We start from the raw sequence: 531,279 nt of genomic DNA, 5'->3' as shown, positions 1-531,279 counted from the left end.
AAGCCTTGGTTGGAGAAACGCTTTGGAGCCTTGGTGGGTTGAGTTACTAGTCTAGAGCCTTGGTTGAACAAACGCTCTAGACCCCATGTGACAGTTGGGGTTGGTTGCTAGTCCTGGAGTTGGGCTGGAACAAACACTCTAGAGCCTGGACCACTTGGGTAGAGACCGATCTAGTGATGGTTAGTGATGTCTAACCGTGAGGTGGAATCACTAGTTGAGGGTTGAGGCAGTTTGGCCTCCGTAAGCGTTGGTTTGATTTTGTTTTGGTTATTCTATGAGATCCCACATTCGTGCTTATAATATAGCATGAGGGTGACTAGCTGGAAAAGAAAGATTCGGTTCAACCTAGTCTATAATGAGGTACGTGGAAGTCCCTGACTTGGTTGACATTGTCATATATTAATAAGAGGTACTTTCTATTGTGATCTATGAGCATATGTATTGATTATGATGGTGATATTATGGCTAAGTTATCGTGGTTTATATGTTGGTTATTGTTGGTTTATATGTTGGTTTATATGTTGGTTATATGATGTATATTGCCTATGGCTCTTGACATGTTTAATGAAGATACGAATGGATGATGAATGCATGGAATAACAAATGTTTTTATAGCTATTACGAGAGAGCATTAGAACTTCTTGGTGAATCCTAGATAAGTTTCAGACCCCTATATTCATATATACATTCATGACCTATAAATTACATGTCTGCCATATGTTTAGCGAAGTGTCTGACATGGTTAGGATTTTTTAGGTAAATTCTTTGATCAAGTCTTATGTTAGAAGCTTTGTCTTTATGTCATTTATTGTTTTGGAAAGTTTCATCAAGTTTTGGGCAGTGGTCTGGAGACTCACGCTTAAAAGGTGGCTCAGATTCCACGGTTGTAGGCATAGAACTAGGAAAATAAGACTACAGTTGCTACCTTGCAGGCTTATGCATGCGACTGAAGGCCTACAATCGCATGGATGCAGGCTTGTGCATGCGACTAGGAATTCAGTTCAGTGAAAAAGAAATCTGACTTAGGACTTGGGCACCTAGAGGGGTGGTTTAGTTCCAGAGGAAGGTCAGTAAGGTATTGGTTTGTCGATTCCACTCCCTTAATTGTACTTAAAATGTTGAGTCATATCATAGTAACTCTTTGTCACATGGTTACCGCGGTGGACCGATAGACTTGGGTAAGTGTGGGAGGAGGGTGTTACAAAACCCTAATTGATATAATTGTATGTTCGAAGGGTTTATTCTAGCTTCTACTCATGTATAATTTAGATAACCACAAAAATAAAAATAAAACACTACGCGAAAATTTTCTTATCCCAATTCCTATGGTGGCTTAAGATATGAAGGTCAAAACCGCATAGCCATCATCGACCTAGCTAGTCAATTCTGTCGATTTCTAGAGAATTTACTGGAGACATCCTAAGTATAATTAAGTGTGCCTTTTCTCTTCCTTGCCCAACGTTGATCCTGCTCTATGAATCTACTGCAAAATCAACTATGCCCAGATCAAGAATTTTCTTTGCAAAAATGTTGATCTGCTTAGTTACTGCCTGCTAGAATCACTTTTGTGCAATTCAATTTTTTCCTACAACCTGCCATCGGAAATTGAACCCTCTTCCCAACAACTCGAATTGTCTGGTTCGCTCTACGCAAATCTAGAAATCGATCTCCCATACTCACTCTGAATATGCACGAATTCTTCCTTCTGCCTTTGAGATTCCAATCTGATCAACTCTTCTTTGATACCATGTGAAATATTTAATTTATTATAACAACTTGAAATTATTCTTATAACTAATTAAAAATTAAGTGAAATTTATTTTCTATGACAAATAACGAATAAAATCACAATTGCAATTTTCACCATAAAAATGTTGCGGAAAATAAAATGTTGGAAATTGAGAAAATGCTAACAGATACACATATAATTTTGACACAATTATTTTTGGACAATTGTCCCTAGAAAAACCCATTAAAGGACAACCAGCGCAACATATGAGGGTTTTATTATCATGCAGTAGCGAAAATCTGATTACAATCTATGGATGCCTAGCTGGCTATCCAAACAATAAATAATTGACAAAAATAATTAGAGAGAAAACTCTCTCTCTCTCGATAGGCAATCCCGACCTCTGGCTCTGTTCAATAATTGGTCGTCCAATCCTTACGCATGCCCTTTTGCGCTACCTTCGCACAGACCCTCACACGCATGTCTTGGATCAGCCACAGATCAAGCCATCCTACCTATCTCTATTGCTGGAAGTGACTCTCTGACCCTCTGGAAAATTTTCCTGGCCTGTGAAAGTTGAATTGACGCCCCTCTCAGCGAAATCGAACTGTGTTAAAGCTATTGTGCATCCCCTATGTAGCTTCGATGTGGAATACTTTTGTCACTTGTTGTTGCCTCTCTGGAACTAGAATCTCCTCCAGAATCATTGTTTCTACCCCACTGGCTCTGCATTCCCTCTGGCTCAAACTCTCTCTATTGAATCACTGCAGCTGGGAAGCTCGATCTCCGATAAGGAACTCGACCTCTAATGTAACAACCCCGAAATTAAAACATGCAACTAATTAGATCAATTATGTGATTTACAATCAACACACCTCTCTTTAACTAATTAGCATAGAATTTTTAAGAAATAGGAACAAAAACAACTTACCTGTAGTGATGATATTCCTTACTTGTAATTTCGGAGTTGAACGTTATTTGAATCCTGCTAACCGCAACAAAGTTTTGGGGATGACTCTCCACCCAACCGTAGGCTCAGCTGCATATAATTTTTTTACAACTAGCCACCCTCGAGCCCTCAATCAACGTACTACTGCCAGGGAATCCTTTGTCTTACAACACTTTTCTCCCAAGAGAATGGATGATGGAATGATGGAATGCCCTCTCATCTTCCTCACGTCTATTAAATAAAGAAACATTGGAAGGGGAACCGCATGCACACATTCCATGTGTCAACATGCAACTTTTATTTCTTTATTTTAAGTTTAACTTAATTCAGTAATTCTCTTAATATAATTTTTTTATTATTCATTTTTACTTTTTGATAACTTTACTTATTTTTACTATTGTTATAGTTCTCTTAATTTAACTCTTTCTTATTTTATTTTACTTTTTGTTAACTTTACTTATTTTTATTATTTTTATAGTTTATTTTTATTTATATTTATTTAGAACGCTACTATTATTATTTATTATTTTATTTATTTATTATTATTATATTTTCTTCATTATTTATTATTTATTTACTATTATTATCTTTTATTTATTGTTTATCATTTATTTTCTTATATTTTAATATTATATTATTATATTTTTATTTTTATTATTATTAGGGGACATTACATACTCCCCTCTTTAAGGAACTTCGTCCCGAAGTTAAATTGAATCATTTAACATTTTATTTATTTAGTTATTTATTACTTCATGTTTGCCCTACACCCTCTGCTGAACTAGTATAACCAGCAGGCATCGAAAGTTTTCACAACACCGGGAAATCTCAAGGAATCTCTGTCCTTTTTCCCACTTTTGGAACCAGGCATAAGCCTACCCGGTCTATATCCTAGTCCAAGGCTCGCACCTGACTCAGACTTCATCTTCCCCAAGGCAGTCATCCGATACGGTACTCAATGACTGCGGGCATCTCGCAAGGCTGGCCCACTACCTCCACAACTACTAAGATGCACAGCCCCATGCATTGAAGTCCTTACACCCCCACCAGACTTCGGTATCCCAATCCAATAATAGGCACCTAGCCTAGAACATCAGGCACTTGGCCTCCTCAAGATGGTCTCATAGCCCTTCAAGAGCTATTCGTCAAGAGCTACACAAGACAAAGGAACCATTGGCGTGTGTAGTGTTGATTGAGTATGTCCCTATCCCATATGGTGTTACATATTCTCCCTCGCAGGTATGGGCCCATATGAGATCATCAAATAAACTGGCCCTCTCGACCCATTTGTGGATTTCCTGTCAATCATCACATCTCAACATACATCTAATGCATTAGCTATAACATCATAGTATCATAGAAAATAATCCACATGCCAAGTCTTGCATGCCATCATGAGAACATAAACATCATTGTTATCACAAAATTTTGCATGTCATAAATCTACATACAATTACCACATGCTTCACATCAAAATATCCTCCTAAGTTACAACATCAACATATGAACATCAAAGACATATCATCACATAATAAAATGAACCACATGTCAATATACCACAATATAACATCATAATCCCTATGCATATCATATTCATCATGAGCATTCAACGTCATTATCATGATAAATAAATAAATAAGAACCACATATAAATCATTACCCTCTCATCTGAACTATATCTGTTTACCACATACCATCTCATTATGAAACATCATTAATATGAGAATCATCTCAATACTTATCAAATATAGAAAAATACACTTTAAGCATTATTATCATGAATTGATTTCATTTAATTATATAAACAATGAATACTAACTATGAATTAAGATTATTCAACATCCCTCTAGGATCTATGTTATCTCATATGTACTATTAGTGTCGTGTCATAATCATTTCTTGTTCTTTTTATTAGGAAGTTTACCATTTACACCATAGGTATACGCATATAAGTACATCGTTAAATTTCAAATGAGCCTCATCATCTTGAGCCTTAATCTCTCGTAAGATATTCTTCCTTCCCCAAGGAAATGTTAGTGAAATTCATTGTTAAGATATTACCGTTTATACAATCATTTAAATCATCAATATCAAATTAAAATTCCATGATCACTTTACATATTTTGTTTATCCATTCTATTAACATTCTACTTAATGACACACATACACTAGGTCACATTTGTTTAAGTTTGTTATCTTAATCAACTAGCATAAGGATTTGTTGATCCCTAGTAATTTATTCATCATTGTGTAATTATCATTATATATCCTCAAAAGACCTACTTATCTCATCAATTTCTCATCTCAATACCACTTGACCTCACTTCTTTTGTTAATTTGTGCATATGCATCTTAAAGTATCATTATATAATTTCCAACAACATATGTTCTTATGTTTCATGCTCAATGTTTTCTTATTAATTCACGCACTTTACTTCCTTTTCCATAAGTTAAACAATCATTATCCTTGAAACATTTTGCTAGTTTATCGCTTGTCATTTCTCACCAATTACAAGTATTCACAAATTCCAATCTTGACACTTTAAAATTTTGTAGGTCATCATTATCACCCTTACCAATCATGTTGTTCAATCCATTCATCAATATCCTTAAGAGAAATTTATTCTTAATAGAATCACCCCTTCACTTCCCCATACCAAATATCCATTGATATATTTTTGGTTTTCTCCATTAGTCTCAATTTCCTAATATTCCAAGTGGCAAGTTCTCTTGAGGATAAACCCCATAATTTACCCCTATACATTATTATATTTTCACCGTTCCATCCACACTTAATGTTATACACCTCAAAGAATTGTATGAACCTAATTATCTACTCCATTCCTAAAATTTCATAAATGCTCGACTAACACTAATGTTAGACTTACCATGAAAACGGTACCTTAATGCCAAGGCATTTATTTTCTTTTACTAGCAAAATCTTCCAATTCCCATCATATAGACATTCATGGATCTATGACCAAATGTTGTCATAATTACTACAATTCCTCAAAATGACCTTCATAAATATAAGTATATTATTAAAACATTAAATGTTCCAAATCTTTTTCAAAAAAATAAAACTATAGATTTAATGAATATATTTTTTCCAACCACTTAAATTATACTTAAAATAATAATGTAAAACAAAAAATCAACATAAATAAGAAAGATTAGACATATAAACTAACTTAAACTAACTTACATGAACATTTCTATTAACATGTAATCGCCTAAACCTACGATGCCTTGGGTTGATTTTCCGTTAACAAACTACATATGCATATCTAAGAATTGCAATACCTTGATTGTTTGTGTTGTCCTTCTCAATGTGGTTGAAGCACAAAGAGTCCAAGTGGTTCGATAACATGTGTTATTTTATATTATAAACAATAATACTTATATACAGAAAAAATTCAATAATATATACAATAGAATAATATGTTTATATCCACTTATCATGAATGAAAACAAGGGTGTGCAAATATATATATATTTTTGTTATTTTGTTTTAATATAATTATTTTAAAGCATTTGTAGTTTATTTTTAATATAATTATTTTAAAATTACAAAAAGCATATTCAGGGTTATATATTTGAAAATTTAAAATACTGAAAATTTGATTGAAGGGAATAATTGTTTACTTTAAAGGCAAACTAGTTTCAGACTTGGCAATCGCCTCTTTTAATATAAGAGGAAGAATCGAGGGCATGTATCAATGCGTTGAAGCCTGGGACTGGCATGAATTAGTCATCAACGTCCGCATGTTTTATCGATGTGATCCTATGAATTGTGTCACTAGTTGCTACTGGACAGTTAAAATGTTTGGTGATTTTAACAACATTTCTATGTTGATTCTTCAACAATCCTTTATCACACTATGCCTTCAGCTGGGTCACCTCAATCCATTTACCCAAATGATATCGCTTACCCCTGTTCATAACATTATGTCCTAATTTTAGTGGCCCCTGCTCATAACATTATGTTATGAAGTTTAGTGACTTCATACATATTGATGGGGTTAAAAGCCGTTGTCAAGATCAAACAATGACTAAGATCAAATCCAATAATTATAATAAAATTAATAATAAAAAAGACTAACCACTTCTCCATTAAATTTTCTTTAAATCATTTAATTCATTTTTTTCCTTTATTAATCATTTAAAATATAATTATGTAACAATATTTTTTATCAATTATTTCAATATAATAACATGCTAACTTTACATATTAAGAAAACTTTACATAATTTTTTTTTAATTTCTATACAATTATAATAAATTAAAAATCAATCAAAACGCTAACCATATTTTCATTAAATCTAGTTTAATGAATCTTTAATTTCTCTTTTCTCCCTTCCAATAATCTCTATTTTAAATAATCTCTATCTTTTCTCAATTGATTATTTAAAATATAGCTATATAATAATAATAATATAACATAATGATGTTCCTAGTTTAATGAATCTTTAATTCTCTTTTCTCCCTTTAAATAATCTCTATCTTTTCTCAATTGATTCTTTATAAAATATAGCTAATAATATAACATAATGATGCAAGGGAACATAAACTAGAAATTAACATAAAAATGCATATTATGAATTAAAATAAACTAGAAATTAGTCGCTATATAATTGTCTTGGACAAGGCTAATAGGAGGGATAGATTTAATGAACCCTGTAAATAATCTTAACTTTTACTATTTTTTAATTAAAAAATATTTGAAAACACAGTTCTCTAAGTTAATAATCATAGCTTTTTGCTTTGTTTAATTAAAAAATATTTGAAAACACGGTTGATTAAAGTTGCGATGGGCTTTCCCCATAAACATATGGGAAACGTTTTATGGAATGCCACGTCACGTCCTCTGAAATTCTGAAACGACCGCCATACCTACCTTCTATTCCATCAAATCCGTAGTGTATACGTCTAGTTTTCTTGAAAGGATTTCTGACATATCTTTATAGCATCTACCAATGAGGATGAGGGTTTGGTTTTATAATATAGCTATATAATAATAATAATTTATTTTATTAATTATTAAAGAAAAATAATATGATAACATAATATATTGTAATATAATAATACATGAATACAATAGTTTATGGATTATAATTTCTTTTATTAATTATTAAAGAATTATGATAACATAATATATTGTAATATAATAATGCATGTTAAAGAATTATGATAACATAATATATTGTAATATAATAATGCATGAATACAATGGTTTATGAATTAAAGGAGCACTTAATATATAATTGGCCAAGGCTAATAGTACGGATGGATTTAATTAACCTGTACATAATCTCTTTACAAATTTTTATTAAGAATTATATCAAAATACGGTTCTTTCTACTTCTTCGTTATGTAATGAAAACAAGAAGTGACCAAAATTAAGCATGCATGTCATTACATGCAAACAAGAAGTGAGCAAAGTTTATCTTTAATTATTTTCAATTAAAAAAAACAGTTTATCTACTATTTTAAGCAATGTTATTTATTTAATAATTTATAGAGTAATTATTGTAAAGACAATAAAATTGTATTTATTTCTCAAATCTATTTTATTTAAATTTTTTCCTCATTACTTATAAGTATTAATAAATTTAATTAAGTTTTGTTGTTGTTGTTGTTTTTTAATCTAGAGGTCACATAGTGTTGAAACCCGCTCTCATACCATATGTAACAACCCCGAAATTAAAACATGCAACTAATTAGATCAATTATGTGATTTACAATCAACACACCTCTCTTCAACTAATTAGCATAGAATTTTTAAGAAATAGGAGCAAAAACAACTTACCTGTAGTGATGATATTCCTTACTTGTAATTTGGAAATTGAGCCTTATTTGAATCCTGCTAACTGCACAAAGTTTTGGGGACGAATCTCCACCCAACCGTAGGCTCAGCTGCATATAATCTTTTTACAGCTGGCCACCCCCGAGCCATCAATCAACGTACTATTAGTAGAGAATCCTTTGTTTTACAACACTTTTCTCCCAAGATAATAGATGATGGAATGATGAAATGCCCTCTCATCTTAAACAGAGCAAACATTGGAAGGGGAACTGCATGCACACACTCTATGTGTCAACATGCAACTTTTATTTCTTCATTTTAAGTTTAACTTAATTTAGTAATTCCCTTAATATAATTTTTTTTCTTATTTTATTCATTTTTACTTTTTGATAACTTTACTTATTTTTACTATTTTTATAGTTCTTTTAATTTAACTCTTTCTTATTTTATTTTACTTTTTGTTAACTTTACTTATTTTTACTATTTTTACAGTTTATTTTTATTTATATTTATTTAGAAGTCTAGTATTGTTATTTATTATTTTATTTATTTATTATTATTATATTTTCTTCATTATATATTATTTATTTACTATTATTATCTTTTATTTATTCTTTATCATTTATTCGCTTATATTTTAATATTATTTATTATTTATTATTATTATTATTATTATGAGACATTACATCTAATGTCTCAAGTGTGTTTTCTTCAACCCCATTAACCTCCTCTTATAACCTTTGGTTGGCTTACCAACGACCATGATTAATTCTTTATAAACGACTAAGATGATCTCTAACCAATCCATGTGAGTTTCTAGAGAAATCTCACCTTTCTCAATTAATTTCTGTTAATTAATCATTTTTCCTAAGTTAGACTTAATAAATATTTAATTATTGACTAATTAACTTAATTGAGTCATCTTTAGGTGTTTTCTCCTGAAACTTTTTTTGGGTTCTAGAGTTCTTGTGTTTCTAAGCCTCTCTGACCAAAGTTGAGACTAGAACACCTGTTTGATGCTACCCAATCATAAAAAACTAACATAGCCCTACCTAAGAGGGTCAAAATTAGGCCATAAAACACTCTCGAGGGGTGTGGGGGGGTGAATTAGGCCTTATGCCATATGCAAAATAAACCTTTGAATGGGCCTTAGGAGAGCCGAAAGTGCCACAAAACATGCCTCAAGATTTGTCTCTATCCTAGTGAAAAGATCATCACAAAATGATATAAAATACTAAGCGCAAATAACCTCAGAAAACTCGACCTCACTCTCCAGATCAATGTTACTACACAAGCCTCAGAAATCTCAGACGAAATTTTAATAATGATGAGTGTTAGGATGATGCATTTGGAGATGAATCATGACCTTAATATATAGTGGAAGGAGGGGTCTAGAAGGGGGCCGACTAGCCCTTAAACCATGGAGCCAATCTTAAATTCAATAAATGGAATTTTTACAGGGGCCGACCTAATATCCAACTTAGAATACAATTAAAGTTCCTTTTTAGGGATCGACTTTATCCTCCTTTGGAAGCCGATTTGACATAGAATATTCCTCATTTAGAGGGCTAATTGGTTAACCCTAGACCCACACAAATCATTCAAGGTATAGTTCTAAACTTGGAAATAATCCACTCTAAAAAAATATCATTTGATGCAACATATAAAGCTATCAACACATATATTTTTATTTTAAGATATTAATAATAAACAATAAAATTTTAAAGCCATTTAATCCAATAACAAACTAGGGGAGAGACTCCATTACTTGTGCGCCCTCCCCTCCACCTCAGCATTGGGCATGTGGACAGCTGCCCCCGGTGTATGACACCTGCCCGAAGGAGCCTGCCACGTGTTGTGGTGGGTGGTCGCAGTTAAAATCGCAATTAAATGCATTTTAGGGTTTGTTTTCGCCTGTTTTTGCGATGTGTGTTCTGCTCTATGTTGTTTTGATCAGGTCTGGTGTGTGGGCGAAGCGCTCCACCAACGATGGCGTGGGACGGCTCCATTACCTGTGCGCCTTGTCTGCCATTCTTGACCTGCTAACCTGGCTAGTTTGCTTGCACGCGTTCGTAAACGGAACAGGGTTTTTGTTGTGGTTGTTTCATTCCGCCTGCCAATGTTGTTCAGGGTTTAGGGTTTTGTTGTGTCACCTGTTTTGAGGGGGGTTTAACTTTGTTGTTGTTAAACGCTCTGCGAGGTCGGGGGTTTACATATGTCATTGTTGTTGTTCGTTCTGAACCGCTGAGGGTTTACAGATACCTTGGTCGTTATTTCATTCGCGCGACCTGTTGTTTGGGAAGGAGCCAATACCAAATTCTAGCCAGTTCGAGGTCGAAGGTAAATTTACAGGTTTTTATGGTTTTTTTTTCGAATTGTGTTTGTATATTTTCCATTTGCTAATTTGCTAATTTTTTCATGTTTTACAAGTTTGGTTGCAGGTCTGGCGAGGTCTAGAGGACGTTTGGACATGGAGGACGCTTGGACATGGCTTCTGCATCTATCTGGTAGGATTCTCCTACCAGCCATTGCCACTGTGTTTTTCAACACTTGAACTTGAGGTCGAGATTTTTGTTATTTTTGCTCTTGGAGTTTCAGTCGCTTTGCGCTCAGTCACTCTCCCGTTGCATTGGAGGGTTTTGCAGGTTTAGCACAATTTCCCATGAAATTTGAACTATAAAACCCTTGTGTGGTTGAATTTAGGTAAGTTTAGGGTTTATTAGCAGGGTTTAGCTCCTTGCATGCTCATGTCGAGTTGATCTTCATATCATTGAGCTATCGTCTGTGCCAAGCATTGCATTTGGTTCTGTGAATAGTTGAAAGACAGATTTGAGTGACCGCTTAGATGTAAGTTTTCAGCAAATACTTTCATTGAATCTTCTGTTGGTAATGAAATCCCCGTGATGGAGGAAAAGCCTTTGAGGCGATTCAAACTAGTTTTCAACGTACTGAGAGTGTTTTCCGAGGATGTTGGGGCATATTTTTCCTGCATGGCTTGGTGCCCATGCTTAGCCATATGTTTATTTTCTTCATTGGCCCATTAGTGCACCTTAACTCGAGTCTTTAAAATACAACAATATCAGTCATTGTCATTTCTTGTTCCCTGTTCTCTCTGCTAACATTTGTTGTCACAATATCGACAAAATTATTTATGGACAAAATGTGTTTTCTCATTTAATATCTTTACATCTTTTTCAAGTGTCGTGTTAATGTTGTTAGGTCATAATTTATGGACAGTTATTTTGTTTGTGTTTGTTTGAATTTAGGGGAAAATTGTCTTTTCGTTCAATCAAATAATATCAGTGATTGTTGTATGTCAATTTAGATCAACCAATGGATTTCTAAGAGGTTGGCTGGTTGCATTAGTTGTAGAACTCTGATATTCATTTGCTTCCATCTGCATTTGTAACTTAGTTAATCAATCAATAGATTTCTCAGAGGTTGGTTGGGTGCATTAGTTGTAGAACTCTGATATTCATTTGCTTCCATATGCATTTGTAACTTAGTTAATTGCCTACGCAAAGCATCAATTTCATCATAATTGGAGAGATCTTATAGATCTATTGTTAGGTCAATTTCTTGGAGAGATATGTTGTTAGGTCATAATTGGAGAGATCTTATATTTTTTTCAAGTGTCGTGTTAATGTTGTTAGGTCATAATTTATGGAGAGTGATTTTGTTTGTGTTTGTTTGAATTTAGGGGAAAATTGTCTTTTCGTTCAATGAAATAATATCAGTGATTGTTGTATGTCGATTTAGATCAATCAATATATTTCTGAGAGGTTGGTTGGGTGCATTAGTTGTAGAACTCTGATATTCATTTGCTTCCATCTGCATTTGTAACTTAGTTAATCAATCAATAGATTTCTCAGAGGTTAGCTGGGTGCATTAGTTGTAGAACTCTAATATTCATTTGCTTCCATCTGCATTTGTAACTTAGTTAATTGCCTACGCAAAGCATCAATTTCATCATAATTGGAGAGATCTTATAGATCTGTTGTTAGGTCAATTTCTTGGAGAGATCTATTGTTAGGTCATAATTGGAGAGATCTTATAGTTTTTTCAAGTGTTGTGTTAATGTTGTTAGGTCATAATTTATGGAGAGTGATTTTGTTTGTGTTTGTTTGAATTTAAGGGAAAATTGTCTTCTTGTTCAATGAAATAATATCAGTGATTATTGTATGCCGATTTAGATCAATCAATATATTTCTGAGAGGTTGGTTGGGTGCATTAGTTGTAGAACTCTGATATTCATTTGATTCCATCTGCATTTATAACTTAGTTAATTGCCTACGCAAAGCATCAATTTCATCATAATTGGAGAGATCTTATAGATCTGTTGTTAGGTCATAATTGGAGAGATCTTATAGTTTTTTCAAGTGTCGTGTTAATGTTGTTAGGTCATAATTTATGGAGAGTGATTTTTGTTTGTGTTTATTTGAATTTAGGGGAAAATTGTATTTTCATTCAATGAAATAATATCAGTGATTGTTGTATGCCGATTTAGATCAAGCAATATATTTATGAGAGGTTGGCTAGGTGAATTAGTTGTAGAACTCTGATATTCATTTGCTTCCATGTGCATTTGTAACGTAGTTAATCAATCAATAGATTTCTCAGAGGTTGGTTGGGTGCATTAATTATAGAACTCTGATATTCATTTTCTTCCATATGCATTTGTAACTTAGTTAATTGCCTACACAAAGCATCAATTTCATCATAATTGGAGAGATCTTATAGATCTGTTGTTAGGTCATAATTTATGGAGAGTGGTGTTGTTTGTGTTTGTTTGAATTTAGGGGAAAAATGTCCTTTCGTTCAATGAAATAATATCAGTGATTGTTGTATGTCGATGTAGATCAATCAATAGATTTCTGAGAGGTTGGTTGGGTGCATTAGTTGTAGAACTCTGATATTCATTTGCTTACATCTGCATTTGTAACTTAATTAATCAATCAATAGATTTCTGAGAGGTTTTCTCGGTGCATTAGTTGTAGAAATCTGATATTCATTTGCTTCCATCTGCCTTTGTAACTTAGTTAATTGCCTACACAAAGCATCAATTTCATCATCCTGACAATTGGCCTTAGCTTTGAGAGACTAGAGTTCATCCACGAGGAATATGATTGTGTTTGCTTGTTGATGAAATTTCTATTGCAAATCCAAATTCTCGTTACACATTCAGAGGTTTCACTTGTGTATTGTTGTTTCATTCCTTTGTGGCATCTGGTTTGTGGAGAAATCTGGATTTTATGTCATTTTGGAAATGGTTTTGGTTCTGGTCAAATTTAGTTTGGTGTCTTATTGAGTTGATATCAGATGGATCTAAGTTGTCCTTTTGTAAATTGTCATCTTGAGGAGCTTCTTTATTGCACTGTCTCCATATTTGTTGATGTATTGAATGTTGGTTTATAAGGGAAATTCAATGCCCGGAGTGCATTGCCCATTTGTATTGTGTTTTTGTTGGAAGTGCATTGATTTAAAAAGGTAAATTGATGCTCATAGTGGGCTGGCCTGCCAGCCCATTTGCATTGTATATTCATTTATAAGAGTCATTCAATGTCCATAGTTGGCAGAATTGGAGGTAAATTGATTTGTAAGAGCAACTTTGCATTGTGTTTGGATTCGAAGTAAATTGGGTTATAAGGGAAATTCAATGTCGAGAGTGCATTACCCATTTGTATTATGTTTTAATTATAGGTATTATGTGCATTATGTGTTGTTTCATCATGAAGTATTGCTACAATCTCATGAAATGTAAACTAAAAATGTTGTCATTGTTTGTTTATGGTTGGGCATTGATGAGCCTAGGTATTGCATCAATAATGTTCCAACTCCCACGGCTACCAGCTTTACTTATTAACCTAGGGTTCGTACAAACTTGGAGGTGACAATGCTATATGCACAAGTAGAAGAGAAGGTCCTGCCTGTTGTCACTGTTTATCTAGCAAGAGACCCCAGGGGTTCCAAGCCAAACTTCTATAGAGTCAGAAGAAGCTTAATTCTTTGATGGAAGGAGAGCAAACCTTATTCTAAGAGAGAGCTACTTCTACTGCAGTAATGAAGAAAACAGCATGAAATGTTAAACCATAACCTAACTAACCAATTAAACAACTATGCTAAGCAGAATTGATAAAACAGTCACTAATCTAAGGTTTCTATCTAAGTTGCAGAAGTAAAGAGCATTAAACTATACTAAGGTGTAGCAAAGAAACTTAGGCTGAATTGGTTTTCAAGCGGAAGAGCGATCGAAGGTTGAAATCAATGAAAGGAGGACGTAAGGATGTAGTATCGCATAGGTACCGTTGGATCGATCAATGAACAGAAGATGGACGATGGATATCGTATCGTGAAGAATTAAGTGAATGGATGGATGAATCAAGGTAACAAAGGAGATGAATGGCCGAGATATTATCGCGCGGGTGAAGTCGAGAGATGGACGGACGAGGTTAACAGGAGATGAATGGCTGAGATCTTATCGCGCGGGTAAGTCAAGAGATGGACAGATGAGGCTAGTCGGTAGATGGACGGCAGAGATTAGAACGCAGGCAAAAGAAACGTGCAGAAATGGCGGAGAGGGTTTCGAAGGCGGTAAGTTGTATTTCACATGCCCTCAAAACCATAAGCTGTATTTTGAAATTTCACGCGATTATGCTTACTGCACGACACGTAGCATGGGAAAACCACTCATTTCGCGTGCTCTCGGGTGGATAACGGTCGGACAGAAATCCATGTGATATGGAGCGATAGCCATTGGATCAGGTTGGGTTGATCAATGGTGGAGATTGGCCAAGCTAGTTGGCGATCGGGTGAAGCGACAGCCGTCGAATCAGGCAAGGCAGATTGACGGTGGGGACTTAAAGTTCATAAAGTAAGTGGAGGACGCCACACGAGGCAGCAGTTGGAAAAAATAGTGAATCAGATGGTGATTGTGAAGGTTTGTTGGTGATCGGACAGCAAGGAAGCAATGTATGAGGAACGTGTTGGAGGCGGTTTCAAATGAAAATGACAAAGAAAACCAGTGAAGGCGAACGAGTAACTACATCAAATGACAAACTCCATAGCTCATGCAAGAACCAGAAACCTGTGTTTTTGGGGGTTGCTGAAGGATCCCTTCCTCAAATCCTGGTCCCAGAGGGAGGAGATGAGGTCGAGACACTTGCGCACAACCTAATAGTGATCTTTTTCTCCTAACTAACCTATGAACTGAAATAAGGTACAAGTGATAGTAAACTGAAGCACAACGCAGATGAACAGAACCAGAAAGCTATTTAACCAAATGAATCAGAAAAACCATGAAACTACTTAAGCAAATAAACAATGAAAACCGGGAACCTATGCTAGCATAACAGTAAATTAAAAAGGAGCTTTGGCTGCCTAGGTCGGGACCTAACCCAAGAGCTTTAGCCCTCGAAGTTAACTTAGAGTTGGCTTAAATAGAACTCATCTTTATTATAGAAATCATGGTTTACAGAGCAAATTGTCACAAGTATTTGTAGCTCAGAAATAAAACAAAGTTTTACAAATGAATTTTGAATCCTAATGAGGTCCTAAGCCTCTTTACTTATACATATGAAGTCTCCAAAAACTTCCTTCCAAATTAGGGTGGTTTGGCTCCCAACTCGAAATAAACTATTTTCTGTCCTTTTCACTTGCCTGGCAGTCTTTTAGTCCTCATGATGTGGTTGTTTTCACTCCGAGCTGATGGAGGAATATTCAAATGGATGGGTAGTAGATGAAAAGGATTAACCTCCTATAATTCCTCTACCTTGTCCCATTCGAGTCTTGACCAAGGTCTTTGCTATAGTTCTTTGCTTTTATCCTTTATACCTGCATTTCTCCTTGCTTTTATCCTTTATTCCTGCATTATATGCACATTAGACCACAAAGCCAAATATCCAACTCTAACTCATTTCATAAACAAAATATAATAAAAAATATGCAATAAGTTGTGAGAATAGTTGGTTTGACTAAGCTAGGAGGTGAATTAAGGCCAATTAAGGCCCATATAATTACTCAATAATGAGGCTCATCATCACCCCCTACTGAAAGTGTTGCTCATCCTTTGAGCAACTTAGTGGCTCTGGTAGCCTCTCTGACATCCCATGCTTCTACTGTGGTCTCTTCTTCTTGTTCATAGAAGCCTGCTTTCCTTTCTGCTTCTTCCCACTGCCTCTTTTCCTCTTCTTCTTTTCTCTGATCTTCAAACTGTGTGGCAGTGTATTCCATTTCCTTTAGCATGCATGTATATTATCATCTCTTAGTAGCTTAAATATATCCTCAAAATGTGAAATTGCTTGCCCTTGGGCAGCAAGATATCTAAGTGCCAGCTGAGGATCATTTGCAATTAGATTATGGGTGCTGAGTAGGGCCATGGGATTTGATTGTTCAGCTCTGATGAAAAGAGGTTCATTTTTCTCTCTGGCCAATATTCTTTCATCTTTGCAACCCTTGACTTCTCATGGTTTAGCCATGATGCCAAAGCCATTAATTGTAGATCTCCTAGCTCTGCATTAGGATCCCAATTATTCATGTCTGTGAGGGCCATGTTATGCAAGTAAAACTCAGCCATTTTGGCCCCATCCTTTAGTGCACTTTGATCACAAAGATCAATAAACTGTCTGCAGTCCTAAAATGGCATTGTGCTCCTTTGTGCTAGTGTTTTAATATGAAATTGCAGCCATTGTTTTCTGAGGTAAAGAGCATTGGATTTAGCTGGCATCCTACACTGGATGGCCTCCACGGAGAGGCTGGCCAGACATGCTAGCTGGTTTTCCTTTTCCTACAGCTGTCCTCTCTGTTTTTCTTATCTTCTTCCTTTTGTTATTCTTTCTCATCTCCATCAGTTTCTTCCTATGTTTCATCATCATCCTCCTTGTGTTTCAGCATGGTCCTTTGTATTAGTTTCTTCTTTATTTATCTCATCCCATCTAGATTTGTATCATCTTCTTGTTTTGCCTCCTCCTCACTGACAGAAGGACTAACATCACGGATGATGGTTTTGATGTCATCCTTTGTTGGTAAGTCTCTGGAGAATGACCATTTCATAGGGATCCTGAGGTTTTCGAGGGCATCCTCGATGAGGATTCTAATCAAATCATGGTGAGCCAATTGTTGTGAATTCCATTCCTTTACTTTGTTGTTGGAGTCTATGAGTGATTGCATCAAGGAATAGCGTATGCTGAGTCTTTGGTGAACTGGTGTTTCTGCCCCAAATCTTAATTCTTCAAACATTCTCAAATGGTTGCCATAACAATTTGTATCTATGGACTCTTGCATTCTCTTTTGACTTATTAAAGAACTTCCTTTTTGCCACCTTTTCACTTATAAACCAACTACCTCTTAACCTTTACAACTTTTGATCAAATGATGCATATGAGTGAGTGAGTAGGATACTTACCTATGGTCTTGATGCCATGCTGCAGTTGTCAAAGATCAGAGGTGCTACTGATGGTCATTCTTCTTCCTCCTCTGTTGTCTGTTGATGGTTTATTAGCTTTTGCAGGTGTCTGTGACTGAAGATTTGATGTTGTTGTTGCTATTGCTGCTGCTGTGGAGCTCTTGGATTTGATGTTGTTGCTGTTGTGGAGCTCCTAGATTACCACTTGGCAATGTTTGGTGTATTCCTTAGAATTCTTGATCATGTTGTTGGATGGTGTTGTGAGGATGCTGTAATGAATGGATAGAGGGAGTAGGAGTGTATGTGGATGTAGGGATGATGGTAATGGTTGAGGTGATTCTGTTAGAAAACACAATCTTCACCTGAATGGAAGCAATGAAGTGAAAAACAATAGAATTGATGGAGGGATGCATTGGTAAGGAGTGGAGGAGATGAAATATATGTGAGGCAGGGTTCCCTTTGGATCTTCTCTCTCCTCCTTAGTTGTCTTTCTCACCCACCTGCACATAACAATTATGGTTTATATATCTATATATATATATATATATTAAACAAAACACCTAGGTTGCCTCAGAGAGGTTTTCACCCTAGATATCTGCCCTAGGTGCCTCAAGGAAGGTTTTCACCCAGGGATCTTCTTATCCTTTTCATTTTTCTCATCCTTGGGCCGCCTCATGAGGTTTTCAACCCAAAGATGGGACTCAAGCGCCTCATAGAGGTTTTCACCTAAATCCTTATTCTTTTTTCCTTTTTCAGTGACTGGATGAGGGAGGAGCTGGAACTTGATCCACCATCATCACTATCTTATTAATGTTGTCAATGAACTCTTGTCTTGATAAAGGCCTCTTGTACATTTTCAATCTATGTCCATTAACTAGCAATGGAATGGCTTCTTCATCAATAGTTCTGATTTGCACTGAACCATTGTCATGGCATCTTTCCACCACATAAGGTCCAAGCCATCTTGTCCTTAGCTTTCCCTTGAAGTCTTTAAACCTGGAATCATATAACAATGCCCAGTCTCCTTCTTGAAATTTCTTCTCCTTGATGTGCTTGTCATGCCAGATATTCCTCTAAAGCTGAACTATCTCTGTATGTAAGAGGGCTTGCATTCTGAATTCCTAAGCCATTCAAATGGAACAGTCTTTCTTTCTGTGCATGACTGAGATCCAGATCTAGTTGGGCTGCCATCCTCAATGTATTATATTCAAATTCAATGGACAACAAAGCCTTCTTCCCATATACCATCTCATAGGGTGTAAATCCAGTGGTGGTCTTCCATGTTGTATTATAGGCCCAGGTGGCCTCAACTATTCTTTCTGCCCAATCCTTTCTGTTGTTGTTCACTACCTTGGTTAGGATGTTCTCCAGTGCTCTGTTGGTCACCTCCACTTGCCCATTAGCTTGTGGATGATAAGGAGTGGAGGTCCTATGCTTGATTTTGTGATGCTTGAGCAGTTCTTCAATCATGCTGGAGGTAAACTAGTTGCCTTGGTTTGTGACTAGCTCTCTAGGGTACCCAAATTTGTAGAATATATTCTCCCTTAGGAACTCAACCACCTTTTCTTCTATTGCTACCTTAATTGCCTTGGTTTCAGCCCACTTAGTCAAGTAATCAGTGCACACAATAATGTGTTGTTTTTGCTTTGAAGGAGGATTGATAGGCCCAATGAAGTCCATGCCCCACTTGTCAAATGGCTCGAAAGTCACTTGAGGTTGTAGGGGCATTTCATCTCTTGGAGTAGGCTTTCCCATCCTCTAGCACCAATCACACTGACTAATGTACTTCCTCACATCCTGATGAAGAGTAGGCCAATAATAGCCTAATTGCAACACTTTGAATGTTGTCCTCTTTGTTGCAAAGTGACCTCCACAAGGCCCATCATGACAGGTCATAGGATGTCAAAGACTTCCTCTTCCCTTACACATCTTCTCAAGATTTGATTTGGGCCAAGTTTGAATAGATTGCCCCCAATCCAGGTGAAGGGGGCACTTTTCTTGATTATCTTACTCTTTTCTCTGGAGGGCAAGTTTGGTGGGAACTATGTTGATACCAAATAGTTTGCTATACCAACAGACCATGGGGAGACTACTCAGATAGCAAAAAAATCCTCTTCTGGTAACTGATCATCCACCATTCCTTCTTCACCTATAGGCGGATTCATCCTAGATAGAAAGTTAGCAACAACATTCTCCTTACGAGGTTGATCAACAATAGTTAGATCAAAGTGCTGCAATAAAAGTAACCATCTTATGATTATAGCATTTACATCTGGTTTGTTCATTAAATATTTAATTGCAGCATGATCAATATGCAAAAATGTTTGATAGCCTGTAATATAATGCCTAAACTTGTTCAATGAATGCACAACAGCCAGGAGTTCTTTTTCAGTCACAATATAATTTAACTCAGCCTTTGACAGGTTTTTATTGGTAAAATAGATGGCATAAGGCAATTTATCCTCTACTTGACCTAAGGCTGCTCCTATGGCTTTATGTGAGGCATCAACGTGGATATGAAAAGGGAGGGCCTAGTTTGGGCCTCTCAGGATTGGTGCAGTGATTAATTTACACTTTAGAATGGGCCTCTTGATAGCTTTCTGACCTTATAAATTCAGAATCTTTGGCCAACAATCTGAACAAAGGAGAGGCCAATTTGCTGAAGTCCTTTATGAACCTTATACAGTATCCAGCTAACCCTAAGAAACTCCTAACATCTCTCTGCTTTTGTGGAGGTGGGACCCTTTGGATGATGGTTATTTTGTTTGGGTCCACCTGCAGTCCTTGCTTAGATATGGAATGACCTAGAACAGTCCCTTTAGTCATTAAGAATTCACATTTTTCTGGATTGAGAGACAGGTTCATTTCAATGCATTTGTGTAATACTTTGCCTATGTTAGTTAGGGCCTCTTGAAAATCACAGCCGTAAGGTGTAAAATCATCCATATAGATCCCTACAACATCATCTACGAACTCAGCAAAAATACTCAAGACTTCTCTCTGGAAAGTGGCAGGAGCATTGCATAAGCCAAAAGGAAGGACCCTATAGGCAAAAGTACCCTAAGGACAAGTGAACATGGTTTTATCCTGGTCTTCTGGGCAGATTTGGATTTGGTTGTACCCATTGAATCCATCTAGGAAAGAAAAGAAGTTCTTCCCTGCTAGGCCATCTAGCACTTGGTCAATGAAGGGTAGGGGAAAATGATCCTTCTTTGTGGCTTTGTCCAACTCCCCATAGTCGACACAAATCCTCCACTTACCATTCTTCTTGGGAACTAACACTAAAGGAGAGACCCACTCACTGTCAGAGAGAATAAATGAACCCTGCATCTAACAGTTTTTGCAGTTCTTCTTTGACAATGCCTTTAAGGGTTGGATTCATTCTCTTTGTGGTTGCCTGATTGGCTTGCAACCTTCCTTGATGTATATGTGGTGAGTACACATTGAGGGGTGTACTCCCTTCATTTCCTTATAGCTCCAAGCAAAGGTTTCTAGGTTCTCTTTCAACAATTTGCATAGTTGTTCCTCTTTTAAAGTAGAAAGAGATGGATTAATCTTCAAGGTTTTCTCTGGGCCAAATTCTATGGTTTTGACTCGGAGTGGGTTGGAATCGGCCAATCATAAGTCAATTTGATGATTGTTCAGTGTTTCCTTTACTTCTTCTTCTAAGGGTAATGAACTAAGAGTTGGACTTTGGAGTAGGTGTTCAATTAAGTCATCCTCCTCTTGTTGTCCTCCTCCTATGATTGCTTCCATAACATAAAGTTGGGTAGAATAAAGCTCATCTTCTTCCTCCTCCTCCAACCATAAAGGTAAATCATGCTCTAGAGAAGGTTGAGCAAGAGGGTATAGGACCAATTGTTTGGACATATGCCCATTCTTGATGGTCATATTCTCAGCTCTACAGCTAATGTAAGCATCAACTATGGCTAACCATGGCCTCCCAAGGATGAGAGGGGAACCAGTAAGCTTACCCTTAGGCTGGAGAACTAGGAAATCTACAGGGTATTCCCAAGAATCAATGGAGACCATCACATCCTCCACAATTCCCTCAGGGGTGACTGTGGAACGGTCTGCAAGTTGCAAAACTGTTGTGGTCTTGCAGAATTGTTGTGGTCTTCCTCAATGACCCTTAGAGGTTGAGCTTGAGCATGGTGTCCTTGGTCATCACATTAATGGCAGCCCCAATATCAATCAGAGTGTGTGGGACAATAGTGCCATTGATGTGCACATCTACTATAGGGCTTCCAGGGTCCAAATATTTTGGACATATTACCTGGCCCAACCTTAAGTTAGACAACTGCCCAATGACATTAATGGTAGGGGAATCCATTTTTCTTCTTCCTGGATGCTTGAAGCACTTCTCCTTAATCAATTTATTGTAAATAGGCACATCTTTGATTGCCTGGAGAAGGGGGATACTTACACATAAATTTTTCAATTCTCCCAGAAGTTCAGTTTCTTCTAGGGTAGGCTGGAGTGGTTGGGTTAATCTTTGAGGAAAGGGTGGATTTACTTTAAGGTTTCTTTCCTCTCTTTCTTCCTCAACCTCCCTATGTGGAGAGGGAGGTTGGTTTTCTGGGAGAATTCTCTTAGATCTTAGGTTGATCTCCTGGATTTCTACAGCATAAGTTAGGTATGATATCTCTCCACTGTATGCTTGTTGAGCCTGCCTATTGTTTGGGTTCGAATTTGGCTGGGCAGGCATCTGGGGTTGATTAGGTGGAGTAGAGTACATGAGTTGTAGTTGGGTAGGTGGTGGAGGCAATAGGGCTGGAACATTGTTGAATTGGGGCCTCCACACCTGGGGTGGGGTATTCCATTGATGTTGTAGTTGAACATAAGGTTGAAATGACTGGTTGGCTGGCTGGGATTGATATTAAGATGCATAGGACCAAGGAGGGGGTGTAAACGAGGAAGGATGAGCAAGGGGTCCCCAAGAAGGTATAGCGGTGGCTTGGTTGGTGTTGTAGTATGCATGGGATGGCCCTTGCATACCCTACTGGTATGGTCTAGGCCCAGGAGGTATCCTTTGGTTGAAGTAGCAAAGTTGCTCAGTGACCCCTTCAGCTCCTTGATATACAACTTTGAGTCCAGGTAAAGAAGGTCACTTGTCTGTGGAGTGGTTTTCTTCACAGACTGAGAAAATCTGAATACAATTTAATAGACATTCATTCCTAGGATGCCTCCTAATGCATATAGGACAAAAAATGGCCAAGGCTCTCTCTATCTCCTCTTGCTTCCTTTTGATGTTCATGGTGTTCAATTGCAAGGCAAGGGTTTGCATCATGTCACTTTTGAAATCTTCCAACATATTTCCAATTTTACCTTTGATGGATAAGTTAGAGGATGATGTATTGGCCATAGGTTAACTACCCCTAAACTTTTTCCTGACTGACCTAGAATGGTTTCTAAAGATAGTCTTAATGTCCTCATAGGGTAATTGGTAGACATCTCCTCCTGCTATCATATGTAAGGTATCCAGAAGATCTTCCCTTACTCCTCTAAGCAAGACCAACTTTAGTGACTCAGGGTCAAGTGTGCACCTGGCCCTTTTGTAACTAAGCTGGAATCTTTCTTCATAGTCTTCTAAGGATTCATCCTAGCCTATGGTCATCCTAAAAATCTCTTCTTTAGTGTCCTTTGACCTACAGTAGTCCCTATATTTGTTGTTAAAAGTTTGCTGCATCTGAGCCCAAGTTGTGATGCTATCTCCAGGTAAACCCATGAACCAGCGTAATGTTGCATCCTTGAGGGTAGATGGAAACAGTTTTAACTTTTTCTCATCATCTGTATAGTCATAGGTTTGGCATATAACAACAAATTCAAATAGGAAAGTGTCAGGGTCCTCTGTGGTCAGGCCATGGAAATGAGGTAGAGCAGAGGGGCTTATATTCTTCATCTTAGTGTCCCCATTGGTTTCCCTAATGGGGAAGGCACTCTCAATTCTCTCTCTATCTCCCCTGTCATTTTGGTTTACAACCATTGGTTCAGTAGGAATGGTTTCTTCCTCTTCTTCTTCTATAGGTTCCTCAAATAGGTAAGGTTGCTCACTTAAAGGGTCTTCCAATTCACCGTCATTGAAGAAGAGAGAAGGTTGTTGTTGGGTCCCTATAATACTAGTGATTACCCCATTACTATTGTAGTTATACCCCTTATTTATATTGATGTACCCATGTAGTGCCCATATTGTTACTATTGTGCCACATAGAAGCCCACTATTGTTATTGTTGTGCCCTACAATATTATTGTTATGTAGGCTTTGATTGTATTGGGACCACTTAGACTCCTATATATAGAAAGGAGGTATTTTCATTTGTATCATCCAAGAATTGTTCATTTATGTAATGTAAAGGAGGTTGCCCCCTCGAAGAGGCTGAATTCTAAGGCGTGGATCTCTCTTTTCTATCTTTTTGTGAACTGGTTTCATAACATTTGGTATCAGAGCTTTGGATTCTAGGGTTTCGCTGCTCCAAACAGGTCATTGTGACATTTTCGCTATAACGTTTTTTCTGTGACGTTTCAGAAGTCGTAAAAAAAACCCATTTGATAAGAATTGGCGCTGAACCTTGGGTCCGAATTTCAGAGATTTCCGAGCGATATTTTCGGAGATATGATCTAAGGAAGTTGGCATTTTTGCAGACTCCTGAATTACATTCAAAACAGGTGACCTGGGGAAAATCGTCATAACTCTCTCTCTGAGGATCGGATTGAAATTTCGTAACAAGGTGCAGAAAGAGGACGGACTGTAGTTTCTTTTATGTGTGTTTTAGATTCAAAGGTTGAAACAGTGGCTTGTGGCACGTCGTACAAGTTCGCTCTACTGAACCAGTCTAAAAGCAAGTCACTGTGGGAGATTTCACATAACTCTTCCTTGGAGAATCCAATTTGGCTCAGACTTGTGGCATTGGAAAGAGGACACAGAAGGCTACTGCAGGTAGCAATTTCAGAACTGGATGATTCGAAATTACAGAGACACATCAGATTCAATATCAGGCTTCTATAAAGTGAAAAAAAAAGGTGTGTAGTTTTTCTTTAAATTTTTGTGTAAGCTTGGTTTAAAGGAATTCAAAGGGCATAGTAAAGAATTATTATCGGTAACTGATGCCCCGAGGAAAGAAAATGCAAACACCTAGTAAGGAACCTGAAAGCTATAGCATGACTCATGAAGAAGAAGAAGAAATGCTACGTGATATATCAAAATTACAAGAACAAGTGCAACAAATGTCACGATCACAAAAGCTAACAGAAGCAAAGATAAGTGGCGTGGAATCTAAGATAAAGGGCATGGAAGCTAAGATGGATGATTCAAAGACAGATTTGAAGAGAGACATGGCAGATCTGAAGATAGATTTGAAGACAGATTTGAAGAGAGACATGGCAGATTTGAAGATAGATTTGAAGACAGATATGGAAGAATTGAAGAAGTTGCTACAAGAAAGTGTCACTAATGGTGAAAAGGTAGTAAAGGAAACTCATGATGAGAACAAAAGAAATGTTAATCATGATTCCATAGACGCTAATGTTGGATCGAAGACTCACCATGTTCCAAAAATCGATATGAGGAAGTTTGATGGCAAGGATCCCGCCACATGGATATTACAGATGGAGCAATTCTTCGATCTCAATAATGTGCAAAACACACAAAAGGTACGTATGGCAACTTTATATTTGGAACCAAATCAGTTTGTATGGTATCAATGGCTTTGTTCTCGTAAACAATTTATCACTTGGGCAATTTTTACGGAAGAATTGATAGCACATTATGAGGATACAAAAAGCAACACTTTTTTTAGCCAATTGATAAGTCTCAAACAAAAGGGTTCAATAATGGAGCACATTGAGGAGTTCCAAAAATTGAACATAAGGGTAAAAGATATTCCAGAGGAGCATAGGATTGATGTGTTCATAGGGTCTTTAAAGGATAATATCCAACATGATGTGCGCCTTTGGGAACCTGATTCATTAGAGAAGGCATTCAGGTTAGCAAGAAAAATGGAAAGCAAAATTATGGCAACTAGGAAGCATACCATTCACAACTATAAAGATGGAAGTGTTGTTGCCCATAGTCTTCCACAACCTACAAGGTTGACACCACAACAATTGGAAGAAAAAAGAGCAAAAGGGCTTTGTTACAATTGTGATAGCAAATACACAAAAGGTCATAAGTGTGCTGAGAAGAAATTATTCTACATAGATTGTGAAGAGGAAGAAGAAAAGGAGCAAGAAAGGTCAAAAGAAGAGGATATATTCCAGGAACAAAGCCTAGATGAAGAACAAATAAATCCGACCATATCTTGTAATGCATTGGGGGGAATTACCACTCCTCAAACCATCAAGATAGAAGGACAAATCAAGAAGAAAAAGGTAATAGTGTTGATTGATTCAGGAAGCACCCACAATTTTATTCATTGTAGGGTAGCAAAAGAATTGAATTGCTTCCTATATCCAGCACCAGAGTGTCAAGTGATGATTGCAAATGGAGGAACAATAAATTGCTCTGGAAAGTGCCATAATATCAAGCTATCCATGGGAGAATATGTATTGACTAGCCCAATGCTTTCCATTCCAATGGGAGGTGCTGATGTTGTACTAGGAGTCCAATGGCTACAATCCTTGGGTACAATAGCTTTTAATTTTCAAGAACTTTTCATGAAATTTTCTGTGGAAGGAAAGGAAGTTGAATTAAGGGGTATTGCAGGGAAACCAGGAAAGATAATCAGCTCTAATGGTATGACAAAGCTTCTAAAAAAGGAGCAAAGGGGTGTAATTGCACAATTATGTTCGCTAGATGTTTCCACATTAGAATCATCTATTTCTCCAGATCTCCAAAAAGTCCTGGACAATCATTCCAAGGTATTTGAGACTCCCAAAGGTCTCCCACCTATGCGTGATCATGATCATGCTATTCATCTGATTCCAGGAAGTGTTCCTCCAAACATCAGGCCGTACAGATATCCCTATGTCCAAAAAAGTGAAATTGAACGTATGGTTGCAGAAATGCTAGAGGCTGGTATAATTCAACCGAGTCAAAGTTCTTTCTCTGCTCCAGTAGTATTGGTGCACAAGAAGGATGGATCATGGCGCATGTGTCCGGATTATAGGGAGCTCAACAAGCTCACTATTAAAGATAAGTTCCCCATTCCTGTCATTGATGAATTACTGGATGAATTGCATGGATCAATTTACTTCACCAAGTTGGATCTTCGTTCAGGATATCATCAAATCAGAATGAAGATTGAAGACATTCCGAAAACGGCATTTAGAACTCATGAGGGTCATTATGAATTTTTGGTCATGCCTTTTGGCCTTACCAATGCACCTTCAACATTTCAAGGTTTGATGAATTCAATTTTCAAACCATTCCTTAGAAAATTTGTGTTAGTATTTTTTGATGATATACTTATCTACAGCAAGTCTTGGAAGGATCATGTTGAACATGTCGACAGGGTGCTACAACTATTGGAAGAGAAACAATTATATGCCAAAAGATCCAAATGTTTCTTTGGAGTCCAGGAGGTGAAATATTTGGGTCATATTGTATCTCATGAAGGAGTTAAGGTAGACCCTACCAAAATTAAAGCCATTAAGGAATGGAAAATCCCCACATCCATAAAGCATCTGCGAGGATTTTTTGGGTTGACAGGGTATTATCGCAAGTTTGTTAAGAATTATGGGAGAATAGCAGCACCTCTAACGACATTATTGAAGAAAGATGCATTTTCATGGACTCCGGAAGCAACAAAGGCCTTTGAACATCTTAAAGAGGCAATGTGCCAAGCACCGGTCTTAGCTACACCGGACTTCACAAAAACCTTTATTGTGGAATGTGATGCTTCAGGAAATGGAATTGGTGTTGTTCTAATGCAAGATGAAAGACCCATTGCCTTTGAAAGTCGTCCAATCAAGGGAAAGTTTTTAAGAAAAGCTATTTATGAGAAGGAAATGTTGGCAATACTCCATGCACTTAAGAAATGGCGACCCTACCTAATGGGAAGACACTTCAAGGTAAAAACAGATCATGATAGCCTTAAATACTTTTTAGAACAAAGATTATCCTCTGAAGAGCAACAAAAGTGGGTCACAAAGATGTTGGGTTATGACTTTGAAATCATCTACAAAAAGGGGAAGCAAAATGTGGTGGCAGATGCACTCTCAAGAAAGGATGAGGATGTGGAAGCATTGTTGTGCGCCTATTTCTATTATCCAACCAGATTGGATAAATGAAGCAAGGGAGGAATGGAAGAATGACGAAGAAGTATGGGCACTTATTCGAAAGCTACAACAAGATTCCAGTACTTCTGATACATTTAGCTGGAAAAATGATTCGTTATGGTACAAAGATCGCTTATACCTCTGTAAGAATTCCCAGCTAAAACAAAAGATTCTTATGGAATTGCACACTTCTCCCTTAGGAGGGCACTCAGGATTTTTAAAAACTTACCACAGGGTGAAGAAGGAATTTTTTTGGGATGGCCTTAAATCAGATATTCATAAGTTTGTGGCAGAATGTTTGGTTTGCCAGCAAAATAAAGTTGAAACAATTAAGACACCGGGTCTATTACAACCTTTATCCATTCCAAGCCAACGTTGGGAGGAGGTATCAATGGATTTTATCACAGGTTTACCCAAGTCTGAGGGAAAGAGTGTCATCATGGTGGTAGTTGACAGACTTACCAAGTATGCACACTTTTGTGCATTATCACATCCATTTAAAGCCAGTACAGTTTCTACTGCATTTATGGAAACAATTCAAAAGCTACATGGAAACCCAAAGATTATTGTAAGTGACAGAGATCCCATTTTCACTGGAAATTTTTGGACAGAATTATTTTCTTGTCTTGGTACTCAGTTAGCTCATAGCTCATCTTATCATCCTCAATCTGATGGGCAAACTGAGATAGTAAACAAATGTTTGGAAGGATACCTTCGTTGCTTTGTATCTGATAAACAGACACAATGGGTCAAATGGTTGCCTCTGGCTGAATGGTGGTATAACACTTCCTTTCATACAGCAACAAAAATGACCCCATTTATGGCACTTTATGGGTATCAACCACCATCCATCACATCATATTTAAGAGAAAATTCTAAGGTTCAGGCAGTGGAACATCACATCGAACATCAACAACAAATCCTCCAACTCTTAAGGGATAACCTTGTGTTGGCACAGAATAGAATGAAACAACAGGCAGATCAGCATCGCAGTGAAAGAAGTTTTGATGTAGGTGATTGGGTATTCCTACGGCTACAACCATATAAGCAAATGTCCCTCAAGCAAGCTAAGAAGGATAATAAATTATCACCAAAGTATTATGGTCCGTACAAGGTGTTGCAAAAGATTGGTACTATGGCATACAAATTGGAGCTTCCTGCAGCTTCTCGATTGCACCCAGTTTTCCATGTTTCATGCTTAAAGAAGGTTATAGGCGACAAGCTCCCAGTTCAAACAATATTGCCAGAACTTGACGAAGAAGGAAAAATTATATTGGAACCGGAAGCAGTTATAGAAACAAGAACTCGACAGCTACGAAATCGACCAATTTCAGAGTACCTTATCAAGTGGAAGAACTTATCCGCTGAAGATTCCACATGGGAGAATGAGAATTTTATGCAGAAGTATCCTAAACTACTCAAGCGTTGAGGACAACACTTTTTTGAAGGAGAGGGGCATGTTGGGTCCCTATAATACTAGTGATTACCCCATTACTATTGTAGTTATACCCCTTATTTATATTGATGTACCCATGTAGTGCCCATATTGTTACTATTGTGCCACATAGAAGCCCACTATTGTTATTGTTGTGCCCTACAATATTATTGTTATGTAGGCTTTGATTGTATTGGGACCACTTAGACTCCTATATATAGAAAGGAGGTATTTTCATTTGTATCATCCAAGAATTGTTCATTTATGTAATGTAAAGGAGGTTGCCCCCTCGAAGAGGCTGAATTCTAAGGCGTGGATCTCTCTTTTCTATCTTTTTGTGAGCTGGTTTCATAACAGTTGCCTGTTGGATGCAGTGGGGGTATTTGTCAAGTATTTTCCTGAATTGTCCCTATTCCTACGAGGCATGAAAGGAAATGTTTTTGGGTTGGATTTTTGTAAAATTTTGTTAAAGCTAGAAAGTACTTGCAGAATAGAAAGGAAAGTAGATAATGATAACTAATAGGTAGCACCCAGGATTGAATTGCTTCAAAAAGGTAATAGTGTTGATTGATTAAAGAAGCACCCACAATTTTATTCATTTTAGGGTAGCAAAATAATTGAATTGCTTCCTATATCCAGCACCAGAGTGTCAAGTGATGATTGCAAATGGAGGAACAATAAATTGCTCTGGAAGGTGCCATAATATCAAGCTATCCATGGGAGAATATGTATTGACTAGCCCAATGCTTTCCATTCCAATGGGAGGTGCTGATGTTGTACTAGGAGTCCAATGGCTACAATCCTTGGGTACAATAGCTTTTAATTTTCAAGAACTTTTCATCAAATTTTCTACGGAAGGAAAGGAAGTTGAATTAAGGGGTATTACAGAAAAGATAGAAAAGATATATCAACGCCTTAGAATTCAGCCTCTTCGAGGGGGCAACCTCCTTTACATTACATAAATGAACAATTCTTGGATGATACAAATGAAAAGACCTCCTTTCTATATATAGGATTCTAAGGGGTCATAACATAATCAGAGCCGACATAACAATAATAATGTAAGGGCACAATAATAACAATAGTGGGCTTCTATGGGGCACAATAGTAACAATATGGGCACTACATGGGTACATCAATATAATAAGTGGGTTATACTAATAATAATAAGGGGTTACACTAATAGTATAGGGGCCTAACATGCCCCTCTTCTTCAAAAAGCATTGTCCTCAACGCTTGAGTAGTTCTTGATGCTTCTGTATAAAATTCTTGTCCTCCCATGTGGAATCTTCAGCGGATAAGTTCTTCCACTTGATGAGATACTCTGAAATTGATCGATTTCGTAGCTGTCAGGTTCTTGTTTCTGTGATTGCTCCAGGTTCCAATATGATTTTTCCTTCCTCTTCAATTTCTGGCAATATTGCTTGAATTGGGATCTTTTGAAAATTTTGAATAAGTGGCCATACTTCTTCGTCCTTCTTCCATTCATCCCTTGCTTCGTTTATTCAATCTGGTTGGATAATATAAATAGCACAAAACAATGCTTCCACATCCTCATCCTTGAAGAGTCTTCCCATTCGGTAAGGTCGCCATTTTTTAAGTGCATGTAGTAATGCCAAAATTTCCTTCTCATAAATAGCTTGCTTGAGATGTAGCAGTAAAAATACCCAATCACCTACATCAAAACATTTTTTACTACGATGTTATCTACCTGTTGTTTCGTTTGATTTTGCACCGAAGTGGCGTTATCCTTTAAAAGTTGTAGAACTTGTTGTTGATGCTCGATGTGATTTTTCACTGCTTGAACCTTTTTCTTCTTGATATGTCCTTCTATCTCTAGAGTTTGAGGAGTGGTAATTTCTTCCAATCCTTTATAAGATATGGTCGGATTCATTTCTTGATGCTCGATGTGATCTTTCACTTCATGAACATTTTTCTTCTTGATATGTCCTTCTATCTTGAGAGTTTGAGGAGTGGTAATTCTTGCCAGTGCTTTACAAGATATGGTCTGATTCATTTCTTCTTTATCTAGGGTGGGGTCCTGGCGTATATCTTCTTCTTTTGATGTTTCTTGATCCTTTTCTTCCTCCTCTTCATATTCTATGTAAAATAATTTCTTCTCAGCACACTTATGACCTTTAGTGCATTTGCTATCACAATTGTAAGAAAGCCCTTTTTCTCTTTTTTCTTCCAATTGTTGTGGTGTAATCCTTGTAGGTTGTGGAAGGCTAGGAGAAACAACACTTCCATCTTTATAGTTGTGAGGGGTACGCTTCCTGGTTTCCATAATTTTTCTTTCCACTGTGTGACAAAGCCCTTTTACTCTTTCCAATTGTTGTGGTGTTGCTCTAAAGAATGTGTTTCTCTTTGTATCCTCATAATGTGCTATCATTTCCTCCGTGAAAATTGACCACCTAACAAGTTGTTTACGAGAACAAAGCCCTTCTTACCATAACAATTGATCTGGTTCTAAATATGAAGATGCAATACATACCTTTTGTAATAACAGTTGTACACTATGTATATCAAAATATTGCTCCATCTGAAGTATCCAATTTACCAGATCCTTGCCATCAAACTTCCTCATCTTGATTTTTCTTGATTTTAGGAGCTCGACCTTGAAACGACTGTAACTCTGTACTTTCAGATCTTTAAGTTCTGAAATTGAGACCTATAGTAGCCCTCTGTGTCCTCTTTCCAATGCCACCAGTCTGATCCAAATTGGATTCTCCAAGGAAGAGTTATGTGAAATCTCCCACAGTGACTTGCTTATAGACTAGTTCAGTAGAGCGAACTTGTACAACGTGCCACAAGTCACAGTTTCGACCATTGGATCTGAAGCATGCACACAAGAAACTACAGTCCGTCCTCTTTCTGTAACTTCTTACGAAATTCCAATCTGATCCCCAGAGAGAAAGTTATGACGACATTCCCCAGGTCACCTGTTTTGAATGTAATTCAGGAGTCTGCAAAAAGACCAACTTCTTTAGATCATATCTCTGCAAATATCGCGCGAAAAGCTCTGAAATTCAGACCCAAGGTTCAGCGCAATTTCTTCTCAAATGGGTTTTTGTTTTGCGACTCCTGAAACATCACAGAAAAAAGTTATAGTGAAAATGCCACGATGACCTGTTTGGAGCAGCAAAACCCTAGAATCCAAAGCTCTGATACCAAATGTTATGAAACCAACTCAAGAAAAGATAGAAAAGATAGATCAACGCCTTAAAGATCAGCCTCTTCGAGGGGGCAACCTCCTTTACATTACATAAATGAACAATTCTTGGATGATACAAATGAAAAGACCTCCTTTCTATATATAGGAGTCTAAGGGGTCATAACATAATCATAGCCGACATAACAATAATAATGTAAGGGCACAATAATAACAATAGTGGGCTTCTATGGGGCACAGTAGTAACAATATGGGCACTACATGAGTACATCAATATAATAAGTGGGTTATACTAATAACAATAAGGGGTTACACTAGTAGTATAGGGGCCTAACAGTCTTCCAATTCACCGTCACTGAAGAAGAGAGAAAGTTGCCTGTTGGATGTAGTGGGGGCATTTGTCAAGTATTTTTCTGAATTGTCCCTATTCCTACGAGGCATGAAAGGAAATGTTTTTGGGTTGGGTTTTTGTAAAATTTTGTTAAAGCTAGAAAGTACTTGCAGAATAGAAAGGAAAGTAGATAATGACAACTAAAAGAAAGAATGAAACTAGATTACTTTTGTAGAAATAAACTAATGGAAGAAAGTTTGAAGACTAGAAGTAGAAGAAAAGAAAGTTGGAGCTATAAATAGAAGAAAGTAGTAATTACTTCTACTTAGACACCTCCCCAGCAATAACGCCAAAAAGTGATGAGCCTAGGTATTGCAACAATAATGTTGCAACTCCCAGGGCTACCAGCTTTACTTATCAACCCAGGGTTCGTACAAACTTGGAGGTGACAATGCTATATGCACAAGTAGAAGTGAAGGTCTTGCCTGTTTTCATTGTTTATCTGGAAAGATACCATAGGGGTCCCAAGCCAAACTTCTATAGAGTCAGAAGAAGCTTAATTCTTTGGTGGAAGGAGAGAAAACCTTATTCTAAGAGAGAGCTACTTCTGCTGCAGTGATGAAGAAAACAACATGAAATGCTAAACCATAACCTAAGTAACCAACTAAACAACAATGCTAACCATAATTGCTAAAACAGTCACTAATCTAAGGCTGTTATCTAAGTTGTAGAAGTAAAGAGCATTAAACTATACTAAGGTGTAGAAAAGAAACTTAGGTTGAATTGGTTTTCAAGCGGAAGAGCGATCGGAGGTTGAAATCAATGAAAGGAGGGCGTAAGGATGTAGTAGCGCATAGGGACCTTTGGATCAATTAATGAATAGAAGATGGACGGTGGAGATCGTATCGTGAAGAATTAAGTGAATGGATGGACGAATCAAGGTAACAAAGGAGATAAATGGTCGAGATCTTATCGCGCGGGTGAAGTCGAGAGATGGACAAACGAGGTTAATAGGAGATGAATGGCTGAGATCTTATTGTTTGGGTGAAGTCAAGAGATGGACTTATGAGGCTAGTCAGTAGATGGACGACGGAGATTAGGTCATGGGTAAAAGAAAAGTGCGGAAATGGTGGAGCGAGTTTCGAAGGCGGTAAGTTGTATTTCGCGTGCCCTCAAAACCATAAGATCTATTTTGAAATTTCACACGATTAGCCTTACTGCATGACACGTAGCATGGGAAAACCACTCATTTCGTGTGCTCTCAGGTGGATAACAGTCAGACAGAAATCCACGCAATATGGCGCGATAGCCATTGGATCAGGCAGGGCTGATCAACAGTGGAGATTGGCCAAGATAGTTGGCGATCGGGTGAAGCAACAGTTGTCGGATCAGGCAAGGCAAATCGACGGTGTGGACTTAAAGTTTATAAAGTAAGTGGAGGATGCCACGCGAGGCAGCAGTTGGAAAAAATAGTGAATCAGATGGTGATTGTGAAGGTTTGTTGGTGATCAGACGACGAGGAAGCAATGTATGAGGAACGCGCTGGAGGCGCTTTCAAATGAAAATGACAGAGAAAGCCAGTGAAGGTGAACGAGTAACTGCATCAAATGACAAACTCCATAGCTCATGTGAAAACCATAAACCTGTGTTTTTGGGGGTTGCTGAAGGATCCCTTCTTCAAATCATGGTCCCAGAGGTAGGAGATGAGGTCGAGACACTTGCGCACAACCTGATTGTGATCTTTTTCTCCTAACGAACCTATGAACTGAAATAAGGCACAAGTCAAAGTAAACTGAAGTGCAATGGATATGAACAAAACCAGAAAGCTATTTAACAAAATGAATAAGAAAAACCATGAAACTACTTAAGAAAATAAACAATAAAAACCAGGAACCTATGCTAGCATAACAATAAAGTAAAGAGGAGCTTTGGCTTCCTGGTTCGGGCCCTAACCCAAGAGCTTCAGCCCTCAAAGTTAACTCAGAGATGGCTTAAACATAACTCATCTTTATTATAGAAATCATGGTTTACAGAGAAAATTGTCACAAGTCTTTGTAGCTCAGAAATAAAACAGAGTTTTACAAATGAAGTTTGAATCCTAATGAGGTCCTAAGCCTCTTTACTTATACATATGAAGTCTCCAACAACTTCCTTCCAAATTAGGGTGGTTTGGCTCCCAACTCAAAATAAACGGTTTTATGTCCTTTTCACTTGCTTGGCTGCCTTTTAGTCCTCATGATGTGGCTATCTGCACTCTTAGCTGATGGAGGAATATTTGAATGGAGGGGTAGTAGATGAGGAGACCCTCCTATAATTCCTCTACCTTGTCCCATTCAAGACTTAACCAAGGTCTTTGCTATAGTTCTTTGCTTTTATCCTTTATACTTGCATTTCTCCTTGCTTTTATCCTTTATTACTGCATTATATGCACATTAGACCATAAAGCCAAATATCCAGCTCTAACTCATTTCATAAACAAAATATAATCAAAAGTATGCAATAAGTTGTGAGAATAGATGGTTTGACTAAGCTAGGAGGTGAATTAAGGCCAATTAAGGCCCATATAATTACTCAATAATGAGGCTCATCAGGCGTGATATTATATGTAATTGTAGCGCTAGGCATAATATATTGTTACAAGGTGTGAGTCTGTGATAATATGTAGAGGTTTCACATTTAGAGGTTTCACTTGTGTATTGTTGTTTCATTACTTTGTGGCATCTGGTTTGTGGAGAAATCTGGATTTTATGTCAGTATGGAAATGATTTTGGTTCTTATCATATTTAGTCTGGTATCTTATTAAGTTGATATCAGATGGGTCTAAGTTGTCCTCTTGTAAATTGTCATCTTGAGGAGCTTCTTTATTGCATTGTCTCCATATTTGTTGATGTATTGAATGTTGGTTTATAAGGGAAATTCAATGCCTGGAGTGCATTGCCCATTTGTATTGTGTTTTAATTGGAAGTGCATTGATTTAAAAAGGTAAATTGATGTTCATAGTGGGTTGGCCTACCAGCCCATTTGCATTGTATATTCATTTATAAGAGTCATTCGATGTCCATAGTTTGCATATTGGAGGTAAATTGATTTGTAAGAGCAACTTTGCATTGTGTTTGGATTTGAGGTAAATTGGGTTATAAGAGAAATTCAATGTCGAGAGTGCATTACCCATTTGTATTATGTTTTAATTATAGGTATTATGTGCATTATGTGTTGTTTCATCATGAAGTATTACTACAATCTCATGAAATGTAAACTCAAAATGTTGTCATTGTTTGTTTATGGTTGGGGCATGATGTTATATGTAATTGTAGGGCTAGGCATAATACATTGTTACAAGGTGTGAGTCTGTGATAATATTCAGAGATTTCACATTGCAGAGGTTTCACTTGTGTATTGTTGTTTCATTCCTTTGTGGCATCTGGTTTTTGGAGAAATATGGATTTTATGTCATTTTGGAAATGGTTTTGGTTCGAGTCAGATTTAGTCTAGTGTCTTATTGAGTTGATATTGGATGGATCTAAGTTGTCCTCTGGTAAATTATCATCTCGAGGAGCTTCTTTATTTCACTATCTCCATATTTGTTGATGTATTGAATGTTGGTTTATAAGGGAAATTCAATGCCCAGAGTGCATTGCCCATTTGTATTGTGTTTTTGTTGGAAGTGCATTGATTTAGAAAGGTAAACTCATGCTCATAGAAATATGGTTCACTGTTTTATGGAATTTTCATATTAAAATAAGTGACTTGTTCAATATTTCATTATTCACTTGTTTGTCATCATATTTACAACTCTGTTATAAATGTTTTCTAAATCATTTGGTGTGTAGATGCATAACAAAAAATCCCATCTACATTCTCAGGTAAGATTTCAAAATTATAATAGAGTATAGATGTTCCTTCTAAAATGGATTTTGGTTACAATTCCACAAACAATATGAAATAAAACAACCTAGGTTGTAAGCCAAAAACTTTTTGTGACAAGAAAAAGATACAATCCATCCAAGATCCACATCATAATGTGGTTACAACCAAAAACATATGACACCCCTATTCTTTATGGCCCTGAGAATCTTGAGTGCCAAAACTCCCCGAGTTACCTTCTAGAGCCAGGTAGGTTGGCCTACCTAAAAAGGGTTGATTAGGAAATGGTTGATTGCTGCCATATGATTAAGTCCAATTTGCACCTTCCAACCATGGAGGAATTGAGTACCCATACCTCACATTTGCACTACTAACCCCTACATTAAGTGGAGGTGCGTAATGAGCATACATAGAATTGACACCTCCTCTGGTGGGAATAAGGCAAGTGCGTAAACCGTCAGTTTGATAGTGAGGCACTTGAATGTTTATGAGGTCTTGGAATAATGGTCTATTGTATGCAATATGGTCCAGTGAGTTTGAAATAATCCTGGTTTCATCAGCTATGCTTGCATCATTGTCAACCATATTGATCATCCCTTGTTCCTTTTCAAGCATTTGTTGTGTCTTTCTTGATTCCTTTTCTTGTCTTGCCATTTGTTTTTGTTGGTCCTTAACTTGCCTTGCTTTATCTCTTTCAAGCCTTTCATCTGCTCGATGTTGTGCTGCAACAATCCTTGCTGCCTTCTTCTCCTTGACTAGATCCTTCTTTTTCTGTTTTAATTCCTGCATTTCAAATTATATATATATATATATATATATATATATATATATATTTATTTTTTTTCGAGACTCAACTAACAGGTTTATATAGTCTTTTGAGGTGAGTAACTGTGAACTTCGGCCCAAACGAAGACTACTCGGTGTACCTTTCTTTTTTTCATTGATACTCTCTCTACTGGTAGCTTTAGGAACCGACCAAGTATCTTCTCCACCCCTCCCACTTGCATGTCATTGCTTGGTACTTCCCTTTCAATATCTGAGACAACTGATTGAACTATATCATTATCTTCATTTGATGCCTCATTATGTGCTTCATCTTCTTCCATTGATCTGTTGTCCACAAAAAAATGAGCAATTTCACTGTTCAATTCTATTGGTTGTGAGGGTATGTTCATGCTTTGTTCATTGGTTGTTGAGACACTATGTTCATTCATATTAATCATTTCTTCTGCCAGCCATGACAGTGGGGTTACTTGGCTTGGCAATGTCAATTGGTCATTGTCAACTGCATGTTCAACAATGTCATGAACAATATCAACAACTGGAGTTTCATGTTCTTGAGTTGGTGGAACGATCTCCATTTTACTGCGAATTTGTTCATGATTATATTGTGTTTCACATACAATTTCATCATCTTCATCATATAAGTGTCCTCGAGAGAGGGAAATCGTATTACTAGCTGTAACCACATAATCTTAGTCTTCTACTTCTTGCACTTCAACACCTATTTGGGCATTCCCTTCTTCCTGATCATCCACATGAAACACCTGGCTACAACCAGTATCATGCATAAGAGCATCATAATTCAATGGCCAGATTCTTGTCCTCCTAAAGCTAGCCTTGATATTTGATGGTGTCAGAGCCCTTTTAAAAGCATTACTTGCAAGCTCTGCTAGCTCGAACTTTTTCACCTCAACCCCTGGATTCTTTGCCATCCATGCAACACGCTCCGACCTGAAATAGTTCTTGAAAGGGCCAATCACACTAACATCAATGTGTTTCAGTGTGTGAGTGGTATGAGTGGGCAATCTCAACAGGTCGATGCCTAAATTGTTTGCTTCCTTAATTGTTTGTGCAACCATGTGGCTCCCATGGCCATCTAATATCAATAGGTGTTTGTTATTAGTGAGACACCACCTGGTACCGATGTAGCAAAGTGAAAAAGCCAAATTAAAAACAGTTCTTTAGTCATCCATGCATGGGGATGTACAACCATGCATGCACCTAGTTCACAGTTATGTATATAGTTTTTCAGTTGATTTTTACGTTTGAATAGATAAATCCTGGGATTGAAGTACTAATTGCATTGAAACAACATAAAATAGTTATCCACTCCCTACTCTTAGGAAAAATCTTTGGCACATTTCGGCTCCCTCTCTTGGCAATTAATCGCATGCCACAATTCCTCCTTGCTTGTAAACCTGTTTCATCACAGTTCCATATATGTTCTGCTCCATAAGAATGTTTATTGTAAGCACTAGAAAGTGTGTCATAGAACTTCTTCGCAATTGCAAGGTGCAAATTTAATGCTCTGTCTATGTTAAGGCCCTCAGCAGTACGCAATACAAAGTCTGGATGCCTTTTTTTAAACCCAAACCACGATGATTTACCAAGAAACCCATCTTTGAATGGGTTTGGTCTCCCTTGACAAATTTGAGCAACTGTGGATTTGAGTTGTATCAACTCTATCCCATGTCCCAATTGGGCCATCTCTTTACACCTCTCAACCACCTCGACCTCCTCCTCGTCAGTCATAACTGTAAGAGGCCCTCTACGTTTTGTACGAGTCAGTCCATCTATCCAATAATGTATTCATGACAGAGGAATACCATGTTTTTTGCAGATGCCCGAACTGAGTATCCATTAAACTCTATGTTGTCAATTGCAACTAACATTTATTCTTTTTTCCATCCTCTTATAGCGTTGATATTTTTAGTTGAACTTGCCCCTTGGACTGTTGTTGACAGTGGTTATGTGGGTGATGTTGTGAGAACATCAGCTTTAGTCGCATGGTCATCCTCAACAACGTTCCTTGGGGCATTGTTGACATTGACATCACCTGTCCTGTCCTCATCTGACGATGGGCATCGCAGCTGCGCACCCCTTGTCACTCTCCTGCCACTTCTCCTTGTACGAGCAACATAACTAACTTTTGCCATAGATGCAACAACCTATAGAATTATTGCATGCATTTAGATAAGAATATTTGTAAATTATGCTTTCATACAAGGCAAAAATACTTCTGCTTTATTATAGGAAATTATCAACATGTATGTTAGTATCCTTGAAAAATCAAATATATAGAATCATTTTGTTGTATGTCTTCAAAATTATCAGTGATTGTTGTTTTGATAACTTGTCTTTACACTTAAAATACCATGACTGTATTGATAACTTGTCTTTACACTTAAAATACCATGACAATAAATGACGGTTAAATGTTAGGTTATATAATCAAGATTCAATAATAGAAAATAAATTAAAGACAGTAGCCCTCTCACAGAGGACAACATAGGATGTGTGGGGCATTTAGCAAACACAATCACCCTATAACTACATCTTATGACAAGCATGCACACTGGACATCTCTCTGGAAATATTCAACCAACACTGGTCAACTCCTGTGTAATCTCCACCAAAAGGCCTCAGTACGCCGAATGCATTTCTTTGATGGAGGGGTTGCCTTACAAAATTTCGTCTCCAACCTGGTCTGTATGTACAACTGGTTGGTTGATGACAACCCTGGCAATGGTAAATGGAAACTACTCATGCGAGGTAATGACTCAGATATCAGATTTCTAGGGTCATGCAAATCTTTAGGTAGGGCATGGATTTGAAGAACCTATTTCTCTCTGCAAATTCAGGAACTCTCTGTGTTAACCTTCACAAAGTCTCTGTCAAAGAGTGGAAAGCCTCTGCAATTCCCATAAACTTTGGCACATGATTAACCTTACGCTACTACCTATTTATTTATGCTTCCAGTGTCACCCATCTATCCACCTAAAGCTCAAGTGTAGTTGCAGTGACAGTAAGCATGGTAGCTGCCCTATTTGTTGTAGGAGGAGATTCTCTGTTCGAATTTTGGTCTCTAGACATGGAGCCTTCACATTTAATCACCGTCATTTATTTTGCCATGAAGGGTAAGAGATCTAGATGCTTAAGGTGTTTGATACCCAATTCATAAATTACAACAAACCTCCACCAAAAGTTCAAATTTGACTCCATACTAAACACTAACAACTAGAACGCTGAGGGTTAAAAAGAAGCATTGCATTTCTCTTTCTATAAGCCTTCTATTGAGACTTAAATGCAGATTTTATGCTCTGAGATTAGTTAGGGTGCACAAATGTCCTGTGTGTCACAAATTTTTTTAATCTGACCAAGCTTTGGGTTGACATGACAAGAGGAGCAAGTAGTTTCTGGGATAGCAGAGTTTGTGGATTCAAAGGATCGTTTTGACAGCTCCTTCCAATTGAAGGATATTCAAGTTATCCAAATTCCAGTTACCTTCAGGAAATTTTCTTTAAATGATTTAATTGGTTTTGTTATGCATTTCCCAACAGTGCCTCTTGTTTAGTTTGACTACATAAAATATCATTTTGTTGTTTTGATAACTTGTATTTACACTTAAAATACCATGAGAAGATCTGATAGTTATTGTTGTTTGAATTAATTTGTTTAGACTCTTGTTTTTTATTGCAATTGAATACATTCACGACCCTCGTTGTCTCACCAAGTGGACTTGCATAATGCCTTCTAGGTATGTTCTTTGATCTTCAAGAAGACTCTTTGCGGGTTCAAAAAATACACAGAGAGACTCTTTGCTGTTACTAACTCCTTGATTAGGATTTTGGCTTTCATCCCCAACATTTGATTTAATGTCTTAAGGAGATTGGTCCTCGGAATGCTTATGATTTTTGAAGAAATGAAGCCAAAGGAGGAATTTTCCTTGATTAGGATTTTGACTTTCATGCCCAACATTTGATTTAATGTCTCAAGGAGCTTGGTCCTGGGAATTCTTATGATTTTTGAAGAAATGAAACCAAAGTAGGAGTTCTCCTTGATTAGGATTTCGACTTTCATGCCTTGCATTTGATTTAATGTCTCAAGGAACTTGGTTCTGAGAATGCTTATGATTTTTGAAGAAATGAAGCCAAAGCAGTACTTCTCCTTGATTAGGATTTCAGCTTTCATGCCCGACATTTGATTTAATGTCTCAAGGAGCTTGGTCTTGGGAATGCCTATGATTTTTGAAGAAATGAAGCCAAAGCAAGACTTCTTTTCAAAAGATTAGGCTATTTTTTTATCAGTTCCTTACGGGTTGTTCCTATTCACTTAGGGGCATTCTTGAGCTTTTTTTATGAAAATAATGTGGGGTTTTAGTGGGTCCCCAAAGGCTATTAGTAAGGTATAAAGGTAAGAATGTTGTATCATGCCCGCCATGTAATTGAATCAATTTGCTGGGGTCTCTAGGTGTACTAGGTTTGTTTATAAGGAAGTTCTAATTGCCAGTTATAAGAGTGCTTTGATTAACAACATGTTTCTAATGCTTCATCGTCTGGATTTTATATTGGATCCTCATCAATGGGTGTAACAATGACTAGCTCTCAATCTCGCTTTCAATAGAGCCTGTAGTTCCCAAGGGAGCTTCTATCCATAGGATTCAGTTATGGCAACCAAGTGTCTTCACCAATAGTGTGATGTTAGAGTGAGAGGCCCGAGTGCTTCTTCTAATGAGGATGCTTTTAGTGCACAAGTGGATGATAGAGATCCTATGGGTATTGTCAATTATTGTAAATATGTGATGGGGATATATGATTTTCAATTGACTGAGAAATGGCTTGCAAAGATGAGTTGTTTGAAGACATAGATTGAAGGAGTGCAGATATACATGAGGAAAAGACTTTTGTTAGATACCTTAGTTTCCTAGAGTCTATATAAAATCTTTTGTGTGAGGGATGACTGACTGCCTTAGCGTAGAAGTTTCTCTTGCAAGATTTGATCCAGGATTATGAGTATCAGTATTGTAGGCTTATCTTGGTGTTTTCATATATTCCAGCCTTTGCCAACAGTAATGGTCTGAGTTACCATACCCAACCTGAGAACATATTGAAGGGAATGATGAACACATTAATTGACCAAGTTCAATATAATTGTAATACTTCATAATTTTTTGAGGAAGACATAACATTTCATTCAAATATTCAACACAAGATTAATTTCTCATATATAGAAAAATATATATTTTCATGAAAATGAAACTGTAAGAACTGAAATTGAAACTGAAACTGTAAGAACTGTGAGAAATGAAAATAGATCTGTAAGAAAAATGTGCTGTAATTGAAATAACTAACCTGGATATACTGGCAATTGTTCTGTGATGTTTTGTGAATAGTTTGAAAGCATAACATGCAACTTCAGCAGTGGTTGAACTTCTTTTATAGTTTTTGGCACTTGAATTTAATTGGTGGTAAGGATGGACATGGATTACAATGGCTTCATTTTGAATGTGTGATCTGGATTTAATTTGATGTGATCTAATGGTTGGGAATTTGTTATTTGTTGATACATGTGCTTTGATATGTTTTAACGAGAAATAGAATGGGTTGGGTATCATTTATTGAAGTTATTTGGTTGGGTGTCATTTATTGAACAAAGTGGGTTTGAATGTTATTGGGTTGGGTGTCATTTATTGAACACAAGGGGTTTCAATGTTGAACAACACAACAGTTATGGGTGACATACATTCACTTTTATTATGTGCAGGTATGGATATTTATTTGGGATACATAGCTCCAGTTTTGATGAGTGGGGGTTGAAGTGACTGCTACTTTGTACTTCTGGAATAAACCATTTTGGAAGGATTTATGGTTTTATCTGTTTTCTAGTTGGGTCAATATGGTTTGCACTCTTAAGTATTAAGATACTATTTATGGATAGTTGTGGACCGAGTCAATGTTTTGAGAAATTTTGGACATAAATTAATACTTATTTGCACTTAATGTTATTTATTTTTGTTTAAATATTAGTTATAAAAGTCTCAATTATGTGCAGGTATGGATATTTATTTGGGATACATAGCTCCAGTTTTGATGAGTGGGGGTTGAAGTGACTGCTACTTTGTACTTCTGGAATAAACCATTTTGGAAGGATTTATGGTTTTATCTGTTTTCTAGTTGGGTCAATATGGTTTGCACTCTTAAGTATTAAGATACTATTTATGGATAGTTGTGGACCGAGTCAATGTTTTGAGAAATTTTGGACATAAATTAATACTTATTTGCACTTAATGTTATTTATTTTTGTTTAAATATTAGTTATAAAAGTCTCAATTTCTGGTGGTTTGGTAGGACCAATACTATATCAATCACTGATCCTACACAAACTATACAAATAAAATATAAATATATTTAAATAAACTTTATGTCAGGTCAAAAACAATGAATATATTAATACCATTTAGGAAGAAAAGATAGAAACATATAATATGAAACTAAGAACATCCTATTAATAATATAAAGATTGTTACATTATTTAAGTATATCTTTTTCTTCTACTTTTATTTTTATTTTTGAAATTGGAAGCTTTATTTCATCCCATAATGAAAACTCACACTAATTAAATATTAAATCACAATTCAACCCATTTTAAAAATAATGATAGGTTAACACCTTTACGCTACTACGAACCAAGCCAGCCTCCCAACCGATGTGTCATCATCATAGCACTAGGATAGAAGACGGGCCAAAGCCCTTTTAAATATAAGGCTCATCAAACAGCTATAATTGTAAGATCGAAGGCTTCTCCTGCGAGGTCACTTGGGGGTCTTATATAACGATTTGTTTAAGGGGTCTCTCTCAACTGAAATCAGGCGCAGACGAAGCTCGTTCAAAACTCCAACTCGCCAAGATGGGACGGCCTCCGCTGGGAGGAGCTCCCTCCTTCCGCTTCTTACCCACGGAGGTACTTCTATTCATTCCTTTTTTCGATACATTTTCCCTTAAATTTCACAGTTTTTGTGATTCACTTCAAGTTTTTAACAGTCGGGTTTATTTGATTTTACTGCTGCAAAGTTACAAATCCACTTGCTCCATTGTGAAAAACCTTTAATGCTCAGAGAGAATTAACAATATCTATCTGAAAACAAACACTACTACGGAAAAAAGTTAAATACCAATACGAACATCAGCAACGAGTTTTAGGAATTCATGGCTTGGAGATAACCTCGTTAAACTGTTTATCTCAGCCAAATGGAAACAACAGGGTGATGGATTGATAGTAGTTAACCCATACATCCTACTCCAAACTAGTGGAATTCGTTATGAAGATGTTAATAGATAGGCATACATACAATGTGTGTAGTGAACGAGGATGTACCTGTTCCCTCAATGGGGCTGTCAAGATTCTGACAGTTAGGTTACATGTTTAAGAGCTCAGAACACAATTAGCGTTATATATTTGTGGGTATTTTACATTAAACATTCATATGACAACGAACAATATTTTCAGCATTTGACATGGATAAATATTTCTCCAGACTATTTTACCGGAAACGTGACCAGGAGACACGTTCGTTCTGCTCCCGTTCCCAGTTCAGGTTCCAATTCCTTTTTTTATCGTGCAGTTGTATACTACTAATATATAGACACACTCACACACACAGAGGGAATGGAAGGGTTCATGTTTCATATCCCCTGATCTGCCAGCTCTGTTTCTCGCCCTCTTACCGTTTAGCATAACATAGTCCCTAGATATTACGCTCTTAAAATGGTGTAAAACCTTATTCTTACTGTGTCATCCTTAACTTTGACAATATGGTTGTCAAGAATATATGTATATATATATATATATAGAGAGAGAGAGAGAGAGAGATATGGTCCTCCAAAAGAAGATAACTTTGAGAGGAGGCTTTACCTAGAGGAGAAGGTGGAGCAATTTGTAAGGAGCATTGCCATTGAGAAGAAGTCATGAAGATATTGAAATGAAGTGGATTGGTTGACAAGTGAAGAAGACAAGGACAAAGCCTTACCAAGGTGCACAAGGCCAAGAAAAGGCTTGTTAAAGATGGACATGATCAACAATTGGAGCAATAAGCCTTCAAGAAGCCCTAAAATGGGCAAAAATTACCTAGGGCTTGTGATGCCACCTCTAAAAAGGAAGAATTTACTGTGGAAAAGGGTGGAGTTTGATGCAATGAGGCTCAAACCACGTGGAGAACCCTCCCACAGGATAATGCATTCCTCCTAGTTGAATTCAGCCCTAGCCCTAACCTAATGGCTTGCCTTGAAGGGTTGAAAATGTGAGGCAGAGAGAGAAAGAGTTTTTGTTAAATTTGGCAACTAGGGCCAAACATCAGTTTGGACAGTTCTTATGAGGCAACTGATATTTTTCTTGGATTCCTCTTTCCGAGAGGTGTAGGATTGATCTAAAGATCATCCCATTCTGACATGTACAAATGAAGTTATGAATTTATTTTGATTATGGACAAATTGTCAAGGTCGGCCAACCATCAAATTAGCCTCCTCCAGCCTTCAACGTTGCATATAAATACAAGGTGCCTCCTCCTCATTTTGGCATCTCATCTCATTCATATTTCTCTCTCATCTTGATTGGGTATAGATTTCTGGGTCTTTCTCTCTCCACACGTGCGAAAGGAAGATTGTCTTTTCTAGCTACTGCATTGACTAGATTTGACCGAAATTTCAGGAGGCCGAAATTTCAGGAGGTTGACTATGACCAACGTTGCCCTTGTTTGACTTTAGTTTTGTGAGGGAGACTTCTATTTGGTAGGCCGTTGTTCTGCGTACAAAAACTGAGGTAGTTTGACCCTTGCATTGACTGCCCTAATTCAAGTTGCTGCATTGAATTTTGTTGACCAGTTTGATTGGTTATTTTCGGATTGTTTTGGGCTGCATTACTTGCTGTTGGAGGCCGAGTTGACCAAGGTTGACCGAGTTGTTTCGGAGGACAATTTCAACCCTGTTGACCAGCGTTGATTTTTTGGTTAGGGCTTTCTGTTTTTGCTGTTTTGAATGATCAGTTTGGGCAAGTGAATATTGTAAATTGTACTTTCTCTCTCCGCTAAACTTTTGAAGAATTATAAGAAGAATTGATCAAGGGTTTCCCCACATAGGGGTTTGTCCTTGGCCGGTGTCATATCTTGTGTCCTCTTATGTTGGCTTGTCTTCTACTGTTATTGTTTATGTTCTATTTGCGTTTTACTATCATGTTGATATGATTGCTATACTGAATATGATATTGGGCTAGTAAAAAAATTGAAGTAAAATTGCTCTAAGCATAGAACATACCATTGTTATCCTAAAATTAACATGGTATTAGAGCTGAGGTGAAGACAAATCCCAAGCAAGAGTGAAGAGCAATCACTAAGAGGAGCAATCACTGATCAAGAACAAGTCTCAATGGCCTCCACATCCTACTTCAAGTCTAATGATAAGCGTCATGATAAGTTTGATTGTCATGCATGGAAGATGTCTCTTGATTTGACTTTAGAAGAGCAAGATGTCATAGATTATGTGCAGGGAAAGATTCCATAACCTCTTTCAAATGCACCGGTTGTTGCTAAGACAAAGTACAAGAAGGGTGAAGTCAAAGCCAAGAAGATCATCAGGGATTCTATTCATAAGCACTTAGTTTCTTATATCTCCGATTTGAATACATCAAAGGAGATATATGACAGGTTGGTTGGCATGTTCAAATCTAGCAATGCAAATCAAATTCTTTTCTTCAAGAACAAGCTGAAGGATATAAAGAAGGGAAAAGGTGAGAATATTCAATCATACTTCATGAGGATTACCGAGATAAAAGATGATCTTCTTTCAATTGGTGAAGCTATTGTTGACAGGGAGCTCACTCTCATTTCCCTTGGAGGTCTTCCTCCCGAATGGCATGTGTTCAACACTACTATTCTCAATGACAACAAAATTCCAGGTTTTGAAGAATTGCTGACTAGAAGAAACAAGGATGATGGAATTGGAGATGCCTTCGAATAGGAATAATCCTACCGCATTCTTCGCTCATGCCAAGAGAAAGAACAATGCACGTTCAAAGAAGCAAAGTCAAGGAAGACCGAAATTCAAAAATGGAAGGAAGGGAAGATGCTTTGTTTGTAACAAGTTTGGTCACTATGCCAGGGAGTGTCCAAATAGAAGGGAAACATCTCATGATGATGATCACAATCATTCTAGGGGCAACAACAACTTGGAAATGATCGAGCTTCTAAAAGAACAAGAAACTCCAGGTATGATGAGTCTAATGTTGTAAATTCTAAGCAAAAGGAATTTTATCTTATATCTGCCCTCTCTACTACCTCTCCTTCGGATACTTTGGGAAATTGGTTGATTGATAGTGGTGCCTCAAGGCACTTCATTGGGTACAAGGAAGCTCTTTCAAATCTGATAGAGAAGGATACAAATTTGGAAATTATCCTTGGAGACAATGCCACCTATCCCGTGAAGGGAGTTGGGAATGTTACCCTTCAATTGAATCAAGGTAACACCGTTCATCTTCAAGAAGTACTATATGTACTTGATCTAAAGAAGAATCTAGTGTCTATCTCGGCGATGGAAGACAAAGGATTCAAGGTGGCATTCATCGATGGAAAGGTACATGTGTGGAAAAGAAATTTCAAAGAAGCATTTACTCTTGGATTCAGGGTTGACAGTTTATATCAAGTTGGAGGAAGTGCACTGGGAGCCATGCCTTGCGACACATCTCTTCAATCGAACTATGGCACCGGAGGTTTGCTCATCTTCACTATAAGGCTCTACCCGATGCAAGGAAGATGGTTATAGGTATGCTCGATTTCAAAATAGAGCATGAAGGTGTATGTCAGGGATGTGCCAAGGGAAAACATACAAGGGGACCATTCCCCTCAAGTGAATGCAAGACCACAAACATTTTGCAATTGGTTCATTATGATCTATCTGGTATGCTGCCTGTGACATCATTAGGAGGATATTTATATTATATTGTCTTTGTGGATGACTTCTCTTGCAAAACTTGGATATATTTCTTAAAGAAGAAGGACGAAATATTCTCATGGTTTCGTGCCTCAAAGCCTTGGTGGAAAATCAAACAAGGAAGAAGATCAAGATATTGAGGACCGATAATGGAATCGAGTATGAGTCAAATGAATTCAATGACTATTGTAGGGAAGCTGGCATTAAGAGGAAGACTACTACCACATATACTCCTGAGCAAAATGGTGTCGCTGAAAGGAAGAACCGTTCTATTGTAGAAGCCACTCGTGCCATGCTTCATGATCAAAGCCTTTCGAAGTTTCTATGGGTTGAAGCTGCAAACACCGCCGTGTATGTTCAAAATAGATGCCCTCATCAAGTGTTGGACTCCAAAACTCCCGAAGAAGTTTTCACTGGTAAGAAACCTGATGTTTCTCACTTTAGAATTTTTGGTAGTCTCGTATATTTTCATGTGCCGAAAGAAAAGAGAAGCAAATTGGATGCTTTTGGGAAGAAAGGAACATTTGTGGGCTACAGTGAAACTTCTAAGGCATATAGAATCTATGTGCTTGGTCAAAGAGAAGTGGAGATAAGTCATGATGTCACCTTCGATGAGGATGCTGCCCTTGGGAAGATTAGTAACCTTCCTCTTCCAAGGAAGGACAAAGAAGCAAATTCAAAAAAGCAGGGAGAACCACAAGGTGAGCTGATGCTGAAGGACCAATGGATCCCATTGATCCACCCCCTCATGAGCCCTCCTAAAAAAGGAGACTTTCATGGCTTAGGGAGACTCTCGAAGATACCGAGAGACATGTTGCACCTAGGGGGACATTTCGTGAAAGCAAGAAGTCGAATAAGTACCAAGGGTACTTAACTGTAATGAATACCATTGTTCAATCTGAGCCTTGCACAATCGAAGAAGTTGCCAAACACCAAGTTTGGAAGGATGCAATGAACGAAGAGTATGAGTCGATTATGAAGAATGATGTTTGGGATGTGGTTCCTAGATCCAAGGACAAATCTGTTGTCACCTCGAAATGGCTCTACAAGATCAAGCATGGAGCTGATGGAAATGCTGAAAAGTTCAAGGCCAGATTCGTTGCTCGAGGCTTCTCTCAAAAGGAAGGTGTAGATTATGATGAGATATTTGCACCAGTGGCCCGCTACACCACCATCCGTTTGATCATTGCCCTTGCTGATGGAATCTACACCAGACGGATGTCAAGACTGCCTTCTTGCATTGTTCACTTAAGGAGGAAGTCTATGTAGAACAGCCTGAGGGGTTTGAAGTTCAAGATCATCAAACACATGTATGAAGGTTGAAGAAAGCCCTCTATGGGTTGAAGCAAGCACCCTGGGCTTGGTATGAGAGGATCGATAGCTGTCTAATGAAGATGGGATTTACGAGAAGTGAAGCTGATCCAAATGTTTACTTTAAGGTTGAGAATGATAGACCTCTCATCTTGGTACTCTATGTGGATGATCTATTTCTGACAGGTGAAAACCCTCTTATTCATCAATGTAAGAGGGAGTTGGTTGCCGAATTCGAGATGAATGACCTAGGAATGATGCATTACTTCCTAGGGTAGGAATGATGCATTACTTCCTAGGGTTGGAGGTCTGGCAAAAGGCAGGTGAGATTTTCCTTTCTCAAGGAAAATATATTGTGAAGATACTTGAAAGATTTGGGATGGTGGACTGCAAGTTCGTGACTACTCTAATGGAACTTAACTTCAAGAAGTTATGTGGAAGTGTTGCTTGGCTTGATTTGGGAAATCCTTCTAAGTATCGTCAACTCGTGGGGGCCCTGATGTTCTTAGTGAATTTCGTCTGAACATATGTTTTGCAGTGAATACATTGAGTCAGTTTATAGTCGAGCCTCATCACATACATTGGATTGCTGCCAAGAATCTCTTGAGATATCTTCGGGGTACAATCACTTATGGATTGAGATACACTGCCGGGAATGTGAGGCTCCATGGTTACTCTGATGCAGAATAGGCTGACAGTGTGGTGGATCTTAAAAGCACATTTGGATATTGCTTCTCTCTAGGTTCTGCTTTGATATCCTGGATGAGCAGGAAGCAGAAGTCGGTTGCTTTGAGCACCACTGAGGTTGAATATATTGCTGCTAGTTTGGCCTCTTGTGAAGCTGTTTGGACATGTGCTGGATACCACCATGATCCTCTGTGACAACTAGAGTGGGATTCGTCTTTTTAAGAATCCTGTGTTTCATGACTGCTCTAAGCATATTGATATCAGGTACCACTTTATCCAAGATATGGTACAACGGGGAGCAATAAGGCTCCAACACTTTGGGACTGATGATCAGGTCGTCGATATTCTTACGAAGCCCTTGGGGAAGGTCAAATTCTTAACCTTCCGTGAATGACTTGGAGTCGTGGAGAGACCCTCTTATCAGGGTCTCGTATGAGATGGATGTTGAGCTCTGGGAGCTCCGGGGGCTTGGGGTACTTCTTGGAGCGATGAGCGACCATAGGGTGAGTGGTTCACCTTCCCCTAGTGGTGCACAATGTACAGGGTGAGTGGCTCACCTTCCCTTGTGATACCCCATGATGACATATGCATAGGTTGAGTGGTTCACCTTCTCCTATGGCATATGAGCAGGATGAGTGGTTCACCTTATAAGAGGGTTTCGTATGAGATGGATGTTGAGCTCTGGGAGCTCCGGGGGCTTGGGGTACTTCTTGGAGCGATGAGCGACCATAGGGTGAGTGGTTCACCTTCCCCTAGTGGTGCACAATGTACAGGGTGAGTGGTTCACCTTCCCTTGTGAAACCCCATGATGACATATGCATAGGTTGAGTGGTTCACCTTCTCCTATGGCATATGAGTAGGATGAGTGGTTCACCTTCTCCTGCCAGCACATTCTACCCATGCAGCCCAGGACTCATGGGAAGTACCTCTCATCTGGCCAATGAGTAGGGAAATGAGGATAGGGACCATAGTACTACCATACTCCCTATGCTAGGATGTTGATATTGATCTGGGATCCATGGAAACTGACTACGAGTTAGTTAAGAGTCGTATGACACACTCTCTGTTGTTGGATACTGACTTCATGTCAGTGGAGAATGGTATAATACATTCTCAATCATTTCTTCTTTCTTCATGGTTCAACAGAGCAGAGCAGTGCAGTGACAGGGATGGTACAAATTGTCAGATAGTTTGGCAGGTGTTGTTCTCCCTAGTTGAGAGGGAATGTTAAATTTGGCAACTAGGGCCAAACATCACTTTGGACAGCTCTTATGAGGCAACATATATTTTTCGTGGATTCCTCTTTCTGAGAGGTGTAGGATTGATCTAAAGATCATCTCATTCTGACATGTACAAAAGAATTTACGAATTTATTTTGATTATGGACAAATTGTCAAGGTCGGTCAGCCATCAAATTAGCCTCCTCCAGCGTTCAACGTTGCATATAAATACAAGGTGCCTCCTCATTTTGGCATCTCATCTCATTCATCTTTGTCTCTCTAATCTTGATTGGGTATGGATTTTTGGGCCTCTCTCTCTCCACACGTGCGAAAGAAAGACTGTCTTTTCTAGTTGTTGTGTTGACCAAAATTTCAGGAGGCCGAATTTCAGGAGACCGAAATTTCAGGAGGCCGAATTTCAAGAGATTGAAATTTCAAGAAGCCGAAATTTCAAGAGGCTGACTATGACCAACGTTGATCCTGTTTGACTTCGGTTTTGTGAGGGAGACTTCTGTTTGGGCAAGCCATTGTTCTGGGCACAAAAATTGAGGTAGTTTGACCATTGTGTTGATTCCCTAATTCAGGTTGCTGCATTGAATTTTGTTGACCAGATTTGACTGGTTATTTTCGGATTGTTTTGGGCTGCATTATCTTGTTGTTGGAGGTCGAGTTGACCAAGATTGACCGAGCTGTTTGGGAGGTCAATTTCAAGCCTGTTGACTAGTGTTGACTTTCTGGTTAGGGCTTTCTGTTTCTGTTGTTTTGATTGATTAGTTTGGGCAAGTGAATATTGTAAATTGTACTCTCTCGCTTTGCTGAATTTTTAAGAATTATAAGAAGAATTGATCAAGGGTTTCCCCACATTGGGGTTTGTCCCTGACTGGTGCCATATCTTGTGTCCTCTTGTGTTGTCTTGTCTTCTACTGTTATTGTTTATGTTCTATCTGCATTTTAATCACGTTGATGTGATTGCTATACTGAATATGATATTGGGCTAATAAAGAAAACTGAAGTAAAATTGCTCTAAGCATAGAACATACCATTGTTATCTTAAAATTAACAGTTTTTCTATGGTGTGATCACTTGTGAATGGCCAGTGCTTGATCCTTGGGTGATGGAGTCTAAGGGAGGCCTACTAATGGGAATATCAAACCCTAGTATGGAGTAAGGGCAAGAAAAACCCTAGCGATCACTTTATGAGGGGATAAAGTCATGAAAAGAGTTTAACATGAAGATTCATTCAAGGGATTGTCATACATTTTTTAGGGCAATACAAGCAATACTTTGCTGAGATTTCATAGAAAAATATTGAATAAAAATAACACATAGAAACCCTAACAACAACCATTCTATGCAATAACCATCCAACAGATAATCAACAACAAGAGTACTTACATGAAATGCATGAGTAAGTCCTTTATTATCCCAAAATGATGTCTCCACAACAAGTGCTAGCCTCCAAAAGCAAAATTTCCACAATATATTACATCTCCCCAAGTATATAAGACACTTTCAATTAGGCTGAAGTCCTTTAAGGAGGCTGAATTGTTCCACAAGTTGATGATGAGAAATGAAAATGAGGCGACCTCTATTTATATGTGGTCCACCTCAATGAATTCGAATTAATGAAGCCCCTAAAACAATTTTGACATGAAATAAACCTTGGGTTACAAGCTAACCCACTAGCTTAATGATAAAACATGTCATGAATGCCCACACGTGTGAGCCATAACCTTTTAGGGCTCCAAGTGCCATGGCATATTGTGATGAGGTTTGAAAGCGTTGAGGACCAAGGTCATCCAAAATTTGAGGAATATCCCTTAAATCCACCTCAAGTCCTCCTCTAGGGTTCCAAATCCAACTGGGGTGTCTCCTATTAAATTTTGTAGCTATGGTTAGTCTTCATAATCTATATTTTAGCCCTTGTGATGTATAAAGAATTTGTAAGACATGTTCTTCATGTCATTTTGATGATTTAATCTTTAAAAGAATTATTGTAAGACATGTCCTTCATGTCAGATTTGAAAGAGAAAATTTTGAAATTTGAAATTTGAATTTTCGGCTTCAAAATAGTCAAGTTGGCCTCCCTCAAGTCAAGTCAACATCAACAAAGAGACACAGCGATTTGCGAGGGCAAGAATATATAAAAACATTCAAACTCTTCCTCAAAGGCACAATTTGACCTTACATAAGAAAGAGATTTCTGGGCACCCAAGCGAAGTACAAGAAGGACATGAAAGATAAAGATCTCTCTCTAGCTCGTACTTCTCTCTCTAGACCTCAAACATGTGAATTATGGATAGTCATTTCTGGGCAACATATTCTAGGTAGGATGAAATTCTGGATAGTTGCAGGGCCGAACTTGCACGGTCGAAATTTTAGGTAGCTTTTGGGAAATATATTCTGGGCAGGCCAAAATTCTGGATAGTTTCAGGGTAGAAGTTGCAGGGTCGAATTGTAGGGCCAAGTTGTAGGGCGAAATTTTGGGTAGCTTCTGGGCAACATATTTTGGGCAAGCATAAATTTTGGGAAAATCTGATAAGGCTGAAATTTGAAGGGAAAAAGTTTGACTTGACTTGAGGGTTGTGGACTAGGTTTGACCATAAACATTGCTGGCTTGTTTGACCTCATAGTTGGCTAGCAACATTAGCTCTATCTCTTGTTGAACTAAAGAATTTTTGTAAGAAAAAGATTGCTAGTTTTTTCCCCCAAGTGGGTTTTCTCATGGTAAATCTTGTGTTCTCTTTATGCACTATGATCTCTTTTGCAATTGAATTTCTAAAGTGTAATTATTTAATGATAATTTGGAATTGTTAAAAGAAGATCTATATCATTTGAAATACTTATTAGTATTTCAGAAATATTGTGCTAGTATCTATTGCACTTGAAAAATCAACATAGTATCGGAGCTTTGGTGATGAAAAGGACATTACGATCGCTCTTGAAGAAAATTTGGTAAGAGATCTCTCTTTAAGATGACCTGTATCTATAATCTACTTGTTTATCTGTGATCATGAGTTCCTGTATGAAGTCTAAGAACAAATTGGAAGGAGCTTCAAATTTCAGAGCTTGGAAGACAAGGATTGATCTCCTCCTTGCAAAAGAAGGTCTCTTGCAAGGTCAGCAAACCAGAAAAATACAAAGAGAAAAAAAACTTTGAGAAGTATGATATCACAACAAATGTTTTAAAAATCGGTCGATTCATAGGACGACCAGGTCAAACTGGTACAAAAACTGGGTTTATGCCTCCTCTTCGCTCGAAATTCACAAAAACCGGCCCTAACCGGTTGATTTATGGTCAAACTGGTCGGTTCACTACCAAGGCTGCGGTGGACCCACACGACGTCATTTAGGAAGCTTCTTGGGTGTTTTGGAGGGAAAGTAAGTGTTGTTTGCCTCCAAAAACACCCTCTCCAACCCTTTAAAAGGAGCTCACCCCCCTCATTTGCCTCACACATCTCATTTGGAGTTTTTGTGAGTTTGATTGGGAGCTTGGAGAGTGTTGAGTTTTTGCTGGAGTAGTGGAACAATAGAGAGTTTGAGCTAAGTAGTAGTCATCATGCCTCCAAAAGCCAAGGATATTGCATGGGTTCATTGTGATATGATTGATGGCAAAATGATCTGCAAATATTGCCAAAAATCTATTGAAGGAGGGGGTATTAATAGGTTCAAGCAACACTTGGCTGGGATAAGAGGCCATGTAAAGCCATGTGGAGCACCAAATGAAGTAATATGGCATATTAGGGTAGAATACCTTCAGAAGTTTGAGATTCAAGCCACTGAACCAATATAAAAGTTTGTGACTCAAGTAGTTGCAAAGTTTGGGAGTCGAGACTCAACCAACTGAGTTTGATCATGATGAGAAGTTTCAAGTGATAATGCCGATCACTAATATCATATATGTAGACTTGTAGTAGGCTAGTGGTCCCATAGTTGTAGGCTTTGTTTTTGAACTCTAGAGGCCATTTAGAGCCTCATTAATTATATATTTTGTCACTAACATGTATTGCACTTGGTGCCATTTTGATATATTCACCTTTACATGGTATATATATGCGCAAACTTTGCATATTTTGTCTATTGATTTGGGATCATGGTTTTAAATCTTAAAAATAGTTTTTTCATTAAAAAATAATTTTTTCATGTGTTTTTTTAAAACCGGTTCATTGAGATCTAATCAGTCCTGGTTTGACTGGTTCCAGTTTGAAACCCGGTTTATTAGGTGGATCGGTATGGTCACCGGTTTTGGTTTTTAAAACTATGATCACAACTATGAGCATCATTGTGGTCTCCATGAAAGATCACTTGATTCCTTATGTTTCAAGTCTTCAATCGTCAAAGCAAATATATGATGCTCTAACTGGTTTGTTCACTATCAACAATATTGGTCAAGGAATGAGTTTGAAGAATGAACTTTGTGATGTTAGAATGGCAAGAAATGATACTATAACCTCATATTTCATGAGGATATCTCAACTAAGAGATTAGCTTCAAGCAATTTATGAAGTCATTTTTGAGAAGGAATTAGTAACTACAATACTTAAAGGTCTACCAAATTCTTGAGACTCATTTGCAGCAGGTATATGTGCTAGAAAGGAAGTTCCAAAGTTTGAAGAGCTATGGACTAATTGTACTCAAGAAGAATCAAGACTCATATCAAAACGAAAGATTCAAAGACTAGATGAAGGCGACTCTCAAGCATATGCAACATGTTTTAAGAAGGGTGGAGGAAGAAAGAAGTTTGGTTTCCAAAGAAGAAATGAAGGAAGAAGACTTGCTCCTCAAGGTAAGAGAGACATGTCAAAAGTTCAATGCTATAATTGTCATAAATTTGGTCATTATAGAAGCGATTGTCCTGAAAGATCGAGTGATAGAGAGAGAAACGGAAAGCAGCATGCTACCATGACAAATATTGATGAACTTCTGAAGAAACCCAAGAATGAAGATCTAGGTAATAAATAATTTTTCTATTTCTTAGCTATTACTGGTTCTATTGTAGATAGCAAAGATTTGTGGCTAGTTGATAATGGTGCCTCAAGGCACATGATGGGAGATTGAGACAACCTCACAAATCTAGTGGAAAGAAAATTATCACAAAAGGTGGAACTTGGAGACAATAACAATTATGCAGTCAAAGGCATTGGGAAGACACCCATTGAGCTGGAATCAAGGTGACAATGTTCATCTTAGCAACATATTGTATGTACTAGGTTTGAATAAGAATTTGGTTTCTATTTCTTGCTTGGAAGATAAGGAGATATAGTAGCATTTGTTGACAAAAGTGCTTGTATGGCCCAATGGCTCTAGTATATATTTAGCCAGAGTTATTGGGATTCGTGAAGGAAGATTATATAAACTTTTGAAACAACCTACTTAAGCACTTGTACATAATGTTATTAATCTATGTGAGCTTTGGCATAAAAGATATGCTTATCTCTCCTATAAAGCTTTTCTTGCCTTTAAACAAATGGTTTCAGATTTGCAAGAAAAACATGAAGGTGTATGTAAAGGATGTGCGATTGGGAAGAACATAAAGAAGTCTTTTCCAAGCAACAAAAGTAGATCTAAGGAAATCCTAGATATAGTCCATTTTGATGTATGTGGTTCGATGCTTGTAAAATCTCCCGGAGGATCTTTATACTATGTAACCTTTATTGATGATTTCTCTCACAAGACTTGCATCTACTTCATGAAGAAGAAAGGTGAAGTCTTTGACAAGTTTGAGGAATTCAAAGTTGAAGTAGAAAATTTGAAGGGAAAGAAGATCAAGATCCTGAGATTTGATAATGGAGGAGAATATACCTCCAAGGAGCTCATTGCCTTCTGTAAAGAAGCTGGGATTAGGAGGGAGTTGATAGTCCCTTGCAATCCTCAACAAAATGGAGTTGCTGAAGAAAGAATAGAACCACTGAAGAATTTGTTAAGGCAATGATGCACGATCAAGAGCCTTCTGGAAAGAAAGGGATTTATGTTGTTTACAATGAGTCATCAAAGGCCTACATAATATATTCCAAGACAAAAATAGGTTGAAGTTAGTTTGATGAGAACGTGGCTTATTGGAAATCTAAGGAAGTTTCCATGGATTTTGATGAGAATGAAGAACATGAAGCTCCCAAGGAAGAAGGATTTGATCCATGAAATCCTTCAAAACATCTTGCCAATCATCAAGAAGAGCTAGAAGGGCCCAACGAACATGCAAACCTAGTTGTTGTTCTAGAAATTAAGAAAAGGCCAACTCGGTTAAGTGTTAAATTTCCATGAAACTTTGCACCTACTTAGATGAATAACTGAAAATTGAAACTAGTCAACTTTCACCAAGATACAAAGTGTCTTAACAATTCATATGCAGTGGAATAAAAACACGGAGATAAAAACACATCACATAAATTGACATACTTTTCTCAGGATACCCAACATGGAAAACCCGCTTGCTTGATGTGGCTATTTTGTTGATTGTCTTGGAGCAATTGAACCTATTACAAAGCAATCTGTCTCTCTTGAGAAAGCGTTCTGCTTCTCTCTCAATTCTCAGATAATACAATTGATCTTGGCTGGCCTTGATCTTGCTTGATCTCGACCTCCTAACACATAGTTGTTCCCCTGCTGCCTCCTTGACTTGCTCTGCAAAACCCGCTCTCTTTTGATTGATATTTGTGCATTAGAGGCTCCTTAATCCTTGTGCACTAGGTCCTTATTTCCTAGCGCACATGAGCCCCTATTCTCTAGCGCAAATCAACTCCTATTTTATAGGGAAAATCCCTATTTCCTTGCGCACTTGGCAGCCCTATTTATTAGGACCCAACTCCTCTTCTCTGCGCACATCTAACTCCTAAATCCTAGCGCACTTGTTCCTCCTATTCCTTAAGAAACAAATCTTGCGCTCTCCACATTAAGGCTTTCTCACAAACCCGTGAGCTCTGTCTTGTCACACAAACCTTTGTGCACAAAATAATTGAATTTACTTTTGCCTTCATCCTTTATAAATTTTCTCCATGCTAAATTAGGCTAGTGTAGTGTGCTAGGATAATTTCGCCCTAAAATTTCTTATAACAATAATTTTCTCCTTCTATAATTCAATAGGTAAAACAATAAATCTAACATTCCTTCCAGCGAGGCAAAAAATCAGTTGACATTAAACACTTCAAAGAGCAATACGATATATCTGTCTAGCACACTTTGCACAATATGCACATTGAAGTAACAATACAATATATATATATATATATATATATATATATATAGATATATATATATATATATATATGTTCAGTATGGCATGTAGTTCACGACACAACCATAGTTCAAAGATTCAATTCACATCAATATCTAATTCCGAATAATAACCAGCGTCTGGTCAACAAATCACTTGACCAATTCTGATCTATAGTCAAACAATCTCGGAATTACGAAATAATTGATCCAAGTGACATAGTCCCGAGCCACTTTTAAGTTGTGACATAAAATGAGAATTCGTCTATTTATGCTTTTAATCGTCTAATATTTCATGCACGATTTCCTAAGTTCCATACTCAGCGAATCCTACGTTGAACTTGAGGCTGCAATGGACTTCATAATAGAACTAGAGACCGTCTCTGTTGGTTTGAGTGCCGCGCAGTGCTATTCGTCTACCACTGGTGACTACGTCTCTACTTTCCTACGTGGAATCTACCATAGTTCGTTGTTCGAATGTAGTCTGCTCCGCGTTTTACTTTGATTGCTTTGGTGCTACCAGCATAGGAAAGGAACACCGATTAGACTTTCCCCTGCCCTGTGATAGACCACTGTTAGGCACTGCCCATGCTTATGACCAAAGACATCCGCATGCGTTTTTCTGTGTTGTTTAATGCCCAGAATCAAAGTTGAGAGACTCGCTGCCCTTTCAAGAGGTATATAGACAAACCCTAGTCGAATTTGTAAACTTTCTTCAGAGAAGAAGTTTCGCTTCCTTCTTCAGTCACTGATCAAACAATCTTTTTGCCTTCGATTGCCTCATACTCCTTTGCTGAAACTAGATCCACAGAAACTATTGCCTAGATGACTCGTTGTCACAGAAAATCATACCCAGGGGTCTCGCTGTCACAAAAATGATAACCAGATTGACTCGCTATGTCAAGAAAGACAATTGTGCATTGCACAGAAGTGAAGAGAGGGTTCTGCAACCCATACAAACCCCTTTCAACAGAGGAAACCAAGCTCAAAATATTCATTTTCCCTTCAAAGACTTCCTATGCCAGAATAAAGAAGAAAAGTCAACTAGTGTGGAATCTTTCACCATCGAAATTGACAAGAGAAAGTGGTCTTAAAACCCTCAGAGCCAAAGCTCAAAAACAGATGAAATGATCCACACTTGATGATCCAAAGAATTTAAGTCTCCTTTATTTATAGACTTCCTTGAGGGGTTTCATTTTCTTAAGTGGTTGAGCGTGTCTTACTCAAAACCCCAGATTTGGGTTTTTCGCCCAACTTACCCAAAACTCGCCCAAAATGGGGGTTTTATCCCCTTTCTTGAAGGACTATAACCTACGGGGACAAATAGGCTACTAAGTCCATTGGTCCTCAATTTGTTGAGGACATCACAACTAGTTCAAATTTAGAACTCGAGTTGTGATAGCGAGTTAACTAAGAGTGTTACTCACTCTCCTTCCAGTCATTACTAGAATTTTTAACTTGTGCTCTCTCCAGTCAACACTGGAGATCTAACTCATTCTTCCTTCAATCAAGACTGAAGACTAACTCGCTCTAGCTTAACTTCTGATTGCCACCTCGTTCTGTAGTCAAACTGATGAAGACTCCACTTAACTAAAGCTTCAACTATACGCATGTTGACTTGATGAGTATTCTAGTAAACTGGAAATAACTCATCCTATAGGTCTTCACTAGTTAAGGCACAAGCCAAGTCTTCACTAGTTTGGAGCATCTAATTATTCAGTATAAGAGGGAGTTGGCTTTTGAATTCGATATGAAGGATCTTGGATTAATGCATCACTATTTGGGGCTAAAAGTATGGCAGAAGCCTGGCGAAATCTTTCTTGGTCAAGGAAAATATGTTATCAAGATCCTACAAAAGTTTGGAATGATGAATTGTAAGTCGATGTTGACTCCCATGGTTACAAATCTGAGCAAGCTGAGAGACTTCAAGTCTGATTTGGTAGATCCATCTATGTACTGAAAGCTGATTGGCTTGCTAATGTATTTGGTTAATACTAGGCTGGACATTTGCGTTGTAGTGAACACGTCGAGCCAGTATCAGGTGGAATCCAGACATGATCATTGGATTACGACAAAGCATATATTGAGATATTTATGTGGTACGGTGGACTATGGTTTGAGATATGTCTCAAACAATGATTTACAACTGTAGGGTTACACAAATGCAAATTGCACAAGGAGTGCTGAAGACAAGAAGAGTACATCCGAAGGATGCTTCGGTTTGGGCTCTACTATGATTTCGTGGATAAGCAGGAAGCAGTCATCTGCTGCACTTAGTATGGCTGAGGTTGAATATATTGCAGCTAGCTTGGTAAGTTGTGAAGCTGTATGGCTTCAAAACTTAATTGCGGGACTATTTGAACATGTGCTTGAGTTGACCATGATATATTGTGACAATCAACGCTGTGTGAAGCTAACAGAGAATCCAATGTTCCATGACAGGTCGAAGCACATCGAGATCAAGTACCACTTCATCTGTGACATGGTGCAGAAGGGAGCAATAAAGCTCCAGTATGTCTCCACTGATGAGCAGATTTCTAATATTCTTACAAAGCCTCTATCTTAAGTGAAGTTTATATACTTTAGAGACAAGCTTGGACTTGTTGAGAATGTCTCTCTCATTGAGAGGGAGCGCTGATGAGATAGCATCTTAGACTGACATTCTCCCCGTGTCACGTTTGACCAAAATTAGGGAGAATGGTCTGGCAAAGGACTAACATTCTTCCTATGTCATGTATGACCAAAATTAGGAAGAATGGTTTAGGAGGACTAGGATTACTCATTTGGAGTTGTGGCCTTTCAGCATCAAAATCATTTAGCATCAGGCCCAAAATTACTCTGATAGAGTGTGGCCTTTGGAGATTCACCATGTGTCAAGTATTGACCAGAATGATGGTGAAACAAGACTAATTTGTATACCATGTGTTAGATAGACCATAATTATGGTGACTAGTTTGATGCCAATGATGTACCATGTGCAAGAGTACTGACCAAAATTATGGTGAGGATAGACCATGTGTCAGAGAACTGACCAAAATTATGGCAGTATGTTGATGCTATTGATCTTCCATGTGTCAAAGTTATTTGGCTAGAATTATGGTAGATTGTCGATGCTATTATCCTGCCACATGTCAATTTATTTGGCCAAAATTATGGTAGTTGATTGATGATGATTTGTTATAACCTTTTCTTAGATAAATTTGTTCACATGAAGAACATCTGTCTAGTCATTATGAATACCTCCCTAGCTAAGAGGGAATGTTGAATTTTGTAGCTATGGTCGATCTTCATAATTTATATTTTAGCCCTTGTAATGTATAAATAATTTGTAAGACATGTTTTTCATGTCATTTTGATTATTTATTCCTTGAAAGAATTATTGTAATACATGTTCTTCATGTCAGGTTTAAGAGATAAAATTTCTAAATTTAAAATTTGAATTTTTGGCTCCAAAATAGTCAAGTTGGCCCCAGTGAAGAGACACACCGATTCTCGAAGGCATAACACTATATAAAGACATTTGACCTCCTCCTCAAAGACACCATTTGACCTCACACAAGAAATAAGTTTCTGGGCATCCAAGCGAAGTACAAGAAAGACGAGAAGGATGAAGATCTCTCTCTCTCTTTAGCTCGCATTTCTATCTCTAATGCTGGCATGTGTGAATTATGGGCAACAATTTTTGGGCAGGATGAAATTTTGGACAGTTGTAGGGCCTATTACCCACCACCTATGGGTGACACCCATGGTAGAATTTTTTCTCCTAGATGGTCCTCATCCGACAACCAACATCTTTGCCACCTGAGCCAACCATACGCTCGCTTGCCCATCTGTTATGATTGTATGTTTGAAGGTGGGCCTTCCAACCCGAAGGTATGGCTTTTCATTGTGTAGTTGGGTATTTGTTTACTTATCATGGACACTTTTGGGCATGGATTAGTGGGGGGATTCGGCGGAAAGAGTGGGCATGATTTGTACTCTTCTCCTCTGTCCAATTTGATGGTTAACCTTGTAACCTAGTCCCGTGGGATCTCCTTTATTGGATACTATCTTTAGGGGTGGCACTACATGGGAAACCCCTATTTGGGTTGCATGGTCCCGCTTCCCGACACCATATACATCACTCCCCTCTGCTCATTATAACCCCATTCACCATATTTCCCATTCGGGAACACATTTGTCCATCAGGTCCACAAGGAGTTAGCCTCCCCTCCCCTTGTCCAACCCGTTGGGATAAGCTTGGAACGATGCCCTAGAGGTTGATGCAGCTAAAAAGAAAAGAAAAGAAAAAATATAATTTGGTCACTCTCAACAGGAAATGTACCATAAAATGCAAAAGATGGCTAGAACGTACAAATTTAGCATGTGGAAAAAAGCCAAACATGAACTCTACCCCTATCATCATGGTCATCACCCTGGTACCTAGGGCCCCTCTTATTGGCCCCTTACATCTTTAAGGAACCCATGATTGTCCCAACCCCTGGTGGGCGATGAACTGCTCCACCTTAAGGGGGTATTCACTGCTATATCTTACATATCATGCTCTCATCCCCTAGAGCCTCGAGTAGTTACAAAAGAAAAATCTATAAAAGGCAAAAGGCATATGAAGAAGGGTGGAAAAACAATGGCAGGGGCAACTCATGTACCACGATTTCTCCCTCCTACATTCATAAACCCAAGTGTGGGCGTACCTTATTTTAGCTATCCTTGTACTATGTCATGTGGCTTAGAGCCTTCCCCTAATGCCCCACTCCATTCCATCATTATTTCACATACCACCTGCCATTTGATGGATGTACCATGGTCATGTCACTCCACTTAGAGTTTGAGACCACCTAATATGTTAGGGTCCCACCCTAACCCCCTTATTTATGTAGTAGGATCGAGTCATAGTTATAGTTAAGTAAAGAGTCAATAAAGCCCATATTAATAATTGTAAGTGGTTAACCCGCATTTAATGATGGGACCACAGTTAGTTGCAAATGGGCCATGGTATTAGATAGATTGTATTAATAAGAACCATGGTATTGCTCCATGGTATTGCATGTACAAATCATATATAAAGGATAGAGACTCCCTGCGAGGAGCATCGTGTCTTATTGTGTAATCGAGCTCGACTCTATTGGAGGTTGCCCTCTCGAAGAGGCAAGTGAACATTGCTTTCTGAATAATAAAATACTTGCTGTTGTTTCTCACTGTTCTATGTTTTGGGTATATTTCTTCGCATATTTGGTATTCTGGTATCATCTTGCAGGTTAAGAGCATAACATAATAGGGTCCTTGGCTAACCTTCTTCTTGAACTTGGAGACACTTGTACGTTCTAAAGCCCATTATAGAAGGGCATGCCACTATGAAGTGTCCACTTGGTTCCATGATTTGTAAGCTCATTCACTCAATTGCACTAATGATTGGTTGTATTGGAAGGTGAGGGGACACATTGGATCTTATACAGGATTGTAGGTGGCTCTTTGTCTGGGGTTTGCTCTCCCTATACAGGGTCCAAGCCCTCCAGAGGGTCATATTGGCATTTGTAGGGTGAGCGTTGAGAGCCACATGTCTCCACTATAGTAGAGAGCAGATAATCATGCCATGGAATCCTTCAGTATCATCCATTGCTCGTTCGTATTCCTCCTATTTGATGATGATGATGCACCTGAACCACCTTTCCTAGTCGGCTACACACTTGCACCACACACTTGGCAGTTGATCCAGGGCTCAGATGGGGTTATGTCTCACCATGGGAGGTAAAGGGAAGGCTTGCATCATTGTTCCATCCCTTACAGATGGGATACATGCTTGATCGATCTACTTAGAGACCCATGAGGATGTTTTAACTTTTATGTCCCCCAACCACTTAGGAGTAGCACAGGACATTCACTTTGGAATTTCGCTATAGCTATTGAAGGACAAATTGGAGATTCTTTAATGCATTTTGATGTTTGGGTTAATGCTATTCTATTTTGGAGCTTCTCTCTTGCAAATGTGATGGATGGATATACTTTTTCTGCCATGTAAGTTCCTCTTTTATGCGAAATTTTCATTATACGTTTAAACTTTAATGTATGGAATAATACATCATGATGTTGCTTGTGCTCTAAATTATGCGAAAATCGTGAATCACTTTGGTAGCCTTGATCTATTGCATGCGTTATTCATTGGGCAAGAAAAAACGAATGTGGTTGTGTTTGAAAACCTAACCCTAAAACTCCATTATTTGACGAGTCGAAGTATAAATCCTTGTTGTAGCTGGCTAGGGCATGCGAAGCTGCAATTAGGCTCCTTGATAGAACAAAACCCTAAATCAATCTCATTCTTGACTCCATTCTCCCAATAGACAAGGCACTTGTCCTAGATCCTTGGTGATCACATTAACTTAACGAAATATCATTCTTTCACCTCTTTTATTCGTTCCCTAAGGATAAGGATATTTTATAGGGCTTGGTGAAAATTTTTAGGGAGGAGGAATTTTAGGATTCCATTTGGACAAGTTTCTTCGAGTTTTAGAATTACATTTGGAGAAGTTTCTTCATTTATGTCTCCTCTAGGCATCCTCCAATTTTGAATGAATTTCGACGGTGGAATTTCAAATAAATTTATGCCCTAGCTATCACACCAAGAGGGAACCCTTGAAGCTCCTTTGACTTGGGGATTTCTTGAAGGTTTGCACTTTGTAGTTCATCATTCAAAACCTTTTCTCTTAACTATAGGTGATCATTGGATGAGCTTTTACCACGATATATCTCTCAACCCTTAGTCTCTTATAGTATTTCTCTCAAGGGGTTTTTCGTGGAAAGTCACCCTAGCTTCTCCCAAAGCTCACACTTTAATTGAATCTTTCCATTGAATGAGCCATCCTTGCCTCACTTTGAACCCTAGTATAAACACATCAATCACAAGTGAGGGATTTTGGAAGTTTGATCTTAGGCATTCATCATTTTTGAATATTCCTAACCCGAGGTCATCCTTCCCTCAAGCCTTTCTTGGAGAGCCCTTCTTTTGCTTCTAAAACAAGCAACCTATTATTTGAGCCTCTCCTTTGAATGGGCATTGGAAATCACATTGTGCATCGTTATTGACCTCATCATTCTAGTGATTTCCCTATACTGGGACTCCTCCCATCGGTGAAAGTCTGTAAAGAGCGGGGGACATTGATTGACTTGACAGTGGGTCCTTGCCCCATTGTTGCCACTTGATCTAGTAGTAGCTCCTTTGGAACCCCTCCTAGGACCCCTGCTAAATTAAGTGGTAACAAGGCTGAAGTTATAGGGCTGAGTTGCAGGGCCAAAATTCTAGGCAGCTTTTGGGCAGGCCAAAATTTTGGGCAAATCTAAGAAGGCCAAAATTTGAAGGGTAGAAGTTTGACTTGACTTGAGGATTGCAGACCAGGTTTGACCATTAGCATTGTTGGCCTATTTGACCTCAAAGTTGACTAGTAGCATTAGATGTATATCTTGTTGAACTGAAGAATTTCTCTAAGTAAAGGATTGCTGATTTTTTCCCCCAAGTGGGCTTTGCCAAGGTAAACCTTGTTTTCTCTTTGTGCATGTGATCTCTACTGTCCTTATGCTTTTATGGTTGAATTTTTGAAGTGTAATTACTTAATGATAAATTGGAATTGTTAAAAGGAGATCTAGATCATTTGAAGTAATTATCATTATTTTAGAAATATTGTGCTAGTATCTATTGCACTTGAAAAATCAACATCTCCATGGGTCTCCAATGGTCAAAACAAGGCCTCCTATCCCCAGCATTAGGGCTCCATCAAATGCAACAAGCCCTCCCTAGTCTCTCATGGAGAACCATCCTCATTTGGGCTTTGAATCATGGCATGCCCATCAGGTAGTATCAAGGCCAGCCTAGGGGTATGCTGGGTAGAGACTAAGAGGTGCTGGATATGCGGGAGAAGGTCTTGGTTGGTTGAGACATAGTCAACAACAATGCCCCCCCACTGTGGGGGAAACAAGTAAAGTCAGTAGAACCTGAAAAACAGGGAAGTCCGTTCAGGTTTAAGAGACCATGGGATTCACTTAGGTGCAAGAGATGTCTCTCGTAACTTGTGAAGGGCCCATCACTGTCCTCTAAACCTCTGTGGAGACCCATAGATTCTGGTTCCAACTCTTGGAGACAAAGTGTAACACCCTCCTCCCACATCTTACCCAAGCAACAGGCCAACAGGGGTAAACATGCGATGAGAGGCCATTATGATATGATTCGACCTCCTAAGTCACGGTAAGGAAGTGGAACCGACAGAAACACACCATACAAACATTCAATATCAATGACAAGACCCTCAGGAACCAATCCAATACTTTAGACAACTTGCCCTTGGGCCCCACTAAACATTTGGACAACTTAAGCCTCAGTTGCTCTCATGCTATAGGCGTCTAGAAACCCAAAGTCGCTCTCACAGGCTTGTTTGCCTACGACCAGAGACTAAATTTGTCAGTGCTATGCCAGAGACCCCAGGATTTAAGCCACTTTTTCAGGCCCAGAGCCAAGGTCACTGCCCAATATTTCATGGTACCTTCAGATCAGTAAAATAACATGGAAATGACAGTACTAAAGCAAATACTTGTATAAGACCTTGACTGGACCCCTACTAGCCATGACAGGGATTTCGTCATCTATAGGTGTAAATAACAGTTCTGAGCATAGGGGTTCATACTTAGCTGAAAATCAGTAAGAACCATTGATGCCTCAATACATAAATTGTCATTCCATCCATTAGGTCATAGATACATTGATCATTCAATTACAAGTAAAAACATGATGAAAGCCATACATGGCTATTGTCATAAAACACATACATAACCAACATAATAGCAACATAAACACTCATGAAAGTATAGCCATATAGACCACATATAATCCATTAAGATGCTCATAGAAATACAAACAGAAATAACCTTTCATTAATGATGTAAAATCCAAACCCGGGATGGGACTTCCACGTTGCACCTGACCGTAGAATGGCTAAGCCAAATCTCTCTTCAGCCATTCACCCCTATGCCATATTCCAAGCATGAATGTGGGACCTCATAAAACACATCAATTAAAACTCATCCAGGGCTTCTAAAGGCCATCCACCTCAACTCATCAAACATTGATTCCACCTCACGGCCGAACATCACAAAACCATCATCGGATTGGTCTCCATCCAAGCCTTCCAGAGCGTTTGTTCCAACCAAGGCTTCCAGGACTAGTAACTCAACCCACAATAGCTGCTGGGCTTCCAGAGCATTTGTCCAACCAAGGCTTCCATGACTAGTAACTCAACCCAATCTGTTACAAGGCTTCCAGAGCATTTGTCCCACCAGGGCTTCCAGAGCATTTGTCCAACCAAGGCTTCCAGGAACTAATAACTCAACCCAAGCTAAGGAAACATGAGAACCAACCAAAAACAAATAATGAAAGTAAACCCACAATCACCATGGCTATCCAGGAAATGGCAAGGCTAGGCAATCCACTGTCAATCTAGGCAATCCTCCATGCCAATGACAGATCATGACCAAGAATCCACATGCATATGCCATGCATGCCAAAACTAGTGAAGAAAACATACATGCAACTCGGTACCTGAAAGCAAATCTGATGTAGCTACTGATCTTGATGCCCTCTTGTGCTTTCCTAGCTCTTCCTTTGCCTTCTTGCTCCAAGAATCCAAGTATGCTACACCCACCAAGAGTGCTCCAAGAAAAGTCCAAGTCTCCAAGAGTATGAGAGAGAGAGAGAGAATAATGAGAGAGCTCCAATTTGTGACCTTTCAACTCCCTTTTGTCCCAATTTCCATTATTTTCATAAATAAATGTGCCAAAAATGTCATTTTGCGTTTCCAAAGCCTTATCCATTGCCTTTGCCAATTTCCTTAGCCATAAACAATCACAAGTGATCCCCATCACTAGGATTTTGCCCAACATTCAACTTGGAATAAGTGTCCCATCAACCGTGGTTATTATTTTGCCTTTATTTACTTTTATTACATGGAATTTTCATTAAGGCTGTTACACAAAGTGCATCCTCTACTTTGTCGTGTAAGGAAACCTGGAGGTGTCTGTTACGCGTGTTAAAATCACCTAAAAGAATGACATCAGTAAGAGTGGAGAAATGGGAGATATTTGTGTAAAGATCTAGGAAAGGATCACCTTTGGGCTCTGTGTGAAGTGCAAAGTGTGATGAGACTATTGGAAAGTAGCAAATGCAATGAAACAATTTGGAAAAAAGGAGTTGTGCTAACGGAGTTGGACCCACAAAAATTTGGCATGCTCATCGAATGACAACTAAGTGACCCTGCTTTGGAGAGAGTCACATATAAGACAAGCAACCCATCCATATCCTTTGATGTTGTTAGATCTTATCTCATGATGACAAGACCATACCCATTGACACCCATGGATCTTGGGTGGTGTCTGCATGGGGCTTGCATGCATCTCTATGAGAAAAATGAGGTCATGTGATCTGATTTCATCGCGAAGCGTACTTGGTGAGGTCGAAAATGCACCATTATAATTCCAACAACCAATGGATATGGTGGACCAACTTCCCTTACTCTGTGCCCCAATTGAATGAAACTGTCATTTGTTCCAAGGGTGGGAGTATCTTGGAGGAGTTGAATCACGAATGATGGCTTTGAGGTCCTGGATTACTGCCCACTTCCCTTCCTTTTGTGTAGCCATTACTCGGTCCCGAGACAACTTTGGTTTCGCTTGCTGAGATTTGGTGAGGTCAACATCAATGAATATCTTTTGTGCGGGTGGGAGTGATGTCAGTCTTCTCTTGGCTTGGAGAGCTATGAGTCGATCCTTTAGTGATTGGAAGTGGAAGAAGAGTGTGGAGTTGGAGCCCATCTATGCTTGATCAAGCATAATGTCCTTCAAATCAAAAGTGTTATCAAGGAAAGAGGTGCCCAATTGGAGGGGTTCAAAAGGAGCTACTAGAAGGGGCAACCCACACACTCTAATATTAAGCTCTCGAGCTCGATGAAGGCGTTCTCATTCAATTTTACTTGTATTACACCTTCAACTTCAGTGAGTGTGGGTGGCTGTTCACTTTTTTGGACCACTTTAACCCAAGGATTAAGTTTCTATTGCTATATTTCTGTCTCTTGTTTAAGGAGGGTTTGTTGTGCTCTCATCTTATCTTATAGATATTTGATGTTTGAGATCTTTGTTTGGAATCTGGGGGGTCAATAATTGGTTGTTGCATGTGTATGTTTTCTTGTTTTTTCATTTATGAGATCAGTTGTTTGAAATTTAATACTTTCAAATGGAGTTGTTTGTTTTCTTTCTTTAGGAGATCTGTCCTACATAGTGGATTCTTAATTTGGGATGTCCAAAAGGAGAAATCCCCCTCCATGGCAATATTTGTGGGGCTATAAGCTTGGTATTTGAGGATGAATGGAGGGAGCTTTCCATTATTGACCTGATCTGAATGCTGAATTTTTAGAGGTTAAAATGGCCTCGTGGTAGTTGTTTAATCCACTGCTCAGAACTTATTTCCAGATGTGCTTAAAAATTACAGATCTCTTGCTTAGTTATCGAGCCGCTGCTTGATTCACAGAGAGTAGTGTGATGATCTTTACTCTCGCGCAATTACAAATCTACGAAATCTTTATTACAGAGTTGTTGGGCGACGAGTTTAAAGATCTCGCTAATTTCAGAATGTTCTCAGTTAATCGCCACAAAGAATTGAAGGTCAGATGTGAACTTTGAATCATAGTTACAAAACCCCTGCCATCGCTTGATCTTAAGAGTGAACATGAAGCTTGCCTAGAATGGCAGAGAAGAGCTAGAGGTTAGGGGCTCAAATGGAAACTAGGCTTGGTAGGGCATGAGAAAATCTAGTTCAAGGAGTGTCGAGCTAGGGCTTGGAGAGAAATCGTGAGCTTGGATACAACTATGGTGACTAGCTCTTTCAAGCTAGGGCGTAGTGGTGGACCTTTGGCCGCGAATAGGAGTGAAATGTCGCCGCATTATAGAATGCCAAATAGGAGCTGCAAATGTTTAGTGATTCGAGATTGGTGCATGGTGAACTTGAAGGTTGCCTCGAATGGATGACAAGAGCTAGATGACAGGGGCTCAAACGACAACTATGCCTAATGGGTTGCACGAAAATTTGGTTCAAGGAGTGTCGAGACAGGGCTTCGAGACAAATCATGGGATTAGACAAAACTACATTGGCGAACTTTGTCAAGCTAGGGCATGGCACTGGTTGGCTGACCGCGAACAAGAGTGAAATGCCTCTATGTTACAAGGCTGCAAACAAGAGCTGTGAATGTTTGGTATTGCAGCTATGTCCAAGCAAGATAGATATCAATGGTAGCATTTTCAATCACTTTCTTGACAACAACATTGATAAGTCACATTAGTAGCAAAATATTATATCCAGATTTACATGTAAGTTTCAATTCAATTATCCATCCACAATAGAAGGTAAAATTCCATAATTTGTTAATTGTTTCCAACATACACTTAAGGGACACATGGCAGAGGTGAAAGTAGTGTGTAGAAGACATAAGTGCTAGAAAAAATACAAATGTTGTTGAATGTGTTTCCTAAGATTGTGAGGGTATATTTAGTGGAGGAACTACCCCCAAAGAGGAATATTTTTCACAAGATAGGAGTTATGTTACCAAATTGGGTAGCACATAGGATGAATCCATTGAGAAGCACAAAAATGATTCAAGGACTAGAAGATCTATTGTTGAGAGGATTGATAAGGGAGAGTATGAGGTCATGTGCTATCTATCACATTTTTAACTCTTAAGAAGGATGGTAGATGAAGAATTTGCATTGAATCGAGGTCACTGAACAAAACTACAATGAAGTATAGGTTACTTTGACAAGGATGGATGACTTATTGCTTGATTTGAGTGGGTGCAAGATATTTTACCAATTTTAATTTTTAAGTGGCTATCACTAGATTTGCATGAGAGAAGGAGATGAATAACATGCTGAAGATGTTCATGAGATTGATGATTGAGGTGTTGTGTCCTTACCTAAGTAAGTTGAATGTTGTGTACTTGGATGACATTTTGGTTTACAATGGTATTAGAGGTGAGGATTTGCAGCATATTAAATTTGTGTTGGAAGCTTTGGATAAAGAGAAGTTGTGCATAAACTTTAAGAATCAAGAATTCTTCAAGCAAGAGTTAGTTCATTTGGGATTTGTCATTTGGTGTCAAGTATTGTGCATGGAACTTGATAAAGTGAAGGCTATACTAGATTGGCTAGTATTTCAGAGTGTACATGAAGTAAGGTGATTCCATTTGTTTACTAATTTTAACATTAAGTTTGTAAGGGGCTTTAGTGGAATTTTTGCATTAACAACAGTGCAAAAGGGCACAAGAAAAGTTTTGAGATGTTGGAAAAGAGAATTGCAGAGGCATCAATATTGATTTGCCAAATATTGAGGAAGTGTTTTAGGTAGAATGTGATGCGAGTGGAGTAGCTATTGGAGTAGTGTTAAACTGTGATAGTAGACTGCTAGGATTTTTAGTGAGAAACGTTACAAATGACTAAGGATTTAATGCCACAATACACGCATTACAAGCTTTTAAATATTGGAGACTTTTCTTTCTGCTAAAGGGGTTTATGTTGTATATTGAATTGTTAAAGCTTGTTAGTAGTCAAGTTAAATTGAATTTAAAGCTCACGAGATGGATAGAGTTCCTGCAAAGCTTGATGTTTATGTTGAGACACAAACTCACCTAAAGAGAGTAAGCTAGTTGATGCATTGAGTAGGAAGGCATTGACGTTGAACATCGTGAAGCATGAACTAGTCATCTTGAATAGATAAAGGAATTGTATGTATAGGACACAAATTTTGCACAAATTGTGGTGTGTTACAAAAATCTAGTCATGTAGGATAGAAGTGGAGAAGTATTCTTTTTCATGGAAGGAGATTGCTAATTGAAAGGTAAAATGTTGTGTACTTAAACAAAACATTTCTATGTATGTGAGTAATTATATATTTATGAGCTATTTGTATTCAAGCTCATAGCTTGATGTAGTCTATTGATATTTGTGCAAGGCAACTTATGTTAAATAATGCATTAAACACACCGTTGACCACTCTAGGTCAACTACCCTATAGCAGTGTACATTTTCGCAAGAAGATTCCATCTTGCTTAGGCAATGAAGATTATCCAGATTTCATCATCATCTTCAGTCATTATTTTGTAAAAGTTGTAAACCCATTCTGCAAGTTTATAATGTAAATTATCCTAGTAAGACCATCTATGTATATAACAACCTAGGTAAATCCTATTTTCTTGGTGACGATTTCTATCCTAGGAGGTTTTTCGCTTCACTGATTCATGTGTTTTTCTAAACACGGATGATCGACAAAGTTTTTTCCTCCAACCTCACTCCAAAGTTAGGGTGTATTTTGTCGTAATTTGGGAGTAATTTAAGCGAATTGGATAAATTTCTTTATTACAAATTACTATGTCTACTAGATCATATTTGAGTCGCATAATTGGGTAGATAATTGAGGGTCTATAACAAACAGGTGTTCCCCCTTGTATTAAATTGTAATATCTTGATGTAAAAAATATTTTAGTGCATGGTTCCTCATATTTAGACACCACGGCTAAATTATTTGAGAGTTGGAAAAATCATTAATCCCCTCATAAGTCAATTAAATTAAATTTTCTGGCAAAAATAAATTAAAATTATAAGCCAAAACTTTAATAAATTTTAAATCCTGGAAAAAAATTAATTCTCCAAATTAAAAAATTCATTGGTTCTAGAAGAATTAATTTTTGGAGGTTCTCGACCAAGAGAATATTGAAAATTTCAAGAGATTTTGAATCCTAGGGCCTTAGTAGTTAATTCAAAGTCAATTTTTTGAGGAAATCAACTCAAAATAATTAATTTTTAGTTGATTAAAATTCCATCAAATGAAAAATTCGAATTTCCTAAAAAATAAAATTATTTCGATGGAAGATATTAAAAGATAATTAAATCTTTTTTAACGGTTGAGATTGCTTTGACGGGGATCAAGCCAACTACCCATTGGAGAATTAATTTATAAACTAGAGGTCATTTGTCATTCAAATCATCTGATCATTGAATCGTGTGTTCGCTCTCGAAGCTCTCTTGTACTCTATTTTGGAATAATACAAACGAAGTTTTTGCGATTTTACTTGATGGTGGTGTGTTAAAATTGGCAACCAGGGCAAAACTTCATATGGGTCATCTTATTCATGGCTAATAATATTTTTATTAGATTCCTCTCGTTGAGAGGTGTAGGATTGATATAAAGATCATCCAATTCCGATAAGTATTCATGGAGATATGAATTTATTTTGATTATGGAATTATTATCAAGCTGACCTACAACTCATGTAGGCTCAGAAGCCCAACAGTCGCATCTATTCACCCACCAACGTTGTGTATAAATATAAGAGGACTTTTCCTCATTTGGACTCACTCATCTCATCACATCTCTCTCTCTCTACTGCGCAGATATGAGTCTCTTCTCTACTGCGCTGAAATGGGTCTCTCTCTTTCACACATGTGATGCCGGAAGCTGTTGAATTTGAAGCTGCAACTGCAGAAGTAAAGATTGACTTGCGTGGCCTAGAAGATCTCTTCTTTGGAACTGCGCTGTAGGTTCATCTGAACCTCCTTTGAAAGCCGCAACTTTTGGTGGTGGAATGAAGTCAATTCGACGAACGGTTTGCAAGATATCGACTGCCCTAGTTTGAAGCCGGAAACTGCTGAAACTGAAGCTGCAACTGCAAAAGTAAAGATTGACTTGCGTGGCCTAGAAGATCTCCTCATTTGAACTGCGCTGTAGGTTCATCTGAACCTCCTCTGGAAGCCGAAACTTTTGGTGGTGGAATGAAGTCAATCTGACTGTCGGTTTGTGAGATATGGTCTGCCCTAGTTTGATAATGAAGCCGCTAATGCTGATGCTACTGATCTAGGGTTTGCTACTGCTGATATGAATAAGATTTATTGTACTATTTCTCTCTGCTGAATTATTGAAGATAAAAGAAGATTTGATCAAAGGGTTTCCCCACACGTTGTGGGGTTTGTCCCTGGCTAGCCGCCACATCTTGTGTCTTTTGTCTTGGCTTGTTTTCTGTCGATTGTTTAATGTTCTATCTGCACTTTACTTTATGTACATGTGATTGCTAATCGGTGGAATATAATAAGAAAAAGAAGTAAACTGTTATAAGCATAGAACATACCATAATTTAACATGGTATCGGAGCTGAGGTGAAGACAAAGCCCGAGCAAGAGCAAGAGCAATCATTGAAGAGAAGATTGGCAAGGCTATCCTAAAAGAACTATGAGGTCCTCAACACTCTTTCTTGCCGAAGACAAGCTCCGTGAGAAAGCTGACTATCACGGATGGAAGATGACTATCGATCTAACCCTTGAAGATCAAGGAGTGCTGAACCATGTAAGAGGCAATATTGTTGAGCCTCCATCAAATGCATCTGTTGCTGCCTGGAACAAATGAAAAAATGGAGAAGTCAAAACAATAGAAGATCATCTGGGACTCTATCGACAAGCACTTGATGGCCTACATCTCTGAACTGGACACCTCCAAGGAAATCTACGATAGACTGGTGAGTTTATTTAAAGTTAATGATGCAAATCAAGTTTTGTTTCTTAGAAATCAGCTGAGGGAAATCAAGAAGGGTAAAGATGAAAGTTTGCAAGAATACTTCTTAAGAATCACCGAGATCAAGAACGATCTCCTATCTATTGGGGAAACTATTACTGACAGAGAAATGGCACTCACAACTCTTGGAGGATTGCCATTTGAATGGTATGTGCTCAGGACTGCTTTTTTGAACTATAATGTAATTCCTAGTTTCGAGGAATTAATGGCTAGATGCATTCAAGAAGAAACAAGGGAAGAAGTGCAAGAAATGCCCATGGCTAAAGGTCCTCCTGCTGCCTTTTCTTCTCATGCAAAGAAAAGAAATAATTCCGGGACTAAATCAAAATGAAAGGCTAGACCTAAGGCTAGAAGAAAATGACGATGTTACATTTGCGATAAAGCAACTCACTATGTATGAGATCATGGACATAAAGGGCAACATGAGATCATGGACATATAGGATAGCATGATGATGATGCACACTAGTTTGAGCAACATTATGATGGATAAAATCTTGGACATGGGCAGCATGATGATAATCATGATTAGAGAAGCATGGTACAGTATGCAGTGGTGCAACTCGAAATCCCTCTGATGACAATCAAAGGAATGACAAATTCAACAGCAAAGGTAAGAGGAGAGATGGGAATCAAGGAAGAGGACAAGCATTCAAGAAGGCTATAAATTCTAGGATGCACCTGACCTCAAAAGGAACCTAGTGTCCATCTTGGCAATGGAAGACAAAGGCTACAAGGTAAACCTTCATCAATGGCAAGGTATGTATATGGAAAAATAATGTTAAAGATGCCTTTACTCTTGGGTTTAGTGTTGATTCATTATATCAGGTCGATGGAAGTCCGCTAGGTGTCATGTCTTATGACACATCTTTTCAGTTCGAACTTTGGCATTAGAGGTTTGCCCACCTTCATTACAAAGCTCTACCTGATGTAAGACAGATGGTAATAGGGATGCCCGAATTCCAAGTAGAGAAAGAATGTGTATGTCCGGGATGTGCCAAAGGAAAGCTCAAAAGGGGACCATTCCCCTCAAGCCGAAGAAAGACCTCCGATATATTACAATTGGTTTACTCAGGCATACCCGAGGTTGGCATTAAGAGGGAGACTACTACACCACATACTCTTGAGCAGAATGGTGTGGTGGGAAGGAAGAACCACACGATGATGGAAGCTGTCCGGGCCATGCTACATGATCAAAGACTTCCAAAGTTTCTATGGGCTGAAACTACAATCACCGCCGTATATGTACAAAAATCGATGCCCTCATCAAGCATTGGGTTCCTAAACTCCTGAAGAAATGTTCACCACCGGTCAAAGGGAAGTCATAATTAGTCATGATGTCACCTTTGACGAAGATATGGCTCTCAGCAAGGTGATCAATCTTTCGACTTTGAGGAGCTCTCAAGAAGCTGACACCAGGGAACCGAAAGAAAAGGATGATGAATCAATGCCTGATGTAGAAGAACCCTTGGATCCGATTGATCCTCCTCCATATGAGCCTTCCTCTTCTAGGAAGAGGCCTTCATGGCTTAAGGGGTTACTTGATGATGCTGAAGGACATGCTGCACCCCGAGGAACCTTCCATCAAAGTAAGAAACTTAATAGGTATCAAGGATACCTGACCATCATGAGCACGATCATACAAAATGAGCCTTCGTCATTCTCAGATGCCGTCAAGCATCAAGTATGGAAGGATGCTATGACCGAAGAATATGAGTCTATCATAAAGAATGATGTTTGGGAAGTAGTTCCCAGACCCCAGGACAAGACTGTTGTTACTTCCAAATGGCTTTACAAGATAAAGCATGCAGCAGATGGAAGCACGGAAAAGTATAAGGCTCGTTTTGTTGCTCGAGGTTTCTCCCAAAAGGAAGGTATAGACTATGATGAGATATTTGCACCTGTTGCCAGATATACGACCATCCGCTCGATCATAGCCCTTGCCGCTTCACAAGGATGGAACCTACATCAGATGGATGTCAAGACTGTGTTCTTGCATGGCTCGATCAAAGAAGAGGTCTACGTGGAGCAACCCGAAGGATTTGAGATTTATGATCGAAAATCTCATGTATGCAGGTTGAAGAAAGCTCTCTATGGGCTGAAGCAAGCACCCCGAGCATGGTATGAGAGGATCGATAGCTACTTGATGAAGCTGGGATTCACTAGGACTCAGGAGTGAAGCTGATCCTAACCTTTACTTTAAGGTTGAAGATGACAAGCCTCTCATACTGGTGTTGTATGTGGATGACCTCTTTCTAACAGGTGCAAACCCTCTTATTCACAAATGTAAGAGGGAGATGGCTTCTGAATTTGAAATGAAGGACCAAGGACTTGAAGTGTGGTAGAAGCCAAGGGAAATTTTCCTATCTCAAGGAAAATGTGGTAAATATATTGGAAAGATTCGGTATGATGGACTGCAAGCCTGTGACTACCTCAAGGATCTTAACTTTTAGAAGTTATATGGTAGTGATGTCGGACCAGAATTGGGAAATGCCTCTGAGTTTCAAAAACTCATTCGCATTGATGTTCTTGGTGAACCTCCGTCCGAACATATGTTTTGCAGTTAACATTGTGAGCTCATATTTGGTTGAGCCTCACTGGATTGATGCCAGGAATCTTCTGAGATGTCTTCAGGACACAATCTCTCATGGATTAAGATACACTGCCGGAGATGTGAGACTACTTGGATATACTGATGTTGATTGGGCAGGCAGTGTGGTGGACCGTAAGAGCATTTCCGGGTGTTGTTTCTCCTTGGGATCTGCTTCGATATCCTGGATGAGCAGGAAACAAAAGTCGGTGGCTTTGAGCACCATCGAAGCAGAGTATATTGCTGCTAGCATGGCTTCTTGTGAGGCAGTTTGGTTGCGAAAGCTCTTCAGTGAGTTGTTTGGATTCACATTTGATACCACTGTGATCCTTTGTGACAACCAAAGTGGGATTCGTTTGTTAGAGAATCCCGTATTCCATGATCGCTCCAAGCATATTGATATCAGATACCATTATATTCGAGATATGGTGCAACGGGGAGCTATAAGGCTCCATCATATCGGTACAGACGAATAGGTCGCCGACATTCTGAAAAAACCCCTTGGGAAAGTAAAATTTCTGACTTTCCGTGAACAACTTGGAGTTGTTCAAAGACCCTCCAATGAGGGTCATGTATGATGCATTGAGCTCTGAGAGCTCCAGGGGGGTGCGGGGTGCTTCTTGGAGCAGCATATGACCACAGGATTATTCACTATTCCCTGGTGGTATACATGTACACCCCGTGGCGACATTGTAGCAGGATTGATGTGTTCTCCTGTGAGGCCTGGATTGATGTGTTCTCCATGGCAGCCTGGATTGATGTGTTCTCCATGGCAATTGTAGCAGGATTGATGTGTTCTCCTGTGAGGCCTGGATTGATGTGTTCTCCATGGCAATTGTAGCAGGATTGATGTGTTCTCCTGTGAGGCCTGGATTGATGTGTTCTCCATGGCAATTGTAGCAGGATTGATGTGTTCTCCTGTGAGGACAAGATTGATTAGTTCTCCTGTCGAGGCATCCTACCCATGCATTGGGACTCAAGGGAAGTACCTCTCATCTGATCAATGAGCAGAGAAATGAAGTTAGGGACCATAGTAGTACTGATGGATGCATCGTTGTAACTACCGTACTCCCTACGCTAGGATGACCTCCATTGATCTGGGATCAATGATACTGGTCTGGGACCAGTGGTAGGAGTTGTACCATACTATGACGCTGACTTCGGGTCGGTTGAGACTGGTCTGGGATCAGTGGTACATACTCTGAGACTGATTTTGAGTCAGTGGAGGATGATATTGGTCTAGGACCAGTGGAGTTGTACTCACTATGACGCTGACTTCGGGTTGGTTGAGACTGGTCTGGGGCCAGTGGTACATACTCTGAGACTGACTTTGAGTCAGTATGGCACATCCTTGATCATTTCTTCTTCTTCATAATTCGGACAAAAGCAGAGCAGAACAGAACAATGCAAGAGCAGAGCAGAACAGAGAAAAACAGTACAGATCAGTGCAGGGCAGATCAAGACAAAGCAGAACAGGCAAAATAGAGCAGAGCAGGGCAAGGGTCAGGCTATACAAGGCAATGCATTTGATGGATGAATAGTAACGATCGATAGACAGATTGCAGATGAAGTTCTCCATGGTTGAGAGGGAGTGTTAAAATTGGCAACCAGGGCAAAACTTCATATGGGTCATCTTATTAATGGCTAATAATATTTTTATTAGATTCCTCTCGTCGAGAGGTGTAGGATTGATATAAAGATCATCCAATTCCGATAAGTATTCATGGAGATATGAATTTATTTTGATTATGGAATTATTATCAAGCCGACCTACAATTCATGTAGGCTCAGAAGCCCAACAGTCGTATCTATTCACCCACCAACGTTGTGTATAAATATAAGAGGACTTTTCCTCATTTGGACTCACTCATCTCATCACATCTCTCTCTCTCTACTGCGCAGATATAGTCTCTTCTCTACTGCGCTGAAATGGGTCTCTCTCTCTCACACATGTGATGTCGGAAGCTGTTGAATTTGAAGCTGCAACTGCAGAAGTAAAGATTGACTTGCGTGGCCTAGAAGATCTCCTCTTTGGAATTGCGCTGTAGGTTCATCTGAACCTCCTTTGAAAGCCGCAACTTTTGGTGGTGGAATGAAGTCAATCCGACGAACGGTTTGCAAGATATCGACTGCCCTAGTTTGAAGCCGGAAACTGCTGAAACTGAAGCTGCAACTGCAGAAGTAAAGATTGACTTGCGTGGCCTAGAAGATCTCCTCATCTGAACTGCGCTGTAGATCTGAACCTCCTCTGGAAGCCGAAACTTTTGGTGGTGGAATGAAGTCAATCCGACTGTCGGTTTGTGAGATATGGTCTGCCCTAGTTTGATAATGAAGCCGCTAATGCTGATGCTACTGATCTAGGGTTTGCTACTGCTGATATGAATCAGATTTATTGTACTATTTCTCTCTGCTGAATTATTGAAGATAAAAGAAGTACACGTGATTGCTAATTGGTGGAATATAATAAGAAAAAGAAGTAAACTATTATAAGCATAGAACATACCATAACTTAACATGGTGTTCTTCAACATTTTATGGTAATCTTGTTCTTATTATTCGACTAGTAATTATTTCAATAAATTGTTGATTAATAACTCTTGTAAAGTAATCTATTGCACATGTACCTTGCTTAGGTTACTGGATTTAGGATAATAATTTTAATTGGATTTGAATTAGCAGGTATCTCTAATTTTAGATTTTTTTTAATCTTATTTCTCTATTGATTTAACAGTTTCATTTTAAGTGTGCAAAAATCTTTCGGATTTAAAATTGGGTGGTTGGGAAAGTCCTCGGCTGTACCAACTGACTCCCAATAAAATAAGATTTGAAGAGCCCTCCGAATCTAATTCCCTAAGCTTATCCTAAGACCTCTTCTTGCAGGGTTTTATTGAACTTGTGCCGAAATAAAATTTATTTTCTCTTTATTTATAGAATTAAAAGATAGATCTGGCTAGTAAGAGCCTATATTTTCAGATCTGGGAGTGGAGTGAGACTCATCCACAGATCTGAAAGATTTGTAATATATTGTTTAGATTTGAAGAAATTCTAACTTTATTTTTTAACTTGGGATTTGGGGTTTATTTTTCAATATTTTGTATATATATTGAGTCTTGGGTTTTTGTTTTTTTCATTTGTTTGGAGGGATTTTTCATTTCAAATCATTCAACAAAAACATCAAATCTGGGAGCGGAGTCAGACTCATACTTCACAGATCTGAAAGATTTGTAATATATTGTTTAGATCTGAAGAAATTCTAACTTTATTTTCTAACTTGGGATTTGGGGTTTATTTTTCAATATTTTGTATATATATTGGGCCTTGGGTTTTTATTTTTTTCATTTGTGCAGGTATAAATCTGAGGATATTCAGGGAGATTTTCAAAATTTGAGACAAATTTAGGCCCTGGAGGGAAAGATCTTGTCTCAAATATTTGTTTGCAGGGATTGTTCATTTCAAGTCATTCAACAAAAATTTCAGATCTGGGGTTTTCACAAATTTCTGAGATAAATTTTAGGGCAAAATACATCAGTTTGGAGTAATTTAATTGTCGGGTGGAGATTATTTTTGTTGAGGTTAATTTTATTTTTATTTATCGGGCCATAGATAACTCTCAATTCCTCCGCTGTCTTGATTGCTGCAACAACCTTGCTCTCAGCCTCCTCATTCCCTCATCTTCCTTGTGACCTTAGTCACCGAGTTTGGCGAACTTGAACGAATAAATTCAAAATTCACCGAACTTCAACCAAATTCGAATTTATTCGTTCAAGTTCACCGAACAAAATGCCGAACTCGAACAAAATGGCGAACATAAACAAAATCACAAACACAATGCCAAACTTAAAAAAAAGCACCATTAAATTTGTTTGTATTCGTTTAGGTTTGTTTTTTTCTCCGTTTTAAAAAAAGTTAAAAATTATTCGTTTGTATTCGCTGTTTAACAAAAAGAAAAGGTTTCATTGTTTGCGGGCCCCGTGGGTTTGGTTTCATTGTTTGCGGGCCCGTGGGTTAGGTTTCATTGTTTGCAGCCAGCGGGTTCTGTGTTTTGTTTTATAAACAGAACTGTGACCACTTTAAACAGAACCGACTGATGACCAGTCCACATCATAGTGAGCATACACAGGTGACAACTCTCCGCGGGTTTTCAAAGTGGTTTTCGACGGGTTTTGGAGTCTCGACGCCGGGATACACAACCTACAGGGGACCAGTGCAACACGCTGGGATACACAGCTCGACCTCCTGCACAGTGGCACACTACACGCATACACAGTTTTGTTGAGGCCCAATGGTTGTAGTTCTAACTTCTTACAGAGTAGTGAGCTGCCTTCAAGTAGCCTCGGCCGTCCAAAAGGCCACACTGTCCAAACTCGAGCCTCCAGGTAAGTCAAAAATTAAAATACACAATTTTTTTTATCAGTTCAATACACTTTACTAGTTTTTATCAGTTAAATACAATTTATTAGTGAAATACAATTTATCAGTAAGTTATAGATTCACAAATTACACTTTACTAGTTTTTTTAATATAGTGTATGGAGATCCAGACTCTTCAAATTTATTTTATAGATTATAGTTTCAAACTTACATAATTTCATTCTGCAAAAAAAATATAAAACTAATCAAAATGTAAATTAAAAAAAATTTGCAAACATTTCAGGCTTCAAGCTTTCACCTCAGTCTTCAACAATCAGAAGTTCAAAACATTCAAAATTCAATGGCACCCCCAAAATCAACTGCTGTAACATGGAATTTTGTCAAAAAAGAGGGGAAAAATCTTTTGTGTCAGCTATGCGGACATCAATTCATTGGCTTTTTAACTACAGCAGTGGATCAACTTCTCAGTATTAGCAATGAAAGTGGAGGTGGTGTTGAAGGCTGCACTAAGACCTCTGATGAACAAAAACCCATAGTGGAGAAAGACTATTTCACTTCAAAGATGGAAAAGGAGAAAATGGAAAATAAGAGGCAGTGAATTGAGAGGGAGATTGCCATGTCTTCCTCCAACACCATTAATTCAATCTCAACCATTGGTGGATCAAGTTCTACTCAAGTAAAAATAGGTGGAACCAAAACATTAAATCAATTTTGGAAACCTGTTGAGAAACAAGAAGTTGGTGATGCTGTTGCAGAATTCTGTAATGCATGTGCAATTCCCTTTAATGTGGCGAGGAGTCCATATTTTAAAAATGTAATTAAAAAGGCCATTGATTTTGGGAAGGGTTATGTTCCTCCCGGATCTGAAGCTTTAAGGACAACTTTGCTAAAGAAAACAAAAGATAGAGTGACAGGAAAGATGGTTCAGATTAAAGAGTCTTGGAAGCTTACATGATGCATAATTTTGAGTGATGGTTGATCAGATTTGTGTCATCGCCCATTGAACAATGTGCTTGTTTATAGTCCTCAAGGGCTACTTTTCCTGAAGGCAGTAAATGCAATGGATCGAGTGAAGACATTATAATTTATTTTTGGAATTTTGGATGAAACGATTCAAGAGGTTGGGGAGGAAAATGTTGTCCATGTTATTACAGATAATGCATCAAATTGTGTTGGTGCAGGGAAGCTGATTATGGAAAAGTATAATCACATTTATTGGACCCCTTGTGCATCTCACTGCTTGGGTTTAATGTTGCATGAATTAGCCAAATTTCCTTGGGTCAATGAGACAATCTGAAGAGCCAAAACAATTGCAAACTTCATCATTAACCATCGTCTCACTTTGAGCATATATAGGAAGAATGCATCAAAAGAGTTGTTGAGGCCTTGTGATACAAGGTTTGCCACTTTTTATGTTATTCTGAAAAGAGTTGTTGAGGAAAAAGCGAGCCTAAGAGCCATTTTTTGCAAGACTAAGTGGGAGAGACCTATCATTTCAAAAGAAACTAAGGGGAAAAATGTTGAACAAATAGTGCTCAATAATGGCTTTTGGGAAAATGCAAACAAGGTTTTAAAAATATGTGGCCTAATTGTTAATGTGCTCCGCATGGTTGATGGTGACAAACATCGTATAGTTTTTGTTTATGAAAGCATTGATCATTGCAAAGAGACCATTGCAAGTGCTTTTAATAATGTGGAAGCTGATTACTAGGAGATATGGGATTTAATTGATCAAAGATGGAAGATGATGCATAGTCCATTACATGCAGCAACATGCTATTTGGACCCTAGATTGTTTGGGTTACCAAGACATAGGGATGAAGAAGTCATGAATGGACTTATCCAGGCTATTGAGAAGCTAAATCCAGATCCAGAAATTGCAGGTTTGGTCAGAAGTCAGTTGAGGGCATACAGGTTAGAAGAAGGGTTATTTGGAACACAATCAACAAAGTATGATAGGAGCAGAAGTGATCCAACAATATGGTGGGAATTTTATGGTTCAGGGGCACCAAAATTGCAAAATTTTGCAATTTGTATCTTAAGCCAGGGATCAAGTGCATCAACATGTGAAAGGAATTGGAGTTCCTTTGACCACATTCATTCCAAGAAAAGAAATAGATTGTTATTTGGAAGATTAGAAGATCTTGTTTATGTTCGTAGTAACTTGTAATGGGATTTGAAAAATGTGGCTAAAGAGTCATCCAATTCCACTACTCTGTGGATCGATCCTGTGCCAAATGCATCAATGGATAAAGCTGATTTGTACATTGATAGTGACATTGACAGGGAATTAAGTGATGAATTTGATGTTGAAGCATCTAGCGGATTCACAGATCCTACTACTCTTGATGATATAGAACTCTTTGATATAACAAGTGGGCCACAGGAACATCAAGAATAAAACTTGTGTTCCTTTTTAGATTTGTAGTTTACTTTTTGCATGAACAATTTTCTAAAACTGCCAAGCTACTTTAAACTTTCGAGTTTATATATTTTGAATACTTTTTATCAGATTGTTTTTCAATATATGAAATTTGATATGGGTGCGAATGTCTATGATGAATTTCTCACCTTGTTTACTATGTTACATGTATGGAAGTTGGTTCTTTATTGGCACTTGCTTTCATGGTTTATAAAATTATGTGGAAATGATTTAAATGTTTGAACAATAATCTTATGTGTTTGCAATGTGCATTGTGGACTTTGAATTCGACTTTAAATTGATTTTTTTATATATATTACAATTTTTTTTCAAATTTCTATATGTCGAATTTTATGTAAACTTTATCGACAAAATTTTAGGTGCCGAACTTTATTCGAATTTCAAGGTCATCGAACTCGAACACGAACACAAACCTGGTGACTTAGCCCATGGCCTCCTCATTCCCTAATAACTCCTCTACGTTCTTGCTTTTCCTTCCTTGCTCGACCCTCTTTCTCCTCTGCCTTTCCCTTACCTGCGACCCTAATTTCTAACCTTTCCCTCCGTAGCTATTTCAAAACCTGTCCTCCTCGCGTCCCTTTCCTCCGCCATTCTAACACACATCCATCTCCCTTATCCCTCTGCATGAAGCCTTCTCCTCTTCCATTTCGCATCCCTCTCCTCTGCGTGAGTTTCCTCTTGTTCTCCACGCTGCATCCTCCCTTTCTTCCTTGTTGTTCGACCCATCTTCCTCGTTCTAACCCGCAGCCCTCAGCTTCGTGTGAGTTCTTTTCTCCTTCGCGTTGACTCTCCCTCTCTGCCTCACATCCCTTCTCTTCTTCTGAACGCAACCTTCCCACTTTCTCCTTAGCTTGCGTCTACCCCCTCAATCCCGCGCTTCTCACCTCCGCTGTCGACTGACGTGCAAAGCTTCTCCTCATGGTAACTCATCCAAACAAAACATTCAATTTTTTTTTTTTTAAGTGGCCTTTGGCCCATAAAAAAATAAATTTAAAATCTTCTTTTTCACATTGAAATCTTTTGATGCATTGGCCCTTCACTAATTTTTTTTTTTTTTTTACTTTACCACATTAAAAAGGTTTTACTTTGCCCCTTTTAAAAAAGATTTTAATTTTCCTCATAGGCATTATCACATTAAATTTGCTAAAGTGACATTAATTTTTAATCTAAGTTCTTTTTTTGAGTTTATGTGACAAGGGTTTTGGGCCCTATAACTTCAAAAAATTTTGTGGGGTGAAAATTTTAAATTTTTCTATAGTCAAGGCAACATATAAATTTTTAAATTTCTATAAGTTTGACTATAGGAGGAGAGATATATTTTTCTGGATACGAAATATTAGAAAAATTAATAATTTCTAGAGTTATTTGAAGAGGTAAATTGGCATTAATTAGCATCTATATTTCATTGTTATCCTGAAATATTAAATTGTTGAAATTCAAGTGCTTAAGCTTTGCATGTTTGGTTTTAATGCTTGATATTTATTGAGATCCCTCATTTTCTAAGAAAGAAATTAATTCAAAATTTGGATCTATTTACTTGAATAATTGGATATTTCTTGAATAATTAGTTTTAAGAATTTTTCTAGTAATTATGATCAACATTTTTATTGTATACTCTATCGTGGACTTGTGGAAAATTGTATATCTTTCAGTTCTCGAGTATTTTGAGCATATACATAATTCGCATTATCTTGGAAAATTAATAAGGAGAGGGTGATCTTGAAGAATTGTCATTGAATATAAATTGGATAAATAATTAATTCTCTAGTACTCTTGACACTAAAATCATTGGTTTATGGTCATTTTGGCATCTCTCTTTGAGAAGCATTATTTAATTGAGCGGTTACATCTTTGGCATCTTTGTATCCTATTTGCATTAGTCTTGTGTAAGATTGTCTTCATTAAGTACTCTTGTCCTAAAGCTAATCAATACTAAGTACTTGAACCATAAACGATCTTACCTCAAAACTACTCACTCATCCCTTTGCTAATCGCATCTTGCATCGCTTTCCATCCAGTACTTGTCCTAAATTATTCAGCCAGATAGTTGACTCCATAAGGCATTGGTATCAATCGTCTAAATCTAATCTAATCCCTTAAAATCTTGCTTAATCTAAAACGAGTATTTGGTTGCTTAACTGTGTCTCCCGGATTGGTTGGTTCCCAACTAGTCCTTCCATCCATTTCCGTAAGGTCTACCCCCCTTAGTCTGTTGTTGGAAGACAACTTAAACAGAGAGATTGGGGATCAGGGTGACAACCCTCGATTTGAGCCGTTGTCGCGGTGCCTAGACATTCTGTGCGACAACACACACAATTAGTGGTTTTAGGTCATTTAGTTAAGTAATGGTCTAGTTACCACATAAATGTAACTTGGTCAATAAATTAGGGTTTTCTGCAGGTGTTTGTAACATTATTGTTTTACAAGGGTTCTCCCCCTCATTTTTAAGTATCCATTCTATCATCAATACAAATTCATTACTCATTTGAGTATTATTTTCATTGATATGCCCTTGTCCTTTTAGGAATTGTAGGTGCAATCAAGACCTTGGGTATGTTGGTGCCTACAAGCCTTTGTGTGTTTTATTGTTGTTTATTTCAGTTTATTGCTGCTTATAGTTGGAATAGTTTCATTTAAGCTATTATAATGGTTGAAGTTGGTATCGTAGTGGGTTGATTTTGCTTCCGTTGGGCATTATTGAAAAGAAAAAGTGAAAAAAAGAGAACTAGGGCCACTACATATATATACATTTTCTAAAACCTTTGAGCAGAATTATTTGAAAGTTTGAAACCAATTACAGATTTGGATTCCACTTGAAAAATATGTGGTTTTAAAAATTCATCCAAATTGGAGATTCGAATGTTGATTTTGTAGCTTCAAGAGGTCTTTTGCATAGGCGTGTGTCTAGCATGTAGAGAGAAAGTTCGAGAGAAACAACTAATATGATCTCCTTCCTAAGTTTTTAACTTAGGAAAAAGTACATTGATTAATTATTTAATTAATGTTGAGTTTGGAATAATGTTTATTTAAGGATAATTATTAAATTATTTAAGTGACTTAGATCTAATCCCCTCTATAGATCCAAGAAGGTTGGGATTTAATCTTATCCATCTATTACTTTGGAAATTAGGGATTTGGCCCATGGAGAATCTATGGGAGAGAATGAAGACACATTACATTGCTATTGTTAAGAGCAATTTTCTCAAGGAGTGAGAGACTTTAGGACTGAAGCAAAGGGTAAAGGATTGTAGCAAGTAAATTTCGGGAGTAAATTTTCGGGAGGCCGAGTCTAAGAGGGAGAGGCCAAATTGCTGAAGAAGAAGGTCAGAATTGCCAGGCCCGAATTTTCTAAAGTGCGAAGGGGCCGTACAGCGTGAGAAAGAGGGGTTGAGTTAGCTGGTGAAGGAGGTTGATTTTCGATTTCTAGGTTTCAACTTTCAAGCAACTGTAATTTTTCTATGTATTCTTTGTGGGTCTATGCCCTAATTTTCCTAAGAAATATAAAGTGAAGGAAGATTGTTTGGGTAGAATTTTCTGTTGTTGTGTGATTAATTTCCCTATTTTATTTCCCTTACAAATTTAATTTTTGCAAGTTAAAATACTAGTGAATTCATTTTCTAGTAGTTTTTAGATTTTAGTGAGTAAATAGCCATGAAGCACGACCCTTTTAAGACCCGTCGAGACCCGCAAGTCTTCACGGGTCTTATAGCAAAACATGCACTTGCATAGAACTCGTGCTTCTTACTCGTACCCACGTTGATTCGTATTAAACTCGTCTACCAGCATAAGACTTGCATTAAACTCGTGAAGACCCGCATAAGACTCGTCAAGACCCTCAAATTTCGATTTTTATTTATTTTTATATATATTTTTTGAGATTAGGTGGAGAGAGGGAAAATGGAGGGAAGAAAATGCTTATACAAGTCTTATATGGGTAATTTGCGAGTTCTATATGGGTGGTCGAGTCAATAGCTAGACGAGTCTTATACAAGTACGAGTTGTGCAACATTGGTAAATAATTTCCGGGTTAAAATAATTGTTGAGATATAAATGAATCATATTTGGTATTGGATATTTAACATGGTATCAAAGCACTAGAAACTTTGTGGGGGTGATCATACAACACAACGATTTTACAACAACGCAATTATTTTTCCAGCAATTTTTTTTCGCAACTAGGATTTTGTGGTTGAAATCGATTTGGTGAGATTGCATCACCAAGTCTGAGATTTGAAGACAGATTGGAGGGGGTTTCAAATTTCAATCCAAGGAAAGAGAGGAATACCATTGTTTTGGTGACAAATAGCTTGTGGGAACTTGCAAAAAAAGAGATCCAAGTTCCTTTGGATCCTACAAAAGCAGTGGCAAACATTATATGTGAAGGCTAGATGGATTATATTTGATGTTGTGAAGGATCACATAATCCCTCACATATAAGGGAAGTAAACAACTCACCAAATGTGGTCAACATTGATGAACTTGTACCAAAGTAACAACCAAAACAGGAAGATGGTGCTGAGAGAGAAACTAACAAACATAAGAATGAACATACTTGAAATTGTAGCCTAATTACTTCACAAGAATCTAGCAGGTTCGTCATGAACTATCAACTGTTGGGGAAGCTGTGGATGAGGGTGAACTTGTTAAGATAACGTTGAGTGGTTGTACCAAGCAATGGGCTACCTTTGTAATAAGTATCGTTGCTAGAGACAAGCTTCTTGATTGGACCAAGTTGTGGGATGACTTTCTCAAAAGGAGATATGGGAGAGTTTGATATTTGGTGGATAATGTAGAGGTGGAGGTGGAGACGAGGATCTTGCTCTTGCCGAGGAAGCAAAGAAGGGCAAGGTTAAAACAAAGAAGAACTTGAGTGGAGGAGAATCTTCACAAGCAGAACAAAAGGAGGACACGAGCAAAGTTAAGTGCTTTGAATGTCACATGTATAGTTACTATGTTGGGCAGTGCCCCAACAAGAAGAAAGGCGAACAAAAGACATCAATAACTGCAATTGCACAAATGGATGGGTTAGTTGAGAAATTTGAGGAGTAGTTTGCATTGGTGTCATGTCGTTCAGGCACCATGGCACTTGTTGTATGGTTTGTGGACAACAAAGCTTCTCATCATATGACGAGATCTCGTGACCTTTTCACCAGTATGGCCAAGGAGCACTGTGATCTTCATGCAAAGCTAATTGACAATGCTAGGTATGCAATGGAGGGTGTTGGCAACATATAGTTCTAGTTGAACTCTAGGAGTCCTATGGAGGTGAAGGAAGTATTGTATGCACTTGGGTTGGAGAAGGACTTGCTCTATTTTGGTTATGGAGGACAGAGGACTTGAGGTTAGTTTCATGGGAGTTGAGCTATTTGTCAGGCCGAAAGGAGTTGATCCTAGTGCGAGGCAAGTGATATGCAACAGAGAGAGAAACCTGTAAATAATGAGAGGATAACCAATGAAGGCCCTTATACATGACAATGACATCCGGAGTGAGCTTTGGCACAAGAGGATGCGAAATCTCCAATACAGGGCTCTGCCGCTGTTACAGGAGATGGTCATTAGTTCTCGAGAGTTCAATGTGGAGTATGATGGTGTATGCAAAGGATGTGTGCTTGACAAGCACGCCAAAGCAACGTTCCCTAACAGTGAGACTAGGTCGTGCATTCTGATATTTATGGTCCTACGTAAGTGGAATCTATCTTTGGGTTTAGTTATTTTGGGACTTTATAGATGACTATTCCAAGAGAATACGGATTTACATTTCGAAGGCCAAGGATGAGGTCTTTGGTCGATTCTAAAAGTTTAAAGCTCTTGTGGAGAACTAGACTGGGAAGAATAGCAAAGTCCCGAGATCAGGCAATGGGGGCGAGTATACCTCCAATGAGTTCAAGGGTTTTTGCAAGGAGGCAGGAATCAAGAAAGAATTGATAGTTCCCTACAATCTGCAGTAGAATGGAGCGGTAGAGAGGAAGAATAGGAGTATAGTCAGAGCAGCAAAGGCAATGACCCATGATCAGGACTTGCCTATGTTCTTGTAGGTAGAGGCTTGTAACACAATAGTGTACCTACAGAACATGAGTCTTCACAAGGCAGTGGAGGACAAGACTCATGAGGAAGCATTTACAGGAGTGAGATTGAAGGTGAGCCATCTTCACATCTTCAATAGTCTAGTGTATGTCCATATTGCATTAGAGAGGAGGACTAAGCTAGAGCCCTCATCTGAGAGAGGGATTTTTTTGGATATAGTGATATCTCATTGGCCTACAAGATCTACATTTTGGGGCAGAGGAAGATAGTAGTTAGCTGGATATCATATTTGAGGAGCGTAGGACCTTTAGGAGGTCACGTGAGACAAGTCCAATAGTGGTAGAGGATGCAAAGCAAGAGGCTCTAAAGCTTGAGCAGGATCAACAATAGGGTCACAACCTTCCAATTAGGAGGAGGAGCGAGATGTTCATTTGAGCTTTACTAGGAGGTTGAGATGGGCTGAGCAGACCCTGAGGGATGCAGAGGCTCCTAACAGGACCTTCAGGGAGAATAGATCACTAGAGATTTTCTAGCTATATGGCATTGATGAGCAACATCAGTGAGTTCGAGCCTTCTTTCAGGGAGAGTAGATCACTAGAGATTTTCCAGCTATATGGCATTAATGAGAAACATCAACGAGTTTGAGCTTTCTACCTTTGAGGAGGCAGAACTAGCAAGTTTGGAGGGACACCATGGTGGAAGAGTATAATTCCATCATGAGGAACGATGTGTGGGAGATAGTACCAAGGCTTGAAGCGAAGTTGGGAGTGGATTATGAGGAGACCTTTGCACTTGTCACCACATATGCATCTATTAGGGTAGTTATATCTATTGCCTTAAAGATGGGGTGGAGGATTCATTGGATGGATATCAAGACTGCATTCTTCAATGGGGTAATTGAGGATGAGATGTATATTGAGTAGCCTTAGGGATTTGAGGTGCATGGGAGTGAGTCCCATGTATGTAGACTGAAGAAGGCCTTATATGGACTTAAGCATGCACTTGGTGCATGGTACGATTGATGGGTACCTTCTTGGATTGGGCTTCACTAAGACTGAGGTAGACTTCAACTTGTACTATGTACTTGTTGATGGTGAGCTGCTTATCTTGGTACTGTGAGTTGACAATCTCTTTTTGACAGGATCAAAGAGACTCATAGGGATGTGCAAGGAGAACCTTCTTCAAAGTTCGAGATGAAGGATATTGAATTGATGTACTATTTCTTGGGATTGGAGGCGTGGCAACAACCAAGAGAGATTTTCCTATGGCAGAGCAAGTATGTAGTTGAGATTTAAGACGAAGGATTATAGAACAATATTTACACACATGATTACCAATTTGAGGAAGCTAAATGCTTATGAGGGTGGGTTGGTGGATCCCACATTGTATAGGTAGTTGATTAGGTCGTTGATGTATCTGGTCAATACTATACCGGATATATGATTTTTAGTGAATACACTCAGCCAATTTATGGTGGATCTCGGGAGGGTTCATTGGGTGGAAATGAAGCATGTGTTGAGGTATCTTCGTGGTACAATGGACTTTGGACTGAGATATGTCAAAGTTGGTGGAGTACAATTGTAGGGCTATATAGATTCAGACTGAGCTCAAATTGCAGTGGACATGAATACATCCGGATGTTGTTTTAGCTTGGGATTAACAGTGATCTCATGGTTTAGCAGGAAGCAACACTCAATGGCACTTAGTTCAATAGAGGCTGACTGCATGGTAGTGAGTCTGGTGCGTTGTGATGCCATATAGATTCACAAGATGCTCTTAGTGTTGTTTGGTCTTAAGATGGGGCCTATGGTGATTCATTGTGATAATTAAAGCTGCACTAAGCTTTCGGAGAATTCAATGTTTCATGATAGGTCTAAGCCCATAGAGAGCATGTACCACTTTATTAGAGACAGGGTTTAGAGAGGTGCTATGAGATTGTAGTACATTTCCATAGGGGAGTAGGTTACAGATATTCTCAGCAAGCGTCTAGTGAAGAGAAAAATTGTTTTCTACAGAGACAAGTTGGGGGTGGTGGAGAATCCCTTCCTTGCTAGGAGGTAGTGTTGATTTTGTAGTTTTTTGAAAACAAATTCTTTCAGAATAATCACATATCAGTTGTTTGGTGTCAACATTTCGAACCCACCACTGGAGTTCATCATCAGGACAGATATGGAGGAACAGATCTAACAAGGAAAATAAATAGTGTTGAGATGCTCTAGAAATTTCCAAAATAATACATTAGAAGGTCTGGCATGTAGGAGAAGAAGTCTTATTTATGTGGTTTTTTGAGAGGAGCAACTAATATGATCTTCTTCCTAAGTTTTTAACTCAAGAAAAGTACATTGAATAATTAATTAATTAATTAATGTTGACTTTGGGATAATGTTTATCTAAGCACAAATATTAAATTATTTAAGTGACTTAGGTCTAATCTCCATTGTAGATCTAAGAATGCTACGATTTAATATTAGCTCTCTATCACTTTGGAGATTAGGGATTTTGGCCCATGGAGAAATTATAAAGAGAACCTATTGGAGAGGATGAAGACACATTGCATTGCTATTGTTGAAAGAGATATTTTCTCATGGAGTGTGAGACTCATGATTGAAGAGAAGGGAAAGGGATTGCAACAAGGACATTTCGAGAGTAAATTTTGTTGAAATTTGGTACCGGAGGACAGGTGGTTCCCTTAGGCTTTGATCTTTGGCCTAGGGAAAAGTGTCCAAAAGAATTTAATTTTTCTCCTAAAGTGACTTCATAATTTTATAAAGTTAAATCTAATTTAGAAGTGACTTTAAGTGATAAAGTTACTAAGTCTAATTTTAAAGTGATTTTTATACAGTCAATGAAAAATTAGAAAGGAAAAGTGACTTTGGAAATAAATGACTAAGTGGGTCTTTATTAAAGTGGGGTGAATTAAAAAATAGAAAGTGAGATTTAAATGAGCATTTAATCTCAGCCATTGATCTAAATCTATTTCAGCGATTGGATTTAGGGATCACCCAAAAGTCACTTAGGGTTGAGTTAAGGGAGGAAAATGAGGAAAAAATCATTCATTCTTTCATGGGCAGATTGGGAGAAGGAGAGCAACAGAGCAAGGGAGATTTCTGGACAGGGAGGAGGAGGCAGCAGCTTGGCACACATTCCAAGGCAGCACTTCAGCGAATCCATACAGCTTAAAGAGCAAGCAGTAAAAGGCAGATTTTTGTGAGCAAACATGGAAAAATTGATTTTCAGGCACGAATTTCGAGGAGGTGATTTTATGCACGGAAACCGAGGTTTGTCAGTACAGTCCGTACGATCGCCCGTACAGTCCGTACGTCCGTACAGACCGTACGACCCGTACAGTTCGTACAACATTTTCCAGATTGTCTGTTAGGCTGAAAACAAATAAGTTTTGCTTGCTGGAAATTTCTGTTTTGCTGAAATTTATTTGCTGACAATTTTCTCACTGTAAAAGGCATTTTCCAGAAATAAAGAAGAGCTCTCAAACTGGTTTTCCCCAAAAGTTGTAGGGGGTTTTTCCAGGGTCAAGTTGACAAAAAATCTCAGTGTTTAAATGTGTTTTAATGGCTGTTTATTACTGCTGATTTTTATTTCTGCAATTTCCAGCATTCTGTAAAATTTTCAGAATTTGTGTTTTCAGCAATATTTATTTTTTTTAGCTTGTTAAATGTATGGTTATGGGAAAGGGCATTTAACTACATGGGAGAAATAAGGTGAAACTAAAAACCGGGGTGGGAAATGAGAAATTTCTACATGGTATCAGAGCTTGAGTGCTGAAGTGCAGTTTGGGACAGCAAAAGGAAAAATTACAGCTGCTGATTTTTCACTCAGAAAATTCCAGCAAGCTGATTTTTTCATAAACAACAGTTTTATCTTTACTACAACAGTGCTATTTTTCAATTTTAGGACAACAGGATGTCATTGGGATTGAGGGTGGAGGATAGGCTGGATGGGCATACAAATTACAACGTTTGGAAGGAGAGAATGCAGAGTATCTTTGAGGAGGTAGAAGTCTGGGATATCATGGTGCATACCACACAGAACCCTGTTGTTGTGCCTACTGATGCTACTCAGTTGACAGCTTATAATAAAAAGAACAACAAGGGTAAAGGCTGATTCTAGACAGAATCAAAGACCATTGCATTCCTCATGTGAGAGGAAAGAGCAATGCCCATGAGATGTGGACAACATTGTCCAATCTCTACCAGAGTACCAATGAGAACCGAAAGATGGTCCTGAAGGAAACGCTGAAGAACATTAAGATGGGTAATGATAGTGCAGCTGGATATCTCACAAAGATTACTAATGTGAGAGATGAGTTGGCAGCGATTAGAGAGGTCATTCCACCCACTGAGTTGGTGCGGATTGCAGTGAATGGCCTCCCCCGTTCATGGTTGAACTTTGCTGATGGGGTTTGTGCACGTGAGACCCTTCCCACATGGGAGAGGTTTTGGGATGATTGCATTCAGACAGAGATCAGGAAAGGTCAGCTTGGGGCAGCCAAGCCAATTGAACAGGATGAGGATGTAGCACTGGTGGTAGAAGGCAAGAAAGGCAAAGGGAAAAAGCAGGCTTCCACAAGCAGTGGTGGGGGAAAAGGCAAAGGTAAAGGTAAATAGGAGAACACATAGAAGGACTATTCCAAGGTGAAGTGTTGGAATTGTCAAAAGATGGGACACTATGCAGTTGTGTGTCCGGAGAAGAAGAAGAAGGGGAAGAACCAAGACGTGGCAGCTTCAACAGAGATTGAGGACTTTGCAGGTCGTTTTGACCGGGAGTTTGCGTTCACTACGTGTGAGTCCTCTAGTGCAGGATCACCTGCCACACAGGTTCAGAGGGAGCATCTTTTCCCTCGATTAGCGGAGCATCTTCAGGTATCTGGTATGTGGACAATGGGGCTTCACGTCATATGACAAGAGTCCGTGAGTACTTCTCAGAGCTTTCAGAGAGTGGCACTGATATTGAGGTAGTACTCGGTGATGACAGAGTTGTTAGAGCAGTCGGGGTGGGGACACTGACATTTCAGAGGGAGTCCAAACCTCCCTTGAAAGTGTCAGATGTTCTTTATGTGCCAGGGATGAGGAAGAACCTCATATCCGTCTCAGCTTTGGAGGACAGAGGATATGAGGTACTGTTCAAGGGAGGACAGGTGTTGATGTATCCTAGGGGCACTCTGGCTGATTCAGCTAGAGTGATAGGTGTACACCATGCAAAGGTGTACAAGTTTGCATTCCAGACCCTTTTGGCATTGAGTAGTAGTACCGACAGCAGAGCTAGCAGTTCTGAGCTGTGTGAGATTTGGCACCGCAGGATGGGACATATGTATCATGGAGCCTTGAGGACATTGCGGGAGATCACTACAAGTGTGCCAGATTTCAGTACTAATCACTTTGATACTTGCAGAGGTTGTGCGATGGGCAAGTTTGCCAAATCCCCTTTTCCCAGCAGTCACAGCAGAGCGACTGTGATACTTGATTTGATTCATTCTGATGTGAGCGGTCGGATGTCTCATGTTTCCTTGAGTGGATATGAGTACTATGTTTTATTCATTGATGATCACTCCAGCAGTACCTGGATTTATTTCTTGAAGACCAAGAGTGAGGTCTTCAAGCGGTTTCAGGAGTTCAGAGCTCTTGTGGAGACACAGACAGGTCGGAAGATCAAGTCGCTGAGGTCGAACAATGGAGGAGAGTACACCCTTGGAGAGTTTGTTGATTATTGTGCAGAGGCAGGCATTAGGAGGGAGTTCACTGTTCCTTACAACCCCCAGCAGAACGGGGTTGCGAAGAGGAAGAACAGATCTATCATAGGGGCTGCCAAAGCCATGTTACATGATCAGGGGTTGCCATTGTTCTTGTGGGCAGAGGCCTGCAACACAGCGGTTTACTTGCAGAACAGGAGTCCGCATCGTGCCTTGGGGCACATGACTTCGGAGGAGGCTTTCTCTGGGAAGAAGCCTGATATTGGTCATCTTCATATCTTTGGATGCATTACATACTTCTATATACCCAAGGAGAAGAGGACCAAACTAGAGCCCACCGCAAAGAAGGGTATCTTTGTGGGCTACAGTGAGACCTCAAAGGCCTTTCGGATTTACATTCCTGCACAGAGGAGAGTTGTTGTCAGACGGGATGTGAAGTTCGAGGAGGACAGGGCCTTTAGGAGGTCACGGGAGTTAGAGTATCTGGATCAGCCAGACGCTCAGCAGCAGTTGAGTCAGTCGCAGGGATCCAGTGGGCAGGGATCAGGAGGATCCAGAGGTACATCTATGAGGATGTCAGGTCCGTCAGTGAGCAGTGGCTCGCCGAGCCAGAGGGGTGGTGCTCCGGGCAGCATGCAGAGCAGTTCACAGAGAAGTTCACTAGGGAGTCCACTGATGGACAGTTCACACGGTACTTCAACTTCTACAGGTTCAGGTGCAGGCAGGAGGACAGCAGACAGACAGTCAGGAGTTCAGGCTACTGATGGTGATGAGGAGGAGGAGTTTCATTCTCCTATGGGAGAAGCATGCTCAGGGAAGAGAAAGCCCAAGTGGCTTCAAGACACCTTGAGAGATGCCACATCTGTTGCTGAGCCGAAGAGGCTGGTCAGAGAGAGTAGACCACCTGAGAGGTTTTGTAGCTATATGGCGATGGTTACCAACATCCTTGACTCTGAGCCTTCTAGCTATGAGGAGGCAGCTAGCCAGCAGGTCTAGAGAGAGGCCATGCAGGAGGAGTATTCTTCTATCATGAAGAATGATGTTTGGGAGGTGGTGCCGAGGCCTGAGGGCAAATCCGTGGTTACTTCCAGATGGCTTTACAAGGTAAAGCATGTTGTAGATGGTAGCATTGAGAAATTCAAAGCGAGGTTTGTGGCTAGAGGGTTCTCCTAGGTAGAGGGAGTTGATTATGAGGAGACCTTCGCTCCCGTGGCTCGATATACTTCGGTCCGCTCCATTATATCGATAGCAGCAGAGATGGGTTGGAAGATCCACCAGATGGATGTGAAGACCACATTTCTCAATGGCTTCATACAGGAGGAGGTGTACATTGAGCAACCACAGGGCTTTGAGGTGCATGGGAAGGAGCCCCATGTGTGCAGACTGAAGAAGGCCTTTTATGACCTGAAGCAAGCTCCCAGAGCTTGGTACTCCAGGATAGATACATACTTGCAGGGGATGGGTTTCACAAAGAGTGAGGTAGATTCGAACCTTTACTTTATTGTGATAGTCGAGGAGCTTCTCATTCTGGTGCTGTATGTGGATGACTTGGTCATTACAGGTGCAGAGAGACTCATAGAGCACTGCAAGAGAGATCTTGCGACGGAGTTTGAGATGAAGGACATCGGCTTGATGCATTACTTTTTGGGTTTGGAGGTGTGGTAGGAGGGGCATTTCTTCCTGGGGCAGGGGAAGTATATTGTGGACGTCCTTAGTAGATTCCACATGGAGGATTGTAGACCCATGTCGACACCGATGATCACCAACTGGAAGAAGCTTCACGCTTCGGATTCCGAGTTGGTGGATCCGACATTGTACATGCAGCTGATTGGTTCCTCGATGTATTTGGTCAACACTAGACCAGATATCTGTTTTGAAGTCAACACGATGAGTCAGTTTATGTGTGAGCCTAGGAAGGTTCACTGGGTGGCTGCAAAACACATTTTGCGGTACTTAAAGGGGACAGTGGATTATGGTCTGGACTACAGGCAGGGAGATGGAGTGAGATTGGCAGGATACACTGATTATGATTGGGCAGGTTGTGCTTCTGATAGGAAGAGCACTTCAGGGTGTTGTTTTGGGTTGGGTTCAACAGTAGTGTCATGGTTCAGCTGGAAGCAGCTGTCAGTAGCACTGAGTTCAGCGGAAGCAGAGTATATGGCAGCCAGTCTAGCTAGTTGTGAGGCTATCTGGCTTCGCAAGATGTTGTTTGGCTTATTTGGTCAGTCGTTGAGACCTTCAGTGATTTACTGTGATAACCAGAGTTGCATTAAACTCACGGAGAATCCAGTATTTCATGACAGGTCAAAGCATATCGGGATCAGATATCATTTCATCAAAGACTATGTTTAGAAGGGAGCTGTGAAGCTTGAGTATATTTCCACTGATGAGCAGGTTGCAGATATTCTTACCAAAGCCTTACCACGGGGCAAGCATGTCTACTTCAAAGACAAGATGGGTGTGGTGAGGAACACCTTCCTCGGTAAGAGGGAGTGTTGAGATTTGGTACCGGAGGACAAGTGGTTCCCTTAGGCTTTGATCTTTGGCCTAGGGAAAAGTGTCCAAAAGAATTTAATTTTTCTCCTAAAGTGACTTCATAATTTTATAAAGTTAAATCTAATTTAAAAGTGACTTTAAGTGATAAAGTTACTAAGTCTAATTTTAAAGTGACTTTTATAAAGTCAATGAAAAATTAGAAAGGAAAAGTGACTTTGGAAATAAATGACTAAGTGGGTTTTTATTAAAGTGGGGTGAATTAAAAAATAGAAAGTGAGATTTAAATGAGCATTTAATCTCAGCCATTGATCTAAATCTATTTCAGCCATTGGATTTAGGGATCACCCAAAAGTCACTTAGGGTTGGGTTAAGGGAGGAAAAGGAGGAAAAGATCATTCATTCTTTGATGAGCAGATTGGGAGAAGGAGAGCAAGAGAGCAAGGGAGATTTCTGGACAGGAAGGAGGAGGACGCAGCAGCTTGGCACACATTCCAAGGCAGCACTTCAGCAAATCCGTACAACTTAAAGAGCAAGCAGTAAAAGGCAGATTTTTGTGAGCAAACAAGGAAAAACTAATTTTCAGGCACGAATTTCGAGGAGGTGATTTTCTGCACGGAAACCGAGGTTTGTTCGTACAGTTCGCACGACTGTCCGTACAGTCCGTATATCCGCACGTCTGCACAGTCCGTACAGTCCGTATATCCGCACGTCTGCACAGTCCGTACATCCGTACGGTCCGTACAGTTCGTACAACATTTTCCAGATTGTCTGTTACGCTGAAAACAGATAAGTTTTGCTTGCTAGAAATTTCTGTTTTGCTGAAATTTATTTGCTGAAAATTTTCTCACTGTAAAAGACATTTTTCAGAAATAAAGAAGAGCTCTCAAATTGGTTTTCCCCAAGAGTTGTAGGGGGTTTTTCCAGGGTCAAGTTGACCAAAAATCTCAGTGTTTAAATGTGTTTTAATGGCTGTTTATTACTGCTGATTTTTATTTCTGCAATTTTCAGCATTCTGTAAAATTTCCAGAATTTGCGTTTTCAGCAATATTTGTTTTTTCAGCTTGTTAAATGTATGGTTATGGGAAAGGGCATTTAACTACATGGGAGAAATAAGGTGAAACTGAAAACCGGGTTGGGAAATGAGAAATTTCTACAAATTTCAGGGAGGCCGAGTCTAGGAGAGAGAGGTTGAATTGTTCAAGAGGAGGGTCGAAATTGCAAGGGTTGAATTTTCTCAAGTGCACAGGAGCTGTACAACATTGCAATCTTCCCAATCTTCCACAGGCTTGAATATTAGGCACCTATTGTGGGCCAATAGCTAGCTAAGACAAAAAAAAGGCAAAACAGGTTCCATGTGCTGTGTTGTGCGCGGCTTTACTGAACCAACCAAAAACGGTTCAGGAGGCTGGTCCGAACTAGTTTTGCCCTCCAACTGGTCGGTTTGACTGATTCAAATTGTTTTGGTCCAATTCTATAAAACTCTCTGATGCTTGCCCATCTGGTGTAAACTTCAACAATAAGTTTCAAATCAGGATGCTACTCGAATGAATATGCATAACCAAAAAATAAGAAGCTTCAAACAAAAAAAAGCTTTAAATCAGAGTTTTGATGATCAAGATGTTGAAGATGATCAAGAATTTAGATGACCAATTGATGATGAACAAGAATACCGTTCTAGTCCAAGTGAGAAAATAACAGAAAAGTGGGCTATGATACAAAATGAAAATACTCACCCATTTAGACCATCTCCAATGAAGTGCTCTCCCTCCAAGCAAGGTACTCATTGCTAAGTGCTCATACTACTAAAGGAGATTGGAGTACTTCTCTCATATTTCTTATTATGATTGGTAAATGGCCATTGGTCAATAAAGTGGGTTTTACCTTCAACTTAGATGCCATGACCAAGGAGTTTCTATTCCATTAAGAATTAAAAATCACCCAGGACATGCATCTGGCCTTTTCCATTGAGATACATTCCCTTTAGACAGACCTGTTGTGCTTAGTTGCAATGGCATATCACAAAGGGACACATAATTAGCTGCGTCAACATGACAACATGTATGTGGAGAGGGTTGAACTTGGGTCTTCGAAGAAAGCTCATTTGATTACTATTTTGACCACAACCTAGACCTTTGTTTTTGATTCTATCATTTTTGCAAGCAATATTCTTTTATTTCTGCCAATGATTTCATTTTAGTTAGAAAGTCCATCATATTTTGGACACATGTTTCCATGTATTATTTTTTAAGAGAAACAATTGCATTGTTTTTCTCTTGTTTAATCAACAAAGGCAACTTGACCATTGCATTCAGAACGTTTGCAGAATGGACTTCAAAGAAAGTTTAATTTCCAAATTGTCTTCCATTATGAGTTGTATTTGATGTTATCTCATTACTAATTAGTGATCTACCATTTCTCATTGATTGGCCTTCTCGGGGTCATGATGTACTAGAGTCGTAATATGGTACTTGTTAGATGTGACTGGGTGCCATGGCCTTTGGTAAGCCTAGATGGAAGGACAAACATAGGAGGAATCAAGGTTACTTGAGAGCAGGAACGAAAACGGGGAGTAGGAGCGGGAGCAACATTTTCAGAAGCTCCCAATTTGGGAGCGATTCCGAGAGCTTTTTTCTATATCATATATATATATATTTTGATGCATATATGTCAACAAAAGTATGTAGAATGATGAATTAGATATAAAAAACATAAAAGACATAGACTGAACCATATAACAACAATCATCTAGAAGTTATAATCTTCGTCAACCACATCCACCTGTTAGTAACATAGTAACATACAACATGTTGAGTCTCATGACTCATAAATCTTGAAGTTTCAAGCTTTCAAAATTCAATATATGACATTTATCATCATTGATCACCAAAGTTGTACTTGTAAGCTAAGTGTAACCATTACAACAAATAATATCTAACATGAAATGAAATGAAACAACTTTCAACTTTCACGAAGCATCATATTCATAATTCATTACTAATGAGTTATAATTTCCAACTTCAAACTTAAAACTTAAACTGTCATATATTGTTTACAAAAAATATCATAATAAATATGAAAGAGTCAATAGTTATAAAAACTACTAGAAACTAGAAAAGACAAGTAAATCTATTATCTATTGCTAATGCTTGGGCCTCTTGCTGCCACGAGAAATGTCTAATTTTTTAGTCTTGTTGGAAAATCAAGATCTTTGTCATTAATATCACCCTCTAAGCATTAATATCCAGAGGTATCTTTGTCATTACCTCTGGATCTGTATAGGGATCTTTGTCATTAATATCACCCTCTAAGCATTAACATAAGATAGAAAAAGCATAGCATGTCAAGTCAAGATTTTGTTTGAGTGATGTGTACATTTTTAGGAGGGTCATGATAGAGGAGTTCAACAACCAATGTCACTAACTTTAGGGTACATAGAGGGATTGGTGCTCTTGATTAAATACGAGTTCCATACCCTAATGCATGACAAAATCCAATGGAAACATTCCAATCCCCCTAATCTTGAAATCCTGAAAAACTGATAAGTCTGCTGGATTTTAAATGAAATCTAAAATTCTACTTTCTCCATATGAAATCCAATGAGGTCGGAACCACTCTCAAACAACCGAGTGGTTTCGACCTCATTGGATTTCATATGGAGAAAGTAGAATTTTAGATTTCATTGAAAATCCAACTGAAAATGAAGATTAAGGAAAATGTCACTTTTTCTTTAAGAATTTAACATTGCCATGAATCATATATCAATACCAGGGCCATAGGCTTGATCATTAGGTTGCCCCACTCAAAACTTATTTGTTGCTTCGAAAAAAATTTGCATTTGGAATATTACTGCACAATTTTTTTTGCAAAAAACACTAAACGCTCTCGAAAAACCAGGGAGCATTTTTTTTTTGCCGGGAACGCGCTCCCGACCTGCTCCCGAGTCGCTCCTGCTTGGAGCGCTCTCGACCCGCTCCCGCTTAGAGAGCGAATTGGGAGTGAGATCATGGGGGGTTGGGGTGCTCCCGCGCAACCTTGGGAGGAATGAAGGTGAGGAAATGAAACAGAACAAAAGGAGGGAATGATGAAGAGAAAAAAGGGAGGTGTTGACTAGTTAGCAAGGAGACGAAAAATCACAGAGCATAAAGAAAATGGAATGAAACGATATTATATTAGTGTCCATGAATGAACAAAATAGGTAAATGGAACTAGGAGGAACAATATTTGGCAACAACAGTGAGAAGTGCCTGGAGCATCTTTTAAGCAACGCTAAAATATTAGGTTAAGGAAAGAGAAGAGGAATATACAATAAAATAGAAAAAGTGAGGGAATCCAAAAAGGGTAACCCAAAAAGTGAGAGATCACATTAGAGGGCAAGAAAGCATCTCAGTATGTTGTGCCATGTTAGGTTCTCCAGAGATTGCCAAGACTATGTTTAGCTTTGGAATCAGAAGAGCAACTAAGAAGAGCAACTATCCTCATCCACCACCAAAAGTGTGCCGAGGTTGAGCTTGATAATGTCCTCCTGAGAATGGCCAGGGTTGAGATGACCCAGTTGAACTATCTTGGGGGTAAGAATTTTGGGACCCTTGGTTGTACCTATCCTAACATCCAAGGTCACTGAACAACTCAAAGAGGGAAGGAACTTTGAGATGGGCATCTGCTCACGACTACTTGTGCTGAGAACATAGAAAAGTGGTAGTCTCTCTACATTGTTTATGGAGGATAGTAGGACAAGGTGGCCTCATGGTCTCTCATGCAGAGGGCCACCAGTGACAGTGCTATCAGCTGGGCGTTCAATGTTTTGAGAGGTTGAGACTGGTTGAAAGGAGGAGGTATTCAACAAAAAAATGATAAGAAAGAGAAGAAAAGGTTCTTGTAGGTAAGACAAAAGAGGAAAAGGCAGCTTGTCTTCTATCAACGAGTAGTTGCAGACATGGCATTTTGTAGGAAATGACATTTTAAGCATGCAACAATTTAGCCACATATGCACAAAAGTAATCTTTTAACCTACATAAATGGTATCTCCATTAAATGTTGAAATGAAAAAGTTCAATTCTTGTTCCTTTGCCATATTGTCAAAACTTTGACAAGCAAGATCAACTTTTGCCCTGACTTGAAGCATTTCATTTGTAAAGAAGTTTGATCTTTCACAAGATTAATTGTACTTCTGGCTGCCCTTTTCTTTGAACCATATGATCATGTTAGCTTTCTAATACCCAACTGCTAATTTAATAAAAATTTCTGAGATGGGGAAATTAAAAACTGAACTCCAAACTCATTTACTAAATATGCTGAGTATTATAATTTATAACAAATAATAGCAGCGGAAAAATAGAAGGACGAAGACACAAGCACACAATATATAATACACCAAAATTTACCCAGGAAACCCCAACTGGGGAAAACCTGCCAACTTGTGTGTTTTATTATTATTCTGCTCAACATAGATCTCAAATATTTATTTCAAATTAGAGGGGAAGTTTTTCCTTCAATTCACTGTCCTTCGACACACTGATCTGTGCACTCTTATCCAATTTGGTCCTCCCTGTTTGCGTAGGTGTTACAGGCTAACTCAGTCCTCCTGATCTGTGCAGCTGTTATAGGCTATCTACACTGCTGGAAAAGATGTATCCTAGCTGAAGAATTCACTGAGGCTATTATGCCTCTCTTTCTGCCCTATTGCGTTGATCTGGAAACTCTTCTTTGCTGAGCTAAAACACACGTCTCTAGTGCATAATCACGTGATTACCAAGTCTGCGCCTTCCTCTTTATAGCATCGAACTAGCGTCTCAACTTAAGCAAACTGGCTCCTCGACTCAAGTTGAACTAGCTGCTTGAAGTCAAGTCAAACTGGCTCCTCTATCTCAAGTCAAACTAGCTCCTTGAACTGATCCAAAATGGATTCAGTTTTGCCTCCAGATCAAAGTCTTCAAATGTAGATGAAAGTGGGATCAAGTCGAAGTGCTCGTCGATACGATTCCAACGGTGCGTAAATCCGAGTTTGGATGGAGAAGTTAGAGCCAGTTAGTTTATAGAGAATTAGGGCAAAAAAGTCAAAAGTCAAAGGTCAACCAGGTCAACGGTCAATGATCAACCAAGTCAATGCCTACGTCAGCAAGGACACGTGTCAACCCGGGAATGAGCCATGGGTCCTGGATGATGTTAGTAGAGGAGGTGACGTGGCAGGTTGTGATTGGTTCATATGGGCCAATCTGGTGCTGACACGTGGCAGCCCAGATTTTTGCTACTTTGGCCTCATTTCCAAAATTTTGGGGATCAGGGAGGATCGAACCCTTGACCTTTCGGAGTGGCAATGTTTTTGCCGGAGGACCGCACCGGACGGGCTACGATGGGACTTTTTAAGGTTTGTGGCGAGATTGTATTTATTTGGTATCAGAGGTTCCGTCGGAAAAAGGTCGGACGGTCGGGGTCAACCCCATGACCGCCGATCCTTTAATTTTATGTTATCGCATATATCCCACATTCACTGCAAGTGCAACCAACATATGGTATACCACCAATGTATAACCAATGGAACAATGGAGTAATATATCACATATCCAATGTATAACGTAACCAATGGTGGAATGGTCGGGCGGGGGTTTCGAACCCTCGACCCTTCCAAAATTATATATATGCTACGACTTTGCATACCTCCGCTAACCAACATGTCAGCAGTTCGGGCTTGAAACAAAGCTGAACTAATTTTTTAATAAACATTGCAGGTGCCGAACCCGCCATACCCACCAGCGTGCAGTTCGAGGTGGTTTTGCACAGGCCAAGGTGGTTTTTGCCAAACAGAGGGTGGTTTTGCAGAGACAAAGGCGATTTTGGGCCATTCCAGGGGGTTTGGAGGTCACAGTGGCCAAATATGGTCGAGTTTATACTCGTTTGACTCGAAATTTTGAGTTGAACGCAGTGGTGAGGTCCATTTTCTTATTTGAGACTCTGTTTTCGAGCTCATACCTGTAACAACATTTTGAAGACAAAATAAAGAGGTCAGCACTGGAAGCGAAAGGACCAGGAGACATAGCCAGGAAGTCTGGTGAACTCCTTTATTAAATTTGGCTGTGTTGATGTGTTTGAATGTGTTTTCAACTTGTTTATGTATTTATGTTATTTACAATCGTTTCGATCCATTGCACTAAGTAACATAAGCAAATTCATACATAGTCTATACTACCTTTTTCATTAACGGATCAAGTGGTATCAAAGCTGCAAGGTTTTTAAGGTTTGACAAGTTTGTGTGAAGATTTGAATGCTTACTAGGTTGAGGCTCGGACGAGGTGAAGGTGAACTTGTTGAGGTGAATCCAAAGATTGGAAGGGTCTTTTCACAAAGAAGGATGGCAGAAGAAACTCCACTTGGAACAGAATCTCAATTCTTGGATAGTTTAATGACGATACGTGCGATGGTGGAAGAGATGTATCGCGAGTTTAAGAAGAACAAAGATGAAGGCACTTCATCACCTAAAGATCAAGAAGATAAGGGAAAGGGAGGAATTCTTCCTCCACCATCTCCTCCATCATCACCATCATCGTCATCATCCTCTTCTTCTCATAAATCTAGTCCTTCTAAGAAGAAGAAAAAGAAATCCTCTTTGATCAAATTAGATGTAAAATTTGATTTGCCAATTTATGATGGAGAAATTAACGCTGAAAAGCTTGATAATTGGATAAGACAAATTGAAGTATATTGCAGGGTGCAGAAAGTTGTTTCAGAAAGGAAGAAGATCCAACTTGCTAGCCTTCGACTTGGAGGAACCACACTTGTATGGTGGGAAGGCAAGACACAAGCAGATCTCCAAAAGCATGGTAAAATCATTTCAACTTGGAATGAATTTGTTTCTGCCATTAAAAAGCAATTTTATCCTTTTGTTTATATGCAACAAGCAATGATGAGTTGGCAAACACTATGTCAATTAAAAGGTCAAAGTGTTCAAAGTTATATTCAGAAATTCCGTAAGAGAGCTTTAACATTAGGCATATCATTGGACTCACCAGAGACATTGTTGAAATACATAGGTGGTCTTCATAGTTATTTGAGGCATACCATACTTATGTTTAATCCAACTAGCTTAGATGATGTATCAGTTCAAGCAACTCATCTAGAAGCTAGAGGCAAAAATGTAACCCAAGATGTTGGGAAATCATCCAAACCTATTTAAGGCAAGAATAAAGGCAAGAAGAAACTTAAATGGAAAGAGAAGAAAACAAACATTGTGAAGAAAGATAAACCTTCATGCACTCATTGTAAGAAGGAAGGACACGATGAGGCACACTGTTGGTCATTGCATCCGGAATTGAAGCCTAAGAAGTTTGGGAGTAAAGAGCAGAAGAATGCTGCTGCTATTCAAAAGGACTTGGAATCAGATTCAGGTGACGAGACAACAGTTACAGCTATAGGTATAAAAGGTAAAGATTCTAAAGCATCTACAAGTACTTCTTCGCATTCTGTTGATAATGATAATGATGAGAGGAAAAGAAATGAGCTATTTCCCATTAGAGTCATTTCCAAGCATACTAAAATTGATACTTTATTTGATAGTAGGTCACAAGTTAATTTGATTTCTGAAGCAATTGTAAAGAAGTTGGGTCTAAAAACAAAACTTCATAAAAAACCATATCCATTAGGTTGGGTGTGTGATAAAACTAAGCTACAAGTTACAAAATAATGTAAACTTTGTTTTGCTATTGGGTCAAAGTTTATGAGGTTGAGTTAGACATAGTCCCATTGGACATATGTGGAATTGTATTAGGAAGTCCATGCTTGTATGATAGGAATGCTATCTTCTATCGAACTGAAAATATGTATCAACTCACTAAGGATGGAACTGAATATATTGTAAGGGCTCATAAACTCAAAGATAACTTCTCTCTCATATATTTAGGACAGAAGAAAAGAATTGTAAATTCAAGTAAACAATTTTTACTTATGATTGTAAAAGTAAAGGATATTGATAAATCCGATGCATTCCAAGGCTGTAATCCTAAACAAAAAGCAGATCTAGTTAAAGTTGTTTCTGATTATGATATTCTGTTTCAAGAGCCTAAAGGGCTTCCACCCAAGCGAGGAATAGAACATGAGATTTATTTGCAGCAAGATGCTCCACTACGTAACATTGGAATGTACAGGTTGTTAGCTCTAGAGAATGCAGAGATAAATAAGCAGGTATACGAATTGCTCGATCAAGGGTTTATTCGACCAAGCACATCACCGTGCGGATCACCTATTGTGTTAGTGCGAAAGAAAGACGGTTCGTGGAGAATGTGCATTGATTTTATAGTAGTAAATAAAATGACAATAAAGAATCATTATCCTCTTCGTCGTATTGATGATTTGTCAGATCAGTTAAAAGGTGCAGTTTACTTCTCTAAATTGGACTTGCGAAGCGACTACCATTAGATTAGAGTTGCAGAACATTATGTATGGAAAACTGCTTTCAAAACGAAGCAAGGACTCTATGAATGGATGGTTATGCCTTTTGGCTTAACTAATGCTCCAGCTACATTCATGTGAGTCATGAATGATGTATTTAGACCATTCCTTGATGATTTTGTAATAGTCTATTTAGATGATATTCTTGTTTTCAGTAGAAGATGGGATGAACATGTAAAGCATGTAAGGTAGGTTTTAGATGTTTTGAAAAGAGAAAATTTCTATGTAAAACTGTCAAAATTTGAATTTGGCAGAATATCTTTGAATTATTTGGGTTATATTGTAAGGGGTGGTGAATTGAAGATAGATCCCTCTAAGGTCGAAGTCATTGTAAAATGGCCTAAGCCCAATACGGCTACAAAAGTTAGAAGTTTCTTAGGGGCAACACAATATTGGAGAAAGTTTATTGCTAACTTTTCTTTGATTGCAGCTCCTTTACATGCTTTGACAAGTGTGAAACAGGTGCTTCAGTGGGGAGGCAAACAACAGAAAGCCTTCGACGCATTGAAAGAAAGGATCAGTACAATGCTAGTACTAGCATTGCCAGATCTTCAGCATCCATTTGAGATCGAGACAGGTGCAAGTGAATATGACATGGGGACAGTGTTCATGCAGCACAAAAAGCCTATATGCTTTCATTTTGAGACATTCACATCAGCAGTTGTTAACTATCCTACATATGATAAAGAATTGTATGCATTAGTTCAGAGTGTTAAAAAGTGGAAACATTACATAATGGGTAAAGAAACAATCATACACATAAATCATCAACCACTTCAATATTTACACTCACAAACTAGATTGCAACAATCACGACATTACAGGTGGATGGGTTTTCTACAACAATTTCATCTTGTTATCAGATATAAGAAGGGCATACATAACAAGGTTGCAGACATGTTATCCAGACCAATCATATATGCATCCACAATACTCAAGCATAATTCAGTAATACAAGAAAGTTACGTTGAACAATATGCTCAAGACACAGATTTTAAGGATGTATATGCAACTTTAAGTCATGGCAAGTAGGTAGAAGAATTGGATTATTACATAAAGGACAAATTCTTATATCATTTGGGAAAGTTATGCATTCCACAAATTGAAAGAGTTAATATAATTCGAGAAGCACATGCTTCTCTTATATCAACTTCAAGTCATTTTGGTGTAAGTAAAACAGTTGCATAATTACAAAGATTTTGCTATTGGCCATGAATGAATGAGACAATTTCTAGATATATTAAAGGATGTACTATGTGTGCTACAAGCAAGCCAAGTAATAGAAAATTAGGCTTGTATACTCCACTTCCAATTCCTTCTCGTCCTTGGGAAAGTGTTTCCATGGATTTTGTTGGGGGATTGCCAAAGTCTAGAAAGTGTAATGATTATTTGTATGTAGTTGTGGATAGGTTCAGTAAGATGTGTATTTTGACACCATGTAATAAACATGTCACAACTGAACAAACTACAAAGTTGTTCTTTCAAAATGTATGGGTTCATTTTGGGTTACTCACTTCTATTGTATCCGATCGAGATTCTCGATTTGTTGGGAAATTTTGGTCAAGTCTATTGGAGTTAATGGACACAAAGTCAAAGAAGAGCACGACATTTCATCCGCAAACAGATGGTCAAACAGAAGTGCTCAACAGGACAATGATATAGTTGCTTCGAAGATATTGCAGCAAGCATCCCAAACCTTGGGATGAGTATTTGTGTTATGTGCAACATGCTTACAACCATGCAAAACATTCTTCTACTCAGGGATCTCCTTTTGAAACTTGTTTTGGTTTTCTACCAAAGTCTCCCTTGGATTTTGTCTTTGGTAAAGACATAATAGTTGATGGACATAGTGATGTGGACAAAGCAACCAAGTTCATAGAACAAATTCAGGAAATTCACCAGGCAGTACAGGAACAACTGGAAAGAAGCCAAGCAAAGTATAAGGTGCGACATGACAAGCATCGAGTTGAGCATAGTTTTCAAGTCGGCGATCAAGTCTGGTTGTACATCAGCAAAGAAAGACTGCAAGGGGAAGGTAAAAAGTTAAAACCAATTAGATATCGTCTAAGTCACATGACACGAGGACACGAAGGACACGTAAATACGAGTATTCAATACGAAATGCAGCGACCTGGAAACAGGACACGGGGGACACGTTTTATATATATTTAATATATATATACCGAAATATAGTTTTTTATCCATATTAAATTGCAGGTTGTAGCTTATCTAATCAAATTAAAATATAATTACTTCTCAAAGTTCATAGTTCACTTTAAAAAAATAAATAGAATCAGAAATTAGAATGTGATATGCTTGGTCTTGATTCTTGAATATTCAATGTTCATTGTTCATGTACAACTTACAAGCACATAAGAAAATAACTAAAGTTTAATCCTATTGATTTCCTCTGCCCCTCTTGCGAGAAAATGCCACAGCTTTCCCTTTCCCTCTAGATGTAGATGCTGGCGTTGGTGGAGTTGGCAGTGGAGTTTGCTATGCTCTAGAAGCTGAAGAACTAGAAGTAGGAGCTATAGGAGGTAGACCACGTCCTCTACTGGTGGCAGGGGTAGCCTGGGCAGGTGGTGTCACCTGGAAACATTACAATCTCCCAATCCTGAAATCCTGAAATCTTGAAAAACTGATAAGTCTGCTGCATTTTGAATGAAATCTAAAATTCTACTTTCTCCATATGAAATCCAGTGAGGCTGGAACCACTCTCAAACATCCTGAGTCATTTCATGGTAATGTTAAAAATTTAAGTAAATGAATGAAAATGAAGATTAAGGAGAATGTCACTTTTAATTTAAGAATTTAACATTACCATGAATAGCATATCAATACTAGGGCCTAGACTTGATCATTACGCTGCCCCACTCAAAAATTATTTGTTTCTTTCAAAACAAAATGCAACTTATGCAGACAACGTTTTCTATCAACGGAATACGCGTTTTCCAGATGCAGGACACGACGAAAACCGGTGAATACGTTTTACATTTTACAGGACACGATGAAAAACGTTTGCGACATGTTTTAGGGCCGTTTTTGTGTCCGACACGTAAAATACGGGACACGAGACCTTGGAGGACGTGTCCTGTGACTTAGGATATCGTCCTTTCAAAATACTTGACAAAATTGGTGAAAATGCTTTCTGCCTAGATCTACTAGCTTATATGCAGATCTATTCCGTTGTAAATGTTGAAAACTTGTGGTTGTATGAACCTTTATTGATTGAAGATCCCGAAGAGCAAGGTCAACTACCTTCCATTGAAGATCTTTTGCCCGAGTATCTTAATGAGCTACAGGAGGATATAGTTCTTGACAGGAGGATAAGGACTTTGCGATGGGGAAATGTTGAGTAACTTCGAGTTGGAATCAAAGGTACAAATCCATGTAAAGCACGATGGATAGAGATTGGAAAAGTGAAGGAAATTTATCCTCATTTACTCGACAACTAAAACCAACTTTTGGTGGTCCAAAAGCTTCTAGTGGGGAGGATTGATCCAAAATGGATTCAGTTTTGCCTCCAGAACAAAGTCTTCAAATGCAGATGAAAGTGGGATCAAGTTGAATTGCTCGTCAATACGATTCTAATGGTGAGAACAACGCGTAAATCCGAGTCCAGATGGAGAAGTTAGAGCCAGTCAAATTTTATAGAGAATTAGGGAAAAAAAGTCAAAAGTCAAAGGTCAACTAGGTCAACGGTCATGTAGAAATTTCTCATTTCCCACCCCGGTTTTCAGTTTCTCCTTATTTCTCCCATATAGTTAAATGCCCTTTCCCATAACCATACATTTAACAAGCTGGAAAAAATAAATTTGCTGAAAACACAAATTCTGGAAATTTTACAGAATGCTGGAAATTGCAGAAATAAAAATCAGCAGTAATAAACAGTCATTAAAACACATTTAAACACTGAGATTTTTGGTCAATGTGACCCTGGAAAAACCCCCTACAACTCTTGGGGAAAACCAGTTTGAGAGCTCTTCTTTATTTCTGGAAAATGCCTTTTTATAGTAGAGAAATGTTCAGCAAAAAAAAATCAGCAAACAGACTTTTACAACTTATCTCAGCCTTGCTGAAACTCAGCCTTGCTGTTACTCTGCTGCTGTTACTCCGCTGCTGTTACTCCGCAACTGTTACTCCGCAGCTGTTACACCGCTGCTATTACACCGCTGCTGATACTCCGCTGCTGTTACACCGCTGCTGTTACACCGCTGCTGATACTCCGCTGCTGTTACACCGCTGCTGTTACACCGCTGCTGATACACCGCTGCTGATACTCCGCTGCTGTTACACCGCTGCTGATACTCCGCAGCTGTTACATCGCTGCTGCAACTCCGCTGCTGATACACCGCTGCTGATACTCCACAGCTGTTACACCGTTGCTGAAACACCGCTGCTGCAACTCCGCAACTGTTACACCGCCCAGAAATCTCCCTTGCTCTCTTGCTCTCCTTTTCTCAATCTGCTCATGAAAGAATTGAATCAAATGTGATCTTTTCCTCCTTTTCCTCCCTTAATATAACTCCAAGTGACTTTTGGGTGATCCAAGTGACTTTAAATCTCACTTTTTATTTTTTAATTCACCCCACTTTAATAAAGACCCACTTAGTCATTTATTTCCAAAGTCACTTTTCCTTTCTAATTTTTCATTGACTTTATAAAAGTCACTTTAAAATTAGACTTAGTAACTTTATCACTTAAAGTCACTTTTAAATTAGATTTAACTTTATAAAATTATAAAGTCACATTAGGAGAAAAATTAAATTTTTTTGGACACTTTTCCCTAGGCCAAAGATCAAAGCCTAAGGGAACCACCTTTCCTCCGGTACCAAATTTCAACACTCCCTCTTACCGAGGAAGGTGTTCCTCACCACACCCATCTTGTCTCTGAAGTAGACATGCGTGCCCTGTGGTAAGGCTTTGGTAAGAATATCTGCAACCTGCTCATCAGTGGAAATATACTCAAGCTTCACAGCTCCTTTCTGAACATAGTCTCTGATGAAATGATATCTGATCCCGATATGCTTTGATCTGTCATGAAACACTGGATTCTCCGCGAGTTTAATGCAACTCTGATTATCGCAATAAATCACTGAAGGTCTCAACGGCTGACCAAATAAGCCAAACAACATCTTGCGAAGCCAGATAGCCTCACAACTAGCTAGACTGGCTGCCATATACTCTGCTTCCGCTGAACTCAGTGCTACTGACTGCTGCTTCCGGCTGAACCATGACACTACTGCTGAACCCAACCCAAAACAACACCCTGAAGTGCTCTTCCTATCAGAACCACAACCTGCCCAATCAGAATCAGTGCATCCTGCCAATCTCACTCCATCTCCCTGCTTGTAGTCCAGACCATAATCCACTGTCCCCTGCAAGTACCGCAAAATGTGTTTTGCAGCCACCCAATGAACCTTCCTAGGCTCACACATAAACTGACTCATCGTGTTGACTTCAAAACAGATATCTGGTCTAGTGTTGACCAAATACATCAAGGAACCAATCAGCTGCCTGTACAATGTGGGATCCACCAACTCGGAATCCGAAGCATGAAGCTTCTTCCAGTTGGTGATCATCGGTGTCGACATGGGTCTACAATCCTCCATGTGGAATCTGCTAAGGATGTCCACAATATACTTCCCCTGCCCCAGGAAGAAATGCCCCTTCTCCCGCCACACCTCCAAACCCAAAAAGTAATGCATCAAGCCGATGTCCTTCATCTCAAACTCCGTCGCAAGATCTCTCTTGCAGTGCTCTATGAGTCTCTCTGCACCTGTAATGATCAAGTCATCCACATACAACACCAGAATGAGAGGCTCCTCACCAATCACAATAAAATAAAGGTTCGGATCTGCCTCACTCTTTGTGAAACCCATCCCCTGCAAATATGTATCTATCCTGGAGTACCAAGCTCTGGGAGCTTGCTTCAGGCCATAAAGGGCCTTCTTCAGTCTGCACACATGGGACTCCTTCCCATGCACCTCAAAGCCCTGTGGCTGCTCAATGTACACCTCCTCCTGTATGAAGCCATTGAGAAATGCGGTCTTCACATCCATCTGGTGGATCTTCCAACCCATCTCTGCTGCTATCGATATAATGGAGCGGATCGAAGTATATCGAGCCACGAGAGCGAAGGTCTCCTCATAATCAACTCCCTCTACCTGGAGAACCCTCTAGCCACAAACCTTGCTTTGAATTTCTCAATGCTGCCATCTGCAGCGTGCTTTACCTTGTAAAGCCATCTGGAAGTAACCACGAATTTGCCCTCAGGCCTCGGCACCACCTCCCAAACATCATTCTTCATGATAGAAGAATACTCCTCCTGCATGGCCTCTCTCTAGACCTGCTGGCTAGCTGCCTCCTCATAGCTAGAAGGCTCAGAGTCAAGGATGTTGGTAACCATCGCCATATAGCTTCAAAACCTCTCAGGTGGTCTACTCTCTCTGACCGGCCTCTTCGGCTCAGCAACAGATGTGGCATCTCTCAAGGTGTCCTGAAGCCACTTGGGCCTTCTCTTCCCTGAGCATGCTTCTCCCATAGGAGAATGAAACTCCTCCTCCTCATCACCATCAGTAGCCTGAACTCCTGACTGTCTGTCTGCTGTCCTCCTGCCTGCACCTGAACCTGTAGAAGCTGAGGCACCGTGTGAACTGTCCATCAATGGACTCCCTAGTGAACTGCTTTGCATGCTGCCCGGAGCACCACCCCTCTGGCTCGGCGAGCCACTGCTCACTGACGGACCTGACATCCTCATAGATGTACCTTCGGATCCTCCTAATCCCTGCCCACTGGATCCCTGCGACTGACTCAACTGCTGCTGAGGGTCTGGCTGATCCAGATACTCTAACTCCCGTGACCTCCTAAAGCCCCTGTGATCCTCGAACTTCACATCCCGTCTGACAACAACTCTCCTCTGTGCAGGAATGTCAATCCGAAAGGCCTTTGAGGTCTCACTGTAGCCCACAAAGATACCCTTCTCTGCGGTGGGCTCTAGTTTGGTCCTCTTCTCCTTGGGTATATAGGAGTATGTAATGCATCCAAAGATATGAAGATGACCAATATCAGGCTTCTTCCCAGAGAAAGCCTCCTCCGGAGTCATGTGCCCCAAGGCACGATGCAGACGCCTGTTCTGCAAGTAAACAGCTGTGTTGCAGGCCTCTGCCCATAAGAACAATGGCAACCCCTGATCATGTAACATGGCTTTGGCAGCCCCTATGATGGATCTGTTCTTCCTCTCCGCAACCCCGTTCTGCTGGGGGTTGTAAGGAACAGTGAACTCCCTCCTAATGCCTGCCTCCGCACAATAGTCAACAAACTCTCCAAGGGTGTACTCTCCTCCATTGTCCGACCTCAGCGACTTGATCTTTCGACCTGTCTGAGTCTCCACAAGAGCTCTGAACTCCTGAAACCGCTTGAAGACCTCACTCTTGGTCTTCAAAAAATAAATCCGGGTCCTCCTGGAGTGATCATTGATGAATAAAACATAGTACTCGTCTCCACTCAAGGAAACATGAGACATCCGACCGCTCACATCGGAATGAATCAAATCAAGTATCCCCGTCGCTCTGCTGTCACTGCTGGGAAAAGGGGATTTGGCAAACTTGCCCATCGCACAACTTCTGCAAGTATCAAAGTGATCAGTACTGAAATCTGGCACACCTGTAGTGATCTCCCGCAATGTCCTCAAGGCTCCATGATACATATGTCCCATCCTGCGGTGCCAAATCTCACACAGCTCAGAACTGCTAGCTCTGCTGTCGGTACTACTGTTCAATGCCAAAAGGGGCTAGAATGCAAACTTGTACACCTTTGCATGGCGTACACCTATCACTCTAGCTGAATCAGCTGGAGTGCCCCTGGGATACATCAACACCTATCCTCCCCTGAACAGTACCTCATATCTCTTTCCTCCAAAGCTGAGACGAATATGAGGTTCTTCCTCATCCCTGGCACATAAAGAACCTCTGACACCTTCAAGGGAGGTTTGGACTCCCTCTGAAATGTCACTGTCCCCACCCCGACTGCTCTAACAACTCTGTCATCACCGAGTACTACCTCAATATCAGTGCCACTCTCTGAAAGCTCTGAGAAGTACTCATGGACTCCTGTCATATGACGTGAAGCCCCACTGTCCACATACCAGATACCTGAAGATGCTCCGCTAATCGAGGGAAAAGCATGCTCCCTCTGAACTTGTGTGGCAGGTGATCCTGCATTAGAGGACTCACACGTAGTGAACGCAAACTCTCGGTCAAAACGACTAGCAAAGTCCTCAATCTCTGCTGAAGCTGCCACGTTCTGGTTCTTCCCCTTCTTCTTCTTCTTCTCCGGCACACAACTGCATAGTGTCCCATCTTTTGACAATTCCAACACTTCACCTTGGAATAGTCTTTCTGTGTGTTCCCCTGTTTACCTTTACCTTTGCCTTTGCCCCCACCATTTCTTGTGGAAGCCTGCTTCTTCCCTTTGCCTTTCTTGCCTCTTGCCACCAGTGCTACATCCTCATCCTGCTCAACTGGCTTGGCTGCCCCAAGCTGACCTTTCCTGATCTCTGTCTCAATGCAATCATCCCAAAACCTCTCCCATGTGGGAAGGGTCTCACGTGCACAAACCCCATCAGCAAAGTTCAACCATGAACGGGGGAGGCCATTCACTGCAATCCGCACCAACTCAGTGGGTGGAATGGCCTCTCCAATTGCTGCCAACTCATCTCTCACATTAGTAATCTTTGTGAGATATCCAGCTGCACTATCATTACCCATCTTAATGTTCTTCAGCTTCTCCTTCAGGACCATCTTCCGGTTCTCATTGGTACTCTGGTAGAGATTGGACAATGCTGTCCACATCTCATGGGCATTGCTCTTTCCTGTCACATGAGGAATGCAATGGTCTTTGATTCCGTCTAGAATCAGCCTCTTACTCTTGTTGTTCTTTTTATTATAAGCTGTCAACTGAGTAGCATCAGTAGGCACAACAACAGGGTTCTGTGTGGTATGCACCATGATATCCCAGACTTCTGCCTCCTCAAAGATACTCTGCATTATCTCCTTCCAAATGCTGTAATTTATATGCCCATCCAACCTATCCTCCACCCTCAATCCCAATGACATCCTGCTGTCCTAAAACTGAAAAATAGCACTGCTGTAGTAAAGATAAAACTGTTGTTTATGAAAAAATCAGCTTGCTGGAATTTTCTGAGTGAAAAATCAGCAACTGTAATTTTTCCTTTTGCTGTCCCAAACTGCCCTTCAGTACTCAAGCTCTGATACCATGTAGAAATTTCTCATTTCCCACCCCGGTTTTCAGTTTCTCCTTATTTCTCCCATATAGTTAAATGCCCTTTCCCATAACCATACATTTAACAAGCTGGAAAAAATAAATTTGCTGAAAACACAAATTCTGGAAATTTTACAGAATGCTGGAAATTGCAGAAATAAAAATCAGCAGTAATAAACAGTCATTAAAACACATTTAAACACTGAGATTTTTGGTCAATGTGACCCTGGAAAAACACCCTACAACTCTTGGGGAAAACCAGTTTGAGAGCTCTTCTTTATTTCTGGAAAATGCCTTTTTACAGTAAGAGAAATGTTCAGCAAAAAAATCAGCAAACAGACTTTTACAACTTATCTCAGCCTTGCTGAAACTCAGCCTTGCTGAAACTCAGCCTTGCTGAAACTCAGCCTTGCTGTTACTCCGCTGTTGTTACTCCGCTGCTGTTACTCCGTTGCTGTTACTTCGCAGCTGTTACTCCGCTGCTGTTACTCCGCTGCTGTTACACCGCTGCTGTTACACCGCTGCTGATACTCCGCTGCTGTTACACCGCTGCTGATACACCGCTGCTGATACACCGCTGCTGATACTTCGCAGCTGTTACACCGCTGCTGATACTCCGCAGCTGTTACATCGCTGCTGCAACTCCGCTACTGATACACCGCTGCTGATACTCCACAGCTGTTACACCGTTGCTGAAACACCGCTACTGCAACTCCGTAGCTGTTACACCGCCCAGAAATCTCCCTTGCTCTCTTGCTCTCCTTCTCTCAATCTGCTCATTAAAGAATTGAATCGAATGTGATCTTTTCCTCCTTTTCCTCCCTTAATATAACTCCAAGTGACTTTTGGGTGATCCAAGTGACTTTAAATCTCACTTTTTATTTTTTAATTCACCCCACTTTAATAAGGACCCACTTAGTCATTTCTTTCCAAAGTCATTTTTCCTTTCTAATTTTTCATTGACTTTAGAAAAGTCACTTTAAAATTAGACTTAGTAACTTTATCACTTAAAGTCACTTTTAAATTAGATTTAACTTTATAAAATTATAAAGTCACTTTAGGAGAAAAATTAAATTCTTTTGGATACTTTTCCCTAGGCCAAAGATCAAAGCCTAAGGGAACCACCTGTCCTCCGGTACCAAATTTCAACAGGTCAACGATCAACCAAGTCAATGCCTACGTCAACAGGGACACGTGTCAACCCGGGAATGAGCCACGGGTCTTGGATGATGTCAACAGAGGAGGTGACGTGGCAGGTTGTGATTGGTTCATATGGGCCAATCCGGTGCTGACATGTGGCAGCCTAGATTTTGCCCAATTTGGCCTCATTTCCAAAATTTTGGGGATCAGGGAGGATCGAACCCCTGACCTCACGGAGTGGCAACGTTTTCGTCGGAGGACCGCACTGGACGGGCTACGATGAGACTTGTTAAGGTTTGCGGTGAGATTGTATTTATTTGGTATCGGAGGTTCCGCCGGAAAAAGGCCAGACGGTCGGGGTCAACCCCACGACTGTCGGTCCTTTAATTTTATGTTATTGCATATATCCCACATTCACCGCAAGTGCAACCAACATATGGTATACCACCAATGTATAGCCAATGGAACAACGAAGTAATATATCACATATCGAATGTATAACATAACCAATGGCGGAATGGTCGGGCGGGGGTTTCAAACCCTCTACCCTTCCGAAATTATATATATGGTATGACTTCGCATACCTCCGCTAACCAACATGTCAGTAGTTTGGGCTTGAAACAAAGCCGAACTAATTTTTTAATAAACATTGCAGGTGCTGAACCCGCCATACCACCAATGCGCAGTCTGAGGTGGTTTTGCACAGGCCAAGGTGGTTTTTGCCAAACAGAGGGTGGTTTTGCAGGGACAAAGGCAATTTTGAGCCATTCCAAGGGGTCTGGAGGTCACAGTGGCCAAATATGGTCGAGTTTATACTCGTTTGACTCGAAATTTCGCGCTGAACATAGTGGTGAGGTCCATTTTCTTATTTGAGACTCTGTTTTCGAGCTCATACCTGTAACAACATGTTGAAGACAAAATAAAGACGTCAGCACTGGAAGCGAAAGGACCAGGAGACGTAGCCAGAAAGTTTGGTGAATTCCTTTATTAAATTTAGCTCTGTCAATGTGTTTTCAACTTGTTTATGTGTTTATGTTATTTGCAATCTTTTCGATCCGTTGCACTAAGTAACATAAGCAAATTCACACATAGTCTATAATACCTTTTTCATTAACGGATCATGAACTCAAGTCGAACTGCCTTAATGAACTCAAGTCCAACTGAGATTAAATCTCTATGCATGGCGGAGTTTGATTTACCATTTTCAACTATAAGAAAATTAGAGATTTTTCCTAAGTCAAAATTAAGAGAGTATAACTGCGCCTTAGCTTGACTTGTGGGTCCCTCTGCCAAATTTAGTTCATTTCTAAATTTATCAGAACCCTTCCTTCTCTAACTCCAGTTAAGAGATCAAGCTTTTTAGAAGTGTCCAACTGGTGATGATTTTGTCTGCAGTTTGTATTTAAATATATCTAATGTTTTTAGCACATAGAGATTTCCCTGCATTTGATTTCAAATGTTATCACATTTTCAATGTTTTGAGCGTTTGTGTAATAGACTGCAGATATGGAAAAAGCCCTGGAAGAAAGCAAGGGTGCAAATCCTCCACGTGATACTGTCCTTTATCTTGCTGAGAAGTTCAGGTTAGTTGATTTCTAGATTGATATCTGAAAAATATTCATGATATCATTGATTTCTTGCACTCTTAATGAAATGTTGGAAACTAGTGACATTTTATGATGCTCCACAAAAATGCTTTTACTGGTATGACCTTTTTAATGCAATCTTCTGTATGTAATACAGTGCAGAACGAGAACAACTTGGAAAACCAACTGTACAATGGAAGCAGGTCATTGCTTTGGGATTTTGCTTATAACCATAATTATGATGTCAAATCCTTAATATTTATATTGGTTGGGTATATCAAGAATCAAGCACACACTGATTTCAGATTGTGAATGCAGATTTGGAACTGGTTTCAGAATAGAAGGCATGCCCAGAGATCTAAAAGTGCTAAGATGGCAGTGAAGTTAAATTCTATATCTTCATCTTCTGATGATTCTCTTGCAAAGAGAGCCTCTACTAATTCTTTTGCTTCTCTTTCAGGTGCACTTATACACTGTTACTATTGCCGTTGCTACTCAATGCTGCCTTGTCCGTTGACATGATTATGAATTGTTTTCTTGTTGCCCTTAAATAAATTATTTTTGTAAAACTTTCATATAAAAGATATCTTATAGCTAGTGCTCTATGCAAACCAAGCTGTAGTTCACAAAAAACTTCACTTTCCAATTACTGCAGATCCAGTTATGGATCAGTGAAACCTTCTGAGAGGAATGAGGTGTCCCAGAGGCATACTGGTTAGTAGGCTTACTCGTTAGTCTGACTATTTTGGATGTCAGACTAGAGAATACTAAGCTAGTCTTGTGATTTATGTTGTAAAATCTAGTCTGCATGTTTAGTGTGAAGTCGCTATCATTCTCTTAGTTAGTCAATGCATTTTTCTTTCAGGAATGGAACTTCAACATTCTATTTCATGGCTAATGTTTTCTTCTTTTGATGGTATTAATCGGACTTTTGCATGTTGGGTAGTCGATTTTGAATTTTAAGAATCACTTTTGCACCATCTGGAGGGAGAGTTACAAACATTCCTAATTTCGTCATTGTCAATAGTATGTTTACTAGCAAGCAGTTTGATTAGACTTTTCTGGATGCCTGTTTCTTGGTAAGAGATGATCTCTCTCGCCAAGAAACAGACATGCAATTATGGCCAACCAAAAATTATATTCAGCACTGACGGAAATCATTAACGGGCTAACCTTCCATTGATGGCTGTCATTGCTGTTATTGGGCAGACATTCTACTATTGGGAAAGGCAGCTGACCTCCCTGTACCAGTTTTACAAAGAGAAAGGATGCCTTCTTAAACTTTCTTGCCCCTTGTGTGAATCATTATTCCATGATTCTGCCTCCATTTTTTTGTTTGCTAGTTTCTCCATGACTTGAGGCACTTGCCTTTGGCTAAGAAACTGCAACCTAGGGGCATTTAAGCCATCAAAATCACCTGAGATTGTCCTTAGACTGGGCTACAACAACCCTTAACGTGGCTGGATTTTTTGTACCCATAGGGTTTCGAACTGGTGACCTTCATGCAAGGAGTGTTATAACAGAACACCCTGTTACCAACCATTCTACATCTCGTTGTTTTGTCATTCTGCCTTCTTAAAAACATACTTCCTACCCATTAACTAATTAAACTTTTATTTGTATTTGCCCCCAATCCCATAGGCATTCTTCATTATGTAATCCTTCTTCATTTTATAATCCATAGAATTTAGAAGAGATTCTGGAGTAATCAAGTACAGACAATACAAAATTGGGACAGCTGCATGGTCTGATTCAATTAATATTAAAGATTGGTCTACCCATTGGATTGAAATATTTTCAGGAATGACTAATTTGAATGGAAAGCATGCTGATAATGGTCAACCAGCTCTTGGCTTTGATTTTATATATGGACAAAGGAAGAACAAATTATCAAGGTAGTTGTTTCAGGAGCCCTTTTGGAATCCAGACAAACGGCAGAATCTTGAATGGTCTCTGTTATTAGAATTGTTAGCAAATAATGCGTATTTCTTCTCATTTAGCATAGTTTCTTTGGATTGAGATAAGTAACCAAAACAATTTTCCATTTTTCTGGCAATCTGAAATGAGGCACTATCCATTGTAGAAAATTAAATGACCTGCACCCTTTCCCAGTTTACAAATTTTGCTAGTTGTTTTCAAGCCCATCCCACATGTTTTTACACGCTGATATAAAATTTCTAAGCATTTATTTGAAACATAAAAGAGTGCTTTTACTATTTACTTCTGCACAATACTAGAGAAAATAGCAAGCCCACAGAATGATTTAACACACTTTGTTTTGGTCAACTTGACCCTGGAAAATCCCCAGTGGGGAAAACCAGTGCTGAAGGAGGATTTTTTTTATTTAGCTTCTGGAGGAAATTTTTACTACAAAAGTCCAACAAAAGTTTATCTCTTCCCCTTTTGAAGCATCTCTGAGGTTCCTTTACACTGAATTTCTGGACTGATGTTTGCACCCATAGTATGCCTCCTTTCAGTGAAAAACATGGCATCTTATCAGCTTCTACTTGGCTGAGAATATACCCACAGAACAGTCACCTTACCCAAACTTATCTCTGAACTGAGTCTCCAACCGAAGACCAGTTCTCTTCAGCATAAACTTCAGGCCTCTGAACTGTTCCTTATTCCCAGAAATTTGAGCCTCACTGACTGTCACGGGTAGCCTTAAAACACAGACTCGTGCGCAGCAAATACACTCTTGTATTTATCAGATGTTTACCTCCCAGATTAGTGAGCAAATATGCTCCTAATCAGCTCCTTAGAATCACTGTTTAATACTCAGACAAAGCCCAGGATTCTCGCTGTCTCTGGGCCGAAAATCTCGCTGTCTCCTACAGAATATGCTGCCTGAGATTTGAGCTGTTAGAACTCTTGCCCAAACATAGGAGATACTCGACCTGTGTGCAACCAATGGTACTACTTGCCTCCACAAACCTTGAGTCCTTCTCAAGACTTAATCTCGGCTCTAAGAGAAAATTTGAACTGCTGGTGAAGATGGCTCTTGATCTCTGCTGTAGATTTTCAGAGCTCTCCTCCTCCTATCTCTTTGCTCCTCTCCTCGATGCTCTCATGAGAATAATAAGCCTCATTCTCTCCTTTTCCCTCTTTTGTCTCTCCAAAGTGAGGAGAGCCCTAACCCTTAGGTCTAATGGCTGAGATGAGATCTCAAATCATTAGGTCAAGGGTGGAGAACAATTCCCTACTTGATCCCCTCCTTATGTAGTCCCGCTTCTATTGATGAGCCTCCCTAGTACTATTATGTTTTAGTACCATGGTCACTTTTTCCTCATAAAGTCAATTTAGAATATAAAAGTCACTTTAATATATTATAATATAAAGTGTACTTAGTACTTTTTTCACATAAAGTAACTTTTAAAACACATGACTTTAATAACTTTAAGTACCTAGTACATCTCCACATAAAAAGTACTTTAGCCCCCTTGATATTAATAAACTCATGATATCACTTGGACAAAAGATGATTAATTTGTCTCCGTAGGCCAAAAGGAGAAATGCCTAGGAAACACCTCCTTGGTACGATTTTCAACATCCATTAGCAGAATTTCATCTAGAAACTGTGTCAACAAATTTTCAGCAAAAGAACTGAAGTGATTCTCAGGTGACTAAATGCTAAAGGGGAAACGACATAGAAAATAATTTACAGAATCACTATTATTCTCATGGCTTCAACATAGAAATATTAAAATGCAGACATGCAATTTAGTGTGGAAAAGGTCTGCAAAAAATCGGGATTAAATCCTAAAATTGCGATTTTTTCAACAAAAGATTTAATCCTCCGATTTTTTGCAGACTTTTTTCAGAAACGAAAAAATCGCGATTTATTCATTATATGCCCGATTTTATCGGGAGTTGACCCAAAAAGTCGGCTGTCTTGAGAGTTGAGACTCAGACAAGACTCAAGATTCAGGAGTTGATTCACTATTTTGATATGTGATGTAGCACTAGACTTCATATACATATTATATATTAGCTTTCTTTACATGTTTATGTGGAAATGCATTTATTTGATGTTGTGGATACTCTAGATGTTAAAAAAAATAAAAAAAATGAATATTTTTGTGTTTTTTTTTTTAATTTTGCCGACTTTTTCAAAAAACTCCCGACTTTAATGAGTTTTTCAACTTTTGGACCCTTGCCGAATTAATCCCGACTTTGACTTTTTCCACATTGATATTTACATGCATAATAAAGATTATATTAAATGGGGGTTATCGTACGTAAGAAATACTTACCATGTATTGTTGAGAAGAAATTAGTTTTAGGAAGTTTGCAAACAATTCTAAATTGCTGAATCAAGGAATTTATGTTTCATGCAGAATTGTCCAACAATATATTAATGATCATGTCTGTTTATAAAATTGCAAGTTAAGTATCTAATATTTTATATATGCCATGTTTAATCGAATAATTCCTAGGATTATCTTTCAGAATTTTTGAAATTTAAATATCTTTTTGCACTGTCCCCTCCATCCCACAGAATCTCCAAAGAAAATAATCTTCAAAATCGCTTTTATTCTCATGGCTTCATAGAAACATTCAAATGAAAACATGCAATTTATCTTACATGCACGATAAAGATTATATTAAATGGGGGTTTGTGATACATAAGAATGGAAATACTTACGATGTATTTGTGACAAGAAATTAGTTTTAGGAAGTTTGCAAACAATTCTAATTTCTAAATTGTTGAAATCAAGGAATTTCTGTTTCATGCAGAATTGTCCAACAATATGTTAATGATCATGTATGTTTATAAAATTACAACTTATTTGAATTATCTAATATTTTATACTTGCCATGTTTTATAGAATAATTCACAGGATTTTTTTTTTGTTGGTTCTTTCTCAGAATTTGAGTATTTCTTTGGTCTTTCCCCCTCCATCCTTTGGGATCTCTTGGTACCTTTCAGCCTTCCCTGAAATCCATCTTGCGATCCCCAATATTCTTTGCAGCATAGGTGCAAACAATCTCAGCAACCAAAAGTAATTAATGTGCTCACTAGGCTAAAAGGGATAAAAAGCCTAGTAACACCTCTCCTTGGTACTATTTCTAACACTCCCTCTTACCGAGCAAGGTGTTTCTCACCACTCCCATCCTGTCTCTGAAGAAAACATGGTTGCCTCTTGGAAAAGACTTGGTGAAAATGTATGCTACTTGCTCATCAATGGATATATACTCAAGCTTCACAGCTCCTTTGAACCCAGTCTCCGTTGAAGTGGTATCTGATCTTTATATGCTTTGACCGATCGTGAGTATTGGATTCTTAGAGAGTTTAATACAACTCTGATTATCACAGTAAATCGTAGTTGGTTTCAACATCTGACCAAATAATCCATGAAGCATCTTGCGAAGCCATAATGCCTTACACCCTGCCTGACTAGCTTCCATATACTCTGCCTCTGCACCCAATGCCACTGACTTTTGTTTCTTGCTGAACCATGATACAACTGCAGAGCCCAATGAGAAACAACATCCAGAAGTACTCTTCCGATCACTGAGACTGCCAACCCAATCTGACTCTGTGCAACCAACCAATCTAACTCCATGACATCCGACATAGTCCAAACAATGATTGACTCTGCCTTGTAAGTACCTCAACACATGTTTTGCAACTATCCAGTGTACTCTCCTGGGCTCCATCATAAACTAACTCAAAGTGTTGACTACAAAACAAATATCCGGTCTAGTGTTGACTAGATACATTAATGAACTGATCAACTGGCGATATAAAGTGGGATCCACTAACCCAGAATCAACATCATGCAACTTCTTCCAATTGGTGATCATAGGAGTAGCCATAGGCCTGCAACCATCCATACGAAATCTCCTCAAGATATCTCCTGCATACCTGCCCTGACCCACAAAGATGTGCCCATCCTCCTGCCAAACCTCCAACCCCAAAAAGTAATGCATCAACCCCATATCAGTCATATCAAACTCTGAAGCAAGATCTCTCTTGCAGTGCTGGATGAGTCTGTCCTCCCCTATAATAAACAAGTCATCCACATACAATACCAGAATGAGTGGATCGTCACCTACCAGGATAAAGTATAGGTTTGGATTTACATCACTCTTCTAGAAACCCATCTGTTGCAAGTAGGCATCTATCCTCTCGTACCATGCTCTCGGTGCCTACTTCAATCCATACAAGGCTTTCTTCAGCCTACAAACATGAGACTCCCTCCCATGCAACTCAAAGCCCTCAGGTTGCTCAATGTACACCTCTTGTATAACACCTTTGAGAAAAACAATGTTCACATCCATTTGGTGAATCCTCCATCCCATCTCAGCTGCTATAGATATCACTGCTCTAATGGAAGTATAACGAGCAACCGGTGCAAAGGTCTCCTCATAGTCAATTCCCTCTAGCGGTAAGAACCCCCGCACCACAGACCGAACTTTGAACTTCTCCACGTTGCCATCCATAGCATGTTTGATCTTGTAGAGCCACCTAGAAGTCACAACTGACTTCCCATCAGGACATGGAACTACCTCCCAGACATCATTCTTCATGATAGAGGTATACTCCTCCACCATGGCATCCCTCCAGATATGATGTCTAGCAGCCTCCTCAAAACTAGTTGGCTTTGTCTCTGCAACATCTACCACAAAGCCACCCAACCTCTCTGGTGGTTTGCTCTCCTTCACTGACCACTTGGGTCTCCCCATTGCCTCCTGAGCTTCCTTTAGGGTCTCACGAAGCCATCTTGGCTTCCTCTTCCCTGCAGTAGTCTCCTGTGGTGGTATGGGAAAATCCTCAATTGGTGCCACTCCTTTAGGCGAGGAAGGCTCTGAAATAACCAAAGGAGATCTTGAACTCTAAGAAACTGTGCTTGATGAACCTGGTACCAGGCAAGACTGTGCCCTGTGAACCTCTTGATCCGGATGTACCACCTGATGTACCTGAAACTTGTGGTGTGCCCCCTGCTGAGGAGCCTGCTGCTTTACCCGATCAACCTCTCGAGACCTCCTTAAAGCCCTCTCTTCCTCAAATGTCACATCCTGTCTCAAGACTATCTTCCTTTGTGCAGGAAGATACATACGGCAGGCTCTGCTGTTCTCACTATAACACACTAGGATACCCCTGTCTGCAGTGGGTTCCATCTTCGTCCTCTTCTCCTGAGGGACGTGTGAATATTGAAGGCATCCAAATATCTTGATGTGCCCAACTTCCGGCTTCTTGCCGGTATACACCTCCTCAGGAATCTTGCTCCCCATGACTCTGTGTGGGATCCTGTTCTGCAAATAAACAACAATGTTACACGCCTCAACCCACAACAAGAAAGGTAAAGTTTGATCATGCAACATAGCTCTAGCTTCACCCACAATGGCCCTGTTCTTCCTCTCTACCACCCCATTCTTCTGAGGCTTACAAGGCATAATGAGCTCCCTCTTGATGCCAACACTCCCACAAAAATCCCTCATCTCCACGAAAGTGTACTCACCCCCATTGTCTGATCTCAACACCCTGATTTTCCTCCCTTGTCTGGTTCTCCAAAAGAGCCTTAAACTCTTGGAATCTCCAGAAGACCTCATCGTTAGTCTTCAGGAAGTAAATCCAGGTCCTCCTGGAGTGGTCATCAATAAATGTCTCATAGTGCTCATATCCACTCAATGAAACATGGGACATAGGATTGCATACGTCAGAATGAATCAAGTCAAGTATACTTGTAGCTCTGTTGTCATTGCTCTGGAAAGGTGTCTTGGTGTACTTTCCCAAAGCACACCCCCTGCACACATCATGATGCTCTGTGTTGAAGTCAGGCAACCCTATAACCATCTCCCTCAACATTCTGAAAGCTCCATGGTGCAAGTGGGCCATCCTTCTGTGCCACAACTCACATAACTCACTGCCACTGGTTTGCGCTACCATAGCTCTAAGAGCCTGAAATAAAAGTTTGTATAGTCTCCCACTACGAGCTCCAATCACACGAATAGACTCGATACTGGATAACCTGGGATATTGTTGACACCTAATCCTTGTGATTGGGTAAATTTATGTAAATAAATAAATAGGAAATATGAACAGTCATCGGGAGATGAACTGAACAGTCTCTCCCTCATGTATATAATGAAGACCTACCTGATGGAATAATATAGTCGAATCATTTTTGCCTTATGGAGTTACTACCTGGCCTGACATGGTATCAGAGCCAGCTCCCAAAATAGTTGTAACTCCCACTGCCCAGTGCTCTCTATCCACTGCCAACTGCTCTCTGTCCCCTCACAGTTCTTTGTTGTATGCTGTATGATGCTGCCAAAATTCTTTTGAACCATACGCTGCCTGTTTATAAACGTTGGTAGCCTGCGCCTGACATTCACCTGAACAATGCATGATGAATCGCTGCTCCACGTATTCTATGCTGAAACATTCCTCTGCCATATTCTCTGCTGAAATGTTCCCAGCCATATCCTCTGTAGTAGCATTTGGACAGACCCTATATTGAATGCGTTGTTACGCTGCTCTCTGGTATGGCTACTCTCTGGTGTCAAAGCGCTGCTCCTCCATCCTCAAATTAGGTATAGCATTCTGCGAGTACACCCCGTCCTGGTTTGCTCACATGTCCTTAGCTGCTTGATACCTCCCACTTTAATTACATTTCAAGCATATTCCACTGTCTCTACTAGCGTGCCGTTGCTGTTCGAGCTGCAGAAACCGGGTCTCGTAGCGCGGTTTGGCAGTCAGGGTCGCTGTCGTTAGGCATCCGAGGAAGGGATGGGGTTTGCATTCTTTGGAGTCAATTAGAAAGGGAGCCTTTGTTTGTGAGTATGCACGTGAACAATTGAAGCTAGAGAAAGGCAACGACGTTATGATGATTCCATTTTGAGCAAGCACAATTTTCGTTCTGCTCTTTTGGTCATAAGAGAGCATTTGCCTTCGGGTAAAGCATGCATGCGGATGAATATTGATGCCACAATTTTTTTTTGGTGATAATGCTTACAATTTCGTGGCAACGATTGCTTATTTCTTGGGCTCGTTTGCGCCTCCCGGGGCGTTTGTTTGGCTGGAGTATGTGTTGTTAGGAGTCGTTTGTGTAAAGATTACAATCATGCTTTACATTAAGTCTTCATCTTACTGGTAGTTTCATCTCAATGGCAGATGCGCTGATACATTTTGAATGATTGAGTTGTGACACAATATCTGATAATTGCAAATTGGCATCGTTGGTTTTATATGAAAGAGAACAGTATTATGAATGGAATTGAGAGTGCAAATATGACTGTTCTATGTTCTTTGGCCTTTTTTTAGTGGACGCAGTGCTTTATGCTGTTGAGGATATTTTTTTTTGGACTTAACGCTGTGCAGATGAATATGAATTGACATTTGAGTTTGCTGTCCAGTCACATCAGAAGTATATTTTTTTTTCCATTAAGAGTAAAAGTTTTGCAGCAGAAGTTTTTTTTTGCTACAGTATGCATTCAATCATATCCATGGTGGGAATAGTTCTCACTGGCAAGGAGAACTATCTTGAATGGTCCCGGATGATAAAACACACCCTCATTTTCAATGAGTTGTGGAAAGGAGTGTGTGTCGGAGATGGAGACAATGAACCAGTACAACCTACCTCAGATAAAGAGCTCGTCATTTGGGAAAACAAGAACAACAAAGCTTATGCATTAATCGCAACATCTGTAATGAAGAGGTGAGTCGCCATATTTCGTCATATTCAATTGCCTTTGAAGCCTTACAAAAGCTGAAAGAACTCTATGACTCACATTCTGCACTTGAAGTTGTTCAACTCATGATTAAACTCTTCACTCTTGAACTGCAAAATAATGATCCTCTTGCTCTTGCATCTGAAGTAAAGTCTATAATGCATGATATCAAATCCACTAAGGTTGAATTAGATATTCCTCTTATTGCTTTTCTCAAGGCACTTTATCCTACTTACTCCAATTATCTCGAGTCATTGCAAGCAAATGGAAATCTCAAAGATATAACCTTTGACTCTCTTGTGAAAAGGTTTGTTGAAAGAGAGAAAGCTTTTGGAAAGAAGACAACCCCTGAATCTTCTGAAGAGACTGTATGCCTTGCTCATAAAGAAAAACATCCTGCTCAAGATTCTACAAGAGGAAGAGGTGGACGAAGAGGAAGAGGTGGACGAAGAGGAAGAGGAAGATATTTCAGAGGCAGGGGGGGCAGACATTCTCAAGGAGAAAAGGCAGATTTGCACTGTATTCGCTGCAAAAGAAATGGATCACATGATGCCTCTACATGCAAGCTACCATGGGACAAAATTGAGCAGAAAAGAAACCAACAGAAAGGTAAAACTAATGATACAGACAAAGGTAAAGCACCTGAATCCGCTCACTATGTTGTGGCACAATGTAACATTGGAGTAAATGAAGATTTATTTAATGCTTCACTTGCTTCTTGGAAAAATGATTGGTTGCTTGATTCAGGAGCAACCTGCCACATGACTCATAGAAAAGATTTTTTTGAAGATTTCACTGACAATGTTGATGGAGCAGTGTATTTTGCAGATCAATCAAAAATCAAGCCATCAGGGCTTAGCACAATCAGGCTTAAATTGCCTGGTCTTCCAGACTTTCTTCTGCATCATGTTCTATATCTCCCATAGCTCAAAAGAAACTTGTTGTCCTTGGTCCATATCCGCCAGCAAGGTCACTCCATTCATATGTTTGATGGCAAGCTTGAGGTAAGAAAAGCATCTGACCACTCACTTGTCATGAGGGGAGTAGAAGAAGAAAGGCTTATCAAGCTGCAAGGAACCTCTGCTCATGCACAACATTTCTCATACAATTCTCATCATGAAGAAGGTACACTTCCATCAAGTTTATTATGGCATGCTAGATTTGGACATTTGAACTATGACAGTCTCCGCATGTTGAAGAAAAATGGTGTTGCTGGTTTGCCTACAACTCCTAGGAAACTTAAGCAATGTGATGCTTGCATTCTAGGAAAGCATAGCAAACATTCTTTTCATGATTCACATTCAAGAGCACATAGAAAACTTGTACTCATTCATTCAGATTTATGTGGTCCAATGCCTGTTCCTTCTGCAAATGGAAATAAATATATCATGACATTTATTGATGACTACACCAGAATGTGTTGGGTTTATTTATTGAAGAGCAAATCTGATGCTTTTCAAACATTCAAGAATTTTCATAGTGGATTGAAAATGATGCACAATCTCATATTGGGCCTATTCGCACTGATAATGGAAAATAATATACATCAACTGAATTTGAAAACTATCTTCGCCAACATGGGATCAAATATCAAACAACTGTGCCTTATAATCCCCAACAGAATGGTGTAGCTGAAAGAATGAATAGGACAATCTTAAATATGGTACGATCTATGCTCTTCTTCAAGAATGTAAAGATAATGTTTTGGGCTGATGCTGTTCTATGTGCTGCATATATAAAGAATAGATGTCCATCTAATGCTATTAGAAACAAGACTCCTTATGAAATGTGGTATGGATATGTTCCTTCGGCAAAGCATCTCAGGGTCTTTGGTTCCACCTGTTATGCCTTGATACCAAAGGTACATAGAAACAAACTTGGTGCTAGAAGTTGTAAGTGTATCTTTCTGGGATATTCATACACCTCCAAAGCATATCGCTTCTATGCTGAAGTAAATAAGAAGTTTGTTGTATCTAGAGATGTAATTTTTCTTGAATCATCCAAAACTGACAATGTTGTTGAGCGGCAACTTGATCGCTTGGATAGATTCGCAAAAGCAAAATCATTTCAAGAATTTGATAATCAGATTCCACATCTTGAAGGGGGGATTCCTATACTAGATCAACATGTGGAGTCTTCTTCTGAAGAACACTCTCCCCTACATGGAACTCCAACAACGGATGATGCTTTAAGTGATGTAATTGATAGAATTGGGAGACTCAATCTTGATTCAGGCTCAATTCAATCAACGGAGCAGCCTGGACCATCTAAAAAAGGTCCCCCAAAGTGGGTGACAAAGACACTTGAAAGTGTTCATCCTGATGAAGTTGGAAAGACAGGAACCAGAAATTCAAATTGGCAAAATGGAGGTGATGTAGATGACTCTAATTCACTTGTTGATATGAATGTTTCTTATGATTGTGAATTGAACTTGTCTACAGATTTTGAACCAACGTCCTTCAAAGAAGCTGCTTCTCATATTGAATGGAAAGAAGCAATGCAAAAGTAGTATGATCCCCTCATAAAGAACGACACTTGGAAGCTGGTTGATCCTCCATTAGGAACCAAACCAATAGGCTGCAAGTGGGTCTACAAGAACAAGTATAAAGCTGATGGCTCACTTGACAAGCACAAAGCTAGGGTTGTGGCAAAAGGTTTTGGACAGAAGGAAGGGGTCGATTATGAGGAGACTTTTGCCCCCACAGCAAAATGGGCTACCATCCGGACACTCTTTGCACTAGCAGCTCAGAACAGTTGGAAAGTCCATCAAATGGATGTAAAAACTGCTTTCTTGAATGGAGATCTAAAAGAGAATGTTTTTATGTCCCAGCCTGAAGGATTTGCTGTGAAAGGACATGAACATAAAGTATGCAAACTTGTGAAGTCCTTGTATGGCCTCAAACAAGCACCGCGAAGCTGGTATGAAAAACTAACTGAGCATCTTTTGAAACTCAATTTCAAACATTTTGATCTTGATGATGCAACTTTATTTGTCAAGAAAGTTGGCAAAACAGTTGTATATCTTGTGGTATATGTAGATGATCTTTTGATGACAGGGAACAATGAAAGCTACATTGCATCCATAAAGAAGGAATTGGGGAAAAGTTTTGAAATGATTGATTTGGGCTATGTTCATTACTATCTTGGCATTGAAGTAACCCAACATCCAAAGTCCATATTTCTTTCTCAAAAGAAATACATTGGAGATCTGTTGAACAGGTTTGGCATGACAGAGTGCAATCCTCTTACTACTCCAATGGAACAAAACTTAAAGCTCACATCTATTGAAGGAAAATAATTTGAGGATGCAACAAAGTATAGACAGCTTGTAGGAAGTCTCAACTACCTAACTACTACCAGACCAGACATTTCGTTTGTTGTTGGAATCCTCTCCAGGTTTATGCAAAAGCCTTGTGAGGGACATTGGTTTGCTGCAAAAAGAGTTCTAAGGTACTTGAAGGGAACTCAAGACTTTGGAATCAAGTATACATAGGTGGACGACTTCAGTTTGATTGGATACTTTGATTCAGACTTCGATGGAGACAAAGAAACTGGGGTATCAACTTCAGGATATGCTATGAGTCTTGGATCAGGAGCTGTCTCTTGGAGATCACGCAAACAATCAGTCCCAACAGATTCCACAATAGAAGCAGAATACGTGGCAGCAGCTGAAGCAACAAAAGAAATTGTGTGACTCAGGAAAATTCTTGAAGATTGTAGGTAAAACAAGTACAATCAACTCCACTCATGATTGACAATACCTCTGCAATAAAGTTGGCCAAGAACCCAAAGTTCCATGATCGAACGAAGCACATCAATACTAAATATCATCTGATTCAACACCATGTTGAAGCCAAAACAATCCATCTCCATCATTGTTCCACAAATGAGCAAATTGCAGACATCTTCACCAAAGCGCTTGGAAGAGAAAAGCTTGAACGATTCAGAATGATGCTTGGACTCACCAACATCCCTTCAAAATAAGGGGGGGAATGTTGATACCTAATCCTTGTGATTGGGTAAATTATGTAAATAAATAAATAGGAAATATGAATAGTCATCGGGAGATGAACTGAACAATCTCTCCCTCATGTATATAATGAAGACGTACCTAATGGAATAATACAGTCGAATCATTTTTTCCTTATGGAGTTACTGCCTGGCCTGACAGATATATCAACACTTGTCCCTTTCAGAACAGTACCTCATACCCCCTGTACTCCAAGCTAGAGATTGATATCAAACTCTTCTTCAACCTTGGAATATAAAGAACATCTGTCACCTTCAGAGGAGGTGATGACTCCCTCTGAAATGAAACTATTCTCATACCTGCCACCTTGACTTTGGAGTTGTTGCCAAGCACAACCCCCAAGTTAATGTCATCCTCCAAAAGGCTTGTGAAGTTCTCTCTAACTCCGGTCATATGGCAGGATGCACCATTCTATATGAACCAAGCACGGGAAGATGTGACATGAGTGGCCAAACTCACCACCAAAGCACACTTTGAATCAAACATAACCGCAAAATATCCACATCTTCTGAAGCTGCAACTCCCTATTTCTTCTTACCCTTCTTGTTGGGACACTGAACAACATAGTGGCCCATCTTCCCACAAGCAAAGCATTTCACATTGCTCATGTTCTTCTCCTTAGCCTTTTGCTTCCCCTTCTCCTGCTTTGCTACACTAGAAGACCCCTTCTTGACCTTCTTTCCCTTCTTGCCCATTGCCGCAAGAGCAACATTCTCCTCTTCTCCCCCCCACCATTCATGCTGCGACCCCTCGCACTCCTCCTGATCTCCTCCTGGATGAAATCATCCTACATCCTCCTCCAAACAGGAAAGTGCTCTCTGGCTACCGAGTCATGGATAAAGCCATCCCACTTCTCGGCGAATCCACTTAAGGCAAATCCTAACCAACTGCTTCTCTGGAACAACCTCTCCAATGGCAGCTAACTCATCCTTCACCCGTGAGACTCTAGTGAGGAAAGAAGTGACATTGTCGGTCTTGGTCATCTTGGTGTCGCGTAGTTTTTGTCTCAACACCATCTTCTTGTTCTCATTAGAACTTTGGTGCAAAGAGATCAAGGACTCCCACATCTGATATGCATATCTCATCCCTGAAACATGAGGGAATAAATGGTCCTTAATGGCATCTAGAAGGATCCTCTTTGCCTTCACATTCTTCTTGTTGAACTCCACCAACTAAGTTGGATCAGTGGGTGCTTGCACAACTGCTTCAACAACATCTCACACTTCCACCTCCTCCAGTAAAAGCATAATCCTCCCCTTCCATGGGCCAAATTTTTTAGCCCCCATGAATCTATCTTCTACTCTCAACCCAGTAGCCATGACCCTACAACCAACAAAATGAAGCAAATCTAGAAGCTAGAACCTTCCTCACTCTGAACTGTTGAAGTCTTTGGGTGTCGGGGAAAGTTTCAAAGGTATTGGTTCACTGTTTGAAGACTTTAGATGCTTGCTACCCTCTTTATCAGCTAACTGAAATTTGAGATTTGAGCCTCAACTTAGCTTTCATACCATGTAGAAAATTTATGATTTGCACCCTTAACCTAGTTTACAAGTTTGCATGTGTTTGTTTAGGCCAAACCCACATGTTTTGTTCGAGTCAAAAAATGATATACCCAGGATAAATATAAACTAGGATATACATGAAGTTTAAGTTCTAATTATGACCATTATATCTAACAAAAAATGCTCTAATACCATGATAGAATATTGATAATAATTATGAGGGAGCGTAAGAGAGTGTTGAATTATAGGCAATATGGTTCATTATGAAAAAGGTAAAATATAGATCTTCATAAATAGCAGATATAACTCCCTAAAGGTGCATGAGTTCATCGAATTCATTACCTAGGCAAGTATCTTGTTCGAGAACCATTTGGTATTAAACCCTCTGATGCTCTAGGTGTGAGTGAACTGATGTGTTGTTTGGCACCTCTGCCATGGTCTCGAGTGTAGAGATCAAGCTTCTTGGTTTCTGAGTTATCATTAATATCCTTTTCATTTTTTTTTATTTGCATTTTGAAAATTGTATCAGGACCTTTGTTTTTTTTATATAGTTGCATCAATCTCAGACATCCAAGCCCCTTCTTCTCATGGGTGCATAAAGTATGGACCTTTTTGGGTACATGTAATAGCCATCTCAAAAGAGAGGAATATAGAGGGCAAATGAATGGAGTATGTTAAAGTATGGAAAGGACATGGGCATGTTACCCTTATCAAGGCTCCACTTTAGTACCCCTTTTCCCAAGAGTGGCAACACTTGACCAGAATACTTATGATGATCACTAAGGTGAAACAAGGCAAAAATCATATCTTCCCAGCATCATGGTTCATCATCTTATTCAATCCGTGATCCCTACTTATATGCCAGATACATTAAACAGAACACCTCATATGAAACAATGGCTGATGTACCTCTTGTGTGTTGGGTCACCATCATCATATGAGTGAGAGCGACTATATATTTGTGGGTGACTACCTGTGGAGAATGCTGGAAATCATCATTGGGACCACTGTTTATAATGTGGATCATCGAAAAGAAATATCCTCTAGTTTCCTCTCGAAGTGAGGGGCTAACGGGATGATTCTTCACTTTTTAGTGGGTTGGCTCCTACGAATTCAAGATGTTGACACCCTTTCTCTGAGTGGGGCCCTCGAGGTACCACCTGACAATGTCGAGCTTCTCCACATGACTTTGGACCACTCTGACAGTGTTAACCTCACAGCGATTCCTTATTCTTGAGAGTCCTTTATTGACAGATCCTTTTCTTGTATGACCACTTGAGTGCTGCCTTTTTAAAATCACACATATGGCAGGATTTCTCTTCCGCTACAGATACCAACTCATATACTGGTATTCACAATGGAAACTTGTCTTACAGTGTAAATTTTTTTGCAGATGTTCAATCCTGCATTTCATTTTCAATAAGATTTAGTATTGCTAAAATAAAAATACTTATCTTTGTGCTTGGTTTGCCTATTTTATTGCCTCTGTCCACTTCTGTTTGGTTAGCGGTCCCTTGATACCTGTCACAACAGTCTGTTGGCTTCTTCACTTGCTTCCTCCTCCATTATGGCTCCTTCATTGTGGATCTGATGCCATCTGAGTTTTACACACACAAGCATGGACAGGAATACACATCAGAATGAGAAAGAGCAAATTGATTCATTATTATGCACTGTCTCATTACATAATTCGCAATTACTTAACCATTTGACTTCTACATCAAATCACTCAATGTTTCAGATAACAAATTTACATTTTTCAATGTTATGAAGACATTCCATAATCCTGCATAGAGTGCTCAAAAAAGGATATACCCAGGATAAATATAAACTAGCCATACATGAAGTTTAAGTTCTAATTATGACCATTATATCTAACAAAAAATGCTCTAATACCATGATAGAATATCGATAATAATTATGAGGGAGAGTAAGAGAAAGTGTTGAATTATAGGCAATATGATTCATTTTGAAAAAAGGTGAAATATATATCTTTCAAAAATAGCAGAGATAACTCCCTAAAGGTGCAGGAGTTCATCGAATTCACTACCTAGGTAAGTACCTTTTTACATGTTTCCACTCAAAGTTAGATTTTTACTAGCTTGATCCTAAGTTACATTTTTACTTTTACGTTTGACTTGTATTTATTTTATTCCTTAATGTTAACATTATTCATTACATTTCTAATGAAATGTATCTTGGATACATTATTGAGGCAAGTATATGGCTTCCACTGTTTTTTCTCACAACCAATATTTTTTTTGTACTGTTTAGTATGAATCTGAATTGCTGTCTGCAAGTCCCAGTGAATACTGGACATTTTTGTAAGATTTTCTTCCCAGTTGTGGATATTTCAGAAAGATTGTAAGCATTATAGTATATAGCATTTTAATTTTGTTCTGTCCTAGAAGATGGTCTCAGCACATCATAAATCTGACACACACAAGTATTGTAATCGAGTTCCTTCATTTCACTTTACAATTTTTATGTTTTGTATAAATATGCTTTGATTGACTGTGCAATACCTGTGGGTTCCTGAAGCATTTGGCTAAAACTTTGTGTTTGGTGTCTATGCTGACAAGTTCATAATATCGCAATATGGATGACAAACTTTGCTTAACGCAGTTTCTGGCTTTTGTCTGATATATAGGAAGAAAGGTTCCAGATAGTCAAAAAATGGAATTTGAGGCAAGGTCTGCAAGAGATCAAGCATGGTAGGTCGATATAGTGATTTCATTTCCAAATTAGAAAAGTTACTCATCTTGCTGACATGATTCTTTAGACTTTGCTGTTTTTCTTTCAAAAATGCCGTCGAAGTCCTGTGAACTTTCTCTTCATTAAAAGAAGTTCAAGACATGATTCTTTAGGCTTTGCTGTTTTTCTTTCAAAAACCTCGAATCAGAAAATCAGTAGAAATTCTTCATTGCCTTCGAGGTCCTGTGAACTTTCTCTTCATTACAAGAAATTGCAGAAGAACTAATGCTTGTGATATTAAGTATAAAATGAAAGTAGATGTTTATGCAATACGGTCACTTTCAGTCACTTGGTTTATGCTTGGGCTTAAATTCAGCCACAGTGTAATTCAAAACAGATTTGTCAAGGATTTTTTTTATAATAAAACTAGCCATTAAATGATATATATTTATAATGTTGTAGATATAAGGTTTTTAATATATATAACTTGCCTATTACGCATGTCTAAAGTTAACAACCTCTTTTTTTAATGATGAAATGCACATATTGGGGAAACCCAGTGGGCACTGTTACCTACTAAGTTCCACCTAGTAGGATGTGAAGATCCCATGGCCTAATGCGAAGCATTTGAAAATTTTTCAAATGATCAGAAGTCCAGCAGAGCATTTTTGCCTTTTCTTCTCTCTCTTCTACTGCTTTCTTCTCTCAAATTCCGTATCCCCATGGGGGAATTGTAATAAATGAATGCTAGTATGATGAACTTATGTAACAAACTTAAGCAACGTGCGACCTGGTTACAAAGTAAGTCCATTTTAAAGTGTTTTTTCACTTGATTAATTATTTTCGTTTTTTAGCAATGAATAACTAGTTGAGTTTTTTCACTCATATACCTCCAAAGCTGGAGGGTGGCTTAATAACTGGGCCTTGAGTATGTCCTGATGTTTAGGGTCAATGTATATTACCATGCTAGGTCATATTTAGAGTCTTACGAAATTTGACCAAGTTTTTCTTGAAATTTTTAAATAATTAAAAATTCCCGTAGGACGAGATTTCTAATTTATTGTCTATGTAATAATGTAAATAAGTGGTGCTAGGAAATTTTGGTGGCTTGTGAGTGCTCAAAATTTATGCTCAGAGCACCAACATTAGGATAGTATCCTAGTACTCACTTTGAGAGTCAAAAAATGATTATTTTCTCATGAAAACCCAAATTTACTCATAAAAGTGGAGAAAAGGACAAGAACATTGCAAAACTTAATAAGTGGGGACACATTAAAATTATGTTCCAAGTCAAAAGGCCAAAAGGCCTAATACAAGTGACATGACAATCAAAGTGTAATTCAAAGGATGACTTGGAGGCCACCTAAGCTAAGGGAAAATTGCTACCTTCAATTGCCAGTCAGGGGGGCTAAATCCCACTGAAATAGCTGCCAAGTCAGTCAAAGTTGGGGCCCGAGTTATAGCTGTTGGTGTAGTGGCATTTAATGGACAGTTAACTATGAGTGATTGGGAGTTATCCCCCACCTCACTCCACTTGCACCCACACTTTTCTCCATCACTCAATACGCAATAGTCCTAGTAGAATCATGCTGGCAGATTAGCAGACCCACACAGGAAATAGAGGAAAGTCTCCACACAACAGGAAAATCACCTTCTATTTTGATGAGATTTTGGTGGGATTTGCTTTGAGTTATGTGGGTAAAATCCCCCCCTTGTCTCCCCCCTTTTCTCCACACTTGATATAGGACTAGTATGCACCAACAATGAGGGGATACGCTCAGCCAGCCTTGAGGGCACTCACTGCCACCTACAGGCAGTCACACAACAATCTAACACTTTGAGAATTTTTTGGGCCTCTTGGGATCTTCTCCCAAAACTCTATACAAGTAGCCCATTTGCTCTCATTCCTGCTCTGTTTTAATTTTGCTATATTATTGATAATACAAGAAGATTTTGGAGGTCAATGGTCCATTGCTTTGTGTGGTTTGCCATGTGCTTAAGTTGAGGTAACTTGTTGATTTTTATGCTATTTGTTTTCAAGTTGGTAATCTAGGTCTTGATAAGGACATTGTTGTCCAAAGGAGAGAGTAGCAATTGCTTGGTATTCTTTTGAATTTTTGCATTCTAGATTTAACTATTATGTGTTTTTAGGTTGAGTAACATGTTTAGTTTATCATTATACAAAATTTCACTTATGTTGCTTATCTTGTGGCCAAGATCTTAAGTGGTTTTCAAGTACCTTAAGCTTGAAGTGGGGAAGTCCTTGGTTGAACCATCCACCTTCAAGAATCTTAAGGAGCATTAGTCCCAATTGGACCAAGAACTCTCAAAGGGCTTCAAAAGGGCCTTCAAAGAACCCTTCATTTCTTTCTCATAAAACTTTATTATCATTCTTTGTTTGTGTTTCATGATCTTCATTGAATATCTAGCAAACTAAGGGCTTTTGTTTGTGGTTGTCCCAACAGTCATAAATCAAAAGGTAAAAGCTGATTGAAATCAGCTCTTCTTAGTTGCTCTAGAATAGAATTCCATTTAATTGAATAAAAATTCTGCTTATAAATTTTTTAACGAAGATTTGGTGCTAACATTGCGGATGTTTAAGGATTAGTTTTGGTATCTTTCACGTTGCATGTTTGCTGGTTTTGTTTTGTAGATCCATAAAAAGAGGAGTGTTGTTGCATTGTGCCAAACGTTTTGAAGATTGGAGCATCAAAAAAACTACCATTGGACTGCTGATTTTAGAACCACCATTTGTGCCTTATAAACCCCCTGAAAGGGCTTTCTTCACCCAAGGATCCTCCAAGGAAACCATTGTAATTTTGTAAGGAAAGTTCTTTTTTGGGTTTGCCAAAAGATCCATTTTAACTTGTCAAAATTTCTCTTAACTTGCAACTTTTTGGGGAAGAACATGTGATTCCTTCGAGGGAATCTTGTTGTAAGCTCTCTTCAAAACACATTTCAATCCCTTTTCCAAAGGGATCCATTGTAACTTCTCTTTTTCTCCATCCCTCATTCTATAAGAGGGATTTAATAAAGAGATTATTTTCTTGGGTGTTAGAGGATTTTTCCCCTGAACATCCCCCCTTCCCCATTTGGGGAAGTATCTCTTATGGTGTTTGAATGATTTTCATTTCTTGTTGAACTAAAGTAGAGTAGCATAGTCACACTAAATAAGTGGCTAGTTCTCATTTTTGCATCTAGTTTCTCCTATCCAATCTTTTCTATTATTTTAGGCTATGTAGCTTAACTTGCAATTCACTCATGTAATCATTTCTTACTTCATTGCATCAATCTAGTTTCGCTTGATCTCTTATCATTTGCTCTTCAATTTAGTCATTTTACTTTGCATTTTAGGCAATTCTATAACTAATAACTAATCTATCTTTAGCTTTGCTGGTTGAAGTAGTAACTTTGAACCTTCTTTTCTCTGAGACTTCTTATTTTAAGATCGGGGCCCCGACAAGGATAAATTTTCGGGAAAGAGTTGAATTGAAACTTGTTTTAATATTACAATCTAGTTAACAATCTGACTTAACTTTAAAATAAACTAGGAACACATTCATCTACATTTATCTTGCAACATTGGTACTTGAATTCTTGTCTCATTTGCCCTCTTATTTTTCAAAGTTTATCTATTTCGGGTGGTTGTCATTACTTCAGGTACATACATTTTGTTTACAAAGCATATTGTTCCAAGTACTCTCTTTTTCAAGTATTTACATTTGTAAGCACTTCATATTGAGCATTCTTGTACTTGCTTATTTTTATTGCAATATTTACTTTTAAAGCATTTGCATTTTGGACATTTATCTTTTGAGTATTTATTTCCAAGCTTTACTTCAAAGTCATCTTCTTTTGTAACGACCACTAGTCATATACGCAGTGGAAATATTAAAATACTTCGTAGACAAATATATCCATCGTAGGATTGTAAGTGTAAATTGTATATTATATAAAGAATTGATGTAGGATGATTACAAATGAGAATAGGGGTCTTGTATACATAGCCAGGTAAGTACCCTTTCACGAACAGGGATGTCTCTAAGACATGCTTTTTCATTAATAACTAACTAACCATTAGTTAATTTACTTATTATTTATTATTATATTTATATTATTATGATTGTTATTTATTATCTATTTTTACATAATTTATGTTCATAACATTGCCTTCTCCTTCAAAGAGCTTTGTCCTCAAAGCTTACTCATTAAGGATCGGATCTCTTTTGTCGTTCAGAATATCTTCTTGTTTTTGAGCTTTTATCTTTGTTGATACAAGGCGATATGATGTTCTGAGCGATAGACAAAATTGTTGTATTGAAAACGGATTAGACCATCCTAAATTAATCTTCTGGGGAATCTTCTGATCCTTGGAGATGTGTGGTGAATAGTTATCGTATGACCGGATTGAGCTCACTTCAATATTATTCGGAACATAAGTTTGTTTATGTTCTGCGTGATATAGATTTGTAGATTGATTAAGGTGTCTACTCTTGTGATTCAGATCTAGATAAGGAATTTTTCTTGTTTGAACTTCTTTAAACGCTTTTATGGAAGTTTCCTGATTTCCATTAGGCATTGTTGTTGTTGACTTAACTACTGAATCCTTATTTGGGGTGTCCTTTGTTTGAACGACAATCTCTGAGTACATTTTTACTTCAATAGGGTTTGGATTTGTCTGAACTGCGAGATTAGTGTTATTGATGTTTTTTTCTTCAGTTTGGACTGCTGCATCTGGAGATTTTGATGCTTCTTTTGCGACAAGTTCTTTGAACCTATTCATCAATGATTTCCTTTTGTCCTTAAGTTTTTTAATTTGTTTGAGCAGATTTTGATTATGATTTTTGAGATGTAAGCATACCTCATTCTTTGAGTCAACTTTAATTTGGCCTTCACGCTTCTCGACTTTTAAACACTTGAGTTGTTCTACTAATGTTTGGTTAAGGCTCTTTAAACGTAAATTCTCTTCTTCTTGTTCTAATAAATGCTCCTTGAGTTCCTTCTTTGATGCTTTAGCTTTCTTGAATTTTTCGAGTAGTTTTTCTTGGTGATTTGGAATGCACGAAATTTATTTGTCTTTGCTGCAGATGACTTCTTCAAGTTCTTTTTGCTTCTTTGATATAGTTTTTTCGTTATCTTGAAACATCAAGTCTGAGATATCTTTAAGGTCTTCTAATGAAGATTTTATTGACTTTGATTTACTTGTTATGTCTCGAAGCAGGTCCATCCTCCCTTTATAAGGAAACGTCAAAACCTGTTTCTCTATGTTTAACATGAATGTATGCAACTCCTTAAGGGTTGACCAAGTATGATGTCAGTCTTTTTATCTATCCTTACACATGAAATTGAGATAGGTACTCATAATGACCTATTGTCACTTGTAGATCACTAATTTTATACTCTTTTTGTTCAAAAATATTTTTCTTTACACCAATGCTTAGCTTTGGAATTAATAGTTGATTTGCCAAGTTGATGTTGATATAATTTTTGTCGTTGCTAGAGTTGATGGCGACATTAGATTCTCTTCCTTGGATGCTTCCTTTTAGTTTAATTACTCTGTGATCTATAACTGAAATACCATTATAGGAAAACCTTTCTTCTTTCGTCATTTTAAAATTGAGCTCCATCATTTTCTTTTCAATGATTGATCCCATTTGTTTTGTTGCAATGAAATTAAAGTTGATAAAGTTACCCTTTTTTTATAAACCCTTAAACATTTAATTTTATTTCTCTCTCTCTTTTTTTTAAATGATAATTCTTTTGCTTCCTTTTACTTAATATAATAAGTCCCTCGTAATTACCCTTTTAACATAGGGAATATTATCTTATAACTCTTCAATTACTATTGTATCCCACTTATTGCCTTTTTATTTATTTTTAATAACTATCCTTTATAACTTTAATATATGGATCTTTCAAGTAACCTTTTATAATAATATCCGCTTTTTACTTACCTATATTTTCATGAACTTTTTTGTAAAATACCCCTTTATAATATAATACTTTTCTTTATATATCTTTTATTTCTAATCTTTTTTTTCTTTTTCTTTTTGAAAAGTTACAACCCTAGTGAAATGTGGCTATTCACCTTTTTGGGGCAGTGTTGAAAATATCGGTATCGGCAAAATATCTGCGAGGGTCCAAAAAATATCTTATCGGCAATATCGGCGAAAATATCGGCAAGAATAAAAAATATTTTTTCAAATTTTTAAATATAGACGATATTTTGCCGATATTTTCCGATATTTGCCGATATTTTGAAAATATTGTGATATTTTCAAAACAGAAAATATCGCGATATTTTCTCGGCGATATATCGTTTTGCCAAAAATATCGCGATATTTTCGAATATCGCCGATATTATCAACCGTGCTTTGGGGTATAATATAAAATATATGTCCACTTATGTGCTTTTGACTCGATTAATTTTCTCCTCGTAAAAACATACCATTCACATAAAGAGATTTTGTATTCCTTTTGTTTTTCTTTTACCTTGAAAATACCATGGGTTGTTAAAACCACGAGCTTGTAAACCACTTAATGAAGAATCAAGATAGTAGTATCTACTCTTCCTTCTCTTATGTATAGTTCTATAGATATTTGGAAAGATTCCCTTGTAACTTTATCATGCACTTTTTATCAATAACGTAGAACCTTTTTATATATGAATGTTCTCCTATATATCTTTTTTTTTAATAATATATTTTTATATGATTTTTTTTTAATGAAATCTTTTTATGTACTTTTTTCTTTATTTATTTTTTGTTTAATGGCCTAAGGCCTTTGACGAATCAACAACCGAGAAACTCCCAAAAGTGTAGTGAAACACTTCAATCTCGAAGGCAACAATGTTGACGAAACCTGGATGGCCAAGGGCCTGGATCGGAGAACGTGGCTTTGTGCAACGATGGAGCGGCCAGAGGATCGAACTGCTCTGATACCAATGTAACGAACACTAGTTGTATACGTAGCGGAAATATTAAAATACTTCGTAGACGAATACATCCATCGTAGGATAGTAAGTTTAAATTGTATATTATATAAAGAATTGATGTAGGATGACTACAAATGAGAATGAGGGTCCTGTATATATAGTTAGTTAAGTACCCTTTCACGAACAGGGATGTCTCGAAGACATTCCTTTTCATTATTAACTAACTAACCATTAGTTAATTTACTTATTACTTATTATTATATTTATATTATTATGATTATATTTATTATCTATTTTTACATAATTTATGTTCATAACATCTTCACTTGGAATATTTACTTTTACAAGTACTTTATATTTGACATTGGTCTACTTTGCTCCATCTTGTTGGTTATTGCAATATCTCTACTTGTGGATGGTTATTGTTGTTATGCTCATAAATTGATGCTTTGAATTCATTTGCTGCAATTTATATATTAATTTAATTTGGATGTATCTTTGATCATTGTGTTGAGAGGCGGTCTTCAAACCAGTATGGTAGAGATGTTGTAATGTCCTGTCTTGTCTTGTTCTATTTTGTCCTATCCTGTTTAACATTTTGACTCGATCAAATTACATAAAAATAAAATAAAATAAAATAAATTAAATTAACAATTAAAGTAAAATAGTTGATTTATCGTTGGTAGTTTTTGGATTTTAGATTTTGAATATAATGTTTTAAAATATAATATAATATTTGTTAATAAAATTACTCATATTTATATTAAAACAATAATTATTGGTTGTTACTCTCACCACCAAAGAGAATCTTATTTTTTCAAGATGCTTCTAGAATAACTAAGACCTTTTACGTTCTAGATTCTAATAATCCAACCCTAATCCTAATTGCAAGGAGCTCTCCAGTCTAGTATGGAAGAGACTTGTAATGTTCTGTCCTGTAAACATTTTGACTTGGTCAAATTACATAAAATCAAAGTTAATTTAAAATATAAAATAAAATAATAAATAAAATTTCTAGAGCCAGGCTATAAAGAGCTCCAAATGTTAAACCCTACTAGGGTTTATCTCTCGAGAAATTTGTTTAGGGTCATAGATCTTGGAATTCATCATTTGAAGATTCTATAAGAAGAGAAGAAATCTTGTGGCTTTTCCTATCAAGAGTAGAGGTTTTCGCCCTAGTTGATTGCTTATATCTTATGTCCTCTTGTCTCATTATTATTTATGGTTTAGTAGTTGTTTGATGATGAGAACACTAATCATAATCAAGAGAAAGAAGTTAATAGAGTTAAGTAATATATATCACAAGCAGTTATCAAAGTAAGAGAAATCACCTAACCTAGCTGCCCGTAGATTTCTCAACATGGTATTAGAGCTAAGGTGACAAGAAAAGAAAAGGAAGTTTGAAAAGCGAACATCAAAAGAAATATCAATAAAGGTCAAGACATCAAAAAGGACATTGTATCATCAAGAAGGGATACTCAAGGGTTGAGTTCAAGGAAATCATCAAGAAGGACTAACCCTCTCATCATCTTGAAGGAAGATCGTAGAAGACCTCAAAATCCTAGCTCATCCAAAGAAGAGTTCCACACTTAAGGCATTCTTGGGAAGCTCACACATTTTGCAATCATTATCTCAAGGAGAAGAAGATCTCAAGGATCCCACCTCCACTCAAAGAAAGAAGGACTACACATTGAACCATCTTTAAGTCTCCACATTCTAAGGATTCAAGAAGAAGTGTTGTCGTCATCATCAAGGTGATATCCCTCTCATTAAAGCAATGAGCACATCTCAAACATATTTGAAGAAGGACGACAAGACAAGAAAAGGAAGCTTGAAAAACGACCATCAAAAGAAGTATCAATAAAGGTCAAGACATCAAAAAGGACATCGTATCATCAGGAAGGGATACTCAAGGGCTGAGTTCAAGGAAATCATCAAGAAGGACTAACCCTCTCATCATCTTGAAGGAAGATCATAGAAGACCTCAAAACTCTAGCTCATCCAAAGAAGCGTTCCACACTTAAGGCATTCTTGGGAAGCTCACACATTTTGCAATCATTATCTTAAGGAGAAGAAGATCTCAAGGACCCCACCTCCACTCAAAGAAAGGACTACACATTGAAGCATCTTTAAGTATCCACATTCTAAGGATGCAAGAAGAAGCGTTGTCATCATCATCAAGGTGATCTCCCTCTCATTAAAGCAAGGATCACATCTCAAACATATTTGAAGGACATTTCGAGAAGAAGCATTGTCATCTTCAAGAAAGTAAACATCATCAAAATCAAGAAGGCATCAAGTTGAAGATATCACCATCAAGAAGCATCTTCATTTGACAAGTAAGTACCTCTATATTTATGTCTAAATCTGCTATCAAAATGACTTCATTTTGTAAGTAGAGCAACAAGTTCGTTGGGTCATCAAATTTCCTTACATGTTAAGAGTTTAAATGTTGTGCTACCAGAGGAAGAAGCTCAAGCTCTAGCAAAGTATATGAAGGGGGGAATAAGGGCTCAAAGAATCCTTATAGCATCTCTCATCCCTTATGTAGCAAAACTGGAAAAGTCAAAAGACATCTATGACAAGTTGGTAGAATTCTTCTCCATAAGCACTGCAGGAGAAGTAATGTCTTTGAGAACCAAGCTATATAAAATGAAGGTATCAAAGGAAGAAGGGATAGCCTCATATCTTATGAGGGTGTCAGAAATATGAGACCAACTATAAGAATTGTGGGAAGAAATGACCATCGTGGTGCTCAATGCACTACTTGATGAATGAGGAAACTTTGTTTTAACCATATATGAAAAGAAGGAAGCCACTCCATGCGGTGAACTTTGGTCATTGTGTAAAATTGAAGAAACAAGGTTGAAGGAAAAAAGTGATGTAGGACCAAATGAACAGGTTCAAGCATTTGTTGCTATGGCTAGGAGAAAAGGAAAGTTTTTGAAGTTTGGTCCTTAGAAAAAGAAGAAGATCGATATGTCAAAGATCCAATGTTATGGCTGTCAGGAATATGGGCATTTCAAGAGAGATTGTCTGAAACTCAAGAAGGACAACAAGAAAATGAAAGAAAAAAATGAAGCCCATGTCACTGAAGAAGTGGAAGAACTTGAGAAGAAGAAATCAAAGGAAGAAGTGAAAGATCTCTACTATGAATGAGATAATCTCCTTCACTTTCTTCTTTTCAGTGTTTGTGAAAGATAGCTATCATGGTTGAAAGCACTATACGAATGATAGGATGCATCATATTAGAAGCATACAAGAGATCGTGGCATCATTATAGAAGGGGATAAATGAAGTACAAGTCTACATGGTTGTAGCAGTCATCATAGAAAGGAAGTAGCTCTTGGTAACCTCATTGAAAGCATAAATAATCTATATGGTTGGAAGAAAGTCATCTAGCATGATAAAAGAAATCATCATACATCATCATTAGGAAGGAGTATTTGTAGAATGAGGATAATTAAGATCCTTTGTTGGAATCTTCATTAGAAGGTTCACCTCTACTTAAAAGAAGCGTCTCGCTGATCATTCTACCTTGTGTGGGATCCATTATTTATAAGGATGATGGTATGGTGACAAAGGAATGCAACATGTTAAGATGGTTGAAGTACATTCAAGCAAGAAAATGAAGCTGCTAAAGGAATTGTAGATGACCAAAAGGAGAAAAGAGGTATGTATATATAGATTAAGTCATGTCATCATATAGTTGCAGATAGCATGGGTAAATGCTCTAGCTCATGAGCATCATCAGAGAAAAGGGATCTCCTCTAGAGAGATGCATGAAGGCATGGTTCACATATTGAAAAGATGAAATCAACATAATATGTCCTCATATGGAATATGAGATGGTTGACAAAAATGATGGAACCTATGGATGGAAGTTCTTGGGGAGCAATATGTGAAGAAAGAAATGAGAGATTGTGAAAGATGCAACTATGATCACGTAAGAAAAAAAAATCAACATCCGAACAATTGGTTATGACATATCCATAAGGAAGCTATGGAGACCCTGATAAGGTTTGTAAAGGAAGGAGACTCTTGACATTGCAAGTCTTGGAGATGTGTTTATGTATGTACATGATGTTGATGTTGCATTAAGCAATTGTCATGGTGAATGGCCATCACAAAAAGTAACTTTGATTTGATGTTGATTTTTGATTTTTGAACAACATCTGGATGGGTTAATACAAGGCTACCTAAAGAGAGTTGTAGATGTCACCTATAACTAGCACTCATGTGATTGAATGGACGATCGTGATGAAAACATGAGTTGGAACAGGTAGCTATATGAAGAAAGGCCAGACGTGAACTGGAAAATCACTTTTTGATGAAAATAAGGATGACATGACTATTGGTTCAATGCTATGGTTCATTGAAGGAAAGTGATGGATGGCTGATGCCCTACGAAGAAAAACTAGAAGAGGAGACTCCATAATGATGAAGATGAAATTCATGACATCGAAAGGAGGAGCTCTACAAGCAGCTGAGGGTACCATGATCTCCACCAAAGAACGTATAGCTGCTATCGAAACGAGTCCTTGGTTAAGAGTGAGCTTGGACAAGTCCTTGGATAACAGGGAACTTGGGTACATTTCTTTTATAGGAATGGGTATATCTTCCCTAATTGAGAGCGAGAGATAGACACATCATTCTTGTCATAATATTGCAAAGAAAGAATGGAGGATTGGGTAAGCATCTGAGACTGATTCCAATACTCTTTGAGGATGAGGTAGGGCATCCAAGATAAGAGTAGTCGAAGTGTGTTAAAATTGGCAACTAGGGCCAAACTCCATGTGGGTCATCTTATTTATGGCTTCTGATATTTTTCTTGGATCCCTCTCATCGAGAGGTGTAGGATTGATCTAAAGATCATCCGATTTCGATAAGTATTTATGAAGATATGAATTTATTTTGATTATGGACAAATTGACATGTCAGCCAGCAACTTATGTAGGCTCAGAAGCCCAACAGTCATGTCTATTCAACCTCTATGTTTTTAGTATAAATAGAAGAGGACTTGAAGTCATTTGTTGCACTTACTCTTCATGTGATCTCCTCTCCACATCTTTGGGTTTTTGGTGAAGGAGAGACACATCGTTGGCCTATGTAAGAATGATGCCCTAGATCTAAACGCAGCCATGGAAGAAGCCTTTGAAGCTGTCATGGAGAAGTCTAATACACAATAAGAAGAAGGCTCACATTCGCTCTACAATTGATGCGAAGGAGGCGGTGCTTGGGACAAAGAAAAGGAGACAAAAGCTAGCCGCAGTCCTAAGAAGGGTGCCCTAGCCACAGTTAGGAAAACAGGCCAGCGAGTTTGAAGGGGCGTTTTCAGGTAACCAAGTGCTGGAAGGAGGGCCGAAGCACCATGCTGGAGGGCCGCAATAGTGAGGGACTATGCCGAGTTAGTAAACGCAGGGATTCCTCCTAAAACAGGCCGAGTAAGGGACTGTTCTGTTGTGACTAGGCCGCAGGCCTGTAGGTGCTGTTTTGAGGATCAAACAAAGAGCTGTAGGTGTTGTTTTGAGGATCAAACAAAGAGCTGTAGATGTCTCCTCAAACAGCAAGGTCACATAACTTGAAAAGAAGAGGAGGCCGCACAAATTAAAGATGTGTTTTGGGCATGAATTGGATTGCTGTAGGTTACAGTGGGAGCCCTAACCAGTGACCAAAACACTGCCCATAAACAGAAGTGCAAAGTATGGTAACTTGTGCTTTGACTTGTTTGATTGGAGAGGTCTCTTCATTGATGAGGAGATTCTATATACTGCCACATAGGAGCTGCAATGTGCTAGTAATGGGACAGCTGCAATAACATGTGGCAGCAATGGTAATGGGACAGCTGCAATAACATGTGGCAGCTATGGTACAATGGGACAACAGCAATAACATGTGGCGGCAATGTCTCAAATGTCTGCTGGAAGGAATCAGGAACTATAGCCTAGCTGCTTTGCTAGGCTGCAAGCCATACCAAGCAGCGAAGGCTGATATACTTATTGCTGCATGATGTAACAACAAGTGCAACTGATGATGAAATGCAACATAATAGACATTGAGTGCAGATCGACAATGAGGGTGCAGATCCGTGATATAGAACAACGCAATGATTGGAGCAGCTCAGTGACAGGAGTAGCAACATGAAGTGCATAGCATGGTCATGATTAGTGCAGCATGGTGCAGTATGTAGAGGTGCAGTAAGTGGACAAACACTATGATAGGTGAAGGAGTCACCTTGGAGAATCAGTTGAAGCAACATGTCTTCAACTGATCTCATATAGATATAGAAAGTCAAAGTGTTGACTTCTGTTGTAAATGTACTATCTCTCTCTCTTTCTCTGTTGAACTATTGAAGAACATAAAAGAAGAATTGATCAAGGGTTTCCCCACATTGGGGTTTGTCCCTGGCTGGCGCCATGGTTTGTGTCCTCTTGTCTTGGCTAGTCTTCTGCGATTTATGTTTATGTTCTATCTGTAGTTTACTTTAATGCTGATGTGATTGCTAACTGTGAAAATTAAAATAAATTGCTTTAAGCATAGAACATATCTGAAATTTAACAAAGAGGAAATTCCTTGAGGATGTCCTATTCCAAGATAGGTATTGTCCTAAAAGGACATACTTTGTGAACGCTTGGGTGGAGTATGTGCCTTGAGATAAAATGATGATGGTGGTTGTTAGTCATTGGTCTCGCCAACATTGTGCTCTGATCTTGTGGAGAGATAGAGCTGTAAGTCAAGGCCTTGCTATGTAACAATGCTGGTTGGTATGATGAGGTGCTCTGGCATAAGCTAAGGAAGTAACTTATGAGATGGCTTACCAATCTGACTCTTATGAGAATTATTCAGTTTGAGAATGTCCAAGTACCTTGTATGGATTATGAATACCTCCTTAGTTAAGAGGGAGTGTTGAAATATGTAACTAGGTTTAGTCTTCACAAGGAATTTTTTTTTTAGGTCAAGCACCCACTGAGTGCCTCTAGGGCTTGTCATTGAGTCTACAAGTCAATTGAGTCATTGTCATGTATGGAAGACCCTTTTGGGCATGTTACATATTGTAAATAAAATTTATTTGAGTAAAGATTAGAGTTAAAGATCCTCCAAGACCTTGTAAGTGGGCGAGCAATAAGTCAACCTACATGGAAGATCAAGTCGACCTCATGAAGGCAATTCGTACCCCTCAAAAGTCTATATATAAGAAGGAACTTGATCTCATTTGGACACACAACAAGCAAGTTCGATCTCCTCAAGAAAGAAGCTGGAAAAGGACGAAATTCAAGGATAAGAAGAAGAAAAGCAAGATCGAAGTTTTTTGGCCTCTCTCTCTCTTTTCTTAGGGTTTCTAAAGTTGTTGGGCAAGTCGAGTTGCTAGAAAGTTGTTGGGCTTGTCAAAGCGTTGGAAAGTTGTTGGACAGGTCGAAGTACTGGAAAATTGCTGGGTAGATCGAAGTGTTGGGTAGGCCGAAATTACTGGAAAAGTTGTTGGGGTCGAAGTTGCAGAAGAAACTGCTGGGTCAAAGTTACAGAAGAAATTGCTGGGGTCGAAGTTGCTGAGGTTGAAATTGCTAGAAAGAAAGCTCATCAAGGAGAAAGGTTGAGTTGGTCTTGGAGGGGTCTTTGTCAAGGGTCGTAGGACTTGGAATTCGTCATTTGAAGATTCTAAAAGAAGAGAAGAATTCTTGTGGATTTTCCTCTTAAGTGGAGATGTTTTGGCCCTGGCTGATCGCCTATATCTTGCATCCTCTTGTCTCATTGTTCTTTATGGTTTGGTAGCTATTTGATGATAAGAACACTAATCATAATCAAGAGAAAGAATAAGTTAATAAAGTTAAGTAATATATATCACAAGCAATTATCAAAGTAAGAGAAATCACCTAACCTAGCTACCTCTAGATTTCTCAACAAGAATATCACAAGTAATTATCAATATAAGCGAATCTTTCTGCCTTTATGATTTTCTAACATGGTATCAGAGCTACGGTGAAGGAGGAAGGAAAAAGGAAGCTAGAAGGTCTATTGAAAGATGGGTTAAGAAGGAAGGAACAAAGTAAATTATCATATAAGAAAAGAAAGGCCTACTATCATATCAAGAAAAGGAGACATTATAAAGTATATGGCAACCACAATGAAGACAAAAAATAAGCTAGAAGGGCCTCCAACTACAGGGCATGGAAGAAGAGGATAGATCTTATTCTTGCTAAGCATAAAATTTTGGATTTTGGTTAAGGAAAAGTTAAGAAACCTACAAACGATATAGGAAAGGAAAAGTACAGGGAAACTAACATCTTGGCCATGAATCTAATAGTAGATGGAGTGAAGGACAACCTAATCTCGTACATACTCAATATATATTTTGCACAAGAAATGTATGAAGCCCTCTCGAAGTTGTTTACCATCAAGAACGTTAATCAGATAGCTAGCCTCAAGAATGAACTAAGAACAAAAAAGATGACAAAATATGATACTGTATCATCATACTTTGTAAGGATATCTAGAATAAGAGATGAACTCCAAGCTATTGATGAAGTTATACCAGAAAAAGAACTCGTGATTGCTGCATTACTAGGTAGCTCTTTTGCATAAGGAATTAGGAGTTAGGAAGACACACCAACCTTTGAAGAAATGTGGAACGCATGCAGTTAAGAAGAAGCCCACATCTCATTAGTAAGGGACAAAAGGAGGATGAAGAAAACAACACTTCAAATGCCTACTCTGCTCATGATAAGAAGAAGGGAGTATACAAGAAGTTCAAAGGAACAAAGAAGAAGGTTGATCTATCAAAGGTTGAATGCTACAATTGTCATAAGATGGAACACCACAGAAGTCAATGTCTTGAGAATCCAAGAAATAAGAAGAGTGAAAGAGAACATGCAAATATTGCCGATGAAGATCCACCCAAGAAAAGCAAGACTGAAGAGTCCAAAGTCAAAGACTTATTTGCTAAAGTCTCATAGAGATACTATCTCTTGCATATCCTTCTACGTTAAGTTTTGCAATGTTTTCTTTTATGTTTTGATTTCTAAAGTTTGTAGATCTAATATATCATTTTAGAACTTTTCTGGATTGTTTGTAGATATTCCTAAAAAAAGACTAGATTAAGAGGGAGCTTTCACCATTTCACCAAAAGATAAGTATATTGTTCTTTGTTTTGTCTTTCATGTTTGGTTTTGTCCTCTCGTCGAGATTTGTTTGTCTTGTATACTAATAACCTTTTCTTTATATTTTCCTTGATAGGAAAGCTTGCAGAATGCACAAAGGTTATGGAGGAGACTTCAAAGGAAAAATTGAATCATGAAAGAAGTTCTATTGCAAAGGAAGTCCATCAAGAATTGATGTCCTACAAGGCTTGTTAAAGGAACAACTCAAGGTATGTCATAAACTACTAGATTTGTTGCAAGGCTTTCTTCATAAAAAATGTATGATCATTCTTCTTTTGAAATTTGCTTTACATTACTAACATCTTTATGTCTAGGGTTTTGAATCATAAAGATTCTTGTTAGGGTGATTAATCATTAGATTGAATCTACCCTTGTTATATTATCTCTTGGTCAGTGTTGTGAAACCCTTACCTTTAGAGTTCACTGTAAAAACCATAGCGTCTTGATGCTAAGGGTATGTCAATGTTAATAATGACACCCTAGTTTACTTAGGGGTTGTTGATAAAGTCTAGAACATATAATGAAATCCTATTCTTTTGAAGTTTAGGGTTTTTTGATAATGTCATGGTAAAATCCCTAGTCCTTTAGGGTTTGTTAACGTCTAAGTTATATAATTAAAACCCTATATTTTAGGTTTTGGTTAATTAGGGTTTATGAACAAAACCATTGTAATAACTAAAGCAAGATCTTAGGAATGAAACCCTAGGTGTATATATGTCTGTATGATCGAAAACCTAGCCTGGTCAATGTTATAAAAGAAGGAAGCTATTGAGTTGAGAGGGAGCTTGGATAGAAGAAAGGGTATATTTCCCAATTAAGAGGGAGGGCATATTATTATAGTCGTAGTGATTATCTTCAAGAAAGAATGAATGAAAGTATTTCAGACAGATTCATGAAGTTGCAAACAAAATACTTGAGAAGTATTGAAGATCTATTTGGTGCTACTAAAGAAATGAAAGAAGAAAGCTTCCGACAAGTTGTATTTGGATAATTTGATGATGATATAAGTAGCATCAGAATGATTGAGGACCCTGAAGGTTTGTGTTTACTTGTATATATATTTGAAGGTTTATTACTAATTGGGGTTGTGATTGTGCAGGATCTCTCCATAAAAAGGTTGAACATTTGAAGCATGCTTGGATTGGTGGATATATATATATCTGATTAGGAGAGATAAAGCATCTTGTGGCAACAAGATGCTTGGGAGGACATCTGGCCGACCTATGTGTTGATGTCTAGATCCTGAAGTAGGGAGGGTGGTGTTGGTCATGGAGCTTCGACCTTGGATACACACCTAGATCCTTGGATTGGTGTTAGAGCTTAAAAGCCTGATGGTACCTAGAGTGGCTAAAGCTTGAGTACACTTTAATCCCACTTGATTAGAGTACCTTGGTCAGGTATCTAATCTATAGCATTGCGTGTGCTGTGAATCTTCAGAGAGCATATCATTTTGAGATCTTCCATATACCTCTGTATATATGTAATTATGAATACCTCTGTAGTTAAGAGGGAGTGTTGAAAATTGTAACTAGTGCCAGTCTTCATAAGTGTATTTGAGCCATGATGTAATGTATTTGTCAAAAGAAAGAAAAATAAATTTTATTGTAAAGGAAATTGACTTATTAAAGCATGGGTTTCTTAATAGGTCAAAGCCTCCATTGCAAGCTTCTAGGGTTTGTGTCAAGAGTCCTTGTTCCTTTCATGATGTAATAGAACCTTCTTGGGTTTCTTGAGTCACGATTTATTTTATTTTATTTTGATGTAAACTAGGTCTTCTAGGGCTCCTCCACCATGTCTTCCTCAACCAGGACAAGTCAGCCTCATCAAGGGAATTTGACCTCATGGAAGCACTGTAAATAGAGGGAACTCGACCTCATTTGGAGACAGATTCAACAAGTTCGATCTGCAATAGCTGGAAGCAGTAAACAAGTGCGAAATTCAATGAAGGAGGACTCGACCTCACTCAAGGAAGTATGTTCAAGCACAAAAAAAGTTCAATCTAGAAAAAAAAGAAGAAGGCTAATACCTAACGAAGGAAGGAGAAAGAAGAGCGAAGCATTCTCGGTTTGTTTTGGGCTAAATTCCTCCACACATGTGAAAATTAGGGCATCATCCTGCAACAAAAGAAAGCAAATTGCGGTCACTCAAGGGAGCCTAAGTTTGGGTCAAAGAAGGTCTATCTAGCAAGCCGAATTGCCAAGAAAAGTCAGGCTAGGTGCAGTAAGGAGGCAAATGTGTCCATATTCAAGCCACACGTGTGACCTAGGGTTTCTGCAGAAGAAGCTGAAATTGCAGGTCTGCAACAAGCTGAAATTCTGAGCTAGGGCTGAAATTTGAAGCAGTGTATCATGTTTTGACCAACGTTGGCTTGAAGGAAGAGAAGTTCATCAAGAAGGAGCTTTGACTTGGTCTTGGAGAGTTTTTTTGGTCAAGGGTCTAGGTCTTGGAATTCTTCAATTAAAGATTCTATAAGAAGAAGATTTTTCTTTCGGTTTTTCCTCTCAAAGTTGGAGAGGTTTTGGCCCTGGCTGATTGCCTATATCTTGTGTCCTTTATCTTATTGTTCTTTATGGTTTGGTAGCTGTTTGCTGAAGAAAAACACTAATTATAACAAGTGAAAGAAGAAGCTAATAAAGTGAAGTAAAAATACATCACAAACAATTCTCAAAGCAAGAGAAATCACCCTATGTTGTTGCCCCTAGATTTCTCAACATGTTCTAAGTCTCCCTTGTGCATAAAAATATAATAGGAGTCTCGACTCCTCTTCTTTGGTGATTGAGGCTCGAATTGAGTCCTTTTGAAATGAGTTTATTCTTATAACAAGAGGAGAACTAGACACCTTATTTTCTAGCCTTCACTTGCATGATAATTATGCTTGGACCTCATGCACAGGTATAGAGAAGACCTTTATATATCTTGTACTGATGTAGGGTATGAGTGTCGCTTGACAGTGAGACCATGCTTCAGAACTTTGGTACTTTTTTCTTATACTCAAAATATCCCTTCACCAATTTTGATCTTGAAACTAATATATGCACTATTGTAGAAATGATCTTGGTGCCTCTTCTAATGATGAATTTATGCATAGGACTATACCACAAAATTGCGAACCTTTGATAGAGGGCTTGAGTCCTTTCTAGGGCTATAAATATGTCACTTAATGCCACAAAAACCTCAGATCTTTGATAAGGGTTTTGACTCTTTTCTAGAGCTATGGTAGATGCTAACAAATAGGCCTTGAATGCCTTGCAAAACTCTAACGAATTTATTGATCTATAGTGACTGGAATATACATACCAGAGATGCGAAGATGCTCAAATATTTCAGAGGTTTTGTAGACCTTGAAATGCCACCTTTTGACCTTCGCTTCATATGCCAATGAGAGCGACTTTCTAAGGGTTGCTTTCCAAGACTTTTGTCCTTAACAAAGATGCTCCTTATGCTTTCTCTCTGTAGCCTTGATCTAGTGATTAAGGGCTAATGGAGGAGCCATAAGATTTCGATCTGCTTGCAAGAGAGTGTGGTCTTGAGAGGGCTGCTCCCTTACTAATTCGGTCTCTTGAAACAGAGCTAAAATGCTCTTCAAATATCCTTACTACCTTGATAAGACTTGCAGTCTAATCTCTGCAATTAGGGCTTGATATCATACAAAAATTTGCTCTTGATGTCTCCAAAAAATCGGCCTAGGGTAATTGACTTCCTAGAGATGGAATGATGCCAAAATTGATCTTCTTTCTGTGCTATGTTCACAGCCTTAACTTTGGTACCATGTTGAGAAATCTAGGGCATAATAGTTAGGGTTATTTTAAATTTGATTTTTCTTTAATCCGTGACTTTTTCGTGTGACATTATTATTATCATTTAGTTTTGTTTTATCAACAAGGAAAATGCTAATAAGAAGATCACAATATAAACACAACAACACTAGATGTAGGCTGCTAGCCAGGGCCAAAACCTCTCCTAAAGAGGAAAACCCACAAAAATATCTTCTTATAGAATGTCAATGAAGACTTCCAAGACTGTGACCTTGACCAAACCCCAGTGTTGAGCCGTCCAAAACCTCAAAGAATATCTCTACACAACAAGATTGAGGAAACCCTCCTTAAAAATCACATGTGAACAAGCAAATACTGAATTTGCTTCCCTTCTTCCTATTGTAGCGGCTGCAACACTCTCCAAAATTTTGGTCTGCATCCAATTTCAGAGCCTTCCTTGGATTTTTCCTTCATGTTTGCAAACACTCAGGGTCATCCCATGAGCTTGTGTTGAGTCTTTGCACCCTCCTCACTTGACCGTTTATCAAGCATGTTTTTGCATGTTGGGCACAATGTCATGCTTGCAGTGATGTTCTGGCCATGCACAAGGTTCGCCTTCATGTGTACAAGTTGTATTCGCTTTGTAAACACTCTTTGCACTCACACATGAAGTTGTATGCAATGTTGAGCAAGTGTCGTCGCGGTCATTCAACGATCTAACACAAGTGTTGTGCTTGTCGCTCACAACGTCGGTTTGTCACACTGAGTGTATGTTGTCTTGATAGTTCGAGGTGTCTTGTCGTCAAGTCATGTTGAGTGTTTGTTCGCAAGGTCATGCATGTACGAAGTCACTCGCTCACACACTTAGTCATTTCGCTGAAGCTATGTCGACCAGACCAACCCCAACAACCAGACCTTCGCTGAGCTGCACTACGCAATTCTAGCCCTCAGTGAACATGTACTGCTGCCTAGAATTGCACGGAGCTTGAGGCTGCCTCCCAAGTAGTCTACACTGCGCAATCCTGAGTCGACCCGACTGACTGTCACCCAAAACAACACAAAAGTTTCTCAGCAAGCCATCTCAATCTGCACTGCCACAAGCAAAACCACCAAGCCTCCAGCTGGTCAACCAGAGAGTTTGATCGGACAGTGACCCCAGGCCTCACTCCAAAAAATTGCATAGAAGCTTCCAAGCATGCTCGCTTCCGTTGGCTGAAGAAACTGCGCAAACATGCCAGACAGACACCGCTGCCTGTCACTGCACTGGCCTAAAAAAATGCGCAGTTTTTCTAGCCAGTCACCCTGTTAGCCGAGTTGTCGCTCCTAAAAACTGCATAGTTTTCATGAGTAGTCTTCTAGATGCACAACATTCCGCTCAGCCTAGAAACTGCATAGGGATGTCCAGTAGGCCAGCCTCTGAACTTTGCATAGTTTTTTCCAGCAGCCTCCGACAACCTACTGCCAGCTCCCCGGAAAAATTGCGCAGCTTTTGCCAGCAACATCTCGTAGCCCGCTGCCAGCTCCTCGGAGAAATTGTGCAGTTTTCACTGCCAGTCTCCCTCTGCTACTTGCACTGTCTCCCTGAAAAAATTGCACAGATCTGCCCTCTAGCCGAGCCAGATCCCATAGACAGTCACTGATGATCCAAATTGCCCATCTTAGCCTCCCAGTGATCTCTGCACAATTTTCATGAACAGTTTCTGGAGCTTGCATCCCAGCTTGAAATGTGCTCTGCGCAGTTTCAGAGCCTTGTCATCTCTCCCAGTCACCCGCATTCGAAAGAGAAAGACAATGCATCATGGTAGACGAGGAGAGTTCTGGATGTGATGTCGTCTCATCATGAGTGATTGCAGATACAGGTACATGGATGAGACATGGCACGATGACGAATGTAATGATCAAGGAGCGCATGCAAGGAGACTTGTTCGCGAACAAACGAACACATGGAGCATGCCAAAGTACAAGTGAAGGAGAGACATGCACGTGCAACATCAAGCAAACACTAAGACCATCGAAGACTCCACACACCTTGCCATGCGAAGGTGAAGCTATGATACAACAAGAGCACATCCATCACTCAACAACGCTGCAACTTGACATGCACACCACCAGCAACATGGACATACCAACCTTGTCGTGTCGAGTCATGTCATGAGTCATCTCGACCACATCACTACTATGGGCCATACTGTTGTAATCAATGTAATGTAACGTGGAAGTCCAACAGACCCACATGTAAATCTGAAGAGTCATGTAAAGTTGAAGAGTCATGTAAGTAAAAGAGTCATGAGGGAAGTCGAACAGTCACAAGGGCCAGTTTTACCCTTGACTATGGGATTCATTTATGAGGCTATGGATCAAGCAAAGGAGAAAATAAAGACAACATACAAGGATATAGTGGCTAAGTATGGGCCCATTTGGGCAATCATTGATGAAAGATGAAACAATCAACTCCATCGCCCTATACATGCAACTGGGTATTTTTTGAACCTAAGGTATCATTATAAAAGCTCTGGACGCAGGAGCTTTGGGCGGGGAGGTTAGAGATGGATTGATTGACTACATTGATCACATGATCCCATTGGAGAGTAATTACCTGGAGATACACCAACAGGTCACTTGTTTCAACAAAGCCACAGGTACCTTTGGCAAGAACCTAGCAAAGATTGCAAGAGAAGTAGATGAGCCAGGTAAACAAAAATCTCAATTTTCAAATTCTTATTTTGTTAAATTGTTTATAATTTGAAAGTTGATTGTTGGATATAATTTGTTGAGCTAACTCTTTACACTACTATGTTTTTTGCAACACAATGGTGGGAGGTTTTTGGTAGCCATTATCCTCAATTGTAGAAGTTTGCAATTCGTATTTTGAGTCAAACTTGCAATGCTACCAGGTGTGAGCGCAATTGGTTTGTCTTTGAGAGGATTCACACGGAGAAGAGAAATCATTTGGATAAAAAATGGTTAAATGATCTAGTCTATGTCCAATACAACCTTCGGCTCAGACACAACCAATTACTAAACAAAAGACCTGATTCAGATCCCATTGTGTTGGAAGATATTGATCCAACATCAAATTGGGTAGTGAGTTTGATTTTGAGGAGGATCTTGATTTGGATTTACATATGGAGGCATCACTTGAGCAAAATGTTAAGTTGAATGGGGATCCACTTGTACCAGCCTCAGGCTTAGCCCCAAGTCGACGAAAGTGCATATCTCGTCTATCTCAGCGTGCAACTGCTGCACAACTTGCTAGTGCTACCATTTCTACAATTGCAGTTGGAGATGATGATGATGAGGAGCCATGTGTTTCCCTGTCTGACTTTGATTCAGAGTCTGAGCCAGATGATGTTGGCTCCTCTAGCAGTAGCTAGTGGTACTGGTAACTAGTGATGTTTTACAATTTACTTTTGTTGTAGAAGCCATGTAGAGCCTCCTTGGTTATGTGTTTTTGTTTTGATCTCAATATCATGTATGTATGGGACAGTGCATTGGGTGCCATTTTGGTTAATTGGATATATTCATGAGCCTACTTTGATCATATGTTGTCTTCTCTCTATATTCTAAAGCTTCGTGTTTGGAAACATGAATGAAAATCTTGAAAATTATGTTTTTTTAATAAAAAAATAAATATTTAATGTATTTTTTACAACGCTCGAGTCATTGAAATCAAACTGGTCGAGTCGATATCGAGTTAGAGTCGATCCTCGGCCGTTTTCAAACTGGAGTTGGAGTTTTAAAACACTGGTTATAACGCCCGTCGCACTCATGTGGACTATTCTGTTGGGTGTTGTACGTGCTATTTGTTCACTTTGTGTTTGTGACTGCCGCATCCGTGTGGACTACTCCGCTGGAAGCTGCGCATGTCTTGTTGTGTTGTGTGTCTCTAGCAGAGTTGGGACTATTCCCTTTCAACTTGAGACTCACTTCCACCCTCTCCCTCTACAGTGAAAGAACTTTGACACAAGCGACACTAAGCACTCACCAGGCATGCAAACCTCGTTGTTCGAAGACAAAGCAAACCACTCTCACGTGCTAACAAGCAAGAGCTAAGGCATATCTTTAAGATAATGGCAACCGGGCCATCGTACCAGATGGGACTCCTACACCAAACAGTGTGAGGTCTAATCGAGACTTCATACCAGGGAGATCCCCTGAATGTTGGCGGGTCCAGCACCGTCAACACTTCCTTTGCTGGCTTCCACAAAAATTAAGTCCTCCTTTAGTTCTTTGCTTGATCAGATCTCCTCTAATTCTCTCGCTGGATCAAAGATATATTGATTGATGGATATGTACAAATGAGGAAAACGAATTGCTTTATATAGGCTTTGCTTGAGGATGAATTGGGCCACCTTGGGCAGACTTCAAGAGGGTTGGACGACTCATCACTTGGATGCTTCTAAACAATACAATTTATATTTATTGTTTTTCTTTCTTATTACATGAGCCCTCCAAGGGCTATTACATCATGACCTTGACCTTTTGACTTGTCAACAAGATCCCTAAAGCACTCAATGGGTTCTTTGACCTAGGACCACAACATGATGGGCAAGAAACACACTTCAATAATAATAATTTTCTTTTACATATAATTTTTCTTTTCTTTTTTATTTTGACAAATACATCAATAATTACATCAAGTCATGACTCAAGTATAATTTATGAAGACCGACACTAGTTACATTTCAACATTCTTCACCCTTCAAGTGGCACATTTTCTGGTGCGTTAACATCTTATAAATCTTCTTATCTGTTCATCACCTTGTCCACCATCACATCATTTTTCGTTTTCAGTCTGCGCCTTTAACTCTTGGGCATTTGGGTTAGTTTCTTGTTTGAGTGGCGACTCCACTTATTCATCCTTTCATAAGAGCTTATACTAGAAGAAATCCTGGTAGCTTGGTTAACCCCACTCTCAGAGCTCGGTTAAACAAATTACATTCTAGTAAGCATTCATTTTTTGTCAAATAGGAAGCCTTCCCTAATATCCACTTGCTTTTCCGTAACTCGTGGGTAGAGTTTTTTCTCTTCCTGGTTCTTCATTAACTTTTTGGTTTTTACCTTTTGGATTTTAGAGTTAGATTCATGTTCAAGTGGCAACTCCACTTTCATTTTTTGCAATAATTTTTGCTAGAAGCTCGCTTCTTTTAGACTTCTTGTCTTTCTTGAACAAGGATCTCTCTCTACATCCATTAGCTCCTTTTCCCCTTAAGTAAGTCATCATGAATGACTTTTTTCCCCTCGTTGTTTTACTAATATTCTAGGCTATCCTCATGACATTCCTGAGAAAGTCATTGATCATTTGCCCGTGTTTTGAGGTAATAATGAAATTACTGCTATTAATTATCTCAAGATGTTTAGCCTTTGTATGTTGAAATGGTGCAGCTTTGCATGTTATAACCATGAAGACATCAAAATGCGACCCTTTGTACTTTCTTTGGAAGATGATGCCATGGCTTGGTTTCATGATTTTCCTAGCAATTCTTTTGATTCTTTGCAAGCCATCTTCAATGATTTCAATAAAAGATATGGAGGTCAATGGGATTCATCTTGTGTCATATACAATGCAAAGAAAAATGGAAGTGGTCCTGTAAAAGACTCGACTATTGTAGAAATATTTCAAGAGAATGCGCCACATCACTTTTTCCATATTGCAGATCTTGTGAGAATTTTCATGATGAATCCACCTATACCGTTGCAAGAAGAATCCTTGACAGTGGAAAGGTAGGGACAAATGATCAAAAGGAAAGTGATAAACAACTTATCAATGGATTGACTCAAACGATTAAGGACACACAATTAAGTCAAGCACAGTTGATGAAAGCCATGGAGCTTAATCAAGAAATATTAATAGCAAATTAAACCAAGGAAATGAGATCCATACAAAATCAGTTGATCTCCATGGAAATAAATCATAAGAAGGAAATGAGTTCTATCCAAGTAAATCACAATAAAATGATAAAGGACATGGAGGCCAGTTAGATCTCTCTTCAAAATAGGTTACAGATTATGGAAGTTACTTAGTATAATCAGGCAATCACCTTTCTGAACATGATGGATACCATGGAATCAAATCATGCGAAGGAAGTCAGTGCTATGAAGGCTGAGCGTTGTAATCAAGTGGCTGCTATTCATAATAAGTTGGACGAAATAAAAAAATCACAGTTTCAGAGATCTCAACTTAATCTAGATGACAAATGCAAAGGGAACAAAGAACTTTTGACAAATCATAAGCCTTCGAGTCCGTTGAAGCAAGCTCCATCTTATTATGAGGAGGTTATTGATTCTATTGAAAAATGTCTAAATGTAGATAACCTAGGCATAAAGGAAGTTGGTGGGAATCAGATTGATACTTGCAAGATTGATCCACCATATTTGACAGAGCAGGTTCATGAAAAAGAAGAAGAGCATGTCAAAAAAGTCTTGGAAGTTCCATTTTTTCCGTATGAGCGTTTTCTTGATTAGATAGAAAGTTGTACATCGATAGCATCATCATCAACATCACATCCTACCTGAAACAAAAGTAAAAAGCAGAAAATAAAAAGAAATAAATTGGATGCATTTGATAGCCGAGAGCAACATGATATTTGGATAATTCAAAGTCCTAGCATCTTCAAAATCCAACATGGCACATTAGAAAAACAACCCATGGATTTGCCTGAAAGTCAACAGATGCTAAGTATGCACTTCATTGAAGACTTCTGATGCCATAGGGCATCTTTGTATAGTATCTCTAATCCTATTCTCTTAGATAGGATTTCATTTCTATCATTAGTTAGTTTTTCTTTTCATGCATTTAAGTTTTATGTCTTTATAATTCATATGTTAGATTAGGATTTTTTTCCAACAAATGTTTTATATATTTGGTGATGTATGCATGATAATTTTGATTTTGAGTGGATATCTAGTTGATGTTACTTTGTTTTCTTAGATACAGGATTTTGGATTCTCACATTCCTTCAAGCGAAGCAACGTGTCCCCAAGTAGAGCCAAATGTTGACCACGCTTTGTCAATAGTCCAAGAAGCAGAGTACAAAGCAACAAATCAATTTATTTTCAAATGAATGTCAACACTCAGTTTTCAGGGATATCATTTGTAAACCCAATTTTTACAAAATTTATTATAAATGATGCTAATATGACCGTTGTAATTGCACTGTAGGTTTTAACCTCGAACAGAAATTACTCGCATATGAATTCTAAAACACAGAAAATAAACAATGTGAGAGCATAACACATGAAACACATACACAAAAATTTTCCCTTGGATCCCAAAACCGGGACTACCAGCTTGATTTTTCATTATATTCCTTCAATGTTACAATACATATTTATACATGCCAAAGCATCCAATACGATGGACCGAAAACCATCGCGTCCATCCTAGGTAAACCTATGATTTTTGTTAAGGGATTTCATCCTAGGAAGTTTTTTAACCTCCCCGAAGTATGTGTTTGTAAGCATGGATAATCGACAAAGTTTTTCTTCTAGCTACAACGCCAAAGCTAGGGTGGAATTCATTGGCAATGCTTTAGGTGAGTCCTAGTGTCTGTCGAGTCTATTGTAAACATGTGTTTATGAATAATTTTAGTGCATGGTCCCTCATAATTAGACACCATGGCTAAATTATTTTATTATAAGCACACTTGGTTTCATACTAGATCATATTGTGTTGTAGAATTGGGTAATGTCTTGAGGGTCTATGTCCGAATGTGTATCTCCCTTTCTAAGGGTTGAATTAAATTGTAATATCTTGATGTGAAAAATATTTTAGTGCATGGTCCCTCATAATTAGACACCATGGCTAAAATATTTGAGGGTGGAAAAATAATTAAATCCCTTGAGTCAATTAATTATTATTTTTTTTCTGGCAAAACTAAATAATAATCCTAAGCCAGAAAATTAATTAATTTTGAGTAAAAAATAATTAGAGAAGAATTAAATTCTATCAAAGTAGAAAATAATCAGAAATTCATGGGTCAAAAAGAAATTAATTTTTGGAGGTCCTTCACCAAGGGAAAAATGGATATTTTAAGAAAATTTGAGCCTTTGGACCTTGGTGGTCAAATCAAAATCATTTTTTTTAGGGAATTAATCCAAAATAATAATTTTTGGGTTAATAAAAAATGGTTTTTAAGAGAAATTCGATTTTTTCCTCAAAAATAAGAAATCAATGGTGGTGCTTAAAAGAAGATCAAGATATTTTCGAGGATCAAGCCAACTAGCCGTTATTTCTACTTGGAGGGGTTTATTACTCTCTCATTCTCTATATAAGGAAGCCATTGAGCTCCTATTTAGCATCTTTGGATAATCCTTGGATGATGTAATTTTGTAACGCTTGTGCAGAGCCTTGCTTTGTTGGAATTATTTTTCTCATAATAGAAAGACTTTGGGGTTTCAGTTCATGATATTCTATCTGCTGATTTATGGTATGTGTTATTTTTATTTGTTTATGGTCTATATTGTGCCAAAATTTGCAATTTTTATTTCATTTGTTGGTGATAAAAGCATTCTAGTGGTAGGATTTATATTTTAGGTAATCTGATTCACCATATGATGTAATAATTATTTTTAAGATTGAATATAGATCTATAGGTGCTCTAGCCCTTGGACTCCAAGTTCACATATTGTGGGGAAGGACTGACCTTGTTTGAGCTCTGGGCTTTCATTTTGATGAATTATTTTGTAGGACAGTTTGGGACAATAATTTTTCGAAGTTATTCATCCAACTCTAAAATCTCTAAATTTTTTTTCTATCTATTTCTCTTGTGCTATAACGAAATTTACATGCTCATGAGGGCAAAATTTATGTTGTAAATATTGTAAGTAATCGTGCATAAATTTTCTAACCCTTGTATTTTAATTTTAATTTTTGTTAGTATTTGGGGTTTTGGGATTTTTGTGATTTTTGTATATATTGGGGTTTTGGGAAAATTTTCAATTCATTTGTGTTAATTTTAGATAAAATGGTATGTTCTATGCTTAAGACAATTTACTTCAATGTTCCTGTAGCATCATAATGACAAATTCCAATTATTTCCAATAGCAATCACATTAACTTATAAACATTGACAGTAAATGCAGATAGAACCAATGTTGCACGAAGCGGGAGCGAAGCGGAAGCGCGAAGCGCGGAAGCGTCATTTTCCAAAAATCTAGGGAGCGAAGCGTCCGCGGAAGCGTCTGCTATATATATATATATTTTTATATATTTTTTTGCATTTATACTCAAAACAAACATCCCAAATACCAAATTAATTGTAGAAGACATGAAAACATGCATATTTTTGCATAAATCAAGATAGATATGGCATCCATGATTCCATTGTAGTTACTAGTATGTACAACAATCATCTATATTCTAGCTATTACAAACATACATCAAATTTTTAAGCATATTATAAAACATAAAACATTTAAGCATATTATAAAACATAAAACATAGAGCATATTATGATTTATCTAGCAAGTGAGCAACTGTCAACATTTGTCATGTCCAAAATTCAAATAATAATGTTTACAAAATATGTCACTTGGTCACCGCCAAGCCAAAAAGGTTCAAAATTCAAATTCACAAGTCTACAAGTCTAATGAGTAATCTATAGACTATGACAAAAAGAAGTAGATTGTGAATATATCTACTAATCTCTCCTCCTTCCACCACGAATAGAACGTGATGGCGTGCCTCCACGTGGTGGCAATGAAGAAGATGGTCCCTGTGTAAGTCGTGGCACTGGAACTGATGAAGAAGAACCCCCTGCTGTTGGTGTTGAACCATGGAACCTAGGACCAGATGGGGGTGGGGGTGGTGGCATATCAACACGGTCATCATCATCCTAGAATCGCTCAAAAAATTCATGCAAAAAAAAAAAAAAAACACTAGTTAACAAAAAAATTAAAAACATGAATTAGAGAAATGCTTTATAAGGGAAAATTGGAAAATTCATACCACAATGGACATACCTGGATAAGAGCATCCTCTAATTGCTCTAGTTGCAACACTCCATCCTCCAAATTGGGCTCCTCTGGATGCTTGTCCCAAGTCAACAAGTCTTTATTAGACTTTGCATCTTCACAGTAATGGGACAACAATCGCAAGTTGTAATGAACATAAACCAAGCTCTCTGCCCGATCTAAACTCAACCTGTTCCTTTTAACACTGTGGATGAAAGAATAAGAGCTCCAACACCTCTCTGCAGAAGAAGTGTTTACCACCTGTGATAGCACCCGCAATGCCAAACTCTGTAGAAGTGGAGTAGGCCCTCCATGCATGTTCCACCACTCAAGAGCAGAAAAATGCTCTCGATCTTCAATTGAATGCATGCTCCCAAATGGACCAGTGTTGAGCGTATAGTTGCTCACCTGTCTCCGTACCAATGCAGCCTCCTCATTATCAGGGATTAATCTACTCAATGCAGCCATATATTTTTCGTGAACCTCTTTATCTTGGTGTGGTTTTTCCCTGCTTCCCCCCCCAGGTGCTGGTTTTGAAAGCCATGATGGATGATAGTACCTAGGTGTCAAAACATATGCTAATGCATGCAATGGAACATTTAGCATATCCCATCGCTTTTCCACCTCTTCACGAATATAATTGTACAAGGTGGTATCTCTAGGCTCAACAATGTCTTTAATCTGCCCCAACATGCTATCCATTTGCTCATACACCTCCCCAATTACTGGTCGATCTGAATCTGCAAACTTGATCATGTAATAAATTGGTTTGGTGAATTGCAAAACATATTTAACCTGTGACCAAAAGTAAGTGTCAAGAACAGTGTCCTTGACTACATTAGCAGTAGCACCATCTGTACACTGGTTAATTTCATCCCATGTTTCAGCACACACCAGATTAGTTAAAGCTTGTCTCACCTTCACTAGCCGCCTAAAGGTGAGGTAATAACTAGCAAATCTTGTCTTTGCAATTTTAAGCAATTGCAACTTGGAGTAAGTGCCATAGAAGTAGTTTACCCTTGTATGCCCTGTGATGAATTTAATGAGCTGCTTCCCTTTCCTGTAAACCTCAGCAATCCACCCACATTCTTTGTGTTTCACAATATCATGCATCAAAAGGTTCAATGTGTGAACCAGGCACCCAGACCAAAAGATGTGTGGATGAGTACGCTCAATAATTTTTCCTGCTGCCTTACAATTTGCTGCATTATCTGTGATCACTTGAACCACATTATTCGGACCAACATCTTTGATTGATTTCAATAGGAGATCTGCAATGTTTTGTGCAGTTGCACTGATGGAGGAGGAGTCATGACATGCAATAAATACTGCACCCTTAGAAGAAACACCAAGAACATTTATCAAATGTTGGTTTCTAATATTTGTCCACCCATCTGATACAATGGATACCCCATAATCCACCCACTCATGTGTAAAACGTGTCAAAGCTCTTTGAACCTTAGCTTTTTCTCTTTCTAATAACACTGTTCTAGCTTTCTCATAGTTGGGGGCCTTGTATCCTTTTGGGGCTTCATTGATGGCCTTTACCATGTCATGCCAATAGGGAGAGCGAAGCACATTGAATGGTACACCGCAAGCACAAAGAAAACGGACTACCTTTCCATCCACATCATCCCTCCCAGTAACATTAAGGAAATCCCCTATTGTTTTTCTACCTCCAGAGGTTGCAGAAGTACCATAAGGAGATGGGCAACTACCAAATTTAGAGGTTGCACTTGATTCTGAATGAGTTTTTTGTTTCTTGTTTTTTTGTTGTGCAGCCATCTCTATTTTGATGTATTTTTGTCTTTGTTCACTTGAAATTTTTGGGCAAATGGCTACCCCCACAGAACCCTTTTTTTCATCACTCTCTAGCACCCCACAAAAATGCCTCCTCAGACGGGTATATGAACCCGTATATGGTTTTCCTCCATGACAATCATGAGGGCACATCCATTTGTAAGATCCACCACCCTTTCCCCCTTCAAGTTTGGTCACATAGTTCCACAAGGGATTTGATGTACCTTTCCCATCTTGTGCTTCAGTGTCCTCTTCAAGTTCATCCCCTTCCTCTTCAAACCCTTCCTCCTCATCATACATTGGGTCACTACTATTAGGACCAAGTTCATCCCCTTCCTCTTCCCCTCTATTCCTCACCCTTGCCATCATTAAAACCAAGAGTGGAATGATACATAGAAGCCAAAAGAACACCATCTTGGAATATGGATATAGGTGGTGGACAACCTGTAAATAAAGGAGCAAGTAGAAACAATGGGAAAGAGTAGGAGAGGGAGGAGAAAAATACAATTTTTTTTTCAAAAAAACAAGGGAGTTTGGGGTTTGAACTTACCTCTTTAGCTCTTGTAGATGAAGTCCTCCAAGCTCTTGCTCCAAGCTCCTCCTCCTTCTCCTAGCTCCTCCTTCTTCACTCCTCCAAGCTCTCCTCTCTTCTCCTCTCCTTTCCTCTCTTCTCTTCTCCTCTCCTCTCTTCTCTTCTCCAACTCTCATAAACTCAAAGTGAGAAAATGAGAAGAGAATGGGGGCTTTATTCTTTTCTAAAGTCACCCTAGACTCACCCTAAACTAACCTAACCCACCCCCTCATGCTAGTTAAGTCACATATTAAAACAAATTTAAAAAAAATAAATTAAAAAAAAGGAGGCCGCGGGGTTGCTTCCGGAATCGCCTGGGTGGCGTGCGGGTGGCGTGCGGTTCCGGGCCGGAAGCGTGGCGCCACCCCGTGCCCGAACCGCCCTCCGATCCGCGGTTCCGGGGTGGCCGCAACCCAAAAGGCAGGAATCGCATTTAAATTCCGGAACCGCGCCACCTCCTCCTCCGAATCGCGCTTCCAAATTGGATTCCGGGACGGTTCGCTCCGATCCGCGGTTCCGGGTTTGGATCCTCGGGGGGGGGGGCGATTCCTGCAACCCTGGATAGAACATAAAATTATATGCAGAAGACAAGCCAAGACAGGACACAAGATGTGGAGGATGCCAGTGACAAACCCCAATGTGGGGAAACCCTTTGATCAAATCTTCTTATTATTATTCAATAGTTCAACATAGAGAGAGAGTACAAATATCATAAGTATAAGCCCAAAACAAATATGCTAAATCATCAGTCAAATCAACCCTAACCAAAAAGTCAACGGTGGTCAAAGCTGTGCCAAAACATCCTTCAAACAACATTTCAATTTGGCCTTCCAGGAGAGTCAAAGTCAGCCGAAAGTCTTCTGTCAAAACCTAGTCAAAGGAGAGAGAAAGTTCATTGTAATTTTCTGCAGTCAAAACAAAAGTAAACCTGAAGTCAACGCTGGTCAAATTGTCCCCAAACACCTCGATTTTTGAGCCAATAAATGCAGTTTCTAAAATCAAAATTCAGGCACAAAAATCGAGGTCAACGCTTGTCAAATCACCCAAAGTCAACGTTGGTCAACACCTTGAAATTTGCGTCTTGTTTCACCCAGAAAAATTCGGCCTCCTGCCACACGTGTAAATTAGAGAGAGAGAGAGAGAGAGAGAGAGAGAGAGAGAGAGAACTGGCACACGTGCGAAGAAAGAGAGATGCCTCCAATGTTGTATGACCTAATCAAGAGAGAGAAGAAGATGTGATGAGATGATGTCCAAATGAGGAAAATGTCTCTCCTATTTATACACATCATTGAGGGTGAAGAGACACATCTATTGGGCTTCATGAGCCTATATTTGACTGTGGCCGACCTTGACAATTTGTCCATAAGAGAAATAAATTCATAATTCCATTTTTGCTTGTTAAAATGAGATGATCTTTATATAAAAAATGTACCTCTCCGAAAGAGGAAGCCAATGCAATAATCATCTCCATCATATGAGTTGTCCGAAGGTGGAAGTTGGTCCTAGTTTCCAGTTTTAACACTCCCTCTCAACTAGGGAGAATTCCACCTACCAATCCAACATCATGGCAATCTGTCATCCTGAACTATCCCGACCATCACTGCCTTGTATTGCTCTGCTCTGCTGAAACATGAAGTAATAATGAAGAAGAAGTGATCGAGAGTGTATCATACCACTCTCCACTGACTAAAGTCAGTCCTTGATCCCAGAACAAGTTGTTGAACACCATGCATCCTTGTCATAGGGAGTACAACAATACACTATGCGTCCATCGGTAGTGCTAGGGTCCCTAACCAGCTTTTCCCAACTCATTGGCTAGATGAGAGGTACTTCCCATGAGTCCCAGACTCTATGGGTGGGGTGTGTGTCGGGGCAACAATAGGAGAAGGTGAACCACTCATCCTGCTCATATGCCATAGGAGAAGGTGAACCACTTATCCTATGCATATGCCAATCGTATGGATGGTGAACCACTCATCCTACATACATGTGTTTGGGTAGGGGAAGGTGAATCACTCACCCTACACATTGCTCCCAACGGACTTCCACCAACCTAGTAGAGACCTTCAACCTTGAATTCTAGAGTGAATGCATCTCTTGGATTCCTTTGCCAAAGACAAACCTTCTCATCAATGAATGACACCTTAAAACCCTTGTCTTCCATCGAAGAAATAGAAACCAAGTTCTTTTTCAAGTCAGGTACATATAGTACTTCTTGTAGGTGAAGGGTTTGACCTTGATTTAATTCCCAATTCCTTTTGTTAAAATTTGGGTACCAGAGGACAAGTGGTTCCCTAAGGCTTTGATCTTTGGCCTAGGGAAAAGTTTCCAAATTTATTTTTTACTTTTCTCCTAAAGTGACTTTATAAGTGGTAAAGTCAATTTAATTTAAAAGTGCATTTATAAGTGGTAAAGTTACATTCTAATTCAAAAGTGACTTTATAAGTGGTAAAGTTACATTCTAATTTAAAGGTGACTTTATTAAAGTGAATGAAGAATTAGAAAGTGAAAAAGTGACTATGGAAATAAAAGGCTAAGTGGGTCTTTATTTAAGTGGGTGAGTTAAAAAATAGAAAGTGAGAATTAAATGCACATTTATTCTCATCCCTAGATCTAAATGAATCTCAGCCATTAGATCTTAGGGTAACCCAAAAGGTCATTTAGAGAATATAAAGATAAGGGAAGAGGAAAATATCAATTCATTCTTTCATGAGCATTTGAGAGAAAGAGAAGAGAGAGCAAGGAGAAAATTTCTGAGCAGTGAAGAAGTGAAGGAGAGCAGCAAGAAGACATTTCAGCAAATCTGGGCAGCAACATTTATTGGCATGCATCCCAAGGAAAAACCATATAGCAGGAGAAAGGCACAGAAATCGAGGAAGAGGGACAACAAGTTCTAGGCACATTTTTTGAGGCTGGGGATATAAACATTTAATGCTGTTTTATTGCAGTAAAAATTTCTGTTTTGGCTGTTTGCTGATTGGCACGATTTTCAAGGTCGAGTTCAAGCACATAATATGAGATAAGTTGTACTTTGTGGTTGCTGGAATTTTCACTGTGTATTTCAGTTTCTCTGTAAAAGCATTTTCAGAAATAAAGAAGAGCTCTCAGACTGGTTTTCCCCAAGAGTTGTAGGGGGTTTTTCCAGGGTTATGTTGACCAAAAATCACTGTGTTATTTTTTGTGTGTGGCTGTCATAATTTTGCTGTGTTTTATTTCTGCAATTTTAGTAATTGTGAAATCTCTAAATTTGTGTTTTCAGAGAAATATTATCATTTTCAGATTTTAGAATTTTTATCATTCTTGGATTTAAAACTAAATGCATGGAGTGAAGAGGAAAACTGATAACTGGAGTGGGGGTTGAAATTTCTTCATGGTACCAGAGCTTGGTTGGCTGAAAAGTGCAGTTTGGGACAACAAAATGAAAATTACAGCACGCTGATTTTTACACATAAAACAGAAACCTTTACCACAGATTTGAAAATTTCAGTTTGGTAGGACAGTGAAACATGTATTTGGGTTTGAGAGTTGAAGACAAGTTGGATGGGCAGAACAACTACAATGCATGAAATGAGAGAATCCAAAGCATCTTTGAGGAAGAATTAGTCTGGGGCATTATGGTAAATACCACAGAGAACCCAGTGGTAGTACCTGCTGACCCTGTACAGTTGGCAGATTTTAACAAAAAAAATGCTAAGGCAAAAAGATTGATTCTGTAAGGAATCAAAGACCATATCATTCCTCATGTGAGAGGAAAGACTTATGCACATGAGATGTGGACAACCTTGACTAGTCTTTACCAGAGCTCAAATGAAAACAAAAAAATGGTCCTAAAGGAGAAACTGAAGGCCATTAAAATGCAGTCCACATCGTGCCTTGGAGAATGTGACTTCGGAGGAGGCTTTTTCTGGGAAGAAGCCTGATGTTGGGCACTTTCTTATCTTTGGGTGCCTTACATATTCCTATGTCCCCAAGAGAACAGGACCAAGCTAGAGCCCATTGCAGACAAGGGCATCTTTGTGGGTTATAGAGAGACCTCGAAAGCTTATCAGATTTATATTCCTGCCCAGAGGAAAGTGGTTGTCAGGCGAGATGTGAAGTTCGAGGAGGAGAGAGCTTTCAGGAGGTGACGAGAGTTAGAGTATCCAGAGTCACCAGACCCTCAGGAGCAGCTAAGTTAGTCACAGGGATCCAGTGGTCAGGGATCAGGAGGTACGTCGATTACAGTGTCAGGTCTATCAATGACCAGTGGCTCTTAGAGTCAGGTGGGTGGTTCTTTAGGCAGCATGCAGGGTAGTGCGCAGAACAGTTCACAGGGTAGTCCACTAATGGACAGTCTGCACAGTACTTCAGCATCTACTGGCACAGGTTCAAGCATGAGGTCAGTTGGCAGGCCTTCAGGAGTTTAGGCTTCTGATGATGATGAGGATTCTTTCGCTCCGGTGGGAGAAGTATGCTCAGGGAAGAGGAAGCCCAAGTGGCTTCAAGATACCTTGCGCGAGGCCATATCTGTTGTTGGGCCAAAGAGAGAGGTTAGAGAGAGTAAACCACCTGAGCGGTTCTATAGTTAAATGGCATTGGTAACAAGCATTGTTGACTTCGAGCCTTCTAGTTATGAGGAGGCAGCCAGCCAACAGGTCTGGAGAGAGGCCATGATGGAGGAGTATTCTTCTATTATGAAGAACGATGTTTGGGAGGTAGTGTGAGGCCTGAAAGTAAATCAGTTGTTACTTCTAGATGGCTCTACAAGATAAAGCATGCTACAGATGGCAGCATCGAGAAGTTCAAGGCTTGATTTGTGGCAAGAGGGTTCTCACAGGTAGAGGGAGTTGACTATGAGGAGACCTCCGCTCACGTAGCTCGGTATACATCTATTCGCTCCATTATATCGATTGCAGCAGAGATGGATTGGAAGATCCACTAGATGGATTTGAGGACCGCATTTCTCAATGACTTCATTCAGGAGGAGGTTTATATTGAGCAGCCACAGGGCTTTGAGGTGCATGGGAAGGAGTCCCATGTATGTAGATTGAAAAAGGCACTCTATGGCCTGAAGCAAGCTCCTAGAGCTTGGTACTCTAGGATTGATACATACTTGCAGCAATTGGGTTTCATAAAGAGTGAGGCTGATCCGAACCTATACTTCATTGTGGTGGGTGAGGAGCCTCTCATTTTGGTGTTGTATGTTGATGACTTGATCATCATTGGTGCAGAGAGACTCATTGAAGGCTGCAAGAGAGATCTTGCTTTAGAGTTTGAGATGAAGGATATCGGCTTGATGCATTATTTTCTGGGATTGGAGGTGTGGCTTGATGCATTATTCTCATCCCTAGATCTAAATGAATCTCAGCCATTAGATCTTAGGGTAACCCTAAAAAGAGGAAAAGATCAATTCATTCTTTCATGAGCATTTGAGAGAAAGAGAAGAGAGAGCAAGGAGAAAATTTTTGAGCAGTGAGGAAGTGAAGGAGAGCAACAAGAAGACATTTCAGCAAATCTAGGCAGCAACATTTATTGGCACGCGTCCCAAGGAAAAACCGTCCAGCAAGAGAAAGGCACAGAAATCGAGGAAGAGGGACAAATAGTTCTAGGCACATTTTTCGAGGCTGGTAGTACACCACTTAATGCTGTTTTATTGCTGTAAAAATTTCTGTTTTGGCTATTTGCCGATTGGCACGATTTTGAGGTGGAGTTCAAGCACGGAAATTGAGATAAGTTGTAATTTGTGGTTGTTGGAATTTTTACTGTGTATTTCAGTTTCTCTGTAAAAGCATTTTTAGAAATAAAGAAGAGCTCTCAAATTGGTTTTCCCCAAGAGTTGTAGGGGGTTTTTCCAAGGTCACATTGACCATAAATCACTGTGTTCTTTTTCTGTGTGTGACTATCATAATTTTGCTGTGTTTTATTTCTGCAATTTCAGTAGTTGTGAAATCTCTAAATTTGTGTTTTTAGAAAAATATTATCATTTCTAGATTTTAGAATTTTTATCATGTTTGGATTTAAAACTAAATGCATGGAGTGATAAGGAAATCTGATAACCAGAGTGGGGGTTGAAATTTCTTCTCCTTTCACGAGATAAGTGGCATTATCCCTAAGTATAATCTCTTTATTTGTCTCTTTTTCAACCAAGTTTGAGAGAGATTCTTTGTACCTAGTGAAGTGCCTTGAGGCACCACTATCAATCAACCAATGGTTCAATGTATCTGGAGGAGAGGTTGTGGAGAGAGCAAAAATAAGATAAAATTCATTTTGCTTTACAACATTAGCTTTATGATACCTGGAGTTTCTTGACTTCTTGGGAGGACGACCACCTCGATTTCGTGCAGCAGTATCATTCCTCTTTCCTTTGTTATTGAACTTGTTGTTCCTTCGATTGCCATTGCCCTTGAAGTTGTTGTTATTATTGTTCTCATCATCTCTTGGAGTATCCTTCTTCTGAGGACACTCTCTAGCGAAGTGGCCACACTTGTTACAATTGAAGCACCTTCCTTTTCTTCCTTCCTTGAACTCCAACTTGAACCCTTGTCCTTGATTCCTTGGACCAATATTGTTCCTTCTTCCAGAATGAGCAGAAAAGGCAATAAGATTGTTTCTATTTGAGGGCTTGTCTCTTTCCATCATCCTTATTTCTTCTTGAGTGCATTTGGCCAATAGTTCCTCAAATCCTGGAATCCTGTCATTGTTGAGAATGGTAGTGTTGAACACATCCCAATCTCTTGTAAGGCCTCCAAGTGCAATAAGAGAGAGTCCCTGGTCACCAATGACTTCTCTAATAAATAGGAGAGCATTCTTGATCTCGGTGATCCTCATGAAGTATGAGTGGATGGATTCTCCTTTATCCATCTTGATGTTTTTCAACTTGTTCTAGAGAAAGAGAATTTGATTTGCATTGTTCACTTTTAACATCCCAACCAGCCCTTCATACATCTCCTTAGATGTTTCCAAATCAGAAATTTATGCAACCAAAGGCTTATGAATAGAATCAACAATAATCTTAGCTTTTACCTCACTTTTCATGTACTTGGTTTGAGCAGTAGCGGCTGCATTTGAAGGAAGTTCGATTATTCTTCCTTTGACATAGTCCATGGCATCATTCTCTTCCAAAGTCAAATCCAAAGTCATCTTCCATGCATGATAGTCAGACTTGTCCTTAAGCTTGTCCTCAGATTTGAAGAAAAATGTAGTCGTCATTGGGACTAGTTCCAAGTCCTTGTCCAACAATTTCCTTTAGTGATTGCTTTTGCTTCACTCTTGCTTGGGCTTTGTCTTCACCTGAGCTTTGGTACCATGTTAATTTTAGATAACAATGGTATGTTCTATGCTTTAACAATTTACTTTAATGTTCCTTTAGCAGCCTAATGACAAATTCCAATTACTTCCAGTAGCAATCACATTAACTTATAAACATTGACAATAAATGCAGATAGAACATAAAATCATATGCAGAAGACAAGCCAATACAAGAGGATACAAGATGTAGCGGATGCCAGGGACAAACCCCAATGTGGAGAAACCTTTTGATCAAATCTTCTTATTATTCTTCAATAGTTTAGCAGAGAGGGAGTACAAATATCATAAGTATAAGCCCAAAACATATCTGCTAAATCAACAGTCAAATCAGCCCTAACCAAAAAGTCAACGGTGGTCAAAGCTGCCCCAAAACATCCTCCAAACAGCAGTTCAATTCGGCCTTCTAGGAGAGTCAAAGTCAACCCAAATTCTTTGGTCAAAACCTAGTCAAAGGAGAGAGAAAGTCTGCTGTAATTTTCTGCAGTCAAAACAGAAGTCAACACTGGTCAAACTGTCCCCAAACACCTCGATTTTTGAGCCAATAAATGCGGCCTCCTAAAATCGAACTTTTGGCACAAAATCAAGGTCAACGCTAGTCAAATCACCCAAAGTCAACGCTGGTCAACACCTTGAAATCTGTGACCTGTTTCACCCAGAAAAACTCGGCCTCCTGCCACACGTGCGAAGTAGAGAGAGAGAGAGAATTGCCACATGTGCGAAGAAAGAGAGATGCCTCCAATGTTGTACGACCCAATCAAGAGAGAGAAGAAGATGTGATGAGATGATACTCGAATGAGGAAAATGTCTCTCCTATTTATACACATCACTGAGGGTGAAGAGACATATCTATTGGGCTTCATGAGCCTACATTTGACTGTGGTCGACCTTGACAATTTGTCCATAAGAGAAATAAATTCATAATTCCATTTCTGCTTGTCAGGACAAGATGATATTTATATCAAAACTGTACCTCTCGAAAAGAGGAATCCAATGCAATAATCATCTCCATCATATGAGCTCTCCTAAGGTGGAAGTTGGCCCTAGTTGCCAATTTTAACAATTTGTGTAGGTGAATTTCTCATGCCATCAAAGAGATCGAATCTTTTGTGGAGAGACTAGCGTAAGGCTAGGGTTTGTGGGGTTTTTCACCTCCAAGTGAGACGTCCAACTTCCTTGAGCAAAATTGTGGGTTTTTCGAGGAAGATTTAGGCCTAGGAAGGCAAGATCTAGCCTCTAGCCATCCTCCAAGCTCAATGCACTAGCAAGGAGGGTCGCAGGCCCTAGGAGGTAATTTTTGGTATTTTTGTGGTAAATTTTGGTATGTTGGCTAATTCTCTTTGTGATTGTAGGGGTCTGATTTTGTTTTGAGGCCTTTAAGGCCTGGTTGAAGCCTTGTTTCCCTAAGCTGCAGCCTATTTTTGTCTTCTCTTTTGAGCCGCAGGCCTTGATCCCTCCCTATTTTCCATTGCCATGAGCCCAAAGTTGCTCCTCTCCCTTGCGGCTGCCTCTAGGAGGTTTTCCCTTGGGTGCCGCAGGCCTTTTAGGCCTAATTCCTTGAAGCTGCAGACACTTAGGGCCTTGTGACCCTTACGAAAGCCCTTATTGGGCCTCTTTCTGCCTTGCCGTGGCCTCCTAGGCCTTGATCCCCTCCATCGTTGCCTCCTTCTAGCCCTTCCTTGTCTCATCTCTGTCATATCTTGGGTTTGGCATTTATTTTGACACTAAAATTTTGTGTTGCAGTGGTTTTGGAGCTAACATTGTGGTTGCAAGTGGAAGAGTCTCATTAGCCTAATTAGTCATCAACAAAGCCATTGGGCCTAGAGGTTTGACCCTTTTTCCCTCCTCTCTCATCACTGTTCCATCTATAGTTCTGAAGTATATTGTTGACAGTGGTATTTTCATGACATAAATACACCTAAAACAATCCTAAACTCATTAATTATTCACCTAAAGCAATAAACATTGATCTTGTGGTTATATTGATGCCTTGAAAATGAGAAAGTGGAGGACTGTGTTTTAGGTCTGATATATGACCTACAGCTACAATAAGTCACCTACAACAGTGATATAAACACATAGCAGTGGCATAAAACTAATTAACAAATCATTTCACATCATTAGGAAAGCATTTGCATTTGTTGGGCTTGCTAATTGCTTGGTGTCTCTTATGTTTTGGATGGACTGTTGTGATCATTCCTTGGTTGGCTCATCTTGCATTTCATTGCCATCTCTTGCATCCATTGCACTCTTGCATGCATAAGTGTTTCACTATTAGCTATCTCATCTAAGTGATAAGATACATGTGCTCTCATTAAGTCAGTATTCTCAATAAGAAGATAAATGCTCTAAAAAATGGTTTACTTGGATTGAATTGACATCTCTTGCATAAGATTAGTTTGCTGCCCTCATAAGTTTGTTCTTAATTAATGTCATAAGTATAAACTAAAAAGAGTAATATTTCTGAGTTGCAAGCATTCTTACAACTCATTTGTTATCAAGTTACTAAGTGTTTTTGCTATCTTCCTTTCATTGGCATCGAAAAGCATTAATATTGCATTATCTAAAGGATTGCTAGCATTTGTGACATTGGTTCTTAAAGGGAATACTAATACTTGTGCTTGTCATTCTTATCATTTCCTAAAGAAGTTAGCTATTGGATAAGTAGTTACATTACTTTTCATTGTCATAGTGGAATTGTCATTTCTTGTGAGTCCACTTGTTAGAATAAGAGCACTAACTTATTGTTCCGCAAGTGAGCATCACATCTAAAATCATGATCTTACAATCTTGTATCTCATTCTTAAAGCACTTAATTGATCTCTATATTGTGATAAGATTAATCTTGAAGTCATCTAAGTGATCTTAAGAATTGCTAATAATTGTATTCTTGTTCAGAGATTGGCATTGATCTAATTGGCACTTTAACATTGCAGAAGGAATGGACTTGTGCATCTTACCTTTATTGTTATTTAATTAAGTGATTGTGCATTGTGAGATTGCTAATCTTGAATTGCTTTTCACAACATTCCATGGCACCATCTAATTGGTTCTTTGAAGCACTGCTTTTGGTGAAGATTGTCCTTGTAATTGTTAAGTACTTTTTCTTTCATTGCTCTAAATCGAATTATTTTGGGGATAATTTGTCTTAAAGTACTTAAAACATTTAACAATCTCACCGAAGGCCAATCAGTCATTTTGCATTTGCATTTTAGGAGTAGTAGCGCATCAATTAATTTACCTCCAAGCATAAGCTTGGTTGAAAGACAATAGGACCACCTCTCTCAACCAATTTGCGAAGTTTAGACCCTCACTTGTGGTTAACACAGTGACCTTGCAGTCGTCAGAGCCACAGTCTTTGTAGCGCCGGAGGCATTGGATGGTTAGAACTCCAGGGGAGGTATTGTTAATATAGCCTTTGCTATCTTCTCTTGAGTTTCTCTCCACAACCTACACTTGAGACTAGCTTCAAAACAATTGCGAGGAAGGATTCACTTAGATAGCCATATAATCTAAAATCAACCAAGAATTTGCATTCCACTTAGTTTTAGGTGTCGCATCGCATTTAGATAGTGTGCATCTTAAGCAACAACTGTTCATTTGGTAACTTGGTAATTGATTTATATTATGCAAGTGATTTGACTCCATAAGGCATTGGCCCCTCAAATAATCTATTCAAATCATGCTAATAATTGAACTTGCTAATCATCATTAACCAAGTTGCTAGGTCATTCAGTTGTGTCTCTCGAGCTTGTCGGTTCCCGATAAGCCTTTCATCCTCACATTTCATAGGGAATACCCCCCATAACTTGTTGTAGGGAGACAACTAGAATGGAGAGGGCGAGATCATAGTGATAGCCCCAACCCTAATTTGTTGTCGCATTCACCTACACAATTTGGGCAACAACAGGCCTTTAGAGTCCAATGTTCCACCATATTTTTGCTTGAATAGCCTTCCAAAAATTTCAAGGCTTTCCTTGCTTGAATTCTCCTTCAAAAAGCTCAAAAGTTCCTTAAAAGGGGCCTAGATGCCCCCCCATCGACTAGCATATGTGGATGTTTCCCTTGACTTGGAGTTGCAATTTGCACTTGAATTCTTCTTTGACTTGCTTTTGATGCTTGATTCATCGAGTTGAGGTGATTTATTGATGAGGAATACCTCCCTTCGCCTAGGCTTTGCCTGATTTGACTTGGTGTGCTCCTTATCTTCCTCTTTGACCTTATAACGTTTCTCTTGACTAAGTTGACTTGGTACTTTTGCCTTTGAAATAGATGCTTTCTTGCTTTTCTTGGCCAATTTGTCCTTATCTTTGCTTGAAGATTTGTCCTTTCTTGACTTATTGATTTTCTTTGGTCCAAAAGATCCTTTGAGTGAGTTCTAGGGATCTCCTTGTTGAAAAATGTGTAACGAGGTTCAGTCTTCATAAGTATGAAATGTATCTTTTGTAAGTTATAAAATGAAAAGAAATTATTATTACTATTATTGGAGCATGGGTTTCATGCTCAAGTTCTTTTATTTTATAGGTCAAGCACCCATTGAGTGCTTGTAGGGTTTGTCCTAGGTCTAGAAGTCAAAAGAGTCATTGTTTTATATTGAAGACCCCAATGGGCACATTGTAACTTGTAAAGATAAATTATTTTTGTCTTTAAAGAGTCTAAATACCCTCCAAGATCAAGTCGACCTAATTGGAGAGCCATGTCTACTCCTTGAAGAAGCCTATATAAGGAGAGGAACTTGTCCTCCAAAGAGACACTCACTCATCTCTCATTCTATGCGAAGAAGAGGACGAAAAGAAGGATGAAGAAGAGGTCGAAGAAGGACAAAGTGTTTTGGGCTAATTCTCTCTCACGTGCTAGAGAAAGCTAGGGTTTCTGCACAAGGGTCTCATCTAGTTCGATCTTGGAAGGAAGGAAGGAAAGAAGGCAAGCGAAGGCTACTAAGGGTATCTCTCAAGCCCTAAGTCACAAGGAAAGGAAAGCGAAGGACAAAAGAAGGCTCTAGGAAGAAGATCAAAGTTCCCATGTGTGGCAGTAGTGGTTGCAGGGAAGTCAACATTTCAGATCTGCAGTAGGAGGTCGAAGTTCTTACAGTAGGAGGTCGAGTTGTTGCAATTGGAAGAGATTTACTTGGGAGGTTGATCTTGATCTTGGAGGGTATTGGTCTGATTCATAAGGTCTTGGTATTTGTTAATTGAAATATCTATAAGAAGAGGAGATTTAAGGGTTTTCCCCTCAAGAGGATGATTTTTGGCCCTGGCTTGTAGCCTATATACTTTGTCACTGTTCTTATTGTTTTGGTAGTTGTTTGATGTTTCTCACATTATAATAATAAGGATCAAAGCTAATAAGTAAAAAGATAACACAAACAATTATCAAGTTAAAGAGAATTATCACATTTATTGCCCTATTGAATTCTCAACATGTTATCAGAGCTAAGGTTAGCTGAGGGCATCATGAAGATCTCCTCTACATTGAAGAAGTTCATCAAGACATGTTCCAAGATAGCAAGCCATCTCAATAAAGGTATCAAGAAAGCATGTAGTCTCTTATTTTCTTCAAAGAAGGCATCAATTAAGGAAAATGATGGAGGTCTCTTCTTGGCTCTCTCTGGCACATTCCAAGATGAAAACATTTGGGTAATTGATAGCGGTGCATCAAGACACATGACTGGTCATCCCAAACAATTGAAGACCTTATCAAAAGGTAAATCCACTTATTTTGTGGAACTTGGAGATAATAAGAGCTATCCCGTAAGAGGTATTGGATCAACCTCTATAAAGCTAGAGAATGGAAGCAACATCCACCTCAACAACATTCTATTTGTTCCAGGTTTGCATAAGAACTTACTTTCCATTTCAAGCTTAGAAGATAAGAGTGACAGAGTAGCTTTCGTAGATGGAAAGCTTGGTGTATGGAGTAAAGGCCCAAGTATAGAAAAAGCTAAGGTCATTGGCATTCTAGAAGGAAGACTTTACTGACTAATATCTCCTTTAGCCCAAGACCTAGTTCATGTTGAAATTAGCCCATGTGAACTATGGCACAGAAGATTTGGTCATCGACATTTCAAAATCCTTATAACTCTAAGTAGTATGTAAGGGATGTGCATTGGGTAAGAATACTAAGAGTCCATTTTGAAGCAGTGCTTCACAGTCAAAAGAAATATTTGATCTCATTCACTCCGATGTATGTGGCCCTATGACTCCTAAATCACTTGGAGGTCATCTATATTATGTCACATTTATAGATGATCATTCAAGAAAGACCTGGGTTTACTTAATGAAAACCAAGGACGAAGTGTTTACAAAATTTCAAGAATTCAAATTTGAAGTGGAGAACCTCACAGAAAGAAGAATCAAGCTACTAAGATATGATAATGGAGGAGAATATACATCCAAAGAGATTATAGCATTTTGTAAGGAGTCCAAGATTAAGAGAGAGTTGATAGTCCCATATAATCTCGAACAAAATGGAGTTGCAGAACAAAAAAATAGATCCATTGAAGAAAGTGTAAAATCAATGTTACACGATCATGATCTGCCAAAGTTTCTATGGGGAAAAGCCACGAAGACAACAATTTACATTCAAAATCGAAGTCCGCACAGGTCCCTAGACAGTAAAACTCCAGAAGAAGTGTTCACTAGAAGGAAGCCATCTGTAGATAATCTCTGAATCTTTGGGTGTCTTGAATATATCCATATACCAAAGGACAAAAGAAAGAAGCTAGATCCATCAGGCATGAACAAAATATTTGTTGGGTACAAAAACTCATTAAAGGCCTATAGGATCTACATAATAAAAGGACATCGCATACAAGTCAGTAGAGATGTCATATTTGATCATTGATGAAAGTATAGCATTCAAGAAATCAAAGGAACTTCCTGTAGACTCTGATGATGAAGAACTTTTGGTAATTGTGGAAGAAGTTGACAGGGAAGAAGAAGAATCTCACCATGAAGAAGAAGGTCCTAGTGAACCTATTCAACTTGTGGTCATCCTAGAAACAAGGAAAAGACCTAATTGGTTGAAATCTACACTACTTGATGCAGAAGGTCATGGGGCAGCGAAAGGCTCATTTAGAGAAAGCAAGAAACCCAAGAAATATTCTGGGTATGCTGCATACATGACTAAACTAATAGAAGCAGAACCATCCACTTTTGAAGAGGTTGTCAGTCATCAAGAATGGAAAGATGTCATGAATGAAGAGTATCAATCTATAATGAAGAATGGAGTTTGGGAGATCGTACTTAGGCCTGAAGACAAATCTGTGGTAACTTCCAAGTGGATCTATAAGGTCAAACATGCGACAGTTGGAAGTATAGATAAATATAAGGCAAGATTTGTTGCTAGGGGTTTCTCTCAGCAAGAAGGCATCGACTACGAAGAGACATTTTCTCCAACAACAAGATATACGACGATTCGTTCATTAGTCTCTCTGGAAACATCGATGGGATGGAACATCCATCAAATGGATGTCAAGACTGCATTTCTGAATGACACAATAGATGAAGAAGTCTATATAGAGCAACCCTTGGGCTTTGAAGTTGGAGACATGAAGGCATATGTTTGCAGATTGAAGAAAGCATTATATGGCCTCAAGAAAGCACTAAGGGCATGGTATGCTAGAAAGGATGCATACCTGCAAAGAATAGGCTTCACAAAAAGTTCTGCTGATCCAAACCTTTATATCACGGTTGTAGATGGAGAACCTGTAATCATTCTTCTATATGTAGATGATCTTCTCTTGACAGGTGTAGAAGGTTGGATTGATGAATGTAAGAAGCAACTAGCAACAAAATTTGACATGAAGGATCTAGGGCTGATGCATTACTATTTGGGACTAGAAGTCTAGCAAGGACCTAATGAAGTTTATTTGGGTGAAGGAAAATACGTGATCAAGATGTTGAAGAGGTTTGACATGATGGACTGCAAGCCTATGACCACTCCAATGATCACAAACTTGAAGAGACTAAAGGGTTTTGAATGAAGCCATGTGAATCCTTCCAAGTATAGACAGCTAATTGGCTCACTGATTTACTTGGTGAATGCTTGACCAAACATATGTTTTGCAGTAAATATTCTTAATCAATTCCAAGTGGAGCCAAGGCATGATCATTGGATAGCAACAAAGCATATTTTGAGATATCTACGAGGAACCATTCATTACTGCTTGAAGTATGACAGATGAAATAATGTCCACTTGATAGGATATACAGATTTCGACTGGGGAGGCAGTGAACAAGATGGAAGGAGCACTATTGGAGGATGTTTTAGTTTAGGATCCTCCACGATCTCATGGATGAGCAGGAAACAAGACATAGTTGCATTGAGTAGTGCTGAGGTTGAATATGTTGCAACCTGTGAAGTAAGCAGAGAAGCGGTCTGGTTGAGGAAGCTGCTATCCGACCTATTTGAAGGACTGATGAACCCTACAATGATACTTTGTGATAACACCAGTTGTATACGTTTGTCTGAAGACCCAATATTTCATGGAAAGACAAAGCATATAAACAACAAGTATCACTATATTCGAGAGCTAGTACAAAATGGTGTGCTGCAGCTACAGTATATCTCCACTGATGAACAGGTAGTTGACATATTGACAAAATCTCTTCCTAACAAGAAGCTTGTGTACTTGAGAGACAAGCTTGGCTTGGTTGATGTATCCTCCCTAATTGAGAGGGAGAGATAGACACTACATTCTTGTCTTCATTTGGGAAGAAATAATGGAGGATTGTGTAACCATTTGGCATTCGATACACTTTGAGTATGCGGTAGGGCATCCAAGACAAGAGTAGTCGTGGACCGATATTCTTTGAGGACTGGCTATCCAAGATAAGAATAGTCCAAAGAAGGTGATACTCGGTGAACACCTAGGTGGAGTATGTACCTTGAGAGACAATGATGATGGTGTCTATAAATCATTGGTCTCGCTAGCATTGTGATCTGATTTTGTGGAGAGATAGAGCTATTAGTCAAGGCCTTGCTATGTGACAATGCTGGTTAAAATAATGCTAGATAGATGGGTTACCAATCCGACTCTTTTTATGAGATCTCTTTAGATTGAGAATGACCATGTACCTCTTATGAATACCTCCCTAGTTAAGAGGGAGTGTTGAAAAATGTGTAACTAGGTTTGGTCTTCATAATTATGAAATGTATCTTTTGTAAATTATAAAATGAAAATAAATTATTATTACTATTATTGGAGCATGGGTTTCATGCTCAAGTTCTTTTATTTTATAGGTCAAACACCCATTGAGTGCTTCTAGGGTTTGTCCTAGGTCTAGAAGTCAAAAGAGTCATTGTCATATATTGAAGACCCCAATGGGCACATTGTAACTTGTAAAGAAAAAATATTTTTGTATTTAACCAGTTGAAATGCCCTCCAAGATCAAGTCGGCCTAGAAGCTGTCAAGTTGGCCTAATTGAAGAGCCACACCTACCCCTTGAAGAAGCCTATATAAGGAGAGGAACTCGTCCTCCAAAGTGACACTCACTCATCTCTCATTCTTTGCAAAGAAGAGGACTAAAAGAAGGACGGAGAAGAGGTTGAAGATGGACAACGTGTTTTGGGCTAATTCTCTCTCTCACATGCTAGAGAAAGCTAGGGTTTCTGCGCAAGGGTCTCATCTAGTTTGATCTTGGAAGGAAGGGAGGAAAGAAGGAAAGCGAATGCCACTAAGGGTATCTCTCAAGCCCTAAGTCACAAGGAAAGGCAAGTGAAGGACATAAGAAGGCTTTAGGAAGAAGATTGAAGTTCCCACCTATCGCAACAACAGTTGCAGGGAAGTCGAAATTTTAGATCTGTAGTAGGAGGTCAAAGTTCTTGCAACAGGAGGCCGAGTTGGTGCAATTGGAAGAGATTTACCTCAGAGGTTGATCTTGATCTTGGAGGGTATTGGTCTGAGTCATAAGGTCTTGGTATTCGTCAATTGAAATATCTATAAGAAGAGAAGAGATTTAAGGGTTTTTCCCTCAAGAGGAGGGGTTTTGGCCCTGGCTTGCAGCTTATATACTTTGTCACTGTTCTTATTGTTTTGGTAGTTGTTTGATGTTTCTCACATTATAACAATAGGGATCAAAGCTCATAAGTAAAAAGATAACACAAATAGTTATCAAGTTGAAGAGAATTATCACATTCATTGCCCTATTGAATTCTCAACACTCCTAGCCCCACTCACGTGGTCGGCCCTCTAGAAAAGCAAGCCCCAATAATCACTTGAAAAATCCAAAACCTGTGTTTTGTAGCAAAAATTTTGTGATGCCAATAGATTGCTTACTTGTCCCATACAACCAAGAATTGCACTTAAAAATGCAAGTCCCATGTGCCCCCTAAAAGTAGGATGGGCCTACTGAAAAATTTCAAGGGGCATGTGAAATAGAAATTTGATTCTTCATTCGAGCACTTTGACCAATGACCCCTTGGGAACTTGCGTATTGCGATCTCCACACTGCCTCGAGAACCACAAATTATTGGAAAATGTGAAAATTCCATAGTGAAGAACTATGACATGATGAAGACACTAAGGCCAAGGAATGCCACACAGACTGAATAAGACAACCAAGTGGGGGAAAGTAGGTTCGCTGGGATCAAAGGGACATTTTATGGGAAAAGTACAATAAACAATCATTTTTACAAGGCTAGACACTGAGTGGTCCCGTAAATCATGATTCCTAATAGGTCCACCTCCAGGATGCCTGCATACCACACTAGGACATAAGTATCCCATCAAAGCATATGGAGTTAACACCCACTGGGGGGTGGGTGCTAGCAGTGCCTTAAAATCAAGCGCCATGGAAATGAAGCTAAGAAGACCAGCCATGACTGTCCACACATCGAGGATCTAGGACACATTCTTAGAAAAGGATCATCCCATAGGGATTTTACAAGGTTCTAGACTTGCATTCCTTGGGCCTACAATGGTGCTGCCCAAAATAAATCTGCTTATATGTACCCATGCTCTAATACTTAATCCGAAAAACCTAAAATGAAAAACTGATGAATTCATACTTAAACAAAGGATTTGGCATAGTAGATAACACCCACATGTAGAGTGCATGATCTTATGTGCACTGTAAACTGTCTGAGCAGTATCGTGAAAAGATATGTGTTGCACAAGTGTCCTGTTACTCCTACAAGTTGTTCAATTCACTGAAAGTGAACCTTGCAAGACTTGGAAACATATCTTTCCTTTTGGACGAAATTGCATATACGTTTCTTCCTTAAGTGATATGCCTAAATATAAGTAGCCCCAGTTACTAGGGTAGATATCCACTTTGAAGTTTGAGCCCATTATGTTCAAAGAAGATACAAATGGGTTTGCAAAAGGTTACCTTGATTAGACCCAAAGAAGGAAAATAGTACTAGCTTCTTGCAACAAAAATCTGAAGTGTGCAGGATCTGCCATATAGGATGGTGCAAGCGTTAGTTGAAGATCATAGTCCAGCAGAAAAAATTCTGATGCAAAAATGAACAAGAAGTATAGCACTAGGTTTGAAAGATTGTTTTGGTAAACCCAAAAGGATAGATGATCTGGGAACCCTAGTTCCACAACTTTTATGGCAATGCCATTGGCCAAAAAAACATCTTTGGATTAGCTGTTGAAAAAATAACATTTGAAAACCTAGTTCTGCAGCCCTTAGTGCAATGTCACTAGCCAAAAAATCTCCAAATGAGCTACTGAAAAAAATCAGATCAACAAACCCTGGTTCCACAGCCTGTAAGGTGATGACCTTAGCCAAAAGCCTTTTGATCAGCAGCTGAAAAAATTAAGATCTGTAAACCTGATTTTTACAATCTTTAAGGCAATGCCACTAGCCAAAAATCTTTAGATATGCTGTAAACGTACAAAAATATTGATGGTGTACAGGGTTTTTGGCTGATATGGTGCGAGGGGGTCATTTTGAGGGTGAACAGCACATTAAATCATCAATAAAAGAAACGCCAGCAATAATGCCACCAGCTATAAATCAGCACTAGATAAAGCTGCAAAAAATGGATGGCCTGGTGTGATGAGATAGGATAATTTTTGCCCTAGATTTTCCTTTCAGTAAATCTGTAATGACCTAGGATAATTTTTTCCCTAGGTTTTCTCTCCAGTAGTTATGGTTTCAATTCAATCAAATAGAAGAATTAACCAATTCAACATAAAAAACATTCTCCAATAAAACAGTCACGAGCTTTCAGCAGTGCAGCCAAAGACACGATACAGACCTAGTCATTCAGTATTTCAACAGTAAATATGTGACCCATATTCCATCATTCAGTATTCCAGTCCCTTTGGTACGGTTTCCAATAATTCTAAATAAATCCGAAATACAATAGGAACAGATAACAGTCCTCTGTAATGAATCTAACGACCGCAGCTATGATACTCTAATTCTGACCGGATAAGTTAACTCTAGACCGATCTTCCTCTTTGCTTCAGGACTATCCTCAATACCATACTTGCTTCCTCAAGAAGAATTGAAGGAGGGTCTGGCTCTGGTCTGATCTTAACTTGGCTGATTTCCTCTTAGATGGTGCTCGATCTACTCTAAATGGCTCCGTTTAATGCTCAGATGGGTTTTTCCACCCTAATCCTGCCCTCAGAAGTGATTCCAGACTTGAATGTCAAACCCATAATACTCATAGCCAACTATAAATGACATCCGCAGAGGTTGACTGTGGAAAGAATTTTGCTCTTTGCAGGGCCCGCCTCAGGAAGCGTCCGCTCAAATTATAACAACGTCACTTTGTCCAGAACTGACCTCAGAAAGGAATCTGTTTGGCTGGCAAAGCTTTGCCTTTACAGAATTTACCTCAGAAGGAAATCTGCTTCATCTAGGAAAACTTTGCTCTGTGTCCAGAATTGATTTCAGAAGGAGATCCGTTCAGCTGGAAAGATTCGCTTTGTCCGGAATTGACCTCAGAAGGAAATCTGTTTGGCTGGAATATCGTTCGATCTTTCTTGAGTCATACTTCATCCACAAATACTTCACTGCACGTTGTGGAGAGAAAGATCTGTGTACTAGAACAAGTACGCAAAAGGAAAAATAGAAGAGAAAATAATTTTATCAACTAGGGTGGAATCTTTCACCACCAAAATTGATAGGAGAAAGGGGTCTTAAAACCCTCAGAGCCTCAGATTCAAAGAAAACAGAGGTAATTGATCCAATCCAATGATGATTCAAATGAATCCAAGCTTATTGAATTTATAGATTTCTTGGAGGAGCTCTCCTGCCTTAATTGATTGAGTAAACTTCACTCCAAGCCCCAACTTTGGGTTTTTTCGCCCCGCTGCCCCAAAAGTTATCCTGCAATGGGTATTTTGGGGTCTTTTCCCTTTGATGGAGGTCTATAGCCTATGGGGATGGATAGGCTAGTTTGTCCCTTAAGTGATTAATTACTCAGGAACATTACATCTGGCCACATTAGTGTAGCAGCAATAGGTGATGCAATCAGTGAGGAAACTCATGGCTCTGTCCAAGTAATCCCTGAAAGAAAACAGTGGGTAAACCCTAATGTCGAGTGCTTCAATTCTGTGCAAAAGGTCTTCGGAAAATGCATAAAACATGTTAAAAAAAGCCCTAAATGAGCTGCCCTTCTGCCACAAATAATAACACCCTAAAAAGGCCCTAATACTTCTCAAGCTACAGTTTCTTTCACATGCAAGGTCGGGAACTCAAAAGATAACAACATAAACAGCCAATAAAAACCCTTATCAAAATTAGTAGGAGGTTTGCACCTTATTTGGTATCATGTAGAGATCAAAAGAGAAAGCAAGGATATAATGGAACCTCCAACAATTCATAAAAGCTGCAATAAAGGATGAGGAAATAACAATTGATAAATAGTGAGAAAGTGCACTAGAGAAGAACCATAGGATTAAGAGGCCATACAAGTGCTGTAGAGAAATATACAAGCACACAGATCACACCAAGATAGAGAGAGGATGCAATGGTATACACCATATGGTGCCCATTGACTTAAACACGTTTTAGATGTTGATATTTCTAGGCGAAACAAGCTAGAACAGTTTTCTTCAACAGATAACTACTTCCAATGATCACTTAGCATTAATTACAGATATAACATCCAATATCTTTAAGCAGTTATACAGAAGAAAATGTCAACCAATAAACATGAAAGAGCAGTAGAAAATAACCATGAGACAATGAGACAAGAGACATAGAAATTAGGCCTGAGGCCAGGGCAAAACCCACAAGGGAAAAACCCAGAAATCTTTCCTTATGAGAGAGAGAAAGTTCAAAGTTCATCAATAATCCAGAAACAAGACATCATGATCTAACTAGAAACAAGAACTGTCAAGCCTCTCAATTTCGGACTTCTTTCCCTCCTGAAATTTCGCCTCCTCATTCTCCTTCCTTCGTTAGGACAGAGATACAACAATAGATATTCGATATGTCAAATGAGTGGGAGAGTCTCTTATATTTCTAGTCTTCCAAAGGGGGCGAAAAGGTGCCTCAAAGGGGGTCCAGATAACTTGGGGCCGACTTGAACAAGGAGGCATAATTTTAGAAATTAAATTTTCCCTTTTCTTTATAAATGAAAATACCGACCATGGCTACTATATTTCCAACATTAGACAGGGTAGTAACTCACAATGATTTACAAATGAGATAGCTGTGGTGTATATGTACAAAACTCAATTATGTAGGGACAATGGACGGTTTATTTACTTACATCAGAATGACTAGATCTGTCTTAACCACAACATAGTATTATAATAAATCATTACATTAATGCTTAAGCAAATGTCTTAATGACACAACATGAATTGACTATAGCCAAATCTGAGAATGACACCATTCTCAACAGAATTTTGGCGAGTTATATAAGGTTTTTAGTGATGTCCAAGAACCTATGAACTTCCCTATCAGAACAGGTTCAAAGAGGGCCTTGCTGTGTGGAACCCCTAAAGGTTTTATAAACTTGGCGCACTTTCAATCCCTTTGACATATCTTTGTGAATTTGTTGATTTAGATTTTCCTGATTTTTTTAGTTGCAGATTCTTTGAGCATATGAAATGCAACAATGGAAGGTTGGTCAGTTTGGTTATTAGGAAGGGATGCAGGCTATAGAGAGAAAGGAACCCTATGAAAGCGATAAACATAAACAAAAAACTAATGCATTTTCTTTTGTTTCAAGAAGGTTAAACTTGCACTGCCTCAAAGAAGATTGGTTTATTTTCTCCAATTCTATAGAATAAATATTCCACTTAGTGATATGTAATAAGTTGCATTCACGTCTATGTATGCATTGACAGTTTAAATTGCATTTACGAGGACATATATTACCCCAAAATTCAAGTAAACTTTCCAAGAATAGTAGGATGGGATGGGATGATAAACACTGAATCAGGTTCTTACAATTACTGATAATTTTTAATTGATGGGTGAGCCTTCACAGCTGACTTGATGGGATGGTGAGATTCTGATTATGGAAATAAACCACTAACTAGGCTAGGTTATGAATTCTTTGTTGGATTGAGTATTCTTGTTCTTTGTCATATTTCTGGAATGTCGATCCAAGATTGTTAATGTGCTTGATGTGGAATATTATGATGGTTGCTCATTGCTCAGATTAGCTAGTATGGCATATAATATAGGGTGTAGTTTTGGTAAAAATATAAGTATAATGCTTATTAGGGGCCTGCATACGTTGAGATGCATGTGCTTAAGCCCCTTGGAGCTTTCTCTAAGTGGATAAAGGTACTGCGTTATAGGAATGTGTTAGATGTTATATTTCTTCAAAGGCAAGTAAATTATATCTAATGAATCTTTTGGCTTCTAATTTTCTGTGTGGATGCTTTATTTATGTGAAAAATGTCTTCCTTCAGTTATTATTTCATTAGCTTCTTTAACAGCCTTCTGATATTTGTTCCTGCAGGTATGATGTTGCTGGTTTCCTTACTCATAGAATGTTGGAACTAGATGATCCAGTAAGTATAGGCCATGGTGCCATTATGCTTCAAATAATTGTCTTCTATTCCTATTTACTTCTTGGGAGCTTGACAAAGTGCATGTTGAACATTTCATTTTGAGGTTACTTTTGTTCTTATTTGTGAGAATAGGGGAGTTATGGTGGAAACGCGACTTGGAGGTGACCCTAAAGTTGTTGAGAAAAGAAAATGCAATGAGCAAGAAAACCATGCACAATGTGTTTCAACTTTCATTATTTTATTAAAGAAGTAGGCTATATGTCCAATACTTTGGACATTATGGGATAACTTTGAAAAGTACAGGAGTATTTATTATTTAACTCTCATGTACTTTATTCACTAGTAGGAAGTTGTTATATGTAAAAATAATAAAATAAAATAATATGAATATATTAATTATGTAGAGGGTCATTATCTTGATCATGCACCCTTGTTAAAAGGCACCCAAGGGCCTTCATCGTAAAAAACATCTTTCAACTTTTTAAATTCTTCTGACAGGATAAGTAGTATCATTACCAAGCTCCACTCATGCCTCCCTCTTGCTCTTGAAACTTATTGAATAAAGACATGTCATGTGTCATATCCCTTGAAATTCCACTGTTCACATACCACCATCCAACATCAGACACAGTGTTAGAGGACAAGCAGGAGGCCCATGCCATATCCATCTTGGAAAATTTGCAACATGAAGAAGATCCTCCAACTATCGTAGGGGAAAAACATTAGCATCTATCAGAACAATTCAGTCACCTATCAGGGTATCTCAATTACTGAAAATAAAACCATGCCAGTTAATAATCACATAGGTCTACCACTTACCATTGGCAACCCTTGGAACATATAGACAACCTATCACAGGTCATTCCAGGCATGACAACTACTGAAAACATGTTGAAAATTGGGTAGCTTGGGAGGTACTCCCACAGGTCCTGGGTGCTTGACTTGTGAGGGGAAAACTAACAAAATGGAAGTTGTGGGCACAATACCTAAGTCTAGGTTTCTAACCAATAAGTGAGCAAATTCATCCTTGTGAAGAATAAGCAAGCCTATAAGTGAGCCGCAAGCTAGAAGAATAATCTGTCTGAGGAGCCGAGTTTTGTGTCTTCAAGGAAAAGGCCGAGTTGACATCCTGAAGAAGAGGCCAAGGGTTCTAGTCTTTCTGTCTGCTAGAGAGGCTGGCTGAGACTCTATTTGTGCCTCGGAGGGCCGAAGCCTATAGAAGGAGATTGAAAGGCCTCAGGTCTTTAAACAGGGAGGGCTGAAAGGCCTTAGTTGGTGAACAGTGTCAGCTGAGGCATCAAAGAAGGGCCACAACCTATTCTGTGGCTAGGCTTCAGGCATAGAAGGAGGCCGAGAAGCCTCAGTCTTGTGAGAAGATCAGTGAAGGTGTAATAAGGCTGCTGTTCTTTTGAAAGTGGATTGCTGAATTTATAAAGTGAAGTCTATTGGAGGAAGAACGGCCTAACAACGAGTGTTTTGATGTTGGTAAAAGTACAGTGAACTGAAGGAAGAGTCCCACTGTGAGAAACTGTGTGATAGAGCTTGAAAGTGTTGAAAAATGGTAGCTACAGTCAGTATTTTCATTAGCAAGATCAAGAGAGAAAGTTTGAATTTATAATTATTGGTTTATTACCCAACAAGTGCCCAAGTCGGCCTGCCCAAGAGACATACCTATTTGCATGGATGAATAACTATAAATAGAGCCGATTCACTCTCCTCCAAGGCACACTTAAGATCTCTCATCTTTTTAGATCTGCAGAACATTTCGGATCTGAGGCATATATCCTCTGTGATTAAGTGAGAACCTGTTATATATATCTTCTGTGGAACAACGCAAGCTTGAGGCGCTATATCTCTGTGGAACTATGTGGATCTGTGGTTCATTGTCTTTGTAACCTATGCAAGGTTCTGTGGCACTTGTCTCTATGGTAAAGCGAAGATCTATGGCATTTGTCTCTGTGGTAAAGTAAAGATCAGTGGCACTTGTCTCTGTGGTAAAGCGAAGGTCTATGACACTTGTTTCTGTGGCTAAACGGAAGGTCTGAGGCACTTGTTTTTTTTTTGTGGCTCATGCTAGTTCTAAGACTGAGGAAGAGGCCGAAGTTCGACGCTCTTGGAGACTTGTGGCAGACCTAATGATAGACCTATATCTGGACAGAATTGAGGGAAAACTTGTATTGAATATTGGAGGGTTGACTTGGCACTTGTGGGTGGTGATCTTGCTCAGTATTTGTCTATGTGATCTTATCAAAGATATGGTGTTTTCAATGATGTACATTTCGATGAATTGAACTCTCTATCATATGAAAAGATTGCTGGGTTCTCCCCCTTGTGGAGATTTTCCCTGGTCATTGACCAAAATTTTGATGTCCTTTGTCTCATTGATTTTATTGTGATCTCTATTGCTCTACTGAAGTTAATGGTTGAAAATTTTCATGTATAACTGCTTAATGATTGGAATGCTCTAAATAAGTCAATTTGTATCATTGGAAGTAGTTATCAGTTTGAAAAATTGTACCAGTCTTGCTTGCACTAGAAAATCAACAGAAAGGAGCCAATCTCTATATGTCAAGGAGGCAAAGGACAAAAGGAGCTGCTATTCTGTGGACAAGAGGACTGAAAGGGATGATTGCAAAGGACTGACATCAACAAGTAAGTCAAGATTTGTCTTTTTGTTTGACGGGCAGACTGAGGGTCTGAAGGATTAGACCTCAAGCCCTAGTTGTGCTTTATTGTATACTATGTATACTAGTTTGTGTCAGGGTTTTCGAAGGGCCATGATTTCTGCTATGAGAGCCCTATGATTTTCTTGTTGATGGATTGATAAGAAAAGTTTTGGGCCATATAAATCTGTGTACTATTGTTGATTTCATTGCTGATATTTTCCACTGTGCAAAGTGCTTCATTGTTGAGTATCTTCAGTGTGTTTATGTTCTAGTCTAGACATAGACCAGACCTGGGGTATAAGGAATTTCAACATGGTATCAAAGCTACTTTGAAGGGCACATGGTTCAGAGTGTGCACCCAAAACAACTTAAGAGGGAGCTGGTTGGCTTGTTGTTGAAGGACAAACTGTTGGAAATTCAGTTGAAAGGTTGAATTTCTATTTATGATAATTACTTGTGACTTGTTTGTATATATTCTTCCTTCAGCATTTTTATTCATAAGGCCATCAAACAATTATACAAATACAATGCACCAAAAATACAAGAAACACCAGAAGTTAGGCCATAGGCTAGGGCAAAATCCACAAGGGGAAAACCCATCAATCCTTTCCTTATAGATCCTTTGTCAACAAAGAATTCCAAATCAGACTTAGCAATCAATGCCAAATCAGTGCTCCAAACTCTGCCAAGTCAGCCTTCCTTGTAGCTTCCATCATCACAGATAGTAGCCTTCATTTCATAGAGATCTCAGGGACTTGCACTGCTTGCACTGTTATAGCTTCAGGAACTCGCACTGTTTACAAATAAATACTTCAGGAACGCACACTATTACAGCTTCAGGAACTCACACTTGTTTTACACAGAAATACTTCAGAAAATTGGATGTATGTTCCTCAGAAACTTAAATATATATGCTTCAGGAAACTATGCCACTAAGTTACCAGAAAACGGATACTGTTACGGGGTTTGAAATGGATACAGCAAATTTTCAAAAAATCTGGATACGATACAGCAGGAAACGGCACATAATATCTATATATATATATATATATATATATATATATATTAAAAATAAAAAATTCATATTACCATTCATATTTCAGAATCTAAATTATCATCTATGATCTATCATGATTCATGATTCATCATCATCAATTCAAGTTTCAACTTTCAACATATGCCATATGGCATAAACATTCAACATTGCCATCATCATTAACGATTATTATAACATTCATGATTCAAGTTTCAAGTTTCAACATATCATCAAGTTTTTGTTTCAAATTTCAAACATCAAGTTATCTAATATCAAGTTTCAAACTTTCAACATGACAAGTTACACAAACACCATCATTACCAAGGTCCAAAACTAATAATGCATACTAATTACTACATACTATGAAAGTACAAAATGAACTATGACTGGCAGTCTACTATCATTACTCATAATTCATATGGTTGTTCAAAAGTTTAAAAGTTAAAAGTTAAAACACCATCATAAATTACATTTACATATCATCAAATATGTCTTCATTCATGCCACTATAATGTTCCACTTCCACATCCTCTCTAGAAGTGGCACTGGGAACATTGCTGCCATGTCCACTTGAAGATGCACCTATTCCCAGTGATGGCTCCGAATCAAACAAACTCATGTGAGACATGGCATTCAATGTCATATCCAAGTCAGGCAACTCTGGTTCCACGTCCCATAATTTGGTGGGCCCAAATTTGTATTCATCTCTCTTGTGTGACAGAAGGCGAAGGTTTGAATGAACATACACTAGTTCCTCAGCCTTCTTAGAGCCCAATCTGTTTCGCTTCACTGAATGGATGAAGATGTATGTACTCTAGTTCCTTTCTGCTGAAAAAGAACTAGCAACCTGTGACAAGACCTTGATGGCCAATTTTTGGATATGTGGAAGTGCCCCACCATAGAAGTTCCACCACTCAATTGGACTTAATTTGCTCTTGTCCCGCATACACTCAATATCACAACCCCAACCCTCTGATCCCACAAAATGAGAAAACTGTGCACGAATCCGAAGCCCAATTTCAGGATCTACAAAAAGCTTTCTAAAAGCATTTTTAAATCCTTCTGCGACTTCTGGGTCTTTGTTTGGTGTGCTTCTTTCTGGATCACGTAGCAACTCTGCAGCATAATATTTTGGATTCAGTGCATAGGCTAAAAGGTGCAATGGGGTGGTCATCTTGTTCCACCTTTTGGTCAATATATCTTTTACTTCTCCGTAAAAGATTTCATTTGGGTCATTCTCCTTGGCATTTATAATCAACCTTATCTTCTCTATCATGGAATCAATGCCCTCATACACCTCTCCCAGATTAGGCATATCTGTGTCAAACATACGGAGCAAATCCACAATTGGCTTAGTAACTGCCAAGAGGTACTCCACCTTATCCCACCATTTATCATCAATAACTAACCGTTTCATTGCTTGTGCTTTATCAGATTGGGATTGCCTCCATTGATTCCAAAGAGAACTGCATACCATTGATTGTAATGCATCTTTCACCTGCATGAGCCTTGTTAAGACTATGATGTGAGAAGCAAATCGAGTCTCAGCAACTTGCAGGTGTCAAATTGCCAATGTTTCAAATTTCAATCAATTTGAAAAATCATAATTTGATTGAATAACCTATTATGATTCACGAATCATGACATTTGAGAATCCAATTTAGATATTTGAATTTAGAGTCAGAAATTACAATTTATGAAATATTTAATAAATTTTAAACTTTAAACTTTAAACTTTAAACTTTAAAATATAGGTACCTTAAGGAGCTCCAACTTAGCAAATTCCCTATAGATGCCTTGGGACATGTGGTGGTTTGTGATAAAGGCTTGAATTTCTTTTTCCTCTTCAAATATTTTTCGAATCCACTCAATTTGCTTTCCCAACTTGCTCAACATGAGGTTCAATGAATGCACAGCACAAGGGGTCCAAAAAATGTGTTGATATTTGCTTTCAACAATTAGGCCTGCTACTCTACACACCATTGCATTGTCAGTTATTATCTGGACAACATTTTCAGGCCCCACCAATTCAATTGCTTCAATCAAGATGTTAGCAATGAATTGAGAATCTTTCATCTGCCCCTCACAATCCACTGCTTTCAAAAACATTGCCCCATGTGGGCTCTGAGCAATCACATTGATCAAAGGCCTATTTCTTTGATCTTTCCATCCATCAGAAATGATGGACACCCCTGAAATGAGCCATGAATCACGAATGGGGGCTAATTTAGCCTCCAAATCTAACTTTTGAGCACTCAACAATGTGGTGCATATCTTCTCATATCCGGGGCTCTTGTACCCTCTTGGGGCTTCATTCAAACATTTTACCATCTTTGCCCAGTAAGGAGATCGCACAAGGTTAAAGGGAAGGCCATTTGCATAAATGCATTGAGCTACAACTACATCTGCTATCTCTCGAGCATCATTATTAAAACTCTTCTCAAGCGGTCCCAAATTTAACCGCTTTGACCCAACAATTCCATGAGAATAAAGTGGAGGCTTTGATGAAGATGCTCCCAACCTTGTTGGGTGTTTTAAATGGGAGGCATGATTTGCTTCATTTGCTTTAGCATCTGCCTCCTCTTGTTCTCTCTGATATTTTGCAATTTTTACCTTGCTTAAACCATTTCCATCTTTCCCATTCTCTTTAGGTGGGCCACTACATATTCGAATCCCATTGTTTCTTAACCCAAGCAAATGTGCTTTAACCCGTGTGTATGACCCCTTGAACTCCTTTTGACACTCACTGCAAACCCATGCCAATGATCCACCTCCTTGGATCTTCCCAACAATAGTTACATATTTCCAAAGTGGTGACTTTGGATCAACTTTCTGGGTTGATTCAGTTTCCTGTGCAACTTCCTCTGCCTCATGAATGGCTGAACTTGAAGTTGCCATGAATGATGATGATGTAAATGAAACTGAAAAAAGAAAATTGACAAATATCAGTCTTCAAAGTTCAGATATGTATTTAAAAAAAATTATTTGGTCATTTCTGGATGTTAATAAAATTATCTCATCATTTAATAAATAATATATATGCAATAAACAGTTTGCAATTTCTAAGTTTGTTCAACGCAGTCAACTGTGACTGTGACAGTGTGATTGAATCTTTTTTATGCCATTCTAACAACTGAAAAGTGAAAACTTAAAAAGTTAAAAATTATAAGTCGGGATGACTCTGGAGTTTGGAGGCAATGCAACAGTCACTTTCCCTAGGAGGAACCAGAAGACAAAGATTCTGATCTCCAGCATGTTAAAAAAGAAGAAAGGCACTGGAATCTGGATCAAGGTTCCATGACATATGTTTTGAATTTTCTATAAATAAACATATATTTATTTATGACATATTTGCATGTCTAGGGTAGGGCCATAGGCTAGGAGAAAAGGGTGCAGACTCCAGAGTACAGGCAAATGCACAGTACGACAAGCTAAATGTGAAGAAGATCAGATTGTATAGAAACAAAATGAAGTTTGGTGATAATGCTTCCAAACTTTTCCATGGCAATTGTGAAATACAGGGATGCAGGGGCTTTTTACTGCCCTCAACTCCAGCAAGGGATGTCACAAAATTAGAAAAAGACAGTTTGTAATGTTCTGCAGTTGTCCATGTATGTTCAATGTTCATCTCCGAACATACTAAGTACCTTTAAAAAAATGTCCCAAGGTGTTGTAAATTGTAATGTGGTTGAAGCAACTTCTTATCTCAGTTGATGGTCTTGGTCAGTCTCCAAGGAAGTTCATTTACTGGTTTGCCTAGAGGATTACATGACGTGAATGCATGTAGCAGAAACACCAGCAATAAAGAAAAAGGTACCTCAGCACTGAGCATGAGCAAACACTTTCCCACCACATATATTACCATCATTTTAGATAAATTTAAGATCTTACTTAGCTGCAAATAGTTTCACAACTCTCTTTTAAAGTTTAATAATCTTTTTTGAATATCAAGATGTTGACTGTACTTTTAGATGTATGTGTTCCACAGTTCCACTTTGTCGATTCAAGATTGAAGACTGAACTTTGAAGTTTGAAGTCTGTACAGTGTAAATTTGTTTGTACAAGGTTACCATGGAAATGCCAATTAATGGCAATGTGAATGTACATTATGAAACATTCAATGGCTATTATCTTGTGACAAAAATTTGGGGAACTGCTGTACAATATGAATTTGGCATAGAGTCTGGACTCTGGACTCTAGAAAAGACCTTGGGCTGAATTGTGCAACAAAGAAATGGCAGTCAAAGGGAATGCCGGTTTAGGACCTGGTTTGATTAGGAGCTATGGATCTTAAACATTCCTTTGAAATGCTATGTCATATGAATAAATACGCTTGTACAGAAACAAAAATTGGCAACAACTTAAAAGTTAACATTCGAGGGCTGCCTGTAAGTCTACAATGACTGGAGCATTCAGCATATACAGCGCTGTAATAAGCACATATGATCGATATATATTATATACCTCTCTTAAAGCATGGCAATAACAAAGTTAACAAACCAATGACTTTATGAACCCAAGTTTACATCAATCAGCAAATGACAAACGTGCATTGGGCGTTAAGTTTTAACGGTTACATACAGTCAAGAGTCAAGACTCAAAACAGGCTCAGTGGCGGCAGTGAACCTCAACCCAGTGGCGGCAGTGAACCTCAGCAAACTCATGGCGGCAGCAACTCAGCAACTCGTTACTCAGCACTCAGCGAAGTTGTCGTTTAGGGTAGAATGAAAGTGAAAGTTGAAAGTTGAAACCCGTTAAAAACTTAAAACTAAAAGTTAAAACCGAAAATTTAAAAACCTAAATTCTTAAAATCTGTTCCCGGCAGGCAAGGGATCAGTGAACAAAACGTTTTGAAATTTTTACAAAACGTATCACGATTTCCCTGAAACGTATTTTTTTTTAAACGGGAGGTTTTTTTCCGGAAAACGCCTGGAAAACGGCTAGGGAAAAAACGGCCCGTTTCCAAATCATAAAACGGCACCCAAAACGTTTTTAAGCCGTTTTTTTGCCGTTTCCGTACTGCATACGTATCAAAAACGTAAAACGGCGTTTCCTGTGTTCAGGCAGCCGTTTCCGGTAACTTAGCTATGCCACAGACCCAAACTACTTTGCTACAGGAGACCACTGAAGTGGTTGCCAAATGAAGGAAACTAGGTGCCAATTTATAGTTGTTTCCCTGTGTGAAGGGTCACATCTTTTGGGCTGGCCGACTTGTTTGCTAGAGGGTTGACTTGGCAACTTGGAGGGACAAATGACACTTTGCAAAAATTGAATTTTCTTCTTTTACATGGGTCACGAAGAACATGCCCTTTTACATTTTCTTTTGACCAAAACAAATCATGAAGAACATGCTTGATAATAAAAATATTATTTTTCTTCCTTTTGCTTTTGCATAATGATTAGGCAATTTCTCTTGATTATTAACTGCTTGTGATTGAATTTTACTTCATTACTTTAGGATCTTCTAGTTGCTTAAGTTATTAGTGTTCTTCTTCATCAAACAATTACCAATGAATAAACATAAATAGACAAGAGACACAGAATGTAGGATATCAGCCATGGCCAAAACCTCTCACTCTTTGAGAGGAAAACCCACACAAAATCTTCTTATAGAGATTCCAATTGACGAATACCAAGATCAAGACCAAGACCTATCTGCCACTCCAAGACCAAGACACAAGTCCTCTTGATAGTCACTCTTCTTCTTGTCTCCTCTTCCACTTTGACCTTCTTATCATCACTAAGATCTTACCACTGTCTTCACATTGAGATCTCCTTCACTGTGAGATCTACTTACTGTCATACAACGAAGACATTACTTCTGTGAGACCCTTACTGAGATTGTCCTCTGCACTTTGTCACCGAATACAGAGAGATCCGAACTCCTCTTGACTGTGATCCTGTTAGCACTTCAAAGAGATCTGAACTGTAGCCTCCTTGGATCACCAAACTGTAGTCTTCTCTAGCATCGAATTGGAGTATATATATGTCCTTGTTGGAGCCGTTGTAGTACCGAAACCTTCACTCATAAATCCAAACTTTTGTTTTCTGTGATAAGCCCAAACCAAATCCTCGCTGTCTCTTCCTTATCTATCTGAGCTCCTTCCTTGACATTCGAATTGTGATCCTAACTTATCATTGTTCTGTAGAGGGATGCGAATACTGAATTGTGGCATGCGAAGACTCTACGTGCATATTTATAGTGGTTGCCCTATAAATAAGTCGACCTATCTTTATGAAGGGTTGTCTTCAAATGGGTGAGCCGACATGTGCCATTTACTTCATTTGGAGGCCGACTTGAAGAGGAGGACTTGTTCTTGTCGTTGGAGGGCTTCTAGGCACTTTTATAGATTGATATACATTGTTATATCTCCAAGACATGACATTGACTCTTTGAATTTAATGACAAATCCTAAGGCCCTCAATGGGAGCCATCTAAATAAAATATCTTGCTCATGAAACCTGTTGACCACTACCGGTCAACTACCCATGCAGTACACCCCCTTTTTCTTTGCAAAAAGGGGCAGCACCTGATCAGCATGTCCGTGCCATCCTGCAGTCATCAGCAGCTTAATCATTTTGATTGTAAACCCAGTCTGCATGTATGAATTGTAAATAATCTTAGCAGACATGAGTCATGTATGTAAATTGCCTAGGTGGACCTAACTTTCTGATGGTAATCTACGTCCCGGAAGGTTTTTCGTCTCACCGATCCATGATCGGCAGAGTTTTCCTTCAAACCTGACCCCAAAGCTGGGATGGATTTTGTCATTAGAATTTTAGGAGAATCCTAGTGTGTTGATCTGCTAGATTATAAGTGTGTCGCAGAAACTGGGTGGTTTGTGAGGGTCTGTATTAAGTGGGTTTGTCCCCTTAAGATGTAAATTGTAAAAGTCATGATGTAATGTGTCTTGAGGGTTGAAAAATGTTTTAAAACCCCTCATGAGTCCCGAGTCCTAGGTCCTAGGTGATGTTTCCGAAGGCTTAGTTCGATGATCCATTTTAAAATGAATTAAAATAAATAAATAAATAAATAAAAATTATATAAAATAATAAAAAAATTAAAACATAGAGCAAAAACCCTAAATAATAAAATAATAATATTTTAAGTGAATGCATGCAAAATATTATTTTTTAATAAATCGACGGATGAGATCAAGAGATGTCTTGATCCTCATCAACGGTCGAGATCATTTCAACATGGATCACTCGAACTAGCCGTTGGAGTCATTTCCTTTAAGTAGGGTGCTAGGGGTCATTTTCAAAAAAAGGGGAATCTGATCTGTGAGTCTGATACTGAAGAAGCTCTCTTGTAAATCTGTTTCTGGTTAATAAAAGAAGACTTTGGGGTCCATATCTTGCTGGTGTTACTCTCTTGAAATGCTGTGAGATTGTTTAATTTTCTGCATATTTTCTTTTCAGCCATTAATAATAGCTTTTTGTAGAGTATTGTGAGCACAAGTATCTTGTTTACTTGCTAGGGTTTGAGTGTTGTTAGGGTTTCTGAAGTAATGGCAGGTATCTCCATTACTTTTTGAGATCTAGCAGCATTTTTGCCCTCTTTACTGATGGTTGTTTTGGCTGTGCAGAAAAACCCTTTCTGAAGGAAATTTGTGGGCGTTTGGGGAAGTTCTCAGCTGAACCAACCAACTCCCGCAAGCATTTTTTGCTGAGCCCAGTTGGATTTGATCCTGGGTCTATCATTCAGTAATTTGCATGAGAGATTTTCTGAAGTTCTTCACAGTGAAAACCTGAAATTGTTATTCTTTAAAATATTTCTGTGTTTATTGCTGAATTTCGCTGTTAAGGGGCCAAAATTTGTATATTAATCAAGCTGATCTAGGGCTTCAATTTTTTGCTTTATACAGTTTTCATTAGGGTTTTCAGTTTTGGTTTTATGCATATATCATTTTTTGGGTGATCTGCTCTATTTCAGGTTGCAGGATTTTTTAAAGTTTTCCAAAGCCCCTCACCCTATTTCGCCAGCAAATGCAGTTCTCCCGCGCTCGGGCTTCGCTGCCATCATCAGAAAGTTTTCAAATCTGCATTCCTGTACAGGCCAGCCTGCATTTGTATCTGGAATCCTTCATTACCTACGGATATCATCATCTGCTCACGTCCTATCCAGTGTTAGAATCCTGCGTCATTTCCTCCAGATCACCGCATTGGTCTTACCAAGTACTCTGCGAAGCGGCAACAATTACATCCATACAGGCCAGATATCTCACGAGTTTTGGCGTAAGGTTCCGCGGACACGCGTGGAAAATGACCAGGTCAGTTACACTGCTCTTACAGTGATGAGCAACATCTTCAACATGGGCGTCAACGAATCTTTGCATGCGGTATCAGGTAAGTTTCAACAAATCGATTCAAAGCCGCCACCAGGTAAATCACTCCGCCGTCGAAGACAGCCCAGGTAATCCATTCACGTCGACTGCTATCGATTTTCTCAGCACGTTATTCGAGGTTTTTTTTATCAGGGATTTCATTGTTTCATTAACTCACCATATCAACGTTCATAGTAGGTCTATTTTGATTTTAACGTCACGATTTTGGGTAAATTCGTGGATTTTGTTGGCTTATCGTCGAAATCTATATGCGCAGATGCACTTTATTCCATTTCGATCCGTTCCCCTGTCGATTGGCCTCAGTAAATGGACGTCTGCGCGTATTAGAGCAGGGTTACGGTTTTTGTTAGTGATAGCATTGCGTTTCCATTTCAGTTCATTGATATATGCATATCTGCGTAGGATTAGCGTAGGTTATTTTATTGAATTTCGACTGGCTTTTAGATTTTTTTTTTTGATATGTATTAAATTGTTAGGTTCTTTAATTAGATTTTCTTTTTAGATTTTATTACAAAGTTTTGTTTTCAAAATATGAAAAATAAAAAAATAAAAAGATCCATTTTTAGGGCTTTTCAATTTTTTTAGGTTTTGCTTAAAATTTATAAAGGATTTTTAGGGTCTTAGCTTTAGATGTTAGATTTCAAATTTTGCTTAGTTTAGATTTTTAGTTTTAATATTTAAAAAAAATAAAAATTTAGGCTTAAATTTTATTTTTATACATCTAAGTTTTAAATTAACTTTTAGATTTCATTTTTTAGGTTTTGTTTAATATTTAAATCCAATTTTTTTTTTTTTTTTTCGAAAAGTATAAAAGCATCGTGAATATTTTTGCCAGTTTCAGTCTTCCCTCGGAAATTACCTTGGTCTCACCTTTATGCTGAGGTTGAAAATTTTAATGTGGGAATTGGTGTTTAATCTGATTCAAATTTTCATCTGAAGATTAGCTGCATATATGTGGTTTTTTAAGGCATTTACTCTCTTAAGTTGTTGAGCTTTTGAGCCTTTTATGATTATCTTATATCTGGGGAAATTTTAAGCTTTTTTATGATAAATGATTGCTTCTCAGGGTCTATATTGCCGCAGTATGTGACAATTAATCGATTAAACATCAATCTCTTAAGGCACTGGTCTGCTAAATTAATTAAATCCTTTTAGTGCTTATCTCATCGTGTCTCGTGTCTCCCAACCAACTGGTCGACAGTTGGTCTCATCATCTCACAGGGTCTACCCCCCTTAGCCGCGGGAGACAGGCTTAAACAGAGGGATTGGGGATCAAGGTGACAGCCCCCGGTCTGAGCGTTGTCGTGCCAATCTGCGCGACAACATTTTTTGGCGCCGTTGCCGGGGAAATTGTTTTCTCGGCGTTTCAACGACAATCATTTTTCTCATTTCTTATCTTTTCATCTCGCCCGGCAACGCCAACATTTTTGGTGCAGTTTTTCTGTTCCTGGAGTTTCATCGACATTCATCTTCTCATATTTCTCATCTCTCATTCGGGCTGGCAGATTCAAACTTTTGGGTTTTCATTTGGGTCTTTTATTGCCTTATTTTTCGTCATATCAGCAGTATCTCTTTGGTTTGTTTCTTGTTTGGGTGGCGACTCCATTTTCTCATTTTTCCCAGACAAGAAGCCTTCCTCATATCTGCTTGCTGGTACCTTTTTGGATCTTAGAATCAGATTTATTGTTCAAGTGGCGACTCCACTGTTTTCATCTATTGATTTTCTTGAGCAGATATCTAGTTCTATCATCCTTTTAATCCTTTATCATTCATCATGGATTATTCATTTAAGCCATGTCGTTTTACTGAACGTCTCCATGATTTTCCGGAAGATGCCATTCCTAAGTTACCTATTTTCTCGGGTGGTGATCCAATCGCTGTTAGAAGGCATCTAGGCTTGTTTATTCGCATCATGATCATATACTGTAGATCCCCTCAGTTTAATCACGAAGATATCAAAATGCGTCTATTTGTCCTTTCTTTAGAAGATGATGCTTTGAATTGGTTTAACATTTTTCCTAAGGATTCTTTCACTTCTTTGGAAGACATTATCGATGCTTTTAAAAATAGATATGGTTATCCAAACAGTTTGCCTTCTGCCCCTAAAAATGTGCAACAGAATGAAAGCAATTTGATAAAAGGTCCAGCTGACAGTGAAAGATCCCAAGACGATTCTTCGCATCGAAATGTGTCATCCACCTGTACTATTTCAAATCAAGTCCACAGGAAATCAGGGACAAATGACAATGAAAAGGAAGAGCAAAAGCAAATTTTACAAGATCTAATGATGCTGATAAAAAATATGGAAAGCAATCAAACTAATTATGTCAATGATGTGAAAACTTTATGCACCCACCTGGAAAAACGTAATAGGGAGATTGAAGTCACGCAAAATCAGCATGCTAAAGAAATTGAGGCCATAAAAACTAAATATGAAACAAAAATTAGAAGCATGCAAAGCAAGATGTCAGGCTTAGAAGAAAATATGATGACCATGAAAGTTGATCATGATAGGGAAATTGATTCCATGCAAAACAAGTTATTAACTATGGATGAAGAAATGACTATCATGACGTTCGATCATAATAATCAGTTGGCCACCATGCAAGCAAATCATAAAGAAGAAATAAACTCCATGCAACATTGCTTGATGAACATAAAGGAAGAAAACGATAAAATAATAAAAGATATGGAAGAACATCATGCCAGACAAATCAGTGATATAAAGGTTCAACACTCTAGTCAGATGGATGCCATTAGAATACAAGTTCAAAGGTTTCAGCAATTGGAAGAGAAGAGAAACCAGGGGACATCAACAGATCAAGAGCCTTCTCATATTTCGCAACAAGTTCCATCTTATTATGAGGAGGTCATTGGTTCGATTGAAAGATGGTTAATTGAAGGTGATCCAGATAGACTAAAAAATGATAAAGATCAGATGCAGGATAAAGAAAAACATGTCACGCATATCTTACATACTTCATCTGATAGCTTTGAAACAGAAAGTTCCGTGTCATCAGTCATACAACCAGCTAGAAAGAAAAAGCGCAAGAGAAAGAAAATGAGAAGAAGATTTGACGCATCAGATGGCCGCGAGCAGCTTGATTTTCGGATAGGAAATAGTCCTACCATATGCAAAATTGGACATGGCACATCCGACAAGCAGCCGACAGATTTGCCTGAAAGCAGGCAAATGCTCAGTATGCACTTTATTGAACACATGTGATGCCATGGGGCATCTTTTGTATCGTATTTCTAACCCTACTCCTTGTTTTTTCCGCATTTTTATTTCTGCTTTAGATAGTCAATAAATGAAGAGCTTTTATCTTTCTTGTGTTTAATGTTATATGATGATTTTTGGATGGACGCTACTTATTTTTGTGTTGTATGGATGCAGATTCTGGATTCTCACATTCCTGCAAGCAGCAACGTGTCCCCAAGTAGAGCCAGATGTTGACCACTACTGGTCAACTACCCATGCAGTACACCCCCTTTTTCTTTGCAAAAAGGGGCAGCACCTGATCAACATGTCCGTGCCATCCTGCAGTCATCAGCAACTTAATCATTTTGATTGTAAACCCAGTCTGCATGTATGAATTGTAAATAATCTTAGCAGACATGAGTCATGTATGTAAATTGCCTAGGTGGACCTAACTTTCTGATGGTAATCTACGTCCTGGAAGGTTTTTCGTCTCACCGATCCATGATCGACAGAGTTTTCCTTCAAACCTGACCCCAAAGCCGGGATGGATTTTGTCATTAGAATTTTAGGAGAATCCTAGTGTGTTGATCTGCTAGATTATAAGTGTGTCGCAGAAACTGGGTGATTTGTGAGGGTCTGTATTAAGTGGGTTTGTCCCCTTAAGATGTAAATTGTAAAAGTCATGATGTAATGTGTCTTGAGGGTTGAAAAATGTTTTAAAACCCCTCATGAGTCTCGAGTCCTAGGTCCTAGCCTCCTAGGTGATGTTTCCGAAGGCTTAGTTCGATGATCCATTTTAAAATGAATTAAAATAAATAAATAAATAAATAAAAATTATATAAAATAATAAAAAAATTAAAACATAGAGCAAAAACCCTAAATAATAAAATAATAATATTTTAAGTGAATGCATGCAAAATATTATTTTTTAATAAATCGACGGATGAGATCAAGAGATGTCTTGATCCTCATCAACGGTCGAGATCATTTCAACATGGATCACTCGAACTAGCCGTTGGAGTCATTTCCTTTAAGTAGGGTGCTAGGGGTCATTTTCAAAAAGAGGGGAATCTGATCTGTGAGTCTGATACTGAAGAAGCTTTCTTGTAAATCTGTTTCTGGTTAATAAAAGAAGACTTTGGGGTCCATATCTTGCTGGTGTTACTCTCTTGAAATGCTGTGAGATTGTTTAATTTTCTGCATATTTTCTTTTCAGCCATTAATAACAGCTTTTTGTAGAGTATTGTGAGCACAGGTATCTTGTTCACTTGCTAGGGTTTGAGTGTTGTTAGGGTTTCTGAAGTAATGGCAGGTATCTCCATTACTTTTTGAGATCTAGCAGCATTTTTGCCCTCTTTACTGATGGTTGTTTTGGCTGTGCAGAAAAACCCTTTCTGAAGGAAATTTGTGGGCGTTTGGGGAAGTTCTCGGCTGAACCAGCCAACTCCCGCAAGCATTTTTTGCTGAGCCCAGTTGGATTTGATCCTGGGTCTATCATTCAGTAATTTGCATGAGAGATTTTCTGAAATTGTTATTCTTTAAAATATTTCCGTGTTTATTGCTGAATCTGGCTGTTAAGGGGCCAAAATTTGTATATTAATCAAGCTGATCTAGGGTTTCAATTTTTTGCTTTATACAATTTTCATTAGGGTTTTCAGTTTTGGTTTTATGCATATATCATTTTTTGGGTGATCTGCTGTATTTCAGGTTGCAGGATTTTTTAAAGTTTTCCAAATCCCCTCACCCTATTTCGCCCGCAAATACAGTTCTCCCGCGCTCGGACTTCGCTGCCATCATCATAAAGTTTTCAAATCTGCACTCCTGTACAGGCCAGCCTGCATTTGTATCTGGAATCCTTCATTACCTACGGATATCATCATCTGTTCACGTCCTATCCAGTGTTAGAATCCTGCGTCATTTCCTCCAGATCACCGCATTGGTCTTACCAAGTACTCTGCGAAGCGGCAACAATTACATCCATACGGGCCAGTACTCTGCGAAGCGGCAACAATTACATCCATATAGGCTAGATATCTCACGAGTTTTGGCGTAAGGTTCCGCGGACACGCGTGGAAAATGACCAGGTCAGTTACACTGCTCTGACAGTGATGAGCAACGTCTTCAACATGGGCGTCAGCGAATCTTTGCATGCGGTATCAGGTAAGTTTCAACAAATCGATTCAAAGCCGCCACCAGGTAAATCACTCCGCCGTCGAAGACAGCCCAGGTAATCCATTCACGTCGACTGCTATCGTTTTTCTCAGCACGTTCAGTCGAGGTTTTTTTATCAGGGATTTCATTTTTTCATTAACTCACCATATCAGCGTTCATAGTAGGTCTATTTTGATTTTAACGTCACGATTTTGGGTAAATCCGTGGATTTTGTTGGCTTATCGTCGAAATCTATATGCGCAGATGCACTTTATTCCATTTCGATCCGTTCCCCTGTCGATTGGCCTCAGTAAATGGACGTCTGCGCGTATTAGAGCAGGGTTACGATTTTTGTTAGTGATAGCATTGCGTTTCCATTTCAGTTCATTGATATATGCATATCTGCGTAGGATTAGCATAGGTTCTTTTATTTAATTTCGACTGGCTTTTAGATTTTTTTTTTTGATATGTATTAAAATTGTTAGGTTCTTTAATTAGATTTTCATTTTAGATTTTATTACAAAGTTTTGTTTTCAAAATATGAAAAATAAAAAAATAAAAAGATCCATTTTTAGGGTTTTTCAATTTTTTTAGGTTTTGTTTAAAATTTATAAATAAAGGATTTTTAGGGTCTTAGCTTTAGATGTTAGATTTTAAATTTTGCTTAGTTTAGATTTTTAGTTTTAATATTTAAAAATAAAATAAAATTTAGGCTTAAATTTTATTTTTATACATCTAAGTTTTAGATTAACTTTTAGATTTCATTTTTTAGGTTTTGTTTAATTTTTAAATCCAAAAAAAAAATAAAAAAATTTCGAAAAGTATTAAAGCATCGTGAATATTTTTGCCAATTTCAGTCTTCCCTCGGAAATTACCTTGGTCTCACCTTTATGTTGAGGTTGAAAATTTTAATGTGGGAATTGGTGTTTAATCTGATTCAAATTTTCATCTGAAGATTAGCTGCATATATGTGGTTGTTTAAGGCATTTACTCTCTTAAGTTGTTGAGCTTTTGAGCCTTTTATGATTATCTTATATCTGTGGAAATTTTAAGCTTTTTTATGATAAATGATTGCTTCTCAGGGTCTATATTGCTGCAGTATGTGACAATTAATCGATTAAATATCAATCTCTTAAGGCACTGGTCTGCTAAATTAATTAAATCCTTTTAGTGTTTATCTCATCGTGTCTCGTGTCTCCCAACCAACTGGTCGACAGTTGGTCTCATCATCTCACAGGGTCTACCCTCCTTAGCCGTGGGAGACATGCTTAAATGGAGGGATCGGGGATCAAGGTGACAGCCCCCGGTCTGAGCGTTGTCGTGCCAATCTGCGCGACAACAAAACCCATGAAGCAAGCATTACAGAATAATTTTATTTTCTTCTTTACATCATTTTACAAAAGTCACAATTACATGTCATTATGAAGACCGAACCTAGTTACACTTTTCAACACTCCTTAACTAGGGAGGTATTCATAATGGTACTTGGTCATTATCAATTTGAAGAATTTCTCATAAGAAGAATTGGATTGGTAACCCATCTGTCTAACATCATGCTTAATCAACATTGTCACATAGCAAGGCCTTGACTAACAACTCTATCCACATGATCAGAGCATAATGTTGGCGAGACCAATGATTTAGAGATATTGTTAGTGTCGGTCTTGAAAGCCCTCCATCAGTGATCAAAGCTCTTTGCATTTGCATTAGTAGGTGTCTCATCAGTGTCAAAGTTTGCATCCCGTTAGGCATGCCATAACCCTGATGGAGGAGCTGGTCAATTCATACCCCTCTTGGCTTTGCTGGATCAGGTCATATCAGTCATTGAGTTTTTCAAGCTTGTCTTGATGTGTCCTAATGTCAAAATTCTAGGTCTAGGGTTTTGGTCATTTGTCTCTGCAAGGTCATGTCTCTGAAAATCCTTGAGTCCCCAGCAAGCCAGAGGGAGGATGGTAAACATGTTCCTTTGATATTTTCATCATATACAGTTCATTTTTAAACTTGGATTTAAAAACTCTGTTTTTAAAGCCAAGGTCATGATAAATTTTGTAAAAAGAATAAATTTCCAAAAAGATTTCAAAAAGGCAGCAATAACCCTGGTCCCCTTGCCACAGTCCTTCAGATGATCTACCTGCAAAAAGAATCAAGTCAAAGCACTCAAAAAGTCAACTTCGGGATAAAGGAAACCAAAAATCAGTGTTTTAAAAAAGTGTCAAAATAGACTTTATAAAGTGGGTTTATTGATGAAATTTTTTCAAATGAAGATTATAAAAGGTCATATTCCCTCCTTTCACTCTCATTGTGCATTTCAAAGCTTGCAAGAGAAGTTGTGAGAGAGTGATTGGAGAAAGGGCGAAATTACAGTGATTTCGGGCAGTTTGGAGGTGCGCGACCCGTTCAAGGAGGTGCACGACCCGTTGGGCGGTGCGCGACCCGTCCAGACCCTTCCCGCAGTGCAAATTTACTACGGGCGCGACCCGTTGGGCGGTGCGCGACCCGTTGGGAGGCCTGCGCGACCCGTTGAGCCGCTGGCCTGTAAAACTCAAAGAAATTCCCTAATTTCTCTTCAAATCATCTACATTGCTCGAGGTAGGGTCTTTACTCATTGTTTTGGAGGTTGATGATGAAAATAAGGTTGTATGCTATGATTTTAACCTCACATTATGCGAATGAAAGGACATAAATGGCTGCTTGTTAATGTTTGTAAAATGCTATGGTTTTGTGACTGTTTCAAGTGATTTTGTCCCATTTGGTTCCCTCCCTTTTTTTCCCCTTTCATTCACAGTCATGCTTTCATCTCTGTCCCATATTATTTGTACATAAAATGTAAACTTTTTCCCCCATCCCTAATCTATAAACCCTACCCCTCTCCCAAGCACACAAAACCCTAATTCCCTCTACCATACACATGCAAAAAATAAAAGCAAAAAGAAAAGATACATTTGCAAATAAAGAAAAGAGTCATGTGAAAATAAATGTTGCTGTATATCTAAGGTCATGTACATAACCCCTACATGCCCTTGACATCCCCTTGTACATGAAAACCTTCCCTCTATGTTAAAACAATGTACATGTACTCCTTATCAAAAAATTTGCCTTATGACACACATGAACTCCTATAAGTAAATTTGGTGTATGGTTTCCCTATGTCCCTATTGATACATGTATACTCCTTCCATGTTTACTATCACACATGTTTTTTGTCCCATATACAAACATCTTTGCAAATGATTTCCTAAATTCAAATACATGTTCCTATAAGCATGATCATTTGTAAAATTTCCCTTGAAATTCCCTGTTATTTTCATATATTCCCATTCCTTGTTAAGAAGTTCCCTCCCCTAACATTTCCCTCATGTTTGGTTCCCCTTGAAACAGCATAGATTTCAGCACCTTTTGCAGGCAGAGACAGCAGTTCATTTTGTCCACTTTGCTCCAAAACCATGTCAGAAACCGAAACTTATGAGCAAAGTGATGACTATTCATCATCTACAGAGGTTGAGGACAGAGGAGGCCTCGTAGAGGAGGTAAGGGAGGACATCATAAGCGGGAGGAGCCTACTTCTTTGGCAGAATTACAGGCCTGTCCTTTGGCAGTGAATTGCTTCCAGTACATGTCTTGCTATCAGTTTTGTGAGAGGATCTCTCAGATTCAGCATCATAGAGAGTTGGCCCGCTTGTTTGTCTTACACCTCCATGATGGACATGTCACTCTTGCAGGGGTGAATTTCACATTGACACCTGAGGTGATCTCACAGGCTACAGGGATACCAAATGTGGGTGAGGTGTGGCCTAAGCGCAGATTACTTGATTTTGTTCACTTTGAGCCCTATGTCCGGCCATCATTTGTGAGACTGTTGACGGGTGTTTTCCCATTCAGATTTCTCCGGAGCGAGTATGCTCCCCTCATGAGACTTATCATGCATTACTTTACCTGTGAGGGTAGATTTTCACAAGTGTATTCATATCACATTCGCCTTTTGATGCATTTCACCCGAGTGAGGATGATGAACCTCCCGGTCTTCTTGTTTCATAACATTCAGAGGATGGTGCCCATGTTGCAGAGGAAGACCCCGGCTCAGCAGTACAGGAGCCTTTGCCATTATGGTTTGATTCAGCTCATAGTCTCACATCAGTTGACTCAGCAGGGCATCTCATGGGAGGAGTTCATCTCCTGTGAGTTTTTCACAGTGCCACCTCAGCCACATCAGGAGGCCATTCATGAGGAGGGAGGACCATCTCAGCAGCCTGATGCTCCCGTCACCCGACACGTCAGCTCCATTCCTTTGGTCACATATCAAAAAGGCCCAAGGGCCTTATTTGCAGCAGCTAGGCGAGTACTATCTCCACAGCAGGTGGAAGGGGTCTTGCCTTCATCTTCAGATCAACGAGTGTTATCTCCACATCAGGTGGAAGGGGCCTCGCTTTCTTCACCAGCACAGGTACTGCAGAGGGGCAAAGAGCCCATCATTCATGAGGATCCGGTGATTGATCTCGAGGCCAGTTCTCCTAGCCAAGAGGCAAAGGAGATCATTCAGCATCTCAGGGCCGAGAATGATGTTTTGCAGCGGAGACTCGAGGGTGCCCAATGGACCATCACTTATCTAAAGCAGCGGAACACACAGCTAGAGGAGGAGAAGGCGCTTGATGAGCTTTGGAGGATTCGTAGTGACAGAGTCCTAAACCGTAGGAGGCTCGGTGATCCATTGCCTGCTGACCGGGAGTCATTGCTCATTCAGGAGAATGCTCACTTGGAGAGGCTGTTGGCTAAGGCCAACCAAGAGAAAAAGCTGCTAAGGAACATGAAGAATCACTATGGGGCGAGGATGCATGTTTGCAAGGCAAAAATGAAAATGTTCCAAAGGAGGTTGACCGAGGCACTAAAACGGAGAAAAAGGCCAAATCCACTCCGTATCTTGGCTAAGGCATCCCTCAAGGATCATGGCACTCACTAGCATCATCTACAGCACAAATCCCAAAATTTTTGGAGAATTTTGGTATTTTTGGGAAATTTACAAGTTTTGGCTTCTCAACGGGTCTCACCCCCGGTGAGACCCTTTGTCATCGTAGCTCCGTTTTGCAAAAACTCAACATTTTTGGATTTGTCATGCAAAGTTACACATACCTATGGATGGACCTGAGTTTTCATGGAGTTTTGGGCCTCCAAAAGGTCAAAATACAGCCAAATTTTGACTTTCTGCCCCTTTTTTGAGCTGCAGAAGTAGTCTTGGGAGAATTGACTTTTGATTGGGCAAATGACCTCCAAATCCAAAAATTCCGGTTGGGTCGGAAAGTAGACTCAGAGACCTTTCCAACGAGCTATCCTGCACCTCATTCTGACACCGGGAAGGCCTCCAAACAGGGCTCCAAAGTGTGCGACCCGTTGAGGGAACTTTGCCAGATTTGACCAGTTCAGCTCAGAAATTGCAGTTTAGCTCCAGTTTGACTTTCTGAGGTCGATGGTTGTCCTCTTGACTGTAATTATGACACTTTTTGGATACTTTTACTCTTGTTTAACTCTTCTAGAAGTTTCTCTCATATAAAGGGTAAAAATTGACTGTATGAACTGGTTTCCAAGTTTATAGAAGCAAGTTGTTTTGACTGCCTATTTTGTAGTGCTTAGTTTAGAAGTTGTTCAAACAGCTCCTAGGATAGTGAGCTCGACCCATGGAGGCAGGGAAAGAGGTTAGATCATCTATATTATGTACTTTCTTGCTCATTTTCATGGTTGGACTCTTGAGGGAGAAGCTATCATTGTATTATCACTTGTATCTCTGCAATTTTTGGCTAAGGAAGACTAGGGTTTTGCAGTCATCTTTGGGATTCTTGTGGACTCATGTGTTGATGGTGTGTTTCTTCATGTTATTGTAAGCTTTGTTATGTGATTCATTTCCTTTCTATACTGCTGCATATTAAACAAATGAAGTGATAAAGTTAGAATTCATGTTTGCCATGCTCTACTTTTAAATTTGTTTAATCTCTATGTTTTCTACTGTCTAAAGAGAATTCAGATTCATTGTTTGCTCTCTTTAGCCTTCTTATCTTTCTTCCTAATCACCCACTTCAGCTAAAGACATCAATACAAGCTCCTACCTCGCCCCAAAGACCCCCCTGCAGAAACTGTGTCCAATCCCCGCACCCTAAATTGCAGCTCCTCAATTTGCCACCAAAAACCCCAAAAACCCCCAAATCAACCTTCAAATCAGTTTACTAGCCTAATATCAGTGTTACCTTGTTTGGTCATCTCATCCTATTGAAAATCTACCGAGATCGACCGGAGAGAGCCTTCTCCTGCCCCGTAGGGCTAGCTACGAGGCTGAATGGTTTGATGTAGCTTTGAGATTTGCCTTTTCAGCCTGAGGTGAAATTTCAAATGCTAACAAATACCATAATCATTGTTTCTCAAGGTACATACTCCACTTGGGTATTCGCACAGTATGACCTACTTTGGTCTTATCCTTATCTTGGATAGCGGGTCCTCAAGGTACATACTCCACTCGGGTATTCATAGAGTATGACCTACTTTGGTCTTATCCTTATCTTGGATAGAGGGTCCTCAAAGAATATTGGTCCTCTACGACTACTCTTATCTTGGATGCCCTATTTCATCCTCAAAGAGCATCAGATACTAGATGTTTACCTAATCCTTTATTCTGTCTCCCCAGGTGAAGACTAGAATGATGTGTCTATCTCTCCCTCTCAATTAGGGAGGACATATCAATTCCTTCCTTCGATGTCATGAATTTCTTTGTCAAGGAGTCTTCATATTTTGTGGCTTCTTTATGGGGCACAAACTATCCATAACTTTCATCAATGGGTTTGTCATGTCATTGTTAATCTTCATTTGGCCTTGCTTTATGTCATGCTGCCTTCTACATGCCATGTTTTCCGGAAGGATCTTACATCCTTTTCTATGGTCCTCTTGGAATACATCCACAGTTCTTCCTTTGGCAGTCTTGCATAAGCCCATCTAGATATTTGTTCAAAAGTAAGAAATGAACACTTAAATCAAAATTACCTTTGCGATGGTCTTTCATCATGACATCTTCCAATTTGCATTAGCATCCTGTATACATGTTGACATATATCTTAAAGATATTGTCAAGTGTCTCCATCTTTTTCAGATTTCCATCACTCTTCATATTTTTCCAGGAGATTTCCTAGTCAAATCTTCTTGGTGTTCTGGATGTTGATTACCTTTACCATGGTTGCATATCTCATGATCTCTTCCTTCCTTTGTTCACTCATTTCATACCCAGGAGCTTCCAATTAGAGTTCCTTAATTGTAGTCACCCACGTCATACTTCATATGAGGTCATATTATGTTGATTTCATCTAGTGTAACCCATGCCTTCCGACATCCTTTCATAGGAGGAGATTCCTTTCTTTTGATCATGCTTCTCAAGATAGAGCAGTGATCCATGTTACCTGCAACCATATAACATGACTTTATAATATTAAATACAAGCATACATACCTCATTTACCTTTAGGTCATCTAGGCTTCTTTCAACAACTTCATTGATTGAAAAGAGCTTCAACCCCTTGATCTGCTTCATCTCTTATGTCATCATACCATCATCCCAACACTTGCTTCCTCTCTAGATTGGTGAACCTTTTGATGAAGATTCCATCAGAGAATCTTGAGGATCTTGCATATTCCTATTCAACAGATGTTAACTTTTTGATGTATGATGAGCCTTGTCCTGGATGACTTCTTCATTTTCTTAAGTTTTTCAATGAGGTTCCCAAGAGCTATATCCTTCATAGTTGACTGCCATCTATTTTGTTCCAAACATCCTTCATGTTTCCTATGGTGATGTCACGAGCTCGCTCTTCTAATGCTTTTCTTCTTTTTTTCAGCTTCCTCCACTTCTTCGGTGAAATGGACTTCTTTTCTATCTTCCTTGTTATTTCCCTTCTTAAGCTTAGGACAATCTGTAATGCTCATAATATTGAATCTTAGCTATGTTCTTTCCTTTCGACAAATGTCTGAATTCTTTTTTCCCTCAACATGTCTTCTCCTATCTTGCATAGAGACCACACTTTGTTGAATGGGATAGCCTTCTTATCCTCATAGACATTTGTTACCTTGTTCATTAGTTAGTGTATTTAGAACAATGAGGATTATCTCTCCCAGATCTTGCAATTGAGATCTTATGAAGATAACCCTTTATCCTTTGATACCTTCAATTTGTGTAGATCAGATCTAAGTGATGTGACCTTCTTTATAGCATCTTCAGAGAATAATTTTACCAACTTATCATATATCTCCTTTGATGTCTCCAATCCTGCTATATAGGGATGAGGGGACCTTTGACTGATTTCATAAGAATCCCTTGAGCCCTTTGATCCCTTTCCATGTATTCAGATAATGCTTGACCTTCAGATGGTTTGGAGACTTTTCCATTGAAATGACTTCACTTTCTTCGAGGACTATGTCTATCCTCCTTTTCCATGCAAGGAAGTTCGATGACCCAACCAACTTATAGATCTCCTTGCAAAACAAAGTCATTTTACTATATTAGATTATAGAATGAAAGATACTTACTTGACAAGTGAAGATGAAATCTTCAACTTGATCACTTTGATGGTGGTTGAAGAAGATTATAGAATGAAAGATACTTACTTGACAAGTGAAGATGAAATCTTCAACTTGATCACTTTGATGGTGGTTGAAGAAGATGTATTAGTGCCCCTTTTGGATGATCTTCTTTCAAATGAAAATCCCTTCTTCAATAAAAGGAGATTGCTCCTTTTATGATGACAATGCCTTTAGATCTAGCTCCCTTTGTTGATGATGCTTCCTCAGATGATCTTCTTCAAGGATAAGGAGGGGATCCTTGCTTCAATGAGAGGGAACTTGCCTTATAGCTTTTGAAGATGATGACAATGCCTTCTAGCCTTCAAGATACTTCGACTTTCTCGGTGGTGAATGAGTGTAGATAAGAAATGCTTCTCTTGGATGTCTACGCTTTGTGCTACCTTGCATTGTAGATCTCTTCAACTTGATGAGGGTCTTTGTGGTCTTTTGACGATGACTAGAGGATCCAACACTTTTGCTGGTGTAGACTTCTAGTTGCCTTGATTTGTAGATCTATTTGCCTTGAGTAGAAATAAGGCTTTGGCCTTGAATATTTGATTGATGATCCCAAGACTTCTTTTGAAGTAAACTTTCTTCTTTGATCTAGGGTTTGATTCTTCAATGTAGATCTTTGAACTTTCACTTTTATATCCTTTGACTTGCTTTGATGCCATTCTTGAAATCTGATCCTTGAGTGTCTCTTTGATTAGATGCCCTTCCTTAACTGTCACCTTAGCTCCAATACCATGTTGAGAAATCTAGGGCATCATGAATTAGGTGATTTCTCTTGATTAGTAACTGGCTGTGATTGAATTTTACTTCATTAGTTTAGGATCTTCTAGTTGCTTAAGTTATTAGTGTTCTTCTTCATCAAACAGTTACCAGGGCATAAACATAAATAACCAAGAGACACAGAATGTAGGCTATCAGCCAGGGCCAAAACCTCTCACTCTTTGAGAGGAAAACCCGCACAAATTTTTCTTATAGAGATTCCAATTGACGAATACCAAGACCAAGACCTATCTGCCACTCCAAGACCAAGACACAAGTTCTCTTGATAGTCACTCTTCTTTCGTCTCCTCTTCCACTTCGACTTTCTTATCATCATCGATATCTCATCATTGTCTTCACACTAAGATCTCCTTTACTGTGAGATCTACTTGCTGTCATATAACAGAGACCTTACTTTTGTGAGACCCTTACTGAGATTGTCCTCTGCACTTTGTCACCGAATTCAGAGAGATCCGAACTCCTCTTGACTGTGATCCTATTCGCACTTCAGAGAGATCCAAATTGTAGCCTCCTTGGATCATCGAACTGTAGTCTTCTCTAGCATCGAATTGGAGTATATATATGTCCTTGTTCGAGCTGTTGTAGTACCGAAACCTTCACTCAAAAATCCAAACTTCTGTTTTCAGTGATAAACCCAAACCAAATCGTCGTTGTCCCTTCCTTATCTATCCGAGCTCCTTCCTTGACATCCGAACTGTGATCCAAACTTATCACTGTTCTGTTCATCCAAATTTCAGAGAGATGCGAATACTGAACTGTGGTTATGCAAAGACTCTACATGCCTATTTATAGTGGTTGTCCTATAAATAAGCCGACCTGTCTTTATGAAGGGTTGTGTCTTCAAATAGGTGAGCCGACATGTGCCATTTACTTCATTTGGAGGCCGACTTGAAGAGGAGGATTTGTGCTTGTCGTTGGAGGGCTTCTAGACACTTTTATAGACTCATATACATTGTTATATCCCCAAGAAGGGTTCTTCATACATGACATTGACTTTTTGAATTTAATGACAAATCCTAAGGCTCTCAATGGGAGCCATCTAAATAGAATCTCTTGCTCATGAAACCCATGAAGCAAGAATTACAAAATAATTTTGTTTTCTTCTTTACATCATTTTACAAAAGTCAGAATTACATGTCATTATGAAGACCGAACCTAGTTACGCTTTTCAACAAGAAGATGAAGTGAGAGGCTTCTAGTGGCAGGGACAATTCCAAGAAGAGTGCTGTTCATTTGCAGGCTATGCTTCTATGATGGATGATGAGACATATGATGAATGGAAAGCAACTGCAGCAGGGGATTGTTGACCAGTGTGGGAAGATGAGTTACTTCGAGGAATGGAAGTACCTCCGTTGCTAAGAGGGAGTGTTGGAAATTGGGTAGCTTGGGAGGTACTCCCACAAGTCCTTTGTTCTTAACTTGTGAGGAGAAAACCCACAAAATGGAAGTTGTGGGCACAATATGTGAGTCTAGGTTTCTAACCCCAAGTGAGTGGGTTTAGAAGAAGAAAATATATTTTATTGTATTTTTAGTGTTTGAGAATGTAGGCTCAGGTCGGCTAGGAGCCAAGTGACACGACCTTTGGGGTTAAAAAGTCACCCCTTGAACACTATAACTGAGAGACCATGAGAGGGCATTTCTCACAAGAGCAAGATCATCCTTGTGAAGAATAAGCAAACCACAACCTAGAAAAGGAATCTGTTTGAGTTAAGTTTTTTGTCTTCAAGGAAAAGGCTAGGTTAACATCCTGAAGAAGAAGCCAAGGGTTCTAGTTTTCTTGTATGCTGAAGATGTTGGTTGATATTGTGTGTGCATAGGAGGGTTGAAGCCTTAGAAGGAGGCTGAAAGGCCTCAGGTCTATACACAGGGAGGGCCAAAGGGCCTCATTTGGTGAACAAAGTTAGTCGAGGCATGGAGGAAGGGTCACAACCTGTTCTGTGGCTAGGCCATAGGCATAGAAGGAGGCTGAGAAGCCTCAATCTTGCTGAAATATGTAACTAGGATTAGTCTTCATAAATGTATTTGAGTCACAATGAAATATATTTATCAAAAGAATGAAAAAAATATATATATTATTATTATTATGACTTATTAAAGCATGGGTTTCATGTTTGAATCATGATGTTTTAGGTCAAAGTCTCCATTGAGGACTTCTAGGATTTATTCTAAGTGATTAGAGCAGTTGTCCATTGAAAGAGACCCTTCTTGGGCTTTTGAATCATGTAAAAAGAATTAATATTGAGTCAAATATGCTATATGTCCCCTCCACACCAAGTCGGCCTCAAGGAGATCAAGTCGACTTCAAATAGGGCAATTCGACCTCACTAGAAGGCTATATATACAGGGCAGTTCGAATTCATTTGGAGCATTCACACTCTCTCTCATAAGTGCGATATCCAGAAGAAAGAAGCTCAGAAGTGCGAAGTAAGAAAGGAATACAAAAAGGAGTGTGAAGTTGGAGAAAGAAGAAGAAAAAGGGAAAATCGAAATTTTGGGCTATCTCTCTATTTCTTAGCTGGATTACTCTAGGAGATCGAAGTCTTTCTTGTCAGGTTGAAGTTTTTGTTGTTGCCATTTGCTAGGTCGAAGCTCCTACTGCAAGTTGCTACTTCTAGGTTGAAGTTGCTATTGAAGGGTTATCATCTGTAAGAAGGAAGAAATGGCTGACTTGGTGTGGAGGAAGTCTTTGTCTAGGCCAAGAGTCTTGGATTATCTCGTGAAACTATTGAAGGAAGAATTATTGACTGGGTTTTCCCCTAGATAGGGGTTTTTCCTTGGCTGTTCGCCTATATCTGGTGTATTTGTGCTATGGTTTTGGTGATTGCTTGATGAACTAAAAGATAAAAGAAGAACATAATGATAAAAGAATCACAAGTAATTATCTATATAAGAAAATCTTTCCGTCTTTCTAATTTTCTAACATTGTATCAAAGCTAAGGTGAAGAAGGAAAAAGGCAGTTTGAGGATCCACTGAAAGGAATCTAAGAAACCTCAAAAGGTTGGGCGAGAGATCATAAAGGAGATCTCATAAAGAAAGAAGCTTATTACCTTCAAAGCCAATGTCTAACACAATAAAGGGAGAGAACAAATTGGAAGGAGCATCTAATTATAGGTCATGGAAGAAGAGAATTGACCTCATTCTTGAAAAGAACAAGGTCTTGGATTTGGTCAAAGGAAAAGTGAGGAAACCTAACGAAGAATCTAGTGATGCAGACAAGATGAACGATAGAGATTAAAAAATATTGGCTATGACACTAATGGTCGAAACTATAAAGGACAATCTTGCCCCATACATTTCCAACATAGATCATGCTCAAGAAATTTATGAAGCATTATTAAAATTGTTCACTATCAAGAACATCGGTCAAGTAGCAAGCCTCAAGAATGAACTGAGGACGACAAAAATGACAAAAGATGACACCGTGGCTTCCATCTTTGTAAGGATATCTAGAATTAGAGATGACCTTCTAAGCCATTGATGAGATTGTACCGGAAAAATAGTTAGTGATTACTGCATTATTGGGATTGCCACCTACATGGAGTGTTTTTGCTTCAGGACTCAACAGTGGGAAAGAAATTCCATCATTTGAATAATTATGGAATGCTTGCAGTGAAGAAGAAATGAGAATCTCATTAGTATCCAACAATGAAGAAGAAAAGGTTTCAAATGCATACTCTGCTTCTCACAAGAAAGGAAACTTCAAGAAGTCAAAAGGGCCAAGAAGGAAGGTAGATATGTCCAAAATAAAATGCTACCATTGTCATAAAATGGGTCACTATAGAAGTGATTGTCCTGACAATCCGAAGAATAAGAAAAGGAACAGGGACCAAGCTAATGTTGCTGAAGAAGGATCTCCAAAGAAGAATAAAGCCGAAGAACTAGATATAAGGGACTTACACTACTAAGTCCTTTGCTCTAAGCTTTAGTTATTTCATTTTTGATTTCTAGTATTTGTAGGTTTAACATATTTTGGAAAAACATTTTTGATTTGTTTTTATAAGGTTATAGGTATCCCTCAAGCTTGGAGGGAGCCCTCACCAACTTCCAAAGATAAGTATCTTATTACCTTTTCATTTTTAGTTTTCCTTACTTATCTAAGTTTGTTTGCATTAAATAATAATCACATTTCTTTTCATATTTTCCTTGTTTAGGAAAGACTATGCTGAATACTCAACGATAATGGAAGAAGGCCTCTCAAGACAAAGCATTGGAATTACAAGGTTTGTTAAGAAACAAAAGGTATGTCTTAGACTATAAGTTTTGTTTGTTTTCAAAGGCATATTCATTCTTGATAAACTATTCTAACATTATTGAATCATAATGTAAAAGAATGTTGAATGAATTAATTTCGAATGAGCAAATAGCTCAATCATAATACAGAGATATTTACAATAATAGAAACATCAGGTTTCTATGTAGAATATAGAAACACTCAGTTTCATCAAAGAAACTGCTAAAAGAATATAAATAGCAACAGCTAAAAGGAATGAGCATTAAATGCTAAATAGGGATATTCTAATATATTCTAATACCCTCCCTTAATGCTCAATCTATTTACAACACCAATAGACCCTCTGAATTTTACAAATTTATCAGGACCAAGAGGCTTGGTGAAGACGTCGGCAGGCTGCTCTGTTGTGGGAACATATTGCAACTGAACTGAGCCGTCTTCAACAAGCTGGCGAATGTAGTGGCAATGAGTTTCCACATGCTTTGTTCGTTCATGAAAGACAGGATTCTTGGCAAGTTTGAGCACTCCCTGATTATCACAAAACAAAGAAGTAGGCCCTGTCTGGGAAACATGCATATTTGCCAGCATACGTCGAAGCCAAACTGCCTCACAGGATGCCTTAACTGCTCCCCGATACTCGGCTTCTGTTGAGGAGAGAGCCACAGCCTGTTGCTTCTTACTAGTCCAAGTAACAGCACCGGATCCTAGATTAAACACATACCCAGTTGTAGATTTACGGTCATCAACTGAACCGGCCCAGTCAGAATCAGTGTAACCACTGAGAATAGGATTGGAACTTCGAGTGTATAGGAGGCCATAATCAGAAGTGCCACGCACATATCGTAGCACACGCTTTGCTGCTTGCCAATGATCAGCTTTAGGGGCGGACATAAAGCGAGAAATGTAGCTTACTGCAAAACTGATGTCAGGTCTGGTAGCAGTAAGATAGATGAGACTGCCCACTAATTGCCTGAATAAAGTTTCATCCACAAGGGGAGAGGATGACTGAGCTGAAAGTTTGAGCGCTGGTTCCATAGGAGTCGTGGTCGGTTTGCAATCCTGCATTCTGAATCTGTCCACAAGATTTTTGGCATACTTGGACTGAGAGAGAAAGATCTGATTTTCAGTCTGCCAAACTTCAACCCCCAGACAATAATGAAGAAGCCCCAAGTCTGTCATCTCAAAAGTTCGGCATAAATCTTGTTTGATCCCATGGATCAAATGTGCAGAGCTGCCAGTAATGATAAGATCATCCACATAGACAACCACAAACAAGATATCATCACCAGTATGCTTGATGTACAGGTTTGCATCAGAAGGGCTCCGCTGAAAACCCTGATCTGTCATGTACTGATCAATTTTCATGTACCAAGCCCGAGGAGCTTGTTTCAATCCATAGATTTCTTTAGCTAACCGACACACTTTCTGTTCTTGACCAGCAACCTTGAATCCTGGAGGCTGCGTCATGTAGACTTCTTCTTGGAGATCACCATTTAGGAAAGCACTTTTTACATCCATCTGATGAACTTTCTAAATGAACTGAGCTGCTAGGGCAAGAACAAGCCTTATGGTACTCATCTTGGCTATAGGAGCAAAAGTCTCCTCATAGTCGATGCCTTCCTTCTGTGAAAATCCTCGAGCCACAAGCCGAGCTTTATACTTGTCTATGGTTCCATCAGCTTTGTATTTCACTTTATACACCCATTTGCAGCCTATGGGCTTTTTGTTTGCAGGAAGATCAGAAAGTGTCCATGTGTGATTCTTCTGAAGACTCTGGAATTCGGCTTCCATAGCCTGTTCCCACTTAGATGTACCCTTAGCCTCTGAATAGGTTTGAGGCTCAAAAGTACTGTGCAGGTTAGCCATAAGAGCAAAATTGACTATAGACTGTTGTCTGTTCTTATGTCTAGAAGTTCTGCCTTCAAGGAGCTCATCATCTCGGAGATCACCAATGGTTTTAGCCCACCATTTTGGCCGAAGAGTAGAAGAAGCAATAGCAGAAGTAGAGGAACCAATATCAGGAGGAGGTGGAGAAGACTCAAGAGCAATAGGGGCCGCAAGAGGAGGATTATTCTCTGGAGGAAGCTCAGATAGAGTATGATCAAATACTGATGCTACATCATCCCTCCCATCAGGTGGACCGACCGGAAGAAGAACACTGTGAGGCTGATCCTCAGAACACTGCTTAGAAGAAGAAGACTGAAAAAATCCTCTGTCTTCATCAAATACTACATCCCGACTGAAGCTAAGATGACCAGTGGCTATATCTATCAGCCTATAGGCCTTGTGATGATCACTGTACCCTGTCATCATGAGTTTCTGGCTTTTGGAATCCAACTTAGATCGCTTAGCAGCTAGAATCCAAACATATGCAACTGAGCCAAATACTTTGAGATGACTGATCTTAGACTTTCTGCCAGACCAAACCTCTTCAGGAGTCTTCCCTGTAACAACCTGAGTGGGTGATCTGTTAAGAAGATAAACATCAGTAAATACTGCTTCAGCCCAGAATTTGTTTGGAACACTCCTGTGTTGTAGCATGGAACGAGCCATTTCAACAACCATGCGATTGCGACGCTCAACAACACTATTTTGCTGAGGAGTGTAAGGAGTGGTTAATTGACGTTTGATGCCATGAATATCACAGAAGTTGGCAAACGCTGAAGAACAAAATTCCCCCCCATTGTCGGTCCTAAGGGTCATGATGTTACAACCAGATTCTTTTTCCACTAAGGTTTTAAACTTCTGAAAGGTACTAAGAGCATCAGATTTATTTTTTAAAAAATATACCCACATCTTTCTACTGAAATCATCTACAATAAGTAAAAAATATTTGCAAGCAGTGATAGAAGCTGTATTCATAGGACCGCAAATATCAGCATGAAGTAACTGAAGTACCTTAGATGCGCGCCAAGATTCTCCATTTTTGAATGAAGACCGATGTTGCTTTCCCGCTTGACAGGCGCTGCATACCCCCAACTGCTGAGTCTGAATATCAGGTAATCCAGACACAAGTCCCTCCCGAGAGAGCTGAGAGAGATACTGCATATTGAGATGCCCATATCGCTGATGCCATAGAGTGCTGATAGGAGAGATACGTGCTGCTAGAGCCACTTCTGGAGAGTCACCGGTGTCAAGTAGCCTGTATAGACCATGATCCTCTAGGCCAACAGCAACTGTTAAACTAGTCTCCCTGTCAATAATGGAGCACTTGTGGGTACTGAACACTACATCAAGTTGAGGAGAATTCCTCATAATGTGGCTGACAGATAGCAGATTAATTTCCATACCAGGAACATAGTATACATTCAGAAATATAAGTGTGCGCCCACCAGACTGAATTTGAACTGTCCCTCTGCCAACTACTGTGTACTTTTCGCCTCCGCCAAATACCACGGAATCACTGAAAGATGAAAAGTCAATAAACCAGTCACGCCTGTGAGAAAAATGACGTGATGCGCCAGAGTCAATGTACCATGCAGAGGAAGGAACAGGATCTGAAGCTCTTTTAGCCATAAAGGCGTAAAAGGCAGACTCTGTCTGCTCGGAATGTTCTGCAACATTAGCTGTCTGATGTGGCCCTCCCTGTTTCCTCTGTTCAGAAGCGATCCGCTGTCGACAATCTTTCTTTATGTGACCGAACCTGTGACAGTAATTACACTGCACACTTTTCTTCCGAGCAGGATCAAAAAACTGAGAGGAGCCTTTCTGCTGAAAGGACTGAGAGGACTGATATTTTGCAGAAAATGCATTTTCCGAGGACACTGATGAAGCACTATTACCAAACTGCTGTTTCCACCGATCCTGCTGCAGAAGTTTGGTACATAAATCTGGAAACTTCAGATCAACATTTGTGGTGTTAATGTTGAGTGTTTCTATGAAGTGTTCATAGGATTTCGGTAGACTTTTCAAAGTAATAACTACCATATCTTCCTCCTCCATGGTCCGACCAATGGCTTCGAGCTGATCTCGAATGTCTTTAATTTTGTTGAGATGTTCCTGTAAAGACATATGTTCGTCCATCATGATGGAGAACAACTGATTTTTGAGAAAAAAAGCTCTGCTTTTGTCAGATGTCTCATGCAGTTCTTTCAACTGTTGCCAGATTTCAGCAGCTGTCTTGCCAGAAGGGATTTGTGGTAACTGATCATCAGCGACAGAGAGCTTGAGAAGCATAACAACCTCTCGATTTCGATCATCAAATTTATCTTGATTGGTCCCAGCTGTACCGGGACGAAGCTCTTTGCCCAAAATGAGTTGATCAAGACGCCTGTACTCAAAAATGGTCAACATTCTTTGTTTCCAAATGTTATAGTTGCTGCCATTAAAGCGTTGATTTCCTTCTAACATCAGATTGGTGAGCGTGGCCATTTTCCCAAAGAAAATACAGAAGTCAGCAAAAATATCTCTCCAGTCTAAAAAACAATAGTAATACTGCTGAAACTGTCCCCTTTAATCCTGCTGCAAAAATCCCCTTCTTTAATAAATGTGACAGGTCCAAATCATAAAATAAAGTTTGAGATTCCTTTCTCTGTCCAGATCTGAGTTTTGTAATGGGAACACACTGCTGATTTGGAACAGATAAGAGAAAAAAGACGCTGATTGGGAACACACTGAGCAACAACAGATAAAACACGCTGATTGGGAACACTGCCGGCAAACACTGCTGATTGGGAAGCTGATAAAGCAAATACGAAGATCTAAGAAATTGGGCCACGTGAGCTATCAAAGCTTCACGTCACGTCTCAGCTACGTACCCGTTTTGAAATATATACCCGCTTTATATATATACCACGTGAGCTATCAAAGCTTCACGTCACGTCTCAGCCACAGGTGTATACGCTTTATATATATACCCTTTTTGAAATATATCCACGGGTTTGATAACACGCGTATGACTGAGATATATCAGCGTTTGAAATATACACGGGTTTGAAATATATCAGAAGTATAACACGTGAAATACAATGAACCACGGGTTTCAAATATATATCCACGGGTTTGAAATATATATCCACGGGTTTCCACGGGTTTCAAATGAATATCCACGGGTTTCAAAATGTATATCCACGGGTTTGAGATTACACGCGTATCCACATATATCCACGGGTTTGACAGCGTTTAACAACAGTTAAAAAAAATACACAGTTGCCTGCAGATCGACTTTTCAAACCACGACTCCGATTTTCAAACAAACAAATGAGTTTTGAGAGGAAACACCTGGATCACGATTGCTGAGGAATTCCACGTTGTGGTCGAATAGCTGCCAGGCGAAGAAGATGATAGCCGGATTCACGATTCCAAGCAAACTGGCCAGCCAAAAAAAAAAAACCCCGCTCCCACGAAAACAGTCACCGCCACAAAGTTATTTCCTTAAAAAAAATGATCATGCAAGGGAAGAATCCATTTCTGTATCGAGATGGACGATTGTAAGCTTTTATCACAGCGAGCAAAGCCGAGGCTAAGACTCAGTGAAGGCTGCCTGGCTTACAGAGGGCTCGACCTTAGAAAGGACTCAAGAGATTACGATGCAGAGAGAATTACTGTTCAAGAAATCTCTTAACCTTGCTCTGATACCATAAAAGAATGTTGAATGAATTAATTTCGAATGAGCAAACAGCTCAATCATAATACAGAGATATTTACAATAATAGAAACATCAGGTTTCTATGTAGAATATAGAAACACTCAGTTTCATCAAAGAAACTGCTAAAAGAATATAAATAGCAACAGCTAAAAGGAATGAGCATTAAATGCTAAATAGGGATATTCTAATATATTCTAATATAATGATTCTTGATTGGGTGATTCATCATTAGATAAATCTACCTTTCTCATATCTTTGATTATTCTTGTGGAACCCTAAAAAGGTTCTTTGTAAAAACCCTAACTTAAGGGTATGTCGATGATAATGAAACCCTAGCCTACTTAGGGTTATTGGTGAAGTCTAAGAGAATGCTATTATTGATGTTTGAAGTTTTTAATGTTGTCATGTTTGGGGTTTTGGTATGGTTATGAAAACCCTAACTTGTCAGGGTTGAATGGTGATGTTTGAAATCCCAAACCTTTGAAGTATTAATAAATTAGGGTTTTCTATGTTTTGTATTGTAACCCTATATCATTAGGGTTTGGTAGGGTTTTTGGGGAAGACCCTTATTTTAGATAATGTCCTAGGTATATGTGTGTTTGTCCGGTTGAAACCCTAATCCGATCAAGTTTGTTGTCTAACTTTAATATATTGATATTTGTGTCATTGGGTTTGACTAACACATGTTATGATATGCTTGTGCATGATGATGGAATCCTAGATATATGTGTTGACCTAATTGTTGATGGTCATAAGTCCTAGGGTTTGGAACTAAGCCCTAGTCAAAGGTTGATTCTCTAGGATGATAGTATTTGTGAATTCTAGGGTTTTGTAACTAAACCTTAGTAGAAGTTCAAATCTCTAATATATGATGACAATGTGATAATATGAGATTTATGAAAGATTGTTGAAATATGAAATTGAGCTGTGATTGGTTTTGATTGTTGAAGCTTAATGGCTCATGTATGAAATCTAGGATCTTGCACTAAATCCTAGTGGAAGTCTAACATATGAGTTCTAAAGTTGTTAGATGCATTGTAGAACTATATTTGTTTGAATTGCTTCTAGGGTTTGCAATATTTTGTAGTAGGGTATGTCATACCTCTAGAAGAAATATTGAAGCCTTAGATATAATGAAGGTTGTTATCTTGATTGAGGTGCTGGAAGTCTTGATGATGAAATCTAGGGTTTATGACAAAATCTTGGTATGTAGTTGAAGTATAAAAGTATGTGTTTCTTGTTGCTTGTGAACCTAACTAAGTTTAGGTATTTGATATCTAACGTGGAATACTTCCTTTATTATATGATTTTGATATGGTTAACTTCATGCTTCTTTAGATTTGGTTGTACTTTCTATCTAAGTTATGCAGTGACATAATCTTCAATATGGTGAAGATGTTCGTAAGTAAGTTGATATGATAAGCATGTCGAAGAAAGTTATATGAATGATGATGGTCATGATAACTTTGATAAGAAGGATGGAAGCCATGAAAGATTCTCCAATGTCATAAGAAGAAGTTGATCTCCCTAAGTTAAGAGGGAACCTGGATAAAAGAAATCTCCCTAGTTAAGAGGGGGGACTTGTCATAGTCGTGATGGACACCTTGAAAGAAGAAATTGGAGAATACATTTTGAGGAGATGTTGAGGTAAGGAAAGAGGATTTGAGATGTTGCTAAATGAAAAATAGGAAAGGAAGATGTATGATTGAGGAATCTTCTGTCAAGATTCGTTTGAAAGCCCTACTGTGATAAATTGAGAAGCAACATCTAGTTGTTTGAAAGACCCTGGAGGCTTGTGTTTACTGATTGGGGTTGTGTTTGTACAGGTAAATATCTCAGAGGTTTGATAGCATGTTGGTTACACAAGATAGATTTGTTGCCGATTTGTTTGATTAGAGAGGATTTACTATTGATTGCAATAATCGGGAGTGTTGAGGCCTTGTGTGTGAGACACATTGATTGGGAGGACATCTGGACAACACTATTTGTTGATGTATGGATCCTAAAGTAGGGAGGGTGGCATTGGTCATGGAGCTCTGACCTTGGATACACACTTGGATCCCTGGGTTGATGGTTAGCAAGTAAGCCTGGTGGTACCTAGAGACGCTGAAAGCTTTATTCCATCTTAGTCCCACCCGGATAGATTGCCCTGGTCAAGAATCTAGTTCGTGGCACTATGAGTGCCTACACTGATGGAGGACCTTGGTTAGATTGCCTTGGTCAGGAATCTAGTCCATGGCATTGTGGTGCCTAAACTCTTCATGGTTCATGTGTTTTGAGATCTCCCTTGTACTTGTTATTATGAATACCTCCCTAGTTAAGAGGGAGTGTTGAAATATGTAACTAGGATCGGTTTTCATAAACATATTTGAGTCACAATGAAATTATTATTATTATTATTGTTATGACTTATTAAAGCATGGGTTTCATGCTTGGGTCATCATGTTTTAAGTCAAAGTCCCCATTGAGGAATTCTAGGATTTATTTTAAGTCATTAGAGTCATTGTTTGTACATTTAAAGAGACGTTTCTTGGGCTTTGGAATCATATAAAAAGAATTAATATTGAGTCAAATATGCTATTTTCTTGGATCATCATGTTTTAAGTCAAAGTCCCCATTGAGGAATTCTAGGATTTATTCTAAGTCATTAGAGTCATTGTTTGTACATTTAAAGAGACGTTTCTTAGGCTTTGGAATCATATAAAAAGAATTAATATTGAATCAAATATGCTATTTGTGTTGGAAAATCAGAAAGGTAGAGAGATTTTTTTGATTTTGATAATTACTTGTGATGTTTCATAGTATTACGATTCTTTATAACTTCTTTCTTTAGTTCATCAAGCAATTACCAAAAGCAGCGACACATAAAACAATGGACACAAGATGTAGGCACATGCCAGGGCAAAGCCCACCTCGAGGGGAAAACCCAGTCAAAGTTATTCTTCCTTTCAATAGTATTCTTTGAAACTCTTCACCCTAGACCGAGACCAAAACTTCCAAACACACCAAGTCAGCCTCCAGAAGTTTGACCTCTTCCCAACAACTTCGACTATGCAACAACTAACAACTCTCGGCAACAGTTCAACTTGGAAGACTTCGATCTCCCAATCCAGAGCATGAAACAAAGAGAGACCACCACCTAAATTTCGTTTTCTGTTGTCTCCTTAGACTCACCCAAACTCTCATTCACTTCGGCTTCCCGACAACAGACTTTCCTAGCAACAAGAGAACCTTGCACTTTTGCCCAACAAGAAGAGATTTTCGCACTTCTGCCCAGTAAAGAGAAATGAACTTGATGAGAAGTGAGGCTCCAAATGAATACGATGTGCTTCCTTTTATAGGCTTCTTGTGAGGTCGAATGGGTCCTTAGGCTGAATTTATCTTCCCTTAGGCCGACATGGTGTGGAGGTTCCATAATTCATATTTGACTCAATACTAAACCTTTTTACATGATTCAAAAGCCTAAGAAGGGTCTCTTTAAATGTACAATAATTCTTTAGACTCAGAATAAATCCTAGAAGTCCTCAATGGGGACTTTGACCTAAAACATGGTGACCCAAGCATGAAACCCATGCTTTAATAAGTCACAATAATAATAATAACAAATTTTTTCTTTATTCTTTTGACAAGTACATTACATAATTACTCAAGTACATTATTGGAGACCGAACATAGTTACATTTTCCAATACTCCCTCTTAACTAGGGAGGTATTCATAATGTACAATGGAAGATCTCAAACTATATGAATCATGAAGAACTTTAGGCATCACAATGCCATGGACTAGATTCTTGGCTAGGGCAATCTATCCAAACAGTCACTCAATAGTTTAGGCATTGCAATGCTAAGGTCTAGATTCCTGACCAAGGCAATCTATCCAAGTGGGACTAAGATGGACTTAAGCTTTCAGCTCCTTTAGGTACCCTCAGGCTTACTTGCTAACCATCAACCCAAAAATCTAGGTGTGTATCGAAAACAAAGCTCAATAATCAACACCACCTTTCCAACTTCGGGACCCAGACATCAACACTAAGTGCGAGCCAGATGTCTGCCCAGACAATGCTTCACTCGCAAAGCCTCAACATTCCTAGATCCAATAGATCAAGAATATCCAATCTCTCCCAATCAAACTGATTGGTAACAAGCATGTTATCAAATCCTTCGAGAGATTCACCTGTACAAGCACAACCCCAATCAATCATATACTTTCACATGTACGTAATAAAATACAAACCTCTGGGGTCTTATAGACAACTTGAAGTTGCTTCTCAACTTTTCATAGTAGGACTATCCCCCGAATCTTTGACGAAAGATTCCTCAATCATATGTTTTCCTTCCTACTTATCCTTCGAAATTCATTCTTCAATTAACACCAATCTAGGACCTCCCTCTCAACCATGAATCATCTCTTTATTTGGATTCCCTCTTAATCTTAGGGAGATCTCTTTTATTCATGCTTCCTCTGGGAGATCAACTTCTTCCTTTTTGACATCGAAGAATCTTTCCAACCATTTCATTAGATTTATTATCATCCCCATCATCAGGGAAAATTTTAAGAACCCCCCCTAAATTTATAAATATAATAAATGGGCGAATCTCCATGGTATATAGGAAAAATGGAAGGCGATTTTATCAATAATATAATATGTATATATAATTTTTTGGCGAATCTCTCACGAGGCATGGAGAATATTTTACTCAATTATAAAATCTTGTAAGATCTTGTCGAGTCTTTCACTAAATAATAAAACTATGTAAAGTCCTAGTGAATCTTAGCATAGGCTACATGCTGGTTTAATTCCCAGGTGAATACCATGGGTCAATACCATGTGCCATTTTTATTTTTATTAATTCTAATATTAGGGTTAATAATGGTTTTTTGCATAGTATTAATAACAATCTAGTCCATGGTATTTGTCCCATAGTATTTTGGCCATAGATTTCACCTAAATATAACCCATTTTTTGAGTGTTCGTAAATATAAGGTGACTTATGGAGTAAATATAAAAAAATGTTTTATTTGTTTACCATACCTCTCGTTTATTTATATTTTTATTAATTTACCATACCTCTTTTACAAATATGGTATTTGGCCCATAGGATTCACTTAAATAAAACCTCTTTCTTGAGCCTTCATAAATAGAACGAGGGTTATGGACTAAATATAAAAAGAGGTTTTATTTATTTACGATACGTCTAGTTTATTTATATTTTTATTTATTTACCATACCTTTTGAGTAAGTATAAAAAGACGTTTGATTTATTTACCATACCTCCACTTTACTTATATTTTTATTTGTTTACACCCTTACATGTATATAAGGTGACTTATGGAGTAAATATAAAAAATGTTTTATTTATTTACCATACCTCTCATTTATTTATATTTTTATTAACTTACCATACCTCTTTTATAAATATGGTATTTGGCCCATAGGATTCACTTAAATAAAACCTATTCTTGAAAATGGGCGAATGGATTCACTTAAATAGAACCTATTCTTGAAAATGGGCGAATGGAAGGTTGTAAGTCCTAATTTCAAGGGCTAAATTTACCTCTTTTACCCTCTCCCTTAAAATAAGGTGGGCTATTTGAGGTGATTTGTAAAAATGTACTATGATACAAAATATTCGCCCACTAAAAATTTAAAACCCTTTAATTTCGCCAAAGGGCGAACATTCGCCCCTAAAATTATCCTTGCCCATCATGCTTATCACATCAATGAACATCTTCACCAAGTTGAAGATTGTCTACCTGCACAACTTCAATAGCAAGTACAACCAAATCTATAGAAGCATGATGTTAGCCATATCGAAATCATGGAAGCATTTCAACTTTATTCATATCAGATACCCAAACTTAATTATAAACAAGAGACATATACTCTTCAACATCTTTCTAGGGACTTTACACACCCTAGACTACTTCATAACAACATTCATTCTATCTAGGGTTTTAATGTATCTTCCAAAGGTATGACATACCTTACTACAACATATAGAAAACCCTAGAAACAATTCATATAGATCTATAAAGCATCTAACAATCTTTCAAAATACATATGTTAGACTTTTCGCTAGGGATTCATACAAATCCTAGATTTTATACAAACAAATCAATCAAAGTCAATCACAACTTAGTCATTAAACTGACCAATTTTCACTAGGGTTAGTTCCAAACCTGTAGATTTTTAATCAACCATCAATCAATCACTAACATGATCAACTACTACTAGGGTTAGTTGCAAACCCTAGATTTCTGATCAATCATCAATCATATCAAAAATTCAAATTTCAGCAATCTTTCATAAATCTTAAACTATCATATAGTCAACATTCATCAGAGATTTCTTACTTTGACGAAGGTTCAACTCTAAAACCCTAGAATTCCATTATCGCAAATTCAACAATCTTACACAGATCTCAAATCATCATATCTCAGAGATTTTACTTTGACTAAGGTTTAACTCCAAAAACCTTAAAATTCCACAATCTCAACAATCATTAAATATATAGATTTCAAATTGTTACATTTCATACTAGACAATGTCACTACTAGGATTTAATTGCAAAACCCTAGAATTTTCATTTTCAATTAGTCATTTAACAAATGTCACATATTAGGCAATTTAACTTCACTACGGTTCAACTACAACACCCTAGATTTCTAGATATCATCATCCTAGAATCTTATACAAGGACTTCCATTAGATCCTAAGACTCATGACCATCAATGATTAGGTTAGCACACATATCTAGGAGTTCATAACCATACATAAGCACATCATATGTCCAATAACATAAATACATTTGACCTAGACGAACCTAGGACTTCAAACAAAATGACGTCTATATACATATATGCCTAGATTTTATCATCATGAAAAATACATTTCATATCCTGTGTTAGTCAAACCTAACTTCTCAACAATATCAAATAAGAGTTAGACACACAATCATTTCGATTATACTACGGCTTGATCCAACAAACACACTCATACAAAGAAAACCATTTCTAAGACAATGTAAGGGTCTTGCTCACACATTCCACCAAGCCCCAATGAGCTAGGGTTCCAATGTAGAAACATAGCAAACCCAACATTACCAAAACTTCAAAGGTTCGAGATTTTAGACCTCATCATTCAACCCTAACAAGTTAGGATTTCCCGATCATACCAAAATCCCAAACATGACATCATCAATAAAACTTTAACTAGAATTTCACAATATCCTTAAGCAGCGTAGGATTTCAAACATTCACATTAGCATACCCTTTGGTTAGGGTTTTCTAGAACCTGTCTAGGGTTCTACATAGTCAATCAAAAATATGAGTGGGGTGGGTAAATTTATCAAGAGATGAATCACCCAAAAAAGAATCACTAAGATTCAATATAGCTAGTCATAACGAAGTTAGTAATAGATCATCAAATGAATAATCCTTTTAATCAATGTATTCAAAGCATACCTTTGTTTCTTGACTAACCATGTCTTGAGAGATCCTCCTTCTTCGGATGTTTTCCTGATCAAGACAACAGAGGGAGAAAGGTGATTAGTATTTAATATAATCAAAACTAAATGAGTACATGAACCCAAAACTGAAAAGACATGAGATACTTATCTTTGAGAGTTGTTGGGAGCTGCCTCCAAGGCTCGAGGGAAACCTACAAACTTAAAGCAATACAAAAATGCCTTTTCCAAAGATGTGTTAAAAACCTATAAATTCTAAAACATATAAAACAAGTTATGTAAAGAAAATGACTTAATAGTGTAAGTCCCTAATGTCGAATTCTTTAGGCTTGACTTTTTTTGAGTCTCCTTCTTCAACAAAGTTGGCTTGATCTCTTCCTCTCTTCTTATTCCTTGGATTCTCGGGACAGTCACTCTTGTAGTGACCTTTCTTATGACATTGATAGCACTCTATCTTAGACATGTCAACTTTCTTCCTTGGTCCCTTCTATCTCTTTCCTTTATGATGAGCAACATAAACATTTGATACTCGTTCAGGATTGGCAACCATTGAGATCCTTAATTCTTCTTGACTACATGCGGTTCATAATTCTTCAAAGGTGGGAGCTACTTTCAAACTATTGAGACCTGAAGCAAATGCACCCCAAGAGGGTGGCAATGCTAATATAGCAGTGATCACCAATTCTTTGTCCGGAACAATCTCATCGATGGCCAAAAGATCATCCTTGACTCTAGCTATCTTCACAAAGAAGGTTGCTACAATATCTTCTTTAGTCATTTTTCCTCAGCTCATTCTTCAAACCTCGTGCTATAGTATGTTCTCAATAGTGAACAACTTTGACAAGGCTTCATACATCTCTTGAGCATGATCGATGTTAGCTATGAATGGGACAACTTTGTCTTTTATCTCTCTACCATTAGAGTCATAACCATCAATTCTAAATCCCCGAATTTCGCTTTGTTGGCATCACTGGTATCCATTGTAGGTTTCTTTACATTTCCTCTTACCAAATCTAATACCTTGTTCTTCTCGAGGATTAGGTCAATCCTCTTCTTCCAGGATTTGAAGTTGGATGCTCCTTTAAGTTTGTTCTCATCCTTGATTGAGTTAGACATCTTCCTTGAATATAATAAACTCTTTCCCTAAAATAGTGCCTATGAATGGATCTGCCTTTTTCTTTTTTCACCAAAGCTCTCATCACATGTTGGAAAATAAAAAAGCCACTAAAATTTTTCATGATCTTGATAATTGCTTGTGATGTTTCTTATTATTACGATTCTTTATAACTTCTTTCTTTAGTTCATCAAGCAATTACCAAAATCAGCAACACATAAACCAATGGATACAAGATGTAGGGACATGCCAAGGAAAAACCCCCCTCGAGGGGAAAACCCAGTCAAAGTAATTCTTCCTTTCAATACTATTCTTTGAGAATCTTTACCCTAGACCAAGACCAAACCTTCCCTCCACACTATGTCAGCATCTAGAAGTTTGACCTCTTGCCAGCTACTTCGAGTATGCAACAACTTGCTGCAACTAACAGCGTCCTGCAGAACTTCAACTTGGAAGACTTCGATCTCCCAATCCAGAGCACGAAACAGAGAGAGATCACCACCAAAATTTCGTTTTTCCTTGTCTCCTTAGACTCACCCAAACTCGCATTCACTTCAGCTTCTCGGCAATAGACTTTCCCAACAACAAGAGAATTTCGTACTTCTGCCCAACAACAAGAGATTTTCGCAGTTCTGCTCAGTAAAGAGAATTGAACTTGATCAAAAGTGATGCTCCAAATGAATTCGATGTGCTTCCTTTTATAGGCTTCTTGTGAGGTCGAATGGGTCCTTAGGTTGACATGGTGTGGAGTTTCCATAATTCATATCTGACTCAATACTAAACCTTTTTTCATGATTCAAAAGCCCAAGCAGGGTCTCTTTAAATGTACAATAATTCTAGACTTAGAAAAAATCCTAGAAGTCCTCAATGGGGACTTAGAAACTCATGATTTAATAAGTTACAATAATAATAATAATAATAATAATTCATTTCTTTATTCTTTTGACAAGTACATTACATAATGACTCAAGTACATTATTGAAGACAGAACATAGTTACATTTTCCAACAATTTCTCCCCTCCACACCAGGTCGGCCTCAAGGAGATCAAGTTGGCTTGAAGGAGATCAAGTCGGCTTTAAGAAGGGCAATTCGACCTCACTAGAAGGTTTTATATACAGGGCAGTTCGAATTCATTTGGAGCATTCACACTCTCTCTCATAAGTTTGATATCTAGAAGAAAAAAGTTGGGAAGTGCGAAGTAAGAAAGGAATACAAAAAGGAGTGCAAAGTTTGAGAAAGGAGAAGAAAAAGGGAAAATCGAACTTTTGGGCCATCTCTCTCTTTCTCAGGCGGATTCCTTTAGGAGATCGAAGTCTCTCTTGTCAGGTCTGTTACCCACCACTTCGTGGGTGATATCCCTAGAAGAAATTTTTCTCCATGATGAACCTCAGCCGACTGCTAACAACCCCATGTAACTTCCTACTAGCTCGTTGTGCCATTTCTCTACCACCTGAGCCAGCCATGTGGTTCCTCACCCACCTGTATTGATCGTATGTTTGAAGGTGGGCCTCCCGAATCTAAATGTATGTCTTGTCATTTGGTAATTGAGTTTTGGGTTTACTTATCGTGGATACTTCTGGGTATGGATTGATGGGGGGATTTGGCGCAAAGGGTGGGCTTTGTTTGTGCTCTTGTCCCCTTGATCTCTTTTGGATGTTACCCTTGGATCTTAGTCCTGTGGGATCTCCTTTATTGACCATTTGGTTTTAGGGTGGTACTACTTGGGAAACCTCGACTTTTGGTGCATGGTCCCGCTCCTTTATTCACATATATTACTCCCTTTGCACTCAATATACCTCATTCATCATTTCTCCCACCTGGGTCCACATTTCCATTTTGGGTCCACACAGGGCCAACCTCCTTATCCCCTTGCCCCCACCTTGGGTCAGGCCTGGAATGATGCCCTGGAGGTTGAAGCAACTAGAAAAAGAAAAAGCATAATTGGCCACATTTAACAGGAAATTGTACCATAAAATGGAAAAGATGTCTGACACAAAATAATTAGCACGTGGGCAAAAGATGTTGATTTGGGGTAGCATCGGATGTGCTTTAGCCATGAAAATTAGTGGAGAGGCTAAAGCACATGAGATCTCCAAGACCCAAAAATCGTTTTGGAAAATTCCATTCGGATGAAGAGTTATTAAAATAATTAATATTTTTAATGAATTCCTAAGTCTAGACTTGGGAAAATAAAAATATTAATGGGTGTTAATAAAGATAAGGATGAGAAGCTTTTAAGAGACAATGATCAAGTCTATTTTAATCTTAGCCGTTGATTAGGGACTTAATCTCGGTTGTTGATTTATCAACAGGAAAAGTATAAGAGAAGGCTTGAGAGTCAGTTGGAGTACACTGAGGGAGACCAGTCACTTTGATTTCTAGAGCGGGGCTTGCTGAGAAATTCGAACTAGAAGACTGGACTGCAGTAAGAGGTAGCGAGTACATAACAAAGAGGCAGGGACAGTGCCGGAGGACCAATGCAGAGATTAGAGAGACAGACGCAGAGCCACTCAAGAAGACGAAGAGGCAGCTGGATTGCGCAGTGATTGGAGGGCTTGTGTGGGTAACGTAGAGAGGCCAAGTGCTGACGCAGTGACGCAGAGTGCTGACGCAGAAGGTCTAGGAGCTGCGTAGAGGCTAGCTGGATTGACGCTGAGCCTAGGGGAAGTGCCAAAGGATTTATCTCTGTTGAGTGAGCCAATTTGGCACCCTAGTTGTATTCAAGAAAATATGATTAATAAAATCCTCCTCTGCTTCATCGGTTTTCTCGCATTGGGTTTTTTTGGGGACAATTGTCCAAAAATAACTGTGTTGATGTGTTTGATTCTTGTGCATGTATTTGTTTCTGTATAATGGTGTGATATCTGCAGTAGAATTTATTTTAATATTTACTGAAGGGATTTCGTAAATAACTTATCGGAGAATAAGTAGGTAAAATAAATCAGTTGCTGCAGTAATAGAATTTTCACGAAAGGCAATACATGGGCTCTACCCCAATCCATGGTCATCACGTTGGTTCCATAGGCCCTAGATGAGCCTCCTTTATCATTCAGGAACCCATGATTGTCTCGACTCCCAACCCTTGGAAGGCAATGGACCGCCCTACATAAAAGGGGGTAATCACTGCTATATCTTACACATCATGCTCTTGTCCTTTGAGCTCGAAGCAATTAATGAAAGAAAATTCATAAAAGGCAAAAGACATATAAAGAAGGGTGGAAAAATCAAGGTCGAGGCACCTCGTGTACCATGATTGCTCCCTCCTACACATTACATACCCAGGTGTGGGGTTCCCCTTATCCAACTACCCCTATGCCCCAATATGTAGCCCAGGGTTGCCCCTCTCATTCCCTATTCCATTCCACTTATTTATCACTTGCCACCCCCATTAGAGGGATGTAACTATCCCCTTTAAGGTTGAAACCACCTAATAAAGTACTTGGTTCATCCCCTTTGGAGCTTGGAGACACTAGCACATCCCAAAGCCCACTACAGAAGGGCATGCCATTATGAACTGCCCACTTTGTTATCCATGATTTGTAAACTCTTTTACCCGATAATTTTAATGACTGGTTGTACTGGAAGCCTAGGGAACACATTGGATCTTGTGTAGGATTACAGGTGGTTTCGATTTGGGTTTTGTCTCCCTATACAGGATCTTAACACCCAGAGGTCTACATTGGCACATATAGGGTGTGCATAGAGAGCTATTGTTCGCCATAGCAATAGACAACAGTCCACGAATCTTCATTAATGCTTAGAAACTACTAGCGATCCAATTTTGGAATGATCGTGATATGCTTGGTACATTATGCCCAGTAAGGCCCCACAGGAGCCCCACATTCTTGGCACGTGTCCCAGGACGCACTTGTACGATGTCATGGCAACATTCATTCCATCACTCGGACCCTGGCAGGGGATATATAGGCATCTACGATTCATATGAAGACCCATGGGGTCATTTATGTGCCCTCAGATCCACTGGGAACACCACAGGTCTACTACTTGGAGAACGAGGGGCCACCCCCTTGCCCATCATATTTTGAGGAATTTATTCCTCAGTATGGCACTTCAGGACATTATTAGGCCTTTGGAGGGCCCCATGACATGTACATATTATTATTTGGCCCCTTGTGAGGATTATTTTTACACTTGTGAGCTAGTTTGGTGGGCTTATCACCAATAGGGGTTTTATTTGCACATTATTTTATCATTAGGCACTAATGTAGGTCCATAGGCTAATTCGAACTCCTTAGGAGGCTATATATTGATGTTGGATACATTCATTTGGATCATCCTTTGACTTGGGATCTCTCTAATCATAAAGAACTTTGCATTTTTTTCCTTGGAGGATATTTTTTTTGGAGATGGATGAATTTTGACATATGGATTTGGGCTACTTTTGTTGTCTTAGAGCTTTGTCTTGCAAATGAAATGCTGGTTGGATATATTCTATAACGTTGTAAGTAAATTTTGACGTTGTTATTATTGTTGCTACATACTGCTAAAATTAGGGCTAGTTGTTGCATAACTGAACTGTGGAATTAAGCATATTTTAGCTAATTTAATGTATGGGCCAATGTTATATGAATGAAATGTCTTAGAGATTATTTGTCTCAATAAGCTTGCATCGTTTGCTTTGAAGTATAAATGCTTGAAGGTCACTTTTATTTTCTTTCTCTCAACATTGGATGAAGCTAACTTTCCGGGCCTCCTTGATCAAGAAACCAAGTTCTTACTCATTATCATCCTTGAATCCATATCCCCAAGTGAATTAGGCATTGATCCCTTAAAAGGGTGATCATTTTAACCCTCTTTTTTACCCTTTTCCCCCTTTTCCCTAGGTCTAGCCCCATTAGGTCACCTAGGGCATCAAGTTCTCGAGAATGGACCCAAGGAAAAATTTCAATCTCCTACAAGCTACTGCACTGGTGGGTCCCCTCCCTCTCCAAATTTGATGCAATTCTAACGGTGGAATCTTCGGGAATTCCAAGCCCTAGCTCTAGGATCGAATTTTTCCTAGGCATCCCCAAGGCTACACCTCAATAGGATCAATTCAACCTTTTGAAGTAAATATTCTTGTTTGTTCCTTTCCTTTCACCTTGTCTAGGATAGGAACATCATTGGTTGCTACATTCCATCCCCGAACCTGGACTGGGTCCACTTGGCCCTGTGTGGCCCCACTTCTCAGTAAAGATTATTTGTTAAGGACCATTTGGGAATTCAAGTTTCCCAAGGATTACAGGGATTGAGAACCTCGTCTATAAGTCTATTCCTTCTCCCTCAACCCTCCAATCCTCATCCCTTACCCCTGGAGGACCAAGTCCCTTGCTTAAAGAGCAAGCACGTTCCATTGTTCACTCCATCCTTGGGAAAGGGTTTCTAGGGTCACTTTCCACCATTCCATTGACGTATATTTTACAAGTGATCCCTTCACTACCGAGACTCCTCCCATCGGTGAAAGTTCGTAAATAGCAAAGAGACTTAGCTGTGGTGACAGTTGGCTAAGCCTCCATCGTTCCCCTTAACCTAGCAGTTGCCCTCTTAGGAACCCCTTTTAGGTCCCCTATTGGTTTGAGTGGTAACAAGGTCGAAGTTGGTGGTGGTGCTACCAATTGCTGGGTTGAGGCTGCTACTGCTAGTTGCTGGGTTGAAGCTGCTACTGCAACTCGCTGTTGCTAGGTTGAAGTTGCTGTTGAAGGGTTATTATCTACATGAAGGAAGAAATGGCTGACTTGGTGTGGAAGAAATCTTTGTATAGGTCAAGAGTCTTGGATTATCTCGTGAAACTATTGAAGGAAGAATTGTTGATTTGGTTTTCCCTTAGATAGGGGTTTTCACCTGGCCGTCCGCCTATATCTGGTGTCTTTGTGCTATTGTTTTGGTAATTGCTTGATGAACTAAAAGATAAAAGAACATAAAGATAAAAGAATCACAATTAATTATCTATATAAGAAAATCTTTCTGCCTTTCTAATTTTCTAACAAGTCTTGTGAGAAGCAAGGCCGAAGTGCCTCAGGATTGTGAGAAGACCACTGAAGGTGTAATAAGGTTGTTGTTCTATTGAAGGTGGATTATCGAGCTTATAAAGTGAAGTCTGTTGGAGGAAGAAGGATCTAATAACAAGCATTTTGATGCTGGTAAAAGTACAGTGAGCTGAAGGAAGAGTTGCACTGTGAGTAGTTGTGTGACTGAGCTTGAAAGAAGCTAATCTCAGTATGTCAAGGAGGCAAAGGATAACCGGGACGAAGGGCAAAAGGTGCTAATCTTCTCTAGACAAAGGGACTAAAAGGGCTGACTGCAAAGGACTGCCATTGGCAAGTAAGTTGAGATTTGTCTTTGTTTGATGGGTTGATTGAGGGTCTGAAGCATTAAACCTCAAGCCCTAGTTGTACTTTATTGTATACTTTGTATACTAGTTTGTATTAGGGTTTCTGAAGGGCCATGATCCTTGGTACTGGAGCCTTATGATTTCCTTGTTTATGCATTGATAAAAATAGTTTTGGGCCATGTAAATCTGCGTGCTATTGTTGATTTCTCTATTGATATTTTCTGCTACACAAAATACTTCATGTTTAGTATCTTTAGTGTGTTTATGTTCTAGTCTAGACCAATGTTTTACGACTCCGACTACGACTCCGACTCGGCCGAGGATCGACTCCGACTCTGACTCCGAAACGGTAATGACTCGGCCGGCTCGATTTCAATGACTCGGTCGTAAAAAATACATTAAATATTTTTTTTTTTTATTAAAAAACATAATTTTAAAGATTTTCATTCATGTTTCCAAACACACAACATTATAATATAGATGGAAGACAACTTTGTATCCATCTGGCCCACATTTGCCAAAAGAAACCTAGTTGCAGGCACCGAGGGTATCAAACCCTATTACAAGCTTTAAAGGGGACATTTACCCTTGACGCTGGGGGTTTAATAGATTTATTGTTGTTAATCATATATACTAATATTTTATTTACAGGCCTAGAGATGAATTTTTGAGGGATTGGTGTGAGTTTACATTGAGAATTTGTCATTTGTGACTATCCCTGTTGATTTACAGGCCTGATTATCTTTCCTTACCCTGGCCACTGGCTTATTGGGCATTATCACAAGTCTAAAAGTCTTATTTCTCTTTTCTGCAGCCTTGTTCAGCCTTGTCTCCCTCAGCCACCAGCATCTACAGGGTCTCTTCCTTAATGTATACAGTACAGGGCCAATAAATTTGTAATTGCAGGCTCAGCGTTGCATTCTGAAGGGGTCACATTGCCAAATTGGAGTCCAACATTCATATCCAGGCTGATTCAATGTTCACTGTACCATATCTTAGGCCTGGTGTTTTCCTTTTGTCTCTGAAGCTCATTGTTAGTTGACTTATGCGATAGTAGATAGCATTATTTCTCTCTTTGTGAGTTATCTTTCAGATGCATTAATTTGTCAAATTGAAAAATCACTGTTAACAATAGCAATTATCTATCTCATTATATTGTGATTTCACTTGTCCTTCTTGCTGTCATAAAACGTCTAAGTGAAATTTCTACACACAGTACACATTAAGAGGCATCCAATTCCTATATACATCAGGCGGTTGTCAATTAATTAACTTAAGGACATTCGTTCATGATCATTGTTTGAACATTTTCTCTGGTCTGTTCTAACATCATGATCAATACAAAAGGCTGTTACAATATCTCAGCATTCTGAAGCTAACAGTGGTGAGAGCATGCTCCAATACGTCTAATTTGCAATATATAAGTCTCTGTTACGAATTTTTTTATCATTTACGCTGCCCAGCCGTCCCAACAGTGACTCGGCCAGCTACCCGGCTGGGTTGACCGAGTCACATATGACTCGGCCGAGTCATATGTGACTCGGTCAACCGAACTGGGTAGCTGGCCGAGTCACTCCCCAGACCTTTGACTCGGTTCGACTCGACCGAGTCGGAGTCGATTCGGCCGTTTTGTAAAACAATGGTCTAGACATAGAATGGACTTGGGGTACAAGGAATTTCAACAAAACACACCCGTAATAGCCATCAATTTAGTATATCCATCACCTTTCATCATGAAAGAAACTTATCAAAACCTCTCATTGATGCAAGTGCTCATCTCAAGCAACCTTGGGTATCACCCAGTGACCTCAACAAGGTCAAGCACCTTTCCTAGCAGTTGAAATACAAAATTCCTCTTACTTCTAGAGTGATTTCAGCAACAAAAGCTATGTACCATGTAGAAATTATTTCATTTAAATAATTTAATACAAAACAGAAATTTGACCTCTTGGACTACAGCATTCCTAGATCTTATCCTTGTGAATTTGCAGCACAAGGGCTGTTTTGAAATGCAGTATGAAACAATGGAAAGAGAGCAATATCTCAATTACAGTTCTAGACAATTAAAGGAGAAAAGATACCAAACTGTTTGATAAGTTTCAAACGTTTAGGACAAACTTACCATGCATAAACCTGATTACCAAGCTCTCTTTTACAAATAGTTATAACAGCAGTAAAACATCCCTTGAAATCTTTAATTATGATTTCGAATAACTCAACAAAATTTTTCTATATTTCTTTCAAATCAGCATGATGTATACATAAACAACATAGATGGCTGAAAATCAAATCTGCAATTTACACAAGTGGATGGCTGAAGGCCTCATTAATATTCACAAGATGAAGTTTTTGTACATACTGTAAAATTCCTAAGCCCAACACAATGATTAGTTCCCAACAAATTTTATAACCAGAAATCAATTGCAGCTACCAATAAATTATGGCTTGTAAACTAACCACAACTGGGCTCTTTAACAAATAAAATGCACAACAATAACAATAGGAACAACAATCACACCATTGATGCAATTTTACCTTGGAAACCAACAAAGGGGAAAATCAACAACAAGTTTCCTCTTATTGGCTCAGGAAGATGGAATTTTCTTACAAAAAATTACAAAGCTCCATGGGAGAAATTCCCACAACAAATATCCAACCTTACAGCCTCACCAAACCCAACAAAAGTCGAACCCTACACAGTTCCTGTGTCTCCCTATGCATGGGCTGCGTCAGCCAGCTCGTGCGGTTTGTGTCACTTCTCATGCGGCCTGCGTCACCTAGCTAATGTGGCCTTGGTTCACTTGGCTTGGCTGCTGTTAATTTTCTTGGGAAATTCCTCTATCTTCCACCAACAATTTGCTTTCTCTCTCAACAAATCAATTTGCCCGATTCTCCCCATCTTAATAATGTTCCTTCACCTCATGGATATGACTTATATCAAACTCCCTTGAGCCTCCTAATCAAACCCTAGCACTCCAAAGAGATGGAGGGCTGAGATCATCCCTCATCTCACCTCTTGAGATCAATGGCTCAGATTAGATCTTGGTCACTTAAATTATTTATCTCCATAACCTTAGACTTTGGCCCAATAAGTCAACAAAAGAATATAACACATCAAATGTACTTTTCCTAAGTTGAAACTTAGGAAGGAGTTTAATAATCACTTACTCCACTTAAGCAAGCATCCATAAGGCTGATTAATGTTCTCCACAAGCTAAGGCACCAAGCTAGTGAAGAATACCTCTTGAGCTACCATAGCTCAACACTCCCTCTTAGTGAGGAAGGGATTCTGAACTATGCCCAACTTATCTTTGAAGTAGATGAATTTTCCTTTCATCAATGCTTTAGTGAGGATGTCAACATCCTATTCATTAGTCGACATGTACTAAAGCCTCACGAGCCCTCTCTTCACATAATCTCGGATGAAGTGATACCTGATGTCGATGGGCTTTGACCTATCATCAAACATTGGATTCTCAGAGAGTCTTATGGAACTCTGATTATCACAATGGATGATGGTTGTATCCTTTTCTTGTCCAAACAAACCCAAGAGTAACTTTTGCAGCCAGATCGCCTCACACGCAACCATTCTCGCTACCATGTATTCTGCCTCTACAAAACTCAATGCAGTTGACGTCTGCTTCCTGTTGAATCAGGTAATAACTCTTGAACCCGAGATGAAGCAGCAACCTGAAGTACTCTTCTTATCCACTGAGCATCCCGCTTAGTCAACATCTATATAGCCTATGAACCTTACTCCATCCACTCAGTCATACTGCAACCCAATCTCCATAGTGCCCCGTAGATATTTAAGTACATGTTTCGCAACAATCGAGTGCACTCTCCTCGTGTCCACCATGAACTGGCTGAGAGTGTTTACTTCGAAATAGATATCTAGTCTAGGGTTGACAAGATATAGATGTGAGCCAATCAACTGGTTGAGAGTGTTTATTGCAAAATAGATATCTAGTCTAGTGTTAACTAGATATATAAGTGAGCCAGTCAACTAATGATAAAATTTTGGGTCAACTGCTTGTGATTTTGAAGCATCCACTTTCCTCTAATTTGTGACAATAGGCGTAGACATGGCCCTGTAGTCCAACAATCCGAATCTCTTCAGGATCTTCCCCTGACTGCCTAAGGTGGTTGCTTGAGCCCATAGAGTGCATATTTCAACATGAAAACATGGGAATCCCTCCCGTGCACCTCAAACCCCTTATGCTGATCGATGCAAACTTCTTCCTTAATGATCCCATCAAGGAAGGTAGTCTTGAAATCCATTTGATGCACTCTCCAACTCATCTCTGTTGCTATAGAGATAGCATTCCGTATTGAGGTATATCTGGCTATCGAGGTGAATGTCCCCTTGCTACGAGAACTTGTTATGATTATAATATATATAAAAATAATGTAAATATAAATAATAATAACAATCATAATAATGATTAATTAGTGATCAATACAGAAGAGCCATGTCTCTAAGGACATGACTATTCATGAAGGGGCACCTGCCTAGGTATATAAGTGGACCCTCATTTGTAACAATCTCATCATCATATTCTCATTCATACATTTTATATATGTATTTGTATATTCAATGGACATCTTCATATTCCAAGTGTTTGTAGTATTTACTATTTAACTTGTGAGTATGAACTTTGTTCATAACATTTGGTATCAGAGTGTAAATGAATTTTGTTCATAACATTTGGTATTAGAGTTATTCGATCCTTTGGCCGCTCAACCGCTGCACAAAGCCTCATTCTTAATCCCGGCCTTTGGTTATCAACTTTTCCTCAAGTTTCGTTGCCATTGCGATTGAGGATGTTAGCCACACAAAGTTTTGGAGGTTCTCCATTCTGCCGTTAGGCCTTTGGCCATTAGAAAAAACAAGAGTTATGAAAAAAATCCAAGCAAAAGAGTATACATATACATTTGAAATATATATATGGGGGGATTAATTAAAAAAATAATAAAAGAAAAAAATGAAAAAAGGAGTTATATTAAAAAAACAAAACAAAAATAAAAAACAAAAGAATGAAAATCAAAACTTACCTATGAATGTTAGCTGCCGTGTGCAGCATCAGCAATTGTCAAACTTCTGTGGTACACAACCACAATCAACTCGCTGGCTATTTTGCCCGGAGCCTGCTCAACCACCACCAAGTGATTCTCCAATTGTCGTTGCCCGCCCTGTAACTCCGCTATATCACCGTCTCTGGATGCTGACGCAGTTACTGCCACAGAATTACTACTGCCGACATACAACATACGACCGCCTATGCCATATGACCACCATTGTGTAGCTAATGATCATTGTCTAAACCAAAAAAAAATGTATTCTGATATGCGCAACCACCAAAAAAAACAACCATCGCTCATTCTTCTACCTGTTGGTTGTCATCCATACCCTAGTACTGTAGCAACAATATGGTTGCTGTGCCTGTTACCCACCATTTGTGGGTAATATCCATAGATTTTTTTTTCCTGAATGGTCCTCAGCCGACAGCCAACAACCCCTTGCAGCCCCCAGATAGATCAATGTGCCACCATCTCCGCCAACTGAGCCAACCATGTGTTCGCTTGCCCATCTGTTATGATCATATGTTTGAAGGTGGGCCTCTCGACCCCGAAGGTATGGCCTTTCATTAGTGTAGTTGAGTAATTTTGTTTATCTATCATTGACACTTTTGGGCATGGATTGGTGGGGGGATTTGACAGAAAGAGTGGGCTAGGTCTGTACTCTTATCTCCTCTGCTTGATTTGGTGGTTAACCTTGTATCCTAGTCCCATGGGATCTCCTTTATTGGCTATTAGCTGTAGGGCTGGCACTACACAGGAAATCCAGATTTTGGTTGCATGGTCCTACTTCCTGACACCATATACATCACTCTACTCTACTAATTTTTACCCCATTTATCACTTTTCCCATCTGAGTCCACATTTGCCCACTTGGTCCTCCCCTCCCCTTGCCCACACCTTGGGTCAGACTTGGAACGATGCCCTGAAGGTTGATGCAACTAAAAAGAAAAGAAAAAGCATAATTTGGCCACTTTCAATAGGAAATGTACCACAAAATGCAAAAGATGGCTAAGACATACAAATTTAGCACATGGGCAAAAGCAAAAGATGAGCTCTACCCCTTAGCTATGGCCATCACACTGGTTCCTATGGGCCCTAAATGAGCCCCCTCCACATTAAGGAACCCATGATTGTCTCGATGCCTAATGGGCAATGAACTGCCCCACCTTAAAGGGAGTATCTACTGCTGTATCTAAGGCAAAAGGCATATGAAGAAGGGTGGAAAAACACAGGCCGAGGTAACTACTGTACCACGATTTCTCCCTTCTACACTCATATACCCAAGTGTGGGCTTCCCCTATTATAGTTGCCCTTGTACCATGGCATGTGGCCTGGAGCCTTCCCCTAATTCCCATTCCATTCCATCATTATATGACATGCCACCTACCACTTAATGGATGTAGCATGGATATATCACCGCCTTTAAAGGCTAAAACCACCTAATAGGGTCATTGGTTAACCCCTTTATTGAGCTTGGAGACACTTGTACATGCCAAAGCCCATTATGGAAGGGCATGCCATCATGAAGTGTCCATTCGATTCCATATTTTGTAAGCTCTTTTACTTGATTACTCTAATGATTTGTTGTACTGGAGGGCAACAAAACACATTGGATCTTATGCAAGATTGCAGATGGGTCTCCATTTGGGGTTTGGTCTCCCTATATGGGGTCCAAGCCCTCCAAAGGGTCACATCTGCACTTGTAGGGTGAGCATTGAGAGCCATGGGCCTCCACCATAGCAGAGAACACTTAATGGATCCCTAACACCATTCATTGACTGCTCATGTTCCACCTTTTTGGATGAGGATGATGCACCTGGATCACCACGCCCAGCCGACTTCCTAGTTGTACCATACACTTGGCAGACGTTCTAGGGCGCAGACGAGGATGTGTCTCACCATGGGAGATAAAGGGAAGGCTTATGTCATCATTCGATCCCCTACAGATGGTTTACGGGCGTTGCTGATCTACTGGGAGACCCATGAGGATGTCATTGTGCCCCCACATCACCTTGGGGACACCACATGTGACTTGCATGGATATCAAGGGGCCAACCCATTGATCACTATGTTTGGAGCTCATTCTCTCAAATTGGCACACTATGGACTCCACTAGGCCTTCTCAATAGTACAACGACTCATCATGTTTACTATTTTGCCCTCTTGAGAGGCTTACTTTTGTATTATGGAGTTATCTTGGTGGGCTTCTCACCAAGGGATGATATTATTGCACATTATTTTATTATTTGGGGCTTAATTAGGCCTAATTAGACAAATCAAACTCTTTAGGAAGGATATAAATAGTTGAGGTGCTCATTCATTCCTCTCATCATCACTTGGATTAGATTAGTAGCTCTTTTGAGAATTTCACATTCCCTTTTGGAGGACAATTTTGGTCTCATGGATGAATTTTGATTTTTGTCTTGAATTGATGATTGGATATACTCATTGTACATTAAGTGCTCTTTTTCATTTCTATCTTTACGTTTCCCTTGTCATATGAATCATGCATGGGATTTTCGTTCTCCAGATCTGAAATTGCCCTAATTTTATTCGAAATTGTGGAATTCTTGGACCTATGAGGCATTGTACATGTTACATGTGTCATGTATGATGAGTGAATGTTCCTAGAGGTTGAAATTTGTTGATATTATCTTGATAAGTCATCAAATCTTGCACATTGAAGTATAAATATGTTTGGTAGCCGAGTTCATTCCCTAGATGTCATGCAAGTTGCGTAAGGTCCCTTGATTAGGTGAAAGCTTCTCGAAATCTCGAAATATCCTTGACTCCATCTCTCCCTAAGTTAAAGCATTGGTCTAGCGGCCGTTGTCTCGGTGATAATGAGCCAAAGAAGTATTTGTGGTAAAACCTTGATGATCACATAAACAAGTATCTTTTTCACCTTTTCTGCTATCACTAGGCCTAACCTAGAAGCTCTCCTAGGACATCAAGCGAAATCTTTTGTAGTCATCCAAAACCCTTGAAATTTGGTCCACAACTGCACTGGGGTTTGCTCAAGGGATCCTCCAAATTTTAGCTCAATCTAACGGTGGAATCCCTAGATATCACAAGCCTTAGCTCAAGGATCATTCCTTTCCCTAGGTTGCTTTGGGTTAGTGTCCTCATTTGGATCATTTTATTTGAATTTCAAGAGAAAATTACTCCTTTGATCCTATTCTCCTCCCAAACCTGGTCAAGCCCCTCTAGTGTTGATCAATTCCACAATTTTGACCTAGTTTGGGCCCACTTGGGTTCTTTGTGGTCCGACAACTTTGTGTGGAAGAATGTAACTAGTTTTGATCTTCATAAGTACTTGAGTCATAATGAAATGTATTATCAAAAGAAAGAAAAAATAAATTTTATTATTAAAGAAATTGACTTATTAAAGCATGGGTTTCATGCTTGGGTCAATTATTTTAAGGTCAAAGTCTCCATTGAAGACTTCTAGGATTTATGTCAAGTGTCCTTGTCTATGTTATGTTGTAAAGAACCCTTCTTGGGAATTATTTGTCAAGAAAGATATTTATTCTATATTAAAATTAGTCTTGTAGGCTTCCTCCACCAAGTCAACCTCAAACTGGACAAGTCGGCCTAAAACTGGGCAACAAAATCACTATATAAAGGCATCAACTCGACCACATTTGTCACTCACTCACAAAAAGTTTGATCTGCAACTTATGGAGGTAGGAAAAGTGCGAATTTCAAGGAGGAAGAAGAAGAAGGATAGCAAAGGAGGAGGTCTCTCACAAGCATGAGAAGTTGAAATTTTCTCTATCTCTCCCACACGTAAAGTTGTGCAACGACTGGAAGGGTGCTGAAATTCTGCAGTAGCTGGGAGGCCGCAATCATGCTACTGGGGGTCGAAATTTTGCAACTAGGAAGTCAAATTTATGGTTTGTTGCTGGGCTGGCGTTGCTGGGTAAGAAGAGACTACTATATCATCTTGGAAGGCTGACTTGGTGGAGGAGGAAACTCTGTTGGTCTAGGGTCTTGGTCCATCTCAATTTGAATTACTGAAGGAAGAGTTCTTGATTGGGTTTTCCCCTATATAGGGGTTTTAGCCCTGGCTGTTCGCCTACATCTGGTGTCCTTGATCTTCATGTTTTGCTTTTGATAATTGCTTGATGAAACAAAGATAAAAGAAGAACATAAGAAAGTTAATAAGAACATAAGAATATCACAAGTAATTATCAATTAGAGAAAATCTTTCTACCTTTCTGATCTTCCAACATGGTATCAGAGCTAAGGTGAAGAAAAAAGAAAAAGGCAACCTGGAGATCTTCTGAAAGGAGAATCAGGAGAATAAGGAGTTTCAAGGTTAGAAATAGAAGATATCAACATGACAAACTCAATGAAGGCAGAGAACAAACTAGAAGGAGCCTCCAACTACAGGGCCTGGAAAAAGAGAATAGATCTCATTCTCGAAAAGAATAAAGTTTTAGATCTTGTTCAAGGAAAAGTCAAGAAGCCTACTGATGAATCAAGTAATGCAGAGAAAGTGAAGTTTAGAGAACTTGAAATTGTGGCTATGAATCTAATAGTGGATGGAGTTAAGGATAACTTAATTCCATACATATCAAACATAAATTCTGCTCAAGAAATGTATGAGGCTCTCTCCAAGTTATTCACAATCAAGAACATTGGTCAAATAGCAAGCCTCAAGAATGAACTAAGAACTGTTAAGATGACAAATGATGATACTATTTCATCATACTTTATAAGGATATCTAGAATCAAGGATGAACTCCAAGCAATAGATGAAGTTGTCCCAGAAAAGGAGCTTGTAATCACTGCCCTTCTAGGACTACCTAAATCTTGGAGTGCCTTTGCATTGGAATTCAATAGTCGGAAGGATATGCCAACATTTGAACAAATGTGGAATGCGTGTAGTCAAGAAGAAACTAGAATATCGATGGTAAACAACAAAAAGGAGAATGAAGAAGAAAACACCTCGAATGCTTACTCTGCTCATCACAAAAAGAAGGGAACCTTCAAGAAGTTCAAAGGACCAAAGAAGAAAATGGACCTATCCAAGGTTGAATGTTACAATTGCCACAAGATGGGACATTACCAGAGTCATTTTCCTGAGAATCCAAGAAATAAGAAAAGAAATAGGGATCAAGTAAATGTCGCTGATGAAGCTCCATCTAAGAAGAACAAGACTGAAGAAGAATCGGAAGTCAAGGACTTATACTATTAAGTCCTCCCTTGGTCTTCTATTCTGAATTTCCTTTATGTTTTCTAAATTTGTAGGTCTAACATGTTGAGTTAAGACATTCTTGAATTATTTTTATAAGTTGTAAGTATCCCTCAAGATTGGATTAAGAGGGAGCCCTCACCATTTTACCAGAGATAAATATCTTACTCCTTGTCTTATCTTTTATGTTTGGTTTCCCTCTCTTAACAAGATGTGTTTGTATTATATGCTAATAGCCTTTCTCTTTACATTTTTCCTTAGCTAAGAAAGCTTGCTAATTAGTTAAGGATCATGGAGAAGACTTCAAAGGATAGACTTGAAGTATGAAAGAAGTTTTATTGAAATCCTTCAAGCATTAATGTCCTACAAGGTTTGTTAAGAAACAACCCAAGTTATGTCTTAGCCTATAAGTGTTGTTACAAAGATCTCTTCATACAAAGGTACGATCATTCTTCTTTTAAATTTTGCTCTACATTACTAACATCGTTATGTCTAGGGTTTTGAATCATAAGAGATTCTTGTTTGGGTGATTTATCATTAGATTGAATCTACTCTTATTTTATTTTGATCATTCGTATGGAGCCCTAAAAGGTTCACTATAAAACCCTAACCTAAGGGTATGTCTATAGTTATGAAACACTAGTCTACTTAGGGTTAATGATGAAGTCTAGAGATTCTATTCTCTTGTTAAGAGTCTTGGTATTGTTATAATAAAACCCTAGTCCTTTAGGGTTTATGACCAAAACCCATATAATATCTATAGTAAGATCCTAGGAATGGAGCCCTAGGTGTATGTTCGTTTGTCTGGACTCTGATCATAACCCTAGCCTGGTCAAAATTGTTGTCTAACTTTAATGTATTGATATTATTTGTCTGGTTTACCTACTAGATATTGTTGTACGCTTATGAAATCCTAGATATGTATATATGCTAACCTAATTGTTGATGCCCATAGTTTGTAAATTCTAGGGTTTGTAACAAAGCCCTAGTAGAAGTTTGATATTCTAGGATATGATGATATTGTTTCCAATATGATGATTAAATCTAAGGTTTGCAACAAACCCTAGTAGAGTCTAAAATGTCTAGTAGAATTGTTATTTGATTGAATTGCTGATATCTAAGGATTTGTGTCTCTAAGATGGAATCTAGGGTTTGTAGTGGATCATAGTAAGTCATATATCTTTGAAAATAATATTGAGGCCCTAGATAGAATGACACTGATTTCTTGATTAAGTCACGTTAAGTTGTAGTAACAAAACCCTAGCAAGAAGTTGAAGTTTAGAAGTATGTGTCTCTTGTTGATTATGAACCTAACTAGGTTTGGGTATTTGATATCTAAAGTCTAACTCTTCCATTATTCTGATATAGTTAGCTTCATGCTTTTATATATGTATTTAGATGTACTTGCTATTAAAGTTTTGTAGGTACACAATCTTCAATATAATGAAGATGTCCGTATAAGCATGATGAAGAAAAGCTACAAGGATGATGATGAAGATGACCTTGATGAAGTCATGAAATAAGTCTCTCCGATGTTATAAGAGAAGAAATTAGTTGATCTCCTTGAGTTAAGAGGGAGCTTGGATAGAAGAAAGGGTATATCTCCCCAATTGAGAGGGAGGATACATTATGACAGTGAATACTACAAATGGATGTTTGTGAAAAAGGCCCGAGAAGTACTGAGAATGTATTTGGTGCTGCTAAAGAAATGAAAAGAAGAACGCTTCCAACAAAATTGTATATGGATAACTTGATTGAAGTGTGTACTGGTAAATCTCTCCATGAGGAAAGGATGAACACTTGAAAAATATGCTTGGATAGATGGATATATCTAGTTTAGTAAGGAGAGATGAAGCATCTAATGGCAGATGCTTGAGAGGACATCTGGCTGGCCTATGTGTGTTTGATGTCTTGATCTTGAAGAGGGAGAGTGGCATTAGTCTTGGAGCTCCGACCTTGGATACACACCTAGTTCCCTAGGTTGATGGTTAGTTAGTAAGCTTGATGGTACCTAGACCGGCTGAAAGCTTTAGTCCATTTTAGTCCCACCTGGATCGATAACCTTGGTCAGGTATCTAGTCCGTGGCACTGAGTGTGCTTGAACTCTTCGTAGTTCATATTGGAGATCTTCCATGTACCTCTATATGGTTGTAATTATGAATACCTCCCTAGTTAAGAGGGAATGTTGAAGAATGTAACTAGTGTTGGTTTTGATAATTGTAGTTGAGTCATAATGAAATGTATTTATCAAAAGAAAGAAAATCTAAATTTTATTATTAAAGAAATTGACTTATTAAAGCATGGGTTTCATACTTGGGTCAATTGTTTTTAGGTCAAGGTCTCCATTGAAGACATCTAGGGTTTATGTCAAGTGTCCTTGTCCATGTCATATTGTAAAGAATCCTTCTTGGGAATTATTTGTTATGAAATAAGTTTATTCTATGTTAAAATTAGTCTTCTAAGCCTCTTCCACCAAGTCGGCCTAAGACTGGGCAACAAAATCACTATATAAAGGCAACAACTCGACCTCATTTGTCACTCACAACAAGTTCGATTTGCAACTTTTGGGGCCAGAAAAAGTGCGAATTTCAACGAGGGAGAGGAAGAAGGACAACATAGGAGAAGGAGGTCTCTCACAAGCATAAGAGGTCGAATTTTTCTCTCTCCCCCCCACACGTGTGAAGTTGCTGGAAGGGGGCCGAAATTATGTAGTAACAGGGAGGCCGAAACTCTGCTACTGGGGGTCGAAATTCTACAAGTGGGAAGTCAAATTTCTGCATTGTTGCTGGGTTGGAACTACTAGATAAGAAGAGACTACTATATCATCTTGGAAGGCTGACTTGGTGGAGGAGGAAAGTCTATTGGTCTAGGGTCTTGGTCCATCTCAATCTGAATTATCGAAGGAAGAGTTCTTGACTGGGTTTTCCCTTATATAGGGGTTTTAGCCCTGGCTGTCCGCCTACATCTGGTGTCCCTGATCTTCATATTTTGCTTTTGATAACTGCTTGATGAAACAAAGATAAATGAAGAACATAAGAAAGTTAATAAGAACATAAGAATATCACAATTAATTATCAACTAGAGAAATTCTTTCTACCTTTCTGATTTTCCAACACTTTGTCACTCACATTCCATAAGGATTACATAAAAACCATTATTTCTTTAGGATTCTTATGCCTAGGATACAACTTGCCAAGTATTAATCCCCAAACCTATGTCTAAGTGTTTTCATAGCCCTTCTAAGAGAGCCATCTATCTTGCCTTCAATAGCAAGCAAGCCCATCATCAGAGCCTCTCTTATAAATAGGATTTAGGAATCACCTCTCGTCGCATCATTGATCTATTATTCCTAGGGATTCCTCTCATATCGAGACTCCTCCCATCGGTGAAAGTCCATAGGGAGAAGGGAGCTTTAGCTAAGGTGACAGTGGGCTATCGCTCCGTTGTTGCCACTTGACCTAGTAGTTGCTCTATAGGGTCCCCTCCTAGGACCCCTGGTAGTTTGAGCGGTAACAATACCTTTCCACGCATATTCGTACGCGCATTATATCATCGAAGTGTCCAACTATGATTCGTTTGTACACTTAAATTCGATACAAGATAAATACAAAAATAATTTCGTATCGTTCGATCTTCGGTCCTGCAAATAAATCTGACACAATTGCATGAAAACTGAGTCCCCGTCCATTCATATCCCATGGGCACTGTTGTGAAGAATCACACCCTTTATAGGTGAATACTAATTTGAAAAATATACATATTAATTCATATTAACTGACTACGAATCATTAATTCTTGTTCAATTCGATACTATATATGGATATATGTTAGTCAAATTATTTTCTAGTCTCATAATAAAACAACCCCACTCTAGGAGCAGTTCCTCTGTCCAATATACCATAGGGTTCCATTTACTTCATTTGAAGTCAAAGGAATATTAATGAGAATTTAATAAAAGTAATACACCCTAAGGTTCGATTTGGAGTAAAGAGGAATATTAAGTGGTATTTAATAAAGTCTTTTTATACTAAATACTAGTAGCAAATTACAAAAGAAAGGTGTTCCAAGGAGCAACCTTGCAATATTAAGTAATTTTTGTCGTATCCCAAAGGAACCTAGCAACTTGCTTGACACATAACCACTAGTAAACTTCTGGGGGTCTACGACCTACCCTCCACTTTGTAAACCGGGTCATAACCGTGGGGATTTGAACCTTGGATCTCTCAGTTTTCATAGATTTCACATTAGTTTGTTCATCAATTGAGCTACCCCCTTGGGACTGCAATATAAAGTTATTAAAAAGAGGTTTCAAAAATAAAATTCATATATATATATGAAAAAAACTATTGTTATAGAAGAAAATAAAGGGGACTTTATTATATTTTTAAGAAGTGGGTCACTCACACAAAGAATATATGAACTCTTTAATCAAATTATCATTTTTACCAACGAACGCAAGATAGGAGTCAATCATTGAAGATAAAAGAATGGAGTTTATAACAAAAGAGAAAGGACGATTTTTAGAAACCTCATGTAACTCCACATCAATGCTATTTAAAATTAAAGGGACTCTTGCAGGAAAAGATATTACTATTTCTATCGCTCCCACTGAAGATATTATATAAAACCTAAAATCAAAAACCAATTAGTGATTGTCGAGTCAAATATAATTGAAAAATTAGACTGTTTTGACAAAAAAATATGACAACCAATTTACAATTAAACATTGGGGTCTATACATTTATATCGCAATTCTCAGTCCAATCCCTATGGAGTAGTCAAGTTGACATTATTCTTGGTTCACCCTGGATGGAAACACTAGAGTCCTTTATCCTAAATACAAAATAGAAGTTTTTGACATTTGCTTACAAAAAGAAAAAAGTAATGCTACATGATGTTACATTGAAGCCAAATTTAGTAACACCCGAAGACATAAACATATCTCGAAAGTAATTCTTCAAGAAAACCAGAAGGTAATGCAAAATATGTAGAAAGAAGTTGAAAAGATTATCGCACACAAAAACAAAGAAGTTACTCACCTCAACGACCACAACGAGAAATTACTAATGCAAATTAAGAAACTTAAAAATGATAAAAAATCATTGAAAAATAAATTAGAAGTCTGAAGTACTTATCATGAAAGAAGTCTCGAAGTCTTCAGACGTCACAGTCTAAGTTGAAGAAAAAGGAACAAATACTGATGCAGTGAATATCGCAACACAAGAAGATAACATCCTTGATAAAGTAAAAACATATTTAGATGTTGCAGTTCAAACGATGAAAATTTCAAGTGAAAATATCGCATTTAACCAAGTGACTTCAGTATGTGAAGGAAATCAGATACTTCAAGTAAATCAAGAAATCCCCACAAATAGGATAAGTGGAAATCAAATCACAAGAACAACTTATTAACACTCAAATCATAAAAGTAGACATCTCTGCTAGTATGAAATCCATATCACTTAGATCAGAAACAAGTGAGTTATATTCCAAAGAATATTGATGCCACCATAATCCAGTCTTGTGATAACAATTCTTCTCATGTTTTCGGTAGCCCAGGATTCTATAGAAGTTTGATTTAGGATGGTTAGATTCCTTCTCAGTTCGACAATTTTGTTTATCACTTAGAGGATCCTATCATATTGTATTATCGAAGATGATGACTTGAAGAATTCTGAAAAATGCGAATAGATTACAAGACAAGAAACAAGATGACACATCTTATTAGCAATAAGCTTTGAGGACAAAGCTTTTTGAAGAGGAAAACAATGTTATGAATATAATATATATAAAAATAATGTAAATATAAATAATAATAACAATTATAATAATCATTAATTAGTGATTAGTATAGAAGAGGCATGTCTCTAAGGACATGACCATTCATGAAGGGGCACTTACCTAGGTATATAAGTGGGCCCTCATTTGTAACAATCTCATCATCATATTCTCATTCATATATATATATCTATATATCTATATATATATATATATATCTTCAATGGACATCTTCATGTTCCAAGTGTTCTAAAGTATTTAACTTGTGAGCACGAACTTTGTTCGTAACATTTGGTATCAGAGCATAAACAAACTTTGTTCGTAACAAAACCCCTTAGCCATGAAGTTTGCCTTGAACTTCTCCACTCTCCCATCAATTGTGTGTTTAATCTTGTAGATCCATCGTGATCCAACCACCCTCTTTCCCTCTGGCTGTGGCACTACCTCTCAAACATCATTCTTCATGATGGAGGCATATTCCTCCATCGTGGCGTTTTGCCAAACTTGCTGATGAGAAACCTCTTGATAACTGGAAGGCTCTTCATCTATCAACTCTGTCATGAGTGCAATGTAGCTAGTGTATATTTCCAGTGGCTTGCTCTCCTTGGTAGGCCTGTTAGGAGGCCCCACTTGCCTGGCATCTCTCAGGTTCTGCATAACCCACCTAGGCCACCCCCTGCTTGATGTGGAAGACTTAACCTACGGAACAAGGTCTCCCTGCTCCTCCTCATACCTCCTGTATAGATTGTGTACTAGTTACAATATCTACACTTGTGCTTGTACCCTGTACCTGTGGATTTGGATCCTGTCTCTGCTTCTCCTTTTGTCCCTGCGAGTCCTAGCCTCCTCCATATGCTGGATCACCATCATGAGTGGACTTCTTGAAATCCCTCTCCTCCTCAAACCATACATCCCTCTGCACCACTGTCTTCTTAAGTGCTGGTATGTTCATGGTAGGCTTCAGAGTCTTGCTGTATCCAACGAAAATCCCCTTCTTTGTACTTGGTTCCAACTTCGTTCTCTTCTCAGAAGGAATGAGACAATACACTAGACACCTGAATATTCTAAAATGTCCCACATCTGCTTTGTTTCCTATGTATGCCTCCTTAGGAGTGATCCTCCCCAAAACCTTATGGGAACTCCTGTTCTGAACATACAATGTGGTATTGCAAGCCTCATACCACAAAAACATGGGTAACCCCTGATAATGCAGCATAGCATGCACAACCCCAACTATAGCCCTGTTCTTCCTCTCCGCTACTCTGTTCTATTGAGGATTATAGGGAACAATCAACTCCTTTTTGATCCCTGCACTTGCACAAATCTCAATGAAGGCATTTGCGGTGTACTCCTCCCCGTTTTTTGATGGAAACACCTGAATCTTTCTCCTCATATGATTCTCCATTAGAGCTTTGAACTCTTGGAATCTGCAAATGACGTCGTCCTTGGTTTTGAGGAAATAAATCTAGGTCTTCTTGGAGTAATCATCAATAAACATGAGATAATAATTGTATCCACTGAGGGATACATAAGACATAGGCCCACATACGTTTAAATGTATAAGATCCAACACAACCTTGGATTTGCTGTCACTCGGAGGGAAAACAGCCTTGGCATATTTTTCCATAGGGCAACCTTTACATGGGTCATGCCTCTCTATGCTAAACTCTGGTAGCCCTGTTACCGTATGCTTGAGCACATTAAGCGCTCCATGATGAAGATGCACCGTCCTCTTGTGCTATAGCTCCCCCAAGTCACAACTTGTGCTCACCAATGCTCTTGCTGGCTCAAACTGCAATCTACACAGCTTGCCCTTGTGCACACCAATCGCATTTTTGCAGTTTCTCTTCACGCCCTTTGGTCAGATGCAGACTTTCGCATCATAGAAGGTCACCACATACCCTCTATCCTCCAAGGCTAATACTGACAAGAGGTTCTTGGTTAAATCTAGAACATAGAACACCTTTGTCATTTTGAGGAGTTTTCCAGAATGCCTCTAGAACATGACAGTACCACAGTTTGCTGCCTTGTACTTAGGATCATTTCCCATCTCGTTGTGGAGATCAATGTCCTCCTCCAACAACCTATAAAAGAACTCACCCAACCCTATCATATGGTATGAGGTGCCATGATCTATGTACCACACCCTTGTGGTCATTGAGCTCGATAGACATGTAATGAGGCTGAAGTCTTCCTCAAATTTGCTAAAAAATTTCTTCAATCTCTGCTGAGGCCACCACTTGTGACTTGGTCTTCTTCTTCTTCTTGTTGGGACATTGACTTGCAAAATGCCCCATCTTATGAAAGACAAAAACTTCACTTTACTGAAGTCCACGTCCTTCTTTCCCTTGGAGGCCATCCCACTACTGCTAGAGCCCTTCTTCTTGAGCTTGCTCTTGCCTTTGCTTGCAAGTGCCAGGTTCTCCTCATCCTCATTCTTGGATGCACCACTCTATTGAGGTCCCACTCTTGTTTCTTCTTGGATAAAGCCTTCACCACATACCCTCTATCCTCCAAGGCTGATATTGACAAGTGGTTCTTGGTTAATCCTAGTACATAGAGCACCTTTGTCATTTTGAGGGGTTTTCCAGGATGCCTCTAAAACATGACAGTACCATGGTTTGCTGCCTTGTACTTAGTATCATTTCTCATCTCGATGTGGATATCAATCTCCTCCTCCTGCAACCTATAAAAGAACTCACCCGCCCCTATCATATGGCACGAGGCGCCACGATCTATGTACCACACCCTTGTAGTCACTGAGCTTGATAGACATGCAATGAGGCTGAAGTCTTCCTCAAATTTGCTAAAAATTTCTTCAATCTCTGTTGAGACCACCACTTGTGACTTGGTCTTCTTCTTCTTCTTGTTGGGACATTGACTTGCAAAATGCCCCATCTTATGAAAGTTAAAACACTTCACTTTACTGAAGTCCACATCCTTCTTTCCCTTGGAGGCCATCCCACTATTGCTAGAACCCTTCTTCTTGAGCTTGCTCTTGCCTTTCCTTGCAAGTGCCAGGGTCTCCTCATCCTCATTCTTGGATGCACCACTCTACTGAGGTCCCACTCTTGTTTCTTCTTGGATAAAGGCTTCCCATAACCTCTCCCAGTTAGGGGGATGCTCCCTCGCCACAATCCCCTTCACAAAAACATCCCATTTCTTCTTGAATCCATTCAGTTCTATGCACACCACTTTTGGGTCTTGTACAGTCTCCCCCACCGCTGCAAGCTCATCCTGTATCTGAGTAATGCTAGTGAGGTATGAAGCCACTCCTTTTGCCCTGGCCATCTTGGTGCTCCTTAATTTCTCTGGGAGTACCATCTTTCTGTTTTGGTTATCGCTCTAATAGAGATTTGCGAGAGACCCCCACCTTTCTCTAACAAACTTCTTCTTGGAAAGATGAGGGATTATGTGGTCCTTCACCCCATCCAAGATGATGCACCTAGCCTTCACATCCTGTTTCTTGTACATGACAAGCTGTGTCGGATCAACCTGGGGATGTTGCACCTGGAAATCCTAGATCTCGTTCTCCTCCAACACAAGAGCAATTTTCTCTCTCCAAGTTGTGAAGTTCAAGGCACCCTCTAGCCTGTTCTCAAAGCGCAACCTTGTGGCCATGATTGAAAAATCTTTGGTTCGCTCAACCTTTGTGCTAACCCTAGGTCGCTGTGTTGCACAACCACAAGTTGGCCTCTGAACATTGTGTTAAATCTATTCCCTGCTCTTCAAGGCCGCTTTGATACCATGTAAATTTCCTAAGCCCAACACAAGAAGTAGTTCCCAACAAATTTCATACCCAGAAATAAATTGTAGCTTCTAGTAAATTCTGAATTGTAAACTAACCATTTTTGGGCTCTTTAACAAATATAATGCACAACAAAAAAATAGGAACAACAGTCACTCGATTGACACAATTTTACTGTGGAAACCCATAAAGGGAAAAACCATCAACAAGTTTGTTCTTATTGGCTTAGGAAGATATGGAAATTTCTTACAAAAAATTACAAAGCTCCACTAGAGAAATTCCCATAGCAAATACCTAGCTGTACAACCTCACCAAACCCAACATAAATTTTACCCTATGCAGTGCTTGTGTTAACCTATGCATGGCTTGTGTCACCCAACTCGTGTAGTCTGCGTCACCCAACTCGCACGACTTGCGTCACTCAGCTTGTGCAACCTGTGTCACTAGTGTAGCCCGCGTCACTCGATGAATCTGACCCTGTTTCACTTGGCTTCGCTATTGATAATTTTCTTGGTAAATTCTTGTCTTCCACCAACAAGTTGCTCTCTCTCTCTCAGCGAATCGATCTACCCAATTTTCCTATTGTGTCTTCACCTCATGGATATGACTTATATCAAACTCTCTTTAGCCTCCTAATGAAACCCTATCACTCCAATGAGATGGAGGGTTGAGATCATCCTTCATCTCATCAGTTGAGATCAATGGCTCAGATTAGATCTTGGTTACTCAAATTATTAATCTCCATAACCTTAGACTTTGGTCCAATAAGTTAACAAAATAATATAACATATCAAATGCACTTTTTCTAAGTTGGAGCTTAGGAAATAGTTTAATAATCATTTACTCCACTTAAGCAAGCATCCATATGGCTGATTAATGTTCTCCACAAGCTAAGGCACCCAACTAGTGAAGAATTCCTTTTGAGCTACCATTGCTCAACACATACTACATACCATGGCCTTATCCCAAGGTTAGTACAATCAACTAGCTCTCCAAAACTGTAGCTAAGTAAAACAAGGGAAAACCCTAGTTCAATCAAGGAGCTCCAACATGCATAAATCACTCAATCCTAAACTTCAAGATGCTCCAAGAAGATCATCAAACCTTAGCAACTCCGAGAGAGAGAGAGAGTGTATAAACGAAGAGATAGAAGAGCATGATCCTCATTGGTGTCTTTCTTTACATGAGCAAACCTTAGTATCCCACAAGGATCAAGCTCCAAGCCAAGATGTCCTCTCAAGACTTAATAACTCTGCCTAGGGTTTCCTCATGAACCTTATCGACTTCCACCAAGAGGCTAAGTACAAAGAAAATCACATTATAATGATGATTATGAATGGACTCTCTCCTGCCTCTATGTAAGAGAGGCAATGGAGGCCAACAATACATTGTGGGCTTGAGCCCTTAGGAGCAACCTACAATAAACTCATGTAGGTATACATAGGTCCAAGATGATGTAGCTACAGAGTGTGTCCACACCCCTCCATGACAAGCCCACACGTACTCCCTTAGTCAATAAACATGGTGTAAACACAGTCAATAAAGAAGATTCTCACTATCTCTAGAAAAAATGATTAAATACTTTTGACCACAACAAGACAATGTAGATAACTGCCACGAGCCAGAAAATGAAGGGCAAAATACAGAGTTATATCATTGTAACATTGAGAACGGTAAGGAAGTAGAGATATCAAACATTGAATTAGAGGGAGATGACATTGAAGATGTATCCTGAAGGAAAGGTGAGTGAGTGTCTTAAGATGGAAGACTTCATAGAAACTAGCATAGAAGGATGCAATGTACGAGAACATCTGGAATAATGCTAGAAGACTAAATTACCTGAAAGTTAACCCAGAGAAAGAACAGAAAGTCAGGGAACTTTCTGTCGATCATAAATCCAATGAAAGAATTTGTCAGCTGAAGTCATCTTGTGGGTAGGCATTGCCATTATTTCCAACAGTCTCACTAAATTCTGCTTTGAGGACAAAGCTCCTTAAAGGGGTGGACATATAACAAGCATAAATGTTCGTTACTAGGGGTAATGGAGGATAGACTATCATTTAATTATTGTTATAAGGTCAGCCCACTTGTAGTCTAATTGCACAGTGCCCCATGACATGTATTAGTTATTGATTGTACATTTCTCATCTATCAATTTATTTATCTTTTATCTTTCTATTGATTATTTCACTTCTAATTTATATGTTTACTTGAAGTGTGTTATTGCATACCTGTTTTGAGTAATATTTGCATAAATCTGGTTTTCAGCTTGGCTTCCATCATTTTAGTTTGAGCTTACTATTGAATTTTTGTAGCTATGGTTGGTCTTCATAATTGTATTTTAGCCCTTGTAATATATAATGTAATTGTAAGATCTGTTTTTCATGTCATTTTCATTTGAAAGAATTAATATATGACATGTTCTTCGTGTTGGATTTAAAAGAGAAAAATTACAAAATTTGAATTTTTAATTTTTGGCTCCAAACTAGTCAAGTCCGCCCTCACTTAAGTCAAGTCAGCTCTAGTGAAGAGACACAACACTATATTAAGAGAATTCGACCTCCTCTACAAGGCATCATTCAACCTCACACAAGACAAGACAGTTTCTGGGCATCTAAGCGAAGGAGAAGAAGGACAAAGAAGGGCAAGAAGGACGAAATCATATTTAACATCTATTTCTCTCTCTCTCGACCTTGCACATGTGACTTTTTGGGTAGGCCGGAATTCTGGGCAGTGTCTGGGAGGCCGAAATTCGGCCTAGGCAGATCAGAGAGGGCTGAAGTTGTAGAGAAGAGGGCTGCTTGACCAGGTTTTACCATAGCTTGTTGATCATTGTTGACTAGTTGCATTAGATGTATCTCTCGTTGAACTGAAGAAGTTCTCTAAGAAAAAGGTTGCTGAGTTTTTCCCCCAAGTGGATTTTCCCAGGGTAAACTTGAGTTCTCTTTGTGCGTTGTGATCTCTACTGTCCTTATGCTTTTATGGTTGAATTCCTGAAGTGTAATTGCTTAATGATAAATCAGAATTGTTAAAAAGAAGATCTCATCATTATAAGTAATTATCGGTATTTCAGAAATTTGTGTTTGTATCTATTGCACTTGAAAAATCAACAACACTTTATAGTTGAAAAAATCTCCCAATTATTAGTGCAATTTGGATTGTTGAAAAGATACAAAAAGACCAAAATGGACTAATGCTTCAAGCCATAGTGCTATGCTCTAATGGTATAGAGGGTAAATGATGCTTCTTTTGTATTTCAGGAAGTTCAAGTTAGATTTGAAGGGTTTGGAGCAGAAGAAGACGAGTGGGTCAATGTGAAACGATCTGTTCGTCGTCGTTCTCTTCCCTGTGAAGTTTCTGAATGCATAGCAGTTTTGCCTGGGGACCTCATACTCTGCTTTCAGGTGACAACATTGGTATAAACCTTTGATTCATTTTTGTATATTTACACATTATTTCTAGTATGTGTGTGGATTTCTAAAGTATCTTTTCTTCAATATTTCTAGGACTGCCATCATTTCATTCACACTTAAGATATCTACTTCTTTTTCCTGTTGTGCTTTCTCAGGAAGGAAAAGAGCAAGCACTTTACTATGATGCCCATGTATTGGATGTTCAAAGAAAGCAACATGATATACGGGGTTGTAGGTGTCGATTTTTGGTTCAATATGACCATGATCAGATTGAGGTATTTTTCTTATTTCAACTTATGTAGGAACATTTGTTCAGACTTCTTTTGATTAACATGTGCCAGATAACAAGTTAAACTTAAGTTCAAATTCTCAAAGATGGCATTTTTGTTTTTACTTTTAACTTTTAAGTAACAGGAAATGAACCAAGCTGTCAAACTCCTGAAGGTTGAATGTACAGAGACAATTCCCAGTTCAGTGGGTGTGCTTTAAACAATAGAGTTTCTTTGTTTAGTAAATGTTGTTGAGACATCAATAGCACATTCTGTTCTCCTTGATATGGAAGCCAAGACCGATTCACTAGAGAACATCCAAGAAGACACGTTGCTAATCCAAGCATTGAAAATCTACACTGATCTATGATGATAAGCTTCAATTCCTATTGTGATGGGGATATTAGAAAGATAGCCCCTTAGTAAAAGTGTAGGCTTGAACGTTGAATCACTAGAGCTTCACTTTCTACACATTGAGAATATGACTCATAAAGCTCTTATTTTATCCGCATTGGGAATCAGCCTGTTCCAAGGCTGATTATCATGTAACCATCTCGACGTTGGCTGCAATAGTAAGTCTTTTGGCAGGCTAATTCGTTAGGCACCTCTTGTCTAGATAGCTAACCTAGGATGGAACATATGTTGTAATCATTGTAAATTGAGATAAATACATGGTGATACACTCTGGATCATAGGAGGAATCTACCCATACTCAAGAATGACTATGTTGTGGAAACCTACTGAAGGATGCCATCCTTGGAATATATGATCCCAGGTTGATTGATCTTGTTGATTTTGTAGCCTCGGAGAGCCTTCTACATTGGCTTTGGCGTATTAGCATAAATGATTTTATGATTGCTTTCCTCTTTAGCTGCTTGCTTAGTCAAATAAATGATTTTATGATTTCTTTCCTAAGTTTTACTTAGGAAAAGTATGATAATTAATTTAATTGATTATTGAGGACTATTAGGCCAAAATTCCAAGGATAAATAATAAAATGATTTAAATGACTTAGATTAAATCTCAATTGTTGATCTCAAGTGAGGCTTAGGATTTAATCCTAGCCATTGATCGTTTAGGAGATTAGGGTTAGGAATTTTGGCTTAATGAAATTATAAAATAAGCCTGAGGGAGAGGTGAAGACACAATTGTGGAGGAAGTGATTTTCTCTAGAGTGAGGGGCTTGACTAGATTGAAGAGAGGTGAGGTGAAGTGCAATAGTGAATTTTAAGAGAAATTCAGGGAGGCTAAGTTAAGGACAGAGTGAGGTCGACTTGTTAAAGAGGAGGGCTGAATTGTGGAGGAGGTCAAAATATCTATAGAGGCAGATTCTTTAAGTATGCAGGGGCCATACAAGGTGAAAAGAAAGGGGACCGATTTGCTTGTGAGACAGGTCTAGTTCTCTAGGTCCGAGTTTCTTCAGGAGAGTTGATTTCCAGAGGTCCATTTTCCCAGTGGAGCCGAGTTTCCAGGTTCCCAGCAGTTGTATTTTTGTATGTATTCTAATACTCTGTGGGTCTAACCCAGAATTTTCCAAAGTTTAATAATATGAAGGAAGATTATGTTGGGTACAAATTTGCTGTTATAGTGTGATTGGTCTCTCCATTTCTTTTCTGCTGCATTTTATTTCTGAGTTAATACACTAGTGTGTTTATTTTATCAGCATTTTCATAAATATTTGAGATAAATATTTTCTGGTTTTTTAATAAATTGTTGAAGTAAAGTAAATCAGATCTGGTATAAAAGAATTTAACATATCTGTGACAATAATCTTGTAAAATTGCTTGTTGAATTGGAGGAAGTCACTAAAGGCAAGGTGTTGATGAGATTTGGATGTTGAAACTTGATCTGAAGTTTCTGTTGTAGGGTTGGTATCTGGTAGTTCAAATAAAAAAAGGCAAGACAGAATATAAGTTGTAACAGTGATGATAAAATAGAGATAGTTGAGATGTCAGAGATTGTTGAAAAGATGATAATGAAGGGCATGTTCTGAAGGAGAAGATGCTTGCATGGATAAAGAGGTACAAGGATAATATATATACTTCACATTTAACATTGTAGCCTCATCATTTAATATTTTATCTTATTTTTGTATGCTTATTTCCTTTGGCTTGGAAGAATATAAGTTCTTCATTAGTTTTGGAGACCGAAATTCTCTTGTGAATGTGAAATCATTTTAGAGCTGGAGTTGTCCTTGCAAAGGGAAAATTGTTACTATTACAATGATTTTGAGGAGGCCGAGCTACTTGGAAAGGCCGAGAACAATCATCTAAAATCTGCCAAGTATTTTGTTTGTGAACAAAATTTGCTGATGACCCTTCTGCAAAGAAAGTCTGGATCATTGAAGATTGTTACTTGCTCATATTAAAGGTTTGTTGATGAAGGAAGTTCTCTTGTAAAGAGGACATTAGAATGCCACAATCCTATTCCCTCCTTTGAAGTATTCTGTGGAAGATTGGTGGAACTAGGACATAACCTGTACATCCACAATATATTTAGAATGCTCTGGATCTAATGATTTGAAGTTGTTGAGGAAGTTGTGTTGAAGAATCTAAGACAAGATGACATTAATGATTCTTCTAACTACGATAACTGCTTGTGATGTCTTTTTACTTATTAGGATTATCTTCTTTTTATTATTATTATAGTGTATTCTTCAATCATCAAACAACTACCAAAACAAGAAGATCACCAAGATACAAGTACACAAGATGTAGGCTCCAAGCCAGAGCAAAACCTCTCCTCTTGAGAGGAAAACCCTTCAATCTCTTCCTATAGATTCTTTATTGACAAATACCAAGACCTTTAACCAACACTGAAGCCCTTCCAAGACCAAGATCAACTTCTCAAGAATATGCTTGTTTCACTGCTTTCCAAACCCAACATAATCTCTTCTGGAAACACTACTTTGACCTCCAACCACAACTTTTCTCCCTAACTGCAGATTTGCAACTTCGCCCCCTTGGGAGCAACTGCTACTTCTTACGTGTGGACTAGAATTGCTTCTTCTTTGCCTCTAGCTGCCTCACTTGACCTACTTTGACTTTTGGATCTAGAAGGGGACTTTGTTGGCCCTTTCTTCAACTATTTTTTACTAGTTCGAACCTCCACAACAAAACCCTAGCTCGACAGCAGAAGACCTAGTGAAAATCTATAGGATTTCAGCCCTCTTTTTTCCACGTGTGGAGAGAAAGAGAGAGAGAGGAACCCAAAACACTTCTTCTCCTTCTTCTGCCTTCTTCGTTGCCCTTTTCTGCTTCTTTTTTCGCATAAGAGAGAGAGGAATGAATGTGTCCAAGTGAGGTCGAACTGTCTCCTATATATAGGTCTTAGAGGGGTACGAATTCCAGCTTCTAGGTCGACTTGATAGGTTGGTAGGCTGACTTCGTCTTGGAAGGCTCAATAAAATACAAAAAATAATTCTTTTTTACACTTTATAAGATGCCCGATGGGGTCTTCGAGGGGTACAAATTCCAACGTCTAGGCCGACTTGACAGGTTGACAGGCTGACTTCGTCTTGGAAGGCTCAGTAAAATACAAAAAATAATTCTTTTTACAATTTACAAGATGCCCGATGGGGTCTTCATATTATGACAATGTCCCTATTTGACTTCTTGACCTAGGACAACACTAGAAGGAATTTCAATTAGTGCTTGACCTATAAAAAAATTTTCTTGCGCAAGAAACCCAAGCTCAATAATAATAATAATCATTTTTCTTTCTTTTACAAAATACAAGAATCAAAAGTACATTTCATATTTATGAACACTGAACCTAGTCGCACATTCTTCAACACTCTCTCTTAACTAGGGAGGTATTCATAAATGGTACATGGCTATTTTCAATATTGAAGAGATCTCATAAGAAGAGTCAGACTAGTAATCCATCTGTATAGCATCATTATAACCAACATTGTCACATAGCAAGGCCTTGACTAACAAATCTATCTCTCAATAGATCAGAGCACATTGTTGGCGAGACCAATGATTATAGACATCTTCATCATTGTCTCTCAAGGTACATACCCACCCGGGTGTTCATCGAGTATGACCTTCTACGACTATTCTTATCTTGGGTCCCTAGCCCTCAAAGAATATCGGTCCTCTTGCCTACTCTTATCTTGGATGCCCTACCAAATCCTCAAAGAGTATTGGATGCTAGATGATTACTCAATCCTCCATCCTTTCTTCCAAAATGAAGACAAGAATGATGTGTCTATCTCTCCCTCTCAACTAGGGAAGAGATGTCAACCAATCCAACTTGTTTCTAAAATACACAAGCTTCTTATTGGGAAGAGATTTTGTCAAAATATCAGTAGTTTGATCATCGGTGGGGATATACTCTAGCTTCAATACACCATCTTGTACCAACTTTCGAATGTAGTGGTACTTGTTTATGTGCTTCATCTTTCCATGAAATATCGGGTCCTCAGACAGTCTTATACAACTGGTATTATCATAATGTATTACGGTAGGGTCCAACAGTCCTCCAAACAGATCAAATAACATCTTCCTTAACCAAACCGCTTCCTTCCTTACTTCAGAGAGCCAGTGAGTTGTCTATACTTAGTAGGATCCACTGGACTTGATTCAGAATTCCTTAACATCTTCAAGTTTGTGATCATCGAAGTTGTCATGGGTTAGCATTCCATCATATCAAACCTTTTCAATAGCTCGATCACATACTTTCCTTGTCCCATAAAGATTTCATCCGCCAGACTTCTAGTCCCAAATAATAATGCATGACCTAGATCCTTCATATCGAATTCGATTGCTAACATTTTCTTACACTCTTGAATTCTTTCTTCATTACCAGTTAATAGAAGATCATCTACATATAGAAGAATGATGCTAGGTTCATCATTCTCTACTTTGATGTAGAGATTGGTGTGAAAATTTCTAATCCGAAATTCTATCACTGCAGCAACTGATTTATTTCACCTACTTATTATTCTCAATAAGTTATTTACGAAATTCCTTCAGCAAATATTAAAATAAATTCTATTATCACACAATTACCTAGAGAAAAATACATGCATAAGAATCAATCACATCGACACAGTTATTTTTGGACAATTGTCCCCGAAAAAACACAATGTGGGAAAACTAGTGCAACAGATGAGGGCTTTATTAATCTTCAGCAACAATTGCTTTTACAAGGAATGATTTTATAGAGAAACTGAAAGAAAACACTTGCAAATTTCCCTTTGAGACCATCTGACACTTTGGAGACCCTGGTCCCACTTCCACGTCACCTCTGCATGACTCTGATTAACCCAGCGTGGCTCTGAGTGGCTCTGCGTCAGCCTGCGTAGGCTCTACGTCTCTCCTCTGGACCGTGTCTCTCTTTCTGCGCTGCCTTCCATTGCCCCTGCGTCATCTCCTCCTTGATCACTGCCTGTTTCTGAAACCCTCCTCTTCCTCCACCCATCAGCTCCCTCTGAAATCGATCTCCTCTTCCTTGAGAATCGAATTTCCTTGAGATACTGAGTATCTGTCGGTGTATCTCCAAATGACCCTCAAGTCTTCTCTTATACTTTTCCTGTTGATGAATCAACAACCGAGATTAAGTCCCTAATCAACGACTAAGATTAAAACAGACTGATCCTCGTCTCTTAGAAGCTTCTCATCCTTATCTTTATTAATACCCATTAATATTTTGATTTTTCTAAGTTTAGGCTTAGGAACCTGTTGTTGCACAAGGTGTCTAGGCACTGCGATAATGCTCAGAGTAAGGGTTACCACTCTAATTTTTATTCACTCCGTTTGGACTCTCTCCTAGATAAGTCAAGGGTTTAGTCCCCAAGGTGAATGGATGAGGGTAGACTGTGGAACACAGGCTCTAGGAGATTTTAAGGATGGGTAACTTGACGAATGTAAATGAGTCTTGATTAACTCAGATGAATAGATTAAACACTAATGTAACCAAGACACAACCACAAGATAGAAACGATTACAGACCAGTGCCTTTATGTTCAATTAATTGTAGATTAAGTAAAAACAAGTTATCCACAACAATTTTCCAATATGTGACGAATATGAATAATCAATGTAAACACCCAAAACTGCAATATGCAAGAGATTCTAGATTTAAAACAATTTTCATTAATGACCTAGATCTAGAATTAACTAACTTTCTCCAGTATGATTTAAAATATTTATCGCACCTTGACCATAGAAAAATCATTAAAATTGCATTTAATCACCAAATAACACCAAGGAACTTTAAATTAGAATTTTAATTATTCCTTAGGCAATTAGTTGAATGAAGAAATCAAAATCAAAGGGTTAATAAATTGAAATTTTAATGGGCCATAGGCCACATTAAAATTTTTAATATAAAAGATCAAATCCCGTTAATTTAATTCCTTAATCACCAGATTTTATTTTTTTTTAGATTTTTTAAATGTTTTTTTATTTTTTTTATATAATTTTTTAAAATTTTAGGTTTTTTTTAGATTTTCGAAATTTTTATATTTTTTTAAAAGTTTTTTAGAATTTTTTATGATTCTCTAATAAATTTTTTAAATGAAAACAAAATATAAAAATTTAAAATCATAGAAAAAGAAGAGAAAATCAAATCAGATAAAAAATAAATAAAAAAGTAAAAGTCAAAACAACATATCGAAATTAAAAGAAATGAATGTAACTAAGGCAAATAATGAAAAAAAAAATAAAAAATTCGAATGTATGAAATCGAACTAAGCCTAACCAAAACATAAAATCCAAATCTAGCCTAACATAACAATAAAAAAAATCGAAATGTTTAAAAAATCTTAAGGCCAAAAACCTAACTCATGTGAAGTTAAAAAAAGTCGAAGTGTGTTTTGTTGTTTTTCAGGTTCGATGACGGTGGTTTAGTAGCACGACAAAGCAACGAGAGGGAGGAGGGTTTGCAGGTGAAGCTAGCGAGAGGAGGCCGAGGGAGAATGCACGTGAAGGTTTGCAGCTATGGAGATGAAGGCCGAGGGAGCAGAGAGAAAAGGGTGTTGTGGGTTGGGCAGAGGAATAGATGAAGCTTTCTGCAAGTTGAGGGTTGCGGATTTATGGAAGAAAGGCAGCGTATGGAGCAGTGAGGAATGGCTGCGGATCTGAGCGGGCATGTAGAGAGGGACGTGGAGGAAAGGAAAGTGATGGATTGATGATGACAGGAAGAAGACTGTGCCTTTTGTAGGATTATGTAGGTTGCTTTGTTTGCAGGGAAGGAACATTGCAGGCCAAGAGGGAGCTCGGGTAGCAAAAATGGCTGCAGACAAGGAGAAGATGCAGCAGAAAATAGAAAACCCTAGGCAACGAAAATACTTCAAAAATTTTCTGTTGGAAAACCATCAAAATGCAGACAGAGAGAAACCCAACAGCAAAAACAAAAGAAAACAGTAGCCGAAGAACCCAAAATTTTTCCAGAAAACCTTGATTAAAATGTTATATTTCTGCTTAAGATTTACTAGTGAAACCTTTAAAAAAATAAATTATTTCCAGAAAAAATCTTTTGAAAACCTTGGACTGCAAAATCTATCCTTACAAAAGTATGCAAACAAACCCCAGAGATCCAGATCTTACCCTCCAGGGCCTAGATATGGACTCTACATGGGTTTCTTTCTCAGATCTGTAGCTGCACGACAACAATAAAACACCCAAACAATATATACAAAAACCCATAAAAACCCAAGTCAGAAAACCAAAAAATAATTTACAGATCTATGCACAAGAATGGTAGATCTATCAGATCTGAGGAGTATGAGTCCAACTCCGCTCCTAGATCTGATAGTCTAAGGCTCTTAGCAGCCAGATCTATCAATTTCGCACATAAAAATATTAATTTTTTTTTAAATTTTGAAGGAGGTGCTTAGCTCAAAACCCTTCATGCATCACCAGTGAAAATATTATGGTAAGTCCGGGATCAAATTAGGTTGGGCTCTTTAGAAAACATGGATCAAGAGCTCGCTAGTCCAACTGAAAACTTCCCCGAACGCCCGATGATCTAAAAATCAAGACTTTTCTGCAAAATTCAACTCAACCATTAAAATAGAGCAAGAAAATGATAATAAAATTCAAATAAATAGAGATATTTGCTCTTACGTCCAAAATTTAAATTATCACTTAAACCCCAGCGACTGAGCAAGATACCTGTGCTCAAATCACTCTTTAGAAGCTATCATCAATGGCTAAAAGAAATTTACTCATGAAAAACAACACATTTTACAGTATTTCCATGAAGAGTAACACTGATGAAGATTAACCCCAAAGTCTTTCTTTATTATTCAAAAAAAAGATTACACGAGAGCTTTTCGCTTAGCATACGACTCAAAGGTCGGATGATTCGACTGACAAATGACTTCCTATTTAAAGATAAATTTTCCAACGATTAGTTCGAGTGATCCTCATCAAAGCAATCTCGACCGTTGATAAGGATAAACATTTCTTTTAATCTCATCCGTCAAAATATTATATTCTTGAGGAAATTCGTTTTCAATTAAATGCATTTTAATTAACTCAAAAATAAAAGTTTTGAGTTAATTTCCTCAAAAATTTGACACTTAACACCTAGGGATCAAAGGCTTAAAATTTAGCAAAATAATTAATTTACCTTAGTCTCGGGAATTTTGATTTTTAAGGACCGATGAATTTTGCCTTTAGAGAATTTAAATTTACTTAGGACCTAGAATTAATTAAATTTCTGGCTTAGGATTTTAATTAATTTTTGGCCAGAAAATTTAATTAATTAACTTATGAGGGGATAAATTATTTTTCCAACCCTCAAGACACTTTACATCATGATTTTCATATTTTTAACATCACAAGGGGGAAAACCCATCTGTAATAGACCCTCACAGACTACTCACTTCTGCGACACAAATATAATCCAACAAACCAAACAATTTGTAATAAAATAACCTAACCAAATAGTTAGGATTATTCCCAAATCACTTTTACATAGACTCGATCTAGAATACTAGGACTTGCCTAAGATCCCAGTGACAAAATCCATTTTGGCTTTGGGGTTAGATTGAAGGAAAACTCTGCCGACCATCCGAGAATGGATCGGTGAGACAAAAAACCTCTCAGAATGTAGATCGTCACTAGAAAAGTAGGTTTATCTAGGCAATTACATACATGACATAGATCTGCTGAGATTATTTACATCATATACATGTAGAATGGGTTTACATAATATCTTGGAAGTGAAACTGATGATGATAGTTGTACGGCATGAACACATCGATCATGCGTTATCCCTTTTGCGAAAGAAAGGTGCTGTATTGTTGTGGGTCGTTGAGACGTAGTGGTCAACCTCTGGCTCTACTTGGGGACACATCGCTGCACCGGAGGAATGTGAGAATCCAGAATCTGCATCCACGCAACACACAATATAACATAAGTAGCATCCATCCAAAGATCATCATATAACGTTAAGCACAAGAAAGATATAAGCTCTTCATTTATTAACTATCCTAATAACATGAAAAACACAAATCTAACTACAAAATGAAACACTGAAATAATAGGGTATAAGGTTAGAAATACAATACAAAGATGCCCCATGGCATCAAATGCGTTTAATATAGTGCATACTGAGCATTTCCCTGCTTTCAGGCAAATTTGTTCGCTGTTTCTCAAATGTGCCATGTCCAAGTCTGCACATGGTAGGACTTTTTCCTATCCAAAAATCAAGCTACTCGCGGACATCAGATGCATCAAACTGCTTTCTCATTCTGTTTCTCTTGCATCTTTTCTTTGTGGTAGGCTGTATCACTGATGATGTGAAACATTTTGCTTCAATACTCAGAGGAATTATGTAAGATATGCATGACATGTCCTTTTTAATTTTGCATCTGCTCTGTCAAGAATGATGGTTCAGTCTCACAGGTGTCAGGAGTTATAACTTGATCTTTTATGACTAGTGGATTAACCATGTGAGCATCAACTTGATTCTTATCAATTTCTATTTTATATGGGTCACCTTCAATTAGCCACTTTTCAATGGAACAAATGACCTCCTCATAATAAGATGGAGCTCGCGGCAACAAACAAGGAGGCTTATGATCGTTTACATTTCCTTGTTTCTTTCATCCTCTGATTGATGCTGAAATTTCTGTACCTGTACTGTTATGGCATCCATCTAGTTAGAGTGTTCAACCTTCATAGCACTGATTTCCTTGGCATGGTTTTCCTCCATGGTCAATAACTTGTTTTGAAGATATATATGACCAACTTCCATATCTTTTATTACTGCCATTATCTGCTTTTATGGTCATCAAGCAATTTTGCATAGAGATCATTTCTTTGTCGTGATTAGCTTTCATGGTTTCCATTTCCTTAGCATGATAACTCTACATGTCGGTCCTCATAGCCTTCACACATTCTAAGCACACTTTTCTACTACGGTGGCTACGTGATTGGAGTGTTTAATTTTCACGATTTCCATCTCCTTATCACGCTTTTCCAGGTGGGTGTACAAAGTTCTGATATCCTTGGCGTAATCAACTATAAATTTTTCTTGATTAAGCTCCATATTTTTTACCAGTTGCATTTCACTGAACTGCCTGTCTTTAACCAACTGCTTTAGTTCTTCTATAAGATGCTTATCATTTTCCCTTTCATTGTCGACACTGATTTGACAACTCGTTCCTGCTTTTCCACTATCATAGATTTGTCTTGCAAAGTTACAAGTGGATGGCACATTTTGATGTGGAGACTTGTCTTGAAATCGTTCATTGACAGTTGGATCCTTTACTATATTATCTTCATCTTGTTGCATAATACTAGGGGCACAAGGTGAGCCACCTTGATCTTCATATCTAGCTTTAAAAGCATAGATGATGTCTTGTAAAGATCTTCATATCTAGCTTTAAAAGCATAGATGATGTCTTGTAAAGAATCAAAAGAATCTTCAGGACAATTATGAAACCAATTCAAAGCATCACCCTCTAAAGAAAAGGAAAATAGACACATCTTGACATCTTCATGTTTATATTGGGAAGAACTACAATATCTGATTATTGTATGAGTAACCCTGGATAGATGCTTTCTAGCAGCGGCTGAATCACCACCCAAGAACCAAGGTAATTTATGAATGGCCTCTTCCGACATATCATGGAGAAAGTTAGTAAAATGACCCAAGAAAGGAGGGGGGACCAAATGGATGCTAGAGAGAGACCCCTGCTCAAGATTATCAAGAGATGCACAAGAAGCGGGCTTCTAGTAAAAATTCTTGCAAGAAATGCAAGAAGTGGAGTCACCACTTGAACATGAATCTAGCTCTAGGATCCAAAAGGCAAAAGCAACTGGATATAAGGGAGGGCTTATTGTCTGAGAAATAATGGATGAATAAGTGGAGTCGCCACCCAAACAAGAAACAAACCGAAATGTCCATGTTATGAAACCAACTCACAAAAAGATAGAAAAGATAGATCAACGCCTTAGAATTCAGCCTCTTTGAGGGGGCAACCTCCTTTACATTACACAAATGAACAATTCTTGGATGATACAAATGACAAGACCTCCTTTCTATATATAGGAGTCTAAGGGGTCATAATATAATTAGTGCCGACATAACAATAATAATGTAAGGGAACAACAATAACAATAGTGGGTTTCTATGGGGCACAATAATAACAATATGGAGACTACATGGGCACAACAATATAATAAGGGGGTTGTACTAATAACAATAAGGGGTTACACTAGTAGTATAGAGACCTAACATGCCCCTCTCCTTCAAAAGGTGTTGTCCTCAATGCTTGAGTAGTTCTTGATGCTTCTGTATAAATTCTTGTCCTCCGACGTGGAATATTGAGCGAGTAAGTTCTTCCACTTGATGAGATACTCTGAAATTGATATATTTCGTAGCTATCTATTTCTCGGTTATGTGACTGCTTCAAGTTCCAATATGATTTTTCCTTCCTTGTCAAGTTCTTGCAATACTGTTTGAACTGGAATCTTCTGCAACTTTTGAATGAGTGGCCACACTTCTTCATCATTCTTCCATTCATCCCTTGATTTATCCAATCTGGTTGGATATTAGAAATAACACAAAACAATGCTTCCACATCCTCATCATTTCTTGAGAGTACATCTGCAACATCAATTTTCTTCCCTTTTTTGTAGATGATTTCAAAGTCATAACCCAACATCTTTGTGACTCATTCTTGTTGCTCTTCAGAGGATAATATTTGTTCTAAAAAGTATTTAGGATTATCATGATCTGTTTTTACCTTGAAGTGTCTTCTCATTAGGTAGGGTCGCCATATCTTAAATGCATGTAGTATTGCCAACATTTCCTTCTCATAAATAGCTTTTTGTAGATACTTTCCTTTGATTGGACGACTTTTGAAAGCAATGGGTCTTTCATCTTGCATTAAAACAACACCAAATCCATTTCCTGAAGCATCACATTCCACAATAAAGGTTTCTGTGAAGTCTGGCGTAGCTAAGACCGGTGCTTGGCACATTGTTTCCTTAATATGTTCAAAGGCCTTTGTTACTTCTAGAGTCCATGAAAATGTATCTTTCTTCAATAATGTTGTTAGAGGTGTTGCTATTCTCCCATAGTTCTTAACAAACTTGCGATAATACCTTGTCAACATGAGAAATCCTCGCAGATGCTTTATGGATGTGGGGATTTTCCGTTCCCTAATGGCTTTAATTTTGTTAGGGTCTACCTTAACACCTTCATGAGATACAATATGACCCAAATATTCCACCTCTTGTACTCCGAAGAAACATTTGGAGCTTTTTGCATATAATTGTTTCTCCTCCAATAGTTTGAATACGCTGTCAACATGTTGAACATGATCCTTCCAAGATTTGTTGTAGATTAGTATGTCATCAAAAAATACTAACACAAATTTTCTAAGGAAGTGTTTGAAAATGGAATTCATCAAACCTTGAAATGTATAAGGTGCACTGGTAAGGCCAAAAGGCGTGACCAAAAATTCATAATGACCCTCATGAGTTTTAAATGTTGTTTTCAGAATGTCTTCACTCTTCATTCTGGTTTGATGATATCTTGAATGAAGATCCAACTTGGTGAAGTAAATTGATCCATGCAATTCATCCAATAATTCATCAATGGCAGAAATGGGAAATTTATCTTTAATCATGAGCTTGTTGAGCTCCCTATAATCTGGACACATGCACCATGTTCCATCCTTCTTGTGCACCAATACTACTGGAGCAGAGAAAGAACTTTGACTAGGTTGAATTATACCAGCCTCTAGCATTTTGTAACCATACATTCAATTTCACTCTTTTGGGCATAGAGATATCTGTACGACCTGATTTTTGGAGGAACACTTCCTGGAATGAAATGAATGGAATGATCATGGTCACGAATAGGTGGGAGGCCTTTGGGAGTCAGATGATTTCGATGTGGGAACCTCTAGTGAACATAATTGTGCAATTACGCCTCGTTGTTTCTTCTTTAGAAGCTTTGTCATACTGTTAGAGCTGATTATCTTTCTCGGTTTCCCTGCAATACCCCTTAATTCAACTTTCTTTCATTCCACACAAATTTTCATGAAATGTTCTTGAAAATTGAAAGCTATTGTACCCAAAGATTGTAGCCATTGGACTCCTAGTACAACATCAACACCACCCATTCGAGTGGAAAGCATTGGGCTATTCAATACATATTCTCCCATGGATAGCTTGATATTATGACACTTTTCCAGAGCAATTTATGGTTCCTCCACTTGCAACCATCACTTGACACTTTGGTGCTGGGTATAGGAAGCAATTCAATTCCTTGGCTATCTTACAATTAATAAAATTATGTGTACTACCCGAATCAATCAAAACTATTACCTTTTTCTTCTTGATATGTCCTTCTATGTTGGGCAGCGAATCCCCCGCTTAATGGTTTTGGGGCTTTAAGCCCACAATTTTGGGTAATAGTATTGTAAAGGCTCTGCAAAGTGTGCGGAGCGTGAATTGTAATGAGTCAAGTCGAAGGGTTGTCCGCCTAAAATATTGTAATTTAATATAGAATGTGTCAGCCTACCCATGGTTTGCGGACCATGGGAATGTATAAACAGAGCAAGGCTCTAAGTGTAGAAAGTAGTTTTTGTTCTGATCTTAAGTGTTATGGGTTTTTGAATGTGATATTCGCTTTGAGTCTGTAAGTCCGAGTCGTGGTTGGTAGTAGTAAGAGTAGGCTCTGCAGCTGTGTGTGCAGAGGCCTGGTAGAGTCTGCAGCTGTGTGCGCGGACCCCTGCAGCTGAGTGCACAGGCGGAGTTGGGATTGTAACAGAGAAGAAGATTAATAAAAGATAAGTGTTTCTGAAATAGTGTGCACCTGCTCGTAGATCTGTGTGTTTATTCTTTTGTTGTGGTTTTATGCATCGCTTTAAGGTTTATATTTGCGCACACTTGTTATGAATAGTGAATGATTGATAAAGACTACTGAATTAAGTCAGATCTATAAGAATAATATACTAAGGGTAAGGGATCTAGACAACGCCTCTTCGCGCTTGGTACAAGGGCTATGCGAAGGTCGGATAGCTGTGCATAACAGTACAAGTGCGCAAGATCGGTTTGCGAACTTCCGAGACCTCATCAAGACATCCCTAGGATGCGGAAACCTGATTCCAACACCCTCCCATACTACCTCGGGTGAGATCTCAGTCCGCAGTCCGCGGACTGTTGCCGAAAGGGCTGGTTGTGCAGGATTTGTTTGGCTAAATCACTTCTGAACCTGGTTTAGGCCCCAATAAGCCAACATTCTATCTTTATAGTTTGAGGAGTGGTAATTCCGGCCAATGCATTATAAGATATGGTTGGATTCATTTCTTCTTTCTTGATGTGATCTTTCACTTCTTAAACCTTTTTCTTCTTGATATGTCTTTCTATCTTGAGAGTTTGAGGAGTGGTAATTCTTACCAATGGTTTACAAGATATGGTCGGATTCATTTCTTCTTTCTCTGGGGTTGGGTCCTGGCGTATATCCTCTTTTTTTGATGTTTTTTGATCCTTTTCTTCCTCCTCCTCATACTTCATGTAAAATAATTTCTTCTCAGCACACTTATGACCTTTAGTGCATTTGCTATTACAGTTGTAACAAAGCCCTTTTTCTCTTTTTTCTTCCAATTGTTGTAGTGTAAACCTTGTAGGTTGTGGAAGTCTAGGAGAAGAAACACTTCCATAATTATAGTCGTGAGTGGTTGGATTCCTTGTTTGCATAATTTTGCTTTCAAATTTTCTTGCCCACCTGAATGCCTTCTCCAATGAATCAAGTTCCCAAAGACGAAGCTCATGTTGAATGTTATCCTTTAAAGTACCTATGAAGACATCAATCCTTTGCTTCTTTGGAATATCATTTACCCTTATATTCAATTTTTGAAAGTCCTCAATGTTCTCTTCCATTGAGCACTTTTGTTTGAGATTTATCAATTGGCTAAACAAGGTGTTTCTCTTTGTATCCTCATAATGTGCTATCATTTCCTCTGTGAAAATTGGCCACGTAACAAGTGGTTTACGAGAACAAAACCCTTTATACCATAAAAATTGATCCGGTTTTAAATATGAAGATGCAATACATACCTTTTGTAATAGTTGCACCTCATGTAGATCAAAATATTGCTCCATCTATAGTATCCAATTTACCAGATCCTTGCCATCAAACTTCCTCATATTGCCTTTTCTTGATTTTAGGAGCTCAATCTTGAAACGACTGTAACTTTGTAATTTCGGCTCTTCCATTTCTGAAATTGCGACCTGCAGTAGCCCTCTGTGTCCTCTTTTGAATGCCACCAGTCTGATCAAAATTGGATTCTCCAAGAAAGAGTTATGCACAATCTCCCAAGATGACCTGATTATATACCTTTTCAGAAGAGCGAACTTGTATGAAGTGCCACGTGTCACTGTTTTGACCTTTGGATCTGAAAATATACACAAGAAACTACAGTCCGTCCTCTTTCTGTAACTTCTTACGAAATTGCAATCTGATGCTCAAAGAGACAATTATGATGATTTTCCCAAGGTGACCTGTTTGGAATGTAATTCGAGGGTCTGCAAAAACCCTAACTTCCTTAGACTATATCTCCTAAAATATAGCGAGACAAGATCTGAAATTTAGAGCCAAGGTTCAGACCGATTCATTCTCAAATGGGTTTTTGTTTTAGCTTCTGAAACTTTGTAGCGAAAGCGTTATAGCGAAAATCCCACGATGACCTGTTTTAGTTGAAATTCTGGAGCTTGCAAAAACCCTAACTTCCGCAAATCATATCTTCTAAAATATAGCGAGATAAGCTCTGAAATTCGGACCGGAGGTACAGTGCGATTTTTTTTCAAATGGTTTTTTTTCACTTCTGAACCATCACAAAAAAAAAATTATAGCAAAAATGCCACGATGACCTATTTGGAGCAGCGAAACCCTAGAATCCAAAGCTCTGATACCAAATGTTATGAAACTAGCTCACAAAAAGATAGAAAAGATAGATCAATGTTACTTGGGAGCGGGAGCGAAAACGGGAGCGGGAGCGACCATTTTCAGAAGCTCTCGATTTGGGAGCGAATCCGGGAGCGATTTTTTAAAAATATATATATATTTTTTATATTTTTTAATTTTTGATACATATATGTCAACAAAAACATGTAGAATGATGAATTAGACATAAAAAACATAAAAAAACATAGATTGATCATTGAACCATATCACATCAATCATCTAGAAATTATAATCGTCATCAACCATGTCCACAAGTTAGTAAAATACATATTACAACTGCAACATATTGAGTCTTATAAATCATGATTCATCAAATTCAATCTTAAAGTTTCAACTTCAAGCTTTCAGAATTGAAAATTCAATAACATTTATCATCATTGATCACCAAAGTTGTACTTGTAAGCTAAGTTTAACCATTACAAGAAGTAATATCGAAGATATTTCTAAGTCCTAACTTCTAACTGTTAACATGATATGAAATGTTAAAAATTTATAAAATGAAACATGAATAATGAGATGAAATGAAACAACTTTAGTCTTTCACAAAGCATCATATTCATAATTCACAATCATTACCAATGAGTTATAATTGCCAAGGCCCAACTTCAAACTTCAAATTTTCATTGTCACGGTGATATAATGTTTACAAAAAATATCATTATGATATGAAAGAGTCAAGAGTCAAGAGTCAAGGACTCAAAACTCAACAGTTATGAAAACTAAAGTCTAATAGAAACTAAAAAAGACAAGTAAACTGTAAATCTACATGTGGCCCTTGCCACGAGAGCACGAGAGTCTCCAGGAGTATAAGCAGGTCGTGGTGGTCTTCTAGGAGTCTCCCGCACAGATCGACGACCAGAACTAGAACCTCCACGCGAGGGTGTAGATGGAGGTGGCGACAGCAAAGGAACAAGACTCAGACCTCGAGCACTGCTACTGGATGGTGGAGGTGGAGGTGGCATGGCTGCTGCAGCTGCTTCATTTTCATCCCTTACAAGTTCCTCTTCTAGTTCTTCAATATGTACAATGCCATCCTCCAAATTGTCATCTTTTGGGTGATTGTCCCAAATTTTATATGTGGGATCCTCATTAGCCCGATCATAGTAATGACTCAACAACCTCAAGTTGTAGTGCACATAAACCAAGCTTTCTGCTCGGTTTTCATTGAGTCTGTTTCTTTTCACATTATGTATATAGCTGTAGGTGCTCCAACACCTCTCTGCAGAAGAAGAATTTACAACCTGTGAAAGAACTTTTTTTGCCAATTTTGGCAAAAGTCCGTGGCCGCCATATGTTTCCCACCATGTGAGAGATTCAAATTTATCTTTGTCGTCCATTGCATGGAAGTTACCATACAAACCAGTGCCACTGAAGTATCTGCCTATTTCAAGGCGCACAGCTGCACATTCCTCCCTGTCAGGTACCAACTTTTCTAATGCTTCCAAATATCCTTTAGTTACCTCTGGATCTAAATGGGGTTTGGTCCTAACCCCACCCCCTGCTGCAGGTTGGCCCAACCAAGATGTAGAGTAGTATTTTGGCGTAAGGATATACGCCAAGCAATGTATTGGAAGGTTAAGCCTATTCCACCGTTCACACACACAATCATGAATCAGTTTGTACAAGTTGGGATCTCTATTATGAACAATGTCTTTTATTTTCCCCAACATGGTATCCATTTGCTCATACACCTCGCCAATCACTGGTTTGTCTGTATCTGCAAACCGAATCATGTGATAAATTGGCTTGGTGAAATCCAATACCTGCCTCACACTTGTCCAAAACTGCCCATCAAGAGTGGCCTCCGCCACCATTTCAAAACCTGCCATGTCAGCTACATTTGTAGCCCTTTCCTTTAACACCTGCCAATGTGGACTTGATACCATACTAGCTAATGCCTCTCTTACCTTCAAAAGGCGCCTGAAGGTGAGGTAATAGCTACCAAATCTAGTCTTCGCAATCTTCAGCAACTCCAATCTCGAGTGACTGCGGAAAAGGCCATGGGTATTGCTATGATTTGTAATAAATTTTATCATTTGTTTGCCTTTCTTGTACAAATTACCAATCCATTGGTATTGTTCATTTTTGTTTTTGACAATATCATGCAACAGAAGGTTCAATGTGTGAACCAAACATCCAGGCCAAAATATGTTGGGGTATTTATCCTCAATAATTGCTCCCGCTGCCTTACAATTAGGAGCATTATCAGTGATGACTTGGATGACATTGTATGGGCCAATACGCTCAATTGTTTCAAGTAATGCTTCTGCAATGTTGATGGCGGTCTTGAACTTGTCTGAGTAATCATGTGCAGCTAGAAAGATGGGACCACTAATAGACACAACAAGAACACTTATCAATGGCTTGCCTTTTACATTTGTCCATCCATCAGATACAATGGACACCCCATGGTCAGTCCAAGAACTTGTCATTTTATTCAAAGAATGTGATATTTTTGCTTTTTCATGATCAAGGCCAACGGTTCTTGCCTTGTCATACCAAGGGCTCTTGTATCCTTTAGGGGCATCATTTATGGCAGAAACCATTTCGTGCCAATAAGGTGAGCGAAGAACATTGAATGGTATCCCACATGCATAGAGAAACCTGTAAACTTTTGAATCCACATCATTCCTACACCCCTCATCAAGGAAATCTGATATGGTTCTACGCCTTAAAGATGATGACCCTGTGCCTCCATGTCCATATCCACTGCCTTGGGAGGATGCTGAAGGAGTTCTTTGTGATTGTGAGCTTGGTTCAAAGAAACCCCTTGATTTTTTTGTTCTGTATTGGGCTTCCTCCTCTTCCCTTATGTATTTGGCTCTCTCCGTTGTTGACACCGCTGTACAAGTTTTGATTCCTATTTGTTTCTCTCCATCCCATGGCCTTTTCTCGCAGAGGTGTCTTCTAGCACGGGTGTATGAACCTGTGTAATCAGTGTTGCAATGGGGGCAATGAAATTTAGTGGTTCCACCCCCTCTCCCTGTTTCATCCCTGTTAACATATTTCCACAATGGAGTTTGGTCTTGTTTAGTTTTTTGAGGGTCATGTTCACCCTCCTCCAGCTCCTCCTCACGGGGTTTTCACCCATTTGACTTTCTCCGGCTTCTTCATCCCCCTCTTCAGTTTGAGGCTGGCCCCTCCGTTTCCTACTCTCCAGCACCATAATAACCATAAAAGGGACCAGGAAGAGGAAAATGCCAAGAAATATAGCCAGGTCCATGGTGTTTGATGTTTGTAGGGTTTTGATTCTTGAATCTGCAAATTAATTTAATTTATTTGGATTAATTAATTTAATTTATTTGGATTAATTAATTTAATTTATTAATTTGATTTAAATACATGATTTTTAAACTCAATAAGCTAAATTAAATTAACTAAATTACTACCTAACCAGCTAAACTAACTAAATTACTAAGTTACTTACCTCTGTAGGCTTGCTCCTTGCTCCTTGGCACTTGCTCCTCGCTCCTCAACACTTGCTCCTTGCTCCTTTGCTCTTGCTCCAACTCCAAATTCAAGCTCAATGAGTAACAATGAATATTTTTTTGGCCCATTGGCCTTTTAAAACCAATTTTTTTTTTTTAAATTTAATTTTTTTTGGGTCCGCGGAATTTTTTTCCGCCAACCCGCTCCCGGCCCCGCGCGAATTGCTACGGGAGCGCCGGAGCAATCGATCCCTAAATCGCTTCCGAACAGACCAGGGAGCGCAATTTTTTTTAAAAGATCGCTCCCGTCCGGGAGCAATTTTGGGAGCGCGCTCCCGCCCGGAGCGCGATTCGGGAGCGGGTTCGAGGGGGGGGGGGGCGCTCCCCCGCAACATAGAGATAGATCAACGCCTTAGAATTCAACCTTTTAAGAGGGGGCAACCTCCTTTCATTACACAAATGAACAATTCTTGGATGATACAAATGATGAGACCTCCTTTCTATATATAGGAGTCTAAAGGATCATAATATAATCAGAGCCGACATAACAATAATAATGTAAGGGCACAACGATAACAATAATGGGTTTCTATGGGGCACAATAATAACAATATGGGGACTACATGGGCACAACAATATAATAAGGGGGTTGTATTAATAGCAATAAGGGGTTACACTAGTAGTATGGGGACCTAATAGTCTAGGTGCTAAAAGTGCAGATGAAACGATTAATGAGATGACGAAAGATAAAGTGATGAAAATATCAAATGACGCTAGGAAATGTTGTGCTGATGGGATAATAAATAATGAAAGATTAAATGATTAGAAAAATGTCGTGAGGACCAAGGACAAAAAAACTCTATCCTTTGCAACGACGCCAAAAAATGCTATGCCGCTTGACAAGCTAATGAATGGCGGAAATGATGAGATGATTAAAACGATGTGGAGGAAACCAAGGACAGAAAAACTCTATCCCTGGCAATGATGCCAAAAAATGTTGTCGCACAAAGTGTCTAGGCACCGCGACAACGCTTAGAGCAAGGGCTGTCACTCTAATCCTTACTCACTCCGTTTAGACTCTCTCTTAGATAAGTCAAGGGGGGTAGTCCCTATGGTGAATGGGTGAGGGTAGCCTGTGGAGCACAGGCTCTAGGAGATTTTAAGGATGGGCAACTTGACGAATGTAAATGAATCTTGATTAACTCAGATGAATAGATTAAATGCTAATGTAACCAAGACACGACCACAAGATATAAATGATTATAGACCAGTGCCTTTATGTTCAATTAACCATAGATTAAGTAAAAACAAGTTATCTAGAACAATTTTCCAACATGTGACAAATATGAATAATCAATGTAAACGCCCAAAACTGCAATATGCAAGAGATTCTAGATTTAAAACAAATTCTATTAATGACCCAGATCTAGAACTAATTAATTTTCTCCAGTATCATTTAAAAAATTTATTGCACCTTGACCCTAGAAAAATTATGAAAATTGCATTTAATCACCAAATAACACCAAGGAACTTGAAATTAGAATTTTAATTATTCCTTAGGCAATTAGTTGAATGAAGAAATCAAAATCAAAGGGTTAATAAATTGAAATTTTAATGGGCCATAGGCCACATTAAAATTTATAATATAAAAGTGCAAATCCCTTTAATTTAATTCCTTATTCACCAGATTTTAATTTTTAATTTTTTAAAGATTTTTTAAATGTTTTTTTTTTTTAATTTTCTAGATTTTTAGGATTTTTTTAGATTTTAGAAATTTTAGATTTTTAAAATTTCTTTTATGATTCTCTAATAAATTTTTTAAATGAAAACAAAATATAAAAAATTAAAATCATATATAAAAAAAAGAGAAAATCAAATCAAATAAAAAATAAATAAAAGTAAAAGTCAAAACAGCAGATCAAAATTAAAACAAATGAATGTAGCTAAGGCAAATAATGAAAAAAAAAACTCGATTGTATGAAATCGAACTAACCCTAACCAAAACATAAAAACCAAATCTAGCCTAACATAACAATAAAAAAAGTTGAAATTTTTAAAAAGTCTTAAGGCCAAAACCTAACTTATGTGAAGTTAAAAAAAAGTCGAAGTGTGTTTTTTTGTTTTGCATGGTCGACGACGGTGGTTTAGCAGCACGATGGAGCAATGAGAGGGAGGAGGGTTTGCAGGTGAAGCCAGCGAGAGGAGGCCGAAGGAGAATACGCGTGAAGGTTTGCAACTATGGAGATGAAGGCCGAGGGAGAATGCGCGTGAAGGTTTGCAACTATGGAGATGAAGGTCGAGGGAGCAGAGAGAAAAGGGTGCGATGGATTGGGCCCAGGAATAGATGAAGATTTCTACAAGTCGAGGGCTGCAGATTTATGGAAGAAAGGCAGCGTATGGAGTAGCGAGGAATGGTTGTGGATCTAGTGGGCACGCAGAGAGGGATGTGGAGGAAAGGAAAGCGATGAAGGGGATGTATTGATGACAACATGAATAAGACTATGCATTTTGCAGGGTTATGGAGGCTGCTTTGTTTGCAGGGAAGGAGCGTTGCAGGCCAAATGGGAGCTCAGGTAGCAGAAATGGCTGCGGACAGGGACAAGATCCAACAGAAAATGGAAAACCCTAGGCAACAAAAATACTTCGAAAATTTTCTGTTGGAAAACCCTCAAAATGCAGACAGAGAGAAACCCAACAACAAACACAGTAGAAAATGATAGCCGAAGAACCCAAAAAATTTCCAGAAAACCTTGATTAAAATGTTATATTTTTGCTTAAGTTTTACTAGTGAAACCCTTAAAAAAATAAACTATTTCCAGAAAAAATCTTTTGAAAACCTTGGACTGCAAAATCTCTCCCAGCAAAATTATGCAAGCAAACCCCAAAGATCTAGATCTTACCCTCCAGGGTCTAGGTCTGGACTCTACACGGGTTTCTTTCTCAGATTTGTAGCTACACGAAAACAATAAAATAGCCAAACAATATATACAAAAACTCAGAAAAACCAAAGTCAGAAAACCAAAAAATAATTTACAGATCTATGCACAAGAATGGTAGATCTATCAGATCTGAGTATGAGTCCAACTTCGCTCCTAGATCTGATAGTCTAAGGCTCTCAGTAGCCAAATCTATCAATTTCGCACATAAAAAAATTATTTTTGTTTTTAAATTTTAAAAGAGGTGCTTAGCTCAAAACCCTTCATGCATCATCCATAAAAATATTATGGTAAGTCCGGGATCAAATTAGGCTGGGCTCTTCAGAAAGCACGGATCGGGAGTTGGCTGGTCCAACCCAACTGAAAACTTCCCCGAACGCCCAATGATCTAAAAATCAAGACTTTTCTGCAAAACTCAATTCAACCATCAAAATAGAGCGAGAAAATGATAATAACATTCAGATAAAAGAGATACCTGCTATTTACATCCAAAATTTAAATTATCACTTAAACTCGAGCGACTGAGCAAGATACCTGTATTCAAATCAATCTTTAGAAGCTATCATCAATAGTTAAAAAAATTTACGCATGAAAAACAACACATCTTACAGTGTTCCCATGAAGAGTAAAACCGACGAAGATTAACCCCAAAATCTTTATTTATTAATTAAAAAAAAGCTTACATGAGAGCTTTTCGCTTAGCACACGACTCAAAGATCGGATGATTCGATTGACAAATGACTTCCTATTTAAAGATAAATCCTCCAATGGCTAGTTCGAATGATCCTCGTCAAAGCAATCTTAACCGTTGATGAGGATTAAAATTTCTTTTAATCTCATCCGTCGAAATATAAGATTCTTGAAGAAATTCGAAATTTTCAATTAAATGCATTTTAATTAACTCAAAAATAAAATTTTTGAGTTAATTTCCTCAAAAATTTGACTTTGACTTAACCCCCAGGGACCAAAGGCTTAAAATTTAGCAAAATAATTAATTTACCCTAGTCCCGAGACCTTTTATATTTTGATTTTAAGGACCGACGAATTTTTCCTTTGGAGAATTTAAATTTATCTAGTACCTAGAATTAATTAAATTTATAGCTTAGGATTTTAATTAATTTTCTGCCAGAAAAGTTAATTAATTAACCTATGAGGGGATAGATTATTTTTTCAACCCTCAAGGCACTTCACATCCTAATTTTCATATTTTTTACATCATAAGGGGGAAACCCATCTGTAATAGACTCTCACTGACTATCCACTTTTGTGACATAATTCAACAGACCAAGCAATTTGTAATAAAATAACCTAACCAAATAGTTAGGATTATTCCCAAATCAATTTTACATAGACTTGATCTAAAATACTAGGACACACCATAAGATCCTAGGACAATGCCACTGCTAATTGCTGCAATGCAACTTCTAATACTTAACCATTATTGAAATGGATTCTTTACCATCCCCATCTCCCTGAAATGAACAAAATTTGTTCTTCCTAGAGCCTTGGTGAGGATGAGCCACCTGTTCTCTTGTAGGAGTGTACCTCAACTGTACTGTCCCTTGTTGGACATAGTCTCTAACAAAGTGACACCTTATTTCAATGTGTTTCGACCGATCATGAAATACTGGATTCTCAGAGAGCTTGATGCAACTTTGATTATCACACACACTGTTGATAATATCGGCGATATTTGGAAATATCGCGATATTTTCGGCAAAACGATATATCGCTGAGAAAATATCGCGATATTTTCTGTTTTGAAAAAATCGCGATATTTTCAAAATATCGGCTATATTTAAAAATTTGAAAAAATTATTTTTTATGCTTGCCGATATTTGCCGATATTTTGCCGATATTTTCGCCGATATTGCTGATAAGATATTTTCTGGACCCTCACCGATATTTTGCCGATACCGATATTTTCAACACTGATCACACATGATCCTAGTCGCTTCCATCCTTCTCCTGAATAGATTCATAAGCAATTTCCTAAGCCATATGGCTTCGCACGAAACTGCGCTAGTTGCCATATATTCCGCTTCAGCTGAGCTCAGAGCCACGAATTTCTGTTTCCTACTGCACCAGGAGGTCATTCCTGATCCAATGTTGAAAAAGTACCTAGTTGTACTTTTACGATCTATTGAACTTCCAGCTCAATTGCGTCAGTGAACCCACTCAGCCTGATGTCATTGCCTCTGGTGTACAATAGTCCATGCTTGATTGTTCCTTGTATATACCTGAGAACATGTTTGGTTGCTGCGCAATGCGCCCTGTTAGTTTCTACCATGAACTGACTGAGGTTGTTGACAACGTAAGAAATGTCTGGCCTAGTATTGACCAGATACATCAAGGACCCTATAAGCTGCCTATACAAGGTGGGATCAACAACTTTATCTTCCGATGCATCAATCTTCTTCCAGTTGGTGATCATTGGAGTAGCCATAGGTCTACAGTCCTGCATCCTGAATCTCTTCAAGATTTCTGTAGCATATCTCCCTTGTCCCAGGAAGATCTCACCCTTCTGCTGCCAAACTTCCAATCCAGAAAATAATGTATCTGTCCCAAATCCTTCATGTCGAATTCTATGGCTAGGTTCTTGCAGTGTTTGATGAGCCTGGATGATCCTATCAGGAAGAGATCATCCACATATAACACTAGGATTAGAGGCTCATTTTCTACAACCAGATAATAGTGATTAGGGTCTGCGTCACTCTTGACGAACCCCATCTTCTGTAAGTAGCCATCAATTCGACAGTACCATGCCTTAGGTGCCTGTTTTAGCCCATACAAGGATTTCTTTGATCTGCATACATGAGGTTTCCTCTTGTGTGTCTCAAAACCTTCTGGTTGTTCGATTTATACTTCCTCTTCTATTACCCCATTCAAGAATGCCATCTTGACATCTATCTAATGAATCTCCCACCCCATCTGCGCTGTAAGAGATATCACGGTCCTAATAGAAGTATACTTGGCTACTGGGGCGAAGGTTTCTTCGTAGTCTATTCCTTCCTTCTAAGCATACCCCTTAGCTACAAACTTGGCTTTGTATTTCTCCCCACTGCTGTCTGCAGCATATTTGACCTTGTCGATCCATCTCGAACCTACCATTGATCTGTCTTGAGGCCTAGGTACCACTTCCCAGACATCATTGACCATTATAGATCTGTATTCGTCCACCATAGCATCCACCAATACTTGATGCTGAACAACCTCCTGAGAACGAGAGTTTCCCCAACCTGAGCTACTAAGGCCTGGTATCTGTCTCGTTGTCTTCACTCCCTTTTACTATTCTTGGGTGCACCAATGAAGTCTTTTGCATCTCGTAGAATCTGTCGAAGTTCCCGGCCCGTTTTTCCACTGGTAGTAGGTACATCTATCAACTCTTCTTCTTCCTGAGATTCTTCCTGTTCTGAAGCCTTGTCTTCAGGAGGATTTCTGGTACCCGTTTCCATTGGTTGAAGTGGTCTGACCAATGGCTCGTATGTCGACTTCTCCTCGGAAGGCATTTCTCGAGATTTTCTGAAAGCTCTATCGTCCATGAACTTTACATCTCACCCAACTACTACTTTCCTACTCCCTGGAAGATAGAATCTATATGTCTTAGCATTCTCGCTATATCCCACAAGATATCCTTTCTCAGCAGTTTGATCTAATTTCTTTCTCTTCTCTTCGGGTATACAACAATATGCTGAACTCCCAAATATCCCGAAATCACTGACTTTAGGTGTCTTCCCAGTGAATACCTTTTCTAGAGTGATTTTTCCCAATGCCCCGCGGGAGTCTTGTACTGGACATAAATTGCGTGCTGCATGCTTCTGCCCACAGGAATTTAGGCATATCCTGGTCATACAACATTGCCTTAGCTGCTTCCACAATAGTACTGTTTTTCCTTTCTGCTACTCCATTTTGCTCCGGATTGTAGGGAGCTGTTCACTCTCTTCTGATGCCTTCCTTATCGCAAAAATCGTTGAAGTCCTTGTCAACACACTCTCCACCATTGTCTGAGCACAACACTTTTATCTTCTTTCCTGTTAGATTCTCCACTAGAGCCTTGAACTCTTTGAATCGACTGAAAACCTCATCCTTGGTTTTCAGAAAGTAGATCCAAGTCTTCTTGGAATGGTCATCGATGAAGGTGACGAAGTATTCGACACCACTAAGAGCTTTTGTGGACATCGGTCCAGAGATGTCTGACTGTATCAATTGTAGCACATTCTTCGCCCTATTGTTACTATGGAAAACACAACTTTGGCATACTTGCCCATAGCACACCCTTTGCATACATCATCTCATTTAGTACTTAGTTCTGGAACTCTTGATACTGTTTTCCTGAGAATTCTCAGAGCCCCATGGTGAAAGTGTCCCATCCTCCTATGCCATAGCTCATTCAAGTCTTTATCTCCATTACTGTCTATCAGTGTGATTGGTGATTCTAGATGTAACCTGTACAACCTGTTACTTCTGATTCCAATCTGAGCCTTTTTTTTCCAACTTGGGTGTTTGACATACACTTTCTCCTTAATGAAGAAAACGTCATAACCCTTGTTTTGAAGTTGAGATACGGAAAGTAAGTTCATCCCCAATCTCGACACATGCAACACATTGGTTGCTCGAAGTCGCTCTCCTGCTTCAGTTTGAAAAACTATGGTACCTCTTCCTATTGGGGTACACTTTGCCTTATTCCTCATGGTGATCTGAAGATTCATTCTTTCTTCTTGATAATCTGAAAAAAATTCTCAGATTCCTGTCATATGCCAAGAGGCTCCACTGTCTATATAACAAACCTCCGAGGAGGTAGAGCTTGCAAGACAAGTGGATTCTTCTTCCAATCTAGAAGCTAACATCGAATATTCGTCCCTTGTGCATTCTTCTGGAAATTTGCGCGAGTCCCCTTGAGTGGATGCCTCTATGTCATGCTCTTGACCCATAATCGATTTTCCTTTCCTATTGTTGGACCTTTCCTCTGATACCATGTGAAAATTTCTAAACTGAAATTCTATCACTATAGCCATTGATTTATTTCACCTACTTTTTATTCTCAATAAGTTATTTACGAAATTCCTTCAGCAAATATTAAAATAAATTCTACTGTAGTTATCACATAATTACCCAGGGAAAAATACATGTGCAAGAATCAATCACATCGACACAATTATTTTTGGACAATTGTCCCCGGAAAAACCCAATGTGGGAAAACTAGTGCAGCAGATGAGGGCTTTATTAATCTTCAACAACAATTGCTTTTACAAGGAATGATTTTACAGAGAAACTGAAAGAAAATACTTGAGACCATTTGACACTTTGGAGACCTTTCTCCCACTTCTGCGTCACCCTTGTGTCACTCTGATTGACCCAGCATGGCTCTGCGTCCCTCTACGTCAGCCTGTGTAGGCTCTGCGTCTCTCCTTTGGACTGCATCTCTCGTTCTGCGCTATCTTCCATTGCCCTTGCGTCACCTCCTCCTCGATCACTGCTTGCTGCTGAAGCCCTCCTCTTCCTCCACCCAGCAACCCCCTCTGAAATCGATCTCCTCTTCCTTGAGAATCAAATTTCCTTGAGATACTGAGTATCTGCTAGTGTATCTCCAAATGACCCTCAAGTCTTCTCTTATACTTTTCCTGTTGATAAATCAACGACTGAGATTATGTCCCTAATCAATGACTAAGATTGACACAGACTTGATCCTCATCTCTTAGAAGCTTCTCATCCTTATTTTTATTAATACCTATTAATATGTTTATTTTCCTATGTTTAGACTTAGGAACCCATTAAAAATATTAATTATTTTAATAATTCCTCATCGAATGGAATTTCCCAAAACGATTTCTGGGTCTTGGAGATCTCATGTGCCTTATCCTTTCCTCCAAATTTCAAGGCTAGAGCACATCCAATGCTACAAAAAATCAACAATTGGATCTACAGTGCTTTTCCTGAAACCCAACCTTTGCAAGTATGCATCCATTCTAGCATACCATGCCCTAGGAGCTTACTTGAGGCCATAAAGTGCTTTCTTCAATTTGCAAACATGAGTCTCTATCCTTTGCTTCGAATCCCAATGGTTGTTCTATGTAGACTTCTTCATCTATGGTACCATTCAAGAATGCTGTTTTGACATCCATTTGATGTACCTCCCATCCCATTGATGCAGCTAGAGATATCAAAGATCGGATCGTGGTATACCTTGCTTTGGGAGCAAAGGTCTCTTCATAGTCAATGCCTTCTTCCTGAGAGAAGCCTCGTGCCACAAATCTAGCTTTGAATTTATATATGATTCCATTTGCAGCATGCTTGATCTTATACAACCACTTAGAGGTTACCACTAATTTGTTTTTTGGTCTTGGGACAATTTCCCAGACTCCATTCTTTATAATAGATTAGTATTCCTCATTCATTGCATTCTTCCATTCTTGGTGTTTGGCTGCTTCGTCGAGAGTGGAAGGTTCTTCAATGAGTTTCGACATGTATGCTCCATATCCTGAGTACCTTTTCAATTTCTTGCTCTTACACTAAATCTTCCTCTTGCCGTGTGACCTTCTGCTTCTTGAAGGGTAGAAGTTAACCAGTTAGGTCTCTTTCTTCTTTCAAGGAGAGAGATTGGTTCACTAGGACCTTCTTCTTCATGATGAGAGACTTCTTCTTCCTTATTAACTTTTCCTTCAAACATAGGAAGATCCTTCTCATCAGAATCAGATGGGATATCTTTGGATTTCTTGAAGGCAACTCTCTCATGAAAAATTACGTCTTTGTGTACTTCTATTTGATGTCCTTCCTTTATATAGATCCTGTAAGCCTTGGAAGAGTTGCTATATCCAACAAATATTCGTTTCTTGCTTGCAAGATCTAGCTTCTTTCTTTTGTTCTTGGGAATGTGAATATATACAGGACACTCAAATATCCAGAGATGATCAATATTTGGTTTCTTCCCAGTGAAGACTTCTTTTGGACTTATATTGCCAAGCGACCTATGAGGACTTCTATTTTGAATGTATACTGCAGCCTTCGTTGCTTCTCCCCATAGAAATTTCTGTAGATCTTGATCATGGAGCATAGCCTTGACACTTTCTTCTATAGCTCTATTCTTTCGCTCCACTACTCCATTCTGTTTGGGATTGTATGGAACTATAATCTCCCTCTTAATCCTAGCCTCCTTACAAAAAGCAATGAGTTCTTTGGAAGTATACTTGTCTCCATTGTCTGACCTTATAATCTTTATCTTTCTTTCTGTAAGATTTTCTACCTCTGCCTTGAATTCTTGAAATTTTATGAATACTTCGTCCTTGGATTTAAGTAAATAAACCCAAGTTTTCCTTGAATGATCATCAATGAAAGTAACATAATATAGATGACTTCGAAGTGATTTAGACCATACATCAGAGTGGATGAGATCTAGAATCTCTTGAGCTCTAGATGTACTATTTGCAAATGGTTTCTTTGCATTCTTTCCAAACCACAATCTTTGCAGACTCCTTCATGGTCTTCTTTGAGATTTGGTATCCCATTTACAATGGAGTTTAGAGTTGGCAAGATCTTGTAATGAAGATGGCCCAATCTTCTATGCCAAAGTTCACACAGACTTATCTCAATGTGGACAAGTGCTTGATTTAGAGGAGATGAGAGTCTGTAGAGTCTTCCTTCTTGAACTCCAATGGTTCTAGCTTTTTCAATGCTAGAATCTTTAGCCCAAACCACTAATTTACCATCTATAAAAGCAACTCTATCTCCTTTTTCTTCTAATGATGAAACAAAAATAAGATTTTTGCACAAACCTGGAACATATAGAATGTTGTTGAGATGGATGTTACCTCCTCCTTCCAGCTCAATTGATGTAGATCCAATGCCCTTTATCGGATAGCTCTTGTCGTCACCAAGCTCCAAAGAGTATGAGGACTTTCATTTGGATAGGGTTTTGAGTTGCTTGTGATATCCAGTCATGTGTCTTGAAGCTCCACTATCTATCACCCATATATTTTCATCTTGAAATGTTCCGGTGAGGGCTAAGAACAATCCTTCATTCTTTGAAGATGTGAGATCTTTCGAAGAGAAGATACTATTCCATACTGCCTTGAAACCTTGCTTGATGAGACTTGCTAATGATGAACACTCCTCTTCAAGCTTCTTCATAATAGAGTTGACCTTCTTCATGCCTTGTGCGAACCTGGCTCTAATACCATGTTGAAGAATCTAAGGCAAGATGACATCAATGATTCTTCTAACTATGATAACTGCTTGTGATGTCTTTTTACTTATTAGGATTATCTTCTTCTTATTATTATTATAATGTGTTCTTCAATCATCAAACAACTACCAAAACAAGAAGATCAACAAGATACAAGTACACAAGATGTAGGCTCCAAGCCAGGGCAAAACCTCTCCTCTTGAGAGGAAAGCCCTTTAATCTCTTCTTATAGATTCTTTATTGACGAATACCAAGACATTTGACCAACACTGAAGCCCTTCCAAGACAAAGATTAGCGTCTCAAGAATATGCTTGCTTCACTGCTTTCCAAACCCAATAGAATCTCTTCCGACAACACTACTTTGACCTCCGACCATAGCTTTTCGGCCCTAACTGCAGATCTGCAACTTCGGCCTCCCCGGCAGCAGCTGCTAATTCGCACGTGTGGACTAGAACTACTTCTTCTTTGCCTCCAGTAACCTCGCTTGACCTACTTTGACTTCTGGATCTAGAAGGGGACTTGTTGGCCCTTCCTTCAACTCTTTTTCACTAGATCAAATCTCCACAACGAAACCCTAGCCTGGCAGTAGAAACCCTTGTGAATAGCTGCAGGATTTCAGCCCTCTTCTTCGCATGTGTGGGGAGAGAGAGAGAGAGAGAGGAACCCAAAACACTTCTTCTCCTTCTTCGCTGCCCTTTTCTGCTTCTTTCTTCGCATAGGAGAGAGGAATGAATGTGTCCAAGTGAGGTCGAATTGTCTCCTATATATAGGTCCTCCAGGGGTATGAATTCCGACTTCTAGGCTGACTTGACAGGCTGGTAGGCCGACTTGGTCTTGGAAGGCTCAATAAAATACAAAAAAATATTCTTTTTACAATTTACAAGATGCTCGATGGGGTCTTCATATTATGACAATGTCCCTATTTGACTTCTTGACCTAGGACAACCCTAGAAGCACTTTCAATTAGTGCTTGACCTATAAAACAAATTTCTTGGGCAAGAAACCCAAGCTCAATAATAATAATAACCATTTTTCTTTCTTATACAAAATACAAGAATCAAAAGTGCATTTCATATTTATGAAGACCGAACCTAGTTACACTTTCTTCAACAAGTTGCACCAGAATCAGATGGACCTGAGGAGAAAGGTTTCTTCACCTATAAAGCAATAAGATTCATAGTTGGATATGCCAATGTTTGTTGGACTTACAAGAAGTGTCAATGAAATTTGGAAGTTAAGGGTATGTAAACCCTAGAAGACTAGAAGACTTGGATGAGAAAGCCCTAGGGTTTGTGGATAAAGCCCTAGAGCAATACATAAATCATTGATTCCGCTGAATGAAGAAAGCCTAGCCCATGCAAGGAAGGAAAGGCAAGCAACATACATTAACAATTAGTATGGTTGTCTCTTTATGATCCTTATGGCATTTTGTTTTTACTGTTGAGCTACCTTGTGTAATTTCTTTATGATGGAAAATATTTTAAACTAATAAATATCATAAGTAACTATCTGTATAGAGGATGCGCTAGTTCTTCAACATGGTATCAGAGAAAGTTATGAGAACACCCTATTCCTGATCAGTAAGAATGGTCAACAATGTGTTTTAAAGACAAAAGTTGTGTTGGTGCAAGAAATATTTAAAGAGGGCCGAAGCCCTAAATCCTAGGTCTCAAAACTTGTCTTGGCAGCGAGACCTCAGGATTATTGCAGAAGGTTGAGAAGGCCTCAAAAGGCTGAAAAACTTAGATATCGTATGAGGTTGTAGGAGGACGAAGGGACATAGGAACAATCTCAGACTGAATTTTTATTGCTGAATCTATATGTTATGAAACCAGCTCAAGAAAAGATAGAAAAAAAAGATCAACGCCTTAGGATTCAGCCTCTTCAAGGGGGCAACCTCCTTTACATTACATAAATGAACAATTCTTGGATGATACAAATGACAAAACCTCCTTTCTATATATAGGAGTCTAAGGAGTCACAATATAATCCAGCCGACCTAACAATAATAATATAAAGCCACAAAAATAACAATAGAGGGATTCTATGGGGCACAGAAATAACAATATGGGGGTAATAGGGGCACAACAATATAAATAAGGGGTATAACTACAATAGTAATGGGGTAATCACTAGTATTATAGGGACCCAACATGCCCCTCTCCTTCAAAAAAGTGTTGTCCTCAACGCTTGAGCAGTTCTGGATACTTCTGCATAAAATTCTCATCCTCCCATGTGGAATCTTCAGCGGATAAGTTCTTCCACTTGATAAGATACTCTGAAATTGATCGATTTCGTAGCTGTCGAGTTCTTGTTTCTGTGACTGCTTCCGGTTCCAATATAATTTTTCCTTCCTCGTCAAGTTCTGGCAATATTGTTTGAACTGGGAGCTTGTCGCCTATAACCTTCTTTAAACATGAAACATGGAAAACTGGGTGCAATCGAGAAGCTGCAGGAAGCTCCAATTTGTATGCCATAGTACCAATCTTTTCCAACACCTTGTACGGACCATAATACTTTGGTGATAATTTATTATCCTTCTTAGCTTGCTTTAGGGACATTTGCTTATATGGTTGTAGCCGTAGGAATACCCAATCACCTACATCAAAACTTCTTTCACTGCGATGTTGATCTGCCTGTTGTTTCATTCTATTTTGTGCCAACACGAGGTTATCCTTTAAGAGTTGGAGGACTTGTTGTTGATGTTCGATGTGATGTTCCACTGCCTGAACCTTAGAATTTTCTCTTAAATATGATGTGATTGATGGTGGTTGGTACCCATAAAGTGCCATAAATGGGGTCATTTTTGTTGCTGTATGGAAGGAAGTGTTATACCACCATTCAGCCAGAGGCAACCATTTGACCCATTGTGTCTGTTTATCAGATACAAAGCAACGAAGATATCCTTCCAAACATTTGTTTACTATCTCAGTTTGCCCATCAGATTGAGGATGATAAGATGAGCTATGAGCTAACTGAGTACCAAGACAAGAAAATAATTCTGTCCAAAAATTTCCAGTGAAAATGGGATCTCTGTCACTTACAATAATCTTTGGGTTTCCATGTAGCTTTTGAACTGTTTCCATAAATGCAGTAGAAACTGTACTGGCTTTAAATGGATGTGATAATGCACAAAAGTGTGCATACTTGGTAAGTCTGTCAACTACCACCATGATGACACTCTTTCCCTCAGACTTGGGTAAACCTGTGATAAAATCCATTGAAACCTCCTCCCAACGTTGGCTTGGAATGGATAAAGGTTGTAATAGACCCGGTGTCTTAATTGTTTCAACTTTATTTTGTTGGCAAACCAAACATTCCGCCACAAACTTTTGAATATCTGATTTAAGGCCATCCCAAAAAAATTCCTTCTTAACCCTGTGGTAAGTTTTTAAAAATCCTGAGTGCCCTCCTAAGGGAGAAGTGTGCAATTCCATAAGAATCTTTTGTTTTAGCTGGGAATTCTTACAGAGGTATAAGCGATCTTTGTACCATAACGAATCATTTTGCCAGCTAAATGTATCAGAAGTACTGGAATCTTGTTGTAGCTTTCGAATAAGTGCCCACACTTCTTCGTCATTCTTCCATTCCTCCTTTGCTTCGTTTATCCAATCTGGTTGGATAATAGAAATGGCACACAACAATGCTTCCATATCCTCATCCTTTCTTGAGAGTGCATCTGCCACCACATTTTGCTTCCCTTTTTTGTAGATGATTTCAAAGTCATAACCCAACATCTTTGTGACCCACTTTTGTTGCTCTTCAGAGGATAATCTTTGTTCTAAAAAGTATTTAAGGCTATCATGATCCGTTTTTACCTTGAAGTGTCTTCCCATTAGGTAGGGTCGCCATTTCTTAAGTGCATGGAGTATTGCCAACATTTCCTTCTCATAAATAGCTTTGCTTAAAAACTTTCCCTTGATTGGACGACTTTCAAAAGCAATGGGTCTTTCATCTTGCATTAGAACAACACCAATTCCATTTCCTGAAGCATCACATTCCACAATAAAGGTTTTTGTGAAGTCCGGTGTAGCTAAGACCGGTGCTTGGCACATTGCCTCTTTAAGATGTTTAAAGGCCTTTGTTGCTTCCAGAGTCCATGAAAATGAATCTTTCTTCAATAATGTTGTTAGAGGTGCTGCTATTCTCCCATAATTCTTAACAAACTTGCGATAATACCCTGTCAACCCAAGAAATCCTCGCAGATGCTTTATGGATGTGGGGATTTTCCATTCCTTAATGGCTTTAATTTTGCTAGGGTCTACCTTAACTCCTTCATGAGATACAATATGACCCAAATATTCCACCTCCTGGACTCCAAAGAAACATTTGGATCTTTTTGCATATAATTGTTTCTCCTCCAATAGTTGTAGCACCTTGTCAACATGTTCAACATGATCCTTCCAAGACTTGCTGTAGATTAGTATATCATCAAAAAATACTAACACAAATTTTCTAAGGAATGGTTTGAAAATTGAATTCATCAAACCTTGAAATGTTGAAGGTGCATTGGTAAGGCCAAAAGGCATGACCAAAAATTCATAATGACCCTCATGAGTTCTAAATGTTGTTTTCGGAATGTCTTCAATCTTCATTCTGATTTGATGATATCCCGAACGAAGATCCAACTTGGTGAAGTAAATTGATCCATGCAATTCATCCAGTAATTCATCAATGACAGGAATGGGGAACTTATCTTTAATAGTGAGCTTGTTGAGCTCCCTATAATCTGGACACATGCGCCATGATCCATCCTTCTTGTGCACCAATACTACTGGAGCTGAGAAAGAACTTTGACTTGGTTGAATTATACCAGCCTCTAGCATTTCTGCAACCATACGTTCAATTTCACTTTTTTGGACATATGGATATCTGTACGGCCTGATGTTTGGAGGAACACTTCCTGGAATCAGATGAATAGCATGATCATGATCACGCATAGGTGGGAGACCTTTGGGAGTCTCAAATACCTTGGAATGATTGTCCAAGACTTTTTGGAGATCTGGAGAAATAGATGATTCCAATGTGGAAACATCTAGCGAACATAATTGTGCAATTACACCTCTTTGCTCCTTTTTTAGAAGCTTTGTCATGCCATTAGAGCTGATTATCTTTCCTGGTTTCCCTGCAATACCCCTTAATTCAACTTCCTTTCCTTCCACAGAAAATTTGATGAAAAGTTCTTGAAAATTAAAAGCTATTGTACCCAAGGATTGTAGCCATTGGACTCCTAGTACAACATCAGCACCTCCCATTGGAATGGAAAGCATTGGGCTAGTCAATACATATTCTCCCATGGATAGCTTGATATTATGGCACTTTCCAGAATAATTTATTGTTCCTCCATTTGCAATCATCACTTGACACTCTGGTGCTGGATATAGGAAGCAATTCAATTCTTTTGCTACCCTACAATGAATAAAATTGTGGGTGCTTCCTGAATCAATCAACACTATTACCTTTTTCTTCTTGATTTGTCCTTCTATCTTGATGGTTTGAGGAGTGGTAATTCCCGCCAATGCATTACAAGATATGGTCGGATTTATTTGTTCTTCATCTAGGCTTTGTTCCTGGAATATATCCTCTTCTTTTGACCTTTCTTGCTCCTTTTCTTCTTCCTCTTCACAATCTATGTAGAATAATTTCTTCTCAGCACACTTATGACCTTTTGTGTATTTGCTATCACAATTGTAACAAAGCCCTTTTGCTATTTTTTCTTCCAATTTATGTGGTCAACCTTGTAGGTTGTGGAAGACTATGGGCAACAACACTTCCGTCTTTATAGTTGTGAATGGTATGCTTCCTAGTTGCCATAATTTTGCTTTCCATTTTTCTTGCTAACCTGAATGCCTTCTCTAATGAATCAGGTTCCCAAAGGCGCACATCATGTTGGATATTATCCTTTAAAGACCCTATGAACACATCAATCCTATGCTCCTCTGGAATATCTTTTACCCTTATGTTCAATTTTTGGAACTCCTCAATGTGCTCCATTATTGAACCCTTTTGTTTGAGACTTATCAATTGGCTAAAAAAAGTGTTGCTTTTTGTATCCTCATAATGTGCTATCAATTCTTCTGTAAAAATTGCCCAAGTGATAAATTGTTTACGAGAACAAAGCCATTGATACCATACAAACTGATTTGGTTCCAAATATAAAGTTGCCATATGTACCTTTTGTGTGTTTTGCACATTATTGAGATCGAAGAATTGCTCCATCTGTAATATCCATGTGGCGGGATCCTTGCCATCAAACTTCCTCATATCGATTTTTGGAACTTGGTGAGTCTTCGATCCAACATTAGAGTCTATGGAATCATGATTAACATTTCTTTTGTTCTCATCATGAGTTTCCTTTATTACTCTTTCACCCTTAGTGACCATTTCTTGTAGCAACTTATTCATATTTATCTTCAATTCTTCCATCTTATCATCCATGCCATCAATTTTAGCGTCCATGCCATTCACCTTAGCTTCCATGCCATCCATCTTAGCTTCTACGCCTTTCTTTAAACAATCCATCTTAGCTTCTACACCTTTCTTTAAACCATCCATCTTAGCTTCTACATCTTTCTTTAAACCATCCATCTTAGATTCTGTTCCTTTTTGTGCAAGGGACAGTTGTTGCACTTGGTCTTGTAATTTTGATATATCATGTTGCATTTCTTCCTCTTCTTCATGAGTCATGCTAGAGATTTCAGGTTCCTTACTAGGTGTTTGCATTTTCTTTCCTCGGGGCATCAATTACCGATAATAATGCTCTACTATGCTCTTTGAATTCCTTCAAAATAAATTTTCAAACCAAGCTTAAGCAAAAATTTAAAAAAAATCTACACACCTTTTTTCACTTTGTAAGAGCTTGATATTGCCTCTGATGTATCTCTGTACTTTCCAATCATCTAGTTCTGAAATTGTGATCTGTAGTATCTCTCTGTGTCCTCTTTCCAATGCCACCAGTCTGATCCAAATTGGATTCTCCAAGAAAGAGTTATGCACAATCTCCCAAGATGACTTGATTATAGACCTTTCCAGAAGAGTGAACTTGTATGAAGTGCCACGTGTACAATTTTCGACCTTTGGTTCTGAAACAAATATACAAGAAACTATAGTCGGTCCTCTTTCTGTACCTTCTGACGAAATTTCAATCCGATCCCCAGAGAGAAAGTTATGACGATTTTCCCTAGGTCACCTGTTTTGAATGTAATTCAGGAGTCTGTAAAAATACCAACTTCCTCAGAGCATATCTCCGCAAATATCGCGCGAAAAGATCTGAAATTCGGACCCAAGGTTCAACACGATTTCTTCTCAAATGGGTTTTTTTTGCGACTTCTGAAACGTCACAGAAAAAAAGTTATAGCGAAAATGCCACGATGACCTGTTTGGAGCAGCAAAACCCTAGAATCCAAAGCTCTGATACCAAATGTTATTAAGCCAACTCAAGAAAAGATAGAAAGGAAAGATCAACGCCTTAGAATTCGGCCTCTTCGAGGGGGCAACCTCCTTTACATTACATAAATGAACAATTTGATGATACAAATGATAAAACCTCCTTTCTATATATAGGAGTCTAAGGAGTCACAATATAATCCAGCTGACCTAACAATAATAATATAAAGCCACAAAAATAACAATAGAGGGATTCTATGGGGCACGGAAATAACAATATGGGGGTAATAGGGGGACAACAATATAAATAAGGGGTATAACTACAATAGTAATGGGGTAATCACTAATATTATAGGGACTCAACACTATATGGAAGGTCGATTATGACCACTATAGCTAAAGTAAAAGGATTTATTTTTGTTCCTGAAATCTCTAATAAAGAACTACTCAAAGGATAAATTATGGAAGCTAAACTTGAGTAACCTTGGAGGAAGCAATTCAAAGGAGTTTTGAAAACATATCTGTCTGTTGAGCCAACAATGTCATTAGATCTACCCCTTTAATCATTAAAGGCAATGTACAGAACTAGTGACAAGTCTTGAAGGTGAAGTACTGGTTTCTCATGAAAGCACATATAATAATAAAGCTGAGTACGAGGCCGACAAAGCATAGTCCACTAGATGCCTAGAGTGCAAGGTATGTTTCATTGCTCTTAAAGTTTTTGAATATGCTTATGAAAAGGGTCTTTTTGATAGGACCAAGTCTGTTCTTTCTAAAGAACAAGTCAAGATGTGATATGATGAGCCTAAAAAGGGAGAATAAATGAAATAAACCAAATGTCTTGTGCTGAAAAAAGGTTGATATCCCTAACTCGAGTTGAAAGGAATGTTTGACATCATGACCTACGTATAAAATGCTAAAGGTGCAAATGCGAAAATTCCAAAATAGAAATCCAATTGTAGCAACTCAAAATTATTCTTCTAATTGTTAATTAATTTTAACAGTTTATTTGCTACGACAAATATTGAATAAATCACATTGCAACCTTCACAAATAAAATACTGCAAATATTGAAACTACCTCTAATGAAGTCGTTCTGCCTGCCTCTGTTGAGGAAACTGATTCTCCGGCCCTCTAGAATACTTTCTTGGCCTCTGGAAGCTAAATCGATTTTTCCTCCAGCCAACTCGAATTGGTTTTTTGAAGCAACTACGTAGTCCTCTGTGTTGCCTCATTGGGAATAACTCAACCTCCTTGTTGCAACCTCTTCGGATTTGGAAAACCTCCTCCGCATCACTGTCTTTTCCCCTCACTATCTCTCCTTCGATCTCTGGCTCTCCAACAACTCTGCTACTCTCTGGAAATCGATCTGCCAAGGAAATCGAGCTTTTGGTGTATTCTCCATCACCACATCAATCCCTTCTTATAACTTCCTGTTGGGACTCAAACGACCAAGATTAAATCTTAATTGATGGCTCAGATCATTTCTGGATCAATTCGTATGAGTTTCTAGATAATTCTTTCCTTGACTTAATAAATTTTGATTAATTAACCACATTAAAAAATTGGTTAATAATCTAATTAAGTCATCTCTAGATGGAATTTCCAGAAACGATTTCTGGGTTCTGGAGATCTTATGTATTCTAGCCTCTCCACCAAATTTCATGGCTAGAACACATCCAATGATACAAAAACTAACACTGCCCCTTAGTGAGGACTGTGTTCTCTGGTGTTGTACGTCTTGCCACAACACCCTATCTCTGTATCACCTCTTGTCACATTGCTGATGTTTGGCTGCTGCTGCCCACCAACCACTGTGCAACTCTGATGCTGCATCTGTGCTGTTGTTGACACTTCCATACTGCAATTCCTTCTCATCTATTGCTGCTGCGACTGCAACTACTGTAACTGAGAAGCATCCAAAATACTGAATCAACTGTGTTCAGTATGATGCATCTGTCTCTTGAGTCTCTAATTGCTACTAGCATCTGCATTGTCACTGAAGAATATGCACTGTTGCCAACTTTGCACTGAGCCACCTGCTCTGCTATTAACACTACATTGTGCTCCTCAACATCTGATTGACACTAGTCTGCAACTGTCATTCTGGTATTGACTGCATCAATTGCCACCGATCCATCCTGCTACTGGATACTGTGGACCTCCCCAGCCAAGTAATGATCCATGAGGTAGACTCCTCAAGGACCTTGCACAATATTTGTAGCTCTCTGGGGCTACAACTCCAAATGTCCCCACCTCACTCGAGGTATGGCTGCCATCATCGTGAAGTCTTCCTCCAATCTAAAGGACAACCTGTCTATCTGAACATGCACTGTTGCCTGGTCCTGCTTCTCTTGCTTGTCCTTCTTTCCGAGAGGACACTGGCCAAACTCACCACACCTGAAGCACTTGACCTTAGATAGGTCCTCCTTCTTCTTTTACTCCCCTTGCCCCTGACTAGGACCCTTTGATGTGAGGGCCACATTCTCCTCCTCCTCCACACCCCTTGATCCGCTGCTACTGCTGCCACTGATGGAGCTCTTTAGAAGAGCTCACCTCAACTCCTGCTGTAAGTCAACCCACATTCTGTCCCATCCTAGTAGCGTATCTCTTCCTAATATACTTTGGACGAAGAATTGCTAATCATCTGAGACATTGTTTAATGTCAACCGTACTAGCTCTGAAGGTTGAGGTGTTTCCCCAACAGTTGCAAGCTAATCATAGACCTCTTGAATCTTGGTGAGGAAGGGATCTATGCCTTCCCCTTTCAACATCCTGATGCATCTCAGCTTTTCTTCCAGGAACATCTTCCACTGCTTAGAGGTGCCCTAGTATAACATGTGTTGAGAAGTCTAGGGCATTAGGATTAAGAGATTTCTCTTTGATGATAATTGTCTGTGAATGATTTTTACTTCTTTAGATTATAATCTTTTCTTTAGCTAGATTATTATAGTATTCTTCTTCATCAAACAACTACCAAAGCATAAATAATAAAGAGACAAGAGACACAGAATGTAGGCGATCATCCAAGGCCAAAACCTCTCCAACTTGAGAGGAAAATCCAAAACGAATTCTTATTCTCATAGAGACTTCAATTGACGAATACCAAGACCAAGACCCTTGACACAACAACCTCTCCAAGACCAAGTCACAAGATCCTTCTTCACTGCTTCTTCTTACCCAAGTTAACACAATTCAAACTGCCTTCATGCACTACAATTCTTGGCTACCCTGAAATTTCAATTCGTTTCCATAGACCTACAATTTGTACCTCTGCAATTTCGCACGTGGGAGGTGAGGGAGAGAGTTTAGGGATGCTTTCCTCCTTCGCTTTACTTGAAGACTTCTCTTGGTGATCTCGGCTAGCAAAGGGAGCTGGAATGGAGACCCTTTTGATGAATTTCTTAAGGACTGATATGTTACTGCTGTAGAAACCCTAGTTTCTGCCACACGTGTGAGGAGATTAACCCAAAAACAGTGCCAAAGATCTTCGCTCTTCTTCTCTTCCTTCTTGTTGGTTAGGAGGTTGTTCTTCTTGTGATTTTTGTGCTTCTTATCTTGTCTTGGATGCTTGATCAAATTGTGTCCTAGGTGAGGCCGAGTTGCCCTATATATAGTGGTTTGTTCATCAAGATAAGGAGACTTCTTTTTGTGACAAGGGCGACATTCCTTTTCTAGAATCAACGTTAGGCCGACTTCAAGGATAGCTTGTGACATGGTCTTGGAGGGTTAACAAGTTTTCTTTTACAATGAATTACATGCCCAAATGGGTCTTCGATCTTTGACATTGACTTTACTAGACTTTATGACTTGATGACCAACCTAATAGCTCACAATGGGAGCTTCAACTAAAAATAAAATTCCTTGATCATGAAACCATGATTCAAGCATTACAAAAATAATTTTATTTTCTTCTTTACATCAATTGCATAAAATCATAATTACAAATGTAATTACAAGGTACTTGGACATTCTCAACTTGAAGAATTCTTATAAGAGGAGTTGGATTGGTAACCCATCTGTATAGCATCGTATCATGCAACATTGTCACATAGCAAGGCCTTGACTAACAACTCTATCTCTCCACAAGATCAGAGCACAATGCTGGTGAGACCAATGATTTATAGACACCCTCATCATTGTCTCTTTCGGAACATACCCCACCTGGGTTCTCTTAGAGTATGTTCCACCAGGGCTATTCTTGTATTGGATTCCCAATCGTCAAAGAATATTGGTCCTCCACGACTTACTCTTATCTTGGATGCCCTACAACATCCTCAAAGAGTATGTTGAAGAATCTAGGGCAATTAGGTGTAGAGTGATTCTTCGTGACAAGGTAACAATTTGTGAAGTCTTTTTCCAATTTGTCTTTGTTAGCTTAATCTTCTTCTTTGCTTATTAATGCATGTGTGTGTGCTTCATCAAACTACTATCAAAACATAAAGCAAGAACACAAGATGTTGGCTCTCTGCCAAGGTCGAAACCTCTCCTCTCGAGAGGAAAACCCTTTGGTAAGTTTTCTCTTATTGAAGCTTCTTTCTTGATCAATGCAAAACCCGAGACCCTTGACTAGAATATTCTCCAAGCACAAGTCAAATCCTTACTTCTTCTTGCACTTTGTTTCCTAACACTTCGTCATCCTCCTTCTGGCACTTCATTCCTCGACACTTCGTCCTCCTACTTCTTTCGGCAATTGGTGATAGACCTTCTTATGTTTAATTCTAGAAGAGATATTTCTCCTTGATTCTCAGTGAACTCTTTCACATAAGATGATGCGTTCATTCTCTTAACCAACCGAGCTCCTTCTTGATGTGAGGTTGCAGATTTGATGTGACAGCACGACAGCCCTAGTTTTTTGCACGTGTGGGAGGTTTCCCTTAGGTTTTGACTCCTTTCTCCTTCGCATGTGAGAGTCTCTTCTTCACTTGAGTAGGAGGCCTTATAGGCCTAAGTTGCTAGCCCAAACAAGAGAGATATGTAACTGCGATGTTGTTGCTATAATGACCATAAATTACCCTTCCTTTTCTCGCATGTGTGACTGTAATTCACACTTAGAACGTCCCTTTATCACTCGGTTTTGTCCCTTCCTTCTTCGCTGCACTAGAGGCTCCTTTTCTCGACTTCTTTCACCTATTTCTCTGTTTCTCTTGCTCGCTGATTTCAGAGGTATGAATGCTTGTTGTTGGAGTGGATAGCCTCTATATATAGAGGACTGTCCCTCCTTTAGGTCGACTTGAGGACAATATCCCGACTTCACTTCTTTTGCATTGGAATAGCATCTTTGATGATGTGGTTGCGTGGAAAGGACTTTGCCTTTGTTTGGAGAGATATTCCTCGACTCTTATACAAATGTATACATGGTGTAACATGCCCTTAAGGTCTTTAACATTTTCTTTTGACCATTTGACTCACCTATAGCACTTAACATCTGCTAGACCTATTTCAATGAGCAAGAAACTCATTGTCAACAGTCATATATTATAAAAATAATATTTATTTTCTTGAATAAGTACAAATATTAAAAGTACATTTATAAACACTGGACCTAGTTACATTTCCTTCAACACTCCCTCTTAACTAGGGAGGTATTCATGCAACATTACAAGGTGTATGGCTATGTTTTCAATCTTGAAGAATTCACATAAGAGAAATAGAATTTGCAATCCATCTGTTATAGCATCATAATAACCAACATTGTTTTCACAGCAAGGCCTTGACTGACAACTCTATCTCTCAATAGATCAGATCACAATGTTGGCGAGACCAATGACTTATAGACACCTTAGTCATTGTCTCTCAAGGTACATACCCACCCTGGTGTTCACTGAGAATGACCTTCTAGGACTATTCTTGTCTTGGGTTCCCATCCCTCAAAGAATATCGGTCCTCTTTCCTACTCTTGTCTTGGATGCCCTACACATCCTCAAAGAGTATCGGATGCCAAATGATTACCCAATCCTCCCATTCTTTCTTCCCAAGTGAAGACAAGAATGTTGTGTCTATCTTGTGTCTACATTTCCATTCATGGCCTTCATCTAGACTTACAGCTGTTAGTCCTGGTCTAGTGCATGACCCATGAAATGGAAAAACACAATTGTCACTCCTTTGTAATCAGGGGTGATCCAAAACTCCCTCTTGATGAGGGACTTGTTAGAGCTCCCTCTTAACTAGGGACTCTTTCATTCATCAGCAACTTCTTCTTCGTGGGTCCTTCAACCGCTTGATCTCCTTATTTTCTTTGATGTCATGAAGTCTTTGTTCGAACTTCTTCTAGGTAGGGCACCGTCCATCGATCGCTTTCCTTCTTGGTTTGTCATGCCATTGTTTCCTTTGTGAAAAGTGGCTTTCTTCTTCTTCGTGGGTCCTTTAGTCGCTTGATCTCCTTCTTTTCTTTGATGTCATGAAGTCTTTGTTCGAACTTCTTCTAGGTAGGGCACCGTCCATCGATCGCTTTCCTTCTTGGTTTGTCATGCCATTGTTTCCTTTGTGAAAAGTGGCTTTCTTGTCATACATAAGGTTTTCTTGTCATCTGGCTACTCCTTTGTCATCTGTCCATGCTTCAAAATACACTTCTCATGGATGCTTAGTCATACTTGCTTGTTTACATGCTTCGACCTAGTAGCTCATCATGACTTTATCCTGATATTGCTTCAACATTGCTTTTTCTTTTGCTGGATGGCTTCTTCATCACGACATCTTTGTAGACTAGAATCAGTTGTCTGCATCTTTCATATCTCCAAGGCCTTCATAGGTGTCAAGGGTCCTTCCTTCATTTGTCAGATTTGTCTTGCCTTCTTTCAGGAGACATTTTCAAAGTATTTTTGTCAGATAGTAATTCTCGGTGGTCATGGTGTTCTTCACATGCTTGATCTCTTTCTTCATTTGCTTCTTCTTAGATAGATTGGTCAACCACCTTATGCTCCTTGTGTGAGCACTTCTTCATTTCTTCTTAGTCAACAATCTTATACTCCTTATGTGAGCATATCCTTTTATTGACCTTCATTGCATTGTAATACATGCCTTTGAGCATGTCCTTGGTGAAGGAGATTCTTTCATACTTGATCATGTTATAGAACTATTCTCATGACTCAATTCTATACATATGATAACATGATTAAACTTTGATGCATACATACCTCATCTTGATTCTCCTTTGATCATTTTAGCTTCATTGTCCTTGGTGTGGCCCTTCTTGCTTCATGTTAGCTTGCCTGCATATAATCCTTTTCTTGAATCCCATGAACGGGATTCCCAATGAGACATCTGCTTTGGTTCATGAACCTTCTTTTGAAGATTCCATCATAGGATCTTAAAGATCCTTGCCTTGCAAATGTTTCTTTTCTTTTGATGATGGAGGTCTTCTAAGATTCTTAATCATGATCAATTTTCTTTCATCGTGGATGAGGTCCTATACTAGGTATGCTCCTTCTACATGAATATCTTGAGCTAAATCTATTATGCTCCTATATTCTCGAAGATATTTCTAACCATACATTTTGTTCTCATTATAAATACTACTTCTACATGAATACCTAGAACTCTATGTACTTCATGCTTCTAGAGTCTAGAAGATGTTTCTAGCCATGCAATTTATTTTATTCCTACATTATCCTATCCTACTCAAAACCTTGAAAGAAGACCTTAAGTAAAGAGTTTGACTTAGTCATAGTAGAGATCCGGAGGATCTTCCTTCTTTTGCTTCTTTTCTTCTTCTTTCACCTCTTGATTCATGTGAGCTTCCTTCCTTTTTCTTTTGTTGTTGTTGTCCTTCTTAAGCTTAGGACAAGTCCTTTTGTAGCGTCCATATTCTTTGCATTGATAGCATTGGATTTTGGACATATCTTTGTTGTTTGTTCTTCGTGGACCAAATTTGCCAAATTTTCCCTTTCTCTTGGCCATGGTAACAAATGCTTGCTCCTTTGATCCCACATCTTCCTTTGCTTTAAGTCTGGTTTCCTCAATCAATGCTTAAACTAGGGCTTTCTCTTAGGGTTTTATGCATATTGCATTTTGCATTTAGGGTTAGGGTTTTCCAAGGCATGCTTCAGCTAGGGCTAGGGTTTCATCATCTTCAATAATGCACCCGAGTTGCCATCATATTGACATTAATGACAACTTTATCCAACAGTGTAACTGGTCAAATTTGATGTACATAAAATATCCTGACCATCTATTGTCTTACTTTTCATTTTGGGCTGTTGGTTATGGACATATGGGTCAAAACAACTTGTTGTACTGTTATGTTACACTGTAAAGTCTGTGTAAAATGATAGAGAAAACAACATATTTGGCCCAATTTAGCCACCTAGTAAGTGGCATAGCACTCATAGATCACAAAACTAGAGGTGGGAATGTTGGAGGATAAAAGATAAGTCTTAGGAGACCTCTCCTCAAACTGTGACAATTGAAAAAGACAATTTGCTTTTTATGTAAATGGTTGGTTGACCTTTCCAGGCAAAGTGCCCATAAATTTCCAAATCTAAGAATATTATTCAAATATGGACGAAAATTGAATAAATTGGACTTTAAACAGTAACAAGTACAAGCAAAGTAGAGTCAATAAAAAGATTTCTTAAGGCTAATTTACTTGTAGAGTGCAGTGGATCTTGTTCTTTAGTGCAAATCTTATGTGCTACAGCCAATAGAAGCTTAGATTTGCATGCAATTTTGATTATATACAAGTGTAAGGTATGCTTAATGAAACAAAACATTTATCCTTTGTTTAGATCTAGCATTGAATTCAATTTCTCCAAGGTTAAATATTGCTAATATGATGTGATTAATAAAAAAACTAGCAAGTAAATATTCTTATCTAATGCTGAAAATAAAAGTTTTAGAGTTTTATGAGATAGAAATGGTTTTTGTAATTATAGCTTGTACCAAGCTTACCTCACTTTGTCAGGATGTGAAACTTGTATGTCCTTAGATCAATCTTGTAAATGGTCAAGGAATTGGGTTTGGTTTGCTAAGGGAATTCACCTCCACTATTGACTTAATAAACCCTCTAACTTTTGAACCCAACTAGGAGTAGCGCCCTTGTGTGGTGTTCTCCAGTCTTCAGATTGAGTGAGAGATAAATACAAACTTCCTCCCAAATTGAAGCTCCCCTTTGGAATTGTCCAATTGATTGAAGCAATCCACCTACAAAACAAAAGAACGAAGTAGTTTTCCCTCTCCACATGACTAGTAGCCCCTTGATGGCTCAACATGTTAACTTTGTGTGATTTTACTTATTAGAGAGATTATTAGTTTATGGTATAAAAGAAATAAAAATAAAAACCATTAAAGACCAATTTGTATTAATTGATAAAAGAAATACAAATAAAAACCATCCCACACAATGAATGAGAAATATCGCACAAGGGTTTGCAAAAGTGCAACTTTTTATTAGATAGCACTTATCTCGTATGACAACAACCACTGTTACAAGAGGGAAGGATAGCATTTTATAGAACATTTTTAATGGCTAGATAACGGATAGCTAATGACTAGTTGGATAACATAGACTTAGTAATTTAGCATAAATATTTACATTAATCAATTTGTTTTCTCCCTTGGGGTCGACTTACCTCATAATGCTTAACTTAGTCCACAACTTCCTTTTACTAATGACTTGGAATGGTCAACAACGAAGAATAGTAGACTTTAGTAGCTCAACGTCTCACTCCTGGGTCCTTGGAAGAATTTGACTTAGTCCTTAGAAGGTTCAACTTGGCTAGAGGAATTCAACTTGGTCCTTGGGAAGAATATTTTACTTTGTAACTACTTTCTTGGTCCATGAAGTATCCAATGGTTAATTGGACCACCCAATGGCTAGCTTAACTTGACTTTTCGCCCTTTACTAAATTGACTTGGCCACCTGCTCAATGGATCTACAATGCCCTTGACTTTTTGATAGTTTCGACACCTAGGTATGTCTGAACCGGCCATGATCTGAATTGGGTCTTTTTCAAAACCTTCATATATTGCCTAACATTGCCACATCATCCTGTCCCTCCAACATCATTTGCCCCTTATGCTGGATGCGTAACGCCTTGTGGAATTTGGGAAATCTAACACTTGGGTATGGTTCCTCTCATTTTGTTGATCGTTTTTAACATAATGCATGCATCATTTTGCCCAACACTGACCTTGATTGTCTCGATGGAAACTTGTTTGACCTATTGACCAAGATGTAGCTAGCCATTGCCTCCTCTGGTTGGAAAAATTCAACATGGCATGGAATCCTTTCATCAAACTAAACAATATGAAATCAAGTTGGCTTTTTGACCTCAGGGCCTTATGAGACTACTATGCATGAGAGTTGTCGAAGAGATACTGAACCAAAGCCAAGGCTAGCTATAGACTCTAACTATGTGGTAAGACATAGGTGCACCTTGACAAGAGCTAGATTGGCTTATACACCAGTGGTCACCTCTACAAAAGTAGGCTCCCATAAAACCATAAGTCCTCGAGTAGGCTCACTTTCTCCTATCCTAGATGGGACAAAAGTAAATTGAAATGAACTACATGGGATTGGTCATCGTTTGAGCAAAAGAATAAGATATCGACGATAAGAATGAGGCATAGGCCTAGGACACTTAATACAAAACCTCACATGGTCGTTACAATGCTTTTGACTTGTGACCTTGGGCTTACAATGTTGGTGATAAATGCTGCCAATATTTTTGTATGTACCCTTATTGACATGTGGGGTAACATGGCCAATGCAAATGATTTAATGATATATGTAGTGTTGGAGTCTGTTGCTTGGACATGTACTTCTGCATAGGCCTTGTGTATAGGCGTGCAAAAATGGCTCACATCACCTTTTAGAACACTTGCTCTAGGTTGAGCAAGTTGTTGAAGTTAGGATAGGGTTAGGTTTAGGGTTTTGGCTCAATATAAAGTTATAAAAGCAAGGCTAAGGTGAGGAAAAGACACACGACAACAAAAAAAGTTTGGGAGCGACATCTCAGTGATTCTTTGTTGGGTTCGAGAGAATGTAGAGGGGTTGGAGATCTAGATCTGTAAGAGAGAGTAGATATGATGGATTAGAACTAGCATATTGTAATCTGTGATTTCTCATTTGGGCCATTATCCTAGGATAGGAGCCCAAGTAAATTCCAAATTTTTTATTAATGAAGAACTGATTTGTTGGGGAAAAATTTGTTAATAATTTGTGTGATTCAGATTGTGTTAAAATTGGCAACCAGGGCAAAACTTCATGTGGGTCATCTTATTCATGGCTAATAATATTTTTATTAGATTCCTCTCGTCGAGAGGTGTAGGATTGATATAAAGATCATCCAATTCCGATAAGTATTCATGGAGATATGAATTTATTTTGATTATGGAATTATTATCAAGCCAACCTACAACTCATGTAGGCTCAGAAGCCCAACAGTCGCATCTATTCACCCACCAACGTTGTGTATAAATATAAGAGGACTTTTCCTCATTTAGACTCACTCATCTCATCACATCTCTTTCTCTCTATTGCGCAGATATGAGTCTCTTCTCTACTGCGCTGAAATGGGTCTCTCTCTCTCACACATGTGAAGCCGGAAGCTGTTCAATTTGAAGCTGCAACTGCAGAAGTAAAGATTGACTTGCGTGGCCTAGAAGATCTCCTCTTTGGAACTGCGCTGTAGGTTCATCTGAACCTCCTTTGAAAGCCGCAACTTTTGGTGGTGGAATGAAGTCAATCCGACGAACGGTTTGCAAGATATCGACTGCCCTAGTTTGAAGCCGGACACTGTTGAAACTGAAGCTGCAACTGCAGAAGTAAAGATTGACTTGCGTGGCCTAGAAGATCTCATCTGAACTGCGCTGTAAATTTATCTGAACCTCCTCTGGAAGCCGAAACTTTTGGTGGTGGAATGAAGTCAATTCGACGAATGGTTTGCAAGATATCGACTGCCCTAGTTTGAAGCCGGAAACTGTTGAAACTGAAGCCACAACTGCAGAAGTAAAGATTGACTTGCGTGGCCTAGAAGATCTCCTCATCTGAACCGCGCTGTAGGTTCATCTAAACCTCCTCTGGAAGCCAAAACTTTTGGTGGTGGAATGAAGTCAATCCGACTGTCGGTTTGTGAGATATGGTCTGCCCTAGTTTGATAATGAAGCCGCTAATGCTGATGCTACTGATCTAGGGTTTGCTACTGCTAATATGAATCAGATTTATTGTACTATTTCTCTCTGCTGAATTATTGAAGATAAAAGAAGATTTGATCAAAGGGTTTCCCCACACATTGTGGGGTTTGTCCCTGGCTAGCCACCACATCTTGTGTCTCTTGTCTTGGCTTGTTTTCTGTCGATCGTTTAATGTTCTATCAGCACTTTACTTTATGTGCATGTGATTGCTAATCGGTGGAATATAATAAGAAAAAGAAGTAAACTGTTATAAGCATAGAACATACCATAACTTAACATGGTATCGGAGCTGAGGTGAAGACAAAGCCCGAGCAAGAGCAAGAGCAATCATTGAAGAGAAGATTGGCAAGGCTATCCTAAAAGAACTATGGGGTCCTCAACACTCTTTCCTGCCGAAGACAAGCTCCGTGAGAAAGCTGACTATCACGGATGGAAGATGTCTATCGATCTAACCCTTGAAGATCAAGGAGTGTTGGACCATGTAAGAGGCAATATTGTTGAGCCTTCATCAAATGCATCTGTTGCTGCCTGGAACAATGGAAAAATGGAGAAGTCAAAACAAAGAAGATCATCTGGGACTCTATCGACAAGCGCTTGGTGGCCTACATCTCTGATCTAGACACCTCCAAGGAAATCTACGACAGACTGGTGAGTTTATTTAAAGTTAATGATGCAAATCAAGTTTTGTTTCTTAGAAATAAGTTGAGGGAAATCAAGAAGGGTAAAGATGAAAGTATGCAAGCATACTTCTTAAGAATCACCGAGATCAAGAACGATCTCCTATCTATTGGGGAAACCATTACTGACAGAGAAATGGCACTCACAACTCTCGGAGGATTACCATCTAAATGGTATGTGTTCAAGACTACTCTTCTGAACAATAATGTAATTCCTAGTTTCGAGGAATTAATGGCTAGATGCATTCAAGAACAAACAAGGGTAGAAGAGCAGGAAATGCCCTTGCCTAAAGGTCCTCCTGCTGCTTTTTCTTCTCATGCTAAGAAAAGAAATAATTCTGGGTCTAAATCGAAAAGAAAGGCTGGATTTAAGGGTGGGAGAAAAGGACGATGTTTCATTTGCAATAAAGCAGGTCACTATGCAAGGGAATGCCCTGATAGAAAGGACTCTCACCGTGACGATGATCAAAATCCCTCTCATGGTAATCGAAGGAATGGAAAATTCAACAACAAAGGAAAAAGGAATGCGGGAAATCAAAGAAGAGGACAGATGACCATTCTCGAAAGACCTGGATATACTTCTTGAAAAAGAAGGATGAAGTGTTCCCTTGGTTCCGACACTTCAAAGCCCTAATCAAGAATCAAACCGAAAAGAAGATCAAGATCTTAAGAACTGACAATGGGACTGAATATGAATCTAATGAGTTCCATGATTTTTGTAAAGAGGTTGGCATCAAGAGGGAGACTACTACACTATATACTCCTGAACAAAATGGTGTGGCAGAAAGGAAGAACCGCACAATTATGGAAGCTGTCCGGGCCATGCTACATGATCAAAGTCTTCCTAAGTTTCTATGGGCTGAAGCTGCAAACACTGCCGTATATGTACAAAATCGATGCCCTCATCACGCATTGGGTTCCAAGACTCCTGAAGAAAAATTCACCGGTAAGAAACCTGATGTTTCTCATTTTAAAATTTTTGGAAGCCCTGTATACTTTCATGTGCCGAAAGAGAAAAGAAATAAATTGGGAGCATCTGGAAAGAAGGGAATTTTCGTGGGCTATGGTGAAAATACTAAAGGCTATAGAATCTATGTAGCCGGTCAAAGGGAAGTCATAATTAGTCATGATGTCACCTTTGACGAAGATATGGCTCTCAGCAAGGTGATCAATCTTCCGACTTTGAGGAGCTCTCAAGAAGCCGACACCAGTGAATCGAAAGAAAAGGATGATGAATCAATGGCTGATGTAGAAGAACCCATCGATCCGATTGATCCTCCTCCATATGAGCCTTCCTCTTCTAGGAAGAGGCCTTCATGGCTTAAGGGGTTACTTGATGATGCTGAAGGACATGCTGCACCCCGAAGAACCTTTCGTGAAAGTAAGAAACCCATAGGTATCAAGGATACTTGACCATCATGAGCACGATCATACAAAATGAGCCTTCGTCATTCTCAGATGCCGTCAAGCATCAAGTATGGAAGGATGCCATGACCGAAGAATATGAGTCTATCGTAAAGAATGATGTTTGGGAAGTAGTTCCCAGACCCCAGGACAAGACTGTTGTTACTTCCAAATGGCTTTACAAGATAAAGCATGCAGCAGATAGAAGCACGGAAAAGTATAAGGCTCGTTTTGTTGCTCGAGGTTTATCCCAAAAGGAAGGTATAGACTAAGATGAGATATTTGCACCTGTTGCCAGATATACGACCATCCGCTCGATCATAGCCCTTGCTGCTTCACAAGGATGGAACCTACATCAGATGGATGTCAAGACTGCGTTCTTGCATGGCTCGATCAAAGAAGAGGTCTACATGGAGCAACCCGAAGGATTTGAGATTTATGATCGAAAATCTCATGTATGCAGGTTGAAGAAAGCTCTCTATGGGCTGAAGCAAGCACCCCGAGCATGGTATGAGAGGATCGATAGCTACTTGATGAAGCTGGGATTCACTAGGAGTGAAGCGATCCTAACCTTTACTTTAAGGTTGAAGATGACAAGCCTCTCATACTGGTATTGTATGTGGATGACCTCTTTCTAACAGGTGCGGACCCTCTCATTGACAAATGTAAGAGGGAGCTGGCCTCTGAATTTGAAATGAAGGACCAAGGACTTGAAGTGTGGCAAAAGCCAAGGGAAATTTTCCTATCTCAAGGAAAATATGTGGTAAATATATTGGAAAGATTCGGTATGATGGACTGCAAGCTTGTGACTACCTCGAGGATCTTAACTTTTAGAAGTTATATGGTAGTGATGTCGGACCAGATTTGGGAAATGCCTCTGAGTTTCAAAAACTCATTCGCATTGATGTTATTGGTGAACCTCCGTCCGAACATATGTTTGCAGTTAGCATTGTGAGCTCATATTTGGTTGAGCCTCACTGGATTGATGCCAGAAATCTTCTGAGATGTCTTCAGGACTCAATCTCTCATGGATTAAGATACACTGCCGGAGATGTGAGACTACTTGGATAGACTGATGTTGATTGGGCAAGCAGTGTGGTGGACCGTAAGATCACTTCCGGGTACTGTTTCATCTTGGGATCTGCTTCGATATCCTGGATGAGCAGGAAGTAAAAGTTGGTGGCTTTGAGCACTGCTGAAGCAGGATATATTGTTGCTAGCATAACCTCGTGTGAGGCAGTCTGGTTGTGAAAGCTCTTCAGTGAGCTGTTTGGATTTACATTGGATACCACTGTGATTCTCTGTAACAACCAGAGGTGGGATTCGATTATTGAGGAATCCCGTATTCGTCAATTGCTCCAGCAGATAGACATCATTTGGGATATGGTAAGTCGATGAGCAAGGAAGCTCCATCACATTAAGATGATGTACAGGTTGATACACCTTGTCAAAGCCCCGAGGAAAGATCTAATATGTGATTTTCCCAAACGACTTGGAGTCTGCAAGAAACCCTTGTACAAGGGTCCTGCATGTTGCATACATTGAGCTCTGGGAGCTCAGAGGGCTTGCGGTTCCTACTAGAGCAACATATGACCACAGGGTGACTCACCCTACCCTGGTGGTGCACACTGGAACAAGATGATTCGCTCTCTTGTGGGACAAGATGGTTCGCTCTCTTGTGGAACAGGATGATTCGCTCTCCTGTGTAGCAGGATGATTAGTTCTCCTGTGAGGCCTGGATTGATGTGTTCTCCATGGCAGCCTGGATTGATGTGTTCTCCATGGCAATTGTAGCAGGATTGATGTGTTCTCCTGTGAGGCGTGGATTGATGTGTTCTCCATGGCAATTGTAGCAGGATTGATGTGTTCTCCTGTGAGGACAGGATTGATTAGTTCTCTTGTCGAGGCATCCTACCCATGCAGTCTGGGACTCATGGGAAGTACCTCTCATCTGATCAATGAGCAGGGAAATGAAGTTAGGGACCATAGTAGTACCGATGGACGCATCGTTGTAACTACCGTACTCCCTACGCTAGGATGACCTCCATTGATCTGGGATCAATGATACTGGTCTGGGACCAGTGGTAGGAGTTGTACCATACTATGACGCTGACTTCGGGTCGGTTGAGACTGGTCTGGGATCAGTGGTACATACTCTGAGACTGACTTTGAGTCAGTGGAGGATGATATTGGTCTGGGACCAGTGGAGTTGTACTCACTATGACGCTGATTTTGGGTTGGTTGAGACTGGTCTGGGACCAGTGGTACATACTCTGAGACTGACTTTGAGTCAGTATGATACATCCTCGATCATTTCTTCTTCTTCATAATTCGGACAAAAGCAGAGTAGAACAGAACAATGCAAGAGCAGAGCAGAACAGAACAAAACAGTACAGATCAGTGCAGGGCAGAACAAGACAAAGAAGAACAGGCAAAATAGAGCAGAGCAGGGCAACGGTCACGCTGTACAAGGCAGTGCATTTGATGGATGAATAGTAACGACCGATAGACAGATTGCAGATGAAGTTCTCCATGGTTGAGAGGGAGTGTTAAAATTGGCAACCAGGGCAAAACTTCATGTGGGTCATCTTATTCATGGCTAATAATATTTTATTTAGATTCCTCTCGTCGAGAGGTGTAGGATTGATATAAAGATCATCCAATTCCGATAAGTATTCATGGAGATATGAATTTATTTTGATTATGTAATTATTATCAAGCCGACCTACAACTCATATAGGCTCAGAAGCCCAACAGTCGCATCTATTCACCCACCAACGTTGTGTATAAATATAAGAGGACTTTTCCTCATTTAGACTCACTCATCTCATCACATCTCTCTCTCTCTACTGCGCAGATATGAGTCTCTTCTCTACTGCGCTGAAATGGGTCTCTCTCTCTCACACATGTGAAGCCGGAAGCTGTTGAATTTGAAGCTGCAACTGCAGAAGTAAAGATTGACTTTCATGGCCTAGAAGATCTCCTCTTTGGAACTACGCTGTAGGTTCATCTGAACCTCCTTTGAAAGCCGCAACTTTTGATGGTGGAATGAAGTCAATCCGACGAACGGTTTGCAAGATATCGACTGCCCTAGTTTGAAGCCAGAAACTGTTGAAACTGAAGCTGCAACTGCAGAAGTAAAGATTGACTTGCGTGGCCTAGAAGATCTCCTCATCTGAACTGCGCTGTAGGTTCATCTGAACCTCCTCTGGAAGCCGAAACTTTTGGTGGTGGAATGAAGTCAATCTGACGAACCGTTTGCAAGATATCGACTGCCCTAGTTTGAAGCCGGAAACTGCTGAAACTGAAGCTGCAACTGCAGAAGTGAAGATTGACTTGCGTGGCCTAGAAGATCTCCTCATCTGAACTGCGCTGTAGGTTCATCTAAACCTCCTCTGGAAGCCGAAACTTTTGGTGGTGGAATGAAGTCAATCCGACTGTCGGTTTGTGAGATATGGTCTGCCCTAGTTTGATAATGAAGCCGCTAATGCTGATGCTACTGATCTAGGGTTTGCTACTGCTGATATGAATCAGATTTATTGTACTATTTCTCTCTGCTGAATTATTGAAGATAAAAGAAGATTTGATCAAAGGGTTTCCCCACACATTGTGGGGTTCGTCCCTGGCTAGCCGCCACATCTTGTGTCTCTTGTCTTGGCTTGTTTTCTGTCGATCGTTTAATGTTCTATCCGCAATTTACTTTATGTACATGTGATTGCTAATTGGTGGAATATAATAAGAAAAAGAAGTAAACTGTTATAAGCATAGAACATACCATAACTTAACAGATTGTAATTTGCTTGTGATGAATTTCATGTGTTAGGAACTTAGCCGTATAATTGTTAAATAATTAGTTGCTTTGAATTAAATACTAGGTGCTAGGTTCAGGAAGATTCTAACATGGTATCCGAGTACCAACTCTGAATCAATCTCGAAATCGTTGGTGCCAGGTTCATACCGAATTGTCGGAGCTAGGTTTGGCTGGGATGGTATGAGCCATAATTTATTTTTTAAAAGGCGGTGAAAGTTTTTTTTATATGGGACGAAATTGTTCTTAGTGGGCACATAATTAAAAAAAAGGGGCTATGGTTGTGGCCAAGTTCCAACAAACGTGACAATCCTCCATCTGTTGAAGCCGCTGGCGATTGCCAAGACCAGTGAATCGACAACACCCGAGCATAGGTCAAGCGAAAGTTGAAGTCAACAAGATCGTGGTGCATGCAATCATCAAATCAACCACAACTAACAGAGGGCCACCCAATCGACAAAGGAGCTACAACTGGTGGCTGATAGAGGAAAAGAAGAAAAAGAGAGCTCGGCTTGACATGGTGCTGTAGTGGAGGAAATGGTCAATTGATTGACAAGAAACAAATTGCAACCGTGACAAAGAGTGTTATGGGCTTGTGGCTTGAACGACAAGTGATCGATTTAAAAGAAAGGACACAAAGGAGTTGGCAACAGAGGTTGGGCCGACAGCTGTGAGACATAGATGTCGTGTGATTGTGGAGGAGCCAAACACGTGGGAGGAACTAGGAAGCTAGCTAGGCACATTGTACTATAGCCTGTAGGTAGTGGAGTCTTGTTGAGGGCGTTGGAAAATGGCAGCTAGAAACTTGCAATATAGATCATGTAGGCTAGTAGGTATGAAATCACAAAACCAGTTGAGTGCTGCAGTAGAAGTGGGCCACAACAACCATTGAACCGCAAACACAGGAGATTGGGTAGAGTTGGTATCTTGGGATGTCGATCAACAAGGAGATTGTGTGAAAGGGTTGCATGAGAGGATCAACAACCAAGGCGTAGTTCATAGGGATGAAGGGATGATAGTTTCTTTTTATGGTCAACTAGCAAATGAAAAAAAAAAAGAGATAGGGGTCAAGAGGCCTGCTAAGAACAAATTGCAGGGAGTGCAAGGGATTGAGTTAGTGTTGGTCAGTTGGGTTAGTGATGGATTCTGGGTTGTACTATGAGGATAGGTTGGATAGGGCTGATAATTTTAGCCCATGGAAGGAGATGTTTGTATTGTTGCTTCAGGAGTTTGAACTATGGGATATTGTTGAGGAGACAATGACACTTCCCAATGATCCAGTACAATTGACTGATTTTAACAAGAGGAATGTTAAGGCCAAGAGACTCCTTCTAGATGCTATTAAAGACCACCTTATTCCCCATGTTTCGAGGAAGGCTTATGCCTTTGAGATGTGGGCAACCTTGATTAACCTTTTACATAGTTCTAATGAGAACAAGATGGTGTTGCAGGAAAAACTAAGGCAAACCAAGATGACCAAAATTAACATTGTTTCCTCATACATCACCAAGATCACTCAAGTGAGAGATGAGTTGGAAACTATGGGAGAAACCATAACTGATGAGCAATTGGTCAGATTAATGATAAGTGTTTTTTCCATGGAGTGGGACGCCTTCATTGACGTGATAGTTTCCCATGAGCATCTTCCATATTGGGGAAGAATGTGGGATGATTTCCATCAAGAGGAGATAAGGCGAAATGCCAAGAGTGGTGGGAAGTGTGGTGGGGAAGAAGAGGAGAATGTTGCTCTTACTACAAAGGGAAAAGGCAAAGGTAAGGTAAAGGGAAGTGGGGGATATGCTTCTGTGAAGGACATGAGAAAAGTGAAATGCTTTGTATGTCACAAAACTGGTCACTATGCAAGCTAGTGCCCATACAAGAAGAAAGAGACTCAGGTTGCTGCAACAACATCAACTGAGATTGATGAATTTGCGGAGAAATTTGAGAAAGAGTTTTCTCTTATTAATTGTATTTTAGACAATAGTACTTTTGTGTATGAGGAAAATGGGTTATGGCTAGTGGACAGGAGAGCATCCATTGATATGACGGGGATGAGGTCAATGTTTCGTAGTATTTTAGAGAAAGGCTCAAATTGCCTGTGAGCTGTGGAGCTAGCACCGCACATGCAGTGAAGGGGGTTTTATGTGTCAAATTCCAGCTAGAGTCAGAAGCATTTTTGGAGGTGACAGGGATGTTGTTTGTTCTAGGAATGATGATACACTTGCTCTAAGTGCTAGTCTTGGTGTGATAATACTCCTTGAAGCATGGTTGGTTGTGACAGGTTCTCAGCTTAGGTTTCAAGTTAGGTAGCAGGATAGACTTTAGGGTTAGAGAGAGTAGCTACAAACACTGAGATGGGCTTGGAGATAGATCCGGGTGGAAGGTTCTTCTAGAAGTACCTCCCTTACTAAGAGGGAGTGTTGAAGCTTGTAGCTCGAGCAGGTACTTCTGCACAACCCTTGTGTCTAGGTGTGCAAAAGTAGCCCGCATCACATTAGAACACTTGCTCTAGGTTGAGCAAGTTGTTGATGTAGCTTAGCCCAAGTTTAACTTAGGAAAAATAACATATTAATATTTTCTCTTATTGAGCTAAAACAAAACTTAGAAAAAGTAAATTATTTACTTTTGTGAATAAGTTTTAATCCTAGCCATTGATCTCAAGTGAGGCGAGATCTAATCTTGGCCATCAATCACTTTGAGATGATGGTTAGGGTTAGGATTTAAGGTTTTGGCTTAATGTAGATTTATAAAAGCTAGGCTAAGGTGAGGTGAAGACACACAACAATGACACAAGTTTGAGAGTGACTTCTCTGTGAGTGTGTGTTGGGTCCGAGAGTGTAGAGGGGCTAGAGATCCATATCTATACAAGAGAGTAGATCTGCCAGATTAGATCCAACATATTGTAATTTATAATTTGCTAGTTGGGCATTGTCCTAGAACCGGAGCCCAAGTAAGTTCTAAATTTTTTTACTAATGAAGAATCGATTTGTTGGGAGGAAATCTACTTGTAGTTCGTGTGATTGAGATTGAAATTTGTTTCTGCTAAATTTTATGTATTAGGAACTTAGCTGTGTATTTGTTCGGTAATTAATTGTTTTGAATTAACTACGGGGTGTTGGGTTCGAGAGAGTGTAGAGGGATTGGAGATCCATATCTGTACAAGAGAGTAGATCTACTGGATTAGATCCAACATATTGTAATCTATATTTTCTCAGTTGGGCATTATCCCTGGACGGGAGGCCAAGTAAGTTCTAAATTTTTTTATTAGTGAAGAATTGATTTGTTGGGAAGAAATCTATTTGTAATTTGTGTGATTGAGATCATAATTTGTTTATGCTAAATTTTATGTATTAGGAACTTAGTTGTGTATTTGTTCGGTAATTAATTGTGTTAAACACACATGTGTAGCAACAGAATCTGAAAGATAAAACATGAGAGTACAATTTTATTAACAAATCATATACATTTATAGTACATGGTTTGACCGTTGGGTTTCACATCCCAAGGTCTCTTGGACTTCCTTTTGTCTATTCGGCTTCCACACTAACCCATTGAGGATTAGGTGTCCAACATTCCCCCCCTTAATCCGAAGGGTTATGTATGAGTCCAAGAAGAGAGCTATAATAAAAAATGTGCAAAAATGCATGGAAACACTAGGTTGAATTAGAATGTGCTCTCTGAAATGTTGGTATAAAGGGCGGTGGTTTAAGGATGACCACCAACACTGGAATGCTTAGTGCAGTTCTCGGAACTCTTCCAAAACCGGCAAGAAGCTGAAGTCTTCTGCTAAAGGAAGTGCTCCTATTGTTTTGAAGAGGGAAACCTTCAACCATGAAAGGGAGGTCTCACCCCGCATAAAAGGGAGAACTTCAACCTGAAAAGGGAAGTCTCAATCTGTGATGGTTTAAGGATGACCAACAACTCTTGAATGCTTAATGCAATTCCTGGAACTCTTTCAAATCTGGCAAGAAGATGAAGGCTTCTGCTAGAGGAAATGTCTCCAATTTTGTGCCTGGAATTCTTCCGAAACTGGCAAGAAGTTGAAGTCTTCTACTAGAGGAAGTGTCCCAGATTACCAACTGAAGGCATGCTCAGGGGCATCTTTGTCTCTGGCTACAACTCTGAAACTGGTGTGGCAAGTTGTGGCTCAAGCTCGCTTGATGTGGCTTTGAAGCTTGTAGATGACCATCATTTCCCCCCTGTCAGATACAAGGTGAGATGATGGAGAAAGCTCAACTGCAAGACTATTCAATACTCTATAACAAGTTTTGACATGTGATTGAAATATCTTCTTGGCTGTTGATGCCCATTGCCAAGAAGCGATCCATCCAAGATGAATCTTTGTTCTTGCAGGAGGGGTGTTTTTGAAGCATCTGTGTGAAGAATGGGTGGTTTTATGACAATGCTTACATGGATGAAGATCAAAATAGTGATCTTTCAGATGGCCAACTCGGTCACGGTGTTGGCATTTCACAATCTGTTGTTGTTGTTGTGGCTGTGGAAGAGAACCAGAATCTAAAACAGCTGAAGGTGCACTGTCATGAAGAACAGGTGAAGATGAATCATCCTCAAGAAATCCAGCAGTTTGAAATTGGATTGGTTTTGAGTAATCCAGAATATGAAAGGACAAGTCCTTGTCATATCCAAGACCAGTTTTGTGCTTGTTGTGGACAAGCTCTTCTTGTTGTGGACAAGCTCTTCCCAAGGTCTGATGATGGGCTTGGGAAGTGCAAGCTGAACTTTTGCATCTGCATGTAACCTTGCCACTTTATGGGAGTCTGTTTCAATCCTCTGAATAGAAACAGGTTCAGAATGACTCCTCTGTTTTAATTCTTCTTGTTGTAGCTGAGATTCGAGTTGCAAAAAATCAATTTTCTCTTGTGCATTTTGTAGACAGACTTGAATGTCTGTGAGAGAAAATTTGTTGATTTTTAATGTATCATGAGTAGTAGACAATATCAGAGTTTTGAGGAACTCTAATACTTCATTGATTCTGGCCATTTTTTTCTCCAGTGTCAGAATTACACCTTAAAAACTGATCACAATTACTACTCAATGCAGATAAGTAATACCCACTCACAGTACACAATAATATCCTTTATAAATGTGCAGCAAATGATCAGTGTGCAACCAGCAAGCACCAATTACAATTCATTACATAAAACTAAGAGTTTACTCATGACCAACACTATGTTCTGACAATACAACTAACTAAACTTTTCTCCACAAAAGATTACTTTTATTTGTCAAAACAATCATTGCCTTTATAAGGCCCACCAAACTCTTATGTAGTAGTCGAATCAAGGAATTAATGCATATATATGTAGACAAAAACTATAATGAGTTTTAAATACAATGCCACACTGGGGCATCAACAACTGCAAACTTGCTTGGATCCTTCAGATACTCCTTCACTTTCTCGGCCAGTGGAAAAGAATAGTCAAGTTCAATAGCGACTGCTAATACATTCTTGTGGAACAACTGCAATTGTGGGATTACAAATCGCCAGAGAAAGAGCTGTACATAATCTCATAAACTGCAAATTGCTTGCTGTGGTGTGCCAAAGCTGAACAACATATATATGTCAAAACAACAGTTATGAAAACAACGTATATATATCAAAACAACAATTATCAAAACAACACATAAATTTATGCCTTTGGCCTTGACATCTGTTGGGGTCAAAGATAGACACAATCACCGACTATGAAAAGCTGTATGGATTCATGAAGCGATTTGACAGCTTCCATGGGATCTTCCTCTCCCGTAGACTTTATACAAATCTTCAATAATTGCTTCCGAGAAATGCAGGAGCCCGTGCAATCTTTTTATTAGAAAATCGATTTGTATGATTACGTCCTCGACAGATATGTTGCCACAGGCCATGCTCATTCCCTCAATAGACAAGCTCGAGCAGAATCCCTCAAAGCGGTCATAGTAATGGAGGACTGGCTCAACTATATTAGTTGAAGTAGGCCCTCGCCTTTCATTTACTACCCTCAAAGCTATTATCTTTTAAGACAAATGCCGTGCTGGAACCTGTCGTTCAGGTGCCATTACTCGAGAAAGGAAAGGAAGCTTTGGAGGAGATTAACAAACAAATGGGTCTTGGAGTATTACATGAGGCTTTTTCGAGATGATATCAAGCGCAACCCCACCAATGTAGAACTTTTTGACATTGCTCAGTCTAACAGTGAGCATTCCAGACACTGGTTTTTCCAGGGAGATTTAGTCATTGATGGACAAGTCACTGTCAACAATCTAATGAGAATTGTAAAAGATACACTGAAAGCGAATCCAAACAACTCTGTGATTGGCTTTAAAGACAACTCAAGCACAATCAGAGGCTTTCCAGTACAGGCATTAATTCCAGTATCAGCAGGCTCAACCTCTCCACTGAGTACTCTTCATCGTGACTTTGAAATTCTTTTCACTGCAGAGTTCAAAATCGTTCTCTAATGCATAGTTCAAGCATATATTAGTCAACACGACCATGCAACACCACGGCTTTCAAAACTATTCAACGTAGTCAAACACACCATTGTACTACTGCATACATAACATTACACTGTCAGGTAGCAGACCACATATAGTTGAGATGAAGGGTCTTAACCTCAACGCATAACGGTTCATTGTGGCAGTGGTTTCGACCTCCACAGATTTAATGTAGCATTCATCACTTCATGGCTCAATCCAATGTAGCCCTCATAAAAATTTCAATGCAGAGATGGATAGTAGTGCACTGTGTTTTAACATCGACTCTCGACCAACGAACTACAACATGTATGAAATGATTCAAACGTCATTTGGGATCAACGAACACACAATACAAGCGTTCAACGCACCACTGTCTCGACAGGGGCTGAGGAATAGACTAAGTATACAACAAATTGTAGTTTCTGACTTCCAAGACAGGGAAACAACCAAGCCAGAGAGGCCGACTTGCAGGAGCTTTTCAAGCCGTTTGGTCACATTACGCGTGTCTATGTTGCCGTGGACCAGAGGACCGGGATGAGCAGGGGTTTTGGCTTTGTCAATTTCGCCAACAGGGAGGATGCACAAAGGGCTATTAATAAGCTCAATGGCTATGGCTACGACAACCTCATTCTCAGAGTCGAATGGGCGACTCCTAGACAGACATAGACAAATGAATAAACCTAAATCCTAAACACAAATCCCCTTTGCATGAATACCAGACTAAATTAATGTAATCGGACAGCGTTAAAGATAACAGGTATGGTAATGGCGGAAAAGAATGATGCCTCCAAACGCTGCTCCCTCCTGGCAGACGCACCATCAAAAATACAAGGAATCCCTTCGACTATAATTGAAGTAACTTGAGAAAAAATGTAAACGCAGACAAAAATGTTTCAACACACGAGAGTGCATTCCCGTGAGCGATATACTTGTTTACAAAGTTAGGTATTCAATCCCAAAGCCAAATCGAAACTCGCTCGACTGGAGAAGGTGCAGATTCCTCCTCGTCAATTATCAATGGATTTTGCTACTCCCAAACCCCAACCTGCTCCTCTTCTGGAAAACTGAGAGACGGAAGTGGGTAAAGAAAACATTACACCCATACAGAAAAACCATGCCAACTGTTAGGAGGGAAGATGGCACTGACGATGATTATGATAGAGAGCCCAAAGAGAAAATATGGCAGAAAAAGTGATACAAGGAGTTACAACTAATTTTAGGAATGCTAAAAATAGGGCTGGAGAAATGACAGAGGTTGTAGCTAGAATTTAGCTGAGTAAATATTCATGAAAGGCATAAGTGATGGCAGAAATGACCTGCACATAAAGGCCATACAACAAATGACTCAAAGTAATTATGTAGGGCAGGAATACGCCTGCTCTAATACCATGTTAAACACACATGGGCAGCAACAGAATCTGAAAGATAAAACATGAGAGTACAATTTTATTAACAAATCATATACATTTATAGTACATGGTTTGACCGTTGGGTTTCACATCCCAAGGTCTCTTGGACTTCCTTTTGTCTATTCGGCTTCCACACTAACCCATTGAGGATTAGGTGTCCAACAATTTGTTTGGAATTAAATACAGGGTGCTGGGTTCGGGTAGATTCTAACATGTAGATATTAGCTATTACGATTTTGGATTTAATGCACCATCTTCATTTTTATTAGATTTAATTTTTCAAGAGCGTTTTGTATGTATGACATCTTTGTAAACGTATGGCAAGTTTCACCTATTTGTTTGACGCATATTTGCCACTGAATTTTTTAATAAAATGTTCCCGATATACGTATTTTATTAGTAGAAAATAAGAAGCATTCAAAAGGAAAGTTGGAAACTAACAATTAATTTTATATTTCGAGGAGTGTACCTAGTGGTCATTCATACGGCCTGCTCCTACTAAGCCATGCCAACTATCTACATAATACATTTGTCGAATGTAGAATTCAAACAATTGTTTGAGTGAATCGTGAGTGGAAACGGTTGCACTAATGTGCATTGTATTTTTTGATAATGACAATGTCTTCTTAGTGCAATAGGACTATAAAATTTCAATACCTATAAATTGTAGTATTTTGATTGTCATGGCCTTGACGTTACCTTGCATTTTATGTTCTTGATGTTCTTAATCTTCAATACTTCAGTTTCACTGTTAGTACAAGCAAGCCTCAATTATCATGCCTATTCTTCATCTCTTTAATAGATAAATATGCAATTGCTTTTTTCCATTTGACAAACTTGACTCTTTGCTCTTTCAGGTTTCTCTTGTCCTATGAAACAGGGGCATGCATACCTAGGGGTGGGGTTTACGTACCCATACCCGATTCGCACACCCAAGCACCAAAAATGGGTTCGGGTTCTTCTCAAACACACCCTTCCGAACCTAGTTCCAGTATGGAGAACCTGATACTTTGAAATTTAAAAATGGGTTCGTTCCTTTTGACAGGTAGTCGGTACCCCATAAAAGGATATGTGTTTCCCCAAGAACTGGTACGAGGAGATACAACTAGATGGTCTTATTGAGCTACCTACAGTTGCTATGGATGAGTAGGATCCTTCGGATGAGAGTGACCCCTCCCTAGAGAGCCTATTGACCGATGAGCTTAGCGATGTTGATCATGATTGTTAAAATTTGGGTACCAGAAGACAAATGGTTCCCTAAGGCTTTGATCTTTGGCCTAGGGAAAAGTGTCCAAATTTATTTTTTACTTTTCTCCTAAAGTGACTTTGTAAGTGGTAAAGTCAATTTAATTTAAAAGTGACTTTATAAGTGGTAAAGTTACATTCTAATTTAAAAGTGACTTTATAAGTGGTAAAGTTACATTCTAATTTAAAGGTGACTTTATTAAAGTAAATGAAGAATTAGAAAGTGAAAAAGTGACTATGGAAATAAAAGGCTAAGTGGGTCTTTATTTAAGTGGGTGAGTTAAAAAATAGAAAGTGAGAATTAAATGCACATTTATTCTCATCCCTACATCTAAATGAATCTCAGCCATTAGATCTTAAGATAACCCAAAGGGTCATTTAGAGAATAAACGGAGAAGAGAAGAGGAAAATGTCAAGTCATTCTTTCATGAGCATCTGAGAAAAAGAGAAGAGAGACCAAGGAGAAAATTTCTGAGCAGTGAGGAAGTGAAGGAGAGCAACAAGAATACATTTCAGTGAATCTTGACAACAACATTTATTGGCATGCATCCCAAGGCAAAACCGTACAGCAGGAGAAATGCACAAAAATCAAGGAAGAGGGACATCATAGAAATCGAGGAAGAGGGACAACAAGGGCACAAATTTTGAGGCAGATTTGGGCACGAATTTCAAGGCAGTCGTACTGCTGAAATCTGTACGGTCTGTACAACAAGTTTTAGGCACATTTTTCGAGGCAGGCCGTACAACATTTAATGCTGTTTTATTGCTGTAATTTTTTTTGTTTTGCTTGTTTGTTGATTGGCACAATTTTCGAGGTGGAGTTCAAGCATGAAAATCGAGATAAGTTGTAATTTGTGGTTGCTAGAATTTTTACTGTGTATTTCAGTTTCTCTGTAAAAGCGTTTTCAGAAATAAAGAAGAGCTTTCAAACTGGTTTTCCCCAAGAGTTGTATGGGTTTTTTCCAGGGTCACATTGACCAAAAATTAATGTGTTATTTTCTATGTATGGTTGTCATAATTTCGCTGTGTTTTATTTCTGCAATTTCAACAGTTGTGAAATCTCTAAATTTGTGTTTTCAGAAGAATATTGTCATTTCCAGATTTTAGAATTTTTATCATGCTTGGATTTAAAACTAAATGCATGGAGTGATAAGGAAAATTGATAACTAAAGTGGGGGTTGAAATTTCTTCATGGTATCATAACTTGGTTGGCTGAACAGTGCAGTTTGGGAGAGCAAAGTGAAAATTACAGCACGCTGATTTTCACACAAAAAACATAAACCTTTACCACAGATTTGAAAATTTCAGTTTGGTACGACAGTGAAACATGTCTTTGGATTTGAGAGTTGAAGACAGGTTGGATGGGCAGAACAACTACAGTGCATGGAAGGAGAGAATCCAGAGCATCATTGAGGAAGCAGAAGTTTGGGGCATTATGGTAAATACCACACAGAACCCAGTAGTAGTACCTGTTGACCCTGTACAATTGGCAGAGTTTAACAAAAAGAATGCTAAGGAAAAAGGATTGACTCTGGAAGGAATCAAAGACCATGTCATTCCTCATGTGAGAGGAAAGACAACCTTGAGCAGTCTTTACCAGAGCTTAGATGAAAACAGAAAAATGGTCCTAAAGGAGAAACTGACGGCCATTAAAATGGCTAAGAATGATAGTGCTACAACATACCTCACAAAGATCACTTCAGTGAAAGATGAGTTGGCAACCGTAGGTGAGATCATTGCACCTGCTGAGATCAGAAAGAACCATCTTGGCGCAGCCAAACAGGTGGAGGAGGATGACAATGTGGCATTGTTAGCAAGAGGCAAGAAGGGCAGAGCAAAGAAGTAAGCTTCCAATAGTGGAAGCAAAGGCAAAGGTAAAGGCAAGCAACAGAATAAGGAGAAGGACTATTCCAAAGTCAAATGTTGGAATTGTCAAAAGTTGGAACACTATGCTGTTGTGTCTGGAGAAGAAGAACAAGAAAGGGAAAGACAAACCCATGGCAGCTTCTGCAAAGATAGAGAGCTTCTCTGAGAGCTTTGATCGAGAGTTTGGGTTCGTAGCTTGTGAGGCCACTAGTGCAGGATCACCTGCCATACAGGTTCAGAGGGAGTGTGCATTCCCCACTACTAGCAGAGCATCTTCTAGCATTTGGTACGTTGATAGTGGCGCTTCCCTCCACATGGCAGGAGTTAGAGAGTACTTCTCAGAGCTTTCAGAGGGTGATACTGATATGGAGGTAGTACTTGGTGATGACAGCATTGTTAGAGCAGTTGGTGTGGGGACATTGACATTTGATAAGGGACCCAAACCTCCCTTGAAAGTATTAGACGTTCTATATGTGCCTGGAATGAAGAAGAACTTGATATCCGTCTCAACACTTGAGGACAGAGGGTATGATGTGTTGTTCAGGAGAGGGCAGGTGCTTATATACCCTAGGGGAACTCCAGCTTCTTCAGCTAGAGAGATTGGTGCGCGCCATGCTAAGGTGTACAAGTTCTCATTCCAACCCCTGATGGCATTGAGTAGCAACACCCGAGACAGGACTGACAACAGGTATGGTAGTTCAGAGTTGTGTGAGATTTGGCATCGCAGGATGGGGCACATGTATCATGGGGCCTTGAGTACATTGCGGGGGATCACCATTGGTGTGCTAGATTTGAGTTCTAATCACCTTGATGTATGCAGAGGATGTGTTATGGGGAAGTTTTCCAGATCCCCTTTTCCCAGCAGTGACAACAAAGCGACAGGGATCTTTGACTTGATTGATACCGATGTGAGTGGTCGAATGTCTCATGTATCCTTGAGTGGCTATGAGTACTATGTTTTATTCATTGATGACCACACCAGGAAGACTTGGATTTATTTCTTGAAGACCAAGAGTGAGGTCTTCAAGCAGTTTCAAGAGTTCAAAGCTCTTGTGGAGACCCAAACAGGTAGGAAGATCAAGGTCCTCAGGTCGGACAATGGAGGGGAGTATACCCTTGGTGTGTTTGTTGATTTTTGTGCTGAGGTAGGCATTAGGAGGGAGTTCACGGTTCCTTACTACCACCAACAAATGGGGTTGCAGAGAGGAAGAACAGATCCATTGCAGGGGCTGCCAAAGCCATGCTTCATGATCAGGGGTTACCTTTATTTTTGTGGGTAGAGGCCTACAACACTGCTGTGTACTACAGAACAGGAGTCCACATCGTGCCTTGGGGAATGTGACTCCGAAGGAGGCTTTTTTTGGGAATAAGCCTGATGTTGGGCACTTTCGTATCTTTGGGTGCCTTACATATTCTTATGTCCCCAAGGAGAACAGGACCAAGCTAGAGCCCACTGCAGACAAGAGCATCTTTGTGGGTTATAGCGAGACCTCGAAAGCTTATCGGATTTATATTCCTGCACAGAGGAAAGCGGTTGTCTGGCGGGATGTGAAGTTAGAGGAAGAGAGAGATTTCGGGAGGTCATGGGAGTTAGAGTATCTAGAGTCACTAGACCTTCAGGAGCAACTGAATCAGTGACAGGGATCTAGTGGTTAGGGATCAGGAGGTACATCGATTAGTGTCAGGTCCATTTGTGAGCAGTGGCTCTCAAAGTTAGGTGGGTGGTTCCTTGGGCAGCATGCAAGGCAGTCCGCAGAGCAGTTCACTGGGTAGTCCACTAATGGACAATTCGCACGGTCCTTCAGCATCTACAAGCACAGATTTAGGCATCGGTCAATTGGCAAACCTTCAGGAGTTCAGGCTTCTGATGATGATGAGGATTCTTTCACTTCGGTGGGAGAAGTATGCTCAGGGAAGAGGAAGCCAAAGTGGCTTCAAGATACCTTGCACGAGGCCACATCAGTTGCTGGGCCAAAGAGACAAGTTAGAGAGAGTAAACCACCTAAGTGGTTCTGTAGTTACATGGCATTCGTAACACGCATTGTTGACTTCGAACCTTCTAGTTATGAGGAGGCAGCCAGCCAGCAGGTCTGGATAGAGGCCATGATGGAGGAGTATTCTTCTATTATGAAGAACGATGTTTGGGAGGTAGTGCCGAGGCCTGAAGGTAAATTAGTTGTTACTTCCACATGGCTCTACAAGATAAAGCATGCTGCAGATGGCAACATTGAGAAGTTCAAGGCTCGATTTGTGGTGAGAGGGTTCTCACAGGTAGAGGGAGTTGACTATGAGGAGACCTTCGCTCCCGTAGCTCGGTATACATTTATTCGCTCCATTATATTGATTGCAGCAGAGATGGGTTGGAAGATCCACCAAATGGATGTGAAGACCACATTTCTCAATGGCTTCATTCTGGAGGAGGTTTATATTGAGCAGCCGCAGGGCTTTGAGGTGCATGGGAAGGAGTCCCATGGATGCAGATTGGAAAAGGCACTCTATGGCCTGAAGCAAGCTCCTAGAGCTTGGTACTCTAGGATTGATACATACTTGCAGTAGTTGGGTTTCACAAAGAGTGAGGTAGATCCGAACCTATACTTCAATGTGGTGGGTGAGGAGCCTCTCATTCCAGTGTTGTATGTTGATGACTTAATCATCGTTGGTGCAGAGAGACTCATTGAGGGCTGCAAGAGAGATCTTGCTTCAGAGTTTGAGATGAAGGATGTCAGCTTGATGCATTATTTTCTGGGATTGGAGGTGTGGCAGGAGGAGGGGCATTTCTTCCTGGATATTCTTAGCAGATGTCACATGGAGGACTGCAAACCCATGTCTACACCTATGATCACTAACTGGAAGAAGCTTCACGCTTTTGATTCCGAGTTGGTGGATCCTACTCTATACATATAGCTGATTAGTTGTTTGATGTATTTGGTTAACACTCGACCAAATATGTGTTTTGCAGTTAACACTATGAGTCAGTTCACGTGTGAGCCCAGGAGAGTGCACTAGGTGGCTGCAAAACACATTCTTCGTTACTTGCAGGGGACTGTGGATTTTGGTCTGGTTTATAGACAGGGTGATGGAGTGAGATTGACAGGGTACATGGATTCAGATTGGGTAGGTTGTGCTTCAGATAGGAAGAGTACTTTCGGGTGTTGTTTTGGCTTGGGTTCGGCAGCTGTGTCGTGGATCAACCGAAAACAATAGTCAGTTGCTTTGAGCTCAGCTGAGGCAGAGTATATGGCTGCTAGTTTGTCTAGTTGTGAGGCCATATGGCTTTGCAAGATGTTGTTTGGTCTATTTGGTCAGGCATTGAGTCCTTCAGTAATTTACTGTGATAATCAGAGTTGCATAAAAATCACGGAGTATCCAGTTTTTCATGACAGGTCAAAGCATATTGAGATCAAGTATCACTTCATTATAGACTATGTCCAAAAGGGAGTTGTCAAGCTCGAGTACATTTCCACAAATGTGTAGGTAGCGAACATTTTCACCAAAGCCTTACTACGGGGCAAGCATGTCTACTTCAGAGACAAGATGGGAGTGGTGAGGAACACTTTCCTTGGTAAGAGGGAGTGTTAAAATTTGGATATTAGAGGACAAGTGGTTCCCTAAGGCTTTGATCTTTGGCCTAGGGAAAAGTGTCCAAATTTATTTTTTTACTTTTCTCTTAAAGTGACTTTATAAGTGGTAAATTCAATTTAATTTAAAAGTGACTTTATAAGTGGTAATGCTACATTCTAATTTAAAAGTGATTTTATAAGTGGTAAAGTTACATTCTAATTTAAAGGTGACTTTATTAAAGTCAATGAAGAATTAGAAAGTGAAAAAGTGACTATGGAAATAAAAGGCTAAGTGGGTCTTTATTTAAGTGGGTGAGTTAAAAAATAAAATGTGAGAATTAAATGCAAATTTATTCTCATTCCTAGATATAAATGAATCTCAGCCATTAGATCTTAGGATAACCCAAAAGGTCATTTAGAGAATAACAGGAGAAGAGAAGAGGAAAAGATCAATTCATTCTTTCATGAGCATTTGAGAGAAAGAGAAGAGAGAGCAAGGAGAAAATTTCTGAGCAGTGAGGAAGTGAAGGAGAGCAGCAAGAATACATTTCAGCAAATCTAGACAACAGCATTTATTGGCATGCATCCCAAGGCAAAACCGTACAACAGGAAAAAGGCACACAAATCGAAGAAGAGGGACAACAGCAAGGACATGAATTTTGAGGGAGATTTGGGCACGAATTTTGAGGCAACGGTACTGTTGAAATCTGCACTGTCCGTACAGTCAGTGCAACAAGCTTCGGGCACATTTTTTCGAGGCATGCCATACAACATTTAATGTTGTTTTATTGCTGTAAAATTTTGTGGTTGTTCGCTGATTGGCATGATTTTCAAGGTGGAGTTCAAGCACGAAAATCGAGATAAGTTGTAATTTGTGGTTATTGGAATTTTTACTGTGTATTTCAGTTTTTCTATAAAAGCATTTTCAGAAATAAAAAATAGCTTTCAAACTGGCTTTCTCCAAGACTTGTAGGGGGTTTTTTCCAGGGTCACATTGACCAAAAATCACTATTTTATTTTCTGTGTGGCTGTCATAATTTTGCTGTGTTTTATTTCTGCAATTTCAACAGTTGTGAAATCTCTAAATTTGTGTTTTCAGAAAAATATTGTCATTTCTAGATTTGAGAATTTTTATCATTCTTGGATTTAATACTAAATGCATGGAGTGATAAGGAACACTGATAAGTAGAGTGGGGGTTGAAATTTCTTCAATGATGACATGGATGTCGATGAGTGATGACATGGCTTGAGGAAGCCAAATCAGTTATCTTGAGACTCGTTCATTTTTCTTTTTCACCTTTTTTATTGGAATCTTTTATTTTATGTGTTGAAATGCCTTATGGAAAATTTTGAATGTAGTATGACAATAGAGTCCTAGACATATCATATATATCTATTATCATGATTCATAACTCTCTTCTTGATATTAAATTTGAAATTTCAATGTGGATGTTCAATGTTTTATTTTTCTTGTTTTATTTTATGTTCAATATTTTATTTTATATACCCTCAACAAACCCACACAACCTGTTTCAAAAGGTGACACACCCGTTCCTATCCCCATACCTATACTGGAACCGATGTTTCTTGGCAACTTAGCTCTTTTCTCTTGTTGCAGTTCCAGAAGTTGTAAAATGCAAGGGAAAGAGTGTTAAGTACCACTACATTGTGCGGAGATTGCAAGTCATTATAAGATAACCCAAGAAGAACAAATTGTTGAAAATTGGCAGCGCAGATGAATTTCATTAAATAAAATTTCATTTCTGACAATTCTGGAGTGACTTTCTAAAATTAGAAAGACATGTCTAGCATCTCAAGCATGACTTTCAAAAAATAGTAATTCACCTTGCATCAATTGGTAATCAAGTATAGATGTTGGAAAATCACTTAACTTGTCATTAATCAATCTTAATAGTTAAATTTTTGACTTAATCTTCAATATTATTATTACCTTTATTATTATGCTTATGATAGTATGACATTAATATTATTAAAAGGAACTTCAAGTCACCTTATCTTTATCACTTAATCACTTCATACCTCTATGTCTCACATAGCACATCATAACTCTCTCTCTCTCTCTCTTAATGGATACATTTCACTCTCATTAAAGTCTTGTCATAAAAGATTCTCTTATGCTTTCATTAATGCAAATGTTACTCTCTCTCTTATGCACTCATTAAGACATGGCATACTCTTATTCACAATAAAAACATGTCATAAATGATTCTCTTAGACCTCCTTAAGGGCATGAGTTACAAAGGCATGCATACCTCCTTAATGGCATGAGTTACAAAGGCATGTTTACCTCCCTAAATGGCATATGTAAGTCCTCCTCAAGGGATGCATATTGCTTCTTTATGACTAGAATTTGTTGCTCCTCCTATATATGTATCTCATATCATCACATTCTCACTATTTGTGCATTGTGAAAGAAGGATTCGAACTTTTGATAGAGAGAGTTGGAGAGACTTGAAGAAGATTGTGAAAGAGAAAGACTTGGAGAGTAAGAGCAGAACTTGAAGGTTGATTCAGTGTTTGCATCAACTGCTGCTACCAGTGATCTTCATGCTACAACTTGTTCAGATTTGGATGAACTTGCTCATTCTCTTGATCTCTCATTGTACTTTGTATCTCTGTTGAACAATTGATATCTAATAGAAGAAGAATCTGGTTGAGTTTTCCCCTTGTGGGTTTTTCCCTGGTCATTGGACCTTAATTCTCTGTGTTTCATTCTGTTCTTGGCTGTCTTCTATTGTGCATTTGGTTTATGTCCTATCTACAATTGTTTAACTAATATTGCAATGCAAAGAAGTTTTGTAATAAGTGATTGTTACAGCATAGAACATCTGATTTTCAACACAAATGGATGGCAAGACCTAGTTGTTGTGTCTTTCATGTCACAATTATGGTGTTCTGCTTACACATCTCAAAGTGTCACTGGAACATTTTCAACTTTAGATGTTACAGGCAACAGTTATGTCAGAAAGCATTAGTAACTTCTTGTTACAACAGATGCGAACTGTGTGAACTAAAATTTTTGGTTGCTAATGATCTGAATGACTTCCACAGGGTTTCAACAATAAGCCATCATTGCTACAGACAATTAGATATTATAACAGAAGTTTTGTTGAATTTAACACCCAAATTATTAGGGATATACATGTGAACAAGGTAACTGAGCTGCATGATGCATTATAGCAGCGCTTATAAATTAGAAATGACTTAGAATATCCACTTTCTATTGTCAGAATATCTGTGAGAATGCTGAAACTTAATTGACAGGGCTTAACTTTACTGCTTGTTGATGACGTTGAGCAAATCAATTGTCTGGTTAGTTCCATGAATTTCTTTAGGCTTATCTATGTCTGGAAAGATGGTATTTTGTTTGTGCCTTGGTGTCATTTAAACAAATAATTATCAAATTTTTTTTATTTGTGTTGCAGGAGGTAGTACCTCTAAGGAAAGTTTGCCGGCGTCCAGAGACAGACTTTCGTTTGCAAGCATTACATGCTTCTAAAAGATCATCACCTACTGAGCTGGGACAAGGGCCTCAAGAATCAAAGGAAATTTCAACTGGTAAAATTTCTTTTGTTTCATCAAAAGAGCCTAAAGTTATTGGCAACTCTATGGAGTCTCATAATCAACCTGCAGCTATGCCAATGGTTTCCTTTGGTGATGCACTTACTTCTGCCAAGTCTCAACCATGCCTTCCAGATAGTGCATTAAACTCAAGCGAAAGAGGTGGTAATCCTTCTACGTCCTCTTCTATTCCTCAAATTTTGGATCTTAAAGCAGCTGATGCTGAAATGAAACTTGTTGATCAATAACAAAGAGAGGATTTTATTACCTGTCATGTCAATTTAATAAATGGACCCACAGGTCACATGAATTGTCTGTTTAGAATCATATTAGGACTATTCTTCTGCCCCAGGTTATGTCTTTCTCTATTTCCTTTTTTTCTGGCAAGCTTATCTTTTTATCACTTCCAGAAGTTCCATTTGGAATATACGAATTGTCTATCAGAGCACTTGGATTCTATGGATGCATTATCAACCGGGATCTTTTGTTATAGTGCAGTTAAGACATTATTTAGTTTTATTTAGTTGATTGCATTGAATTGGCAACATGTTAATTTTAAATAAGGATCGTAATCCAAACGAATGAACCCTTGGCAAGATGCCAACTACTGGAACAGAGCCCAACTTGTATAAGTTTAATCAAATCCAAAGGTGGCAAGAATTAGTCAATTTTCATTTAAAAGAGTCAGGATTGTGATATTTGTTAATTTTTGAGTACCCTTGTTATTAATATACTTTGTGCTACAGTCTAAACAATACACCTCATTATATCACTTACGTAATAGGGTTAATATTTACAATGTTTACTGTATTTTCATACGCAATTTTCCTCTGGTTTATTATATTGAACTAGAATTACCTTGATTTTTTGTTTGGGTGTTGACATTATTTTCAATAATTTGAACATTGAGCATGGTAAAATAAGGATTGTTGAGAAGTGTTTTCTAGGATCAAGAGGTTGCATATTTTATTATAGTTCTTAGATAAGCACATTTAATTTCATATATAACCACTATTTAAAAGGATTCCTTTTGAAAGTTTTCATTCGATGATTGTTTCAAAAGCATGTTTTATAACGAGTTTGTGGTGTTTTGGATCTATCCTGCATGCTATCTTGTAGAAGATGATTCTTTCTAGATTGTTTGCTTGATGAGTTGCAATTACTATTTTACTTTTCTAAATTGTTTGCTTGATAAGTTGCAATTACTATTTTACTTTTCTACTATTTACTGTGAATAAGTTAGAGATATTCGAATCATTAACATGCATGGACCCATTTGTTTTGAAATATTACTTTTACCTTACACAAAATTATACAAATGGAGAACAATATGTACAAGAACAAGGGTGAATGTACGATCGAGCCTTTATTAGTGCTACTAAGACAAAGACCAAATCAGAATAAGTAGAACCCTAATCAGCCAATAGCCTTTGACAAAATTTGGGAATTTATCTCTTTTAGTTGTGATTCAAGGAAGAGATGGGGCTTACAGGGTTTTAGAAAATACTTTTGTAACATGTTTTGAAATATTCAACAATACTGGGGTGAATTAGAATTGTCAATTTTTGACAATGAAAAACTTTTAAATGTATCCCAAGATATAAAGAAAAGCACATAATAATAAAAATATACAATACGCAAATATTTTTAAGTGGAAACCCAAAGCGAGAGAAAACCACTAAATGCTTTTCTTAATTTATTAAAAAGTACATTCAAATTTATCAGCCCCAACTGAAAGGAAGCACCAACTTAAAGGAAGCACCAACCGAGCACCAACTCACACTTATCAGGCATCACCCTGAAAGGAAGCACCAACTGAGCACCAACTCACACTTATCAGGCATCACCTGAAAGGAGACTATAGTCTCTTACCTTGCACCACCCTACTACCCACACCAATATGTTCTTGATCCATAGTTTGGTCTAGAACACAAATTCCCTCCAAATGCTAGACTTTGCTTTGATAGGTGTGCTCCACACCAACAAATATACTCTTCTTTGTCTGTATTGCTGACAACTTGTATCCAACACTATACTCGCTATACCGACACTTATTTAGGCTTATTAGACCCCATAATTCTTGTTGTCACATATGTTAAGGCGACATTGATGAATTTGGGCTTGGCCTTCAAGACATGCCTACATTTGGCCTCAATAGGACCTCAAAGCAAGATTGAAACTTGGCCCTGAAATTCAACACTGAACCTTGGTTTGTAAAACAAAATTCAGTCCTATAATACAACCTTGAGACTCGACCCTAACAGAATTTGGCCCTGTAACTTAGCCCAGAATTTGACCTTGCAACTTAGGTCAAAATTTGGCCTTGAAGTTTTGCTAGATTTTGCCCTCCCTTTGCCTAGAATTTGGTCAAGGATAGGCTTGAAATTGGGTCTTAAATACACCATTATTCAACTCCCAGGGATTGGCCTTCTTGGATCCCGTTGATTTTTCATGATTTCCTAGACTAATAATTACTTCCCAGTTATTCATTAACTAATTCATCTTATATCACATTCATCATTAGCAATTATACATAAGAAATATGATGCAAGAGCATACAACCTCTAAGTCAAATACCTTTGACTAAAACCTAGGGGTATTTCGTTTACTAAGGGAGCTTGTTCCCTAATTGTCATTTATTTGTAATTTTCTATGTTTCTAGGTATTCTATAAAGATTGTAATGTTGATGTAATTTGGTGTGTATATTAGATCTTCTTTTAAGAAGTCTCGGGAGGTTGAGTGAGGTAGAGATTTTGGAATAGGATAGATTCCTTGAGAATATTTTGTGGATCTAGTGGATTCTTAGGAGTTTATTAGTTGAGTGAATTATGGATCTGAACTGATTATAGTTCAGGATCCTTTTGTATATTTTTGTAACCCAAAAATGCATTTGAGAGGAGTAATCACACAAAGGAGAGAGAGTTGAAAGGATTAGAGGTCGAGTGTGGCCACAAAGCCAATATGTATATGTATTTATTAATAGAGAAGCTCTCTGTTCGAGCATCTAGACATGTATATTGAAACCTTGTTTATAGTTTGTAAGCATCACCCATTTATGTGAATCTATATTTCTATTAGTAATAAGACAATTGTGCTACAAACATGCTCAGGTGCGAGAGTGCTTTAGAGAAGTAATGCGAGAGTGTGTACAAGACTGAAGGCCTTTTGTAATTGGCGTAGACCAGTTGTTGATTGTTGATATATATATGAAGGAGTTCTGTGATCGAGCATCTAGACCTGCATATTGAACCTTGCGCCCCCCATTTATGTGAATCTATCTTTGTATTAGTAATAAGAAAATTGTGTTGCAGACATGCTGCAATGAAGTTGAAGAGGGAGAGTGCTTTAGAGAAGTAATGCAAGAGTGTGTATAGGGCTGAAGGCCTTTTGTAATTGGCGTAGATCAATTGTTGGTCATTGATCAACAAATTGGATCAACGATCTAATTTAATCATAGTTTTGTAGAGAAAAGGTGCAGTGGAAGCATGTAAACTACAGAGGGTTGGAAGGAAGCCATAAAGAGGAGTGCTTGAAGGTTTGAAGCGATTCCTGTGTAGGAGCAATGCAACATTGGCCAGGTATATAATGGAGGAAACAATGGAAGACTTAGTTTTTCAAAGGATGTCAGGAGTATGTTAATTGACAAAAGCCGGGGAAGCATAACTCAAAATTCTGTCGGAAAAGTCCTGTTAAGAGATGACGTCGGCCTAACATGCCCTGGAAGTTCCTTCCTCGAGCAATCAAAAGAAGAGCGCATAGAAGAATAGCCAGGGTGACAAGGAACTAGGTTTATGTGTCGAACGATAATGAAGAAAGTACCAGGATGATCTGGAACCTGTATACTGGATGTGCCACTGACAAGTGGACCATGAGGGAGTGCTGACTCCTCTCGAAAGGTCAACATGATGAATGAGGTTAAAGGCCGAGGACGTTATTTAACAGAGGCTGGGGTAGGTTGATGATGCGAAATATTCTTGTTTCCTGGGTTCTATCTCTTGGAGAGGTTCAAAAAGTGTGACAAGGGAAGTGCTATGGTGACATGTAAGGGCAGTGACATGGAGTAGGTGCATCGGTTGACTAGGCAAACAAAGGAAGTGATGTGTCCTGGACGAATGAAGAGCTGCGTGCCAGAGTTGAAAAGGCATGAATCAAGTCACGAAGTTTGGTCATATTGAGTGAAGTAGGAGGAAAGCTTAGAGCGTTTGGAGCTAATAAGAGTGGAGTCACACTTACATATATATACTATATAGAGCTTGAATCCAATGGTTTTTTGGAAAGTGCCTGGACTATACCCTTGGGGGTCCTCCCACTTAAATTTAAATGAGATTCGTAAAGGGGATTATTTTCCCTTAATTAGGTTTAAGGAATCGCCTTTGACCATAGAGGTTGGCACTGTGGGCTTTAAGGCCACCATATTGGCATAGTTATTATTAGCTGGCATTAAAATCTCAATAAAATAAAAATAAGGACAATAGAATCTTGAAGGGACAGACAAACACAAGAGACACAATTTTTTACCTTGAGAAAACCCTAATTAGGGAAAAACCTAATGACTTTTTTTTAGAGAAATTATTCAATTCAACAAGAGATACAATCTGATTTTTCTAGTCAAAATAAGGTCAAATTGACCAACAACAAATCCTAGGTCAAACCCAGTCAAAATGAGAAATTTTAACCTTATAAAACTATGACCTCTTAAAATTTCAATCACTTGCACTTTCCTTGGAAACTTTGGTTTGCTTCAGATGACTTCGGTTTTCCTTAGAAGAAACTCGATTTGCTGCCTCAAAGAACTTCCACGTGAACAAAAGATTAGTAAACGATCTGAATTGGTTGCATAAGCGAGGAGGTCGAATGGATATAAATAATGGCCTTGAGGTACCCTAAGGGGCATGTCTCTTGATGCTGGGTCGACTGATACTTTTGTAGGAAAAATAATTCAAATTTCAAATTTCAAATTCTTCCTTTCAATTTTTCTGTTTTAGGGCCGATTTGTATATTGAAGAATACCAACCACAACTACCAAAATTCAACATTCCCTCTTAGATAGAGAGGTATTCATTTAACTTCTTTAGACGATTTCTTATTGAAAAAATTCTCTATCTCAAGAAAAGGTTGAATGAGCTAGCTATGTTGATGAATCCATCCACCTCATGTTTTATACTAGAACAACGTTGAAAGGCATGTGATTAGCATCATGCAAAGGAATGTAGTCACCCACTAGACACATCAATTTATCATAAGATATATATATATATATATATATATATATATATATATATATATATATATATATAATGAATGTAGGACGATTTATAAAGTGAGAGGGTCATGCTTAAATACAACCCTACATGCCTTTTGGTGAATGGGCATGATCTTTGATCATGCCCTATGCCCTAATTAACTAATAGTTTTACGAAATACTAAATTTTTTTATATAACATTGCCTTCCTCCCAAAAATATGCTTTGTCCTTAAAGCATACATACCGACATATGTTGTTGACAAAACACTTCAATCTCCCAAGAAGCTTCTTTTTCTTGTAAGTCCTTACACTTGATCAAGTATTCTTTGATTACTTGTGATCGAAGCTTCTTTCCCCTCATTGATGTGATACCTTCTGGTTCTAAAATGACCCTTCCTTCATCATCTAAGGATGGAAGCTTTGTTTGTGTTGATTGATGGTCATCAAGTGCCCTTTTAAGGCAGGATACATGGAAGATGTTGTGGACACAAATTTTATCCGGAAGGCTTAAACTATATGCAACTTGGCTGATCTTTTTGTTGATTTGGTATGGTCCATAGAACTTTGGTGCCGATTTATTTTTTCCTTTTTCTTTTAAGGACAACTTCTTGTATGGTTGACATTTGACAAATACCCAATCTCCAACTTCAAATTCTCTCTCGGTTCTATTTCGATCAACTTGATGTTTCATATGACTCCTCACATTATTCAGATTTTCTTGTAGATTTTGGATGACTTTTTGGGTTTCTTCTAACTAGTTTTTAATAGCTGGCAGCTTTGTCTCGATGATAGAAAAGTCCTTCCATTTGGAGGTTTGTAACCATGCAAAGCTTGAAAGGGAGTTATTTTCGCAAATGTGTGGTAAGTGGAATTGTACCACCATTTAGCGAGATGTAACCACTGAGCCCACTTGTTTTGTTTGCATGTGCCATAACAACTTAGGGAGGCTTCCACGCATTTATTGACAAGCTCGGTTTGGCCATCTGTTTGAGTGTGGTAAGAAGAACTCATGTTGAGGTAGGTTCCTATATGATTGAAAAATTCCTTCCAAAAATTACCCTTAAAATTGGTGTCTCTATCGCTCACAATAACCTTGGGAAATCCATGTAATTTGTAGACATTTTTGCGAAATATTTCAACATTTTGTTTTGTTGAATTTGATTTCCTCATTGCAATAAAGTGAGCGTACTTGGTGAGTCTGTCGATTACTACAAGAATTTTATCCTTACCATCAGACACATGTAAACCTTCAATAAAGTCTATTGATATTTCCTCCCATTTATGATTCGGAATGTTTAAGGGATGAAGTAATCCAGGTGTCATAATATTTTCATTTTTATTTCTTTGGCATTTATCGCATTCGACTACATATTTTTGAATATCATTGCTCATTCCCTTCCAAAAGAAGGATTGGCGTGCGTTGTAGTAGGTCTTAAAATATCCTACATGTTTGACTGACAGTGAATCATGTGACTCTTTGAGAACCTTGGCCTTAAATTTGGAATCTGCATTCAGATAAATTCTTCCCTTGTACCATAGAATATTTTTCTTCCCTTCAAATTTTGAATTCTGATGAAGATTATTGATTGTAGCACTTGTTTCTAGATTTTTTGTGTATTCACTTCGAATCTCATTAAGCCATTCAAGAATAACCACTGACACTGCGAGTAACGATGGTTCCTCGTCTCTCCTCGACAAGATGTTATCTTTCCCTTTCTTGTGTAATATATCCATGTCGAAGGTAGCGATTTTTTCTAGCCATTTTTTTTGTTCTGTAGATAGCGTTTTCAGCTGGAGAAGATGTTGAAGGCTATTATGATCTGTTCGTATGAAGAACCTACTTCCCAAGAGATATTGTCTCTGTTTGGCTAATGCGTGCGTAATAGCGAGCATTTCCTTGTTGTATGTAGACTTGAGACGTTCGTGCTTATTGAACTTTCTGCTTTCAAATGCGATTGGATGACCATCCTGCATTAGTACTGCTCCTAATCCAAAACCCAAAGCATCACATTCAATTACAAATGGTTTTGAGAAGTTTGGAGTTGCTAATACAAGGGCATTAGACATAACTTCCTTCAAATCTTTAAAACACTTTCGTGCTTCATCATTCCATCAAAATGAGTTCTTTAGAAGGTTTGATAAGGTTACGGTTATATGGGCGTAGTTTTTAATAAATCTTCGATAATATCCGATCAACGCTAAGAATCCTCTTAGCTTGGAGATATTCGCTGGTTTGGGCCACTCCCTTATAGCCTTGATTTTGTTAGGATCTACGTTAACTCCTTTGGATATTATATGTTCGAGATATTCTACTTCTTCCTTCCCAAAGGTACATTTGGACTTCTTGGCATAGAACTGATACTCTTCCAATAGTGTAAGAACTTTCTCCAAATGTTGTAGGTGCTCCTTCCAAGTTTTACTATAAATTAAAATGTCATCAAAAAACACTAACACGAACTTCCTTAGATATGGACGGAATAACTCGTTCATAGTAGCTTGGAATGTTGCTGGTGCATTGGTTAACCCAAAAGGCATTACTTTAAATTCGTAGTGACCTTCATGTGTTCAGAACGTAGTTTTTGGTATGTCTTCCAACCTTATTCTGATTTGATAATACCTTGTCTGTAAGTCCAATTTTGAGAACTATTTAGCGCCATGTAGTTCATCCAACATTTCATCGATGAATGGAATTGAGAACTTGTCTTTAATTGTTATTTTGTTTAGTCCTCGATAATCGATGCATAACTTGAACGATCCATCTTTCTTCCACACCAATACAGCTGGAGAAACATACAAACTTTTACTTTTTGAGATGATGCCACACTTTAAAAGATCTTGGATTAATAGCTCAATTTCTATTTTTTGATGATGTGGATATCGATATGGTTTGATGTTGATGGGGTTTGATCCTGTTTTGACTTCTATTGTATGCTTGATTTCCCTATTAGGAGGCATTTTCATGGGCAGGTCTTGGAATATTTTTTAGTGCTTCTAAATTAGCTCTTGTACTTTTGGTGCTTCTTCGTTGATTAATTTTGAAGTTAGCATTTCTAATTGGAGATATTGTACTACATAGGCTACTGCTCCTCTTCGAATCATTTTCATCATTTGGGATGATGATACGATTTTATTCTCAGGTGCTTGGAATCCATATAAATTGTATTTCTGCCCTTGCCATTTAAATTTTATAAATTGCTTTTGTTGGTTGGCAGAGTAAGTATCGAGGGTTTGTAAACATTGGATACCTAAGACCACATCTACTCCTCCTAATGGTACAATGTAGAATGAAGATTCTAAATTAAAGTCTTGAATCTGCAATTTGACTTTATGGCATTTCCCTACCTTTTCAATCTTCTTACCGTCTGCTACCATCACCTTCATCTTGGGCATGAGAAATGCAAAAATGTTGAGTCTCTTTGCCATGGTCGAGTCCAAAAAATTGTGGGTGCTAGCGGTGTTGATGATAACCATTACATTGTTCTTCTTGATGTCCTTTTAATTTTAATGTATGGGGTTGTGATATAACTGTCATAGCCGATAGTGACACTTGCGGAATGCTTTCGTCGTCTAGTTCTGGAGAGAATTCTGGGGCATCTTCAATTTCTTCTACGTCTGATTCATCATTGTCTGAATCATTAGTTGCTTCACATTTATACAGATTCTTGGTCTCTTTTCTTTTAGCACACCTATGATTAGGGTCCCACTTTTTGCCACAACGTTTGCACTTTCTGTCTTTCATCCTTTGCATTTCGACATTAGATTTTTCTCCTTCACGAAGATGTGGTGGAACATATTTTGTGTTATACGTATTCGCAGACTGGGGAAATTTTCGTCTCGAATATACTTTTCAGCCTTTGACCACAACATATTTTCAAATTACTTTTCAACAACTTTTTCTTTTTGTCTTGCTACTTCTATCGACATAATGTCATGAAGCTCAAGTTTTGCTCGTAGATGGGTTTTAAGTCCGGAGGTATACGATTGGATTAGATGAGCTTTTGATAATCCAGGTACTTGTGTTGCTAAAGTCTCCCATTCTCGAGTGTATTCATCCACATCTCTTTTTTGTCGCAATCTGGTGAGTTTTGAAAAGAACTCTTCTTCCTTGACACCTTGGAACCTTTTAAAGAACACATCCTTAAATTTTCTCCAATTGATAACAAGTGTCGTCTTCTTCCACCACATATACCAATTATATGCTTCGCCTTCCATTTTCATGGAAGCATGCATAATATTTTTGTCATCATTGTCAATATTGTAAATTTTGAAATATTCTTTTGCTTTATTGAGTCAAGCAACACTGCATTTTTCGTTACTGTCGAATTTAGGTAGCTCAATTTTTTTCTCTTCGTTGATATGTCGCTAATGATGGAGCGAAAAAGGGATATTGATTTAAAAATGACATATTGGTGAATGGATTCCAGAGCTTCTTATTTTGAAAGTTCATGTTACTATTTTCTTGATTAAGCGTGGAAGATGTCTTCGGAGATTCAGGTTTCTCATGTGCGTTTGATGTTTTTGACTAATTTGGAGAATTGAGATGTTGAGTGGCCTCATTATTCTGGAGCATTTGATCAGGTGTAATCTTTAGGTTGGTAAAAATACAACCCAACATGACACTAGCTTGATCCACCTTAACTGAAAGTTCTGCCTGAGCCTTTTTAAATTCATTCTTGTTCTCCTAGAGCTGACTCTTTATTCCATTTTTTGTGTCCTGCAGTGCCTCGATTTTGTCTCCATGTTCGGTCAACTTAGCCTCACATTCTATCAAACTTTTATTGAAATTGGCCATCAACATTGATGCAACGATTGCTCTGGTATGCATCGAAGTATACTTATCCAGCTTAACTGTTTTTCTTAACTTGAATTAATTTTATTTTTTGATTAAATTATATATATATATATATATATATATATATATATATATATATATATAAACTATTTATATAATTAATTAAATAACTATACATATACTATTGAACTTAAAGATATGATTTAAATGAACATACGAATATCGAAAAGGAATAATAGGGACGTCAACGATACAAGGTGCGAACAAGTGCGGTGCGACTGTTAGAAAGTCGGGGGAGGAAACTAGACGACGAATGACAGTGGCTCAAATTGATAGTGACAAACAAGCTTGTGCGACAATGTGTTGACATGAGTGATGTAACCACGGAGGCAGAGGGATTGGAATTGGACGCGGACGATGTAGGAGAATAATGGTTGTAAATGGAAGCGGACCACGACAGAAAAAGAACGAAACAATGGGTCAGAGGCGACAAAAAAATGACGGTTCAACCTGTGTAGCAGTAGAGCAAAGGAGGATAGCCTCCTCTGATACTAGATGGAGTCGAATAACTCAGATATATATATATATATATATATATATATATATATATATATATATATATATATATGAATGTAGGATGATTTACAAAGTGAGAGGCTCAGGCTTAAATACAACCCTACGTGCCTCTTGGTGAATGGACGTGATATTTGATCACACCCTATGCCCTAATTAACTAATAGTTTTACAAAATACTATTTTTTTTTATATAACATCAAACCTGGTCAAAATGAGAAATTTTAACCTTATAAAACTATGACCTCTTAAAATTTCGGCCGCCTAGACTTTCCTTAGAAACTTTGGTTTGCTGCAAGTGACTTCGGTTTTCCTTAGAAGAAACTTAGTTTGTTGCCTTAGAGAACTCCATGTGAACAAAAGATGAGTAAATGATTTGAATTGGTTTCACAAGAGAGAAGGTCGAATGGATATAAATAATGGCCTTGAGGTGCCCTAAAGCGCATGTCTTTTGATGCTGGGCCGACTTAAACAATTTGAGTTGACTCATACTTTTGTAGGAAAAATAATTCAAATTTCAAAATTCAAATTCTTCCTTTCAATTTTTTCGTTTTAGGGCCGACTTGTATATTGAAGAATACCAACCATAGCTACTAAAATTCAACACTCCCTCTTAGATAGGGAGGTATTCATTTAACTTCTTTAGATGATCTCTTGTTGAAAAAATTCTCTATCCCAAGAAAGGTTGAATGAGTTATCTATGTTGATGAATCCATCCACCTCATGTTCTATACAAGAACAACATTGAAAGCATCTTACATTAGCATAATGCAAAGGAATCTAGTCACCCACTAGACACATCCACTTTGGAAATGGATTTAGTCACCCATTGGCCAAAGGCCTTCTCGGGTCCCGCTCCCACTCATGCTAGCAAAATACCTTTTGGCCTTTTGGGGTCAAGACTAGTCCTTATTTCACTAATTCACTAAGTTGTCACTTGTAATCAGGCACCCTGTGACACATGGTGAAACTCTAGCCCATTTACCTTTCCCACATGTCATCACATGCTATTGCATGGAAAATCACTTGCTCGATGCTAAAGGCACTCACTGAACCCACCTGGGGAGCACTCCAAGCCTTGATGCTCTCTGGGCCATTCTCCTTAGCCACATTACATGGCCACAGGTCAATAACTTGACATGTCAATATCTTAACCTAGGGAGAATGTTTTCCCCTTGATGCTATAACTTCAACACTCCCTTTAACTAAGGGAAGTCGTATTCTCAATCACTCTAAGCTTGTTCCTAAAGTATACGAATTCATCTCGGGATAGAGGCTTTGTGAGAATGTTAGCTCCCTGCTCATTTATAGAAATTCATTGTAGCCTTACTGCTCCTGTTTGTACCATGTCCTGGTACTTGATCTCAATGTGCTTTGACCTATCATCATGATCCTCGCGAACATTTGATCAAACAATCCCGTGAATAACTTCTGAAGTTACACTATTTAACAACTCACCAAACTCGCTGCAATAACCTCTACAGTCACGAGTGTGACAAATGTTTGCTTATTTCCCAAGCAAAATCCAAACTAAATCATCATCCTAACATGCTCTTCTTGTCTTCAACACTTTGCCCAATTTGAATTTGTATATGTAGTTGTACTTCATCATTTTAGTCATGGGGCACGTTGGTATGTTAACATATGTTGTACCACTATTTTTTGGTCACCCTAGCAATCTTGGTTGCTCCCTATGCCACTTAACTTCTTCACATTGATTACCATGGGAGTGGCCATGGACTGAGTGTCCATCATCCCAAATATTTGAAGGATCATAATAATATGCTTCCTTCGACCAAGGAAGATCTCACCCGACTTTTGCCACACTTGTAGTCCCAAGTGTTGAGAAATGTAACTAGTGTCAATCTTCATAATTGTATTTGAGTCATGATGTATTGTCTTTATCAAAAACAAAGAAAATAAAAATTATTGTAAAAAAAAATTATTTATAAGCATGGGTTTCATGCTTTATTTATTTTATTTATAGGTCAAAACACTCATTGAGTGATCTTAGGGTTTGTGTCATAAGCCTTAGACTTTGTCATCAAGTAATACCCCTTCTTGGGCTTTGTATATCAAGAAAGAACTTTTTAATTCATTGAAAATCGTCCATTATGTCTCCTCCACCAAGTCGGTCTGCCCTTCTCCTCATGTCAACCTCATAAAGTATCTTTGAACCACTATAAATAGCCATGCATTCAACCTATTGGGAAATGTATTATTGAAGAACAAAAAGAAGAGCGAAAAACCTTGAAAAGAAGGAAGAACTAGAGCGAGGGATAGAGAGACACATGTTAAGAAAAAGGGAGCCGAATTTCTTTGTTTTGTTGTCAAGATAATTCTTCCTTTCAATAGTATTCTTTGAGACTCTTCACCTAGACCAAGACAAGACCTTCCCTCCACACCAAGTCAACCTCCAGAATTTCGATGTCTTTCCAACAACTTCGATTAGGGCAACAACTTACGGAAACTAGCAACTTCTAACAACAATGAAACTTAGGGGAATTCATTCTCCCAATCCAGAACACAAAACATAGAGAGAGAGGCACCAAAATTTTGATTTTTACTTTCTCCTTAGACTTCCCCAAACTCACATTCACTTCGGCTTCCCGACAACACACTTCACACCTTTTCCCACCTACAAGATAATTTCGCACTTCTGCCCAACAACAAGAGAATTCAAACTTGATGCGAGAATGATGCTCCAAATGAATTCAATGTGCTTCCTTTTATAGGCTTCTTGAGGGGTCGAATAGGGTTCTTAGGCCGACTTGACATTCCCTTACGCCGACATCGTGTGGAGGTTACATAATTCATATTTTTATCAATACTTAACCTTTTTACATGACTCAAAAGCCCAAGAAGGGTCTCTTTAAATGTACAATAATTCTATGGACTCAAAATAAATCCTAGAAGTCCTCAATTGGGACTTTGACCTAAAAGATGGTGACCTAAGCATGAAACCCATGCTTTAATAAGTCACAATAAAAATAATAAAATTTCTCTTCTTTATTCTTTTGAAAAGTACATTACATGATGACTCAAGTACATTATTGAAGACCAAAAGTAGTTACATTTTCCAACACTCCCTCTTAATTAGGGAGGTATTCATAATGTACAAATACAATGGAAGATCTCAAACTATATGAATATTAAGAACTTTTAGGCACCGCAATGCCATGGACTATATTCCTGACTAGGGAAATCTATCCAAATAGTCAATTAGTTTACGCACCACAATGCCATGGACTAGATTCCTGACCAAGGCAATCTATCCAAGTGGGACTAAGATGGATTCAAGCTTTCAACCCCTTTAGGTACACTTAGGCTTACTTGCTAACCATGAACCCAAAAATCCAGTGTGTATCCAAAACAAATCTCAATAACCTATGCCATATTTCCAACTTCGGGACTCAAACATCAACTCAAAGTGTTAGCCAAATGTCTTCCCAGGCAATGCTTCACTCACAAAGCCTTAACACCCCTTAACCCAACAGATTAAGAATGACCAATCTCTGCCAATCAAACTAATTGGTAACCAACATGCTATGAAATTATTCTAGAGATTCACCTACACAGACACAACGCCAATCAATAATATACTTTTACATGTACATAGTCAAATACAAACCTCCGGGGTCTTACAAACAACCGATGTTGCTTCTCAAATTTCCATAGTAGGACTATTACTCGAATATTTGACACAAAGTTCCTCAATCATATGTTTTACTTCCTACTTCACATGCAACAATATATCCTTTGAAATTCATTCTTCAATTAATACCAAGCTATGCCCTCCCTCTCAATAAGGTTGCATCTCTTTATCCAGTCTCCCTCTTAACCTTAGGGAGATCTCTTCTATTCATGCTTACGCCGGGAGATCAACTTCTTCTTTTTCGACATCGGAGAATTTTTTGTGGCCTCCAACCATTTCACCAGAGTTATCATCAACCTTATCATGTTTATCACATCAACAAGCATCTTCACCAGGTTGAGGATTGTGTACCTGCACAACTTAAATAAACGTGCAACAAAATCTATAGAGGCATGATTTTAGCGATATCGAAATCACAAAAGCATTTATATTTATACATATCAGATACCAAAAATCAATTACAAACAAGAGACATATACTCTTCAACATCTTTCTAGGGACTTTTTTATACACCCTAGACTATTTCATAACAACATTCATTCCTTCTAGGGTTCCATTGTGTCTTCCAAAGGTATGACATACCTAGAAACTAGTCACATAGATATAGATTTACAAAGCATCTAACAACCTTTCAAAATAAATGTGTTAGACTTCTCACTAGGGATTCATACAAATCCTAGATTTCATACAAAAGAATCAATCAAAGTCAATCACAACTTAGTCATTAACTTGACCAACGTCCACTAGGGTAAACCACTAGATTTTCCATCAATCGATCACTAACATGACCGACTATCACTAGGGTTAGTTTGCAAACCCTAGATTTCTAAGCAATTATCAGACTCAACCAAAAAATTAAAATTTCAAAAATCTCTTTGCAAATCTCAAGTTATCATATAGTCAATACTCATAAGAGATTTCTATTTCAACTAAGGTTCAACTCCAAAACCCTAGAATTCCATTTTCACAAATTCAACAATCTTACACAGATCTTGAATCAACATATTTCAGGGATTTTACTTAGACCTAGGTTTAACTCCAAAACCATAGAATTCCACAATCTCAAAAATCATTAAATACATAGTTCTAGATTGTTACATTTCATAGGCACAATAACTACTAGGTTTTAACAACAAAACCCTAGTTTTAATTTTCAACAATCATCTAATAGATTTCAGATTGTTATATCACACATACTAGACAATTTTAACTTCAGTAGGGTCTAGCTACAAAACCCTATATTTCCAAATATCATCATCCTAGAATCTCAGACAAGGACTTCCATTAAATCCTGAAACAAGGACTTCCATTAAATCTTAAGATTTATGACCATCAATAGCTAGGTCAACCCATATATCTAGGAATTCATAATCAAACATAAGCATATCATATGTCTAATAAGATTAATACATCTGACCTAGACCAGGCTAGGGATTCAACCAAGAGGACACATCTATATATGCCTAGCTTTCATCATCATGCAAATATGTTTCATATCATATGTTAGTCAAACCCAACTTCGCAAACAATATCAAATAAGAGTTAGACACACAATCATTTTGGTTACACTAGGGTTTGATCAGACAAACACACTCATACCAAGGAAAACATTTCTAAGACAATATAAGGGTCTTGCCCATACATTGCAACAAACCCTAATGAGCTAGGGTTCCAATGTAGAAACATAACAAACCCAACATTACCAAAACTTCAAAGGTTTCAAGATTTTAGACCTTATCATTCAACCCTAACAAGTTAGGATTTCCTGATCATACCAAAATCCCAAACAAGAAATCATCAATAAAACTTGAATTAGCATTTCAAAATATCCCTAAGTAGTTTAGGGTTTCAGACATTCACATTAGCATACCCTTTGGTTAGGGTTTTCCAGAACCTGTCTAGGGTTCTACATAGTCAATCAAGAATATGAGTGGGGTGGGTAGAGTTATCAAGATATGAATCACCCAAACAAGAATCACTAAGATTCAATACAACTAGTCACAACAAAGTTAGTAATATATCATCAAATGAATAATCCTTTCAATCAATGTATTCAAAGAAAACCTTTGTTTCTTGACTAACCTTGTCTTGAGAGATCCTCCTTGCAGATGTTTTCCCTAATCAACACAACAGAGGGAGAAAGGTGATTAGTATTTCAATATAATCAAAACTAAATGAGTACATGAACCCAAAACTGAAAAGACATGAGATACTTATCTTTGGGAGTTGTTGGGGGCTCCCTCTAAAGCTTGAGGGAAGCCTACAAACTTAAAACAATACAAAAATGTCTTTTCCAAAATATGTTAAAAACCTATAAATTATAAAACATATAAACAAGATATGTAAAACTACAAGTAAAGGACTTAATAGTGTAAGTCCCTAATGTCGGGTTCTTCGGGCTTGACTTTCTTTGAGTCTCCTTCTACATCAAGGTTGGCTTGATCCCTTCCTCTCTTCTTATTCTTTAGATTCTCAGGACAGTCACTTTTGTAGTGACCTTTCTTATGACATTGATATCACAATATCTTAGACATGTCAACTCTCTTCCTTGGTTCCTTCAATCTATTTCCTTTATGCTGAGAAACATAAGCATTTGATACTCTAGGATTTGCAATCATTGAGATCCTTAATTCTTCCTGACTATAGTCGGTCCATAATTTTTCAAAGGTGGGAGCTACCTTCCAACTATTGAGACCTGCAACAAATGCACCCCAAGAGGGTGGCAATCCTAATAGAGCAGTGATCACAAGTTCTTTGTCTGGAACAATCTCATCGATGGCCAAAATATCATCCCTGAGTCTAGCTATATTCACAAAGAAGGTTTCCACAATATCTTCTTTAGTCATCTTTGTAGTCCTCAGATCATTCTTCAAACATGCTCCTTGACCTATGTTCTTAATAGTGAACAACTTCGACAAGGCTTCATACATCTCTTGAGCATGACCGATGTTAACTATGAATAAGACAAGATTGTCTTTTATCCCTTCTACTATCAAAGTCATAGCCACCAATTCTAGATCCTTGAATTTCGCTTTGTCGACATCACTGGCTTCTTCTGTAGGCTTTTTTACATTTCCTTTTACCAAATCTAGCACCTTGTTCTTCTCGATGATTACGTCTTCCCTCTTCTTCCAGGATCTGAAGTTAGAGGATTCTTCAAGTTTGTTCTCACCCTTGATTGAGTTAGACATCCTCCTTGAATAAAATAGACTCCTTCCCTGAGATACTATCTATGAATCGATCAAGTGCTTCAGACTACCTTTTTCTTTCTTCACCAAAGCTGTGATACCATGTTAGAAAATCGGAAAGACAATAAAGATTTTCTTGATCTTGATAATTACTTGTCATGTTTCTTATTATTACGATTCTTTATATCTTCTTTCTTTAGTTCATCAAGAAATTACCAAAAGCAACAACACATAAAACAAGACACCAATTGTATGCACATGCCAGGGCAAAACCCCCCTCAAGGAGAAAACCCAATCAAGATAATTCTTCCTTTCAATAGTATTCTTTCAGACTCTTCAACCTAGACCAAGACAAGACCTCCCCTCCACACCAAGTCAGCCTCGAGAATTTCGACTTCTTTCCAACAACTTCGACTATGGCAACAGGTTATGGAAACTAGCAACTTCCGGAAACAAAGAAACTTAGGGACTTTGTTCTCCCAATCTAGAACACAAAACATAGAGAGAGAGGCACCAAAATTTCGATTTTTCCTTTCTCCTTAGACTTCCCCAAATTCGCATTCACTTCAGCTTCCCGACAACAAACTTTGCACCTTTTCTCAGCTACAAGATAACTTCACACTTCTTCCCAACAACAAGAGAATTCAAACTTGATGAGAGAATGATGCTCCAAATGAATTTGATGTGCTTCCCTTATAGGCTTCTTGAGGGGTCGAATAGGGTCCTTAGGCCGACACGGTGTGGAGGTTACATAATTCATATTTGACTCAATACATAATTCATATTTGACTCAATACTTAAAGCCCAAGAAGGGTCTATTTAAATGTACAATAATTCTATAGACTCAAAATAAATCCTAGAAGTCCTTAATGGGGACTTTGACCTAAAACATGGTGACACAAGCATGAAACCCATGTTTTCATATGTCACAATAACAATAACACAAATTCTTTTCTTTATTCCTTTGACAAGTACATTACATGATGACTCGAGTAAATTATTGAAGACCCAACATAGTTACACTTTTCAACAAGCATAAGGTCAACATATCATATACCATCCATGTGTTGCAAAGGAAAACTCATAGCACCAGAAGATACATGAGAGAGTACACCAAAGCTCATAAGAACTTTAAATTTGTTAAGCTGATAATATTCATGGCACCAACATACAAAGTCTTCATTGAATTCAACAGTGGAAATATACCATTACTCCTTGCATTCATTAAAAGAGCATAAGTTCTCAAAACAATATGCACTAGAATAAGTCCAAAGCTAAAAGTCCTTTACAATGTGCCATGAGGATATATTTATAGAAAAGAGGGTGACTTTTGGTCTACCCATGACTCTTGGACTTCCTCATGACCTTTCAAATTCCTACTTTGTTCTACTCTATCCTACCTTGCTATTCACAACAAAACAAATTAATTCTACCCTAAAAATTTAGTAATAGACAATTATGGGACATCTATGTGTAACTGCTCCATGAGGTAGGTGTGCCAGAGCTTGTACTCAGTAGATATTGGGCTCACCTTCGACTTCTCTTCATGATGTCTATGGAGGCATTCAAGGGCATTTGGAATGAGAATGCTTCTCTTGACCTTGATTTGATTGGATAGAGTTACTAGCTTCGTGTACATCCTCATCGGTTCTACCACATACCGTGTAATGTTCTCCTTTGTGACCTACAAATCTCCTGTGTTGGAAGCTTGCTTGAAAGGTTCGAGAAATGATTGAACTTTCGGTAGGATTTCCTCTTGCTTCCTTCTCCAACTGCTCCAATGGAAGGAACCCCATGAAATTCAACCACAAACTCTAACCCACTCAACAGATGTCTGCAAGAGGCAAGAACTCTATCAACATCCCTAGCCAACTTATCTCGTTATTGGATCCTAATGCATAGCTGGACTTTGTCGTTCTAGGTGGTAATTCAATCCTTCTTTGGGATAATTGTCGGTGCCTCTGGATACTTATTTGTCCACTCATGATTGCTCTCGAGAGCTGTAATAACTTGTTTTAGCATGGAGTAATTTTCCTTCTTATCGGCCTATATCGCTAGGATAGGGGACACGGTGTGATGCAACTTCGACATCTCCTCATAGACCACTGTCGTGGCTTCTCTCAGGGTCTCAAATTCTTCCTTGAGTGAGGCCCGCAATTCCTTTACGCTCGAGTGGGATAGGAGAAGTGCAATATTCTCTTCTTCTGGCCTCCTCCCGTCTTCTTCTACTCTAGAAGCTCTTTATTCGAATGAATAGAGATTTCCTTGGAGTTCCACAATTTGTTTTCTCATTCTTCCCACATTCAACTCAGTTGTGGTCATAAAAGATGTCCCGACAAAGGTGATCATCTCAAGATTTATCGTGGTGTCTAGGACGATCTCCTTCTTCGTGGTCTTGGATAGAGGCTCCGTAGGGTTCTTGGCATAATATTTCGTTCTCTCCTGCATGATCTCATAATTGACTTGGTTGATGGTAAGTCTAGTTAGGTAGAACACTTCCTCTTCCGCCTCATTGGGAATTCCTGTAACGAACTATCTATAAATATAGAGAACGCAAGAATAATAGCAGGCATACAACGCATGCATATGATAGCTACATATGCATGTGTCACATACACCGCACTAGTATTTATATATACTAAATTAACTATAAGTACTAAATACCATGACACTCCTTCGGATAGAGGTTCTACTCGTCCATCAACACCCACATTGCTTAATGTATGGGTAAATATTAAAAGAGAACTATATAAATTTTATATTCCAGATTATTAATAAAAATTATATTAATAGATTAATAATATAAATAAATCATATTAATAAATTAACAAAATAATTTTTAAAATATATATAAGAAATTAAATGGGGCATTAAGTATAAAGTCATTATGTTTATATTAAATGAATACTTTAATAAAACATAATGTGACATATATATGTGACCTTTAAAAGAGATAAGGGAGATAATACGTAACAGAGGAACGTGTCACCAACGAACTGAGCGGTGGGCTGTAGATGGAAGACCGACCACCGCCAAGCAACAGGATAAAAACCACAGATTAGAGATTTAGAAGGGGGGAATGGAGGGAAGAAAATCGGAAGGAGGAGGAACATCATGTACGGAAATCATCCATAGGAAGAGCTTGAGTTGTTCTGAGGTTCTGGGCACGGGGGAACAGTTGGCTTCTACTAAGAAGCTTACTGGATTGAGCAGCTAGGTTTTGCTCAGTTTGGCTAGGTGGATTCGGTCTTTTGGTAATCGAAGTAGGGAGTTGGAGTCATCATCAACCACAAGGGCATAGGTAGGTACCCTCGACATAAAATTTCCTTCACTGTTTTTACACCTGCTTTCACGGTCTTGACAATTCCTAACTCCTTAAGAGGCAGATGCCCTCCAGTGATGGGAGTAGATGGAGGAACATTTATCAAAGGAAGTTCAACCTGCACATTGAACTCCTGATGTTGTTGTTCCTGTTCAAACTCTTGTTGAGCTTTCTTGTCAGACTCTTCATGTTGTCTCTTCAGTTCCTCTTCCTCCCTTTTCTTTTCCTCTTCGACCTTTTTCTTATGTTCCTCCTCGAATCTCTTCTTTTATTTCTCTTCCCTTTCTTGCTTCTTCTTGATTTCTTCTTCCTGTTTGCATTTCTCCTCCGACTCTTTTTGCTCCTGCTACTTCTTTTCTTCTTCCTCTTGGGCCCTCCGTTCCTCTTCTTTTATTTTTAGCCTCTCTTCCTCCTATTGTTTCTTTCTCCTTTCTTTCCTGTCATTTCTTCTCTGAGTAGTCTTCGGGTTGCTAGTCTCCATATTTCTGTAGTCACCTTAGATATTCTTCTCTTCTTCTCTTCAACTCCTTCTTTTTCCTGGATAAGGTCGTATTTCCCTCCTCTAAAGTTTCGTAATCTTCACCCTCATCTTGTTCTCTCATAGGATCTTTTGTTTCTTCGCCTTTATGCTTCTTCAATTTCCCTCCTGTCTTTTGTTGCTCTCTCTTTCTCTTAAGAGAGGTTGACCTATCTTGTAGGTGTACGTTCTCTTGGGAATGTGAAGCTTGCTCGTCCTCCTTTTCTTGGTGTTTGCTTATGCTGAACTCCCTTGTCTCATTGTACCAAATTTATGACTTTATCTTCGTGAGATTGTCTTATGCAGGTATGACCAATTAAAAGTAACTTTCTTGCAATGAGATGCTTCCACCCTTTTGGGATGATAGGTAACGATGACTTAAGGTCGTAAAATGGAATCCCTTTATTGCCTCAGCTTTTGCCTCAACTTCCTTGAAGCTTTCAACAATATATGCCCCAGTAGTGAGAGGGAAGGTGGGCGAAGGCTTCTTCTTCCCCTTACTCAATGATTGTGAAATACCTGTAGTCATATGATAACATGCTTCCTGTAGCAGTGATTGTTTATGGCGAACCTGGGAAGTGCGTGAGGTGGTTTGTATGAGCCAAAGACCTTGATGAATGTGCCCTCTTGGATGGGAAACCAATTTGCTACTTTGGTGACAGTATCCATAACCCTCTCTGACATGCAAGAAGGATCTTCTACAAAGTGTAACTAATATAATGGGGAAATGAATGTTTTAGAGGCAGACTCATGTACAATTTTATAACCTGGGTCCCAAAAGATCTTATAATGCTAGTGCACAGGTTCTGCCGCAACTGTTATCCATTTGTAACTCTAATTGTCGAGCTGACATCTTGCGCAAATCACATCTAATAGGTACGAGGCCATGTAGAATTATGATGGTTGGTCTGCCTCAGGATGTTTCATTGCATGCATGTTAGTCCTCAATGCGGAAGCCAGGATAATAGTCCAGTTGAAGATTATATCTCTACTGGAAAAATCATACATGAAAGAGACCCATGTCCTGAGAAATGTATAGATGTCGGGCCTGTGTACAATCGATTCATCATTGCGGAAATGAGTTGGTAGAATTTCTTCAGGCCTTCCATCCTATACACTTGATCATTCTTCACCTAGAACTTAGAAGGGTCTTGCCACCAAGACCTTAAAATGTCCTTAGTTGGAACCGACAAATATGACAACCATTTGGTATTGAATGATTCTTCTTTATCCGACAACCTATAATAAGCAACAATGTCTACCGAAGAGATGGTTGCGAAAGGTTCACCTGTATGATTTCTTACTATCCACCGATCTGTGTATGTGTTATGTATAATCCAATCATTGGTCTATGTGGACGGGAAGATAGGCGAATGCGAGGCCACTTTGTGGAGCCTAGACCTCTTGACGTTGATATATACCTGGAAGTCTTCCTGGTCCTCAAGGATGTCTTACTTAGAAAATTATGCATAAATGTCTAACCATGAGAGTTTGGTAGCCTTGTTGATGTTTCCTGTTGTGTCCATGTAAATAGGAGGCGATGGACCTTGATAGTTTTCTTGATGCTGCTTTGGCGCTCTTTCATGAAGGCTTGACTACCAAAGGTGCCATCTCTCTAGAGAAAGAGGATATCGAAATACAGTAGAGGTAAACATCGCCTAGAATGTCAGAAAAGAAATCCTATGATGAAACAGACGACATGAATAACATAAAACCAAAAGTAAATAATGAATCAAGGCTTCATAGCACTAGGCAAAGTCTCAGGGAGGAGTCTTGTCCAGAAGAGGTCATTGGTTGCAACAAACTAGAGAAGAGACAAGTGACTTGGTGGCTGGGATTCTTAAGTCACAGATTTAGGCAAGTTGCAGGGTTGCAAGTCGCATAAGTCATAAGAGTGAGTAGGCTGCAGGAGTTGCAAGAGTTGCGAGGTCACGGGGTTGCAAGTCGTGTAATAAGGGAGGTTGCGAGGTCAGGCTAGTCGCGAGGTTGCATGAATTCACCTATCATGGTTTTTATTTGTGCAACTTGTTCTCCAGGGCGGCTTGGTGGAGGAGACGAAGGTCAAAATTTGACCTTAGAGCTTCTTTAGATGAAAAAATGTAATTCACTAAGAGAGAAAGAAATAATTGGTGAGAAATGGGCTTGGCTTCCTTCGCAGAGAGGGAGTTAGATGGAAAAATAATCAACTGAAGGGTTTGTAGGGAAAAAAATGAGTTAAGGGGATGTGGAGGGCAGATAAAACCCTCCCATTAGGGAAGGTGCAGGGTTAGATGACATACAGGGACAAATGACAAAGATAAATGATTTCATGGGAGAGGAAAGGTCACCTACCTAGAGGAAGTCGCACGCCTATCGCAGTCGCCAAGCCTTTTCGTCTGTCGAGCTCTCGAGTGAAACTCAAAAAATGAATTGGAGGACTGATGTATATAAAAAGGTCGCAAGGAATATGTCTTCCTCTCTTTGCGACTTAGTGACCTAGCGACCCAACGGCCTCATAAGGACGAGGTTGCTAGGTTGCATGACTGAGCGAGGAGGTGAGTTGCAACTTGGCGACTTAGTTGGTCACGTGACTGAGCGAGGAGGTGATTTGTGACTTGGCGACTTAGTCGCGTAGTCGCATGGTAAATGAAAGGTCACAAATTATGTGCTGCGACCTCATGAATTTACTTAGTTAAAGTAGGTCACAGGTCGCGGTTTTTTTGACTCATGAAAGCTTATTTTCTGCGACCTGTGACTTAGGAAAAATATGAATCTTAAGTCTCGAAGAACTGGGTTTTGGAGAAACCAAGGAGCCTCGAATTATTTCCAAGATGTCAAGGGGAGATTTTAGAAGCAAGTGAAAGGTACAAACTTGGTGTGGGGGTCCCAAAATTTTGAAGGGGTAGAAATTTTGGGAGGGTTGTTGCAGCGACTACAACAGGAGGCTGACTTGTGGATTGGAGGAGGTCATTGTCTTGGTCTAAAGGTCTTGGTTGTCTCATTTGATTTGGTTCTAAAAGAACAAAAGAATAATTTTTGGGTTTTCCCCTAGCAAGAGGGGTTTTGCCTTCACTGAGTGCCTACATCTTGTGTTCTTTGTTATGTTTGTGATCTTCATTTTTTGGTGTTTGTCTTGATGATAAGAATATAATAATTTCACAAAAGAATTAATAAGAAACATCACAAGAAAGTGTCAAAGAAAGAGAAATCAAATTAGTAAAACCCTATGTTTCCCTAAGGATTTCTCAACATGGTTTCACAGTTATGGTCAGTGAAACAAGGCAGCTAGAAGATAACGTTTGTGCTAAGGAAAAAGGGTTTCAAATCTACCTTTGAAGGCCGAGCCATCTAGAAGGAGAACTAAATTGATATAACACATTTTTGGGCATGATTATAAAACTATACCTCTAAAATTAGGCCGCAGACCTGGGTGATTAGTGACACAGACTAGAACTTGAAAGCCATAACATTGAGAGGAATCAAGTAGCATTTTGGATATCTGAATAACTAGGCTATAAGCCTAGTCAAGGCTGAGATCCTTGAGAGAAAAAGCAAAGTTCTGTGTATGGAATTGAGGGTCTAAATTTACCTCAGAAATATGAAGTTACAAGGGTTCTGTGCATAGTTGCAGAGGTGACCAAATCATATACTTTAAGGACTAGAGATAGTCCTTATAACTAGTGAAAGGTTCAAGTGTTAAAAGAACTAGGACTGAGTTATTTAGAGGCATTGTAGGCCTATTATAAAGCCACAATAACTATAATCTTTGAAGGAGATGAGATCCCTGTGAAGAAGGACATATACCTGTGCACATATATAAATACTAACATAGAAGCTAACCTTAGAATCTCAGTCTTGGAGGAAGAATATATGAGTCTTTCACAAAGATTGAGTTCAAGACACTTAGGAAACTCTGTCTATAGTAGTGAAAAGAAAAGTCTATTTGAGGACCTATTGTTGTTCTTGCATCATACCCTAATCAAAAGTTGAGAAGAACAACAGAATTATTTCTTGAAAAATATTCTTATTTATCTTTGTGAAGAACCATTAGAAATAAATATTTGAAGCATTTAGTATCTTGGGACCAACTTAAAGGACTATGAAATATACAATTAGTCACCTCGTATTTCTCTAGAAGATGAATAAGTTGCAGTACCTTTGAATCCAGTGTTTGATCTTGATACCTTTGGAGTATTCATTCTTGAGAAAAAGAAGATGAATCCTAAAGAAGGCTTTTTCAACAAACTTTTTGTGATCTTGGAGAACTAAGGTATGTAAATTTTGAGGTACATATACTTTTTTTGGTAAGAATTAGATTAGGGTTTTGAGATCTCTTTTTTGAATCTAGGATTTGTAACCTTCATAATGTTGGAAGTTGTTGGCATCTTGCAATCCCTAGTTGATGTTTGGGAACCCTAGTCAAAAGAGAAACCCTAACCATAGTAAGTATAGAATTGAATTTGAAACCCTAGAATTGATATTTTTTAACATCATAAGACTTCAAGTTTGGATATGGAAACCCTAGGAATTCTCCCTCTCTAAAGATTCCATGAAACCCTTAGTTTACTCTTGTACTTGTATACCTTTAGTGGTACGTGTCAAGTAAATGTTGTAGGTACATAAATATTGATCTTATAATCCCTTCAAGAGGAAGCTTCCACCTTCTCACAAAAGATAAGTATTTTGATTTATTTATATATCTAACTTTATTATTGTTGCTGAAATAATCCTTTTCCTTCTATTTTCCTTGAAAATTATATTTTAAATATTTTTTAGATAAAAGAAAAGAATTATGGCTAGATCTAGAGGGAGACTCCAATAGGAAGAAATAAGCTTTGTTGCAGAGGCAACCCTTCAATAGGAAACCCTACAAGGTTTGTAAAAAGAGTAACTCATGGTATGTAAAACTGCTAGATTTGTAGCAAATAAGAAGGTATAATCATTTCGAAATTTGCTTAATATTATTAACTCTCTCATGTTTGGGGGTTTACTATAGAATCATAAAGATACTTAATTTTTAAGATGATTGATCTTTAGATTAAATCAACCCTTACCAAACTATATTTTGTTTAATTTGGTAAAACCCTAACCTTTAGGGTTTACTATAAAAACCCTAACATTTTAAGGTTTGATGAATTATGGTTTATGAAAAAACCCTTGTAATAATTAATGTAAGATCCTAGGGATGAAACCCTGGGTGTATATGCTTCAATATGATTGAAATGATAACTTGTTCTAGTTGTATATCTAATTTTAAAGTTTTAATGATTATATCTAGGGTTATGACAAAACCCTATTAGAGATTGATTCTAGAAACCCTAGATGTAAAATGCTTGTGATTAGTTGTTGATATCTAAAGTTTAGTTTTGATAATGGAATCTAGGGTTTGTGATAAAAAAAACTTAGCACAAACTGTTGTGAAAGTCTAGGGCATGAAAAGTGTAACCATTGTTGATTATAAACCTAACTAGGTTTAGGTTTTGGATATCTAAAGATTGATTTCTTATTCAAAATTTTGATAACCCTACATGCTGACAATGTCTGCCTCCCCATACGATGAAACCCTTTGTAAACCCCCATGTGTCATCCCCAGAGCAAACTATATCACTATCTGCCACGACTTCGCTCACCGTGAGTGATCTATTAATCAACTGAATCCCTGCATCCCATAGCTAGACCTGCTGCGGCATAGCCCTGACAACTAATGGAATCCCTCTGGACCTCATCTCTAGTCCCTGCATGCCACCTATATATAAGTTCCATACATCATGAACTAATCCGAGGCATGTTAAACTGTCCTATTCCTGCCACTATGTAGTACTGATGACCATTGGAAACAATGTGTGCCAAGTAGCCACCCCCTGAATGCAACCAATAGATGGGTATCTGATATGCGTAAATTTTAATATATCTTCAAGGTGTTGAAGATGCTTACTTGATGATGATGTTGAGCATGACGAAAAGAGGGAGTTGTAAGAATCTTGATGGCATTGAAGTTTACATTGTTGATTAATGGATGACCTTGTTTCCATGTGAAGATAGAAGGAATTATGTTTTGGAAGGTTGAATTTCTTCGATGATACGATGATGCGAAAGAAAGAACCTGCGTGGTTGAGTTGTTGACAGATCTATCCCATAGGAGAAAATAATTTCGGTAAAGAAAGTGTATATCTCCCTTGTGAAGAGGGAGGGCATATTATGAAAACTGTAGTAAAGACCTTGAAGAAATAATAAGATTTGAGAAAGGATAAAACACTACAAATGGTTATTCATGATTGATGAAGTTGTGAACAAGAATTGGATGTTTTGAAAAGTGTTGAGGCTGAGTTTGGTGTTGCCGGAGAAGTTGAAAAAGAAAGCTCCCATCGAGATGTGTTTCGAATTTTTAATGACCTAAGAAACATCAAAATGGTTGAAGACCTCAAAGTTTTGTGTTAGCATACAAGAACATATACATTAGAAGTTTGATACTGGTTGGGGTTGTGAAGCTACTGGATGTTCTAATAGTTAAACATGTAGCTGATGTGTTGGTCTCTCCCTAAGAAGTTTGTGAAGCATGACATTAGGGGAATTTTGAGGTCTAAAATGCGCCTCCTAAGGAAATTATAAAATAGTAGTGGAAATAATAAAATAATATTAGATCAGATCTTTAAAGTTTAGAGGGAAAAAAGAAAAAACCATTTTTTCAACTCATATTTTCAACTTATCTCCCTATGGCTTTACTCCAATTTCGAGTGGCAACACTCGTTGGATGCAAAATTTGATTCCTCATCCAAGGAGTACCCATGTTGCATATTTTCGATGGACCTTGCTACACAAAAAATGAGAAATACATGAAAAAACGTGATTCCAATCACATTTTTCATGTATTTCTCATTTTTCGTGTAGCCGAGTCCATCAAAACTATCCAACATGGGTACTCCTTGGACGAGGAATTAAATTTTTCATCTAACGAGTACTCCCACTTGAAATTTGATTAAAACCTTAGGGAGATAAGTTGAAAAAGTAGTTTTTTTATTTTTACTTTTTTACTCCAAAAATGGTGAATCATCCCACATGGTTGACATCATTATCTTGAATCCTATTGGTTCCTATAAAGTTTATTTTGGTTGTACATTTTTCTTAGGAGGCCCATTTTAGACCTCAAAATTCCCCTAATGTTAGATTGATGGATATCTTTGATTTGGTTTAGAGGGAGAGATAAGTACCATAAAACTGCCCATATGATGGTACTTGGGAGGACATCTTGGCTTGGTTAGTATTGATATCTCAGTTGTTTGATGCCTAGATTCGGGTGAGGGAGGGTATCTTGGTCTTGCGGAGCTCCAATTTAGTGTTGATGATACCTAGATCCCTATAAGGGTTGGTGTTAGGGCATGGATGCATATATGGTATCTATATCTTGTTGGATTGATACCAGGGCTGTAGCTTGATGGTACCTAGTGGCAGTTGCCTAGATGACACCTTAGTCCTTGTCGGGAGGATACCTTAGTAGTTAGGGTATCCCTAGCATTGTGTATGATGTTGTACTCTTCTTGGAACATTTCAAATTGAGGTCAACCTTGTACTGGTTGAAAAATTATGAATACCTTCCTATTTAAGAGGGAGTGTTGAGAAATGTAACTAGTATTCGTATTCATAATTGCATTTGAGTCATGATGTAACATATTTGTCAAAATGAAAGAAAACAAAAATAATTTATAAGCATGGGTTTTATGCTTTATTTATTTTATTTCTAGGTCAAAGCAGCCATTGAGTGCTCTTAGGATTTGTGTCATAAGTCTTAGTCCTTGTCATCATGTAATAAACCCTTCTTGGGCTTTGTATATCAAGAAAGAAATTTGTAATTGAGTCAAAATTGTCCATTATGCCTCCTCCACCAAGTCGACCTACCCGTATCGTCATGTCATCCTCATAAAGGAGCTTTGGACCACTATAGATAACCATGCATTAGACCTATTGGAAGATGTATCATCCAAGTAATTTGATCTGAAGCTTGAAGAACAAAAAAAGATGAGCGAAGAACCTTGAAAAGAAGGAAGAACTAGAGTGGGGGATAGAGAGATGTTTCAAGAAAAAGGGAGCCAAATTTCTTTGTTTTTCTATCACACATGTGAGCTAGGGTTATTGTGGGTATGAACTATTGTAGGTTGAAGTTCAAGAGTTTCATAAAAGATTGAGACCCTTGTTGATTTACTTTGAAGGAGTTGTCTTGTATTGATTCGTGGAGAACTTGACTATAGATTGATAAATCTTGTTCGGAGGATGACTTGGTGGATTGGAGGAGGTCATTGTCTTGGTATAAATGTCTTGTTTGTCTCACTTTATTTGGTTCTAAAAGAAGAGAAGAATAATTTTTGGGTTTTCCCCTAGAAGAGGGGTTTTTTCCATGGCTGAGTGCCTACATCTTGTGTTCTTTGTTGTGTTTGTGTTAAAATTGGCAGCCAGGGCAAAAATTCATGTAGTTCATCTTATTCATGGCTAATAATATTTTTATTAGATTCCTCTCATCGAGAGGTGTAGGATTGATATAAAGATCATCCAATTCCGATAAGTATTCATGGAGATATGAATTTATTTTGATTATGGAATTATTATCAAGCCGACCTACAACTCATGTAGGCTCAGAAGCCCAACAGTCGCATCTATTCACCCACCAACGTTGTGTATAAATATAAGAGGAATTTTCCTCATTTGGACTCACTCATCTCATCACTTCTCTCTCTCTCTTCTGCGCAGATATGAGTCTCTTCTCTACTGCGCTGAAATGGGTCTCTCTCTCTCTCACATGTGAAGCCGGAAGCTGTTGAATTTGAAGCTGCAACTGCAGAAGTAAAGATTGACTTGCGTGGCCTAGAAGATCTCCTCTTTGGAACTGTGCTGTAGGTTCATCTGAACCTCCTTTGAAAGCCGCAACTTTTGGTGGTGGAATGAAGTCAATCCGACGAACGGTTTGCAAGATATCGACTGCCCTAGTTTGAAGCCGGAAACTGCTGAAACTGAAGATGCAACTGCAGAAGTAAAGATTGACTTGCATGGCCTAGAATATCTCCTCATCTAAACTGCGCTGTAGGTTCATCTGAACCTCCTTTGAAAGCTGCAACTTTTGGTGGTGGAATGAAGTCAATCCGACGAACGGTTTGCAAGATATCGACTGCCCTAGTTTGAAGCCGGAAACTACTGAAACTAAAGCTGCAACTGCAGAAGTAAAGATTGACTTGCGTGGCCTAGAAGATCTCCTCATCTGAACTGTAGGTTCATCTGAACCTCCTCTGGAAGCCGAAACTTTTGGTGGTGGAATGAAGTCAATCCGACTGTCGGTTTGTGAGATATGGTCTGCCCTAGTTTGATAATGAAGCCGCTAATGCTGATGCTTCTGATCTAGGGTTTGCTACTGCTGATATGAATCAGATTTATTGTACTATTTCTCTCTGCTGAATTGTTGAAGATAAAAGAAGATTTGATCAAAGGGTTTCCCCACACATTGTGGGGTTTGTCCCTGGCTAGCCGCCACATCTTGTGTCTCTTGTCTTGGCTTGTTTTCTGTTGATCGTTTAATGTTCTATCTGCACTTTACTTTATGTACATGTGATTGCTAATCGGTGGAATATAATAAGAATTAGAAGTAAACTGTTATAAGCATAGAACATACCATAACTTAACAGTTTGTGGTCTTCATTTTTTGGCATTTGTCTTCATGATAAGAATACACTAATTGCAAAGAAGAATTAAGAAGAAACATCACAAGAAAGTGTCTAAGAAAGAGAAATCAAATTAATAAAACCCTAACAATGTTGCCCTAAGGATTTCTCAACACCAAGAAGTAATATATCAAACCGAGATCCTTCAAACTTTGAGGTCAACTCCCTCTGAAATTGAAGCAAGGATTCTTGTGGTAATCTGACTGATCCCTCTATCACGAAAGCAAATACTTTTTCCATTGCCATTTCCTCTATCACATGAGCCTTACTTCTATCAGAAATAAGTCATCTAATAGCAAGATCCACCAGGACCCATTAGATAATCATCAACATGAGAATACCATGCATGAGGTCCGTACAAATCCTTCTTTAGTCTGACAACTGGAGAAAATGTCTCTTCATAGAACTCTCCCTCTTCCTGAGATAATCCTCTCTTTGTACTTCTTTGTGTTGCCATTTACCACATACTTCATCTTGTAGATCCACTTGGAAGTGACCATTGACTTCTCTCCAACTCAATTTACTCCATCATGGAATCCTTCAAAGTTGTTGGCCTGCCTGCTCCCTTTGAACTAGGAGCTTTTTTGGTCATTAGGCATGACGTCAATACAATTTCTCCCTCTGAAACGCAAATCACTGATCTTGGAAGAATCCTTTTGCCACAAAATTTTATTTGTTCTTCCAATGCTTCCATCTACTTCTAGAGTCTTGGAAGCATTCACGATGTACCTACAAACCTCATTAGGTCATGGAAGAAATGATTATAATCCAACAAAAGAAACAAAGAAAAGAGGCTAACTAGTAGTAAAACAATAATAATCAAGGAAGGGAGATATAAAGTACTTATCTTTAAGGATTGTAGGGAATTGTCAACTCCCTCGTGATCTTTTCCTTCATGCAGAAATCATTGATATCCATTTGCAAACTCATAATCCTTATCCTGATCATCAACGTGTTGCTTTCCTTTCCTTACATGAGCTAGGGTTTCTTCTTTTAGCAGAAACATTGATCTTGGTCCAACTCTAGTGCTTTTATCCATAAACCATAAGGCTTTCACATTTAAGGCTTATAATATTTTAGGGTTTACAAACCCTAAGATTTCCAAATTTCATCGACACCTTTTGTAAATCCAATAAACTTTGTCATGTGCAAATCATCCTCCTATAGTCGTGGAACCAATCATTGTCCCTTAAAAAAATGATACAGGATGTTATCATATCATTTTGAACCCGTGAGGATCATAGACCATCTATGCATTAGAGAAATTTTCAGGTCTACAACGGGCCTCCTAAGGAATATGATAAATTAATAATGGAAATAATAAAATAATATTAGATTACCTCATCAAGTTTTGGAAGGAAAAAGGAAAAAGAAACTACTTTTTCAACTTGTATTTTTCACTGATCTTCCTATGATTTTACTCAAGTTTTGAGTGGGAGCACTTGTCCATGTTGCATACTTTCAATGGACCCTACTACACAAAAAATGCAAAATACATGAAAAAATGCGATTACAATCACAATCATGTTTTTACATGTATTTCAAATTTTTCGTGTAGTAGGGTGTACTCCTTGGATGGAAAATTAAACTCCACATACAATGAGTGCTCCTGCTCGAAATTAGAGTAAAATCATAGGGAGATAATTTGAAAATACAAGTTGAATTATTATTATTATTTTTTTGGTTAAACTTTTTTCTTCTTCATATTTTACCTTTTTACTCCAAAAATGGTGAATCATCCCCCATGGTTGACATGGTCATATTGAATCCTATTGGCTCTTATAAGTTGATTTTTGTTGTACATTTTTGTTTTGAGACCAATTTTTGACCTCAAAATTTCTCTAATGAATTTCATCACTGTAATTTGTTGCTTTATAGATAAAGAAACATTTTCTTCTTTGGCTCAATTTGTTCTAGAAACAACAAGACTCAAGTAATGGCACCAAGGTATATGAAAAAAGAGGCTTAGATCTATGCAACAACACTTGATTTTCAATACATATGCATTATAATGCAACCAAAGGAAATATTCCTATACAAGTCGATACAAAACTTTAATCCAATATATCTTCAAGATGGCAAACGTTTTTGGTACAAGTGTATGGAACATACTTGGTTCATCCTATTTAGCAGTCCTTATCTTGGATTTAGGCCTTATTAAGCTTTGAACCATAATCCAAATTCAAAACTGTGATGGTGTCATTATTTCTTGAAATACCAATATGGCTTATATGCTACAAAATAGTAGGTGAACATTTATTGGTAGTGAGGCAGTGGCCTTACAATGTCATTTTACAGTTCATGATTACCTTTGAATATGAAATTGACAACAAGGTGACCGTCCTTCCAGTTATCATGTCAACAAAGTGAGAGTAAGTTCTCTTTAGAAGATGGAATAATGACATTCCAATGTGCTTCATAAAAATATTCCAAGAGTACTCGCTTTTTCATTTGATTAAACGACAATCTTCAAGTAGCATAGGCATGTGATTCTTGAAAATACTTTCTAGCCATGAAATATTCCATTTCCATTCTGTAGCATAAATTTGGGTGCTTAATCGAATTCTAGGATGCAATCAAGATGTTAGTGATCTGATCCTTAGTTAGAATATAAACCCACTCAATTTGTTGCTCTGTGATTCATTTACAATTAAATGGTGATATATCCACAACAAATCCTTAGTCCTAGAATGAACGCATGGTTCTTTGAATGCTATATGACACTCTGATTATCACAAGATGATGGCTTTGCAATGTGGTTCCTTGAGAGAAATATCTTGCAAATGCCTCTTCTAAAACATGTTGTCCTACCCCAACTCAACCCTCAGCCTTCCTCATATGGATTTTCCATAGGCTCGAAGTAATTTCACATCTCTTGAACAACTTATGAGGCTCCTCAGTCATACCGAGGTCTTTCGGCCTTCTGAAGTTTAGACTGAGGTCTTTCTCGGCCTCTTCTAGGCCTAAGGACTTTTAGTCCTCTAAGAGATGGACTGAGGATTGAACTTTAGACTTCAACCTTCTTCCCATAGTCACAAGAATATTTCAACCTTATTTTACTTAGAGACTGGACTAGGATTTCATAGAACATAAATACTTGACAACTTCTCTTCAACGTTTGACTTTAAGTACCTTGAATTTATTTAAGTATCTTTAGTAGCTTCTCTTTAACTATAGCTATGATACCATGTTGAATTTTCATGATTTTCTAGACTGATAATTACTTCCCAATGATTCATTAACCAAGTCATCTTATATCACATTCTTTACTAAGTAATTATACATAAGAAATCTCAATAGAAAAATAATAATGATAGTAGGATCATGAAGAGATAACCAAACAAAAGAGGCAAATTTTTATCCTAGGAAAGCCCTAACTAGCAAAAAACCCAACAACCTTTTCTTAGAGAAATTATTGAATTCAACAAGAGATACAATCTGACCGTTTTAGTAATAATAAAGTCAAATTGACCAACAACAAAACCTAAGTCAAACTAGGTCAAACTGAGAAATTTTGACCTCTTAAAATTTCATCCTCCTACGCTTTCCTTAGAAACTTCGGTTTGCCTTAGAAGAAACTTGGGGTATTGCCTCAGAGAACGCCCATGTGAACAAAATGTAAGTAATTGATTGAAATTAGCTACTCAAGGGAGGAGGTCAAATGGATATAAATAATGGCCTTGAGGTGCCCCAAGGGGCATGTGCCTTGAAGCTAGACTGACAAACAATTTGAGCCGACCTATAATTGTGGAGGCAAAATAAATCAAATTTCAAATTTCAAATTCTTCCTTTTGGATTTTCTGTTTAAGGGTTGGCTTGTATATGTTTAAGAATCTAGGGAAATTAGGTGTAGTGTGATTGTTCTTAACTTGATAACAATTTGTGGAGTATTTTTACTTTTTCTTGTTAGCTTAATCTTCTTCTTCTTCTTATTAATGCATGTTTGTGTACTTCATCAAACTACTACCAAAAACATAAGAACAAGAACACACATTAGGGGAGTTTTGAGGTCTAAAATGGGCTTCCTAAGGAAATTATAAAATGATAGTTGAAATAATAAAATAATATTAAATTACATCATCAAATTTTAGAGTGAAAAAATGAAAAACTATTTTTTTCAACTTATCTCCCTATGGGTTTACTCAAATTTCTAGCAGAAACACTTGTTGGATGCATAATTTGATTCCTTATCCAAGGAGTACCCATGTTGCATACTTTCGATAGACCTTGCTACACGAAAAATGAGAAATACATGAAAAACGTGTTTGCAATCACATTTTTTCATGTATTTCTCTTTTTTCCTGTAGTAGGGTCCATCGAAAATATGCAACATGGGTACTCCTTGGATGAGGAATTGAATTTTGCATCCAACGAGTACTCCTGCTCGAAATTTGAGTCAAACCTTAGGGAGATAAGTTGAAAATACGAGTTGAAAAAGTAGCTTTATTATTTTATTATTTTTTTACTTTTTTACTCCAAAAATGGTGAATCATCCCCCATGGTTGACATCATCATCTTAAATCCTATTGGTTCTTGGAAAGTTTATTTTGGTTGTACATTTTTCCTAGGAGGCCCATTTTAGATATCAAAATTCCCCTAATGAGATGTTGGCTCTATGTTAGGGCCACAACCTTCTTCTCTTGAGATGAAAACCCTTTGGTAAGTTTTCTCTTATTGAAGATTCTTGTTGATCAATGCCAAACCCTAGACCCCTAACTAGAATATCCTCCAAGCACAAGTCAAGTCCTTCCTTATGCATTCACTTTGTTCCTCGACACTTAGTCTTTCTTCTTCCGGCACTTCACTCCCCGACACTTCGTCCTCCTTCTTCGAGTTGTACATAGACCTTGTTTATGTGAGATCTAGATGAGATTCTTCTATTCTATACTCAATGATATCCTTTACTTACGTAGATAATTTCCTTCATTCAACCAAATGAGCTCATTCTTGAGATGTAGATGTAGACTTGGTGTGGCTGTACAATAGTCCTAGCTCTTTGTACGTGTGGATGGCTTACTTGTATATTATGCTCCTTTGATCTTCACTTAGATGAGTCTTTCCTTCGCTAGAGTAGAAGGCCTTATAGGCCTAACTTACTAGCCCAAACAATGATAGATATGGGACTGTTATATTGTTGCTGTTATGACCACAAAGATGACTCTGTTTCTTACACGTGTGACTGTTTTTCACCCTAAAAACAATCCTTTTGACTTCGGTCTTGAATTCTCCTTCTTCGTTGCACTAGAGACTCCTCAAACTCGTCTTCTCTTCACCTTTTCTCATCTATCCTTATTCACTGACTTCAGAGGTAAGTGCTTGTCGTTTGAGGGAGTGGACAACCTCTATATATAGAGGTCTATCCCTCCTTTAGGTTGACTTGAAGATTCTTCATCGTTTTTGCTTCTTGAAGGATGTCGTTGCATGGAGAGGACTTGACTTTACTTGGAGGTATTCCTTTTGACTCTAATACAATTATGTAACACGCCTTTAAGGTCTTTAACATTTTCTTTTGACTATTTGACTCACTTATAACACTTTGACTTGTGCTAGACCTATTTCAATGAGCAAGAAACTCATTGATATATATTATAAAAATAATATTTCTTTTCTTGAATAAATACAAATATAAAAAGTACATTTATGAAGACCAAACCTAGTTACATTTCTTTCAACACTCCCTCTTGAATAGGGAGGTATTTGTTGCAATTTCTAAGTCTGACACATTAGAAACCCTTCATGCACTTTACTGATTTATTCCTATCTACATGTTCTGTTAATTAACAAGTTATTTATCATGTAAATACTGGAAATAAATACAAATGCATGTTCAATACATTACAAATCATCAGCTGAAGGAAATGGAAACGAGCACACAAGTGACACCGTTGTTTTTGGACTAATGTCCTTGGAAAACCCCAATGCGGGAAAACTGGTGCAACTATTTGAGGGTTTGATTTATTAAGCAGTTTCAGAATACAATCTGGGTGCCCAATCTGGCTCACCCCACAGAGAAAAATCTCGGCAGTAGTACCTCTCTACTCAGAAGTAGATATTCTGGCTGAAACCCCGGATAAACACTCCGACAGCTCCACAGCTCCAATCTGACCCATGAAACCCCAATGTCAGCCTCTAGGGGTTGCGTCAGCCTCTCTCTGGCTCAGCGTTAGCCCAACGTCACTCCGGCTTTGCCTGTGTTAGCCTCTAGAGGCATTGCATTAGCCCTTTGGCCCTCTGCATCACCCACGTTGGCCCTCTGAGGCACTGCGCAGCTCCTGGATGCCTCTGCGTGAGCCCTGGCTAGCTCTGCGTGAACCCTTGGCTGCTTTTGCGTCCCTCTCTTTGGCTACTGCGTTGATCCTCCAGGTGCTATCTTTGCCTCTCTACTTCTGTATTCACTGCTTCTCAGCTGCAACTTTGATCACTCTCTCAATTTTCTCAGCAAACCCAACCCCAGAAAGTCGAAATCTTGATCTCTTGGTGTGTTCTCCAAGTGACCCTCAAGCCTCCTCTTATACTTTTCTCGTTGACATATCAATGGCCGAGATTAAGTCCCTAATAAATGGCTAAGATTAGATTTGGCTTGATCCATGACATTTGGACCATTCGAACACAGTTTTATATTAATTCACATTAATATTTTATTTTCCCTAAGTTTAGACTTATGGACTCCATTAAGAATATTAATTGTTTTAATATCTCCCAAACTGTTTAGAATATTCCCAAACTCTTTCAAGGTATTGGAGATCTTATGTGCCTTAGCCTCTCCACCAATTTTTATGGCTAGAGCACATTCGATGCTGCCCCAAATCAACACTCCTTCTTAGTGAGGACTGTGCTCTAGTAATACTCCTCACTGAGTATCACTCTGATCATCCAGCATCGGTTCCTGTGATGATGCTAGGCTTGTTACCCATCATCTGCACTGCTGTATCCTATATTGCTACCCATGGCCCTGCCACTGCCACTGCTGCATTCGTACTGCAACTCCCTTTACATTTGTGCTACTGTCCATGGCCCTACCACTAGCATTGCTGCATCTGTACTGCAACCCCTCTCATCATGCTGCATCGTGTTGCCCATAGCACTATCACTGCTAGCTTTTGTACTGCAACTCAGTTACTGAGAATTAAGTAATTGATCTCCCAACTCTGACATCTCCGTCAGGCTAGAAACTCTCATTAAGGAATGAAGTAGATAATATCAACAACAACTAGAAAAGTTCTCAAATGCTGGATGTTGTTTTGAAAATTCAAATATAACCAAATGACAAAACAAGTCTATGGTTATTTAGGCGAGAGACTTCATACAAAATGGATGCAAGCCCTAAGTCAGCAGAAAATTAAAAACTTCAAAGCCCCAATATTAATGAAAGCAAGGAAAGAAATCAAGATGAGTTTGGAAGAACTACTTCACCAAGAAGCTATGAATTTTCCCTCAAGAGGTCCTTACACAATATAAGTAGTATTGAAATAAGATACAAGGAGTAGCAAAGAAACAAATCTTCTCCAATTCGAAAGAACCACTTCATCAAGGAAATCCTAATTAACCTTTTATCAAACTATATTTCGTGGTCATTTTTTTCATGTACAAACTTTGGACATAAAGCAAGGGATTGTAGAGCCTATGCCAAGAATGATCAAGTAAGTAATAGAGACCCTTTTTAGACCCAAAGTAGCAAAATTACAGGAAATCAAGCTAGACATTCTAATGGCTACAACAACATAAATCATAATTCATTCACTCCCTTATTCAAGCATAACACAAAATTCTTCAAATGCCACAACCTTGGGCATATAACATGTGGCTACAAAAGCAATATGATATTGTCTACTAAGAAAATCAAGGAAGAAGATATTTCTACTAGACATCAAGAAAAATACACAAAGTTATGGAAGAGGAAACGATAAGAAAATAATAGTGTGTTGAGATGGTCGCTTGAGAATTTCCTTGCACTTGAGACCATGAAATTTCCTATTGGAGATCCCTAATGGGGAGGTTATAACAAATAATAGACACTCTAAACTTCCTATTATTATCCAGAAAGGAATTGATAATCGTTAATGTTCTCTAGGGGGAAACTTAAATAGAAGGTTAGCCTTTGTTAGATGACAATGAATGAGGAAAGCTTCTAGAGAAAATATATGACTCATCAATCTCACAAAGTGATCAAATATTTATGTGAATTCATACATTCCTATGGACTATGATCCATCATCCCTTTAAAACTGCTTGTGTCAAGATATGACTCAACGATGGATTTTGTGCTCCAACATGGAAAATATATTTGTTTCTTCTACATGGAATAGTACCATTTCTATAAAGGTGGATTAGAACCTTTCCTATGCAACAATTTGAAGATCATCAATGGGAGTGGTGAAAGATGTTGTCGTCCATACCACTACAAAGATAGAATTACTAGAAATTCTCCCGTTCCTTTTTGGCCACTATCATATAAACATGACACCAAGCCCCTCATATTGGGACTTGAAAGATTGAAATAATTTTATAGTGCTGTAGCCTAGAAGGAAGGGTTGAGTCTTATTGAATAAGCATATGGAAATCCATATGACAAGTACTCATGTTTCATCTATTTACACATGCCTTCAAAGAGGAGGGCGTTAAGTTTATTAAATAATATTCCTCCGTATTTTGAGCTACCTATACCTATATGTGTATAAGTGATGTTAGGATATTAATAACTTGTAGGATATATGGGATACCAATGAAAGCCAATGCAATATAATGCTTGAAAAAAAATCGTAAGTTCCATAGGAAAAGTAGATCTAAAAATGTTAAAGAGGATCTTGTGCGTTGTGCTTCACTACAACATTACTGATTATGTGACTAGAAGAAGCAGTATGGCTTTATCATATAAAGATATCAACTCACACCCGCAAGTCAATAATGCAACCTTAGAGATAAATCGATAGGAGACCCATGAAAAACTATGTATATTCTCAGGTAGTAGGCATAACACAATTATTGTTTTGGAAACAAAACAAACATAATTATTAAAGACTGGAAGTGGATATGTCTACCCTCTTTATTCATGGAAGGAGGGATCTTGTGATGCGTTGGCACACATCATGTAAGCACCTAGAATTTTTCTCAGCCTACCAGCATTGAAATTTCAATGTTTCTATTTTTTACATGCTGACCACACATATAGGGAGAGGGTGAATTCTTGACTAGAATTATTGTGGAATAAATCTACAGAAATGTGTCTCATGAACTTGATAATGACTGAAAGGGAGACAATACATAGGTAAGAATGTTTTTATTAGCATAAGGGATCCATATTATGACTTGAATAACATGTTCTAGTGTTCTATCAAACTGATAAATGTTGTCAAATTTCATAACAAGTAAAGAGAAATTTCCTGTTGAGTATATTATGATTTACATTCTGAAGTTATTTCTAATCTATTGAAACTTGATCTTTATTGTATCAAACATTCACTTGGTTTGTTTCCTTTGTAGAAATTTCATCCATTCAATTTCATAGAAACATTGTTGTTTTGTTTATCCATTAATATTTCCATATTTGGGTGCATGCCAAGTAGAGTGGTGGTTTCTAATTGATATTATTTTATAATACTGCCTCCTCAAATAAATTTAGCCAAAATGGGTACCTGATTTGATCATATTCAACCTATAAAAGGTCATATCCCATAGCTTAGAATGGAGTACCATAACACAAATAGATTTATGTAACATTGGAATAGTTTATTGAACTATTGATTCAAATGTCTTTAGGAATTACAAAGTCAGGGGGAGTAGTCCTCGGTGAAAAAAGGAAGATAATATGCAGATAGAGGGAGAAATCCTTTTCTATTGATGTCAAAGGGGGATATAATGCAGACAGGGGGAGACACTTACAAGAAGTATGGAGATAATGCAAACATGAGGAGAAATTGTCAGAAGAAGTAGATATCAATGTATTTTCAGCAATAACAAAGGGGGAGATTGTTGAAAATGGTTTTTATTGAAGTCAAAGGCTATCTAAATGAAAGAGAAAGTTACATAGTGAAATAACATATTTTGAGACCTTTCCTATGATAGGTGGCACACCTTCTAACTCCTCATGGTTGAGGAGAAATCATTTTTCGAATATATTCACAAATATTTTTACATATCTTACCATTTGTACATGCCAACCCTAATATCAGCCTCACCTTAGATGCACAAAGGGATATAAATAAGACTTATATGGTAGATTTTAGGAAACAACTAAAGTCTTCCAATTCAGGCATGATAGGGGAAGAATAATGAATAAATCCAAGGTTGATATCTCATGAACCATGAAAAGAAGTGAAGTTGGAGTGTGAAGTTAGTGTACACCTACCTAAGCTATAGGAGATCTTTTGGCACTATTTTGGGGATTATTTGAATTATTTTTTAGCATGGTACATACTAGGTTATAGGACAAAGTCATCTTATTGTGGGCCTTAATCTATGATGAGGCCAAGCCCTGAAATACCATGTGTTATAATCAAACCACTAGGAGGAAAATGGGTTCCATTCTTTTGAGTGCATTTGTTTCATAGTTGAGAAAAAATAGCCAAGAGGGATAACAGATAGAGCACACACAGGGTGTTTGTGTACTATAGTAGCCCATGGGCCACAAACTACTTCATTTGTACTTGCAACAATATTTCTATTTAGAGAAAGAGAGCAGAGAAACCTCACCTTCCAATTGGGTTTTTTCCTTGAAATTGTTTCCCAGATCATATATTGTGACAAATGTGTGTGTGAGATTTTATTTCACCGTTTTTTATTTTTGGCATAATTTTAATTCACATGCATGCACTATTAACAATATTCTACACATCTAGAAATCTATAAGAAATAAAAACTGTATTAGTGTAGAATTTCAAATTTCAAATATAATTTTATCAGATCTATTGTGATGATCTATCTAGTGGAATATCCAGGACAATTTACAAATCATAATAAGAAGAAGAATCTCATGGCCACTAATTCGAGCAATCAAGTTGAAAGAAACTCAGACATGGATGAGAAGATCATATGTACATCAATGCAGAAGGAGGTGAATTTGAGTAGCCTTCAACAATAAGAAGAGACAGAAATGACCAAAGTTTTCCATATAAAGATACATGTTAAGAAGAGAAAATTGATGCTATGTTGGACTTAGCATCATAGGCAAATCTCTTTGTAGCAGAGATGGTCAAGAAGTTGGGGTTGGAAGTTTGTGATCAGCCAAACTCATATCCATTGGGATGGGTAAATAAGGATATAAAGATGAAGGTAACAAAACAATGAAAAAATATATTTGTCATTAGTGCTGATTTTATTGATGAAGTAGAACTAGATGTGATTCCCCTTGATGTATGTGGAGTCGTGTTTGGGAGTTCGTACATGTACCTACGATATGCAATATTGATGTGGAGAGCCAACCGGTATCAAATCATTAAGGGCAAAAAATAATTTACCATAAATGCTCATAAAGGAAAGTCAAAACCAGATCATATTGGTATCAAAGAAGGTTTCTTTGGATATATTATGGAGATTTGCGGGGGATCTACATCAGATGGGCCAAAAGTTGTAAAACCCTAACCATGGCTGACGAATCAATTAGAGAAATTTTGAGGTCTAAATTGGGTCTCTAAACAAAAATGTACAAAAAAATAAACTTTATAAGAACCAATAGGATTTAACATGATGATGTCATCCATGGGGGATGATTCACCATTTTTAGAGTAAAAGGGTTAAAAAAAACTCTTTTTCAACTCATATTTAAACTTATCTCCCTACGATTTTAACCAAACTTCGAGCGAGAGCATGCGTTGGATGCAAAATTTAATTTTTCATCCAAGAAGTACCCATGTTGCATAATTTTGATGGATACTTTCAATTGAAATCATGTTTTTTCATGTATTTCAAATTTTTCTTGTAGTAGGGTCCATTGAAAGTATGCAACATGGGCACTCCTTGGATGAAAAATAAAATTCTGCATCCATCGAGTTCTCCCACACCTAACAATCTCCCAAATTGGATACTGATTAGAGAAACTCCATCACTACTTCACTTGTTGTAAAATGCTTCCATTTGGACCTTACATGTTTCTCATCTTTATCATCATTCTTGAAGGCCAATTGAAACTGAGTAGAAACTCATTTTCGCCTTGGTTACAACCTTTGTTAACATATCTATAGGATTTTGGATACTATGTATATTTTCTAGCTTCAACTGTCCATCTTTCGAAACTGATCCTATGAAATGGTACCTAATCTATATATGTTTAGTCTTAGAATGAAAAGATAAGTTATTTTCAAGATGAATGGCACTTTAACACTCACTGCATAACCTTTTAACCTCCAACTTCTTTCCCAATTCATCCATAAACCTTTATAACCAAATCATTTCTTTACTAGTCTCTGTAGCAACAACACACTCTGCTTCTGTTGTTGAAAGTACAACAATAGTTCTCATTTTAGAAACCCAACTTACTGCTATTCCACCCACAGTAAAGACATATCCTGTGGTGCTTCTCATGTTATGTTTTTCACCTGCCATATCTAAATTAACATGTCCTTGCATAATAATGTTTGAACCACCAAAACATAATGCTTGATTAGTGATACCTCTCAAATACTTGAGAATCATCTTCACTTCCATCCAATTCTCTTTACCAGGATTTTTTATATACCTGCTCACAACTCCCACTGCATGTGCAATACAAAGCCTTATGCACACCATTATATAAATTAGGCTTGCAACTACTGATGAGTATGGAACTTTAGACATATAGTCTATCTCTTTCTGAGTCTTGGAACACATTTCCTTACTTAGTTTGAAATGTTTAGACAAAGGTGTACTAACTGGTTTTGCATTTTTCATATTAAATATTTCCAACACCTTTTCTATGTACTCAGCGTGAGATAATGTTAATTTGCAATTTTTCTTGTCTCTAGTTATTCTTATACCAAGGATTTGCTTTGCAACACCCAAATGAATTAGTCAATTTGTCTTTGTGAAAATTTATTTCTTACATGTCATACATTGCAACAAGCATGCCATCTACATACAATAGTAATATAATATAGTTTGCATCATTTTGTTTCTTGAGATAAACACACTGGTCAAAATGACATCTAGTATAACCTTGTTTAGACATAAATCTGTCAGATTTTAGATACCACTGCCTTGGAGCTTGTTTTAATCCATACAAACTCTTCTTCAACTTTCATACTGATTTCTCTTTCCCTTTAACCACATACTCTTGTGGTTGTTTCATATAAATCTCTTCCTCCAAATCCCCATGGAGAGACATTATATTTACATCTAACTGTTCAAGATGCAAATCTTCTGGTGCAACTAAACTTAAAATAGTTATGATTGAAGTCATTTTAATAATAGGAGAAAAAAATTCATCAAAGTCTACCTTTATTTTGTGAAAATCCCTTCGCACCAAGTCTAGGCTTGTACCTCCTTTTACCTCCATCTTCTTCCTTCAATCTATAAACCCATTTATTTTGCAATGCTATTTTTCCTACAAACAAATTGACTAAGTCCCAAGTTTGGTATGTACCAAGGAATCCATCTCTTTTTTAATGGTTTGCTCCCACTTCTTTTTGTTTTCTACCTGCATTTTTTCTCCATATCCTTTTGGTTCACCAAAATCAGTCAACAATACAAAATATAATGCATAAGAGTATCATCCAGGGGGTCTATTTAACCTGGTAGATCTTTTAACAACACTTGGAGGAGTTTGAGGTGTCTGTTGCTGTTGTTGCTATTAATTCATTATATACATTTTGAGGTAAAAAATGGGCCTCAAAACAAAAATGTACAACGAAAATCAACTTTATAAGAACCAATAAGATTCAAGATGATGATGTCAACCATGGGGGATGATTCACCATTTTTGGAGTGAAAAGGTAAAAAAAAAAAAAAAAAACTACTTTTTCATATTATATATTGAAGTTATCTCCCTACGATTTTACTCACATTTCAAGTGAGAGCACTTGGACGTGGAATTTAATTCCTCATCCAAGTAGTACCTATGCTGCATAATTTCGATGGACCTTACTACGTGAAAAATGGTGAATACATGAAAAAACATGATTGCAATCACGTTTTTCATGCATTTCTCATTTTTCATGTAGCAGGGTCCATTGAAAGTATGCAACATGAGAAATCCTTGGATGAGGAATTAAATTCCGTGTCCAAGAATTACTCCTGCTCGAAATTTGAGTAAAATTGTAGGGAAATAAGTTGAGAATACGAGTAGGAAAAATGATTTTTTTGTTTTTCGCTATAAAATTTGATGATGTAATCTATTTTTTTTTGGTAGGTAAGCACCCATGGGGGGTTTGAACCAGTGACCTATCGCAAGGAGTGCCTTAACAGTGCACCCATTCACCGTCAATCCAAAGCCCCGTGGGCTATAAATTTTGTTTTATTATTTCCACTATTGTTTTATAATACTCCTTAGGAGACCCTTTTTAGACTTCAATATTTCTCTAATGTTTATGATTTCCTAATGCCTGTGAATTTACTTTTTCTGTGATCTCATCAAGCATTGTGTGTTATGTTTTTCCTTTTCCTATTTCTTTCCATGCATCGATTTTTGTACAAGACCCTTTCATTGAATACCACACATCTGTTCCTGATGATTTTATAGTTTTCATAATAATATAAGTGATAACCAAAATAATTAACACCATATCCAATAAAAGTACACTTCTTTTATTTTTCCTCAAGTTTTATTCTATTTTTTTTATTGATGCGAACAAATGCTTCACAACCAATGGTCTTTAGAAATGAGCGGTTTACCTTCTTGTCCATGGTTCCTTTGGAATACCACGATCCAAGGAACTTAGAGACCCTTTGTTTATTAGGTAAACAACAATATCTACAACATCTACCCAAAATTGTAAGGGAAATCCTGCATGCAATCTCATACACCTTGCCCACTCCATGATTGTCTTGTCCATTCTTCCTCACACACCATTTTCTTTTGGTGTTCATAGAAATATCTTCTTTCTATGAATTCCATGGTATAAATGGTAATTATCAAATTCCTTATTGCAATATTCACCTCCATTATTTGATCTGAGACACTTCAACTTCTTTCCTGCCTCATTCTCAATCAAAACTTTCCATTTCTTAAAAGTATAAAATACATCAGATTTATTTCAATTATGATAAATCCAAGTTTTCCTAGTTGCGCAATAATTAAAAGTAACATAATAATGAGAGCCACCAAGAAATGATACTCGAGCTGGTCCCCATACATATATGCAAAAGCTCTAATTTTTCTCTCTTCTTTTCTTTCCCAACTCTGAGAAATATGACTCTCTTTTGTTTTCCATATCCACAATTCTCACAAAAATCCAAATCAACATGCTTCAAACCCGACAACAAATTTCTTGAGTAAAGAATCTACATTCCCTTCTCACTCATGTGTCCAAGCCTATAATGCCACAATGTTGTATCTTCTCTTGTGGAGGTTAAATCATTAGCAGAACAATAAATTCCATTGCATAATTACAATTTTTATACCTTATCTCCTTTTTCTATTATTAGTGATCCTTTAGTGACCTTCCATGTTTTGTCTATAATTGTAGTTACACAACCTTCACCTCCCAACTACTTTGTTGAAATTATAGTTTTCTTTAGATCTAGAACATACCTTACCTCCATTAATAACCATTCATTTCTATCTTGTTGCTTTATAAGTATCCATTATATAAATTTTGAGGTCTAAAATGGGCCTCCTAATGAATATTATAAAATAATAGTGGAAATAATAAAATAAGATTAGATTAAAACAGAAAATTTTAGAGGGAAAAAAGAAAAATCTATTTTTTCAGCTCGCATTTTCAATTTATCTCCCTACTATTTTACTCAAATTTCTAGGGGGAGCACTTGTTTGATGTATAATTTGATTCCTCATCCAAGGGGTACCCATATTGCATACTTTTGTTGGATCTGACTACACAAAAAATGAGCAGTACATGAAAAAATTGTGATTGCAATCACGTTTTTCATGTATTTCTCAATTTTCGTATACCAGGGTCCGTTAAAAGTATGCAACATGGGTACTTCTTAGATGATGAATTAAATTTCACATCCAATGTGTGCTCCCACTTGAAATTTGAGTAAAACCGTAGAGAGATAAGTTGAAAATACGAGTTGAAAAAATACTTTTTTAATTTTTCATTCTTTTTACTCCTTTTCCAAAAGCGATGAATCATCCCTCGTGGTTGTCATCATCGTCTTGAATCCTATTGGTTCTTATAAAGTTGATTTTGGTTGTAAATTTTTCTTTTGAGGCCCATTTTAGACCTCAAAAATTTTCTAACGTCACTTATTCCAATAATTTTACAGGGTTTATCATCACCAAATAAACTTGTCGAAAATCTCTTTGAACATAGTCATGAAAATATTTCCTACCAGGTGTGGCATGGAATGAAGCCCCTAAATATACCACCTAGGCTGCAATAATATTTTCTAATAAAAGAATAAAAGCATCTTGCAACATATCACCTATTACATTTGCTTCCTAATTGTTCTCTTGCTATCCATCTCCTTCTTTTCCCTTTCAAGACTTACAAATTTCTTTCCTCGGGTATCCTCTCTTCCCACATTTGTAGCACACTATCCCTGATCTAGATTTGGATATTCCTTTGCTTGAGTTACTGTGATGTCTTGAGTTCTTTCCTCTCTCTATTTTTCTTCCCCTAGTCTCTGCAGTCAAAGAATTACTTGTCTCACCTGAGGTTTTTTGTCGCAATTACTCGCTATGTATAGAACCAACAATATCATCAAACTTTAAAGAACTGTATCTAAAGACAAAAGTAATGATATCCATGACTAAGCCATTCCAACTTTCTAGAAATAAGCACAAAAACAATAGAGCCCTAACTTTATCATCAAAATTTACCTCTATAGAACTTAACTGATTGGTAACTATGTCAAATTCATTTAAATGATCAACAACATATCCACCTTCTGACATCTTCATATTAAACAAGTGATTTTATAAGAAATACCTTGTTTGACACTGAGGTATTTTCATATATCTTGGCTAAAGCCTTTATTAGACCCTCTGTTATTTCCTTCGAAATGTTGAAGGCTATTGACGATGCCAGGCATAACCATACTGTTCCTAGTGCCTTTTTGTTGAGAATATCTCATTGTTCACTTGTCATACTTATTGACTTCTTTTTCTTTTCTGCTCAATGGAGGGTAAAGATATTTCCAATACAAAGAGTCCTCCATTTTCATCTTCCAATGTTGGTAGTTTTTGTTAAATTTTCATAGTTCGATGTTGTAATAATCATTTAAAACAATTTCATTCACTTTCATTCACCCTAGTAGTGATTAAATAATTATTGGTGGAATAGTAAACAATAATTTCACAATAGAAGATATCCAAGTAAAGTGATACATAAATATTTTGGTCAAAGACAAGGGAAAACATAGAATTGATTCTTCCTCTTCAATTAGTCAATTAATGTTAAGCCTAAGATACATTAGTTCAATAATACATCCATAAACCAGTTAACGTCAACCTTTGACTATCCAAGTCGACCATGTGAAAATAGTCAAATGAGAGAGAGAAAAAAATATTTTTTTTGTGGTCAAAGTATTGATCAACGGGCCAATTTTTTTCACGCACCTTCCACAAGAGATTCAGTCAAAATATCAGTCAAATTCTATTGTCAAAGAGCTAGTCAAAACCCTCGGTCAAAGCCTCAGTCAACACCTATGACTTTGATCAACACAGAGAATATACCAAATAATATTCGACCACCTCCAATAGTCAAAGTCTCGGTCAAATTAGAGTCAAACTCTGCATTTCTTGGTCAAATTGTCCCTATAATTTTTGATCAAAAGTGAGAGAGAGTTGACCTCAGTTCAACCTCAGTCAAACAACCCAAAATAGAGATGAATATTTGGTAAAATCAGAGTCAAAGTCTCTTGAAAATATTGACCTCCAAGATAGTCTAAAAACTTAATTAAACTAGAACCAAATGGCCTAGGTCAACACTGGTCAACGCAACCCCAAGCAGAACGAAAAAGTCAACTCGGTCAAAACATAAATTTCCCTCCTACTTCGCACATGTGGGATTTCCTCTATGAATTTTAGTTGAATGTGTGTTGATGTGATGTGTCAAAATGGCCTCGAATGAATGTCTATTTATATGCATCTTAGGAGGGGACATTTGCTTTGGTGAGGCCAACTTTTTGACTTTGAGGCTGACTTGGTTAAAGTCATAAATGTGACTTTTGTACATAATTTGGTGATGAAATTTCCAACCATTGTTGCCCATTTTTCAATACTCCCTCTTAACTAGGGATGAATTTCTAGCTGCACCATAGATGTCTAATCTTGGATGTACATGTATCAACATAAGGGAAGCTCATCCCATCTCATCGCATCTTATCTCAACTGAACAATGATGACTTGATCCATAGAAGAAGAATAATAATCAACACGACAATAGAGGAGATCGATTTAAAACAACCAAATCCATGGAAGTAATAAATGACCTTGGTAAAGATCACATACCCTATTTCCATTAACTAACCCTCATCCAACTTGATGCTTATTAATCAAGTGGTAGAACACTTGCATCCAATACATAGGGGAGATCAATTTTCCACAACCAAATCCATGGTAGGTGCGTTCGCTTTCGGTAAATATCACACACACCTAAGTCTCCTCACCCATTGGCCAGATGGGTGGAAATTCCAGCAAGCTTAACCAAGTCCACGAACCTTTGGTCAATAAAGAAACAAAGGTGACTTATAAGTAGGATGCATATTGGGGTATGTACTCAACCAAGTCCATGGATTTAAAGGAGTAATATCACCCAGGAGCCTCGCTGCTCATCCCCCATCACCAAGTCCATAGCTAGTCATAAAGACGAGGGATAACATATTCTCAATGTTCTCGATCAACATTGTTCCCTCACAGAGAGGGATACATTCTCTTGCACTCCAATTTTCTCTCTGAAGAATATGAACTTCACTTTTAGAAACAACTTGGTGAGAATGTATGAAACCTACTCATCTATCGAGATATGCTAAAGATTCACTGCTCCTCTCACTACCATATATCTAAGGAAGTGGTACTTGATCTCGATGTGCTTTGACTTGTCATGTAATACTAGATTCTCTAAAAGTTTGATCCCGCTTTGATTACCATAGTGTAACACAGTAGAATCAAGCACCTCCTCAAAAAACTCTGCAAAGAGCTTCCACAACAACATTGCCTTGCAGCTAGCCATACTAGTTGCAATGTACTCTACCTTGGCTATACAAAGAGCGACATATTTCTACTTCTTTCTCATCTAGGAAATCATGGTAGATCCTATTGAGAAATGTAACTAGTTTCAGTCTTCATAATTGTTGTACTCATTTCAATATGTATCCTATGTAACAAACAATAAAAAGAAAAGAAAAATTATTACTATCAAAGCATGGGTTTCATGCTTATTATTGATGGTATTTTAGGTAAAAGAATGTTCTTTGTGCTTCTAGTGTTTGTTAGGTCTTAGGATTTATTTTCATGAGTCAAAAGAGTCAACATAATGTTTATTAGACCCTTTCGGGCAATTTTTAGTTGTAAAAATAATTATTTTTGAGTCTAGAAAGCCTTGGAATCTCCAAGAGTACAAGTCAGCCCTAGGATCCTCAAGTCTTCCTAAAGGAGGGAATTCAACCCTTTAAGAAGGTGATAAAAGGAAGCAGTTCAACGTCATTTGGACACACTCACTCACAAGTTTGATCTATAGCTGGGAAGCTGGGAAAATGAGAGCGAAGTTCTAGAAGAAGCTAGGAGGCAGAAATGTATTGTCTTTGGGATTTATCTCTCTCAAACGTGCGAAGAATATATGGTTTCTGCAACTAGAAATAGGTTGAAGTTGTAGGTTTGAATTGCTGGGGGTGAAGTTGATGTTGGGGAGAAAAATTACAAGAACAAGTTGCTGGATAGAGCGAAATCCTTCTCTTGACCTTGTTGACCTTGGGGATAACTATTTTTCTCTAGGAAATTCTCTAAAGGAAGATAAGTTAGGGTCTATGTAGCAGTTGCTAGGATGAATTTGTTGGAGGACGAAGTTGCTGGGTCAAGTAGCTGGGCAGTTGCTGGCAGGATGAAGTTGCAACGAAGAAACAATTTAAGGGAAGGTCTTGAGGAAGAGATGGCTTGTCCTAGGAGAAGGACTTCGTCTAGGGATTGGGTCATTGTATCTCATTTTAGCAGTTTCTAAGAAGAGAAGAGTTTATGGGTTTTCCCCTTGGAAGGGTTTTTCTCTCGCTGAGAGCCTATATATGCGTCCTCTTTTATTGTTGTTGTTTCTTGATATTGTTTGATGAAAAGATATAACTAAAGAACATAAAGAAGATAACTAAGTTTCACAATCAAATATCAAGGTTGAAGAAAATAATTTATAATCACTACCACTTTACATTTTCTAGCATGGTTTCATAACTAAGGTGAGTAAGAAAGGTAGTCGGAAGGACACTAGAAAGAATTGTTAATCAAGGAATAGGAAGCTCTCAAGGTCTAAAAGAAGAATATTTTCTCTTAAAGGGATCTGGTTAAAGCCTCACTAGTATAATACCCTTCTAATCTAGGGTTTCTACATTGAAGAATATTAAGAACTACATTAATCTCGCAAGAAGGGTATTGATATCACAAAATAAAGTCATCAATATTGAAATCTATTTGTGGAGGAATCCTAGGGAACATCTTTTAAGAGCAACATCAAGAAATATTTGAAGGTCTTGAATACATCAAGAATGTTGGAGATACTATTCAAGTACGTATTGTACTATCTCATAATGGCTGAATCTTCAAGTCATGTAAGTTCTTTCTGCAAGGAGAGAATAAATCTCATTGGGGTAGTGAACTATCTAGTGTGGAAGAAGATGATTGACTTGATACTCATAGAGAAAGATGTAATGGGATATGTTATCGGAGAAATTATTGAACTTAGTAAAGATAAGATACAAGAACTATCAAGGTACAAGAAAGGGGAAGTAAGAGCTCAAAGTATCCTAGTATAATCAATCAAGGATTCCCTTATTCCTTTGTAGCAAATTTGAAAACTTCCAAGGCCATGTATGAAAAGCTAGTGAATTTGTACTCCATAAGTACAACATGTCAAAAGATGTCTTTGTGGAACAAGCTATATAGAATGAAGAAATATAAGGATAAGGATATAACATTCTTCCTCATGAGAGTCTGTCAATTAAGATACCATTTACAAGGACTTGGGGAACCAATCACTGATTCAGGGGTAACCATATGCGTTATAAATGCATTGCCACTGAAATGGAGCAACTTTGCAACAAGTATCTACTCCAAGAAGGATTAAACTCCCTATGATGAGTTGTAGGAGAAATGCATACTAGAATAATTAAGGACCAAGGTCAAGGATGGCATTGGATTTGATAGACAAAGTCAAGTCTTTCTAACCCGAGTCAAGAAGATGAAGAAGGGAAAGTTTGGAAAGTCCAAGAAGAAAGATATGTCCAAGGTGCAATGCTTCAAGTGTCAAAAAATTGGACATTATAAGAGGGACTATCCAAATCAACAAAACAATAAGAGGAAGGACATTAGTGAAGTTCATGTGGCTGAAGCTGTGAAAGAACCTGGAAGAAGGCAAAGACGGAAGAAATGAAGTATCTTTACTACTAAATAAGGTTCATTGAATTCTAGGTTCTCTATGAACATTAATTTTTCTTTTGAATGATATGTTTTACATAAGAATCATAGGATAAAAGCATATGATAGTAGCATGTCCTGAAGTTATATGATTATGTTGCTTGGTAGAAATCATCTAGGATAGAATTTTAGACCATTTTTCATATTGTTCATCCATATATTATCTAACACTATTTTAAAGGTTTTCATCTTGCTTAAGAGGATCATTGTGATCCGAGAAATACCATTATATATTAAGAAGTCCTTATGAAAAGCATTATGATAGAAATAATATGTATTCTATGTAATGTGGAAACATGCTGGTAAAAAGGAATGAAAGGTTGCAATGGGTCAAAATGAAAACTTTTTATGGATAACTAGATGATTGGATGAAAGCATAGGAATGTATGTTTAACTTTGGATAAAGATTCATATATATAAGAATCTGGTGAAATAAATTTGGTTATGAAAGTTATGCTTAAGTGTTTATGATGCTGGAATAATATTTGACTTACTATGTATAAATAAATTAGGACTTTCTCTAAGAATATGTATATGATAAGTTTAACATCTGGCATAAATATCAGGAAGAAAAAGTTGTAACTTGGTAATCAAGTTCGATCCTTGGGCACTCTGATGCAAGAAGGAAATTTCAAGTGGATATGGTCGATGAGGATGTTGGTGGTGTGAGAAAGTCACCATGGTAGGGTAAGTCTATTTCATTTTGGTTTGGTTATTTGATTAACATATTATTTTTCTACCTGGTAGAATGGTGCAGGAATACATGATGACAGTCAAGGAAAATTCAACTGTACGGATGAAAAGTATTGAGGGAAACTCAATAACTAGCACCTGGAAACTATGAAGTCAAGATGTGTTTATCTTGGAAGGTAGAAGTGTGAGCAGATAACCTGAGGGTCAAGGAATATCACTTTCATAAGGAAGCCACAATCAAATAGAAGTTTGGGAAGGCTCAATATAATAATGCCTTCATGTCAAAGATGGAAAGTGATGAACAAGAAATATGACTTGGATCCTGTCACAAGAATGAAGAGTGGAGATGGTTCCATGATACCTCGAAAAGAAGCAAGCTTGATACAAGATATACGAAGGAAAAAGGGAACCATGTAGCTATGGAAAATTGGCCATTGATACTGTGATGAAGATAAGCTATAAGGCCTGTGATATTGGCTTCCATTATTGGAAGGAAGTATGGAATATCCTCTAGTTTTGAAAGGGAGAAAAAGGAGTCTCCTTATATAGGAGCAAGGTTATATTCTCAAGATTAAGGAGAATAGGGGTGTCCTCTCGGTTTGAGAGGGAGTGATAGTTGAAATCACATGTGCATTCTTCTCTTCACGTGATGAAGAGAGAATGACAGAGGATTTGATAAGCATTTGTGGTTTCCTTAAGGATAAACCATCCAAGAAAGGAAAGGGGACTAATACTCCTTTATGATTTGAATCCAAGAGAGAGGTAGTAGTCCCGAGGATTGAGACTCTTTGAGGATGGGACAAGAATCCAAGAGAAGGGTGGTCGAAGAGGACCATTTTTCTTTGAGGACTTAGGTATGGAGATCCAAGATAAGAGTAGTCCTAAAAGGGCATACCTTGCCGACATACAGAAGGGGTATATACCTTATAGAGGTAGTGCGGTATCACACATGAAGCCTCCCAACATAATGTTATTGAATAAAAGAAGAGCTTGTCTATTTAGGCCTTAGGGATAGTGATGGTTATGATGATGGTGCTTATAGTATGGATTGTCTATCTGAATCTTCTTGAGAACTCTTCAATTTGAGATATGATGTTGTATTATTTGTCATTAGAGGAAATTTCAGCCTAAAACTACCCATGAAATTTTCACATAATTTCCATGTTATAATAGTAAACTAATCAACATCCTTTAAATTTAAAAAGTGGCACATGTAAATATTTTGGAGGGAAAAGAAGAAAAACCTTTTTTTTTTTTAATTGTATTTTTGTCTTATCTCCTTATATGTTTACTCAATTTTCAAGTGTATACACTTGTTGGATGCATAGTTAAATTCTGCATCCAACGAGTACCCATTATGCATACTTTTGAGAAGATTTCCGTTGACAAAAATTAAATGTACATTAAAAAATCATGTTGAACATGCTTTTTTAATGTATCTTCAATTTTTGTTAACTTGGGTCTTCTCAAGAGTATGCATAATGGGTACTCATTGGATGTGGAATTTAATTCCACATCCAACGAGTATCTACACTTGAAATTTGAGTAAACTTATAAGGAGATAAACCAAAAATACAATTAAAAAAATAGTTTTCTTATTTTCCCTCCAAAATTCATCTCTTATTTTATTATTTTTCCTTAGGAGGCCACTTTTAGGCTGAAATTTCCTCTAATGACAATTATGAATACCCCCTTAGTTAAGAGGGAGTGTTGAGAAATGTATCTAGTTTCAGTCATCATAATTGTTGTACTCATTTCAATATGTATCCTATGTAACAAACAAGAAAAAGAAAAGAAAAATTATTTTTATCAAAGCATCGTTTTCATGCTCATTACTGAAGGAATTTTAGGTAAAAGCATGTTCTTCATGCTTCTAGGGTTTGTTAGGTCTTAGGATTTATTTTCATGAGTTAAAAGAGTCAACATCATGTTTATTAGATCTTTCCAGGAAATTTGTAATTGTAAAAAAAATTGTTTTCGAGCCTAGAAAGTCTTGGAATATCCAAAAGTACAAGTCAGCCTTGGGGTCCTCAAGTCAACCTAAAGGAGGGAATTAGGCCCCTTGAGAAGGCTATAAAATGAATTTGTTCGACCTCATTTGGACACGCTCACTCACAAGTTCGATTTATTAAGGAAATAGTTTGATCTATAGCTAGGAAGTTGGGAAAATGAAAGAAAAGTTCTAGAAGAAGTTGGGAGGCCAAAATATCTTGTCTTTGGGATTTATCTCTCTCACACATGTGAAGAAGATGGGAGGCTGAAACATCTTGTCTTTGGGATTTATCTCTCTCACACATGTGAAGAAGCTAGGATTTTTATAGCTAGAATGAGGCCAAAGTTGTAGGTCCGAATTGCTGGGGAGCGATGTTGTTGCTTGGGAGCATAATTGCAGGAACAAGTTGCTGAACAGAGAAAAATTCTTCTCTTGACCTTGTTGATCTTGGGGAGAGTTTTTTTCCTCCTAGAAGATCTCTAAAGGAAGATAAATTAGGGTTTTTGTAGCAGTTGCTGGGACGAAGTTGGTAGGTCAAATAGCTGGGTAGTTGCTGATAGGCTGAAGTTGCAACAAAGAAAAATTTTAAGGGAAGGTCTTGAGGAATGATTGACTTGGTACTAGAAGATGGAATTGGTCTAGGCATTGGGTCACTATATCTCATTTGAAGCATATTCTAAGAAGATAAGGGTTTCCAGGTTTTCCCCTTGGAGTTTTTTTTCCTTGGCTAAGAGCGTATTTATGTTTCCTCTTTTATTGTTGTTGTTTATGGATATTATTTGATGGAAAGATCTAAATAAAGAACATAAAGAAGATAACAAAGTTTCACAAGCAAGTATCAAGGTTGAATAAATTAAGTTTTAATCGTTTCCACATTACATTTTCTAAAAAATCCCAAGCTAAAACAACACCCTATTGTGCTCTTCCTGTCAGTAATAATCACAACCCAATCTACATCTGTATATCCATGAAGTCTCAACTCATCACTAGAGGTACATCTAAATCCATAGTTGATCGCCTGATGTAGATATCTCAACACATGTTTTGCAACCACCCAATGAGCATGCAAAGGTTCCACCATGAACTGGATTAAGGAATTAATAACAAAACATATATCTGGTCTTGTGTTGACTAGAAACATCAGAGCCCTAATCAACTGCATGTACAAAGAAAGATATGCTAGATCTAGTCTTGCAACTTCACCACATTGAATTCTTGAAGTTTTACTCCACTAGTGTGGCCATGGAGTTACAATCCACCATCTCAAATCTCTCAAAGAGTTTGAAAACATATTTTCCTTGGCTAAGGAAAATATCACTAGATCTCTGCCACACTTCTAAGCCTAGGAAACATTGAATCAACCAAATATATTTCATCTCAAATTCAAGGGCAAGCTCCCTGTTACACTGGATGACCAGAGGATTTTCTCCTGAGAATAAGTCATCAACATATAAAATCAAAATTAAAGACATACCTTGGATAACCTTGAAGTAGCGGTTTGGATCAACACTGCTTTTGGTGAATCCCAACTTCATTAGGTATCCATTGATATGATCATACTAGGTCTTGGGGGATTGCTTCAAACCATAGAGGTATTTCTTCAATCTACAAACATATATTTCCCTGTCATGTTCCTCAAATCCCTGTGGTTGTTCAATGTACACCCATTCCTTAAGCATGCAATGAAGAAAGGTTGTCTTCACATCCATTTGATGAAGACTCCAACCCTGATTAGCAGCAAGAGCAATGATGGACCAAATGGTAGTGTATTGGGCAACATGTGAAAATATCTCATCATAATCTTCTCCCTATTTCTGGGAGAATCCTCTAGCCACGAACCTCACTTTGAACTTCTCAGTGCTACCATTAGTTACATGTTTGATTTTGTATGAACACTTGGAAGTCACTACATAGTTCCCTTCAAGTCTCAGAACCACCTCCCATACATCATTTTTCATGATGGATTAATATTCCTCGGCCATGGCATCTCTCCAAACATGTTCCTTCACAACTTCTTCATAGTTGCAAGGTTAATATTGTATGATATCACTCATCAATGCTTCATATCCTTGATATCTAAGAGGTCTCTCTCTCTATATATAAAGGTGCATATACGGGAAACATGTCTCTCTGCATCTTGCAATGTATCACGAAGCCACAAAGGTTTCTTCCTAGTGGGAGGATCACATGGAGGAGGGTTTAAAGGATCCATGGGTGCCATAGGATCATCTACAAGGTCAAGCTCGAGCATGGATGGATCTGCATATACATCGATAAAATCGTCACTTATCTCAATGATGGTAAGGATAGGAGAGTCCCTTGCTCTTCCAAGGGAAACATATTCATCAAAAGTCACATCTCGATTGAACTCAATGTTCCTCTGACCCAGTACATATATCCTGTAAGCTTTAGAATTTTTACAATAGTCAACAAACGTACCTTTCTTTCTATAAGCCTATAGCTTAGACCTATTCTCTTTTGGTACTTGAAAGTAGATAGGGAAACCAAAGATTCTCAAATTTCTAACTTCTAGTTTCACACCTGTAAATACTTCTTTAGGAGTCTTATCTCCCAAGGCTTGATGAGGACTCCTATTTTGGACATATACAATAGTATTTGTATCTTATTTCCATAGAAAAACATGAAGCTTTTGATCATGAATCATGGATTTGGTTACTTCCAAGATGGACTTGTTCTTCCTCTCAGAAAATCCATTTTATTTAGGGTTGTATGAAATAATGACCTCCCTCTTAATCCTGACTTCTTTGTTGAAGTATTTGAACTCATTTGAAGTGTATTCTCCTCCATTATCTGTCCTCAAGATCTTGATCTTCTTTCTGGTTTATTTTCCACAAGAGCCTTGAAATCCTTGAATCCATCAAAAACCCGATCCTTGTTCTTTAAGTATAAGATCTAAGTTTTACAAGAGAAATCATCAACAAATATTTCATACTATAAATATCCTCCAAGAGATTTCATCGACACATGCCCACAAAGGTGATCCAAATTGGATCCTAAAACACTCTCTAAGTTTTCATAACTCTGTAAAATTCATGCCAAAGTTTCAAAGACTTACAAATGTCGAGCTTATCAGGAATACCCTCGGAACAGTTGTAAATTGTAAGCAACGCAGAGCAACGAGGATCCTCGATGAAGCGCACACACTGTTGGCCCATGGTAACATGTGCTATCATGAAACAAAGAAACGAGAGGTATTTTTGAGAAACGGGGGAGGTTTCTGATATGCGATTAATGACAAGGCACCAATCGCATATCGCCGGGCAAACCCCTTCGAGAAGAAAAAATCCTGAGTGACTCGGACTCGAAAAGTCAAAAACAGTATGGAATTCACCGATTCCATCAGAGGCGGGTCCCACACCAAAACTGGCAGGATACCAGAAGGGATTCGAGCGGTAAGCGGTTTCAACCAAGTCCCGCTCGATGCCACACACTGGGTGCCATGCGTCTGGTGGAAGAGAGAGAAAATCGCTCACATCAGATAGGTAAATGTTAGGGTACTTACTCACCCGATATGGACGGAGACCGTAGGATCTGGAGGCTCCAAATCGATGACGGAAATGCGATCCGACGGATGACCGGATTCAATGGGGTAAACAGGCGAAGTTGTATAAAGTTTGAAGTCTGGCATGAACGATGAGTTGGCAAAAGAATCGTGTTCATGGGAATTCTTGGAGCTAACGGTAAAAACGGTCGTTTCACATACGTCCAAGAGAACTGATACTTAGTTCGTTACGAAAAAGGTGGCCACCTCCCTGTGAGGCATTACATAGTGATGATGATGATGTAGAACAGAGGAATTCAAACGGATGAAGGCAGGAGAACCAAAAAGCTAGGAAGCGGAAATGTTATAGACATATTTGGGCACTACAACCCCAATCACATATGTCCATAAACCAAGGGTTTCTAAGTCCCTAAAAGTGTTGTTTCATACCCTAAAGGAGCAAGGTCAGCTGATTACATCATCTCCCATAAGTTCTCCATGAAAAACCACTCAGAACTGGTCAAAACAGGACCATACAGACTGCCAAGAGAAAAGGGTGCGATGCATCTCACCTGCCACATGCGAAAAGTGTGATGCATACTGGAAAGCCTTTCTGTAGAGTGTGATGAGCGAGAGTAGACAAATGGCACAAGCAATTTTCTAGGTGGAGACCCTGAGAATCTTCTAGAAACTGTTCATTTGACACTTGCCTCCCTGAATTCGCCCAAGGATGAGTAAGAGATCATGAAATCTCCAAGTGGAACCAAGAACTATCAGAGAGATGACACTAATCAAAATCCCAGAAGCTGACTCACCCCCTTGCAAATATCTATATATGGATCCCTCATCCCAGAGATCCAAAGGTTGGAATTTGGTAATTTGCAAAGAGGTGTTGTTGGTTTCTCTTTGAAGACATTGTTGGGTGATCTTGCTTTGTATGAGGTGAAGAGGGCTTTCAAGCTGGGAGGATGGCACTGGGTCAGACCAAGTGGTTGTAATCCTCTCTTCTACTACTTTTATCAATAAAGCTATTTGAGTTTTCCTCCATATTCTTGTGTATCTCTGAATATTGTGTTGATATATGCATTTGTATGGTCAATATATATCTGATCCTATATTGTTTACAGTGATAGATCTTATGCTTTGTTGGTATTATGTTGTTGTGACTCTACAGGTTCTCTTTGAAGTGGAACAAGTAAGGAAGCAGTGGCGAGATTCTTTCAAAGGGGAAAGGAAACAAGAAAGGAGCCAAGCGAAAGACTGAGGTTGGTACTCTTTGCTTCTTTCTCATCTCTCTCTCGTAAAGGAAAAATAGGTGACTTTAGTTAGTTTGTTTCTAAGATAGCTACCCGTCTTAGTGGGACTAGCAGTTTTGAATAGACACTAGTTTTCCCAGTAACAAAATGGCGACTCCGCTGGCAGCGGAAGAGATTAGTTTGATTGCTTGTCTCTATTTGTTTGATTCATAAACCACAGACGGAGCCTGAAGTTAAGCCAGCTAGCCTTCGAACTGCATTTGCTATGCAAGTGCAAAGTAGATCAACGCTGCTTCAGTCAATCTCCGGGTTTTTTTATGAACTGAACAATTGACTTGCAAACATCCTAAGTGCCCAAGAGGTATCTCAAGTAACCTCATTAGATTAGCCCCTATACTTTGTATTTACTGACTATCATTAGCTCGGCCTAAATCCCTGAACTAAGCTGCAAAATATGACCAAAAACCAAGTTAAAGTCTTGTCCCTGGACCATTGCACCTTCTCTTCTTGGCAATCTGGATGCATCACACCTCCCGTGTGTAGTAGGTGAGATGCATCCCTGTTTCCCTGTGTTACAGGTGCGATGATCAGATAAGACTGTTTTAGCCTCCAGATTTTGGTTTTTTCTTCACTGTCTTCAGCTTTATTAAGGAGTTTCGCTGTTTGTGATCAATAGAACACTATTGAAACCCCCTTCCTTTGCATAATCCAGCCTCCATTGTACAAAGATTTGTGAATGCTTTTATGTATTTTTCGCCATTCGCAGTTCTCATTTACAAAATAGTAGCTTAATAGAACTGTCATCTTTTGATTTGAAAGTGTTGCAAGTGTCGTTTTCAGTCAAAGGAAAGAGTCCTTCTCTTTTTGATAGTCGATTACACTGTTACTCTTGTATTTGATCTGAATTAATAGTATTTCAAGTGTTGAAAGAAGTTTTCAATTCAAAATTGTAAAGTGTCGTCTTGTATCCTTTTCGTTTTTTGAAAATAAAATCGTCAGTACTATCGCTTTGAAAGAAGGAATAATTCAGATTTATTCTTTTTGTCATTTACACATTAAGAAAGCGGAAAACAAATACATGCATGTGCATTTGCATGTAGCCTGCTTGTTGATTTTGATTTAGGACAGTGCATTTAGTGTGTGCTCTCTGCTCTATGTTGAAAGGATATCGTTTCTCTTTCCTTAGTAGCTAGGATTTTCATTGCAAAAAGAAGAGTAAACGACTGTTTATCATCTTAGATTGCATATTTAGGAGTTGTATATCTACATCACGCGGTGAACCTTAAAGGCAAACTTCTTAAGAAATATCAACTGTAAAATAAATTCAATGAACATAAAAACGCTTTGGAACATAACGCACAACATATAGAAGTCTAGGTTAGAGACGTATTCCGGCATCGCAAAGCCTGGTAACTATCGCTTTCATCGTAGGTTGGGTGATTCATCCTCTTTGAGACGACAAGTGCTAGTACGGACTTGTGCTCCCACGTACCGTCGAGTATATATTGGGAGACCACAATAGGCTATATCCTTTATCCTTAGGAAGCTGTGTCTGCCGCCCTATCGATCGCAATGCACTGAACACAACATTCAGGAAGATTGACTACCGTACCGTAAAAAGTATTCTGCAGTTTTGTGATTGGTTTGGTAATCCCTTTGTCTAGATTTCCAGAGTAGTCTCTTTCGTTCCTTTTCAGACTCCTTAAAGGAAAAGGTCCATCTGAGCATTTGTCACTTCAGGGTCATTAAAAATCGAAGGCGACTAGAATCATCTTTAGCTTTTTCTAGACTCTTAAAAATTGAAAAAGCAAGTTGTGTCAAAGCGTCTAAAATTTATTTTAATCAGAATAACATTTTCCCCTCCTATTTTGAGTTGATCAAATAATTTTCAATTGTGGAAGAAAGTCAATCAAAACCCCGTTGTTCGTGGAGACTGAAAAGTCAACCGTCTTTGACTCCGGAAATGAAACCATTCAGGGCCAAGCAAACTTGTTTAACTGGGTCAAAGTCTCCTAGTTTGTTTGAAACTTGTGTTTCAAAATCCTCTGAGATTCCAGTTACTCCAACCATTTATGGTATCCCTGCCTCTACAGAAGAAGTTCCGCAGTTACAAGAGGACATTAGACCTGATCCTAGTGTAATAGTAAACACTTCTATTCCTGAACCAACTCCATCTAGAGCTGATTCGGAAGGTGTTATCCCTCCAGCATTTGTCGCTGCAGAATCTATACCTTCTTCGGCACCAGAAATATTTTACAGACCTGACGGTCGACCTCTTCCACCTGGATTGATTGCTATAGAAGAGATTACAGAGGATCTTCCATCCAGTACTCGATCACATTTTGGATCTGGGATCCACCTATATCCTTCTACTTCAGAAGTTAATACCCCTTCATCACAAGTTCCTGTAGAATCGCTAGGAAGTCTTTTGGATAGACTCAATATGTCTGGACAACCATCGACATCTAGGACTGTGTCATCCGATATAGTGGTAGCAGAACCTCTTGCCACCACTCCGACGTTGTTTGCTAGCATACCATCTGTCCCAACTAGCTCTCAACTGCTAGAGGGAGTCCACCCAGGGACTGTTTTGACAGTATGGTTTGTTCCCGTTTGTTCGTCCAGAATAATATCTGGAATTTCTTATGTTGAGTCTCAGCAAATTGATCCTTCACAACAACATCAATTTGGGCAGTTCGGTCTCCAAAGGCCAAAATTTCCTGTCAGCACTGGATTGCCACCGTATGGAGGGCAGTATGCCTTTTCATTGTTCCCTCCGGGAGAACAACCATATGAGATTTCTCAACCGAATTCGGGTCAAAATGGAATCACATCCAGTGGTTGGGTGCCAATACTACCTCAACAACCAAGAATTGTATACTCAATGCAACCAAATCTACTTGTGTCGAATATCCCCACTACACCAGCTATTGTGACAGTGTCACAAGTACAAGCGTTTCCTGTTGTATGCCAACCTCAAGTTTCTCAGGTTGTAATACAACAACCTCTTGTCTCCACAACGCAACCGAAATCACCGGTTAGTGGCTCCTTAACTGGAGCAACTCAGGCTAAAACGGGTACTATTACCCCTCATCTTGGTCAAACATCTAGTATTGGGCAACAATAAATGGTTTCACAACCATGGCTGGTGCAACACCATCAACCGCAATTCCAACAAGTGTACTAAGGACTTGAGCAACAAAACTTTGCAAGTAATTTGCAGCCGTATATTCAAAACGGTTATCATCAATCATCCCAAATTGGTTACGCCCAACAACCTTATCAAAGTTATCAACATCAAATGCATTATGCTGGTATGAAAAGACCTACTGCTCAGGCAATCCCATCTTACCCTGGGTATGCTTTGCTGAACCTGAATCAATAGTTGCCCTTTGTGGAAACTTTAGAGTTACCAGATCTAAATTGGCTAACGAACGATCCAATCGCTTATGCCCCTTGGTGGCCGACAATTCCTCATAAACTTCCGTCAGATATTCCTAAATTCAATGGAAATCCGGGTGAAGATCCGTCGAATCATTTGATGACCTTCCATCTATGGTGTTCCTCCAACACTCTAAATGACGATTCGATTAGGCTTCGCCTTTTTCAACGAACGTTAATTGGTCCAGCAGCAAAATGGTACATCGAATTGCCTAGAGCTTCATTTGATAACTTCAGCGCCCTTGCCACCACCTTTTTAACCCATTTTCAGTTACCAATAAGGTATGAAACAGGAACAGAGCTTCTTACCAATTTCAAACAGACGACGGCCACTCACATATCCAATCATATTTATCAGTGGCAACGTCATCGTAGAATGGAAAAAACATATGTCCCTGATTAGCTACTAGTTGAATTGTTTATTAAGTCTTTGTTACCTTATTTTATAGAAGATGTGGCAAAGGGAGGAGTCGTCACTAAAGAGCAGGTCATTGCTCGTGTGCACTATCTAGACTTGATTTATACTCAGTTTGGCACGCTCTATGACAAAATCCTTGATGCTACAAGACCAGAATTTTCCTTTCCTCCTCCTCCTAAATTAAACAAGGACTCTCATGCCGGCGATGGCGCGATAGGTACGAAAAGCACGAAATTGACAAAGCCTGCATCCAAGAAAGCCCGTAAGGTTTTTGATCAAAATGCAAATGAAGAACTTCTCGCCTCGGAGGTTAATGCTGTGTCAACTGACAAAGGCAAAGAACTGAAGCAACCAGGGGGCAAGAAGAAAGGGAAGAGCAAAAAGAAGGAACATGATGATTCGTCTCCTAAAAAATCTTCTACAAACCATTATGGGCAAAGGAAACCTACTCAGCCATGCCTCATATGCGATGAGGATCATTGGACGAGAGATTGTCCATATAAAGCTGAAGTTAAGAAAATCTTTATGAATTCAAGAACTTCAGTAGTATTGATTGACCCATTTCCTAACCCAGGAACCAATCTGGTTGCAAGCGACAATGCTTCCCCATCGCAAGTGCTTATTTTGTCCATTTCAAAAGAGCAAAATGATTCTTTGATATCGACAAGGAATAAATATTATGGGAATTTACATCTGTCAAACAACAAGGCTACTGATCAACCTAGTAGTTCGACAACAACTTCGACCGAAGTTGTGCCACCCATAATTCCCGAGCTAACGATAAATCCACCAAATGGAGTAGTACACAAATAGACATTTAATCCTCATGCCAGAGCGGCATAGAATTATAATATAGTAGAGGACCTAGCCCAATCGCTGTCCGCTATGTCGACACTTGAAGTACTGCAAATTACCCCTCCCAAAAGCAAGCTTTATTATCAACAATAGGTGGGATAGACCCAGCGGATTCCAATCTTGTGGCCTTTAATCATAAAGGATATGAACCTCAGTTACCAGCTCAACTCACTTTCCTCATTCAAGTGAAAGCCCTCAACAAAACTGTTCATCGAACAATTATTGATGAGGGGGCATCTACAAGTATTATGTCAATGAGTTGCTGGAAAACTTTAGGATCACCACCCTTGTTGCAATCATCAACGATGTTAAAAGCATTTGATGGATGAACATACACTCCATACAGGATTTTGAGTAACTTACAAGATGAACTGGGGGGAAAAACAATAGAAATTGATGTTGAAGCTATTGATGGAAATCTCGATTACAACATTCTACTGGGAAGGCCTTGGATTTATGCTATGGCTGTTGTTGTGTCCACATACTTCAGAAAGATTGCATTTCCTTTTCAAGGAGGAATTACAATTGTCAACCAACAAACCTTTCTCCCAAAAAGTTCACAAGTTACGAGAACCATCCCGATGATCCACGGAAGCTCTCAGTTGCTTCAAAATATCGGATTAGGCCTACTAAAAGACCCTACATTGGTGGGTAATTTTGCCCTACCACCTCCAGACAACCTGGCAGAAGTGGCCACGATGGGAACTTGAAATATGGTCTCTTCCATTCAAAAGATGTCCGAACACGATATTAACATGGATTATCACCAAGTATTGCCTCCAAGCCCAATAGAAGTATTGTAGCAATCAATGTTTTCAGCATGGGAGGCAAACCCAAATGAACACTCATCAACCGTTTGGGTAGATAGGTCTAAAGAGTATGGTACCTCTTCATATCCTTGGTCGCATGTACATTCTACAGACGAAGGAATTTTTCAGTTAATGAACATAGAGGGCGCACCATGGGAAGATTACCACCATCGTTCCCATATTCCGGATTACAACGAAGATTACTCCGACGACCTTAATCATCCATCAGTTTTTGATTTTCTATCAAATTCTGTAAATATGGTGGATTTCGAGCGAAATCTATCCAATATTGAAGAAACTATCACCATAAATATCTTGACCAAACCAGATGTTGTAGAAAATATTTATGTCGGAAAATCTTGTTCTCCTTCAGAACTGGAAGTATATTACGCTCTCTTTCATGAGTTTAGAGATGTATTTGCATGGTCATATGAAGAAATGCCAGGCATTGACTTGAGCATAGTTGAACACGAAATTAAGATGTATCCAGATGTCAAACCAATAAGACAACGGCTTCGGCAGGTGCACCCAAAGAAAGCCGCTGCCATCAAGGCAAAAGTTGAAAAATTTCTCCATGCTAGTTTCATTTACCTAGTTCCTCTAACCGATTGCATATCGAACATTGTTCCTGTGATGAAAAAGCAAGGAGCAATTAGAGTGTGCATCAATTTCAAGGATGTAAATCAAGCGTGTCCAAAGGACAACTACCCTACACCCTTCATCGACTAGATAGTTAATGAATGTGCCAGATGTGAAATCTTTTTGTTTATGGATGGATTTTCTGGGTATAATCAAATAAATATCCGCCCACAGGACCAGTCGAAGATTGCATTTATCTGTCCCTGGGGCACATTCGCGTACCGTAAGCTACCTTTTGGTTTAAAGAACGCAGGGGAAACCTTTCAGAGGGAAATGAATTATGCCTTCCATGACATCAAGAACATCGTTCAACCATACCTCGACGCTCTTCCGGCTCACTCGCGAAAGCGGACCGATCATTCGTAGCATTTGAGAGCAATATTTCTACGTTGCCGACACTACAAAATAAGACTCAATCCGCACAAGTGTGTGTTTTGCGTCAGTTCTGGTCGTTTACTTGGATTTTTAGTTTCAAAGGATGGAATTCATCTCGACCTAGTGAAGGTTTAGGCAATCATCAATTTGCCTCCACCTTCAAATTTGATTCAGATTCAGAAACTCCAATGGAAAGCAAACTTTCTTAGGAGGTTCATTCCAAATTACGTCGAACTTGCTAAAGGTTATACATGTCTCTTGAAAAAAGAAGTACCCTTTAATTGGGATCAGGTCACGCAAGCTTCCTTTGATGCTCTAAAGGAATCCCTAATAAAAGCATCATTAATGGACTCTCCTGATTATCAAAGAGACTTTAACCTGTATCTGGCTGTAGTGGATACGACCATCGCAATGGTTTTAGTTCAAGAAGACAATGGAATCGAGCATCTTGTTTATTATTTAAGTCGAAATTTAAATGATACAGAAAGTAAATACTCCTATGTTGAAAAGCTGGCTCTCGCAACAGTTCAAGCAATACAGAGATTTCGACACTATATTCTCTTTCGAAAAACTACCATTTTGTCATATTGCAACCCCATGACTTACATCTTGTCACGACAGTTTCTTGGGGGCAAATATTCAAAGTGGATAGCAATTTTGCAAGAGTTTGATCTAGAATTCATAAAATCCAAATCAAAGAAAGCTCCAGTTTTCGCAGAGTTACTATGTGATTTCCCATCATCGTCCAACGATTCAACATCCATAGCAACAATCGTGGATGAATCTTTGTTTATGATATGTTCAAGCAATCCGTGGTATGGAGATATAATCATTTATCTCCAAACCCAAATATATAGGTCCAATACCTCTCGCTCAGAGCAGCGGCATACTTGATACCAAACAAAAGACTACATGATCGTCGGTGATATGCTTTACCGTCGTGGTGTTGATACAGTTCAGGCACATGTGGGGGGCATCAATATGGTTATGCTACAATACAAAATATTTTACGAGTAGGATACTTATGGCCAACAATGTTCAAAGATTGCATAACCGCAGTCAGAAGTTGCCATGTTTGTCAAATCTCCGACCGCAAAACCAGAATACCAACCGCACCTCTGCAGCCAGTAGTTGCTATTAGGCCATTTGCCAAATGGGGCATAGATTTCATGTAATGTAACCCCACCTCGGCCGGGGGGCATGGGTATATCATAGTCGCAGTTGACTATTTTACGAAATGGGCTGAGGCGATGCCTACATTGAACAACAGCGGCGAAACGACTGCTCTTTTCCTTTTCAATCATATAGTCTCCAGGTTCGGCGTTCCAAAAGCTATAGTCACAGACTAGGAAACCAGATTCGTCCTAAACCCCCTGCGAATCCCGAATCCGGCGAATCCAACACGATTTGGTCCGGATTCGTGTCCAAATCACAGGACACGTCGTGTCCGTTTCGGACACATCGTGTTTGAGGGCGTGTCGCAATTTTAGGACACGTGTCCGGTTTCCAGGACTCGCTAAGCTCAGCGTGGGTACGAAAAGGGCGTGTTTGCTCATTAATATTTTCATTTGGTAAGTGATTTGTGCTGTTGCAGCAAGGAGTAGAGCATTTTGGCAGCTTCATAATCAAGTCTAGGACCTAGCATTGATATGCTATTCATGGTAATGTTAAATTCTTAAAGTAAAAGTGACATTCTCCTTAATCTTCATTTTCATCCTTTTACTTAAATTTTTAACATTACCATGAAATGACTCAGGATGTTTGAGAGTGGTTTCGGCCTCATTGGATTTCATATGGAGAAAGTAGAATTTTAGATTTCATTCAAAATCCAGCAGACTTATCATTTTTTCAGGATTTTAGGATTGGGGATTGCAATGTTTCCATTGAATTTTGTCATGTATTAGGGTATGCAACTCGTATTTAATCAAGAGAACCAAACCAAGAGCTTCTAAACATGTCGCTCCCGCTCCCATTTTCGCTCCCGCTCCCCGCTTTCGCTCCTGCTCCCAAGTAACACTGTTCCTGAAGATATGGGTCTCGAAACCATTGTTGAGTTGGCATTGGCCAACATGGATCTCAATGATCCAGTGCTAGAGCCTGTTAGATTTGATGACTTAGAGGGGTCAGCCTCCATACCAGCAGATGCAAAGGCGACTATGGATACAGGGGAGGAGGAGGATGTAGAGGAGAGCAGTGGGGACCATGATGATGGGGACGGTGATGCTGATTCTGATGTTGATTGATGCCTTGAGGCTTGTATACCTGTAGTTATTTTATATTTTCTATTTCTATTTGCCATTGGCATTGCACCAACACTACCTATGTAACACATTTTGATTTGATGACTTAATGAGAAAACTACAGTTGTCAGTGTGTTTATCTTACTATCTTGTAGTTGTAAGTTGTCTTTCAGTTATGAATTATGAATCATGATTTAAATTTTTAATAGATTTATCATTTATGTGACCAGTACCACTGACATTTATTTGAATTTTGTATGTACTATGCATGCTAATAGCTATAGATGAAGATCTATGTTTGAAATCAATAAATTTGTATCATTAATTAAAATTTGTGTAAGAAATATGATAATATCTAATTTTTAATATATATATATATATATTTTTAATATATATATATATATATATATATATTTTTTTTTTAATAAAATAATATATAACATGTCCTGTTCCGGGGGTCAGCGTGTCTCGAATCCGACACCACGAATCCCGAATCCTACGTGTCCCGAATCCCCGTGTCAGGTGACTTAGGTCACAGATCATGGATCGCATTTCCGCAATCACATGATGGTTGAATTGGCCGCCAAATTAGGACTGTCCCATGATAGCTCTACTTCGTATTACCCGTAAGCTAACGGGCAAGTTGAGGCAATCAATAAAGTCCTGAAACGCATGCTGCAAAGGATGATTGGAGTCCATAAACGGAGTTGGCACCTAATCCTGTACTCAGCCTTGTGGGCATACTGGACATCGGTAAGAAATGCGACCGGATTTACACCCTTTCAGCTGGTGTATGGCCTGGAAGTGATCTTACCAGTTCAGTGCGAAATTTCGTCTCTCAAGCTCGCAGTTGACCTCCTCCCTGGAACTTCAGAGGAAGAGGCTTGTTTCTTAGAGTTAATCCAACTGGATGAAACCCGTCATGATGTCGCCTTGGCTAACGAAGCACATAAGAAATGAGTCAAAGCACAATTTGACAAGAATGTCAAACCCCACGTTTTCTCAGAAGGTGACCTGGTCTTGCTTTACGATCAGGAATCCGATAAATTGGGAGCAAGTAAGTTCCAGTCTTTGTGGATGGGTCCCTACATTGTTAAACGTGCATTAGCAAAAGGAGCCTATGAGCTAGTAGATTATGATGGGATTCCACTGTCGCAACCCCGAAATGGGTTGTACCTTAAGCATTACTATGCTTGACTCGGCATGGTAACCTCTTCATATGATTTTGTTACATTTTTGTTTTTGTTAAGAGTGATAGTTTTGGTTAGGTAATCCACTTTTGCATTTTTTTGCAGATGTCGAACCCATTGGAATCATTTGTTGGATACGCCGACGGGGTGAGTCGTAGTACGCGGAACCTATCTTCTGCAGCTTGGGCCATCTTTGATCCAAGCGGCGAGTTAGTGAGTTTCATAGGGGTGTGTATTGGTCAATCAACGAACAACATCGCTGAATATAACACATTGATAGAACTCCTCTCTGATGCCATCGCACATGGCATATGCCGACTTGTCGTCAAGATAGACTCACAGCTCGTCATTCTACAGCTTACAGGAATCTATTCTGTTCAGAATCCAGCTATCTATCCCATGTTCCTAAGGGTCAAGATTTTGGAAAGACAGTTCGATTCTATTCAATATCAACATATTTCCAGAAACTTAAACACATTAACCGATTCAATAGCAAATTATGTGTTAGATATGTTAGTGTCGGTCTTGAAAGCCCTCCATCAGTGATCAAAGCTCTTTGCATTTGCATTAGTAGGTGTCTCATCAGTGTCAAAATTTGCATCCCGTTAGGCATGCCATAATCCTGATGGAGGAGCTGGTCTATTCATACCCCTCTTGGCTTTGCTGGATCAGGTCATATCAGTCATTGAGTTTGTCAAGCTGCTCTTGTTTGGTCTTAATGTCAAAATTCTAGGTCTAGGGTTTTGGTCAGTTGTCTTAGCAAGGTCATGTCTCTGAAAGTCCTTGAGTGACCAGCAAGCCAGAGGGAGGATGGTAAACATGTTCCTTTGAAATTTTCATCATGTACAGTTCATTTTTAACCTTGGATTTAAAAACCCTGTTTTTAAAGCCAAGGTCATGATAATTTTTGTAAAAAGAATAAATTTCCAAAATGTTTTCAAAAAGGCAGCAACAACCCTGGTCCCCTTGCCATAGTCCTTCAGATGATCTACCAAAGAATCAGGTCAAAGCACTCAAAAAGTCAACTTCAGGATAAAGGAAACCAAGAAAATCAGTGTTTTAAAAAAGTGTCAAAATAGACTTTATAAAGTGGGTTTATGGATGAAATTTTTTCAAATGAGATTATAAAAGGTAATGTTCACTCCTTTCACTCTCATTGTGCATTTCAAGCTTGCAAAAGAGATTGTGAGAGAGTGATAGGCGAAAGAGGCGAAATTGCAACGGTTTCGGGCAGTTTGCAGGTGCGCGACCCGTCCAGGCTTGTGCGCAACCTGTTGGGCGGTGCGCGACCTGTCCAGCACACTCCGACAGTGTAAAATTATAACGGGCGCGACCCGTTGGGCTGTGCGCGACCCGTTGGGGAGCGTGCGCGACCCGTTCAACTGTCTGCCACCAAAACTTCAATCAAATTCCTTCATTCCACTTCAAATTTGCTCAATCGGTCGAGGTAGGCTCTTAATGCATGGTTGTTGATATTGGTGGTGAAAATAAGGATGTATGCTATGATTTCATCTTCTAAATTTGCAAATGAATGGATTAATATGGCTGCTTTCTAATGTTTGTAAAATGCTAGGGTTTTGTGACTGTTTCAAGTGTTTTTGTCCCATTTGGTCCCTTCCCTCTTTTCCTCTTTCATTCATAGTCATGCTTGCATCTCTGTCCCATGTTATTTGTACATAAAATGTTGACTTTTTCCCCCATCCCTAAGCTATAAACCCTACCCCTCTCACAAGCACACAAAACCCTAATTCCCTCTGCCATACACATGCAAAAAATAAAACAAAAAGAAAAGATACATTTGTAAATAAAGAAAGAGTCATGTGAAAATAAATGCTGCTGTATATCTAGAGGCATGTACATAACCCCTATATACCCTTGACATCCCCTTGTACATGAAAACCTTCCCTCTATGTGAAAACAATGTGCATGTACTCCTTAAAAACAAAAAGAGCAAAAATTTTCCTTATGACACACATGAACTCCTATAAGCAAATTTGGTGTATGGTGTCCCTATGTCCCTATTGATACATGTATGCCCCTTCCATGTTCATTATCATACATGTTTTTTTCCCATATGAGATGTTCTTTGCAAATGATTTCCCAATGTTAAAATGTGTTCCTATATGCATGACAATTTGTAAAGTTTCCCTTGAAAATTCCCTGTTATTTTCATATATTCCCATTCCTCGTTAAGAAGTTCCCTCCCCTAACATTCCCCTCATGTTTTTTCCCCTTGAAACAACATAGAGTTCAGTACTTTTGCAGGCAGAGGCAGCAGTTCAATTTGTCCTTCAGTTTGCCCACCTTGCTCCAAAACCATGTCAGATACCGAGACTTATGAGCAAGGTGATGACCATTCATCATCTACAGAGATTGAGGAATAGAGGAGGCCTCGTAGAGGAGGTAAGGGAGGCCATCATAAGAGGGAGGAGCCTACTTCTTTGGCAGAGTTACAGGCTTGTCCTTTGGCACTGAATTGTTTCCAGTATATGTCATGCTATCAGTTTTGTGAGAGGCTCTCTCAGATTCAGCATCATAGAGAGTTGGCCCGCTTGTTTGTCTTACACCTCCATGATGGACATGTCACTCTTGCAGGGGTGAATTTCATATTGACACCCGAGGTGATCTCAGAGGCTACAGGGATACCAAATGTGGGTGAGGTGTGGCATAAGCGCAGATTACTTGATTTTGTTCACTTTGAGCCTTATGTCCGGCCATCATTTGTGAGACTGTTGACGGGTGTTTTCCCATTCAGATTTCTTCGGAGTGAGTATGCCCCCCTCATGAGACTTATCATGCATTATTTTACATGTGAGGGCAGATTTTCACAAGTATATTCATATCACATTCGCCTGTTGATGCATTTCACCCGGGTGAGGATGATGAACCTCCCGGTCTTCCTGTTTCAGAACATTCAGAGGATGGTGCCCATGTTGCAGAGGAAGACCCCGGCCCAGCAGTACAGGAGCCTTTGTCACTATGGTTTGATCCAGCTTATAGTCTCTCATCAGTTGACTCAGCAGGGTATCTCATGGGAGGAGTTCATCTCCCATGAGTTTTTCACAGTGCCACCTCAGCCACATTAGGAGGCTATTCATGAGGAGGGAGGACCATCTCAGCAGCCTGATGCTCCCATCACCCGACATGTCAGCTCCACTCCTATGGTCACCTATCAGAAAGGCCCAAGGGCCTTATTTGCAGCAGCTAGGCGAGTATTATCTCCACAGCGGGTAGAAGGGGTCTCGCCTTCATCTTCAGAGCAGCGAGTGTTATCTCCACAGCAGGTGGAAGGGGCCTCGTTTTCTTCGCCAGCACAGGTATTGCAGAGGGGCAAAGAGCCCATGGTTCATGAGGATCCGGTGATTGATCTTGAGGTCAGTTCTCCTAGCCAAGAGACAAAGGAGATCATTCAGCAGCTCAGGGCCGAGAATGATGTTTTGCAGCGGAGACTTGAGGGTGCCCAATGGACCATCACATATCTAGAGCAGCGGAACACACAGCTGGAGGAGGAGAAGGCACTTGATGAGATTTGGAGGATTCGTAGTGACCGAGTCCTAAACCGTAGGAGGCCCGGTGACCCATTGCCTGTTGACCGGGAGTCATTGCTTATTCAGGAGAATGCCCACTTGGAGAGGCTGTTGGCTAAGGCCAACCAAGAGAAAAAGCTGCTAAGGAACATGAAAAACCACTATTGGGCTAGGATGCACGTTTGTAAAGCAAAAATGAAAATGTTCCAAAGAAGGTTGACCGAGGCTCTTAAAAGGAAGAAGAAGACTAACCCCCTCCGCATCTTGGCCGAGGCTTCTCTCATTCATCATGACACCCACTAGCCTCTTCACAGCACCAAGCACAAAATTATTTGGAAGTTTTGGCTCATTTTTGACATTTTTGGGCAATTTACAGGTTTTGGCTTCTCAACGGGTCTCACCCCCGGTGAGACCCTTTGTCATCGTAGCTCCGTTTTGCGAAAACTCAGCATTTCTAGATTTTTCATGCAAAGTTACACATTTCTATGGATGGATTTGAGTTTTCATGAAGTTTTGGGCCTCCAAAAGGTCAAATTACAGCCAAATTTTGACTTTCTGCCCCTTTTTTGAGCTGCAGAAGTAGTCTTGGGAGAATTGACGTTTTACTAGGTAAATGAACTCCAAATCCAAAAATTCCAGTTGGGTTGGAAAGTAGACTTGGAGACCTTTCCAACGAGCTATCCTGCACCTCATTCTGACATCGGGAAGGCCTCCAAACAGGGCTCCAAAGTGCGCAACCCGTTGAGGAGGATGTGCATGACCCGTTGAGGAATTTGTGCCAGATTTGACCAGTTCAGCCCAGAATTTGCAGTTTAGCTCCAGTTTGACTTTCTGAGGTCGATGATGGTCCTTTTGATTGTACTTTTGGCAATTTTTGGATACTTTTACCCTTGTTTTACTCTTCTAGAAGTTTCTCTCATGTAAAAGGGTAAAATTGACTGTATGAACTGGTTTCCAAGTTTTTAGAGGCAAGTTGTTTTGACTGCCTAGATTTTAGTGCTCAGTTTAGAATTAGTTGAAACAGCTCCTAGAAGGATGAGCTCGACCCCTAGAGGCAAGGGAAGAGGTTGGCTTGCCTATATTATGTATTTTCTTAATCATTTTCAGGGGTTGGAAGGTTGGACTCTTGAGGGAGAAGCTATCACTGTATTATTCACTTGTATCTCTGCAATTTTTGGCTAAGGAAGACCAGGGTTTTGCAGTCATCTTTGGGATTCTTGTGGACTCATTGTGTTGATGGTGTGTCTCTTCATGTTATTGTAAGCTTTTTTATGTGATTCATTTCCTTTCTATACTGCTGCATATTAAACAAATGAAGTGATAAAGTTAGAATTCATGCTTGCCATGCTCTGCTTTCAAATTTGTTTAATTTCTATGTTTTCTACTGTCTAAAGAGAATTCAAATCCATTGTTTGCTCTCTTTAGCCTTCTTATCTCTCTTCCTGATCATCCACTTCAGCTAAAGACATCTACACAAGCTCCTACCTTGCCCCAAAGACCCCCCTACAGAAACTGTGTCAAATCCCCACACTCTAAATTGCAGCTCCTCAATTTGCCACCAAAAAACCCCAAAAAACCCCTAAATCAACCTTTTAATAAGTTTACTAGCCTAATATCAGTGTTACCTTTGATTGGTCATCTCATCTCATTGAAGATTTGCCGAGATTGACCGGAGAGAGCCTTCTCCTGCCCCGTAGGGCTAGCTACGAGGCTGAATGGTTTGATGTAGCTTTGAGATTTGCCTTTCTCAGCCTGAGGTGAAATCTCAAGTGCTAACAAGATAGACGTTTGCAACATTTGTAAAAGAAAATAATTTTATCAATAACTGCATCAGGATCATATAACTTAACCGAAATAAAGCTCCGAAAATAAAAATATATATCTAACTGTTTATAGTTTGTACATAATGTTCTATGACTAGGACAAAATCGATCATATGACCCAAAAACTCAAAATGCAAGGGGGCACCCTAATCTAATGGTGTTGGTGATAACTAGTCACCGCTTGTGCAATCATGCGTAAGAGCCTAGTCCATCGGCTCGGCATGCCAGTGGTATGGCGTTGTAATCTCAGAGGCAGCTCATCAGTCCTCACGTCTAGAATACCAAGAGTGAGACCCTCGATCTGATCCTGCAACACTGCAAGGGTCTCAGATACATCCAGGTCATGAAGAATGGCCCTCCCTACAACCTCTCCTACTGGAACGACAACTACTGCTCTTGGGCGCACTGCTGGTCACACTGGCCCGATATCTGCATAAGCACATGAGTTTTGATTAGTCCTGATAAATATTTAAAAAAAACACAAGAACATTATAAAAACAATAAACAGAGATATGGTCAGAGATTTTTACCTATGACACCCCACTGCTCGCCAGCCGGTAGCACCAAATCTAGGTCACCCCGGAAATCCATCCCAGTATATGGATACTCGGCATAAACCATCTGCTGATGGTTGAACCACTCGAAGAAAGCATCAGAGAATGAAACCTGTGATTGAACAACATGTCTGGCCATAAGGTCAACCCATCTCTGCATCCGTGGCTCAGTCAGTAGTGGTAGGCCGAGTGAGATGTACTGGGGATGCATCAGTGGGATCCTCTCCAAGGCGAAAGCAGTTAGAATAGAGCCATAGCCAAAGTTCTTAGATCTTCCATTCTTCACCTTGGTAAGTTGTTATTTGATCATTGGAAGTACTGCATCACACCAGTTGAATACCATGGGTTCGAGGCATTCCAAGGCGTACTACATATAGGACCCGTAGCCAAGTGAAGGGCTATGCTACCAGCCAATCTAGTAAAGGTGAATAAAATAGTCCTCAAGGACCAGTGTGTGACATCTTGGATACTGATCTTGCCATCCCTGCTCGGCTGAGATCCTTCTCTACAGTATCGGGGAATATAATCCCTCATAGATTCACCCCCATGGGTAGAACCTGATAATGAGAGAGGGGAACCATGCCTCGATAAATCGGTCAAAAAGTAGATGTCCTCAATAGTCATGCAGATGGATTTGCTTCTTGTCTGAAACACTTGGTTTGTAGGATCCCATGCATGGAGGAAATATTGCAACAAGTTGATTTGTTGCCTCATGCTAAACATGCGGAAGAACTTGAGCAAGCCACAGTTCCGCAATGTAGTTACCATACCCGGATCATGTAGGGAAACCATGTCCTCTTCTTCATGCTCGCGTTCATGCCATGTAACAACCATTTTTGCTCCGATGAATCTCTGAAAAGCAAACAAGAGAAGAATTAGGATCCTGATTTGGCAAAAAATAGGCAAAATTTCCATGAAAAATCAGTGAAAAAGTTTTCCTCCTTGCACCCATCGCACCCTAGCTATGTACTAGGTGAGATGCATCTTGACTGGCCAGTGGCCAACCTAGGATGCATCGCACCCTTCGATATATACTAGGTGCGATGGGGGCAGAACAAATGTTCAAACCCCAAGGGCCTAGAAACGTAGGAAAACGTGCTCAGAATTCAAAAAGGAAAGAATTCAATTGAAGAGATCAGGTTTAGCTCCTACCTGGTCCAGACGGCGCTGAAAATCATCCACAGAATCTCTCGGAATCAATTGGTGAAAATCAAGGGGGAAAACACCTCCAAAGCTCCAACAGTCACAACTCCAAATGAAATGGTAAAATGAGGGGTACAAAACTATTTTTAAGTTACCTTTCACGTAATTGAAAGTAGGGTATTAGTTTCTTAACTCATTTTTCAATCATATGTCCTCATTTCTAATCAATTTGATGGAGCAATTGAATAGGTAGTACAACCGTCAAAAGAACATAGTGTTAATAATGAATCGAATATCAATGACCATTATCACGAGCAGTTTTACACAAAGTTCAAGCTCGTTAAAAATTAAACCTAGCAATGAGCATATGTTCCACCAGAGTTTAAGCTCATTAAAAAATGAACCCACTTCCGGTAAATAACCATTGTGAACGCATTATCATCAGCTTTTGAGCCTTGGTCGTGTTCTTACTATCACCTCCACTCTGTTTTAGCCGATCATTCGCCTCCATTTGATTTTTTACCCCTTTTGAGGAACAACTGCGACGAGTGATTCTGTTAGCCATCTTCTTAACACTGTCATGATTGGAAAGTTCCAACCCTCACCTGGAAACAGCTGCTACCTAAAATATCACTCGTTCCTCAAAAACGAGTCTCCTTTAAGATCTTTTCATCTGACGTGTAAAATATGAAAAGATTGTCGAGAAATTGGCCTCTCCAGCTCGTTAAAGTGATTGGGAGTGCCATCCCTCCTCTAGATTTTAATATTTTTGGACCTGAGGGATTATTACACAAAAATATCGAGTGTTTGTCTTGTTCGTCTCATTAAAACTATAAAAAAGTCATCCCTTTCGCATTGTTTTATACTTTTTTGGACTTAAGGGATTATACTACAAAAAAGGAATATTGGAGTTTTCCTTTTTGTCTCTTTTCAGACTCTCTAAAATTGAAAAGGACCGAGTTATCCTTGTCGTTAAACTCGTTAAAACAATAGTGACAAACTTGTCCATTTAGACAAGAGTGAGTTTCACTGTTGCTAGGCTCGTTAAAACATAGCGACGGGTTTGCCCGAAGGGAAAATTATAGAACAAGCATATGTTATCCTCCTCAAGCTTGACAAAAATAAAGAGGTACTGTTTAGAAATGACTGGGCAAAATTGGGAAGAAAACTTGAAGAAACTTTATTGGTAGCAGGTCGCTCTTGAACATGACACTTTCACTCCATCACCATGATTGAGTTGGGTTGGGTTATTCCGTTCAACAGTCATATCACCATTGGTTCACTGTACCATCCAATTTTGGGGTTAATGCTACCAATCCATTTCAATGTCGCCGATATGTTCAAGAGAATTTGTTCAGAGCATTCACCTACCCAACTTGTGTCACATACGCTGCAATACCTTTACGCTTCATTCTTTCATGATCGCCACCCTGAACCTTGTATCATCAGATCGTTTTCACCTCTACAAAATCATTTTCTCCGTTCTGTGTCGTAGATGTGGGATCCATCAATGCCCTCCTACGACGGGTCACTTCTTGTCGACATCAGCTCATTATCCAAGAAGCCGACCTAGGAACAACCCTTTTAGTACTTTGAAGCTTACATGCCTCAATGGCAAGTTTCTTACTTCCGACGACATGTTTAAATTAATGGCCTTCGACCGAAAGATTTTGCGTGGTGTTTGACATCGACTCATGTATTCACACCATGTGAACTGTACTACAGTACCTTGAGGGTCATCATCATCATCGGTGATTCCTCTCGCGCCTGTTAACAGCTTACATCATTGGCTGGTAATCAGGCGATGTCCTTCCATGTTCGACATAAGAACATCTTTTCACATGGATCGACTTGTGCTTTCGGGCAAAGATTGAATGAGTTTTGAAGACCCCAGATCTAGTTTCATCCATCCGGGCTGCAATATATTTAGGAAAATAAAGACATCAAATGTACATCATTGCTGCATAGATAATCATCCAAACTAAGGGATGATGGCTATACTAGAATCATTAGTCTGCACGCAGACGGTTGTCTATCCTATGTACATGAAAATGAATTTATCAAGTTGAGCATGGGAATGTCTGCCTCAGCCAGATCATGAAAATATTATGAATATAATGTATTGTATTGTATCTTATTACATGTCACCTTCTAGTTCGAAAAACCTCGAATCCTCATTATAAAGCATTTCACCCGACATCAAAAGATTTACGACCTCATGCTTTAGGGGGCAACTGTCATAGAAATATTTTGGAACTACAACCCCAATCACATATGTCCATAAACCAAGGGCTTCTAAGTCCCTAAAGTGTTGTTTCATACCTTAAAGGAGCAAGGTCAGCTGAGTACATCATCTCCCAGAAGTTCTCCATGAAAAACCACTCAGAACTGGTCAAAACAGGACCATACAGACTGCCTAGAGCAAAGGGTGCGATGCATCTCACCTGCCACATGCAAAAAGTGCAATGCATACTGGAAAGCCCTTCTATAGGGTGCGATGAGTGAGAGCAAACAAATGGCACAAGTAGTTTGCTAGGTGGAGACCGTGAGAATCTTCTAGAAACCGTTCATTTAACACTTGCCTCCCTGAATTCGCCCAAGGATGAGTAAGAGATCATGAAATCTCCAAGTGGAACCAAGAACTATCAGAGAGATGACACTAATCAAAATCCCAGAAGCTGACTCACCCCCCTGCAAATATCTATATATGGATCCCTCATCCCAGAGATCCAAAGGTTGGAATTTGGTAATTTGCAAAGAGGTGTTGTTGGTTTATCTTTGAAGACATTGTTGGGTGATCTTGCTTTGTATGAGGTGAAGAAGGCTTTCAAGCTAGGAGGTTGACGCTGGGTCAGACCAAGTGGTTGTAATACTCTCTTCTACTACTTTTATCAATAAAGCAATTTGAGTTTTCCTCTATATTCTTGTGTATCTCTGAATATTGTGTTGATATATGCATTTGTATGGTCAATATATATCTGATCCTATATTGTTTATAGTGATAGATCTCTATGCTTTGATGGTATTATGCTGCTGTGACTCTACAGGTGCTCTTTGAAGCGGAACAAGTAAGGAAGCAGTGGCGAGATTCTGTCAAAGGGGAAAGGAAACAAGCAAGGAGCCAAGCGAAAGATTGAGGTTGGTACTCTCTGCTTCTTTCTCATCTCTCTCTCGTAAAGGAAAAACAAGTGACTTTAGTTTGTTTGTTTCTAAGATATTTACCCGTCTTAGTGGGACTAGCAATTCTGAATAGACACTAGTTTTCTTGGTAACAGGAAATGAACAGTTAAAAAGCAGTATGGCTTTAAAAACCATGAATTGACAAAAGCAAGAAAAAGAGGAGTTATACGCAGAAAGCTAAGAGCAAAGAACAGTGAGAAGAAGCCGAGCTGACCTGAAGGTAACATCGAGCCAGACAGAGCTAGAGAGAGTTAGAGAGTCTGTGTACTCCAGAGAAGGCTTGAGAGGTCCAAGCGAACTCCTCGGCATAGGCCTGTCATGTATGAGTGTTAGATTGGGCTCATACTACTGTGATTAATAGAGTTTGAGTTTCAGTAAGGAGAGTCTATGTACTCCAAAGACTTGGGGAATCCAAGTCTAGTCCTATTGATTTATATCTGTTTAGTGAGACTCAAATTGAGCTCACCGTTGTAAAAGCTCTGCTTTGAAAACATAATAGAGAGGCCACCACTGAAGGCTGGACTAGGAGACGTAGTCCAGGAGAATTGGGTGAACTCCTTATTAAACTTGTTGTGTTTACATGTTTGCTTATTATGTTTTCTCTAACTGCTTTAGTGTCTATGTATTTCACAATATTATCGATCCATTGCATAAAGTAACATAGGCACATCCATGCACATGAGTCTGTAATACCTTTAATTCTTTGTCCTGGATAAATTCCAGATCAAGTGGTATGAGAGCTCTAGGTTACTAAGGTTAGACAAGCTTGTGCTGGATTTTGTTGTTGAATACTAACTATATCAAAGCTTAAATTAGGAGAAGGAGAGTTGGTTGGAGCTAACTTTGAAATTGTAAGAGTCTACTTTAAGAGGAAAATTTCAGAAGAAAACCCCTTGGAATCAAACTCCTAGTTCATGGATGGTTTCCTAACCATGAAAGCCATGGTGGAGGAAATGTATAGGGAATTTAAGAAAGTTAGAGATGAAGATTCATCAAACTCCAAACAAGACAAAGGAGTAGAAGAATCTCTCCTCCATAACCACTCTAAAGGCAAAGGGAAAGAAGAAAAACTTCCCACACCTCCTAGTAGCCCTGAAAATACAAAGAAAACATCTTTGATTAAATTAGATGTTAAATTTGATTTGCCAATATATGATGGAGAGTTGAATGCAGAGAAGCTAGATAATTTGATTAGACAGATTGATGTTTACTGCAGAGTGCAGAGCATCGATTCAGATAAGAGTAAGATTCAGTTGGCTAGCCTACGCTTTGGAGGCACTGCCTTGGTATGGAGGGAAGGCAGGACACAAGCTGACATAAAGAAACATGGTAAAATTCTTTCTGTCTGGAGTGAATTTGTTTATGCAATTAAAAAGAAATTCTATCCACTAGCCTATATGCAGCAAGCCATGATGAGCTAGCAAACTCTTCGCTAATTAAAAGGGAAAAGTGTACAAGGTTACACCCAAGAATTTAGGAAAAGAGCTTTGATTCTAGGAATTTATTTAGACTCACCTGAAACTCTGCTGAAGTATATAGGTGGTCTACACAGCTACCAAAGGCACACTATTCTCATGTTTAATCCCACTAGCATAGATGAGGTATCTGTTTTGGCTATACATCTAGAGGCTAGAGGTAAGAATGTGAACCCAGAAGTTGGGGGATCATCAAAACCCACTGCAAGCAAGAATAAGGAGAAAGGAAAACAGAAATGGAAAGAGAGGAAGACAAATACTGTACAAAGGACCAAATTTTTATGAACTCATTGTAAGAAGGATGGGAATGATGATTAACACTACTAGATTCTGCATCCAGAGCTGAAACCCAAGAAATACGAGGACAAAAGGAAGAAGACTGCTGCAACTATTCAAAAATATTTGGGGTCAGACTCATGGGATAAAACAACAATCGCAGCCATAGGTATAAAAGTTAAAAATTCTAAAGCATCTATTAGTAATTCTGCACAATCTACTGATAATGAAGAAAATGAGAGGAAAAGACATGAGCTATTTCATATTCGAGTTATTTCCAAACATCAAAAGATTGATACTTTGTTTGATAGTGGCTCACAAGTAAATTTAATTTATGAAGCAATTGTAAAGAAGTTGGGATTACTAACCACACCTCACAAGAAACCATATCCATTAGGTTGGTTATGTGATAAAGCAAAGCTACAAGTGACTAGACAATGTAAACTTAAGTTTTCTTTTGGGTCAGCATTTGTAGATGAGGTTGAGTTAGATATAGTTCCTTTGGATATATGTGGAATTGCTTTAGAATGATAGAAAAGCTACTTTCTATAGAGCTGAGAACAAGTATCAACTCGTTAAATATGGAATCGAATATATTGTAAGAGCTCATAAACTCAAGAATAATTATACTCTCATGAACTCAGGGCAGATGAAAATAATTGTAAATTCATGCAAACAATTTTGCTGATGGTTGTAAAGGAAAAGGAACCTGATAAAATCAATGTATTTGAGGGTTGTGATGCTAAATAGCAAGATGATTTAGAAAAAGTTGTTTCATAATATGATATATTATTTCAAGAACCTAAAGGTCTGCCACCCAAAAAGGAAATAGTACATGATATTAATTTGCAGCAAGATGCTGCATTGCCTAACATCCGAATGTACAGGTTGTCCGCTTTAGAGAATGCAGAAATCAAGAAGTAGGTACAGGAGCTGCTCGAGAAAGGGTTCATAATACCTAGCACATCTCCATGTGGGTCTCCAATTGTCTTGGTGAGAAAGAAAATGGCTCATGGAGAATGTGCATTGATTACTGAGTACTGAATAAGATAACGATAAAAAATCGTTATCCCCTTCCTCGCATAGATGATCTATTAGATCAGTTGAAAGAAGCTGTTTATTTTTCCAAGTTGGAATTGCATAGTGGCTATCATTAGGTCAGAGTTGTAGAGCAATATGCATAGAAGATTGCTTTCAAAACAAAGCAGGGATTGTATTCTTGCTACTTTCATGAGAGTAATGAATGATGTACTCAAACCTTTTATTGATGATTTTGTCATTGTATATTTAGATGAAATTCTTATATTCCGTAAAACATGGGAAGAAGATTTAAAGCATGTTAAGCGGACTCTAGATGTTTTGAAAAGAGAAAATCTTTATGTTGAACTCTCAAAATGTGAATTTGGCAAAACATCTTTGAATTATTTGGGTCATATAGTAGGGGGTGGTGAATTGAAGATAGATCCCTCCAAGGTTGCAGTCATTGTAAACTGGCCTAAACCCAAATCTACTACAGAGGTTAGAAGCTTCCTAGGAGCAGCACAATATTGGAGAAAGTTTATTTCTAACTTTTCCTTAATTGCAGCTCCCTTACATGCTTTAACAGGATTGAACAAGGTGTTTCAGTTGGGAGGAAAATAGCAGAAAGCCTTTGACACCTTGAAAGAAAAGATTAGTACAACACCAGTACTAGCACTGCCCGATCTTCAAAGACCATTTGAGATTGAAACAGATGCCAGTGACTATGCCATGGAAGCAGTGTTGATGCAGCACGGTAAACCCATATGTTATCATTCTGAGACATTTAATTTTGCAGCAGTTAACTATCCCACATATGATAAAGAATTGTATGCATTAGTACAGAGTGTGAAAAAGTGGAAACATTACCTAATAGGCAAAGAGACAGTTATACATACTGATCATCAACCACTTCAATATTTACACTCCCAAACTAAGTTGCAGCACTCAAGACACTATAGGTGGATGGGTTTTCTACAACAGTTTCATCTTGTCATTAGATATAAAAAGGGCGTACACAATAAAGTTGCAGACATGTTGTCCAAACCAATCATAAATGCATCTACTATATTTAAGCATAATTCAGTCTTGCATGAAAGCTACATTGAACAGTATGCTCAAGATATAGATTTTAAAGATGTATATGCAACTTTAAGTCAAGGAAAACAAGTAGAAGAATTGGATTATCATGTTAAGGACTAGCTCTTGTACCATTTTGGGAAGTTATGCATTCCACAAATTGAAAGAGTAAAGATAATTCAAGAAGCACCCACTTCTATAATATCAGGTCACTTTGGTGTAAGTAAAATAGTTGCACAGTTGCTAAGATTTTGTTATTGGCCAAAAATGAATGAGACAGTTTTTAGATATGTAAGAGGGTGTACTATGTGTGCTAAAAGCAAGCCCAACAATAGAAAACTAGGCTTGTACACTCCACTACCAGTTCCTTCTCATCCTTGGGAAAGTGTTTCCATGGACTTTGTTGGAGGACCGCCTAGATCTAGAAAAGGTCATGAATATTTATATGTTGTTGTGGATAGGTTCAAAAAAATGTGTATTTTAATACCTTGTAACAAACAGATTACAGCTAAACAAACTGCAAAGTTGTTCTTTCAGCATGTATGGGTTCATTTTGGATTACCCACTTCCATTATATCTGATCTAGATACCCTATTTGTTGGGAAATTTTGGTCGCGTTTGTGGGAATTGATGGACACCATACTGAAAAAGAGCACAACTTTTCATCCACAAATAGATGGCCAAACAGAAGTGGTCAACAGGACAATGATCCAGTTGCTTAGAGGCTATTGCAGCAAGCATCCCAAGCTTTGGGATGAAAATTTATGTTATGTGCAACATGCGTACAACCGAACTAAACATTCTTCTACACAGATATCTCCTTTTGAGACCTATTTTGGTTTCACACCAAGGTCTTCCTTGGATTTTGTCTTGGTAAAGACATAGCAGTTGATGGACACAATGATGTGGACAAGGCAACCAAGTTCATTGAACAAATCCAAGTGATTCACCAAGCAGTACAGGAACAGTTGGAAAAGAGCCAAGCCAAGTACAAGGCAAGGCATGATAAGCATCAGATGGAGCATAATTTCCAAGTTGGTGATCAAGTCTGGCTGTATATCAGCAAAGACAGAATGCAAGGTGAAGGTAATAATCTGAAGCCAATAAGGTATGGACCTTTCAATATACTTGAGAAAATTGGTGATAATGCTTTTCGTCTTGATTTACTAGCTTACATGCACATCTACTCAGTTGTTAATGCAGACAACTTGAGACTATTTGAACCTTCATTAATTGAAGATCCCAAAGAGCAGAGTCAATTGCCTTCTATTGATGATCTGTTGCCTGGATATCTCAATGAGTTGCAGGAAGATACAGTTCTATACAGGAAGGTGAGAACTATGCGCAAAGGGGATGTTGAGTACCTCAGGATTGGACTCAAAGGTTCAAAACCAAACGGTGCAAAATGGATATAAATTGGGCAAACGAGGAATCTATACCCTCACTTAATTGATGCTTAAAACCAACTTTTGGTGGTCCAAAATATTTTTCAGTGGGAAGGCTGTGATCCAAATTGGATCCTAAAACACTCTAAGTTTTCATAACTATGTGAAATTCATGTCAAAGTTTCAAAGACTTACAAAGGTCGAGCTTATCAGGAATACCTTCGGAACAATTGTAAATTTTGAGTAGCGCAGAGCAATGAGGACCCTCGGTCAAGTGCATAGACTGTTGGCCCATGGTAACGTGTGCTATCATGAAACAACGAAATGGGAGGTCTTTTTGAGAAATGGGGGAGGTTTCTGATATGCGATTAGCGACATATCGCCAAGCAAACCCCTTTGAGAAGAAAAAGCCCCAAGTGATCCAGACCCGAAAAGTTAAAAACCATGCATAATTCACTGATTCCGTCAGAGGTAGGTCCCACACCAAAACCAGAATGAAATTTAAAGGGCTTCGAGTGGTAAGTGGTTTCAACCGAGTCCTGCCCGATGCCACACATTGGGTGCCACGCGTTTGACGGAAGAGAGAGAAAACCGCTCACATCGGAGGGGTAAACGTCAGGCTACTTACCCGCCCGATATGGATGGAGACCTTAGGATCTGGAGGCTCCAGATCGAGGACGGAAATGTGATCCGACGGATGACCAGATTCAACGGGGTAAACAGGCCGAGTTGTAAATTTTGAAGTCTGGCATGAACGATGAGTTGGTAGAGGAATCATGTTCACGGGAATTCCTGGAGCTAACGGTAAAAATGATATTTTCACAGACGTCCAAGAGAACTGACACTCAGTTCGTTACGAAATAGGTGGCCACCTTCCTGTGAGGCGTTACATAATGATGATGATGATGCATAATAGAGGAATTCAAATGGACGGAGGTAGGAGAACCAGAAAGCCGGGAAGTGGAAACGAACAGTAAAAAAGAAGACTGGATTTAAAACCACGAACTGACAGAAGCAAGAAAAAGAGGAGTTAGTTAGACGCAGAAAGCTAAGTGCAGAGAACAGAGAGAAGAAGCTGAGTTGACCTAAAGGCAGCATCGAGCCAGACAGAGCCAAAGAGAGTCAGAGAGTTTGTGTACTCCAGAGAAGGCTTGAGAGGTTCAAGCGAACTCCTCGGCATAGGCCTGTCATGTATGAGTCTCAGATTGGGTTCATACTATTGTGACCAATAGAGGTTGAGTTTCAGTAAGGAGAGTTTATGTACTCTAGAGACTTGGGGAATCCAAGTCCAGTCCTACTGATTTATATCTGTTTAGTGAGACTTGAATTGAGTTCACTGTTGTAAAAAATCTTCTTTGAAAACATAATAGAGAGGCCACCACTGAAGGCTGGACCAGGAAGCGTAGCCCAGGAGCATTGGGTGAAGTCCTTATTAAACTTGTTGTGTTTACATGTTTTCCTGTTATGTTTTCTCTAAATGCCTCAGTGTCTATGTATTTCGCAATCTTATCGATCCATTTCATAAAGTAACATAGGCACATCCATGCACATGAGTCTGTAATACCTTTAATTCTTTGTCCTGGATAAATTCCAGATCAAAAGGTAAGAATGAATAGGATGAAGAATCTCCTTAGATCTACTTCTACTATAAGGGACTAATCCCTTGACATTATTCCCACTAGAACATCCCTGGCATACACCTTCATGATCAACCTGAAACCTAGGTATCACTGTAACCATCCTGCTCAAGTCAGGAAAAGCCTTGTATCGGAGGTGAGAAGATCTAATGATGGCAAAGGGAATGGCTCTACTTATTTTCATTTGAATTATGGTCAAACCATTCATTTACAAGATGTGATGTATGTGCCAAGACCAAAGAAGAATCTTGTCTCCATCATTTCCATGGAAGATAAGGGGTTTAAAGTTGCATTTATTGATGGAAAAGTCCTTGTTTAGCCAAGGAATTCTAGCATGACGATAACCTTCACACTTGGTGTCAGAAATGAAGGCCTTTACGAGTTTGTGGATGACAAATTCAAGCATTGGTCGATGACACCATGGTATATTCTCTATGTTGACTAATTTCTTGGGTGTTCACTAAGGTTTTGACTAACTCTTTGACCATAGACATTGACTAAGATTTTGACCGAATCTTCTATGGAAGGTGTAGGCCAAAATTCAGCCTCTTGATCAAGAATTTGACCATGAAATATTTTTGTTATTTCTCTCTATCATTTGACTATTTTGACTTGGTTGACTTGTATAGTCAAAGGTTGAATTTGCCTAGTTTATGGATGTACTATTGAACTAATGTATCTCATGTTGAACATTGATTGACTAATAGAAGAAGAAGATTTAATTTTGGGTTTTCCCTCTTGTGGGGATTTTTCCCTAGTCTTTAACCAAAATATCTATCTCATTGTGCTTGACTATATTCTATTGTCCATTTACTATTCATTGTTATATTAATAATTGGTTAACTATTACCGGTGTGAATGAAATTGTTTTAAGTGATTATTACAACATATAATTGTGAAAATTTAACAGTTTTGGTTGTTGAATTTCTCGACCCTAAACCTGCCATATTCTGCCATTACTCCCACTCAAACCAGGAACCTTTTTTTCCTACGAGTTTATTAGTCAAATAGACCTCTGGATTTGATACCAGTTGTTATAAATTAAATAATATAGCAATTGAACACATACAATATTGTGGAAACACAAACATAGAAAAACATAAAACAAGAGTGCCACAAATATATGTGGTTTACCCAATCTAGGATACATCCATGAAGAAATAACTATTCCTTCCTTTAATATTATCCAACAAACTAAAGGGATACAACCTACAACACATCCACTATCACTTCCTCTTCACTCTCACATAGTCTCCTCTATTTTTCTCTCACACAATAATACACAACCACAATACAATTAAGTCATATAAACCAAGGGTTTCCTTCTAGGGAAATTTTTTCTAAATTAACATAAATTATACAATCATATATTCCGTCTAATGAATGACCCATATTGACTACGAAATTACAATATTTTACAAGGAAATTTTTATCAAACTTTTTCTTTCCATGGTGTTGCTCTTGATCCATTGTCGGGTTGGGGGGGCAGGTAAAAGGGGACCCGCTGGTAGTAGTAGTCTAGGGAAAATCCACCCCACACCCCCCATGAGATACTGAGATCCAAATGAGGCTGAAATAAGACTTTTGAATTGGGAAGATAATCAGGCTCCACACCCAACAATTTTTACCATATTGGATAGGTAGAGCATCGGTGGATTTGATGGTACTACTTTAGGAAAATCTGGGAAAAAGTGTGTAGGAATACACAACAGAGTTAAGAAAGATGGCCATAATGATGGGTATCTCCCCAAAGAACCCCTTAAGTATTTGGGGGATTTACAACACTATCTACGGGAGCAAGTGATGCTATTCAAGCCCAAATCAATGGACGGGGCTTGTGTACAAGCACAATACCTAGAGGACATAGAAGAAAACACAATCAAGTGGATTGAAGAAAAAGGAGCAACATGGTGCTTCTAAGGAGGGGAAGGATAAGTAGAAATGGGGAAGATATAAAAGTACAATAGCCATGACACATCAATGCAAAGATCCCAACAACCACTACAACCACTGCAACATTGATGACCATACAAAGGAGAGGAGTTGGAAGTTACATCTAGAGCTTAACCTAGAGAACAAAAATAAAGACAATAAGAAGAAGAATATCATGGCCACTAATTCAAGCAACCACGTTGAAAGAAAATTGGACACCGATGAGAATATCATCTTTGCATTAGTGTAGAAGGAGGTGAAATTGAGTAGCCTTCAACAATAGGAAGATAAAAGAATGACCAAACTATTCCATATAAAGATACAGGTCAAGAAGACAAATATTGATGCTCTATTTGACTTAATATCACTAGCGAATCTCAATGCAACATCTATGGTGAGGAAGTTGGGGTTGGAAGTTCATAATCATCCAAGCCCATATCCATTGCGATAGGTAAATAATGATGTAAATAATAATGTGTTGTATAGGAAGTCTTCTATAGAAGCAAGTGAGGTGAAGAAACAATTGCAACAACTACTAGAATAAGGTGTCATTCAACTAAGTACATCATCATGTGGGTCACCCATTATCATTGTGCCAAAGAAGGATGGGACTTGGAGGATGTGTATTATTTACATGGCATTGAACAAAATCATGCTAAAGAACAAGTACCCCCTGCCTAGGATAGATGATCTACTGGATCAGTTGTAGCAAGCAAAATAATTCACTAAACTGGACCTAAAGTCTAGATATCACCATGTTTGAGTTAGAGAAGAAGATATCTAGAAGTCTGCCTTCAAAACAAGATAAGGTTTGTATGAGTGGTTAGTTATTCCATTTGGCCAATGTAATGCACTAGCTACATTTATGAGATTAGTGAATGATGTATTATGTGCCCTTTTATAGATTCATTTTTTATTTTCTATTTGGATGATATACTAGTATACGGTGCTACTAGGAGGAGAAAATATCATAATTGACACAACTGTTGGAGACATTAAATAAGCACCAATTGCTAGAAAATCTCAAGAAGTGTGAGTTTTTACAATAGTATTTGGTGTATAAATCATGCCAAGATGGAGGCCATCATGAAATGGCTGGTGCCTATTGATGTTTCTAAGGGCGAGTGTTTCATTAGGGAAACAAAGTACCTAAGGAAATTCATAGCCTCGTTTTCAACAATAGTAACACCACTCCATGTCATAATATTAAGTGGCAAGAGTTTCAAGTGGGGAATGGGTGAATAAAGGGATTTTGATGAGGTAAAGAAGAAGAAAAGTTAAACACCAATTATGACATTACCAAAATTGCAACAAACCTTTGAAGTGTAGACAAATGTGAGTGGGTATTCCATAGGAGCAGTCTTGATGTAGGGAGAAAGGCCTATATGCTACCATTCTGAAGTATATCATAGGGCAGTTCTTAATTACCCTACCTATGACAAGGATCTCTATGCCATGGTGCATGCTATGAAGAAGTAGAAGCACTATCTAATAGGAAAGGAGACAATATTCCACATAGATCACCAACCACTATAGTACCTACAGGCCCATAGTAAGCTACAATAGACCAAACATTACAAGTGGATGTGTTTCCTATAGTAGTTTTATTTGGTGATTAAGTACAAGAAGGGTGACACAAACAAGTTAGCCTACATGATTTCAAGGTCACCCACACCAAAGATCCCAACTTTTGGAACTCTTATGAAAATGGAGCCATTCACCCATGATGCATACAAAGAGTCATATTCAGAGGATGAGGACTTCAAGGAGGTGTTTCAATAGTTCTAGAGTCATTCATGTGCGCAATGGCAACAACACCATTGACTACCATCTCCAGGATGGGTTACTTTACAAAATCGATAAGTTATGTGTTCCTAAAGGTGAGTGATTACAATTGATTAGAGAGGCTCACACCTCCAAGGTTGCACGACACTTTGGTGTAGGGAAGAACGTGTCCAGCTTGCATAGGCATGTGTATTGGCCCAAGTTGCAAGTGCAGGTAGATAGGTTCATAAGAGGATGCATGCTTCATTGTACTAGTAAGCCTAACAATAGGAAACATGGTCCATATAATCCCTTACTTGTACCAACTCATCCTTGGGAAATGATTTCCATGGAATTTGTGGGAGTTTTACCAATAATCAGGAAGGGACATGATTGTCTGTTCATGCTAGTTGACAGGTTCAACAAGATGTGTATTTTGATGCCCTGTAAAAAGACCATAAGTGGGAAAGAAGAAAATAACTTGTTCTATGGATATGTTTGGGTGCACTTTGGGATACCAAAGAATATTGTTTCAGATAGGGACACAAGGTTTCTCAGTGCATTCTGGACTGCATTATGGGAGAATATCATGACACAAAGTTGAAGAGATCTACAACATTCCATCCACAGAAAAATGGTTAGAAAAAAGTAGTCAATAGGAATTTGGTGTATCTTTTGAGGAGATATAATTAGAAGCATTCGAAGACCTGGGATGAAAATCTAGTACATATACAACATTATTACAACAAAGTGGTCCACACCTACTAGAAACCTAATTTGAAACTTGTTTTGTATATTTTACACCTTCACCTTTGAAAATTGCATATGGGAAACACAAAGGAGTGAGAGAATATCTTATAGTAGATGCCTTGATAATTGAAAAATTTCTAGATAAAATCAGGCATATCCATATCTAGGTATAGGAGACACTGCACAAGTCACAGGAGAAACATAAGTCAAGGCATGATCAACATAGAACATAGAAATCGTTCAAGGTGAGAGAAAAAGGATGGCTATAGTTGAATAAGGAAGGGATGTAGGGGCATGGTAATACAATACAAGCTTTAAGGTATTATCCTTTTGAGATACTAGAAAAGGTGGGTGATAATTCCTATCGAATCAGTTTACCACCATACATGTGCATTCACTCAGTTGTGAATGTAGATAATTTGAAACTCTATGAGACTTCCATGTTAGATCCAGAAGAGGAATAAGTCATATCTTCTATGAAGGAGTTGGCACTAGATGCTAATGAAAATTTGATAGAAGATACAATTTTGCAGAAGAGGTCTAGAACTACAAGATAGGGGGTCTATGCATGAAGTTGGGTGGCATTTTTTGGCAAGAGAGGGCGCATTTTGGGTGAAAATAAATAGCCCAATCCAGCCAGTTTAAGTGCTTGATTGAGCAATATTTGAGCCCTCAATCGAGCTATTTTAGGGTTTAAAGATAGCTCGATCGAGCATTAAAACAAACCCTTGATTGAGTTCCTATGTAACCCGAGGTTATTTAGGATCTTGATTGAGCTAGTAGCTTGATCAAGAAATAGGCTCGATTGAGCCACATTTTTGAAATTTCTCACGAATACAATCTAGGCATGAAATTAAAAAAATTGGCTCGATTGAGCCTTAAAGCTCGATCAAGCTATGGGCTCGATCAAGCTCAATCGAGCCTTAAATCTAGATCGGGCCTAAATTTAACCACATTAAGGGCTCGATTGAGGGTTTCTTAAACCCTCGATCGAGTTATTTTAATTTTTATCTGAAGTGCTCGATCGAGCATTTTAAGCACTTGATCAAGCTATCGAGGGCCTAAAAAAGAGAGTTTTAGCTCCCCTTTTGGCGATTTCCTTGTAACATCATTTTGTACCCTTGCAGATTTAGGGAAGAATTTGTCCTTAAGTTGTGGAGTTGATCATGCTGGATTGATAAAAGAATCCTCTATCAAATGGCATATGATTTTGACACTTTCAAATTCATATGATATATTTCATCTAATTTCTTTTAAACAAAATGCTTGAATTTTTTTTTGTTGGCATTATGATACAGGTGTTGTCCTTGATGGAAAATCACTCATAGGTCAATTTAGATTTGATAAAGGGAAACTCACATTGTAACAGGTCAATTCAGAGGTAACATGGCATTGGTACAGAAGAGCAGGAAGTTGGAACAAAGGTCTACTGATCAGAATCAAGAAATTAAAGGAAAAGGATATTGTAAGGTAGTTTAAGCTGTATACGCAGGTTCACCTTGTCAAAGTAGCATATACACGCGGGTTCATAGAACAAAAAGAGTGCATACATATGCACACACTTTCACAAGAGGAAAAGCATGTATGGGTTGGAAAATCAAGGAAATACAAGATTAAATAATACCAAGGGTCAATACCATGGTATTAGCCCACAAAATTGAGCGGAGTAACGACTATTTGATCATGTCCAAGAATACCATAGGTTCTAAGTGTTGTTTTGGTCCGAGGTATTGAGAAAGGCCAAAAACTATATAAGGAGGAGAAGATTAAAGGGCCAAGTGTGCAAGTGAAAAGGTTTATGAGGAATACTCCTATATGAAGTATATTTTGATGGTGCAGGGACTATGATTATGATATAATCTAAATTATTTTGTGCATCTTGAATTCGATGTTGGATCATGATCATGAGACCTAAAATGATTTATCATTGAATGATCTGATATTGGATGGGATAGATCTGATTGCTTACACATGTTTTATTCTTTAAATGTCATGATTTGGGTATGTCTAGAGTCTGGAATAGAAGCAAAGTTATAAGTGTTTATTTACATATCTATATGTTGGTTTGCCTTGGTGAAGGTGCATATACATGTTGGTTTGAAGCTTCCAAGTAGTGTATGGAAAAGAAAAGCCTCTTATTTAGAAATGATTGATCTATTTGATCATTGTTGCTGGTTTACTACTGTCTGTCAATGATGTCTTCTTAGATCTGAAAGTAGAACTGAATGCATAAGGATACTGAGTCTGATTGATTGATTAGTTAAGTGAGAAGGGTGATCTTTGCTGTTGACTGTCTAGATCTCTATAATTTGACAGTAGATGTTCAAAATATTACTAGTTGATACAGATTTGATTAAGGAGATTTTATGATTCAGTCATTTTGGAGGTGTAAGTAGGTTTGGTTAAAGGAAGTAGCATATACACGCAGTTTGGGTTCATTAAAGTAGCGTATGCATTCTGATGTATAATTTTAAGGTTGCAGCTGGTTTTGAATGATGCAGTTTTTTTGGGTTCAACACAGTTTTCTAGTGATAGTGATCTGACTGTTCAAATTCACTGATTATTGGTTGATGCAGTTATTATTATAGAGTTTGAGTTTCAAATTTTCTGATGGGTCCGGTATGAAAATTTGATGAAACGAGGCCTTCATAGTGTGTTGTTGTGTACCAAGAACATCCAGTTTGAAAAATTATGAAACATGGTCCCTATAGGAAGAGAGAAGGTCATAGCTTTCTGTAGGTCGGCGCCTATGTACTAGGAGACATATTGGCTAGTACAAGAGCTAGGGCTTGTAGCTCCCTTCCAGTAGAAGCTGGAGCATGAGTGAAGGTTGTAGCCTTTTGCAGGTGGGTGCCTACATATTGGTATGAGTTTTCACCAATACAAGATTGTAACAAAGTTTCTTTATATTAAAAAGAAGATAGAGACGACAACAATAGGTGGTTTTTCTCCCTCATTGGGTTTCCACCTTAAATCTTGGTGTTAATGTGTGTTGCTTATGTGTGATGGTTTATTATGTTATTACTTCTCATAGTTACTATATAATAAAGGACTGATGCACTGATTAAAGATCAACACATGATGAATTAACTAAACCATAAGTTCTCTAGGTATACACTAGTTTCCTTAATCACAGTTGTGTGTACATGCAAGTTCACTTCACTGAAGTCGCGTATATAAATCTGATTATGAAATGAAAAGTTATTGAATTGTAAATACTGATTCACACCCCCTCAGTATTATTTCCAAAAATTGGTATCAGAGCAAGTCCTTCAGAAGAAGATTGATCGCATGAAGGGAGATCTATGAAGATGAACAATGATGAAGGCATGGGATCTATCAGACCACCAATCTTCAATGGAAACAACTTAGTATATTGGAAGATGAGAACCAGAGCCTATCTTCAGTTGCTTGGAGCTGATGTTTGGGAAATTGTGGAAGGAGGATACGAGTTTCCAACAGTAATACCTACAGATACAGTAAGTAAGAAGTTACATGAAACCAATGCCAAATCAGTCAATCTGTATTGGGAAGTCTATTAGAATTAGAATCCTTCAAAGTCATGCAGCTCAACACAGACAAAGAGATATGGGAAAAAATCATTCAAAGCTACGAAGGAGACTCCCAAGTAAAACATGTTAAGCTCCAAACTCTCAGAATACAGTATGAAACTCTCAAAATGCATAATGATGAAAGTATTGCTAGTTACTTTTTACGAGTAGATGAGATTGTAAATTGTATGAAGAATCTGGATGAAGAAATAAAGGAGGCTACTTTAGTAGAGAAAAACTTGAGATCTTTGTCTTCTAAATTTGAGTCAAATGTATCTTCCATAGAAGAAAAGAAGGATCTTCAATCTATTATTGTTGTTCAACTTCATGGAATTTTAACTGCCTTTGAAATGAGGAAAGTAGGTCCATTAGATATTAGGGAAGCCGCTTTCAAAGCTTCAACAAAGGGAAAAGAAAAGGAAGACCTCAATGAATCAGGATATATTTCCGAAGAAGAAGATGAGGTAAACTTTGTCATGAAGCTTCAACGGGTTCTAAAAGATTCAGGGTAAGCTACTATACAAATGGTTTGCTTGTGGTAGAGTTGGCCATTATGTTGCAAAATGTCCTCATAAAGATAATCATGAAAAAGGAAAGGAGTTTGCAAAAGGCAATAGGAAACAGGTTGTTAATAGAAGAAGTTACTACACTCATGAAGATAGTGATGGATTATCTAATAGTGATGAAGATGAAACTGAGCAATATTATAAACTACTCATGGATTATGACAATGGTGATTTTTTTGGATGCCTTAGAAGAGGAAGAGTTTTTTAAAGAAATAAATAAACTCAAAATCTGTTTGGAAGAAAAGAATATGATCATAGAGACTTTGACACATCAACTCACTGAAAGAGAAAAGCACAATGAAAAACTTGACTATGAAGTTGTGGGTCTAAGAAACAAACTTGAGAAGAAAAAATCTCTTAATATTAGATTTGCTAAGGGATCAAAAACTTTAAATGAAATCATCAAGGTCCAGCATTCTCCTCTTATAAAAACTGGTCTTGGATATACTGAAGAATCATCCCAATCATAAAATCTGTCATCCACCACCAGAAGCTATCTTGATGCAAAAAAGACCAATGAAAAGTATGTCAATCATTAACAAAAGCCCAGAAGTACTCATAAGGTAAATCATGCTCAATTTACTCCAAGGATGAACATCAATAGAAGCATCAACCAAAATATAGACAACACCAAAAGATTCTATGATCACAGAAACTTCTTTAATGGACAATGATTTTCATGCCTTAAATTTGGGCATAAGGTTGCTCAATGTGTTGCTTACAAAACTATCATGACTAGAGAAGCATGAAATCAAAGAAGCATAACAGGAATCAAGAAAGGTTCTTATAAAAAAATTTCTCCTCTTGAAGATGGAATTGAATGTTCGTTTTGCAATAAATTTGGTCATGAAGAATATGAATGCATGAGCAAATTTCGGACAACAATTCAAAAGGAGAAAACATCATTAGATTCCAATGTATGGAGAAAGAAGGAATATCAATTAGAAAGATGTGGCATAGCTCTATTTGGAGAAGGACAAGAAAATTAGTGGTACATTGATAGCAGATGCTCTAAACACATTACAAGTAATAAAGATAAACTTCATTCATATAAGGCTTTAGAAAAGGAAAAGAATGTCTACTTTGGAAATGGCACACTAGCTGTCGTTAAAGGTAAAGTTTCTGTTTATTTGAAAGAAAAGGTTAAAGCTGGAAATTTTATGTATGTTGATGGTTTAAACCTAACTTGTTGAGTGTCAGTCAAATGTGTGATCAAGGAAATGAAGCTGTGTTGCAATCAAATGGATGTGTGGTTCGCGAGCTTGATACAAGAAAGACCATAATCAAAAGTACAAGAAATCCAAGAAATATATATATATATATATATACTAAAAAGAGGAAAAAAACAATGCTATCTAATAAAAATAGATGAAAACTGGTTATGGCACAAAAGATTGTGGCATCAAAGCTTTTCTCAAATAAGAAACACATGCAGGCTCAAGGTGGTTTGTGATCTTCCATATATCAGCATCCCAGAAAATACCATTTGCAAACCATGTCAAGTCGGTAAGAAAACCAAAGTGCATTTCAATGAGAAATAAGGATCAACAAGTAAGCCTATTGAACTCATCCATACTGATTTGTGTGGGCCAACAAGGAAAAATTGACCCCGCGGAGAAGAATACTTCATTTTATTCGTTGATGATTTTTCTAGAATATGTTGGATTGGTTTACTAAAGCATAAAGATGAAGCATTTGAAAAGTTTAAAGCCTTCAAAGCTTTAGTAAAAAATGAATCATATTGAAAAATTAAGTGTCTTAGATCTGATTGAGGGGGAGAATTCATATCAGATAATTTTTTTGGTTTTTGTGAACAACATCGAATCAAAAGGTAGTTCTTTGTTGTCAGAACTCAACAAAATGGCGTAGTGGAAATAATGAATAGAAAAATACAACAAATGGCTCGAGCTATGCTTGATGAATCTAGAACTCCTGCCACCTTCTTGGGTGAAGCTGCATTTAATGTTGTGACTATTATCAACAAAGATAATGTTCGGGTAAATAGTGATCAAACTTCATATGAACTTTGCCATGGTAAGCCTCCTACTGTAAAACACTTTAGATTTTTTGGAAGTAAATCTTTCATAAAAAATACTAATGAAAAAATTGGTTAGTTTGGACCTAGAGTAGACGAAGGAATTCTCCTTGGTTATTCATCTAGAAGTAAAGGATACAAATGTTATAATAAGAGACTTTGGAAAATTGTTGAATTCATTGATGTAGTAATTGATGAAGCATCCAGAAATCTGGAACAAATGAAATCAACAAAGGAAGATGACAATGAGGAAGATGGTGAATGCTTTCCCATATCAAATAAAAATGATAGAGGAGGAAACCAATGAAGCATCGGAAGAAGATACAATTGATAGGGAAAAGACTCCATCCAGGTATGTTCAAGAGAATCATCCAGAATCTCAAATTCTAGGAGAAAAAGGGCCTGGAGTATAGACAAGAAGAACTCTTTCAGGAACTTCCATTTATCTAGCGTTACTATCCTCCATAGAACTACAAAATGTTAATGAAGCTATAAAATATGAATGCTGGGTTAAGGCCATGGATGAAGAACTTGACCAAATTGAAAAGAATGATGCTTGGGAATTAGTTCCTAGACCTCATGATAAAAATGTTATAGGAACGAAATGGATATTTAAGAATAAGTTGAATGAAAATGGGGAGGTTATTAGAAACAAAACAAGACTTGTTTGTAAAGGGTATGCTCCACAACAAGGTATATACTTTGAAGAAACTTTTGCCCTGTTGCCAGACTTGAATCCATAATAATGTTTCTTTCTCTTTCAAGTTTTCAAGAATTCAAAGTATATCAAATGGATGCAAAATAAGCTTTTCTTAATGGAGATTTAGAAGAAGAAGTTTATATTGAACAACCAGAAGGATCCATTCTAGGAAATGATGCAAAACTTGTATGCAAGCTCAAAAATTATCTATATGGTCTGAAACAAGCTCCAAGGGCCTGGTATTATCATCTTGACAAATATCTATAACAACAAGGTTTCACAAAGGATATGCAGACAACAACTTATACACAAAGCTTGAGAATGTTAAACTACTAATTATTATTGTTTGTGTTGATGATATCATCTTTGGTAGCAATGAAGAATCTATGAGTCAGAACTTTGCTTTGGTTATGCAGCAAGAATTTGAAATGTCCTTACTTGGTGAACATACTTATTTTCTTGGTCTACAAGTACAACAAACAAAAGATGATATTTTTCTTTCACAAACTAAATATCTCAAGAAGAATTTGAAGAAGTACGGAATGGAATATTCTAAACCAGTATGTACTCCAATGGTAATAGGATGCAGTCTCATTTCTAACGATGAATCACCTACAGTGAATCAACTAGCATATAGATCTATGATTGGAAGTTTGCTTTATCTAACAGATACCAGACCTAATATCAAGCATGCAGTAGGAATTGTTGGAAGGTTCCAAGAAAATCCAAAGGAATCACATCTTCAGGCTGTAAAAGGAATATTCAAATATCTTCAAGGAACTCAAGACTTTGGTCTATGGTATCCTAAAGACACATATCTTACTCTTCATGCATATATAGATGCAAATTGGGCAGGAAATGTTGATGATTGAAAAATGAAGCGAACAAAGTTCCTTCTACAAATTAATTACTCCAGAAGACTTGGAATATGAAATTATCCATTGAGGATATAAATATTATATTAAATATGAATATGAATGAATCAATGAGAATTATTTACAATGAGAATGAGAGGCTTGCTTATATACCAAGCAAGTGTCTCTTCATGAAGAGCCATGTCTTATTAGACATGCCTCTTTAATCTAATTACTACTTAACTAATAATTAATTATGATTATTATCATTTACATTATTTATATTATTTATATATTTTATTCGTTACATTGCCTCCTTCCTCAAAAAGCTTTGTCCTCAAAGCTTGTTGATGGCAAAAGGCTTGATCTCTTCTTCGGCTTCAAGCGTCTTTCTATCTTGGAACAGTCATCTTCGTGGATACAAGCTGATATGATTTTCTTAGAGACAAACAGAATTGTCGCACTAAGAAGGGATTAGACCATCCCAGATTAATATTCTGTATAGTACAGTGATCACTGGAGTTAGCATAAGACTGGATTGATTTTACGTCATTATTCTCTGAAACATCAATTTGTTGTTTCTGGTCTGAATGGTCCCGATACGTAGCATGGTTGAGTTGTCTACTCTCATGATTCGGATGTCGATATAAAGTTTTTAGATTTTATTCTGGCGAAGATGTTGAATTGGTTATGGAACATTCACTTGGGATGTCTATTATCTGAATTGCAACATCTACATGTGTCGTTTCTTCAACTGACTTGTCTTCTTGAGCTATCATATTCACGGGATCGGTATTCGTTCCCTTATTTTCAATTTGAACAGTTGCGACTGGGGATTCTGATACTTCTACTTGAGTGACTTGTTCCAACTTATCTTTTAATGCTTTCTTATCCTCCTTAAGTTTCTTAGTTTGATTGAGCAGACTTTGATTATGGTTTCTCAGACGTAAAAGTTCTTTGGTTTTTGATTCATCAACCTTATTTTCAGTGTCTTGAATTTTAAGTTTTTCATCTTTTAGATCTCTAATTTGTTCTAATAAATTTTTATTAAGGTTCTTTAAACGTAAATTTTCCTCTTCTTGTTCTGATAAATGTTGCTTGAGTTCTTTCTTTGAGACTTTAGTCTTCTTCGCTTGTGCCAACAATTTTTCGACATGGTCCTTGAGACGAGAAATTTCTTCGTCCTTTTCCATTATTTCTTTGTAATGCATATCCACAAGATTTTTATGTTCGTGTTCTAACGCTTTATTGTTTTGTTGACTTTTGGCTATTTTGTCATTCTCTTGATCTTTTAACTACACTTTCTTGGTACACTGGATTACATCACTCTGTGGGGGTGATGATGGGCTTTCAACCTGAAATGTGGATTCTGTTTTTTTCATTTCCTTATATCTTGCCATTAATTTTCTCATTTTTCTTGCTATTAATTGTTTATCTGCATCACTTAAAAGTTTGACTAAGGTAAAAGTTTTGTAACATTTTGTGCAAACCACATTTTGATTTCTGAATGATTCTTGACAATTAGGGTATCCTTCTGAACAAAAAGGACATAGTGCAAAGAAACCGTTGTTCTTTGTGGACGACATTTTTTTATTTTTATTTTTTTTATATATAATTTTTTTTAACTCTTATATATATATATATATATATATATATATATATATATATATATATATATATATATATATATATATATATATATATATATATATTATCTTCTTCTTCTTCTTCTTCTTTTTCTTGTTCACTCTTTTAATAAATTTTTTTATATAATAATAATTTTTTTATATATAATTATAAATATTATATATACTATATAATTTTAATTTATATATATTATAAAATTATAATTATATAAAATTTATATATACTTTTTTGAAACCCACTTTTCCTTTTATATGTAACTATATAAGGCTTATATAGTATCCTTTTTCATAATTATAATAATAATATTTTTTTTCTCTCACAGAATTTGGATGAGACGTGACTCTTGATATGGTCACAATCTTTAGATTTGTACGATTAAAATTATTTAGATCACACCTATTTACTCCAATGTTATCAAAATATCTTTTACTTTTAAAATACCATGGGCTATTACCATGGGTTGTTTTTAAAACCTCCGTTAAAATGTTCTCCACGTAAAAAGTAAAACGTATTCCTTTTGTTTTTTGTTATTTTTTTCTTTTAACTTTTTAAAATACCATGGGCAATTACTATGGATTGTTTTTGAAACCACGGGCTTCTCCACTTAAAAAGTTTTAAATATACTTGGTATGAGATTTTGTATTCATTTTGTTTTTTCTTTCACTTTTTTTTCTTCTTTTTTTAATTTATTTACTTTTATATTTTTATTTTTTTTGGTTAATTGTTTTGTGGCCAAAGACCTAGAAAAACGAAGAAAAGGAGAAACTCCCAAATATTGAGCAAAATGCTTCAATTATATGACAACAAGGTTGACGAATTTTGATAGTCAAAGACTTGGATAGGAGAACGAGCTCTGTGCACCGGTTAAGCAACCTAGAGGACCGAACTACTCTGATACCACATGAAGCAAACAAAGTTCCTTCTACAAATTAATTACTCCAGAAGACTTGGAATATGAAATTATCCATTGAGGATATAAATATTATATTAAATATGAATATGAATGAATCAATGAGAATGAGAGGCTTGCTTATATACCAAGCAAGTGTCTCTTCATGAAGAGTCATGTCTTATTATACATGCCTCTTTAATCTAATTACTACTTAACTAATAATTAATTATGATTATTATCATTTACATTATATTTATATTATTTATATATTTTATTCGTTACAAAAAAGCACTAGTGGAGGTGCATTCTATATGGGATCAAAGTTAGTATATTGGTTCAGCAAGAAACAAAGTTCTATTGCCTTATATACAACTGAAGCGGAATATGTGGCTACTACATCTTCCTACACAAAACTACTCTGGATGATGCAAACATTGCAATACATTCAAATCACATGTTCTCCGCCCATCTCCATTCTATGTGATAATACAAGTGCCATCAGTATTTCAAAAAATCCAGTCATGCTCTCTAAGACCAAGAACATACCCATTAAGTACCATTTTCTACAAGAACAAGTGCTTGAACAAAAGGTTAAATTGGAGTATGTTCCCTTTAAAGAATAGGTTGCTGATATATTTACCAAACTGCTTCAACATTTGAATATCTCAGACAAAATCTGGGAGTAATTTCTGCATCATCCTCCTATTAAGTCTAGTTTTCATATGAAGGTTCCTATACGTGGGTTTCATGAAGGATAGTTGTGTATATACGTGAGTTTCTGTGGCTGCAGGAGCATATATGTTTTTCTGATAGAAAAACAGTAGCATAGGTTCAGGGGGAGCATTAGTCTTCACAAACATTCTGCATTATTGGCATTATGGTTGCTGATTTTAGCTATGGTTTCAGATATTCATTGTTGCATAGGTCATGTAAATATATAGGGTGTGATATGTCTCCTTCTGTCATAGTCTATTTTTTGAATGAGTCCTATTGGGCACATGATGTAATTTGTATCCCCACTATGCATGGGAAGGATGATGTAATAATTTCTATATTTTAGTCATGTATAAACAATTGGTATATTCCCACTTGGTTGGGTGGATGAGTCAAATTTGGTGTATCCCAACTTGGTTGGGTGATTGATGTATGTATGAGTCATTTGTGATAGGAAGGTCGTACTCACATGGTTGAGTTATAGAGTCATGTTATTCTTTTGAAAAAAATATCACTGCATAGTTTGCATTTACTCAAGGGGAGCATGGACAACATAATGTATCTCAAAAGGGGAGAATATATTGGTCTGCCCTTTTCCCTTGATGTCAAAGGGGGAGAGTATTTTGGTGTTGCTTGATATCTCAAATAGGTTCTACAACTTGAAGTAATCAACACTAATATGGTTGCCATCAAGTCCAAAGGGGGAGACTGTTGGAATTATGATACAGGTGTTGTACTTGATGGCAACTCACTCAGAGGTCAGTTCAGATTTGATAAAGGGAAACTCACATTGTAACAGGTAAATTCAAAGGTAACAGGGAATTGGTACAGAAGAACAAGAAGTTGGAACAAAGGTCTACTGATCAAAATCAAGAAGTTGAAGGAAAGGGATGTTGTAAGGTAGTTTAAGCTATATATGTAGGTTCACCTTGTCAAAGTAGTGTATACACACGGGTTCATAGAATAAAAAGAGTGTATACATATGCACACACTTTCATAAGAGGAAAAGCACGTATGGGTTGGAAAATCAAGGAAATACAAGATTAAAGAATACCAAGGGTCAATACCATAGTATTAGCCCACAACATTGAGTGGAGTAACGACTATTTGATCCCGTCCAAGAATACCATAGGTTCTAAGTGTTGTTTTGGTCCGAGGTATTGAGAAAGGCCAAAAACCATATAAGGAGGAGAAGATTAAAGGGCCAAGTGTGAAGTGAGAGGGTTTCTCAGGAATACTTCTATCTAAAGTATATTTTAATGTTGCAAGGGCTATGATTATGATATAATTTGAAATATTTTGTGCACCTTGAATTCAATGTTGGATTAGGATCATGAGACCTGAAATGACTTATCATTGAATGATCTGATATTGGATGGGCTAGATCCGATTGCTTACACATGTTTTATTATTTAAATGTCATGATTTGGGTATGTCTGAAGTTTGGAATAACAACTAAGGTATAAGTTTGTATTTATAGATCTATATGCTAGTTCTCCTTGGTGAAGGCGTGTATACACGCTGGTTTGAAGCTTCCAAGTAGAATATGTAAAAAAAATCCTGTTATTCAAAAATGACTGATCTATCTGGTCAGTATTGCTGGTTTACTGTTGTCTATCAGTGATGTCTTCTTAGATCTAAAACTAGAACTAAATGCATAAGGATATTGAGTTTGATTGATTGATTGATTAAGTGAGAAGGGTGATCTTTGCTGCTGACTGTCTAGATCTCTGTAATTTGACAGTAGATGTTCAGAATATTACTGGTTGGTACAGATTTGATTCATAAGTTTTCATGATTCAGTAGTTTTGGAGGTATATGCAAGTTTGGTTAAAGGAAGTAGCGTATACATGCAGTTTGTGTTCATTAAATTAACGTATGCATTCTTATGTATCATTTTAAGGTTGCAGTTGGTTTTGAATGTTGATGCAATTTTTCTGGGTTCAACACAGTGTTCTGGTGATAGTGATCTGACTATTCAGATTGACTGATTATTGGTTGATGTGGTTATTATTATAGAGTTTGAGTTTCAAATTTTCTGATGGGTCCAGTATGAAAATTTGATGAAACGAGGACTTCATATTGTGTTTTTGTGTACCAAGATCATCCAGTCTGAAAAAGTATGAAACATGGTCCCTGGAGGAAGAGAGAAGGTCATAGCCTTCTATAGGCTGACACCTACATACTAGTAAACATATCGACTAGTACAAGAGCTAGGGGGTTGTAGCTCCCTTCTAGTAGAAACTAGAGAATGAGAGAAGGTTGTAGCCTTTTGCACGTGGTTTCCTGTGTACTGGTATGATTATGCACCAATACAATATTGTAAACATATTTTCTTTATATTAAAAAGAAGACAAAGACAACAACAACAGGTGGTTTTTCTCCCGCATTGGGTTTCCACCTTAAATTTTCATGTTCATGTGTGTTTCTTATGTGTGATGGTTTATTATGTTATTACTGCTCATAGTTATTGTATAATAACGTACCGATGCACTGATTAAAGATCAACACATGATGAATTAACTAAATCATAAGTTCTCTAGGTATACGCTGGTTTCCTTAATCACAATTGCATGCACATGTAATTTCACTTCACTAAAGTTACGGATATAAATCTGATTGTGAAATGAAAAGTTATTGAGTTGTAAATACTGATTCACCACCCCCCCCCCCCCCCCTTTCAATATTATTTTCAACATTTTTTGGATAGTTTCAAAGGGGTTGAATTAAAAATCAATAACCTAAAATATACACAACATTTGTTTTTCAAAAATTACCTCTATCTTTTTTATGAGTCGTCTTCAAAAGGGTATTCTTGGTTTTTCAATTTATTTAAACAATTAAAAAAAATTTAACGCGAACATGTGTCTGCAATATGCAATTGAAATATTACTTTGCCAACTTTGAAAAATAAAAAAATATATAATTTTGGATTAAAAAATATTTTTTTAATATAAAAAATTAGTTCTCTCTGTGTAGATCATGCTCATATATATATCTTTTAAAAATTACACATTTTAGGCTAAGTTATGTTATGCAAACACACCCATACCTCTTAAGTTGTGAAAAAAATTGTAGGACAAACTTTTCATATGATGGAAAGTTGACAGATTATACGACACTATTTTTTTTTGCACAAAATATGATTAGGAAAACAACATAATTCTCCACAAATTTTCTTTTTACTCCGAATCAAAATTCACAACGCTTCTTTGAATTTTTAGGGATTCAATTGGATAAAAGAGAAAAAATTTGAAATTTCATCACCACATTTGGCCCAAAAGTGTAACCCATCTTCATGGATTCACCCAAGGGAAACATGACCTTTGGAAGGTTGGGACGAAAGGACAACTTTAAGGCAGAGCTAAATTGTACAACAAAGAGAAGGTGGAATAAAAATTTCCTCACCTCATTTGGTATAAGAGTTTGGGGACAAAAAGCATCCCAAAATGGGGAGGTGTGATCCAGATTGGATCTTTATCTTATTTTTCATTAATATTGATGATTATAGAGTGGAAAAAGTGGAGGAATTATCTCTAAGAACCATTTTTACCATTGGGACTTAGTTTGGAAAATTGGGGTCTAAAACCTTTCAGGAGTTTTTTGAGACATCAAATGACTCTTTTTCGGTAAAACCTTTTTTGCTTTGGTGTAGCACCTTATTTTTCATATTCTACATAAAGAGACCTTTCCAATGGTGCAAGAATCGTGTCAATCAAAGTTTGTATGTGAAATTTATGCCACTTAGAAGTTAACCATCTTGTTTTCACCACCATAGCTTTAGAGGATGATATGCCAACCCCCATTATTTATGAAAAATGGGCTAGCCACATGATTATGATCTAGAAGGCTAGAAGAGTCTATATTATAACCCTGGTTAAGAGTTGTGGTAGTCAAACCTAACCACTAATAGGCTATCAGTTTGTGTTATAACTATGCCACTAAGAGGAGAAGGGGTTCCATTCTTTCATGTGCATTTGTTCCATATTTAAGAAAAAATAGACAAGAGGGATAAGAGGTAGAACACATAGAGAGTTTTTGTACACTGTAGTAGCCCACGGGACACAGGCCACACTTCATCTGTACTCGCAACCATCTTTCCATTCAGAGAAAGAGAGTGGAGCAACCTCACCTTCTAGCTAGGTTTTTCTCTCAAAAGGGTTTCCCAGGTCATATCTTGTGTCAAATGTGTGTGTGAGCTTTTATTTGGCTGTTTTCTATTTTTTGCATAATTTTAATTCACATGCATACAATATTAACAATATTCTACAAATCCAAAAATCTAAAAGAAAGAAAAAATGTAATATTGTATAATTTCATATTCTAAATATAATTTTATATCTATTATGAAAATCTGTCCAGTGAAATATACATGAAAATTTACAGATCACATACTTTGAAATTAGAGAAGACATGAGTAAGCATATCTTGAAACCTTCAGGGAATTCAGGGCTAGGTCAACATGATGACAAATCCTTGCAGAAAATGAAGAAGACTATAAGACCTGGTTGTGGGGGCTTAACATGAAAATTACATAGGGATTCATGTTTTGTTCTATTCCCATACTTCTTCTTATTGGCGCCTTTCTTACTGCGTGCCTCACTTTGATGATTGAAAAAGTGAGAATTAAGTAAATCTCTTCATAATACATGGTCATTTTTTTCAACTGAATGCAATTACTTATTTTCCCATAATTGGTGTAATTGTTGTGTGAGAAGGAGCAAGGTGGAGAGCCATGGACCTCTAGAATTGCATTTCAAGAATATAGAACTGCATTTGGACCAAACTGTTCATGCGTTGAACTGAAGGGTGGAAATTCTAGATAACAAACTATAAGGTGTATTTAAATATGGAACCAAGGATTTTTTTATTTTTTTTTGTTTGGAAGAGCTCAAAAGGGAACCATGTGATGATAGACAATGAGAGTAAGATCAAATAAATCTAAGATGGTAAATTTTGATAGTTAATAGTGATGATATAGAAGAAATCCAAGAAGTTGTTGGACCAAGGAACAAATTGAAGAACTAGGTTCATTCCTATGAACTTTCTGAGTTGGTGCTAAACTAGGGGATTGGAGTCCCTTATAGGTTAGTGCCTATGAATTTTGTGAGTTGGTGCTCAGTGAGGGATTGAAGTCTCCTATAGGTTGGTTCCTACAAAAATTATAAGTTGGCACTTACTTTATAAAAGGAAGTTTACAAAACATTTACAAGAGAAAATTTGTATATGTATTTCATATATAAAGATTTGTATCTCATGATTTATGTGCATTTAATGATTTAAAAGGTAAAAATTGTTAAAAATAAAAAAAATATTGATTCACCTCCCTCTCAATATTTCCAACAAAAATGAAATCTTTCAAAAAAAATAAAACACATTTTTGTGTCAAAAGCACTAAAATCAACCACCAAATTCAAAGTAACAATACTAGTAGCACCCCTTTTTGGGGGAGTGATTAAAATTTTGACTCGTTTGAAATCATGACCTTAAAAACAATATGGCAGATTGGAACTTGAATTGAAAAGTGATGCTTCCAATGACACCAATTTTATTTTTGTAGTTAAAGTTACAACTTAGTTGAAACCATGGCCTTTCTAGAATAGATCAACCATGAAGTTACTAGTTGAAACCATGACCTTTACTTTCCTTTTTTTAAACTGACCAAATAGATCTAGAGTATTTTCCACTCAACTTGATGAGTTAAATCTAGTGTTTTGTCAAGTTTACATAGAATGAAATTGTTTTTTATTGTCTTATGTGGACTATTCTTGGAGCTAGGACTCCTTTTTTCTCATCCACCTAAGGTTTGGAGACACGTCATGAAGAAAAATTTATAGGTTCCGCTCTTCCTTTCTTCACTAAAACCCTAGTTGTTACTTTCATAACATAGTGAAGTGAAATTCATCTTGTCAGCCATTGGCCTTCAAATAGTGTGGATATAATAGAGTTAATTACACATAATCAATAATTGATATGTTAAGCCACTAGTTCACTCTACCAAGTAGTCAAACTTCTATTTTCTAAATTCTAACCACTATTTCTACAACCTTTTTTTATTTCCTAAGCAATGGATGCCTTATATTATTTAATATTCATTCGAAATAGAATTTTATTGAGTGAGATACCTATCGGTTTTCCTCAATGAGTAGATTTGGTCCTTTTTCTTTGCTTGAAAAACCATATTTTGACATTTTATCTTTGGCATGGTACTTTCCTCAATGCACATACGATGCTCATTAATTGACGAATGACACATAGCCAATTTTCCCACTTATCTTATCCCTTGCCCTGCCCTTTTTCTTATCAAATTTTCTTGTTATTTTCTCAATATTTGCAACATAACCACTTGTTCCCTTTCTATTAATAATTATAATTTTTCTCTCCTACAAAAGAATACAAACCCATTTCTGACTAAGCTCATACTAATCCTTTTCAACTTTCTCAATTGATAACGAAAACTTGTCTTAGCCATTAATTGGTTGGAAATTAGTGATTTACTTAGAAGTTAACTCTTTAGTCAATGTACATGCCTTTTGTTATTGATATAGTTATGTATTGCCTTTTTTACCTAGGATAAATGCATTTTACTTAACACCCTATAACAATGATGATGAGAAATTCCAAAACTAGTGACATTCAAATTTATATTTATTATCATGTAAAAGATTATCACTATACCATAATTAATTAGGTGGATAAAAATATGTCATGTAGTATGGGTTTTACACATTAAAACTCACTTTCAACTGAGGAAATAACCTAAGGAACCAATTTTCCTAAGTTATTTCTATTAGTTAATTCACCCACATGAGAATAACCATATAAATTCATTAATTTTATGTTATTCTCATATATTTACCCATTAGAGTGAAAATACTTTAAAATATATTCACTCACTTTTTTTGTTTCCATAGGAATAATTACATAAATCAATTATTTATTGATTATTCCTTAACCTTTAAAACATCCTCATAGAGATAATTTATTAAATAATTATTTATATTTTTAACTTATTTTACCATGTGATGTCATCTTCGAGAGTCATCGCATTCCTATTTTTGGAGTCAACATTTCGAACCATCCTCTGTGGTTCATCATCATGATAGATCCATGAGTGAATAAGCCAAAGCTCAATAGGGTTAAATAAATAAAGGTGATGGCTAGGATAGGAATGAATGAAAACTAACAAGTTATGATGGAAGGAGTGTGAAACAATAGATAATGATTTAATTTTAATTTTTATCTTTAAAGACTATTAATAAATTATTGTTTTATATTATTTAATGTTTATAAAATAGATTTCGTTATTTTATTAATTAAATATTGTTAGTTTTTATTAATTATAAATTAAAATTGAGTTTAATGTTTAAATAAAATGCAATGTGTCAAGTTAAATTAAATTTTTGTTGGAATTAATGTAAAGAGTTTAAATGTATTAAAAACTAATTAATAACTAGTAATTGTTTTATTTATTATTAACACATATTAAATAATAACCAAATTAAGTCAAGGTTAATGGGTTATTTTAAATATTTTAGGTATTTGGCCTCTTGGAATTTCCCGAAACACCTTAACAGTTAATCTAATTCTATCAAGTTTACAATGGAGTATAAGAAAATGGAAACCTTCCCTTTCTTGACATCCTAATCAAAAGAAACAAAGATGGCTCCATATCCCACTAGGTCTATTGTAAGAAAACCCACACAGAACATTACCTTCTTGTCTACTCTCACCATCATCTAGCTCAGAAACTTGGAGTTCTCAATACTCTAGCAATGAGGGCTATTCGCATTTCTGATCATGACCATTTTGAATAGGAGAAGAACCATCTAATGGATGTTTTTGAAAATAATGGATATAGAAGACACCAAGGAATCAAAGCTTTCAAGAAGGCGGAAGCTCTTCATAAAAAGCAACAATTGGATGATTACGCTGGTAAGGTTCACCTCCATTACATAGCAGGTACCACTGATAAGATTGCTTATATTTTAAAAAAGAACAATATAAAAACCACCTTTAAACCTATGAAAACCATTAGCAGATGCTTAAAATTAGTAAAAGACCCCATTGATCCAAAATGCCACAAAGGGGTGTATGTGATTCCTTGCTTCTGTGGAAAAACCTACATTGGGGAGACCGTTGATCATCTTAACAGGGATTAAAGAGCATGCTGCCGACATTAAACATAACCGGACCAAACCTCGACTTTAGCAGAGCACTCCAGTAAACTCTAGTGTTGTGGCCAAAATTGAGCATTATCACCATAGAAAGTTTAAGGAAGCTATAGAGATAGGAAAACACCCTAACCACCTTAACCATGATGATGGCTAGAAAATAAGTGATAATTGGATTCCCACTCTAAACTTCGACTCCGCCTTCCCCTAGCTAATTCCTTGCCTTCTTAATTGCTTAATTTGACCGTTTCATAACTTCCCTATAGTGTAAAAATTCACAAACCCAAAAAATTTCACTAAATTTTTTAATAATAGTTGCTATAAATTTTTATGATTTTTAACTAAATTCAAATCCAATTTTGGTCTTAAAATTAATAATAATAATTAATAATGAATTAACATGTTTATAAACATATTAGATATTAGATATTAATTATTAATAATTAAATTTACAATTTTTACAATTTTCAATTTAATTCCACTACATTTAATTTGATTTTAAACATTAATTTTATTTCAAAAACATTAAAATTCTATTTAATCTAATAAATTTAAATACTAATGAAAACTAATTAATTGAATACATTTTTAATCTAATAAATTTAAATACTAATGAAAACTAATTAATAGAATAATAAATTTATTCATAGAATAATAGTAAATATACCTAAAATATTTCAAATAACCCATTAACCTTGACATAATTTGGTTATTATTTAATATGTGTTAATAATAAATAAGACAATTACTAGTTATTAATTAGTTTTTAATAAATTTAAACTCTTTAAATTAATTCCAACAAAAATTTAATTTAACTGGACACATTACATTTTATTTAAACATTAAACTCAGTCCTAATTTATAATTAATAAAAGCTAGTTATATTTAATTAATAAAATAATGAAATCCATTTTATAAACATTAAATAATATAAAACAATAATTTATTAATAGTCTTTAAAGAAAGCTAGGTATTAAAAATTAAAACTAAAACTAAAATCCTTATCTATTGTTTCACTCTTCTACCATCATAACTTGTTAGTTGTCATTCATTCTTCTCCTAGCCCTCACCTTTATTTATTTAACCCTATTGAGTTTTGTCATATTCACTCATGGATCTAGCCTAATGATGAACCACATAGGATGGTTCAAAACATCGAATCCAAAAATATGAATGCGATGACTCGGGAAGATGAAACCACACAAAATATAAATCGCAGAAGCCTCAAATCAATTATTTTACCATTTCACTTGGAAATAATTTAACAAACCTTTTTGTTTATTGATTATTTCTTTCATTTTAACTATTCTTTTAAAACTTAACAAATTATTATTTTTGAGTTAGTTATTTAAATAAATGTTATTGACCATTTCTTTAACCTCTTCCTTTCACAAATAATAATCAAATACCAAAATTGGCTAGATCTTGATTTGGTCTAGCATATATTTTATTATTTGACCTAATCAGATCTAACCTAGAATTTTATTATAAATAGAGGAAGCTTTCTTCTCATTTCATAGACCATTTTCATCATCTAGCCTTTGACATTGAGACTTTCAAGTGTTCTCCATTAGAGCCTTGTCTTTTTTTCTTTTCTTTTGTCTTTGGATCATATAACCATTCCCAAAGAGAGGGAACCATTTTGGGTGCAATAAACACTACAAAAGAATCTTCCCAAGGAGGAGGTCTCTTAAGCCATTCTCATAGTGAGATTCTCATTAGGTGAGAATATTTTAATAAAATATTTTCTTTTAGGTGATGGAATTAGCACCTGTTATGTGATTCAAATCTGTTTATTTTATTTTCTTGGTTTCTTCCTTAATTTCTTATGCAGGACTATTGAATACAAACATGAACATTTTCTATTTCTATTGTTTAATAAAATCCTCATTTATTTTTGTTAGACCACTGGACATCGTAGAAAACATCTTTCTTTGCTAACCCTTGTGCATGAAGACATCTAACCCGATTGTAAGCATATAGTATCATATATGTTTGGTTGTATTATATTCTTTGCATCATTATCTCCATGGAGAAACAAAAATGGGTCACAAAGATGTTGGGTTATGACTTTGAAATCATCTACAAAAAAGGAAGCAAAATGTTATTGTAGATGTACTCTCAAGAAAGGATGAGGATGTGGAATCATTTCGCTATGCCATTTCTATTATTCAACCTAATTGGATAACTGAAGCAAGGGATGAATGTAAGAATGATAAAGAGGCCAAGAAAATCATTCAAAAGTTATAGAAATATCCTAGTGCATATGGTACATTTGTCTAGAAAAAATATTACTATGGTTCAAATATCGCTTATATCTATGTAAGAACTCCCATCTCAAACAAAAGGTTCTTTTGGAATTTCACAGCTCTCCTATAGGAGGGCACTCAATATTTTTAAAAACCTACCACAGGGTCAAGAAGGAATTCTTTTAGATGGAATTAAATATGATATTCAAAAGTTTGTGGTGGAATGTTGGGTTTTCCAACAAAATAAAGTTGAGATAATTAAGACCCCCGATATTTTACAACCATTAGCCATTCCAATTCAACATTGAGAGGAAGTCTCAATGGATTCTATCACAGATTTACCCAAGTCTGAAGGAAAGAGTGTCATCATGGTGGTAGTTTATAGACTTACCAAAGATGCACACTTTTGTGCACTATCACATCCTTTCAAAGCTAGTACAATCGCTACTACATTTGTGAAAATAGTTCAAAAGCTACATGGAAACCCAAAGATTATTGTATGTGACACAGATCCCATTTTCATTGGAATTTTTTGGACAAAGTTATTTTCTTGTCTTGGTACTCAATTTCATCCTACAAAAAGAGAAAATATTTTATTTTTGCTACGTCATCCTCAATCTGTTGAAAATGCCAACAAGAAAATCATGATTTAATTTTCACTTGAATCAAATTAGGAGAAAATTGTAATTCCACATCACAAGACAATAAGAATGAGTTAACTAAGTTAATTTCACTTAATTGGCTTAGTTAATTTGAGTTGAGAGACTAAATTGAGTCATGTAGAGTGGTTCCTAAATTTTAGGAGCCTAGGTTGAGTTTAATTTGAGTTGTAATAGTTTAATTTAGTTAAATAGAGTTAATGTCAGTTAAACTAGTTCCAACTATTGGAGGCACTAGTAGGAGGTCTAGCAGCGGGGTGCAAATTCATGTGTTCAACCAGTTAACTAATAAATTAGATTTGATTAAATCATGCATTCAAGAAATTTGCATTACCTAGTTGATATTGGAGTTCAAGGGAAGTGTAATATACCTTGTATAATTTTCTAAGTTGTATAGGTGGTGCATGCAGTGAGAGAAGGACCTATAGAGACTGCACAATTATAATTGGGAATTTCCCTAATTAATAGGGGAAAATTCCCAAGGAAACAACACAAGGAAATAGGAGCTTGGTAGGTGGCGAAATTGACTAAGTATTGGCCAAATTCAACTTGTGACGTAGAGAGATAGATTGTACTGTGCAGAGATTGTCCAGGTTGAACAAGCATTGTATTTTCTTCTCTATTTTCTAATCTAATGCAATATATAGATAAGAAGGGGTTTTGAGCAACAAGATTTCCCCTTAGCTAAATATATGAGCTTATGTGATTGAATCTTGTCTCATGTTTTATGATTTATCGATCGATTAAATTGTTTCTGATGATGAGTAGATTAGATTCAAGTATTTTGTTTTAGCATATTACATAAGCAATTTGAATCTACAAGGAATTTGTACACAATTTGATGGGAAAACTGAGATAGTGAAATTTTTTTTGGAAGGATATCTTTGTTGCTTTGAATTTGATAAACAAACAAAATGGGTCAAGTGGTTACCTCTTTCAGAATGGTGGTATAACACTTCCTTCCATAACGTAGAAAAAATGACCCCATTTATAGTATTTTATGGATGTCATCCACCATCCATCACATTGTATTTAAGAGATGTTAAGTTATGGTATTTTCTATGCTTAGAGCAGTTTACTTTTATTTCTTATTATTATCCATAAATTAGCAATCACATGTACATTAAGTAAAGAGTAGATAGAACATTAAATGATCGATAGAAAACAAGCCAAGACAAGAGACACAAGATGTGGTGGCTAGCCAGGGACAAACCACAATATGGGGAAACCCTTTGATCAAATCTTCTTTTGTCTTCAATAATTCAGTAGAGAGAAAATAGTACTAAAGTCTGATTTATATTAGCAGCATCAATGGCATCATCCCTAAACTAGGGCAGTCAATATCTGTCAAACTGGTGGTCAGATCACCTTGATTCCTTCACCAAAAAATGTGGCCTTCCAAGGAGAGTCAGTGTCACCTACTGCACAATCCAAAGAGACAGAATGATGGTCAACACTGGTCAAAGTTCCGATCAGCAGTTGTAGCCCTAAAATCTGCATCCTTCCTTCCACATGTGTGAGAGAAGAGTCCTTTCTACGCAGGAGATAGAAGAGACTCTTTTCTGTGCAGGAGAGAGAGAGATGTGATGAGAGCGAAGTGTGAAAATGAGGAGAATAATCCTTGTATTTATATGCAAGATGTTGGGATTGAATAGATGCGACTGTTGGGCTTCTGAGCCTACATAAGTTGCTGGCCGACTTTGACAATTAGTCCATAATATAAATAAATTCATATCTCCATAAATACTTATTAGAATCGGATGATCGTTAGATCAATCCTACACCTCTCGACGAGAGTAATCCAAGAAAAATCTAAATAGCCGTGAATAAGGTGACCCACATGAATTTTGGCCCTAGTTTCCAATTTTAACACTCCCTCTCAACTAGGATGAACTTCATCTACAATCTATCAGATCGTCACTGCTGTCCATCCATCAAATGCATTGTCCTCTATGGCTTGACCCTTCTTGCTCTGCTATGCTTTTCTCTTCTTGGTTCTGCTCTGCTTTGCTTGGTTCTGCTCTTCTTTGCTCGAATTATGAAGAATAAGAAATGATCGAGGATGTATCATACCATCCTCCACTGACCCGAAGTCAGTCTTAGAGTGTGTACCACTCTCACTAGTCCCAGACTAGTATCATTGATCCCGGATCAATGAAGGTCATCCTAGCATAGGGAGTACGGTAGATACAACGATGCACCCATCGGTATTACTATGGTCCCTATCCTCATTTTCCTGTTCATTGATTAGATGAGAGGTACTTCCCGTGAGTCCTAGACTTCATGGGTAGGATGCCTTGATAGGAGAACTAATCATCCTATCCATAGGAGAGCGAATCATCTTGTCCCTCAAGAGATCGAATCATCTTGTCCACAGTAGAGCGAATCATCCTGTCCATAGGAGAGTGAATCATTCTATCCCACAAGAGAGCGAATAATCTTGTCCACAGGAGAGCAAATCATCCTATCCACAGGAGAGCAAATCATATTTTCCCACAAGAGAGTGGATCATCTTGTCCACAGGAGAGTGAATCATCCTGTCCATAGGAGAGTGAATCATCTTGTCCACAGGATAGCGAATAATCTTGTCCACAATTGCCATGGAGAACACATCATCCAGGCCCATAGGAGAAATGATCATCTTTTTCCATAGTCGCCATGGGGTGTCACAAGAGGAGGTTAAACCTTTTACCCTGTACCAAGTGCACCAACAGGCGATGGTGAGTCACCCTGTGGTCATGTGTCACTCCAAGAAGCACCCTGTGTCCCCCCGGAGCTCCCAGAGCTCAGTACATCATACTTCACCCTCATTGGAGGGTCTTTGAACGACACCAAGTCGTTCTCGGAAAGTCAAGAATTTTACCTTTCTTAGGGGCTTTGTCAGAATTTCGGCAACCTGTTCATCTATACCAATATGTTGGAGCATTATTGCTCCTCGCTGCACCATATCTCAAATATAGTGGTACCTGATATCGATATGCTTGGAGTGATCATGAAATACGAGATTTTTTGATAAACAGATCTCGCTTTGGTTGTCACATAGAATCATGGTGGTATCCAATGTAAATCCAAATAGCTCACTGAAGAGCTTTCGCAACCAGACTGCCTCACAGGAGGCCATGCTAGCGGCAATATACTCTACCTCGTCAGTGCTCAAAGCCACTAAATTTTGTTCCCTGCTCATCCAAGATATCGAAGCAGATCCCAATGAGAAACAACACCTGGAAGTGCTCTTATGGTCCACCACACTGCCTGCCCCATCAGCATCAGTATATCCAAGTAGTCTCACATCTCTGGTAGTGTATCTTAGCCCAAAAGTAATTGTGCCATGAAGATACCTCAATAGATTCTTGGCACCAATCCAATGTATCTGGTGATGTTCAACCATATGCTGACTCAATGTGTTGACTGCAAAGCATATGTTTGGACGGGAGTTCACTAAGAACATTAATGTTCCGACAAGTTGACAATACTTGGTGGCATTTCGTAAAACAGGTCCAACAAAACTATCGCTTAACTTTTTAAAGTCAAGATCCATTAGGGTAGTTATGGGCTTGCAGTCCACCATACCGAATCTTTCCAATATCTTCACCACATATTTTCCTTGAGATAGGAAAATTTCCCCTAGCTTTTGCCAAACTTCAAGTCCTAGGAAATAGTGCATCAATCCTAGGTCCTTCATTTCAAATTCAGAAGCCAACTCCCTCTTACATTCGTGAATGAGAGGGTCTACACCTGTTAGAAATAGGTCATCAACATACAACACCAGTATGAGAGGTTTGTCATCTTCAACCTTAAAGTAAAGGTTAGGATTGGTTTCACTCCTAGTGAATCCCAGCTTCATCACATAGCTATCAATCCTCTCATACAATGCTCGGGGTGCTTGCTTCAACCCATAGAGGGCATTCTTCAACCTGTACACATGATATTTTGGATCATAAACCTCAAATCCTTCGGGTTGCTCCACGTAGACCCCTTCTTTGATTGAACCATGCAAGAACGCGGTCTTAACATCCATCTGATGTAGTTTCCATCCTTGCGAAGCCACAAGGGCTATGATCGAGCGGATGGTGGTATATTTGGAAATAGGTGCAAATATCTCGTCATAGTCTATACCTTCCTTCTGGGAGAAGACACAAGTGAAAAAACGAGCCTTATACTTTTCCATACTTCCATCAACTTCATGCTTTATCTTGTAAATCCATTTAGAAGTGACAATTGTCTTGTCTAGGGATCTGGGAACCACTTCCCAGACATCATTCTTCATAATAGACTCATATTCTTCGGTCATAGCATCCTTCCATACTAGATGCTTGACGACATATGAGAATGATGAAGGCTCATTTTGAATGATCGTGATCATGATGGTCAGGTATCCCTGATACTTGTTTGGTTTCTTACTTTCACAGAAGGTTCCTTGGGCTACAGCGTGTCCTTCAGAATCATCAAGTGTCCCCCTAAGCCATGAAGGCCTCTTCCTAGAAGAGGAAGGCTCAAGTGGAGGAGGATCAATAGAATCCATGGGTTCTTCCACATCGGGCATTGTTTCATCATATTTTTCTTTAGGTTTCTTGGTGTCAACTTATTGAGAGTTCCTCATAGTAGGAAGATTGTTCACCTTGCTGAGAGCCATATCTTCGTCAAAGGTGACATCATGACTAATCATGACTTCCCTTTGACCGGCTACATAGATTCTATAGCCCTTAGTATTTTCACTATAGCCCATGAAGATTCCTTTCTTTCCAGATGCACCCAATTTATTCCTTTTCTCTTTCAGCACATGAAAATATACAGGGCTTCCAAAAATTCTAAAATGAGATACATCAGGTTTCTTACCGATGAAAATTTCTTGAGGAGTTTTGGAACCCAATGCTTGATGGGGGCATCGGTTTTGTACATGTACGACGGTGTTTGCAGCTTTGGCCCCTAGAAACTTTGGAAGTCTTTGATCATGCAGCATAGCACGGACAACTTCCACAGTCATACGGTTCTTCCTTTCCGCCACACCCATTTTGTTCAGGATTGTATGTTGTAGTAGTCTCCCTCTTAATGCCAGCCTCTTTACAAAAGTCATGAAACTCATTAGATTCATATTCAGTCCCATTATCAGTCCTTAAGATCTTGATATTCTTTTCGGTTTGATTCTAAATCAAGGCTTTGAAGTGTCGAAACCAGGAGAACACTTCATCCTTCTTTTTCAAGAAGTATATCCAAGTCTTGCGATAATAGTCATTTGTAAAAGTGAGGTAATATGAATATCCTCCCAAGGAGTTAACAAGCATCATACCAGATATGTCTAAGTGAACTAACTGCAATATATTAGAGGTCTTGCTTTGGTTTGAGGGGAATGGTCCCCTTTTTAGATTTCTTTCGGCACATTTGGGACATACACCTTATTGCTCTAATATGAACTCGGGCATCCCGGTCACCATTTTTCTTACATCAGGTAGAGATTATAATGAAGGTGAGCAAACCTCCGATGCCATAGTTTGGACTGAAGAGATGTGTCACAAGACATGACACCTAGTGGACTTCCTCTGACCTGATATAATGAATCAACTCGAAACCCAAGAGTGAAGGAATATTTAATATTGTTTTTCCATGCACGTACCTTGCCATCGCTGAAAGCCACCTTGTAGCCTTTGTCTTCCATTGCCGAAATGGATACCAGGTTCTTTTTTAGATCAGGTACATATAATACATCCTGTAGGTGGATTGTATTACCTTGATTCAATTTAAGAGAGACATTGCCTACACCTTTCACGGGATATTTCATATTATCTCCAAGGAAAATTTCCAGGTTGGTTTCTTTCTCTATCAGATTATGGAGAACTTCTTTGTAACCAGTGAAGTGCCTTGAGGCACCACTATCAATAAGCCAATTTCCTAGCGAGTCTGGAGGAGCAGAGGTAGATAGAGCAGCTGGTAGATAATATTCATCCTGCTTATTGTCAACAGTGTTAGATTCATACTTGGAATTTCTTGCCTTCTTGAATGGTTGTCCTCTTCCTTGATTTCCAGCACTCCTTTTACCTCGGCCATTTGACCTGCCATTTCTTTGATTGCCTTGAGAGGGATTTTGATCATCATCCTGGTGTGAGTTCCTTTTATCAGGACACTCCCTTGCATAATGACCTAGTTTATTGCAATGGTAACATCATCCTTTTCCACCCTTTGGTCCAGCCTTCCTTTTGGATTTAGCCTCGGAATTGTTTCTTCTTTTAGCATGAAAAGAAAAAGTAGCGGGATGACCTTTAAGTGTGGGCATTTCCTGTTCTTCCATCCTAGCTTCTTCTTGAATGCATCTTGCCATTAATTCTTTAAATCCAGGAATTACATTATTATTGAGGAGAGTAGTCCTGAATATATACAATTCAAATGGTAGTCCTCCAAGAGTTGTGAGTGCCATTTCCCTGTCATGAATTACTTCCCTGATAGATAGGAGATTGTTCTTGATCTCAGTGATTCTTAAGAAATATGCTTGCATATTTTCATCTTTTCCCTTCTTAATTTCCTTCAGCTTATTTCTAAGAAACAAAACTTGATTTGCATCATTAAATTTAAATAAACTCACCACTCTATCGTAGATTTCCTTGGAGGTGTTCAACTCAGAAACATAGGCCACCAAGCGCTTGTCGATAGAGTCCCAGATGATCTTCTTTGCTTTGACTTCTCCGGATTTCCATTTGTTCTTAGCAACAACAGGTGCATTTGATGGAGGTTCAACAATATTTCCTCTCACATGGTCCAACACTCCCTGATCTTCTAAAGTCAGATCGAGAGACATCTTCCATCCGTGATAGTCAGAATTCTCACGGAGCTTGTCCTCGACAGGGAAGAGTGTTGAGGATCCCATAGTTATTTTAGGATAGCCTTTCCAATATTCTCTTTGGTGATTTCTCTTTCTCTTGCTCGGGCTTTGTCTTCAGCTAACCTCTGATACCATGTTAAGTTATGGTATGTTCTATGCTTAGATCAGTTTACTTTTCTTTCTTATTATTATCCACAGATTAGCAATCAAATGTACATTAAGTAAAGTGCAGATAGAACATTAAACGATCAACAGAAAACAAGCCAAGACAAGAGACACAAGATGTGGCAGCTAGCCAGGGACAAACCCCAATATGGGGAAACCCTTTGATCAAATCTTCTTTTATCTTCAATAATTCAGCAGAGAGAAAATAGTACAAAAGTCTGATTTATATTAGCAGCATCAGTGGCATCAGCCCTAAACTAGGGCAGTCAATATCTATCAAACCAGTGGTCGAATCACCTTGATTCCTTCACCAAAAAACACGGCCTTCCAAAGAGAGTCAGTTTCACCTACTGTGCAGTCTAGAGAGAGAGAGAGAATGATGGTCAACGCTGGTCAAAGTTCCGATCTGTAGTTGCAGCCCTAAAATCTATGTCCTTCCTTCCACACGTGTGAGAGAAGAGTCCTTTCTACGTAGGAGAGAGAAGAGACTCTTTTCTGCACAAGAGAGAGAGAAATGTGATGAGAGTGAAGTGTGCAAATGAGGAGAATACTCCTTGTATTTATATGCAAAACGTTGGGGTTGAATAGATGCGATTGTTAGGCTTTTGAGCCTACATAAGTTGCTGGCCGACTTTGAAAATTAGTCCATAATATAAATAAATTCATATCTCCATAAATACTTATCATAATTGGATGATATTTCGATAAATCCTACTCCTCTCGACGAGAGGAGTACAAGAAAAATATAATCAGACATGAATAAGGTGACCCACATGAAGTTTGGCCCTATTTGCCAATTTTAACAAGAGAAAATTATATGGTTCAAGCAGTGGAATATCACATTGAGCATAAAAAACAAGTTCTCCAAATCTTAAAGGATAACTTGACTTTGGCACATAATCAAATTAAACAACAGGACAATCAACATTGTAGTGTAAGAAGATTTGATGTGGGTGATTGGGTATTTTTATGGTAAGAACCATGCAAATGGATGCCCCTCAGGAAAGCTAAGAAAGATAATAAATTATCACGTAAGTAATATGGACCTTATAAGGTATTTCAAAGGATTGGTGTTGGGTCCTTCATGTTATAGACAATTTTGTGCCTTACAGCAACAAGCATGAATTGTCAATAATCCAAGGGATCCAAAGTTCCCTAAACATGATGTTCCTACCCCTAGAGGAACAAGGTCAGCAAACCAACAACTCTCAGATCAGTTCTCCACCTAAAAACACTCAAAAACAAGCAATCCTGAAATCAAAGCAGGTGCTCCACTAGGTTTCTGCGCTGAAACTCAGTTGCTCCATGGTGTACCTGCGTTGCAAAGCAAGTGGAACAAAGGCCACCTGTGCTGAGCGAGATGGGACAAGTGGCACACTGAGTCATTGCTCTGGAATCTTCCAAAAATGACACTTGGATCAGGTATTTCGCCTTGTGATGAGTCAGAGGCTCTGTTTCTCCAAGTGGAAGCAAGGTTCTCCAAGTGGACTCAAGAACTGAAGATCAACTGAAGATTAACTGAAGAGAGAGAGGACACAAGGCAGCTACACATCAGTTGCAAGCTGACTCATCCTTTCTCAATTCATCTATATATTGAGCTCTCTCCTATGAGCTCAGGAGGCTGGAATTTTGTGCAAAGTAATGATATGCTATTGGTTTCACTATTGAGCTATTGGGTGATTGTTTGAGAGAGGTGAAGAGGAGAAATTCTTTCTGCTGGGAGGTGTTGCTGGGTTGGAGCCTTCAATGGTTGTAATACTCTCAGAACCTTTACTTCTTCATTAATAAAAGCTATTGAGGTTCTTCTATGTGCTCTTGTTTCAATAATATATTGTGATGATTGCATGTTTGGTTTACACTAATCCATGAACCAGTTGTGATTGCATGCCTCTTGTAGTTTCCTTCTTTGTTATTTTGCAGGATCTCATTGTAGCTGGGCAAGCAAAAGAACAAGGAGCTAGGAGCAAGCGGCCAAAGAGAAGAGTTTGGATTCAACATTAAGCGCAAGGCAACGGTTAGTGCATTTCTCCATTCTCTTTTGCTTTCATAAAGAAGTAAACCTTAAGTAGTTTGTTTTACAGTTGTTGCTAAGGAACTATCACCCTTAGAGTGGGATAGGGTCATCTGAGTCGGATACTTTTCCCTACAACAAACTGGCGACTCCACTGGGGATCGTATCCGTTTGATTGTGTTTGTAGTATTTTGCTATTCATTTCCTGAACAAAAGAGTACCAAATCGAAAAGCTTTTGACTATATCAAAAGCGAAGTAGAGGGCAGCTACTCTAGCTCATTTCTGAGCAAGTTCATGATTTGAAGAGCTGATCTACGAGGATCCTTGTAAGCTCTTAGTGATAGCTTTTCACCTTCCTAATCATCCCTTTGAGTGTGCTTGACTGATTGCTTCTGATTTGAGCAAAAACTGTGCATTTTTGAGAAAATTGTGACCCGGAAACTGAGAAAACGCAACTTTCATTTTCCAAAGCAGGTAGTACACAGGCTACCTGCTTTGCAACGCAGGTCCCGAAGGGGCTACCTGCGCTGAGAGCCAGATTGGCTGTGCAGCACCTGCGTTGGCCCAAATTTGCCTAGTGCATTTGGGGTTTCCTCCCTTTCTCTTGCCTGTTTTCACTATTGATTTGGCTGCCAGTTACCAGTCTTGCACCTGTTCTGAAACCAATATTACTTGCCATCATTCCGCCTCTGTTATATAATGAAATTGTACTTGTTCTTTTGTATTTCTTACTCATTTACAATTTCCCATAACGAAGAGTAAACTAGTCTTGCTTTTGGCCTCTTAGATCTGAACCTGTGTTAGGCATTTTGCTGGTCTAAAGAGTTAGCTTGTTTGCTGTCCATAGCTGATTAGTCATTTTACTTTCGTCATTATGGTTTGATTTCATGTATTTCCAGTGATTGAGCAAGTGAATCTTAAGGTGTCTTTTGATTTTGGACAAGCTTGTTTACTTTCGCTTTAGATCGAAATCAAAGTTATATAACAACTTTCTTTTTGTAACCCATCCACATTAAGAAAGGGAAAAGAAAATACATGCATTGTGCATTTTGCATTTGACTGTTTGCTTGACGATTTAGGAAAAATTTGCATTTAGTGTGTGCTCTATGATCTGTGTGAAAAGATTTGCCTTTCTTTTCCCTCAGTAGTTAAGGTTTTCAAAGTTGAAAGATTGAAAAGTTTGCTTCTCATCTTAGACTGCATTCAGGAATTTGTCATATACATCTCGTGGTGATCCTTAAAGGCAAATTGCTAAGCAAGATAAACATTAAAATAAATTCAATTTACATAACAACGCTTTGTAACATAACGCAAACACATAGAGGTCTAGGTAGAGACGTGTTCCGGCGTCGTTAAACATAGTGACTGTCGATCTCTACGAAGGTGGGTGATTCCTCCTGAGAGTCGGTGGCACTAATACGGACTCGTGCTCCCACGTACCGTCGCGTATATATTGGGAGACCCCTATAGGCAATTATCCTTTATCCATAGGAAGCCGTGTCGGCCGCCCTACTGATCGCGATGCAGTGAACACAGCATTCACGAAGATCGACCACCCGTACCGTAAAACGTATTCTGTGGTTTCGCGAAAATTTTGGCACACCCTCTGCCTAGAACTCCAAAGAAGTTTCTTTTGGCCTTTTTCAAACTCTATAACTGAAAAAGTCCATCCGAGCATTTGTCACTTCGGGCTCGTTAAAACATCGAAGGCGACTAGAGTCATCTTTAGCTTTTTCTCGACTCTTAAAACATGAAAAAGCAAGTTTGTGTCTAAAAGCGTCGTTAATAAAATTTATTTTAAACGGAACATAATCACCTGTTATTCCCACGTTGATCTTTCAGTTGAAAAGTATGGAGCCCACCAACCAAGGAAGTCACCTTGGTGGAAATCCCAATCCCTTCTCCTCTTGGGGAGATGTTGGTGCGCCTCATATGGCCACATTGTCGCTTCCAGGATTGACAATTGGCCTACCCGTATGGCTCTTTTCAACTAATGTAGTGCAGATCGCCACTAATCCTGAGCAGTCGAATCAACAGTCAGACCAGTCTAGAACTACCCACCAGCCTTCCACTTCTTACAATACTTCCTCTGATCCTTCATCTTCGCAAGGTAGAGCCGGCAAAAGTCAGCCTCCCATGGAGAAGAAAGAAAAGAAGAAGAGGGAAAAAGAGCAGAAGGGGCCTATGGCGAAGGCGACTGGGGGCAAGCAAAAGACATCTGACAAAAATCCACACACTGCACCGACCGGGCCTAAATCGCCATGTGTCATTTGCAAAGGGACCCACTTCCATCGTGATTGTCCTTGTATTCCCCGGATACTAAGGGACTGGTCCCCCAGGTTGCACAATCCGGTAGCATCAACCTCTGGTAGTCACGTTGATTGCAGTCCATCAACTAGCGAGAGTGAAGGAAGAAAAGGGAGACCAAGATCACCCTGTATGTTGTGTGAAGGCGATCACGCCATCCACCGATGTCCATTCTTAGATGAGGCAAAGAGAGTTTTGGAAGATCGTCCGGTATCACCGTTACGACTTCCTCCTGGATACCAAAAACTCGTGCCTAATCCCTCGATAGTTGAAAATCCAGCTGGCCCGCTCAAGTGGTCAGCTGAAGTGTCAGTCATTGAGAATGAACTTGCTGAATCCAGACCAGACGAAAGTCTAAAGGTCGAAACGGCAGTTGACCCGGTTCTTCCTTCAAAGGTTTCGTCCTCAAATGACTCCGTCATTGAAGACCCATCTTCAAATGACACCCTCACTGAAGAGGATAAGGATGACACCGTCCATATTCTTTTCATCAACACAGACTCTGATGAGCGTTAGGGCAATGCGCCCATTCCTTTATCGCAGGAAGGAACATCGTCAGGGTCGTATCCGGCCGTGTATTCGGTCCCACCACCAAGCAACCTAGTTGTATCCTTCGATTGGAATCAACTAGGCAGACCCCGGTTACCAGCCAATATACCATTCAGAATCATTGTCCAAATCTATAGAATGGTAATGGCTGGAACCATCATTGATGAAGGGGCATCTGTGAGTATCCTTTCCTCTATTGCTTGGAAAGCACTGGGTTGCCCGGCACTTTTACCTGAGATGAGAAATCTATCAGGTTTTGATAAAGGAACCAGTCACCCGTTAGGGATTCTCCCCAATGTTCCAGTTACATTGAAGGGGAAGACAGTTCATATGAACATCATGGTCGTCCAGGGACCCTTGGTTTATAACTTACTCCTTGGACGAGACTATATATATTGCATGGAGGCGATAGTATCCTCACTCTTTAGAGTTATGTGTTTTCCGCACGAAGGAAGAATGGTCAAGCTCGTAGACCAACTTTCATTTCCAGGATCACGCATTGCAAATAGTCAAATACCATCCCTTAACGGTTTATTCACTCAAGGAATGCCTCCACCCCCGGTTCTACTTCCCGATGAATGCGAGTGATTTGGAAGAAAGGACTGGGACCCAGGGGGCATGCACCCTGGCCTGCCTTGGGCAGAGGAAACCTTGGGTATAAAGTTAATTTCCGCAGAAGAATATGACTAGTTCGTACCCCGTTCGAAGGAAGGAAGAGAGGGTTGTTCTAGGATAAAATTCTTTTGTCAAAGTTATGTGAGCGAAATAATCGGCTCCCTTTGTCTAGAAATTAGGCTCTCCTGAGGAAGGAGATCCATTTGTGGCGGCAAGTAGCCACCATCTTTAGAGTTCAAGCCTCACCCATTAAAACATATGTTTTAAAGGATAAGTAGGGGCAGCCTCCAAAGAAAGAGATGAAGTTGCTGCAACAAGTAGTCACCATCCTTAGCAACCTAGTAATAGACATCGCCGGAAAAAGAGAGTTTAGTTTGCGGCAGCGAACAAAACCATTTTTCGGATAATAAGTAAGAGGACGAACCTAGAAATTATACTTTATACCTGGGGGCATGCGAACCTTTTGGAATGAAAGCATGGGACGACTATTTATTTTTTAAATTTTTAGGTCCTCCCTTTAAACCTGTAGGTCTAACCCGTTAAACTCGTAGGATTAGCCGTTTCCAGCTTGCATAAAGAAAGGATGTGGGGCAAAAGTCAAAACTTGCCAAATAGGAGCATAGCTTCGTGAGATAAAGCTCCTTAAAAAATAGCTATCTCACCTGAGGCATTTCTTGTATTATGACTGGTATATTCGAGCAGTTTTAGCACACAGTTCATGCTCGTTAAAAAATAAACGCAAGATCCGAGCAGTTTTAGCACATAGTTCATGCTCGTTAAAAAATAAACATAAGTTGTGAGCAATCTTCCCCTAGAGTTCAAGCTCACCCAGAAAAAATGAACCGGTAAATAACCTTGGTAAATGTAACCTTTGACAGCCATATTAAAGCCCTTGGTCGTGTTCTTGCAGTCTCACCTCCATCCGTTCATTTGGCCAACCGTTCATCTCCATATGTTTGTTTACCCGTTTTGAGGAACAGCTGCGAAGAGTGATTTCACTAAGCCATCCTTGTGACACTGCCGTGATTGGAATATTCCAACCTGTACCTGGAATCTGCTGCTGCCCTGTTCATCACTCGTTCCTCGAAAGACGAGTCGTCTTTAAGCTCTTTTCACTGACTCGTAAAATATGAAAAGATTTCCGAGTTTTGGCCTTCCAGCTCGTTAAAGCGATCGGAAAGCTATCCCTCCTCTAGATTTTAATCTTTTTGGACCTGAGGGATTATTGCACAAAAAGATCGAGCGCTTGTTTTGTTCGGCTCGTTAAAGCAATCGAAAATTCATCCCTTCTGTATTGTTTTATACTTTTCCGGACTGAAGGGATTAGATGACGAAAAAGGAATTTTGGAGTTGACTTTACGTACCTTTTCAGACTCTCTAAAAATGAAAAGGACCGAGTTATCCTTGTCGTTAGACTCGTTAAATTCATTAAATAGCGACAAACTTGTCTTTAGACGAGAACGAGTTTCCCTATCGCTAGGCTCGTTAAAACATAGCGATGGGCTTGCCCGAAGGGCAGGTTATAGAACAAGCATATGTTATCCTCCTCAAGCTTGACAAAAATAAAGAGGTACTGGTCAGCAATGACTGGGGAAAAATTGGGAGAACCTCACAGCTTTAATGGTAGCAAGTCGCTCTTGAACATGACACTTTGTCCTCCGTATCACATCGGGTTGGGTTGTTTCATTCACCGGTCTCATCACCATGGTCCTCGCCACACCATCCACATTTGGGGTAATGCTACCGATCCATCACATCAGTGTCGTTATATGTTCAAGAGATGTTGTTCTGCAAAGAGTCAACCGTGTCCCATCCACTGCCATACATTGTCCTTCATCCATTTCATGACTGCCACCCTGAATCATACATCACAGTTTGTTTTCACCTCATCACAATCACTAGCTCCGTTCCGTGTCAATGATGTGGGATTCATTAAGGCCCTCCTTTGACGGATCGCTCCTTGTCGACATCAGCTCATTATCCAAGGAGTTGATCTAGGAACAACCCCTTCAGTACTTTGAAGCTTGCATGCCTCAATGGCAAGTTTCTCACTTCCGGCGACAGGTATACATCAATGACCTTCGACCAGAGGATTTTACATGGTGGTCGACGCCAAGTCCTTTATTCCCACCATGTGAATTGTACTACTGTACCTTGAGGGTCATCATCCTTATCGGTGATTCCTCTCGCGCTTGTTAACGGTTTACATCATTGGCCGGTAATCAAGCGATGTCTTTCCATGTTCGACTTCAAGAAATTCTCACATGGATCGACTTGTACATCGAGTGAAGATCGGAAGAGATTGAAGACCCCGGATCTAGTTTCATCCATCCGGGCTGCGATATACATTCAGGATATAAAGACATTTGATATGTACATCATTGCAGCAGATGATCATCCTTCTCAAAGGATGATAATTTCAGCAGAGAATTATCAGTCTACAATCAGACGATCGTCTGTTCTATGTACCAAAATGTATTTATAAAGCTGAGCATGGGAATGCCCGCCTCAGCTAGATCATGAAAATGTATGAAAAATAATGTATCGTATTGTATCTTATTACAGGACACTTCTCAGCAGATTGAATGAACTTCGGATCCTCTCAATAAAGCATTTCACCCGATAAACGACCTCATACTTTAGGGGGCATCTGTTATAGACAATTTTGTGCCTTACAGCAACAAGCATCAAGGTTAATTTTAGGGGCGAATAATCGCCCAAAGGCGAAATTTAAGGCTTTTTATATTTTAATGGGGCGAATTTTTAATTAAAATAATATTTTTTTTAATATATAATTAGCCCATATTTTATTTAAAAATTAATTTATTTTTTTATTTTATCCCAGGGCGGATAAACTAACCGAATTGTATTTGATCAAAATAGCCCCATTTTGATATTTGTGGAATCGTATTTGATCAAAATCGCCCCCATTTTGATTTACAGTTTGGATTTTCTAGTTTGGGAGTGGTTTGTGAGGGTCGATTTGGTCCCGGGAGTGGTTTGTGAGGGTTGATTTGGTCATGGGATGTTAGATTTATTTTGAAATGGAGGGCGGCTCCCTGTTTTGACGGATTCAGCCCGCTGTTTTGGTGTATATGGCTCCCTGGGTTCTTGTATAAAAATGGTTTTGAAATAGGTTTTTTCATCCTAGTTCACAAATCTAGCAGCAGCAGTTTCGGTGGGATATTCTTGCATTTTTAGATTTCAATCCGCTTATTCTTCTCTGGTTTCGGTATCCATTGTTTCTTGGATTTGAATGGCTCATGCCACTGCAGCAGCAACAACAACAGTCGGTACTTTTGTTGGCTGAGCGCGAGAAATTAGGCCCCTTTATTCTCATGTTCGTGTAAAAGGTATATTAACTCTGCTGATATTCAAGCATGGGATAAGTAGCCGTGATCTGCACCATTTTTGCAGTAACTTTCTGGTCATTGTTGTTTTATCTGTTGCTTATATCACGCCTATTTCGTTAAATGTCTGTTTCTTTTTCCTTTGGTGTTCCCTTTCATTTTGTTAGCTTTCTTATAGCTGTAGATTGTGCTCATTTTTGTGCAATCCAGATGTGTTCTTGGGTGTTTAATGTCAAAATACGCGGTCATTTTTATTTTCAGGGTTATTTTATCAGATGATAGGTTAATTTCAAATTTCAATTTGCTGAATATGTTGTGCTTCTTTGGCACAGTACATCATATTGTTTCTTGCGGTGATAAGGGCCAGAGAAGTTGGTGCCGGCAATGATTGTTGGAACCTTCAGCATAGGAAATCGCAAACATATGCATCGAGTGGCCTTGTCACATAATTTTGGTGTATCATATTGTGAGCTCAAGTTAATATGCAATGATATTTCTGTCCCTAATAATCTCTGATGGAAGAAATTCTACAGCGTACTATACTACTATTGTGGTTCTTGTGTTGATAAATCTCCTTTGCCCATTGAAATAACTACTTCAACTAATTCTTGGTAACGATGGTCACACAATGCCCTATGAATAGTAGAATTTCCTTAAGAATCTGCAGTCCAATGAAAGAAAGTCCATCCATGTGCATATCGAAAGCTAATCCCAGTACCATCATCGATTGCACACTCAATTTGTTCCCACTGCTCTTCGCTTGCTGCTTTCAAACACAAAATAATATCTTTGACTATAACATCTTCATACATAGTATGATCAAAATTTGAACTTGGTTTTATTCCAGAGTGAAGCATGTGAGCAGATTGAGCATGCAACAAAATTTCCTCGTAGCCTTGCTTGGCATCCATAGACTCTAGAAGCGTTTCCATTCCCAATATTAGATTTCTCCTTATTATCCACAAAATTACCCTTACAGAATCAATTAAGACAATGTCATCTTTGTTGTTCGGGTCAGATTCACTAGAAGTATTTGAATATGGAAATTTTCCCATCTTTACAGAAGTATCTATATCCCACAATAATGCACAAGTCTCATCAAACCCTGAGGCATCAATGTTATCCAAGGAAAAATCCATAGCTTCTTTTATCTGATTTCTTTCCAGGGTGAAGGCTTTCAATGTGTCTTCAAATCCGCCTTTTTGTTTGTCAATTGAGGAGCGCTCTAGATCAACCCACCCACTCTTTCCAGCAGTATAAGTTGCACTACAACCTTTCTCCTTTTCTAGACTTCTCATGCCTTCCTGTTGGGATAAAAGTGGTGGTATCCATTGTCCACTTTCAGTTACCATGGTGAAAAGCCTTGTCTACGGTGTTTGAAGTAGTTTTTCTTGAGAAAATGAATAGGTCGGAAAAATGTAGTATGTATGCTCCTTTAATCTAAGGTCAACTAAGAAATTCATCAATTGAAGGTCACGTCCCCTTCCCATTATTTCTTGCTTATAAGCACAACTACAATCAACCACACACATTGCCATGGTGTCGATCATGTTCATTTGATGCTCATCGTCTTGGAAAGGAAGTGTAACCAATTCACCCTCTTGCATTTCATCCTCGGCTGCCTTACCATCTGCTTTGGTCATGAAAACAATGAAACTGATGTTCCATTGCCTTATTCGTTCTTCTTCCATTCTCGGCTGCCTCATTCTATTAATGGCATTAGGACTAGGCCAATCTAATGTCAGTGAAAGACAATTCTCATCCACCTGGCGCACTAGACTTTTTATATAAGGATTAGTTGTCTAAAGATCTTCATTATCAAGTATACTAATTGGCCTTCTACTTGAATTAATCTCATTGGCTAGTTCATCGAACCAACCTACCAGTTGTGAGACTACCTCAAAACTCAGATTTGCAAAATCCAGCTCTATGTCTGAAGATTCTTTTTGCACGATTGTTAACTTTGGATGTGAAATGACTAGGCTATGTTCCCTTGGAGTAGTATCTATAAGCACAGAATAGCTGGTGGAAATGAGTTCAACCATGGACTTGGAAGGACCTCCATTATCCCAAGGCAATTTTCTACTCCGACAACAACAGATAATTGTGGTATTTTCTCAAACAAATGTGTAGCCTACTTTTGCAGGAGTCTTTCAATTCTCTCTTGCCTCATTAAGAATACAACAATGTCACCAAAATCCTCCCTTATAAAATTATGGAAGACAGTTACCAATGTTGTGTTAATATAATCTGGTTCTACGTTGTAAATATGTAGAATTTATACAACATATCGTTGTTCATTAGCCATGAAGTTTGCCAAAACATTCAGTGCATCTTCATCTAGAGCTATAAGAAGTTATCCTTTTGTTCTATTCTCAAGTGACTGCTTGTTATTGGAAAGCTTAATCCCATGACAATGTTCTTTGAAAACCATATGTGTGAACATGGATTCAGAATCCACATATTGGTTTTGTTCTTCAGAAATGCATGTACCTGCAATAGACCTCAATTTAGCCTCTGCAACATTTTTGAGCATGACCATGGAAATTCCCACCTCGTTTATTGTTTTCTTATCATTTGGAAAATTGAAGGAAACTGTTTGAGAACCTTTGACATCCCCTGCATTATATATCAGTTGGATCCCACAAAAAGGAGCAGCAACCAAATTTACCATATTCCATTCCATATAAATACCCCCAGAATTTGTCAGAGCCTGAGGATGATTTTCCTAAATTTGAAGGTAGTTTTGGTAACAAGCAATTTCTTCGTCCACTTTCCCCATAAATTTTCAATGCATCACCCAGGTTATTCTATACCTCCAAAAAGATGGAGTCCAGGATGATAGAATATTTCTAGAGTGGTAATGCCAACTCTTGTTCATAAAAAGCGTTGGATAAATACCCGAAGGCAAATAGATAGTCAATACACAATTGGATTGTTGGTTGGTAGCGCAAAATTACATCTTGAAGCTCTCTCATAGCCTTTAATACATTTCCTTGGCTCAATTGAACATCAGGGATCTTTGAACCACAATGTTTGAAGATCCTAACCAAAATTACATCTTGAAGCTCTCTCATAGCCTTTAATACATTTCCTTGGCTCAATTGAACAGCAGGGATCTTTTCTTTTGCTAAATTTCCTGGCACACCAACCACCAGGAGTAACTCGACCTTGCCTCCGTTTCAAAAAAACTCTGTCAATTTTGTCAAGCACTGGATCATCTTGATGAAACTGCCTAGCAAAAGCAGCACCATTCTCTTCTATGGCCTGAAAATCACTTAGCTCAAGATAATGAGGCTCTGGTTTTGGAGGCACATCCCAAACTAGATAGTGCAGATCACTGTTTACAGTCGTGTTTTTGAATCCTGGGGCATTGCAAACAACAGTGTGAAAGTATCCTTCCTGTGCTAGCACAACATTTGAAAAATACATCAACACTGTTCTTGGTAGATTATCCCATCCAACAACACAATACTCCATGAAACTTCGACTGAGTACAACCCATGGAGAACCTGCCATTGATAAACAAACACATAATCAAACGGCCAAATGTAAGAGAATGTCCTTCAAAATACCTAATGTACAACCTTGACTTGCTTAAACTTTCATTGATTTGAATTCTATTAGTTTACAACGATTCTCATCACTATCGGGAATTGTATAAAATTATAAAACCCATCTGTCAACCTTTCACTTGAATAGCAAGCTGAATAGTTTGTTTTAATTAAGAAATTATTTGTTTCAACATTGACCACAGGGATAGATAAAAAGACAAGCGAAACTAAACAAACTGTTGAATTTTGGTAGCTGTGGTTGGTATTCTTCAATTACATTAGCCCACAAATTTAAAAGCAAAAATTCAAATTTATGTTCAACTCAGCTGCCAAAAAAATAAAAGGAGGGAAATTTTGAATTTTGAAATTGCCTCCACTATATATTGCCATTCGACCTCATCACTTGAAGCAATTCGGATCACTCAATTTCTTCTGTTTTCTGTCCACATGTACGAAGGAGAAAGAGTCGAGAAGACCAAAATCTGACAAAGCCTCCTTCTGATCTGTTTGACTGAGTTCTGGGCAGCGTTGACCAAGCTTTTTTGGGCAGTTTTACCACAGTTGACTAGGTTTTCTGAGGAAATTGCAGGAGGCTGAAATTCAGCCCTGTTGACCAGAGTTGACCAAATTTCAGAAGAAGTGCAGAAGGCCGAAAATGTGGTCTGTTTGACCAGGTTTGACTCATTGGATTTGCAATCAGTTTGACTTTATTTGTCTGGAAAAATCAGATTGTATCTCTTGTTGAATTGAATAATTTCTCTAAGAAAAGGTTTCTGTGTTTTTCCCTAGTTAGGGTTTTTCCAGCGTAAAATTTTGTGTCTCTTGTGATTGACTGTCTCTTCATGATTCTAATGTCATTATTGTTTTATAGTTGAGATTTTCTATGTATAATTACTTAACGATAAATGTGACACAAGAAGAATTAATTAAGAAATCATTGGAAGTAATTATCAAACTAGAAGATCATGAAAAATCAACATGGTATCAGAGTCATGGTCAAAGAGCAACCATTAAAAGTGTAGCCCTGGTCAAGTCAAGGATGGTTTTGATTCTGACTAGAAGAACTTTGTATGGATCGTTGTATAAAGAGCTAGCTTAAAAAGACCAGCCATTGAAGTAACATTGAGATATAAAGCAAGGAAGAAGAAGGCCAAGTAGGAGCTTTGGTCTAGAATCCTTCTGTTGTGAAGACCGAGTTAATTCTAGACAGGCCAAGGTTGGTTTGAGGCCTGTTCATGGCCCTCCAAGATTAAGGGTCTGTGTCAAGATTAGGGCTGGCTGCAGGCTACCCTAGCCCTAGGTTCAGGTTCACAGGATGATTAAGTAGGCCGGAAATATTCATGGAGGACCAAGTGCCTCTAAGCTTTGTAATCTGGTCAGTTGTACACTATCTGATCCTTTCTCAGAAGTCTTTGGCAGAGGTAGAAAGTACAGGAGCTATTTCTAATAACTGCCTTCTAAAGATGGTGTTTTACCCAATGGTGCAAAAAGATCTCTGACATTTACTTATGCTTCCATTACAACAACAGAATCCAATAATTCCATGAAGATAACAAAACAATTCATTATCAAATTTAGCAAGCTCCAAGAGTCAATTGAGATCAGATTGTCAAATGACTTGTGCCATTGAAACATCACTGATATAGTGACAAACAGTGTGAATGCAGAGGCATGGAGATCCTATGACACATTTTTTTATGATTTTGGACACTTGACTACAGCAGGATAATTTGCACATAAATTTTTGGGCTTAAACCCTAGAAGACCTGAAGCATGATCCTGAGTGAATTCTGAAGTTTGTGGCGGTATTGAAGCTGTGGTATACACTCGAATTTTTTGAAGTAAAACCTAAGCTCCATTCTAAGTTGATCTTTAGACCTTTATTGTGGCAAGATGGTGCTTGTTGCTGACCACGAGGGTTCATTACTAAAGCTACTAAGAGTGTCAAAGCATTGATAGCTGTTTCTTGAACTGATGTTTAACTTGCCATGGCTGAGTTTAGCTCATATTGATGCCATTAAATATAGTGAGAGTATTGGCTATAGACATTTGTTGAGGCAGAATGGACATTGGATACACTTGATTCAAGTGTCATGAACTGTTAAAGCATATTGATGATTGAATACAGACCCACTCCACTAGCTTCATGATTTGAATTTGAAAGTAAAAGAATTCATGTTTTGATGTTTATCAATGTGGTATGCTGATCATGCACAGGGGTTGAGTTCAGTTTTTGAAAGGGCATTCATAAGTTTACAGTGAAGAAGATGACAAGTTCCTCATCAGTTTTTGGAGACCGAAATTCTCTTGTGAAAGACGAGTCATTTTCAGAACTGAAGATTGTCCTTGTAAAGGACATATTGTTGCTATTGCTATAATTGTTTTTGAAGAGGCTGAGCTACTTAGTTTGAAAGGGTCGAGAGCAATCATCTCTGTGAACAAATCCTGTGGACAGAATTTGCTATTGACTCTAAACGAAGTCCGGAAGTTGCTCATGCCACTTGAAGATTGTTCATTTATTAAGGTTTTTGGTTGAGGGAGTAAGTTCTCTTGTAAGATTCTATAGAGGACAATGAAATGCCATGGTCCTATTCCCTTCTTTGAAGACTCCTTACGTTCATTCGACCTGCTATATTTTGTCCTTGTTGATGACAGTTGGAGGGTGTTTTTTTCTTTACAATGCTAGAAAGAAGCAGAACACAAGCTCTACAAAAGCTATAATGGATGTAACATCCTTGATTGATTGATGAGATTTCATCACATGTGCAAAGGCATGGGGACTCTAGGGTTTTGGACATTTGGATAATGAAAGAAAATTTGCATATGACAAACTATGTTGGACTTACAAAAGTGTAGATGAAAATTGGAAATCTAGGGTTTGTAAACCCTAGAAGACTAGAAGTCTTGGATGAGAAAGCCCTAGAGTTTGTGGATAAAGCCTTAGAGCTAGACCTAGATCGATGTTTCCGCTGAAAGAAGAAACCCTAGCTCATGCAAGGAAGGAAAGGAAAGCAACATGCTGATGACGACAATAGGGATGATGAGTTTGCAGATGGATTTCAATGATTTCTGCAAGAAGGAAAAGATCAAGAGGGAGTTGACAATTCCCTACAATCCTCAAAATATAAGTACTTCATATCTTTATTCCTTGATTATTATTATTAATTTAATTCTGGTTAGCCTCTTGTCTTTGTTTCTTTTGCTTCGTTATAATCGTTTCTTACATGACTTCCTAATGAGGTTTGCAGGCACATCATGAAGGTTGCCAAGGCTTTAGCAGCAGATGGAAGCATTGGGAAGAACGAAGCAAAGCTTCTGACAAGAAGATTTTCCCAGAGTGATTTGTGTTCAAGAGGAGAAATTGTATTGACATTTAGAACCGTGCCTGATGACCGGAAGAGCTCCTAGTTCAGAGGGAACAGGGAAGGCCAACAAGTTTGAAGGATGCTATAATGAAGGAAATTGTGCCAAAGAGAAGTCATTGGTGACTTCCAAATGGATCTACAAGATGAAGTATGTTGTACATGGCAACAGAGACAATCGATCAAAGCACATTGAGATCATGGTACCACCAAATGTGGAACATGGTACAAAAGGAATAGTGAGGCTCCTATGCATTTCTACAAATAAGCATGTCGCTAACATTCTCACAAAGCCTCTGTCCCAGAGTGAAGATTGTATACTTGAAGGACAAGCTTCGAGTAGTTGAGAAAAGTCAAGAAGACTGAACCCTGACCTACGTTGACCAGGGCTTTCTGGGAAGTTTGACTGCAGTTGACTAGGGTTTCTGAGGAAATTGCAAGAGGCCGAAATTCAGTCCTCTTGACCAAAGTTGACCAAATTTCATAAGAAGTACAGAAGGCCAAAAATGTAGTATGTTCGACCAGGTTTAACTCATTGGATTTGTGATTAGTTTGACTTTATTTGTATGGAAAAATCAGATTGTATCTCTTGTTGAATTGGATAATTTCTCTAAGAAAAGATTGTTGGGTTTTCCCTAGTTAGGGTTTTCCCAGGGTAAAATTGTGTCTCTTATGATTGATTGTCTCTTCATGATTCTACTGTCATTATTGTTTTATAGCTAATATTTTCTATGTATAATTTTGTCATAGTAGTATAGTACGCTGTTCCTGAGATTACCTTTGGTTCTGTTCTGAGATCTGTAGAGAATTGTTGAGCAAGGGGGAGGATAGCTTCATCTTAAAGCATCCCTCTACCCAACGTTAAGCTTGATGGGAAGAATTATCCTATCTTCAAGTGAAGGGTGCTAAACATATAATTGAAGAATTGATTGTTAAGACTTGTGGAGGGTAAGAAGACAAATTGCACTGTTGCTAAAGAATTAGTAAAGCTATAAGACAAATTGCACTGTTATATAGAGTGTCTATACAACAGTCTATATATTACAACTAAGTACAATGTGGAGAATAGGAAATGGAGAGAAAGTGAGAATAGGTGAAGATCCCTAGGTGAGGTTTAAAAGGCTCCAGGAGATTAATGAAGAAACTATTGAGACCCTGCATAACAATGGCACACAATCAAGCTGATATTGTGGATCCAAACTTGACCACCATGCAGAAACAGCACTAGATATCAGCAAGGTCAACAGGTTTGGAAGGATATTCGTTTGACAATCGAGTTGGCTATGTTAACAACTTAACATATTGCATTGTTGCAACTAAGTACAATCAAAATTAGAGATAAGGAGGATGAATTAAATTGGTCTAACAACCTTGATTCAGTCGGCTACACAGCAAAGCTTGGTTACAAAGCAGTGCTCACAGAGAAAACACAAGGGGAGCCAGTATGCTGGTAGAGAAGCATATGGAAAATCAAAGACAAAGTCAAAACTAAGTTGTTTAGAAAAAAGATATTGAAATTTAACTAAGGATATAAACCTAGGATACCTACCACAGTCCGGGTAGAATTTGAATATTTTTCTAAATTCTTAACCAGACCATATAAGGGTTCCCCTACATATTAGCATCACTAGTTGTACTTTGTAGTCCCATTTACCTATCTGTCAGGCTTTATTTAGACTTAAATAAAATTATCTTGCCTTATCTACATTGTTTCTCAGCCTTATATCTTATGCTACAAAATTAGATAGAACTTTGTAATAAAGGCAGGACAACCTTTCAATCTGAGTCTTGACTTGCAGCATCCTACAAGTTGGTCAGGCTTAAATTTTTTTGTTGGCAGGTATTGAACGATGATACTATATCTATAAAATATATTTCTTCTGTACTAACTATATTTCCTAGAATATTTTGGTCATTGAAGTTGTGGGTTGGCAGGCTCTAATAGCCCACTTGGAGCACAACCCCTTGAAAAATTCGGCTTTAAGAAGAATTACATGAGAAAATTGTTGTCACTTAGATGTCAGTAAAAACAGGTAGGTCTTTAGACTTTTGATCATAGTTGAGAACATTCCTGAGATAACTTTCTTTGATACTCCAGACTATAAAATTTCTGAGAATGCTGCAAAATGGAAAAACTGGAACTAGACATGCTTAAACCTTCTGCACTCCTCAAAATAGTTCCGCTTACACTGTTTGATTTATAAAACAGAGAATGCCAAGCCAACTGAGCAATGGCATTCATCAACTCCTATATCTTTAGACTTGATTGTTTCTCTTGAAGTCTCATCTTCCGAAGGCTAGTGATTGGTCATAAAGAAGACTTGACTTTCAGTAGATGAGCTTTTCTCTAAACAAACCTCTTGATGTGGAAGTAATAGTGGCTTTCCTTGACCCTGTCAAGACTTCCAAATTAAGCTTTCCATCTTATTATATTTTAACCATTTATTTTTCACATGCTAAGGGATGGAGGCTCTACCCTTTCCATACTTAGATTTCTGGTTGTTCAAATTTCTTCCTCAGGTAGCAATACCCTTTCATTTGGCTTAGCATTAGCTTTTGAGTTTTGGGCATGGTAGACATACTGTAAGCTAGCTTGGGAGGAGGGGACCAGGTCCTGAATCCGTCAACCAACTTCTGTAGGAAATTAGGAATAATTCAAATAAAGTGATGTTGTTTCAATGTTATACAAATGAATTATTATATTTTATGTCTTAAAATTTAATAGTTTCCCATTATCATTGTTAAATAATTTTTGTGAAATTCCATTTTGCCTCAAAATTCAATTTCTGATATATGTTCTTTCAATGTTGACTCAACAATTATTTTGCAAAGTATAATTCTATTTTCTATGAACAAGTGAATTTATATGAAGCATATCTCAACGCTTGAAAATTGTTGATGCTGTCCTGTTCATATTGTCCTGGACTTTTTAGCCAAGTTAATATGTCTGTAAAGAATACTATTTTATCCTAAGAAAATATTGACACTTTGTTTATCACCAGATGAAAATAAATTAGAAGCAAAACATCAGGTTGGTGACAAATCCAAAACAAGTTGCAAGACTGTAACCCAATCTGCAAAACATCAAAAAACTGATTGTCCCAGAGTGGGATGCACTATGGGAAGCTGTGCTGTCCCATCTTTTACTAGTGTCAGCTTCATAGCACCTGCTTCCATTTCCAGCAGCTCTGTCTTTAAGAGAGCATCGACCTCTATCTTGATAGTGTTGTCATCAAGAGATTTGTAGCTGATTTCCATTTTTAATCTTTATGGCAGCTGTTTATAGTCCTGTAGGACTGAACGTATGGATGTTTCAAAGCTTCATTAGCTGTTATTCTTTTGTTTCCATCCACTTGTAACATTTGTTTCAGCAAATCCACACCTTCTAGACACCCAACATTTTTAACAAATCTTGTGAGGGATGGGAAAGGCTTTCCCGGATTTGGAAATATGATATCCAACTACTCCTTTACAGATTTCCCACGAAATAGCGGCTCACCGATGAAAAATTCTGCCGACATGTTATTTGTTGCTTTTTTCTAGACTAGCTCTCACAAAGCATTTGAGTTGTTCCTGTTCCTGGTTGGTTTTTTTATAATTTTATAGACAAGTTCCATGTCGTGGAAATGTGAAAAAAGATAGTGATATTGCCACCATGTGGCTCTTATCATATATGGTTTTATTCTTCTTCAAAAAATTCTCTAAGAGTTCACAATGCTAAAATTCACTAGGACTTTACAAAGTTTTATTATTTAGTGAAAGACTTGCCAAGTTCTTACAAGATTTTATAATTGAGTAAAATATTCGCCATGCCTGGTGAGAGATTCGCCATAAAATTATATATACATATTATATTATTGATAAAATCGCCTTCCATTTTTCCTATATACCATGGAGATTCGCCCAATTATTATATTTATAAATTTGGGGGGGGTTCTTAAAATTTTCCCTGACAAGCATGAATTGTCAATAATCCAAGGGATCCAAAGTTCCCTAAACATGATGTTCCTACCCCTAGAGGAACAAGGTCAGCAAACCAACAGCTCTCAGATCAGTTCTCCACCTGAAAACACTCAAAAACAAGCAATCCTGAAATCAAAGAAGGTGCTCCACTAGGTTTCTGCGCTAAAACTCAGATGCTCCATGGTGTACCTGCGTTGCAAAGCAAGTGGAACAAAGGCCACCTGCGCTGAGCGAGATGGGACAAGTGGCACACTGAGTCATTGCTCTGGAATCTTCCAAAAATGACACTTGGATCAGGTATTTCGCCTTGTGATGAGTCAGAGGCTCTGTTTCTCCAAGTGGAAGCAAGGTTCTCCAAGTGGACTCAAGAACTGAAGATCAACTGAAGATTAACTGAAGAGAGAGAGGACACAAGGCAGCTACACATCAGTTGCAAGCTGACTCATCCTTTCTCAATTCATCTATATATTGAGCTCTCTCCTATGAGCTCAGGAGGCTGGAATTTTGTGCAAAGTAATGATATGCTGTTGGTTTCACTATTGAGCTATTGGGTGATTGTTTGAGAGAGGTGAAGAGGAGAAATTCTTTCTGCTGGGAGGTGTTGCTGGGTTGGAGCCTTCAATGGTTGTAATACTCTTAGAACCTTTACTTCTTCATTAATAAAAGCTATTGAGGTTCTTCTATGTGCTCTTGTTTCAATAATATATTGTGATGATTGCATGTTTGGTTTACACTAATCCATGAACCAGTTGTGATTGCATGCCTCTTGTAGTTTCCTTCTTTGTTATTTTGCAGGATCTCATTGTAGCTGGGCAAGCAAAAGAACAAGGAGCTAGGAGCAAGCGGCCAAAGAGAAGAGTTTGGATTCGACATTAAGCGCAAGGCAACGGTTAGTGCATTTCTCCATTCTCTTTTGCTTTCATAAAGAAGTAAACCTTAAGTAGTTTGTTTTACAGTTGTTGCTAAGGAACTATCACCCTTAGAGTGGGATAGGGTCATCCGAGTCGGATACTTTTCCCTACAACACTTCATTTTTGGGGTAAGCAATTTTAGAAAATTTTGGTCAGGTTGTTGGCTGGAAAATGGTTGCGTAGGAGATTGTGGAAAAAAGGGAAATGAATGGATGAAACAACAAGAAGTTAAGCATGACTGGAAATAGGCATGCAAGGGAAATGAAAAGGTAGTTACGACAGAGTTTTCAAATGCCACCAAAGAAATATAAGTGCATAAAGGAAATAAAAGGGCAGTTATTGTAAAGTTTGCAGAGGCCATTAAAGAAGAATACAAACAACATAGTTTGAAGGAATTTGAGGCGATAAGGACTAGATCAAGTGAGCTATATCACAATAATAAAATATATAAAATCCAAAGGGGAGATGGTAGAAAGGAGAATATTGGGAGCCTATGAAAAAATGTTGTCACTGTGTTGATCGAAGGACTTCTTGTTGTTCTTGATCTCTTTCTTTTAATTTTATTATGTAATTTGATCCAATAGTGATTGGCTCTCTCGCTTATGACGAAGAGCCTTCCTATGATGTAATGATCTGGTTGTTATTGGAAAGGAGTTGTAGGAATCATATGTGTCTAAATTATAATGGATTGTGAAACCCATTTAATTTTTTTTTAAATCTTAACTTAGAATGCTCTTTGTGATTTTTGTTTTGTTACATCCTTGTTCTTGTCTGAGTATATTATGTCTGCAAGTGCGAAATTTATGATATGATTGTATGTAATGGGTTATTTATTGCACTATTCCTTGATGCCTTTCTATGATCCTTTATCTTATTAAGTATCGACACGCCTCAAGTGATATGGCTCTCTTTCCTAAAAAGATAGGTGAAAATGCTAGAAGATTGCTAGACTATGACGAGACATTTTGTTGGTGTCTTGTATTCGAACCCAAGGTCTAAGTTTGTCTAAATTTTAACCCAACAAATGGTTCTTTTGTCGAGACCCTAAGTATTTTAAAGTGATCTTGACCGTGGAATTGAGGATCCTTAGAGGATATCTTTAGGATTGGTGGCATGAGAAGGTTGATCAATTTATTTTCTAGCAAGCGCAGTTATGCCAGAAAAAGTTGGAGTGGGTGAAAGAGGAGGTTTTGTATGCAGAATCTGCTAGCAACCAATACAAAATATTTTGGTGCAAGCTCCCTAAAGAACATCATAATTGGTTGTGTTAGTTACAGATAAAAGGGGGTGCTGGAAATCACCTTAGGTATCCTCATACCTGGAATACTACTGATTTAGCTGAGTTCCATAGGCTAGATGAAAAAATGATAACAGTTGTTGACTTATGGATACAAGAAACCCTAGAGAGTTATATTATTGAATTTGCTACAAGAGATAATTTATCTTTTTCCAAAGTTGAAGTTGTGTTCAAATACGGGTTGCGCGGAAGGTTGCTGAAGGAAATACCCCTCTAGATCAGAGTATTGATGTTGGAAGAAAATTTATTGTTGTTCCAAGGACAAAGTATGGAAACTTAAGACTCTAAGTACCATGTGTACAATTTAGGGGAGTAATTCTACATGGTTGCGAAAGATGAAGATGTTGTTGTGATGGATGCATATGAGTTGCCTCTTCAAGAGCACATAGGAGGGAATAGCCAATTGATGAATGACAAGAGGTTTTTTTTTGTCAGATCCAAAGATGATAGATGGAAATACACTAAATAGGAGGGGTGTTGAGAGTCCAAGGTTGCAGGTATGAGGAAAAAATAGTTTGGAGTTGCAATAGATGGAAGGTAGTTACAATGTAATTTCTAGCCAATAGGAGGTGCCAAAAACATTTTCATGAGATAGATGAAATGAAGTAGCAAAGATCTACATGTACTAAAAGGAGTAAATATGCTAGATGGATATGGGCCTATAGTTGGAATAGTGAACTATAATATCCCTCCTGATGAAGAAATGCATTTTGTGATAAGGAAACTATTTTCTGAATATGATGTGTCCCTTTGAAGTAATATTTAATTTCCCAACTGTTAGTGTCAGTCTTTCCAACCTTCCTCCAGTGATCAAATGTGCTCTTACAAAGTGATTTTGAAGTGTCAAGGTCAAATTTTGTTATTTCAGTGAGTCTTCAAGCAAAATTTGGTCACTAGGCATTAGGTCTAGGGTTTGCTTTCACTCATTCTAAAGTTGTCCAAATGTCAATCCATGTCACCATTCAGCTGAGTCTATCATCATTCATAGGGTTTTCATTATCATCTCAGTGTCTAATGAGTCTTTTTACACATTGTCCATGCTTCAGTTGCGCCCAGGCAAGGTCATTTCCCTCTCCTAGGGTTCTGAAAGCTAATTTCTCTTGGACGGTCAAATCATCGGCAAAACTTGTTCCAGATGTTCATACACCTTCCCCTATCCTTAAAATACCTTAAAAAATGCTTCCCATCACTGAGATCCCCCAAATTCCTCATTTTTGCATAAACCCTAGTTTCCAGCTACAACCTGGCAGTTTTCTAGGTTTGGCCTATGTTTTTCCCTTTTGGACCCCTTCCCCTCGCTCAATCTCTAAGATTCCACTTTCCCCTACTTCCTAACATCCCTCCCCACTCCCAAAAATTTCCCCAAGAATTTAGAAGCCCCCTATCCCCTTCATTTCGCTCCATTTCGACAAAATTCCTTGTTTCACACATCGGGACAAGTCGCACTCAAATGATGTTCCAGAGCAATAAAAGATGAATTTTGGTAAACTAAGAGAGGTTTTTGTCCATAACATGCCAAGGAAGAAAAACCTCCTTCATGTTTTGCACAGGTGTCATGGTTTTAAAGAAATGTCAAAAATACCGGCGAGAACGAAGGTGCTCCAAGGACGGTTGGCCAAAGCACAAAAACGAAGGAAAACGCTCGATCCACTTAAAATTTTGGCCAAATACTCTTTGACTGAGCATGGTACTTGATTGGGGACTCCCAAGGGACTCCCAGCCCAAATTTCAAGAAATTTGGAGAAACTTTTGTCATTTGTGAATTTTTTATGCCAAACACAGGTCTTCTCCATTAACGGGTCTCACCCCCCGCGCGACCCTTCATCCCGGCAACTCCATTTTGCAAAAACTCAGCATTTCCAGATTTTTCATGCAAATTTACACATGCTCATGGATGGATTTGAGATTTTGTGAAGTTTTGGGCCTCCAGAAAGTCAAAAAAACTAGCAAAAAATGACTTTCTGCCACTTTTTTGAATTGCAGAAAGCAGTCTTGGGAGATTTGATTTTTGGAGGGGCAAATGACCACCAAATTCACAAATTCTAGTTGGATTGGAAAGTAGACTCACATACCTTTCCAACAAGCCTACTATTGCTCAATTTGGACACCGGTAAGTGCCCCAAATGTGGTCCCAAAGGCGCGCGACCCGTCAGGCAGAGGCGTGCGACCCGTCAGGCAGAGGTGCGCGACCCGTCAGGCAAACTTTTCCAAATTTCAGTGTACAACTCAGAAAAACGCAGTTTGACCCTGTTTGACTTTTTGGGGTGGATTATTAGGCTCTTTGATGTAATTATTGTACTTTTATGACACTTTTACTCTTATGTACCTCTTCTAGAAGATTCATTCATAAAAAGGGTAAATATTAAATGAATGAATTGGTTTCCTAGCTTATAGAGGCAAGTTGTTTTGACTGCCTAGTTTGTAGTTCTTAGTTTAGAAGTGGTTGAAACAGCTCCTAGGATAGTGAGCTCGACCCCTAGAGGCTAGGGAATGGGTTTGCATGGTCTATATTATGTATTTTCTCAATCATTTTCATGGTTGGAAGGTTGGACTCTTGAGGGAGAAGCTATCATTGTATTATTCACTGTATCTCTGCAATTTTTGGCTAAGGAAGACCAGGGTTTTGCAGTCCTCTTTGGGATTCTTGTGGACTCATGTGTTGATGGTGTGTTTCTCAATGTACTTGTAAGCTTGTTATGTGATTCATTTCCTTTCTTTTACTTCTGCACATTAAACAAAAGAAGTGTTAAAGTAAGAATTCATGCCTACCATGCTTTGCTTTTAAGTTTGTTTAATTTCAATGTTTTCTACTGTCTAAAGAGAATTCAAAGTTATTGTTTTCTCTCTTTAGCTCTTCATCTTTTTTTTCTGACCATCCACCTCAGTTAAAGGCATCAACACTGTCTCCTACCTCGCCCCAAGGAACCCCCTGCAGAAACTGTGTCCAATCCCCGCACCCAAAATTGCCCTCTCCTCAATTTGCCACCAAAAACCCAAAAAACCAAAAATCAAACTCTTTGATCAGTTTACTAGCCTAATATCAGTGTTACCTTATTGGTCATCTCATCTATTGAAGATTTTACGAGATAGACCGGAGAGAGCCTTCTCCTGCCCCGTAGGGCTAGCTACGAGGCTAAATGGTTTGATGTTGCCTTGAGGTTTACCTTTCTCAGCCTGAGGTGAAATTTCAAGCGCTAACACCAACAACACAAGTAGCACCTTCCCTGACGTCCCCCTAGTATCATATTAAGATCTTTCTCATTTTATTTCAAATCTAGCTAAACTTATAAAAATTTGAAAGGTTTATAGTATATACATAACTAGTACTTCTAGTGGTGGTGGTAGTAGTTCTTAATCAGGTTTTAAGCATGTAATATCTTAGAGGAGCCTCCTCCATATAAGTGTACATAAAAATTAATGAGCCTCATTCCTTTATTTTATCACGAGGTGAAATTTATTTCATATTTGACTATTACTTGTGTGTTCAAATTCCTTTAGTTTTATATATGAACATTTAGGAATTACTCAACCACTGTCGACTTTTCATAAGAAGTAGGATAGCTTAAGTGCTTATTTATTTCTTCAGTTTTGTTACATACATACAACTTTTGGGCCTTATATATGTGTAGGCCATACATAGGCATATCCTGGTTAAACTTAATTATTCTTTTGTTTAATCTTTGCATCTTTGTGCACAATCAACTTTAACTTCCTAAATGTATATTATAAAATATTATTATTACTGGGCCCTTACACTAAATTAAATTCCCATCCTAGTTATTTATTTTATATTTATATGCATACATTTATGTATATTCATAAATATGCATTCCAAAACTCAAACCAGTCCTTAGCTAGGTATGAACCTTGATGCAGAGGGAATTAGATGTATGACTCCTAGACTTGGGTTTCTAAATTTAATCCCTACAAGGGTTCTTTTACATTGAGTAGGGATTGTAAACTGTTAAGGGTTAGCCCAAAAGTATTTCTTCAATGCTACCTTATAACCATGCTAACCCTACTTATATATCATTAGATAAATTATGAGGTCTAAAATGGGCCTCCTAAGGAATATTATAAAATAATAGTTGAAATAATAAAATAAGATTAGATTACATCATCAAATTTTAGAGGGAAAAAAGAAAAAAACTAATTTTCCAACTCATATTTTCAACATATCTCCCTATGATTTTACCCAAATTTAAACTAGGAGCACTCGTTAGATGAGAAATTTAATTCCTCATCCAAAGAGTACCCACATTGCATAGTTTCGATATACCTTGGTACACAAAAAATAAGAAATGCATGGAAAACATGTTTGCAATCACATTTTTCGTGTAACAAGGTCCCCAAAAGTAAGTAACATGGGTACTCCTTGGATGAGGATTTGAATTCCATATCTAACGAGTGCTCACACTTGAAATTTGAGTAAAATTCTAGGGAGATAAGTTGAAAATACGAGTTGAAAAAGAGTTTTTTAATTTTTTAATATTTTTACTTTTTAACTCTAAAATGGTGAATCATCCCCCATGGTTGACCTGATCATCTTGAATCCTATTAGTTCCTATAAAATTGATTTTGGTTGTACATTTTTGTTTTGAGGCTCAATTTAGATGTCAAAATTTCGCATGTATATATATATATATATATATATAGGAATTTACAAGGTAAGTTCCTCAGAAAGAACACCAAAAGGACACCGCTCACAACCAGATCACAGATCAATACACCAGTATTTTTGACGTGGTTAAAACCCTCAAAGAGGGAAACAGTCCACGGCCTGCGCCAACGTGGCTACTACAGGCAATTTATTAATCAAAGAATGAAAATTTACATAAGCTTCTCTCATGCACGGATTACCCGAACAATGACCCTCCATGCGCTTTAAATAGAACTCATGGACCAATCGGGTGTCAAGCCACGGATCAAGTGTCGGTAATACCGAGGAGAGAATGAACCGTCGGATCACTACATATCGTGACCGTCGGATTGTAAGTTACAAAATGTACAACGGTAAAGAAACACACTTTACCTAACTCTAAACTAGACCAAGTTGTACTTAACTATTTCCTATGTGTCGGAATATCCTAACATCCCCCCTTAAGAACAACTTGGGATAGGATTGAAGGATTTACAAATATGACACAATAGGAGAAGGAAGGAGGCACTAGAGCCTATCCCCCCTTAGTGACAACTTCCTGAACTCCAAGCATATATCGAAGTTTAGTGAACTTCGCCTCTGTGAGAGCCTTTGTGAAGATGTCTGCAACCTGATCATCTGTTGGACAATATTGCACTTCAAGAACATGGTCATGAATGAGCTTTCTGATGAAGTGCATGTGTAGTTCAATGTGTTTGCTGCGCTGATGCTGGACTGGATCTTTGCATAGCTGAATGGCACTTTGATTATCACACCAAAGTGTGGTTGGATGCTGCTGCTCAAAGCCAAACTCTGATAGGATCTGACGAAGCCACAAGGCTTCCTTACTAGCTTCCACGGCACCACGATACTCTGCTTCTGCTGACGAAAGAGAAATGGCAGCCTGTTTCTTACAAGCCCATGTAATAGGTCCTGAACCAAGAGTGAAGACATAACCGGCAGTAGACTTCCGATCATCAGGTTCACCAGCCCAATCAGAATCAGTGAAACCAACTAATAGAGGAGCTGCTTTGGCACTGTAATGAATCCCAAACTGTACTGTACCTCGAACATAACGAAGTATTCTTTTAGCTGCTTTCCAATGACTTTCACGGGGGTTTTGCATAAAACGAGCAACAAGGCCAACAACAAAGGAAAGGTCAGGACGAGTATGGGTTAAATACAAGAGTTTTCCTACAAGTTGACGGTATAAGGTAGCATCAACTTCAGGAGAAGTACAAGAGACTGAAAGTTTGACTCCAGACTGAAAGGGAGAAGGGGCTGGCTTACAGTCTTCCATGTGAAAATGACGAAGAATATCACAAGCATACTTGGACTGGGAAAGGAAAATACCCTCCTTGGATTGCAAGACTTGAAGACCGAGAAAATAGTGTAAGTGTCCTAAGTCTGTCATTTCAAATTTCTTTTTAAGGCTAGACTTCACATGGTTTATAAGGTTGGGATCACTACCAGTAAGAATAAGATCATCAACATAAAGAACAAGGATGATAAGAGAGTTGCCCACTTTCTTGGTGTAGACAGTATTGTCAGAATGACACCTAGAAAAGCCAGATTCTAAAAGAAAGCTATCCATTTTGGCATACCAAGCCCGAGGAGCTTGCTTGAGACCATAAAAGGATTTCTTAAGTCGACAAACAAGGCTGGAGTCTGTTTGTATGAAGCCAATGGGTTGTTCCATATAGATTTCTTCCTGCAAGTCCCCATGCAAGAAGGCAGATTTAACATCCATCTGATGGACTTCCCATTTTAAAGAGGCAGCAAGGGAAAGAACAAGGCGGATAGAGTTCATTTTGGCAACATGGGAGAAGGTTTCAGTGTAGTCAATGCCTTCAACCTGTGAAAAGCCCTTAGCAACAAGACGAGCTTTATGTTTATCAATTTTCCCATCTGGTCCATACTTGGTTCTGTAAACCCATTTACATCTAACAAGTTTGCGTCCCTTTGGTAGAGGAACAAGATCCCATGTATCATTTGCCAAAAATGAATGATATTCTTCATTCATAGCTGCTTCCCAATGTGGATGGCCTGAAGCTTCTGCAAAAGTGTCAGGATCATGATTTACTGGAGCTTGAGCCAGTAAAGAAGAGGCTCTTTCAAACTGAGAACGTGTACGTCGCTGATCTGTAGGATCACCGGCAAGATCACCTGCTGCATCCCGAGTAGCACGGACCCATCTTGGAAGTTGAGGATCCTGAGAAGGTGGGGGAGGATTATCATCCTCACTTTCATCATCTGAAGAAGAAATGTTTTCAAAAGTAGAAGAGATAGGAAGAGGTGGCACATCCGCCGGACTAGGCTCGCAGGCCGATTTATTTTCATCAAATTTTACATCTCTTCTAATGATAACATTTTTGGACTTAAATGGAATAAGTCTATAACCTTTTACATCTTCAGAATATCCAACAAAAGTACATTTCTCACTCTTAGGTTCTAAAGCTTTATGCTTTTCATCTGGAATATGGGCCCATGCTTCACTTCCAAAAACACGAAAGTGACTTACATCTGGTTTAATGGAACTCCAAGCTTCTTCTGGAGTGATATTCTCTAGAACCTTAGTAGGAGTGCGATTGATTATATAATTTGCACAATTAATTGCTTCGGCCCAAAAACTAAGACTGAGTCCTTTAGATTGCAGCATACAATTAGCCATTTCCTTTAAGGTGCGATTTTTCCTTTCAGCTACACCATTTTGTTGTGGAGTGTATGGAACAGTATGTTGCATTTGAATTCCATTTTCGGTGCAAAAGTTGATGAATGTGTTTTTAACATATTCTCCACCATTATCAGTTCTTAGCTTAAGAATTTGATGTCCAGATTTTTTTTCAACAAAGGCTTTGAAGGCCAAAAATGTGTTAAATACTTCGCTCTTGAGTTTTAAGAAGTATACCCAAGTGCGTCTGGAGAAATCATCAATGAAAGTTAAGAAATACTTGCAGCCAGAGAATGAAGCAACAGGAAGTGGACCACATAAATCACTGTGCACAAGCTGTAAAGGGGCTGAGGCGTGCCAAGAGGCACGTTTGTCAAAACTGTCCCGATGATGTTTTCCGAGTACACATCCGGAACAAACACCATCTCTGCAAGATACCATAGGAAGACCTGTCACCATATTTTCTTTACATAGATGCTGAAGGGAGCGATAGTTTAAGTGACCAAATCGCTCATGCCAAAGTTTGCTCACTTCATCATTATGAGCAACAAATACTGAGGGAAGATTTGATGACCCAAAGTTGTGAAACTTATACAACCTTGTGGAATCATCAGCAATACCAGTAGCTAGAATCTGTTTAGGATCTCTTAGATCCTTGATTACAACATCATGAGGTGAAAATTCAACAATTTTACCTTCACCTGAATGAGTTATCTGATATACAGATAGAAGGTTGCAGGATAAGGTTGGAACACATAATACATCATTAAACTGACCATTGTCTAGATGAACAGTTCCAGTCCCTACAACATTAAGAGATCTATCATCACCAACATATATATTTTTGGTGTTACAATCATTTAAAGAAGAAAACATGGCTTGGTTTTTGGCCATGTGATAAGAGGCTCCAGAATCAATGAGCCACTCATGAGAAGGAGAAGAAGAAGATACATTTAATGCATAACCAGACTGAGATGATTGACAATGACATGCAGAAAGTGCCATTCCGGAAGTTGAAGTTGAAGTAGGCTCCACATGGATGTTATGTTTCTTCATTGCGGCTTCCAAGGCTTCCATCTTCTTAAAGCATTTAGATTCTAAGTGGCCATCTCGATTACAAAAGTTACAATGTCTATCAGTCTTCTTCCATTTGTTTTTATTGGTTTTATCATTTTGCTGAAATGATCTTTCATTTTGAGGCTGAGTTGGTTTAGGACCATTCTTTTGAGGATATGACTTCTTAGGATTCTTTGAATTTGGTTGCTGCTGGGCGGCTAACGCTTTTGTGGAAGAGTTTCCAAGATTAAGAAGACCAAGGTGTAAGAGTTTTTCTTGTTCTCTTATTAAAGAATCACAAAAAGAGTCAAAGGAAGGGGCCTTGTAGTCTTTTCCTTGACAAATGAAAGCTTCCCTTGTAGAATGGAAGGTGGAAACAAATACAGAGTAGGCTGGTCCCAACTTAGTAAGGATGGAATAAATAAGGTTACTATCTTCTTTCTTAACCTTAACACCTTCCAAAAGATATCTAAGGGTCTTGAATTTGGACAAGAAATCTTCAATGCAAGAAAAATTATTAGGATCCAATGTAAGCAACTCATTTTCAAGTTGATGGGCTCTAATTTCATTTTTAATCCAAAAAACTTTAGTGAGTTTTTCCAATGCTTCATGAGGAGTCTCAAGTTCTGCAATATGGAATCTAAGATCAGGAGAAATAGACATCCCTATCAAACCACGTGCTTGATCTTGTCTATTTTCCCATTTTGCAGCCTTGTCTTCATCTTTTGGTTTCTTCTCTTGGTCTGTGGCTATTCTGTAGAGACCTTTACTTCTAAGTAAATCTTCCATGTAGGCTATCCATTGGAAGTAGTTAGTGCTGTCAAGAATGACTTGGCATGGACTTTCCATTTTTTTAAAAACTGAAGCTGAAGATGCTAAAAGTAAGTGTTCCAATGGATAGATCTCGAAAAATTAGGCTGTTTTAAAAAAAACGGCTCTGAAAAAGGCTTCCGGATGAAGAAGTTATGGCTTTTTGAAAAACAAATTGTTGAAGTTGCCGGCAAAGTGCGCGAATGTGCGGGAATGAAAAAATCCGCCCCCACAAAATGGAGACTTGAACCCAAGACCTCTACTCTCTTAAAATAGCTTTGAACCAATTGATCTATACAAAAAATTTGAGAGAGAGAGAGAGAGAGAGGGGGGGGCCTTGGTTTGCGTGCTTGCCTTGAGAAAGCTCTTTTTCCCTACAAAACACAAAACACAAAACCCAACACGAATATGCAAAGAAAAACGAACCTTGCGGCTCGAAGTTAGCTTTAGCCAAAAAACTAGATATATTAAAAAAATGAACCTTGCGGCTCAAAGTTAGCTTTAGCCGAAAAACTAAATATTTTTCTCAATGTTTCTGATTTTCCAAGATCACACTAAGGTGCAGGGAAAAGAGCATACGCATGAGAAAAATCCTTCCTTTCTGTTTCTGATTTGCCCAGATCGCACAGAGTCGCAGGGCAAAGAGCATACGCAGAAATGAAAGGTATAGATCTGGTTAAAAAAGGCTAAATAAACCGAAACCGAAATAAGCAGAGAGAAAATAACAGTAAACTGCAAATAAACACTGTATACCTCCCGATCTGAAAAATGACGCAGCTAGGGCTACCGGAAACCTTTTCGCGTGAAACGAAAGGGGTTCCTCACTGGAACAGATGCTCCGAACGCAACAGAGCAGTCCTCTCAGCCCGAAAGCAGTCAGAAACAGTAGATCTAGGAAACAACATTCGGATGCAGTTCTACCGGCTTTAGATTTGGATCACCAACGGACGCGGCCCTCAAATAGCTCTGATACCATGTAGGAATTTACAGGGTAAGTTCCTCAGAAAGAACACCAAAAGGACACCACTCACAACTAGATCACATATCAATACACCAGTATTTTTGACGTGGTTAAAACCCCCAAAGAGGGAAACAGTCCACGGCCTGCGCCAAGGTGGCTACTACAGGCAATTTATTAATCAAAGAATGAAAATTTACATAAGCTTCTCTCATGCACGGATTACCCGAACAATGACCCTCCATGCGCTTTAAATAGAACTCATGGACCAATCGGGTGTCAAGCCACGGATCAAGTGTCGGTAATACCGAGGAGGGAATGAACCGTCGGATCACTACATATCGTGACCGTCGGATTGTAAGTTACAAAATGTACAACGGTAAGGAAACACACTTTACCTAACTCTATACCTAACTCTAAACTAGACCAAGTTGTACTTAACTATTTCCTATGTGTCGGAATATCCTAACAATATATATATATATATATATATATATATATATATATATATATATATATATATATATATATATATATATATATATATATTTCTCTTTTTCTCTATTAAAGCTATAACCAAAAATAGTTTGCTACTTTAACCATGATACATATGCAGAGTAAGATTCATAACAAAGATTAGAATTCATCAAGAAACCATTTACTAACCTATATACTTGACTCTCATTCTTTTTCCTGTACATATAAACATAAATAATTATGATAATACAAATTATTCAAAGATCATGACAAATAGTCCATTCACGTATCCAAGCCTTTGAAAACATAATAGGAGAAACCATATTCCTCCCAACCAATGAACTACTACCTCAACAATCCCCCCCCAAGCCTAGGCAACCCTTTTGTCAGGAATCAAATAAATATTCTTTATTGTTTTCCTCCTTAGATGATATCATTGTCCTACTAGATCAAGGTCCAAAATTCCTTTTCTTCTTTTCGGTCCCGTATTTCTCTCCCGCAGGAACCTCTATTCTCAAACTACATTTCTCTCCCATAATCTCGTTTCCTTCTTCCACCACATGACCTTTTTCTCCCATCATGCCAATTCTAGTGGTTAGGAATGTTTTTTGAAAGATGGAGGATTTTTAATTGTGACAACTATCACTTCAAAATTTGTCCTTTCTTGGACTATAACTATTTCTTAACTAATTTCCTAGTCGTTAGGTAGCATGACTACTCGTTTTCCTCCTCTTATATTTTCAAATAAAAAATAAGTGGAATAATTAATATTTCATTAAAAAAATAAATAGTTACATTTTTCATCAGTTTGTCCAACTTTAATTCCAACCCACTGCTAGTATCCAAGATTAAATGTTTGCAAGAAATAAAGGCATAAAATTCCAATAGAAAATTAATTACATAAGGGGTACTACAACCATGGTTCGTCGTCGCACTTTCAACCCTCCTATGACTTGTCATAAGGGAAAGCCAAGTTAGCCCCTCTCTCCCATAGACCCCTCTCTACATGCCACTCGAACACAGACCTCTGCTAGAGCTACGATGGACCAATATTAACATATTATTATGGAAGTGACGCAAAAAGCTATTGTTGATCTTGAAGAGTAGGTTTGATAGGAAAGAAAATTTGTTCCATATAATTTTTCTCTTAAAATTTTAAGGAGTGAGGCCATGGGTTCGAACGTAGGGTGCCAACAAAAGGGTTCGCTGTAATCTAACAGTAGACTGAAATTTTCATCTCACTTAGTAAGAAAGTAAGGTGTCTCACCCAAGGCGTGCTGAGACAACAAAATAAGGGATCATGGAGAGGCATTAAAGAATAGTGCGACATATAACCCATTCCATTCAATCATAACATACATTCCTTATTAACAAACATATACACCATACAAGGAGAAAAAAGCCACAACTTAAATAGAAAGAGAAAAAAACATTCTAACTTCTACTAAAAGAAAAATTTAAAGGGACCACATCATTTCATCGCATCTCATGAACATCGAGAATTCCCACAACTCCCTTTCATAAATAACATATAAGATCATCATTACATCTTAGTATCATAGTAATTATAGTAAGAACATCAACCCCCTTGGATTGCATTACTCGATAGAGCTCAGAGAAAGATAAATGAACAAAAGGAATCTTAATTGACACAGTGGCAACGTTTTGGCATGGACTCTTCGATCCTCTCCCTCTACTATCTTCCTGATAGATTTTATTATTATGCTCTGTGGTCCTGTTCACTTGATTTGGCCATTGCTTCCTTGGATAACATGACCCTTCTTCTTTAGTGACTTATGTAAACTCGACCTTAACTACTCATTTTGCACTCTTATATATCGTTGGCAGTCTCTAGAAATTCTGCCTTAACTGATTTTTCCTTTTCCTTTTGTGTGCCTTTATCTTGTCATATTTGACATCTAGATGTTCTTTACCTATTCCTTTTATTTTCTTTAGTGGTCTTCTACTAAAGCGATTTCTAGTCAGACCAGTCAAAATTTTCCAAAATTCTAATCCCTAAAACTAAAGGACCCAACAAGCCTTGACCACAACCTATTGACTCGTCCCTGAGTCAATTTTCTGTTGGAATTTATGTTCCTACTTACTGTTGTGGTACCCCTTCTTATGCTATAGGTTCACTTTCAAACAAAGGACCCAAATTAGAAATTGACTGTAGAACATCGACTTTGAATTGAGAGTAATCATTTATCGTAAACCTCCAAGAATCCCACAAAAATGTGGCATGATAAATAAATTGTGTAGTGATTTCAACATTAGGGTGTTTAAGCCGTGTACGTAGTATGGCTCTCCATTGGTCTCTGCATCAGTGTTGATTTGCCACAATTTCCTAAACTGAGTCTACGCAGGTGATTTGAGGTCTCGCAACACAACTTTAATAACATGTGATTCTTCTTCAATCTGGTTAATTTGTTTCTCCAATGAGTCAGTCTGACCAAATAAACGTTGATGTTGGTTGGGATCTTCTATGACTAGAACTTGATTGAAAAGTTGTTGATATTTTTTCCATAACTCATATACTAGTTGATTCTTCTTGACAAGGAATCTAGACTAGTCGTGAAACTGCTAGAAGACCTCATGAGTATTTGTAGTAACTTGATGAAGAGAATGTTTAAGAGAATCCACATCTTCTATCTTTTGTTCAATTTTTGTAGTATGTTGGGTGGTTGGGTTTGAGAGTGCTTTTTGAGCATCTGAAACATGGTTCCACAACTGCTGGTTTACGAAAACAAGTCCAATACATGTTGTACTAATGTGGTTGCAACATTCAGGGAGAGTACAATCAGAAACAACTTATGGGGCATCCTGTACCACTTCAACAATAGTCGTCCATAACTTATGTATATTATCACTGATATCTTCTATTTAGTGCTCCAATTCTTCTTTCTCATGAAGAAATGGGTCTTGATCAACTATAAGAGCAAGGAGCTATTTCTATTGCTATTTATGGTTGGAGACTAGAGTATTGTGAAAGGATTCTTCTTGTCGAGCAACAAATTGAATAAAACTGAATAATTGTGATGGTGGCCAACTTTTAAGATCACCAAATGATACATTATCAGGAAACATAAACCGTGCTTGTATGGGATGACAACTAGATACAAAATTTTCCTATTGACCTTGCTGGGAGGTCTCCCATTCCTAGATCTAATGTTTGTGAACTTGGGTGTGGATATCCTCAACAATGTGCAAAGGTAAAAAACGGACAAGATTGCAAATGCATGCTACAATGCCCAAAACTTCTCAACATCTGTTAGGATCTTGGTTGAGCTGGACAATCTGGACTACTCATAGTTTTGGACCTAGTGTCAAAGGCACTATATGGGATGTAGGAACTGAGGTATTAACAACAGGGGTGGTATGGACATCTAATACATCAAGAGATATTTTAGTAATGTCATGATGGCCAAGTCAACTTCCATTTTAGTATTAACAGTAAGAGGGTTTTTAGTTTGTGGAATGTTAGAGATGGTGGCAAAGGGGGATGCTGTGTGCAACGATGGGTTATGAAGAAAAGTGGAATTGGCATGTGTGGAATGAGAGGGTTCCTCAATTATCTGTGCACCAACAATAAACCCGTGGGGTTCCTCATCTATGAGGTCTACGATCTGGGATTGGTGATGAAACAAATTGTTTTGGACTATGGAAGGAAAAAGGGTAGAAAAATGGAAGGTCTCTAGTACTATCGGTTGGGTTCCAAAGGTAGGGCCATGGAACAAAAAGAGATGGGTAATGATTTGAACAACTGAGGGTTAATGGAAGTACCAACATGAGCATCAAAGGAGTATGGAATGGAACTTTCCAAGGGTTTGAAAGTTTGTAGAGTGTGTTAAGCAGAGAGAATATTCTCTTTGAATTGATTCATCATGAGAGTGAGTGTCTCCTTGACCATGCATTTCCTTGATGATGAAGGGATCTCTCTAGGTAGAAAACATGGAAACGTTCCTTCAAATGAATAAATAGTTTTATTTTCCTATACCTCGCAGCAGATGGTTGGCCAAGAGAGAAATTCATTGTGAAAGACCTCTTCAGAGACATAGGAAGGCAATAACTTCATATAAAAAGTCTCCATGCTAACAAATTTGGGTTGAATATATGTGGTGCCATGGTGAATGCCAAATGAAATGGAGTGGGAGTACTAATCTAAAATTGACCGCAAAACCTGGGTGATGTTTTTGGTGATGCTCATCATCTTTGCATACGATCTTGCAAAATATGCTTCATTAATTTCCTTTCTATTGGGGTATCTTGATGCCCTCCATGGGAGCTACGTAAGGGCCAAGAGTTGGTTGTTAGATATTGGAGTTGGTTTCCTTCCCTCTAGTGGGTACCACTTCATCATGGAAATGGCTATCACCAAGTAGCCATAAATGAAATATGTATTCTACTTATATTCGTCCTTGCAGGCCTCACATAACTTGTTCATCAAGTAACTACGCCAACTTAAGTATTCTCCTTAGTCACAAGCTTCAACAACTGAGATGGCATCTAAAGTGTATTCCGCCTTTGTATAATGGTGCATAATTTTCTCCGCTATTACCTGACATGAAAATTTGATCAAAGATATATTAATAATTTCAATAATATCCTCTTTTCCACGTCGTTGAGTAGCATATTTAGTGTAAAAATTATCCTCACCTTTCTTCTTACCCCACTTGGAGGTGTTTTGGAAGGCGGATGAAACTTCTGCACCAACCGTGGATAGTCCTGTCAACCTTTGGATGTCATTGGTATGTATTAGGTACTCTCAGTAAAGACATAAGGATCTGCCATGTAGCCGATTTATGAGAAATTCAGTACACTGCATGACCACTCTAGTGGTACCAAAGATAGGCAGGTTTCAAAAATTCATCTGTGTAGACCTTTGCAATGATCGGAATTATACTTTGAACCAGGAAAAACTACTACCATCTTGCTTTTCTGAAGGTTCTGTGAAGGCCTCACACTTGAGTGCAAGGAACTGGAATGAATTAGACAAATCAATATCAAATAGTGTGTCCTTTTCATACTTGCCAAGAATATCCTCCATATGTGTAATTCGAGGCTCTACCATTCTGTAGGAACAATAAGATTAGATACATAGGTCATGACTCTGACTCGTCGACTGTAAAAAAAGTGCACAAGAGGCCTGGATTTAGACTGAGAGACATAAGAGCTTGACACTAGAGCTAGGATGACCAATTCAACTAGCTAACTTCTTACAATGGAGAATTTCAGCATCACCATGCATACTATCTAAAAACAATTTGGCATGACGCTCGTGATTGGACCGTTTAACTAATAAATACGAAAAATTCCCATAATTGATTCAAATATAGATAATAATGATGACTATGACACGAACCTCAAGTGGATGATGTAAAAGACTCAAAAGATAGATGATAATTATGACCAATTAATGGAGAATGATGATAAAGCTAGAAAACAGATAACTAAAATCTGTTAGGGGGTATCACTGGAAAGATTATAATAATTCCTTGAAAAGACTGCTAATTATCACATAATTTAAAATATAGGACAATTGACATGTGATTCTCCCCAATGAAAATCTATTGTGGTGGGTCACAACTAACTACATTAATAAAATGGATGCAAGTACACTTAATTCACAACTACTTAACTAGACAAACTGACCTGGCTGAATCAATTTTAAACCTAACTATGACCCCCTCTCGAAGATCAGAAACTGCTTAAGAGTTGTATTATCCATGTAAGGGACTAAAGTGTGTGTCATTCACCCATCCCGACAATAGAATCCCATCCAGTTTATCAAGCTTAACAACTCTTGAATCCCGCATCTCTGCAACAAGAAAAAGGACCAAGCCATTGCATTTGCAACTTATCAGAATGATTCAAAAACTCATTGTCATAGAGTAAGACTTTGTCATCGAAAAAGGAGGAATTATTCTTTATGTATCGATCATGCAAGGCCTTCTGTCATTATTTTTCGACAATATGGTGAAAATATGCCAAGAATATGACTTTTTCCATTTCCCATAGCTTCCATAGCCATTTTGTAATGGATTCATCCTCTATCATTTTAATGCCCTACGCAATAAAGAGATTAGGGATAATGAACTCAACCAGTACCAAAAATTCTCTCCCATAAACAAGCTGGAATGGAGTGTATTTATGCATCTAGTTCACAGTCATATGGTAGGCCCATAATGTGTTGGTAAATGCTTGTCCCAATCATCCCTATTTTTAGAACATATATTACTAATTCCTTTCTCCAAAATCTTGTTAAAATATTCAACCATATCATTGGCTTGTGGATGATAAGGTATTCTCTTGTGGTGCTGAATCATAAAATTCCGTAGTAGAGTATCAACAATCTCATTAATGAAGTGTGACCCTTGGTCACTGATAAGGCTACTAGGGCACCCAAATCTAGTAATAATGCTCTAAAAAATGAATCATGCAACAGTATCAACAATACAATCCTTGACAACTGTAGCTTCAACCCAGCGAATTAAGTAGTCTGTTACAGTGATAATGTACCAAGCATGAGAGTGTTGTGAAAGAGGATTGATGGGACCCACAAAATCAATAGCCCACTTTTCAAAATCTTGAAGTGCTCGAACTAGGTGGAGTGGAAGCTCATCCCACAGCAACGTTTGACCAACAAGCTAGCATACATCACATTTCTTGGCATACTCTTTCACATCCTTGAATAAAGTGGGCCACTAAAGCTCAACTTGTAATAATTTCCTTGCGATGGATTTTTCCCTACATGCCCTCCCATAAATCCAGAATGACACTCCCAAAGAACATCCTCTATCTCGTGATTTAAAACGCAGTGGCACAATATGTGATCAAGTCCCATTTTATACAATTGGCCCACAATGAGTTGATAATATTCATCTCGAAACACCATATGATTCTTTTGAGTTGTTGTGTAGTCGTCAGGCCACTTACCATTGATAAGGAACATGGAGATGTCTTCGAGATAGTCGAGGATTGCCTCAACCTGAAGTAAGTCTGCATCAAGCAAATAGTCATCCACTAACCTTCCTACTTCTCCAGACTCCAAGGAGTAAAGATGGTTAGGTCCCACATTAGTCCATTTTGTCTTCACAATAAATTCGAATGTGAACTCCTAGAATAACAAGATCCATTTGCATATTCTTTCTTCTAAAACAAGTTTACTCACCAAACAGTTAAGTGCAGAATGGTGAGTAAAGAATTTGAGTAGTCCTCCAAGCAGATAGTGCCTAAACTTCTGAAGAGAATATACCATCACAAGAGCTCTTTCTCTATGGTGGTATAATTATTTTCTTATGTAGATATCTTCTTATTGGAAAAGTATATAGGATGATCTAGGTTTGCCTCCCCTGGTTGAGCTAGAATGTCCTCTAAGGCAAGCCCGAAAGCATCTATATGCACATGGAATTCCTTGTTCCAGTGTGTGTAGACTAGGATTATGCAATGGAAAGTTTCTCTTTCGAAGTGTCGAATCCAACATCACATTCAACATCCCACACAAAGCATTTTTCCTTCTTCAACAACTTTTCCAGAGGAATAGTGATCAAGGCATAGTTGCGAATAAAGCAATGATAATATCCAGTATGTCCCAGATTTGAATGAAACTACTTAACATTGGTGGGTGGAAACATGTTCAAAATAACTGCAACCTTGGTCGTGTATACGCATACTCCATCCTTGTAAACAATGTGGCCAAGAAAAGTACAAAAGGGAACAACAAATATACACATTTTAAAATTTAAAGAAATTTGAAACTACCGACAATGATCAAACATTACCCGCAACAAATTGAAATTCTTCTTCAGAAGGTTGTATACCATCCTATCATCCATATAAACCTCTAAGAACTTGTGGATATATTCTCAGAGGACTACAATGGAAATTATTGAGAAGACAACTGGAGCATTCTTTAGGCTAAACGACATCACATAGTAGGCGTAGGAACCCCACTCAGTCGTGAATGTAGTCTTGTGCTTATCCTCTTATATAATACACACTTGGTGATATCCTAAAAATCCATCAATGAAGGAATATGCTTCATTCCCCACAAAATTATGTAAGACTTCATCATTGAATGGAGTAGGGAACGGATCATGCACATAGGCATTATTAAGGCTTAGATAATCTACGTACACCCGGATATCAGCTGAATATTTCTTATCCCGAATTACAATGAGTCTAACCCATTCAAGTTCATCAATTGGAAAAATGAGACCGGTTGATAACATCTTGTCTATCTCCTTCTTTACTTTCTCCTTTACTATGGGGTTCAATCTGTACAATCAATATTTCACTAGTCTTGCATACAACTTTAGAAAAATTTTAATTTCTCCAAAATCTCCCTTAATCCCCTTGAGCTCCATGACTGACACAGGAAAAATATCTTCGTATTCCTTTAGTAGGTCAAAAATATCTTAGTCTACTCATCCCAGTAATCGCCAATAGAAGCCATATTAGGTTTCTCCTTAGTGCCAATATTATGCTTTTTCAACTTCAATGGCTCTAGATGCATAACATCTGTAATAATCCCATCCTTTATATATCTCTCCCCTTTCGACTCTTTAAAGGCCAGGTGCCTCAATTCCTCCAAGTCATCATCCTTAATGTCTCTATTTACCTTTCTACAAGCAACATCTCCATGGAACCTCGATTCATATATATGATCAAAAGTATCTCAGCCAATGTAATCCTCAACATGCCTCCCTACAAGGAAAAAACCCTCTTAATATATTTCAAAGATCTTACAATCTTCTCATCTTCATCTGAAAAGGAGAAATCACTGGAAAATTAAGCTACCATTAGTTCCCATGTAGTCATTTGTCTTTCCATTTCCTCTACATACCAAGCCTGTGGAAATGTTCCCAAGGTGTGAATAAACTGATGTACCCACAACCTTTCAGGAAGTACTTCCTCAATCCACTTCTTTATGCAATTATGAATATGCTTCTGTATATCAGTATATCCTTCATATTTATGAATACTAGTTGAGTAATCCCTTGGGCCCCCAAATCGACATAGAAAAGTAGGCTTAACAAATTCCCACTTTTGTAACTGGTCACGATAAGCTCCCCACCACCTCGTCGGCATTGCTTAAAGGGAAACATCCATCAAGGGAATATTTTGTGTTTGTAACACCCTCCTCCCACATATACCCAAGTAACTATCTAACCAGGGTAAACATGAGATGAGAGGCTACTATGATTGGATTCGACCTCCTATCTGGCCTTAAGGAAGTGGAATCAATGGAAAAATCACACACAATCATCCAACATCAGCTTCAGAATCCTCAAGAGACATGTCATTCACTCAAACAACCTGTCTCTAGGTCCCATTGATGTTCTGGACATCTTAGGCCGTATTTTCTCCCATGCTATAGGAAAGAGAGCATCTAGAAACCCAAAGTCTCCCTCATAGGCTTTCCTATCAGCGACAAGAGACTAAAATTGCCAATTTTGCGCCAACAACCCTGGGATTTAAGCCATTTTTTCAGGCCTAGAGCCCAATTCACTGCCCAAAATGGAGTAATAGGTTAAAATTAGTAAAAGTATAGGAAAACAATAATGCCAAAGCAATAAGTTGAACAAGACTTGAACCAGACCCCTACTAGCCATGAAAGGAATTTTGTCAAACTTATCATCAACATGTAACCTATAGGTGTAAACAAAAAAATTAAGTGTAGGGATCTCATACTTATCTGAGAATCGCTATGAACCATTGTTCCCTCATGTCATTCCCTACATTTTCATCTATTAGGCCATATATACATTATCCATTCAATTACAAGTAAAAAAATGTTGAGAGCCATACATAGCTACTGTCATAAAACATACACATAACCAACATAATAGGGACAAAAATATCATAAACATATCAACCATAGAATCCACATATACATTAGTACATTTATACATGAAAATCATGGGAATGAAGCTCTCATTAATGAATGCAATAAACCAACAGGAGATGGGATTACCACATTCCATCCGACCATAGATTGCATGAGCCAAGTCTCTCTTCAGCCCATCACGCCCATGCCATATTCCAAGCATGAATGTGGGACTCATAGAACACACCAAAAATACCAATAAGCATGGATTCCATCGGATTTCTCTGCCTACATCATGAGGAATTTGGGTTCCTTCTAGTCTCTTAGGCTTTCCCGCAATCCACAGTCCGATCTAAGGATCACTAGGCCCTACACCGATACATACTCTCTAGGATTTACTGTACATCCCATTCTGGGACTTCTAGGACGAAGGGAGAGAAAAGTACACCTCTTGGCTTTATCGTATACCCCACCATTCATTGGTAAGGATTCCTAGGTCCACTGAGGCACAAAATCTAGCTTTACCACAAACCACAATCCAATTCAGGGGTTACTAGGCTAGTGGCTTTACCATGATCCACAGTTTAGTTCAATGACCACTAGGCCATGTTTTTGTCAGTTTGGAGATCCACCCCACTTAGATTCGAATCCATCCAACCATCCCATATTAACAGGTATATGAGAAACCCATCTCATCAAAGCTATCAGGAAATAGCAAGGCTAGGTTGAAGAACATTGTCACACCTGGAAAAACCCATGCCATGATAGAAAAAAATCACATGCAATACCATGCATGTCAAATCTAGTAAGGAAAATACACATGCAAGTCAATACCTATAATGAAGCATGTTGTAGCTACTTGATCCTGCCTTTCCTTACTTGATATTTTCCTCTTCTTGCCTTCTTTTCCTTTCTTGCTCCAATGCCAAAGTGCTCCAAGAAAACTCTAAGTGCCCAAGAGTGAGAGAGAGAGAGAGAACAATGAGAGAGCTCCAAAACTAAACTCGAAAAAGGTTACCAACTGATCCTCAGAAGCCTTTTATGGATGAGGCCTCTATTTTCTTCATTTTCCATTATTTTCCTTCATTTTCCTCCTCACATGCAACCTATGATAGTTCACCTCCTTTTTCTCCTAATTTCCATTTTTTTCATAAATATTTGTGCCAAAAATTCCATTTTGCCTATCCAAAGCCTTAGCCATTTCCTTTTCCAATTTCCTTAGCCATAAACAACCAAATGAACACCCCCTAGGATGCCTTGCCCAACATTCAACTTGGAATAAGTGCCCCACCAAGCGTGGTTATTTTTTTAAACTTTTATTACATGGAATTTTCACTAGGGTTGTTACAGTGTTTCCTTGACTTTCAAATAAATTTCATCAAAAAAATCAACACCGAACGCTATATCTTTGAAAATGGGAAAATATTGTACCTTTTTACCAATCCAACAGGCGCAATGAATAATTTCACATCTTCTAGCATGTAACTCGTGATCTCCCTATTGCCAATCATCCCACACAACCTCTGAACCAAACTCTATGATTTCAACGTTCCCCCAACTAATATAACCATCTAATGTGGGGTTTATATAATCTTCTCTTTCCTTGTTGTGAGTCGATATATCTGGTCCAAAAGACTAGGATCTTCCCTGTTGTCCACTGGTTTTATAAATTTGGGACCTTGGTACGAATCTAATAGCTTAATCACTTTGACTTATCCACCTCAAGGGTCACTGTCTCCCATTTGATGTAAATAAAAATGTAATTCTCAAAGGCCCAATCTATCCCAACCAATGCAGGATAAGGATCTTTATATCCATAATTTATATCACTTCAAAGTATGCAACATTTTTACCCTTACAATATCGATTTCAACATCCTCTAGATGCATAATGGGAATAATGCAATATTGATTAACCATATGAAACTAAATTGGGAAGAATTCTAGCTTCGGCTTCCCGAGAGCTTCCCAAGTTTTCATTGGTATGATGTTAATATCAAATCCCATATCTAACATAGAATCCTTGATTTGGAACCCTACAATCTGGACATCAACACAGAATTACCTTCTAGTACTCTTATTTCGCCGAACTTGTCTAGAGTGCATTTCCAAAAAAAATTCATAGATAAGTCCCTCCAAGAGCTCTCCATCCTTAAAAACAACCTTGAGTTTCTTTGCAACTAGCCAAACATATTCTTATCACTCACAATTTGTAAAAATAAGTAATACCAGTACATCACAAGTGGGGGCATGTCTTGTGAGAACCTCAGGTTCCTCATCTTTGATTTCTCTGGTCAATCTAATTGCAGGTTATCAGATGGTATGATCCGCTTAAAAATTTCTATCATATCCCTATAATATTCCTTTTGTTGGTTAGATTCATAAGATCTCTTAGGTGATGCAGGTCTGATTACTGTTGTTGTTCATGGACACCCAATTCTACTCCAATCCTCTTTCCTCCTCTAGTAACTATATTAACATTTGAAATTGGGATTGGCTCAGGTTCCCTAGGCTCTGCATTAATCATGTTGGCTCCTCTATCCTGATTCTCCTCCTCCGGCCTAGAAATTAGCTCAGGACAATCCTTTGTTGCATGTGTGTTTATTGTGCATTGAGAACACCAAGACCTTCTAGGTAACAAATAGTCGCAAGCAACATGTCCCTCTTGGTCACATGTATAGTAACGTATCATACGTCTTCCTCCTATTCCCGCACCCCCCCCCCCCCCCCCCCCCCCCCCCCCCCCCCCCCACACCTTGTTCCTCCACCTCCTCACCCTTCAATAGTTTCATTTAATATAAATGCAGAATGATTAAGCTAGTTAGGCAGAGCATCCAATGCTCTACACTAATCTGAGTGATGAGTTGGTGACCCACAAAATCACAGAAAAAATTATTTGGGACATCTGAATAATTATGTAAGATAGGAAAGAGGTAGGGGAGGTGCCCATATGTACACCATATTTCACAGTACTTAGTCAAGGATGTGCCTTTTTTATTGGGGAAAGCATGAAATTGGGTATGGCCTTGATATAAGGCATTTGTGTCGAATTGTGCAACTCCAACAATATAAAAAGGTGGAGTAGGGTCCACATGCATGGAGGATGTTCTCGACCCTATCAATCTTGGGCACTCTGTAGCATGATGTCCATCGACATGGAAATTGGTACACCACTTGAGGTCATATAGGTGATGAAAAATGCATATCTTTTAATTTTTCAGTTAGATCAACAATATGGTTCTGCAATCCAATAAGGGCAGGATCAATGGAAACATATCACCCTTGGTGCTCATGAGGATACCCTGCGATCAATTCAATCCTTGTAGATTTCTCAAGTGCATCCTGTAGAGTATTGATCTTCGGCTGAGTTAAAGGCATATGTGTTAATGACAACAAAGCCTTGCTAAACCAATCCTGCTAATGGTTAGGATCAATAAGATAGGTTAATTTTCCAATGGCATCTTTCAATCACTGCATCATCTCCTACACAGTTTCTTTATTAGGTCCCTATAATACTAGTGTATCCCACTTATTGTTATTGTCATTCCCATGTAGCTCCTATATTGTTATTGTCGTGCCCCATAAAAGCCCACTATTGTTATTGTTGTGCCCTTACATTATTATTGTTATGTAGGTTCTGATTATATTGTGACCCCTTAAACTCATATATATACAAAGGAGGTCTTGTCATTTGTATCATCCAAGAATTATCATTTATGTAATGTAAATGAGGTTTCTCCCTCGAAGAGGATAATTTTTAAGTCGTTGATCTATCTTTTTGTGAGTTGGTTGCATAACATTTGGTATAAGAGCTTTGGATTATACAATTTCACTTCTTCAAACAGGGCATCTTGGAATTTTTGCTATAATTTTTTTTCTACAAGGTTTTAAAAGATGAAAGTTTTACCACGTGGATTCGAAATCTTGGTTACTTCGTGTAAAAAATTTAGAGCTTGCTTCACTATATGGTTGGAGATATGATCTAAGGAAGTTAGGGTTTTTGTAGGCTCCATAATTCTGTCTCAAACATGTGATCTAGGGAAATCATCATAACTTTCGTTTATGGTATCAAATTTAAATTTTGTAAAACGTAGCCAAAAGTGAATGGAATGTATTGTTTTGTATATTGATTTCAAGGCCAAAGGTTGAAACAATGACATGTGGCATCTCGTATAACTTCGCTCTACTGAACCAATACATAATCAGGTTATCGTGGGATATTTGGCATAACTCTTTCTTGAAAAATCCAATCACAATAAGACTTGTGGGGTTGGAAAGAAGACTCAGAGAGATATTACAAGAATAAATTTTAGAACTTGGAGATATGAAATTACAGAGTTACAACTGTTTCAAGATCGAGCTCATAATAACAAGAAAAATGTGTGTATCTTGTTTTTTTTAATTACATAACTTTTCTTTGAAAAGTCAGTTTGAAGTGATTCCAAGAGCATATTGAAGCATAGATATGAGTATGGGGTTCTAAAAGCCATCCTAAGTAAAGTAATTCTACACCCATTAAGTTCTCAGAAAGCTCTACTATTACACATGAAGAGGAAGAATTGCATCATGATATATCAAAATTACGGGACCAAGTGCAACAAATTTCACTCTCACAAAGAGCAACCAAAGATGAAATAAAAGGTGGAATCAATGGTTCAAAATGAGACATGGATGGTTTAAAAGGTGACATAAATGGTTTAAAAGTAGACATGGAAGGTTTGAAGGAAGGGTTAACAAAGTTGTTGCAAGAAAGGCTTCCCGGTGGTGACAAGGTAATCCATGAAAATCATGATGAGGACAAAAGGAATATGAATTATGATTTTAGAGACTCCAATGTGGGGTTTAAGAACTATCATATTCCAAATATAGATATGATGAAGTTTGATGGCAAGGGTCCGGTAACATGGATACTACAGATGGAGCAATATTTTGATCTACATGATGTGAAATCATTATAAAAGGTACGTATTGCATCTTTAGATTTAGAAACCAATTAGTTTGTATGGTATAAATGAATTTGTTCTCATAAACCAATTGTCACCTGGTAAATTTTTACGAAAGAATATACAAAGAGCAATACCTTCTTTAGCCAATTGATAAATATCAAACAAAAGGGTTCAATGGCGAAGCACATTGAAGACTTCCAAAAATTGAATATTAGGGTAACCGATATTCCATAGGAGCATAGGATTGATCTATTCATAGGGACTTTAAAATATTTGCCTTTGGGAACCCAATTCATTAGAGAAGAATTCAAGGTGGCAAGAAAATTTGAAAGCAAAATTATGGCAATAAGGAAGTCTACCACTCACAACTATAAAGATGGAAGTGTTAGTCTTCCACAACCTACAAGGTTGACACAACAAAAATTGGAGGAAAAAAGAGCAAAAGGGATTTGTTACAGTTGTGATAGAAAATACATTAAAGGTCATAAGTGTGTCGAGAAGAAATTATTTTACATATATTGTGAAGAGGAGGAAGAAAAGGAACAAGAAACATCAAAAGAGGAGGATATAGACTAGGAACCAATCCCAGAGAAAGAAGAAATGAATCTGGCCATATCTTGTAATGCATTGGCAAGAATTACCACTTATCAAACTCTCGAGATAGAAGGATATATCAAGAAGAAAAAGGTGATAGTTTTGATTAATTTAGGTAGTACCCATAATTTTACTCATAGTAAGATAGCCAAGGATTTGAATTTGCTTCCTATATCCAGCACCATAGTGTCAAGTGATGGTTGTAAATGGAGGAACTATAAATTTCTCTGGAAAGTGCCATAATATCAAGCTAAACATGGGGGAAATATGTATTGAATATTACAATTCTTTCCATATTAATGGGTGGTGTTGATGTTGTACTAGAAGTCCAATGGGTACAATCTTTGGGGACAATAACTTTCAATTTTCAAGAAATTTTCTTGATTTTTTTTGGGAAGGAAAGGAAGTTGAATTAAGGGGTCTCACATGTAAAATAGGAAATATAATAAACTATAATGGCATGATAAATATTCTAAATAAATAAAAATGGGGCATAATTGCATAATTATGCTCACTAAGGATTCAAACATCGAAATCATCTATTTCTTCAGATCTCCAAAAAGTCTTGGACGATCATTCCAAGGTGTCTGAGGCTCCCAAAGGCCTCCCGCCTATTTGTGATCATGATCATGTGATTCTGTCAGACCAGGTAGTAACTCCTCAACCAAAATTGATTCATGTGTTTTATTCCTTCAGATAGGTCTTTATTATATACATGCGGGAGAGACTATTCACTTCATCTCTCAATGACTGTTCATATTACTTATTTATCTATTTACAATATATTCACCCAATCCTGATTATTAGGTGTCAACATTCCCCCCTTAATCTGAAGGGATGTTGTTGAGTCCAAGAATCATTCTGAATCGTTCAAGCTTTTCTCTTCCAAGTGATTTGGTGAAGATATTTGCAATTTTCTCATTAGTGGAACAATGACAGAGATGGATTGTTTTGGCCTCAACATGATGTCGAATTAGATGATATTTAGTATTGATTTGCTTCGTTCTATCATGGAACTTTGGGTTCTTTGCCAACTTTATTGTAGAGGTATTGTCAATCATGAGTAGAGTTGATTGTACTTGTTTTACTTGCAAATCTTTAAGAATTTTCCTGAGCCACACACTTTCTTTTGTTGCTTCAATTGTTGCCACATATTCTGCTTCTGTTGTGGAATCTACTGGAACTGATTTTTTGCATGATCTCTAAGAGACAACTCCTGATCCAAGACTCATAGCATATCCTTAAGTAGATACCCCAGTTTCTTTGTCTCCATTGAAGTCTGAATCAGAGTATCCAATCAAGTTGAAGTCGTCCACCTGTGTATACTTGATTCCAAAGTCTTGAGTTCCCTTCAAGTACCTTAGAACTCTTTTTGCAGCAGACCAATGTCCCTCACAAGGATTTTTCATAAAATTGGAGAGGATTCCAACAACAAACGAAATGTCTGGTCTGGTAGTAGTTAGGTAGTTGAGACTTCCTACAAGCTGTCTACACTTTTTTGCATCCTCAAATTCTTTTCCTTCAATAGATGTGAGCTTTAAGTTTTGTTCCATTGGAGTAGTAAGAGGATTGCATTATGTCATGCCAAACTTGTTTAACAGATCTCCAATGTACTTCTTTTGAGAAAGGAATATGGACTTCGGATGTTGAGTTACTTCAATACCAAGATAGTAATGAACATAGCCCAAATCAGCCATTTCAAAACTTTTCCCAAATTCCTTCTTTATGGATGCAATGTAGCTTTCATTGTTCCATGTCATCAAAAGATCATCTACATATAACACAAGATATACAACTATTTTTCCAACTTTCTTGACAAATAAAGTTGCATCATCAAGATCATAATGTTTGAAATTGAGTTTCAGAAGATGCTCAGTTAGTTTTTCATACCAGGCTTGCAGTTCTTGTTTGAGGCCATACAAGGACTTCAAAAGTTTCATACTTTATGTTCATGTCCTTTCATAGCAAATCATTCAGGTTGAGACATAAAAAAATTCTCTTTTAGATCTCCATTTAAGAAAGCATTTTGTACATCCATTTGATGGACTTTCCAACCGTTCTGAGCTGCTAGGGCAAAGAGTGTTTGGATGGTAGCCCATTTTGCTGTGGGGGCAAAAGTCTCCTCATAATCGACCCCTTCCTTCTGTGCAAAACCTTTTGCCACAAGCCTAGCTTTGTGCTTGTCAAGTGAGCCATCAACTTTATACTTGTTCTTGTAGACCCACTTGCAGCCAATTGGTTTGGTTCCTAATGGAGGATCAACCAGCTTCCAAGTGCCATTCTTTATGATGGCATCATAATCCTTTTGCATTGCTTATTTCCATTCATCACAAGAAGCAACTTCTTTGAAGGAATTTGGTTCAAAATCTGTAGACAAGTTCAATTCAAAATCATAAGAAACATCCATATCAACAGGTGAATTAGAGTCATCTACATCACCTCCATTTTGCCAGTTTGAATTTCTAGTTCCTGTCTTTCCAACCTCATCAAGATGAACACTTTCAAGTGTCTTTGTCAGCCACTTTGGGGGACCTTTCTCAGATGGTCCAGGCTGCTCTGTTGATTGAGTTGGGACTGAATCAAGATTAAGTCTCCCAATTCTATCAATCACATCACTTAAAGAATCATCTGTTGTTGGAGTTTCATGCGGGGGAGAGTGTTCCTCAGAAGAAGATTCCACATGTTGATCTAGTATAGGAATCCCCCTTTCAAGATGTGGAATATGATTATCAAATTCTTGAAATGATTTTGCTTTTGTGAATCTATCCAAGTGATCAAGTTGCCGCTCAACAACATTGTCAGTTTTGGATGATTCAAGAAAAATTACATCTCTAGATACAAAAAACTTTTTATTTACTTCATCATAAAGACGGTATGCTTTGGAGGTGTTTGAATACCCCAGGAAGATACACTTACGACTTCTAGCACCAAGTTTGTTTCTATGTACCTTTGGTATCAAGGCATAACAGGTGGAACCAAAGACCCTGAGATGCTTTACCGAAGGAACATGTCCATACCACATTTCATAAGGAGTCTTGTTTCTAATAGCAGTAGATGGAAATCTATTCTTTATATATGCAGCACATAGAACAACATCAGCCCAAAACATTACCTTTACATTTTTGAAGAAGAGCATGGATCGTACCATATTTAAGATTGTCCTATTCATTCTTTCAGCTACATCATTTTTTTGGGGATTATAAGGCACGATTGTTTGATGTTTGATCCCATGTTGGCAAAGATAGTTTTCAAATTCATTTGATGTGTATTCCTTTCCATTATCAGTGCGAATAGACCCAATATGAGATTGTGCATCATTTTCAATCCATTTATGAAAATTCTTGAATGTTTGAAAAGCATCAGATTTTCCCAACACATTCTGGTGTAGTCATCAATAAATGTCATCATATATTTATTTCCATTTGCAGAAGGAACAAGGATTGGACCACATAAATCTGAATGAATGAGTTCAAGTTTTATATGTTCTCTTGAATGTGAATCATGAAAAGACTCTTTGCTATGCTTTCCTAGAATGCAAGCATCACATTGCTTAAGTTTCCTAGGAATTGTAGGAAAACCAGCAACATCATTTTTCTTCAACAAGCGGACCCTGTCATAGTTCAAATGTCCAAATATAGCATGCCATAATAAACTTGATGGAAGTGTACCTTCTTCATGATGAGAATTGTATGAGAAATGTTGTGCACGAGCAGAGGTACCTTGTAGCTTGATAAGCCTTTCTTCTTCTATTCCCCTCATGACAAGTGAGTGGTCAGATGCTTTTCTTACCTCAAGCTTGCCATCAAACATATGAATGGAGTGACCTTGCTGGCGGATGTGGACCAAGGATAGCAAGTTTCTCTTGAGCTATGGGAGATATAGAACATGATGCAGAAGAAAGTCTGGAAGACTAGGCAGTTTAAGCCTGATTGTGCGAAGCCCTGATGGCTTGATTTTTGATTGGTCTGCAAAGCATACTGCTCCATAAACATTGTCAGCAAATTCTTCAAAAAAATCTTTTCTATGAGTCATGTGGCAGGTTTCTCTTGAATCAAGCAACCAATCATTTTTCCAAGAAGCAAGTGAAGCATTAAATAAATCTTCATTTACTCCAATGTTACATTGTGCCACAACATAGTGAGCAGATTCAGGTGCTTTATCTTTGTCTATATCATCATTTTTACCTTTCTGTTGGTTGCTTTGCTGGTCAATTTTGTCCCTAGTAGCTTGCATGTAGAGGCATCATGTGATCCATTTCTTTTGCAACGTATGCAGTGGAATTATGAATTTTCTCCTTGAGAGTGTCTGCCCCCCCTGCCTCTGAAATATATTCCTCTTCCTCTTCGACCACCTCTTCCTCTTGAAGAATATTGAGAAGGATGCTTTTCTTTATGAGCAAGGCACACAGCCTCTTCAAAATATTCAGGGGCCATCTTCTTTCCAAAAGCTTTCTCTCTTTCAACAAACTTTTTCACAAGAGAGTCAAAGGTGATAGCTTTGAGATTTGCATTTGCTTGCAATGACTCAAGATAATTGGAGTAAGTAGGGTAAAGTGCCTTGAGCAAAGTGATAAGAGGAATATCCAATTCAACCTTAGTTGATTTTTTATCATGCATTATAGACTTTACTTCAGATGCAAGAGCAAGAGGATCATTATTTTGCAGTTCAAGAGTGAAGAGTTTAATGATGAGTTTAACAACTTCAAGTGTAGAATGTGAGTCATAGAGTTCTTTCAGCTTTTGTAAGGCTTCAAAGGCTATTGAAAATGACGAAATATGGCGACTCACCTCTTCATTTACAGATGGTGTGATTAATGCATAAGATTTGATGTTCTTGTTTTCCCAAATGACAAGCTCTTTGTCTGAGGTAGGCTATTCTGGTTCATTGTCCTCGTCTCCGACACACACTCCTTTCCACAGCTCATTGAAAATGAGGGTGTGTTTTATCATCCGGCACCACTCAGGATAGTTCTCCTTGCCTGTGAGAACTATTCCCACAATAGATATGATTAAATGCGTACTGTAAAAAAAAAAACTTCTGCGGGCAAAAAATCTGTGTACTGTAAAAATACTTTTGCTGGGAAAATGTGCTTCAAAATACTACAACCTTATTTTTCCTTCTTCATTTAATATACAAAGATCAAAACTATATTCTATGCATATAGACTATCACATTTTTTTTTATTACAGTATGGTTGCAATTCAAGAGAAATAATATATAAGTTATTATATAAGTCTTCAAACTCAGCTTCTAGACTTTTGCATCTTCAAAACCTTCTTGACAATATTCTGTTCTTCGACCAAAAATGCTCTAATAATTCAGTCACGTACAACTGAACCAGATAAAATGCCTCCATAGGCAACGGAACCAATATACCTATGTATATTGCAAAAGACTGTTCCCCGTTTCTTCCAGGAGGATCTGCTATCGAATCAGGTCTTGTTTGCAGGTGGCAATCCAGTGTTGTTGAGTGGCTTCTGTAGGCTAAAAACAATGGTTTGCAATCCTTACGGGTCAACGTCCATCAAACTACCACCCCCGACATCTAGACACAGTATTGACACAATCTTTAACAATAAGCACTGCAAATGATAATAATAATAAGCTAGACATCTACAGTGTGGTCGTTATCGATGGAGAAGCGGCTCAAATGCAAAGATAGTTGAAACCGACATTTCTGTCACAACCGGTGAGCTGGAGGCCTTAGCGAGGTAAGGGACCGGGTATGAGATAGTAAAACCGTATAGTGCATATTCAGATTGCAATTACAGACGTATTAGAACCAGATTTTCCGCTTCGATACAGCTCATCGAGAGCAACAGAGATCCAGATCAAAAACCAGACAGAGTTTACAGAACATCGAAATACCAAGCCCAGGGACAGTTACCAACATATAGCTCTACCATCAACAGGATTATTACAGAACCAAAACATAAGACCACTTGCAGACAAAAAAAAACTTTAGCGCAACATCATATTAACTATCTCCTCCAGCTACCACCATCAGGATGGCCGAGTGGTCTAAGGCGCTAGACTCAAGATAGTAAAAAAATACCACTAAATTTCCAGCAATACCAGCTAGACCACCGAGAAGAACCGTTAGAGGGCGGAGTAGGCAGACTGGTCTATGCGCAGCGTTTAGATAGTGGCAGTGACTGTGGAGGGGACAGAGGGACAGAGAGCCCAGCAGTGGACAAACTACATGAAACTAGCATAAGGGAGTTACAAGACTATGCCAAAAATGGAGTTGGCTTTGATACCATGTTAGACTAGGTAGTAACTCAACCAAAATTGATTCATGTGTTTTATTCCTTCAGGTAGGTATTTATTATATACATGAGGGAGAGACTGTTCACTTCATCTCCCGATGACTGTTCATATTACTTATTTATCTATTTACATTATATTCACCCAATCCTGATGATTAGGTGTCAACATTATTCACTTGATTCCAGGAAGTGTTCCTCCAAAATTCAGGCCTCATAGATATTCTTCTACCCAAAATAATGAAATTGAAAGTATGGTTGTAGAAATGCTAGAGGCTGGTATAATTCAACCTAGTCAAAGTTCTTTCTCTGCGCCAGTAGTATTGGTGCATATGAAGGATGGATCATGGCATATATGTCTAGATTATAGGGAGCTCAATAAGCTCATTGTTAAGATAAATTTCCCATTCTTATCATTGATGAATTGTTGGATGAATTACATGGAGAAATTTACTTCAAAAAGTTGGATCTTCGTTCAGGATATCTTCAAATTAGAATCAAGACTAAAGACATTCCAAAAACAACATTCAGAACTCACGAGGGTCATTATGAATTTTTTGTCATGCCATTTGGCCTTACTAATGCACCTTCCACATTTCAAGGTTTAATGAATTCCATTTTCAAATCATTCCTTAGAAAATTTGTGTTAGTCTTTTTTGATGATATACTAATCTATAGCAAGTCTTGGAAGGATCATGTTCAACATGTTGACAAGGTGCTCAAACAATTAGAGGAGAAAGAATTGTATGAAAATACCTCCAAATGTTCCTTTGGAGTAAAGGGGGTGGAATATTTGGGTCACATTGTATCTCATGAGTGTGGTAAGGTAGACACTAACAAAATTAAAGCCATTAAGGAATGTAAAATCCCCACGACCATAAAGTATGTTCGAGGATTTCTCGGGTTGACTAGTATTATTGCAAGTTTGTTAAGAATTATGGGAGAATAGTGACACCTCTAACATCATTACTGAAAAAAGATGCATTTTCTTGGACTCTAGAAGGAACGAAGGGCATTGAACATCTTAAAGAGGCAATGTGCGAAGAACTGGTCTTAGCTATGCCAAACTTCACAAAACAATTTATTGTGGAATGTGACACTTTCGGAAATGGAATTGGTGTTGTTTTAATGCAAGAAGGAAGACCCATTGCTTTTGAAAGTCGTCCAATCAAAGAAAATTATTTACACAAACGTATTTATGAGAAGGAAATGTTAGCAATACCACATGCACTAAAGCAATGACGAACTTACCTAATGGGAAGACACTTCATGGTTAAAAAAAATCATGATAATATTAAATACTTTTTAGAAAAAAGAATATATGCAGAAGAGCAGAAAAAATGAGTGACAAAGATGTTGGGTTATGCCTTTGAAATCATCTACAGAAAAAGGGAAGAAAAATATTGTTGCATATGCACTCTCAAGAAGGATGAGTATGTGGAAGAATTTATTTGTTCCATTTATATTATCTAACTTGAGAGGATAAGCAAAGAAAGGGATGATGGAAGAATGATGAAGAGGTGTGGTCACTCATTCAAATGTTGTAACAAGATCCCAGTACAACTGATACATTTAGTTGGAAAAATGATTCATCATGTTACAAAGATCACTTATATCTTTGTAATAATTACCAACTCAAGCAAAATATTCTTTTGGAATTGCACACCTCTCCCTAGGAGGGCACTCAAGATTTTTAAAAACTTACCATGGGGCCAAGAAGGAATTTTTCTGGAATGGCCTTAAATATGATATTTAGAAGGCTGTGGTAGAATATTTGGTTTTCCAACAAAACAAAGTTGAGACAATTAAGACCCTGGGTCTGTTACAATATTTATCCATTCCAAGCCAATATTGTGAGAAGGTATCAATGGATTTTATCACAGGTTTACCCAAGTTTGAAGGAAAGAGTGTCATCATGGTGGTAGTTGATAGATTTACCAAGTATGCAAACTTTTGTACATTATATCATCATTTTAAAGTCAATACAGTTGCTACTTCATTTATGGAAACAATTCAAAAGCTTCATGGAAATCTAAAGATTATAATAAGCGAAAAAGATCCCATTATCACTGGAAATTTTTGGATAGAATTATTTTCTTGTCTTAGTACTCAATTAGCTCATAACTCATCTTATCATCATCAATCTGATGGGAAAACTAAGATAGTGAACAAAATTTGGAAGGATATCTTCATTTATTTGTACCTGATAAACAAACACAATGGGTCAAGTGGATACCTCTAGCTAAATGGTGGTATAACACTTCCTTCCATACTGCAGCAAAAATGACCCCATTTATGGCACTTTATGGATATCATCCACCACCCATCACATCATCTTTAAGAGAAAATTATAAGGTTAAAGCAGTGGAAGATCACATCGAGCATCAACAACAAGTTCTACAACTCTTAAAGGATAACCTCACACTGGCACAAAATTGAATGAAACAACAAGCAGATCAATATCACACTGAAAGAAGTTTTGATGTAAGTGACTGGGTATTTTTACAGCTTCAACCATACAAACAAATGTCTCTCAAGAAAGCTAAGAAGGATAATAAATTATCAACCAAGTACTACGGTCCTTACAAGGTGTTGCAAAATATTGGTACTATGGCGTACAAATTGGGGCTACCTGCATCTTCCCAAGTACATCGATTTTTCCATGTTTGATGCTTAAAGAAGATTATCAGTGACAAGTTTCCAGTTCAAATAGTGTTGCCAAAACTTGACGAAGAATTAAAAATCATATTTGATCCTGAAGCAGTCATGGAAACAAGAAATTGACAACTATTGGAACCGATCAATTTCAGAGTATCTCATTAAGTGGAAGAAATTACCCACTGAATATTCCACATGGGAGGATGAGAATTTTATACAAAAGCATCCAAAACTACTCAAGCATTGAAGACAACACTTTTTTGAAGGAAAGGGGCATGTTAGGTCCCTATAATACTAGTGTATCCCACTTATTGTTATTTTCATGCCCATGTAGCCCCCATATTGTTATTGTTGTGCCCCATATAATTCCACTATTGTTAGTGTTGTGCCCTTACATTATTATTTTTATGTAGGCTCTGATTATATTGTGACCCCTTAGACTCCTATGTATATAGAGGATTCCTTGTCATTTGTATCATACAAGAATTTTTCATTTATGTAATGTAAAGGAGGTTTCTCCCTCGAAAAGGATAATGTTTATGTCATTGATCTATCTTTTTGTGAGCTTGGTGCATAACATTTGGTATCAGAGCTTTGGATTCTAGGGTTTCGCTTCTTCAAACAAGTCATCTTGGAATTCTCACTACAATTTTTTTTCTACGAGGATTCAGAGGCTGAATTTTTTACCACGTGGAACCAAAATTTTGATTAAATTAGTGTAAAAATGATAGATCTTGGTTCGCTATATGTTCAAAGATATGATCTAAGGAATCTAGGATTTTTGTAGGATCCAAATTTTTTTCTCAAACAAGTAACCTAGGGAAAATCGTCATAACGTTTGTTTCAGGCATTGGATTTGAATTCTGTTAAAAGTGGCTGAAAGTGCATGGAATTTAGTTTTTTTTGTATCAATTTCACAGCCGAAGGGTGAAACAGTGACATGTGTCATCCCGTACAACTTCTCTCTACTGAACCAATCCATAATCAGGTCATCATAGGAGAATTGACATAACTCTTTATTGAAGAATCAAATCGCAATCATATTTATGGAGTTGGAAAGAAAAATCAGATATATATCAGAGGAAGAAATTTTAGAACTTGGAGATCCAAAATTAACGAGTTATGATCATTTCAATATCGAGCTCCTAATAGTAAGAAAAAGGTGTGTATTTAAAAAAAAAAATTCATAACTTTTGTTTGAAAAATCAGTTTTAAGTGATTCCAAAGGAATATTGAAGCATAGATGTCAATATTGGGTTTTAAAATTTATCTTAATCAAAATAATTCTACATCCATTAATCCCACAGAAAGCTCTACTATGACACACGAAGGTGAAGAATTGCAGCATGATATATCAAAATTACGGGACCAAGTGCAACACATTTCGCTCTCACAAAGAGCAACCAAAGATGAACTAAAATGTTACATGGATGGTTTAAAAGGTGACATGGATGGTTTGAAATGTGACATGAATGGTTTAAAATCAGACATGGAAGGTTTGGCAAAGTTGTTGCAAGAAAGGCTTCTTGGTGGTGAAAAGGTAATCCATGAAAATCATGATGAGGACAAAAGGAATATGAATTACGATTTTAGAGACTCCAATGTGGGGTTTAAGAACCACCACATTCCAAATATAGATATGATGAAGTTTGATGGTAAGGATCTAATAACATGGATACTACATATGGAGTAATATTTTAATCTACAGGATGTGCAAACCTCACAAAAGGTACGTATTGCATCTTTATATTTAGAACCCAATTAGTTTGTATGGTATAGATGGATTTGTTCTCGTAAACCACATGTCACCTAGTCAATTTTTATAGAGGAAGATACAAAGAGAAGCAAATTATTTAGCCAATTGATAAATCTCAAACAAAAGGGTTTAATGGTGGAGCACATAGAACACTTCCATAAATTTACTATTAGGGTAACCAATATTTGAGAGAAGCATAAGATTAATGTCTTTGTAGGGAATTTAAAAGATAACATCCAACATGAGGTTGGCATTTGGGAACCTCATTCATTGGAGAAGGCATTCAGGGTGGCAAGAAAAGTTGAAAGAAAAATTATGGCAACAAGGAAGTCTACCACTCACAACTATAAATATGGAAGTGTTAATCTTCCACAACCTACAAGGTTGACACCACAATAATTGAAGGAAAAAGGAGCAAAATGGCTTTGTTATAGTTGTGATAGAAAATACAATAAAGGTCATAAGTGTTATGAGAAGAAATTATTCTAGATAGATTGTGAAGAGGAGGAAGAAAAGGAACAAGTAACATCAAAAGAGGACGATATTAACCAAGAACCAACCCTAGACAAAAAAGAAATGAATCTGACCATATATTTTAATACACTGGTCAGAAATACCACTCCTCAAACTCTCAAGATAGAAGAATATATAAAGAAGAAAAATATAATAGTGCAGATTGATTCAGGTAGTACCCATAATTTTATTCATTGTAAGATATCCAAGGAATTGAATTGCCACCTATATCCAGCATTAGAATGTCAAGTGATGGTTGCAAATGGAGGAACTGTAAATTTCTATGGAAAGTGTGTGTTGGCCCTCATTTTTGGTCCAGTTTTGCTTAAGAAAACATACTTAGTTTCTATATTTTTCCATTCATTTACCATCATATCCACCTCATTTTGATGTATTTTATGCATATTCAGGTACTTAAAATTAATTTTTCAATTTTTAGAAGTTTTTATGAAAACTGAATTTCAAGTGCAATTTTTGGACAGAATTAGAAATTCCTATAATAGCTATATGGATGTCATAATTTCAGGACACCTGGGCACTAGATGGATACATTTATGGAAAGCTTGGGAACTAGAACTGAACTAACTCCAATTAGTTCGGTCAAACCTAGCTAAATCAGGCCCGGCCAAAGCTGGTCAAACAGGACCAGTGATTCAGAAAATCCCTAGGAAATAGGGTAGTTTTATGATTTCATGGAATTTTCCATACTTTTAGTAATAGGTTGGATGAATTTGACTTGGATATGTGGATATGGATAGATATAGTTGTTAGATATACTTTAGATCAATTTGTTTCATGATCTTCTATTTAAGCCAAAACTTTGAAGGCTTATGCCATGTAGAATTTGTATAATTTTATGTTGAGACATTTGAATATTTGAAGTTAATTTGAAGAACTTGTTCTACCTTCATTTTGCTTTTCAATGGTGTGGATGATTGACTAAAGTTGCAATAGTTTATAAACTCTTCAAGTGTGCAAAGCAAGGGTGGAGGGCCCCCACTCCAAGCTAAGTACACTTCATTGTTAAACTAGCTTTATTTTCATAAACTAGTTGCTTCAAATTTGTTTACTTGTTTTGCTTCAGATTTTCTTACTTGATTTGATGTATGATGATTTATATTTGCTGATGAATCTTGGTTTATTTATCATCTTCATATGAAGGGACAATCTAGTGTTCAAGTTGAACCCTCCTTCTATTGGATTAATGAATAAAAACTAGAGTTCATCTTTCTTGTTTTCAAGTAGTTTTATGCAATTCCAGTTTTCTAACAATAGAATTATGATGAATGAATTTGTGATGAGGAATATCAAGGATCTCCTAAGTTAGGAGCCTCTTTCATTATTTATTTGTGCATCTTAAGCTGTTGTCAATTAATGGTTTTTGATTTCTATTCATCAAGTAATATTGTAGAAGAGGGACACAAATGGATCTCCTAAGTTAGGAGCCACTTCATCTTACATATATTGCATCAGTAAATTAGAAATTATTTAATTAGATTGATATTTATAAAAAAAAAATTCTTGGTTCTTTATATTTTATCTTCTAATCTTGACTACATCTGATATCCATACATTTTGGGCATGCCTCCAAGTTTTACAAACCTGGATTGATAATGAAATATTTGTGTTAATTTATGTTAATAAATTAGCCCAAAATTTTGGCGCCGTTGCCAGGGAGGCATTCATCAACATAGTCAATTAGAGGGTAAAAACAAAATCTAAAAAAAAACAACAAAACAAAAACAATAAAAATTCAGTTATGTTATGTTTCTCTTAGCTATGTTTCTTTATGCCTAGGAATAGAGATCAGAAAGGTAGATTTATTAAAGTAAACCCCCCATCGATATAATTAGGACCATCAAGACTAACTACACCGGTTGTTGGTAAACCAACAATAGAGGAATTTGAAGAAAAACAAAGAACAAGACAAATATTAACTTTAATTGAAAGACAAACCTTGTTAGCCTGGGAGGTAAAAAGAAAACAAACTATAAAAGAAACACCCACTTCAGAAAAACAAAAAGAAATAAGGAAAATTGTTAAACCAATAGATCAACCCATTTTGAACCCTTAGATCAATCTACTTTTGAAAACAAGCAACAACTTGAATCTCAATTTTCCATCGAAATAGTTGAATCTATGATAGAAGAAGGGCAAGGATCTATTATTCTCAGCCCAGAACATAGACTTGAATATGAAAGACAAAAAAGAGAATGGAGAAGAAAAAGAGAGGAAGAAGCAAGAAGAGAGGCTGATAGAAAGAGAGAAGAAGAAATAAAAATAGAGTATGACAACAAAAGACTAAATGATAATGAACAAGATGATCAGGAATCTACTTTTGGCTTTCCAATATTAGACACAAGTGCAATATTAAGAGAAGAAGGGAAAATCAAAAATATTCCACCTTTTGTATTGCCTAACCTTTACGGAATGTCAATAGAAGATCCTGACTCATTTATGTTTGAATTCGATATCTTGTGTAGAAATTATGGATACATAGATGATACACACAAGCTTCACCTCTTTCCTGCTATTTTGAAAGCAACAACGTTAAAATGGTTCATGGGTTTAGGAGAACGTATAATCACTTTTTGGGATGACATGAAGAAAATTTTTCTTAAAAAGTATCAATCCTATTGTAGGCCTAGGGACTTGAAAGAGGATGTTTTTATAATGACACAACAAGAAGACGAAAGTTTAGAAGAGTATTTGGAAAGATTTTCTTACAATATTCAAAAATATAAACAACACTCTCTGAACTTAGATACCATCTACACAATATTTCTAAGAGGTATAAGAGATGATTATCTTGACATTTTGAATGTAATGGGAAAGGGTGATATTTCAAACTTTCCATTTCATGAAATTGTAGATCTATGTCAAAAATATTCAAGAGGAAGATGAAAAATTGGAAGGAGAGATATTAGTTCAAAAGCAACAAAATTAGTAGCTGGAGGGGTAACAAGAGAAGAGATAGGGAGCTTGATGTAAAACTTCAAAACTGATCTTCTAAGTACATTAGGGACATAAGTAGATGTTCTGAAAGCAAACAAAAAGAAAGAAGGGCAAGAAAAAATCTTAGCAATCTTTTGTCCCAAATGTGGCAAGAAGTATGCATTAAGAGAATGTCCTTTAGATAGTGTTCAGGTATGTGGCCTTTGCACAGAAAACCATTCAATAGAAAATTGTCTAAAGTTGAAAGAATTGGAAATGAATCCAATGGAAGAAGTGCAATGAGCAAAAGGTTTTTACTATGTGGCACCAAGAAGGTCGTGGTAGCTGTTAGCTACCTATACCAATAGGTTTCATATTTCATGATTGGCTATGAAAGGACCAAATATGCTCTGCTTTGATGACTCAAAGATCACATATTTCCAAGAGAATCCAATCTATGCTTATAGCTTGGTATGGACTTAAAATTTTGATGGATGGTCCAACAGTCTAATCTGGATCATTCCATGGTTTAAATTTGCAGTTGTAGATTAGAGAAGAAAGTCTGTCCAAACTGTTTAATCTTGGCAGACAAGTAGTCCAGGTAGAGAAGAAAAGGCTCCCAACAGCTTAATCTGGGACCTTGGAAGAAATAAGGGTAGAAGTAGATAGAAAAAACAAAAGAAAAAGCCAAAGAAAAGAAAAGGCAAGTAAGGGTCTGCAAGTCCAAATGCACCCTCCAAGAAGAAATAAAAAATGCTAGGCAAGTAGCTGGGTAAGTAGTTGGGGTTGCAGAAAGATTATCTTTATCATTGCAGATGTGTTAACTGTGTTTACCAAAGCAAAGTCAATCAATTGACAAGGTGTTCATCTTCATCAAGTTGCAGCAGGGAGCATGACTAACCTCCCTCCTTCCCCCTTCCATTTCATTACTAACATCCCCTCATCAGCTGAGATTCATGGAAGAAGATCATGGTTTCATAGTGGTTCTTGTTCATTCAAAAGCCACATTTCTTGTGTAAAAATCTTTTCATTTTGATCTACTCTTTAAACCAAGTGTTTCACAAACAAACTCAGTGTTTTCTCCCTTTATTCACCCCCCATCCATATTAACTCTAACTTTACTATATAAATCCCTATATCACCTCTCCCTTACTAATATTAAACACCATGGTGTATAAACCCCAAATTTTGTATAAATACCCCTCCCCTTGGCATTATAGCCAATAAGTCCTATGTCAGGGATCAAAGTGACATCTGGCCACTTGGATGAACCTATACCTCATCTTCCCCCCTTGCTTCAAGTCATTCCACTCATTAAACCATTATTTGCACAGAAAACCCTATACAAGCCCCTTTTTACCCATAACCCCTTTTCAAATCATAAAAAGATCCAAAAACCCACTTCTGCCGCTTAAACCAAAGTCTCGGCGCATATATTTGTTTTTCAAAATACATTGAAAACCTTACTAAAGAACTATACCCCGATGACCCTCCGCCTAAGCGCGCATCCCGAAAATAACTATTAAATAAAGCCGCGCCTTCCGCCATATCCACAGTGCACGTCATCGACCCGACAGCCGTCCGATCTGATCTTGAGCATCCAACGGCTCTTATCACATCGGAGCGGCTCCGACGTCCGCCGTTTACCCGCCGTATCTACCCATCACATCACTCCCCCGACAGCCGTTGGATCGAGCCCTCCAGATCCGATGGTCATCGTTGATATCGGAGCAGGTCTCACGTCCGACGGATATCGTCCGATATCCGTAAAAGGGTTACGTCACTCGGCAACCACGCGTCCTCGCCACAGCTCGTCAGAGGTACGTCTGACAGATTCCCCCCCGTACCATAAGCGGTGCGATATGAAACCGCTGGCTGTTTCCGGTTTCGGCTTTTCCGCCTATGCTACGTCACCTCCGCGTCATCCCACGTCACTGCCACCATGCCGTCACGTCAACCCTTGCGCCCGACCGTCTGCCGACCTGTCCTGCCACTTCACCATCCCCGTGGACCAATCAGAGCCCGCCACCTCACCTATGACGTCAGCCGGCCCTGACCCCACCCATGACATCATGCTGACGTCAGCAGAAAAACGCGCCAAAAGTCCAAAAAACCAATAATATGGTGAAATTTCGCGTTTTTTCACATTTTTCTCACAAAAGACTTTGTTGCTTCTGCATGCGATTTTCACGTCCAAAGTCCACCAACCTGCAGAACCCGACCAGGAGACCGGAGGAGCGCCATTTCCACAATCATCCGTGACCATTGCTTACTCCTCACCAGGTATTTTCCGCCATAAATCCTTCACGTACCTGTTTTATCTGTTATGTCCCTCGAAAGAGCTTAGAACAGAGAAAACTCTTGAATTCACCGGCAGAAATCCCTGCACCTGCCCCTTTGACAGTTGTGAACTCGAACACTACTAGCAGAGCCTTGTTTACCTGCATTTCATTGAAAAAACCAAGCTCTGTCTGCGCAATCGCGGCAGACTCATTCAAACCGAATTTAACTACTGAGAGAGACAGAGTGAGGCCAAACATTTGTCCTAGTTGCACTACAAATAGTATTTCAATTGCTATTTACTAGAACCACTCTCTGTTCCTGATAAATTCACCTCCCTGAAAAAGAGGCATTCCTCTGTACTCTCCTGCTCAATTAAAACCACTTTGCACTTAATTCAAAATCCTCTTGTGCAATGGACACACCTGTAGTACTAAATGTTCAGCCTCTGAATGCCCCTCAAAAGAACTTGAAATGGCAAACCTTGGCAGATATGGATTACCAAATTACAGAAGAAAAGCTTATGGGCAGCAAATTCCACCTTCATCTGTTGAATGAGTTGAAAGCCAAGCATGAAAATGGGACAGATATACTGGGCTTATGGGACTCTTTCCTCCCTATTTTCAAGCTCCCTCAGGTCAACCAGTTCCCTGAACTAATCCACCTGTGTGCTGAACAATATGATGTTTCTCAGAGGGCTGTTGTTGACCCATCTGGTTCAGTACTTTTTTATGTTACCCCTCAAGCTATCAGAGACATGCTTTGCTTCAACCCTCAGAAGAAATTGGTCCCTTTGTTACTAGTGAACCTGATAAAACAAGGGGATAAACTGACAGATGCTCAAATTATCAAATTTAATCAATTATACATTAAATCTGACACTGTGATGTACCCTCCAATCCTTCATGTATATCTCAATGAGCTGGGCAGAGACCTTGCAGATATGATTTCTCCCATCTTGGGATATAGTTCAATTGAGCATATTGATGCAACCGTGCTAGTAATGATGCTTATGTTTGCTCCTGGCAAGTCACCAATCTGTTATGACTATGCCACCTACATATCAGACAAGATTCATGAGCAATTGATGAATTTGAGGAGAGATAGGATGTTCAGATACACCTCCTACATTTACCATTTAATCTTGTACCATCAACATGAGAAATTTCATTTTTCAATCAAAAGAATGGATGCCCTAGGCAATCCCAGATCAGCGGTCTATTGGTCTTCTGTCTTCCACATTAGACCTGAGTCTCCATACACTTACTGTGAATTCATGGATCTGTTCATCCATCCAGCTATGGCAATGATGATGAGCTCACCTCCTCTGAGACTCGCTGATGACATGCAGAGAATTCTTCAGCTGTCCAAAGCTTACAGCATTGGGGATTGGTACTTCTACCAAAACCACACTGTCATCAGGATATATGGGTGTGATCTACTTCCATTCAAACTACCTAAGTATGTGCCTATGAGGCTATTTGCCCTAGAGTATTTTAGGCAATTTGGCAGAGTTGATGTGCTTCACTTTTCAGGAAAAGGCAAAAAAGCACAGTTGAAGGTGAAAAGCCAACTTGGCCATTTTATTTATAACGAGAGGGAGCAAGGATGGAGGGAAGCAGAGAGAATGCTTGAGGGCCTTGGCCTGCAAACCAGTTTCCTATGGTCTCCCTATGACCCTAATCATTTCATATCTATGAGGAGGCTCAAATACAAGTTATCTGCCTATGATCACCATAGTATCCCTCAGATTGAAAAATATGCAAACCAAGACAAATGGAGGAGAGGGACCTTAGAAGAGCCCATGTCACAAGAAGAGCTAAATAAGAGGGCACTAAGGAATCTAAGGAAGATGGCTGACCTTGAACTTTGTTCACAGGTATTCACACTTCCAAGCACACAAGCGGGAGCAGCTGCATCCTCCTCAACTGCCAAACAGCAAACTACCAAGGCCACTGAAAATATATCCAGCAAAGGCAAAGAAAAGGAAATGGAGACAGAGCAACCACATCAAGAGAAGGAGCAGTCACCTCCAGTGACTCAAGAGCAGACAGATAAAGAAAGGCAGCAGCAGGCAGAGCAACAACAGCAACAAGGATTGCAGCAAGAAGAAGGGCAACATGACAGACAGCAGCCCTTACAGCAGGAAAGAGTAATTAATACTCCAACTTCCACTGAGCAACAGGCTCAGAACATAGTGCCTCCTAGGCCAGAAGTCACCACTGATGCCTCGGTCCTCCAAACTCCACAGAAGGAGGACTTAAGCAGAAAAAGGGATAGAGAGACTCCTCTGACTTCATCTATCAACCAGGGAGAGAAAAGACAAAGATTAAATGACTCCTCGGAGGATGACATAGCAATAAGACAAGCATTGGGCATGGGCCCACCCAGCAGAGAAGCTTCAGCAAGTTCCTTCCAGCAGGAACAGGACAGGACTATGGGAGGGGAGGTCAGCTCCTCCAGCCAGCAAAAAGAAGGACAAGTAAGCATCAAACAACAATTTATAGACATCAAAAGGAGGAGTGATCCTATCAAAATACAGCTGTACAATCATCTGTTAAATATGGCTCCCACCAATCAGCAAAGACTCATGTCTGCCTTTGATGTAAGTGAAGGAAAAATGATCATGAGTCACTTTATGCCCACAGCACTGCATCCCCAATCTGCCTCAGATTAC

At 38.3% G+C, this 531,279-nt stretch overlaps 2 protein-coding genes across 6 annotated transcripts; one reads left to right on the top strand and one right to left on the bottom strand.

Moving 5' to 3' along the window:
• The first annotated feature begins 44,444 nt into the window (after positions 1 to 44,444).
• Positions 44,445 to 344,177, top strand: LOC149224669 (protein SAWADEE HOMEODOMAIN HOMOLOG 2-like). Of its 5 annotated transcripts, none has more exons than XM_089386211.1 (10): positions 44,445 to 44,644; positions 120,716 to 120,801; positions 120,962 to 121,007; positions 121,123 to 121,264; positions 138,665 to 138,728; positions 194,054 to 194,105; positions 268,684 to 268,839; positions 268,992 to 269,111; positions 343,348 to 343,395; positions 343,509 to 344,177. In XM_089386211.1, exons 1-10 carry the CDS (start codon positions 44,591 to 44,593, stop codon positions 343,890 to 343,892), a joined length of 1,152 nt encoding a protein of 383 aa, XP_089242337.1. In that variant the 5' UTR covers positions 44,445 to 44,590; the 3' UTR covers positions 343,893 to 344,177. The 5 variants fall into 5 exon arrangements, with proteins under 5 accessions (XP_089242337.1, XP_089242338.1, XP_089242339.1 ...); XM_089386212.1 differs by having other exon boundaries at positions 44,448 to 44,644; positions 268,684 to 268,827; XM_089386215.1 differs by having other exon boundaries at positions 44,454 to 44,644; positions 120,723 to 120,801.
• Positions 168,086 to 171,374, bottom strand: LOC149224670 (uncharacterized). The gene is made up of 2 exons (XM_089383583.1): positions 168,516 to 171,374; positions 168,086 to 168,388 (listed from the first exon to the last, which is right to left on the bottom strand). The coding sequence occupies exons 1-2, from the start codon at positions 170,718 to 170,720 to the stop codon at positions 168,194 to 168,196; spliced, it is 2,400 nt and encodes a 799-aa protein (XP_089239709.1). The 5' UTR covers positions 170,721 to 171,374; the 3' UTR covers positions 168,086 to 168,193.
• Positions 344,178 to 531,279: the final 187,102 nt, after the last annotated feature.

The sequence above is a fragment of the Pinus tabuliformis genome, chromosome Q (genome assembly GCF_031772625.1).
Source record: "Pinus tabuliformis cultivar Carrire ecotype Pingquan chromosome Q, CPIR1, whole genome shotgun sequence".
Classification (NCBI taxonomy): domain Eukaryota; kingdom Viridiplantae; phylum Streptophyta; class Pinopsida; order Pinales; family Pinaceae; genus Pinus; species Pinus tabuliformis.
The sequence above is the reverse complement of the archived record's forward strand: the minus strand, read 5'-3'. Positions and strand labels throughout refer to the sequence as shown.

Excerpts from the sequence above, each read along its gene's own strand:
- LOC149224669 (XM_089386211.1), top strand. The coding sequence starts at position 44,591 with ATGGGACGGCCTCCGCTGGGAGGAGCTCCCTCCTTCCGCTTCTTACCC. Across the intron at positions 138,729-194,053 it reads TCTGCAAGAGATCAAGCATG|GTATGATGTTGCTGGTTTCC; the intron begins GTAGGTCGATAT and ends TTGTTCCTGCAG. Across the intron at positions 269,112-343,347 it reads ATGACCATGATCAGATTGAG|GGCTTAACTTTACTGCTTGT; the intron begins GTATTTTTCTTA and ends CTTAATTGACAG.
- LOC149224670 (XM_089383583.1), bottom strand. The coding sequence starts at position 170,720 with ATGGTGTTCTTTTGGCTTCTATGTATCATTCCACTCTTGGTTTTAATG. Across the intron at positions 168,389-168,515 it reads TAGAGGATGCTCTTATCCAG|GATGATGATGACCGTGTTGA; the intron begins GTATGTCCATTG and ends GAGCGATTCTAG.